Below are 445,466 nucleotides of genomic sequence, written 5' to 3' on the forward strand. Positions count from 1 at the left end.
CTTATAGTGTGAGGTGACATGTTTACAAACGCGCACAGGGCAGCACTGTTTATTTATTTATTTTTAATTTTTATTTATTTATGATAGTCACAGAGAGAGAGAGAGAGAGGCAGAGACACAGGCAGAGGGAGAAGCAGGCTCCATGCACCGGGAGCCCGACGTGGGATTCGATCCCGGGTCTCCAGGATCGCGCCCTGGGCCAAAGGCAGGCACTAAACCGCTGCGCCACCCAGGGATCCCAAGGGCAGCACTGTTTATAACAGCAAAAGATTACAAAATCTAAATGTACATCAATAGAGTGTACTGCACTACTGAAATGCCACACAATTCTCTAAAAAATGAGGTAATTATGTTAACTGATCTAGGACCAGCAATTATATATTAAGTTTAAAAATATGTACAAAAAAACGTACAAAATACTATTTGTAATACCATACCATCTGTGCAAAAGAGAAAAGAATAAAGGCATACCTTGAAGATATTGCAGGTTTGGTTCCATACTACTGCAATAAAGTGAGTATTGCAGTAAAGCAAGTGAAATGAATTTTTTGGTTTCCTAGTACATATAAATGTTTACACTATATAGTAGTCTATTAAATATGCAATAGCATTCTGTCTAAAAATACAATGCACATACCTTAATAAAAAATACTTTACTGGCAAAAAATGCTATCATCTGAGCTTTTAGCAAATTGTAATCACTGATCACAGATCACTATAACAAATATAATAATAACGTAAAGTTTGAAATATTGTGAAAATGTAATACAGAGATACAAAGTAAGCAAACGCTGGTGGAAAATGGCACTGATAAACTTGCTCAACTCAGGGTAGCCACAAACCTTCTTTAGTCTATAAAATATGCAATTATCGAGACGCCTGGGTGGCTCAGGGTGTGATCCTGGAGTCCTGGGATCGAGTCCCATATCGGGCTCCTTGCGTGGAGCCTGCTTCTCCCTCTGCCTGTGTCTCTGCCTCTTGTGAATAAATAAATAAAATCTTTTATTTTTTAATAAAATCTTTTTTAAAAATGCAATTATCTGTAAAATGTAACAAAACAAAGTATGCCTGTATATATAACAAAGTTAGAGGACTCACACTTCCTGATTTTAAAACTTAATACAAAGTTTAAGTAATCAAGACAGTGTGGCAGTGGCATAACAATGAACATAAAGATCAATGGAACACGATTCAAAGTTCAAAATTAAACCCTCATTTAGGGTCAAGTGTTTTAGACAAGAATGCCAAAGATAATCGAATGAAGAAAGGACAGTCTTTTTAACAAATGGTACTGAGACAACATGTCCCTGTGGAAAAGAATGAAGTTGGATCCCTACAGCTCATGCTATTTATAAAAATTAACTCAAAATGGATCAAAGACCTAAGTGTAAAACTGTAAAATTCTTAAAAAAAAAAAAAAGAGGCATAAATCTTCATGACCTTGGATTAGGCAATGGTTTCTAAGATAAGACAGATACCAAAAGCAAAAGCAACAAAATGAAAAATAAATTGGATATCATCCAAATTTAAAACTTTTGTGCTTTAGGGGTGCCTGGGTGGCTAGTGGTTAAGCAATCTGCCTTTGGCTTGGGTCATGCTCCCAAGGTCCTGGGATCGAGCCCCATGTCGGCTCCCTGCTTAGCAGGAAGCCTGTTTCTCTCTCTGTTTTTCCCCCTTCTTTGTGCTCTCTCTTTTTCTCTCTCTCAAATAAAAATATTTTAAAATAATAAATAAATAAAATAAAACCTTTGTGCTTAAAAGGATACCATCAAGAAAGTGAAAAGGCAGCTCACAAAATGGAAAAAGAATGTGTACACATCATATACTTGATAAGGGATTTGTATCCAGAATACATAATTTTATATAATTTTATAATTCAACAACAACAACAAAAAAAACCCAATTTACAAGCAGGCAAAAGACAAGAGTAGACATTTCTCCAAAGATGACAAATGGTCAATGAGCACAGGAAAAATGCTCCCCATAAGGGAAATGCACACCAAAACCACAAAGATACCACTTCACATCTACTGGAATGGTTATGATAAAAAAAGATAAGTTGGTGAAGATGTGGACAAGTAAGAATGCTCATACACTGCTGGTAAGCAAAAGATTTGTCAAACCATCTATTAATAGTTCCCTCCCAAGTTTTTCTCAGGGGGCACATCCTGAGATGTGCCTGGCTCAGTTGGTAGAGCTTGTGACTACTGATCTCAAGGTTGGGAGTTCAAGCTCCACACTGGGCGTGGAGCTTACTTAAAAGTTTTCTTCGAGATGACTAGAGTTCTCACAGACATGTAGTTTAATTCAGCAAGCAAAGCAAATGATTATGGGTCTTGGGCTGTAATGATCTCAAAACTATTCTCAAACTTTGGGCAAAAACTGTTGAATTGCTGGCATGAAGCCATGGCCACTTTTGGTAAGCAGAACTGGCATTTCGGAGGACGACCTCAATGCCAGGTTAAAGCTTTAAATGCTGAAGCTCATGGGGACCTGGGTGGCTCAGTGACTGAGCATCTGCCTTTGACTCAGGGCATGATCCTGGGATCGAGTCCTACATCAGGCTCCCTGCAGGGCGCCTGCTTCTTCCTCTGCCTATGTCTCTGCCTCTCTCTGTGTCTCATGAATAAATAAATAAAATCTTTTAAAATAAACAAATAAATAAATACTGAAGCTTATCAGATCCTAGCAAAAAACACTGGTTGATATACACATAAGACAGGAGCCAAGAAAGTGGGAATCTATTAGGAAGTATAGAACAAGTCACCTACCATATCACTGAACTCTGAAATTAAATGGTACTAAAACATCAATTCCATACACAACTGTGGCAGGCAGTGAACCATTAAGTGGGACTGACAAGGGCCTGCCACCACAACTAACCAGATCCCACCAACACATGCTACCCACCAATCAGTAAAAGAACCCTCTGGTGAGTTCTAAAGACTGGCATATGAAACTACTGTGGGGTCGGTAGGGGGCAGGGAGGTGTGTTCAGTTGGTTGAGAGTCTGCCTTTGGCTCAGGTCCTGATCCCAGCGTGCTGGGATCAAGCCCTGCATTGGGCTCCCTGATCAGCAGAGAGCCTGCTTCTCCCTTTCCCTCTGTTGCTCCCGTTTGTGTGCTCGTGCTCTTTCTGTCAAACGGATAAATAAAATATTTTATAAAAAAGAAAAAAAGAAACTATTACAGGTACAGATCTGGATGAGTAGTAAATAGTCAAATGAGAATTTTGAAAATTGAAGTGAAAAATGGTTCCAAATGAACAGCAGTTGAACAGGGATCAGGTGGTTCTGGAGGTGGCGAGCATTATAATAAACTATAGGCTACACTCCTAGCCACGTCCTTCCACTGAACTTTGCAGTCACACTCCTTTAGAACCTAAAGACTGGTTTCCTGGAAGGTGACCAGTGGGTTTGGCAAAAAACACTCCATTGTAGGTCAGCACTCTATGGTTGGAACAATGATGGCAACTGATTGTTTTCGAGCCTCCTCTGCCTTTCATTCTTTATTAATAAAAGCATTCTTGGGAGGTGCCTGAGTGGCTCAGTTGACTCTTGAATTCAGTTCAGGTCATGATCTCAGGATCGTGAGATGGAGCTCTATGTTGGGCTTCATGCTCAGTGGAGAGTCTGCTTGCAATTCTCTCCTCTGCCCCTCCTCCCGTTCACATGTGTGCTCTCTTTCTGTCTAAAATAAATAAATCTTGCTTAAAAAAAGGAAAATAGGGCAGCCTGGGTGCTCAGCAGTTTAGCACCGCCTTTGGCCCGGGGTGTGATCCTGGAGTCCTGGCACTGAATCCCACATAAAGCTTCCTGCATGGAGCCTGCTTCTCCCTCTGCCTGTGTCTGTGCCTCTCTCTGTGTGTGTCTCTCATGAATAAGTAAATAAAACCTTTAAAAATAAATAAATAAATAAATGAAAACATTCTTGGCAAGTGTTTCCACTCTGGTCCATCTTGCAAAGGTCCAAAAATGTTATAATTTTTCTAGCAGCAAAATTCTAATACCCAGGGCCATCCTTTTTAATCATAATCATGATTTCAGTTCCAAGAGCCAACAAAGCAGAACCAGGGGTCCGATTCTATAGTTTATCTGCAGTATGCAGTAGCTTGCTTCTGCACCAAACACTCTAATTTTTTCCAAGGTAAATGCTTTGGGCCCCATAGCACACTCAGCTAAAAACATCAAGGGGGCATCAACAGGCAAAGGTTGGTTTGAGCACCTACCAAATAAGATCCACTTAGAAGTTTTTAAACAGTAGCAACTTTAATATGCACTGTGGGAACTGGAGTTTGTGGCTGCTGGTGGCACCTTTGTCCCTTGCAAAATTTCCAATAAAAGATTTTAAGTGTATTGATCCCAATTACAGGGCCCCTCAAGAGTCCTCAGATTTGGAATGGGGAATTTACATGCCTGATGCCATTCCTAGATGTGGCATCTGTTTCTCAGGCTCCCTCTCCAGAACCATATCCTGATTCCCCTTTCTTGGCACCTGCTTGCCTACCATCACACCACACTTAAAAGCTGATTAAAAATGGATCAGACATAAATGTAGAAGCTAAAACTATAAATCTTCTAAAAAACATGGGAGAAAATCTTTTCAGCTTGGTGTTAGCAAAGATTTCTATAAAGGATGCAGAAAGCATTAATCATAAAAGAAAAGATTAAAATTAAAACTTGTACTTCAAAAGACACTATTTAAAAATGAATAGGCAAACTATGGAACAGAAGTAAATATTTGTAACACAGCTGACAAATGCTTACTATTATTAGTCATAAGGAAAACAAATTAAAACCACAATGAGATCCTAATACCCACCCATTAGAACTACTAAAATTAAAATGCCTTACAAAAGCAAATACACAAGGATTTTCAGCAATCAGAACTCTTATATACTGCTGGAAAGAATGCAAGATGGTACAACCACTTTAGAAACTGGCCTGACAAACACTACCCTACGACTTAGCAATTTCGCTTCTAAGTTTTTACCCAAGATAAATGAAAACTTGTACAAAAATGTTCACAACAGCTTTATTCCTAATAGCTTAAAAAATGGAATGAATTGGGGACGCCTGAGTGGCTCAGTGGTAGAGCGTCTGGCTTTGGCTCAGGGCGTAATCCCAGGGTTCCGGGATTAAGTCCCACATCAGGGGGAATCCCTGGGTGGCTCAGAGGTTTAGTGCCTGCCTTCTGCCCAGGCAGGGTGTGATCCTGGAGACCCGGGATCGCGTCCCATGTTGGGCTCCCTGCATGGAGCCTGCTTCTCCCTCTGCCTGTGTCTGTGCCTCTCTCATGAATAAATAAAAATCTTAAAAAAAAAAAAAAAAGTCCCATATCAGGCTCCCCATAGGGAGTCTGCTTCTCCTGCCTATGTCTCTGCCTCTCTCTCTGTGTCATGAATAAAGAAATAAAATCTTAAAAAAAAATTTTTTTTTAAGGTCTTAAAAGTGGTACCCATGGGACGCCGGGGTGGTTCAGCAGTTGAGTGCCTGCTTTCAGCCCAGGATCCTGGAGTTACAGGATCAAGTCCCACATCGGGCTCCCTGCATGGAGCCTGCTTCTCTCTGCCTGTGTCTTTGCCTGTCTATGTCTCTTATGAATGAATGAATGAATGGATGGATGGATGGATGGATGGATGGATGGATGGATGAATGAATGAATGAATGAATGAATAAATAAAATCATAAAAAAAAAAGAGTGGCACCCTAATCCAACAGGTTTGGTGTTAGAGGAAGAGATACTACAAATGCATGATGTACAGAGGAAAGTTTGTGCGAGGGCATTGCAAGAGGGCAGCTTTCTACAATCCAAGGAGAAAGGCCTCACAAAAACCCAACCCTGCTGACACCTTGATCTTGGACTTTAGCCTCCAGAGTGAGAGAAAATACATTTGTTATTTAAGCTACCTCATCTGTGGTAGTGTGTGACAGTAGCCATAAGAGGATAATACAAGTTCCAATTTCTCCACACCATCACTAACACTTGTTATTTTCGGTTTTGGAAGCATGTTGTTATTGCTTTAATAGTCATCATCCTAATGGGTGTGAAGTGACATCTCACTGTCTTTTTGATTTGCATTTCCATAATCATTCACAATGTTGAGTATTTTTCCATGGGCTTATTGGCCATCTATATAACCTTCTTTAGAGAAATGTCTATTCAAGTCCTTTGCCCATTTTTGAATCAGGTTGTATTTTTGTTGTTGTTGAGTTCAGAAGTTTTCTATATATTCTGGATATTAATTCCTTATCAGATAATACTTAAAAATATTTTCTCCCATCCTGTGGGGTATCTTTTTACTCTGTTGACAGTGTTCTTTTTTTTTTTAAATACTTTATTTTTTTTTTAAGATTTATTTTATTTATGAGAGAGAGAGAGAGAGAGAGAGAGAGACAGGAGGAGGGAGAAGCAGGCTCCATGCCGGGAGCCCGACACAGGCCTCGATCCCGGGACTCCAGGATCACGCCCTGGGCCAAAGGCAGGCACCAAACCGCTGAGCCACCCAGGGATCCCCTGTTGACAGTGTTCTTTGGTGAAGAAAAGTTTTTCATTTTGATGAAGTCCAATTTATCTATTTTTTTCTTTTGCTGACTATGCCTTTAGTGTCGTGCCCAGATCATTTCCAAATCCAATGCATGATGCTTTCCCTGGTTTCTTCTAAGAGTTTTATGGGTGGCTCAGAGGTTATATATATATATATATATATATATATATATATATATATATATATATACACACACACACACACACACACATAGACACATACACACACTCTCTCTGGAATGTTTTTGTGTATACCTAGGTTAAAGATCGTAGTCTGAAGAACCTACCTTTTTATATTGCACCCTTGATAAATTATTTAACTTCTATATGCCTCAAAGCTCACCTATACTATAGGAATAATGGTACCTAACTCATACGATTACTATCAGGAGTAAACCAGATCATGCATAAGAAGCAATCATATTCATAGCCTCATTGTTTATAATAGCCCCAAACTGGAAACAGTCCAAATGTCTATCAATAGATGAATGGATGAACCAAAGAGAGACACCATAAAAAAGAATTCAACAACATGGATGAACCTCAAAAAACATTACAAGTGAAAGAAGCCAGACACAGAAGATTGAGAATTATATAGTTCCAATTATATGAAATTTCTAGAAAACATAAAATTACAAAGACAGGAAGCAAATCAGTAGATACTAGGACTTGCAGTTGGAGAAGTGGGAATAAACAACAAACAGGAACTAAGGAATGTTCTGAGGTGTTGGAAATATTCTAAATCTGAAGAGTAGTGATAATTACACCAAGTTGAGCCCTTACAATGGAGGAATTTTTCAATATGGAAACTATGCCTCCAAAAAAAGTTTTAAAGAATTTTAAAACAAGGTAATAAATATTATTACTACTGCTACCATGCTCAGGTTTTTAGAATCATAATAACATTAAGCTGGAAAGGATCTTCCTTAGTAGGTCTCATCCAACTCTCCAAAATGAAAAGTGATAAAGACAAGTACAACTGAGTGCTGAGTCTGCCCCAGTTAAGGACTTTACATGGGTTTTCTCATTTAATCATCACAAGTCCTCTGTAGGATAAACTCAAGTTACTATTCCCACTTTAGAGACCATGCAACTGAAGCTCAAATAGGTTAAGACTTGCCCCAAAATAGTATGAGGAAAAGCTAATATGCAAACTCAAGACCATCTGGTTCTAAAGCCAATGCTCAGAAAAAAAAAAAAAAAAACCTGAAATTCATATAGAATTTCAAAAGCTGGGCAGCCCGGGTGGCTCAGCGGTTTAGCACCACCTTCAGCGCTAAACTGGGGAGTGATCCTAGAGACCTGGGATCGAGTCCCACATCAGGCTCCCTGCATGGAGCCTGCTTCTCCCTCTGCCTGTCTCTGCCTCTCTCTGGCTGTCTCTCTCTCTCTCTCTCTGTGTCTCTCATCAATAAATAAATAAAATCTTTAAAAAAAATTTTTTCAAAAGACTCTGAAGAGCCAAAACAGTCTTGAAAAAGAATTAGAGAGCAGCCCAGGTGGCTCAGCAGTTTAGCACAGCCTTCGACCCAGGGTGTGATCCTGGAGACCCGGGATCAAGTCCCACATGGAGCCTGCTTCTCCCTCTGCCTCTGCTTCTGCCCCTCCGCCCCCCATCTCTCATGAATAAATAAATAAAACCTTAAAAAAAAAATTAGAGGACTTACACTTCCTGATTTCAAAACTTACTACAAAGCTACAGTTATCAAAACAGTGTGGTATTGGTATAAGGACAAACATACAGATCAGTGAAATAGAGAACCCAGAAATAAATTCTTACATATATGGTCAGGATTTTTTTATTTTTTTATTTTTTTTGGTCAGGATATTTTCAACAAGGCTGCCAAGACTATCAAGAAGAAAAGACAGGGATCCCTGGGTGGCGCAGGGGTTTGTTGCCTGCCTTTGGCCCAGGGCGCGATCCTGGAGACCCGGGATCGAATCCCATGTCGGGCTCCCGGTGCATGGAGCCTGCTTTTCCCTCTGCCTGTGTTTCTGCCTCTCTCTCTTTCTCTCTCTGTGACTATCATAAATAAATAAACATTTAAAAAAAAAAAAAAAGAAGAAAAGACAGTATTTTCAACAGATGCTCACAGGAAAACTTGGATATCCAAATGCAAAAGAATGAAGTGGGACCTTTTCCTAGCACCACATATAACATTATCTCAAAATGGATCATAGACCTAAATGTAAGAGCTAGAACTATAAAACCCTTACAATAAAAAGAGAAAAGCTTCATACATTGGATTTGGCAACGATCTCTTGGCTATGACACCAAAGGCACAGTCAACAAAAGAAAAACAGACAAAATTGGACTTCATCAAAATGAAAAACTTCTGCATCAAAGAACACTATCAATAGAGTAAAAGGACACCACAGAGATTGGGAGAAAATATTTGCAAATCACATATCCAATAAAAGATTAATATCCAGAAAATGCATATGTCTATGTTCATAGCAGCATGATTTTTTTTTAAGATTTTATTTATTTATTCATGAGAGACACAGAGAGAAAGAGAGGCAGAGACACAGGCAGAGGGAGAAGCAGGCTTCATGAGGGGAGCCTGATGTGGGACTCGATCCCGACACTCCAGGATCACGCCCTGGGCCAAAGGCAGGCGCTAAACCCCTGAGCCACCCAGGGATCCCCATAGCAGCATGATTTACAATAGCCAAAAGATGGAAACGATGGTTATCTACCAACAAATGAACAGATAAAATGTGGCCTAAAAAAAAAAGTGGCCTATTCACACCAACGAAATATTTACTCAATCATAAAGGAGAATGTCAATTACATCTCCACTTAAATTTTTTTTTTATTTTTTTTAAAATGGGGGGAGGGGCACCTGGATGGCTCAGTTGGATAAGCATCGGCCTTTCAGCTCAGGTCATGATCTGAGGGTCCTGGGATCAAGCCCCACTTCAGCTCCCTGCTTAGCAGAGAGTCTGCTTCTCCCTCTCCTTGCCATTCCCCCTTCTTGTGCTCTCTCTCCCTCTCTGTCAAATATATAAAATATTTTAAAAGATTTTATTTAATTTAAAAATAAATAAGGAATGAAGTCTGGGGTGCCGGGCTGGCTTAGTCAGAAGAGTGAGCAACTCTTGGGGTTGTAAGTTTGGGCCCCATGTTGGATGTAGAGATAAATAAATAAATAAACTTTTAAAAAAAGGAATGAAGTTTGCATACATGCTATGATGTGAATAGACCATGAAAACATCATGGTAAGTAAAATATGTCAGACATGAAAGGATAAATATTGTATGATTTCACTTGCATGGGATACCTAAAACAGAGAAATTCACATTGACAGACTATAAATTAGGGGCCACCAGGGGCTGAAGGAAGGGAACAATGAGTTATTTGCTAATGGATAAGAGTTTGTTTGGGATGACAAAAAAGTTTTGGAAATAGTGGGGATGGTTGCACTACACTATGTATGTAATTAATGCACTGAATTTTACACTTAAAAATGGCTTAGGGGTGTCTGGCTGGCTCAATCAGAAGGTTGTGTGGCTCTTGATTTCCAGGTAATAAGTTTGAGCCCATGCTGGGTGCAGAGATTCCTTAAATAAATAAACTTTAAAAAAAAAAATCAAAAGAAGTGGTTTAAATAGCAAATTTTGTTACATTTTTGTAACAAAATATATTTACCACACCTTTGGAAAGAAATTAGCAATGTAATATATAAAAAGTATTGAATTACACACTCTAAATGGTTAATTGTATGGCACATGAATTACAAACTACATCTCAATAAAGGGAAAAGACAACAGAGGTGGTTAACATTTAGTGGACACTTTCTACACACCACTGTTCTTTTTTTAAAAAAAAGATTTATTTATTTATTCATGATGGACACAGAGAGAGAGAGAGAGAGGCAGAGACCCAGGCAGAGGGAGAAGCAGGCTCCATGCTGGGAGCCCAAAGCGAGACTTGATCCCGGGACCTCAGGGTCGCGCCCTGGGCCAAAGGCAGGCGCTAAACCGCTGAGCCACCCAGGGATCCCCTCCAAGCACTGTTCTAAAAGCATTACATAAAACCTCACAAGAACCTCATTTCACATATAAGGAAACTAAGGGTAATTTATCCAATGTAATTGAATTAGTGGAGGAGTCAAGGATTCAAAACCTATCAGATTCTAGAGCTCCACCAGTTACCTACTCTGCTATTCTGAGTCCCACAGCATTGACAGGAGGGTTATAAAAGGCATTCAACAGATGCCCCATTAACTAAGTAAATGAGATGAAGAAGGTACTGTGGGAGTATGGCAGAAAAATTAATTCTAAGCACTTGGTATATGGCTAAAAAAAGACCATCCAGGAATGAGTTATGATCTTTAAAATTTCATAACTTTCTAATAGTTTTAATTTTATTACAACCCTGAATCTGATTTTTAACAGTAGTTTATACATTTAAACTTTGGCAGAAGAGTATAACCTTGCTCAAGTATTTGCAATAAGAGAGCTCATTTAGTAACATGCACTCACCGCCCCAACCCAAGCTTTGACAAGTCTCCTCTGAAAGGCTACAACAACCTAGGATCCTAAAGGCAGCAAAAACCCCAGTCTGGTAACAGAATTCTATAAAGAAGGGTGCTGCAGGAACACCTGAGTGGCTCAGTGGTTGAGCATCTGCCTTTGGCTCAGGGAGTGATCTCGGAGTCTTGGGATCGAGTCCCACATCAGGCTTCCTGCATGGGCCTGCTTCTCCCTCTATGTCTCTGCCTCTCTGTGTTTCTCACGAATAAATAATAAAAATCAGGAAGAAGAAGAAGAAAGAAGAAAGAAGGAAGAAGAAGGAAGCGACTGAAGATGTCCAGAAAAGAGACCTAGTACCTATCCTATAGGTTAAGTACCCAATTAGGTGCTAATTAATGAGACAAGGTTCAGGTCCAACTTGTCTGTGTTTCACCAAAATAGTAACAGGCCATTAGTTAAGCAATGTGCTTTACACGTTGCTAGTTTCACTGTTACCCATCAGTTTTTTTTTGTTTTGTTTTTTAATAAAGATTTTATTTATTTATTAATGAGAGAGAGAGAGAGGCAGAGACACAGGCAGAGAGAGAAGCAGGCTCCATGCAGGGAGCCCGACGTGGGACTCGATCCCAGGTCTTCAGGATCACGCCCTGGGCCGAAGGCAGGCGCCAAACTGCTGAGCCACCCAGGCATCCCCCACCCATCAGTTCTTGATACCTCTGCCTATAGTCCTCACAAGTTTGCTGATGTTGACATTATAAACTATTCACACTGGTGGCATTACTCAACAGAAAGTCGAAAACAAACCTAGGGCACAATCCAGAGTTCAGAAAATGAACCAAATGACCAGGCTCATCAGAGTCTACTGAACTGGGCAGCCCGGGTGGCTCAGCGGTTTAGGGCCGCCCTCAGCCCAGGGCGCGATCCTGGAGACCCGGGATCGAGTCCATGTCGTGCTCCCTGCATGGAGCCTCCTTCTCCCTCTGCCTGTGTCTCTGCCTCTCTCTCTCTCTCTCTTTCATGAATGAATGAATGAATGAATGAATGAATAAATAAATAAATAAATATCTACTGAACTCCTTCAATTAGATCCAGCAACTCTGACCTTCACCTGCAAAGCTGGAATATGCAAAAAATACCATTACCCTTAAAAGTGTATGTACCTTACAAAACATAGTCCTTTAAAAAAAAAAGCACTCCTAGAGTTGAATCAATACTAAAGTTAGGAGGAAAACACAGATTTACAATGCTAAAAGGAATCTGAAGAGAAAATACAAAAAAAAAAAAAAAAAAAAATTCCCTCCTCCCACATTCTCCCAACGGGCGCAGAACCCACCAGACCACTCCCCTGCCTCCAGGTTCTACAGCCCCGCGTGCCGGGCTCCGAGCTCGCACACCCGGTGGCACGGCCGAGCCCATTCGTGCCTAGCCAGGTCTAAGGACGAAACTACGTGCCAGGCACACGAAGGCCTCTTTCTCAAGCAATGCCTCAGAACTGGATCAGATTCCTGCAAAAGCAGGAAAAAAGGAAGAAGAAAGGACCCGCCTGCGGCTCCACAGACCAGAAGCACCAAACCGTAACCACGCGCCAGGCCCCTACCCGCAGCCGACAGCCCCGAGGCTGCACCGGTAATTCTACCGCCGCGCCGGGCCCCGCCCCGGGCCCGCGACCGTTCCGGGGCGTTCCTCCCGAGGGCGGCGCCTCCCTCACCACACCGCCACTTGGCTCTCTTCTTCCCGAGCGAGGCCGCGGCCGCCCCGCGACACCGAAGCCGCAGCTGCCAGGCCTCGCGGACCCGCGACTTCAGTAGCGGCCTGGCAGGCCGCCTCCCTCCCCGCAGGCCCCGGCACGCCCTCTCCACTGCCCTAGGCCCTTACCGAGGCAGCGCGGCCTCCACGGCCCGCTCCTCCTAATCCTCAGCCGCCGCCACCGACCCAGCGTCGCGGAGACCGGAACTTCCTCCGCGCCGGGCCGCTGCCTCCACAAAGGCGCCGCGCCGCCGCCTTCAGCGCTCTGCCCGCCGGGAGATAGAGTACAGCGGCAGGTCGCTCCGACTCCACTCCCGCCGTGCCCCGCGCGTGGGGGGGCGGGGCTGTGTACGGGAGCCAGGCGTGAGGGCACGCTGCACGCCGGCGTCCAATGAGAGGACGTGCCTCCCCACGTTCGCGGGGCCTGCTGGGGGTTGTGGTTTAGACCCTGGCTTGTCTTCCGGTGCTCTCCTTAGAGTTGAGCTGGAAGTGAGGTCGGCCTTTGGATTGGCCTGCCCTAGGTTTGCTCCCCACCGGGAGCACGGATCAGGCTTTGGTCTGCCTAGTTTGAGGCCACCTTCTTTCCTGTCTTTGTAAAGGCAGGGTGAGACTTCTCCCGCCTAAGTCTTCCAAGGAAGGAAGGCCCACACAAGCGCCTGATCCTGACCCCCTCTGTCCAGCTTAACCCTTTGGCCCACGACCCGAGGATAGGTGCAAGAGAAGCATTTGAATTAGAGAAGCAGTAATCAGAGGCTCCTCCCCCTTTCCTTCTGATGGGTTTCCAAGTTAGGCAATCCCCCCGCTAAAGAATATCAAGTAAAGGGATCCCTGGGTGGCGCAGCGGTTTGGCGCCTGCCTTTGGCCCAGGGCGCGACCTGGAGACCCAGGATCGAATCCCACATCGGGCTCCCGGTGCATGGAGCCTGCTTCTCCCTCTGCCTGTGTCTCTGCCTCTCTCTCTCTCTGATGACTATCATAAAATAAATAAAATTTAAAAAAAAAAAAAAAAAAGAATATCAAGCAAATACCACCTATGTTAAAGGTTCAGTACTGCCAATGAGGGAAAATCCACCCAGCTTCAGCTTCCACAGGGCCTTGCTGGATCTCAGGAAATAAATCTGGCCAAGAGCGACTTGTGGGAGGTCTCAGAACTGGAAGGTTATCTGCAAATCTCCCAATCTAGCAGAAACGCTTTCAGTTTGCAGCTCATTTCCAGAATCTCCTTACAGCTAATCTTCAAATGGCAAGCTGCAAGCTTCCAGGTGGGTTATCTACACTGTTGATATGCTTGCTGGTTCCGGCCACCTGGTGTCTGTTATGGGTGGACCCTTACAAAAGGTAACCTGATTTTGTAGCCTGAATTCAACATCATGGGATCAAAGGAATCTGCCACAAGAAAAGCCTGTAAAGCATCCTAAAATAAAGCAATGCTTATCTATAGAGAAGAGGTTGTTGGGTTAAGTAGTCTTTAAAATTCCTACTTTTCAGGCATCTTGTCCAGAAGCCTTTCCTTCATTCGGAAACTGTGAGGGGCCTGTGTGTGCCAGGCACTGTATCAGGTGCTGGGGATATAGGAACAAACAAAGCTGATAAAATTTGCTGCTCTACTGGAGATGGGGGTGGGGTAGTTACTGGAGATGGACAAGGAACTAAACAAGATATACAATCTCTACTGAAATGAGTTTGGTTTCTGTAAGGAGGGACATGGGAAGTCATTGGAGGGCTCCAAATAGAATAATATCATAACTTGATATCCATGTTAATAGGATCCCTCTGGCTGCTGTGTGGAAATAGGCCAAAGGTAGGAAGGGCAGAAGCAGTGCAGCCATTTAGGAGTCTGTTGTAATAATACAACCACAGAAGGATTATACCTGTACCCGTCTGGCAACAGAAGACATGAACTGGGATAAGGACAGAAAGGGAAGAATATGGGCAAGCAGTTTTGGTAGGAAGAGCAAGAGCTGTTTGGGGTAGATTGAATTTTTTGATGCCTAGTATTAAAATGAGACATGGAATTGGTCATTGGATACATCAGCCTGGAATTCAGGATAATAGGTCAGTGTTAGAGATGCAAATCTGGGAGGTATCAGCGTATTGCTGATGCCAGTATCTGAAGCCACAGGCTTTTATGAGATGACCAAGGGAATGAGGGAGGGAGTGTAGGCAGGAGAGCAGAGTTCCAGCCCTGAGCACACTAGCACTAAGAAATTACAGGGAAGAGGAGGAACAGCTACACAGAACTAACTGTGGCTACTTTGACTTTGTTTCCCAAACTGGACAATTCATTGTTGGTGGTGGATCTCTCTCCCTTATCAGATAGTACTTTGTCCTCTAAAGAGGTAAACCTTATTAAGACACCAATTATTCTTACTGTACACCAAACTCCTTGAGTAATAATCGCTACTCTCTATCAAACTATATGGCTGGCATTGTGCTGCCACTTCATTATCTTTCTTTTGTTTTTTCATTATCTTTCATTTAAATTTTCATAATAATCATATGAGGAAATCCCTTTTATAGTTAAGGAACCCAAACACCAGAAAAATTAAGTAATTGCCACAGCTGGTTGGGTGTGGGAAGTAGGCATGGAGATTCCAACCCAGGTCAGTCCTGTCCTCCAAGATTTATGCCTCTTGACTACTTTCCCCTTTTCCTTAAGGTGATTATTGATGGTTTTCAGAGGAAGCATCCAGAATTTTCTCTTTTTTTTCATTTTTAAAAAATATTTTATTTATTTATTTATTTATGAGAGAAAGAGACAGAGACATAGGCAGAGAGAGAAGAAGGCTCCCTGCAGGGAGCCTTTGTGGGACTCCATTCCAGGACTCTACCTGAGCCAAAGGCAGACACTCAACCTCTGAGCCAGTCAGGCACTCCAGAATTTTATTTTTTTAGCGTACAAGGGCTCATAGTACTTGAAGTTCATTTTTACTACATGAGAGCAGGAAATCTGAGCTATTTAGAAGAGCTGATCCAAACAGCACCTTCACCTGGAACAGGGTGTACAAGATCTAGTCAGTGAGATGTGTCTGCTTTCAGCCCCTAAATCCTCACAGAGGAGGACCCAGAAAAGAGAAAGACCATGTCCTGTCTGTTGTTCCTTGTTGCCTTGGTCTCATTCGGGGCCATGGCTCTCCAGTATCAAAAGTAGGATTTGATCAAATGTTAAAATAAGAGACAGGAAAAAAAGAAAGAGAGACAGGAACCAGGAGAGATACAGAGGATACAAAACCATGGATAAAATTTTCCAGCAAAGCTGAAAACCCAGCTGCCTTCCCAGGAGTTGTGAAGTAATAAAGGCAGAAAGGAAAACTTCAGATTTTCCAGGGAAAGATTGAGTGTTCCTATTTTTAGCTCAAAATACTTCGTGCTAGATGTCTTGTATTTGTAGGCAAGGGAAACAGCTAAAGGTGCTGAAAGGGACACGAGAGGATTTCCCCCTAGTCACACCCTTAACATAGCAAGAGGGCTGGGAACAGATCCCAGCCTCAGGGCACAATCAGGCATTTTCATGTTCACCATGACTTCCTCACAGTCCCTTGGGTTCTGAAATGTCCACTAAAGCTATAAAAGAAAATAAATCTGGAGAAGAACAAGAGGTCTTATTTTATCATTGTTCTAGTCCCCACTAGTCCACACTACTATGTTGTGGAGATGACAGCGGGGTCCATGAAAATCATGGGCGCACACAAACAGAAAGCAGAGATTTAGAGGGGCCCCTGACCTGGAGGGTAACAGAAGGTGCAGGTAATGTATTATTTGTGACAATGCCCCAAATTTGAAGCAGCATAGTGCAGGGCAGCAGAGCCATTGGGACTGGCATTTATTATTATTCCAAAAGACTAGGATTTATTTCTTGGTAATTTCTTATTTATTTACTAAGCAGGATCCACACCCAGCCTGGAGCCCAATGTGGAGCTGGAACTTGCAAGCCTGAGATCAAGACCTGAGCTGATATCAAGAGTCATTTGTCGCCCAACTGACCAAGCCACCCAGGCACTCCTGTTTCTTGGTAATTTCTATCAGCAAAAAGTGACATATAGAGGAGTGCCTGGATGGCTCAGTTGGTTAAGCATCTGCCTTCAGCTCAGGTCATGATCTCAGGCCCCTAGGATCAAGCCCCCCATCATGCTCCCTGCTCAGTGGGGAGTCTGCTTCTCCCTCTGCCTGCTGCTCCCCCTGCTTGTGTTCTCTCGCTCTCTCTCTCTCTGTCAAATAAAATAATTTTTTTAAAAGTGACATACAGGAAAGGGTTGTCCCAATATTCATTTTTTTAAAATATTTTTATTTATTTATTCATGATAGACATAGAGAGAGAGAGAGAGAGAGAGAGAGGCAGAGACGCAGGCAGAGGGAGAAGCAGGTTCCACGCTGGGAGCCCAACATGGGACTCGATTCCCAGACTCCAGGATCGCACCCTGGGCCTAAGGCAGGCTCTAAACCACTGAGCCACCCAGGGATCCTCAGTCCCAATATTCAAATGTAGATCAATAGGGATGCCCCGGTGGCTCAGCAATTTAGTGCCTCCCTGCATGAAGCCTGCTTCTCCCTCTGCCTGTGTCTCTGCCTCTCTCTCTCTCTCTCTGTCTCTCATGAATAAATAAATAAAATATTTTTAAAAATGTTTTATTAAATAGCCACAGTGGTTTGCCCTGTGAGAGTACCCTAGGCACAAGTTTTAGCCAGAAGCACATGGGGCATGTCGCCACTTGCTTGGCTAAGTAGATACAGTACCATTGAACCCTGAACAACCTAGGGGTTAGGGGCACAAACTGCCCCACACTGTGGAGTTGAAAATCCACCTAAAACTTTGACTCCCGGGATCCCTGGGTGGCGCAGCGGTTTGGCGCCTGCCTTTGGCCCAGGGCGCGATCCTGGAGACCCGGGATCGAATCCCATGTCGGGCTCCCGGTGCATGGAGCCTGCTTCTCCCTCTGCCTGTGTCTCTGCCTCTCTCTCTCTCTCTCTCTCTGTGTGACTATCATAAATAAATAAAAATAAAAAAAAATAAAAACTTTGACTCCCTTAAAACTTAACTACTTAATAATAGTGAGAACCGTGAAAGGTCACTTTTTACTCTGATAAGCAATTTACCAGAGAGATTAACTGCTTACAAGGAGATAATTAGTGGATACTAGCAAACTTGAGCTCACCACAAAAGCAACAGTAGGTGGCTATTTAATTGTTACAGTAGGGGATGCCTGGGTGGCTCAGTGGTTGAGCATCCGCCTTTGGCCCAGGATGTGATCCTGGAGTCCCAGGATCAAGTCCCACATCAGGTTCCCTGCATGGAGCCTGCTTCTCCTCTGTCTGTGTCTCTGCTTCTCTCTCTGTGTGTGTCTCATAAATAAATAAATAGAAATCTCTAAAAAAATAATAATAAAATAAAATATCCTTTAAATAATAATAATAATAATAATTGTTACAGTAGTATAATATGTTCTGTAGTTAATTTTATGCAGTTATGATTTAACACTGCATCTTTACATTTGTTTACATTTCAACTATAAATGGCACCATGTACAGTCTACAAGTATTTGTGGGGAGTGGTTAATAAATTTTGACTTTTTGTAATAGATTTGTATATATTTTATGGTAGTAAATGATAAGATGAACTGGTATGTACATATATTTTATTCATTCATGACATACCTAACTTTTTCTTATTTTTTTTATATTTCTAGGCTACGTAGTTCATCTGCAAGTTTTTTCAAATTATCCCAAATCCAGAGTGCCTGACTGGGTGGCTCAGTCAGGTAAGCATCTGTCTTCAGCTCAGGTCATGATCTCGGGGTCCTGGGATTGAGTCCAGCATGGAACCCAGCATCTGGCTCCACCCTCAGCAGGAGTCTGCTTCTTCTTCTCCCTCTGCCTCTCCCGCCTACTCGTGCTTTCTCTCTATCTGTCTCTCTGTCTCCAATAAAAAAAAATATATATTTTTAAAAATGTATTACAGGGCAGTCCTGGTGGCCCAGGCCCAGTGGTTTGGTGCTACCTGGAGACCCAGGATCAAGTCCCACAGCAGGCTCCCTGCATGGAGCCTGCTTCTCCCTCTGCTTGTGTCTCTGCTTCTCTCTCTTCTCTCTCTCTCTGTATCTCTCATGAATAAATAAAAAAAAAATCTTTTAAAAAATGTATTATAAATTGTCTCAAATTCCCTCAACATTTTCCAATATACTTATTGAAAACAGTGTGCGTATTAGTGAATCTGCATATAACAAAACACCTGAAAAAAAAAAACAAAAAACAAACAAACAAACAAAAACACCTGTTGTCCAAGGGTCAACTGTACTTCCAAATGACAGTGGTGCTCTGGTGGAGATATGCTTGAAAGCAAGAGTGAGACTCTAGAAGAAACCCTAAGGTCAACATAAAGACTGTTGAGGAGACTGGTTAGGTATGTTAAGAAACTTTAAATTTGTTTTCTATGGAGATTAATTCTATGGGGTGCAATTTCTGGTTAATTGAATATAGCCAGGATATTTCTTTTTTTTTTTTTTAAGACTTTATTTATTTATTCATGAGAGACACAGAGAGAGAGAGAGAGAGGCAGAGACATAGGCAGAGGGGGAAGCAGGCTCCATGCAGGGAGCCTGATGCAAGACTTGATCCTGGGTTTCCAGGATCCCTGAAGGTGGCACTAAACCACTGAGCCACCGGGGCTGCCCCAAACTTTATTTTTTTAAAAGATTTTATTTTTAAGTAATCTCCTCACCCACCATGGGTCTCAAACTCACAATTCCAAAATCAAGAGTCCCATGCTCTACTTACTGAGCCAGCCAGGCACCCCTTGGTTTAAACTCTTACAATGCAATGGGATGTATGCTAAACATTATAAATGATATTTACCATAAGCAAGGGAGCCTGGACTCCTGAGCTAGTAAGGAGATAAAATACTCAGTGACCTGTGAAGACCTGGATAGATTCCTCTTTCCTCCCCCACTCTCCTTTCCAGGGGAATAGATAGTGAGGGAATTGAACTTTTTCTCACAGGTTCTTACCTAAAAGGGAGGAAAAAGCTTCCCTTAAATTATGTGCAAGGGGAGCACCTGGGTGGCATGGTCGGTTGGGCATCTGACTCTTGGTTTCAACTCAGGTCCTGATCTTAGGTTTGTGAGATTGAGCCCCATATCAGGTTCCAGCTAAGACTACCGCTCCCTCTGCCCCTACCCTCCTCAAATAAATAGATCTTGGGCAGCCCTGGTGGCTCAGAGGTTTAGCACCGCCTTCAGCCCAGGGTGTGGTCCTGGAGACCGGGGATGGAATCCCATGTCGGGCTCCCTGCATGGAGCCTGCTTCTCCCTCTGCCTGCTTCTCCCTCTGCCTGTGTCTCTGCCTCTCTCTGTGTCTCTCATGAATAAATAAAATCTTAAAAAAAATAGATCTTATAAAAAAATTTTTGTGCAAGGCTTTCAGCCCTATGCAAAGTCATCTCCAGTAAAAGGCCACAGCTTTGTCACCATTTCAGTCATTTCAGTGGTATGGAGATAGGTTCCAAATGGCAAACTGAGATCATGAGAGAAGAACAGGGGCAGAACTTTCCCAATTCTAGTGTAGGGCTGAGATGGAGACAGGACACTACATGGGTGCTTGAAGCAGCAGGGAGAATCAAAGAAGTGATTTCAGCCTTTTTCCTTCATCCTAGAACTGTTTGGGGGAATTAACCAGAAGACTATAGAGTCTTCAGAGATTTCATTTCCCTTTCTTTCTTTCCTTCCTTCCTTCCTTCCTTCCTTCCTTCCTTCTTTCTTTTATCTTTTCTTTTCTTTTCTTTCTTTCTTTCTTCCTTCCTTCCTTCCTTCCTTCCTTCCTTCCTTCCTTCCTTCCTTCCTTCCCTCCTTCCTTCCTTCCTTCCTTCCTTCCTTTCTAAGATTTTATTTATTTATTCTGAGAGACACAGAGAGAGAGGCAGAGACACAGGCAGAGGGAGAAGCAGGCTCCATGCAGGGAGCCTGACGTGGGACTCAATTCCCAGTCTCCAGGATCACACCCTGGGCCGAAGGCAGTACTAAACCGCTGAGCCACTGGGGCTGCCCAAGATTTCATTTCTTCAGAGAAAACATGAGCAGTTTTCATTTTCCTCTAATTTTACTTTTTTTTTTTCTTTTTTTAAAGATTGAGAGACACAGAGAGAGAGGCAGAGACATAGGCAGAGGGAGCAGCAGGCTCCATCCAGGGAGCCCAATGTGGGACTCAATCCGGGGACTCCAGGATCATGCACTGAGCTGAAGTCAGACACTCAACCGCTGAGCCATCCAGACGTCCCTCTAATTTTACTTCTTTATTTTTTTTTAAAGATTTTATTTATTTACTCATGAGAGACACACACAGAGAAAGGTAGAGACATAGGCAGAGGGAGAAGCAGGCTACCCGCAAGGAGCTCCATGCGGGAGTGGATCTGGGATACTGGGATCAGGACCCCAGCCCACAGCAGATGGTCAACGGCTGAGCCATCCAGGCGTCCCAAATTTTACTTCTTTAAATTGTTCTTCAAAAATAGAATTGGGAAAGCCTTATGTTTTCCTGTTGTTGGAATTGCTTTGTTTCTAGGAAATTACAAATGCCCAAAGCAATGGTTCCTTGCCCTGGCACGTCACCTGGGAAGCTTTTTTTTTTTTTAAGATTTTATTTATTTATTCATGAGAGACACAGAGAGAGAGAGGCAGAGACAAGGCAGAGGGAGAAGCAGACTCCATGCAGGGAGCCCGACGCGGGACTCGATCCCAGGACTTGATCCTGGGACTCCAGGACCACACCATGGGCCCAAGGCAGCGCCAAACCACTAAGCCACCCAGGGATGCCCGTCCTGGGAAGCTTTTAAATAGATACTGATGCCTGGGTCCCATCCCCGTTCAATTAAATCAAAATGTCTAGAAATGATCAAAATCTCTAGGCATAGTGATTTTTTAAATTTCCCCAGGTCATTTCACGTGCAAAGTTGAGAACTGTTTCATGTTATTTATTTTTTTAATATTTTATTTATTTGTTCATGAGAGATACAGAGAAAGGGAGAAGCAGGCTCCATGCCGGGAGCCTGACGTGGGACTCGATCCCAGGTCTCCAGGATCAGGCCCTGGGCTGAGGGCGGCGCTGAACCACTGAGCCACCCGGGCTGCCCGAGAACTGTTTTAGAACCTCATCCTGATATATTAAAACATGGCTAAAAGGATGATTTTAGCAACAATTGATGTGTTTACATGCTTTACATCCAGTGTAGCTGGATCCACTAAGGACATTTATCCAGCCTCCAAACTTGTACTGCCCTACATGGTCAATAGAGGAAACAACCCCAACGTCTCCTTCTCTCCCGTGAAATAAACCTTTAGTTGGCGGGGCCGGAGGGGCTTGGAAGTCTGGGCCTGCCGCCCACCCTGGTCCCGGTTCCCGGGACGCCCTTGGTGCAGGACCCCCGCGTAGGAGAAGGCGGTGCAGCCCGAGGCAAATCCTGACCCTGGTCAGGCCCCGCCCCCGACTTTGCCAGGATCTCGCGCCCCGCCCCGCCCCAGGGTGCCGCAGGCCGCCGCGAGCGCCGGACTACATTTCCCACAATGCACCTCGGGGCGGGCAGGGCTGGGCCGAGAGGCTGGAGCCAGGCCTCCGCCACGAGAGGCCGGCGAGGGCTGTCTTCCTGGGCCGGCCGACCCGGCGAGGGGCAGTGGGAGGGGGCGGTGGCCCGCGCAGTGGCCATGTCTGCATCCGCAGGGGGCCGTGGCCCCGCGAACCTGCGTTCTCGGTCCAGGTCCGGCCGGGCACCCGTGCTCTCCCGGGGGTCCGGCAGAGTGCAGTGACCGCCAATCTCTGTGCGTCCAGGGCCCCCCAGAGAAACAGGTGAGTACGACTGCCAATCCACGTGGCCTGGAGGTACCGAGAGACGGGAGAGCTGTCATCCTCTGGGCGAGGGGCTCAAAGACAGGGCTCCCCTGCTGCCCACGCTGCTATTTGCGGTAGGAGGTCTCAGTCTCTTTGGGGTGCCTTAGCCGGTTGGCCTCCAAGTAGAGAATACAAAAGGCGAGGACCGAAACCCTTTCTTTGGCTGGGAGGGCAAAGCCCTGCAGGGATCAGTAGCCAGATAGGACCCGCCCCCAAGGCACCCACATTTCCCCCGGTAAAGTCCTCTCAAAGATCAACAGAGGTGACTGTGGGGTAAGCCAGGGAGCTCCTGGAAGTGTCCTGGGGCTTTAGACTTTGCTCTCAGGGTGCCCTGGCTCAGATAACGCGTCTGACCCTTGTACTGGGTGAGCCACCGTTTCTGGGTTCCAGTTTGCTGGGGGAGGGTGAGCAGTCTTTGTCAGAGAGGGGAGTGGCCACCAACAGTGACAAGTACCAGGCCATGCTCTCAGCACGGAGTAGGCATCCTGCTGAAACAGCTACAGCACAGCCTCACTGGGGCCCTGTCTGCCACGAAGGGCCTGGATCTGGCTGGATCCCCATATTAGTCCTGGAGATGCTGAGGTGCTACATGATTTCAGATAGCAGGGGAACAAATGTAAAGGAAGCCATCACTAGCCCCAGCCAGCTGACCCTGTCCTCACTCCATGCATGTACCATGCTGAGTACCACTTAGCCATACTGGGCTGTCACCTAAAGCCCACAATGGATCAGTGGGTAGTGGGGCCCGGTATATTGAGTAAGTTGCTGTAGACCTTGTTTGGGTCTTTAAACCAAAGGTGCAAGGCATAGAGCAGGGGCATGTGGTAGACCAAAGAGTTGGGAGAGACTCCCAGCAGCTGCAGCAGAAAAACAATGGTCTGTTCCTGCAACATCAGGCCAAATGAAGAGCCAGTAAGCCTAGAGGAACTCCAGTCCTAGGCCCACAGACAACTCTTTGACTGGACATCACAGGTGGCTCACTTCAGGCCAGAGCCTACCTGGCTTCATGAGGTCAGAATCATGTTTTCCCAGGTCATTTCACTCAGGGTGAGCCAATTCTCAAAGGACTGATTTACGTGGCAGAAACCGTTGGATCTGTGTGAAAGTGCAGCTACATATGGTCTGAATGCTAAGTAAAAATACTCATGGTGTACTAATGGCAGCCGCTGCATGTACAAATGCCTACTCTGAGCCAGGTTATCTTATAGGTTATCTCATTTAATCCTCCCACAACCCAGTGAATCAGTATTATCATTATCCCTATTTATAGATAAGAAAACTAAAGACTTATAAAACCAGGGACACCTGGGTGGCTCAGTGGTTGAGCGTCTGGCTTCGGCTCAGGTCGTGATCCTGGGGTCCTGGAATCAAGTCCCCGCATCAGGTTCCCCACAGGGAGCCTGCTTCTCCCTTTGCCAATGTTTCTGCCTCTCTCTGTGTGTCTCTCATGAATAAATAAATAAATAAATAAATAAATAAATAAATAAATAAAAATCTTAAAAAAAAAAAAGACTAATAAAACCAAACCAGGTTAATCCAGGTCCCTCTGACTCCAGGGCCATTGTTCTTGAGCACTTGACTACTCCCAAACACAAGTCTTCTCCACAGACCAGTGTCTCTAGAGGCTGCATTATAATTGGATGTTCTTTGAGGATCTTTCACCTTTTCCCTTCCAAAGTTATTTATCTGGCAAATGTTAATTAAAGTCTTCCTGTGTGTGGAGTTGACATATTGAAATTTGTGGCAGATCACAGGGTGACCTTCAATGTAGAAAAATGCAGCAGGGCAAAAGGGATGAGAATCAGGGATATTGCAGGAAGGCCTCTCTGATAGGTAACACTTGAGCAACAACCTGAAGGAGGTGAGAGAGTGGGTCATGTCAATATCTAGCCCAAGCAGTGGAATAGGGAAGGTGAGGGGCAGAGGGAAAGGCAGGAAGACATGGTCCAGGCAGAAAGCTCAGCAAGGGCAAGTGAAGAAGTGCTCAGGATTTACATTTAAATTTTTTTAAAATTTTTTATTTATTTATGATAGTCACAGAGACAGAGAGGGAGAGAGAGAGAGAGAGAGAGAGGCAGAGACACAGGCAGAGGGAGAAGCAGGCTCCATGCACCGGGAGCCCGATGTGGGATTCGATCTGGGGTCTCCAGGATCGCGCCCTGGGCCAAACCGCTGCGCCACCCAGGGATCCCAGGATTTACATTTATATTATCTCAAAGGAAAGCCATGAGATCAGTGTGGCTGGGCTAAAGTAAAGCGAGTGGGGGAAGGGATAGGAGATGAGGTCGAAGAAGTAATGGCGGGGTAGATAGAGTGGCGCCTTGTACACTGCTGTGAGGAAATTGGCTTCTCATTGAATGAGTGGGAACCATTATAAAGTTGTGAGCAGGGGAGTTACATGACCTGACTTCTTTTTCAAGAGGATCACTTTGAGTGCTGTGCGAGGGATAGACTGTGCAGGGACAAAGGCAGAAGTAGGGAGACTGGTTAAAAGACAGGTACGATACTCCTAGAGAGAGAACGGGTAGCCTGGACCAATGTGGTAGTGGTGGCCGTGATGAGCAGTGGTCAGATTCTGGACATGGGCATTTCCCATTTAACATCAGTCATCTACAAAAGTTGGGCATTATGTCTAGAATCACTAACTTGGTATCTGTTTCCCCTTTTAAATGGGGAAAAGTATAATGCTTCCCTCAGTAACCCAAATCTCAAATTTTCTAAAATAGTACTAAATCACAGGAAAAATATATACCTAATATATGCCTAGTAAGGTATAGGGTTAGGATATAAAATGCTTAAAAAATTTCCTCCTAATCACCAAACAGTATTTGCTGCTTTGCTGCAGTATCATGGCTTCTTTCAGTACCTGCAACAACCACAATGCAAGTAAGCCCCTTTTGTTGCCACTCAGTGATGTTCTATCTGATTTGGAATGTAATTTGAGGCTTTACATGCACATTGCTTTGTTTAAAATGGTTTGATGTTGTAAATATGCATTTTTTCTCCTTAAACATAAGCTGAATCAAATACAAGTTTGTTGTATTAGCTATTGCTGTGTAACAAATTACCCCAAAACTTAGCAGCTTAACACAACAATAAATATTTATTATCTCATGCAATTCTTATGAGAATTTGGGAACATTTGGGGAGCAGCTTAGCTGGATGATTCAGGCTCAGGTTCTCTCATGATGTTCCAGTCACCTGAAGGCTTGACTGGGGCTAGATGATTTGCTTCCAGGTTTGCTCATTCACATGACTGACACATTTGATTTTTTTTTTTTTTTGCTTTTATTTTTTTTTTTTAATTTTTATTTATTTATGATAGTCACACAGAGAGAGAGAGAGAGGCAGAGACATAGGCAGAAGGAGAAGCAGGCTCCATGCACCGGGAGCCCGACGTGGGATTCAATCCCGGGTCTCCAGGATCGCGCCCTGGGCCAAAGGCAGGCGCCAAACCGCTGCGCCACCCAGGGATCCCGACTGGCACATTTGATACTGGCTCTTTGCAGGTCGCAGTTTCTTGTCATGAGGTTCTCTTGGCAGGGCTGCTCAAGTGTCCTCACAACATGGCTAATGGTTCCACAGGGAGAGAGTGATCCAAGAGAGAAAGGCAGCAGCCACAATATCTTTTATGACCTAGCCCCAGAAATCACACATTGTCATTTTCACATTATCCTGTTAGTTACATAGATGAGCCCTGCTCAGTGTGGGAGGGGAGTACACAAAGGCATGAATTCCAGGAGTTGAGGATCACTGGGGACCATCTTGAAGGCTGGCTACCACAGTTGGGTATTAAATACTAAAAGGAATTCTGTGGGGAAAATATTAACAAGAGAGACATTTTACTGGGTGCACCTGTATTCCGAAGTACAGGTGACAGGATTTGCTAATGGTTTGGTATATGAGGTGTAAAGAAAAGAGATGACTCCAAAATTTTTTTTGCTGAATAACTGAAAGGATGACATTGTCTTTCATTGAGATGAAGAAAACTCTGGGAGGAATAAGTTTCTAAGAAAAGGATCAGAAACTCAGTTTTGGACATATAACTTTGAAATACTGTAAGACATTCAAGGGCATACATCAAGTAGATGGTTAAATGTGTGTGCCTCTAGAAGTCAGAAGAGGGATCAGCATTGGAAATAAAAATTGGAATCATTAATGTATCAATGGGATTTCAAATCATGAGACTGAATAAGGCTACCAGTGATTGATGAACACAGAAAAGGGATCTAAGGACTGAAACCTGGGTCTCCTAACTGTGAGAATAACTGCAAAAAGGACTTAGAAGAAATGGTCCATGAGGTAGGAGGGGAATCATGGAAGGAGAGTGGTTGGTGTACCAGGAGCCAAGAAGAAAAAAATGTTTCAAAAGAGAGGAAATGATCAACTGTATCCATTGCCGCTGAGTGAAGCGAGAGGATCCTGAGGTTAACTGACAGCCTTGATGGGAGTGGTGTTACTACAGAAATGAAGGCACAAGTCTAGTTGGAATGGCTTCAAGAGTGAGCAGGAGACATGGAGAGGCTGTGGCAGATGTACTTCTTGATTACCAAATATCCATGACTCCCCATGTTTCTCAGTTCCTCTAGCTATGGGACTAGTCCTGGCCAATTTGGGCTTTGAAGTATTCAACAGCTGATACATGACCTTCCAGCCCCGTCTTCCACGTATTCCAGTGGCAGAGCTAGGAGATGCAAGTAACTTGGATTCCTGAACCACAGCTTGGAAGGAAGCTAAATTATGACCAGACCCATGCTAGATTTTGTGTGAGCAAAAAATAAGCCTTCATGTGTAAAGCCTCTACCACTTTGGCATTCATTTTTTTAAATTTTTTTAAAAATTTATTTATGATAGTCACAGAGAGAGAGAGGCAGAGACATAGGCAGAGGGAGAAGCAGGCTCCATGCACCGGGAGCCCGACGTGGGATTCGATCCGGGGTCTCCAGGATCGTGCCCTGGGCCAAAGGCAGGCGCCAAACTGCTGCGCCACCCAGGGATCCCGGCATTCATTTTTATACAGCATAACTTAGCCTATATAATTAAACTTCAAGTATTATTTACTCTTTCGAGGTTGATTGGTTGGTTTTATAAAAGGCAACAACAAAAAAATGAGGTGGAACCTAGAGGGGAATGTAGAGTTAAGGAGAGGTTTGTTTTAACTTTTTTTTTTTTTTTTTTTAAGATTTTTGTTTATTTGACAGAGAAGGAGAGCCAGCACAAGCAGGGGGAGCAGCAGGCAGAGGGAGAAGGAGAAGCAGGCTCCCCGGGGAGCAGGGATTCTGATGCAGGGCTCAATCCCAGGATCCTAGGATCATGACCCAAGCCGAAGGCACTCAACCAACTGAGCCACCCAGGTGCCCTTTGTTTTACCTTTTTAATTGAAATAAGACAGACTGGGCAGCCTGGGTGGCTCAATGGTTGAGCGTCTGCCTTCAGCCCAGGGCATGATCCTGAGGACCCGGGATCGAGTCCCACACCGGGCTCCCTGCATGGAGCCTGCTTCTCCCTCTGCCCGTGTCTCTGCCTTTCTCTGTGTGTGTCTTTCATAAATGAATAAATAAAATCTTTAAAAAAAAAAAAAGAAATAAGACATAGTGTTCACAAATCAAAAGTACAGCTCAGTGAATTATAATGGAGCAAACACACCTAAAGGAAGGTGTTTTGAAAATGGATGAAGCATCAGCATATTGGTGATATGATAGGGGAGTGGGGGGAAACAATGATCTGGGAAAAAGGGACAGCTGCGGAAGCCATGCACTTGTGCTTGCATCGGCAAGAGGGACAGGAGTGGAAGAGTTTGCCCCAATGGAGCATCGACAGCTCATCTTCAGTGAGAAGGAAGGCAGAGTCTGGCAGATGAGGTGAGGTCATGGTAGGAATCTTGGAAATTCTCTTTTGCTAACTTCTGTATCCTCAGTGGTATCACGGATAGTGCTGAGTGAGTGGGGGAGAAGCAGATGAAGGAAGTTGGAAAAGAGAGAAGGTGAGAACTTACTGACTAGGAAAGTGGGAAAGTGAGTCAACACAGAAATGTGGTAATTTAAAACAAAGGTTCTGGACCTTCTTCCTGGAAGTAAGCACGTAGCAATCCAGGTTTCCTTTTTTTTTTTTTTTTTCTTTAATTAAAGCTTTTATTTACTTATTCATGAGAGACAAAGAGAGAGGCAGAGACATAGGCAGAGAAAGAAGCAGGTTCCATGCAGAGAGCCTAATGTGGGACTCGATCCTGGAACCCCAGGATCATGCCCTGGTCCGAAGGCAGGGGCTCAACCGCTGAGCCACCCAGGCATCCCGCAATCCAGGTTTCCATCAAGGGAGCCAGATCCAGAAGCCCTGGCCACAACCCTGGACTGTCAGTAGCAGCTTGCCCTCTGTCTGGTCATGGTCTCTCTGGAGTCACACTCTCTTCCCATAGCAGTGCAGGCCCCAATCTGGCTTTCAGGTTAGCTTGTGAAATAATGGTCTACAAGGTTCTCATGTGGCCTGTATCTTCTTGCTGAAGACCTAGGCATGCCATACTTATTGTGGCACCCACTGCCCTGGCCTCTGTGGTGTTATAATGGTTGTTTTGGCCTCTTTGGTCTCCATCTCTGTCTCTGAGCAGACCTTTCTTGAACAGGTTGCTGTTGAGGGCAAGTAGCCTCATAGTTACTCTGGCCCATTGTCAGACAAAGTAGCCCAAGGTGGTCCCCTGGGCTCTGACTCATGCCAGGAACCATCACTCTTGATTGTCCTGATGGGTGGGATAAGTGGCCTAGAAAATCCCCAAAGGTGGCTGTTCTCCCAAATGACCTTCCTTTGGTCCTGCTCTGTGTAGGATGGTGCTGTTGGCCAGTGGTGCCCAGCCTTCACTTGTTCTGTGATGCTCCAGGTTCAGTGCAGGAATGGCCACCAGCCTCCCTGTCTGTTTTGCACATTGAGCTTCTGCAAAAGACTCATTTGAAGAAAGGATTCCATAGCTTACAACAAAGATGACCAAAAGAAGAAGAAGGGAAAAAAAGAGCTTGAAAGTCAGTTCTTTGGATACATACAGGAGCTCCCTGATGGGAACTCTGGTGTGATGGAGTGGGAGGTCTGAGAGAGTGTTCGTGGATACAGACAATCTGAGATAACAACCTGCGGTCACTGTCTCTTTGAGATCACATTCTTCATGAATGTTTCTGAGTACCTATTTCATGCCAGGCTCAGGGAGGAGTCATTTGCTCAAGGTTGCAGTATGTAGGAAACAAGGCCTCAGTTATTCCCTATGACTCTGCCCTAGAGGAGACAGGGGGAGGGTCACTGACACCAGTCCCTCCCAGGCCCCTGGCCTGCTGCATGACCTCTTCATGAGTCTGACTGGTCTTTGCTGCCCTTCTAGCCTATCCATCCAGATTTCTCTTCACGAAAGGGTCAATGCATCAGATGGAACTCCTTCCCTGGGAATGTATATTGCCTACCAAATGAGGATCCTTCAGCTTGCCATTCAGGGGCCCTAGGGGTGACTCCAAGTAAGCCATACAAGCCAACAGCCATACTTCGTTATCCCTGCCATCCACTCATAGCCACCTTCACCAGGCCCTGAGGCTACAGAACTGGGAGATCAAGCTGTCTGTCCTGGTCATCAGAGGGCCCTGAGAACTGTTATGTCCAAAGTTGTTGGTAACTTGTAAGGCAAGCCTTGGTGCCAAATTCAGAAAGTACAAAAGTGTATTCAGAAAAAAGCAAGCCTAAGATGCCTGGGTGGCTTGGCGGTTTGTCACCTGCCTTCAGTTCAGGGCGTGATCCTGGAGACCAGGATCAAGTCCTACATTGGGTTCCCTGCATGGAGCCTGCTTATCTCTCTCTGCTTGTGTTTCTGCCTCTACCTGTGTGTCTCTCATGAATAAATAAATAAAATCTTAAAAAAAAAAAAAAAAAAAAAGAGGGCAGCCCGGGTGGCTCAGCGGTTTAGCGCCACCTTTGGCCCAGGGTGTAATCCTGGAGACCCTGGATTGAGTCCCTCATCGGGCTCCCTGCATGGAGCCTGCTTCTCCCTCTGCCTGTGTCTCTGCCTCTCTCTCTCTCTCTCTCTCTGTGTCTCTCATGAATGAATAAATTAAATCTTTAAAAAAAATTAATGGGGAAATGTTCATGGTAGGCTGTGCAGTGAAAGACACCAGGATATAGAATTGTTTCAAGTCCCAGCTCCAGTACTCCTTCCCTGTTGTGACATTGGGCAAGACATTTAAAACTCTCAGCCTCAGTCCTTTTATCTATAAAGCTAACCTGAGACAGGACACCTGCTAGAGTGGAGTGATTAGGCTTAGATAACTGTCCACTGAACCTCTTAGCTCACACTTCCTTGGTGCTCAATTAGTGTTAGCTGCTGTTAACAGTTTGTAAAAAAAAATAAAACTATTTATCTTTTATGTACATTTTTTTAAAAATGGAAGGAAATGCACCAAAATGTGAAGAGTGAAAGATCCTGAATGCCAGGAGAATGGCGACATTTCTTTCCTTTTTTTTTTTTTTTAAGATTTTATTTATTGATTGATGAACAACACAGAAAGAGAGAGGTAGAGACATAAGCAGAGGGAGAAGCAGGCTCCATGCAGGAAGACTGATGTGGGACTAGATCCCAGAACTCTGGGATCATGTCCTGAGCCAAAGGCAGATGCTCAACCGCTGAGCCACTCAGGTGCCCCAGTGACATTTCTTTCTTTAGACTTTGTTGTATTTTCCAAGTTTTCTATAATGAATAGGTAGATGAATTCTTCCTTTTCTTTCTTTTTTTTTAAGATTTTATTTTTTTATTCATGAGAGAGAGAGAGGCAGAGACATAGGCAGAAGGAGAAGCAGGCTCCATCCAGGGAGCCCGACGCGGGACTCGATCCTGAGACTCCAAGATCACACCCTGGGCTGAAGGCAGGCGCTAAACCGCTGCGCCACCCAGGTGTCCCAATTCTTCCTTTTTTTATTTAGAAAAAGAGCAACTTTTTTTTTTTTAAAGATTTTATTCATTTATTTGACAGAATGACAGAGAAAAACAGTGCTTGTGCACAAGGGGGAGCAGCAGAGGGAGAGAGAAGCAGACCTCCCACTGAGCAAGGAGCCCAACGTGGGGCTCGATCCCAGGACCCTGGAATCATGATCTGAGCCAAAGGCAGACACTTAACCAACTGAGCCACCCAGGCACCCCCATACTTCGTTTTTTAGAGGGGACTACTCAGAACCCATTCCCCAAGGGGTTTGAGCTAGTTGGGTCCTGATGAAGGATGCTTTCCTGTACTTACCACTGTTAATTATGCCGGTGACCCCTGCCACCAGCACCTTTCCCCTTACCCTTGATGATGCCTTTGTTTATCCCACAGGAGAGCCCAAAGGATGGCTGCTGACATGCAGAGAAAGAGAAGCAGCGAATGCCCTGATGGCACATTGGCTCCTTCTGATGGGCAGAGTATGGAGAGAGCTGAGAGCCCCACACCAGGACTGGCTCAGGGAATGGAGCCAGGTACGGGCAGGGTGTGCAGCTCCAGGAAGCTGACAGCGAGAGCAGCCTCCCAGGCAACTGGGATTCCCAACCAGTCTTTCACTCCCGGTCATTCACACATTTGTCAGGTCACTCCTGGGCTGTTTGTCAGGTGCAGGGGGATACTGCAGGGAACTGGACACAGTCCACCTGTGTCCAGCCTTCCTCTCCACCTCATGTTGGGCTACTCACCCTGTGTTGTCTGGCTGCCAGCATGGGTTCTCCTCCTATTCCCTGGGTCTACGGTGTACCTTCCTGGCTCCTTCTCCCTCCCTCAGCTCTCAGCTTAAATGTCACCTCCTCACAAATTAGGCCTGCCTGCTCTGACCATGCTTTCTACAGGATACTCATTATTTTGTAATTTTTTAATATATGTATTGCACATCTCTAGTCCACAGGATTGTGAGCTCTTTGAGCACAGAGTGGTTGTATCCCTAGGACCTAGTACAGTATGGAACTCATCATAGAGACTCAAAATACACCTGTTGAATTACTCTGTCAAAAAAAAAAATCAGCAAAGAAAGACTGACATGGTCCCTGCCTTAGGGGAGCCACAGGCTAGTAGGGTCATCAATTGGAGTAGGGTAGGAACTATGGCCTGAGCAGGGTCAGGGAGACTTCTCGCAGGGAGAGTCACTGAACACAGAAGTATTCCAGGCACAGGGTGAGGTGCTGGGCACACGGCAGTGAATAACCAGGTTCCTGCCCCTCTGGAGGAACCCCTCTGTGGTTGAGAAGGATAACTGACAAGTGGCACAAGAGAAATCAAGGAGGGAGATGTGATAGAGTGCCTGGGGTTGGAGGTCAGGTGAGGAGGTAGCTAACATCTTTGCTGAGAGCTGAAGTGTGACAAGGAGCCGGCCCCATGAGGAGGTGGGAGTGCCTTCCAGGTAGAGGGAACAGCAGGTGCAGAGGCCCTGAGGTAGATGGGGGCATGTTGAGGATGTCCAAAGAGCAGGGGGATGAAGGTCAGTATGACTGGAATGGATAAGGACTGTGAGATGAGAATGAGAGCAGCAAGCAGATACCAGCCGCCCTCACAACCATGAGGGGTTTGGGTCTTATTCCCAGTGTGATGGGAGGAATCTGGTGGGCTCTAAGTTGCAAGGAGGCATAACTCCTAGCAGGCAGTAGTAGGAGGTAACAGTGGCTTGTCTTGCCAGGACAGGCAGTAAGGTTAGAGTGCCATTTTGGATACCTTGCTGGTAAGATGATCTGCCAGCGACTACTGCTCTAAGCACCAGTGCTTTTGGCCGCCAGGTGCCGGGCAGGAGGGTGCCATGTTCGTCCATGCCCGTTCCTACGAGGACCTGACGGAATCGGAGGATGGGGCAGCTTCTGGGGACAGCCCCAAGGAGGGTGCTGGGGGTCCCCCACCATTGCCTGCAGACATGCGCCAGATCAGCCAGGACTTCAGTGAGCTGAGCACCCAGCTGACAGGTGTGGCCCGAGACCTACAGGAGGAGATGCTGCCAGGAAGCTCTGAGGACTGGCCAGAGTCTTCAGGGGCAGCTGGGCAGCCAGCCACAGAACCTCCCAGGGAGGGGACAGGCGAGGGGGATGAGGAGGAGGCTGCTGAGGCATGGCGACTGCACCAGAAGCATGTCTTTGTGCTGAGCGAGGCGGGGAAGCCTGTGTACTCCCGCTATGGGTCAGAGGAGGCACTTTCCAGCACCATGGGTGTCATGGTGGCCCTGGTGTCCTTCCTGGAGGCAGACAAGAATGCCATTCGTTCTATCCATGCAGGTGAGCCACCTGGAAAGGGGGGTAGGGAGGGCTCCCCTGGCCAGGGTTAATTCATAGCAGGTTTTGGAGCCCCCGGGTATAGAGGGCTGGGATGTGCTATGTGACCAAGGGCAGTCCCTCCACCTCATTAGGCTTTGATATTGTCTTCTGAACATGGATAGCAACAGACTGCCTTATAGGGCTATTGTGAGGGCCAAGTGGCTCTGACATGGGCTTTGCCCTTGGAGAGAACCAGAAGTCTGAGGAGGTGACCAAAAAGTCCCAGGTCCTGGGCCCCACCCAGCTTGCCATTTAACACAAGAATGTTTTTCTGAAGTGCTCACTGCATTTTGGCTGGTGCCAGTCTGTGAATCAAGTGGCAGGGATAGACCTGGAGTCCTCAGGGAAAGGGGACCTCGGGCTCCTGTTTTTATCTTCATCATCCTTAAGTCCCTACTGTGTGCAGAGCTCTGAGGGAGGGTGGAGAGGATGTAGAAGGCAACAAACTGCATAGGAAGCCAGGGCTCCGAGGGAGCTGGGCAAGGCCAATCCCGGGAGGCTTCCCGGAGAAGCTGACGCCTCCTCCCTCCACCTTCAGATGGCTACAAGGTAGTATTCGTGCGCCGGAGCCCACTGGTGCTGGTGGCAGTGGCGCGCACAAGGCAGTCGGCGCAGGAACTGGCGCAGGAGCTGCTCTACATCTACTACCAGATCCTGAGCCTTCTTACGGGCGCGCAGCTGAGCCACATCTTCCAGCAGAAGCAGAACTACGACCTGCGGCGCCTGCTCTCGGGCTCGGAGCGCATCACCGACAACCTGCTGCAGCTCATGGCGCGAGACCCCAGCTTCCTCATGGGGGCGGCGCGGTGCCTGCCCCTGGCGGCGGCGGTGCGTGACGCGGTGAGTGCCAGCCTGCAGCAGGCGCGTGCGCGCAGCCTTGTCTTCTCCATCCTGCTGGCGCGCAACCAGCTCGTGGCGCTAGTGCGCCGCAAGGACCAATTCCTGCACCCCATCGACCTGCACCTGCTTTTCAACCTCATAAGTTCCTCCTCGTCCTTCCGTGAGGGCGAGGCCTGGACGCCCGTGTGCCTGCCCAAGTTTAATGCAGCCGGCTTCTTCCACGCACACATCTCTTACCTGGAGCCTGACACCGATCTCTGCCTGCTGCTCGTCTCCACCGACCGCGAGGACTTCTTTGCAGTCTCTGACTGCCGCCGCCGCTTTCAGGAGCGCCTGCGGAAGCGCGGAGCCCACCTGGCGCTGCGGGAGGCACTGCGCACACCCTACTACAGTGTTGCTCAAGTGGGCATCCCTGACCTACGCCACTTCCTCTATAAGTCAAAAAGCTCAGGACTCTTCACCAGGTGAGGGAGGGCCTTGGGGACACTGCTTGAGGGAGATAGGGGCGCAGTGGGATCTAGGGGAGGATTGGTCCTGAGTCCTGATGCAATCCTGAAGCTGAGAACCCCTCTGGGAATGACTGACATGTTGGGTCTGTTTCACTCTGACATCAGGGACCCAGTCTCCCTATCATTCTACTCCCAATGGGCATACACCTTTCCACGTTGTTACCCAGGAAGCCTTGAAATGCCCAATATACCCAGGGAAGGAAGCTGGAACAGAGGTCTCCTGGATCTCCTGCCCTGGAGCAAGTCTGCCTTAGGGATCATTTTGATCCAGTCCAGGATGCAGAACTCCTCTAACAGAGAGGCTGGGGCAGCTTCTATCGTCACATTACTCCTTTTTGAGTTCCCACTTACTTTCCCTCCACTTCAGACCTGTCACTCTGTCTTAGACACTGAAACTTAGATTGGCAGCTCTCCAAGGGAAGATAACCAAAGATGCCATGAACTCAGGGGAGGGAGAAGAACAGGGCTTCAGTCTGGAAGGGCCCAGCCCTGTCCTGGAGTCTTCTGTGGTAGGTAGACATTGCCTTGTCCTGGGAGATCATTTGGAGGGTAGGACTCATGGCAGAGTCTCTCTGGCTAGGCATAGTTATTTCTGGATCACCAGAGAAGGCAATGGAAGTCATTTCTTTGCGAACCCACTCCCCTATCTCCAGCCCTGAGATTGAGGCCCCGTACACGAGTGAAGAGGAGCAGGAGCGGCTGCTGGGCCTCTACCAGTACCTGCACAGCCGAGCTCACAATGCCTCCCGCCCACTCAAGACCATCTACTACACAGGCCCCAATGAGAACCTCCTGGCCTGGGTAAGGTGGCCCTGGGACGGGCTGGGCTTCATCAGGATCCTGGGTAGGGGGCCTGAGGGATATTTAACCTCGATGACTACCCTGTGCCCCCTCCTCCAGGTAACAGGTGCCTTTGAGCTCTACATGTGCTACAGCCCCCTGGGGACCAAGGCATCGGCCGTCAGTGCCATCCATAAGCTGATGCGCTGGATCCGCAAAGAAGAAGACCGCCTCTTCATCCTCACGCCCCTCACTTATTGATGGGAAAGTGTGTGGGTTCAGCCCTCTTAGACACACTGGGCGATGGAAGCCATAGGCACCTCTACATGGGCTGGCCTCTCTTGCCCAGGCGGCAGGCAGGGACTGTGGGTTGGTGTGCGCATTAAAGTGCTTTGGGGAAGACACTCATTGGGCCTTGTCACTGGTCCCTTTACTCACCCTTTCTCACTCACATACAGATACTGAATCCTTCTTAGTCCTTGCCCATGTTTCCTCCTGCACAGGGGCACAGGCACATTCGAGTCCCTCTCCTCCTTAGCATCAGGACACAGGCACTCAGAGTCGAAACTTGGGCTGGGGCTCTTTTCATTCAGCTCAAGTCTTGCCACACATAAAGTGTACTTTAGCACCCCACTGGCCTTGCCCCCACAGCCCCACCTCAACACTCAGCCTAAGCCCCTGGTGCCTCCCCTCTCATTCCTAGGAATCATACACCCTGGTAGCTGTGGCTTTGTTTAATGGGCTGCTGTAGTTCAGCAGTAGCTGAGCTGAGTAAGATACAGTCAACTAAGGAGAGTCTGAGCCTTGGTATAGGTAGGTGGGAGCCCTTGGTGAGGTGGTCTAGTGTTCAGCACAGACAAATTTAGAGTTCAGTCTCTAGAGTTTAAGCCACTCGGGAAATTGTCCCAGATTGAAGGGCTATCCACCTCAGCATCTATACTTCCCCAGAGTGGCCCCAGGAGTGAGCTGGAGGGCCTGCAAGAAAACTCAGCTGACCTCTGGGACAGGGGAAAACCCTGCCTAGGAAGGGCAGATGACATAGGCACACTGGGCCCTCTTTAACCACCCTATACTCTGGCATGCCCCAGCCTATGGGAGTCACTGTGGACATCCCTGGAGGCTCAGCAGTGAAGGCCCAGCCACATTCACTCTGTCCCAAGACCTTCTTTGGGCAGAGCCCAAGACAGAGTGCAGAAAGCTTCTACCTTGCTGCTGGGGGGGTAGGGGTGCTTTCCCAGTTCTGCCACAATTTAACCATATCATGGGCTAGGGGAGCAAAAGACTAGGAAATGCTTATGGGAGAAAAGTGTCCACTGAATATGGTCTTCAGACAGTAGAGTAAATCACCCTCTTGCAATCTCTAAAAAGATGGGCTAAGGTACTCTGCCTCTAAAACCAATTCATGTTCGGAAAAATATTTGTGTGGGTAACATGGACCAAGGGTACACTGGAATGGTTCAATTGCTATCCCAGGAAATGGCAGCATAGTCCCTGCCCTTGGCTGCATCCTGGATCACATTAGAATGGGTTTGGCCATGAGCCATCTTCCCAGACCCCAAAGTTCTTGGGAAACAGTCACAGGCTTGGTGGTGCTGCTCACCCTGCATATGTGCCCTGGGTCTCTTTTCTGCCTGTTCCTACTTCTGTTTCTCCCCTTGATCCTGGCCAGTGCACCAAGTCACTGCCCCTGGGACCAGGGTGACACCATGACTGCTATTGGCATGCTTCTGGTAAGTGGTCAACCCCTAAGTGCCCCTTTTGGCTGCTGTCATCCTTGTAGGGCTCTCAGCTTCTCTGTAGTTTAGCACCTATTCTGAGTGGGTGTGGAAAGGGGTGGTCACAATTAGATGAGTGCATGTACCTAGGGCAGGAAGCACCTGAAGTGTGGGGTTCTCAAACTCCAGGTAAAAGTCTGGCAGTAGGGAGCTATTGAATGTTTTAAAGCTACAGAATGATATGGTCATACTGTGGTTAGAGAGATCCCCTGCTAATACTCAGATGATCTCTTTGGGTTGGAGATAAAGGCCAGCACTAGTTCTTTGAAGTAGTGTTTAGAAGGGTGTGAGAGCTCACAATGGGAAAAGAGGGCACTCCTTTGAGGTGACAGATGCCAGGGCAGTTGGGCAGATCTTAAGCCAAATATGGGCCAAGGCTTATGAGTTCAGCTTGGGAGAGCACTTATACTTAGCACTGCAAGGCCCCATTAGCAGACTTCCTCCAGATGGTTTACCTGCCCCCTCCTGCAGAGCGAACAGTTGGGGAAGGAGGAAGGGGCACTCCTGTGGATGCTTCTATCAAGGACCAGGGCTGCCCAGGAAGGGACACTGGCCTGGGGGCAGCCAACATCTTGGCCACACGATGGCAGCAAAGAATCAACTGTTGACTGCTATACCCCAACTCACAAAGGGTGGGATAGGGTGATCAAAGAGGGCCCTGAAGTCTCCTCCCAACCCACAGAAGTCTCTTGAAATGTCCTGAGGCAAGATGGGGGTCCAAGAAACTATGTCTCAATGCCAGCAAAGAATATTTCATTTCAGTTTTTCCCTGCATGTCTCTCTCTCTCTTTTTTTTTTTAAGATTGTGTTTATTCATGAGAGACGCACAGAGAGAAGCAGAGACATAGGTAGAGGGAGAAGCAGGCTCCCCATGGAGAGCCCGATGCGGGACTTGATCCCAGGACCCTGGGATCACGATCTGAGCCGAATCAATCGCTCAATCACTGAGCCACCAAGTGCCCTGCATGACTATCTTTAGACAAGTTGACTGTGGAACACAGGAACTGTGCCATGATTTTTTTGTGGGTATTTATTCATTTCCGGGCCAATTCTGGTTAGAGAAGGGAGTGCCTTTTATGTTGCCTGAGGCTTGGAATCCTCCCAGCACTGGGTGTGGCTCCCCACTCCTGTTTCCTCTCTCCACCAGGTACTCACTGAGCTCCAGCCTCGAGGGGAGAAGGGAGTCCAGCACTAGGAATGGGGGAAGGGGGGAGTCAGGTATCCAGGGTCAACTGGCCGGGAGAGGGGTATAGCATAGGATCTGTGGGACCCACGAAATGGCTCTGGCATTTACAGGATCAGGAGGGCTTCCTGGAGGAAGTGCTATCTAAGCTTTAAGAGGAGGAAAGGAAAAATGGTGCTCCTGGAAGGAAGAACAAGGAGTATGGTCTTACAGGAGATACAGCTCTAAAAGTCAGGCTGAATGAATCCTGCTGGGCTGAAAGCTCCTCTCTCCCCCAACCTTCTTACCTTCCAAAACCCTAGGACCCACAGTTCACAGGTCTCTTGGACCCCAGCATAGGGCCACCTTATGAAGCTTCCCCTCCCTCCAGGGTCCAGGCCCACTTAGTTGAGGGGGCTGTCAGGCTGACGATGTCTCCCAGCCCCTCTCTAGTATCAGGGAGAACTAGTTATCAAGGAGCAGCTGCTGAAGTCCAGGTGTAAGAGGCAAGGTGGCCTCTCCTTCCTCCAATCCCATACACCTCACACACTGGAGAACTCTGGACAGCCACCTAGTTAGAACTACATCCTCGTTTCAGAGACAGAGGGACCGATGCCCAGCATAGCTTATAGAGCAGGTTAGAGGGCCCCTGTCAAAGCCCATGTTTCTCCCATATGAGCAGCAAAGAAGGCCAGCACTGTGTTTTGTTATCCCCTATCCTGCAACTTCTATCTACTGAGGCAGCAGTGGAAGTACCAGAGTTGAGGTCAGGCCTCCACATAACCTACCACTCTTGACTCTAATGTCCAGCCAGCAGAATAGGCCCCAACTCACAATCCCTACCTTGGGCAGGCAGGGTGCAATGTACCTTCCTCTGACACCATCCTGTCACTGACATCCCAGGGCAGGCCCATGGAAGGATGGCCCCTTCCCACAGAGTAGTACTCTTGGGGGGCCCCCCCATGTCTCCCCTCTGGTCTTCCACACATTCTTGGCCTCTCAGGGGCCTCTAGGCCTTGTTTGGGAACCAGCGTCTGAGTATGTTGCTAGATACTGATGACAAGGGATGAAGTAAGCCAAGTGGTCTTCAAACCCTCACCGGTGCTGAGGCGGCCCCTGATCCTTCTTTTTTTTTTTTTTTTTTTAATTTTTTTAAAATTTATTTATGATAGTCACACAGAGAGAGTGAGAGAGAGAGAGGCAGAGACACAGGCAGAGGGAGAAGCAGGCTCCATGCACCGGGAGACTGTCGTGGGATTCGATCCCGGGTCTCCAGGATCGCGCCCTGGGCCAAAGGCAGGCGCTAAACCGCTGTGCCACCCAGGGATCCCTGATCCTTCTTAGTTTCAGCCTAATTGGTCATGGAGGGCAGGAAGGGACGGCTCAGGCCTCCTTGCCTCTTTCCAGGCCACTCCACGCACATTCACCCACATGCCATTGAGAAAAACGTGCCCAAGAGGTGTAGGTGACAGGCCTGCCGGGGCCTGGAGAGTTGGGTGGTAGACAGGCCCCACCCACAGCTCCACCCCCACGCCGTGGCCCCGCCAGCCCCGCCCCGCGCCCTCAGCAGCCTTGGCTCTAAGCTCCGGCTTGGAGCTGCAGCTGGGGCAGCAGGTGAGGTGGCCTCCCTCTTCCCTGGCGGGGTGTGAGTGTTCACCTGGTGCCGGGTGCTCAGACTCGAGGGGGGAGGACGTTGGGCATCACGGTAGCCCCGGGCGAGGCTCAGCTGCCCGAGGGCTCTCAGAAGCGGCGGCTCTGGATGAGGATCCCAGTCTAGACCTCGAGTCTGCTCCCAGCCAGGCCCGAACGGGGCCCCAGCGGGGCCTCAGCGGGGCCTAGATGGAGCTTCTCCCGCCGCCTTCCCAGCCTTCACTGTTGCTGTTGCTGCTGCTGCTGTTGCCGCCGCCGTCGCTGCTGGCCAGAGGGTCCTGGCGGTGCCCACGCACCCCCTATGCCGCCTTGCGCAATTTTGACGTGGAGTACCAGGTGCCGAGCTTCTCTGCCGGAGGTCCGGTACAGGCCGTAACGACCTACGAGGGCGGCGAGGACGGGAGTGCAGTGTTCGTAGCTATACGCAATCGCCTGTTTGTGCTGGGGCCTGGCCTGCAGCCAGTAGAGAGCCTGGTCACGGGCCCTGTTGGGGACTCCGGCTGCCAGACATGTGCGGCCTGTGGCCCGGGCCCCCACAGCCCACAGGGAGACACAGATGCACGGGTGCTGGTGCTGGAGCCGGCGCTTCCCGCGCTGGTCAGCTGCGGCTCTAGCCTGCACGGCCGCTGCTTCCTGCACGAACTTGAGCCGGGAGGCGCTGCCTTGCGCCTGGCACCTCCGCTCTGCCTCTTCTCCGCCCACCACAACCGACCCGACGAGTGCCCTGACTGTGTGGCCAGCCCCCTGGGCACCCTGGTGACCGTGGTGGAGCAGGGCCATGCCTCCTACTTCTACACGGCATCCTCGCTGGACGCGACGGTGGCCGCGAGCTTCAGCCCCCGCTCGGTGTCCATCCGGCGCCTCAAGGCCGATGCCTCCGGATTCGCACCCGGCTTTGCGGCGCTGTCGGTGCTGCCCGAGTACCTCACTTCCTACTCCATCGAGTACGTGTACACTTTCCGCGCCGGAGCCTTCGTCTACTTCCTGACCGTGCAGCGGCCCAGCGTGACAGCTGCCCCGGGCGCCTTGCACACGCGCCTGGCACGGCTCAGCGCTGCCGAGCCCGAGCTGGGCGACTACCGGGAGCTGATCCTCGACTGCCGTTTGGAGCCCAAACGCCGGCGCCGCGCAGCGCCCCAGGGAGGACAGTCCTACCCAGTGCTGAGAGCGGCCCACACGGCGCCCGTGGGCAGCCAGTTGGCCAAGGAGCTGAGCATCCCCCAGGGCCAGGAAGTGCTATTCGGAGTCTTCGCGACTAGGAGAGACAGCAGCCCCGGTGTGAATCCCAATTCTGTCGTCTGTGCCTTTCCCCTCGACCTCGTGGACACTCTCATTGAGCAGGGTGTGGAACGCTGTTGTGAGCCTCCTGTCTCCCCCGGCCTGCGGCGAGGCCTCGACTTCTTCCAGTTGCCTAGTTTTTGCCCCAACCCGGTGAGCAGAAAGAAGGGACCCTCACCTGTGAGCAGGTGGCTGAATCCAGTGAGAGGGTCTGGGATGAGAGGAGGAGGGGAGAAGAAGGAACCTCCACGCAGTTCCTTAGTCCTGGGGGCAGCGGGGTGGAGTGGCACAGGGGTGAGGGAATCAGCCAAGCACAGGCTACCTGGGAGGCTCACCTCCCAGCCAGGCTAGCCCCTGTTGCTTCTCCATTTCGTTCTTTCACCCTCTCAGGTACCACCGCCTCTGTTTTTTTTAGGTAGTTTCCCAGATTGTGTGAGAACCAGATTGCATCACCACTGTCTCTGGCAGGCACACTGCCAAACTCCAGATAGAAGGGTGGGATCTCCTCCTGCCTGCCCACCACATAGCCTTGGGGACATACACAGAGAAATACCCCCTCACACAGGCAGATGCTAACAGTTTCACACAGATGCAGCTGTTCACCAACACAGTTTCATTTTACCTTTGAATGCACTTGTTTTGCTCTGCTTTCTAAAGAGGGGGGTGCGGGAGTTGTCAAAGATTCCCCTACTCCCCCACCCTAATTCAGGGAGCCTCCTGGGTCTTGGAAGTTTGGGGGCTTGTCAGAGAGCCTGCATGGCTTGGGCTTCACTGACACCCTTCACTGTTCTTGATTGTTCTCTATGGGGTGACTGGGGGAGGACCTAGGACATGATGGGAAGGTGGCTTGGCACTAATAAACTCCAGGAGGCTCACTCCAGTCTTGTGCAAGCAACTATAAACATCTGGGGATGAGTAAAGGCTTAGGAGGGGATGGTTGGAATTGGTTCACCACAAAGGAGTCTCAGACTTTCTTCTACTATCTTTGAGGCCCTGCTCCAATTCCCCCTCTCACCCCAAGCAGGAGGTCTCCCAGCCCATGCTGAACTGGGGGCTCTTTCTAGCAGACCCTACCCAGGTTCTCTCCATCCATGGTGTCAAGGAGCTGGAGCAGAGACAAATAGGACATTCTTTAAAATGCTGAGCACAAAACCAAAACTGACCCTTTAGAGCCTAACAGTCCTACCATAGTTTATAAGAGATTAAACCAAGGCCATGGGGTGAACAGCATTAGATGAGTGGTCTTTCAGTGAGCTGACTCACAGTCTCTGCTCTCAGAGTCTGTGGTTGCCCTATGGCCCTGGCCCTTCTGGGATATTCTCCACTGACTTCTTTCTAGCTCTTATTGATGCCTCAGAGGTAGAAGAACTTATACACAGTGAAGAGTAGGGGATCTCCAGCCTCTCTCCTTCAGCTGAGTCCCTCTGGGTTGAGGAGACCTTAGGGGTGGAAAGACCTCGTCTGTGTCTACCCTCCTCTCCCCCTAGAGAGTCAGAATCTCTCCCTGACTTGGCTAGTGGTCGGTAGGTCAGAAGACATCCTGTGTGAGTTGGCAGTGCCAGGTTTTGGGAGGACTAATCTCAAAATGACCCCCAAGCTGGCCAGGCCCCTGGGAGGTGAGTGAACCAGCCTGTGCGCTGTTTGATGACTGGGCACGGAGCCTCCAGGGCAACACCCACTGTGTGCTGATTGTGGCTGTCCTCAGGTAGCCTGTGGGGCTCTGATCTGGCACCTGCCTTCCGTGGGTCCAGGTAGAGTTTAAGTTTGGAGCAGTCACCCTCCTCTGTGGAGCACTGGACTCTAGAGTCAGGTTTTCAGGAGCAATAGGCTCATAGCAAGCCTGGAAACCCAGAGCTAAGGCCCTGGAATCCAGGGGCCAGCGTACAGGGGTGTGGCCCCAACTGGGGTAGGGCCTCTTTTCCACCCCTCAGCCTCACCTGCCCCTGAGTCATGCTGAAAACACCTGGCTGGCTTCTGGCTAAGGCCAGGCCCCTTTTCCTGCCTCAAGTGAGGCCAAAGTCCCAGTTCCCACCCACACAGGCTACAGCCCCAGAGTGTGTGGAGCTTCTGGGCTCAGCTCTGCACCCCAGGGCTCCTGATCAGCACTGAGGTCCAAGCACTAAGTTAAGCATACTTGGTTTGATGGGAACCTCAGGACTAGCAAGGGAAGGTCCCAAGCAGCAAGAGCTACTGAGCCCTGCCTGTGCTTTGCACTCAGTTCCAATACTTTGCATTCTTTTTTTTTTTTTTTTTTTTTCCCAATACTTTGCATTCTTATCCTGATCTGATTCCCCAGAAGCTTCCATAGTCCTGTCTTGGGGCTTTGAGTGCACCCGCCAAACACCTTCCTGTTAAGATCAGGGGAGCGGTGTCTTCCCCTTAAGTCCCCCTTAAATCCAGGGGGTCTAGCCTTCAGGCCTTGGTTTTTCTCTTTTGTTCCCTGAAGGGGATACAGGTAGCAGGTGGCGAGGGCGGGGGTGGGGATGTGGAGAAAAATCTTTGGAGTCTCAGGAAGAAGGACCTGTTACCAGTCCCATGCTGGCCAATTAACTTTGGAGTTTACTTTATGCTAGAGAGGAAACGGAAGCCCCAAAGGGGCACAGGGTTTGCTGAAGTTCAGGGCATAACCGGCAGAGAGCACAAGAAGACTCTGGTCAAGAGCTCAGATTTCTTACTTGGCTCCTCTCCTGAGAGGCTATAAGGCCTTGGACAAGTGACAAAATGCTCTCTGAGCCCATTTCCTTAACTGCAAAACAGGGATGGTGAGAGCACCCACTTTACAGGGCAGTTGTGAGGACAGAATGGGGTTGGGTCTCTGAGAGTCTAAGTCATTATCAGAATGGACATGGCGGGTCAGAGCAAGGCATGGAAGGCAGTCTTCCAGCCTGGACCTTCCTTCTTGGCCTTATTGCCTCTGAGAGACCCGTAGGTGGAAGAGGGCAAGTGGCAGATCTGGGGCCTAGCTAAGCCAGGTAAGGGATGGGGGTTTGGGCTTCTGTGGTCACTGACAGAAGTCCCAGGGGCCAGTGTGTGGTGATGAGCCCTGACTCCTTCCCTGATCCTCCCCAGCCTGGCCTGGAGGCCCCCAGCCTCAACACCAGCTGCCGTCACTTCCCTCTACTGGTCACTGGCAGCCTATCACGTGTGGACCTCTTCAATGGATTGTTAGGACCAGTGCAAGTCACTGCCCTGCACGTGACACGCCTCAACAATGTCACAGTGGCCCACATGGGCACAGCTGATGGGCGCATCCTGCAGGTAGGACTCCTGTCTCCATGTCTCCTTGTCCCTGGGTCTCCATCCCCATTTCCATTTTGCTCACATTAACCTGTCCCAGGTGGAGCTGGTCAGATCTCTCAACTACTTGCTGTTTGTGTCCAACTTCTCACTGGGCAACAATGGGCAGCCCACACAACGAGATGTTAGTCGCCTTGGAGACCACCTGTTCTTTGCTTCCGGGGATCAGGTAAGGTGGGACTGGGGTCAGGCCTGGGGCCAGGGCTGTGGGAGCCTAGCCCCTCCATCCAATCCTGGGAAGCACTGATACACAGGTCTCACCACCCTGATCGACAATAACCAGGGTGTCTGTGGGGCCTAGTTCCCTCTCCAACCACCCCTGAACCACCTGTCTGCCACTGCAAGGTCTTCCAGGTACCTATCCAGGGCCCTGGCTGCCACCACTTCCTCACCTGTGGGAGTTGTCTGCGGGCACAGCGTTTCATGGGCTGTGGCTGGTGTGGGGGCATGTGTGGCCGGCAGAAAGAGTGTCCTGGCTCCTGGCAACAGGATCATTGCCCACCTAAGCTTACTGAGGTAACACTTGCTTGGCAGGACACAGGTAAGGGTGGGACAAGCTGGGCCTGGGGTGGGGTCAGCAGGTATTCTTCTTCTTCTTCTTTTTTTTTTTAATACTATTTCTTTTTGTTTCTTTCTTTTTTTTAAGACATTTATTTGAGAGAGAAAATGAGTGGGGGAGGGACAGAGGGAAAGAATCTTAAAGAGATTCCCCGCTAAGGGTGGAGCCCAACATGGGGTTCCATCTTACAACCTGAGATCCTGACCTGAGCTGAAATCAAAAGTCCGATGCTTAACCAACTGAACTACCCAGGTGCGGGGTCAGCACGTTTTGACCATGATCCTTAGGCCTGGAATGTTCTCAGTATCAACAAGAAAGGTATTCTTGGCAGAGAGGATGGCACATGGAAAGACTTGGAGGCAGAAAAGTGCCCGAGCGAGGACTAGCCAGTGATCTAGGAGACTAGAGGGAGGGCAGGCAAGGGGCACAGCAGAAAACTCTGGGAAAAGCTGAGAGCCCTGACCCACACAGGGACTCAGGTTCTCTTCCCCTCTTCAGTTCTACCCTCAGAGTGGACCCCTAAGGGGCAGCACAAGGTTGACCCTGTGTGGCTCCAACTTCCACCTGCGTCCTGCTGATCTGGTGCATGAGGGCACACATCATGTCACCGTGGGCCAAAGTCCCTGCCGACTGCTGCCCAAGGACAGTTCAAACCTCAGGTATAACCTAGTCTCTGCCCTTCCTATCCTTGACAGGGATGACCAAACAGCCCTTGCCCTGTGAGACCCTGTCTTCTCCTCCCTGGGGACAAGGAGATATGAGGCGAGCTGAAGTGGCTCTGGCTGCTTGATGTTTGACTGCTTGATGTTTGAGGAGACATCTCTGTCCCTTCCTTTTTTTTTTAAATATTTTATTTATTTATTCATGAGAGAGAGAGAGAGAGGCAGAGGGAGAAGCAGGTTCCATGCAGGGAGCCTGATGTGGGACTCAATCTCAGGTCTCCAGGATCACATCCTGGGCTGAAGGCGGCGCTAAACGGCTGAGCCCCCCCGGGCAGCCCTCTCTGTCCCTTCCTGAGCCTGCATATGCCTTACCTATCTGTTGAGTCATGAAACTGGGCAAGGCTAGTAGGCCCTGCCTCACCAGATCCTGCCTACCCTGGAGGAAGGGATGAGTGAAGAGATGCCATTTTAGGCTCAGAGGAGACCTGTGATATGTGGTGGGCAGGTAGCCAAGCCTGTGTGACCCCTGGCTGACCTTGGCTTCCCCTGGTATTCTAGCCCAGTGCCCCAGAAAGACTTTGTAGAGGAGCTTGAGTGTGAGCTACAGCCCTCGGGAAAGCAGCCAGCAGGGCCCGCCAATGTCAGCCTCACTGTGACCAACGTGCCTCCAGGCAAGCACTTCCGGGTAGATGGCACCTCCATGCTGCAAGGCTTCTCTTTCATGGTGAGGCTACCTTGCCTTGTCTGTGCCCTTGGTCAACTGGGCAATATGGGTGGGGAAAGACTTAGAGTGGAAGGCCTCTTATGCCAACCTAAGCCACCTCCATACCCTCTTAGGAGCCGGTGCTGACAGCAGTAAAACCCCACTTTGGCCCACGGGCAGGGGGTACCCGCCTCACCCTTGAAGGCAAGGGCCTGTCCTTAGGCACCAGTCAGACTGTGCTGGTCAATGGGACTGAGTGCCCACTGAAACAGTAAGTGACAACAGGCAAGGGGATGGGAGACTACAGGACCCTCTCCAGGTGGGAGTTGGATCCTGCCAGGGCAGAGAGAGGAGAGCTGGCACATGGTCAGTATAGGGAGTGGGTCCAGGAAGAAGGATCTGTTGCCCGCCCTGGTGGGCAGCCCAGAGCTGGTTTAGGGATGGTGAGAGAGCCCATCACAGAGTTTATTAGCTCCAACCAAGGCCCTGGGGAACCTATTCCTGCCCTGCCTTCTTGGAAGACTTAATGGCTCTATCTTCAAACAGACCCATTGAGTATGGGCAGATTGGGGAGATAACCAACAGAGGAACTGGGAGGGATTGGCAGACCCTTGGAAAAGATAGATCTGGCCATCACACGGAGGGTGATCCTGAGCCCAATCCCCCTCTCCACCTCCCACTCTGGTCTGCAGGGTCAGCGAGCAGCAGCTTTTATGTACCACGCCCCCTGGGGCTGCTACGGCCATCGTTCCCATCCACCTGCAGGTAGGGGGTGCTGTGGTGCCTGGCTCCTGGAACTTTCACTACCGGGAAGACCCCATTGTGCTGGGCATCAGCCCCAACTGTGGCTATATGTAAGTGCCGCCTCCTTGTCCACTCTGGTCTCCTAGGAATGAGGGAACCAGCTTGAGAGAGCACCCTAAGCCCACCACACTGCTCTCCTCCACAGTGGCTCCCATGTCACCATCCATGGCCAGCATCTGACTTCAGCATGGCACCTAGTGCTGTCATTCCATGATGGACTTAGGGTAGTGGAAAACAGGGTGAGCTGGCACTGGCAGCTGCCAAGTGGGCATTAGCGGGGCGGGGGGAAAGACTGGATCAGTCCCCTGAGTTCCAGTTCGACCCCATGCAGGGCTGAGGAGGGGAGGGGTGAGGAGGTGGCTATAGGTGGAATGCCTGGCTAACCACTCTACATGGGCCCTGGCAGTGTAAGGGGCTGTCCCCGGAGCAGCACCAGTGCCGCCTGCCTGATTATGTGGTCCGAAGCCCCCAGAGGTGGGTGATAGGGAACCTGAGTGCCTGGGGGGATGGAGCTGCTGGCTTCACACTGCCTGGTTTTCGCTTCCTGCCCCCACCCCATCCACCCAGCACTGACCTAGCCCCGCTGAAGCCTGAGGAGCATGCCATTAAGTTTGAGGTAAGTATGGGGGATGGAGGGTAGGGACAGTGGAGGGTTAGGGCTGAAGCCTTGCCCAGAGGAGATGTGGGCACTGGCCAGTCCTTATGACTGTCTCTGCAGTATATTGGGCTGGGTGCTGTGGCTGATTGTATAGACATGAATGTGACCGTGGATGGTAAGGTCTGCCAGCATGAACTCCGGGGGGACGTGGTCATCTGCCCTCTGCCCCCCTCCCTGGAACTTGACAAGGAACCACTACCACTGCAGGTAGGCAGCTCAGCTGGCTCTCCATGGGAGACATGGGCCAGGGCTTGCAGGCTGGGCCTGAGTTGCTACCTGCCCCCAGGTCTGTGTGGATGATAAATGTCACATCCTGGGGAGGGTGGTACGGCCAAGCCGAGAGCGGGTCCCACAGAGGCTACTCCTTGGTGTCCTGCTGGCCCTGCTCGTGCTTGTAGCTGTGCTGGCCACTGTGCTGATCTTCAACTACCGGCGGAGGAGACAGCTAGGTGAGCTCTCATCACCTATACCCCCAAACTCAGCCTATACCCCCAAACCATGACATCTCCAAGTCCCTATATCTTCCTTCTGCCCTGGCCTTGGAGGTCTGCCCACACCTCTAGGAGCTTGGAGAGGCTGACCATCAAGGGCTGTCTTTCCACAGTCCTCTCTCTAAACTCAAATGACCTGGCATCCTTGGGCCAGACGACTGGAGCTGTGCCCTTGCCTGTGCTCTGCTCAGGCTCTGACTACAGAAGTGGCCAAGGTAAGGCGGGGGAAGTGCTGAAAGCTGGAGCCACACACTCTGCTCCATAGACCCCTCACTCCCTCTCTTCCATAGCCACCCCTGCCGCCGCCGATGGTCTGCATGATCTGGATGGTCTGGATTCTACTACTTGGGGCCACAAAGCGTCCTCCTCAGACAGTGGGGATGGGTCCTGTGTCCCACTGCTGCGGACAGCGTCCATCCAGCTTGGGGACTTGGACTCTGCACTCCTGGCCGAGGTCAAGGATGTGCTGATCCCCCACGAGCAGGTGGTCACCCACAGTGACCGAGTCATTGGCAAAGGTGTGGGGGCCAAGGCAGGTGGAACTGGGGCACAGATGGAGTTCTGAGATGGCGTGGGCTCAAGGGACATTTGGGCAGGACTCTGCTCTGGCCTTCTCACCAACCTTTGTGATCTTGGGAATACCACATAACCTCTCTGAGCCTCCATTTGCTCATCTGTGGAATAGGAATTCATCTGTCTTCAGTGGACTCTGCTACAGATTAAGTGGGCATGGGAGGGTGCAGGCTCTATCACCAGGTGGCTGATGTTTGTTTTTAATATCAGATTGGCCAGGTGGTGCTCTGGGGTTTGCTTGCCAGTGAGAGGGTGTGGCGTGCACCCTGGGCATTGGGGGTCCCTTACCATTTCCCCTTCACCAGGCCACTTTGGAGTTGTCTATCATGGAGAATACATAGACGAGGACCAGAATCGAATCCACTGTGCTGTAAAGTCACTGAGTCGTAAGTGGGGAAGAGGCCAGGAGGTTCCCCGTCTGTGCTGTGCTACAGCCTTGCTGAGTGACCTCAAGCAGGAGAACTTTCTCCTTTATTTCCCCATCTGAGCCTTGCAGAGGGTCTCCCTGGTCTGAGCCTGACTCAACCCATTCTGCAGGCATTACAGAGGTGCAGGAGGCAGAGGCCTTCCTGCGCGAGGGGTTGCTCATGCGTGGTCTGCACCACCCAAACGTACTGGCTCTCATCGGTATCGTGCTGCCACCTGAAGGCCTGCCCCGTGTGCTGCTGCCCTATATGCGCCATGGAGACCTGCTTCGGTTCATCCGCTCACCCCAGCGGGTCGGTGCTCAGGTGGCTCTGGGGCAGGGTGGGGTGGGGGGACATCAGGAGACTTGGGCAACAGTTGGGGATGCATTGCTATGCCCTTGCTTACCAAGCCCCCTGTGGCCCCCAGAATCCCACGGTGAAGGACCTCATCAGCTTCGGCCTTCAGGTAGCCCGTGGCATGGAGTACTTGGCAGAGCAGAAGTTTGTGCACAGGGACCTGGCTGCTCGGAACTGCATGTGAGGGGCCAGAGCATTTGTGGTGAAGCAAGGGGGCAGGGCACCAGGGTGTGCTACTGCATAAGGACACCTCAGGGCAGGGCCCACACTCTGGCCCTTGTTGTGCCATCCTGGGCATGTCCTCACTTTTCTGGCCCTCAGATTCCATGTCTGGCCAGATTGTGGCTCTGAAGCCCTATGACATCTGGAACTAATGGGTTCATGGCCTGGTGGGGGCCAGTCCTGAGTGTGATTCCTTCCCCGCCCCCCCAGGCTGGACGAATCATTCACAGTTAAGGTGGCTGACTTTGGCCTGGCTCGTGATATCCTGGACAAGGAATACTACAGTGTTCGACAGCACCGCCACGCTCGCCTCCCTGTCAAATGGATGGCACTGGAGAGCCTGCAGACCTACAGATTCACCACCAAGTCTGACGTGGTGAGGCCCCACCTGCCCCAGAGGCCACATGGCCTGGTGTCCCAGGAGAGCACTTGGCTTTGCCCATTCAGCTCTAGCTGATGATCTGAGTCCAGGGAATCCCCAAACTGAGTGGCATCCACAGCCCATTTGCCTGCCTCTGGAGCAGGTCTGAAATGGACTCCTCTTGCCAGGGCAAGAGGGGGCTGTGAGCTCATTGGCTCCTTGCAGATGATACAAGGCCTGCCCCGGCCCAACTCCACACAGGGTCCCAATGGTGAGAAGAGACTGAGGGAAAATGTGAGGTATTGAGGAAGGGGCTCTGATAGATTTCCAGCTAGAGGACCTTGGGGAGCCCTCCTGCCCCCAAATTTGAGGTAAAAGTTGAATCTCCTCTTCTCTTCCCACAGTGGTCGTTTGGTGTGTTGCTATGGGAGCTGCTGACACGGGGTGCCCCACCATATCCCCACATTGACCCTTTTGACCTCATTCAATTCCTGGCCCAGGGTCGGCGCCTGCCCCAGCCTGAATATTGTCCCAATTCTCTGTGAGTATGTGGAGGTGGTGGTGGGAGGGAGCCTGGGCCCCAGAGACAAGGAAGGAGCAGGAGACAGAGCTCTTGCCTGGCCCTCTGACCAGTCCTCTAGTTGACCTGGAAAGAGACCCTCTCTGGGCCTCAGTTTCCTGGTCTATGGACTGGTTCCACCCCCATTTGGGGCTGAGTGCTGGGAGGATATCATGGTTGCCATGGTAACAGTACTCCCCACTCAGAGTCTGGGTTGAGGCCAGTGATTTGATTTCTCAGCACTCCTCTCACCCCACCCCCGCCAAGGGGGCCTGTTTTCCATCTTTTCCATTCACTTAACCTCAAGGAAAGGTTCCATTAGCTCCCACACTAGCCCCCACCACATCTCCAGATCAACATTTTTCCCTACTGAATATAGTTTCAGATTCCCTGTTCCTAAGGCATGGTGGCAGCTATGTTCACCATGCCTGCCCAGTGGGCCTGTGTGAGGGTTCAGCTTCAGCAGCAGTACGTGTGCCTCAGCTGAGCCCAGGTCTTTGTGGTTAGAACAGGAAGAACCAGGTCACAGGTAAAGGTAGTTGATGACTTCTGTCTCAGGCTGTGCTCCAAAAGAGTATGAGTAACCTCCAGCCTTGCCTGCCTTGGGTTTAATCTTTATTATTCGTTTCACTAGTACATCTGCTTTGAAGTAAGGGAAATCATCTTTACTGCCCATCTGCCCCTGGGTCAGGTTCCCTGACAGAGACTTGGAGCTGGGGATATATGTACAGGGGGTTTATTGGTAGATTGGGGGCCAGGGTAGCAGGAGTGGGCTAGGGGAGAAGCTGGGCTGCTGTGGAGAGGCAGCAGAGGCTGTAGCCCATCCCATAGGGGCTACTTGATCTGGAATGGCTCCTCAGGGTTTGTTTGTTTTTTAAGATTTAGTTTATTTATTCATGAGAGACACAGAGAGACAGGCAGAGACATAGGCAGAGGGAGAAGCAGGCTCCCCATAGGGAGCCTGAGGCAGGGCTCAATCCCAGGGCCCCGGATCATGACCTGAGACAAAGACAGATGCTCAACCACTGAGCCACCCAGGTGCCCCAGCTCTTTGGAATTTTGCAAAATTTAGATCAAGGGGCCAGGTCCTTGTACTAGACATTAATAAGTCACTGGTCACAGTGAGAGCTTGGGGAAGGCAGCTATTTTTTGCCGAGACACTTCCTAAGAAGGCTTCAGGCAAGAGCTGGCAGCAGCCACTGGGGAATTAAGGGAGATCTGGGTAGACCACCACAGCATCCATTAGACCAGGCCAAATCTTTTCTCCTCTTGAGGCCTTAGTTTCCTCATCTGTAAAGTTGGGATGATGACAGTACCATCCTTAGAGAGTCTGACAATTGGGAGATAATTTTGTGTAGGGCACTTAGTATCATTTAAGGCTGGGATGGCATTTCCAAGATAAAGAGGCAGCCAAACCCAGAGAAGCACTGCTTGGGAATCACACGGCCACTTGCACCATCTCCTATGTCTGTGTCTAGGGACTTTTAATCCCCATTTCACCCGACACAGGCTTCCTTCCTAAAAGACAGAATATATCTGTGATAGCTCGGGAGGTGTGCCCTAAGCTAAGTGCTTCCCAGGCATCCTTCCACTGTCTGCCCAACAGCTCTGTGATCAGGGGAGAATCCAGAGACACAGAGAACTTAAAGAACTTGCCCAAGGTCCATCATTCAGGTCACAGGGTACAGGAGTTCAAGCTCAACCTTTGGGGCAATCGGACCTCTGCCAGGGTGGGGAGGCAGGACTGGGATAGCAGTCGCAATGCTGAGAAGAGCTGTCCCTGACTGGGCAACACTCTGCTCTAGGCCCTGTCACCTGTCCTTGTCCCTGCATGGCCTGCCACAGGATTAACAGCAGGTGGGCAGCCTAGAATCTCTGACTGGGGGGTGCTCCCAGCCTCCGACATTCACCTCTTCTCACAGGTATATGGTGATGCAACGCTGCTGGGCTGTGGACCCCGCGGTGAGACCCACCTTCACGGCACTGGTGGAGGAAGTAGAGCACGTGGCGGCCAGGCTGCTTGGGGACCACTATGTGCAGCTGCCGGCAGCCTATGTAAACCTGGGCGCTGGTGCCTCGGAGGAGGCAAACAAGCCCCCAGAGCAGTTGCAGACCACACCTGTGCACAGGAACACGGGTCGACTCCGGCCTTTCTCAGAGCCATCACAGCCCACGTGACCTCAGCTGTGGGCAGGCCTCCAGGGATTGGACTGTCTAGCAGCCAGGGAGTTAATCCCAAACTGCCTCTGGGCCAGGCTAGGCCCCAGGGCAGCCCAGGCTGGCCTCTGTCCTGTCCCTCCCCCTGAACTTTCTGGGGCGACAGGAGGGAGCAGGGCCCCATGGCCCCTCACTCCACAGAGGGAACAGTGGGGTGATCCTCAATGTGATGAGTATTTATGAGGTACCTGGTGTGTGCCTGACCTGCTGGGCACAGGAGACTCAGCAGTGACCAGCACTGGCCCTTGAAATAGTAAATGAACACCCGAATATTCAAGTGCAAATCGTGGTCAATGCTATGAAAGAAAGGCTGCTGTGAGGGAATGGAGGGCAGCTTTAGAGAGAGAATAAAGGTGAGGGAAGCCTCCCTAGGAGGTGACATTTCTGCTAAGTCCCCATCAGGTGGGAACTGTGCCAGAAGCAGAGGGGGGAAGAGAGTTTTGGGCAAAGTGAGCAGCACATACAAAGACTCTGAGGCTTTGTAGGGTTAGCACAAAGGCTCTAGAGAATAGGAGGGTTAGGGTGAGGTCCTGATCCAGGTTACAGGGTCCTGGGGACTTCTTGATGGAACCAAGAAGGGTGGGTTGAGTACCCAGGCGTGCAGAGCCAGAATGGCTTCTCCCATCACCCAGCCTGCATCTGGCTCTCTCTAACCTGTTCCCAGGGATCCCTGCTCCACCTGCAGCTCCCTCTCACACTGCAGGGCATGGAGACCAGCTCCCCCCTCAACCATGCCCTTACCAAATCCTGCCAGAATTCCCCTTGCTGCCTTGAGAGAGATGAGCCAGCAGCAAGGCCTCAGCTCCACACTTTCAAGGCACCAGCTCCAAGATGTTGGACTGCCCAGGCTATTTATACCCGTCAAGGCCACTGCACAATAGCCACTAGATGGGCAGACTCCACTGGGGAGTGAGGGCAGTTTCCTCCATATTGCTCCTCCCCCACACCCTGGATCCTAAAGGGGGCAGCTGGGATGCCAGTGACTGGGTCTGGGGCCTGCATCGTGGTGGTTCCTCTCTCTTTTTCAGGACCCCTGTGGCTTCCATCCCTCCAGTCTGGGAGACCCCAGCTCACCCTAAGGGGAACAACCTCCCTCTCCTGTGAGTTCCCAGCTCCTTGCCCTGTTACACATGGACTCCTGGGTTTGGAGCAAGAGCTCTCTGGTAAATAGTGGGGTTTCCTTGGGACTGGAGCTGCCCAGCTGTTTTCTACCTACTGCTGCTTACTCTGTCCCCTCAGACCAAAGGAGGCCCTGCCATGGGGAGCCTAAGGACCCTAAGGACATGTGGGTAAACTTAAAAGGGGGATCTTCTGCTCAAGTACAGGGTTCTGAAGATCAGGGATCTATGATCTGGAGAGGTAGAGATGGACTCTGCCTATTTACTACTGTACCTCTGAGCCCCACTTAGGCATAGAGGCAGTTTTGTAGCCTTGCACACTCAGCTGGAGACCCCTGGTGTGCGTGTGTGTGTGTGTGTGTGTGTGTGTGTGTAGGGGGGAGTCAGTTGTGTCGCTGCTGAGGCTGGAAGAGAGATGGGTGGAATAGCCTAGAGTACCCCCTGAGCTGTAGTCCCCATACTAGTTAGAAAGGACTGTCTCCATCACTCCACCTTGTAGTCCTCCTGCCGTGACCTCATCCTGAGGATCTGAAGGCTGCCCAGAACTCCCCACCCTGGATAGGGAGTGAGGAGAAGGCCCAGGAACCTCTCTGAAGCTGGACTGAGGCTCTTTCCCCACTGAGCCTCTGGAGTTCATGGACCATAGCTTATCTGCTCATAAAACAGGGGGGTCTGTACTTGAGAGGGGAGCTTAGCAGGAGAGGGTTCTCAGAGAAGGGAGATAGAGGACAGCTTAGAGGGTGTCAGCTTTTCTGTGCAGCCAGCATATCAGGCTTTGGACATGTTTCTGAGTCAAGGGCCTTCAAATCCAGAGTTTTCCAGAGAGGGGCCGCAGTTAAGCAGGTGCTTGGGACTCTGGATCATAGCACAGCTGCACCTCCTCCTCCCAAAGCTGCAGCCCCCAAGCTCTGAGTTTCATCCTCAGAGCCATCTGAATAGTCACAAGTCCAGCTGGAATGTCAGGAACTGGATTTAAGACTTCAAATTGCTGACAGGGCCACAAGGGAGATGAGGAAGGGTAGGTTAGTTCTAGGCCCCCAGATGGGCTGGAGGAACTAGAAGGTTTCCTTCCAGTGAAGGCTGAGCTGCCTTTCCCTGGGGGAGGCCTGAGTAGTATCTCAGGCATGGTGGTGGCCAGTGCAAGGAGAAGATTGCTGGTGGCCATGGTGGGCCTAGGCCTGCCACTAGTTTCTGATGGGGTGAGCAGAGGCTTCTCCTGGGGCTTTGGGAGTCCAGTCTTCTACCATGAGCTATGGATGACAGCTACCAGCTCCCCTGCCTCATCTCCTTCTGTTGTAGTGCTGTGGGGCTGGGGGCAAGCAAGTACTAGTAAAGGTTGGAGGCAGGCCAGGATGGGAGCTGGGGCCAGGGAAGCTGCAGATGACTCACAGCCTCCTGACTGCCCATTGGTGTCACTGTTGTCTGGCACCTGGAGAGCACACATAGGTAGACCGACCTGCTTTGATGGGGGACCCTGAGTCTGGTCTGAGGTGCTCCTTATGTCTCAACCCCAGCCTTTCAGAGAATTTTCCCAAGGATCCCAAGGCCCTCTGGGGTCATACCCAAGGGCTCTAGATATTGCCCCATTCCAAACTTTGAGAACTTCTGGGACACTGGCCTTACTGGTCACTTCCTCAGTGTAGCCCATTAGGCCACAGGTCCACCTATGGCGCTACATCACAAATTAACTCCCTTTACCTGTAGGAGAGAGCTGGACACTCAGTGCCAGAATGAGGCAGGGGACATGGGTGCTGCTGGGAGTGACTGAGGCTCAGAGAGGCCCAGGCTGCATCTCACACTTTTTGCCTCTGCCTGGGGAGAAGCAGCCCCAGAAATCAGTAGCTGAGCACTGAGCCCCATCCACCAGGCCCTAGTGAAGAACACCTTTTACTCCATGCTGGGCTGGAAAACCCCCCTCTGTGAAAACACCAGGTACTGAGCATCTCTTCCCTCAGAGCCTCTGCTCTGCCATCACGAGGATCCAACCAGCCCAGAGGTGGAGCTACACCAGCCCAGAGGAGCAGGGATGACTCCAGGAAGGGCTCCAGCATTCTCCATCTGGTACAGAGGGGCTGGCTGAGCCTCATTTTCTCCTGCCACTCTTCTGGGGTTTGTTCCAGCCAGGGTTTCTAACCCAATGAGTGTAGATGTCAGAAGAGCCTGGACAGCTGTGACATTCACATCTGGCTGTGGTAGCTTCCTGAATGGGCTGGGTTCTTCACGTTTAAGGATGGCGACCTGGAGCCATGGCCTTCACACTTGGTCCTCCCCTGGTGGGAGTCCTTGGCCCAAAGATAAGCAGGAAATGCCCAGCAATTGGCAGAGCTTGCCTGACTCATCTCAGTCCATAGGTGTGGCACCTGGATCCCAGCCACCTCACACTGATATCCTCAGATACCCTTAGAAATAACTGTTTCTCCTGAACCCCGTAACACATCAGTCCATCCCAGATGGACTGCTCCAGGCCCTAGAAGGGAGGGTAGCTCTGCTCCTGAGCCTTCCCACAGCCTCTTCCCCTGCATCTTGTTCTCTATTCCTTCGACATTCTGAGCATCTTCTGTCCCTGGTTCCAAGATACTCATGCTGAGCCTGGCAGGGATGGTCACACTGCCCAGATCATACTCCTCTTGTCGCTGAGAATCCCAGGACCATTCTGGGATTGTGCCCTACCATTGCTACTCATTCCCCTGCAATTTCTACTCCACCCATTGGGCAGCCTTGGCCTTGTCAGGGAAGCAGAAGCACTTGTGGCCCTGACAACCTGCCCTTGCTGGGGGCGGGGGGGGGGGCAGGGGGTGACAGGAAGTCCTGGTATTTGGCCCATACCTGTCCCCCTGCTGCTCAGTGGAAGCTCAGAGGTGAGGCCCATGGTGGTTTCTATTTTGAAATCAGGTGGTAGGAGCTGAGGGAAGTTGCCTAATCCTTGGGGCTCAGGAAGAGTAGATGCAGAGGGAACACCCGTGGCCCCACTGCCAGGGGCATCCTTCCCTTCTCTATTTGTTCCGTCTCACATTGGTTTAGTCGCCGCACGCTTGTGGTCAGTCTTGGACTGGGCACCCGGAATCTGGGAACATATCAGGAGAGGCAGGGGACTCAAAGCAACTGGCAGCCAAGATCACAGGATCATAGGATCTTCAATCAGCTTGGAAGCCAGTGCTCACTTTCTTATGTCACTAGCCCCACCTGTGCAGCCTGGACCATAGAGACCAAGAGGGGCCCCAAAGGAGTTGGCTTCACTCCCGGACCGGACCCCATGGTCAGGACAGCTTCAACCAGGCATCAGTCCTGCTGGCATGTTCTTCCAAGCTGGGAAGCCACTTCCAAAGGGGGAAAAGAATCCTTTGGGCAGCCCCGGTCGCCCTTGCCCACAGGTTCTGACCCAGCCATCTGTTCTCAAAGTTGTCCCCACTCTCCCCTGGGCCTGGGTTCTTCAAGTCCCCTGCAGGAGGGCAGATCTCACCTCCCCTCTGCAGATGTGGTTGGAGGTCTCTTCTCAATAGTCATGAAATGGTGCATGTTTCTGACAGCATTTCCTCTGCCCCACCTATGCTGGCTCCTGACTGGGGGGCTGCTTCCAGGGACTGTGAGGAGCTTGCCTCAGCCCTGAAGCCGTCAGGGTGTCTCTGCCACTGCCCTCCCTCCGGGCTGATGCGGCTGGCCATCTTTCACGCAGAGTTACGTAAGCTTGAGTCAATTGGAGCTCAGAGCAGTTCATTGTGGGCTATTTTTAAGCTGTAACACATCACAGCAGAGGGGTCACTGCACCACGGCTTGCAGGGAAGGTTGTTTAAACATCTGTTATTTAAATTTCCTATTCCTTAGAGCTCAAAAGCCACATCCTCCTGGCACTGTTGGATCTGCATTCCACATTCCAGATTAGGAGTAGATTATCACCCCTCATCCCATCAGGGGCTCCCCTAGGGCTGGAGTTCTCTCCGCACCCTGGTTGTCTTCCTTCGGGAGTCAGGGAGGGAGACTAGAGAGGAAGGGGAGTCAACTGCCTCTCAGAACGGGTGCACCCTGGCCAGGAAAGGCGGCAGGGAAGCAGGAAGTTAGTGCTCACAGGTCACTTGGATTCTCCCCCTCCCCGGGGAGGAGGGTCAGGAGAAGGAAACACAGAGCACTGTGGAGCAGTCTGTGGAGCCTGAAGACCAAGAGTGCTTCGGTTTAATACCCATTAATAATATTAATTAATACCCCAAGAAGGTTGGATCACAACATCCTTGTAGGTCTTTTCAGAAGCCCATATTTACCTGGGTTGCGCTACTAGCCGGAATGCCCTCCCTTCACAAAGCTAAATGCCACCCAGCTGTACCCTCTGGGGCAGGAGGGCTGGTGTATGAGCTCCTGGACAGTGGGCAGAAACCTCTGGGGAAACAGGCCTTGCTTTTCACTCCATTACCAAGTGGTTGCCTGTACTGGGAGCCCTTTAAGACTCCTTCTGTTCCTAGATTTTTGGAGATATCCAGAGTCTTCCTGGGCACAAGGAGGGGGAGACAGGTAGACCAGAAAAGTTCAGGGCCAAGAATTTGACAGAGCTGTTTCAAGAACACTAAGTGCCAAAGATATGGGTGCATTGGAAAATCAAGTCTGGGAGATTTGGCTAGTCCCAGAACCTTCCCTCTCCCCTTGATGCACTTCCTTCCCACCACACTCAAGGCATCCTAAGTGGGAGGGCCCCACCCTGATCCACAAGGAAGAATGGTTTCTCAGAGAGCCCCGACTCCATCTCCTGAAGCCTGACCCTCTCCACAGGGGCTGGGGCCTTTCCCCAAAGCCTGCTCAGAGGGGGCCCAAGTGAGCTGTGAGAGAAGGTGATGTCCGGACTGCCCTCATAGAGAAGACTCCTATAGCCCTGCCCTCAGACTGGGCTTCTTCCAGTTCTTTCTTGGCCTCTCCATCCCAAAGAGCCCTCAGCCTGGGGAATGGGCTCAGCCTCAGGGAGGGGCTCTCCAGTTTGCCATGGCAACATGTTGGCCCTCCTCACTTTCCAGAATCAGAAATAGAATTGGATGCCCTTCTTCGTGGTGAGAGACTGTTTAAAAACATGTAGGGGGGAGGGGTACAGTGGCAATGTCCCTGCCCAAACCCTGGGGGCTGGGCAGAGGGGTCTAACCTAGGAGCTTCTCTGGCTGCCCTGCTGCCCCTGCCCTTACCTGGATGAAGTATAGTCGGCTTTGGCCATCCAAGAATTCTGAGTACAAAGGACTCAGCCTGGTTTGGCAGGGTGTGTAGCTGGTCCCTATTCAGTGCTGCCAGGCTCTCGGGAGTGCACTGGCTTAGAAGTGCTGACAGGGGAAATGCCCCTTCCAGGCTTGAGCACCTGCTAAGCTATTGGGAGGAGGAGAAGGTTCAAGTGGGACATAGCTCAGGTGGGTGCTTGGGGCTATAGCACTCAGAAGGGAGGCATGTTGGCTCCCTTCCAGGAGGGTCCATGGATTTCTGAAGTGCGGGTCCAGAGCCTGGTGGCCTGGCTTCAGATTCTGGCTCTACTACTCATTTAACTGAGATCTCTGTGAATTCTCTCTTCTTTGTGCCTTGGTTTCCTCATTTATAAAATAGGGATAATAGTGCCCAGCTCATCAAATTACAAGGCTGGTAACTAGCACTCAGGAATGCCCAGCTCATAGGAAGAACCTGATCAATATTAGTCATGGTTCTTTTTTATTTTTTAAGATTTTATTAATTTTGAGAGAGAGAGAGAGAGAGAGAGCACGAGTGAGGGGGGAAAGGCAGGGGAGAGAGAGAAGCAGGCTAGCAGTCTCCATTGAGCAGGGAGCCCAAAGGACGTGGGACTGGGTCCCAGAACCTTGGGATCATGACCTGAGCCAAAGGCAGACACACTTAACAGACTGAGCCACACAGGCGCCACACTTCTTATAAGGGGTGTTTGCTTCCCAGGGGGGAAAAACTTTCTCCTCTCTCAGGACTGCTTTTTGGGGGCCTTCCTTCATGGGCCACACCCTTCCACTGGCTCTGCATCCTTCCTCAAGGACACTTTAGGAGGATCTCTCAGTCAGTTTTCACAAAGCTCCCAGCCCTGGAAAAGAGGATTATGCCCCACTTCTGCAGGAGGTGGAGGGCGGAGGTGGTCAGACAGGCAGGGGGTCTCAGGGTCTCCCTCCCTGCCTTCTTAATCCTCCCAGGTGTAACCTGGCTCAAACCTCCCCACCAGCTCTGGAGGTTACTATGAGCATCTCCATCGTGGAGGAAGAAATCAGTTTGCTTGAGGCCAGAGATTAATGAAGTTGACAGTGTTGAGCGAGTATGTGTGTATGCATGTGCGCATAGGCAGGCCACAGGCCCTCCAGCTCTGCCACCTTCCTAGGCCATAGTGTGTGGTGAGGAGTAGCATCTGGGTGTTCTTTGCTGAAGGCAGCATCTGAGGAAAGGAGAGGAAGCCCAGGGGGCCTGAGCGGTGCTGAGTCAGGCTTCGCCCAGGGCCAAGGCAGGAAGGTGCAGAAGCAGCAGCACTAGCCAGCCTGGTCCCTGGTCACATCGTTTCACACCCCACGGCCAACTGTAAGCTCTATTTTTAACATTTGTGAAAACACTGCTTCCGAGGACAGGCCGACTGCTGCATTCCCCACAAACCTGTTTCCTGGGCAGAAAGACTGAGGCCTGAAAGGACACAGCCCTGGGGACTGGACAGAAGAGGCTCAGAGCTCACAGCTGGCAGGCAGGAGGAGGGCTGGCTCGGCCCCAGGTCAGAACCTCCAGACTAGGCCTGTGGTAATGGGTGCTTCCCCAAACTGCTGCCTAGGCCTGTCTTCTATAGCTAGAAGCTTGCCTACCCTATGTCCAGTCCCGTGTCCAGCTTGTCCTCACTGTGTACACAGCTGTGCCCACTGTGTGCCCAGTCCCGCACCAACCATATCCGTACTCTGCAGCCAGCCCTGTGCTCACTGTGTCCCTCCTGTGTCCCATCTGTAATTGCCACTTGGCTGGCCCTATGTCCACTGTGACCTAGCCCTATGCCAAGTGCTCTGCACCACCCCCACCCTCCTCAACCAGCAAAGGTGAAGTCGACACAATGTGACAGGAGCGAGAACATTCTGACTTGAGGATTCTGAGCAAAGGCCCCACCCCCACCCTTGTCGCCCCCATAGCCACCTCTGTGGGATACTGGTTCTAGGCTTGAAGGACATGTGGCTCTGGGGAGGGGGCTCTATGAGGCACAGGCAGAGGAGAACCATCTGGAGCAGAAAGACTGCCAAGGAGCTGCTGTCCCTGGAGTGGGAGCCAGGGAACGTGGGGGAGAGGAACACGGGCCTGAGCCAGGCCCCTCACCCTCTTCTGTCTCCCAGGACCGAGTGGTAAAGGGGCTTTGATCCCCCCAAAGGGCCTTGTGTCACATAGTTGGAACTCATCCCTGGGTTGGGGCTAAAGTCTCAAGTTGCTACATGAGAAGAGAGGAGAAGGAATCAAGTCTGGCATCTGACGTAGACCAGAAATCCAGGTTTCCCCAGTCTATTTTTCTCCCTTGCCCTTGGCCTTCCACTGCCCTGCCCAGCCCCTGCCACAACGGGCACCACCCTCGTCTGGCTAGCTGGCCTGGGGAGAGAGTAGTCAGTCACCTGGCCCGTAAGGGTAGAGGAAGCCGACTTCACCAGGATTCCCAGGCCTTTCTGTCTCCCAAGGTTCTCTGGGCAGGCCCCATTCCTCAGGGGGGTGGGGCCCCTGGTTTCCCATACTCTGTCACCACCACCCCCACCCAGGTCACTGGGGGCTGTGATGTGTGAGGTTGCCATGGCAATGAAGTGGGGGCAGGGCACCTAGGGCATGGAGCAGGGCTATGGAAGTCACCAAGAAGGTGGGGGGCCCTGATCCATCGGGCCCCCAGGGCCACCCCTCAGCCAGCAGCCAGCAGCTGGGGGGTGGCCACAGAGGGTCCCAAGGACCATGGATAAACTCGGGATCTGTATACTTCAGGCAGGGGTTGTCATTATCCACTGAGGCCATCATTGATAGGACCTGTGACCCTGCCTCCCAGGCCCATGCCCCTGAGCCCATTCACCAGCTACACCAGGATCCTGCTGAGGTTGGCTCCCAGTGTGGCCGTGAGCAGGCCTCCCAAGATGCCCCAAAACTCCCCTCTACTAGCCCATTTCCAAGCTCCATCGTGGGAACCCAAACGCATCTCATCGTGGAGAACAGGACTCTGACCTTACCCGTGGACACACGCAGTGACAGCACCAGTGACTCGCTCCAGCATGGATTTTGCCGCTCCCGGCTTCGGGTGCACGTTGCAGGTGAGGGCAAGGCTCCAGCTAAAGTCCTGGTAGGCTGGGGCAAAGGCCCCTGCCACCCTGACAAGATAGCCCCCTTGGGCAGCAGGAAGAGCCGGTGGCTACCTTATTTCCTTTCAGGGGAGGATGGCTTGGCTGCAACGCAAGGTCCTCTTCTGACTCCAGCCCAAGGTCAGGGCCAGGGCAAGGGCCCGTGTCCTCCCGCCCAGGCTCCTCCAACTCCAACTCAGGCAAATACTCCAGCTGGGGATACTACCCCAATGCCGGCAGCAGCTGAACCTAATACCTGCAACTCTGACCACTTGACAGACACCACTGCCACAACCCATGGCCTGTCCCAAGAGCTCCTGCTCAGGAAGTGTGGCAACCAATGGTCAGTCCTCTTGGAGTCTTCCGAAGTGGTCCCATCCTGCCAGGACAAAGTGGATTTTTGTTTCCAGAAGGAGCCTCCCACCCCAACGCCCACTCCAGAGGAGTCCTCTGACCATGTCCAGGAGCTCGAGGTTGCTGGAATGCAGGTGTTACCCACCCCACCTGAGAACCCAGAGGAGAAGCCCCTGGTCTGTACCTCTAGGCCAGGCAGCCCAACACCAGGCTCAGGCCCCCCAGGTACGCCCAAGTCCCAGAGGAATAGCCAGGAGAACTGTAGCTCTCAGACAGACCAGCAGCCTCTCAATGTTTGCAACAATACCTGCTCCAGTGTGCCACCATCTGCCTACCAAGTATCCTGCCACAAGCAGTCGCCAGTCCAGTCTCCCAGGGAAGCTGCACAGATTTCCCCCTCCAGTGCTCCTACCTGCCAGCTCCAGGATGCCACTGAAGATCATGTGCTGGTATTCGATATGGCCACAGGCAAAACCAGGATCGGGCTACTGTGCCATGACCCCACAGGTTCACGGGCAGTGCTGGTTGGTGTCATGCCCAGCCACTCATCCATCTATGTCCCCGAAAATGTGTTGTCCACTGCACCATTAGCCATGCCCATCCTTTCCCCTGACAACAATCGCTCCAGCTTCTGGTCCACTTCGCACATGCTCTCCAGCCCTGCACCCTCCAGCCTTTCAACTGGAAGCTACCGAGAGGTGGCCTTGGTTCCCAAGGAGGGCAGGCTCAACTTGGAGTCACAGGACACCCCTAGTTCTGAGACACCCATCAGAGTGTTCACTGGGCCCGTTCCACTAGGAATGCCCCTCCAGCTTGGTGAGAGGCTATTGAGCCATGTTCGTGATCCTGGCTGCTCCAAACCAGATGGTGTAAAAAGTGAACCTAGTCATACTGTCTGGATGCTGGATGCCTTCAGGATGCAGCACACCTCCATGATCCAGCCCAAGAAACTTCGGTGGATGAACTCAGAGCAGACCCCAGAGCTTGCTCCAGAAGCCCAAAAGCAGGAGGTGCCCAGATCTCTGCTTCAGGAGGATAGAGGCAACCACGACCAGAAAGAGGTCCTTACTGCTCACCCTGACAGCCTTCGGGGTGAAGGTGCTGGGCAGGCCTCCCTCGGTGGTCGGTCCCTACTGGCTGAGCAGCATCCTCTTGCTGGACAGCCCTCTCTGACCAGTCAGCCTCCCTCTGCTGAGCAGTGCCCCCTCACCAGGCCCACCCATCCTTCTGGACAGCTGCTCCTGGCTGAGCAGTCCCCCTCCACCAGGCAGCTCCCCCTTCCTGGTCAGCCCCCTCTCACTGGCACCCCTCTTGCCAGGCAGCTTTCTCTCACCGGGCAGCCTCCCTTTTCTCAAGAACCCCCCATTTCCAAAGGACCCATCTCAGGAGGGCCCCCCATCATCAGGGAGCCCAGCCAGGCCTCCACCATGTGCCAAGAAGGTGAGCCCTTGGGCTTGCCAGCCCATGTGGGGGTACTTCAGATGCCCCTGGCCCCTGAGGAGACCTGTGTCTACATGAGCAGAGATAAGGTCGGTGGTGGCGCCACTGAAAGCTCCAGCACACATCGGCTCTCATCCTGGCAACCGGGCAGTTCCCCCAGGACCCAGGAGGAACAATTTTCCCTGGTCACGTTCTCTACATCTGGCACTGGCTGCAAAGTCTTGCCCGTGGCCATGGTGGGCACAGAGCCCCAGGGTCCCCGCTTCAAGGTGACACCCGAGAACATCATGCACTCATCAGTAGTTGCACACCTTGGCCTGCTCCGTGGGGCCTGCTATGAACTGGTGCCCACCACAGATGCTCCGCCAATGCAGTCCCCGGTGCTCTGCCGCCACTCGCTTGGTCCCTACCAGGACATGGCAGCTGTGGTGATTGACACAGGCACAGGCTTCACCAAATGTGGACTGGCCAGAGAGGACCATGTCCTCAGTGTGTTGCCTTCACGTGTCCAGTTGCTACAGCACCCAGCCCAGGACGAGCCCCGGTATGCGGTGCCTGAGAACCAAGAGGGCTCCTATCCGGTGCTGAATCGGGGAGTGGTCTCTGACTGGGATGCGCTGGAGGTGCTGTGGCAGCACCTGTTTTACTGCAGGCTGGGCGTGCGCCCGGAAGAGCTGGCTGTACTTGTGGCCGATTCGCCCATCTCGCCACGCACCAACAGAGAAAAGGTGGCGGAAATACTCTTTGAGCGTTTCCATGTGCCAGCCATGCAGACAGTACATCAGGCCCTGCTGGCACTCTACGCTTATGGGCGCACCACTGGGTTGGTGCTGGGCAGTGGCTATGGGACCTCCTACGTGGCACCTATCCTCACTGGGGATCTGGCCCCACTTGACACCTACCGGCTGGATGTGGCCGGTGTTGACCTCACTGAATACCTGGCTCAGCTACTGTTGGCAGGTGGCTACTCACTGCCCAAGGCAGGGTTGGTCAACCAGATTAAAGAGGGCTGCTGCTACGTGGCCATGAATATGACAGCTGAGATGGCCCGCACTCGGACCCAGGCCCGAGTGGACTTTGTGCTTCCAGACAAGCAAGTCATCACTCTGGGCTCTGAGCGTTTCTGCTGCCCTGAGGCCCTCTTCCAGCCCAGTCTGCTAGGCCTCAACCAGCCTGGCCTCCCACAACTAGCTCTCTTGAGCATCAGCCGGCTGGAAGCCAAGCAGCAGGAGCAGTTGCTGGCCAACGTGGTGCTGGACGGTGGCAGCACCCTGATAAATGGCTTTCCTGAGCGCCTGAGACAGGAGCTGGGCCCCCAAGCCACTGTGCTGGGCTCTCCCCATCGTGCCGTTGCTGCTTGGCTTGGAGGCTCCATCATGGCGTCCCGGGACTCCTTCCAGAGCCTGTGGCTCAGCCGCCGTGAGTACGAGGAGGAAGGCCCTTGGGCTATCTACAAGTACCATCTGTGAGCACATAAAAGTTCTGGTTCTGCTTACTTGATCACTGTGGCATGTTTTAGACACAGAGTGTCCAGACATAGAGTCAGGGATGGGGACCCTGGCACTCCCAAGGCACACCCTGCACATTGGAACTTCCATGGGTCCTAGCAATCCTATCCTTTCCAGAGGACCCCAGAACCCCTTGGCTGGCATTGGCTCTGGTCTAACCTGACCTTTCCTGCACCCCAAGGGCAACCACAGACAGTGGCTGCTGTGGGTTTTGCCCCGTTGCCCTGGCGACAAGTGCAATTACCCTTGATTGCCAGCTCGTTGCCATGGCAATTTCAAACATAATGTAATAACCCACACAGCCTGGAGTGAGTCATGAAGGGGGACAGCCCCCTCCCCTAGCTCCAGAGGAAAAGACTGCTTGCCCTTCTCCATCTTGGGCCCCCTACGGGGGGCTAAGGACAGCAACATGAACAACACCCTAACAGTTCCAAAGATGGCTGGGGACCTGCAGCATTTTGACCCCCATGGGAGGGTATTTGTCAAAGTTTAGGCTTCTTGGGGGAGCTAGCCTGGTAATGCAGTGGCCCCAAGTCTGAACTTTAGCTAGAGCTCTATGCTTCTGTGGGCCAGTCAGAATATGAGAATATGAGAGTTCTGGCCTTTGGTGTCCTAGGGCAGGAAGTCAGGGTCATGGGGGGCAGCAGATAAGTCCTGGATCCTGGATGGATGGTACACCTGAGCCGGATGAGATCCGGCCTGCTTTGTAGGCTCTGTGGATAGGGAGGCTCACACTTTACCTTGCCTCTCTGTCTAGCTCTGGTTGGGAGCTGGAACTGTCAACTTTAGGCTCCCTTCTCCTCCTCAGCCTTCCAACCTGGACTGTCCCCACTCACAGGGTGCCTAGGGCACAAGCTTCCTCAAGAGATCCTCAGAGAGACTACTGGCCAATGCCAATGCCAATGCCAACTGCTCTGGCTCTTTGTCCAAACTCTGTCTTATGCTAAAGGACCTTCTGCTATTCCTCTGGCCAGGGGAGTGTGGCTAGAAGACATGGCCCCTGAACTGGTCTAGCTCTGAATAGTGGAGGTAGGAATAAAGTTAAACATGGGCCCAGTCCATGGCCTAGAAGAGCTGAGAGGATGGTGTCCAGCTGGTATTGCTACTTCCCACCCAGAGGGTAGCTGGAGGTAGAAGCCAAGACACTGAAGCCCTACCCTGCCTGTGCCTCCCTCCCTGGCTGGGGGCTGAGGGACAAGCCATTCCCCAGTCCCAACCCTGGATCCGCATCTTTAGGTTGTTCTCTCCACAAAGGGCCAAGACCTGATATCCCCCAAATGCCTGAGAGTGAAGGGCTGCCCAGGGTGGGGAGACTGGCAATAGCCAATAGGGTCATCACGGCCCCAGCAAGCCCTTAGCATGGCCCAGCCTCTTCCCACATCTGGCTTTTACACCCTGCTTCAGCCTCCACTTTCCTGAGGCCTGTGTCAGGCAGGAAGAGGATCAGTGGCTCCAGGGACCAGTGGCTCCAGGGACTGGCAACAGTGTCCATGTATATGTGCGAGCAAGCATGCCTGGGTGCACACAGAATGCAGACACACGTGCCACTGGGCACCACCGCACACACTGTGCTCCTGCCATCTCCTTCAGCAGAAGCGGGCGCACAGACATAGTCACACGTGTACACACACACCCTGCCACGTGCACTCACCCACAGGCACATGGAATGTGCACACGACCAAGAAGACATGGAGCACTGCCAGCAGCAAGCAGGGCTCTAGCGAACCACCTCTTCCCCTGCCTCTAAATGCCCCATTCCAGCCTCTCCTCAGCCCAGCTTCTCCATACCTAGACAGCCATGGCCTTTGGGAAAGACAGATAATGTATGTCACATGTGTAGGGTCAGCAAGCTACGGCTCAGCAGCACTATACAACTCAGAAAACCGTTGCTTCAGGGACCATGGGCAGACAACAGGAAAGTGCCAGGCCATTCATTCATTCTGCAGACATGAACTGAGTATACTGAGATAAAACCCAGCCTCTGCCTGCCAGGAGATTAGGAGATTCCTACGGCGCGCGCATGTGTGTGTGTGTGTGTGTGTGTGTGTATGTATGTATGTGACTGTGATCACCCAGAGCCCAGAGGGCTCAGAGGTGGCATCAGCCTGGCCTGCAAGAGGTGACCCAAAGCCAGGGAAGGATGTGAAGGGCCCCCTGACACCCTCGTCCGGAGGTCCGGAGGTAGATATTGAGGGGCCTTGTTTGAGTGGTCATTTCCCAGGTCAGCCTTCCCAGCCTCGGCTCCAGCTTCCTCACTTGAGCAGTCACTCCTGTCAGCAGCCATGGGGACCCATGCAGGGTAGACTCACTCAACATTAAAGGTTTTGGAGATGACCCCATCCAGGACAGGGTCAGAAGGCTCACTGGGAGGTTTGGGGTGGGGTAGAATCCAGCTCCAGCTACCAAGAAGTCTGTCTGGCCTTCAGACATTGGCCTCAGGATGGTTCTTGTGAGGGCGGAGGGGCAAGCACTGGGGCCATGTGCCTCCCTGACAAAGGAAGGAGAAATGGCCGAGGTCTACCTTCAAGACTTCCTTTTGGCAGTTCTCAATTTCCTTCTATCAGAGGACGGGCGTGGTGGGGCACCTTTGGTGCAACAGTTCTCCTGTATTCCCATATCCCAGCCCAGGATGCTGGTGGTGATGCTTCTCATGAAGAGTTTCAGGGTGATTTTGCTGGAAAGAAAGCAGAATCCACATCATGTCATAGGTGACTTTTATAGGCTGGGAAATTCAGTGCTATGCAGGGAGGAACAGACTGGGCCAGTCACCCTGGCTGGGACTTGGGGATGAGAAAGGCTGAATTGGGGTGGGGGGTGCGGGGGGATAGGAGGTTCTCCCACCATGGTCGGGAGCCCTCACTGACCACGTGCACACATTCACCCATGTGTTTACTATTCATAACTAGGGGATGCCAGTCTGTAATGCAGCTTGCCCTAGCGACTGCCCACTTTGTTCTTGGAAGTAGTTCCGCCCTTTGGGTCAGGTTTTGGGAGCTAGGCGGAGGGCTCTGTCCCCTGGGGACTACTACCTGCCGAGAGATTCCTGTGTAGCTCCGGGGCTCAGGCTTTCCCCACACCTCCTACTCCCAACTCCCTATCATGGGCGTAAGAAGGCCGCCCTGGCCCCTGTGCCCAGTCAGTCCGAGGGCCGGCGGCGGGCAGACCAAGGCTCTCTGAGTCGCTGCCACCAGTCGTCCGCCCCCCTGCGAGTGGGATTCTGGCTTCAGGCTCTGCCAGGGCCGGGGCGGAGCCGGCCGAGGGAGGCCCCGCCCCCAGCCCGCCCCCGGCCCGGGGTGCGAATCCGGTGCCTGTGAGCGGCGGGAGATGCTGGAGGTTTGCGAGCCGGAGCGGCTGCAGCTGGCGCCGCGTCTGCCCCGCGTGCCCGGAGCGGATTCTGCCCGCCGCCCCCGGAGCCTTCGGCGCCCCGGCGAACACGCGATCGCTTCCTCCGTGTGACCGACCGGCGCTGCAGGTGCGGGGCGGGCCGCGCGGGGGGGGCGCCCCCAAACGCACGTTGTGGGGGTCTTGGGGGATTGGGTCCCCGACTCAAGGTTTGGGTCGCTCAGTGCGCGGGGGCTCCTCGAGGGCTCGGGGTCCCAGCGGGGGCAGAGCACGCCAGATCCGCAGGTCCGGGGGGCTTAAAGTTCCCGGTCACCTCGCACGGCTCGGGGGTCCCAGGGGAAGCCTCTGAGCCTCAGGTCCAGGCGAATCTCCCCCTCCCTACCCTCCCCCGCTACCCTTCTCGCTGCGCTCCTAATTGTGAAAACCTTAACCCTCGAATATTCGTGGTGCCCCATGGGGGTAGGGGCCCAGGGCTGAACCGACCCTCCAGACTCCCAGAGCCGCCTTCAGCCCCTCCCGACTGCCCCCGGGTCCCCTTCCTCCTGCTAAGCAGTCACTAATTTCCATGACAACGGAGAGTTCTTTATGGGCGACAACCTGAAGGGGGCTGGGCGGGGCTGCCGCGGGGTGGGGGAGGAGGCTCCAAGCCCCTGGGGCCCAGCAGCCCCCTAGCCAAGGTCCTGCTTCCTTGCCTTAACAGGGAGGCCAGCGGGGGGTTCAAGGCGCCGACCCAACGCTGCGCGGTGGGGGTAGGGACGCACATGCTTCTGCTGGGAGGTGCGGGGCTTGGTGCTCACACGTGTGCCTCCCGCATGTGTGTTGCTGTGCCAGCGGGGGCGAGTCAGCAGCGCTGGGGAAGGGGGTCAGGGTGGCACCACGGTGGGGAGCAGGGTCCCTGGCTGGGGAAGTGGAGGAGTAGACAATAGACAAATGAATTTCCGCCTTCCCCAGCCTGTAGTGTCTGATAGAGACCCTTCTCTCCCAGCCCCCATGGCTCTGCCAAACTGCTTTTGTCCGCACCCCCTAGACACAGCCTGCTCCACCAGATCTCCTTCTGGGGAGGAGGGCCCTGTATCCTTCACCAAAAGCTTAGTCTGCAGCAGTCCAGCCCCTGCTGTTGGTGGCCCCCCTCCAAGGCCCAGACTTTGAGCCCCCCAGGACCACCTAGGGAGACCTAGTTCTCCCCCTCCCCCCACCCCACCCCCCAGGCGAGTTTTAGCCACCTGCTGGACCTGTTTCCTCATCTGGGAAATTGGTGTCTCTACTCCCCTCCGTGTCAGGCAGAGGTCTCTTTCTGCCTTTCTTTTATAGCATTTGGTGCGGAACCCCCCACCCCACTGGGTCCCCAAGGCTGCCTTTCTCCTATTTGCAGCTGGCCCTCTTCTCCAGCTGGTGTCCTGGTGACCACTCACTAGCAGGTGGACAGGCCTTGCCCTGGGAGATGGCTGCAAAGTCCAGGATCTCCTTCTAGGGAAACCGAGGCAGGGGGTTTGTGTTGAGCAGTTGTTACCGTGTTTCTGGGTTGTTTAGGGTGCTGTTTCTGCCCACCCCACCCCCCCCGATCCACTATTAGAAAGGGAGGTGGCTGCAGCAGGGAATTAGGCTGAACTGCTAGAGGGGCCCTAGGGACCCAAGGCCTGGGGAGCACCACTGATGGGGGTGGGTGTGGCTGGGGAGTCTAGGCAGGGCTGGGCCAGCTGACAGGAGGGGCTAAAGGGAAGCAGCCAGGTCTCCAAGCTTTATTTCCCCCACCATGTTTGTGCCTTCCACATGAGGGACCTGCTTCACCTAAGCTGCCTGATGATCCAGAGTGGGGCCACAGAATTGTTCTGAGGGGATTGTGGCAGCTGGCCTTTCCTCTCAGGCCACGGTTGTGTCTCCCACATCAAGTCCAGTACATATCTGAGGGCTATGGGAGGGTTCAGTGTTGAAGGTCCGTGAAGCAAGGACATCTCCTGGCCCAGGTGTTCAGTACATGTGGCTGTGGGGGCTTTGGGGCTCTGCTGGGCATCCATAGACCCCTTTGGAATTCCCTGCCTACCTTCCTCTCCTGTATCATTGTGATCATGTCCCTTTTATTGTCACCTCTTTGCTCCCCTCCCATCCGTTTCTGCCTTCGTCCCTCTCTGTCCCTGCCTCTCTTTTCCTTTCTAAAGTCTCTTAATTCCCCTACCTCCTCTTCCTTGAGGGGGCCAGGTCACAGAACCTACAGGAAAAGAGTCGGACCAAAGTCTCAGGGAATTCTTAGAGAAGGGGTTTGGCCCGCACTTCTCCCCTTTCCCTTCCCTTTGTTTCAAAACTTCCATTACCATAGCAATCTTTTACTCCGAGGCCTTCTCCATTTCCCTCCTCTACCCACAGGGAAGCAGGGCCCTCCGTGGATTCTCCTTCGGGGTTTCAAAGATTGGGACCCCAGATGCCTGGTAGGGGCCAGTTCACTCTTCCCTCTGCCATGCCAAGTTCAAGGCTGAACTTTCTGGAGGCAGCCGCACTGGACTATATGCCCACTGCTGAGGCTGGAGAGGACCCTCCTCTCCCTACTCCATCATTAGAAGGGAGAAAGTCGGCAGCAGGAACTATGGACCATGATTTGGCTGGAGTCGGAGGTCCAGCCAGGGCAACCCCTTGCCCATGTCCCTGAGGCAGTTGGACAGTAGACTAGAGCTTGGTTCTGTCTCCTGATACCAGACCCTAAGAGTGAAGTCTCCATTTCTCTGGGTCTTTTGGGTGAGACCTCAAGCTACAGGCCAGGCAAAGCTTGGGCCCAGGCATGTACTATGCACCAGGAAACCCAGCCCCAGTCCCCAAGAGAGAAGAGCAGGGGAGGGGAGGTAGTACCTGAAGGCTGGTGTTCACAGCTGCCACTAAATTGGGAGGTGTTGCCCACAGTTGTCGGGAGGTAGCTAGAGCCCTCTTGGGCCCTTCCTACCTCCCAAGATTTATTACAAGTTCTGGAATTCCACATGGGAGAGGACTAAGACAGCAGGAAACTTGTTTATGGCTATGAAATGTGGGGCCTGAGCCAGGCTGACCCCAGTGGAAGAGGGGGACAGGACTCCAATGTAGGACCACAGGACCTCTGGACCCAGACTTGTTTAAGGCTGCAGTAAGGGCCCCTAGAGGACTCTTTATTACCAGGGCACCAACAGGCAGAGGCTCCCTCAGGGCTGTCTGAGGCTCGATTGCCCAAGCCCAGAGGTCAGACCTAAGGAGCAAGCATTGACTAGAGAGTGCTTGGCCCTTAGGCACCCTTAGAGCCAGTTGGAGGACAGTGGTAGTGCCGGTGCCAGGCTCCGCACTTCCCCCAAGCTCTCTTTGGACAGCCTCCATGCACCCTGTTTCTCTGCAGAAAATGGAAGGAGCCACATCTCTAGGGAAATGGCCACTATGGGGCTTCTGTGCCCTCCTATGTCCCAGTGTGGACCCAAGGCAGAGCCCAGGTCCCGCGTCAGTGGGAAAACTCTTTGCTGTTGGGTATTGGGTCTGAGCTGTCTGGGCCATGAAGGTGAGAAAGCAAACCCCTTTCTGCCTGGCCTTCTACTGTTCTTGAAGCTGTCCCTTGACTGTTCCTCCCAGGCTCAGGGCCAGTGTCCCCTTTGTTGCCAGCAGGTGCCAGGGGTTTGGTGCGCACACCGGCAGCCTCTGAGGCAGCAGCAATGGGTAGCAGGTGGTGGAGTGGGTGGGGGTGGAGGGGACCCCTTTTCTCCTTTCTTCGCCCTGGCGCTAGATTGGGGGTGGAGACAAATGAGTGCATTAGACTGGTAAGGAGAAACAGTACTGGCTGCCATCATGGCACCCATGGTAGAGAGGCATATCTGCCTCTGCCCCAGCCATGAGGTTTTAGGACATGGATCGAGGCTGATGTGACTGTGAGCAGAGGCCTGGATTCCTGTGGTGGAGACCGACTGTGAGACCAACCTTGGGCTCTTGTAGGCACAAGTGCATATGCATGGCTGAAAGCTGGGGCAAGATCAGGGATGGGCATATACAAAACCTCCCACACCACATGGCAGAGCAAGGAGCTGGAGGAGTGTGGGGTGGGGGGAGGTGGAGATTGTGGAAGGTGTCTCTCAGAGAAGGGCCGTTTTGAGTCTGGAGCGTCAGGATCATTTTAGGCCATTTGTTGCATGAACAACCTTATAAGGTCAGAAATCACAATGAAAGAAGAAAAAGATTAAGCCCTGGTCTGGACACCTAGCTCATGTAGAGGCTGCTTCACAGGGGGGCCAAGGTGGGCAGTGTCCTTGCCAGTGTCCACGCTTCCTGCCATTGAATGGACACAGTTGAGCTGGCGAGTCACCTGTTGTTGGATTTTAGATAGTTGCTGATTTTTTTTTACGTTATAAATAACTCTGCTGTGACAAATAGGATACTGATGGGAGGCTTTGGGGGAAGGGCATTCCTGCCACAGGGAATGGTGTAAGCAAAGCAACAGAGCTAGGACTTAGGTCCCTCCCAGTTTCCCGGGGGGCCTGCAGGCTAGGGTACCACCCCTCTGCCCAGTACGTGGTCCTTGGGTTCCAGCCTGGAAAGGGAATTGCAGTGCGTTAGCCATCAAGGGACTGATACAGGCCCCCTCCCCCAGATTGTTAGGGCATAGAGATGGGTGGCCGGCAGTGGTGGGTGGCTGTGCCTCTGCTCTCAGCTCTGAGTGTGGGATTCCAGCCACATGCTCCTCTCCGGCAGACGCAGGAGCAGGGCTGTGACCACGGTGGCAAAGACACGCAGTCGGGGCTGATCTTCAAAGCTTCTCTTGTTTGCATCTGCAGTGCCTCACAAGATGGCTTAAGCCCTGGCTTAAATCACGCCGACGAAATGCATTTGCGTTCCCTGAGCCCAAACCACAGGGATGAGGGAAGGATGGAATGTTTTTCCTAATGCTGAGGGCAAAGATGAGAGAAGACTTTGGGGACTATGACCCGTGGGAGGTGGGTGGCCTCTGCCTGGGAGGAAGAAAGCAAAAGCCAGGGCTGGCCACAGGGCTCATATGGGTCCTAGCCTTTGACCCTGGCTGGCAGAGTCCCTGGGACCCGAGCTGCTTCCTCTGGGGGTGGCTTCCTCCCTTCTCCACTACCCTGTAGCTAGGAGTGACTCCAGGCCGGGGAGCATCTAGGTGGTCAAGGCCATAAGCCAGGTCCTGGGCACAGTGGTTGCTCATCCGTGAGGAGAGAGAATATGCACCATCAGCAGAGGCAGAGCTGTGTGAATATAGCCTTAGTGCAGAGCTTGCCATGGTCCCAGATCGCATTGACCAGGCATTACCGAGGTCCAGACACTGTCACCAACTCCCCTCCCAAAGTTGACCATTAGCAAGAGCTGTGACTTCCTTTTCCTTTGGGTGCGGGAGCCAGTTCCCCAGCACTGCAGGTGAGGATTGGGTCTGCAGGATCATAGACCCTCCAGTACCATGCGCCAGGGGCCAGAGTGCTTGGAGCCCATTGTAGTCAGCTGTGTGTGGTCGCTTTTGTGCCTGGAATGCTCACCCCTGGCCAGGGCCCTATGCCCTGGACCTGACTGCCTAGATCTCCTGTGGGCCCTGGCACTGTGGGACTGGCAGGCTTGTCTAGCTTTTCCAGACCATTACCCCTGTATGCCTCCTGCCAGATCCTTCCCCTCTAAGGCCCAGCCCTGATGCCGTTTCTTCCTCAAAGCCTTTCCTCACTTCCACCCAAATGGGGGTTCTCTCTCTGTGGAAACTCTCCAAGCACTGTGCCTCAATACGTGTATTAAATCAATAAAGTTAATTATAATAAAAATTCTAACAGAAAAGTAATAAAAGATATAAACTGCCCCTCTAACACCTAATTCTTTGCCACAGAGGGCCCTCTGATTTTCTTAGGTGTCTCTCCAGAATTGAGTTTGTGAATGTACACTGGTATATAAACTTTACAAAATTTACCTGAGGGGATCCCTGGGTGGCTCAGTGGTTTAGCACCTGCCTTTGGCCCAGGGTGTGATCCTGGCGACCCGGGATCGAGTTCCATGTTGGGTCCCTGCATGGAACCTGCTTCTTCCTCTGCCTCTCTCTCTCTCTCTCTCTGTCTCTCTCTCTCTCTGTCTCTCATGAATAAATAAAAATAAAATTAAAAAAAAATTTACCTGAGCACCCTTGACCCATCATTCTGTCCCTTGCTTCTCCACTTAACATCTTAGAAACTGTCCAACTGTAGCACATTTTGCTACTATATTCTTCATCATAACTACCAAGTATTCTTTTTTTTTTCATTTTTTTAAAATTTTTATTTATTTATGATAGTCACAGAGAGAGAGGCAGAGACACAGGCAGAGGGAGAAGCAGGCTCCATCACTGGGAGCCCGATGTGGGATTCGATCCCGGGTCTCCAGGATCACGCCCTGGGCCAAAGGCAGGCGCCAAACCACTGCGCCACCCAGGGATCCCCCAAGTATTCTTTAATATGGATGGCTATACTTTTTTAAAGATTTTATTTATTTATTTATTTATTTATTTATTTATTTAGAGAAAGAGTGTGAGAAGGGGGAGGGGCAAAGGGAGAGGGAGCAAGTATCCCGAGTAGACTCTGAGCTGACCATGGAGCCCAATGTGGGGGCTTGATCCCATGACCTGGAGATCATGACCTGAACCAAAATCAAGAGTTGGATGCTTAAGCAACTGAGCTCCCCAGGTGCCCCATTATGGCCATGATTTTTATTAACATTTTAACATTATGAAATATAACAAAAAATCTAAAAATGTGCCCCAAACTTTTATGTGCATTTTTACAAATTATTATAGAACAAACAACTGTGAAACCACAACCCAGGTTCAGAAATCAGCCCTCCAGAATATCCCCAAGTGTCCTCACTCAATCACAACTACTCTCTTTCTCTTAGAAGGACTTGTGGTATTTATTTCCTAGCTTTTTTTTTTTTTAATAGTTTTACCAGAACATTTGTATCCATATATAGTACAGGTTAGTTCTGCATGTTTTGAATTCTATATCAATAGGATTATGGTCTGTGTATTCTTTTGTCTTTTTCACTCAACACTATGTTGGTGAGATTTACCATGTTATTAGGTATAGCTGCAGCTCCTTCACTTCCATTGCTGTGTAATATTCCATTGTGTGACTGTACCATAATACATTCTGCTGCTGGTGGTTATGTGGGCTGTTTCTAGTTTTGGGCAGTTACGAATGTTACCACTATAAGCATTCTTGTATGAGTGGCCTGCTGCCTAAATGTATACATTTCTGTAGGGCTTATATTTAGCAGTGCAAATGCTGGTTCATAGGGCATGTTCAACTTTAACAGTTTTACCAAACTGTTTTCCAAAGGAGAGACATAGCCTCTACCAGCAGGGCTTGTGTTCTCCACATCTTTGCCAACACTTGGTATCTTCAGACTTTTAGAGATGGCTCTCTGCTGGGTGGGTGGTTATAGCCCCCTTCATCTGTGTAATAGCTGAAATGTAAAGAAATCATTTGGTAAAATTTTTTTTAATGTATGCTGTACAAAATGATTCCCTGGTATGTCAGTTTAATATTTTTCGTAAGTGGGGGTTGTTGTAGTTCAGGCAGCCAAGCTGAGTGGCAGTAGCAATGGCCAGCAAAGCAGGATTAGGAACCTGACCACCTTTTAGCCCCTTCTAGTACAGTCTCTGCCCCTTGCTTGGCTTGAGCCAGGCTGGGGTCTCCCAGAGGCATCCTCTGGATTGTGGGGAGAAGCCTCCATGTTGTGGTACAGCTGAGCTAGACTCCATCCTGCCTGCAGCTCAGAGCCTGGCAATGCCGTTTGGGTGTGTGACTCTGGGCGATAAGAAGAACTATAACCAGCCGTCGGAGGTGACTGACAGATATGATTTGGGACAGGTCATCAAGACGTGAGTGCTGGGTCTGGTGGTGGAGGGTGGGTGGGCAAGGGCTGGTGAAAGGGGAGCAGAGGGCTGCTCACACTGAGGCCAGGGCTGAGTGGGGTGCTTGCCGGCTGCAGTGAGGAGTTCTGTGAGATCTTCCGGGCCAAGGACAAGACGACGGGCAAGCTGCACACCTGCAAGAAATTCCAGAAGCGGGACGGCCGCAAGGTGCGGAAGGCAGCCAAGAACGAGATAGGCATCCTCAAGATGTGAGTGTGAGGCCTAGGGGTAGGGTGGCATAAAAGGTAGCAGAGAAGGGTTTCAAGGGCAGGTGGCCTCAAGCAGTACCAGCCTCTGGGCAGTTAGTTTGCTGTGGCCCACAGTGGCAACCAGAGCCTCTCTTAGGGGTTTACCCAGCCCTGACTATTGGTCCCTCTCTCTGTTGCCAGGGTGAAGCATCCCAACATCCTGCAACTGGTGGATGTTTTTGTGACCCGCAAGGAGTATTTCATCTTCCTGGAGCTGTGAGTGTGGGCCTGGGGTCTCAGGATTCCTCAGTCCCCAGGGCCTTTACTTCCTCTGCCTTCTGCTACCAGGGAAAGCTCCCTTTCTGGACCCACAGGGTCCTGGGTCCCTGTGTCTTGCCCAGCCAGCTTCCTGGTGTAGGCAGCCTGCCCAAGTCCTCCTGCCCCACCCCCGATCCTGCCCACGCCGGGCTCAGGGGCTGGTGTCCCTCAGGGCCACGGGGAGGGAGGTGTTTGACTGGATCCTGGACCAGGGCTACTACTCGGAGCGAGACACGAGCAACGTCGTGCGGCAGGTCCTGGAGGCTGTGGCCTACTTGCATTCACTCAAGATCGTGCACAGGAACCTCAAGGTGAGGCCAGGAACCAGGTCTGTTGGCAGCCAGCCTAGGGCTGACGTGGGCTGCACCTTGGGGTCTGAGTTCTAGCCTCTGGGGTCCTCATGGAGTCTTTCTCTGCTCACCCACATGTCATGCCTGCCCGGAGCAGTTGGAGAACCTGGTTTACTACAATCGGCTGAAGAACTCAAAGATTGTCATCAGTGACTTCCACTTGGCTAAGCTAGAGAATGGCCTCATCAAGGAGCCCTGTGGGACTCCCGAGTACCTGGGCAAGCAGGGGGTGGGGCAGGAACAGGGGCAGGGTGGGAGATAGTCTTCAAGCAGTGGCTCTCGGTAGGGGGGGAAGGAATTCTCTAGCCTGGGAATGGGTGTGAGTGGTACCAGGACTGGCCAGGCCTGATACTGACCATTAGATGGACACTGTGTTTGCAGCCCCAGAGGTGGTAGGACGGCAGCGGTATGGACGCCCTGTGGACTGCTGGGCCATTGGAGTCATCATGTACATCCTGTGAGTGATTGGGCAGGCAAGCAGGTTTGCAGCCAGGCTGGGTTTTTTTTAATCCATGGCCTTCCAGGGTGACCCTGACCTTTGGCCCCCATGCAGGCTTTCAGGGAACCCACCTTTCTATGAGGAGGTGGAGGAAGACGACTATGAGAACCATGACAAGAACCTCTTCCGCAAGATCCTGGCTGGCGACTATGAATTTGACTCTCCGTATTGGGATGACATTTCACAGGCGGGTGAGGAGGTGCCCAGCATGTGGGTGGAGGGAAGGGTTGGTGTGGGGGATCTGCTTTCAGCCTTCTCTGCTGGACTCTGCTCCCACATCCCAGCCCATTCATCACCCCTAGACAGTGAGATGAGGTACCCATGCCTATCCTCTCTCTGGCTTTGTCCCCAGCCAAAGACCTGGTAACAAGGCTGATGGAGGTAGAGCAAGACCAGCGTATCACCGCAGAAGAGGCCATCTCTCATGAGTGGTGAGTAGGGCCCATGGAGGATAGGAGAGGCTAGGTTTCTCTAGACCTTTGTCCTCCTCAAATCTAGTAGCCTCCATCCTTGATACTTTGTGTGGGGGTTGGGGGTGCCCAGAGCTCAGGCCAGAGGGCCTGCCTCATAATCTCTGGATCTTAAAAGAATAGGGCTGGGCAGTCTCCATGAAGGCCTGTACCCCCTCAGATCCAGAAGCACTTGCACCCTTTCTAGGATTTCTGGCAATGCTGCTTCTGATAAGAACATCAAGGATGGTGTCTGCGCTCAGATTGAAAAGAACTTTGCCAGGGCTAAGTGGAAGGTAAGGCTTGGATGACTCCCTTTCCTGGACTGATCCCAAGTGTTCCTTCTGGCACACACAGTTTCCTGCTATATCACACCCCTGTAGCCACACATAGGCATTTCTTCCACTGTCACTACCGTCAACGAGTGTGCTGAACAGTTGGGTCCCTGGTCTAGTCCCCTGGGGTGGTCAGAGGCAGCTAGGGGTGCCATGGAATGGTCTGGCTTTGGCTCTTGCCAAGGAATGGATCCGGCTTCTATAAGCCTCACTCTGGGCCTCTCCACTACCCTCCTTTCAGAAGGCTGTCCGAGTGACCACCCTCATGAAACGGCTCCGGGCACCAGAGCAGTCCAGCACAGCTACAGCCCAGTCTGCCCCAGCCACAGACACTGCAACTGCTGGGGCTGCAGGTGGGGCCCCAGCTGCAAGTGGAGCTGCCCCAGCCCTTGGGGGTGGTGCCACCTCAGCTATGGCAGGTGATGCTGCTCTTGCCGCAAAGAGCGATAATGTAGCCCCTGCAGACCGTAGTGCCACCCCAGCCACCGATGGCAGTGTCACCCCAGCCACCGATGGAAGTACCACCCCAGCCACTGATGGGAGCATCACCCCAGCCACTGATGGGAGCATCACCCCGGCCACCGATAGGAGTGTTACTCCAGCCACTGATGGGAGAGCCACACCAGCCACAGAAGAGAGCACCATGCCCACCACCCAAAGCAGTGTCACACCAGCCACCAAGGCAGCTGGCACCCCTGAGCCGGCTTTGGCCCAGCCGGACAGCACAGCCCCCGGGGGCGCAACAGGCCAGGCTCCACCCTCTAGTAAAGGGGAAGAGGCTGCTGGCTATGCCCAGGAGTCTCAGAGGGAGGAGACCAGCTGAGTGGGCAGGCTGGTGTGGGGCAGGGGGCGGGCAGGAGGGTGGGAGAGTGGATGAGGGGCTTCTCACTGTACATAAGAGTCACTGGCATGATGCCCTTGCTCCCCCCTGCCCCTGCCTCCCAGTGTGAGGCATGACTGGGGGCCACGGGAGAGCAGTCTCATCTCCTGTGTGTATGTGCGTGAGTGGTGGGCAGGCCAGAGGCAGGACCAGCCCCAGCCCCTGCATGGATCCCTTGTGGCTTTTCTGTCTTTTGCTAGCTTCACCAGTTTCTGTTCCTTGTGGGATGCTGCTCTAGGGATACTCAGGAGGTCCCTGCTCCCCTTTCCCTTCCCTTCTTGCCTCATAATTTCCCCAGGCAGGCCCTGCAGGCCCCATCCTCTCCCAGGCCCTAAACTTGGGTGGCCTTGCCCTGAGAGCTGGTCCTCCAGCGAGGCACTGTCAGCGGTCTTAGGCTCCTGCACATGAAGGTATGTGCCTGTGGTTTGTGGGCTGCTCTAGAATGGACACAGGCTGGCATAGAGAATGTAAAAATCTAGGGCAGTATGCTTTAAGACAAGACTGGTCGTATGGTTGGGGGCACTGCTTGGTAGTTTTGGGGGTCCTCAGAAGTGAATGAGAAGGAGTAGGGAGGGTAGAAACTTCCACCTTTGTCCCTGAAAAGTTCCTACTAATACCCTTGTGCTATTTCCTGCCATCCTGGGCTCTGCAGTGGGTTGCCCTGTGCCCTGAGCTTCATGAGCCTGTAAGGGGAAGGAGGAACAGTTGGGATGTGGCAATGAAAACTGGGAAGGCAGCATGCAGGCCGAATACCTAGCGTACCAGCCTACCTGGATCCTTACCCCAAGTCAAAGAGGGAGGGCTGATATCCTTGACTCTTCTCTGAAGGTATCCCTCAGGTTCAGGCTACAGTCCTCTCCATCCCAGGGGGTCTGCCACATGGCAGTGTCCCATAGTTTGATTTGGGGGAGGTTCACCCTTCACAAGGGCATATCTCTGCTCTCCTAATTCAAAAACAAAATAGAGAGGAACCCCCCTCTGTCTGTGACCCATTTCCCCTTCTGTCAGGGCTTAGAGAGAGGCCCAGGTGCCTCTGAACTATGCTGAGTTGCTTTTTCTGGAATGAGGAAGTGGAATAAGGCTCCCCAGTTTCCTTTTGGAGGCTCCTGGCAGGTGCCCTTTGTCAGACCCCACCACAGCTTGGGCAGGCAGCCACACTGGTCCCGGCCTTTGCTCGGCACTCCAGTGGCAGTCCTGCCCTTCTCCCTGCATGCCTGTGGGTCTGCTCTGGTGTATGAAGGTCGGTAGGCTAACTGTGTGCCTACTGAACCTGGCAAATAAATGTCACCCTGCCAAAGCCTCTGGCCATCCTCTTGCCTTTGCTTCCTCTCTCTTACTTGGGAGGGGCCCCTGGAAGGCAGTGGGGAGGGAAGAGGCTGGGAGCAGGTTCACAGGTCTGTGCTCACTGCCATGAGGATTGCTTGGGCTGAGAGTGCAGATCATTCTTTACCACTGTGTATTCCTTGATTGTGTTGGCGGGCCCTCTGGACTCCAGAAATCCATGTGGGTGGTGGGTCCTGTCCTGGGCTTCTGCCAAGGAATAACCTCTGGACTGCTATTCTGACAAGTCCTGTTGAATAAGGAGCCCTTGTCTTGACTTAGATATACAACTGGAAATCACCACGGACCAGCCACCATAGGGAGAGACCTTGCCCATGGCCAAAGTGGGCTTCCTTGGGTTGGGGAAAGGGTGCAGGGTGGGAAGTGCACAAAGGTTCTGTGCTGCCCTTTGAGTTGATTCCTCCATCCTGTGAACAACACCTGTGCTTTCCACATAGGCCCAAAGAATTTCACTGTGGGTCTAATTCAGGTGGGATAAATCAGCTTTATATCATGGGGCTCTACAAAAGATTTCTTTTGGGATGAGGGTAGTAACACTGCTAAAAATAGTAAAGCATGAAAACCCCTAGGAAGACTTGTTCCAGTCGTGACTGGCCCAGGTGAATTCACCAAGTATGCTGCTCTTTCTCAGGGAAGACCCCAAAGATAACCTCTCTGATGTGGGAATCAGAAAAAGGGTTTGCTAGTTGTGAAGCATCTGGGCCTCCAAGATTCTTATCCCACTACAGTCTGGAGCCATGCCGATCATTCTAGGAACTAAAAGTTAAAGTCAGGGTTCTGGCCCTGCCGCCTTCAAACTGAGGGATCATCATGCCTTGCCTGGATAAAGCCAGAGTAAGCTTGGGGTGTCCTGAGGGATTAGGACCTGTGTCCATCTTTCTAGGATAACTCAGAGCCGAGGGCTGAGAGGGTGGAGCATTCTTTTGGTCTGTGGGAACTTCGGGTTTCCGGGCTTCCGGCGAGTGGTTGAGCACTGCCCAGAGCCCAGCGGGCCACACTCCATCGGGACCATCGTCCCATTCCCGTACGGCTTCGGTCTTCTCGACTCTCCCGAAGTGCAGAGAAGACTGCCCTGACAGAACAGGGCTGAGAGCAGAACAGCGCCTCGCACCGGATCTGACTTCGGACCGTAAAGCCGTGTCTTGCCCCAGAAAGGGGCCCGTGGCGCGGCGTAGCTGCTGCGGGTACTTGCTGAACCCTTCCGGGAGCCACAGGAGAGTTACCACTGACAAATCCAGTCTCGCGCTCAGCCCCGGGATTCTCTCCGGCCGTTAAGCCCCGCCCCCTGTGGTTCGTCCAATCCGGACCCAGCCTTCAGGCTCCGCCTCCATGTTTCTTATTACCACTTCCGGTCCGCTCCTGGAAGTTGCTCAGTGGAGCCAAATTTGAAGCCAGCCGGGACGCGGGCGCACGGCCGTGAAGCTGGACCGGCTGAGTTTTCCTTGCCCGCCTGTGCCCTTTTAGGCCCGTCATCATGCCTATCCGTGCGCTGTGCACCATCTGCTCCGACTTCTTCGACCACTCCCGAGATGTGGCCGCCATCCACTGCGGCCACACCTTCCATCTGCAGTGGTGAGTGACCGCAGTGGCGGGGCCAGGCCCTCTGCCTGGTACCGCTACAGGACTGTGGGGTGTCAGGTCTCCGAGTGGAGCCCGGACAGTGATAAAGACGGCACTAGTCGGAGCCCCACGGTCGGTCTCCGACCTGGGCAAAGGCGGATCAGGGCAGGCTTCCCAGAGGAGGTGACAGTTGAACTGAGTCCAGGGAAACAGAGTTGGTTCAGTGAAAATAAAGTAGGGGGCTCATTATTAGTACGAATGGAGGTGAAATTTCGCCAAATTAACGAGGCCTTTTATTTCTTCGAGATTACCTGGTAGGCCTCTGACTATCCGATTTGTTGTGGTTTGCTTGATGGTTTGGGATTATTCTACCCAGAGTCATCTCGTTGGCCAGACATCCCAGTGTATTCACTGACACGAAGAAACCCGAGTTAATATGGAAGGGCAAGGAGGTGCTCTCTGATCAAGCCGTCCTGCTGACCCTTTGAATGTACAGCTGATGAGGAAAGATCCTCGAGCAGCTGTGGACTGCCCCCCCCCCCCGCCCCTTTTAAGAGTCTTATTTATTCATTCATGAGAGACACAGAAAGAGAGAGGCAGAGACATAGGCAGAGGGAGAAGCAGGCTCCATGCAGGGAGCCCGACGAGGGACTCAATCCTGGATCCCGGAATCACGTCCTGAGCTGAAGGCAGATGCTCAACCGCTGAGCCACCCAGGTGCCCTGGACTGGCCCCTTTTTAAAAATGAAATATAATTGACATACCATATTATATTAGTTTCAGGTGCACAACATACTGATTCAACAATTCTGTACATTACTCGATGCTTACCACCATAATTGTGGTCACCATACAACAGTATTATTGAGCATATTTCCTATGCTGTACAAGTCTGGGTTTTTTGCTTGTTTTTTTAGTTTTTTTTTTTTTTTCAATATTTATTTATTTATTTTTTATTTTAGAGAGCACAAGCAAACACACATGCCTAAGAGAGGGGAAGGGGCAGAGAGAGAATCCAGAGGGAGACTACCTGCTGAGTGGAGAGCCCATGTGGGGGCTCTATCCCAGGACCCTGAGATCATGACCTGAGACGAATCAAGAATCTGCCATTTAACCAACTGAGCCACCCAGACGCCTCTTTATTTGTGTTTTAGATTCCACATATAACTGAAATCCCTGACTTATATATCATTTAGCATAATACCCTCTAGCTCTATCCATGTTGTCCCAAATAGCAAGATCTCATTCTTTTTTATGGCCGAGTAATATTCCTATGTGCGCGTGTGTGCATATACATGCTATACTTGCTTCCATATTTGGCTATTGTAAAAGAGCTTCTTTTTTTTATTGTGGTAATTTTTAAAAAAGATTTTATTTATTTATTCATGAGAGACAGAGAGAGAGAGACAGAGACACAGGCAGAGGGAGAAGCAGGTTCCATGCAGGGAGCCCAACGTGGGACTCGATCCTGGGTTTCCAGGATCAGGCCCTGGGCTGAAGGCGGTGCTAAATCGCTGAGCCACCCGGGATGCCCATATTGTGGTAAATTATATATCACATAACAGTTACCATTTTAACCATTTTTGGACTATCACAAAAGTTTACTTAACAAAGAAGTTCAATATGAAAATGTGTATGACTCAATTTTATATCATAATAAAATGGACCCTTTGGAGAGGGACATGTGAAAGCAATTGATTTCTCTGGTGAACACAGTCATTGTTTATACTCATTCCAAGGCTTCTAATATGATTATGCTATTCTTTAATGTTACCACCGTTCTATATTGTTCTGTTGCCCACTAGTTGTCATCTGCACACATTTATCTGTCACAAGATTCTTAAAAGGGTCAAATCCAAGCGGTATTCCTCGAACATATCTACCACCATTTAATTTCAATGATAACTTCTTGTCCATAATTTTTTTTTTTAACTTGGGATGGTGAGCTTTGCTCATGTTGGTTACTTGGTGAGCTTAATGATGCCTTCCATTTTTAACCATTTATAAGTGTACAACTCACTGGCATTAAGTACATTCACAAAGCTATATAACCATACCCAATATCTATTTCCAGAACTTTTCCATCATTCTAAACAGAAACACTGTACCAACTAAACAACTCTCCATTACGCCCTCCCTGTTGCCCCAAAAATGTCTATTTTCACCCTCTGTCTCCTTGAATTTTCCTATTCTGGGTACCTTGTATAAGTGGAATCATACAATATTTGTTCTTTTGAGTTTTGCTTACTTCACTAAACATAACGTTTTCAAGATTCATCCATGTTGTAGCATGTTATCAGAATTTCATTCCTTTTATGATTAAAATTCAGTTGTATGGAAATGCATTTTGTTTATCTCTTCATCTGTTAATGGACCTTGGGTTGTTTCCATATTTTTGCTACTATGCGTAATGCTACTATGAATGGATTTAGAAGTATCTGTACAAGTCCCTGCTTTCATTCCTTTTGGATTATGCCCAGAGATGAAATGGCTGGATGAATATGGTGATTCTGTGTTTAATTTTTTGAAAAAGTGCTTCACTGCTTTCCATATCAACTTCACCATTTACATTCCCACCAGCAATGTGCAAGGATCCAATTTCTCCACATCCTTGTCAACATTTGTTATTTTTGGTTCTTGTTGTTTTTTTATAATAGTTACCTAATGGGTGTCTTTTTTTTGGTATGTGGTGTTTTCATTTTCACTCATCTCAAGGTATTCTCTAATTTCCTTTGTGATTTCTTCTTTGACCCATCGTTAAGTGTGGGTTGTTTAATTTACATGTATTTGTGATTTTTCCAGTTTTTTTTTTCTGTTACTGGTTTTCAGTTTCGTTCCACTGTGATCAGAAAAGATACTTTGTATGATTTTAATCTTTTAAAATTTATTTTTTTAAAGATTTTGTTTATTTATTCATGAGCGATACAGAGAGAGAGAGAGAGGCAGAGACATAGGCAGAGAGAGAAGCAGACTCCATGCAGGGAGCCCAATGCAGAACTCTAAACCAGGACCACAGGATCACGCCCTGGGCCGAAGACAGGCACCCAACCATTGAGCCACCCAGGCATCCCTTTTTAAATTTATTAATACTTGTTTTGTGGCCCAACCTATGGTCTATTCTGGAGAATGTTCCATGTGCACTTGAGAAAAATGTGTATTCTGCTGTGATTAGGTAGAGTATTTGTGTCTTAGATCTAGTTCTTTCATGTTAAGTCCTCTGTTTCCTTATTGATTACCTGTCTGATTGTTCTATCCATTATTAAAAGTGTAGGGTAGGGGCAGCCCCGGTGGCGCAGCGGTTTAGCGCCGTTTGCAGCCCGGGGCGTGATCCTCTCTGTATGGTGCCTGCTTCTCCCTCTGCCTGTGTCTCTGCCTCTCTCTCTCTCTCTCTCTCTCTCTCGGTCTCTATGAATAAATAAATAAAATCTTAAAAAAAAAAAGTGTAGGGTATTGACATCTCCAACTTTTATTGTAGAATTATTTCTCTCTTTAATTCTTTCCAGTTTTCTTCCATATATTTTTGGGCTCTGTTGTTAGGTACATGTATGTTTGTAATTGTTATTTCTTCTTGTTGGATTACACCTTTTATCAATATTAAAGTCCTTTGTTTTTTGTGACCTTTTTTGACTTAAAGCCTATTTTGTCTAACAGTAATATAGCCACATCAACTCTCTTTTTGTTACCATTTTTTACTTATCCTGCTTGAGATTCACTATGGTTCTTTTTTTTTTTTTTAAAGATTTTATTTCTTTATTCATTAGAGACACAGAGAGAGGCAGAGACCTAGGCAAAGGGAGGATACGCAGGCTCCATGTAGGAGCCCGATACGGGACTCGATCCTGGAACTCCAAGATCACGACCTGAGCCAAAGGCAGACGCTCAACCACTTGAGCCACCCACGTATCCCCTCACTACGGTTCTTTTACTTATGGAATGGTTTCTTTAATTAGTTTTGGAAAATCCATCAGCCATTATCTTTTCATGTATTGTCTCTATTCCATTATCTCTTTTCTTTTCATATTAGTTTCTCATTTCTGTTATAATAAATTACTACTAACTTGTGGTTTAATTTTTTTTTAAAGATTTTATTTATTTCCATGACACAGAGAAAGAGTGAGCTCACGTGAGCAGGTGAGCAGGGGGTGCAACAGAGGGAGTGGGAGAAACAGGCTCTCCACTGAGCAGAGAACCCAATGTAGTGCTTGATCCTGGGATCATGACCAGAGTGAAAGGTGGATGCTTAACCTATTGAGCCACCCAGGCACCCCTAACTTGGTGGTTTAAAAAACACAAATTTATTATCTTGTAGTTCCAGAGGCCAGAAATCCAAAACAGTTTTACGGGGTTGTAGTCAATCTTAGTAAGTGGGGATATGACTTTCTTGGCTCATGACCCGATTCTCCATCTTCAAATCTCTCTGTATGACTCTGACACTCCTACTTCACTTATGGATCCTTGTGATTACATGGGGGTACACTTGAATAATTTCCCCATCTCAAGATCCTTAATCACATCTGCAAAATTACTACTGTCGTATAAGGTAAAATATTCACAGGTTTGAGAAATTAGGACATAGACTTCTTGGGAAAAGTGCATAATTCCACCTAATACTTTATTTTTGAAACTCCTCATTATATGTGAGCTAGACCTTCTCATAATATCTTCTATATTTTTTATCTTCTCTTATTTTTCTTTTTAATTCTCAGTGTTTTCTCTGACCTATCTTTTCATTTTACTCATTCTTTGTCCGTGCCTAAACTGCCATTAAACTTGTCCATCAAGGGGCACTTGGGTGGCTCAGTGGTTGGATATCTGCCTTTGGCTCAGGGTGTGATCCCAGGGTCCTGGGATCAAGTCCATATCGGAGTCCCCTCAGGGAACCTACTTCTCCCTCCGTGTCTCTGCCTCTTTCTCTGTTTCTCTCATGAATAAATAAATAAAATCTTAAAACAAACAAACAAAAAACCCAAAATATTGTCCACTGAATTCTTAATTTTGGCCATTTTTTATTTTAGAATTTGTTTGGTTCTTATTAAATTCTACTATATCACCCTTTGTTCTGTAGTTCTCTGCTGATATATTTTTTCTTTTTTAAAATAAACTCTACCTCCAACACAGGGCTCAAACTCACAACCCTGAGATCAAGAGTCACACACTCTACTGATACTTTCAGTCTTGATTTTTATTTCCTTAGCATAATGTGTAATGCTGTATCTGACAATTCTCATAGCTAAAGTCTTTGCGCACATGTTCTGATTTGTACTTGTAATGCTTTTTTCCTTGTGTGACTATTTAGTTTTTTTAAAAAAACTAAAACATTTACTTCATGTAAATGGAGTCACACCTAATATACCTTTTATGTATCTGGCTTCTCTTCCTCAATGTTATGTGTATGTGACTTATCCATAATATTGTTCATAGCTGTAGACTTGTTCATTCTTATTGCCATATAGTATTCCAGCTTTGAATTTATCTTGCCTATAATATATGGAAAATTATTTATAGAAAAAAATTGAGACCTGGGATGATGGTATCATCTTCCAGATGTTACCAGAAACAGATGGACTCTTTCTCCTGATCCCTGATGGGAGAGTCTACTAGTAGGAGACTAATTAAAATTTAAGGCTTGAGGGACGCCTGGGTGGCTCAGAGGTTAAGTATCTGCCTTTGGCTCAGGGCGAGATCCTGGAGTCCCGGGATTGAGTCTCACATTGAGCTTCCTGCATGGAGCCTGCTTCTCCCTCTGCCTATGTCTCTGCCTCTCTCTCTGTGTGTGTCTTTCATGAATAAATAAATAATCTTTTAAAAAATAAAATTTAAGGCTTGAGGTTTTGTTGGACCACTCAGATAAATGTTACGAAGCTGGACTGTATTTTGCTTTTACGACTACTTGCATTTACTTCTAGTTTACTCTTATTCTGAAAGTGTAGCCCTTTGGAGTCCCTGCTTAAAGTAGGGGTGTTATTAGAATCCCTATCTTTGAGGGACCCTGGGTTCTGGCTGCTGCTCTCTAGTCAAAGCCTAGGATGTTGACAAAAGAGCAGCTCAGGGGTGGGGGGTGCTACACCAACAGGGCCAAAAAAAGGGCCAACTGGTCAGAATGCTTGTACCAGTGAGGCCTTGTGGGATGTGCAGTACCACCTGTGGTACTGCCCTCCTATGTGGTCAGGCATTGGATCGAGGAAGAAGTCAGATGCTGTTGTGGTCAGGGTTGCTACCTGGCCTATATGTCTCTAGCCAAGCAAGGACTCACTAGTCTGCTTATCTGCTTCTCATTCCAGCCTCATTCAGTGGTTTGAGACAGCACCAAGTCGGACCTGCCCACAGTGCCGAATCCAGGTGAGGGCAGTGGGGTGAAAACACCTCAGCTGAAGACATCTTTTCCTTGTCAGGGAGTAGGAATAAGGAAAGATCTCTGAAACTGAACATCTTTGACCTTTTTGGACCGTCCTGGTTTGAGGCTGATTAAGCCTTGTGCTTTTGAGTGGCTCGGGAGGCCCACTTATGCCCAAGAGTAACTGGCAGAGGGACTTGTTGGGTGGGCTGGTCTTCACCTAGGTAAATTTGTCCTCCTTCCTTGCCTTTTCCCATCCTCAATGCCCAGTATCTAGAGTTGGTATATCTTTTGAACAGTTACCACACGGGTCTGTGACATGACTTTAGTAACCACCAAACCAGTGGCACCAGCTGGGGCTACCTATAGGGTTACAGAACTCATCTCATTCCAAGGGATGTGCTGTGAAAAGCTAGGCCTGATAACAGGCCTGGTCACATGGTAGGCTGCATGTACATCCCTGTCCTCCTTACACATGACCCAGCTATACAGTCATACTCTATCTTGTCCTTCCATCCAGGTTGGCAGAAGAACCATTATCAATAAACTCTTCTTTGACCTCGCCCAAGAGGAGGAGAATGTCTTAGATGCAGAATTCTTAAAGGTACCTGGGATTTATGTCATTCTACTGAACTCCAAGCCCTCTGAGAATTTACTTTCTGCTCCCACCCAGGGTGGGTATGTAGATGGTGAAGATGGTATCTGGAGGGAGATTTGTAGAGGTTTCAAGGCATAAGGGAGTAGAGCAGAGGAAAAGTGATGATAAGACCTGGTCATTGGAGAAATACACTGTTAGGGAAGAAAGGAGCCATGTGACTATGAGCCTTCTCCCTTGGGATTTCAAAGCAATTCTCACCAAAGACCCGAGTGTCTCTCCCAAGATTCTTTAACCTTGCAGAGGTTCTATGGCCATCTTTCCCAGCCCACTATGCTGCTTGGACAATTAGAGACAGATTAGAAATTCTTCTAGTCCTCTGCCAGGGAAGATGTGTAGACCCACTATTCACAAATCTGGCTGTGCCTCAAAACTGTGAGGAAGCTTGGTATATATGCAGATGCCTGGGTCTTTCCCAGACCAGGAATAGAGGGTAGAACCCTTGGAATCAGGATGTAAGCCGGGGTAGAAACCCAGGGGAGAATGGGTGGATTCCCTCCTACACTTCTTCCCTTCAAGTCCAATATTTAACTTCCTTTGTGCACCAGGGGGCTGGATTGGCCACAGCTTCTTTTTTTTTTTTTTTTTAAGATTTATTTATTTATTTATTCAGAGAGAGCGAAAGAGAGGCAGAGACACAGGCAGAGAGAGGAGCAGGCTCCATGCAGAGAGCCTGACACGGGACTCGATCCCGGGTCTCCAGGATCACACCCCGGGCCACAGGCGGCGCTAAACCGCTGCGCCACCGGGGCTGCCCTGACCACAGCTTCTTGAGCAAGTGGGGTTGGGGTTTTTAGTGCACCTGGACTCTGAGCATCTGGGCATCTGTCAGCCCAGGGTTCATTTGGCCTTGGCCCCAGGGTGTGGTGATGTCCTTGGAACCATACTGCTTCAAGAACGAAGAGCTTTTCTGTTTAAAGCCAACATGTTCATCGTCATGGTAACTGCTCCTGGTTTTAAGCTGTGTCCTCCCTGTGATAAAGACAACAAAGGCAGCTTGTTTCTTTCTGGCTTTCAAACCCAGATCTAGGAGACAGAGAGGCAACATCTTGAGTAATTTGGGGAAAGGGCTTGCAGGCACCTTGCTTGGGTGTAGGATCCAGGGAACCTGGGGGAGCTTTGGGTTGGTGTCAGTTTTCTGGTAGCCCATGTATGCCCTTCTCTACCCACCACTTGCATTTGAGGATGTTCTGCCTACACTAAACAGCCCAGCCAACAAAAGTCCTGGGTGGAGATTTTGACAGCAGGGTGCTTATCCATCTACTGAGACTGGGCTTTAGTACTGGTCACATGTGAAATTCTGAGTCTTGTATTGACCTGGAAAGGGTGACCTGGAGGAAGATTTGCCTGGATTCCACCCAGCTACCACCATGAACCCTTGGCCAAGGCTTTCAGTTCTGCAGTGCCTGTTTTCCTGCTTATGGAAAGCCTCTTTTGCCCATGGGCATGTTGGACTCCTGAATGGGAACTGGGTTCAGTTCATCCCTAGCCTCTAGGTGGCAGTAGCTCTGTAATTTATGCACGGGCTTTGAGCGGTTCATTTGACCCTCATGATAGTATGGTTAGAGCCCCACATGAGGTTTCATCCAAAGACACAAAGTTGTTCCCATTTACCTACCTTATTAGGGTTGGAAGATTTGTGGTGCAAAAAGGCAGCTTAGAGCTTGGAGAGAAGTAGACTGTGAAGTAAGCAGGACCCGGGGTGAAAGGAAGGAGTGGTGACCCAAGGTCCTTGGTCATCCCAACTCTGTGTCCCCAGTGAGTGCAGCTGAAGCCAGGAGAAGTTAAGGGCCAGCACAGGGCCACGGAAGTGATGGAAGCCTCTGCTGTGAGACTGATCACACAGGTCCAACTTTACTTCTCTTGCCCTTGTTCTGCCTCTTTCCCTGTCGCAGGGTCTTGTACTTGAGATTTTTTTCCTCCATCTTACCTACTTTTAAAAAAAGCATAGAGAAAGCAAGGCATGTCTCTTCACTATTGGCTTTGGTTGGCCGTGACATATAGCAGGGTCTGTGCCTCCCTGGACCTACAGGCCTCATTGTCCCCTCATGGGTCTTCCTGCAAGCCTTCCAGGATTCTGTGTGGAAGCCAGGTATGATCTCTTTCTGCTTCTTTTTTTTTTTTTTTTTTAAGATTTTATTTATCTATTCATGAGGGACACAGGCAGAGGGAGAAGCAGGCTCCATGCAGGGAGCCCGACGCGGGACTCGATCCCGGGTCTCCAGGATCAAGCCCTGGGCTGAAGGCGGCACTAAACCGCTGAGCCACCAGGGCTGCCCCCTTTCTGCTTCTTATTGTGGATATTGCCTTGTAGAATGAACTGGATAATACCAGAGCCCAGCTTTCCCTGAAAGGTGAGTTAGTAAGAGACAAGGGTCCCTGGGAAGCCCCTGACCTAGGTGCTTGGGGGAGAGGCCCTGGGAGGAATGCCTCCAACCTTCTGGTGGAGCTAGGGGCTCTCCCTGCTTTGTATATCCAAGAGTTTTGCCAGGTCTTGTGATTGGCAGGAAAGGAGGGAGAGGGAGGTGCCTCAAGCTGTCCACCTACGCTGATGAGCTTCTTCTCTGAGGCTTCCTGCCCAGGACTGAAGCTGGGAGGGGGTTACCTAATGGGACAGAGTATTTCTAGGAGAGTGTTTGGCTACTGAGTTTGGCAGGAAATCTGCTTGAGTTCTAAGATAATGAATTAACTAGACCCACAGGAGTGGGGAGCAGTGAAATCTTTACTCAAGTAGTTCTAAGCAGCAGAAAGAGGGTCTCATCCCCTGAATGAAGAAACTCTGGCTTAGCTTCCCTGGTTTAGTGCATGCCAGAGAGAAGTAGGCCTTCAACTTGCTGACCTGAACTTGTTTCTTACCTGGCTCTAGGGTGGGGTGCTAGCCAAGGGCTCAGGTTCTTATGCTGATGGGTGAATGGGCCTTTCACCTTCCTGCCCCTGCTCCAGAGAAGGAGAAAAAGGACAGCCAAGCCATCATCGACACGCTGCGTGATACGTTGGAAGAGCGCAATGCCACTGTGGAATCTCTGCAGAGTGCCTTAGACAAGGCTGAAATGCTATGCTCCACCCTCAAGGTGGGTCACCAGGTCTTGTGGGCAAAAGTTGGTTGGGCTTATCTTCTGGCTCTGCCTTGGTCATTACCTTAGATTGTATGATTATAAGATGGAGGCAAACCCCTTCTTCCTGAGGCCTCTCATATCATACTCTTTAAGCCTGTAAGCAAAGGACTGTATTGGCTGCACTTAAGGATTTTGTATTAGGTAGTCTGAAGAGGTGAGGCCTTCCCAGTGCTTCTTGGAGGGGCAGCTCAGCTAAGACCTCAGTGAGACTGGACCTTGTTTCCAAAAGTGGTTTGTACTCCACGGATGAAGCCAGACTGAAGAAGCTTCCATTAGCACTCTAGTCCTTGGCTGGGCTGCTCTCTGGAGCTAGATCAAACAGCATCCCAAGGAGGAGCAGGGGGCCTTTGAAGTCAGCTGTGCTAAGCTGACCGGGCAGATCAAAGCCTGCAAAGCAAGCAGCTCTAGACCCAGATGAATTTTGTATCAGCCTGGGTTGGTGAGCCTCTTGCTCTCTAAGGGGCATGAGGTGATTGATCTGTACCCACAATTGATATTCTGGCCTCGTAAGAAGGAGCGGTGCTTGCTGGATGCCATTTAAAAAGGAAAGGAAGCCATCTTTGTGAATACAGAGCCCCAGGGTGTTCGTTGTGTCTGTTCCTGCATGGTGCTGGGCTGGATCACGTGGCCTGGCCAGTGGGAGGGAAGGAGTGAATCAGTACCTGGTTGCAGAGCAGGAGTCTTTGATGGCATTCCCAGGTCAGAGATGGAGTGCTTTTGTGCTAAGGGCACCCTGGCCAGCTGCCTCTGGTTGAACTCTCCTATCCTGATTGGTAACTGTCCATGGGTCTAGGTGGTGGGTAATGATACCTGGATTTGTGTTTCTTCAGCTTCCCATACAATATGCACCATGAGCCCTTAGCCACAGGACCTTGGCAGCCCACAGTGGACCTCTAGATAGTGGCAGTGGGATGTGCCTGTGGTAAGACATATCTCAGGAGGAAGCAAGCAGGGAGATGAGGAAGCAGTTGGCGTAGGGCCGCATAGCAGAAAAAGCACAAGACAGAGTGGGGCCCAGGAACCTGCCTCCCTGGAGACTGGGGATGCATGGTTATTAGCATTTGGAAAAGCAGACAATTCTAGAGTAGAGTTCTCAGGATGACTTTAGCCATGGTCCCTAGGATCCTCTAAGCAACAGGTATGCATGGGTGTGTTTGCTCTTCAGAAGCAGATGAAGTACTTGGAGCAGCAGCAGGATGAGACCAAACAAGTGCACGAGCAGATGCGCCAACTCAGAAGCAAGATGAAAACCATGGAGCGGTGAGCTTGGAGCAGGGGACTGCTCTCTGCCTTTGCTTCTATGGCCCCCAGGTGGCCCAACTCTTAGGACTGCAGTAGGGGTTGGGTCACTTTTGTGGCTCAGATCTCCATAGGCCACATGGGGCTCAGGCTAGCAGGGTGTGGGTCCAGGTCTCCTTGCTTGGCTTCCATGGGGGACGTTGCCTCACTCCTACCTGTTCCTGTTGCCTGTGGCCCAGTGACCTGGCAGGTCTTTTGTTCCAGAAACCTTTCTTCAAGGACCCCTGACCTTGAGGACCTATCAGCATCCATTCTTCCCCAGCAGCATCCCTGCAGCTGTGTTTAGCTCTGCTGTGGGGCCTTTCTTTGGGTAGACCTGCCTGCTAAAGCATGCTGGCAGGCCAGGCTGTCACCATAGCAACAGCAGCAAAGGAAAGCAGAGCTGCACTGGGTACCTACCCATCAGCCTCCGGATTTTAAATGCCGTGGGCTGGGTGTTTTTCAGGATTGAGCTCCTACTCCAGAGCCAGAGGCCCGAAGTGGAGGAGATGATCCGAGACATGGGTGTGGGACAGTCAGCGGTGGAGCAACTGGCTGTGTACTGCGTGTCCCTCAAGAAGTGTGTACTCTGGCCCCTCTGGCCCAGTCCAGGAGCTAATCCATGGCACCCTCTGTCTGCTGCTCATCTCTTATAAAGCAGAGCAGGCAGCATGAAGGGGCGAGCTTGGGAGCTATGGTGCCTCAGGTTGAACCCCGACCCCACCTCTCACCATGTGGCCAGGAGCCAGTTTCTTAGCTTCTGACCCACAGCTTCCTGAATGGAGATCGTAATAACTTTCCTCATAGGGTTATTGAGAGAACAGGTGTGAATATAAGTTATTTCTAAGAAGGTTGGCACCACTTTCTGACCTATAAGCCCAAGATGATGAATGGAGCCCGTTTCTCATCAACACTTACCGACTCTGCCTGACCTGCATCAGAAATTTGGCTCAGATTCTCTACTATTGTGGATGTGAGGTTGGGGTAAGGAGGCCACTTGGCTGAGAGACACGGAGGATCCCAGATGTCTTCTGTGAGGGCCACGTGGTCTAGGGGGCCTCCCTGTGAGCCTTTAGTGAGGGCAGGGCTTCCTGCATACCCTCTCAAATCACCAGTGCCTGTGGAACAGGCAGGGAATAGAGACTCCCAGCTCTCCTTGCAGGACCCTCTGTGGCACTGTTGGGCTCAGGTGTCAGAGTTGGAATGAGAACTGGCTGAGGGGACAACCTGGGCTCTGCGTGTGTTTGGTGCTCTCATGCAGTGTGACCACTGGGTGTCCCATTCTGACATCTCTTTTCCTGGCCCCCTCATAGAGAGTATGAGAACCTTAAAGAGGCACGGAAGGCCTCAGGGGAGCTGGCTGACAGACTGAAGAAGGACTTGTTTTCTTCTAAAAACAAGGTAACAGTGGGGGCAGAAGGGGAGGGAGAGGTGGCTTCCTTTTGTCCTGCTCGTTCCTGTCTCCCGAGCAAAGCCATGGGGCCTGATGTGCAACAGACTCCATAGGGCTGTGGGGTGATTCAGAGAGACTGCTTACTGGGCCTTGGCTCTGGCTTTGTGGCTTGTCCACTTAGGGTGGCAGGTCATGCAAGTATCCCCCTCCCCCCAATGTGTGCATGCTTATGCTCCCTTCTATTCTTCCTGGCTCCTGGGTAACTCTCAACTGGCTGAAGAGCACAAGTCCCAAATGTGACAATGTCCAAGGCCTGTTTTTGTACCTGGCCCAGAGTAGGAGGAACATACTTGGGATCCAGTTCAGTCAGCACAGCTGTTTTATTTCTGGGCCTGGTGCATCCATGGGCTGTCAGACATAGAACTCAGCCCTAGTTCCTAGGCAGCTCCAGATGGGCATTGACAGGCCCCACAAAGCCAGGGCCTCCCCATGTGTCCTCAGACTCTTCTGGACACTGGGTTCCCATGAACATGCACTGAGTAGAGCACGTGGCCACCTGCTGGCTTGTCCTTTACTGCCCATACTTTCTTATAGTTGCAGACAGTCTACTCTGAACTAGATCAGACCAAGTTGGAGCTGAAGTCGGCTCAGAAGGATTTACAGAGTGCTGACAAAGAAATCATGGTAAGGGACATCCCTGGCTAGACAGGAATGAGGGATAGTTTGTGTATCTTCCAAGAGCCTAGGAGCCTCTGCCCCAGTCTGTGTTGGTGGTTCTGGGTTCCCTGCATCCTCCTGAGCCAGAGTGGGTCAGGATGTATACCTTGACTCTGATTTGGAGCCTGGACCTCCTCAGTAGGGGATAGGCAGCACCATGGGTCTTCTACAATCTGTCCTGTACCTATATCCCTAGGGATAGAACCTCATCAAAGGAGAGGCTTCACCAGAGAGGGGTTCTGAGGCTGGGTGATCCTGGCCTCCCAAGCTTGATGTTGGGGGTTTAGGCCTTGCTCTGTTCCCAGTGGGCTTGCCTGTCGTGCATGTTGTTCCCGCCCTTGGCAGTCTCTCTGGACTTGCTGCCCCAGCCTTTCTTTCACACTCTTCTCTTTCCTTCCCCAAGAGCCTGAGAAAAAAGCTAACGATGCTACAGGAAACCCTGAACCTGCCACCAGTGGACAGTGAGACTGTCAACCGCCTGGTTTTAGAGAGGTTTGTTGACCTTCTGGGGTGGTGCGAGGGTCATAAGCTAGAAGAACTCCCTAATAAGGGTTTTCCCTACTCTTGACTTTGGTTGGGTGAGTGGTCCATGTGGGCCTGAAGGCTGTGAGCCTCCTGCCCTGGGACATAGCCAAGATTTAGTTGGAAAACAACTTCGAGGTAAGTTCTGGGCTCTGACAAGGAAAGGCCAAGGTAGGCCAGAGAGGACCTCGGGATAGGCAGGGAAGGGGCAGGAGCACTGACTGTCTGCAGATATCCTGTTTCTGCATTTCTTACCAAATGCATCTGTGTGCCCCAGATTCTGAAACAAACATGAAACCAGTCACCAAAATAATTCCCCACTGGTCTTAGGACTGTGTGCATTAAAACTGCCGGCAGAGGGAGCCAAGAGGCAGACGGATGAATGTCCCTACCCCGACTGGCTGCGCATTCCTCTTGAGGGTTTCACAGAAGCCACGCCCACTGGCTAAGAGCATCTCAGGGCTGTCCTGCCTAGCTGTCCAGCTGAGGGCCCTGACAGAAAGCACATAACCCAGTGGTCCAGGCTTTTATTTGAGCCACTTTTCAGTGTCCTTTGGAAAATCATTATGCTTCTTCTTCCCGACATCCAATCAGTTGCTGGAATCTATCCATCTAACCTCTGCGGTGCCTCCTGATTCTATCCCTTGTCACCACCTCCCCATGAGGCTTGTGACCCATCCTCTCACTTCTCCTGCCTGCCCAGCTTATCAGCCCTTGGGGCTTCACGTCATTCCTCCCCCCACCAAACACTCTAGACCTCTTGGCACTGTGTCTGAGACATTCCCAGAGCCAGCCCATGAACGGTAGTCGATCTTTAGGCCTTGGCCAAATCATACTGTTTGACACAGCAGAATATACCTTGCCTTCCTGCTTCTGTGCCTTTCTGTATGTCAGCTCCTGTGAACACCAAAGGGTCAGTTGCCATGCAGAGCCTTACCTACCCTCCTCAGCAGGAGTAAGTGCACCCTCCTCTGCACAGGTGATATTTATTTAGATACTGTGTCAGATGCCATGGGCCATAGAGGTGCTCTAGAGTCTTACCAGAGCCTGGGCCACCTAATATGTAGACTGGGAGTTGCATCTTGATCTGTGTTCCTTACCACTGGCTTCCTTACACATACATTCTTTTGCCCACATCATAGTACCTGGTCAGCATCTGCACAGGGGAATGTGTGAGTGCCAACAAGCCAGTTTCCTCTCATCCTCATTGTACCTTTAGTTCCTCAACTCTCTCCTTTCTTACCTTAGACCCTCCAGTGTCTTTTTATGGAGCCAGAGCTCTCTGCCCACCTCAGTTTGGGTTGGACTGAGAAACAGCTGTGGAAATGTGATGAGCATGTGATTCTCTGTGAGGTCCAGTGTGTTGCTGATTTTGACAAAGTAGATTCCATGTCTGGTCCTTCTTCCCCACTCCACCCTCAGAGCCCATTAGCCATGCTGGCCTGGAAGCCCCAGGTAGCACAAGGGCTCTGTCAGGAGCTTGGCTCATAGGAAGCTGAGAGTCTCAAAGACCATCTCATGTGGTCAGACATTTAGAACTGGAGCTGCCTCAAGGCCAGAAGTAGAAATTATTTTCCTAGGCTACCACTCAAGGCTGATTTCTACAAGCTCCAAGGTGCTCTGTCCACTTCCCACTCCGTGCACCTCAGGGTATTTCTACACACTTGCACTCTGTGTCTGGCCTCCACAGTGAGGGATGTCTCTAGGCTGCCAGGGACTTCGCATACCTGCTTTTGCTTACTTTCTTCACCACTTCTCACTGGAGTAAAGCCTAGACTTCTATAACAGGCTCTTACTGAGGGCGTGCTGCATGTCGGGCCCTCTCAGTCCTCTTGGAGCTTATTATGTTCCAGGGGGTAGACAAACTACAGGATTAGATGGCCAAGCCCTAAACTCCCCCAGCCACACACCATGGCAGGCCAAATTCCATGACAAGGGAAGTCAAGCTTGTTCCATTTGTATTTAGAGGCTTGAGTAAGGGGTGAGCCCTGGCTCTCAGGGCTGGGGCACACCAGGGCATGGTGGAGGGTAGGGTGTTATGAGATTTTTTGACCCTTGAGGGTGGTAGTGGCAGAGGACTTGCTGGATGATGGCCGAAGTAGATAATGGCCAAATAACAGACATTACAAAAATGCTGCCATGAGTGCTCCTGGCTGCTGCTTTATGCTGGGAGCCAGAGACAGAAGCAAAGCAACCAGCATGGCATTGGTTTTTTTTTTTAAGATTTTATTTATTTATTTATTCATGAGAGATACAGAGAGAGAGAGAGAGGCAGAGACACAGGCAGAGGGAGAAGCAGGTTCCACACAGAGAGCCCAATGTAGGACTCGATCCTCGGTCCCCAGAGTCACACCCTGGGCTGAGGGCGGCGCTAAACCGCTGAGCCACCCAGGCTTCCCATGGGATTGGTTTTGAGGTAGCTTTGTGCAACCTTTGTTTTCACTTGCAGGCAAGAAGGGGCAGGCCCAGGGACCTGACCAGGGAAAGGAAGAGATAGTCCAAGCTTCCCACATTGCTTATTGTTGTAGGTAGTTCCCTTTCCTCCAATCTGTGTGCCCTACTGGGCTGCTGGCTGGAGACTAATACCCTCATAGTGCATCCTTCTGCCCTTGAGCTGTGGGAGCAAGGCTTTGGGCAGCCCTGATGGAAAGGTCCCTAAGGAAAGGAAATAGAGGATGTTCTTGGGGCTGCACTGCCACTCCCCAGAGTTCTCTGACCACAGGAGCTAGGGAGCTCCACCAGGCCTGGGTAGGCTAGAAAAATCCTAGTGGCTGCAATTTTCTAATAGAATACCACTGCCACCCCCACCCCCACCCTCTGCCATTATAAAAGTACTAACATATTCATTGTTGAGAATTTGGAAAATACGGACTTAGCAAAGAGGTCGTTGTTGAGTGCGACCACAGTTCAGTGGCATTATGTACATAATGTTGTGCTATCATCTCTACCAGGCACCTCCAGAACACTTTTCATCTTGAAATACTGAACCTCTGTACTCATTAAATAATAGCTTCCATTTTCCAGCCCCTGGGACCCACCATTCTACTTTCTGTTTCTATGATTTTGACTCCTCTAAATACCTCATGTAAGTGGAATCATATGGCATTTGTCTTTTTTGTGACTGGTTTACTTTCCGTAACATAAAATCCTCAAGGTTCATCCATGTTGTAGCAGGTGCCAGTATTTCCTTCCTTTTTATTTTTTATTTTTTTAAGATTTATTAATTTTTTAAAAAAGATTTTTATTTTTATTTATTTTTATTTATTTTTTAATTTTTATTTATTTATGATAGTCACACAGAGAGAGAGAGAGGCAGAGACACAGGCAGAAGGAAAAGCAGGCTCCATGCACCGGGAGCCCAATGTGGGATTCGATCCCGGGTCTCCAGGATCGCGCCCTGGGCCAAAGGCAGGCGCTAAACCGCTGCATCACCCAGGGATCCCAGATTTTTATTTATTGATTGATGAGAGACACAGAGAGAAAGAGGCAGAGACACAGGCAGAGGGAGAAGCAGGCTCCATGCAGGGAGCCCGACGTGGGACTCGATCCCGGGTCTCCAGGATCATGCCCCTGGCTGAAGGTGGCACTAAACCTCTGAGCCACCGGGGCTGCCCTTAAGATTTATTTATTCATGAGAGACACACAGAGAGAGGCAGAGACATAGACAGAGGGAGAAGCAGGCTCCCCACAGGGAGTCCTATGTGGGACTTGATCCCTGAGCTCCAGATCATGCCCTGAGCCAAAGACAGATGCCCAACAGCTGAGCCACCCAAGTGCCCCTCCTTCCTTTATAAGGCTGAATAATCATTCATACAGGGAATATAAAAAATAGTGAAAGGGAGGGATCCCTGGGTGGCGCAGCGGTTTGGCGCCTGCCTTTGGCTCAGGGCGCGATCCTGGAGATCCGGGATCGAATCTCACATCGGGCTCCCGGTGCATGGAGCCTGCTTCTCCCTCTGCCTGTCTCTCTTTCTCTCCCTCTCTCTGTGACTATCATAAATAAATTAAAAAAAATTAAAAAAAAATAGTGAAAGGGATTAAGGGGGAAAGGAAAGAAAATGAGTGGGAAATATCAGAGAGGGTAACAGAACATGAGAAACTCCTAACTCTGGGAAACGAACAAGGGGTGGTGGAAGGGGAGGTGGGCAGGGGAACAGGGTGACTGGGTGATAGGCACTGAGGGGGGCACTCGATGGGATGAGCACTGGGTGTTATACTATGTGTTGGCAAATCGAACTCCAATAAAAATATACAAAAATAAATAAATAAAGCTGAATTATATTCTATTGTATGTATATACCACATTTTTAAAAAGATTTTATTTATTTGTTCATGAGAAACAGAGAGAGGCAGAGACAGGCAGAGGGAGAAGCAGACTCCATGCAGGGAGCCTGACGTTGGTCTCGATCCTGGGTCTCCAGGATCACGCCCTGGGTTGAAGGTGGCTCTAAACTGCTGGGCCACCACGGCTGCCCCTATATACCACATTTTGCTTGTACATTTGCTGGTGGATGGACATTTGGGTTGCTTCCACCTTTAAACTATTGTGAGTATGTGGCTATTAACGTGGCTGTGCAAATAATCTCTTTGAGATCCTGCTTTCATTTCTGGATATATAACCAGAAGTGGAACGGCTGGATCATATGGTAATTCTATTTTTGATTTTTTGAGGAACTGCTGTACTATTTTGTACGGCGGATGTACCATTTTACATTCCCACCAATAGTGCACAAGGATTCCAGTTTTTTTTTTTTTTGGTAAGATTTTATTTTTAAGTAATCTCCACATCCAATTGGGGCTGAAACTCATGATCCCAAGATCAAGAGTCTCCTGCTCCACCCGGTGGGCCATCTGGGCATCCCAGGGTTCCAATTTTACCACATCCTCACTAACACTTGTTATTTTCTATTTGTTTGGGTCTTTGTTGTTGTTTATAGCAGCCATCCTCATTGGTATGAAGTAGTAGCTCATGGAAGTCTTGATTTGAATCACCCTAATGACTAGTATCATTGAGCATCTTTTTGTGAGCTTACTGGCCATCAGTAGATCTTTTGGAGAAAAGTCTATTCAAGTCCTGTGCCCAGTTATTAACTGGGTTGTTTGTTTTCCATTATTGAACTTCAGTTCTGTCTATATGTTGGATTTTAGTCTTTTATGGAGAGGTGATTTGCAAATAGTTTCTCCCATTCTGTGGATCACCTTTTTACTCTGTAGACAGTGTCTTTTTTTTTTTTTAAGATTTTATTTATTTATTTATTTATTTATTTATTTATTTTTAATTTTTATTTATTTATGATAGTCACACAGAGAGAGAGAGAGAGAGGCAGAGACACAGGCAGAGGGAGAAGCAGGCTCCACGCACCGGGAGCCCGATGTGGGATTCGATCCCGGGTCTCCAGGATCGCGCCCTGGGCCAAAGGCAGGCGCTAAACCGCTGCGCCACCCAGGGATCCCTATTTATTTATTTATTTGAGAGAGAGAGTGTGTGTGTATGGGGGCAGCAGGGAGAAGAACAAGCAGACTCTACACTGAGCCTAGAGCCTGATGGAGGGCTCAATCCTATGACCCCAAGATCATGATCTGAGCCAAAACCAAAAGTCAGATGCTCAGCTGACTGAGCCATCCAGGTGCCCTGACAGTGTCTTTTGATGCACACAATTTTAAATTTTTTTGAAGCCCAACTAGTCTGTTTTTTCTTTTATCACCTGTTATACACAGAGTTTCATATTACTTTTTAAATGTAACATATGAGCCTTTCCCCCATGTTATTAAGTTTACACTCTGGAAACACTATTTTAATTTCTGCATCATATTCAAGCTGTGAAAGTGTCAGCCCCCTAGGGGAGTCAGTTGACCATTTCCAATATTGTGCCATTTGCCATTCATGCCAGTCCGTGGTCACATCTCTGACTGGCCCCTTGCTCTGTGTTCTGAGAAATGAAGCTGTTTTGTCAAAAGGCAGTAACCTTTTGTTTGTATGCTTAGGTTTTGTGTGTGTTTTGCTTGCTTGCTTGCTTCCTTCCATGTTTTGAAGACTTTCACTGGTCCCGTGACTGTGTGAAGCACTAAGCCGAGTGATTTTTTTTCTGTAGAGTCAGACTTCTTTGCAGGGTGGCCCTGAGCCACCTGTGAGTTCCAGACCCCTGGAACCAAGCCATCTCTGACACTTCAGGGCTATTGTCCTTCTGGACTGCCACGGTGGTCCAGAGTAACCAGGCCATTTCTGCCTATAGCCCAGCCCCTTTGGAGATGCTGAGCCTGAAGCTTCGCCGACCAGCCTTTGGTGATGACATTGACCTCAATGCCACCTTTGATGTTGACACCCCTTCAGCCCAATCTTCCAGCATCCAGCATGGCCGTGCCAAGAAGTTCTGCCAAGAGATAGCACAGTAAGTGGTAGTCCCTGTCCCTGTTCACATCCTCAGGGGAGGATGACCAAGAGATCTCTGCAGGCCCTGCCCTTGTCACTCCAAGTGGCTGACAGGGCAGTGAGGGTCAGCTGGGGTTAGCCCTGACTTTGGTTCTGACCACCTCTTCTTCCCACTCTTAAATACTCTGCACAAAGCCTTTTTCTTGCTTGTTTCAATTACCACTCTCACCCTTCAAGCAAAGGTGTTGTGATGTGAGTTGGAGAGAACAGAGGTTCCAGTAGGGGCAGATCTAGGTTGGTGATGGGGGGTGGCGTGTGCTGTCTGTACCTTGAATGCCTGTCTACCAGTGTCCTGCCTCAGGGACTCTGAACGTCCTCTTCCATCATGCACCTCTTGGGCTCATGCATAAGGACCATCTCAAATCATTGAGCCCAGTTCCCCACCACCAAGGGGGTCTCCCACAGGGCCAGGCTTAAGAAGCTAGGAGGCGCTGTAGTGGGATGGGTGGGGCCTGCTCCCAGTAGACTGGGAATGGGGAAGTTGTCTGCTTGGGCAGGCAGATTAAATATGGTTCATCAGGGAGACAAAAACTCCTGTACATACATGTAGGTAAATGCTGCTTGGGTAACGGGGTCAAGGGTTGAGCGGGTTTCCTCTTAATCAAGAGTTTGGACATGAGAGAAATTGAGGTGTTCGGCAGTAAAGGTGGAAGAAGCCTGGAGAGAGGACAGCAGGCTCTCCACCTCTCCCTGCCCTCAGGGCTGGAGGCACCTGTGTCATACAAGGCAGGCCAGGTAGCGGTGGAAAACAAACCTTGGGCATATGGGATGTGGTCAAGGGATCTATGAGTGCCTGCTGCAAGCCCTGGCTTCTTCATGTTATCTCTTTAGCTGTAAAGAGTGAGACAATCTTTTTTTTTTTTTTAATTTTTTATTTATTTATGATAGTCACACACAGAGAGAGAGAGAGAGAGAGGCAGAGACACAGGCAGAGGGAGAAGCAGGCTCCATGCACCGGGAGCCCGACGTGGGATTCAATCCCGGGTCTCCAGGATCGCGCCCTGGGCCAAAGGCAGGCGCTAAACCGCTGCGCCACCCAGGGATCCCGAGTGAGACAATCTTTATCATCTTTAGGGCCTTTGAGGGAATGTGAGGGAGCCCAGGATGCTTCCACCTTGAATCAGCCTCCCCAGGGTCAAGCTTGTAGCAAGTGGAGAACCTTCCCATGGTCATCATGTAGCCTCACTACAAGCTATGGGCGCAGGGGAGGAGGTGTCCAAAGCTGACGGGCCCAATCTTGCCCTTGACCTCATGGCTTTGAGAAGCAACAGGGTCAGCTTTAGGTTACCATCCTTCTACCCAACTGGGAAAATACCAGGAGAGGGTATTCAGCTGCTAGTGTACCCAGGAATGGGATAGAAACACTGTGTCTAGTTCTAGAGCTGGGAGTGAAAGGCCAGGGCTTTGGGCCATGATCAATTCTGCCCCAGACCCTGCCTGCACAGATTATCTAGAAAGATGGCCTAGCCCTGTGTTGTGAGAGCACTTTATGAGCTATCTACTGAGGGTCTTATGGAGGTAGTGGCCCCACTCTGGGCAGATGGGGCTAAGTCTGAGCTCACAAGGTACCTTCTGCCTGTATGGGACATGACTGATTTTTTTTCCTGTGGGTGGTGAATCAGCTAGGCCTCCAGCCTCACATAAAGCCCAAGACACTGTGAGGTGTCTGAGGTGTTGGGGCTAAGGGCCCCATTGGAATGGGCTCAGCTCCAAGCTAAGAGCCGCAAGATTGGAAAGTTGCCCAATTTCCCCTGCCTCCTCCACTCTGGCAGCTGTCCAGCTGTTCCCAAACCTGCACTTGGGATGGGATGGGGCTTACTGAGATGCCTTGCCCAGCACACAGCCTTTACAGAAACCATGCCACATGCTGGCTCCCCAAGGGCCATGTGCTGAGCCTGGCTTGCCTGGCCCCGTGTCTTGCTCACCTCCTTGCCTTCATGTCTCATTCTCGCAGCTCTCCCATTCAGGACATCCCCAGGAAGATGCCTAAAGGCCCCAAGCAGGTAAGAATTCAGGCAGCCACCATCCTTTGCCAGGACTCTGTGTGAAGCTGGGCTTCTGAGAGGGCAAGGTCTTGCCAGAGCCCTCTCACTCCTGGCCTGGGACTAAAACACTTTGGAGTCACCCTGGAAACTCTACTCATTATCCTTCCAGCCTCTGGGTGAGGGGTGAGACATCAGAGATTCTGGCCCTGCTCCACCACCACTACCCGCCCCCTCCTTTCCTGCCATCGGGCTCCTCAAGTCTGGCTTTGGGGTCTCCCCTCCAGGAGTCCCAGCTCTCACTGGGCGGCCAGCGCTGTGTGGGAGAGCCAGATGAGGAGCTAGCTAGTGCCTTTCCTGTCTTTATCCGGAATGCTATCCTAAAACAGAAACAGCCCAAGAAGGCCAAGATAGAGCCCTGCCGCAGCACAGATGCAGTGAGTATGGCTTCCCACAGGGGCAAGTGCCAGCCCTCTCTGGGGTGGGGGTGGAGGTGCAGGGAAGAGCCAGCCCCCTGGCCTATCAGCTTGGCCCGCTCACTTCTTCCTTCTACTTTAGGTGAGGACAGGCTTCGATGGGCTTGGAGGTCGGACGAAATTCATCCAACCTGTATCCTTGTTCTGTGACATTGGGCTGAGTTGAGCTACCCACACCATCTCTCACCTGTACCCCCAGCCCCCAGCCTGACAGTGGCTGTAGCCTCAGGTGTGCAGAGCAGGACCTCGTTCAGTATAGCAGAACTGCCCACCCCTCAAGTCTAAGCCTTTGCTGTCTCCTCTTTAAGCCTCTTCCTTGACATCTTCCTCAGACTGACACAACTATGATCCGCCCACTGCCTGTGAAACCCAAACCCAAGACTAAGCAGAGAGTTGGGGCGAAGACAGTGCTCCCTCCCTCCCAGGCCAAGCTGGACACCTTTCTGTGGTAGTGAGAACAGTGAGCCAGATCAATATCCAGATATATGCCTCTAACTTATAGGTCAGGACTGGCTCAGCAGGGGGCTTGGGGGGCATGGCCTATCTTCCAAGACAGCCCCAAGGGCAAGTGTAAACAAAAAGGTGAGGGTGGGGCCCAAAGACTGCTTTCCTGCACTTACCCTGCCCACCCCCACCATACTGGGTCTGCTATACCAGGCCTACATGTGACTGCTGATGTGAGACCAGCAGGACTTCTTCCTTGTCAAAGTTTCCTACTTATAGCCAGATATGGCTGCGTGCTTCTGGTTCTCCAGACTAAGGTCTTTTGTTGACTGTGTGAACCAAAGTGCTTGGGGCTTCTTGGGTAGTTTCAGCTTGCCCAAGCTTGTGCCTGCTTCTGACTTGCTGCTGGGCATGGCCAGAGCTGAGCAGGATGGGGAATGAGGGGATGGTGGTGGGGAGAGGATGAGGAGGGAAAGATTTCTATGTAAAATAAAAAAGACTCTTTTCTTTCTGGCTCTGGGAGTATATATATATTTGCACCAACATTTAGGAAAACATTTGGCATAATTTTCTAAAGTGAGACCTTCACCTGAGCTCAGACTCAGAAGTCCTACCCTTAGGCATATGCCCCTTCATAGGGCACAAGGAGACTCCAGCAGGAATGAGATCACTGCAGTTTTGTCCACAGTCTCTAACATGGGCACAGCCCAAATGGCATGGTCTGGAAAGCAAATGGGTAAACAGGTATAGCCATACAGGGAATTCAGAGCAAGCAAAAATCAGTGACCTTTGAGTCTTAACTTCAAGAGCAATTTCCCTAGAAGACTTTTCCTTCATGACCTGTAGCTTGGGTGAGGTCTGCTGCACTTTCCTTTCTCAGTACTGCATGGGGGTACATCTGTCTCTGCAGGGCCCTGTGGGCCTGGCACAGGGAATGAAAGTGAGTGCCCTCATGCTTCAGGTTGAACATGCCCAGCTGTGCTGGAGGAGCATCATGGAAAGAAAGTAATGCTTTGGGTTATGGGAGTTGGACCCCTCCTCTGCTACCTTGAACCAAGGAGGTTTGGTGTGGAGAAGTGTAGCATCAAGTTGAGGGTGTAGTCAGGGGCTGGGCTGGCTAATAGTGCTCCCTGCCAGCAAAGTGATCTTAGGCAATTTAGCCTCTCTGTGTCTCAGAGTCTTTTTTTTTATTATTCATGAGAGAGACACACACAGAGAGAGAGAGAGAGAGAGAGAGAGGCAGAGACACAGGCAGAGGAAGAAGCAGGCTCCATGCTGGAAGCCCAATTCAGAACTCGATCCCAGGTTTCCAAGATCACGCCCTGGGCTGAAAGTGGCGCTAGACCGCTGAGCCACCAGGGCTGCCCTGTCTTAGGCTCCTTAAAGCGGGGACAATAGGATTAACCTCCCAGTTGTAGGAACCTGATGAATCAGCATTACAGGTTAAGAACTTATGACACCTAGGCAGCCCAGGTGGCTCAGTGGTTTAGCGCTGCCTTCAGCCCAGGGTGTGATCCTGGAGACCCGGGATCAAGTCTCATGTCAGGCTCCCTGCATGGAGCCTGCTTCTCCCTCTGCCTGTGTCTCTGCCTCTCTCTCTTTCTGTGTCTGTCATGAATAAATAAATAAAATCTTAAAAAAAAAAAAAAAGAACTTATGATACCTAAGGAAATAAGTCAGGCTCAAAAGATAAATATTGTATGATTCCACTTAAATGAAGTATCAAGAATGGGTAAATTCATAGAGAAGTGGAATAGAATAGAGGTTGCCAGGGGCTAGAGTGAGGAGAAAACAAGGACTTTTTGCTTAATGGTTAGAGAATTTCTGTCTGGGGTGATTTGTTTTCTCGCTACATAAATCGTTTTCCCCCTTTTAAAAGAATTCCAGTATAGTTGGGGTGCCTGGGTAGCTCAGTCAGTTAAGTGTCCAACTATTGATCTCAGCCCAGGTCTTGATCTCAAGGTTGTGAGTTCAGGCCCCACTTCAGGCTCTAGGCTAGGCATGGAGCCTACTTAAAAAAAAAAAAAAAATTCAGGATCACCTGGGTGGCTCAGGGGCACCTGGGTGGCTCAATGGTTGAGCATCTGCCTTTAGCTCAGAGCATGATCCCAGGGTCCTGGGATCGAGTCCCACATTGGGGTCCCCACAGGGAGCCTGCTTCTCTCGCTATGTTTCTGCCTCCCTCTCTGTGTCTCTCATGAATATATAGATAAAATCTTTAGGGCAGCCCCGGTGGCTTAACGGTTTAGCGCTGCCTTTGGTCCGGGGCATGATCCTGGAGACCCGGGATCAAGTCCCACGTTGGGCTCTCTGCATGGAGCCTACTTCTTCCTCTGCCTGTGTCTCTGCCTCTCTCTTTGTATGTCTCTCATGGATAAATAAATAAAATCTTTAAAAATAGATAAATAAAATCTTTTAAAAATTCCAGGATATTTAACATACAGTGTCATATTAGTCTCAGCTATACAATGTAGTGATTCAATACTTGCATGCATTTCTCAATGTTCATCACAATAGGATGCCCTTTTTTTTTAAGCTTTTCTTTATCTTTTTGAGAGGCAGAGATAGAGCTCAAGCAGTGGGGAGAGGGAGAATTGGGCTTCCTGCATGGGACTTGATCCCAGAAACCTGGGATCATGACCTGAGCCAAAGGCAGTTGCTTTACTGACTGAGCCACTCAGGCACCCTAATTAGGGTACTCCTGAACCTCTTCACCTATTTCACCCACCTCCTCTTTGCCTGGGGTGATTTTAAAGTTTTAGAACTAGGTAGTGGTAATGGTTACAAGTAGCCAAACTATGGAAAGAGCCCAATGTCCACCAACTAATAAATGGATAAAGAAGATGTGGTATATATACACAATGGAATATTACTCAGCCATCAAAAAGAATGAAATCTGGCTATTCCCAAGGACATGGAAGGAGCTACAGTGTATTATGCTAAGCAAAATAAGTCAGAAATACCATATGATTTCACTCATGGGGAATTTCAGAAACGAAACATGAATGTATCGGGGTGGGGAAAGAGGGGAAAACAAACCATAAGAGACTTTTTAAAAAAAAGATTTTATTTATTGCAGAGAACGTGAGCAGTGGTGGGGGAGTGGGGAGGGTGGAGGGAGTGGGAGATGCAGACCCCCATTGAGCAGGGAGCCCAACAGCTCGATCCCAGGACCATGAGACCATGACTGACTGAGCCACCCACACACCTCACTAAAGACCTTTAGAGAACAAACAGGATTGATGGGAGGGAGCTGGGGGGATGGGCTAGATGAGTGATGAGCATTAAGTAGGGCACTTATGTTGAGAGCACTGGGTGTTATATGTAAATGATAAATCATTTAAGGAATTCTCATGAAACCAATATTGTACTGTATGTTAACAAGAATTTAAATTAAAATTTGAAGGGAAAAAATGGGCAAAAACTTAAATAGAGATTTCTCCAAAGATATCTGAGTGGCCAATAAGTACATGAAAAGGTGCTCAATATCACTAATCATTAGGGAAGTACAAATCAAAACTACCATGAGATGCCACCTCACATCCATTGGGATGGCTACTATCTAAAAAATAGAAAATAAGTGTTAGGGAGAATTTGGACAAATTGGAACTTTTGTGCACTGCTGGTGGGAATGTAAAATGATACAGCCATTGTACAAAACAGTATGACAGCTCCTCAGAAAACTAAAAATAGAATTACCAAACGATCCAGCAATTCCATCTCTGTATATATACGCAAAATAACTGGATCTGAAAGAGATACTTGTACACCCATGTTCATGACACCATTATTCCAATAGCTAAAAAATGGAAGCCACCCAAGTATCCATCAATGAATGGATTCATTATCAATGAATGGATAAGCAAAATGTGTATAAATGTAAGGACTATTAGGTGGCCTTAAAAAGGAAGGAAATTCTGTACTATGTTACGATATGGATGGACCTTGAAGATAGTTGCTAAGTGAAATAAGCCAGTCACAGATAGTGTGGTCCTGATTTCTGTACATGTGACACACCCAGCAAATGTTTACTGAATGAAAAGAAAATTACATACTACTTCACATTCTTTAGGATACCCATCCTAAGTTTTGTTTTGTTTTGTTTTTTAAGGAAAAACCAATGCTGGCTATAATGTGGAGAAATAGGAACTTTGTACACTGTTGGTGGAAAACAGCTGTTGGCCCCTCAAAAAATTAAACATTACCATACAGCCCAGCAATTCAATTCCTGGGTATATACCCCAAATAACTGAAAACAAGTACTCAAAATACATTTTTAAGAATGATCATAGGAGGGACGCCTGGGTGGCTCAGCAGTTGAGTGTCTGCCTTTGGCTCAGGGTGTGATCTTGGAGTCCTGGGATCAAGTCCCACGTCGGGCTCCCTGCATGGAGCCTGCTTCTTCCTCTGCCTGTGTCTCTGCCTCTCTCTCTCTCTGTCATGAATAAACAAATAAAATCTTTAAAAAAAAGAAAAACGATCATAGGAGCATTATTCATAATCTCCTAAAGTTGGAAACAATTCAAATGTCCATCAATAGGTGACTGAATAAACAAATCATGATGTATCTGTACAATGGAACATCTTTCAGCATAAAAAGGAATGAAGTACTGATACATGCTATAATTTGGATAAACCTCAAAAACATGCTAAGTGAAAGACAGCAGATATCAAAGGTCACATTTTGTATGATTCCTTTCACAGAAATATCCAGACTATGTGAATCCTTGGAGACAGAAAGAATCTAAGTATTTGCCAGAGGATCGGTGTAGGGATGAATAGTGATTATTTAGTGTGGTGGGGGGGTGTTCTTCAGTGGGTTATGAAAAAGTTTTGAAACTACAGAGAGGTGGTGGCTGCACAATATTGTGAGTATACTAAATGCCACCGAATTGTACACTTTGGTTATTTTAATGTTTAAAATAGTTATTTTAATGTTATATGAATTTTACCTCAATTAAAAAAAATAGGGATCCCTGGGTGGCGCAGCGGTTTGGCGCCTGCCTTTGGCCCAGGGCGCGATCCTGGAGACCCGGGATCGAATCCCATGTCAGGCTCCCGGTGCATGGAGCCTGCTTCTCCCTCTGCCTATGTCTCTGTCTCTCTCCCTCTCTCTGTGACTATCACAAATAAATAAAAATTAAAAAAAATAGAATTTATGACCACATCTGTTTTAGCTGTTGCGGAGTTTTGTGGCAAGTAGTGGTCCATCTTCCAGAGAACTGGCCCCAAGTTCCTAAGAAGGCAACCACACCTGTGGATGAGGGGTACACAGGATCTCTCTACTGTTTTTGCAACATCCTTTGAGTCTATAATTATTTCAAAATAAAAATTTAAATGAAAAGTAAGGCCATCTGTGATCATGGCTGTCCCATGGCTGCCACTCTTAGGTCTGGCACTCATAGACTGACCACTCTGAGTCCCAGCACTCCTTCCCTGTCTGGCTACCTAGGACTGCCATCTGTCCTGAGCTTGCAGCTGTGGACACGGGGAATTCTTATTCTCAGGAGTTGGCCGAGGGCCAAGTGGGTACTCCCAAAGATGTCAAGCTTCACCTGGATCTGGGACAATGTAACCTTAAGCTCTCACAGCCTCTGAGATGGGACTGGCTCTACCCAGTGTTATGGACCAGTTGAGTCCTCAGGACACGGGGGTTCCTGCCTGCACTCTGTAGGTGGCAGAACATGAAGGCAGAGACACCAAGGGGGATGGGGCCTGAGGTTTGGGAGATGTAGGGAGCCACAGGAGACCATTGCCTCCAGCTCACATGTGTCCCTCCCATGGCTTCCTTTCTCAAGAAAGATACCTGCTGGGGCACCTGGGTGGCTCATTCAGTTGAGCATCTGATGACTCTCGGTTTTAGCTCAGGTCATGGTCTCATGGGTCATAGGATGGAGTCCATGTCAGTGGGCTCTCTGCTCAGCAGGGAGTCTGCTTGAAGATTCTCTCCCTCTGCCCCTCCCCCCACTCACTCGCATGCTCTCTAAATAAATAAATAAATAAATAAATAAATAAATCTAAAAAAAAAAAAAAAAAAAAAACCACCTTACTCTAACAGAGGCCAAATAGACCCAGGAGTTTCTGGCCCATTTTGCCCATGCCCTGCAGCTGCCAACTGTCGGGAGGCAGGACCGGGAGCTGGCTCAGTCTAGCTTCACTTTCACTTTCACTTCCCCTGAAATTACAGAGGAACCAGGAAGAAAGCCGTGGCCAGTAGTGTCCTTTACTCCCAGACCCGGAAACTTAGTGCCTATTTGCACCAGCTACAGTGAGGCACTGGCCTCTGCCAGCACAGCCTCACATACAGTGACCCTATCTATAAGCACCGCAGACTGCTGTCCAGCCTCAGGCCTGAGGATGGATGTCCTGGAGACCTCCAAGTTGGTGGATGAGGAGCTATATTCACGGCAACTGTGAGGCCCAAGGTGGGGAAGGGGGGTGGGGTGGCCTTCTGACTTCCAATCTCCTGTCTACCTTTCTATTCCTCCTCCACAGGTATGTACTGGACATGCCGGCCATGCAGAGAATTCGGGAAGCCAAAGTCCTGCTCTCAGGCCTCCAGGGCCTGGGGGCTGAGGTGGCCAAAAACTTGGTCCTGATGGGTGTGGGCAGTCTCACTCTGCACGATCCCCACCCCACCTGTTGGTCTGACCTGGCTGCCCAGGTGAAGGTTGGGGGGTGAGGGAGCTACAGGTCCCCAGCCAGGGTGGGGATAGGGTCCAAGAGAAATCTCCTTGCTCAAGCCAGACTGGGTCTCTCTCCAGTTTTTCCTCTCAGAGCAGGACTTGGAAACAAGCAGGGCTGAGGCATCTCGAGAACTTGTGGCTAAGCTCAACAAAGGCGTCCAGGTGTCAGTCCACACAGGTGACATTACGGAGGAGCTGCTGCTGGGCTTCCAGGTACCCCACCCCCACCCCACTCTCCAAGTGAGCCCAGTCCCTTCCTCTTGGCCTGAGCTGAGCAGTGGTTCTGGCCTTGGTGATCATGGGGTTCACCCAGGTGGTGGTGCTAACTACCTCGAAGCTGGAGGAGCAGTTGAAGGTGGGCACTTTATGCCATGAGCTCGGAATCTGCTTCCTGGTGGCCGACACCCGGGGCCTGGTGGGGTGAGTGAGGCTACCTGCCTAACCTGCCACATCACAAGCAGTGATAGGTCCCAGTGCTGCTCCGAGCTCCAGGCTGGCTCTAGTGGTCCTCCACCCAGCCCCAGGCCTATCCCACCATCCCCTTCTGATTGTAGTCCTCAGTCCCACCCTTCTGCTTCCTCCACGCCAGGCTCCAGACCTGCTCCAGTAAATCCCTCAAATTTCAGCTTCTAAGCCTCTCCCAGCATTCCTTCCCCAATGCTGGCCCTCTGGACTTGCCCTCGTGTCGCCCACCCTTCACTGCAAGCATGGGGAATAACCACTGGGCCAGCTTAGTAACCCCTACCATCACACCACAGGCAGTTATTCTGTGACTTTGGTGAGGACTTCACCGTGCAAGACCCTACAGAGGCAGAACCTCTGACAGCTGCCATCCAGCATATCTCCCAGGTGGGTGCTGAGGTGTGGGCACTCACCTGCTAACTAAGAGGAGCACCCCTGAACCAAGCCACTTCTTCTCCAGGGCTCCCCTGGAATTCTCACTCTGAGAAAAGAGACTGATGACCACTACTTCTGCGATGGGGATTTGGTGACTTTCTCAGGCATTGAGGGCATGGTTGAACTCAATGGCTGCGATCCTCGGCCTATCCGCGTGCAGGGTAGGCCAACTCACTCCAACTCCAGGCTCAATGCCCAAGCCCCCACTGGGTGCACACACAGCCTGGTCCTTGGGGATAGGTTCTCCCTCCAGCTTCCTCAGTATGGGGCAAGGTCGATGACACAGACACAAGTCAGGATAGAATATGAGGAACTATTCAGGTTCAGAGGTCATACTGACTAGACTGGATCTTCCCTAGAGGATGGAACCTTGGAGATTGGGAACACGGCAACTTTCTCCCGTTACTTGCGAGGTGGGGCTGTCACTGAGGTCAAGAGACCCAAGACTGTGAGCCATGTGAGTGCAAGTACATCTGAGGTAGGGGAGCTTGGGAACTTCAAGCGGCCCATGGTATTCTGAACCTGCCCCTGAGCTGAGTACTTGTTGCAGAAGCCCTTGGCTGTAGCCCTGCTCCAGCCCCGTATTGTGGCCCAGAGTCCCCAGGAAGTTCATCGTGCCCAGTGCCTCCACCAGGCCTTCCGTGCACTGCACCAGTTCCAGCACCTCCATGGCCGCCTGCCCAAGCCTTGGGATCCTGTGAGTGGCCCCATTGCTTCCCCCGCAGCCTCTGTCTTATTGGGGTCTCATCTGCCAGGAAGCAGCAATTATCATCTCACAGACCTGAGTTATAGTTCCAGAGGCAATTTCCCATTTACATAGAGGAAATGATAGCACTGTCCCCAGATCAGAGACCGGGTCCCTGAAAGTACCAGGCACAAAGCCTGGGGACCCCAGCCGCCGCCTCCCCCTCAGTTCTGGGCTGAAATCTCTACCCATGTTGATGGAGCCTCCATGGGCATTGTCTAGGCATCCTCTGGTGGAGCTGCACAGAGCCTGGTGGGGTGAGTGAGGCTACCTGCCTAACCTGCCACATCATGACAGGTTTGGGCCTTCACAACCAGGGTCTGCTTCCTCTTCTGTGGAAATGAGGGATGGTTGTGTGAAGGGTTTGAGTGGAAGATGGAGCTCAGGATGGGGCTGTTGTACCCACAGAGTTCTACCCCCCAGGTTGATGCAGAGATGGTGGTGGGCCTGGCCCGGTCCCTGGAACCACTGAAGGGGACAAAAGGAGAGCCGCTGGATGAGGCTCTAGTGAAAACAGTCGCCCTGAGTAGTGCTGGTGGCTTGAGCCCCATGGCAGCCACAATGGGTGCAGTGGCTGCCCAGGAGGTGCTGAAGGTGGGCATGGGCATGGGCAGGGTAGGTCTAAGAAGGGTGTGGAGATCAGTGTGGGTGTGAGAGGGCACCCAGCGCCAGACAGCAGCCCTGGAGGCTTGGAGCTGACAGAAGTTCCTACATGGAAGTCCTGACTTCTAGGCAATTTCCAGGAAGTTCATGCCCCTGGACCAGTGGCTGTACTTTGATGCCCTCGACTGCCTTCCAGAAGATGGCGAACCCCTTCCCAAACCAGAGGACTGTGCCCCGGTAAGAACTGGGGTAGGGGTGCAAGCCTTCTCCAAACCCAGGACCAGGGAAGACACAGGAAGAAACAGAGATCCTGACCTGGAAAAGTTAGTGTAAGAGGGAGACACAGCACAGGCCAGTGGCCATCACTGACCCCTGTCTGTGTCCCCTAGAGAGGTTGCCGCTATGATGGGCAAATTGCAGTGTTTGGGGCTGGTTTTCAGGAGAAGCTGAGCTGGCAGCACTACCTCCTGGTGAGTTCTGAGGTCCAGCTGGGGGTGTTGGTGGGAGGGTCAGGCTAGGCCCTCTGGCTAAAGCTGCTCCTGCTGGCAGGTGGGTGCTGGTGCTATCGGCTGTGAGCTGCTCAAAAGTTTTGCCCTAGTGGGCCTGGGGGCTGGGCCCAGCGGGGGCGTGACTGTTGCCGACATGGACCACGTAGAGCACTCCAATCTCAGCCGTCAGTTCCTCTTCACAACCCAGGACATTGGTGTGAGTGCTGGCCCCTACGCACATCTTGCATCCTGGACTGTCCTTGCACAATGCCTGCCCCCTGCCACACACACCCCCACACCAAGCATCTTCCTGTTCTCTTCTCAGAGGCTGAAGGCAGAGGTAGCTGCAGAGGCCACTCACCGCCTGAACTCAGACTTGCAGGTGACCCCACTCACCATGTTGCTGGATCCCACTACAGAGCATATCTTTGGGGACAACTTCTTCTCCCGTGTGGATGGCGTGGCTGCTGCCCTGGACAGTTTCCAGGCCCGTGAGTGCTTGACCTTGAAACTCAGCCCCTTATTCAAAGCAGTGTCAGCCTCACTCCTGATCCTCTGCCCCCTTGCTAGGGAAGTATGTGGCTGCTCGCTGTACCCACTATCTGAAGCCACTGCTGGAGGCTGGGACGCAGGGCACCATGGGCCATGCTTCAGTGTTCATGCCTCATGTGACTGAGGCCTACAGAGCCCCTACGTCGACTTTAGCTTCTGAGGAAACTACCTACCCTGTCTGCACCCTGAGATACTTCCCCAGCAGAGTAGAACACACCGTGCAGGTAGGAAGCACCCCCAGAGACCCCTGCCCCACCCAGCTCAGTCCTCAGCTATAGACCTGTTCCCTACCTGACGCCTCATGGGTCTTTTCTCCCCCATAGTGGGCCCGGAACAAGTTTGAGGGGCTCTTCTGTCTGTCTGCTGAGACCATCAACCACAACCAGCAGTAAGGCCACTGAGAGGAGTGAATGGGATTCCAGAGCCCCTAGCACCAGAGTCCTCAGGGCTTCACCTCAAACCTCCTTGTCTCTCTGCAGGGTGCTTACTTCTCTGGCAGAAACAGATGGGCCCCAGGTGCTGACTCTGCTGCAGGAGGTGCTGGGCATCCTGAGAGAGCGTCCACAGACCTGGCAAGACTGTGTGCTGTGGGCCCTTGGCCACTGGCAACTATGCTTCTGTTATAGCATTATGCAGCTGCTGAACCATTTCCCACCTGATAAAGTGGGTATCTAGGGACCAGGAGGCTGAGGGTTCAGGGGGACCAGACTGAACCCAACCCAACAGTTTCCATTTCCCTAGGTGCTGGAGGATGGAACTCTTTTCTGGTCAGGTCCCAAACAGTGTCCCCAGCCCTTGGAGTTTGATGCCAACCAAGTGAGTGGAGATCCCAAGATGGGGATGTGACCCCTCAGAGCAGAGGTGGGCACCTCTGCATTCTGCAGAGATGCACAGATGCTGAGGGAGGTTGCCATGTTGTGCACCTGTGGGTGTCCACATTGTGAGACAGAAGCAGGCACTGAAGTGGATAGGCGAATGGGAGGTGAGCCCCACCCCTTGCACCTGTACGTGCTCACTCACATCCACGCATCTGCCCATGCTCTTGGTCTGACTGCAGGACACACACCTCCTCTATGTGCTGGCAGCTGCTAACCTGTATGCCCAGATGCATGGGCTTCCTGGCTCACGGGACCAAACGGCACTCAGGGGACTACTGAAATTGCTGCCATTGCCTGTGCCCCAGCACTTGGCCCCCAATTCTCCTAATGACCTGAAGCTAGCTCCAGCTTCTGCTGAATATGGTGAGGTCCCTGGCTCTAGTCCCCCATGCTGCCATCCAAAGGTCTGGCCCTATCCTCAACCTACACTGCAGAAGGAAAAGGGGGCCTGCGGGCCCTGTGACCAACTCACTATCTCTCAGGCCCCCTGAGCTTGCTTCTTTCAAGATTTGGGCTCCTCCTCTAGTCTCTCAGTAGGCCCTCTACCTGCTGCCCACACCCTACCACCCCTGTTCCCATGGCAGATTCTCAGGAAAAAAAAAAAACAAAACACTGGGCCCTGGAGAGCACCTAGCTCCAGTCCCCAGGTGAGGACAGAGTTCTGCAGATGTGCACACGTATGCATGCACGTGCGCATACATGAGTGGGGCTTGGGCTGCTGGAGAGACTGCAGCATCGACTAAGGGGTCTCTCTGAAAGTGGTCGGTTTAGGCTTAGGAGAGACCAAGACTAGATCCAAAGCTCCAGGAAGAGTGCAGACAGTGGGGACTAAGAACTGCCCAACACCCCTTTCGTCTGCTAGGCCCTGAGCAATTAAAGAAACTGCAAGAAGTCCTAGAAGTCTGGAGCGGGAGCCCTCCCCTAAAGCCCCTGAAGTTTGAGAAGGTAAGAGTCCAAGGAGGGGTGAAGGGCCAAACTGGGGAGGGGCAAGATCTAAGAGGTAGCTTTGGAGTCCCTTGGCCTGAATTCTCCTCCTGGCAGACACCCAAAAGCAGATCACTTCCCCTGAGCCTCAGCTTCCTTATCTGATAAGTGGGGAGATGCAAGCATCCACCCCACAGAATTCTGGGGAGTCCTCTCTGGGGACATGTGGTCAGCCATGGTGAGGAACTCTGGGGCAGTGTTAACACTACTGTAACTCGGGCTTCACAGGACAATGATAGCAACTTCCATATGGACTTTGTGGCAGCAGCAGCAAGCCTGCGAGCTCAGAACTATGGGATCCTCCCTGCCAACCGCTCCCAGGTAACTCTGCCCCTTGGGGCTCAGGCCTGGAGGTGGGTTTCAAGCCCTGGCCATACACCTTGGGTCCAGACTAAATCTCTTGTCCTTGGCAGAGCAAGCGAATTGTGGGCAAGATTATCCCAGCCATTGCCACCACTACAGCAGCTGTGGCTGGCCTGGTGGGCCTAGAGCTATACAAGGTGGTGGGCAGGCCCCGGCCCCTCAGTGCCTTTCGCCACTGCTTCCTGCATCTGGCTGAAAACCGCTTCAACCGCTGGGTACCTTTTGCCCCAGCCATCCAGAAGGTGAGCCCTTGACACCCCACCCCACACCAGGCCTGGTGTTTTCTTGGATCTACCAAAAACAGGTTCTACTCTGGCTTTGGGTTTGCACCAGAACCCAGACTCTGGATGAGTCCTTAAGACTCTCTCCAGCCCCCTTCCTGCTGTGAAGCCAGACTGGGACCTGTCAGACACAGGAAACAGCCATCAGCCACCCCCACCCCGCAACCCTCCACTGCCCTGGGTCTGGGGGTTGCTGCAGCTTTAACTCATTAGTGGAGCCAGACATCCCTCACGGCCTCCTCCTTCTAGTAAAACCCCTAAAGGGGAGGTGGAAGGGAGGGGGTGACTAGAGCCCTAGCCTCAAACAGAGCCTAACTTCCTGCCTGTATGGCACTGGGATCCTGGCCTACCCCCTCTAAGCTGAGTTAAAGGGCACTGAGCTCACCACCGCGGGTGGGGATGTGTGTGTTCATTTCCCAGATGTGAGTGCACCAGGGTCTGGGCATCCCCGGCCCTATGGTGTGTGGGCATGGAGGGAGCATGCTTGTACATCTGTGTGCCAGATGGGAGTACAGCACTCTTCTTCAGTGTGGGCGTGCATGGGTGTGCATGTGAGTACACATGCAGGCGTTCCTGGCCGTGTGTGTGTGTGTGTGTGTGTGTGTGTGTTCCTTTGAATGCAGAGCTGTGAATGCCCCTGGCTGTGTGCCCAGGCTCAGCAGTAGCTGGTATGTTCTTAGGGCACAGGAGAGGGGGTGGAGAGAATGCCCTCACCAGGGTAGAGGGGAGAGGTCATGGGCCAGCACTGGGCTTTTGCTGAGCAGCCCTGGGGTCCCTCAGGGCACAGTACACAGAGCCCCTTTGTGCAAGGCCTCTCCTCCAGCTATCACATAAGCTGCCTTTGTCTATGGTGGAGGGGGAAGGGGCAAGGGAGGATCCCCCCAACTCACCTCTGGCCTTGTTTCAGCTTGACCCCACTGTGCTTTCGGGGGGGGGGTGGCTGTCAGGGCCCCTTTCTGGCCCCTGGCTGCCTGCCATCCTCAGCAACAGGCAATAGAACCCCAAGACTCTTGAAATAGGGAGGGCAAGGGGACAGGAAGAAGAGGCCTCTGTGGACTGTGTCCCTGCTGGGGACTCTTAGCCAGTGGGGCCTAAGCAGTCATTGGGCCCCTTGATCCTCAGTGCCCATGTAGTCTGATGCCCTTGTAATATAGGACGAGGGGGCAGGGTGTACCCCCCAGCTCCCAGCCTTGCGTTTGAGGATCAAGCAACTTTATCCATGAATGCAGTGGCCCTGCTCCTGCTTCCTCAGGAAGCAACACCCACCCCCTTACACACACACACACACACACACACACACACACACACACACACACAGCCTGTGTGATGGATTGCCTGTTTCCTTGTGTGTGTGTGGGGGGGGGGCATAGCTCCATTTCCTGTGCTGGCCCCAGCATAGGCGGAGAGGGTGCTGAGACTCTGGGCCCAGATCCGACCTTCCAACCCCACCCCCCTGGCTTCTGTTTCCTGCCTCTAGTCCAGCTCCTCCTCTAGGAAAGGGGCCATCAGCTGCTGGTAATGGGTAGGGGGAGGGTGTGTGTGAGAAGCTCCTCCTGCCCCCTCCCCCCCAGTTCCATCACCTGACATGGACCTGTTGGGACCGTCTGAAGGTGCCTGCTGGGCAGCCAGAGAGGACCCTGAAATTATTGCTGGCCCATCTCCAGGTGAGCCCCGTTCCTCCTTGCCTTCAGGCCTGGCCCAACCTGGCCTGGCTGGCAGCTGACCTGTCTTTCACTAGGAACAATTTGGGCTGAGGGTGAAGATGCTGCTGCATGGGAGGTCCCTGCTCTACTCAGCAGGATGGCTGCCTGAAAAGCAGGCGCAGCGCCTAGCCCTCAGGTGAGCCCACATCTGGCTTTAGCCATGACTTGTTCTGTTCCTGGAGGTTGGAGGTGGGAGACCGAAGTCTTTGTTCTTCCCATCCCCATTTGGGCCCCTCACACCGTCCTGAGACCTTCTTTTGCCAAATGGAGCCAGCAAATGGGCTGGGGGTGGGGTGAGGATGGAAAACTTGAGAAGGGGCCTCCAAACAGCCTGCTTGGCCAGCTCCACAAGCTCCCCCACACTCTGCTAAGCCCCCCTTTCACAGCCCACTCCCAGGGGACTCATAGCTTCCTGCCTCCTTGCCCGCCCTGCCTGCTGCTCCTAAAATAGTTTCAGATGTTTCCTGCCTTGAGCTCCTCCTGCCCCTGGCTTAGGCTCCTTACAGCCCATCAGCACCCTCTGGTCCATGCCCAGTTACTCTGCCTACCACTGCTCACCTAGCCAATCACTCTCCCACCTCCCCCTCCCCCATACTACCAGGGTGACGGAATTGGTACAGCAGGTGACAGGCTGGATACCTAAGCCAGGGCAGCGGGTACTGGTGCTGGAGCTCAGCTGTGAGGGTGAAGATGAGGATACTACCTTCCCTCCCCTGCACTATGAGCTGTGACAAGGCAGTAGCCCTATTCCCTGGCTCTATCAAGCCCTGCATCCTGAGCCCATAGTAGGCACTCAATAAATACTTGATGAAGGAGGGTGTGAGTGGAATGGATGGATGATGAAACACAGGGCACAGGGTGTAATGCACAGGGTGTGTGACATGGACATGATGGGGACCCCTGCAGGGAGAGAAAGGGCTCTTTAGATTCGCCTTTCTGGGCTGTGTGCCTCAAAGAGCTGGGGTCGCCTCCTAGAGCCTCAGGGGTATGGAACCAGGATAGTCCAGAAAAGGCCTTTATTGTCCCAGGCTGGAGGGCAGGGTCAGAGGTAGCTGACATCATTGCAGATGATAGGTTGGCGGCTGCGGCAGCTCATGAGGGCTGCAAAGCGTGAGACATCTGCAGGCAGTTCCGGTTCCGGGCGAGGTGGGCACGACAGTCGCTTTCCCGCCATAGCCGCCCGGCGTGCCCTGGCCAGCTGGCGCCGCAGCTGCTCAGAGAGCCCAAGCAAGAACTGAGGGGGACGAGCACGGGCACGGGGCCCACCACCATTGTCCCCCTCACCCGCTGCCTCTGGCAGCTCCATCCAGTTGTGCACCAAGTCAGCAAAGCAGTTGTCCCCCAGCACCAGGGGCTGGCGACTGCGACCTCTGTTCAGCAGGGCTGCTGTCCAGTCCTCAGCTTCCAGCCCCTGCCAATGCTCCAGGCAGGCATCTGGGGTAGACTTGGGACGTGGCCGGTGGGCAGGTGGTGCACTGGCCGCAGGGGCTCTGCTGGGCAGGGGAATGCCACTGGCTGAGAGGCGTTGTCTATGTGGGGGCCATGCTGGGGGTGATGGGTGCTGGAGTACAGGCAATTCTTCCTCTCTCCATGTGCTGCCTGACACTTCAGAGAAGCCAGAGTCCCAGTCCAGGGCATGTTCCCTGGGGCTCCTCAAGACAACACCCTTGTCTCCTATGACTACACCTTCCTCCTCCTCTTCTACACAGCAGACTGAATTCTCTTCCAAGGCATCTGAAGCCCTGAGCCGGTGGCTGAGCGGAACACATGGGCCAGGTTTGGGGGGTGTTGGAAGGGGCCCAGACATGGGAGGTGAGCCTGTGTCCCGGCCACACAGCTGTGGAAAAAGAGAGGGCCCAAGTTGGAGGAGTTGCTTGTCACCCCTGCCTGCCTGGCCAGACCAGTCCCAAAACTGAAGGCCCAGGAGGGCTGGATAGGCCTGTAGGCCTGGACAGCAGGCCTCCAGTGGGCACCGGGCCGGCATGGAGGCACTGGCACACGTAGCTCGTGTGGCTCCCATCAGCCGACCTGGTGGCAGTCCGGCAGGCTGCAGCACGCAGAGCTGGGCAAGTCGGTACCCGCCACCAAGGCGGGAGGCAGTGTTGGGAGCCTATCTGTATCGGGAAGTAGGTCCTGTTCAGGGCTAGGGGTGGGGGAGCATCCCTGCTTCCTGAGGGATTCAGCACCCCAAAGCTCATAGCCTTTTTCAGAGAAAGAGCACTTGCCAGGTAGGGGGTAGGGAAGGAGGTACAGGTCGGTCTGGGGTTGAAGGCATCCACACCAGTGCCAGCACTTCTTTAGTCCCTCTCAGCCCCCTGATCCACCCCAAAAGAAGTTTCTCCCCGCCAACTCCCTCTGCCGCCCCGGCAGCAAGGCCAGCTGGGCGGCTGTTACTTGATGCCCAGCGCAGCTCCCAACCGTCCGAAACCCGATGCGGGCCATCTGGGCCATCTGCGCCGCCCCGCCCCCATCCTGCCTTAGATGGGCACTCGGGACGGCCCCTACCCGTGTGTTGTTCGGGCCGGACGGCAGCTGGGCACCCCGCACACGTCCTCACAAGCCACACCCGCTCCCAAGCCTCACCAGTTCCCAGCGGAGCTGGCCCAGGAAGCTGTCAAGCCGAGCGCTGTGCATGCCCGTGCCGGAGCGCCCGCCAGGCCTGCCAGTTCCTCTTCGAACTCCAGCGGGACCGGCGCCCACAGGGCCCAGCGGGCCGGCCAGCGGCGCCCGGCCCTCCGCCTGGTTCCGCGGCTGCTCGCTCTCCGCAGCTCCCGCCGCCGCCGCCCCAACATCTGGCAGCCGCGCCCCGCCCCTGGTGCCGCCCCCAATGGAGCCAGGGCGGGGCTGAAGTGGCCCCGCCCCTCGGGCCGGGCGGGGGTGAGCCTGAGGCCGCCTCCCCACTCCTCTCCAGCTCTGGGAGGGGGAAGGGGCGGGGCTGGCGCTCCCCTACACCCTGCGCGGTTGAGCCGACTCCAGCTCCGCTGCAGGACCCGAGACAAGTCGATTCCCCGCGGTAGCCTCGGCTTTCCCGTTTTTCCGGTATAGAACCGCGGTCCCTCCCGCAGGGGCCCGGTGAAGGCGCGGATCCCCCCACCCCCGCCAGCCACGCCCACGTGCGGGCAGAGCGCCCCCAAGCGTGGGACCCACAGTCCCGTGGCTGCTCTGGGCCCGACCCACTGAATCCATTCCTGGAGCGGGCGTCAACAACCCTGGAAGCGATGGGAGGATCTGCCCCCTCTGAGGATTCAGGGAGCACCGGACCGCGCCGCGGCGGCGGCGGCTCGGGAGAAAGGCTTCAGCCCAGGCGCAGCCCGCGCCCTCTCCCACCGCGCGTCTGGGCAGAGCTAGGCGGGGCCGCCCCCTAGTGGGGAGCCGCGGTTAGCCACGATTACCTGGGCAACTCCACTCGTTTCCCTCTGCCCGCAACACAAGCCAACCTAGAACGCAGGGGGTTAGGGCGGCACTCTGTCCAGAATAGTCAGAGCCAGTTCCTGGAGGCCGCTCTAGGATCCGAGGCTAGATTCCAGGATACAGTCTAACTTGAGAAAGACTAGACAAGTCAATAGACAGAAAAGTAGCGGGAATGAGGGTGGCCGGGCTAGTCTGGGAGAGGGGACTCGCAGAGGAAGCGGCATTCTGCATGGGATCTGAATGAACCATCATGGGAAATCAAGAAGGATATTCTAGGGGCGCCTGTGTGGCTCAGTAAGTTAGGTTTCTGACTTGATTTCAGTTCAGGTTATGATCTCAGGGTGGTGATACAGAGCCCAAATTGGACTCCACGATGAATGTGGAGTCTACTTAAAATTCTCTCTCCCTCTGCCCCCACCCATTTGTGCTGTCTCAGGAAGAAAGGAAAGAAGGTGAAAGAAAGAAAGAAAGAAAGAAAGAAAGAAAGAAAGAAAGAAAGAAAGAAAGAAAGAAAAGAAAGAAGAAAGAAAGAAAGAAAGAAAGAAAGAAAGAAAGAAAGAAAGAAAGAAAGAAAAAAGAGATTCTAGGCAGAAGCATCAGCCAATTAAAGGCCCTGAGAAGAGAAGAGTTGCACAGGGCATAACATAAAGAAGGCCCAGGTATCTAGATGGTAATAGGTGAGGAAATGAGGAGGTCAGTAAAACCAGGCTTCTAGCAGCCTTAGAAGGAAATAAAGGGTTTTGTTTTTGGTGTGATGGGGAGCACTGAGGCTTTTGAGCAGGCAATGACCTGGGCTGGCTCTTGTTTGGATAATCCCAGCTGCTTTAGGAGAACCACTCTGTAGTTAGAGTGAAGGCTCCTGCCCTCATCCATCAAGAGTGGAGCTGGGCCACAGAAGGGGGTGACTTTGAAGTATGTTTTGGAGCTAAAATAAAGTCTTGCTGATAAATGAATATGGGTAAGGAAAAAAGAGCATCCAGCACGACTTCTAGATTTCTGGCTAGAACAACTGGTTGGATGAAATTGTTGCGAATTGATCCAGGAAAGACTGAAGAAGGACGAGTTTGGGAAGGAAAACCAAACCATTATCTGTGGACATGTGGCCCTTAGGTGCCTGTTAGACATCTAACATGAGATGCAGGGTCAGCCACTGGGTGTATGATCCTGGAATATGGGAGAGAGATCACACCGAAGCCTTAGTCTGGAAGGCAAAGTGAGTGGATGGTATTTAAGGCCATGGGCTTGGGAGGTGAATGTAGGCAGAGGCAGCAGTCAGGACTCAACCCTGGAACAGTCCTCTTGGTCATGGTAGGGAAGCAGAACCAGCAAAGGAGCTAAGCAGAAACTGCCAGGGAGGTGGAAGGAAACAGCGAGGCCACTTTAGGAGCCAAGGGAGCAAGTGTCAAACACTGCCAGGAAGGTAAGATTGAAGAAAGAACTGGATTTGGCAGTATGCACATCTCCGAGGACTCTGACAAGGGCAGTTTCACAGAGAGACAAACTTGATGACAGTTGGCAGAAGAGAGTGAGAGAGGAAGAACTAGAAAAATTAAGCGTAGACATTTTTTGAAAACTGACATATAAATGTAACAAATGGACAACTCTCAAAGGTACAGCTCAATAAATGTTAAAATCTGAAGACCCTTGTACACCTGTCACCCAGATCAAGGTATAGACCATCCCCAGCTACTCCATAGGAGGATACTTTGCGCCCCCTCCAGTTGATATATCCAAAGCCAACCACTATTTTGATTTATACTACCAATGACACTTTTTGCTTTTTGAATGCAGGCAACTTTTAAGAGATTATGTTGATGGCTGGGCTCAGACTTGAAGGCAGATAATGTTCTAATGCTGAGAGGGGGTGGGCATCTGGAGTTTGGACTCTGTAGGGTAGCAAATCCTTAGCCCAGTTTTCCCAGGTGCCGTGCTTATGCTGTCTCTAAGACTGCATGACCAAGGCTTACTTCTCTAAGCCTCCGTTTCCCTACCTGAAGTTTGATCCTTTCCCCTAACATTTCCTTTGGGTTGTAGTAACGAACGGAAGAATTCATTGGAAGCAGTGAAACTTGGGGTTGTCCAAGCCTCTTAATGCCTGTCTGGAGTCTAGAGCTCAGGTCATCAGGGATGGGTGGGGCTTGGATCTGGGAGGCCCAAGAGTCCAGCCTGCCCGGCTGTGTTTAAGCAACTGGCCTGACAACGGGGTAGGCCTGACAAACACGTCTGGTCTGCCGGAGTCTCTTCTGCTGTTGGTATCTTCAGGCCATGATGGCACTGCTCAGGCCCCCAGTGCTTCTACTTGCTCTGGTTGCCTCTGGTGAGGAGCTGGTGGGTGGGGGAAACCCAATGCTCATGCCCCAACACACTCTGCAGTGGAATGGAATTGTGACTCGTCTCAGATAGGTTACTGCGTAGGGCAGGGGCTGTGGGAGAGCCAGGGAAGGGCAAAGATCTAACTCCCCGATCCTCATTCCCTTTTTTTTTTTTAAAGATTATTTATTTATTTATTTATTCATGAGAGACACAGAGAGAGAGAGAGAGAGAGAGGCAGACACACAGGCAGAGGGAGAAGCAGGCTCCATGCAGGAACCCCGATGTGGGACTTGATCCCAGGACTCCAGGATCATGCCCTGGGCCGAAGGCAGGCTCTAAACCACTGAGCCATCCAGGCATCCCCTGATCCTCATTCCTTATCGTGGCTGCTTCCTCAACCAAGTCTTGGCTCCCGTTCTGTTAAGTGAGCTGAGCTGTGGTTGAATGTGGGGGACAAGGATGAGATTTGGCTGCTTGGTCTCAAGATGTGATGACCCGAGGCAGGCTGAGGCAGAAGGCTCATATCTGTGGTTCCATGAGCCTGGGGGAGAGGTCCTCAAGCCTGAATTGTCTCTTCTTTTAAAAAAAAAATATTGGGATCCCTGGGTGGCGCAGCGGTTTGGCGCCTGCCTTTGGCCCGGGGCGCGATCCTGGAGACCCCGGGATTGAATCCCACATCGGGCTCCCGGTGCATGGAGCCTGCTTCTCCCTCTGCCTATGTGTCTGCCTCTCTCTCTCTCTGTGTGACTATCATAAATAAATAGATAAAAATTTTAAAAAATAAAAATATATTTATTTATTCATGAGAGAGAAAGAGAGAGAGAGGCAGAGACACAGGCAGAGGGAGAAGCAGGCTCCATGCAGGGAGCCGGATGCGAGACTCTATCCCAGGTCTCCAGGATCACGCCCTGGGCTGAAGGTGGCGCTAAACCGCTGAGCCACCTGGGCTGCCCTGAATTCTCTTCTTCACAGAAGTCCACTGCCTGCCCTGGTTCATAAATGTCTCTGAGAGCCAGGGACCCGGGACCATCCTTAAATCCTTTCCCTTCAACTGTACTCTTCACATGCCCATCCTGGAGCTGATCCATGTGAAGCCACCCACCACCTTCTTCAACCCACCCAGCCTGACCAGGTGGCACGGGATCTATATGGGCATGGTAGGGTAATGGGCACAGATGAGAACCATGGGGGAACAAGGGCAGACCCTAAATTCACAAAGCTAGAGGTAGTATAGGGGGATGGAGAGCCTAGAGTCCCACATGGCACTGCCCATCTGTCCCAGGTGACCTTAAGCAGCTCAGCCCGGCTGGATGCCCTAGCAGTAAACCACTATGAACTGCAGCTGCGGTTCACATGTGGCAACTACGTGATGGAGGGACTGCTCTTTGTGGATGTGCAGCGGGACCCTGGCTATAGCTCATGTGCTGGCCGATTTGCCAGCCCAGGTGAGGCCAGGGGCAGCAGGCAGGGGGTGGGCAGGCATGGTCTGAACAGAGCCTCCCTGACCTTCCCTCTGGCTAGCTGGGGAAATCATTCAGGTTCGGGAAACAGTCACACCCGGGACCCAGCTGTACACTCTGCTGCTCCCAGGCGTGGAACTTCAGCGTGCCCAGGTGAGCCCAACACATGGGCAGTGGGGGACAGGGTGGGGGAGGCATATGGGAAACCGAACCAGGCCCCTCCTTGGCCCATCTCCTCTCTGGCCAAACACAGACTTCAGAGGGACCCTTTAGTGCCAGCTAAGCCTCTGCATGATACATGCTTTTGGAGAGAGCCACTGAGGGCTGCCTACCCCCAATAACCTCCCAATGGGGTCAATCGGGTGACCAAAGATATCCTAGGGGGTTGTGTTCTTTCAGATTCTCCTGTGTGTCCTGAATTCTTCATGGACATTCTGTATCACTTTTGTAATCCGAAAAAGAAATGTAGTTTAAAAAACAAAATGGTTGGGCAGCCTGGGTGGCTCAGCAGTTAAGCACTGCCCTCGGTCAAGGGCGTGATCCTAGAGACCCAGGATCCAGTCCCATATCGGGCTCCCTGCATGGAACCTGCTTCTCTCTCTGCCTGTGCCTCTGCCTCTCTCTCTCTCTCTCAGTCTGTGTCTCTCATGAATAAATAAATGAATCTTTAAAAAATGATTGATTTAAAAGCAGAAAAGATTGAAGATCAGGGCCAGGGGTCAGGGTGGAGGTTGGGGAGCCACCTCCTGGTGGGGTATGAGAGAGCTGGGTGTGGGCAGGTACCTGCTGGGTTGATGGGAGATTTTGACAGGGATGCTTGGGGGCACTGTGGGCTGGGGCGGCAGCCTTTAGCACCTCTATCCTGTCAGATAAGCATCATCAGTGCCCAGGACCCTCCATACTTCCCTGGACCTTTCTCTATCAATGGGCAAGGTTGGCTGCTGGCGCCATCCCAGGGCCTCAAAGGCCAGGGTCAAAAGGTGAGCTTGACTTGGGACCTGGGGATACCCATGGATGGGGCATACAATGTACAGAGCCACCACCTCCTAGAGGTTTATTTGTTCTTGGCCTTCTAGATTTTGCTGCCCTGCTCAGACATAGCCCATATCTGTACCTGTTGTCACGTGCTGGCTGTGCTCCAATGTTGGCCTGGTTCTGTCCTGGGTTCTAGAGTTCCAGAAAGAAAAGGGATCTCTGGTTCTGGGAGCTCCCAGTTCCTTTTATAGAACTAAGAGTGTGCAGAGCAGTCACACAAGAAGAGAAAGTTCTGGGTGAAGTGGCCAGTACAGTCTGGAGGAGGTTAAAGAAATTCCTTCTTAAAAAAAGAAAAGAAATTCCTTCTTTAAAACTTCCATGTCTTAAGGATTGGCTCTAAGATGATGTCACATTGTAAATGACTCAGATATCACACTTCTTTGCATTGTTAGCATCCTTAAAGAAGAATTTATAGCCCCAAAGAATAGGACTCAAAGGAGTACCTGTCAGCAGAGTGACGGGTCATAGGGCAGAGTGAGTGTTGGGGCTCCTTGTGGAGGGCCTGAGGCAGGGAGTGCCTATTCGGAGGGAAGACTAGACACAGACATATAGGTAGACTCATAGTTCCTTTCCTGTTTTGTGTGCACTGCAGGTCTTCCAGCTTCAGATTTTGGTGACCTTTGGACAAAATCGAAGCTGCCATGGGACGCTGAAGGTGAAAGTTTTGCCTGCTCCCTCCAGTCAGATCTCCTTCCTGTAAGGCTCCCCTACCCTGGGTACAGTGGGAGTGGCAAGGCTTAGCCCCAGGGAATGAGGAGTGAGGTTAAGATGTGGGGCTCCTGGGTGTCCCCAGCCAGCTCCTGTATGAGGAGCCCCGGGGGAGGGGCCTGTGGACAGGGCCAGGGCATGGCGTGAGCGGACATGAGCTAGTGCCCCCCTTTTGGTCCAGGCAGCAGGCCCCAAATATCACTATCCGGGAGGACCTGGCCCCCGGCAGTGAGGTGGTTCAGGTTCGGGCCCGGGGCTTCGACGTGCGCTACGAAATCCTCTCCCCAGTGCCCTGCCCTCTCTTCTCCATCGGACGTGGTGAGGGGCATTGGGGTGGGGGGTGCGTGCGGAATGCCTCTGTGGCTGGTCCTAAGAGACCCGTGCTACCTCCTCGCGCTCCTGAGAAACGAGGCTGGAGCCAAGGCAGACTGGGGCGCGGTGGATGTTTGGGGGCCGGGCTAGAGTTAGAGGGGACCTCGGAGATGGTGGCGAGGGTGGCCAGGCTCAGCGCCCTCCCGCTGCGATGGAGCCCTGGGAGGATGGGGACCCGACAGAGCTGGGGGCGGGGCTAACCTCAGCATTCCCACCCCTATCCCGCCCAGCCGACGGCTTGGTCCGCACCGCGGCGCCCCTGGAGTCGGCGCTGGCCCGGGGCGCGGGCGTGGCAGTCACTAGGCTGCGGGTGAAGGCCTATGAGCGGCTCAGGCCGGGGGCCAGCGTAGAGCTCGATCTCACGGTGAACGTGCGTTCGGTTAACCGCTGGCCCCCGCGCTGCCTCCCAGCGATGCTGGTGTGAGTATACAGGAACTTTACCTAAGCTACTGGGGTGATGGCCATGGCTCGTGGTCCTGTTCAATTCTTGTCCTGCTGCCCACACTCTGTTTTCAGGACTGAAATACGCGAGACCACGCTGGTGGGCACTGTGCTGAACACCTTCACTTGTACTGATCCAGACTCTTCTGGCTCTACCCTCGACTACGAGCTGCGGTTCTACAGTCCTCCTGGCCTAGCTAGCCTCTGCCTTCGAGACAGGGCCTTGGAGGTGCCCAGTCCCTGCCTCCAGACTCATGTTCAGGGTGTTCGGGACAGGAAGGTGGAGGGTCGGGGGGCAAGGGTCTGTGGGAGCTGAGGCCATGGCGGTAAAGAAGATGGTAGTGAAGTCAATCTGCTTTGTAGTCCAGAAAACAGAGGCTCAGGGTTGACGATGTGTGGATGCCCTGATCTGATGCAGCCCAGTGTGGCTCTAGGCTCTTCCAGGCCTTGGCTTGGCATCACTCTGTGCTCCCTCTGGCCAGGTGAATGCTACACTGGACTGTGATGCTCCTGGGGCCTGCTTTCAGCATGCAGCCTCTATCCTGGTGCTCAATGGTGATCAGCCCCTGAGTGAGTGACCACACCCAGGCCTGGACATTCAGGACAGGGCTGTTCTGTACCCCTCTCCATATCCTCAAGATAGAGTTATGGAGATCAATAGGGCAGAGTTGTCTCCACCTCATCAGAACCCCAGGGTGGGGCATTATCTCTCCTCTCCTTGACACCCCCCCCCCCAAACCCCATGGGAGTACAAGTAAGGAATGGCTATTGCTCTTCCTTCTTCCAGACCTTCTCCCTCCTTAGATCCCCAGGGCAGGGCCATGTCTCCCTCCTCACACCCCAGGGAAGGGCTGGGCACCCCAGGCTAGCTCCTTGATTGCCAAATGGCCTCCAGCTGAGGTGCCAGTATTGGTGATGGTGACTCCTGTCAACGAGTTTTCTCCAGCCTGTGTTCCACATACATTCCGGATCCGGGAAGATGCAGGGCCCTACACCCTGCTGGGCTCTGTGGTGGGCATGGACAAGGATTACCCGCACAACAGCATTGAGTACTTCATCTCTGGTGGGCCCAGCACCTTTTCTGTGGACCGTCTCAGCGGTACTCCCACCTTGGGGCTGGGATGGAGGGATGGAACCAGAATTGACTCTGCAGACTGAGGCTGTGGCCATCTCTTCTAGGGGAGATTCACCTCCTGGGATCTTTGGACTATGAACTGCAGAAATCATACAGGCTCACTGTCCTGGTGACTGACCATAGCCAAGACCAGGACCCCACCCAGCGCCGCTCTGGTTCCTGCACCATTACCATCGAGGTTGAGGTAATCGAGCCTCAAGACCTTGGAAGAAATTGGAAAGTGTTCACATCTTCCCCTGGCATTCTGCTTTTCTACACTTTGCTGAAGTTTCCTCCATTGGTTGGCTGGAAGGGGGTGGTGTCTCATTGTGGAAACCTTTGGAACTGGTTTCCTGACACCTAGGCTCTGGCTGAGGTAGGGAGAGACTGAGGGGCTGGCCTGGGGAATCTGGGGTGATCTGGCTACCTTCCTGCAGGATGTGAACGACCATTCCCCCGAGTGTCAGCCCCCATTTCAGGAACTCACCATCTACACTCCCTTGGGCCGTAGTGTGGAGGTGACCAAGGTGTCATGTTGGGTTCCTCAGGAGCCACAGCGTCTGACTTTCTCCTACAGCATCGTGGGAGGTGAGGGCCATGGAGGCCACCAGGCTGTTGGGGAAGGAGCAGGCCAAGGCCAGCAATGGTTCCCTTCTTCTGCCTCTCTATTTTCAGGGACTAGTCAGAGCCGATTCAGCCTGCAAGGAGCCATCCTGGTGTACAACGATATCATGTTGGGGCCCCCCTGGCCAGAGCAGTCCCATTCTTATGAGCTATTGATCCGTGTGGCCGATTCAGGTCCCTCTATCCCCCATCTCAGCACCACAGCCACCATCATTGTGCATGTCGTACCCTGGAATGCCAGCACAGCATCCACCCGCATCCACAGAGTCACAGTGAGGGGGAGTTGGTCCTTGGGACCTTGAGAGGTGGGGAGAGAGGGCCTTAAAGGGCAAGGAGACCCAGTTTTCCAGGTGGAATGATGGGGGATGGCATTCCAGAGGGAGCCATTGAATGCAAAGAACTGGCAATACAGAAGAGCAACTCAGGGGTGTGGGGTGGCCCAACCCTCGGAGAGATTTGAAGGCTGGATGATCAGGACATTTTTAGCAAGGCTGTGGCCTCCATTTCAGGTGCCTTCGATGATGACACCCCTGCTTGTGACAGACACGGAGGTTTTCTGGCAGCCAGAACCCTGGTTTGTGGTGGTGCTGACAGTTACCAGTGCCCTCTTTCTCTTGGCTCTGGGCTGGCTCTTCAGCAGGCTCCTCCAGGGGTAGGGTTCCTATCCCTCTGCGCTCTGCCTTACCCCAGCCTGCTAATGGACCCCATCTGTGATAAGTGGTTTCACCAAGATTTGATGATAATGCCCAAATTGATGTGCAGACAAACTGATATCAATGGGGGCTGCTCTCCCTCCAGAGGTCATCATGTTAGAGGCAGAGAGGCACTGGGAAGAAGTTGTCTCCATTACTGGCAGAGCCTGGTCTTGGAATGGGGTTGGGTATGGATGAGGCCAGTGTTTGAAACTGGGAGTTTGTCATCCATTGGGCATTTACCCCTATTTCTGACCCCAACCCTCCACTTCAAACCTAATCTGCCCCTAAGAATGAATTTTCTGTGGGCACAGGACTGAATCTTAGGGGAAGGTGAGGGTAACAATGTGGGTATTGCATACAGACATCGGCTATCCCCAGTATAAAGGGGCAGATGAATGATGCTGGTTCCTGGAGCCAGCAAGTCTGCTGCCCTCACTGACTGGTCCCTCCTCCTGGCATTTTAGGTTGGCCCAGATGCTACAGACACCAAACAAACCAGCCCACGAGCTGCTACTAAACAGGTCAGTCTCTTTTGCCTACCTCTATGTCTGAGAGTCCATCTCTTAAACTTGGGCTGGAGCCAAGACCCTTATTCTGTTTTCCTGCTCTTACTTTGCCCTAGTATCCAGGGAACTGAGGAGTCCATTGAGGGGTTCATAGAGGCACCAAGGATGGAGATGCCCCAAGCACCCAGCAGTGTCATGAGCCTGGTATGCCAACCTACCATCCAGTATAGTGGGCACTGAGGCTGCTCTAGAATACTCCCCAGCCAAGCCTGCCTCCTTCCTTGTAGATGGGTACCCCTGTGGTAGAGCCCATGCCAGCACCATCAGGATGGTGGAGGCAGGTGGGCTTCTGACCCCTTTGGGAGCAGATCTCCAGCTGCTCCCCAGGGGCAGGGCTCAACTCATTGCCCCTTCTCATTCTTCCCATCAGGAGCACTTTGATGGCAGAGCACAGGACCCCCGTGAGCCCCCCTCGTCCCAAACCACTCTCCACCTGGGTCCACTTTCTCTCCTTAGCCCATCTCAGTATTTCCTTCTACACCAAGCATTCACTATCTACTTTTTCCCTGAATGGGGTCTGTTCTCACCCCCATTCACTTTTCAGCTAATGTTTCTTAAACACTTATAGGACCAGAAGGTGACTCAGACCTGGTCTGGTTTCTGCCCATGGAGAAAAGGGTGGTGAGGGGAGAGGCCCTCAGATATTATACTGTCATCAGTGATTTATGGCATAGTACTCTGGCACTGGGCTTAGGGGGGGCTGGTGTCCAGTTTGGGAGAATCGAGAATGCTTCCTGTGCATTTGAGCTAAACCTCACAGGATTGCTGAGAAAGGAGGGAGGGGACAGGTTGGATCAAGAAGGAGGGTCTCACCATGGTTCTGGAATGTCTTCCCTTAATTTTAAGGGAAAGAGGCTATTCTGCTGAGATCAGCAGTGCCCTCTCTCCCTCCTGTTCATCTGAGTTCAGGTACAGGCAGAGATTACCTGTTCAACACGCTCACGGGAGCCCGGCGCTGGCTCTGAGGCCGAGAAGCTGCTTCACTGTGTGTGGAATTTCTTCTTCCCATGATCATGGGCTGAGTCTTCAAGCTGAATCAATAATAAACAAAATTACAAATGGAGGAGTCCCAGCCTTGAAACCCACCGTGGGAAAAGCTCGGAGATCTGTGCTTCCTTGTTCTTACTTAGAGTGCCTTGCCTTCTGGGAACACTCTAGAGAGTAGATTATTCTTTCTTTCTTTCTTTCTTTCTTTCTTTCTTTCTTTCTTTCTTTCTTTCTTTCTTATCCTATTTTATTTTAAGATTTTATTTATTTATTCATGAGAGACACAGAGAGAGAGAGGCAGAGACACAGGCAGAGGGAGAAGCAGGCTCCATGCAGGGAGCCCGATGTGGGTCTCGATCCCAGGTCTCCAGGATCAGGCCCTGGGCTGAAGCCAGCGCTAAACTGCTGAGCCACCTGGGCTGCCCAGATTATTTTTCTTTTGAGAAGGCATTGTATGACTCTCTGACTGACCATGATTAATGCAAAGGTAAGAGTCTGTTATCCTTGTTAGTGACATAGGAGGCTACCAGTCAGCCTGTCCCTTCAGAGACTACCTGCTCTAGTGGATGGGGAGCTTCCTTTTCCCACTGAACAGAGGACATTGTTGCTGTTTGAGGGCCCTCACCAACCTCTAGGGCCAATTGCAGACTGTGTGTAGAGGTTTTCTTGGGAAAGATCTGGAGCTTTTGCATTGAGGTGAGAGTTGGTGCAGACTTGAGAACCCTGTGGCAAGGATGGCCATGGAGGGATTGATGGTAGCCCCCTTCTGACAGGCTATTCCCATTGATTTCTGATGTTTCTTCTGGTTTCTTGGCCCTCAGCCCTCCCGTTGCTGAGCTGAGTTGAGCAGTTGCAGAGAGCCAGGTGGCCTACAATAACCTGCAGGAGTGCAGGTTCTGTTGGATGCGGTGCTAGGTCACTCCCCTTGCTCAGCCTGGAATCAGGTCTCATGTTACTGCCAGCTCTCCAAGAGGACCTGCTTTCTGGGTAGAGGCTACCTTTACTGACATATCCCTAAGTTCTTTCAGCCTTCTCCCATCTGCCAAGTGTGTGGACCTGAACCTCTCAGGGAAATCAAGGATCTTCCTTCCTGAGCCAGTTATGGTGTCCCAGGTTAGGGAATAAGCTGAGTGTCTTCTGTGTGAAAAATATGCTTCATGGTGCTCCCCTAAAAGTGAGGGTGTTGTAGCTGGCCCCGGTGACAGCAACCTGATAGCAGGCGGTTACTGGAAGTGGTTATAGGCTGACTTTCCTGAGTACTTACCTCACTCTAAGGGCTCTTTTTTTTTTTTTTTAAGATTTTCTTTATGCATAAGAGACACACACACAGAGGCAGAGACATGGGCAGAGGGAGAAGCAGGCTCCTTGCAGGGAGCCGGGTGTGGGAGTCCATCCTGGAACTCTGGGATCACAACCTGAGCTGAAGGCAGACACTCAACCACTGAGCCACCCAGGCGGCCCCTAAGGGCTCATTTGTTATCATTTTATAGATGGGGAGACCAAGGTTCAAGTCACGTAACTAGTTCTGGGACTTGATGTGGGTCCAGGCTATGTGATTGCATTTGAGTTCCTAACCCTGAAGCCGACCCCAAGGTTAGGTGCTCTGTTTGGGGGACCAGGGATAACCATTTTCCTAGGACTCAGCCTGAGATAGATCATGACAGTCCAGGGCAAAAACTGTGTCACAGGTACTCAGGACAAGATGCTCTAGGGCAGGAAAAGAAGAGTTTGTGTGCCAAGGCTTGTGCTTGATCTGAACTCAAGGCAGAAGGACAAACGTGGGCAATGGGCCAGGGACTGCTTGGGGCAGCACACGTGGTGGCACCTTGCCACTAATGAGGGGCAAAGCGAGGTGTGTGTGGGGCGAGCCGCTGGGAAGAAACTATTAAACTCTGAGGCCACTAGGAGGAGGTACGAAATCTGGTGCCTCCATTTCCAGAGGTGGCATGACCTTGGCCAGGCCATCCCCTCTGCGCCTCAGTTTCCTCACCGGTGAACCTGGACAATTCCCCTTCCAGTGGGTGACAACAAAAAAAGCATGCAGCACACAAACACGCATTCCCTAAGTATGTGCGCATGTGTGAGAAGACCCTGTCGGCTCCGCAAAAAGGCTACACACGCGAAAAGGCCAAGGGCGGTATAGCCCCAGAGTCGCCAGCAAAAGCTCTGCCGCCAGCAACTCCGGGAACGGCGCGCATGCGCCACTCCTTGCCGTCACAGTCACGTCCTGAGGCGTTCGGCGAGGGCCGTGAGAGGCAGGCTCTGACTGACAGGCCGGCTGACCTGTCAGCGAGAAGCACTCCCTTAGGCGTCGGATGAAGAGGCTGTTGATTGGAGATATTCTCAGCCGGGGCGGGTTCTTCGCCGTCCTGGTTACTATGACGCCCGGCCCCCGCCCCCTCGGCTGGCCGCCATCTTGTTGTTGATCCGTACCCAGTGGGCAGCGCCGGGAGCTGGACCGAGCGGCCGGTGTGGGGCCGCTGCTGCGGGGCTCATCCACCTGCGCTGCCTGCCGGGGGCGGGCCGAAACCTGGAGGCCCGGGGGGCCCAGCTCCCGTGGGGAGCCGTGGGCGCCCGCTGCCCGGGCTGGGCCGGTGAGTGACAGGAGCCGGGCCGAAAGACCGGCCTGACGCCGGCGGGGCGGGCGGCGGCGGGCGCGGGGTTGGAGCGGGCGCGCGCGGGGCCGGGGCATCTGCCAAGCATCGCTCACACATCACTCGAGCGTCCTGGACCCGCCGCCCGTGGAGCCTCCCAGATGCCAGCGCCGAGGTGGACGGCCGCGGGGTAGAGGTCTGAGAGCCCCGCGCCCAAAGGCCGGCCGGCGGGGTAGCGGGAAATTATCTCCTTTGGCCCGCACCACTGAAACGTGTCCATTGCCAGCCTGATGCTCTCGGGAGTCGTCCGTTGCTCCCGAGTGAGAAATAACACCTGTTTCTTAGATGTGGTTCCTGCGAGTGTTTTTCACTTAGTTGAAAACTAAGACTAGACGAAACAGGCTAAAGCCCCCACGAACCCAGGCAGGCCAGTGTCGTGGCCCGGTGATTCTAGCAGGGGTAAGGCTCTGCCCAGCGCCCGCCTCCTGTGCTCCTCGGAGCTCACTGTTTGCTTCTTCCTGAAGAGCCTGCTTAAATGTCCATGATGCCCGACTTTTATTTTGGAACATAACTTCTTTGATTTGTGACCATTTTTTGGACTTGTAGTAAGGTCATCTTCTCTTTGCTCCAGAAGAAAGTGAATATTATGGTGATGACTTGGTTTTATCTCCTAAAGAAATAGATATTCTGCCAGTGTAATCGTGAGACAAAGGAAATATAGGACCTCTTAGAATCAGAAAAAAAAAAAAAAGAAACTTATTTTTGTCGTTGTGGATGGTATGGAACTGTCAAATTAACTTTTAACAGACTAAATGTATCTTGCCCAATGAAAACAACCCGTCAGGCCCCCTTTCTGCAAGGGCGGGAGGGTTAGAGACCACCGGCAAGGTGTGCAGGCCTAGGAAGAGTTCTGAGTGCTCCACAACACATTGCTCTTTCTCTCTGGTCTCTTGGCTTCACTGCGCAGCCTCCTTGTATGTGGTTATACAAAAAACATGAATGGATTCGACTGAGAAGTCAAGCAACAATACTTTGTACACTTGTGTCAGGATCTTGTCATCTTAATGTTTAATTTTGAAAGAAACCAGCTCCTTGATCAGGAGATTCTTTTGGAGAAGATGCTGAAACCAGAGGAGGCTGGCAGCCTCTTGCTGTGGTCTTGTGAGAACACAGACTCTTCTTGTATTTATGTAATTCACCTGTAAATGTCAGGACTTTTAAGTATTATGACTGACACACACACACTTCAAGAGACTGGAGATCCTACACTGAAGTCAGAAACTGATGCAACTTATGGGATGAGATCTGATGTCCTAACGTGGCATTTGAGGTGCTCCTGCCCAGCTGGCCCCAGCCCACCTCTCCAGGGCTTCTCCTAATCCCCATTACCAGATGATTTGCTAGACATTCCATACATGATATTTCAACCATACACAGATTTCTTGCCAGCCAAGTTCAATGGCTTTTACTCCTCTTTGGATACCAGTTTTTCTTCTTCTCTTTTCTCCAGAGTTCAGCTCAGGTCTTCTTTATGAAACATTTCCTAGATGTTCCAGCTCCTGGGGATACTGCAGGAGCATTGTTGTCCTTATACAAAAAACAAAATAGTATTTGCTCTTTTAAGTATATATATATTTTTATTTTCTCTGTTGAGACCTAAACTTTGTCCTATAGAGACTGTCTTTTTGTGTTATCTTGCAACCTGCATGTAGTAGGTGAGAACTAAATGTTTACAAGAGTGTTAAATTTGTCTGAGTTTAAAACACCTTCTGTATTTAAACAGGGAAATGGACAGAATAAACATGTAGAAATGGGGATTTGGTGGCCACGGATCTCTCCACCTCTTACTCTGCCAGAAGTGCTTGCATCTCCAATGCCTTATGGAGGCCCATCCTCAGTACCGCAGGAAAGAGGCAGAACTTGCTCAAAGTGCAGAACTGAAGCCTGAAAACAAAGTAATTCTGCATTCTCAGAAGGGACTGTGTGGTCCATCCCCTTCCTGACCAAGATCCAGTATTGATTCTTGGAAAACATGCATTGGGTGAACATAGCATTGGGTGCCAAGATTCTTAGACCTTGGTTGGGTCTCACTGCCACCTTGGGCTGCTATAAATGCATCAGTATTATTTGCTGCTTGCCCTCCTATTGCTGCCCTGAGACCATGGGGAGCAGTGATGGGAAAGCTGGGGAAAGGCTACACAGTACATACACTCTTGTCTCTGACTTGGGTCAAGGGAGAAATTGGGAGATTTGTGTGTTTGTGCCATTGGATCTGTGCTTTTGCCCCTATTTTAAATTAGATTTTATTTCTCTTTCCTTATTATAGCAGGATTTGAGCGATGGATTCCAAGTGAGACAATCTAAGATATCTTGGTTCTTTTATGAAAAGTGTTAGATCAAGGCTGTCATTTGCTGCTATGGTTTGAAGTTGCATTTATGTAGGAGCCATTACAAATGAGGGTTTTTTTTTTTTAAGATTTTATTTATTCATGAGAGACAGAGAGAGAGAGACAGAGAAAGGTAGATACATAGGCAGAGGGAGGACCAGGCTCCCCACAGGGAGTATGATGGAGGGACTTAATCCTAGGACCCTGGAATCATGACCTGAGCCAAAGGCAGATGGCTCAACCACTGAGCCACCCAGGTGCCCCTACAAATGAATTTTGATGGGAAAACATGTTCACTTGAGGGCTGGGTCCCTGTTAGGGACTTTGTTTTGTTGAGTGCTAGAAAATTTTTTTTTCTTTTTTTATTCTTTGAAAATTTTCTGCTAATCTCTTCTGTAAAAGTTTCTTTTTTTTTTTTAATTTTTATTTATTTATGATAGTCACAGAGAGAGAGAGAGAGAGGCAGAGACACAGGCAGAGGGAGAAGCAGGCTCCATGCACCGGGAGCCCGATGTGGGATTCGATCCCGGGTCTCCAGGATCGCGCCCTGGGCCAAAGGCAGGCGCCAAACCGCTGCGCCACCCAGGGATCCCTCTTCTGTAAAAGTTTCATTTGCAAGTGGGGTTTAGATCATTTACTCTTGTTCCTTCATTTTACAGAAGGTGGGCAATCTAGTAAGTAGGTCTAGGACTGGATTCTTTTCAAGTCTAAAATTTGATGTTGGTGAATAAGAGCAGCTTGAAGTCCATAAAAATCTGGGTGTGTTAGGATTGAATGAACACTTAGAAACAACTTATTCTATAATTCAAAAGTCAGGTAATGACTAGTGTTGGTGAGGATGTGGAGAAATCAGAGCCTTCATACACGGAGAATGATATGAATGTAAAAGGATGCAGTCAGAGAGGAGTCAGGCATTTTGTCTATTTGTGCCAGTGGATCTGTGCTTTTGCCCAGATTTAGAAAAGAATCTGACAGTTCTTTGAATAGTTAAACATAGAGTTACCATATGACCCACAAACCCCACTCCTAATTATCTACCCAAGAGAAATGGAAACATGTCCACACAATAACCTGTATATGAATGTTAATAGCAGTGTTATTTATAATATGCAAAGAGGGAAATAACTGTCTTATCAGTTAATAATGGATAAATAAAATGTATATACATACAATGAAGTATTATTTAGCAATAAAAAAGAATGAAGCACTGATACATATAACATGGAAAACATTCGTGAAGGAGGCCAGATACAAAAGATCACATATTATGTGATTCCATTTATACAAAACACCCAGAATAGGCAAATCTATAGAGCTAGGAAGTAGATTAGTGGTTGCTTAGGGCTTGGAGGTGGATGAGAGCATAGGGGAATGATAGATGAGGTTATGGGGTTTCTTTCTGAGGTGATGAGTATGTTTAAAGTTGTAGCGATAATTGTGCATGTCTGTGAATATACTAAAAACCATTGAATTATGCACATTAAATGGGTGAATTATATGATGTGTGATTACAATCAAAGCTGCTATAAAAAACAACTTACATAAGGAATGTGTATTCACTAGTTTTATTTTTAAAGATTTTATTTATTTTTGCATGAGAGACACAGAGAGAGAAAGGCAGAGACATAGGCAGAGGGAGAAGCAGGCTTCATGCAGGGAGCCCGATGAGGGACTCTATCCTGGGACTCCAGAATCATGCCTTGGGCCAAAGGCAGGCGCTCAACCGCTGAGCCACCCAAGCGTCCCATATTCACTAGTTTAAAAAAAAAAAAAAAAGATATATGAGTAACAAGAAATAAAAATAAAGGTTCATTCTTAACTTCCCTTTATTTTAGTGTATAACCAGCCTTTTTTTCCCGTCCTTGATTTTTACAGACATGAGATTATGCTATACATCCTGACTTGTACCTATTTGCAGTCAACAATGTTTTTATATATATATATGTACATATTTTTTAAATATTTGATTTATTCATAAGAGACAGAGAGAGAGACAGAGACACAGACATAGGGAGAAGCAGGCTTCTTGCAGGGAGCCCAATGCGGGACTCGATCCCCTGACTGGGATCATGCCCTGACCTGAAGGCAGATGCTCACCCACTGAGCCACCCAGGCGTCCCAGCAATATATTATATAAACATCTATGTTGGTAAATGATGCATCTGTATCACAGGCTAGCTGGCAATAAATTTAGGGAAGCAGAGTGTAAGGGCATTGTGTAGAGAGAGGTAGGGATTAGGGTAAACTAGTGAGCACAGGCCTTATCTAAAGGGTCAGTGTTGTTTGGTTCCGGCCAGTTGTGTTACTAGGTCTTGTGATTTAAAAAACAAAACAATTTTATTTGAGAGAGAGAGAGAGAGAGAGAGCACGCCCGCACGCCAGAGAGGGAGAACAAGGGAGATGGTGAGGTGGAGTGGGTGGGAAGGGCAGAGGGAGAAGCAGACACCCCGCTGAGCAGGAAGCCTGAAGTGGGGCTCATCCTAGAACTCTGGGATCCTGAGCCGAGCTGAAGACAGTGGGCCACCTAGACATCCCTTGTGATTTTTTAAAAGATTTTATTTATTTATTCATGAGAGACACAGAGAGAGGCAGAGACATAGGCAGAGGGAGAAACAGGCTGCCGCAGGGAGCCGAAAGCAGGACTCAGATCCTGGAACTCCAGGATCATGCCCTGATGCTCAATTGTTAGAGCCAGGTGGTGGTGGGTTGTTGTTGTTGTTTTTTAAGAAAACAAGAAATCTGAATTTTTATGTGGAATTTCCTGATTTTTAAAAAATTTGGCGATGAAATAAGAAAATTTGAGCTGCTTCACTAGTGAAAGAAAACTGTTTGTAGGCCAGATGGCAAAAAATTTGAATTGTCTGTTGTGTCCATTCCCAGCTAAAGTGGAGCAAGGTGTGACACTCTGCATTCTTGTTTCAGCTCTAATACTGTAAGCGTCTTTTTTCATGGTCTGTTTAATGCCATGACTTTTCATATTTTTGTGTTTTTTTGTTGAGAATTTTGCTGTTTAAAATGGCTGTTAAGGGCAGCCTGGGTGGCTCAGCGGTTTAGTGCTGCCTTCGGCCCAGGGCATGATCCTGGAGTCCTGGAATCGAGTCCCACATCAGGCTCCCTGCATAGAGTCTGCTTCTCCCTCTGCCTGTGTCTCTGCCTCTCTCTCTCTCTCTCTCTCTCTCTCTCATTCTCTCTGTGTTTCTCTCATGAATAAATAAAATCTTGAAAAAAAATAAATAAAATCTTTTAAAATAAATAAACAAACAAATAAATAAAATGTCTCTTAAGTGTAGTTCTAAAGTGTTGTTAGTCTTCCTAAGCACAAGAAAGTTGTGATGCCCCTAATGGAGAAAATACATGTATTAGATTAGATTTTGTTCAGACATGTATAGTACTGTTGGCTGAGATTTCAGTGTTACTGTGTCAACAGTATCTAGTAGTTCCTCCCCTTATCTTTAGGAGATACTTCCCAGGACCCCCAGTGGATGCCTGAAATTGGAGATGTTACTGAACTATATATGTACTTTTTTTTTTATATACATACCTGTGATAAAGTTTAATTTGTAAATCAGGCATGGGAAGAGACTAACAACGCAATAATAAATTAGAACAATTACAATATACTATAATAAAAGTTATGTGAATGTTGTCTCTCTCTTACAGTATGTTATTGTACTCACCTTTCTTGTGATGAGGTGAGATGATAAAACGCCTACATGATAAGATGCCGTGAGGTGAATGATGTAGGTAGGCATCTTGACGTAGCATTAGGCTACTACTGACCTTCTGACCATACCTTAGGAGGAGGACCATCTGCTTCTGAACTGTGTTTGACTCTGGGTCACTGAAATTGCAAAGCAAAACCGTGGATAAGGGGGAACTACTGTCTATTAAAGTGTCTTTAAACAGAAGCATACATACAAGGTTATATATTCTATGTATATAACTCTGGAAGGTTATGAATTGATTGGTTGACAGAAATGTGACCAGAGGCTCACAGAACTTAATGCTACATTTCCCCTGAGTAGTAGTGGCTTGGTATTTGCTAACTTGGTGTTAGTAGTGACTTTATAGAACTACTGAGAATAATGAGAAGTCTTTTGTGTCTGACTTTTGCTTAGTATGATGTTTTGAGGTTCATCTTATTTTGTTGTGTTCCTCAGTAGTGTTCTGTTTTATGGCTATACCATTTGCTGATGGGCATGTGAGTTGTTTGTAGTTTGGGGCTATTATGAATGAAATACAATAGATGCTCTTGTACACATCTGTGTGTGTATATATCTTCATTTCTCTTCAATATATATCTGAAAGTAGAATGGCTCTGACTTCCGGACTACGTCAGAGGGACACTTTCAGGAAAAGTTAGAGAGTAGTCCTATGGGCTGTGGGCCCAGTTTTGTTTTTATTCCTTATAGTTCTCAGCTCCAAGCTTCATTTTCTGCTTTCGCCAGATTTCCATATCTATCCAAGAACTAATGATACTCCATGGAGGTGGCAAGTTGAAGTAACTAGGAACTATTTATTGCAAGTAGACACAAGCTTCTAGATGGAGGGGGTCTGTTTGTTATAGAACTTATAGCAGTGGGATCCCTGGGTGGCACAACGGTTTGGTGCCTGCCTTTGGCCCAGGGCGCGATCCTGGAGACCTGGGATCGAATCCCACATCGGGCTCCCGGTGCATGGAGCCTGCTTCTCCCTCTGCCTGTGTCTCTACCTCTCTCTCTCTCTCTCTCTGTGACTATCATAAATAAATAAAAATAAAAATAAAAAACTTATAGCAGTGCTTGTCATGCTTTTGGATTTCTCTCTTGGGGAGAGAGTGGAGGGTGCGAGGGAGACAGAGAGAGAGAGAGAGAGAGAGAAAGGGAGGGAAGGAGGGAGGGAGACTCAAGCAGGCTCCATGCCCAGTTAGGAGCCTGGCATGGGGCTGGATTTCATGACCCTGAGATGATGATCTGAGGCAAAATCAAGAGCCACCCAGGCACCCCTGAATTTCTGTTAATTGATGCAGGCCAGGAGGCCTCTTGGTCATTCACAGGGTTCACAGAATTCATCCTTCATCTATCTCTCTATGGAGCCTGGCCTTGGTGATTTTTGCCTTTGTAAGTGTTCAAGTCCAGTTGCCACAGTGGACACTGCCTCTTTAGACTGTGAGTCATGTGGCATGTATTTTGCTACTGTAAAAAGTTGCATGTGAGTTTTAATTTTAATTCACATGCAACTTTTTAAAGTTTGAAGCTGCTTTGTCTGATGATCTCCCATGTGTAGTGTTAGAAAACTGACACCAACCAGAGGGTCTTAGCTAAGAGGTCTTCTCATTAATTTCTGGGAGGAGTAAGCAGTGCTTTTGGTGAGTATTCAACCCCCCCCCCCTCCGCCCCGCCGCCCCATTAATAGTCCTTTCCACATTTTGCCTATTCATAGCTCTGTTTGGCGTATTGCATTCTCTTTCACCATTGACTTGGGCTGGTGATCAGTGACTAGTTTCTTGGTTATCAGAGTCTTCTTTTAAAGCTTCCCATATCTCTTAAAGAATTAAATAGATTCTTTTTTTTTTTTAATTTTTATTTATTTATGATAGTCACACAGAGAGAGAGAGAGAGAGACAGAGACACAGGCAGAGGGAGAAGCAGGCTCCATGCACCCGGAGCCGGACGTGGGATTCGATCCCGGGTCTCCAGGATCGCGCCCTGGGCCAAAGACAGGCGCTAAACCGCTGCGCCACCCAGGGATCCCGAATTAAATAGATTCTAATGGAGTTGCTAAAATGATATTTTCTGGATGGAAGTTAAGGTAGGGATTTAAGATGAATGAAACTTTCATGTGGGAGTTGGTTGAAGTGAGAAAATTACTCTTAAAATACTGCTTATTTAGAGGGTACTTTATTAAAAATTTTAAATGTCTATACTATTTATTTATTTATTTATTTATTTATTTATTTATTTATGACCGACACAGAGAGAGAGAGAGAGAGAGAGGCAGAGGCACAGGCAGAAGGAGAAGCACGCTCTGTGCAGGGAGCCTGACTTGGGACTCAGTCCCGGGTCTCCAGGATCACACCCTGGGCCGAAGGTGGCTCTAAACCACTGGGCCACCGGTGCTGCCCTACTTATTTATTTTTTTTATTTTTATTTTTATTTTTTAAATAATTTAAACATTTTTTTATTTATTTATGATAGTCACAGAGAGAGAGAGAGAGAGAGAGGCAGAGACACAGGCAGAGGGAGAAGCAGGCTCCATGCACCGGGAGCCCGATGTGGGATTCGATCCCGGGTCTCCAGGATCGTGCCCTGGGCCAAAGACAGGCGCTAAACCGCTGCGCCACCCAGGGATCCCCTTACTTATTTATTTTTAAAGAATTTACTTAAAAGAGAGCACAAGTGAGCGGAGGGAGAGGGAGAGGGAGAAGCAGACTCCTCACTGAGCAGGGAGCCAACACCAGGCCCTGAGAACATGATCTGAGCTGAAGGCAGACACTTAACTGACTGAACCCAGGCATCCCAAGAATTTCTTCTTTAACAGCTCTGTGAGACAAGTAGTAGTACGTTCATTTTATAGTGGAGGAAACTAAGAATTAAGATGTTTAGGCCACAGAGCCAGGGAGTCTCTGTGCTTGGACAGTGCTCATGCCTCATCAAGACTCTGCCTTCCAGTGTTAGTTTAAGCACAGATTTTTTTTTTTTGTTTTAAAGATTTTACTTATTCATAGGGACAGAGACACAGGCAGAGGGAGAAGCAGGCTCCATACAGGAGGCCCGACATGGGACTCGATCCCGGGTCTCCAGGATCACACCCCAGGCTGCATTAAACCGCTATGCCACTGGGGCTGCCCTAAGCACAGATTTTATTTTCCATCAAGTGATTAGTTTGCCCTATTAAATTTTTGTTTTCCTTCAAAGTAACTTATTGAAATATGTGTAAATAAAATACATATACCTATAAATATACATATAAGAACGTATGCTTATATATATATTTTTTAAGATTTTTTTATTTTTTATTTTTAAGATTTTTAAAAAATATTTTATTCATTTATTCATGAGAGAGAGAGGCAGAAACATAGGCAAAGAGAGAAGCAGGCTTCATGCAGGGAGCCCCATGGGGAACTTGATCCCAGGACACTAGAATCACGCCCTGGGCGTGAAGTCAGACGCTCAACCGCTGACCCACCCAGGCATCCTGATACATATGCTTATAGATACATATAAAATACATCTAAAGTGGACAAATTTTGAGATTTGTACATGTATACATATGTCTAATAACCACCCAGATAAAAAATCAGAATATTAAAAAAATTAAAACATTTAAATACTTTGGCTTTCTATAAAATAGACTTTTTTTTAACTTTATTATTATTTTTTAAATTTTTTTTATCCATGAGAGACACAGAGAGAGAGAGAGAGGCAGAGACACAGGCAGAGGGAGAAGCAGGCTCCATGCCTAGAGCCCGATGCGGGACTCGATCCCGGGACCCCAGGATCGTGCCCCGGGCCAAAGGCAGGCGCCAAACCGCTGAGCCACCCAGGGATCCCCTAGACTTGTTTTTTAAAGTAGTTTTAAGTTTATAGGAAAATTGAATGTCAAGAATAGAGAGTTCCCATGTACCCCTTGACCCCTTTCCCCAATAGTCTCTTCCATTATCAACATCCCACAGTAGAGTGATACTTTGTTAGTCAGCGAATCTGCAATGACTCATTATCACCCAAAGTCCATAGTTTATGTTAGGGTTCACTCTTACATTCCACAGAATGTATTTGTTTTGACAAATGTGTAATGGCATGTATCCATTATAGTATCATACAGAATAGTTTTGCTGTCCTAAAAAAAATCCAGTATGCTCCTATTCATCCCTCCCTCTCCTTCAAATCCTGGCAACCAGTAGTAGTTTTACTATTTTCAAAGTTTTGTCTTTTCTAGAACGTCATATAGTTGGAGTCATACAGTATATAGCCTTTTTAGATTGGCTTCTTTCACTTAGTAGTATGCATTTAAGTTTTCTCCATATCTTTAGGGCTTGATAACTCATTTCTTTTTAGTGCTGAATAATATTCTGTTGTCTGAATGGATCACAGTTTATCCACTCACCTTTTATTATTATTTTTGAGAGAGAGAGAGCACATGCACACACATGTGTGGATGGGGGGCGGGGTGGTGGTGGAGTGGGGGAGGAGTAGAGCTAGAGGGAGAGAGGGAATCTTAAGCAGGCTCCAAGCCCAGCAGCAGAGCCCGTTGCAGGCTCCATCTCATGACCCTGAGACCATGACCTGACAGTTAACTGACTGAACGACCCAGGCACCCCATCCCATTCACCTTTTGAAGGACATCTTGGTTACTTCCAACTTTTGGCAATTATGAATAAAGTGTCTATAAACCTCCATGTAGTAGTTTTTAAAAATAATGACAATAGGTCTTGATGCTTGGGGTTTTTCTAGGATGAATAGCTCTTTTAAAAGAAGTAACATGGCATTTATCATGAATTTAAAGAAGTTTAGATTCAGAACCAATTATAAAGTAGGCTAGGTAGAACTTTTTCTTTTTTTTTTTTAAGATTTATTTATTGATTTATTCAGAGAGAGCGAAAGAGAGGCAGAGACACAGGCAGAGAGAGAAGCAGGCTCCATGCAGGGAGCCCGACGTGGGACTCGATCCCAGGTCCCCAGGATCACACCCCAGGCCGCAAGCGGCGCCAAACCGCTACGCCACCGGGGCTGCCCAACTTTTTCATTTTTTAAAAAAATATTTATTCATGAGAGATACAGGCAGAGACATAGGCAGAGGGAGGAGAAACAGGCTCCATGCAAGGAGCTGGATGCAGGACTCGATCCCTGGACTCCAGGATCATGCCCTGAGCTGAAGGCAGATGCTGAACCACTGAGCCACCCAGACGTCTCAGCTATTTCATTTTTTTGCTTTAGTTTTCATTTGCTTATTTTCTGTGTGCTTTAGTTTCCTCATCCTTTATTTATTTTTTTAAAGATTTTATATATTTATTCATAGAGAGAGAGAGAGAGAGAGAGAGAGAGGCAGAGACACAGGCAGAGGGAGAAGCAGGCTCCATGTAGGGAGCCCGATGTGGGACTCGATACCGGGTCTCCAGGATCACACCCCAGGCTGCAGGCGGCGCCAAACTGCTGCGCCACCGGGGCTGCCCAGTTTCCTCATCCTTTAAATGTAGACAACTTTTCCTTTCCTTTTAAACAGCTTTGCACCCTGGTATGCTATCTGGGAAATTGGGCTGTGAGTAGGTACTTGTTTTACCTGGGAAAATGTAATTAGTGCTGTTGAGCAAGCCTTATTGCTATACTGTGGCCCTTAACTGAAATACTGGCCTTTGGGTGCTATTGAAGGTTTACATCTTAGAACTGTTTGTAGAACTTCTTTGTGGTAAAAATCCTTATCCAAGAATCTGCGGGTGAATGAGGAAACACTTGTAAAGCATCAAGAGTTCCTTTTAGGTAAAAGCACTAAGGGGTGATAAAAACAAATTCAATTTTCCTTTAAGGCTTTTGTTTTTTCAAGTATAAGACTGTTGGTAGGGTCATTCCTGTCAAACAGAGCAGGTCAGATTTCTAGCCCTCATGCAACCCAAAATTAAGATATAATCCTTCATAGGAAAAAGTTCAGATAATTCATTCTGCTGTTCTTCATTTGACTAAAAAATCATAAAAGTCTGACAGGGGACTTTGTTTCTCCTCTCTGCTCACCCTGGAGCCCTTTGATAGCTGTAGCCTTTGCTCCCTGTAGCCTAATTGCTGTGTCTACATGGCTCTGGTACACTGACAGCCTTGCTTTCCTACTGTACTTCCTTCCCATGTCAGTTATTCTGTGTGTGTGTGTGTTATTACTCTGGTTTTTCCTTAAAAAAAAAAAAAAAAAAAAAAAAAAGATTGAAATTTTGTCTAAGCCAATGCGATCAGTGGGGCACTATAGAGGCCTTGTATCTGAACTATAACTTTGTTTTGGTAGTTGAATGATGTGAACAGGTTTGTTCCCCTGCCAGGGTAGAGTGGGAGAGGGTGAGACCATCTCTTGTGATTTGGCTTAAAGTTAGCTTTATAATGCAAGTAGCTGCTATAGGATTTAGATGTTGTGTTTTTCAGTTTTATTTATTTATATTTTAATTTTATTTTTGGTGGGGGGGAGGAGGGGTAGAGGGAGAAAGAATCTTAAGCAGGCTCCACGCCCAGTGCAAGCCTGATATGGGGCTTGATCTCACAACCCTGAGATCATGACCTGAAATCAAGAGATTCACCAACTAAGCCATCCAGGCGCCCTGATTTTTTCTTTTATTTATTGACTAAGGAAACATTTTCAGGTGTTCTCAGAAAGGCTCCTCCTGACCAAGGATACTGATGCTGGTTGTTAGCATCTAGAGTGTTTCTGTGGGAATTTGAAACTCTCCATTATTATATTACTTCACTTGAAAATATTGTGATACTTTCCAAGATACCATGCTTTTTTCAGGTGGGATAGCTATAGAGTCGTAGACATTTTTTAGGGTGTGGAAGTCTGGGAATTCAGTTTCTAGGTGATTACTACAGTTGCAGAGAATAAATGATTTTCTTAAGTGTAAGTCTGGACCTGAAATTCTTGGTATCCTTGATCATTCAGTGCCTTTTCCTCAAACCCTGTGGCCTTGCTTCTCTGCAGTGTGAAAAGGGACAGAAAGAATGTTGTATCAAGTGTCTAAAGTCTGAAAGGTTTGGGGCTCCCCCATCATTTTTAAAGGCAGTGAACTGGGCAACCCCAGTAGCCCAGTGGTTTAGCTCCGTCTTCAGCCTGGGGTGTGATCCTGGAGACCCGGGATCGAGTTCCACGTCAGGCTCCCTGCATGGAGCCTGCTTCTCCCTCTGCCTGTGTCTCTCTGCCTCTCTCTCTTTCTGTGTCTGTCATGAATAAATAAATAAAATCTGGGGATCCCTGGGTGGCGCAGCGGTTTGGCGCCTGCCTTTGGCCCAGGGCGCGATCCTGGAGACCCGGGATCGAATCCCACATCGGGCTCCCGGTGCATGGAGCCTGCTTCTCCCTCTGCCTGTGTCTCTGCCTCTCTCTCTCTCACTGTGTGCCTATCATGAATAAATAAAAAAAAAATTAAAAAAAAAAAATAAATAAAATCTTACAAAAAAAATGCAGTAAACTTTCTGTGCAAATGAACCTTCAAGTGTATTGCTGACAGTGCTAAGTTCACTCAACCCTGCATCCAGTGATGCCTGTCTCCCAGACTAGATTGAAAAGATAGATCTTGGAGCTCTCCTGGGAACCAGGCAAGGAAAGTGAATGCTGGTATGTGTAAGTACTTTCTAGCTGTGGAACCTTACTTGGACAAGTCAGCTGACTGACCTCTTTTTCTACAACTATGCATGTGATATTGGGTTGACCATACCTACTTTCCTTACCTCATGGAGTTGATCAGATAAGGGGGAAGCTTGTTAAATGGCTAACATATGGCTTATTTTAATTTCTCAGAACTATTTGGGAATAGTTTCATTTGAGTCTGGCAGATGAGGTACTTCGTCACCTGGTTCTTAATGGCCTCTCTAATTGCATGTCTTGACCCTCCAGTGTCATGTTTCAGGTGACTCTCCTCCCTCTGGGCCATTGTCCATGCTTTTATCTACCCCTCCCCACTTCCTGTCAAACTCCGGTTATCTTTCAGATTTCAGTTTAGATGCCATACCTTTTGAGAACCCTTTTCTTCTTCTTCTTTCTCCTTCTCCTTTCTCCTTTCTCCTTTCTTCTTTCTTCCCTTTTTTTTTTTTTTTCCAGTAGACTTCATGCTGGGCGTGGAGCCCAGTGCAGGGCTCAAACTCACAACCATGAGATCAGGACCTGAGCCAACATCAAGAGTTGTTGTTTTCACAGTACATTCATCACTGTAACATTTACCATAGTCTTAAAATTACTTATTTGCCTCTCTTTTCTACCTGCCCTCCATCCTCACTTTCAGTTTTCTGAGGACAGGAACAGTTTGTGTCTTGGTACAATATTTGTACTATGGGGTTTCAACATATACTTGATTATATACTTTAAAAAGTTATTTGCAGATACTATTTTAATGGTCCCTGATTGATTTGGAGACTTTATAGTTGCTGTTTGGTCACAAACTTGATTTAGTGGAGAGTATTTTGAAACTTATTTATAAAGATTCTGCTCAGCTGGAGGATATTGTATGGGTCAGGGCCAAGTAGCACACTAGATACTAAGGCAAGCACAAGATGTGCATAGACTGTTTTGGTTTTTTATATTCTGCATGAAAATTAAAGTGATTTCTTTAGCATAAAACAGAATGAATGCCAAGAAGTTTTTACTGTGTTTGGGAAGATGTATTATAAAATATGTGGTTGTGTTAGTTATTTCATGAGTGTCTCCAAAGAAAGCTAACTTTGGCCTCAAGGAGCCAAATAATAAGCTTGAGTAACTTCCTAAAGCAGAGTGTATCAGGCAGGGCTGCTTGGACACTTAAGCCTATTAACTTGGCTGTTTGCAGTGTTACATTGCTTTTTATTGGTAGAATTGTGAATAAAGCAGAGCTATGTGGATTTTATGTAGGTAACAAAATGTTTCACTTGCAGTCTATGCTACTTAGCCTTTTCCACTCATTGAAACACTGACAGTGTCCATTTGGGAGACAAAAACCACATAGGAATTTAAACAGGTAAAGGTTAAATATTTATTTATTTATTTTAGAGAGAGAGCTCACACAAGCTGGGGGAGGGGTAAAGGGAGAGGGAAGGAGACTCCCGGATGAGTGCAGAGCCTTTCCCAAGGCTTGATCTCACAACCTTGGGATCATGACCTTAGCCGAAACCAGGAGTTGGATGCTTAACCAATTGAGCCACCCAGGCGCCCTGGATCAGGTGAAGTTTATTATAAAGAATTCTTAACTATAACGGGATTGGGATAATGAGAGATTGGCTAATAAAAAGTTGAGTGAACTCTTAAGTAATATAGGAATAGCATGTATACGAGCAGCCATTATCCCTAGGGCTGGTACACAGCACTCAGGAAGATCCCTCCAAGGGCTAAGATCCACATCTTGGAGAAGGGGGTGGTCATGCTTAACTGGATGGCAGAGAAAGTCACTGTGGTGCTACACTAGCAGAAGGAAGATGTTGGAAATCTACCTTCTAGAATGTTGGAGAAAGCCATTGATGGAGAGGAGTTTTGCTGGAAACACTCAGCCACGAAACTACTTGAGTGAGGTGTCAGGAAGCTGTTGGCTACTGTTTGCTGCCGACCATGATGCATTGTGGGAGTCAAGTACCCACCAGTGGCTAGGCACTGAGGGGAGCTGACTGGGTGATGGGCCTGATGAGAGGAGCATACTAGAACCAGGTAGAGAAGCCTTTTCTTTTTTTCTTCTTTTTTACAAAATATTTTATTTACTTCTTTTGAGAGAGAATGCATGAGTGAGGGGGTGGAGCAGAGGCAGAGGGAGAGAGAATTTTAAGCAGATTCCATGCTGAGCATGGGCTTGACCCTGAGCTTCTTGATCCCACAACTGTGAAATCATGAGCTGAGCTGAAATCAATCAAGGCTTAATGGACTGAGCCACCCAGTGGGGCACCCAGTGCCCCCAAAGTGTTTTCTTTTTTTGCAGAATTTCCTTAGTGTCATCTGACATATCACCTGGCAAAGGAAAAATATTTAATGTGTCCAGCTCCATTTTTGTAGAGCAGGTAATGATGGTTGGGTTTGGAGCCAAGAGATAATATGTTAATAACTGGTAAGCTGCTACTTGTTAGAGTTCTATGAATAAGTTGTTAATAATTTAGAAAATATTTTCTCAACAATATTCTTGTTGCTATCACCTGTATTTTAAAGTTTTATTTTTTATTTTTTTTAAACAGTGGGTTTATTTATTTTTTTAATTTTTATTTATTTATGATAGTCACACAGAGAGAGAGAGAGGCAGAGACACAGGCAGAGGGAGAAGCAGGCTCCATGCACTGGGAGCCTGATGTGGGATTCGATCCCGGGTCTCCAGGATCGCGCCCTGGGCCAAAGGCAGGCGCCAAACTGCTGCGCCACCCAGGGATCCCTATTTTAAAGTTTTAATATAGGGATTAACTTAAAGTGCTCTTCTGTTCTAGCCAGAAACAACTATTCATCACAGATTAGTTAGCCAGTTTTATTTTTTTAATTTTTAATTTTTAAAAAAGGTTTTATTTATTTATTTATGGGAGACACAGAGAGATAGAGGCAGAGACATAGGTGGAGGGACAAGCAGGCTCCCTGTGGGGAACCTGATGTAGAACTTGATCCAAGGATCCTGGGATCAGGACCTGAGCCAAAGGCAGATGCTCAACCACTGAGCTACCCAGGTGCCCTATTTTTTTTTTTTTAATTTTTTTTAATTTTTTTAAAGAATTTAGCCAGTTTAAAAATCTCTGGAATATTCCTGGGACACCTGGGTGGCTCAGTCAGTTAAGTGTGCAACTCTTGGTCTCCCCTTAGGTCTTGATCTCAGGTTGTGAGTTTAAGCCCCATGTTGGGCTCCATGCTGGGTGTGGAGCCTACTTAAAAAAAAAAGCAATAATCTATATGGAATAATACTCTTGCATACTAAATAATACTGAAAGGTATAATACTCTTGTGTAGGGCTTCTTTCACACACTTTGTTTTGGGAATTTATTCTTGTTATTCTTTGTATAAGTAGTTGATTCCTTTTTATTGGTATGTAGTATTTCATTGCATGAACATTCTAGTTTATCTGTTCTGTTGATGGATATCTGGGCAGTTTCCAATGTTTCACTTACGAGTAAAGCTTCTATGAACATTTTGTACAAGTGTTTTTGGGGTACATATACGTTCCTTTCTCTTGGGGAATAGAGGGGAATAGAATTCCTGGATCATAGGGTAGATGTATGTTTAGTTTTATAAGAAACTTTAAATACCTTTTACAAAATGGTTGTGCCATTTTCCAGTCCCACCAGTAACATATGAGAGTTGTGATTGTTCCATATCCTCAGCAACATTTAATGTGTTGTCAGTGTTTTTAATTTTAGCCATGGGATGCCTGGCTGGCTCCCATGGCAATAAATAAATAAATAAACAAACTTAAAAAAATTTTTTATAGCCATATTCATGAAAGTATAGTGATACCTCATTTTGCTGTTTATTTGCATTTATCCGATTACTACTGATGTTGAGTATTTACCTGTACTTAATGGTCATTTGTATTGTTTTGTTTTGTTTCCCAAAGATTTTATTTATTTTTGAGAGACACACAGAGGCAGAGACACAGCCAGAGGGAGAAGCAGGCTCCCTGTGGACCCCATGCGGGACTCAATCCCAGGACCCCAGGATCACCACCTGAGCTGAAGGCAGACACTCAACCACTGAGCCACCCAGGCATCCTCTTAATGGTCATTTGTAATAGCTTCCTTTGTGAAATCCTTGTTCACATCTTTTGCCCATTAAAAAAAAATGGAGCTTTAATTTTTTTAAATTGAGTTTTAGGGGGCACCTTGGTGGCTCAGTCAGTTGGGCATTGGCCTTCTACTCAGGTCATGATCTCCAGGTTCTGGGATTGAGCCCCATGTCAGGCTCCCTGCTTAGCGGGAAGTCTGCTTCTCCCTCTCCCTCTGCCTCCCTCTCTGCACTTGTGTGCATGCTCTCTCTCTCTCCCTCAAAGGAATAAAATCTTTAAAAATATAAATTGAGTTTTAGGAGATCTTTATATAGAATACCAGTCAGGTGCATGTTTTGTGAATATTTTCTTTCAGCCTGAGGGTGGCTTGCCTATTTATTTTCTTATGAATATATATTAAAGATAAGTTTTCAGTTGTGTGGGGGCCAGATTTATCAATATTTTCTTTTATGGTTATTGCTTTTTATTGTGTCTGAGAAACCATTGCCTACCTCTCGATGTTGGAGATTTCCTTTGTGTGTTCATCCAGAATTTGTAGAGTTTTAGTTTTTACATTTAGGTCTCTGATCCACTTGGAAATCATTTTTGTGTATTCTGTAAGATTGAGGTTGAGGTTAATTTTTCTCCCCTGTGGATAACTTCTTGTTCCAGTACCTAGTACCATTTGCTACCAAAAGACTTGTGTATTTGTTATCTATAGATTCCAAAACTTAGCAGTTTAAAACAGTAAACACTTATTGCCTCAGTTTCTGAGGATCAGAAACTTAAGAGTGGCTTAGCTGGGTTGTTGTGGCTCACGGTCTCTCATGAAGTTGCAGTTAAGATGTTTTCTGGAACTGCAGTCACCAGAAAGGCTGGCCTGGAGTTGGAGAGTCTGTTTCTAAGAGGACTTACGTGGCTTTTGACAGGTGGCCTCAGTTCCTTGACATGTGGACTCTCTGAGTATCCTTGTGGCATGCAGTTATCTCTTCCAGAGTGATCCAAGACAGAGAGGAAGCCCCTTATGACTGAGTCACAGGCTCACTGCTGCCGTATTATATTCTGTTCCTTAGAATTGAGTCATTAAGTCCAGCCTATACTCAAGGGAAGGGGAGAAGTCTCTGCCTTTTGGGGGAAGAACTGTTAAAAATTTGACAGTTTAGAACTACCACAACTTTCTCCATATATTTGCCTTAGCACTTAGGTCAACAATTAATTGGCTACATAGGTATGGACCTATTTCTGGGATCTCTGTTTTGTTCTGTTGATCTATTTTTTTTTTTTTTTTTTAATATGCCAGTACCTCACTGATAGGTTTTGAAGTCAGGTAGTATAAGTTGTGTTCAACTTTATTCTTCTTTATAAGATTGATTTGGATATTTAATGTTCTCTGTATTTCCACACACATTTTAGAATTAGTTTGCCAATTTCTCTGAAGCAGATGGTTGGGATTTCTTTTTTCTTTTTTTTTTTTTTTAGACTATTTATTTATTCATGAGAGAGAGAAGGAGAGGTGGAGACACAGACAGAGGAGAGGGAGAAGCAGGCTCCATGCAGGGACCCCGACTCGGGACTCGATCCCAGGTCTCCAGGATCATGCCCTGGGCTGAAGGCGGTGCTAAACCGCTGAGCCACCTGGGCTGCCCAGTTGGGATTTCATTGAATTTATAGATTCATTTGGGGAGAGTTAACATTATAACAGTATGAAGTCTTCTAATCCATAGACATGATGTGGTTTCCTTTTATTTATTTTTTATTTTTTTAAAGATTTTATTTATTTATTCATGAGCGACAGAGAGAGAGAGAGAGAGGCAGAGACAAAGGCAGAGGGGGAAGCAGGCTCCATGCAGGGAGCCCGATGTGGGACTGGATCCTGGGTCTCCAGGATCACGCCCTGGGCTGAAGACAGCGCTAAACCACTGAGCCACCCGGGCTGCCCGTGGTTTGCTTTTATATATGTCTTTTTAAATTTCTCTGAATTTAAAAATTTTCAGTGTAGAGGTCTTTCACATATTAAATGTATCCCGACATGTTTGATGTTATTTTAATGCTATTGTAAATGAATTATCTCTTTAAAAATTACAGTAAAGGGCAGCCCGGGTGGCTTAGCAGTTTAGCACTGCCTTCAGTCCAGGGCCTGATCCTGGAGACCCGGGATCGAGTCCCATGTCGAGCTCCCTGCATGGTGCCTGCTTCTCCCTCTGCCTGTGTCTCTGCCTTGCTCTCTCTCTCTCTGTGTCTCTAATAAAGAAATAAAATCTTAAAAAAAATTACAGTAAAATGTATATAACAAAATCTTAACATTTTAGCTATTTTTTAAAAGTAGGTTCCATACCCAGTGTGGAACCCAAAGTGGGGCTCCAACTCACAACCTTGGGAAGATGAGCTGAGCTGAAATCAAGAGTTGGGTGCTTAACTGACTGAGCTACGCAAATGCCCCCATTTTAACCATTTTTTAGTGTACAGTAGCACTAAGTGCGTTTTCAGTGTTACATAACCATTATCACTATTTCAAGAACTTTCTCTATCATCTCAAGTGGAAGCTCTGTACCCGTTATACAGTGCTCCATTTTCCCTACCCCCCATCCCTGATGACCTCTAATGTACTTTCTGTCTCTATGAATTTGACTATTTCAGATGTTTGTTATAAGTGGAATCATACAATTTTCCTAGATGCCTGGCTTATTTTGTTTAGCATAACTTTTTTCAAGGTTCATCCATGTTATAACATGTATCAGAATTTTACTTTTTTTTAAAATATTTATTTATTTAGAGAGAGCAAGTGCACATGTGAACAGGGAGAAGGGCAGAGAGGGAAGAGAGGAAATTCTTAAGCAGACTCCCTGCTGAGTGAGCACAGCCTGATTGAGGGCTCAATCCCAGGACCCTGAGATCATGACTTGAACTGGAATCAAGAGTTGGATGCTTAACTGAGCCACTCAGGAGCTGTTAGAATTTCATTTATTTTTATAACCAAATATTCCACTGTATACATACATACCACATTTTATCTGTCCACTCATTGTTAATGGACACAGGTTGTATTTTACCTTTTGGTTACTATGAATAATGCTACTATGAACATTGGTATATAAATAAGTGGTTTGAGTTCCTGCTTTCAGTTCTTCTGGATAGGAATGAATACCTAGGAGTAGAATTGCTGGATCATATGTAAAGTCTCTGTTTGTTTTTGTGAACCATCATCCTGTCTTCCACAGTGACTGAATGATTTTACATACCTACCAGCAGTGCATAAGACTTCCAGTTTCTCCACATCCTTGTCAGCTTTTGTTATTTTCTGTGGGTTTTTTTTCATTGTCATTCTAATTGGTGTTAGGTAGTTTCTCATTGTGGCTTTGATTTGCAGTTTTCCAATAACTAACTATATTGAGCATCTTTTCATTTTTTTTTTTATATTTTATTTATTTATTCATGAGAGAAACAGAGAGAAAGAGAGAGGCAGAGACACAGGCAGAGGGAGAAGCAGGCTCCATGCACCGGGAGCCCAATGTGGGATTCGATCCCGGGTCTCCAGGATCGCGCCCTGGGCCAAAGGCAGGCGCCAAACCGCTGCGCCACCCAGGGATCCCGGCTCTGCCTCTGTGTGTGTGTGTGTGTGTGTGTGTGTGTGTGTGTGTGTGTGTCTCATGAGTGAATAAATAAAATCTTAAAAAAAAAATCCATTTTGCTAATTTCTGCCTTTTAATAAGAGAGCTGTGATTACTGATGGAGTTACTTCTGCCATTTATCTCTTTTCTGTGTCTTACAGGTTTTTTGTTCCTCAGCTCCTCCATTACTGCCTTTTTTTGTGTGTGTACAGTTGATTTTTTTGTAGTGTACCGTTTTCATTCTCCTTTTTTTCTGTTTTTTTTTCCAGATTTCTGTTTGTTTATTAACTCTTGCACATATCTTTATTCATGTGATTTTACAATGTATTCCATAAACCACAGTATGTTTAACACATCATTTATTTATTTACTTATTTATTTTAAAGATTTTTATTTATTTAAAGTGAGAGAGAGCACAAATGGGGTAGTGGGTAATGGTAGAGGTAGAGGGAGACGCAGGTTTCCTGCTGAGCAGGGTGCCTGGCTCAGGACTGGATCCCAGGACCCTGGCTGGGATCATGACCTGAGATGAAGGCAGATGCTTAACTGTCTGAGCCACCCAGGCTCCCCCCCTTTTTAAAAAGATTTTATTTATTTATTCATGATAGAGAGATAGACATAGACACAGGCAGAGGGAGAAGCAGGCTCCATGCCAGGAGCCTGACACGGGACTCGATCCCAGGACTCCAAGATTGCGCCCTGGGCCAAAGGCAGGCGCCAACTGCTGAGCCACTCAGGGATCCTCCCCAAGCTCCCCTTAACACATCATTTAAATGAAATAACACTATGAGGTATGCACTTACTCAACTAGCATTATTAGAATCTTTTTTACATTTGTTCACTGAAATAACACTGTACTTATTCCCATTATTAGAAGTGTCTTTTTTACATTTATTTTTAGAAAGCGTATTAAATACAGCACACTATATTGGCTTTTCTGTATATTTTTATGTTATTTTTCTTAATGGTTACCTTGGGGTTTGCAATTAATATCTTAGGGGTGCCCAGGTGGCTCAATCAGTTAAGCATCTGCCTTGGGCTCAGATCATTGTCCCAGGGTCCTGGGATCAAAGCCCATATTGAGCTCTCCATTCTGTAGAGGGCCTGCTTCTCCCTCTCTTCCTTCTTGCCCCTCTGCCTGCTTGTGCTCTTTCCTTCTGTCAGATAAATAAATAAAATCTTAAAAAAAGAAAAAAATTTACGTCTTAAATGGGTAACAACCTATTTTGAATAATACCAAGTTTCAGTAGTATACAAATGCTCTCTTCTACACCTCTATCCTCCTTTGTATGTATCTATACTTACATAAAAACATATATTTGTATTGTACTGTTACTAGATTACACCTTTTTACATTGTATGCCCATTAACATTTTATAGTTTTATGCATTTGTCTCTTAAATCATACAGAAAAAGTTACAAACAATACCAAATGTACAATTATACTGGCTTTTATATTTACCTATATGGTCATGTTTACCAGTGTTGTGTATTTTTTTATGACTTTAAGTTATCCTTTCATTTTAGCCTGAAAGACTCCTTTTGGCATTTCTTATAGGATAGGGCCTACTGATAATGAACTCCTTTAGTTTTTGTTATTTGGAAATAATTTTTCTTTTGTTCTTGAAGGATAGTTTTACAGGATATAGAATTCTTGGTTGACAGTATTTTCTTTCAGGACTTTTTTTTTTTTTTTTTTTTTTTAAGATTTTATTTGGGGATCCCTGGGTGGTGCAGCGGTTTAGTGCCTGCCTTTGGCCCAGGGCGCGATCCTGGAGACCCGGGATCGAATCCCACGTCGGGCTCCCCGTGCATGGAGCCTGCTTCTCCCTCTGCCTATGTCTCTGCCTCTCTCTCTCTCTGTGTGACTATCATAAATAAATAAAAATTTTAAAAAAATTAAAAAAAAGATTTTATTTATTCATGAGAGAGAGAGAGAGAGAGAGAGAGAGAGAGAATGAGAGGCAGAGACACAGGCAGAGGGAGAAGCAGGCTCCATGCAGGCAGCCCGATGTGGGACTTGATCCTGGGACTCCGAGACCATGCCCTGAGCCAAAGGCAGATGCTCAACCACTGAGCCACCCAGGCGTCCCTTTTTTCAGGTTTTTAGTTAGCTATGTCCTCCCACTCCCTTCTAGATGATTCTGTAGAGGAACCAGTTATTAATATTAGTAAGGATCTCTTGTTAAGTATGAGTTGCTTCTGTCTTGCTGCTTTAAATATTTTCTTTGTCTTTGGGTTCAGTGGTTTAATACTGTGTTTTTGTTTTATAATGTGTCTTGGTTAATCCTCAAAGAGGGAATCATTAAACTTCTTGCACATAATACATTCATGTCGGGATCCCTGGGTGGCGCAGCGGTTTGGCGCCTGCCTTTGACCCAGGGCGCGATCCTGGAGACCTGGGATTGAATCCCACGTCAGGCTCCCGGTGCATGGAGCCTGCTTCTCCCTCTGCCTATGTCTCTGCCTCTCTCTCTCTCTCTCTCTTTCTCTGTGACTATCATAAATGAATAAAAAAGAATCTTTAAAAAAAAAAATAATACATTCATGTCTTTCCTCAGGTTTAGAAAGTTTTCGGCCACTGTTTCAAATACTTTTTTCTGCCCTTTTCCCCCCTCTCTCCTCTTTCTATAATGCATATATTGTTATATCTTGTAGTGTTCCACAGGTCCTTCTGACTCTTTACTTTTTTTTTTTTTTTTTTAAGATTTTATTTATTTATTCATGAGAGATACTGAGAGAGGGGCAGAGACACAGGCAAAGGGAGAAGCAGGCTCTCTGCTGGGATCACAACCTGAGCCAAAGGCAGATGCTCAACCATTGAGCCATCGAGATGCCCCTTTACTTTACTTTCTTTTTTATTTTTTTGCCTCCCAGACTGAATAATTTCAATGGTCTTACCTTCAGGTTCACTGATACTTCTTACATTTATTCAAATCTGCTTTTGAACTCCTTTAGTGAATTTTTCACATCAATTATTCTACTTTTCTGTTTTTTTTTTTTTAATAAGCAAAGGTTCACCTTTTTTTATTTTTAAAGATTTTATTTATTTATTCATGAGAGACCCAGAGAGAGAGGCAGAGACACAGGCAGAGGGAGGGAACCTGATGTGGTTCCATGCAGGGAACCTGAAGTGGGACTTGATCTCAGGTCTCCAGGATCAGGGGGCCTAAGGCAGCACTAAACTGCTGAGCCACCTGGGCTGCCTTTTTTTTTTTTTTTTTAAATGATTTTCTTTTCCTTGTGAATAGTCATTAGTTTTGTACCTTTGTTTTGTAGTTTTTTGGTAAAACTAGACATTTGAGTGTTAGGTTATAATTTTACAAATCTGATTCTCCCACTTCTCAATGATTGCTAATTTTGCTCATTGAGTGCTAGAGACTTCCATTTGTGGCTTTTTCAAACTAATATTGGAAATGTGTATCTAGTTCTGTTCAGTTCTCTCTGCAGTTAGTTACCTTAAATGACTACTCTCAAAAGAGGAAAAAAGTAAAAGTAAGTACTGTCTTCTTAAATACCGGTAGAAACTGCTTCAGCCTGTGAGTGTTGAAAACAGTGATCACCAGCCTCTGCCTGCTCCTCAGTGGTCAAAAGCAGCTATCATCAATTAGAATACATATTTGGAGGACAGGGTCTTTATTGCCCATCCTGGCCTCCAGCAAGCCTCCCCAGAAATGAGGGCAGCCCTCCCGCTGCTGTTTGCCTTAGGGTTGGAGATTGGGTAGTTGTTACACAAAGGGCTGAAATTTACCAACATTCACCAGTCTGTCTCTTCATCAAGCTTTACCCTGGAAGCTTCAGGTTTTCCAGCTACACTCCAGAGTTCCAAAAGTTACTTCAGACAGTTTCTCCAAACTCAGTAGTTGTTTTAGTGGGAGGGTGGATTCCTGGAGCTTTCTACTCTGCCATTTTCCATGAAGTTACCTCAAAGAAATTTATTATTATTATTATTATTATTATTATTATTATTATTATTATTAGAGGGAGGGTGGGCGGAAGGAAAGGGAGAATGGGAATCCTAAGCAGAGGGACACCTGGGTGGTTCAGCGGTTGACTGTCTTCATCTCAGGTCCTGATCCCAGCGTCCCAGGTTCGAGTCCCACATCGGGCCCTGGTCAGGAGCCTGCTTCTCCCTCTGCCAGTGTCTCTGCCTCTCTATGTCTCTCATGAATAAAAAATAAAATCTTAAAAAAAAGAGAATCCCAAGCAGGCTCCACACCCAGTGCAAAGAGCCCGATGCAGGGTTCAATCTCAGTATCCTGAGGTCGTGACCTGAGCTGAAATCTAGTTGGATGCTTAACAGACTGGGCCACTCAGGTGCCCTTAATTTTTGTTTTCTAATTATTGCTGCTAGCATATAAAAACATAATTGAATTTTATATATTAGCTTTTTGTATCCTGTGACTTTGCTGAATTCACATACTAGCTTTAGAAGTTGTTTTGTAGATTCCTAAGTATTTTCTTTGTAAAGAGTTGTGTTATCTATTTATTGAGAAAGTCTTATTTCTTCCTTTCTGGTCTTTATGCTTTTTGTTTCGTTTTTCTTATTGTACTGGCTCATAAATGTTGAGTAAAATGGTGAGAATGGACATCTTTGCTTATTTGATTATATGAAGGAAATCTTCACAATTTCACGTTGATTATGATGACAACTGTAGGTTTTTCAAATCTTTCATAAACGCCCTTTATCAGGGGAGGAAGTTTCCTTCTTTTAGTTTGTGAGAGGTTTTTTTTTTTTTTTTTTTTTTAGTTTGTGAGAGTTTTTAATCATGAATGGGTGTTGAGTTTTGTTAACTTTTTTTCTGTGTACATGGAGATATATTTATCTGTGGCTTTACTCATACTTCTGTTAATAAGATGAATTACATTGATTTTTCAAATATTTGATCTACTTTGCATTCTCCACTTTGTTATGATGCATTACTCTTTCTATTTATCATTAAACTTGTTTTTTTAGAAGATTTTATTTGTTTAAAAAAAAAGATTTTGTTTATTTGACAAAGAGTGCACAAGCAGGGGGAGCGGGAGGGAGAGGGAGAAGCATGCTCCCTCCTAGCAGGGATCCCAACTCTATTGGGGCTCAATTACAGAACCCTGGAATCATGACCTGAGCTGAAGGCAGATATTCAATCGACTGAGTCACCCAGGCATCCTATATATCACTGGATTTGTTTTGCTAAACATTTCTTTTTAAAATTTATTCATGAGAGATACAGAGAGAGAGAGAGAGAGAGGCAGAGACACAGGCAGAGGGAGAAGCAGGCTTCACGAAGGAGCCCAGCGGGGACTTGATCCCAGGTCTCCAGGATCACACCCTGGGCTAAAGGCTGTGCTAAACCCCTGAGCCACCTGGGCTTCCCGCTAAACATTTTTTAAAGGATTTTTGTGTCTTTTCATGAAAGATACTGGTTTCTAGTCTTTTTTCTTTTTTATGTTTATATGTTTTTGGTAAGGCTCTTTTTTAGGTTTTGTTATCAGGGATAACTGACCCTATAAAACAAGTTGGAACATGTTTTTTTTTGCTCCCTGTTTTCTGAAAGAATTTGTGCAAGATTGGTGCTATTTCTTCCTTGAATGTTTGATAGAATTCAGTGTCTTGAGTTTTCCTTGTGGAAAGATTTTTGATAAATTTAATTTTCTGGATAGATATAAGACCATTCAGGTTTAAAATTTTATCTTGTGTAAGTTTTGGTAAGTTGTATTTTTCAAGGAATTTGTCCATTTTGTCTGACTTGTTGAATTTATTGGCATATAGTTGCTCATATATATTACCTTATTATTCTTTTAATCCCTACAGGGTCTGTAATGATATCACTTTTTTCATCCCTGATAGTAGCAATTAGTGTGTTCTCAGTTTCTCTGGAGGATTTATGAAATTTATTGATTTTTAAAAAATACCTACTTTTGGCATTCTTAATCCCCCCATTTTATTGAATCTGCTTATATCTTTATTATTTGCTTTTTTTCTAGCTTCTTAAGGAGAACCTTAAGTCATTAATTTTATATTTCCAATTCCTTAAAAGCTGAAAAATTTTAGCATTGCTTTACCTGCATCAAGATAGTATATGATTTTAAAGTATTTTCTCATATAGTACCTCACTAAAAAGTATCTAGGACAAATCCGTTAAGAATATGCAGAAGGCATGAATAGACATTTTTCCAAAGAAGATATCCAGATGGCTAAAAGACACATGAAAAGATGCTCATCATCAGTCATCCTCAGGTATAAATCAAAACCACAATGAGATACTGTCTCACACCTACCTGTCAGAATGGCTAAAATGAAAAATACAGGAAACAACAGATGTTTGTGAGGATTCAGAGAAAGGGGAACTGCCCCTCTTACACTGTAGGTGGAAATGCAAACTGGTGCAGCCACTCAGGAAAACAGTATGGAGATTTCTTAAAAAGTTAAAAGTAGAACTACCCTTTGACCCAGCAATTGCACTACTAGGTATTTACCCAAAGGGTAAAAATTAGAGATTCAAAGTACATGTGCCCCGATAGTATATATCTACAATGCAGTATTACCTAGCCATAGAAAAGAATGAAATCTTACCGTTTGCACCAACACAAATGGAGCTACAGTGTATTACACTAAGTGAAATAAATCAGAGAAAGACAAATACCATATGATTTCACTTGTATGTGAAATTTAAGAAACAGATGAACATAGGGACAAGAAAAAGAGAGGGAAACAAACTGTAAGAGACTAACAATAGAGAACAGGATTGATGGAGGGAAGTGGATAGGGGATGGGCTACATGGGTGATGGGTTTTAAGGAGGGCACTTGTTATGATTGATCTACACTGGGTATTATATGTAAGTAATGAATCACTAAACTCTTCCTGAAAACAGTATTACACTATAAGTTAACAACTAGAATTTAAATAAAAATTCAAAAAGAAAAAAAGTATCTAGGACAGATAGTCTCAAATCTAAGTTCTTGACAGAGAAAATAGTTAAATTGGTATATTGAAGGGTACATAGCTTATTAATCATGAGATTGATGCTTGCTTCTAGGTTGAGTTCCACGGTCTTTTTTACATCATCCTGACCCCCAGAATCCTAAGAGTTCTACATGTTCAGGCTCAGTTTCTTATGTCAGTTGAAGATCAGGAAAGGAAGCTGAGAGAACAGAGAGATTTAGAACCCGCTCTTAGGGAATGATGTTTCTTTTTAGATATCTCTGTTCTTGTCTAAGTTGGGAAGTTGTTGATGGATTTGTGGTCCCATCTATTTGGAACTGTGTGTCATCTGCGAGGTTGATAGAAGTATTTTCTAATATTTAGAGATGTTTAAAAGTAGTAATTCTATTTTTTTAACCTTTGTTTTTTTTTTTTAGAGAGAGCATACATGCACATGAGGCAGTGAGAGAATCTTTTTTTTTAGAGAGGGAGGCCAGGGGGCTAGGGAGAGAATCTTAAGCAGGCTCCATGTCCAGTGTGGCTCCCCACTCAGGGCTCAGTCTCATGATCCTGAGATCATGACCTAAGCCAAAATCAAGAGTTGGATGCCCAACTGACCAAGCCACTCTCAAGTGCCCATAAAAGTGTAGTAATTTTGGGGAAAAAAAAAAAAAGTAGTAATTTTGGTGTTTCACTGGAGGGTGGAAGACAGAATGTGATCTGCTTGAAGCTTTCAAACTCTTGCATATTGTGAGGCATTAAACAGGTCATTTACCTCTTTTTTTTTTTTTTAAGATTTATTTATTTATTTATTCAGAGAGAGCGAAAGAGAGGCAGAGACACAGGCAGAGAGAGAAGCAGGCTCCATGCAGGGAGCCTGACTTGGGACTCGATCCCAGGTCTCCAGGATCACACCCCGGGCTTCAGGTGGCACTAAACCGCCGCGCCACCGGGGCTGCCCTTACCTCTTTTTAAAGGCTCTCTCCACACTCATTTTGCATATTGCTCATCTGCTTATAGGTATCTTCTAATAATAAAGTCTTTATTAGGGATCCCTGGGTGGCGCAGTGGTTTGGCGCCTGCCTTTGGCCCAGGGCGCGATCCTGGAGACCCGGGATCGAGTCCCACGTCGGGCTCCCGGTGCATGGAGCCTGCTTCTCCCTCTGCCTGTGTCTCTGCGCCTCTCTCTCTCTCTCTCTCTCTCTCTCTCTCTCTCACTGCGTGCCTATCATAAATAATAAAAAAAAAATAATAAAAATAAAGTCTTTATTAGATGGGTCATTGTATCCTTCCCAGTGGTGTGTAGTTTTAAGGGACTGTCAGTTTTGTGTCCTGAAATCTCCTCGTATTGTTTTCTGAATGAGTGATTGTATAAGGAATTATGTTGTTTGGCCTTGAGGGAGAGGGGTCTCAGAGGAGGCAGGGACACAGGATTCCAAGAACATAGTCCTTGGGGGAGACATTCTGAGTTGGTCTCAGCCCCTCTGTGAGACATATATAGCAGCAGATTATCTCAAAAGAGCAAAATGCAGTGGAGCTGTATTTTGTGGTGGACACTTCGTCATATCCCCAAGCTGTTGCTGAATACAGCCCAGTGTTCATGTTGGAGTAATCTGGTTACTTGATTATATTTTTAAATAATCTGCGAAGTATTATAGCATCAAAATGTTTAAGTGTGTGATTTCACCACCAAAGGAGAGTCCTCTGGGTTGTAGCCATGTCTTGATTTTTAGGTGTATGCTGCCTCTTGGTGCATCTTTTAAAGTAGTACAGAATTCAGTGATTTGAAACCTCTTTGAGTTCTAACAGTTTTGTGGTATCATTGAGACACTGCAGGAAAGACAGGAGCTATTTCATGGTTGCATAATTCTTTACTCTGGAGATTTTTCTAGTTTGAAGCTGGTAATCATTTTTAATGGAGGTGGGTTCTAAATGAGGCCCCAAAGTCATTTAAAAAGCTCAGTGCTGTGACCAGAGCTTTGGGTTCACCTGTCCTAGGTATAGGAGATTTTATTTCCACATTTTACCTCTTTAATAGCAGGACACATGTGAATATCCTTAGTACAAGTAGCAGATTTGTACCTGGAGTAACCTCCAGTTATAAACCCAGTTACAGTTAATTGATACTCTGATGAGTGGTAAATATTGTTCTTTTGTTTCTTTTCTGCAACAGAGCTGATTTTATTCAAAAGATGTTGTGGTGAGGGAAAATCCCAAGTAGAGGTGTCTGCGTCTGTTTCCTAGTCACCTCAGTTCACTTCTGCCTCAGTACTGTCAGCTTGCCCGCACTGTGCTCAGCTTCTCTTTCAGTGGAGCCACAACAGGATAGAGGTGAAGAAAAGGAGGGAGGGTTACTGGTCACATCTAAAACCCACGTTGTTGGGATCCCTGGGTGGCTCGGCGGTTTAGCGTCTGCTTTTGGCCCAGGGTGTGATCCTGGAGTCCTAGGATCGAGTCCGGCATCGGGCTCCCTGCATGGAGCCTGCTTCTCCCTCTGCCTGTGTCCCTGCCTCTCTTTGTCTCTCTCTCTTTCTGTGTCTCATGAATAAATAAACGTTAAAAAAAAAAAAAAAAAAAACCTGTGTTGTGGGGGATCCCTGGGTGGCTCAGCGGTTTAGCGCCTGCCTTCAGCCCAGTGCGTGATCCTGGAGTGCCAGGATCGAGTCGCGCATCAGGCTCCCTGCATGGAGCCTGCTTCTCCCTCTGCCTGTGTCGTCCTCTCTCTCTCTCTCTCTCTCTCTCTCTGTGTCTTTCATGAATAAATAAATAAAATCTTTTAAAAAATTAAAAAATAATAAAACCCGTGTTGTGGGAACGGGCCTGCTACCATCCCTTTGCATCTTTTTTTTTTCAGTTGTGCAGAAGTTTCTGGGTCTTCAGTGAGCTCAGCAGAATGAAATAAGTCCAGGAAGCTCCTCATTCCATGTTTTAGCAGTTTAGGCAGTCTCGTTTTAAGTGTTCTGTGTGTTTTTGTTCAATTTTTTTATTTTTTAGAACGGTTTCTCCTATCTTAGGTGTGTGCTTTCTAGGCTTGACCTTGTTTAGATTCACTTGTAAATGTGTGAGGCAGAAACTTACCTGGCTTAACTGTGGCTCACTGGAACTATTTACTCACAACAGAGGTATTCCTGTAGCTTGTTAGAGAATAATTCCATACAAATTGTGAACGAGCAGTGTTTCAGGTGAGAAGGTTGGCATACCTTTCTTCCTCCTTTTCTTTTCTTTCTTTTCTTTTCTTTTCTTTTCTTTTCTTTTCTTTTCTTTTCTTTTCTTTTTTTTTCCTTTTTTTTTTTAAAAAGATTTTATTTATTTATTCATGAGAGACAGAGAGAGGCAGAGACACAGGCAGAGGGAGAAGCAGGCTCCATGCAGGGAGCCCGATATAGGACTCGATCCTGGGACTCCAAGATCATACTCTGGGCCAAAGGCAGGCACTAAACCACTGAGCCACCCAGGGATCCCCCTCTTCCTCCTTTCTTTTGGCCTTTTCTCACTTTGATTTCCCTTGTACCACTTTGGACCTGTGTTCTTAAAATTCTGTCCTTAGACTCCCCCCTTTCCACTCTTTTTAGCACAGTTGAGACACTTTCAAAAGGATCTTTACTAAAAATATGTATCTTTATATCTGAGGAAGTGTTGGGTTTCTAATCTTTAGAAATTTGGTAAAAACAGGAAAGGGGATCACTGGGTTCTGTCTTTTCTTTGTTCTAAATTAATTCTGTCCTGGCTGTTTCTTGATGGGTTGGCACATTTCAGGCCTCTTGCCAAGTTTCTTTTTCTCCTTGCTCCCTGCTCGCTGTTAGCCTGGTGTCCTCAGGAATACGCCTCTGTGTCCCTTACTCCTGGGATAGGACCCAAAAGTCTAAACAATCCTTCATTTCTTCTCTGAGGACAAGCAACAAAATAGATACCTTTTAGCCTTTTTTCCTTCCTTCCTTCCTTCCTTCCTTCCTTCCTTCCTTCCTTCCTTCCTTCCTTCCTTCCTTCCTTCCCTCCTTTCTTCTTCTTCTTTTTTTATTTTTTAAGGTTTTATTTATTCTTGAGAGACACACAGAGGGAGAGGCAGAGACATAGGCAGAGGGAGAAGCAGGTTCCCTGCAGAAGCCCAATGTGGGACTTGATCCCGGAACTCTGGGATAATGCCCTGAGCCAAAGGCAGACGCTCCACCACCGAGCCACCCAGGCGTCCCCCTTTTTTCCTTTCTTATTTCAAATCTCCCAGATTGCTCTGGGGCCTCTGCACATATTTCTGGTTTCTAGGTAATAGGCCAGTCCCTGGTTAGATTGATAGAACAGGCTCAGATAGAACAGGCTTTGGCAGCCCTGTGTACCTTGAGAGCAATGCTTATATTTCCTTTGTCCTCAAAAGAGAAGTTTGTGTGCATGTGCTTGAAACAATCCCCAGGATCAAGGGAAGGAGGATTGTTGTCTCTCCCTCACAAATACCTAATCTGTATCAGTGCCTATAGACATATGTAAAAGCAAGAACAGACTTGAATATAAGAAAACAGTGTTTCCTTGGTTCAGTGCTTTAGAGAACAAATGTGCTTTTGTGTTTTCTGCTTTAGTTTTTTTTTTCTGCCCATGAATTTGAGGATATTTTGATATCTTTGCTTGTCACAGTCCATATCAAGTTTTTTATTTCTGAAATTGGTTAAAAATAAGTTTTCATGAAGTCCAGGGCTATGTACCAAGCTTTGTGTGTTGTTCTTTTCTGTTGAACTGGCTTATTAACCCTTTATGTTCTTTTCAATTAAGAATGATTTTGCTATTTTCTCTCTTGGAGTCTGTAAGAAAATAAAAAGTAAACTAAAGATACAGTTTAGCCAAAATTTTACTTAGCATTCCTGACTTAAGTTTTTTTTTTTTTAAGATTTTATTTATTTATTCATGAGAGACACAGGGAGAGAGGCAGAGACACAGGCAGGCTCCATGCAGAGCCCGATGCGGGACTCGATCTTGGGACCCCAGGATCACGCCCTGCCAAAGGCAGACGCTCAACCACTGAGCCACCCAGGTGTCCCTTAATTTTAATATTTTTAAGTAGACTCCATTCCCAATGTGGGGCTTGAACTGACAACCCTGAGACCAAGAGTTCCATGCTCTGCTGACTCAGTCAGCCAGATACCCTGATATTTTGGTAGAGGTAATAGAAATATTGGATTTATAAACCAGTTTTGAGGAAATTTGTAAATAGACCTGCGCAGTGTGAAGGCACCAAGGATGGTTGTCTTTACAAAAAGATTCATATAAAACCCAAGTGCTTAACCTGAGGCTATAAAAATGTGTTGGCCAGAGAATTTCAAATTCTAACCAAGCTTCTTAGAGTGTGTGTTTGCTGATTTGCATTTCAAATGTCTGTGCTGGCCCAACTAATGAACTTGGTGACCAGGTATTGTTCTTGCTATGGAGGCAGTGCCTTACTACTTCTTAAAATAGTCTGACCTTGTTCACCACTGTATCTGATTGCAGTTTCTCTTTCTTCGCCAGAGCTTTTTTTCATTGCCACTTTCTAGACTTGCTGTGTTGTTGAATTAAAACAAACAGAAAAGCAGTTTATATTGTGCCTCTTAATTTTAGGTGTCAGTAGAGCTTTATTATTGTCTGACATAATTTTTAAAGGTTTATAGGTAATTTATAGTTTTGTTGCTGTTGTGAATGGGATGTATTTAAACAGTTTTCATTTTCTAATTGCTTTTTGTTGGTATAGGGGAATGCTATTGATTTTCTTTTTCTTTATAATCAAGCTTCTAACTTACAGTAAAGTTCACAAATCCAGGGACACAGCTCACTGGATATTTATAGTATTCACCTGTGTCATCTCTACCTTTGTGCCCCTTCTCAATTTTCATAGAGTAACCACTATTTTGGTCTCCATTATCATTTTGAACTTTATGGGAGTAGAATCATACCACATAGTCTCCTTAGTGTCTAGATTTTTTTCTTGCTATATCACACCTGCAATTCATCTGTGTTGTGTGTGGCAGTAATTGGTTCCTTTTCATTTTTGTGTTGTACATCATATGAATATACCACAGTTTACTTAAATTTAAAAAAAAAAATTTATGTGGGCAGCCCTGGTGGCTCAGCGGTTTAGTGCCTGCCTTCAGCCCAGGGCGTGATCCTGGAGACCTGGGATCAAGTCCCACGTCAGGCTCCCTGCATGGAGCCTGTTTCTCCCTCTGCCTGTGTCTCTGCCTCTCTCTCTCTCTCTCTCTCTGTGTCTGTCATGAATAAACAAATAAAATCTTTAAAAAAAAGAGATTTTATGTATTTATTAGAGACAGTGAGAGTGAAAGAGTACACAAGCAGTGGGAGATGGGGCAGAGGGAGAGGGAGAAGCAGGTTCCCTGCTGAGCAGGGAGCTTGATGTGGAGCTCTGTCCCAGGACTGGGATTATGACCTGACCCAAAGGCAGGTGCTTAACCAACTGAGCCACCCAGGCACCCCAGTTGTTGTTGTTTTAAAGATTTTATTTATTTATTCACAAGAGACACAGAGAGGGAGAGGCAGAGACACAGGCAGAGGCAGAAGCAGGCTCCATGCAGGGAGCCCGATGTGGGACTTGATCCCAGGACTCTGGGGATCATGCCCTGAACTGAAGGCAGATGCTCAACCGCTGAGCCACCCAGGTGTCCCAGTTGTTTTCTTTTTTTAAAGCAAAAGCCCTTAGTGAAATGAAATGGCCGTCAGATTTTATTGTAGTTTGTAAATAAATAATAAATAATAATAATAATAATAAATAAATGGGGGATACTTAATTATGCAAAAAATAAATAAATAAAATGAAGGGATGCCTGGGTGGCTCGGTTGGGTGTCTGCCTTTGTTTTGGCTCAAGTCATGATCCCTGGGTCCTAGGATGGAGCCCTGAATCTGGCTCTCTGCTCAGCAGGGAACCTACTTCTCACTCTGCCCCTCTCTCCACTTGTGCTCTCTCTTTCCCACTCACTGTCTCTCAAACTTTCTTGCTCACTCTCAGATAAAATCTTCAAAAAAATAAAAATAAAAAAGGAAAACAATTACTGTAATATACAAATTTCAGCAGTATCAGAAAATTTATTTATTTGAAAAGAGATGTAATTCATTTTGGAGTTCAATTATATGTTCAAGGAGTTAGTGTCTATAACCAGAAAGTCAGCCTAACTATTTTAACTAATCTTTGCAGGGTATACATTTATTTCCATTTGTTGCTTTCCACTGGTGAAAAAAAAATTCAATCTCAGCAAGTTCTTTTTTTTTTTTTTTTTAAGATTTTATAAATTTATTCATAGAGACAGAGAGAGAGGCAGAGACACAGGCAGAGGGAAAGCAGACATCATACAGAGAGCCTGACATGAGACTCAATCCAGGGTCTCCAGGACGCCCTGGGCTGCAGGCGGCACTAAACCGCTGCACCACCGGGGCTCCCCAAGTTTGTTCTTTTTAAGAATATCCTCCTTCCCATTTTATGCAGTAAAATGTGGAACCAAAGTGTCTTAAAGCAAACAAAGGACAAACAAGTAGAGATTCCTGTAGCTGGTGGTTCACAGACTCCTAGGTAGAGCAGTGGAACCGCTTGACTTCTGGGGGAGCAGTCCATTCATAAGCTGACAAAATTTTAACCATTTTAATGTAAACTTCCAATGATCTAAAATAACTAATTCAACCTACATTATTTCCTCTCTGAACATCTCTGACAGCCCCACAAATCAAGCCAGTGGTCCTTTGGTTAGGGTCCAGTTTTTAAATTTTTTTAATTTGAAAAAATTTTTTAAATATTTCATTTATTAATGAGAGACACAGAGAGAGGCAGAGACATAGGCAGAGGTAGAATCAGACTCCCCATGGGGAACCTGATGCAAGACTTGATCCCAGGACCCTGGGATCAGGACCTGAGCCAAAAGGCAGATGCTCAACCACTGAGCCATCCAGGTGCCCCAGGGTCCAGGTTTTTTTATAAGACAAGAACCCAAACCACATCTTGTATTTAGGGCATAGGTATTATCTACTGAGTTATATAATTTTGATAACAGTGATTTTGCCAAAATTCAGAACTTAATCTTGTCTCAAGTATCTGTTTTGGCAAACTAAAGCCTAGCTTGCTGCTATGCTTTTCCTCTCTCCCCTAGTACCTGATTTAGACCCTAAAGACCCCAATAAAAACAGACATGGTAATCAACACACTGTGGTCTTGTTTACTCTAATGCATAAATATTAGAACATCTTGATTTGGTTCTATTTTTCGAGATTGTGTTCATTAGAAAGGAGCTTTTACTGGGTGCCTGGCTGGCTCAGTCAGTGGAGTGTGTGTGACTCTTGATCTCAGGGTTATGAGTTCGAGCTCCATGTTAGGTGTAGAGATTACTTAAAAATAAAATCTTTAAAAAAAAAAGAAAGAAAGAAAGGAGCTTTACTAGTAAATACTGAAATGTATTAGGCTTCTGCTGTGGGAATTTTCTTATTTTAAACATTTAAAAGTAAAACAATTTTTTTTTTTAAAGATTTTATTTATTTATTCACAAGAGACAGAGAGAGAGAGGCAGAGACACAGGCAGTGGGAGAAGCAGGCTCCATGCAGGGAGCCCGACGTGGGACTCGATCCCGGGACTCCAGGATCACGCCCTGGGCCAAAGGCAGGCTCTAAACCCCTGAGCCACCCAGGGATCCCCCAGTAAAACAATTTTCAATCCAATATACATAGTGGTACAAACTATTGCATAGAAAAAAAGGTGCAAGCTCCTTCTCACAAAAACAAGATTTCCTTGTCAAATATCCTATCAAGTCATGACAGAAATAGTGAAGTCTCACTAGAAAAAGAGACAGCAGGTACTTGGAAGCAGAGCTTTAAACACTGATCATGATTTCTGCTATAGAAATGTTTGTGCCCCTTCCCATTCATATATTGAAATTTAATCCTGGAAGTGATGATATTTGGAGGTGGTGAGGGGTTTCTTTGAGGGGAGGGGTGTTTTAGAAACTTTCTTTTCCATCAACCTTTCTTTTGGTATGTTCTCACAGTAGTTATGATTGGTCCTTAGTCATGACAGGGAGAAGGTACTGCCTACCTTACTGGTTTGCATCATACTTGGTTACTTGGTCATATTGTGCAGGAAGATCCTCAGGATGGCTATTGTCATGCCCAGAATGTTAGTGCTGGTGATCATGGAGCACTGGGTGATCAAAATATCGTGATGACCATGATCCTCTATGGTGGTATTGGCAACTGAATAGCTCCTTGGGCTGATGAGGTTGAAGATGCTGAAAACAGTAGTGTTGTGGAAAAAGTTATAGAAGTCTTTGACAATGACAGCCAGGGGTAGGGGTGTCCAGCGTACTACTTGACTAGGTGATGGCAGCCAGGTCATGGCCTACAGAGAGATTGAGATTATAATAGGATGTTCTAGAGGCTTCTCACTACAATTAATTCTGGAGTAGGGTGGAGGATAAACCTAGGCATCAATTTCCTTCCGATACCTTCCAGATTACTAATGCACCACTGGGGAAGAGGAGGTTCTCTATGTTGTGAGTAGAGTGTCAGGTATGTTAGTGCTCAGCAGAGTCTGCTGTATTCAGAGTGCTGTCCAGGTGCTCACAGGTAGGCTCATTTGGGATACTTATTCTTGCCTAAGAGTTTTAAATATTGCCTTTGTTAAGTACTTCTTCAGCAGAAACTTGGAGAACTTTGAATAACTTGGTTCTTGATTGTTTTTTTTGCTGATTACTCTTCCTTGTTAGTTTAGCAGTGCTTCCAAGAAATGGCTCCAGTCTTTTCCTTTTTCTTTCTAGTCTCTTGGCATGGTTTTAGACTGGTAGGTTTCCTTTGTTCCTGTTTGTCCCTCTAGTATTTACATGCTTTAGAAGTTCCACAGGAAGGGAAGATTCCGTCTGCTCCTGTAGCTCTTGTCTGAAACAAGTGTAACTGCATAATGAGCCCCTCACTGCCTCATAAGAATGGACAAGTCTTTTTATTTTTTTAAAGTAGGTTCCAAAAAATTAAAAAAAATAAAAAATAAAGTAGATTCCACACCCAATGCGGGGCACGAACTCATGACCCGAAGATTAAGAGTTGCATGTTTTACCAACTGAGCCAGCCAGGGGCCCCCATGAGTGGACAAATCTTATGTAGAAACTGCAAAATGAGAAGTTGCAATTGTTTAAGGGATCAAAGAATATTTTTGGTACTAAGAATTTCTTTCTCTGAGCTGTGTTAATTACAGCAAAGTGATTTTTACAGAAAAAAATTACAGATCCTAATGTAGTTCAGTACATAGATTTGTGAGATCTTTATAATGCTCAGATTATTATATCTAAGCTTTTTCTCCCCCTAAATATGACATTTGCAAGGGGTGATATCTAGTGCTTCTTTTGAAACAGGAGTACTTTCTATTAGTCTCAATCTAAAAATTATTCTGTTCCCTATTGAGTATTTATCCAAAGAATATGAAAACACTAATTAGAAGGGATACATGCACCACTGTGGTTATTGCAGCATTATTTACAATAGCCAAATTGTGGAAGCAGCCTGAGTGTCAGTAGGTGAATGAATAAAGAAGATGTGGTGTACAATGGAGTATTATTCAGCCATAAGCAAGAGTGAAACCTTGCCATTTGCAATATAATGGTTGGATCTAGAGAATATAATGTTAAGTGAAATAAGCTAGTCAGAAGAAGACATATACTGTTATGATTTCATTCATATGTGGAATTTAAAAAATAAAATATGAACAACAGCAAAAATATATAAATCAAAAAGCAGACTTTTTCTTTTCTTTCTTCTTTCTTTCTCTTTCTTTTCTTTTCTTTTCTTTTCTTTTCTTTTCTTTTCTTTTCTTTTCTTTTCTTTTCTTTTCTTTTCTTTTCTTTTCTTTTCTTTTCTTTTCTTTTCTTTTCTTTCTTTCGATTTTATTTATTTATTCATGAGAGACACAGAGAAGGAGAGAGAGAGGCAGAGACACAACACAGGCAGAGGAGCCTGATGTGGGACTTGATCCTGGGTCTCCAGGATCAGGCCCTGGACTGAAGGTGGCGCTACACCGCTGAGCCACTCAGGCTACCCAATGTATAGAATTCTTGAATCACACTATTGTACACCTGAAACTAATATAACACTGTATGTTAAGTGCACTGTAATTAAATTTTTTAATTTTAATTTTATTTATTTTTAAAGATTTTATTTTTACTTATTCATGGGAGACACACAGAGAAAGACAGAGACATAGGCAGAGAGAGAAGTGTGCTCCCTGTGTGGAGCCTGATACAGGACTTGATCCCAGGACCCTGGAATCAGGCCCTGAGCCAAAGGCAGACGTTCAACCACTAAGCCACCCAGGTGTCCCTTGTTTATTTTTTTAAAAGATTTATTTATTTATTTATTCATAAGAAACACAGAGAGGAGGGGGGTGGAGGCAGAGACACACACAGGCAGAAGGAGAAGCAGGTTCCATGTAGGGAGCCCAACATTGGACTCGATCCCGGGACTCCAGGATCACGCCCTGGGCCGAAGGCGGCACTAAACCGCTGAGCCACCCAGGCTGCCCTATTTTTATTTTTAAAAAGATTTTATTTATTTGACAGAGCGTGAGCAGGGGTAGGTTAGAGGGAGAGGGAGAAGCAGGCTCCCTGCTGAGCAAGAGAGCCCAATGCAGGGCTCTGTCCCAGGACCCTGGGATCATGACCTGAGCCACTCAGGCGCCCCTGGAATTAAAATTTTTAAAAATTATCCTGTTCCCATGATCATAGCCCCCAGTTTTTTTTGTACATTATATACTTGAACAATATGAATTTTAGATAGCAGGTGCATAGGAAGCATCACTGTATTATAAACCAAATAAAGAACCTCAATTTATTGCCACATAGGGAAAAGCATACCATTTATAGTGTCCCCCAGGGAAACCTCTGGAGTTGTTTACAGAACAAAAAGGCCAAAACATATACTGGTGGGGTTTTTTTATTGAAACCTTTCCGATTTTAATGATCTGACTTATTTTTATACTTTTTGTTTTTAAAGAATTTGCAAGTTTTTCTTCATGCTAGTAGTTCCTTAATTTAAGTCTGGAAAAGATTAGAAACTGTTAATGTTTTGGATGGCATAAACTACTTAAAATCAGGTCAGTGTATTTGCAGAGGACAGTCTGAAAAATCTTTGAAGATTAGTTACACTCTGGAAAACAGAATTTATTGACTCAGTTGTGTTTAGATGTGTTTGTGAAAAATAATGATCAGTGGCAAGAGTATAAATTTTGTTTATGGTCTGCCTGTTGTTGAATCATAGTAGAATCAGTTCTAAGTTGATTATTTCGATATTTGGGTAGGTCCATTATGACTTATGAGAGAATGAATTTTCTGTTTGTCAGATTCTTTTTTAGTATATTGGTACCAACTTTAATGGACCAGGTATAACTCAGATTGTCTGCCTTTGGGGACACTTTAAAGATTATAAAGCTACTTTTTTCCCTTTGGAGTTTGGGAGAGTGTGTCCTTTGTCATCTGTGAAGGACTTATTCTTCAGTTGTTGGAAGTTTTCCTTGTTATCATTAGAAAACACTTACCTCTTTATGTGCAAAGTGTATTATTAACTGATGATCTGGAGATTTTGATGCTTTTCTGTCCTTTCATCTAGGATGGTTTTGACTCTAAGTGACAGAAAATCCTAATGAAACTGGCTGAAAGCATAAAGGGAAATTTATTTTTGTTACATAACAAGATATCCAATACTTTAGTGACAACATCAGGGACCCTGATTTCTCTCCCTGTGTTGTGCTAGCTCACCATGTTGGCCTAGTCTTTTTTTTTTTTTTTAATTTTTTATTTATTTATGATAGTCACACACAGAGAGAGAGAGAGAGAGAGAGAGAGAGAGAGGCAGAGACACAGGCAGAGGGAGAAGCAGGCTCCATGCACCGGGAGCCTGACGTGGGATTCGATCCCGGGTCTCCAGGATCGCGCCCTGGGCCAAAGGCAGGCGCCAAACCGCTGTGCCACCCAGGGATCCCTGGCCTAGTCTTTAGGCTAGTATCTTTTAGGGTCACCAGGTAGCTATAATAGTCTCAGATACACATCCAGACAGAATTTCTTTTTTTTTTTTTAATTTTTATTTATTTATGATAGTCACAGAGAGAGAGAGAGAGAGGCAGAGACATAAGCAGAGGGAGAAGCAGGCTCCATGCACCGGGAGCCCGACGTGGGATTCGATCCTGGGTCTCCAGGATCGTGCCCTGGGCCAAAGACAGGCGCCAAACCGCTGTGCCACCCAAGGATCCCCAGACAGAATTTCTATCCAGAGAAAGAGAAGAGACACCTGTCTCTTGTTCTTTAAGAGCGAGGTGCCTTTTCCCAGGAGACCCCTGGCCAACTTCTCCTCATGTCTCATGCTTAGAAGATGGTCACATGCCCTTTCCTAAATCAGCCGTCTCAAAGGGATAGAAGTACTGTTTCAAATTCTCCCTGAGCAAGAATGGAGTTTGACATTCCTTGGAGGTTGGACTACCTAACTGGGACTCTGTCAGCAAGGAAAGAGTGGAGAAAGACGTCATCATTTACACCTTCTCAGTCCTTGGTTTTCAGCATGGGCCTTGGTGGCTACCAGACTTGAGGAGCAACCTCTGGTTGTTTATAAGAGAGTCAGAGCTATCGCTGTTTCCAGTATTTCAAGGCTGGGCAGTAGGTGGGGCAAGCCCAAGCCCTTTGCCTGCATCAGCATATCCCACAGGATTAGTGGAGGGCATGTCTTCAAATTATAGGTGTGGAAATTTGAGATTTTATTTATTTATTTCAGAGAGAGAGTGAGCAAGCAAGTGTGCATGCGCGTACACACACATGTGCAGTGTGGGGGCAGAGGGGAAGGAAGAGGGACAAGCGTACTCCACACTGAGTGCAGAGACCCACACAGCCTTGAACTTATGACTCTGAGTTCATGATGAGCTGAAGTCAAGAGTTGGAGGCTCAAATGACTGAGCCACCCGAGTGCCCCATAGGTGAGGAAATTTGAAGTTAAGGGACTTACCCACAGCTTCATGCTTTGAAAGCCAGGGCCTCACAGAGATTGACAGAGTTCTGGGCATTTGCACTTTCTTAGGTTCCAGGTTTATTTAAAAAGAAATGCTAAAACAAAGCTTTCAGAAATTTGGTGTATTTTACATGTTTACTTTTCTTTTTTTAAAAAAATTGATTTATATACTTTAGAGAGCGTGAGAGAGAGCACAAGCAGGAGGGGCAGAGGGAGAGGGAGAGAGAACCTTGAGCAGACTCTGCACTGAGGGCAGAGCCTGTTGCTTGTGCTCGATCTCATGATCCTAAGATCATGACCTGAGTCTGGTGCTTAGCAGACTATACTACCCGGGTGCCCATTACATGTTTACGTCTAAGAAAATATTTCAAACACGAAAATAGTACCATGACTTTATGTACATATCATGTAGAAACAAAATACCAAAAGTCTGGATCTGACTGGAGATTATATTTGTGCCTTCCAGTCTGTAGATGCTGCAGAGATTGCCTCTTCTGGAGTGCTTGGCACTATCGATCCCTCTCTTTTCCCAGACACCCACTGACCCAGGCTAGAAAGTTTAGCTCCGTCCTGGGTACCCCATCCCCCATCAGAGGCAATCCTGGCCTGTGGCAGGGCCAGTCAAAAGCCAATTGACAGTGCTAGGTAGGGTCCACTCCATAGGGGGCACCTCTAGGAGTCTCGAGAGGCCTTCACAGCACCTTCCCCACTTAACACTGCCACTGTGTGACTCCTGTTCTCATATTGTTGTGCTTTTACTCCCTGCAGCCCTCTTCCTGGAATTATTTCATTGTGTCCAACAAACCTGTTTTTGAACACTTCTGGTGTGCCAGGAACTGCCTTGGACCCTAGGTAGAAATGCAAGATGGTGACAGGCAAGTAAATAGGTGACAGTACAGTGATGTATTGCTGAGATAGTTGGCACAAGGTACCTTAGAAGCCATAGAGGTGTGCACTCAACTCATGTTTGGGAGAATGAAGGCTGGGAAAACTCTGTGGGGCAGAGAATTGCCTTCTGAAGGAGGACTAGAGAGTGGATAGGCAAGCAAAAAAGTGTGTGTGCATTGAAGTGGTGCTGATCAGTTATAGGGATGGAAAGTCATTTACTTTTGTTGATAACCGTGAAATAAAGCTTCCTGGGCAGCTTTGAATCAAGAAAATTTTGTGGTTTTACAGCAGTGTTTTTCAGTAGCCTATTTTGCCCATAAATTATGAGGTTCAGAAGAAAAATAATGTTTTATCTCTTGCAAGTAAAGCTATATTCCTGCTCCTAACAATATTTTTCTTTCTTAGTCTTAATCTTTCAGATGTAGTCTTGCCTGCTACATTCCTAATTTCAAAATATATTCAGTATTAGAGAAGTTGCCCATTACTTTAACTTTCTTGAGAGAAAACTGGCATTACAAGGTGTATATATAAGTACAAAGGACCTTTCCTTATCCCAGTGCTTGGTGTAGAGTTATACAGTAACTCTGTGGTGCAGGATAAGGCCATAAATTGATGGCCATCGATTCAAAGTAGAAGAAATCAGAACCCTGAATTTCCTTGGGAAAAGCAAACCCTTTTTATGATGCTACGACTCAGCAAGGATTGGCTTCCCCTGCCTGCTCCTTGGCCTTTGGCAGAAAAGTTAAAAATCTAGTGTGACCAGATTTCTCAAAAACTCTTCCTTGAGTCAGCGAGAGACCCTTACCATTACTGGATATGGTGAGAAGTCTGAACAAGATGAATTTGTGTTGCCTTATGTTTTTTCCCTGAACGTTTATCTTTGAATATGAAATAAACAGGGATAGTTGCCTTTCTGATGACTGTTAACATATTGTAGCTCTAAAATCAAATCCTTTAGGGAATGTGGAAAGTTAGGACAGCCAGGAAAGGAAGAAAATGTGGGCTTCTGTGTGTAAAAAAAATGGGTGGAGGAAACCAAAGTTGTATCATTCAGAAAAACTTGCCACCTGCCTCTCATGCACCAGGCAGCACTGTAGGTGCTGGGAACAAAACAATCCCATTTTAAAAAAATATTAGTTTTTTAAAAAGTAATCTCTATACCCAGCATGGTGCTTGAACTCACAACCCTGAGATCAAGAGTTGTGTGTTAGTTAAACTGATGGAGCCAGCCAGGTGCCCCCAGAATCCCTTTCTTATTTATGGAGCAGATATTCTATGAATTCCAGGGAAATTGTAGCTTGCTAGGTATTCTGATTCTTTCTTCTCTCTCTTTCCTGTTAGGAAAGAAGAATAAGTGGAACAGACTCTGACTGTTGCTTTCAACTCGCCAGGACCTTCTGCCTAGCTCTCCTTTCGTGGCCCATGTGCTGCATCCTCTGCCCTCAGTGTGCAACTGGCCCCCAACGCAATGTGTGTTTGTCAAACCATGGAAGTGGGGCAGTATGGCAAGAATGCAAGTCGGGCCGGAGACCGGGGTGTCCTCCTGGAGCCCTTCATCCACCAGGTGGGCGGACACAGCAGCATGATGCGCTACGACGACCACACTGTGTGCAAGCCCCTCATCTCCCGGGAGCAGCGCTTCTATGAATCCCTCCCTCCCGAAATGAAGGAGTTCACCCCTGAGTACAAAGGTCAGTCACTGGCCAGTTTGGAGAGAGCAGCAGCCTTGGGCTTTTGCAGGCCATCGGCTTAGTTTTCCTTGTTTTGTTGGCCATGTGATGTGATTGTAGATCTCTGTTGTCTCAAAGCAGGTAAATCACTTTGTTAAGCAAAATTTGAGACCAAAAGCACCAACGAGGTCTTTAGATCTTGAAAATCTGAATTCACTGGTAGGTAAACCCTAGAAGAATTCCCAGTTGTGAAGAGAATACAGTTAGCAAGATGGTTTCCCCTATTTCCTGGGATGGTCTAGGAGAGGGGAAGAAGTACTTCTCTGGCCCCAGAGGAGGAAGAATTCAATGCTTTCCAGGCTAAGTTGGTGAGACAGCTAGCTGGTAAGGAGGCTGTGTGGAGCCTATGTCTGTATGTGCTGGGGGAATGAATTGATGGTAAAGAATTTACAGACGGACTAGGGGGGCCTGGAAGTTCTAACTTTTGATGGAAAAGTATAATGTTTGAGAATATAAATTGACATTATAGAATAGGACCCCATGAATATATACCAGAATTAAGTCACTTTTTTTTTTTAAGATTTTATTTTTATTTCTAAGAGAGAGAGTGAGATGGATAAGTAGACCCTGTGCTGAGTGTGGAGCCCGATCGCGGCTTGATCTCAGGATCCTGAGATCATGACCTAAGCTGAAACTAAGAGTCAGACACTTAACCAACTGAGCCACCCAGGCCCCCAAGTCACTTTATTTTAAAATCTGATTTTTGTCACTGTGTTTATATATTTTTATGATTGCCCGCCATGTGTAAGTTAAGTTTTGGGGGATTCTGCTATTTTAATTTCCCAACACTATTATGAATTTAGTCATGTTTATACATCCTTTGCTTAAGGAATCCTCAGTTTTGAAAAACCAATACATATTAGTATTTCTTGTTTCCTTAACTCTTTTTTATTGTGGTAAAAACGCATAATATAAAGTTTACCATTTTTTTTTATTAAAGATTATATTTATTTATTCACGATAGACACACAGAGAGAGAGAGAGAGGCAGAGACATAGGCAGAGGGAGAAGCAGGCTCCATGCTAGGAGCCCGATGTGGGACTCGATCCCGGTTCTCCAGGATCCCGCCTTGGGCCAAAGGCAGGCCCCAAACTGCTGAGCCACCCAGGGATCCCAAGTTTACCATTTTTAAGTGTACAATTGAGTGTCATTAAGTACATTCACAATGTTGTATACAATTATCATTATCTATTTACAGAACTTTGTCATTGCCTCAAAGAAAAACCCTGTACCCATTAAATAATAACTCCCCTTTCTCCCTCACCTGAACCCCAGGTAACCACTAACCTAACTTTGCCTCTACAAATTGGCCTATTGTAGATATTTCATATAAGTGGAGTCATGTAATTCTTGTCCTTTGGTGTCTAGCTTATTTCACTTATGTTTCCAAGATTCACTTTTTCTGTAGCCTGTACCAGAACTTCATTTCTTTTTTATGCCTGAATACTATTCCATTGTGGATATATATCACATTTTGTTTATCCATTCACCTGTAAAAGACTCTTGGGTTGTGTTGTTCCCACTTTGGGCTGTTGTGAATAATGCTCCAATGAATATTAGCTATTAAGCATGTGTTTGAGTCCCTGTTTTCTTTCTTTTTTTTTCTTTTTTAAAAGATTTTATTTATTTATTCATGAGAGATACACATATATATAGAGAGGCAGAGACATAGGAAGAGGGAGAAGCAGGCTCCATGCAGGGAGCCCCATGCGGGACTTGATCCTAGGACCTCAGGATCATGCCCTGAGCCAAAGCCAGATGCTCAACCACTAAGCCACCCAGGCTTCCCAGATTTTTTTTATTTATTTTGAGAGAGAAGTGTGTGTTTTTGCTTTTGTTTTAAAGATCCTGTTTTGAACTCTTCTGGGTACAAACCTTGGAGTGGAATTGCTGAATCATATGGTAATCCTGTTTAACTTTTGAGGAAACACCAAACTGTTTTATATAGTGGCTGCACCATTTGACATTCTTACTGACAATGTTCCTATTTCTCCACATTCTTGCCAACCGTACTTTCCTTTTTTTTTTTTTTTTTTAATTGTTAATAGCCCTCCTAGTGGGTATGAATGGTATCTGATCATGGTTTTGATTTGCATTTCCTTAATGACTAAGGATATTGATGTGTTGTTGTTGGCCATTTGTGTATCACTCTGGAGCAGTGTGTATTCAAGTCCATTGTGTAATTTTGAATTCGATGATCTATTTGCTATTGTTTTCAAAATGGAACTAGAAAAATATTGAATTTGAAGGAATAAATATTCTAAGCCTGCAAAAGGAGAGAGAAGCCAGAGTAGAACACATTGCTGTCTCTAAGTGGCTAAGAACAGCAGTTACAAATGCTTTCTAAATGCAGCTTCAGCCACCTACTCTTCCACACTCAACACATTCATGGCCAAATCTTCTGCTATAAATATGCCCAAACCAGATAGAGAACTATAGGCCCTGTTAGCTCATGGAGTCCTTCTCATGTTAAGGGGGAAAAAAATCTCTTCAAAGAGAGTTGAACCCTGGCTCCAGAGAAATGTTTTCTAAATCACAACCACTGGAACTGGGACAAGTTTGAATATCAAGGTGCCTCCCAGGGAAGGATTATCATAGCATTGGTTCAGTTTTTTCCCCACAACTTTCTCTGCCTGAAGAACAGAAGTCTTTTTTTTTTTAATGATAGGCACACAGAGAGAGAGAGAGAGGCAGAGACACAGGCAGAGGGAGAAGCAGGCTCCATGCACCAGGAGCCCGACGTGGGATTCGATCCCGGGTCTCCAGGATCGTGCTCTGGACCAAAGGCAGGCGCCAAACCGCTGCGCCACCCAGAGATCCCAAGAACAGAAGTCTTTAAAAGCCATAGCAAATCATTGGTTTATACTTTCTTTTCTTTGCTTGGGCTGCATTTTCACTAGGAAAAATAAATATACTTTCTCAAGTATACAGTTAAACCAAAATGTGATCCTTTCTTATTAAGTCAAGTGAAGCCAAATTTATTCAAAGAAAATGGAAGCTATTATTGGTCCAGTTCATATATACGAAAATGCAACAATGCAGGGCTTTTAGTTTTTATTTTGAAGTAAATTTAAAATTATAGAAAAGTTGCAAAAAAAATTAGAGTCCCATACACCCAACATCCTCTAATGCTCCTGTGATGCTAGCACTCTAGGTAAAGCCCTATCATACATCTTTCCTTGCCTGGTTGTGGGCCATGTGCAGGAAGAGTCTGACACATCTCCTCAAGGCTGACCCATCTCTTCCAGCTCTTGAGTCCCATCAAGATATTTAAAAATGTCTTTATGAATTGAAAGCTGCAGTTAATGGTTGCTCCAAAATAATTGAGATGCCAGATGTGGACTTGGATATAACCAGCATAATCCAAGCCGATGAGCCCACTACTATATCAACCAGTGCATTGGACTTAAACTTAGTGCTTGAATTTAATTATGGATGTTGAAGGACAGGGATACTGAAAGATCATGATTAACACAAACCCCATCTCCCCTCCTTCTTGTGCTGTACCAGCTTCTCTGTTACTGCTACAGGGCCCTGTCCGCTATTCCCATGCTTTCAGCAGTCAGCAGTGTGCCAGAAAGCCTTCTTAAGTGCTTTGGCAAACAGACTAAAAAACAGCCCTTTTATGAATATCAGGTGGGTTTTAGTCTAATGTGGAAGAACATGCTGAAGATTCAAATGAAGTTCAGTGTCCAGACGATGTATCCCATCAAAGGAGAAAGGAACATTGTATCTTTTTTCTTCTCTCTATTTGGCCAGAAGCTGAAATCAAGAGTCAGATGCTTAACTGACTGAGCGACCCAGGAGCCCCTAAATATCCTGTTTCTTATAGTACTTTAGCCCACTAGTTTTAGAATTGATCAGTGTTCTTGCCTATGACAATTACTGTTATATGCCTAATGGTGGCTTCTGTTTCCATCATTCCTCTCATATTCTAGATGTGGCCACTGGGACTCCTTTACATATTGGCTCTTGTGTGCTTCTGACATATACACCCATAATTTTTGACTACTTTACTTTCCCTTACAACATGATGCTGCAGGCTCATCTTTTATTTTTCCTGCCCCAATTCAGGAACCTACCATTTCTCCAGGGAGCTTTGCTTCCTTTTATTGTAGGAACGGTATTTAGAAAAACCAAGATCTTGACACTAGATGGACTGATTGCTACTGGGGTATCATTGTTTTTTAGGCCCTTTCAGCAGATAGGTCTAGAAAATACATGTATAAATACTAATCTACACCTACACACATATCTCTTTATTGCCAGGAGCACAGATGTTTTTAAAACTCAAGCAAGCTAAGGAAAAATGCCAGTGATATTCTGTGTTTTGGCAGTAAGTTCGAAGAGGGATTTTTATTTATTTAGTATGACCAGCTGCAGTTGTCAGGTGTTACTGCATATGGTACTGAAAATGGGGTTCTAGGCTTTTGTATCCTTTTGCAAAACTTTCCTCATTCATTAATCATTTGTTTATTAAGCATCTACTATATTCCAGGCTCTGTGCTCATTAATGTAAAAGACAAAAGTACTGGGGCACCTGGGTGGCTCAGTGGTTGAGTGTCTGCCTTAGGCTCAGGTCATGATCCCCTGGGGTCCTGGGATCGAGTCCCACATTGGGCTCCCCGAAGAATCCTGCTTCTCCCTCTGCCTATGTCTCTGCCTCTCTGTCTCATGAATAAAAAAATAAAATCTTTAAAAACAAAACAAAAGTACTATACCTTCAGGGTGCTTACATGCTAATGTGAGAAAGAGTAAATAAACATATAGACAAAACAATTTATAGATTTTGATAAGTGCTGTGAAGAAACTAAATATGGTTCTATAATTAGAAATAATAAGGCTTCTAAATCAGAACACTTGAGATAGGATGATCAGGGAAGGAACATCTGGGGAACTTGAAGGAAGTGTGAAAAGCAGCCATGGGCAAGGGCAATGGGAAGAAGCATTCTGAGCATAAGCAAAAGTTCTGAGGCAAAAAGAGAAAATAAAAAAAAGCTTAGATGTTCTAAGAACTAGTTTCCCTCTTTATCAGTTAAGAGTTAAGAAGCATTCAGTTGAAAAATAGTCAAAGGACTTGAATAAACATTTCTCCAGAGAAGATACGCAAATGTCCAATAGGCACACATCACCATTAGTCATTAGGGAAATGCAAATCAAAATCATAATCAGATGACATTCATACCCACTAGGAGGGCTATAACAATTAAAAAGAAAAAGGAAAGTATGGGTTGGCAAGAACTTAGAGAAGTAGGAACATTGCCAGTAAGAATGTCGAATGATGCAGCCACTACAGAAAACAATTTGGTGTTTCCTCAAAAAGTTAAACGGGGGCAACCTGAGTGGCTCAGCAGTTTGGCGCCGCCCTCAGCCCCAGGTGTGATTCTGAAGACCCAAGATCGAGTCCCACATCGGGCTCCCTGCATGGAGCCTGCTTCTTCCTCTGCCTGTGTCTCTGCCTCTCTCTCTCTGTGTCTCTCATGAATAAAGTAAGTAAGTAAGTAAGTAAAACAGGAGGGCAGCCCGGTGGCTTAGCGGTTTAGCGCCGCCTTCAGCCCAGGGCGTGATCCTGGAGATCGGGATTGAGTCCCACGTCGGGCTCCCTGCATGGAGCCTGCTTCTCCCTCTGCCTGTGTCTCTGCCCGTCTCTCTCTCTCTCTCTCTAATAAATAAATAAAATCTTAAAAAAAAAAAGTTAAACAGGATTACCATATGATCCAGCAGTTCCACTCCTAGGTTTGTACCCAAAAGAGTTGAAAACAGGATCTTTAAAACAAAAGCAAAACATTCTCAAAATAAATAAATAAAATCTTAAAAAAAAAAAAAAGAAAAGAAAAGAAAACAGGGACTCAAACAGATGCTTATAAGCTAATATTCACAGGAGCATTATTTACAACAGCCCAAAGTGGGAACAACACAACCCAAGAGTCCATCACAGGTGAATGGATAAACAAAATGTGATATATATTCATAATGGAATAGTATTCAGGCATAAAAAGAAATGAAGTTCTAGTACAGGCTACAGAAAGAGTGTATCTTGGAAACATTATGATAAGTGAAATAAGCTAGACACCAAAGGACAAGAATTATATGACTCCACTTATATGAAATATCTACAATAGGCCTTTTGTAGAGACAAAGTTAGGTTAGCGATTACCTGGGGTTCGGGTAAGGGAGAAAGGGGAGTTATTATTTAATGGGTACAGGGTTTTTCTCTGAGATGATAAGAAAATTCTGGAAATAGATAGTGATAATTTTTTTTTTAAGATTTTATTTATTCATGAGAGACAGGGAGAGGCAGAGATAGGAGAAGCAGGCTCCATGTAAGGAGCCTGATGTGGGACTCTATCTTGGGATTCCAGGATCATACTCTGAACTAAAGGTAGATGCTCAACCACTGAGCAACCTAGGCACCCTGATAATGAAAATTGTATACAACATTGTGAATGTACTCGATGCCACTAATTGTACTTCTAAAAATGATTACAATGATAAACTTAATGTTACGTATTTTTTAAGAATATAGTTTAAAAAATAAAATCTTCATCACATGTGATCTTTAGTGTCTATTGAAATTAGTCACAAATGCCAAGAAAATTAGGGCTTATATTAGATGAATTAAAAGACCATTGATTTTTGTTTTCCCATCTGCATACTACCTAGGTATGAGTAATGATGTAAAAAAAAAAGTCAGTATCAAAAATAAGTATTCCTTAATTTATTGGTTGATTGTATGGCTCATTTAATTACCAAGTCTTCTTTAGTCCTGGTAGAGCTGCTTTCTGGCCTACCCACAGCACAGCCATTTCTCTCCATAGCAGGTATGATGCTCTGTGTCTACCAGTGGTCTGTCAGGGTACTCAAAATTATGTGCTTGAGAAGAAGGAAAGGTTTCCAGTATAGCTTTAGACGAGACTGGAACAGTCTCTTTTAGACAAAAGAGCTAATCGTAAAGGAGATAATGATATATTTAACTATATAAAATTTAAAACTTATGTTTATCAAAATACACCTTCAAAGAAAATGGATAAATATATTTACAATACATATAACTGGCCAAGGATTAGTTTCCAGAATATATATCTAAATCTATAAATTAATTCAATCCTTATGAAAAAGACAATTCAATAAGAAAATGAGTAGAAATTTTAAAAATCATTGAAAACCAAAGACTAAAAGCTGATTTTTAAAAAACATCTCTAGCCATACTGATCAGAAAGAGAAGACATAAATGTCCAATATCAGAAATGATAGATGTGTTGTCACTAGAGTCTACTGATATTTAAAGCTAAAAGAATATTATGAAAAACTTTATGCCAAAACTTCTACAACATAGATGAAAGAGACACTTTCTTGAATAATACAAATGAAAACTCTCAAGAAAAAATGGAGACTGAATAGTACTGTCAAATAAATTGAGATTGGAGTTTAAAGCATTTTAGCAAAGAAAACTCCAGGCTTATGGGACACCTGGGTGGCTCGGCTATTGAGCATCTGCCTTTGGCTCAGGGCGTGATCCCGGGGTCCCAGGATCGAGTCCCGCATCAGGTTCCCCTCATGGGGCCGCCTTCTCCCTCTGCCTGTTTCTGCCTCTCTCTCTGTGTGTCTCTCATTAATAAATTTATAAAATCTTTAGGGGATCCTCGGGTGGCTCAGCGGTTTAGGGCCTGCCTTCAGCCCAGGGTATGATCCCAGAGTCCTGGGATCGAGTCCCGCATCAGACTCCCTGCATGGAGCCTGCTTCTCCCTCTGCCTGTGTCTCTGCCTCTCTTTCTTTCTGTGTCTCTCATGAATAAATAAAATATAAATACATAAATACATAAATACATAAATAAATAAATAACTTTAAAAAAAGAAAGAAAGAAAGAAAAAAACCCCCTCCAGGCCTACACAGTTTCACTGATGAATTCTACTTAAATATTTAAGAAAGAAATACTTAGAGTAGTTCTACGGAAACTCTTCCCCCAAAATTAAAGAATTGTGTCCCAACTCGTCCTGCAAGGCCACTAAAGAAAATAAATGGACCTCATGAACCTAGATATAAAAAATTTGAGTAAAATTTAGTTGATTGAGTCCAACAATATTTAAAAGGATAATATATCATAACCAGGTGGGTTCTGACTTTATCTGCATTATCTGAGTAATGCCAGGTTAGGTTTCACATTCAAAAGTTAAATGGAACTTGCCATATTAATAATCTAAAAAATCATCTATGTCTTGTCTCAGCAGATGCAGAAAAAGCATTAGATAATTTCCAATATCCATTCTTGATAAAACAACAGCAGCAAACTAGGAATAGAAGGACAGTTCCTCCACCTGAGGGCATATATGAAAAACCTTCAGCCAGCATCATAATGATGAAACCACTGCTTTGCCCCCTAAGATCAGGAATGAGACAAAGATGTTCATACTCTCCACTTATAGTCAACATTTTGGTCAGTTCTAGCCAGTGTGATTAGTCCAGATAGTGAAATAATAAAAGGCATTCCAATTGGAAAGGAAGAAGTAGAACTATCTTTATGTGCAGATTACATAGAATTTTGTTTTCAGATGTCTTCTACTCAAGGAGTAAACCAAGAGCAAGGAGAAGTAGAGGACTATAGAAGGAACAACCCTCACCCTGGTCAACATGACAGCTGTCTTGCAGGCTTAGAGGACATTCTAGGTCAAAGTATAAGGGGCAGCCCCAGAGACTGAAAAGATTGCAGACTAGAAGGCATTCAGGCCGGAACAGATGAGGCTCTAGTAAAGACAGAGAGGAGGTTGCAAAGGTAAACACTTGCAGGAGAGGTAGCCATCTGTGTAAAGCTGCCAGGGTGCAGGTGTGAGGCCCACTGCCATGCAGCATAATGGGAATTTAAGAAAAAATCCATTTCATTTTTTTTTTCAGGAATTTTTCTAAAAGGGCCCAGGGAAGAATAGAGGCAGGGCCAAAAAGAATGATATTCTTGGTCTGGCATGTTGACTTATTTATAAATGCTTCTCACTTTGTTCAGATTATAGAGCAAATTATGTATACTGAAAATGTGAAAGGTTAAATGTAGCTGACAGAGGTTGGATGTAGAAGTTAGATGATGGGGAGCCTGGACTTTTATCTTTTCTTTTTAAGATTTTATTTATTTATGTGAGAGAGCGCATGAGTGGAGAGGAGGGACAGAAAGAGAGGGAGAAGCTGACTCCCTGCTGAGTGAGGAGTCCAACATGGGGCTCGATCCCAGGATCCTGAGATCATGACCTGAGCTGAAGTCAGATGTTTAACTGACTGAGCCACCCAGGTGCCCCTGGACTTTGTTCTTCTCCTCCCTTCCCTTCTCTTTCTTTCTTTTCTTTTTCCCTCCCTTCCCTTTCCCCTTCCCCTTCCATTTCGTTTCTTTGTTTCTTTCTTAAAAAACTCCTTGGGCTGGATTTGTAGGTATTGTATTTTAACTCCTTTGGTAATGATTCAGAAGAAATCATGAACAACTTGGTTGATATAAAATGGACTGTAAACTTTTGCCTGAGTATATAGCATGGAGAATAGGTGTCTCAACCTAGAAGTGCCGGTGGTTTGGTGAGGCAATTCTGTCTGGTGAGGTTAGAATAGCCTGATGCTCACTGTGGGCAGAAGACTTGCTTTGGGGATTGTTTTGCAGGGAGAAGTCTTAATGTCTCTCCATCAGGCAGAAGGAAACAGATTGAGATGATGACATGGAATGGCAGTATCACAGAGCAGTTAAGTTAAATGGTTAAGTTCTGTCACGTGTGGGTGTCTCCAGGACACACAGTCCTACTGAATGGTACAGAAGTCAGTCACTGGAAGTACCAAGATTGTAGAAGAGAGCGAGAAATACATATATACCTATGCATGATCAGAGGTCAAGTAGCAGACTTTGAGTTGGGGTAAGTGGTCAGCTGTATTCTGGAAATGTGTCTGTTGGGCATTGTTCCTACATTGATCTTCAGTTGGTTCAGGGCAGGTGATGTGCTGTGGGACAGCAGGTACCAGCAGTCTGTGCTACACAGACCCAGCCTGTGTAGACATTTGTTGACTAGCTGCCTTTTTTTCAACAGGCGTGGTGTCTGTCTGTTTTGAGGGAGACAGTGATGGTTACATCAACTTGGTGGCCTACCCTTATGTGGAAAGTGAGACTGTGGAGCAGGATGACACACCAGAGCGGGAGCAACCTCGGCGCAAACATTCCCGCCGGAGCCTGCACCGGTCAGGCAGTGGCAGTGAGCACAAGGAGGAGAGAGCCAGCCTGTCCCTTGAAACCTCTGAGAGGTAAGGGGGTGGTGAGCAGGGCTCAAAGTTGCACATCTGTTCCTAGCAGCACAAACACTTGAGACCTCTCTAGAATCCTGACGCATCCGAGGGAAGTAGGGCTCCAGGTTGGGGGAAGACAGCTGTTGTTCTATGGCTAACTACCTGGGTGTGTCACATCACCCCAATGATCCTGCCTTCTGAGGATGGATGTAGCTGGTCAAGAGAGAGAAAGAAAGAGAGAGCGAGAAGGTCTCTCAGCCCTTTGGAAGCAAGGTACTCTCCATGTGTGCTCTGAGTTCTCCAGCTTTGTTATGTCTCACACATGAGGTCAAAATACCTTGGTTCACAGTGAGGTTGCATCTGCTTTCTGACTTGTAGGATTGATGGCATATGGCCAGTGAGAGGCCTTATGTTCTGGACTAGTGTTATTTAAGGGTTCTGTAAGAGGTTCTTTGACCTCTCTGAGACTCTAAGATGAGCTCTTAACCCTTTCTCTGCACCTAAAATTTAGTTTATTGCATTGGAAATGATTTTTCTTATAGATTAGGAAAATAGTCTATAAAGAGTTCTGTTTCTTGATATTTTATGGAAAAAATGTGAACTCTTCTAGGGTGGCTGTCATCAAAAGTGTTGATGAAGATTTAGAGAAATTGGAACCCTCTTAAATTGCTAATGGGAATGTAAAATAAAATAGGGTAGCCACCCTGGAAATCAGTTATCAGGCAGTTCCTTAGAAAGTTAAACCCATCAATTCTACTCCTGGGAATAACAGCCTGTACTAAGAGAATTGAAAAAATACATTCATACACAAAACTTGCAAAAGAAATGTTTATGGTAATATTCCTAACAGCCAAACAATGAAAGTAATCCAAGTGTCCATCAGCTGATGAATGGATGAATAAAAAGGAATGGCATATTTATATGAGCCACAGTGGGGATGAACCTTGAAAACCTGTGCTAAGTGAAAAAAATCACAAAAACACACATATTATGTGATTCCATTTATAGATTGTTTAGAGTAGGCAAGGCATTAGACAGAATGCAGGTTTGTGTGTGCCAGAGACTGAAGGAGAGAGGATTATAGGCAGTGACTGCTAATGGGATGATGTTTCTTTTGGAGGTGATAAAATATCCTAAAAATTAGATAGTGGTGATGTTTTATAACCTTGTAAATATACTTTAAAAAACCCCACTGAATTATAAAAAAAAGAAAGAAACTAAACTAAAAATAATGTGAGCTTCCTGGAACAAAGTGAAATCAAAACCGTATGATTAAATTACTTTATATTTAATTTCGGGGCACCTAGCTGGCTCAGTCGGTGGAGTATGCGACTCTTGATCTCACGATCATGAGTTCGAGCCCCATGTTGGGTACAGAGATTACTTTAAAAAACTCTTTAAAAATATATTATTTCACTCAAAAGTAAGTTTCAGTGAATAAGGTCTGTCACTCAACTTAGAAGTCAGATTTGGGACTTTTCTTAGATGTGGTGGCACATAGTTTATCTCTGACATCAAATCCATTCAGCAACACATGCTGCATACCCTGGCTCCTAAAGCTGTGAGCCCAGGGCATTCCAGCTCTCCTCACTCCCATCGATGGAAGAGGACACACTCACATTGAGGAGCACAGAACCCCATGAGATCTGTCTGAGTGTCTGATGTGTCATCTCCCATGTCCTCAGTTAGAGACCCTCTCTGGTCAGATCTGTATCTCTGATGCAAAGAGTGCCTTCATATCCATTTCTTAGTAAGGAGGGTCTCCAGGTGTTAAGACTCTTGTGGAAAAATAGACTCTAGTCTGCAGAAGCATTTCTTCAGGGCTTCCTTGTCATTCCCCAAGGGGCTTCCTCTTCACTGATGATTGTGGGACCTAACCTTGGTGACAAGGAATGTTCCCCAAATCTTCAAGGCCATTGCTGGCATTGATGTCTTTCTCTCAACAGCTCCTTAGAGTGGGCTTTCTTCTGTTCTCCAAAGGACAAAAGTTGCTTCATGAATCACATGGTGAAAAGCCAGTGTATGTAGAATAACATCAAAGTCTACCTGTGTCAAAGTTTAGGGCTCTGCTCTGCAAGTGACAGCTCTATCTGCAGTGCCCAGAGATCTGGCCTGTTCACGGATGCTCTAAGTTAGTCCCAGGAGCAGAGCTTGCTTCTTCACCAGGACCAGAGCTGTGACACCAGGGGTGATGCCAAGAGGCAAGGGTTTCCCCGTGTAGGCACAGAGAACTTACTTGGGTTTACATGGCAGATGAATAAACCTTGTTTCTTAAAGGGGATAAGAAAAAAAAGGCATTAGTGTCTCTTCTGTTTCCAGCAGAAGGAAAGGTAGTGCCTGGCTGTGTCTTTCAGCCGCTTTACCCAGCCTGCCAGCCACCCTGTGGGGGAGCATCCACATTTCCAGTACACACTTGCCCTGGTGGTTGGCTCAGTTCTGTCTGACTTTGTCCACCCACAGTTGCAGGAGGCAGGAGTTGGGGACGGGACAGTGGCATTTGCTGTTGCTGCAGCGCTCCCCCTCTGCAGCAGACTTGCTCTGCCGTTTCCTGGGCACATGGCTTCACTAGTGCTCTGCTCTGCTCTGCTTGGCAAGTTACTTCAAAGATTTTTTTTTTTTTTTTTTTTTTTTTACTTCAAAGATTTTTAAGTTGGGGGGAAAATGAAGTTGTAAAGTTGTATTTTCATTTGGACTAGACTTTTCACTAAAACCGTCTTGTGGTTTGACTGGCTTTAGAAACAATCTCCTTACTGAAGTGGCTTCATTTCTACCTTGTCTGGTGAGAAACCCAGGCTCTTTGGGGCCTGTCCTGCTTTGTTTTCTTTCATGTTTTTCTCTTTCTTCCAAGTCTGATAACATAAGCAGACATTCATAAGCATGTAATGTCAGCGTATGTTTTCTTTAGAACTTATTAAAAATTCAGTTGTAGACGTGGATAAAAACAGGATAGTTACTCATGTTCTTGACAGTGGCTTCCCATGCTCCACCCTATATTTATGAAGTGTAAAACTGTACATTTGTCAATTTTTGTATTTTTTTTAATTTTTATTTATTTATGATAGTCACAGAGAGAGAGAGAGAGAGAGAGAGAGAGGCAGAGACACAGGCAGAGGGAGAAGCAGGCTCCATGCACCGGGAGCCCGACGTGGGATTCGATCCCGGGTCTCCAGGATCGCGCCCTGAGCCAAAGGCAGGCGCCAAACTACTGCGCCACCCAGGGATCCCTATTTTTGTATTTTTTTAATTGTAAAGTACACCTATCAATTTATCGTTTTCACCTTTTCTTGGAGTAAAGTTCAGTTGATAGTTACACACTGTTTGCAACCTTCATTACCATCCATTTTCAAAACTCCTTTTCATCTCCAGCACAAGCTCTATACCTGTTAGCTAACTCTGCATTCCCCATCCCCCCGGGTCCCTGGCAGCGACTGTTCTGTTTTCTGTTCTGTGACTGTGTATGCACTTACCTTAGATGAGTGGAATCCTACAGCATTTCTCCTTTTGTATCTGGCTTATTTCACTTAGCAAGATGTTTTTAGGGTTCATCTAGGTTGTAGCCTATATTAGAATTCCCTTTTTATTGCTGAACAATCCTTCACTGTATGGGGACGCCACCTTTTGTTTATCCATATTCAATGCACTGATGGGCACTTGGGTTTTCCACCTCTTGTTTATTGTAATGCTGCTGCGAACATTAGTGTCAAGTTTCTATTTGAGTTCCTGTTTTCAGTTCTTTCAGGTACGTACCTAGGAGTGGAATTGCTGGATCATATGATAATTCTACGTATAACGTTTTGAGGAACCACCAGACTTTCACAGCGGCTGCAGCAGTTTGCATTCATTCCCTCTGGCAGCATACGGGGCTTCCAATTTCTTCACATCCTCTACAACACTTGTTCCAGTTTATTTTTATAATAGCCTTCCTAATGGATCTGGAGTGGTATCTTCATCACATAATTTGATGCCAGGAGTTATTTTTGAGACAGTTTTCAGAGACACAAGTATAAACACTACTTATTACCCACTTTTATGTGCTTATGCATCCAGGGCCCCTGTGCCATCCATCAGCAGGGGCTGTGGGTGGCAGATTAGACCTGACCTAGGCCTCCTCCACCCTGTGCAGCGAGACCCCACGCGGGGACTTGTCTGAGCTCCTCAGCAATGTGTCCTGTTCTTTCTTCTTAGCTCCCAGGAGGCAAAGAGTCCAAAGGTGGAGCTCCACAGCCACTCCGACGTCCCTTTCCAGATGCTGGATGGCAACAGCGGTCTGAGCTCTGAGAAGATCAGCCACAATCCCTGGAGTCTGCGCTGCCACAAGCAGCAACTGAGCCGCATGCGCTCCGAGTCCAAGGACCGAAAGCTCTACAGTATCCTTGTCACCATACCTTCAGCAGTGCCCCCTCCTGGGACCATGGGTTGGTCCTGTGTCAGGACATCTTCTAGCACTGTGGCTGGGAGGCCTTCTCTGTCTGGGAGCCCTTCTTGCTCTCACCTCCCTTTTTCATAGGTTCTTTGTCTTTCTTCGTTTTATTGACACGGTTTTTTCTGCTTTTTGGAGCTGGTAAGCCTGGCAGTTCAGAAGAGCGCTGTCCTATAGGGACAGTGGAGGTATCTGTATCTGTGTTTAGTGTGGTAGCTACTAGCCACACTGACTAACTGAAACATGGCTGTTGTGACTGAGTTAAAGAATTTTACATTTATTTAAATTTAAATTGCCAGATGTGGCTAGTAGTTAGCATATTTATCAGTGCATACCTAGAATCCGGGATCTGCCTGTGTGTATGTACGCATGTGCACACATATGCTTCTCCTCTCCCAAAAGGTAATTATTACAAAGTGATATGTGGTTTTTTTGTTTGTTTGTTTGTTTGTTTGTTTAAGATAAACACCATACCGGAACAACTATAATAAATAGTCTTTAAGATGGTAAAAGTAAAAAGTATTATAAAATGGGAATTCTGATGATTATTTAGTGTTTGAAGCAGTAGACTGTAAATAACTAATACTTACCGAGAAACTGAGGGGAAATGTGCTGAGCCCTGTTTGTTTACTCAGTTTTCATAACAGTCTTTTGAGGAAGTGCTAAAGATGCCCATTTATAGATGAGATGGAAGCATGAGAGGGTTATGTGTTTTGCCCATGCCCATGAGTGGCCAAAGCAGGATTCAGGGGCCTGTGCTCTCAGGCACTATGCAATGTTTCTGCAGCCTTTTTCAAGTTCTATTGCCACTTGTTTTTATAAGTTGTAGCAGGTGATGAAATTAAGTAAAGGCTAAATGTAATGGTTTTCTGTAAGTTATTCTTTAAAGAATTAGGCAGTGTTGATATGTGCATCATCAAGTGATGCCAAGTATTTTACCATCCAAGATCAGGGAATTGCTTCCTGGACCCCCAATATGGAATTGAGGTCCAGGTTGTGGGTCCTGATGACTTTTGACAGAAAAGCCTATACCTTTATCTGAGGTGGTTGCAGATACGTAGTAAGGGATAAGTTTAAATATATAGTCCACTGGTTTGAAGTTTAGTCAGAAAATGGCATGATAGAAATTTAAATCCACTTTTTTTTAAGATTACTATCCGAGAATGTTAAACCTGATCTCTCATGTTTGTAGTAGTGCTGCAAAGATGTCTTCCTTATTTCTTTTTGGGCTTGGGTGGGGTATGACGTGAGTATGGCCTCGGTTTACTAATGGTGCCAGAGATGTATGTGAACCTGCAGATCTTTAGTTTGTGTATGCCTATAGGACAGAATAAAATAGAATAAATACAAATAATGACATCAGCAGATTTGGTATATACATCTCATGGAAAAGTTTTTTAGCCATAAAAAGGAATGAAATTTTGTCACATGCTACATACAAATTGTCTAAAATTTGAAAACTTTTTTTTTAAAGATTTTATTTATTTATTCATGACACACACACACACACTCACACACACACACACAGAGACAGAGACATAGGCAGAGGGAGGAGCAGGCTCCATGCAGGGAGCCCAACGTGGGACTCGATCCTAGGTCTCCAGGATCAGGCCCTGGGCTGAAGGCGGCACTGAACCGCTGAGCCACCCGGGCTGCCCTGAAGGCATTTTGATAAGTGAAACAGCCAGACAGAAAAGGACAAACATGAAGTGTCTAGAATAGTCCTATTCATAGAGACAGAAACTAGAATGGTAGTTACTGGGGTTAGGGGGCATGAAGAGGAATGGGCGTTAATATGAGGTGGGTACAGTTTCTAGTTCTTGTGGAAGATGAAAAAGTTCTGGAGATGGATGGTAATGGTGGTTGCACAGTGATGTGAATGTACTTAATGCCACTAAACTGTACAGTTAAAAATAGTTAAAATCATACATTTTATGTATATTTTGCTACAATAAAAATTTTTTTGAAAAGAATTACTAAATTGTGTGAAATCTACAATTGAGAGTTTGTGAGGTGAATACAGATTACATTAGAAGAGAATGCCCCTTTTCTAGAAAAGCTTGGTCGTGGTTTCCTGACTGGGGCTGATGGTGAATGTGGCTGTTACTCTCCTTGACCATGGCCCAGAGTTCCTCTTGCTTGAGAACGTAGTGCACCACTTCAAGTACCCCTGTGTGCTGGACCTGAAGATGGGCACCCGGCAGCATGGTGATGATGCATCAGCTGAGAAAGCAGCCCGGCAGATGAGGAAGTGTGAGCAGAGTACGTCAGCTACACTGGGTGTCAGGGTCTGTGGCATGCAGGTGAGTTGCCCCTGGTGAGAGCCTCGCTGCTGCTGCCCATGTATTTTGGGTGGCACATGTACCTGCCTGCTCCCCATGCCAGGTGTCCTCCGGGCCCACGGTGGTCTAGAATCTCCTCCAAGAGGGTGAGTCCCCCACAGGGTGCTGAGTGTGTCCTTATAGGTATATTCCCTAAGCCCTCTTGGCCTTACCTGGTTCCCTTAGTATGGGCTCCAGATACAGAGCCTCTGTGAGAGCCTGCTGCCTTGACATTGGGATGAGTAAAGCTCGTCAGGAGTACTTTCCAGACAGTGCCTGCCCAGGGCACTCTAAGGTCATCAGACCTCCCTGGTGCTCACCTGCTCTGTCTCCTGGGCTTTCAGGTGTACCAGCTGGACACAGGGCATTACCTCTGCAGGAACAAGTACTATGGCCGTGGGCTCTCCACTGAAGGCTTCCGCAACGCCCTCTATCAGTACCTGCACAACGGTCTGGACCTGAGGCGTGACCTTTTTGAGCCCATCCTGAGCAAACTGCGGGGCCTGAAAGCTGTGCTGGAGCGGCAAGCCTCCTACCGCTTCTACTCCAGCTCCCTGCTGGTCATCTACGATGGCAGGGAGTGCCGGGCAGAGTCCTTCCTGGATCGCCGGGCCGAGATGCGTCTCAAGCACCTGGATACAGGGCTCCCTGAGGGGGCGCCGCCCTGTGGCCCTAGCACCAGCCCTAATAGCACCAGCCCTGAGGCCGGCCCCTCCTCTCCACCCAAGGTGGATGTCCGCATGATCGACTTTGCACACAGCACATTCAAGGGCTTCCGGGATGACCCCACCGTGCATGACGGGCCGGATCGAGGCTATGTGTTTGGCCTAGAGAACCTCATCAGCATCATGGAACAGATGCGGGACGAGAACCAGTAGGCCCAGCCCTGGGCCCCCCAAACCCCTTCCTCTCCACCCGCAGGCAGGGACCATTGCTCTGACTGAACTTGCCGTGAGGACACACAGACTTGCTTTTAAAGGGTTATATTTCTCTTTGGTGTAAACTAAAAGAAATGTTTTTAGCTGTAGCCTGGAATCCATATATATAAAGTGAAGGAGGGCACAACACACATCCTCTCAGCCAGGCTCCTTTAGCTCTACAGCTCTGACTGCTGTGTCCAGGCTGACTTAGGAAGGAAGAAGTGCCCCTGGTGGATAGGCTTGGCAGCAGGGACAGGGTGCCCTTAGACAATGGTTTTTCTTGCCTAGGTCTTTGGGGTCTGTGGCTGTAGGGCCCTGCTGGTTTTATGGTGAAGCACTGGGCTGGTGCAGTCCCTCCTTTCCCCTGTGTTCACTCATCTCTTGTTCCTTACTGATAGAGGATTGGGTGACCATCTGTTGGGGGTCTTTCTAATCTGGTGGTGTGGGCATCAGCCTGCTCTTTAACAGATGCACCCAGGGTACCACAGGGCTAATTGCACATAGCTGGACCTGTCCTTATCGGTTCTGATCTTGGCATGAGGCTAGATTCATGAAGCTGGGCTGAAGTCAACTTATGGCGGAGGGCAGGCCCTGGGATCCCCAGGCACTCTTTGGCACTTGAACCTGCTCCTCTTCCTGCCTGCACACCCCAGCCAGCCTTTCTTACCAAGATCCCTTGCCTGGGGAGGCCACTCCTTGCCCCACTGAAGGGATCTCTGCTCTATTTGCCGAGGAGAGTCAATGTCCCAGCAGGCTTCAAGGCCTCTGGTGGCTCTGGCCTAGACAGTATTTGCAGTTCTTGTGCTTGGGTGGGAGTCTTCTTCCTCTAGCTTGGGCAGCTGTGCTGCTGCTGGATGGGCTGCCCTTCTCAGGGCTCAAGGGCTGTGGTCTGCTCAGGGTGTCACCTTTTCCCAGGCTAAGCTCAAAGCAGCAGCCCGTTGTAAGGAGCTTGTGAGGGAGAGCTTTAAACTTGTCTGCTCAGAGGGACATTGTTTGGGCCTTGGGTGCAGGTGCCCATATTCTGCTGATGAGTTTTGTCTTACCAGCCCTGGGATCCATCAGTCTGTCCATTTGTCCATCTGTCAGCCCTTGTCTCTTGGGATCTTTTTCCTGGGCTGTAGCTTTGTTCATTAGTAAATATTGATTTTCGTCATGCTTTCCTCAGCAAAGTATTTCTTCCCCCATCTCAGAGGTGAGCTTTTGCCCCTGTGCCTGTTGTCAGCAGGTGCTACCTTTTTTACAAAGAACTGGTAGCAAATGAATTGCAGGATGTATTTCCCTGCTGGTCCAGCACCTTCTCTGTGAGCCTGGTGTGTAGCCCTGCTCAGTGCTGACAATGGTACAGTGAAGGCCCAAGGGGTGACCTTTCTGTGACCTGGCACAGAGACCAGGAGGTAACACTGCACTCACTTAGCAACATTGCCAAGGTTAGTGCCCTCACCTCTGAGCCTAGGGCCACTGTCATTGTCACTTTTGGCATGTCCTTGTTTGGGCATTAAAGGTAAGCATGCTGCCTGCATATGAGAGGCCTTAACTGGTGGACTACTTCCCTAGTCCTTAGAGATGCAGACTCACACATTTTAAATGGGCTCCTGGATGGATCCCTGCCCCGCCTCTGTCTTGGTCCTCTGATCCTGGTGCCAGTGGTGGGCAGGTTCCCATTCCTTGGGGCACAGAGAGGGACAGCTTGCCTGGTTCTGGTTAGTAACGACCATCTTTCCTGTACCATTCTGTGGCTTCAGCCATAGGGGTATTAGCTCTTCATTAGTGTAGACTGTCATTTCCTGGCAGGGCAGAGGCTAAGACAGAGTTCGGGGCCACTTGGGACCCCCTTTAGTTGAACCTCTCCAGCCTGGGGATGTGCTGTGCCTCCTGAGTTCCTATATTTTGGGAGCAGATGCTGCCCCGTTCTGCTCTTCATAGTGAGAGAGGCTATACCAACTATCTTCAGTGTTTTCCTGGCACTAAAAAGAGCAGAAGGGCCTGGGATTTGCTGCTGTTCCATCAGGGTAGGACCCCTCTTTTCAGCACTTTTGACTCTTGGGAGACCCAGCTCTGTTATCTGGTGGGTGGTGGGCATGTGTGTACACCCATCCTCTCCGCCTCTACTCTTTCTCCCTGTTCCTTGCCAGAGAGCTCTGTCCCCGCCAGGCCCTGCCTTCCCAAAACCCCAACTTGGGACCAAAGTGCAACGCGGGATCACGGGTTGGGGTGCTCAAGTGACCCCTCTCTATAGTGCTTCCCTGGGCCAAGTCAACACCAGCCCCCTGGGCTAGGGGGGGTGGGACCGGCGGTGCTTAACGAGGAAGGGGACCAGTGTGGCAACTTGCCAGGGACCCCACCCCTCCCTCACATTGGGGCCTGTGCACTGGGTGTGGGGGTTTCCCCAGGGGCCAAAGGCCTGGGCTAGTTCTGTAGCCGCTGCTCACTCCGCGCACATCTTGCCACGTGCACGCCCCCTAGATAGATTGCTTGGAACTTTAAAGCTGTTTAATTTGGTTTAGTTTTTGCCGATTTAAAGAAATGTTTTAATGAGGAAAAAAAATTGGGAGCACCCTGGGAAGGACCTGGTTCCTCTACTTCTCGGGAAACTGTGAGGCCTCGCCTCTAGGAATCGCTCTCTGCTCTACTTTCCTGGAAGCTGCCTAAACGTGCCCACGCGGCCCGAGGCCTGCGCCCCTTCCACTCTGCGGCCCGGGCTGGGCCAGCTGCGTCTCTTCGGGACCGTGCGTGCGGGGGACGGGTGCTCGGGCCTTGGGCCGGGCCGCCCCTTTCTGTACACCTAGCGCTGCCCGCCCCGCTTGTGTCTGAGGTTGTGTATGTCAAAAATAAAGCCGCAGAAACTGAGGTGCGTCCGCGTCATTGCTGTCCCGCGGCTTCCAGGAAACAGGCTCCCCTCGCCCCCTCGGCCGGTCCCGTGAGCCGACGCCCCGGGGCGCGGCCGGAAGCGGCCGTGAGGCGTCGGACCCCGGCGCCCGTCGGGGAGGAAGCCTCGCCCTTGGCGCCAGTTCCGCCTTTGGATCAGCCAATGGGCAGCTGACCCGCGGGCCCGGGTCCCGGTCCCCATGGCAGCCCTGCGCGCTAGGGCGCTCATTGGCTACGTCTGTCGCAGCGCCGTGCCTCAGCGCTCCGACGTCGGCGTCCGTGCCACGTAAACGGCAGCCGATTGGCCGGCTCGGGCACACGTCACCGCCCGCCCTAGGTCCGGCCTGAGTTCGGGGCCAGCAGCCCTCCGTCCGGCGTCGCGTCCTGCTGTCGCTGCCGTGGGCCGGCGTCACGGCGGACTGAGCCCCCAAGGCAGAGCCAGAGTGGGTCAGTCTGGCAGGCGAAGGGCGCGGGGCCGGGCACGGCTGCGGGAGTGCGCGGCAGGGCTCGACAGGGGCTTGGCCGGCCGGGCCGCGGGCGCCGCCGACCCCGGGACTCACTCTCTGGCCGCCCGCAGGCGCGATGAAGGCGCTGATCTTGGTGGGCGGCTATGGGACGCGTCTGCGGCCGCTTACGCTGAGCATCCCGAAGCCACTGGTGGATTTCTGCAATAAGCCCATCTTGCTGCACCAAGTGGAGGCGCTGGCCGCGGTAAGACCGGGGTCGTGTCGCGGTGGGACCTGGCAGGACGAGGGACGGCTAGCGCTTGGGGGTCGCGGACGCCCATGCCTTCTGACTGAGCCCTTCTGTCGGGCGGCGCTGTTTTGTCCAACAGGCAGGCGTGGACCACGTGATTCTGGCCGTGAGCTACATGTCTCAGATGCTGGAGAAGGAAATGAAGGCGCAGGAGCAGAGGGTGAGGCTCGGACTTTTAACCTTTTTCTTTGCTCCCCGCGCGCAACCATCCACCCTGGCGGGAGGAACCTGACAGGCGGCTTCTCCCTTCCAGCTGGGAATCCGAATCTCCATGTCTCATGAAGAAGAGCCTCTGGGGACAGGTCAGTAAAGAAATGTCCCTTGGGGAGGGTTTAGGGCCCGGGAAAGGTCAGACCCAGCCTGGATGGGGTCTGCTGAGCCTGGATCCAGGGGCTCATACCTCCTCCCCCCTGTCCCCCAGACCCCCGCCCTCCATCACCGGGAGGATGGTGATCTGTACTTCTCTCCTAGCCGGGCCCCTGGCACTTGCCCGTGACTTGTTGTCTGAGACTGCAGACCCTTTCTTCGTTCTCAACAGTGATGTGATCTGCGATTTCCCCTTCCAGGCCATGGTGCAGTTCCACCGGCACCATGGCCAGGAGGGCTCCATCCTGGTAAGAGGACCAGGTCTTTGTTCTTGGATGCTCGTGTACCCTATGCCCAGCCTCTCCCACTCTCCAGTCTTTCCCTGTTCCTTGTGTTGTGGCTGCAGAGCTCTGCAGTATGTGTCTTTAAGCATTGAGGCACAGCCCCTGAGATTTAGGACAGTATGCATATGAAGGCTCAGGAGCAACTGCAATGGGCCTGAAGTCCCCCTCCACTCAGGTGACCAAAGTGGAGGAACCCTCTAAGTATGGTGTGGTGGTATGTGAGGCTGACACAGGCCGCATTCACCGGTTCGTGGAGAAGCCGCAGGTGTTTGTGTCCAACAAGATCAACGCAGGAATGTACATCCTGAACCCTACAGTGCTGCGGCGTATCCAGGTGTGTAGAAGCCAGCTGCTGGGTAGGCTGCGGTAGGGCAGGCCCCCACCACGACCTTGCTCACAAGCTGCCCACTCCCACAGCTGCAGCCTACGTCCATTGAGAAGGAGATCTTCCCTGTCATGGCCAAGGAGGGGCAGCTGTATGCCATGGAGCTACAGGGTGAGGCAGGGAGGCTACAGGCTAGGGGTGTGGTGTGGCTGGGCTGAGTCTCCTGATGCATTTCCTCCCAACAGGCTTCTGGATGGATATAGGGCAACCCAAGGATTTCCTCACCGGCATGTGCCTTTTTCTACAGTCCCTGCGACAGAAGCAACCTGAGCAACTGTGCTCAGGCCCTGGCATTGTGGGCAACGTACTGGTGGTGAGGCCCCTGCCCATCCCATCATGACCCCCTTTCTCATACATGGGAGACAGATGGCTCACTTGTATTTTCCCCACCATCCTTAGGACCCAAGTGCCCGCATTGGTCAGAACTGCAGCATCGGCCCCAACGTGAGCCTGGGGCCTGGTGTGGTGGTGGAGGATGGCGTGTGCATCCGACGGTGCACAGTACTTCGAGATGCCCATATCCGATCCCACTCCTGGCTCGAGTCCTGCATTGTGGGCTGGCGCTGCCGCGTGGGCCAGTGGGTAAGCCTATGGGCTGGGCCAGATGAGGAGAGGGGCAGGGAATGTGCCCGCCTCACTGACCAGGCCTGCCCCCTCCCTCGAGGTACGCATGGAGAACGTGACGGTGCTGGGTGAAGATGTCATCGTTAACGACGAGCTCTACCTCAACGGGGCCAGTGTGCTGCCCCACAAGTCTATCGGCGAGTCAGTACCAGAGCCTCGCATCATCATGTGAGGGGATTCCATGAGGCTGGCTGAGTCCCCATTTCCCCAGTGGGGAGCCCTGGCGTGACACATCAGAGGCCCTGGACTTGCCCTTTATCTGGGAGGACCAGAAAAGGCTGGAGCTGTTGGGACACCTGCCCTCTCCTATGGACAGAATCTGGCAGGATCCTCGCTGGGCGTACCCCACAAAGCCCACTCCCTCAAGAAGGGCCGGGCCAGGGCTGTATGGAATAATAATTTAATGCTCACTGTGGCCCTGGCTGAAAGTCAAGCTCAGGCACGATGAGGACATGGCTGGGCTCCCACCAATGAGGTTACACTCAGGGAGGGTGGATATGGCGGGGGCGGGGGGGAGGGTCCACGGGGAACAGGGCAAGAGGAGCTCATAAATAGGGCCCAACCTGGGTCTGAGTTCAGGGGTGGAGGCTGCTGCCATGTGGGCTAGGCAGCTGAGGAAGTGGTACTTGCACCAGCTGCCTTGTCCCAGTCCTCTACAGACACGATGGTGGCTTTGCAGAAGAAGCAATCCTTGTTGTTCATCAGGTGCTGGTTGATGCAGGCTCTACAACAGGGGAGGGCAGGAGGAGGAGGAGGGTCTGTGTATCCATGCCACTTCCCTAGCCCGCTGCACCCATGGGGCCCACTTACTTGCAGGACTTATGGCCACAGGGCTGGAACACAGCAGAAATGGGGTGAGCATAGCAGATGGGGCAGAGGTCCTCCTCGCTGGTGGGCTGCAGGGAGCAGAGTGCAGGGTGGGCTGGGGTTGGATGCTCAGACCGACCATGCCTATGTAGTGTGCACAGTTATGCCAACATGTATGTGGGTGGTGTACACCTGGTTGCTGTGGCCCCCCACTCACCAGGGAGGCTGCTGCTGCCTGGGCAGATGCAGAGGTGAGGTGTGCCAGCATCTGTTCCACCTGGGCCAACTCCTCAAGGCTGATGTAATCTGTGTCTGGAGTGGGGGTGGGTAGCAGGTGTCAGACCCACCTAGAACCCAGTGCCTCTTAAGTACCACAATTTGAGAATTTGCTCTTCTTGAGACTCCTGATCTATCCCAGTCCCAAATCCCTGATCCATCCCTGGTCCACTCACAGCTCTGCAGGGAGAAGCGCTTCCGGTCAGGGGCAGGAAGGGCAGTGCCAGGGGCAGGGGGCTCTGACTGCCCCAGGAGATAACATATAGAGCGGAGCTGGAAGCAGGGATCAGCAAGGAGCACTGATGTGGCTCTCTCTGTCCTAGGTGGGAGAGGGGGCAAGGGTAGTCAGAAAGCAGTACCTGTTGGAGGGCAGGGGGGGTGGTGGGACAACCCAGTCCACCTCCCTATTTTTCACATGTCCCTCATTCTAGATTCCAGTAAGAACCCATACATCCTGGGTGCCAATTTAGGGGGGTGACCAGCAGATAGTGAAAGTCCACCTACACCCTAATTACCCTAATAAACACTAACCCAAAGACAACAAATAAAGAACATCACTAGCAGCTTAAAGGAATGCCTCCCAGGTTTCCCCTCCTGTTCCAGGGGACATGGGCACCGGGCGACGGACTCGCGCCCCCCCTGGCGGTCACGCATGAACCTTGGTTGTTGGGGGACCCGCCCCGCCCCCCTCCAACAGGAGCCAATAGAGGCTGAGGCCCCGCCCTCCCCCGAGAGAGTATTTAGAAGCTGACCAGGGAAGCACCGGGTGAGCTGGGGAATCCAGAGGAGAGAGTGCTGAGTACGGCACGGCCCCGGGAGCCGGGGCTGTCGGCGTGCGGGGTGGAGCACGCAGCCAGCAGAAGTGGGTGAGTCCCGGAGCTGCGCCGTCCCACCCACCTCTGGCAGTCACCACCATGGCCTGGCTGGTGCTGCTGGGCGCCCTACTGTGCATGTCGCGCGTCGGGGTGGGCAGCCTAGGCACAGAGGGCTTCCTGCCCTCCATGCCCCATAACTGCCCCTACAAATGTGTGTGCGCCGCCGACCTACTGAGCTGTGCGGGCCTGGGGCTGCAGGACGTGCCGGCTGCACTGCCGGCTGCCGCCGCAGACCTTGACCTGAGCCACAACGCACTCCAGCGCCTGCGCCCCGGCTGGCTGGCGCCCCTCTCCCGGCTGCGCGCCCTGCGCCTAGGCCACAACGAGCTGGATGTGCTAGGTCGCGGAGTCTTCACCAACGCCAGCGCCCTGCGGCTGCTCGATTTATCATCTAACGCGCTGCGGGCGCTGGGACGCCACGACCTCGACGGGCTGGGGGCGCTCGAGAGGCTGCTGCTGTTCAATAACCGCCTGGCGCACTTGGATGTGCACGCCTTCCGAGGCCTGGGCGCGCTCAGCCGTCTCTACCTGGGTTGCAATGAACTCTCATCCTTCTCTTTCGACCACCTACACGGGCTGGGCACCACCCACCTCCGTACTCTGGACCTGTCCTCCAACCGCCTGGGCCGCATCCCCGTGGCCCACCTGGCTGCCCTGCCAGCCTTTCTCAAGAACGGCCTTTACCTGCACAACAACCCCCTGCCCTGTGACTGCCGCCTCTACCACCTGCTGCGGCGCTGGCAACAGCGGGGCCTCAGTGCTGTGAGCGACTTCGCCCGAGAATACATGTGCCTGGCCTTCAAGGTGCCTGCGTCCCGAGTGCGCTTCTTTGAGCACAGCCGTATCTTCCAGAACTGCTCAACTGCCCTGGCTCGGGGCCTAGAGCGGCCCGAAGAGCAGCTGCATGTGCAGATGGGTCGGTCCCTGACACTGCGCTGCAACACCAGCGCCCCAGCTGTCCGCGTCGCCTGGGTGTCGCCGCAGCATGAGCTGCTTGTGGCACCAGGATCCCAAGACGGCAGTATCTCGGTGCTGGCTGACGGCAGCCTGGCCATCAGCAACGTGCAGCCGCAGCATGAGGGGGTCTTTGTGTGTCTGGCCAGCGGGCCCCGCCTGCATCATAACCAGACGCATGAGTACAATGTGAGCGTGCACTTCCCGCACCCTGAGCCTGAGGCTTTCAACACGGGCTTCACCACCCTGTTGGGCTGCGCCGTGGGCCTGGTGCTCGTGCTGCTCTACTTGTTTGCGCCGCCCTGCCCCGGCTGCCGCCGCTGCTACCGCCGCACCTGCCGCTGTCGCTGCTGGCCCCGGGCACCAAGCCCCCTCCGGGAGCTGAGCGCACAGTCCTCGGTGCTCAGCACCACCCCGCCGGATGTGCCCAGCCGCAAGGCCAGTGTCCACAAGCATGTGGTCTTTCTGGAGCCGGGCAGGAGGGGCCTCAATGGGCGCGTGCAGCTGGCAGTGGCTGAGGACTTTGATCTCTACAATCCCGTGGGCCTGCAGCTCAAAGCTGGCTCTGAGTCGGCCAGTTCCACAGGCTCTGAGGGTCTGGTGATGACCTAAGCTGCCCTGGGCTCAGGAGCCAGGCCACCGACTGCCCGCTGCTTGCCCTGCTCCCTGCTGCCTCCCGGACAGCTGTCAGATGCTAGTCGGGAGTGCTGGGCTTGGTCTTCCAGCCTCCTGTGTGGCCTCAGCCTCAACTACAGCAGCCTTACTCATAATACAAGGGCCGGGCTCCCCACCCTCTCTACTGCTCCGCTCTAACACAGGCCGAAGGGCGCTAGGCTCTAGCAGGACCTGCTGCTACCCAAATGTCCCACAAGGACTAGAACTGGGGCCATCTAGAAGAGCCCTTGCAGTAGAGCCCCAGGTACACCCTTAGGGGCCAAGGCAGCTATCAAGCAGTAGTGGTGAAGAATTGAAGAATAACCATCTTCCCCTTCCCAATGTGACAGGAAGAGAGTGGGCCCACAGGGAAAGAGGAAGAGAGCTCTAAAGAAGACCTAGGCCCCCACCCAGGGTAGGAGGAGGAAGCATGCACCAACATCTAACCTGCATCAAGCTACACAACTCCATGCAGTCTGGTGGGCAGACAGAAAGCAGGCAAGGCTCCTCAAGGGACATCCCCCCTAGGGGCGCCTGGCCTGAGCCCCAGTCAGAGCAGTCCTGCTATCTCTGGTCAGCGGCATCCACAGGCCACTCTGAGAACAGGGCCTCTTCCATAGGCTCACAAGATAGCAGTTAAGGCCTGTCCCTCAGCTTTTTAGCAGTAAAAAGCCTGCTGAGCAGGGCCAAGATGGGAGGGCTGAGCCGGAACTCAGTGTCCCTGGAGGGTAGAAGCCTCTTAAGGGCTGGCACTGGTCTCGGCCTAATGGCTGAGGCAGTGCCCTGGTCTCATATGCATCTTATCACCCACAGCAGGGAGGCAGGGAAGAAGGATCTGAGAACCCCTCTTTGTGGGTGCTGAGCTGGGGGCTCCTACAAGCATCCTGGATCCAGTTGTCATGGAGTTCCTTAATAAAAGTGGTACATGCTCATTTCCGGAGCCTTCGCAAACACAGTAGTAGTGTGTGTCCTCAGCCTCTGATCCCATCCTGTACAGGATAGCACCCCACCCTTGCCTGTGGCATAACCACGAGCCAGTGGCTCTGACCATGGTGCTGGGACATCCTGCTCTGATGGCGTCCCTGATTGTCCTACTCAGAGCCACTGACTGCTGTTGCCACCTAGTTAGGCAATTTGTACCTCACTACCTCCCCCACCCCACCACACCTCACCCCACCTCAAACACCTAATACTGAGGTTCATTGTAGAGATGAAGAAACAGCTGTAGGGCGCCCTGGCCAGCCTACTCCCATCAGCACACTAGCTCCCCTGGGCCCAGGTGCCTAACACTCACCCTGAGGCTGGACCATGCACCAGAAGCCGCACCAGGATGCCCGTCACAGCCACAAGAATGGGGTAGTGGTCCACGCTCTCCAGGCCTAAGGGGAAAGGTGGGAGGGGAAGAGCTACCCACATGCTCCAACTACAGGGGACCTGGGTCTGCCGGGCTAGCACCAGCTTCCCTCCCCATCGTCCTCCCCTTAGAAGGGCGAGCTAAGGCTGAGGGTGCTAAGCTGGCCTGTCTTGATGCAGATTGGACAATGAGGCATCACTGCTCCTAGCAGAGGAACCAAGGCCTGTGATATGTTGGGTGCAGGGCACTAGGTCCTCACCAGGCAGTCGCAGGGTGACCACACGGTCAAACAGGTTCCTCTCAGCCGTCACCCGGTTCAGCACCTGGTTCAGCAGCTGTAAGGGCAGGAGCCCGTTGGTGGGTGGATGGGTGGGCTCACCACCAGGGCATTCCCAGGGGTCCCCCCTACCCTGCCCAGATGGACACACCTGTGCAAGACGCCGCAGCAGCATCTCAGAGGTAGGCCGGGACCAGTCAAGGAAGATCTCAGGCACCAGCGTGATGGTCATCTCCAGGACACGCAGCAGGCTGACTGAGAGGTCAAAGCAGGTGGCACACACCTTGAGCTGCCGACTATCCACAAAGTTCCGCTCTAGGCGCTCAGCAGCCTGTTGGATCTGAGCCACCAATGGGTGGGTGGGCAGCAGTCAGTGGCCTGGCCACAATTCCAATTGTGCCTGGTCCACTGTAGCGCCCCAGCCCACACGACCCACCATGACCCACCTCCTGGATCATGCCAATGAACTCCGAGAAGGCCCAGTTGAGCTGGTTGAGGACACTGTTGAGGAAGCTGGGTGCCACGTCGGGACCCTCCCGCAGCAGGTCTGCCATGTGCTGCTGAAGCAGGGTGGAGGGGCAGGGCTCTGCAGGGGCATGAGGAGGTAGCTTTGGGAACTCCAGTCTGAGGCTCCTGCCTACACCTCTGTCCTCATTTGTTGGGCCATTGGTGTAAGGACAAAAAGATGGCTCCCTGAGGATGCTCAGGTCACGAAGGCAGGAGGACAGGGTACAGCACTGTCTGAGGTTTAGGGCTAAATCCGTCCATCTACTGGGCAAGCCACAGGCTGAAGTCATTCCCAGCCCCAACTATCCCTTAGGCCCTAGCATCCTCCCAGTGAGTTCTCAGCTACATGCCCTTCAGGGAGGGTGAGACCCAGACAGGGTGACCCAGACTTCGACTCATATCGAAGTCAGTGTCCCTAAGACCTACTCTTTGAGCCCTGCTGTCCTCTACTCTCCTCTGCTGCCCTTGGCCTGGCCTTGGCATATGGCCGAGGTGGTGGGTGCCAAGTCTGGTCTGATAAGGAGCAGTAACCAGAGCCCTTAGCCGCAGCTGGGCTGGACACCCCCCACCCCCGCCCCACCCCATGCAAATCAATAGTTCCTACAGCAGCAGGACAAGTATCTGATCCCACTGCCATTCTCCATCTGCAGCTCAGTTCCACCTGCGGGCACAACCAAAAAAAGTGGCGAGGACTGATGCATGACTTTGCACAAGGCAATCAGCCTCTGGGGACTCCTTCATGCAGAAACCCTGCCCACGAGGGCAGACACACACCCGTGGGCCAAGGAAAGCCAAACCACCATGTAAGGTGAGCACAGCGTGTGGCAGGCAGACTGCAAGCTGGACAACCCCAGACCTGGCCTAGGTGAAGGTTCACAGGGCTCTGCTGGGCCATGGCCCCTGGAGAGAGCAAAGCCTCCGCTCCCAACCAAATGCCCCTTCCTCTTGGAAGCCCCATGGGCACCCTCTTGGGCCTGGACATCCCCTAGTTTGTGCCACTGCCTTGACTCAAGTATCCAAGTTCTGGCACCAGCAGATGGCAATGAAGGGGGAGAAGGATATGGTGCTGGGACTAGGCTGGAGGTCACGGAGCTCGTTCAGAGTCCTAACTCTGTGTCAGTTGCCAGCAGCCTGGGAAGATGCTGCCTCTTTTCCCTGTGACCCAGCAGAGCATTCAGGCCCAAAGGGTACATGTGGGACTAGGGAGCAAGGGAGAGGAGGAGCAGAGTATCCCTAGATTGACAGGAAGCCAAGAAATGGAAACCCCAGGGGGCAGAGTTGGGGCCCAGCATGAGTACAGGAGAGAGGCTGAGAGAAGGGAGAAGAATCCTAGAGGACCCAAGAACAGGAGGCCAGGGCCCCCCAGTTGCCCAACCTGGCCACTCACTCTGGAGGCTGGGCAAGTTGGCATCCTCAGGTTTGGTTTTCAGCAGGTGTGGCAGCCGTGTGTAGCGGTACCCGAACCCACAGCCCTGTGACGGGGAGGGGGGTGGTCAATGGGGGTCAGTGGGACAGGACAGCCCTTCCCTTCCCTTCAGCCCGCCACAGCCAACTCCCCTCCAGCCAGGCTTACCCTCCAGAGCCGCACCAGGATCCAGTTGGTCTGGGCCCAGGGCCGCTGCTCATAGGGAGCCAGGAGGCTCCTCACCATGGCCACACGCCTGCAAGGGCAAGGGGTGGTGGGCAAGGAGTGAGGCCGGGCATGGTGTCGTGCCAGGCAGAGCACGCACCTCCCTGCCTGACCCGCACTCACTGCTCCTCAGGGATCCGCTCCACGGCTCGCAGGGAGTGTGGGTAGCACACGTAGCTGGCCAGGGCCTGCATCAGTGAGTCACGGATGTCTGTCGGGACAGGCCGTGCCTCAGCAGGTACCCGGCATGAGCCCGAGTCCCCATGCCTCAAGCCCACCCAGCTGGCATTCTGAGAAGAAAACAGCCATCCAGAGGTGCCATCCCACCCCCATCCCCCCGAGCCCTCTGTATGGCCCCTCACCAGTGCCCACAATGCGTGTGTCCGCAAAGTGTTTGGCAAGGATGGCAGCCAGGCGGGTCAGGGTCTCTTCGTAGCCTGCAGGATGGGGTAGTAGGAGTGCTTGGCCAGGAGCTGGGGCTCCAGGATCAGGCACATCCCTTGGCAGGGTGAGTGGGCTTGGGCAGCGGGCTCCAGAGCTGACTCCAAGAGCCAGTCATCCAGGGACTTCAGGCATGGCATTCACTGACTGTGACAGGCCATCGCACAGACTCACTGTGGGGGAGGCCAGGTCCTGCAAGAGTTCCTGACTGGGCTCAAGCCCATCTCAGCACACCCTCGATGGCTCAGCAGTCAAAGCCCCTTGGGCACCCACGGCTCCGCCTCTGAGGACAAAGCCTGCACCTAGGCCCGGGGCGGGACAGGGGACAGGCCAGGGGCCCGAGAGCCCGCAGCCTGATCCAGACAATGACCACCAAGCCCAGCCTGAGATCAGCAGTCTGTGAGAAGCCCAAGCTCCTGTCTACGGCCTCCACAGAGCACCACCCCCATTGTGATCTGCAAAGGAGCACAAGCCAGGCTGCCGGGGGCTGACACATCCTGAGGCCAGGAGGCCAGGGCCAGGGCCATCAGGTGAGGCTGGCCGGCTCCCAGGCCACAGAGGCACCAAGAAGAAAGTGAAAGCTGGAGGGGCCTCCACCCCACACTCCATTTTGTCTCCTTCCTTCCCAGCACCAGGGAGGAGCTGTTGGCTCTGTGGCTGCTGGTACCAGGGCAAGACCCTCCATGGTGTGGGGCTTTTGCAAACACTTGTCTAATACAGGGCCCAGGAGAGCAGGAGCTGCCTCCCCTCCTCCCTCCATGGATGTGTGCTACTGGGCCATGAGGGCTCAGAACAGGGCTGCTAGGGCTCACACCAATGGCCCCCTTTTGGCCCCCTCTGGCCTGAATGGCCTTGTCACCTGGGAGCTCCTCCATGCTGTGCACGGGGCCAAAGTAATTCTTGAGAGCGCTGTAGCTGTTGATGGCCACACTCAAGTAGAACTCAGGCATGAAAGCAAAGAGAGAACCCGTGCGGTCCCCATGCTCGATGGTCCGCAGGCAGACGCGCAGCAGCCAGTATATGTCTAGCATCTTCTCCTGCAGGAGATACAAATGGGTGCTGCTGGGCTGTTCGTGGAAAGGGTCACAGGAGGCATGGCTTGGCCTGGGGCTTGGGAAAGACTTCCTTGTTCCTCAGTGGGAGCAGTGGCTCAGATAGGCCAGTAACGTGCTCAGCAGGCAAGAGGGTGCACCGTGCCTAGAGAGGCCAACACCCCAGCATAGGCCAGAATTCCTGCTCGCGTTTTTAACGGTACAGGTTTTAGGGGTGCCTGGGTGGCTCAGTTGGTTAAGCATCTGACTTTTGATATCTTCTCAGGTCATGATCTCAGGGTCTTGAGATGGAGCCCCAAGTCGGGCTCTGCGCTGGGCGTGGAGCCTGCTTAGGATTCTCGCTCCCTCTCCCTCTGCCCCTCCCCCTGCCTCTCTCTCCTTCCCTTTCTAAAATAAAGAAAGAAAGGAAAAGAACGAACAAAAGGTAGGTAGGTATGTAGGTAGAGGTTTTAAGTGAGAAGGTGCTGTGTGCCAGAGTCTGGGTTGGAACACTGCCCAGGGCAAAAGGAGCTACAGGGACAAGTGGGGACAGGACAGTGAAGAAGCTACCTAGCCTACTCTAGGTCCAGGACAGCAGACAGGAGACAGGGTGGCCAGAAATGGGGAGGTCCTGATGGCCGTGGGGACAAGGGGCTGCTTGCACCAAGCCTGGAGCCCACATTTCTGGGAGTGATGGAACCTTCACAAAAGTCAGCAGTACTGGAGAAGCAGGCAGGGTCCAGGGCGGAGGGGATGTGGCTGAGGACCACACACAGTACGGGGTGCCTAAAAATGCCCCCAAAGAGGAGGTATTGAGGAAGCAGGTCTAGAGCTCAAAGCAGAAGATGGTGGGAAGATAGAAGGTAGAGTGACTACTGGTGGAACAGAGACCATAGAAAGCAAACAACCTGCCAAAGACCCTGTTCCCCATGGTATGGTTCCCACATGGTCTGTGCCCAGGAGGGGTCACCAACCAGGCCCCGGCACAGACCCAGAGCACCCACATTTCTTAGAGCCAGAGCATCTGGACCTGACTCCAGCTCTGATTTGTCCTCAAACCTGAGAACCCAAGAAGATATAAGCAGGTATCAGAGGGTGGGCCCGACCCAGAAGGCCTGCTGGGAACCTACTGCCACAGAAGGCCAGAGAAGACTAAGTCTGAGGAAGAGGGGGTGTTGTGTGTGGCACCAGTGTACCCAAGGACCACTATAATGGGTGAGGATGTTTCTGCAAAAGGGGCGGGGATTGTGAGAGACCTTGCAAGACTATTTCAGAGTAGTGGAGGAGCCTGTGCTGGGCCAAGAGGGAAGGGAAAATGAGGTAGCTAAGACATAGAGAAGGAAGGAGGGAGTTGTTGCTGTAGGCAGTTGTAGAGTAAAGGACAGGTATCACGGGTGTTTCTCTTTACTAATGGGAGAAAGTGAATGGGAAGGAGGCAGGAGTGTGAGCACTGAAGATGGAGCAGAAAACAGTTCAACATAATAAGGGCTATAGCCCACAATGAACGTCACACGAAATAGTGAAAAACTAAAAGCGTTTTCTTTCCGATTAGGAACAAGACAAGGATGCCTGCTTTTGCTACTTTTACTCAACATAGTACTGGAAGTCTTGGCTAGAACAATTAGGCAACAAAAAGAAATAAAGATCATCCAAATTAGATAGGAAGGAGTAAAATTATCTTTACTGACAGATAACATGATCTTATATGTAGAAAACCCTCAAGACTCCACACACATACACACACACACACAAAAAAAAACTGTTAGAATAAATGAATTCAGGAAATATGCAGGGCACAAAATCAACACACAAAAGTCAGTTTTGTTTTAAGATTTATTTATTTGATAAAGAATGCATGCAGAGGGTAAGGACAGAGGGAGAGGGAGAGAGAGTCTTAAGCGGACTGTGCTGAGCATAGAGCCAGACGCAGGGTTCAACCTCACAACCCTGAGATCATGACCTGAGCTGAAACCAAGAGTCAGGTGTTTAACCAATGGCCACAACCCAGGCGCCCCATCAGTTGTGTTTCTATGCACTAGCAATGAACAATCCAAAAAGGAAATCAAGATTAGCATAAAAAAGTAAAATCAAGGTATACATCTAATCAAGAAGGTGAAAGATGTGTACACTGAAAACTATAAAATGTTGCTGAAAAAAAATTTTTAACGACACAAGTAAATGGAAAGACAACCCATGTTCATGGACTGGAAGACTTAATATTGTTAAGGTAACAATACTACCCAAAGCAAATTACAGATTTAATGCAATTACTAACAAAACTCCAATAGTATTTTTTGCAGAAATAGAAAAAAATCTATCCTAAAATTCATATGGAGTCTCAAGGGGCCCAAATAGCCAAAATAATTCCGAAATAAAACAAAGCTGGAGATCTCCTACTTCCTGATTTCAAAACTTACTGCAAAGCTACAATTATCAAGACAGTGTGGTATTGGCATAAAGATGGACATACAGATCAATGGAATAGTACAGAGAGCTCAGAAATAAACCCTCACATATACGAGCAAAGGATTTTTGACAAGATGTCAAGACCATTCAATGGGGAAAGGACAGTCATTTCAATAAATAAGGGAGAGAGAGAACAGGATCTCCACATGCAAAAGAATGGTGGTCTACTACCTCACATCTTTTACAAAAATTAACTCAAAATGGATCAAATATCCAAACTTACAAGCTAAAACTATAAAACTCTTAGAAGAAAACATGTGAAGAGGACTTCATGACCTCAAATTTACCACCAACTTTTGGGCTATGACAACAAAAGCACAGGCAAAAGAGAAAGAACAGATAAGTTGGACTTCATCAAAATGAAAACTGTTCAACAAAGGTACCAACCACAGTGACAAGGCAAGCCACAAAATGGGAGAAAATATGTGTTAAGTCACAATCTGACAAGGGGCCAATATCCAATATCTAAAAATAATTCCTACGAATCAACAACAACAAACAATCCTATGAAAAACGGGCAAATACACTTAAACAAGACATACAAATGGCCAATAAGAACATGAAAAGGTACTCAATACCACTAATCAATAGGGAAATGCAAATCAAAAGCACAACGAGACACCACTTCACATTGATTAGAATGGCAACCACCAAAAAAAGAAAAAGGAAAAAACAGAGAGTAGTAAGTGTTGGCAAGGATGGGAAAAACTGGAACTCTTGTGTCCTGCTGGTAGGAATGTAAAATGGTACAGTCACACTATGGTAGTTTCTCAAAAAATTAAAGATAGAATTACCATATTATCCAGGAATTCTGCTTCTGGATGTATACTCAGAATCTTGAAGAGGTATCTGTATATACCATGAACATAGAAGCACCATCAAGAGCGGTCAAAAGTGGAAACAAATCAAATGTCCACTGATGGATGAATGGACAAACAAAATGTGGTATATACACACCACGGAATACTCAGCCCTAAAAAGGAAGGAAATCCTGATACATGCCACAGTATGGATGAAAGCCGTGAGGACATTATGCTCAGTGAAATAAACCAGCGACAGAGCAGGATGTTGTATGATTCCACTTATACGAGGTCCCCAGAGCAGTCAAATTTGTAGAGTCAGAAAACAGAATGGTGGGTGCTGGAGACTGAGGCAAGGAGGGAAACGCGGGGGTAGGGGGTTCAGGTTCAGTTTAGGAAGACAAAGGGTTCTGGAGGCTGGCTGCATGACAACAGGAATATACTTAACACAACTGAACTAAACATTTAAAATGATTAAGATGGGCAGCCCGGGTGGCCCAGCGGCTTAGCGCCACCTTCACCCCAGGGCGTGATCCTGGAGACCCGGATCGGTCCTGCATCGGGCTCCCTGCATGGAGCCTGCTTCTCCCTCTGCCTCTCTCTCTCTCTCTCTCTCTCTCTCTCTCGCTCTCTATAATAAAATCTTAAAAAGAACGGTTAAGATGAGAAAATTTTTTTTTAAAAAATTTATTAAAAAAAAAGATTTATTTATTTATTCAGAGACAGAGAGAGAGAGGCAGAGACACAGGCAGAGGGAGAAGCAGGCTCCATGCACCGGGAGCCCGACACAGGACTCGATCCCGGGTCTCCAAGATCACACCCCGGGCTGCAGGCGGCGCTAAACTGCTGCGCCACCAGGGCTGCCCTTAAGATGAGAAATTTTATGTTCTATATATTTTATCATAATTTAAGGGAAAGGAAAAGAAGGTACAGAGATGGTAGGGCAAGGTTCCTAAGAAGATGGTGCTGGAGGGGTGGCTAAGATTGCCTATGCCACAGGGCACCTGGGTGGCTCAGTCAGTTAAGTGTCTGCCTTTGGCTCAGGTCATGATCTTAGAGTACTGAGATTGAGCCCCGCATTGGGCTCCCTGCTCAGCGGGGAACCTGCTTCTCCCTCTCCCTCTGCAGCATCCCCTGCTTATGCTCTCTTTATCTCTCTCTTAAGTAAATATATAATCTTTTAAAACTTTTTTTTTTTAAAAAGATTGCCTAGGCCAGCGGCTAGCCATGAAATCCCCATCAGGGGAAGAGAGGAAGCTCCCTAACCATGATCACCTCCATGGGGCTGGAGGCAAGGTGGTGTGTGGCAAGAGAGAAAGGAGGGGTAACAGGTGGAGGGATGGTATGTAGAGGTGTGGACAAGGGCTTTGATCATCCAGTTACGGGGGAAGGGGATGCCTCAGAAGGCAGACAGACGCCCTGACATGGGCACTCACTAGCTGGGGAGGGATGCCAGGACAGTAGGAAGAAGTAACAAGTCTGGAGGATTTGGGACCTGGGGGTCAAAGCATGGTCAGAGAGTACATCACCTTTCAGTTTACTACTCAAGGCTGATGGCCCTGGGAGAGCAGACACTCGTCCTCCTGGGTCATGACAGAGTGTCCCTAACAACAGGATGCACCTGACAGACTCCAGGCTCTGTGTACATATTATTGAATCCATGAGTAAATGAATGACAATGTAGGAAACAAGGCTGTAGCTCAAAGGAGGGAGGGAAGTCAGAGGGAAGCAGGTGCAAAGTGAGGGCAAGTGGGGCTCCGGGGAGCGCCCCTCCACCCCAGTGGGAAGGAAGGGGCAGGGGCAAAGGGAAGACAGGCAGAGACAGGCTGTGTTCCTCCAAGGGAGGATGTGTGAGCTGGAGGGGAACTGGGCTGCCTCCAATGGCACCTACTCAAGCTCACAGGGCAGGAGAGCTCCAGGGGAAGCAGCTTGGGGTATGGCACATAGGAGGAGCAGGGAGGGAGCACGTGAGGGCAGGGAGTCTCGGAGGGATGGCACAACCTGGCTCCATGTGACTAGTCAGGGAGCCTGGGAAGGCAGCAGCCACTGTCCAAGGCCACATCAACTCACCTGGGAGTAGACAGTAGCATGGACCCAGGCAAGCCGGCGACTCAGGTGGTCCAGCTTTTCGGAGAAAACCTTCTGACTCTTGGTCAACTCTGCAAGGATGTCCTTCCTCTGCCACCCAAGGGGAAAGGAGGACAGTCAGGCCACACCCACACCCACCCTGCCTGCCCCGGGTAGCCTGGTAGGGACCCCACCAGTGCCCAAAGCAGGCAGAGGGTTGGGCAGACACAGCTCCACTTGCCATCTCCTGCCTCTGACCCGCCCCCCCGCCCCCCTGCCCCAGCCCGGCAAGTCTGAGCAGGCCTCAGAGCAGGGCCTTGGTCATCTGCCCAGAATATGGAAGTGAGATGCAGCTGAGGCTCTGTGAGCCCCTGGCCAGGACACCCCAGGGACCAGAGCTCTAGAAGTTGCTCTCACCCTGGCCAAGCCTGGGCATTGCAGACCACTGGGGTCAGCCCGGGCCTGCCTGGCCCTACTCCCCAGGCCTGGAGAGCTATGGCAGAGGGGCTCCAGGGGGGTGGGGGAGTCAGGTCCTGCTTCCTGCTGACTCTGTAAGTGGCCGATGAAGCACTCAGGGTCGAATTCATAATTGATGAGGAAAGTGGGTGTGCGTCAGCACTTAGTGGGCAGGGGGCGGGGGCACCTTGGCACAGGCCGCAGCTGGCAATGGGGCTCAGGCCCCGTCCCGCCCTAGTGCCACCCCACTCTCACCGATGTGGCATAGTTGGGGGAGCAAGGACAGAATAACCACTGGGCAGCCCCCAGAAGCAGGGGCAGGGCAGTCCAGATTTCCTCTGTGGCCTTCCCGAGGAAGCCCGAGCTGGCTAACCACCTCCTCGTTAACAGCCCTCCTTCCCTGAAACCCATCTGCCCATCCAAGCCTTACCCGCTTAGGGCACCGGCGCAGCTTGTCCTCTGTGTCCCTTAGAGCCATGGCATACTCATTGACATCATCAGACACACCCACCATCTAGAGCATCAGACACCACATATCCAGCATGACCCTTGGGCACCTTACTCGCCCCCACTGCCCAAAACCAGGTCCGGCCCATGTGTTTCTGGCAGCACGTGACTCTGGCAGCACAGTCACACACAGGCACTGGGCACACACGCACACACAAGCATCGTAATGCCCAGGACTACAGGATGTGCTCGTGGGCCACCAATGGGAGACCTTGCCCAGCTGCTGGTGAACGCTGAGATTATACATCATGACGGCGCCATCCAGGACTTCCAGCAGGGAATTCTCGGTGAGGGGCTGCTCTGGCTCCTCGGGAGGCCGCCCCAGCAGCAGGCCCTCGTTCCAGTGGCTGCCCTCAACTAGGAAGTGGGGGAAAGGCAGGGTCAGGGCTACGGGCTCTCCCCTAAATCTGTGGTGCCAGGATGGGCCTCAAGGTAGGAGAAAGGGCCCCTTCCCCCTCCCTGGGTCCAAGGAGGGCTGTGCAGGGAGAGCATGGGGGCGGGGGCGGGGCAGGGCCTGCAGCTCCAGGCCTATTTCTGCAACATTGATTTCTTCCCCTCAGAATGCACTTCCCATGTCCTTGAGACACTGCCAGGCCCCAGGACCAGGAGGGAATGGAGGTGCAGCCTGGCTGTGCCCAGGGACACCACGTTTAGCCTGGCCCGGCACCTACTGTCCTCACGAGTCCTCTGTTCGGCGCTCAGCGTGCGGACCTTCACTTTCTCCGAGGTGCTCAGAGGCCGCCGTGGGGTCATCAGGCTCACGGCCGCTGTGCTGAGGAAGCGGTTAGCTCGGCCCAGGGTTGGAGAACTGAGCCAGCTGGGCCGGGGCAGGGGCAGCACGCCCCCCATGGCCAGAGCCTGCGTGGGGCGCTGTGGAGGAGAGAGGAGGCCAGACGCCACTCAGCTCCCCGGGACTGGGGCCCCCGTAGGGCCCCCTAGGTTTGTGGGGCTGGGAAATGGAGGAATGTTTGTGCCTCCACCTACAGCAAAGAAACCTGCTTGGTGAGAAGCTCCTTGCCTGTGTGGAGAGGGAGGTGGCCCTGTGTGACACCCCTGCCCTTATGATAGAGGGACAGCCCAACACCAAGCCCCCTGCCTGCCCCTACTGCGGCACCTGGGCCGCAGCCGGGGCTGGCTCCTCATCCTCGTCCAGGTCATCCATGGTGGCAGCTTGGAGCTCCAGCGGGTCGATCAGGATGTTGGCCTTGGAGGCAAGGTCATCTGGGAGGAATGGCAGGAGGGGTCTCAGGCCAGCAGAAGGCCCAGGGGTCACAGTGGAACTGCCCAGGATGGCGAGAGTGCACTGCTGCCTGAGCAGATACCACCGCACCTTTCCCTGTGGGACTCTCGTTAGTCCACCCTGGCCATCACGGCACCCCGAGGCCCTCTGTCTCATACGGCCTTCACGGCAGGACCATTCCCCATCACACCCTCTGTCAGTGCCTCTGCTTCCAGTGCCTGCACGCTCTCGGGAGGCCCCCTGCCTCTCTGCGCCATCACTTCCTTCCCTTAGAACACAAGACCTAGGGCTGTTTAGGCAGCTGCTCGTCTCATCTTGCACACAGGCCTCACCACAGGCTTGTCTGCCCCACCTCTACATGGACAGCCGACCACAGCGTCCCTGCTGCCTCTGGCAGCCCCCTTCCTCATGGTGCCCTGGCCCCACGGCCTCCACAGTGAAGGGGCCCTTCCCTTCACCTCTACCTTCCCTCTACCTCCTTATTTGGCTCACGCATGCCGTTCTTACACGCGCACCCCTGACTTCACTCCCCCATTTCAAGAACCTCCCAAAGCTGCCTCTGCCCCTGGAGTGAGCCCACACCTGCTTTATGGCCCACAAGGCCCTCAGACTTCACCTGGGGGACTCCTTGGCCTCATTTCCCAACGCTCCCTGCTGGTGGCTTCTTCTCCAGCACAACCACAGCTTTCTATCCCCGGACCCTGGCCGGCTGGTGCTGGCATCCCTGCCTATGCATGCTCTGTGCTCACAGCCACTTATGCTCATCCCTGAAACCTACGCAGGCAGCACTTATGAACGTGCCCCTCCCACCCCTGTGACCTCACCAAAATCCTACAGTCACTCCTCTGCCAGCACTCATGCCTCTAATTCATTATGGGATTTCCAGACTTCCCCTGGGGTAGGTGCCCAGAGGGCAGAGATGGCTGGACCTAAGATCTGAGGCAGATGGGCATCTCCCTGCTGGAGCAGGTCAAGATACTCGGGCGCCCTCTGGTGGAGCTCGGAACTCACGGCAAAGCTGGCTGAGGGACGGCCTCTGGGCCCTCTAAGCCCCCTTCCAAGCCCCATTGCCCTGCCCACTGCCCACAGGTCTGAACGCACCTTTGAGGGTCTTCCGAAGGTGTGAGAGGAGGCCTCCCAGGCGCTGAAGGTCGAAGTAGTCTACCTTGCCATTATAGAAGACCTGGGGTGGGATGTAGGCCTCTGCAAGGAGGGGTCAGAGAGGCCAGGCCAGCAGTGAGCCAGGCAGGAAGACCTACTGAGAAGCCAGCCCTCTCTGTTGCTTAGCACAGAGGGGACCCATGGCCTCTGCCACCCACCCGCCCAGGCACACAACATGGCTTCCCCTCCCTCCACCATTTCAGGTCAGTGCCAGCGACTGCACGAGTTGGGATGAAGGGGGCATTCGGGCTGCAGTCACATTCAGAGAGGGCCCTGCCCCAGCCCTATGGATAACCTGTAATCCAGGGCAGATATAGTTCCCACTGGTCCTCAGGATCAGTGTTTGTCCCATACAAACACAGCCCCCAGCACCTCAGAGCCCATCCATAGTGTCCTCTACAAGGACTGCAGAGGACCGGACAGGCTGGGACTGAGGAGAAGAGCCTGGACTGGGCAGGAACTTGTGGGGACAGAGTGAATATGGGCTTGCCACTCCCTCCAGTGTGGGGCCCCTGCTGCCCTCTGGAAAAGCCGCCCATAAGCAAGCGAGAACTCAACCGGACAGGAAGTCTGGGACAGCTCCATCCCCACCCCACCACCAGCTCTGCACTCTACACCATCACCCAGGGCAGCTCTGCCCAGCGTCTCTGATGAGGCCTGGCCCTACTCACCCTCACTGAAGGAGGCACGAGGATTTGAGGCCTTGTATTCATCCCAATAGTGGCGCAGGGCAGAGATCAGCCGGTGCAAGAAGCAGACCATGTACTCAGGGGGGCAGAGCATAGGCATGTTCTGCAGGCACAGGGTGCAGGACATGCATCTGTGTCAGCCCAGAGCCAGCCCACTCCTCATCCAAGGCCTGCCCCAGGATTCTGAGTTGAGCACCAAGAGCAGGGCAGCAGAGAAAGAGTGTGACGAGGCAGGGCCACAGCAGGATGAGGTACCAGAAAGTTGCAGACCTGGTGACACAGCCAGGAGTCCACAGTGGGCTGGCCTAGTGGACACTCACCCCCCGGCCACTGGCATTCTCCTGTAGAAACTTGCGGAACTTGGTCAGGAAGATGTATCTAGAAGCTTCACCCTTTGGGGGAATGAAAAATGAGGCTGTGAGGAGCTGGCCTCAGAGCAGACTAGCTCAGTACTGTGCCTCAGCCTGGGCCCCACCATGGGAACCCGAGCCAGTCCCTGCCCTTTGGGCCTGAGGGCCCAGTACCAGCACCCCTCCCTGACAGGGGCCCACACAGGATTCTGGGCACCACTCACCCCGTTATCATCTTTATTGTTCAGCAGCAGCTTCAGGATCTGGACCTGCAGTTCTTCCACCACTGGGGCAGGAAACAGGACCCTGAGCCCTCTTTGGGCAGGACCTTGCCCGCAGGCTCCCAGGGATGGGAGGGGAGGGCAGGTTTGGATTGGGGCTCCACTCCCAGGGTCCCACGGGCCCCATCTAGACAGGGTCGCTACCAGAAGCACCTCCCAGTACATACAGATATAAATCCTCCACCCGCTATCCAGTGCCCCAGGCAGGGGGCCGACCTTCAATGCGCTTCTTGAGCCTCTGGCAACCCCGTTCATAGGCACGCCTCCGAACACGCTCCTCGGCGGTCTCATCCTTCACATCCTTACTGTCTTTGCCCTAGCCAGGAGCAGTGAATGAAAGACAGCAGGACTCACCCAGGACTCAGCCAGGCCTGCTTCAGCCAGGAGACCACCCCTCCCTCCCCTGCCCCATAGACCAGGCTGGAGAAGGGGCCACCCATGCTAAGGGCCGAGTGGCTCAGATATCCTGGGCCAGCCCTCACTGTGACCCTGCTTGCCCATCTCCGTGGACCCACCTCCCTGCTGGAGCGGTGGGGCCACCAGGTGGTGGGGATGAGCTCCTGGAGGCCAGCCTCCTCCACTCGCAGGGGGCTCTTGATATAGAAGAAGACCACAGACCGAAGCACGTCGAAGCTGGTGGTAGTCAAGGCAGAGATCTGCTCACCAGAGGGCGCTCTGTGCATCCTCATGGGTTTTTCCCGGGAAGCCCTCTCCAAACTCACCTATCCCACCCTAACGGGGAACCACAGCTTATTATGAGCCTGTCTCCCCGGACCATGAGCCCCGATAAAGAACCATGGCTGTCAAGCCCAATTCCCAGCAAATGGACAAAAAAGGCTTGTCGCAGTAACTTGAGATTGAGAGGCAGGCTGGAGAGAGGGCCTGGTGGTCTCTCCGTCCTCTAGCTGTTTCTGCCTCCAGGAGGCTGAAGACCCCACCCAGACAGAGAAGACGGCTACCAGCACAGGCTTCTCGGCCAGGGCCCTCCCTCCTGTGACACAGTCCTCAAGGCTGCTGGGGAGCAGGAAGAGCAGAGTCCTAAAAGACCTTGTAGCGACCCCCACCGTGGGACTCGGAGAAGGAGCGGTGCTTTGGCTGCAGAGGCCAGCCCCTGGTGGCACCTCCACACCTCCACACGGTGCAAGAGTCTGCAGCCACCCAGAGATCCCTGCGCAGGCTGACCAGCTGGCCAGGGGCCTTTGTTCTACCCTTCCTGCTCTGTTGACAAAGTGTCGGGAAGGCTGGGTTCCAGAAAAAGGACTCACATCTTGGGTGGCTCTGGTCCCCGGCCTCCCTGGGGACCCCTGACCAGAGGTCCACTGCCCTCCCCAGCCTCTACTGACCCTGGAGGACACCACATGTCCGGCCCACCAAGCAGCAAGGGGAGGATACAGGACGTTGCTAAGCAGAAATTTGCGGGACTTCTCATGCCTCAGGATGGCGATGGTGAGCCGCAGGTAGTGGATCTGTGGGGAGTGGGGGTTCAGAGTGGGCAGCTAAGGCCCAGGGGGCTCGGGGCAGGGACAGGTGCTCCCACCTGCAGGCCCAGGTCTGGGACGATGGGAGAGAATCGGTAAAGCCGCAGCAGGGACATCATCAAGTGCTTGAGGCAGTCCTGCACTTCATGGTCCTGGGGGAGAGAGGCCGCGCTGCATGCCTGCCCAGTGGAGGCCAGGCCCCAGGCAGCCATCTCGGGTCCTTTCCCAAGCCCTCCCTCCCGGGACCTCTCCCATCTCGGTGGGGCCTGCCATCTTGGCCTGAGGCCTGAAGTCAGGAGCCTCACCTCCATGAAGAGCCACAGAAGGTCGAGGACCTGACGCACCACGGACTGAGCCTGCACAGGGGTGCCTGCTTCCATGACGCCCCGCAGGAAACTCATGAGCACGGCTTCTACCAGGTACACCTTGCGCTGCACCAAGGCCAAGGGCAGGCACTGGTAAGGCAGCGGCCTCCCGCCCCACCCACGGCACTCCTGCCCAAGCACGTGGTCGAGGCCACGGGCAGAGATGGACTCCTGGGCTTCCTCAAGCAACCCCAAAACACAGATGAGCTCTTCCAGGGTCTGAATGAGACACAGGAAGGGCCATTGCCCCAGAGCACCTCAGTGCTTCGCACATGCAGTTCCCTTAGTAGTGACATCATTCCTGCATCTTCTAAGACATCCCCTGATACCCTTGGCTGGAAGCATCCCCTCCTACCCTGGGTGACATCCTCGATGCCAGGTGATGGTGCGGAGCTTCACGCACCTCAGCTTCCCAGCCCCTAGCACAGGCATGTACGCTACCATGCTGTGCCTCTCCCCCTCCCTGGCGTCCCCTCACCAGAAGCGGTGCGAAGCGATGGAAGATGTGGGCCAGTGTGAGGAGGACAGTGGGCTGGCCTTGCAACTGCCACTCAGAGCTATTCTTCTCCACCAGCCGGCCTTCCTGTGTGTAGGGGAGAGAGGACAGTGAGGAGCAGAGGGCTGCAGAAGGCCCTCAGCTCACCCAGCCCAGACCCCTGGCTCACCACAGAGTCCAGCTCCACGCTGAGCACTGCCTGGAAGCAGCCTAGCAACTTCTGTGCCCGTACTAGGTCAGCGCGGGGCGGGTCCTGCAGGGGCCGGTAGCCTGCCACTGGGTAGGTGGCACAGAGTTAAGCCGGCAATACCTGGTCTGTGGCTCAGACACACCCACCCCTCTCCGCTGAGACCCGTGAGGAGGCACGTAGGCTCCGGGGCAGGGCTGGGAAGTCAGAGTACTTGGTGTGCAGCAGAGCTCTCCTGCTCCGGGGTTGTACCTTCTCCTGATGCTTCACCTCCTTCTGTTCCACACAGGCAGCAACAGTACCCACCTGAGGAGATTGCTGCAAGAACTGAGCTCCTCGGCACCCACCTAAGCTGTACCCTCCTCTCTCTTTGAGGCAGCCATGGCCTGCCACCAGCCCACAGAACTCCTGGGGCAGGGAGTCCTTCATCCCTGCTTCAAGAGCTTCCATGTAGTCCAGACTTCTTCCCAAAAGGATATCGCAAGGGACGGCTACCAAAGTTGAAGGCCACAGACTCCTTGAAGGAGAGGCTGATGGCTGGGAAGTAGGCCATGCCCAGGCCCCTGGACAAGTTCTCAAAAGCGGTGCCCAGTGACACGCCATTCCTAGAGCAGAAGAGAAGGCCTGTGAGCCAGTGCTAAGAATGATGTGGCCCAAACAAGCCAGTGAGCAAGGCTCCATTGTGCCTGTCCACTTTCAGGGTACCAAAGTCGGCCTGGCCTCTGGAAGGAGGCCAGGCCTATGGGTAAAGGCAGGAGACTCACAGGCAGAAGGACAGAGTGCCATCGTCCAGGTCAATGAGGCAGCTCACGATGTCCCCCGCTGCCCACGCCTACCAGAGGAGGACGCCTTACAGATTCACAGAAGCCCAGCAGCCTGCCCACTCCACCTTCTGGGCTGTGTCTCCACTACCACCCAGGGGAGGTGACCATAAATACAGAGGACCTAAGTCCCTGCCCCCTCCCCATGCCCTACAGTCTCTTGAGGCTGCCCAGTGGCTTCTACCAAGCTGTGAGGAGGGACATGGGCAGGTGGACTACAGGGGTCTTGGTCCTCACCTTGCCATAATTTGTCGTGGTCACATTCCACTTGCGCACCCGGTTGCCATCATAGGCATAGGAATTGTGTGTATCTCCAACTCCCTCCTAAGGAGGAAGTGTCTGTAAGGTCCAGGGGAGGTGGGAAAGAGCAGAGCCAGAGCCCACCAGCCATCAACCTTGGACCCACAGAGCTCTAGAGAAAGGGGCTGATGCTCTGGGAGAGAGTGATTTCCTGGGATGAGAGGCCCTAGCATGCAGTGGGATGCATTCCCCCTCTAGAAGGCAGTCTGGGTGAGGGTCCTGAGCAGACTTCGTGTGGTCTGGCAGGTTGCCTGAGTCCCAGTGAGGCCTGCAGCGACAGCAGGCCTCCCTGGGAGGGGCCCTCTCCACGTGTACCTCCTGATTGAAGCGGCAGTTGATAGTGCACCAGCCAATCTGCATGAGCCCCTGAGAGGAGATGAGCACCTCGTAGACCCATTTCCCTGGAATAAGCCGAGTCAGGACTAGCAAGTGAACAAAGACTGCCTCCTGCCTCAGACCTGGGCTCACAGACTCCCTCCCAAACACCTGGGCCACAGCAGAGCATGGTCTCACCTTTGTACACGCATGTGGTAGAGCGGATAGTACCAAAGTTGCTGTGCCCGATCACCTGGGTGAAGAGTAGTGAGGGGTGAGCCTCCTCTCCAGCACACAGACTACCTCCCCAAGGGGGAAAGGCCTCATCCCCAGCTCAAGGCCAATACTGTGCCAAGCCTAAACAGGGTGTGGGGGCCCTAGGCCTGTGTCAGAAGGGATTCTAGGTCAGGAGCAGGACAGGAGGGGCCTGTGGCTGTGTCAGGAAGAGCTTTGGGCCGGGGTCACACCAAGAAAGTCTCAGGGCTGTGTCAGGAGGGTTTGGGGGCTGAGAACTCAATGAGCCCATTGGGAGGGGTTTGCGGCTACAGCATCATAAAGAAAGGTAAAGAGGCCTAGGTCACATCAGGAGGAGCTTGGATCTGGGGCCCTTGCCCTCACTCACCCCCAGGAGGTCATCGTCCACCAGAAGAAGCCCTTCGAAGCCACCCGTATGGTCCAGGACCACAGTGGATGGGCCAAGCCGGCCTTCAACCTGTCCTGAAAAGGAGGGCGGGTGTGGGCAGGGCAGAGGGTCTGAGAGAATGCACAGAGGGCACTGAGCTCCCCAGGGCTCCCAGGACCCCCCTGAGCCTAGTCTGGCTCCCCCAATCCCATTCTGGAAACTGCCACATACCCTGGCTCTCCTCATCCTCATCCTCTACATGTAACAGCTGGTCCAGATGCTCTGGCAGGTTCTGGAAGTTCAGGGGTTTCCTGGGGAGAGCAAGAGGCTGAGAGGGGCCCAAAAATCGTTGAAACCAACCAGATGACACTCAACCCCTGCCCTCTCCCTCTCCTCGGAGCTTTAGTCCAGACAGTGGCTGCCTGGACTCCAGGAGAAGTGTCGTGTCTAGTCCTAGATTCTGGGATGCTGGGGGCCAAAAGGCCAGATTATCCACTAAACTAAAAAGTACTAGTTCAGTGTGGTACTAGTACTGGTTTAGGACTTGAAAAAGAAGAAGAGCCCTCCCTCAGCCTTGACTCCTTAATCTGTAAAAACAGAACAGCAGCTATATGTCAGAGATGCTGTGAAGATTCCAAGGCATAATGCAGGCCCTCTGCATAGCCCATAACCTGCCAACCCTTGAGGGACTCTGTTGATCTGTCTGGAAGAGAAAGGCTGGGAGAAGTACCGACTCCCAAGGTGGCCTATACCAATGACAACTAGGCAGGCCCTTGATTCCTGATCTGTGGTACCAGCCGGGGAAATCCGGACTAAAGGAGACATGTCTTGGGATGATGAAGGGCCAAGCCCTCTGAGCTGCTGGGTGGCTCTGTCCTGTACCCACCTATACAGGAGAGTGGGGCACATGGCCTACCGGCTGTCTGCCCCAGCCAGAGGGGCTGGGGAAATCTGAGTGGCCACCTTATCATCCCAGCACACATGCTCAGAGGAAAAAGGCCTCTGCCCAATCCTGGCCAGCTCTTTCCTGAGCACAGCTGCTAAGAATAGCAGGGAATGGGGTAGCAGTAATTAGCAAGGCTCGAATAGAACAGAGACCAGTGCCCATCTGGATCCAGCCCACAGACTGCCGGCACCTGCTCTGTCACCTCTGATCCTCCCTCCCTCCCTCCCACTGGCCTAGAGGGGAGGCTCTGGAAGAGGACATAGATGGGCCAAAACTCCAACTCTCTGGCAAGGTAGCATCAACCCTGCCTCAGGAACCACATGCTCCCCTGCCATGAGGTATTACTGAGCTGTAGGAAGTAAAGACACACGAAGCCCCCTCCCTATTCCTGTTCAAGGCCAGCTGGTGGCCATACGATGGGGTGCCCCACCAGGAGCAGGGAAAGTTCAGTCAACCCCATCTCTAAAGACCCAGACAGGCCCAGGGATAAAGGCTTCCATCCCAGCAGTGCTTATCAGCCCCCACTTGGGAAGGCTGTTCTAGTTTTGTGCCTGCTCTCAAGAGCAGCTCGGGGCAGCCAGCCTGAGACAGCCTTACTGAGAGCCTGCAGCACTGCCCTTTGGCCAACCCAGCACTCGTCTGCCCTTTCTGGATTGCCGAGGCCCCAGCCCAGGGCTCTGCATCCACACGAGCGCTGACTGATGGCCCTGCCACCTGCTCTTCCTCCTGGCAGCCACAGAACCGGTGGCAGCAGGACCATTTCTGATATCACATGAGGTTGGGATCAGATGGCCCTGGGAACAGGCCAGGACTAGGGTTGGCATGGAGGTGGGCAGTGGCCCTCCACAAGTAGGAATCCTAAGGCCACCACAGCCATTTAAATGTAACAGGCAATAGCGTTGTCCTTTCCTTTGGGTCTGCCCAAAGAGCGGAGACTGTGGAAGACAGGATGGCCCAGCTGGCAAGGGGGCTGAGGTATAGGGACACCCATGCCTCACCGCAGGAAGGCAAGATCCACATGATCCTTTAAAGAAAGAACTTAGCAATAGTCTTACATACAGTTCAAATGCTCCAGCCACATGATTCCAACTTTCAGCATCTTTGCAGCACTGTTTACAAAAGCAAAAGCACTCCCCCACCCCAAACCAGGGCAGCGCTAAAGGCTACAGCAGATCCCTGGCCCTAAAAGATGCCCACCAAGATTAATGTGGAATACAGAAATAAAAAAACACTCAGGAGAAAAATTTTAATGACCAAGATAGGATCTAAACTTCCATATACTTTTGGAGGTAAGGGATCTGTCCATTATCCTGATGGCAGTGATGGTTTTACAGGTTATTTGAATTAAAACTTACTGTATATTACCCTTTAAATACATGTAGTATATTGCATGTCAATTATTCCTCAATAAAACTTTATTTTTTTAAAGATTTTATTCATTTATTTTAGAGAGGGAGGGAGATAGAGAGCAGAGAGGGAGAGGGAGAGAGAGAAGCAGACTCCCTGCTGAGCAGAGAGCTCTATGTGGGACTTGATCCCAGGACCCTGAGATCATGAACTGAGCTGAAGGCAGACACTTAACCAACTGAGCCACCCAGGTGCCCCTAAAACTTTTCTTAAAAGAACTGAAAGTCGGGGTGCCTGGGTGGCTCAGTCAGTTAGGCATCCAACTCTTGGTTTCAGCTCAGGTCATGATTTCAGGATCATGAGATCAAGCCCTGCATTGGGCTCCATACTCAATGCAGAGTCTGCTTGAGATTCTCACCCTCTCCCTCCCCTACCACCCCTCCCCACACTCATGCGCTCACTCGCCCATGTGTTCTCTCTCTAAAATAAAAATATAATCTTTAAAAAAAAAAAAGAACTGAAGGTCACAGAAAATTTTTTAAAAATTTTTATACAGCATAATCCAAACTATATACATCACAAGATAAGGAAAACAGAAAGAAATCATGCTCAAATGGTCATGTCAGAATAATATGTTTTTTTCTTTTTCTTTTAAGTTTCTGTTCAATTGCACTTGTAACTTTGATATGGATAAAACTTAAAAGCACTCAACTTGCAAGGAAAAGGGGTTGGTTTGGTCTGTACTTTATAAGTTCAGGCAGAGGCTACAGAGGATGGAGATGGGATCAAAGTGCAGGCAGGTGCACCAGGGACCAGATGCTGACTGTAGAGTAGGGGTGAACTGCTATCCTAAGGACCGAATGTGCACCACCTCCCTAACCTCCACAATATCCTCAGAAGGAAGGTACTAACACGGTAAGGAAAGAGGAAGAGGCAGATCCAGAATGCAAACTCTCTGGCCAGAGGTCTCACAGCCAGGAGTGGCAGAGGGTGAATAGAACCCAAGCCAGCCTATCCAGAGCCTCTCTGACTGGTCCTTCAGAGTGAGGGGCTACCCACATGGCCATACCTGCTGGTGGCTGCAGTGGGCGCATGCTCAGGAGAGGAAAAGATGCGGTGCAGGTAGTCATTCAGTAGTTTCTCGTGCACAATGCCTGTTCCCCCAGGGAAGAGAGCGAGAAGGGTCACATGGTCAGTGCCGCTACCAGACTGTGCTGGCCCTAAAGGCTCCTGGTCCTAGGCCAGCCACAGGGGTCAGGAAACCAGTCACGATGGGTGTACTGCTCCACAGCTACTGATGGAGAAGATCTGGCTCACAGGTACAAGGGGTGCAGCAAAGCCTGAAGCTCATCAGACTTGGGACTTTACTGCCTTTGTCTTTTCCTCCTCCTTCCCTCAATACAAGGAGCCTCCTCCCAGCCCTGCCAGCCCTTACCTGTGACCCTGGACTTCTCAGCGTCTGATGTCAGCCTGTAGCTCTTACGGGAGAAAGACATGCCGGACCCCTTGGATGCCATCCTTCATCTCTTGTGGGCAGCCAGTGGTCCTGGGGGGCTAAACCAGAGGGAGGGCCTGTCTATTTGAAGCCAGCCAAGGGCCTCTGTACTGACCTCAGTTCTGGGGTGGCAAGAAGGCCTGGGAGCAGGTGAGCCAGGTGTATGCACACTCATACACAAACCAATCCCAAGCCACAAGAAAGCAGAGGCATCCCAGTTTCCTACACAGGAAGGGTGGCTGGGGCCTGGGCCCCACCATGTTCCAGTTCCGAGCACAGTGCTGGGCAGGGAGTAGTTGCCAGATAGAGGTTTGTTGTACCAAACGAAATGTCTCAACCCCAGGAAAATTGAACCAAAGGGTCCAAAGTGAGTTGGCCTAGAGACAGAGACCCTGTTTCCTTCTCAGGGTCTAGACCCACACTGGGTCTAGTTCATATCCAGTAGAGAGAACCCTATACCACATCCCCCCAAGTGTGGTCCATCATCCAAGGGCTTGGTGCCATCTCCAGCTATAAGTCCTACTATCACCCAAGGCCAGGATCTTCCCTTCTCTTGTCCAAAGGCTTGCTAGTTTTCTTCTTCCCACTCGCACACACAGCCTTTCATCCCATCAGAGCACCACCCTTGCCTAACCGTCATTGCAGACCCTGCTCTTCCCACTGCTGTCCACCCCTCACATGTCATAGTGTTGCCGCAGCTGCCTCAGAAGATGCACTAAGTCACTGGTGCCTCAGTGATCCAGAGCTAGGCTGTCCAATGCAGTAGCTGCAAGCCATATGTGGCTATTTACGTTTGAATTAAAACTTAAAAATTCAACTTCTCAGATACACTAGCCACATTCCAAGAATTCAGTAGCCACGTAGGGCTACCAGTTACTGTCGTAGACACTGAAGATACAGAACACTTCCGTCACCACAGAAAGTCCTATTAACGCTAGTCTGGAGCCTGGCCTTCTAGCACCTCTGGAGACCGCACTCCCTTCTCTGCAGCCCAGTTCCTTATCTCACCTCACACAGGTCTCTGTTCCCACCACACACCCTTGCCCATTCACAGTCTGCACCACGCCTGCCCCTGGGGAAGATGACTGTCCCGCCTTGCCGCCTACGACAGGCCCTCCGCAGGCGTCCATGACCGCTGCCCCTCTCACACCAGAGGAGGTGCAGGGCAAATTAGACCGGGTCACTCATTTGATCAGCAAACCTTCCAGACACCACTCTGGGTGTCAGGTGCTGAGGACCCAGGTGACAGGGGGACCTTGACGTTGCTCGGGGATTCCCTGCCACGTCGATCCTGTCCAGCCCCGCTGAAGGATCCTGGCTCGGCGGAACCCAACCGATCCCATCTGGGAGCCCAAGGACGCAAAGAGCAGCGCATGTCTCCCCCCCAAGTCGCCCCCGCCCGGCCCCAAGCTCCGGGGGATCCTCCAGGCCAGCTCCAGCCCGGAGTCTCTCATCACAGGCTGCAACCCCTGAGCGGCGAGCACCCTCACGCTGGGCCGGCTGCGGCCGCAAGGGGAGCCGCAGGGACGCGCCCCGCTCGGAGCCCAGCCGCCCCTCACTCACCCCCAGCCTCGGCCGCGGCGCCCCGGCTCACAACATCCGCCCAGCCTCTGGTCTACGGTGCCCGTCCGGGGCCAAACCGCGCGCTTGTCGCGCACGCGCATCGGCCCGCGCCCGGCGTCCGCGAGAGAGCCCCCTCGCGGTCTCCAGCCAGGGGGTTCCCGGCCTCGGCTTGGGCAGACGGCTCAGCTGCCTCCGACCCCGCCTGCGCAGAAGCTCCTAACCTCGCCGGGTCCGAACGCTGCTCCCTACCTGGGAGGCCCAGGCCGCCTACCTCAGCTCCTACCGGTCCTTGGAGGTCTGGACCAGAGATCCCTAGGAGGTTTGAAAGGCTTCTGGCCGGGGCTCCTGCTACCTGTCATTCGCACTTCCCTTAGGGCCAGACAGGTCCCCTCACTTACCTTTCCTGGGATGGCACCTGTGGCTCGGCAAGAGGAGCCTCTCTGGGCTCTGCTGCCAGGGGCGTGGGCTGACCTGCTTACAGCTGGCGGTGATAAGTCAGCAAAAGGGGCAGGCTGCTTTAACGCTGGGTCAGGGAACATTTGCCACTTTACAGGGAAAAGCTGAGGCTCAGAAAAGATTAATATACCAGCAGGGACTGGAACCCAAGCTTCTGGCAGCAACCATGTCCACACCATCGTTCCCTTCAGAACACCATATGCTGCAGGGGGTCTCCAATCCCACCCCAGAGCACATCAAGTGTTCCCATTGAACCTTTCCAACACCTACCCACTACATAGGTCAGGGGCTAACCGTTCCAGAGTAACGGCCCCTGCATTTCACCCAGGGGCCTGGCCCCACCCCCATTCTTGCCACTGACAGGTCAGACTCCAGCAGGCCTGGGGTGGGGGTGTGGAGGCAGAGCCACCCAATCCCGTAGGGACAGGTTTCACAATTTCCCGGATGGGCCTGTGGTGGGTCACAGTGCAACTTCCAGCCAGGAGGATGGGGTGGCTCCCACTCCTGCTGCTTCTGACGCAGTGCTCAGGGGCCCCTGGTGAGTGCTCCCCACCCTGATCCCCATATGCCTTCAAGAAGGAGTCAGCCCTAGGCCCATCCTGCTATTCAAGCCAGGAGTTCACTTTCCTAGTAGGAATGGAGCTGCAGTGAGAGCTCTTGGCTTCTTGTGCAGAGCTGGGCAGCCCCAGGAATACATATAGGCATTTCCTACTTTAGGATGTCTGCTGTAGCATTGAGGCAGTGTGGGAACTGCACAGATGCATGCGCACATGCAGGCAGTTATCCCTCACGAGCCTGATCTAACACTGACTAACCTAGCGTATGCCCTAGTGCTGATGAGAGCCCAGACTTGGAGTCAGAATTCCTGGGTTGGGTCTCTGCCTGGGTAATAGGACAGCTCTGAGCCTTAGCATTCTCAGCTATGAGATGAAATAAGCTCCATAGGACAAGCACCATCACCCACTGCTCTCATTATAGTGTAGGTTTTAGACTTGAGCCTAGTGCCTTGCCTAGTAAACATGACCACTAGTGATAACTACCATGTCTGGGTCTGCTTCTCCCACTCTGTACAAGGGTCTGACCCCTGAACATGCCCATTCTAGAGGCCTTGTAGCTTTGATCCCCTCAATGAAGTGTGGATGTGCCGACATAAATGCACTGACATGCATTCCTATCCCCGCAGGGCAGCGCTCGCCCTTGAATGACTTCCAGGTGCTGCGGGGTACAGAACTGCAACATCTGTTACACTCGGTGGGGCCTAGGCCTTGGCAAGAGGATGTGGCAGATGCTGAGGAGTGTGCAGGGCGTTGTGGGCCCCTGCTGGACTGCAGGTAAGTGACTACAGGATCTAGATAAGACTGGGTGGCAGGTGAACCTAGGTGACCCTGTGCTTCGTCCTCCCAGGGCCTTCCACTACAATGTGAGCAGCCACGGTTGCCAACTGCTGCCATGGACCCAATACTCACCCTATACAGAATTGCAACGTTCGGGGCACTGTGACCTCTTCCAAAAGAAAGGTAGGTGCTGTGGAGAAGGTGGGCCTGTGGAAGGTAGGTGCTGTGGAGAAGGATAGGGCTGCCGAGGTCTCGGGCCTCATTGACAGTGAGGTCTCTTGCTTCCAGACTATGTGCGGACCTGCATCACGGACAATGGGGTCAAGTACCGGGGCACTGTGGCCATCACCACTGGCGGTCTACCCTGCCAGCACTGGAGCCATAGGTTCCCCAATGACCACAAGTAAGCCCTCCCCTCTGCCTGGCCTGGCCCCTGCCCCCACCCTAACACGCACTGATGCATTGCTGCTCTCTATCCCCAGGTACACGCCCACACTCCGGAACGGCTTGGAGGAGAACTTCTGCCGCAACCCTGACCGGGACCCTGGAGGTCCCTGGTGCTACACGACAGACCCTGCAGTGCGCTTCCAGAGCTGTGGCATCAAGTCCTGCCGGGAGGGTAAGCGACTCTAGGTCGAGACTGGAGGAACATGCCCACTCCCGTCCACGAACCCACCGGCCTTGTCTTTCCAGCCGCTTGCGTTTGGTGCAATGGCGAGGATTATCGCGGCGCAGTGGACCGCACCCAGTCGGGACGCGAGTGTCAGCGCTGGGACCTGCAGCATCCGCACGCTCACCCCTTTGAGCCGGGCAAGTACGTGTGGGCTGGCTCGGCACCGCGGGGGCCGGGTTAGGGGAGAGCCCAGGGCTCCAGGGGCCAGACAGGGCGTGAGTCCCAGGGTCTTGTTCGCGCCCCGGTGCCGCCCCCAGGTTCCTTGACAAAGATCTGGACGACAACTACTGCCGGAATCCTGACGGCTCCGAGCGGCCCTGGTGCTACACCACTGATCCGCAGGTGGAGCGAGAATTCTGCGACCTCACGCGCTGCGGTAGGGCTCGGGGGCGGGGCCTGGGAGGGCACCTGGGAAGCGGGGGGGGCGTGGCCTGCCTGGGGAGAGAGGAGGGACGCGCCGTGACCCCGCGGAGGGCCCAAGGGAATTGGACTCGGCCTCAGCCCCAGCCCCAGCCGCGGTGTCAGCTCCCACCCGGGCTCCGACCAGCCTCGGTCTATCAAAGGGTCCGAGGCACAGCCGCGCCATGAGTCCACGACGCTCAATTGCTTCCGTGGGAAAGGCGAGGGCTACCGGGGCACGGCCAACACCACCGCCGCGGGCGTGCCCTGCCAGCGGTGGGACGCACAGAAGCCGCATCAGCACCGTTTCGCGCCGGAGAAATATGCTTGCAAGTGAGGTGGCGGGCCGCCGCTGGGGGGCGTACCCTTGCGGCTGAGATCTCAGGAGTGGGGTCCCGGGGCGGGGTTTGAAGGAAGGCGGGGTGGGCTGCGCCTCGCCCGGAGCTGAGAGGAGCTCCCGCCCAGGGACCTTCGGGAGAACTTCTGCCGAAACCCCGACGGCTCGGAGGCGCCGTGGTGCTTTACGTCCCGGCCTGGCATGCGCGTGGCCTTCTGCTATCAGATACCGCGCTGCGCGGACGACGTGCGGCCGGAAGGTAAGCCCCAAGCTGGGACTGGAAGCTTGGAGCGGGAGGGCTGGGGCGAGAAGGCGCTGACCGTCGCCCCCACCCGCTGCAGACTGCTACAACGGCGTGGGAGAGCGGTACCGCGGCTCGGTCAGCAGGACCCGCAAGGGCGTCCCGTGCCAGCACTGGTCTGCGGAGATGCCGCACAAGCCGCAGTGAGTCCGTCCTCGCGCCGGCCCTTCCTGGACTAAGGCCACGGGCTCCACCTGGGCATGGCCCTAAGGCGGCACGCCGTCGCCTCTCTAACTGGAGCCTGGCAGGAGTTTGGGATTCCCCTGCTGAGACTGTGCCCTCTCCCGCCCAGGTTCACAGCCATCTCCGCCCCCGACGCGCATCTGGAGGAGAACTTCTGCCGGAACCCGGATCGGGACAGCCACGGGCCCTGGTGCTACACTACAGATCCGGGGACTCCATTCGACTACTGTGCCCTGCGGCGCTGCGGTAAGCGCCACGCTCCCTTGAGGCTTGCCCCCAGCCTCCACAAACAAAGGCTGGCTCCTTCAACGCAGGTGAACTTGGTTCTTTCAGATGATGACCAACCACCATCCATCCTGGAGCCCCCGGGTATGCACTTGGGCCATTTGTGGGTTGGGGCCTCTAATGGGGCCTCCATCCAGTTTCCTGAGGCCCATTCTATCTCCCAGACCAGGTGGTGTTTGAGAAGTGTGGCAAGAGGGTGACTCGCCTGGACCAGCAGCGCTCCAAGCTGCGAGTGGTGGGGGGCCAGCCTGGGAACTCACCCTGGACAGTCAGCTTACGCAACCGGTGAGACACAACTGCCTCTCTCCAAGAGAGGAGCCAAGGGTATATCCTTATCTCCTCTGCCCTTATACCAGGGGAGTGGGAACCCGTGTTCCTGGCCTCAGAGATCCTGGCCAAGAGATGGCAAGTCCAGCCTGTGTCCTGGAACTCATTGTTGTCTCCTAACCTCCACTCTTCCAGGCAGGGCCAGCATTTTTGTGGAGGATCCCTAGTGAAAGAGCAGTGGGTACTGACTGCCCGGCAGTGCTTCTCCTCCTGGTGAGCCTCCCTTGGGTTTGAGGATCCAGTGCCACCCCCCATCTTTGTCTTCCCCTTAGCTACTTTTCCCAGATGAGCATTGGGGAAGCAGTCTATGAGTCATGACTAATCTAGCAGAACTTCTCTCCCAGCCACGTGCCTCTCATGGGCTATGAGGTGTGGTTGGGCACCCTGTTCCAGAACCCACAGCCGGGGGAGCCAGGCCTGCAGCAGATCCCCGTGGCCAAGATGGTGTGTGGGCCCTCAGGCTCCCAGCTTGTTCTTCTCAAGCTGGAGAGGTATGACAAGTCAAAAAGGTGTGTGGTGGGGCTGAGCCTTGTGGACTTACATGCTGAGCACTCTTGTTCCCATTAAAGACCTGTGACCCTGAACCAGCGAGTGGCCTTGATCTGCCTGCCCCCTGAGCGGTATGTGGTGCCTCCAGGCACCAAGTGTGAGATCGCAGGTTGGGGTGAGACCAAAGGTAAGAAAGAGCACAGTGCAGGGGCATGGACTATCCCAGGCCAGGAGGTCTAGACTCAGATGCTACCCAGAGGGCCCTCTCCTCCCCATTCTTATCATTGTAGGTACAGGGAACAACAAAGTCCTAAATGTGGCTTCACTGAATGTCATCTCCAACCAGGAATGTAACATCAAGCACCGAGGACGCATACGGGAGAATGAGATGTGCACTGAGGGACTTTTGGCCCCTGTGGGTGCCTGTGAGGTCAGTACTGGGGCACCCGTTCCCAATGTAGAGAAGGCCCAGGAACCTGAAAGTGTACTACTTCATCCCCAAGGAGGCTAGTGTCTGCCTTGGCCCAGGGCCCCCTTACCAGTTCTTTCATCTACCAGGGTGACTACGGGGGCCCACTTGCCTGCTTTACCCATGACTGCTGGGTCCTGGAGGGAATTATAATCCCCAACCGAGTGTGTGCCCGGCCTCGCTGGCCAGCCATCTTCATGCGTGTCTCTGTATTTACGGACTGGATTCACAAGGTCATGCAGCTGGGCTAGGCCCAATCTCAATCTCATGTACTTTGGAGAGCACAGAGCTTCCTATCAGACATAAAGCTGCCTCTTCTCTTTATACCTGTGCAGGGTGCTTCTTAGCCTCTGCTGGGAAATCAGTGGGTGTACGCCCTTGCTAGGGCCTAGGTGGCTCAAGCCTAGCAGTGCTGGGCGGGGAAACCTCATTTAAGCCTACCTTAACCTGCAGGTGCTGTGGAAGGGCAGGGCCTCACTAGTTGCCTCGATAAAATGGTGGTAAGAGAAGAGGGAGCTAGCCTGGTAACAGGCAGCAGCTGGGCCTCTCACTGTCCCCTCCCCCTCACACTGGAGGTGGGTGAGGTCCTTAAAGTTACCACACCCAGGGCCTATGGTCTCTGAACCTCAAAGATGAGGCTGGAGTTCGGGATGGCTTGGTACAAAGTACCAGCAGGAACCATACTCTGTGTCCTCATTTATTATGACCGTAGAGCCTACATTCCTCGGCTCACCCATCCACAGAGTCCAGAGTCCAAGAATCCTCTTGCTGATCTTTCAGACCCTGGGGCTCTCCAAGACCGAAGTGTGGCTTATGCCAACCAGCTCATGCAGGGAGGCAGAGCTTCAGCTGCCCAAGTGTGTGTGCAGCCACAGCACAGCATTCATGAAGCTGTCTGACTCCACCTCCACTTCTGAAAGTGCATGGGTGCTTTTGGGATACAGCAGGAGCCTGTAGTTGTGCAGTAATGTTTCAGGTTGGAGGGTTCTCCCCTGCTCCCCTGCCCACCAGCTGTCAGGGCTGTCCTGCCACACTCACCGAACAGGCACATTCCGGGCCTTGAGGGCACGGTAATACTCCATGCCCTGCTTGAAGGGCACACGCCGGTCCTCCTGGCCCAGCATCAGCAGCAGCGGCGTCTTTACCTGGGGACATGGGGAGTGGTGGTGAGCTGGGCTCTGGATAGATTGGCAGCACACCAGGCAGGGGGAGGGCCACATACCTGAGGGGTATACTTGATGGGTGACTTGTCCAGCATCTCAGCCCACACACTGAGATCTGGCAGGCAGTCGCTGCTATAAGGGAAACCAGCCTCCACCACGCACCTGTAAGAGATTGCACTGAAGCATGCCCAAGGAGCCCTGGAGCCTGTGGGGGCTCTATGTGGGGTATGAGACAACACAGAGAAGGGCAGGGACCTGTGGAGCACACCCACCAGTCAGGGATGTCAGTGGAGCCCATCATGGAGGCAATGTTGATCACAGGGTTCCTCGCCACACAGGCCCTATAGGTCTCAGGGTACTGACCAATCAGGTGGCAGGAGAGGAAGCCACCATGGGAACCACCCATCAGAGCCACTCGGTCAGCGTCAAAGTGTTCCTCCTGGAGCACCTGCTCTACTGCAAACTACAGGGTGGGGCAGAGTGTGCTGCAGCTGGCTGCCCACCTGAATGAAACACACCCCAATACGGTTGACCCTCCAGCCTATCCAGAAGCCCCAGCCCCTGCTACCTGGACATCCTTCACATCCTGGTGGCCCACTTTGCCAGGAAGGGAGAGGATGCTGTCCTGGCCAAAACCCGTGGAGCCTCGATAGTTCACTGGAGGCCAGGGAGGAAGCAGATAAGGTGGTCAGTGACATTCCCAGCCCCCTGGATGCACTTTCATCCCTTGTGAAGTAGGCCTTAGGGCCAGCTGCACCACAGACTGTCAAGGCATGGGGCCAAGAGATTTGAGGCTATTGCCCAGTGACCACAGTACCATTTCCATGGAAGTCCCATGTTATTTCATGTTGTGACCACGCCGTGGAGCCTGAGGCTGGGCCATTACCAGGCTGCTGGTGCCAGGCTGCAGACAGGCCCGGAGACTAGGGTGCTACCCGTGGTGCTTACAAACCAGGCCACCCATCACCCTCCACAGCCCTACCACTGCTGTAGGGCTCTGCTTACTCACCTAGGAGTACTGCAAAACCCATCTTGCAAAGCATGGCTGGGAACAGCATCCAGGCAGTGACAAAGGATGAATGGGGTCCCCCTGCAGACATGGAGCAGAGAGTGAATGAGCCAGCTAGGATGGGCAGTGGGAGGGCAGCAGCTCTTAGACTGGATGCTTACCGTGGGGCATGACCACCATGGGCACTTGGGTCTTATCTGGAGGGTTGCTGGGCTGTAGAAGGATTGCTTCAAAGTCAAGGCCAGCTGCAGGGAGAAGGCAGGAGTTAGCAGAGCCAGTGCTGCTGCTGAGGTGTTTCCCCAGCAAAGGCCTGAGCTGCAGCTGCAGGTCTAGGGCTGACCTCTGAAAGAAAGATCTGGTCAAGGTAGCCTGCATCAAGACACCTGGGACTCCAGGTGGCTCATACTCCTCCTGTCTTAGTTGGGAGACCCACTCTGTCAGGACAGCATTCTAGATGAGATGTGGTCAGAGGCCTCGAATAAGGTAGCATCTTTGGGCTTTGGTTTCCCTACCACAGAGGATCTGGCCTGGTGATGCCCAGTCCTGATATCCAGACTAGGTGCCCACATACCCAGGCACTACTCCCCATGACCATGCACAAGAAGAACAGGAGGTCTCTTAGAGGTAATCCCAAGAAACGTCACAATGTGAGGGAGGGGCACAGAAGGGGTAATACGTGCAGGGAACTTGGGAGGTGTCCCTCTGCCCTGGCCCAGCTCACCGAACTGTACATTCTCTTGCTCTGGGGGTGGCTGCAGTACCCGGATGGCCCAGGAGATGTCAGAAATAGGCTCGGCCTCTTCCAGGGACACCCACAATACTGTCTGCTCCTTCCCGGCAGGAGGCAGGAACCCAACTTTCTGCCAAGGGGAAAAAGTGTGTCATAGGTGGCTTGGCTGCCTCTGCCACGTGGGAGGTGGGCAGCTCTCACTATGCTAGGCCTTTTACCACCTCGAGGGTACATCATAGACTAATGCTGTGAGCCGGTATATGCAGAAGCACTCCCACATAAACACACACCCTTCCCTCCTGAACTTTTAGGCTCTGCTGTGTCCTCTGCTGTGCCAGAGGACTGGGCACTTTCCTGGGTACCCTATTCTTTATAGAGCAGACCTACACCTGGTAGTAGCTCCCCATGGGTGCCAGACCCCTATGGACCATGCTGGGCTGGGACCACTTCTCGGCCTCCCACATGCTGACCAACCGCAGTCAGACTCAGGCCAGCTCCCTGACCTGGGGAGCTCTGCCTACACAGAACCCTCACTTCCTGGTCCGGGGCCCACCAACACTCACCAGGCTTGGGGGCAGGCTGGGCGTGGAGAACTGTGCCACCATGAGGTCCCGGTCAATTGTGAGCAGCTTCCAGCTTCCACCTGACCCCCCTGGAGAAGGCAGATGCCACCACCTTTCCCCCACCCACTCCCTGCACAGTCAGAGCCCCAGGGCAGTAGCTCTATGTCAGAGTGTCCCTTTCATCCCGAGAAGCAAAGGAACACCCACAAAAGGGTTGTCACAAACACCCAACTGCACACAGCCTTGGGTGAGCCTCTTGCTTAGTACCTCGTTCAACCAGCAGATGCTAAGCCCAGGGACTGGCAAATCTGGGGACACAGCCGACCATGGCATGTCCACCTACAACTTAGTGATTGCAATCAGCAGGGGTGGCAGGTAGGCCTAGGGGGGTGGAGTGGTGCTGATTCTGGGCATTGGGGTCCAAGGAAATTCTTAACCAGGGACTGTATGATGAGATACAATTTAGGAACAATATTTTGGAACTTCTGTGGAGGAAGGACTACAGTTAGGGCAGGTTGAGAACTCAAGATATTTTAGGGGCAGAATCAAAGGCCCAGATAAGAGAAGGATGAGGGGGCCAACGTAGAGTTTCTCATGGGCCCTGGGATAGCAGAGTTGCCTTTGCCTGAGGTTTTGGAAGTTGGGGGAAGGATGACTCTGGCAGATCTTGGCAAGAAAGAATTTTGTAGGTTTGAGAAGCAGGGGATGTGCTGAGTCAAGGCCTGGTTGTGCAGAGCAGAGTGGAGCAGGGGAGGCAGTCTGTTGGCTGGGAAGGTCCTGCATGGTCAGGGTCCTTGCAAGATGCAGTAAAGGCTGCGGGACAGTCAGTGGTGCAGAGTGGCCAAGGGTGCCACTACTGCCCCATGTGCTGGAGCTCCATTCCCACCCCTGGCCTGGCTGGCCTGCTCACCCGCCCTGCTCACCAGCGGTCAGGGAGGTCACACTGCCCATCTGGGTGTCCACAACAAACAGATCCTGAGGCAGAGGGGAGGACACATGTGGTACCACATCCAAGAGCCCTATGGGTCCCTCTCCCACCTCTCGACCCTCTTAGGGACCCCTGGGCCAGGCCAAGGCTGTGAACAACTATGGCAATGGCTCTTTAGTTGCCACTGGTAGTGGTATGGAGGCCTGGACTCAAATCCCAGCCCCATCACAACTTGCAGAGTGACTCTGGGTAAAGCAAGAAATGCCTCTGAGCCCCTGAGCTAGTATGAGAAACAAATGATATCACACTAAAGAAAAAGAATCTTGGCACACTGTGAGTGTCCTTACCCACATTTTTTCTCCCCATCTCCATTAGCTCTCTGTTTAGTGTTTGGGGACCCACCTGGTGGCAGCTGCCTCGTCCCCCAGCTGGAAATGCCTGGGGGAAGGGGAATTGTACCTCAGCCTCAGGAGAAAAGGCCAAGGGCTCTGCTGTGGGGCACCAGAGCAGGCAGGCAGTCTCCTTAAGAAAAAGTCCAGGACAGGGGCAGGCAGGGCCTAAAGGGGCTTGTAAGACCTGTGGCAGGGCATTCCACCCAGCAGTGTGTATATGCTATGCCCTGGGCCCAGGGTTCCTGGAGGTTGGTCGGGGGGCTGCCTCTCAACATAGGGCCCCTTACCTGCCGGCTACGCTGGGCTGAGTCAAAAACCACTCTCTGGCTGTCAGCTGACCAGCATCCCAAAGGCAGAAGGCTGCAGTAGATCCCAGAGAAGTTCTCTGCAAAGATGGGAGGGCTGAGGCCACATCCAGCAGTGGAGGTATGGGAGGTCAAGCCTATGAGGCCAGCTGGGTTGGAGAACTCTCCACCCCCCAGAACCCCTGCAACTGTGACAGAATGGCAGTCCTATACATGGGGGTACCTGAGGTGATAAGGGGCTGCCTGAAGAGGGGGCTGGGGGCAGAGGCCTCTGAGTGCCAGGAGAGGCAGAGCTCAAGAGCTTCTGAGAGCAACCATAGCTGCTTGGAAGAAATGCACTGGGTCTCCTATGTGTTGCTCTTACTGAGCCCCTGGTAGGCACCAAGTGCTATAACCAAGATGATACTGTCTGTCTGTCCATGATGGTGCTCAGCAGAATGCCTGGCAGAGGCACTCTGAATAGATCTATTCAGATCTATTCATATAGATCTATTCAGACCTATACTCTGAATAGATTTAGAGGGGGCTGAATAGATTCCACATTTGATATCACTCGTTTAACCCTTACTATAATGCTATAAAGAAGACAGAGGCTACCACCACCCACAGATAATAAATGGAAGCTCAGGGAGATGAGGATGCTGTCCGAGGACCTGTCATGGTTAAGAAGAGATCCCACTGACTCAGCAGCTTAGATAGGACAAACACTACAGTGGGGGCTGGGAGCAGGACAGTGTAGCACCCTTGAGCTTGTGGCTTCTCCAGGACTTTCCAACCTAGTGTGCTTTCTGAGGCCCCCCCTTGAGCAGAGGCTTTAACCAATCACTGGAAACACAAGCTCTGCCTAGGAGTTGCAGCATGGAAATGAAATCATCTAAATCGGGCAGCCCCGGTGGCGCAGCGGCTTAGCGCCGCCTGCAGCCCGGAGTGTGATCGTGGAGTCCCGGGATCGAGTCCTACGTCAGGCTCTCTGCATGGAGCCTGCTTCTCCCTCTGCCTGTGTCTCTGCCTCTCTCTCTCTGTGTCTCTCATGAATAAATAAATAAATAAAATCTTAAAAAAAAAAAAAAAAAAAAGAAATCATCTAAATCCCCTGCCACCTTGGGCGACTCTGATCTCAGCTTTGGTCCTGCTGACTTGTATCAGAACTGTTCCCTAAGGTGAAGGTTCTGTTCCCCATGCAGGCTGGACACGGGGCTGGCCCAGCAGGGTGGGACACTTCAGATAGAAGCCAGAAAAGAAGAGCTGAGGCAGCTGGCCCCGCACAAGGATAACAGATGGCAGGAAAACAGAGCTGTAGGCTCTGCTGCACCTAACTGGAGACATACCCCTTACCTCCCAGTTGCCGAGGGACGACATCCACCACCACCGAGGTGACCTTGGTATACCAGTCATACTGCAAAAGAACACACTGGTCAGGCCCACCAGGGGACTGGCAGTGTCCTGAGGGCACAGAGCTCTTTACCCATCCTCTTCTCTGACCACCCTGGGTAGCCTCGGGGGAGGGGAGGACCTGAGACAAGCCTGATGTATTTCTTTTCTGGTAACCTGGACAGATGCCCAAAGGGGCCTGGGACTTTCCCAAGGAGTTGCTCTTGGGCAAGGACTAATACTTTGTAACTGCCAGCTACATCCCAGCCCCTTGTTGAGCCTGATCACGGGCAGATGAGAAGCAAAGGGAAGAGCATTCTTGTAGATAGAGGAGGCTCTAAGGTGGCGGGTCCTGACAGTGCAAAGCCCCATGCCAGCACGCTCAGCCTCTAGGTCCTGCCCTAGGAAGACAGACAGAACTCACACCATCACTGCACCCAAGACAGGAGGTCCAGTGAGGGGCCCATGGGGAGATGAAACTGACCCTTCAGCTCCCATCCACCATCGTTTCCTTTTGCTCACCACTCCCCACCCTCCTCCAGCTCACCAGACACAGCTGGCTACACTGATGATGGGGGACCAGAGATGGGTACCGCAGGTAGACAATGCGACACTGGTCTGGGCTCAGCCGGGGAGAAGACACAGCCAGAGAGTCATCTGAGAGAAGCTCTAGACCAGACGAAAATGTGAGCATCATGCAGGCCGGTAGGGCCAGTGTATGTGCCAGCAAAGCACAGGTAGGCACCAGCACTTACCACATTGACCCCCAGTGAGATCCACATAGTATAGGGCTGACCTGGAACCACCAGAGAGACACTCAGTTTCAGGCCAGACTAAGCTGAAAGGCCCCCTGCCCTGCCCCGCTTCCTCACCTGCGATTGGTGCAGAAGCGGATGCCCAGCCGGAAGGGCTCATGCCACCAGCCTACAAACACCACGCCTGTGTCTCCAGGGGCCCAGAATGCCTGTAAACAAAACCCCAGGGCAAGGGTGAACAAGGGGCAGCGGCTCAAGCAGGGCCCCCACACTCCCAGGAGTGAGGCAGGTTGAGTCAGTGCTAACCTGTCCAGGGGACACACTCTCAGGGACCCCTTCAAGCACAGAGATGTTGCCACTCTCGACATCCAGCACGCAGAGCACAGGAGTGCTTTTGGAAACCATGTTTTCTCCCCAGTCTTCATAAAACACAAACTGATCCCCCTAAGAATACAAAATACTCAATGTCCAGCCTGTCTTTCCTCCCCAGTTCTGACAGGCACGATGTGGGCAGGAAGCACACCGAGCCCTAGGCGGCCCCGGAGGGCCTTCACGGACTGGCCATAAACATGAGCACCTTGATGGCCTGGTCTGGTTTCTTCGGCCTGGCCATCTCCTCATCACTGCTGCTGACGTCCAAGGCTTTTGTCTGAAAGAAGGACTCAGTCTTCGGGCGCTTCTTCTCTGCCACATACAACAAGTGTGTCTCCGAGTGTGACCAGGACAGGCAGCCAAAGCAGTCTGGGTGTAAGGAAGGCTGATCAGGGGGAGACCTGGGTGATGGCTGCCCCTCCTGTCCACCCTGTCTCTCACCAGCCAGCTGCCTACCGTCCTCGTACACAAGCCCATGTTTCTCCAGCAATGACAGGTTGAAGCTCTTGAGCTTCCGGTTCTTCTCCCAAACCTGAGGACATCTGGGTGTCAGGTTACCTGCCCCCCCCAACAGAGCCTCATCTGTGGGACTGAGCCCCCCGTTGCCCACCACCTGGTCCCATACAGACTCACCTCCAGGAACTGCTTCTCCTCCCCAGGGCTTGTGCCTCCAGCCTTGCGCAGCACAGCTTTCATGGCGCCCGAAGGAGAGTCTCTGCTCAGCAGCCTGAGGAGGACATGGGGTAGGAAGTCGGGATCACCACCCACACAGTCCCATCCTGCCCCCTTATTGGCCACAACCTCTTAGACAAGATTCTTGAGACTGGTCTCACCTCCGCCCCTACAGCCCTTACAGCTCCATCATGGCAGCTGGCCTTGCCTCTCTTGCCTGGGGCACGGGCTCTACTCTCCCCAGCCCCCCTGAAGCTCCATGGGCTCTAGTTCAGGCTCAAGTTTGAACAAAGTCTCCAGTGCTCATCAGGCCATGTCAATTGAGACCACATGAGCTCCCAAGGGGCAAGAACCTGGCTCCTAGTCTTCCTTCAGGGCCCTACCTGCACCATGGCACATGGCAGGCCTTCATAAAAGGCTTGCAGATGGCTGTGGCCTTGCCCACAAGCTTCTTCCCTCAAACTTACTCCCCCCGGGTCTCCACACTGTTGCCTGCAGGCCCTGAGAACACCACTGAGTCCCCATCATGGAACACCAGGTACTGGCGGCAGAATCGAATGTTCTCCATGCGTTCCAGGTCCCTCTGGGTCCACTCTGTGAGGAGGCATGAGACTTAATTTGAGCTGACCAGTCCCAGTACAGGCTCCTTTCACCCCCTCACAAGGAAGGAAAGCCCAGGCCACCTCTGCAGTCTTTCTGGATATGCTGGAAGCAGGAGGGACAACACCTGGCCACAACTCAAGTCTAGGCCTGAGCTAACAGCATGTCAGAGAGAAACCACTACTGCTCCCAGCACGTACTCCCACCCTCATACTTGAGGGGAGGCTGGCACATGTATGGGATATGGTGAGGGGTGAGCCTACAAGGCCCACACCGTGTATCCCGGTCTGAATTCTATTCCCACACCGTCAACCATGCACTCAAAGGCATCGTGCCTTAACACACCGGGCAGCGTCCCTCACACACCTGTATGAGGGTGCACCCTCCTACACCCACTTTCTGCAAACCACTCGAGTGCACTGTCAAGCAGCAAGCCCTCCACATCTCCCGCTTCTCCGCGAAAGTGCACCGCCCCGGAATGGGCCCGCCACTCGATCCCCCTCCAAACACACACCGGTGTGCACCGTCCGGTAGCGGCCCCCGTACTGCGTGGTGACATCCGGGCCCAGGCTGGCGGCGCTCAGCGCGGGCTGGCGGCTAAGGCCCCGGTACAGCGCCGCCGCCTCCTCGGGCTCGTTCAGCAGCACCTGCGCAGGGGACACACGAGGGTCAGACCCGGCCCGGGCTGCAAGGACCACGGGCACCGCGGGCCGAGCCCTCACCTGGCGCTCCATGGTACCTCTCGGCCGCCGGGGCGGGGCGGCGCGTGCGGGCGCCCGGAAGTGAGGCTCCAGAGGGCGGGCTGAGGAGCGGCTCCGCCTGCGCCACAGCCGTGCCGCGGGAGGGGCGGAAGCTTCGACCAATGGGCGAGGACCCTAAGCAGGGGGCGGGGCCTCGAGGGTGAGGAGGCGGGGCCTGTGAGGGAGCTGTCTGAGCTTTGGACCCGGAGTCCTGGAGGCGTGGGGGGCAGGGGCCTCGAGGGAAAGGATCAGCCTCTTCGGGGCGGGCGGGCAGGTCAGAGTCCAAATCCCAGGCCTGGTGCTGGGAGGGGAGGGAATGAGGTGTCCGGGGAGAGAAGCTGGCTCTAGGAAACGGAACACAGGATCGGTCTCTAGACAGTGCGAGGCCTGTGACCGACGACGAGGCCCTCGTGGGTGGGGTGAGGCCTGAGTCAGGAATAGCCAGTGGGATGAAAGAAGGTCGGTCGGACGGGGGTAGACCCTAGGAAGGATGCGGCCGGAGAGGGACACAGATCAATGGAGCTTTGTAGATAGGGGCGGGGCGGCGGCTGAGCCCATGACGGTGAGGGCGTGGCTCGGGGAGGCGAGGTAGGAGCCGAACGTTCCCCCACAGGCATCACCACCCGCCGGCCTGGGACTGATCGTTGGCTGCGTACTTGTCCTTTACGAGGCAAGCATTCACCAGCAGGTGCCCGACCGTTGGCTCCGTCCTTGTCCATTACGAGGCAAACATTCACCAGCAGGTGCCAGTCCATGCCAAGATAAGGAAAGATCATCCCCTCAGCTGGGAAAACTCGAGCTCCATCCTAACCCAGCAAGAAGCCCAACAGCCAGGTCAGGCCAGACTCCCTTCTCTGGGCTTTGCTTATCTTTGCATTCATACTTGGCAGCTGAAGTCAGAGGTGGGGTCGTGAGAGGTCAGCGGCTGGGGCCAGATGTCATAGGTCATAGGTGACAGAGGGCAGAGCAAGCTGGCTGAGCGAGCTTCCAGGCAGATGAGAGGGATCGCGCAGAGCCCTGGGTCGCAGGGCAAAGAAGGGCGGATGCTGAGCTTTCAGGGTGTCGCCTGGGCTTATCGGCCACCAGGCCTTCCCCAAGAGCTATCTGTCCCTGCAGCCCTCAACCGCCCCACTTAGTGTGGCACCTTGCTGGGGATCGCGAGTGGTTGGGTTTCTTCTACCTGCCTCCCCAGGCTTCGTTCAAAGCTCTTGGGTGCAGAGGGCCTGATGGAGGTCGGGCTCCACATAAAACCAGAGAGCTTCCTGTGGATAGGAGAATTTGGATAGGCAGGCTCCCTCAGCACAGTGGCACAGAACTGGGTGGGCAATAATGGCAGAGGAGGGCAGGAGAGGTTAGGCACCAGTCGGGCGAGTAGGGATATCCCCTACTCCATTTACCCTGAGCCTGGCTGGTCTTCCATACCTCAGGGACCTGGCTTGCTGCACCCCTCCTTGCCTCTGACTGAGATCTCCACTTGCCTGCACTGTAGCTTTCCCTTCCCCATCAACCACATTGGACTAGTTAAGTAAAAACAGCCTCCACTTTCTGAGGTCGCTTGCCTTTGTGGGCACCAAGTATGTACAGGCCTGTCAAGGCCAGAACTGAGAGCAGAAAGGGTGGCCCCAGTCACCAATCTGAGTGGACCAGAAGTTGGAAACTAGGATGTTCACTAGTGTTGCTTATTTTATTAAGGAAAACCATGACCATGATGCCCAGCCTTTAGGGTGTGTACTATACACTGGCTATAAACTCATCGTGCAGCTGTCTGGAAGCTGGGCATTGTAGGATAAACATCTCATTACCTGGGATGAACATGTAGAAATAAACAGGAAGCTAGAAAACAGAAGGTATTGTGCCTTCTGGTTTCTGTTTAAAATGAAAAAGAAAAACAAGAAAGAAAGACCTATGTCAAGATACTAATTCTGGAGGAAGGTCAGAGGTGACGCTGATGCTATTTTCTTTATCTGCATTAAGAAAATTTCCAGCAGCTCTGGGTTACTTTGGTAAGGAGGTTCTCCCATCCTTTGGGGGAAGGACTATAATCTGGCCACCTGGAAGAGTTGTGGGATTGAGTAGACACGGCAAGGCAGATAGATGTAGTGCTTGTTGTCGGCAGCAGGGGGCAGCACCTGCTCACCTGGCTCACCAGGAATGCAGCCGCAGAAATGCTGTGCAGCCTGGACACGTAGGCCTTGGAGGCATGGTCCCTCAACATCTGCACAGGGAACTGCTCCCTCCAGGTCCAAACCTGGAAACTGCCCGGGCGTCTTTGTGGAGGGCCCATTGTTTTTGGCCGGTTTGGTGTAGACACAGCCAGGGCCTTGCTAGCACTTCTACAATTTGGCCCTTTCACTCTTCTCCTTTTAACTGTGAACAGACAGGATTATCACAAGTTGAGGGATTTGGTCTTCTGGCTAAGCCTTCCCATTTCAGAAACCATCCCAGAGACAGTCTGTAGGTTGTTTATATCAAGTCCTTTTATTCTGATACCACAGAATTACCTTGTCACAATACAGGGGGAGGGACACCGAAGTACCACGAGTTCTCACAGAGCACAGAAGGACGGCACACGATTCACAAGGTCATGTGGAGGACTCGGGTCATTGCACTTACAACTGTAAACTTGTTTGTTTGACTTTATACAGCACTCTTCCCCCCTCAAATAAAGGAGAGAAGGAAAGAAAGGGAGGGAGGGAAAGAGTGAGGAGAGAGCAAAAACAAGACATGGAAGCTAGCAGAGGAAAGGCGTTTGGCAGCTACCACTCTCCAGGCCACTGCGCTTGAAGAGCGGGAGCTGACTTGATCCCAGAGGCTGAATGAGGCAGACACACACACACATACACATTCACACGCTTGTTCACATGCATACACACACAGTATCTCACGATTTCCATGGCTCTCCAGCGCCACCCCAGTGCACATGGCAGCAGGGCTGCTGGTACCCAGGGAGACAGAGATGATATATCTGAGGAGTTTCAGTTGGCCGGGCCTGTCCCTCTGACCCTGTCGGAGTCCACGATGACAAGTATTTACAGAATGGGGGGAGGGTGGCATGAGGGCAGGGGAAGGGCCAATCAGCCAGGACCATGCTGCCTGGAAAACGCCCCCCCAGGCTCCAGAAGATAGGCCATAGTTACTGCCACCACTGCCCTCTCATCATGGGCCCTTGAGGCCACATTTTCTTCCCAAGGACTAAGTGAGTGGGTAGGAGGGGGTGTCGCTGTGCTGTGAGTGTACTGGGCCCTGGAGCGAGCAGAGACAGTGTCTTTGCTCAGACCCTGGGAAGCAGGTGTGGAGAAGGCCTGGACTGTATATCCCAGAGACTCTTTGCCTATTTGGAGATGTGCTCAATGCTCCCCACTGCCCAGGGCACCAAATGCTGGTCCCTCCGCCTCTGGCTACAGTGCCCCCCAGAGCCACAAGCTTCATCTACATGAGGATCAGATCACTTGTGACTCAGAGCGGCCTGCTCCAGTCACCTTCACAAGGGGTGAGGGTATCGATGTGTCCTGTGGATGCCTTGGGGAGTGGGGGAAGTGGCAGATGTCAGAAAGTTCAAAGTCAGAGGGCTTGGTCAGAAAGGAGATTCAAGGAAAAGTCAACATTTTAGAGCCTGAGACTGGGCCTGGTGGAGGCTGACCTGCTGCCATCTCCCTGCCTTTCCTGCTCCTGGCCCCATCCCTTGACCTTTCGTGGGAAGGATTACTGCCTTGGTCCCCCATGTATCCAGCCACCAGGCACATCCCCACACAGACCTGGCCCTGCATAATCAGAGGTGATTGATAGTGGCCTCCCTTAGCCCTTGCTCAGATGGGCTCTTACAGCCCAGGCCTGATCTCTGGGATAAGGCAGGTGTCCTGGGAGATGGGTGACGCCCAAATCTGGGAGGACCAGGGTTGCAGGCCCAAAATAGAGGTTGACAACCTCCTGTCCCATCCACAGCTGCCAGAGGTGGCCAGGATCCCCCTCTGAAGGGCTGTGTAGACCTTATTGGAAAGTATGAGAAATGTGGACCCCTGAGAAATGCATGGTGCAAACCAGAGCAAACTGGAGGAAGGCCAGGCCTCGAGGGGTCAGGTAGTCACTGCCTGCTGCACTGCTGGCTCAGTCAGAGAGAAGCTGATGTGCAGTGGGATACTTGGGCTTCAGAGACGAGGGTGGGCAGGGAGTTTAGGTCCTGGGGACAGATAGAAAAAGGGTCAGAACAGAACCTTCTGCAAATTTTGCTTTGAGAAGCTTCCCAAAAAACTCAGCTTGAAGCTCCTGTCTATGGGAACACCTCCTCTGGTCCCAGATGACATTGTCAGCTGTCCTTGCCACAAGTGCCAGAGGTCTAGCTCTTCCTGAGCACCTTTGACCCACTTGCCCCAGCCTATATTTCTTGGCTCACAGACCTTGGAGCTGCCCAGCTACAAAGGAGAGGCATGGAACAGGTATAGTCAGGTCCCTAGGCCATACATAGCCAGCCCCTGCCCTTGGCCTCTGTGTCTCTGGCCAAAGACACAGCCCAGTTCTGTGCCTGAGCCATGACCCCCTGAGCTGTGTCAGACACCTCTGGCTCAGGGATGGGATGAGACAGGGAGCAACTTACGGATGGAAATCCTACAGCAAACCTTCTGAATGTTCACCCACACACTCCTGTGTGGGCCCCACCAGCGTGTTTACTCCAGATGCTGCTTTTTACCTGCCATCCTGATCCAAGAAACCTGCAGGGCCCACGAGGGCACTATGCCTGGCATGCTCAGGCAACTATTCCAGCAGGTCCTCACTAGCTCGTGCAGAAGTCAGCTAGAAGCACTCCTGAAGGAGAGGTTCTGAGGCAAAAAGAACTCCCAAGCAAGAGGGTCGAGCATTTAAAATGGATGAAATCGTGCAAAAAGGCTGCGAGCTGTGCATGCTCCACTGCAGGACAGGCGGTGACTCACCTGGCAGCAGCGAGTCCTGCCACAGGTCAAACATGCCACAAACTGAGAAGTTCACACACACGGTGGGAGCAGGGGGCAGGGGGCTTGATATGAGCCTATCTATTCCAGTTTCTCAATTGCATGGTTGCAATTGACTCCTTATACATAACATGGAATTTATTAAATATTAACAGTTGTCTTTGAGGGTTTATATTTCATTGCATAGAACGTTAGAGATGAGACTGGTGGGGGTGCCCAAGAGGAAGGGAGGCCCCCAAGGTAAGGGCCTTGGGGAAGAATGCCACCCAGTCCACCAGGGCAGTGGATGGTGCCATACTCCCCAGCACAGGGCTCTGGGCCCTGCCCTCGGCTGGCAGAAGCCCTGGCCCCTCTGCTCTGAGCACGGCCACTGGTGATGGCTTAAGAAGGACTGGATTACACAGTAAACAGAGGCGGGCTGGGGGGCCTCCCTAGACCTCGCCCTGGGGTTGTGCTCTTGATGGCCTGCTGCCCCCTATTGCTTCTGAGTCAACATTCTCCCTGTGCTGAGCAGGGGCGGAGCAGAGAGGACACGGAACCATCAGTCACATGTGGTGGTGGAGGGGAGGGGCAAGGAGATGAGCCAAGAAAAAGAGAGGAAGGGGAGAAGAAGAAAAAAGAAAAATGCTTATGAGGTATACACGTAAATCAAACTGAAATGATTAAGGCTGTTCTTGAAATCAAAAAGAAATCCCCAGGCGTACGAACAGGGAGCTGGCTGGTTGAGACAATGGCGGTGCCACTGGGATGCTCATGATGGCTGGGGGGGATGGCTTTGAGATGGTGGCAGGCATGCTAGCATGCTGCCACCCATGGGCTGGGAGAAGCCTCAGCCAGTGACCACGCTGCTCTTCGGTGCTATGGCCTCTTATTTCAGCAATGAGACAGTGTTAGGTCCTAATGTTTGTAAAGTTCTCCCAGCCCCACACTAGTGGTCACATGGAGGTCTGCTCCGATGTCACCCAGAGGGCAAGGTGAGGGGAGCAGGGCCCTGTGGCCACAGAGGGATCCGGGCCAGCTGGAATGTGAAGGAAACGGAGCCCGGCGCCCCCAGCCCTCAGTCAAAGCCCCTCTCCAAGGCTGTGGAAAAACTTCTGGCATCGTGGAGGGAGGGCAGCGTCCGTCAGAAACAGGTAGCCTGGGACCAAACTCTGTGTATAACGCATAGGAAGCCTGGCTGGCCGGGCCGCAGAGAGGCGGCTGTGGGAAGAGCAGCAGGACTGCCACGGTGGCAGGGTGTCCGGAGAGGGCTCCTCCCTCCCAGCAAAGGCTATGCCTCGAAGGTGGCGCCCTGAGGAGAGCAGGGTCTCTGGAAAGACAATCACAGGTCCCCCGGGCCAGTGGTCCCAACATGTCCAATAGATGCTTCACCCAGGCAGCTGCTGTTAGAAAACACTCCATCCTCAAGCCTGCCTGCCACGTCCCACCTGGTGTGAGTCTTTGGGCCAAGAGTTTGCCAGATTGCAGATGCTTGGAGGAGAGAAGGAAGGGGAGGGAGGGAGGGAAAGAAAGAAAGAAAGAAAGAAAGAAAGAAAGAAAGAAAGAAAGAAAGAAGGATATTGTCAAGAACTGAGGACGGCCACTTCCAATCCCTACCCTCTTCTTGGCTGGCAGTCTACCATGTGCCAATGGCCTGACTCCTTCTCACCCAGGGGATCCCCACACATGGAGCCTCAGGAGATGGATGCTTGAGCAATTTTGAAGTCATGAAGAGGACAAAAAGAACCTAGTTGGCCAGTAAGGGACATTTCTTGAATATAACAAAAGTTGTTTAGTGAGTAAGGAAGATGACATTTTGTGTAAAATGGCCAGCCTCTCCCAGCCCACTTCTGAGATGGCCATAGCAGACACCAGGAGATGGACACTCACAGAAGCACTGATCACTTGGCCCAATCGTTGGCCAAGTGCCCAAACCTGAGAAATCCTTTTAAATACAAAGGTAAGGGTCTCAGTGGCCACCCAGGTTCATGTGGGGGGCCGCAGAACAAAACCGTGCCTGTGGCTCCTTTTGCTCTCAGTGATGGATCCCTGGCCCTAAACCCAAGGTACATTCTGCTGTGGACCCAGCCCATGGGCTGCCCCTCCTTCCCTCCAGCACAATTTCTGATTTCACATCTGTTCCAGGACAACTCCGAGGAAACATCCAGCTGGGCGAGAAAGCGGCAGGGTGCCTGGTGTCTTGGGGTAAAGGCAGGAAGAACGCTGGGGGAGCCGCACTGTGGCTACTGTAATTAGAATAAATTCCGGGCTCTTTACTTTGGCCTATAAAGCTCACCCGAGCTGGCTCCCACCCCCTCAGACTTCACCCCTGACCACCTTTACCCTCCATGTGGCTCTGGCTGTGCTGGCTTTCTGTCCAGCCTTGAAGCTCACCTGTCCCACCCCCTTCCCTCCTCTCCTCTATTTATTCTCTGTCCCCCTTAAATGGAATGTCAGCTTTGGAGGGCAGGGATTTGGTTTTGTTCCCTGATGTATCCCGCACCTGGAACAGGGCCTGGCACCGGCCTAGGGCTGGACAAACATGTGTGGAATAAATGGATAAGTGGATGGGAGACCAGGCCTTTCTAGTGTCTTCCTCTGGAGACAGGCAGCCCTTCTGAAACTACACCCAGCTCCTTCCTACAAGCAGCCCTAGCCTGTAGTTTGCTTGCTAACTCTCTGGCCCTGCCACACACACGCCTGCTCACCATGAGAAGTACCCAGACCTCTGCACTTTTTTTTTTTTTAAACCTCTGCACTCTTAACCTGAGAAATAGCAAAGGAAGGAAAGGGAGGGGGTCCCAGAGTTATGGAATGGTAGAAGGTGGTCCCTAGCTGTACACAGAGCAGTGCCACTAGCTAGGCTACCCTCCCCACCCCCATCCTGAATGATGCACTGCCACCTTCTCTGCCACAGGGGCCGGGCTAAGGTCAGAGAGGGCTCCAAGAGGAGCCACTGCCATCCAGGCAGAGCCAGGGCTCCCATGTGAAGGCCCTTGCACTCTCTCCCTGGGCTGACCTGATTGGGGGCTAAGACTGCCTGCCCAGTGACCACCCTCTCCTCTCTGTTCTATTCCTGGCTGCCTCATTCCTCCTGCAACTCCATCTTTCAGGTCATGTGTTCATCCTATGAAGCCCACAGTGTTTGAAGTCCGTGCCCATGGTTGCTAAGCTTGGCAGGGTTGGGGATTCTGGCCTCACCTGACTGTCTGGAGCAAAGTCATCAGCACCAGCCTCAGGGAAGCGGCTTTGGAATCAGTGCCCAGCACACAGCCCTTAAGTTGAGGGACATGGGTGGCTTTGCTGGGTCATTCCCCAAGCTTACTACCTGAGTCATCTCAGCCAGCTTAGGGGTCTCTGCCTCTCAGCTGCCACACCCATCACAGCTGAAGGCAGCCCACCAGCCTTGTCCCAGTTCACACCTGTAGGAACTACGTGGGTCTGGTCAGCCAGGCCTCGGACCTTCACCCCCTCTTCTGTCCCACCCTACCCTGGACCTGACACTCACTGTTATACGCAGAGTCCAGAGCTGTGCCCAGGCCTCTGACTCCAGAGATTTTTCCACAGCAATGATATCATCTCCCTTCATCTCTTCAAGAGCCTGTGGAGTATTTACAGAGGAGGGTTGGGGAGAAGCTGCATCCCAGGGGGCCCTACGTACAAAGTAAAGTCAACTCAAGGCTGTGAGAGCCCTGGGGTAGAGGTGGTAGGGGGTGGTGGTAGAGGACAAGGGGATGTTGGTCCTAGCTTCCCTCTGCTGGGACCTCTACTAAGTTGGCCCCGTGTTAGGGCCTCTGTGCATTGAGTCCTTTCTCCTCCTCCTTGCCCTCCTCCCACACTCACAGGAGAGGATACTGCAGCTCTGGCCACATCACCCACTGCTGAAGATAAGACTCCTCCTAGAGGATCCCTGAGGACCCCCACATGAAGGGAGGCTGGGTCAAGGCAACTCATACTTACCCTGCAGGGCATGGTCACCAGAATGAGGAGAACTTTTTGCCAAAAGCAGAGACAGCTATGACAGAAAAAGGAGAGAGACATCAGGAAATTAGACTAAACTCCCTCCTTGTTGGGGCCATTTGGCAGTGAAGCCCAGCGTAGCCCAAGGGGCAGGGGACACCCCCTCCCCTGCCAGAAAACCACTGGGAGACAGCAGGTAGACCTTCAGGCTGGCCTGTGGCTCACTGACTGAGCCTAGAATCATTTCCCAGACCCAACCTCTGCCACAGCAGGGCCCCGGAGCCGCTACCCACCATGGACCTGGCCGCAGGCAGGGCCTACCTTCTGTCAGTTTGCCGGCCTGCTCTGCTGCCCCACCAGGAAGGATTTTGGAGAGCACACTCTCACCTTCAGCGCCTGGCTGGCCAGCAGGAGCCCCTGGAGTCCCTCCAGGCCTGGCTCCGGCCTTCATGCCTAGGGGGAAAGAGACCACCCTCAGGAGGCAGGCTTGGCCCTTTGGGCTCTGAGGGGGAGAGAAGCCCTGAGGGAGTCTGCACACAGGCAGCCATGAGGTGGGAGAGTGAGGAGGAAGAGAGTAAGGAAGAGAGAGAGAGGGAAGAACAAGAAGGGAGGAGGGTGGGAGGAAGCAGAAAGAAGAAAGGAAGGAAGAGAAGAGTAGGATGGGAAGGCAGAGGTAGAAGGGGAAGGAGGGAGATAGTAAGAGGCTATGGTCCTGGACCTATACTTACCTGTCCCTTTCAGGTCCTGCCCAGAGCTTCCTGAACCAGAAGGCCCCAGTGCTGGTGACCCCACTAGCTCATTTTTTAAAAAGATTTATTTATTTATTTTACAGAGAGGAGGGGGGAGGGAGGGAGGGAGGGTGGGAGGGAGAGAGAGAAAGAGAGAGAGAGAGAGAGAATGTGTAAAGGGAGAGGCAGAGGGGGAAAATCTTTGAGCAGACTCCCCGCTGAGTGTGGAGCCCAATGAAGGGCTCAATCTCACATCCCACGAGCCATGAGATGATGGCCCATGCTGAAACCAAAAGTCGGATGCCCAACCCACTGAGTCACCCAGGTGCCCCAACCACTAGCTCATTCTAACCCCAGGCTCATTTCTGTTAGGAAGGTCTCCAGACCCCTGGGCACCTTCTCCGGAAACAGTATAGTATGCGGTACAAGGGAGCTCAGGGTGCCAGTGGGTATAGGGAGAGGGCAGATCAGGAACTTGGGGCCATGGCTGAAGGCACCAAAATATAGGCTCACCTGCAGGTCCAGGTCCTGGTGGTGGTTGGGCCTGAGGAGGCCTCCCCTGTTGGGGTGCCTTGGCTGTCCCTTTAGAGCCATTTGCCTGCTCTGCCCGTGGCTGCAACACAGAACCCACAGCTAAGACACCGTCCGACGACTCTGCCCACACCCAGTAGGGAATCGAGGGCACGTCCCAGCTCCCGCCACAGCATCCACCCTGGGTACATCTGTGTGCTGGAGCCCTACTTACCGGTCCTACTGGCTGGGGGCCTGTGGCTGTTGTGGGGCCCGGCTGAGCCTTCCCTGCTGGCTGGCTGGCAGCAGGGGCTGGGCCCCTGGCAGCTGGCTGGCCCTGCTGCTGTACCCGAGTCTGCACTGGGGCCTGCTGAGCGGGCTGTGTCCCGAGACCTTGCTGCTGCTGCTGCTGTTGCTGCTGCTGCTGCTGCTGCGGTGTCTGTGGCTGGCGCAATCCTGTCGCCGAGGGAGTCTGCCTCGACGGTGGCGGCTGTGACTGCTGTGGCCCAGGAGCCACCTGCCGACCTTGCGGCTGTGGCTGGGATTCTGGCTTTGGCTGCGGTGTAGTGGGCCCCGAGTGGGCCTGCCGGGAGCCCTTCTTGCTGTCGGAGGCATGATGGTATGCTGACGGAGCACGGGATGGCTGTGAGTACTCAGCAGAGCTGGGGTACCCAGGCTGACCCTTCTTCTGCATGGCTGGGGCAGGGCTGGGTTGAGGGTGAGGCCGGGCCTCATGGCGCCCCAGGTCCCGAGTGTGTGGTTTGGCAGCACGCCGGCCTGGCTCATCGCCAGCGTGGCGGCCTGAGTGCCGCCCGTGGTCACCGTGGTGCCGGTGTTCCTTGGCTGAGGTGTGGCGGCTAGGGCCACCCTCATCATGTGGCCACAGGCCCTCCTCGGGGGGCTCATCGTAGTCGTGGTAGCTGTGCCTGGCAGGGCCTCGCTTCTGGGAGGAGGAGGAGACTGCATGGCCCCCGTGGTGCCTGAATCGGTCAGAGCGGGCATCCCGGGGCTTATCAAACCAGTCTGTCTCCTCCTGGCCCAGGTGATACGCTTCAGAGACCAAAAACAGAACACCATCAACCCCCAGGCTGGCTGCAGGGGGAGGCCCAGCTGAAGCCATGCAAGGAAACCAGAGAGTGGGCGCCACAGCCACAAGCATTACCACTAGGCCCCCAGCCCGCCCCCCCACAACCAGGGCCAAGGCACAGGTGGAGCAGCCTGCAGCAGGGCCCACTGGGTGAGGCGCCAAGTCAGGCCCCTCTGGGACATCTCAGGGCCCAGGGCCCCATGGGTGGGCAGGCCCCCCAAGATGCTGAGCAGCTGCAGAAATCACCCCTGGCTGCCATTACCTTCGCTGTCGGAAACTACGCAGTGGGAGTCATCCAGGATGTAGCTTTCTTCACGCTTATACGTGTGGGCCCGAGGCCCATCCTTGATATGCTCCTGGACGTCAGGCATGGAGTGGCTGGAGCAGAACTGTGGGCAGGTGTCCCCAGAAGGAAGTGTGCTGCCGGCAGGGCGAGGCCGCCCCAAGGGGCTGACGGGGCTCTCCTCTTCAGAGGTCTGGCTTCGCATGGGGGGCCGGGCCCGGCTGTGGGCCATGCTCAGGGACGAGGGCTTGGGGCCCGCTTTTTGAAGTCGCTCCACAGCTTCCCGCTCCCGCTCATATCCTTTGCCCCGGCCGCTGAAGTCATGGCTGGACAGCTTCTCCCCACTGTATGCAGAGGCCACCCGGGACCGGCTGCTCCCTCCATACATGCGGTCATCCTCCTCCACTGGGTCCCGGCTGGACACCCCATAGTACCTCTGCTGCTCATATACGTTCTTCTTGAGCCCATAGGTGATTTCATCCTGGAACTTCCTGCCCCGAGAGGCCAGGCTGCTGCTGACTGCAGGGGAGGGGTAGGAGGCCAGATCCGACTCCACGTCCTTGGCCTCTTCAATAGGTGAGAACTTGGAGATCTTTTGCTCCATGCCCTGCTTCCGGTGCTTGCTGCGCTTTGAAGAGATGGCAGCTGGTGCCAGGCTCTTAGAGGGATGCTTGGGCCCCATGGGGCCTGGGCCATACTTGTCTGCTCGAGCCCCGTGTCTGTAGTCACTATCACCATAGTAGTGGGCACTGGCTGCTCGGCCATTGCTCTCCACACTCCGGTGATGGCCACTCTTCCCACGGGGGTCATAAGAGTCCTCCTCAGATTCTTCCTCCCCTCTGGTATAGCAGCAGGGCAGTATGGGCCCCTCCAGAATGCCTGGTTCTCCCGGCTCTTTCCCGGGACGCCCACTGCTGCTGCTTGGCCCCAGGGGCTCCAGTCGCTGGCTCTCAGGGGCAGTGGAGGCGTTGTCCTTGGTCAGCTCACTGATGTCGTCAATCATCACATAGTTCCGAGGGACATTCTGCTCCAGGCTGGTGTAGTGGGAGTCAGAGGGATAGGTGGAGGCTGAGCTCAGGCTCACGCCACTACGGTCACTGGCCCGGGGCAGCTCAGCAGCTTTGCCTTGCTCATAGCTGCTGCTTACTGCTGGGCCACTGTAGCTGGTTTCAGATGGGGCCGAAGACATGGCCACAACAGGGCTGGCGATCACTTCATAGTTAGTGGGCACCTTCTGTTCCAAGTCGGCTAGTGATGTCTGGCGTGGCTTCTGGTGCGGGACACGGCTGTCAGCCGGGACTGGGAAAAGAGTGCTCTGTGTGGTTGGCATGGGTGTTTGGGCTGCATAATGGCCTGTGGGACGGAAAGCCTGTTGGCTTGGCAGACCAGGCTCAGCTGGGTAACTGGTGCCAGGAGGAAAGGCAGGTGCTGGGTACGTGCTGGGGCCAGGGTAGGTGGGTGTTTGGTGGGCTGGGAATCCGTTCTGAGTTGGCCCACCACTGCCTGTAGCATACTGTGGGGCTGGAGGTGGAAACCGGGGCTGTTGGAAGGCAGTGGGGCCAGCGGGGGTGGCAGGGGCAGCGGCACTGCCAGGGAAGTCTGTGTACTGGCCGGCAGGAGTGGCACAACCCTGGAGCCGTAGCTGGTTGAGCTCGCTATCAGACAAGTAGTCACGATGCTCACCTAGACCACGCAAGGGTGGGTAGTCACGGCCACCCCGGTCTTTGGCCAAAGACTCTTTCCGCTGTGTGATGCCCAGCTCCAGGTACTTGAGCTTGGCGTCGATCTCCTTCTCCTCCTCATCCAACTCTGCTTGCTTCTTGCGCAGCTTGGTGGACTCATGCTCCACCAGCCGCAGGTCCCGGTCCAGCTCCCGGAGCAGGCTGGCCTTGGTGGCAGGGACAGCGGTGGGCCCCGCCAGCCCATGCTGCAGCAGGCTGGCCGCATACAGCTGTGGGGGTGCCTGGCCAGCCAGGGGCAGGTGAGCCTCCTCTGGAGGGGGGCTGGGCAGTGTCCGCTTCACCTTGCGGACCAGGCCGTTGGGTGGCAGCGCCGACACCTGAGACAGAGGGAAGGGCGGGCAGCACTGAGACCCAAGGTGTGGGTGACTTGGTGGGGCAAAAGGTAGAAGAGCCCTGGCTCGGGTTGGGGCAGAGGCTGGCCTCCATACAGCGAGTGCTCTGATTCACCGGGCAACCTTGAGACCTGTCCTGCCCACGCACTGGTGGGGATCACCACCCGTGATCGTTTCATAGGTCTTCTCACTCCCAGCACTCTGGGCAGTGGCAGGGGAGCAGAGGAGCAGATGCCCCTCTGTGCTGGTCTCTGGGACTGGCCTGCCTCTGAGAACCTCTGGTACACAGTGGCTCTGAGAACCCCTGCATGTATTCAGGGGGCTGGCCACCCTCTGTCTCCCGCTGAGTGTCCTGAGGTAAGGAGGGCACAGTCTGGCTCTGGGTTTAGGTCTAGCGGCTGGTGGGGGACCAACGGCAGTAGAGGGCCGTGGAAAGAAATAGAGTGGCCTCTGGGTGCCCAGCAGGCTCCCTAGAGGATCATGGGAATGGGGTACATGCTGACTGTATGTCAGTTACTGCAGGCTCTGGGTCTTTCCTGCCTCCTGCCCTACTCCTCTTTTAAGGGACATGTAACTCAGCCACTTATCCACCCAGCTGCCCTGTGCCGCCCTCTGCCAAACCCTCTGGACTGTGCTCTCAGCCTGGCCCAGTTCTTTCCACATCCCTGTGAACCGACCACTCTCTAGGGCTGCCAGCTCCCCTTCAGGGCCTCCCTGGCCCTCTCTCTGGCTGCATGGCTCTCTGGTCCAGGTTCCCTAACACTGCCCTCTGTGTAGTTCTCCTCACCTGCCCTGATGTTCCACATTGCCTGAAGGTCCACATGACTGGAAGGTTTACACCAGGGCCTTCATCTCTAGCTCCTAGCCTTCCCAGAGTGTTCCAGGCCTTTGGGTTTTAATGAACCAAGCAAGTCCCCAAAATACACTAGGACCTGACAATAGGGATTTTCCTTTTACCTTGTGAAGAAACTATATAAAAGCCTCCCACCTACTCTCACCGTATGTCATAAAGGAAATAATAGTGTGCCTCAGAGCCTTAGAACAATACATAGGCCTTTAACAATAAATACCGGGTTTTTGTTTGTTTGTTTGTTTGTTTGTTTTTTAAAGTAGGCTCCATGCTGGGTTTGAACTCATAACCTGAGGTCAACACCTGAGCTGAGATCAAGAGTTGGGCGATTAACTGACTGAGCCACTCAGACACCCCAGTAAATTTCACTTTTTGAACTCCTTACTCTATTGTTCGTCTTTTATCTTGGCCACACACCATGAATGCCCATTGTGACATGGCACCACAAGGCCAGCCCATGGAACCTCTGTGCCTGCCTCAGCCTGGAGCCAGGACAGCCAGCCCTGGCCTGGGTTCCCTGCCAGCGACTTCTGATCCCACCCCCACACTCTCTGGCCTGCATACCCCTGGGCTCTCCACTACCCAAACTCATCACCTCCAAGACCCCACCCTCTTCTCTCTGTATCAATCCCAGGAAACAGGTGGACATACTTCACAGTGCCTCTGGTTCCTGCCTCTTTTCCTCAAGGCCACTGTGTGGTCTTTCAGCCCATCTGCCCACATTCTGCCCAGGAAGCTTTCTAAAATACCCATCTTGGAGCACCTGGTGGCTCAGTTGGTTAAGCATCTCCCTTTGACTCAGGTCATTATCTCGGAGTCCTGGGATCAAGTCCCACGTCAGGCTCCCTGCTCAGTGGGGAACCTGCTTCTACCTCACCCTTTGCCCCTCTCCCCAACTCATGCTGTGTGTGTGTGTCTCTCTCTCTCTCTCAAATAAACAGATAAAATCTTTGGAAAAAAAACAAACACATCTTGCCCATCTCACCTGCCTAAAACCTCCAGAGGCTACAAAGGCCTATGAGAAAGGCCCATGCTCCTCAGCCTGGCACTTAAAATCCTTGGCATTAGGCCTTTGCAACTCCCATCTTCCCCTGCATGGCAGCCCATAGCAGGTCACCTCGTTCAGTCCCAGGGCATCCTTTGGCAACTAAAGCCACAGGCAAGGGTAAATTTATGCTGTAAGGTTCCCTGACTAGGGGAGCAGATAGGAGTGTAAGCAGATTTATTGAGGGTCAGAGAGGGGCAGGGGACAAGATGAGACCAAGAGCACACTGCAGCCCATTAGGATGGACCCTGAATGCTAGGCCCAGAGGCTTGGGCTTCCTGTGGGGCCATGGAAGCCAGGTTGGGGCTGGGAGTAGGGAGTGGCCCAGCCAGGTCTGTGTTACTGATTTTCTAAGGAAACATCCCCAGTAAAGGTTTGGAATGGGGGGCCCCAGACTGGGAGGGGGGATGTTGTAGGGGCTGGACCAGATATGGCCATGAAGAGGCAGTGCTGAGGAAAGGCTGAAGTTTCCAGTGGCGTCTGGATGGGTGGCTGTGGGGGCCAGTGTGTGAGTGTGCATTTGCCCAGATGTCCTTGCCAGGCTGCCGGCTCCACCAGGTGTGCCTTGAGGAAGGAAGGTCCAGTCCTCATCCTCAACTCCTTCCTCTGGGCCTCTGGAGCTGAAGGTGACTCCACCCCCCACCCCAGAAGAAACCCCTCCCTCGGGGGCCCCCAGGCTAGAAAGAGACCCCTGCCCCACCCTGGACCAGCCCCTGTGCCCATACCTGGCTACCCAGTCCCCCCTGGTGCTGGTAGAGGGAGAACCTCTCTTTGGCAGACTCCTCGGCGGTGGGGCTCAGGGGCTTAGGGTCGGACAAGGACCGCTGCAGGGTCTTCATGGGGCGAGGCAGCGTCTGCTGGCGGAGAGCGCTGTCAGCTGTGAAGTGCTTCTGGGGACTCACGTGAGCCTTGTTCAGCCTCTCACTGGAAGCAAAGGAGGTGTCCAGGAGCCGGTGTGGGGACAGGGGTGAGACCGGTGAGTAGAGGACCTGGGGGGACTTGGGAGGCTGGCGGCTCACGAGCTGTGACAGGGATTCCGGGGGCAGCTGGGCCTGGTATCCAATCTCCAGGGGATCCGGCTTCTTTTTTTCAAATCTGCCCAGGGGTCCTGGGGTGACAATCTGGATGCCAGGCAGGTAAGGGCTGATGGCGGTTGGCCCCATGAGCTGCGGCCCCGCCACACCCTGGGCTTGCCCCTCGGGTTCCGTCTGGCAGGCCAGACTCTCCCCGCGCCCAGTCTTCTCTGGCGCCGAGATGTACCTGACAATCTCCACCTTCGGGTCGGTCACGGCTGTGATATGGATGGCCGGAGAGACCCTGGGCAGTTGGTCAGGCTCTGTCTGCACGGAGCAGTCACTGATGGTCTGGATGCCCACGCTGCTCATGGCCCTCACGGCGGCAGCAGCAGCCGCAGGGGATGACGAGGCAGCAGCATCGTGCTTGCTGTCGGAGCCAGAGTCCGAATGGCGGGAAAGACGGGACCGGCGGCGGCGCACCGGCTGCTCCCACTCAGCACTGTCCTCGTCATCAGTCTGCACACTGCAGTCCGCACTCCGCCGCACCCGGCGCCGCCTGGTCAGGAGGTAGCGGCCCTCCCCCTCCTCGTCGTCCGTCTGCACACTGCTGTCTGCAATCCTCCTGACCGAGCAGGGCTCAGGCCCTGACTCTGGCTCACAGGCATCCCGCAGGCGAGGCATAGAGTGCCGCTTCTTGATGCTGCTGCGGCTGGCCTCCCACGGCTCCTCTGTCTGCAGGGACATGTCCGAGGCAGAGCTGGGGAGGCCCCGATGCAGCCCAGGCTCCCGAGGCTGCCCCGGCCCCTCTGGCCCTGCCACAGCAATGAAGGCTGTGTGGCTCAGAGGTGGCCAGTACTGACCATTCTGAGCCAGCTCTGTGGCAGCTGGGGGAGGCCCCCGGCCAGGTGCCTCACAGGCCACGGGGAAGGGGGCCTTCTGCCGCTGTTTCTGCTCCTCTAGCTGCTGTTGCAGCTGCTGCTGCAGCTGCTGGATCTGCTCCAGCTGCAGACGCTGCTGTGCTAGCTGCTCCCGCTGCAGGGCGAACTGGGCCTGCCGCTCCTCCTGTTGCTGCTGCAGCACGTGGTGCTTGATGGTCTGCAGCTCCTGCAGCTCCCGCTGCACCAGCAGCTGCTCCTCCTCCCGGTGTCGCTGTAGCTCCACACGCTCGCGCTCCAGCTCCTCCTGCAGCCGCAGCTGCCGCAGCTTCTCCAACTCCACCCGCTCCCGCTCCAGCTGGAGCAGCTGCTCCTGCTGCTTCCGCTGTCGCTCCTCCTGTGTGGCGTCCTCCTTCTCCAGCCCCGGCCGGCCAAGGGCTCCACTGCCGCCACCGGAAGCAGTATCTATGGGGGGCTTTTGGCCAGCCAGCGGGGCTGGGGCTGCTACGGCCTCCTTGGCGGCAGCAGGGGTGGCTGTGGAGAGAGGTTCTTCCCGAGCCGCCCCTGCGGGTAGCTCTGGCCTTAGTGGGCCCCCAGCCCCTGGGGCCTTGGCAGCAGCAGGTTTCCCCAGGTAGAGAGGACCCTCAGCAGGGGGAACACTGGAAGCAGTGGGGAATCTACTTGGTGCCGGGTATCGGTACAGCCCTGTGGGCCCAAGAGGTATCCGGGGGGCAATCACAGGCATGCGTGTCAGGCTGGTGAGTGGCACGGCTGTGACTCCAGCGGACACATAAGGCCTGTATATGCCACGGCGCACCATGGGCCGCAGTACAGAGGCGGGCTGGGTGGTTATGGGCAGTGTTGCAGCAATTGGAGTGTTGATAGTTGAGTAGATCATGCCATCGGCTGCACGCACAGTGGCCGTGGATGGCAGAAGCTGTCTGACTGCTGTTCCCTGGCCTCCCGTAGGCCTGTACTGGGCCAGGTTCCCAGAACTTGGGTGGCCCTCTGGGAAGGTGGGGTTCCCTAGGAGGCCAGGTCTGAGGGGAGCCACACCCTGTGGGGCGCTGAGCCCAGACCCAGGCTGAGGCTGATACTGCATGAGGTCAGGGCCACCACCACCACTGCCATGCCGCCCTCCATACTGGTCCATGGAGTTGAGGGCAGCACACATGCGGCTGATCTCACGGGCGGTGGTGGCACTGTACTGGGCCAGGCTGGCCTCCTGGAAGCCAGCTGCATCTCCCCGTGGGCCATACCTGTGGTCTGAGTAGATGTTTGACACTGAACTGTAGCGTCGCATGGGAAGCGGGTGAGTCAAAATGTCTGTGGGATGGCGTAGGTCTGTGTAGGAGCCATACTGCAAGCCCTGCCCAAGGTAGCGTCCATCCACAAAGCCCAGGCTGTAGGAGTGCTTCAGCGAGCTGAGATCCATAGCTGAGTCTCGTCCAGGGCCCTGGAAGAGCTGGCCCATCTTGTGGGCATGGTAGTTGAGGCCAGCCTCAGCCAAATTGGTGTCAGACATGGAGGAGTATAACCTGCCATGGAGGCCTTGTGGGTAGGGCCTCTGTTCCTCATGGGGCCCAGGTCCCACTACCCCCTGTGCCCGGTAGGTAGGGGGCTCAGGAGGCTCAGGGTCACGGGGACTGTAGAAGGGGCCGCCACTCTGGCCAGGTGGGGCAATGTCTGCTACACTCTTCTCAGGTGCATTGGGGGTGGGGTGGAAGGTACCTGTGCAGCTACTGCCAAAGGGGAACTTGTAGACCATGTCACAGCATGCCATTTGGCTCTCAGGCCTCATCCCAGTGAGGTCCAGGGCACCTGAGGGCTCCTCTGGGAGCAGTGTGGTCACAGTGCCTGCTGTGCCCTCTCCCATCTGCACCACCACTGTGTGTGGCTTCCTGGCACCTGGCATAGCATGTGACCGCAGCTCTGTGGGGGCAGCCCGGTGGGGTTCAGCACCAGGTTCTGGCGCTGGACCTGATTTGAGGCCAACACTCTGGGCAGTGCCCATCTGAGTGATTAAAACGTCCCTTCTGGCCAGAGGTGCTACCTGGTTAGGTAGGTTATACCTGGCAAACTTGGCCTCCCTAGGTCTTCCACGGGGCCCACCTCGGTACGGGGCTGTCTGGACAGCCTGTTCTACCTGCTTGACCTGGGCCAGGCACACGGGGCTACCTGCACCCTGGCCAAAGTCAAGCCGGCTCTGGAAGGGGTCTCCATAGACCACAGGCTGCTTTTGCTGAGCCATGAGCACAGATGAGGCCATGGTGATGCTCACGGTGGTGGAAGTGCTGAGGAAGGCATGGGTCTGCTCCTGGGCGTTGAGATTGATGACCAAAGGCTGCACAGCAGTCGACTGCCGTCCTGGGATTGGATCCAAGGCAAGGCCATACTTCCTTGCTTCCACAGCAAGAGAAGTCAGGTCCATTCCTTGGTCAGTAAGGATGATGGGTGTGGGCTTGACAGCTGTGCGAAGGTCTACCACGGCACTGCCTGGAGGCCTGGGGCCTGGTTCCACCCTAGATGTTCCCGGGACTGAGGAGATCCGGCACAGGGAGATGTTCTCAGCAGGGAGGGTGCCCCAGCCATATACTGCCAAGGGCCCATCCGCACTGGCACTGGGTGCCCGTGGGAAGCCAGGTGGCCCAGGTGGCTCTGGGGGCAGCTGGGACACACTCGGAGGTGTTGTCTGGCTATAGCTGTGGGTGGTTGGCTGGATGTCCGTGGGTGAACACACTGGGGAGGTGGAGGCGCTGGCATGTACCATCCTGGTCTGGCTGGAGGCATCTGATGCCAGAGTGATGACCATGAAAGGGGCCTCCTGAGAGGACTGTTGCCATACCAGGCGAGGGGTGCCGGGTCGGTGTGGCGTTTGCGTGCCCTGAGCCACCATGGGTGCTGGACTCGGGGCACCAGGGCTCCGAGGCACTTCCGAGGCAGAGGTCGGGCTTGGCGTCTGTGTAGAGAACTCAGCTGTGGCTCTTGGGCCCAGTTTTCCAGGGGAGAATGTAGGACTCTCTGAGGGAGAAGATGGAGAGAGGGGTGGGCTGGAGCCTGCGAAGTAGGAATAGCCCCGGGAAGCCATGTGGGGGCCGCTCTCACCATCACTAACACTCAGGGGCTTGTCTCTGGCAGCACGTCCACTGACAGGGGGGCCACTGAGGGCCTGGGGTAGCTCTTCAGTCTGGGAGCCATAGTTAGCAGTGGCGGGGCTCTGTCCATAGCTGTAGCCTACAGAGGATGGTGAAGGGCTGCACTCAGAGCCTGCCGGGGAGGTCGGGGTCATATAACCTCGTGACAGGCTGGCCAGACAAGGAGCCACAGCTGTGGTGGCTGGGGCGCCAGGGCCCTGGGAGAAGGATATGCCTACCTCCTTGGAGGCAGAGCTGGGGGAGACAGGAGAGCTGTGAAGCTTGAGGGGGTCCTGAGGCTCCTTTGCAAAATGCTGAGTAACGCGAACATCGGGAATGACTCGGCCACCACTGCTGTCTGAGGAGGAGGAGGTGGAAAAGGAAACAGGGGCAGCAAGCTGGGTGGGACTGGTACCAGGGGTGAGTGGGCCACCATTTTGCTTCATTGGGTCCATGTACACAGTGTCAGCATTCAGAAACTGCTTCTCCTTCTTCTTATCCTCTGCAAAGGCCAGGTCCCGGGAGGAGGCCTGCCGCATGCGAGCAATGCTCTGTGACGTCTGAAGGATTTCCTCATATACCGCTGCTCCCAGGCTGGCCGGTGTGCCCTCAGAGACAGGCTGCGCAGGCCGGCCATAGTCCTGGTCAGGGGTATCCTGGTACTCAATGGTGCCCTGGCTCCGCGGGCCAGTGGGCTGAGAGGGGCCACCTGCCCCCTGACCCTGTTGCCGCTGGAGCAGCTCGGCCTTGCGCATCATCTCCTCGTAGGCCTCTTCTGCGCTCTTGAGGGGCCGGCCAGAGCTGGGAGTGGCAGAGCTGCCTGAAGGTGTCTCCGTTGGCGAGTAGAGGGACATGAAGGTGGGCAGGTTGTACTCACTGCCCGACTTGTAGAGTCGGGTGGGGCCACCGTCCAGGGCTTCAGCCTCTGAGTCGAGGGAAGGGGAGGGCGAGTACTCGGAGCAGGATGAGCGGTGGAGCTCCTCCATCTCAGCCGCCTGCCTCAGCTCCTCAGTTGGGGAGGCATCCTCAATGGGTGACAGGTTGCTCGGGGGGGTCTTGGAGCGCTCACGCCGCCTCTGGGCCCGCAGTTCCTCCTTGTCTCGCCGAGTCTTGCGGGCAGTGCTGCGGATGCGCTGCTGCTCCACCTCCCGCATCTTCTCCTGCTCCCGCAGTAGCTCCTCCTCTTCCCGCAGCTCCTCCTCCTCTGAGGAGTCCTCAATGGTGGGCAGCAGGGGCCCATGCGAGCGGTGCCGGGCCTTGCGCTGCTGCTTTGCTTCTTCCAGCCGCTGCCGGCGGCTGGGGCTGCTGTCGCTGTCCTCCTCCAGTGAGGACAGGGAGGTGGGAGAGGTCCCGGACGTGTAGCTGGGCGTGGAGGCCGGCAGCGTGGAGGAATGCTCCCCACGGGAGCGGTCCTCGGGTGAGCCCGTCAGGCTCTCCATCTCCAGCTCAGGCTCCCGCTCCAGGCTGGTGTCAGGGCCTTGGCCCATGTCCAGCTCATGGCCATAGCTGCCCGTGCTATTGAGCTCAATGGTCTTGAAGCGGCGGAGCCCCCCCTGCAGGGCCCCAGTGCCATCACTGGCCTCATCTGGGCCCCCTTCAGAGAGCAGCTCCTCATAGCCAGTGGTGGCATTGTGTGGCAGACGTCTCTTAGGTGGAGCTGCTGGGTCTTGGCTGGGCTCAGGCCGGGGCCTGGGGCCGCCCTTCTGGGTACCATGTTTGGCCAGGCTGGGCCCAGAGGTGGTGGCATCATCCTCTTCCAGGTTGTCTTCCTCAGCGCTCATCTCCAGAATCTGCCGTCGCATGAACTCCTCATCAGTCAGTTCTGCTGCCCGGGCTGGGGGCTGGGGTGGGAGAGGAGACAGGCCACCCTCACTGCTGTCCTCCACGTAGTCATGTCTAAGCTGACTGCCAAAGTCGTCTGAGGACTCGGCTGTGTCTTGCTGCTCCCTCTGGTGCCCCCACTCCACAGAGTCTTCCTCTTCCTCCAGGATATCCTCCAGCTCTTCATCGGAGTCATAGGCCTCAGGCATGATGGACAAGGAGTGGGGCCTCCGCTTCAGCTCCTCACCACTGCTCCTGGGTGGCTTGCTCTGCTCACCCCTAGGGGCTGGGCCCTGGGCCTCCAGTGAAGGCCGCATGCTACTCCCCACCTTGTGGAGCTCAGAGGGGCTGGGTGGGCGAGGCCCTGTCACCCCTGCGCTGTCCAGCTGCTCCACCTCCTGCTGTACGACACCCGTGATCTCGCTCTGGGAGCTAGAGATGCCATCTGAGGAATAGCCTGTGTCACTGAGGCTCTGTGGGCTCCGAGACAGGTCCTGAGAGTAAGACTTTCCCGCCAGCTCCTGTAGTAGGGTGAGAAGCAGACACTTGACTCCCTGTGGCAGATAGCTCACTGGGGAAGCTCAGCCCTCTGTCAATCCCAGGGCCCTGAAGAAGGGGCCCTCTACTTCCGGGGATCATGGCCCACCATTTCCATTTCTCTGGCCTTAGAAACCTCAAGAAGCCCTAGCTTCTCAAGAAAAAACTTTATTAGATCTAACGGTAGCAAAACCCACCAAAGCATTCAACTACGTGCCAGACACAGGACCAGCCTAGAACTCACAGGTTCCAGGCCCACAGGGCCTCATTCAGGCATCCTTTATCTCCTCTGCAGCCCCAAGGGGCCTGCCCCAGGCCTACGTCCCAGAGAACCAAGGCCTGCCCTACACCACCCCACCTGAGAACTAGGGTCCCCGGGAAGTGAGTGGGACTGACCTCTGACTCCCCACCCTTAGGAGCTTCTGGAACACTTTTGACAACAGGGGTGGCAGGTTCAGTCCTCCGAGCCCCTGTCTTTCCTTTGGGAGTCCCAGGGGGTAGGGTAGTCTCTGGAGGTGGCTTCGGCCCAGGCTCGGGTTTAGCTGGGATTCCGGTCTTCTTTTCCTGGGCACTGCTCACAGCCCTGCTGGGTTCCGCAGCCTTGAGGGGTTTGGCCTGGGGGCTGGCCTTGGCGGGCAGGGGACTGGCCTTGGCAGGCAGGGGGCCTGATGGCTGGCCCAGCCCCTGTGGCCCTTTCTGCTTCAGAGGGGCGGTTCCAGCCACACGGAGAGGGGCCCCAGTGGGGGGCTGTTGAGAGGTGGGCAGCGGCAGAGGGGTCGGCTCTCCCAGGCTGCCCTCTAGCAGCCGCTTAGTTTGGCAGTTCAGACAGAGCCACTCGGTTTTCTGTAAGGAAATGGAAGAGCGAGGAGATGATGAAAATCACAAAAACACTGAGTACTCAAAGAATATTTCCATGACTACTTCTGTAATCAGAAGCGGGAGAAAGTCTTCCCAAGTATGACACCAAAGGCACAAGGAGAAAAAAACTGGTAGATTTGTTGCCCCCAAACAACAGACCTCCCCAACCTTCAGAATTCAAATGAGAAACCACAAAGAAGGGTCCCTTCCTTACCCTATGGAGAGCTTTTCCACCTAGCCAGAAAAGGAGACCTGTGGGGGAGGGGAGGCTACAGGTAGTAAATGAGTCTGGAGAAGAGGGGGACCTGGGGTGGAGTCCAGCAGTCTAGAGCCCCTACAAACCAAGAGTAGCCTCAGACAGGAAGCATGTCCAAGGGACACTGACCTTCCTGGATTCCTAGCTCTCAGGCCTCAGATATATCCTTCTTCACATCTTTCCCAAGTAAGGACTGTGCTGGGAGGCTACAGACTCCTGGGGCCAGGGGAGGCTGTTCTGGGAAAATCCCTGCTGGAAGGATGGGGCCAAACAGTTCCCTTTGCCCACACCCTCCAGCCTAGGTCTCCTTGTCCATGGCCAGCAAAGACCCTCAAGTGGAAGCCTCCTCCTGCCCCCGGGTTCTGGGCTATTCCTCTGATGGGGGTCGTGTGTGTCCACACTTAGGCCAGGGTTCCTGCTTCCTCCAAACTGGGTGGGGGTCAAACCCTCAGCCATTAGTCCACCACTCTTTGGGTCATCCCCTATGTCAGGCTCAATGCTGGGGGCTGGAGACACAGCTATGACAAAGACAGACATAAGGGCGGATGGCATGTAGCGTTCCTGGAGCCCACAGCCCCAAACTGGTCATCCAGTGTGACATGGATATCAGTGGTAAAGTTCCTAGACACCAGAAACCAAGTCTGATTCCCCCAGCTCTAGCTGTCTGCACAGGGATAAAGTCTGAGCATCCCAGGCCCTGAGGGGGTGATTCCTGCAGCAGGTCAGAGACTAATAGGGGCAGGTCTCCCAGGAACTTCTCCAGAGTCAGGGCTCCTCCTTGGCAAGACTGGATGTCCTACCTTGGCCCACAGGGCATGAGGTAGGAAAGAGGGTAACCACAGACCCATGTCTGCTCTTACCCCAGAGGAAGGGGGCAGAGACATGCTCTGACTTTCCCGCTGCTGCTCCTCCTCCCAGGCTCCCACCAGCAGCTTGGCTATTAGGCTGGGCCATTAGGAGAACTACAAGACTCAGAACCATAGAATCACAGAGCCAGGAGACAGGGCAGGGAGGTGGCCCTTGGCCCTTGCCGCCTCAAAGTGGGCTGACGGCCTTGACACCCTTCCATGGCACACTGCCCTGAGCCTATGTCAGACCCTAGCCCGCCTGGCAGACCCTTGGAAGCATGGTACCCCCAGGGTGCCTGCCCTCAGCTTGGCATCCTCAGGCCACCATGGCATCAATGATTCTGCCCTGGTTTCCTGCCTACAGGCCACATATTACATCCCTGCCCTGGGCTCCAGTAGAGGCCATGCCAGCAGGTGGCAGGCTCCTGGTGTATGTTGAGGGATAGGCCTGCTCCATGGGCTTGTTACTCAGGGCCTTGAGATTGCTCCCTGATATTGGAGTTCTGACTCTGCCCCAAGGCCCAATTTCATGCATAGGTCCTGAGCAGAGCGGCCCAACTATGGAGGGTGACCCTTCAGAAGTTGTACATGTACTCATCTACTGTTCCCTGCGGGGCCTGGCCCTAGCACCATTATTAACCCCCATGGACCTTATCTGATCCTCTACATCTCCCTGACACAAACTGCTAGGAAGCAATGGGTGCTGGCTACTTGCTGAGTCTTGGGCTCACTTGTCTTGGTCATCCCTAGAGGTGTCTGGGGAGAATGCTAGACAGGCTGATCCCAGGCCCTGAGAAAGACAGGGCATGGAAGAGCACAGAGCTTGAGCCTGAAATCCTGCCCACATGCCCCCAATGTCAGCTGGGGTCATTGTGGAAATCCCTCCATATCAAAGAGGAGTGTGAGATGACAAAGAGACCCTGGCAAGGTAAGAAGGGTGTATGCAGAGGCCAAGAAATTCTAGAAATGAGAAAAGCCCCAGGATCAGCAAGATCACCACCCACAGGGTCTGGGTATTAAGGTCTGGGCCTAGATTGGGGGCTGGTCTATGGCAACATTGTCCTGACTCTACTTTGGGTCCCTGAATGCAGCCACTCCAGGTTAGACTTTTCAAGTTTAGGTCATCTGCCCTGGCTCACCCTGGTGGCTTCACAAACCTCTGAGCCCTACCTCTGGCCTGCAGACCCCACCCAAGAAGCAACAGTCCCCATTGAAGCAAGGGCACCTTGGAAGGATAGTCTGAATGGAGGTGACAGACCTCATGCCAGAGGCTCAGAGCCAGCCCACGCAGCAGCCTGCTCACCTAAGCCCAGAGGCCCAGCCCTCAGCAGAGCATGTCACTTATGGTCACACACTCCCCAGGCTTTTGTTCCTTCCCACGCTATTCATGGAGGCAGCCAGGCTGCAGAAGGGGCTGCCCAGTTGGTCCTCTTGCTCCTGGCTCTGTTATAGCAGTCAACCAGGAAGGGAGGGAAGGCAGGCGGTGGGGAGGCATGTGAGGTAATGGCTAAAAATAAATAGCTGACCTGGCTGCTGGAGGCCCTTCCCCAGCTCTCGGGAGGCTGGGGGGGAGAAGAGTACAGAGCACTGGAGCCTGTAGGTGAGGGAGCCTGAGGAGAGCTGGCCCCAGACCTAAGTCTTCTGGGGAATGGGGATGGGGTAGGATGCAAGCCACAGGAAGGCTCTATGCCTGGGGGATGGAATACAGGTCTCAATTTCTTTATTCTCTCAGCAATCATCTCTGCCCCCCACAGCATGCCTGCCTCCCCCACCCCTGCTCATTCATTCCATTATTCCACTCATTCATTCATTCACTCTCCCCATTTGTGTTCATTCCCTCATTCATTCATTCACTTGCACACTGTCTCTTATACTCTTCCATCCCAGCCCCAGCCAGCCCCAGCCTTCAGGGAGCTGCTGCCTGCTTCCCCTCTGTCTGTCCCCCTTGCCAAGTGGGCAGATGATCTGGAGCCTGGGAATGGACCGCAAAAGGCTTGATGGCCATTTCTGCCTTGTCTCCCTCTGGGGGCAGGAAGGTAGGAATACCCCACAGCAATCACCATCTAATGGTGGGAGGTGGGGTCAGAGTGAAGAAGAGGAAACGAGTTGTCAGAGAGTTGGTGGAGTATTCCACAGGCAGAAGAGCCCTGCTGCCTTCCAGGACCACTGGCTGCTGTGCCTCAAGGCCATGGTTGCCTGGTGAGGCTGAAATGGACATTAGGCATCCTCCTTGCACTGCCTCCCATCATCTGAACAACCTGCAGAACACAATCTATGTATGTGGAGCTGGCCTGTGTTGGTTTGATTACAGTGACATGGGCCTAATCAACACCCCATGGCTGGCTGCTGGGCCCAACATATCCCCATCCCCAGCCTTACTGCCAGCCAAGGGGCAGTAGATGAGAAATCCAGAGAAAAGATGCTTAGACATAAAGAGCTCTAGGCTCAGGACACCAGACTACAGGCATGACCATCATTGGTGCTACTGTTCTCCGGATGCTGCAACCCTGTCCCTCCCTGTCCCTGGACATGCTTAAGCTTCTCCTTTCTGGGCCTCTTCTCTGATAAGAAGAATCCTCCCTGATATCCCGAACATGTGCCTTTCTGGCAGGGCTGTGCTCTCCTCATGCTCTAGTACCAAATGTGTCCATTCCTTATGGGGCATCCCTCATCCTGCGCTGGCCACTGGGTTGATTCACACCCAGGTAGTTGGGGGCTAGTGGGGACTCTTTCTCCCCTATGGAAACTCTATTAGGACATTCCGGTTCCAATCTCCTGGCTGTGTGTTGGACCTTGCATAAGTATCTGAAGTATGGCATCTCTGCTAGTTCTCCCAGAAACCTAAGAGGGAGTGCTATCATCTCCATTCCACATGGAGGAGACAGGACTCCCTGAGATCACCACCCCCAGAGGCAGATGCCAGCCTCTCATCTGGTACCCCCACTGTAGCCCCTGCCTCAAATAAGCCCAGCCCCACATATCACAGATGCCAGGCCCTTTGCCCAGGGAGGCCCAACTTCTCAAGGGTATGGCTGGTATTTTGGCAATTATAATAAGATCAGAAACTGGTGCTGTTACTATAACATTTCCAATTCCACTAATTTCTTCACAAACTCTATTTTTAACCGAAAGCCAATTAAAAATTAAGCCAGAGGGTACTATTATCCTTCAAAAAGATAAATAGGTAAAAAAAAATTGGAATCAACAACTCTTAATTATGAAATGACTCACTAAATAGCACTATGGTTATTTTTTTCAGAGGAAATTTCAGAGAGATAAGAGATTTTCATCAACATCTCAGAGCTGTAAAACCTTTAGCTTCTTTCTAGACAGGGAGTCCAGAGCATACAATGAAGGAAGCAGGAAAACTAGATCCTTTTTCCCTCTGAAATTTTCTCTGAAAAAAATAAGCTGGGGCAGGAGGTGATGTTGGCTATCAAGAAGCAGAAGTCCCAGAGTCCAGGAAGGTGACAACCAAGCAACTCATGAGAGGCTTGGATCAGAATCCAAATGCCCAACCAGAGTCGGCATGTGACTGGCACATGTTTGAGCAGAATCAGCAGTTCCCCTGGCCTGGCCCAGGGGCTGCTGAAAGGAGCTGTCAGGAGCATTTACACTCCTGGTCAGACAGTTTTCCCCTTCCCTCTGTGTGTGTCCTGCTGAATGAAATGTGGGCCAGGAGGTATCTCAGGGATAAGAGTCCCCTAGTCTGGGCTAGCTTAGCAGTCCAACAGGGCTCACAGTCCCTTAGCATCAGGGTGTCCCACTCAATGGCAGTGAGTGTGTGGCTGGCAGTCTCTGGACTGGAGCTTCTCTGGCTCTGTGGTGGCCCCTTGGTATCCCCTCCCCACCCTAGTCAGCCAGGCCAGCTGTCCTCCAGTGAGCCACTGGATCTAGGGCTTGAGAAGTGGCAGTATGGGGCATGGAGGGCCACATGGGCATCATGGGACACTATCACTTTTCTTCATTAGAGCTGCCTCTTTATGCATGTTGGAAAATATGGCCTATGATAGCCAAAGCAGTCTTCCTTATCACAATGGGCTGCTCCAATGGAAGCCTGACCCAAGACAAGTCAGAACAAGCTGTCAGAAGCTCCCCTGCCCCACTACAGATCATTCATGGCTCAGCCTAGGAGACCCAAGGGCTCAAGTGGCTGCCCATGTACAGGAGGAAGGGCTTTGGCTTGACTATCTCCTGATGTGACACAGCTGGGGATGCATGCATCCATCTGTCAAGATGATCCAATCACTCATCTTGACCCTAACAGCACTCTATAGAATGGGACACACCAGTTATGCCCAAGGCAGCCAAGGTAAGGTTCACATGGATGGCCCTGGGCAAGGCAGAATGAGTAAGGGGAGGAGCACAAGCAGCCTCCAGGCCCAGGCTCATCCAGCTCTGCCCAGGACCTCTGCAACTTCTGAGCCTGCCAAGCTCGGCTCTAAGCTTTGAGAGAACACTAGGCCTCGTATTCTTTTCCATCCAGCTCTCCATAGTGCCCAGAACCCTTCCCGGGACAAAGGACTGCAGGGAAACAGGCCCCAACCCTAACAACTCCCTCAAATTTCCCAATGGGTAAGAAGAACATCTCTGAGCATCCCCACAAGCAGCCCCAGGGAGAACCAGGCCCAGCCAAAGGAAAATATGTGGCTCAAAGACTATGGCTTTGACAAGTGGGCATCAACATCCATGACCTCAAAAGAGGGGATGGAGGGAGGTTACCCCCTGGCTGGGCTGGAGGTAACCCTTCAAACCGCTGTATGGGTCACAGACCGAGGGCAGGAGGAGACCCCATGTTCTTCCTACCTGAGCAGGGGAGATTAGCATCTTTCATCAGGCCAGGCTAGTGGCTGGGAATGGGGCAGCCAGTTCAGGGCCTCCCAAACTTGGCTACTTCTGAGCCAGGCCTCAGGGCACCGGGTAGCTGGTAAGAGGCGGCAGGCAACATTAGAAGCAAGCTGTGCCAGTTAGTTTTCTGAATGGAACAACAAGCCTCGGGCAGGGACAGAAGGAGCATAGCCCCTCTTAGCTGCATAGAGGCAGCCCTGCGACTGCTGAAGACCCAACTCTCTGCAGCTCTCTCTGGCTCCCATGCCTCCAGGTCTTGGGCTTTCACCAAGGCCCAAGGGAACACGCTTGATGCAGCTTCTTACCTCTACCAGGTGGGGCGTCGGGTTGAAGCCACACAGGTTGCACACCTGGAGCTTGCAGGTGGTACAGGTGTTATAGTTGGCTGGGCCCTTGCCGCCCACGTTGAGCTCAGCTTGGCACAGCGGGCAGGTGGCCTTTTCCTTCGGCATGGTCTTTGGCTTGGCAGTAGCCCTGGTTGCTGCCTGGTGTTCTGTTCTGCCATGCTTTGGACTAGTTGTCCCCCCAGTTCTTGCCAGGGCTCCAGGCCCTGGTCCGGGACCTGTTCGAGCTCCAGGCTCAGTTTTGGCTCCAGGTAGTGGCCCAGGCCCTGAGCCTGGGGGTCTCGGACCAGCCTCCTTGCTGGCATCACTGAAGACGATCTTGGGTGGTCCTTTGCTGGGGGCGGCCTGGCCCTGGGGCTCAGCCTCGGGTTGTACAGACATGAGGGTACTTGCCTGGGTCAGCAGTGACGCACCAAGGCCAAAGAGCTTCCCAGTAAGGCCCTCCTGGGTCTGCTCAGCAGCACCAGGCCCAGGGGGCACTGTGGTGGCACTTTTGGCCAGGCCCTCTCCTGCAGGTGGCCTGGGCTCCACTGTGGAAGGCTTGATGGGGAGAGAGGGTTGAGGAGACGCCCTCCCCACCTCCGAAGGGGCAGCTGCTTGGGCAGGCCCCGGCACTGAGGTGGCCCTGGCTGTCTCGGCCTGGCGGGGGCCAGGCTGTGGTCCCCCTGGGCCCTGTGATCTCTCTTGCTCCGGCTTCCCCAGGGGCTGTTTGGCTGGGGACTGGGCAGGAGACAGGGCTGGGGAGTGCAGCTGCTGCTGGCTCTTGGAGCGAGGCGCAGTGGTCATGTCCATCCCCAGAGCCCTCTGCATCTGGCAGTTCAGACAGAGCCATTCCTTCACCTGAGGAGGAAGTATCATGGTTATCAGGGTAGTCAGGACTGGTGGTACCCATAGCTCAGGTCACTTCAGGCCCCACAGCAGCCAGGGCCAGCTCCAAGCATAGACAGGAGCGGCAAGGCCTGCTTAGGTGTTTCTGGGCTGCCAAGGGACAGAGCTGAAGGGACGATGGCACTGCCCTGACCTCTGGGAGCTGTCAGGTGCCTGGAGCAGAACAGGGGCAGTCACACACTCCCTACCCCGCAATCATCAATCCACTGCCTGCCAGACCCTCCTGCTCAAGTGTCCTCCTTACTGCCTACCTACCGGCTATACCTCTGATCTGTGTACATTGTTCTACCCCACGAACTCCCCCGCACCCATGGTCCTCAAGGCCTCCAAGTGGTCACTCTCCTTCCCCTGCTGCCCCCTTTGGGCCACTTCCACACAGCAGCCAGCTTGATCTTTTAAAACATAAACCAGGAGGAAAAAAAACCTTAGTATAGTGCCTGGTGTACAATAGATGTTCATTAAAAACTTTCAGAATGAATAAATAAATGAAGAGTAACAGGAGGGAGAACAAGGTATAGAAAATAAAAAGAAACCATGAACTCTGTCCTGGAGGAGCTTGGAGCCTAGCTGAGGACACGAGATGGATGTGAACAATCTGGAGAGCAAAGTAATGCCACATAAGTGATGATGTAAGTAGAATGAAAAGGCCTTTTTTTTCCCCTTAAGCAAGACACATTTTTTAAGAAAATGGGATAATCTGTGCCTCTAGAACAAATAAGCATGTGCTGCTATTCCTGTGATGGATGCGTAGTTTCCTCTCTGCATCAATACCTCCCTGAGTAAAGTGAGTGGAAGACTCGGGTTGGGCCAATCACTGGTTTCAGCAAGGGGTGCAGGGCTTGACAAGTGACCTTGCAAACAGGGCTGATCAGAGCCCTTCTGTGTTACTTAGTAAATGAACAACAGGAGAAAGAGGGTCAGAGGGTCTTTTTTCCCTTGGGATTACTCAGGGAGAATGTAGCTATGGAGTGGTCAATAGCCTTCTTTCCCAGCATGCAGAGAGATGCTAAGGATGATGTCAATAGAGTCAGAAGTGGAGCCAAAGTAAGGAGAAAGGAGCAGAGCCAATGATTTTGTTTAATTTCCTGGATTCAGCTATGCCTTAAGTCTACCCTTAGACTTCCAGTTACATGAGCCAATAATATTTTTTTCCTCCAAAAAATCTAGATACAAATCAGAGCAAATCACTAACAGGCTCAAATCCCTTAGAGGAGTCCTATCATGCACGCCATGGGAACTCACCATGGCCCACGAGGCCCTATGGCCCACCCCAGCCCATCCCTCTCTCTGGCCTCCTTCCCTCCCACCCCCCCTTAGCAGTCTCACCCCAAATATAGTGGGCTTCCTGTTCTGCCTCTTAGTCCTCTGAGCTCACTTCTGTAGCCAGGGCCTCTGCCTTCACAATTTTCTCTGCCACTGGGGTGGGTAGCTATACAGGTCTCAGATCTCCCCATCAGGGCCCTCTCTGGCCACACAATCTAACATACCCCTCCCAAGCACCCTGTAGCTAATCACCCAATATTTGTTTTTGTCACGGTGCTCATTCTCTCCCAAAGTATCTACTAACATGTTTCTCTGGGTAGTTTCCCATCTCCCCACTCAGCTGAGAAGCTCCTGAGGTGTTCTCAGGACTGTGCTCAGTATGTGGTACAGAGCAGGGCTCATTCCAGAGAAGCCTGTTGTGGGATTAATCGCAACAACCTATTACTAGGGGGCAAGGTTCCCACAGGCCAAAGTCATATGAGATTGGAGATTCAGTGCCCCAATGAGGAGGCATCTCCTTTTTAACCAGACCTGAGGCCGGAGGCCAACGTTGCTCCATCTAGGCTTGTAGCCAGAGCCTTTGAAAGCACCATGGTGGCCCAGTCACCAGGGAAAGGTACAATCCAGTTCCTGAGGCAGAAGGACCCTTCTATCCATCCTCAGGAGTGCCTTCAGTCCTGCTCTCCACTTTGAGGTGTCCACAGGGCTGAACAGCTGCTGCTTTAGCTGACTTGCCAGCTGTGAAGTCTGGGTGTGGCTTCTTGCCCTGTAGCCCAAGAGCAGTAAGCAAGGAGGGGAGAAGGCTGCACTCCGGCAAGCACTCTCCTGTGCCCAGCACCACACAGGGTGTGTCCATAGGCAACCTTTCATTTTGTCTTCACAGTAGAGAAATCAAGGTCTGATATAATTTAACCACATGCTTTTGTGGTTAACCAGCTAGGAAGTAGTGCTGTGGGTAAAACCAGCACTGCCAGCCTGGCCCAGCTCCTGAGCCGCAGGCTGGAGCCTGGTACTTTCTGCATTCCTGCCTCTTCCAAAGGCCAGCAGCCTCGTGCAGGTCAAGTCATGTGTCTAGAAGTCCCCTCTGCAAAACACTGCCAGAATCCTCAAAGACGGGTTCCAGAAATCCCAAGAACAGAGATGCCAAAGCACTGCGGTAGGTAAGAAGTCATCCCCTCCAGCTGGGAACTGTCAACTCATCTAGATGTTTTTGGAGACCCAAGGAAGCTTTGTCTACATTTGGAGAGAGAAAGCCTCAGAGGAAGCAATTTGTGTCCCTAGGACTCAGACCAAAGACCCCTTTAGAAAGGTCACTCTTGGCTAGGAGGGCTCACTGCCACCAGAGTTGGAGTTCCCAGGGGCAAGCTGTTTCTGTTCCCCCTCAGAGGGACCCTTGGAGCCTCCTAAGGGGAGGCCCAGGCCCTGGCCCAGGGCAGCAGCCAGAGACTCAGTTCCTGCAGCAGGTGCCCATTGCACACCCAAGGCTCCATTGCTATCATGCACCTGCAGGCTACAGCATGCCCTGGGACTTTCTGAGAAGAGGGATCTGGGAGGTAAAGCTCCTTATCCTGGGACTTCAGAGTGACGCTCCTTTAGGTTCTGGAAAGGGTTGAATAAGGGCATGTGCTAACACTCCTGCAACTCACCACCAGAACCTTCCCTTACCCAGCCTCCGTCACCCAGGCTGTCACAGGCACTCACCTAAAATAGAACCTCTCCAAGAAACAGCTAAAACACCCCTCAGTGACTCATAGCCCAGATGGGCACAGCTATTTCTATCCAGCCTCCTCTAGACGGTGAGGAGCCTTGACCACACCCTTTCCCAGCCCCACCCAGGCTCAGGCCCAGACAGATAGGCCCACCATGAGAGACCTCCTGGGGAGGACACTGGAAGCAGAGCTCTCTGAACCCAGCAAGACTTTCCTCTGCCTCCCTGATAGATTTCAGGAGCCTGATCTGAGGAGCTCAGCCTCAGCTTCTTCCTTCCTGCTTCAAGGTCATCATCCCTGTGTTAGGGGGATGGAGCCCATCCACTGGACAAGGAGAGAGATGGCCATGAACCCCCAGCCCACTTGCCCATCTAGGCTGGGCATACATGGCCAGGCCTGTGGCAAAACTCTTCAGCCCTGGGACCAGCAGCAGTGAGAGCCTTCCTCACCTATATGTGTCTGTGGCTCCTTGGTGCCCTCCAATCCAGCTGCCCACCAGAATCACAGGGAATAGCCTTCTACTAGTGTGACAGGAAATCTCTCTGCTGTCTAGTACTTCTGTGAGCCTGACCTGGCAGAGCCAAGAGATGAGTAGGTCATCAGCTGCCACAGAACTCATGTCCCAAGATCCAGAGGTAAGTTAAGAGGACTTCCCAAGACTACACTGAACTAAATGGCTCTGCCAAACACTAGCTTTTGTCAGGCTGACCCTTCTTGCCAGCAAGGAAGCCTATGCTGCCATTTCAGAGGCATGGACACCTGCACTCTCCGCCTGGTGAGGGCCCAAGCAGCAATAGGGATGGGAAGGCTTAGTGTGGCATGCAGGCGGGTGCCACAGGGTCCCAGAGGGTGGAGCACGTTAATCTAGAGCTGGATTAATTAATCAGCCAGGCACGGGCCATGGGGAAGCCCTGGGAAACTGCCCCGCATGTGAGGCCAGGATTTGGGGAGTGGAGGCTGAATCTGTTACTTGGGGCTGGAAAGGCTCACTGACCTGGAGCTCCATGAAATGGAAAGAATCCATCCCCTTGCTGATCCCTACAAACACCTTTCCACCTCTCGTGTCCAACTCTTCCCAGCCTTCCCTAGACAGCCTCTCCTCCCTCCTAGGCCTTCCATAGTTCCCTGTAAAACATCCTTTCCTGACCAACTCCCCTGCACTCCCTACACACAGACACACACACGGACATACTCACAGACACACACAAACACACATGGACACATACACACACATCAACACACACAGACACACACAAATGTACACAGACACACGCATGGACATACACATGGATACACACACACAGACACACACTCTCTTCTTGGTTTGCCATCGACCTCTCCAGGAAAAACTGCTCTCCCTGGACTTCAGAATGTGGCAACAGCTCACCCTCCCTTTAAAGTCCCTGGGAGGGACACCTGGGTAGCTCAGCGGTTGAGTACCTGCCTTCGGCTCAGAGCGGAGTCCCACATTGGGCTCCCTGCGAGGAGCCTACTTCTCCCTCTGCCTATGTCTCTGCCTCTCTCTCTCTCTCTCTCCCTCTCTCACTTACTCTGTGTGTGTGTCTCATGAATAAGTAAATAAAATCTTTAAAAAAAAAGTCCCTGGGTCCCTGGGTGGCGCAGCGGTTTGGCGCCTGCCTTTGGCCCAGGGCACGATCCTGGAGACCCGGGATCGAATCCCACGTCGGGCTCCCAGGGCATGGAGCCTGCTTCTCCCTCTGCCTATGTCTCTGCCTCTCTCTCTCTCTCTCTCTCTCTCTGTGTGACTATCATGAATAAATAAAAAAAAAAAAATTAAAAAAAAAAAAAAAGTCCCTTGGAGCCCCGGGGCTGAGCCCTTAGTTTCCCCCACCTTTCCCTTTCTAGCTGCTGTTGCCTTCCAGACCCCCATCATGGCCACTAGTTCTCAAAAGCTCTGGGCTCCTGTCTTCCAGGCTTCCACTGAACTGACTTCCATAGTCATTGCAGATGACAACCACTAGGCTGACTCTATCCCTTGGCCGCACCCTCAAACTCATTATCACCCCAAACCATCTCCTCCAAAATCACCCTGTATCTGTCCTCCTCCAGCCTTCTAGGTCACTTCCTGGGCCACCCCACTGTAGCAGTCCTTGGGCCTTGCGGGGACCCCACCCACTGGGCCTCTGCTTTCTGCTCCTACACTGGTCCTCTGCCTTCACATCTTTTCCTGCCCAGTTCAATCTCTGGTCCACCATGCAGTCACTCTACCACATGTCTGTGTTCTCTTGACCTATGTCTGCTTCAGAACTAGATCCAACTACATACCTTTTTTCTCTGGGCCTCTACCCAAACAGATAAAGGGGCACTAGGCAAATGGGCTCTACTGTAAATTAGCTTATGTCCCAACTTCTCCTGGGCCCCCATAGCTGCTTGGTTAATTAATTCACTCCCTCTCTCCAGGGAGCTTTTGTCCACAATGGCTGGTTCAGTTTCTCCTGCCCTCCTCTCCTTCTGGCTCAAACCACTGCCCTGCTTCCAGGGCTGCCTCCTCCACACTCAGGATCTAGACCTGCTTCTTTTTTTTTTTTTTTTTTTTTTTTATTCATGATAGTCACACAGAGAGAGAGAGAGAGAGGCAGAGACATAGGCAGAGGGAGAAGCAGGCTCCATGCACCGGGAGCCCGACGTGGGATTCGATCCCGGGTCTCCAGGATCGTGCCCTGGGCCAAAGGCAGGCGCCAAACCGCTGCGCCACCCAGGGACCCTAGACCTGCTTCTTTAGGGGCCCCAATCCTTCAACCATACCTCTCTCCTTCTCGATCAGGCTTCTCAAGACTTGTCACATAGATGACCCTCAAAAAATGCTATGCTGAGTGAAAGAAGCCTTGTCCAAAAGAGCACATTCTATGCAATTCCATTTATATGAAACTCTAGGCAAAACTCATTTATGGTGGAAAAAAATCAGAACAGCAGTTGTCTTTGGAGGAGGGGTGGGGGTGGACAGGAATGGGGCCTGAAAGGGCTTCTGGGATGACAAGGATGTCCACCTTGATTGAAGGGTTTGGCTGACAGCTCCACGCTTTTATCAAAGCTCACTGAATGGTACACCTGAGCTCTGTACATTTCATTGTATGTACATTTCATCTAAAAATAAAACCACATGCCTTAAACAAATATTAAACTCTAACTGATGATATGCTTACTGAAGTGTTTAGTGTGAAGTTAACTGATGTCAATATGCATGTGAGTCTCAAAGGCCACCAGCCCCAACCCGTGTGCTACACACCAGGGTCTCAGGTCTGCAGGCAAGCCTACTAAGCTCCACCTGAATGCTCACAGGCACCTCCTACTTGACATGGCCCAAATGGAAACATTCTCCATCTCTATCCCCTATCCCCTGTCTGTTTAGCCTCTAAATCCACCAGGAATCAAGGCTCTCCACTACCATCACTACCGCCCCAACTCCAGTCTGCTTCCAGAAGCCAGCCCCACCCCATGGGCTGATCTCACACAGCAGTCAGAGGAGGCGATGGTGGTAAGAATTTTGTGGTCAAATAAACATAACATAAAATTGTCCATTTAACCATTTTAAATGATGAACAATTCAGTGGCATTAATTACATTCATAATGTACAACTATCACCATTATCAATTTTCAAAGAGGTGGAGTTTTTGTGTGTGTGTTTTTAAAAAAGATTTATTTATTCATTTGAGAGAGAGAGAGCAGGGGGAGGGGCAGAGGGAGAGAGAGAGAGAGAAACAGACTCCTCACTGAATAGGGAGCCCGATATGGGGCTTGATCCCATGACCCTGAGATCTCAACCTGAGCCAAAACCAAGAGCTGGATGCTCAACCAACTGAGTCATCCAGGTGTCCCCCAAAGAGGTGTTTTTAAATGTACATCTGACCGTCCCACTGCCACTTTCCCAAAACCTTGGAATCCCAGCTACAGATGGCAGCAGTATCTGCATGCCCTCTGATCCTACTCATGGCACCCCAGCTCCCCTCCACCCCAAGCCCTGGCTTGCTCTGAGCCCTCATATAGACCATGCACTTACTTCCCCTCAGGCCTCCCTGGGCCCCATCTGTCCCCAGTCCAGCTTCAATTTAATGTCCCCTCCTTGTAGAAGCCCCCAAGAGTCTCATTGCAGCATCACATCAAGCCCCCCAGCCTCCCTCTGGTCCTCCTCAGACCTGACCCTCAGGTATTGACTGTGTGTTCACTTGGGTGATTATCGGCAGGCAGGAGGGCTGCCTCTCCCTCTGGCCTACAGGCGCCAAGGGGCTGAACAACACAGCAGCTTCATTTCTGCCTGATTCTCCAGTGTCAAGGACAGTTGCTGGCTTCATGTAAGGCCTCAACAGCATTTGTAGGGGAAGGAAAGGATGAGAAGAGGGAGAGGGCCCCTTCTGACAATGGATACAGACTGGCCTGCCCCAGGTCACCAGCCAGCAGCTGGTGACTTCACCGAACATTCCTGCTTCTCTGCCCCCTCCTGCCTCTGGCTTTCTCCATCACCTCCCTTTCCCGCCTCTCCCCTCTGTTCCTTCTCTCCGTTCCCAATTTATCTATTTCTCTTTTTTTTCTACCATTTTTACTCAATTCTCTTCCCATTCTGTTTCTTTTGCCCACACATATGCAAGCAGGTGTTTCAGGAATCCAATCTCAGTTTTCTGTTCCAAATTAATTTCACATCCATTCTTAGATAACCATACATAGGGCCCCGTTTGTAGCTAACAGTTGGAGTTCTAGGCCTGAGAGCTCCAGCTCTGAAGCAGCTCCCACTCCCGCATAGCTGTCTCTTCTGCACATACCCGGTGGTGCTAGCATCTGACCTACAGTGGTCCAGGCAGGCAGGTCAAGAGTCCCGGCTCCAGGAAGCATGGACTGGCAGCAGGGCCCTGTCCTAGGATGATTAAAGATTGGCAGGCATTTCCCTATTGACCTGGAGACTGTTTGATTTCTTCAAGGCAAACTGCCCCAGGACTAGACGTACCATAAGAAAAAGGGTTCCCAAAGGACCTGTCACCTAGAGACCCACTTCCCTTTGGTTTGGAGGCAGAGAAGGGAAGGCTGGACACATGTTTAGACACCAACTCCTCCTGGGTCCAGGAAGGAGGGGGATACCTTTGTCCCTCCTCAGCCCACTGCTGATCTATGTCCTCCTAACACCTGCTCCTCATTCCCTACTGGCCCACGAGGCAGTGTGGCCAGGAAGCAGCAGAGGGAAAGGGGCAAGGCTGGTGGCTGCAGTGGAGGGATCCATGATGCACTCACAGCACTTCCCCCGGACCATCTGGTGCCCCGGCCCTTGCCGGAAAGGAGTGGGATGCAGGCAACAGAGGAAAGGCTTATGGCCATTGCTTCCTCCCACCCTTCTCCACACCGCCCACCATGGTAAGCGCCTAAGCCCAAGGCTTGCTGGTGGAGTGGGGATGAAGGGGGGTGCTCAATGGATTATACATCCTTGGCTTGGTCTCAGCAAAGTCCAGACCTTAGAACAGGCAAAGAAAGACCACTATCACTCTTCAGAAGTGTTTTAGAGAGGCTTCTGAGAGATTCTGACTAGAGCAGGGGAGGCGGGAGGCAGATGAGCTCAGATGGGCCGCCTGAACAGGGGAGGCTAGGGATGGGGTAGCAGGCCTGCTGCTCCTCACTGGAGCAAAGGGTGGGCCTCCCAGGTGCAGGCTGCAGCCTGGATGGGGGTGGTGATCTGGGACAATTCTGCCAATCAGATCTGGAAGCACAGGCATGCAGCCAGCCCAGAGTCTGCACAGCACTCGCTCCTGTGACCCTGTTCCTAGGGTGAGGACAGACTCCTATCTGGAAGAATTCCAGGTCAGGATGTGCTGCTGGTCTGCTCTGAGAGGGGCAGGGAGGCCCCTAAGAGGACTGGCAGATCCAGGCTGCCCTGGCCACTGCAGGTGACTCTCCAGCAGCTCACTCCACCCACACTGCCTACCCAAGCCTCACCTCCCAGACTCCACCTAGCAGGCTCATTACCATGCCTTAATCTCCTATTCCCAGCTATCAGGATAGAGCCTGACTTGTGCAACAAGGGCCTCCCTCCTGGAGGAGAAAGGGGTGGCAGGCCTGAAAGCTAGGTCATTGAAGAGTGGAGAGGAGGACTAACAGGCCTGAGAGGGCAGGAGGCATCAGCAAAGCCATCAGGGCTGGTCCCTGATCCTCTGTTTCTCTTTTAGAGAAATGGGACATTTGGGAAGTTAAGGTACTTCTCTGAGGACCCACATCCAAGGAGAGAAGAGGACAATCTTCCTGCCTTTTCCCTATCACTGGGCACTGAACGGGCTTACATACCAAACGCCTCTGGCCTCCTGGTCAGTTCATCCTCACAAGAAGGGTCTCCTATGGGTGGTGAGAAATGTTCAGACCCCACAAGGAAACCCCAGTCTTTAGCCACGATTTCAAACAAGTTAAATGATTCATCTGCCCTGAGGTCCAGGACTGCAGAACTCTAGAAAGAAATGGCCTCACCATTAAGAGTGGCTGAGATGGCCCTGTTTGCTCTGAACTATCCCCAACCCAAGCAAAAGTGGACTGTGGGTGGAGAAAATGATGCTGAGAGTCCCTGAGGGAAAACTGGAGATTTAGCTACTGATTCTGGGTCCTCAGCTCTATTGCTCCAAAATGACCCTGAATAAGCAAGACTTCCCAAGATTTAGTCTTCTTGTCTATAAACAGAGAGTGCTCTGAGCATCTTCCCTGACTTCCATGCAGTTTCAGTGTACTCTAGGCCTTAGAAGCCTAGCAAAGTACCTGGGCAGGCACCCTCCTCTGAAGGCATCACAGCCTCGAGAGCTAGCCAACCAGGGCCTAGGCAGAACAGTAAGTGCCACATCTGTGTGAGCGTAGTACCCATCCCGTAGCCTGGGAGTTGACAGCCTGGGAATTGACAGAAGACTGGGCCTGCTGGCCAGAAAAGTAGTGGTTCCAGATCTTAGCCATTGCTCTGGCCAAATGCAATGGACTGTTCTACCTGTATATGTGATTCTTATCTCCAGACCTAGTTTGCTGTTTCTGAAAAACCCAGCTAAAGTAAAAAGACTCTGATAGATGCCATGGGGTGGAAAGACAAATTCACTGAATTCCAGTGGCCATAGGCCCAGTGCCCATCTATTCCCTCCTTTCTGCTCATCTGCCCTCACCCAGTCATTCAGCACCAGGGCTTGTGACAGCCCTAGTCTGTGCTGCAAATGGAAGTACGAGCCAGTGATTCTCTACCTATGCAAAAATATCGGTTTTCCATGGTCACATTTCCAAAGATACAAGGGCAGCTTCATTAGCAGTCTCAGAGAGGCCATGAAACCTTCCATGTCATGTGCGTGGCCCTGTCCCTCTCTAGAATTCTTTCTGCCAGCAGGAAGCTGAGGATCTCACTGACATGCCCTGATGAGGCTTTGGTGAGCTTCCAGGTAGAATGTGGGACCCAGCCCTCCTCAGTCCTGCCTAAGCATCACTACATGAGCAATTTCAGACATGTACCTCCAACCCCAGACAAGGTCTCCAGTACGCTCCCCAGTGGCCAGTATCCACAGTGCATCTGTGCTGGGACCAGCACCACCTCCTTTGCACTCCAGCAGGGCTCCTCCTAAGAAGTGAGTACTGGGGCTGAATGTTCTAGAAAAGTTGGCTCTGCCTGAGCCTCTGCCACCTAGATACACCCTACTTCAGAACCAGCCCATTGCCTGGCCCAGAACCTCAGGCCAGGCAGGAGCCCAGCCCATAGACACCAGTGCAATCCCGGAAATAGCTTTTTTGGCTAACATGTCAAGTTAGAGGTGCCAGAACAGGTATGGTCTGACCAGAGTGGATTAGCGGGTGTGTGAGCAAAACCTACAAACTGGTTTTGTCATGATGTGGATGCGTGACCAGGGAGGTGAATCTGCTCTTAGCAGAGTGACGAAGGATAATTGCCCCAACTCAAGAATTAGGCACTGCCAGCCTCTCAGGAAAGTGTGCCAAGGGTTCTTTCTCTTTGACAGGCACACCACTGAAAGCCAATTCTGGAGAAGAAAAGGTTCTGCTTGGAGACCCCTTCAGAAAAGGGCATCCACCATGTTCTGAGAACCTGGAGAATGCACTAGGTCAGCACTTCCCAAACTGCTGCCACAGAACAACAGCCCCTACTGTTCCGCGAAAGCAAGTCCGGGAAAGGCTGCTGGCTCCAGCTCTGTTGTGGAGTCACGGTGTAATTTATGATGCTGAAGGCCTGAGAAGCCTCACAGCAAAGAACCAAAGCATTTGTCTGGCTCGGCATTTGCCTAAAGTACCTGGCTGGGAGGCCTGCTTTTCACCAAACACCATGAATATGCAGTAAGTCTGAGGCCCTTTCCTTCCTGGCCCTGAGCCTCAGCTTCCTCCCAGCACAATGAGGCAGATGGACGGAGTGTCGCCAAGGTCCTCCCACTCTGCTGTTTTTCCCAGCACATCAAAGGCTGGCTCCCTTCCCACCTCACTCAAGGTCCTGGGCCAGGGGGAGCCTGTTGTGTGGCAAGGGCTGTGATGCCCACCAGGAAACTGATGCATCATGTGTGGCTCTCCCTTAATCCCTGCTCACCTCACCGGGCCCTACAGATCGAATGAGCATCTCAGGGAGGCTAGAACCCAGAGGGGCAAGGCCACACAGGGCCACAGCAGCCTCTCATTCCTCCCTGCCAAACCTCACTGCTCCCCTGGGGCCACGTGCTTCTGGCTTCTTGCTGGCATAAACTCACAGGTGAGATTCTCTGGTCTGGATCACACTGTTCTACGTACCGAAGAGCAAACACTTACCTAACTGATCAGTGCAGGGACGGGCCTGTTTCTAATCACAGATGTAATAATCACGAGTGTGCACGCCTCCTCAAGGAAGCCCCCACACTCCCGGAGCGACTCCAAACCTACTGAGTCATCTCCCTACAACGGCAACTCCTTCCTCAGAATCTCACACTTACCTCTCGCAAACCACACATCCCACACCCACACCACCTCATGTCACAAATAGACCCCGACCTGCGAACAATTATTCTCACTCATCCCCCCACCCACGAGGTACAAACGGCTCCTACTGCTGATAATGCTAGAGGCAGCCATGGCTCTTCCTGCAGCCGGCCATGCTCCATCCTGCCCAAGGACAGAGCCCTAGGGGAGGAACTAGAGACTTCTACGGCTTATCTCAGAGGAGAGGGAGGAAGGCAGCAAACCTATTTAGTTCACTTCAGCGGTAAAGCCCCAGCTCCACTAGTACACTGGGGCACCCAGCCTCCAGGTCACCAAAAAGAGCTTCCAGGGGCTTGGCTGAGCCTCTCACAGCAACTCAAAGCATCCTGAACAAAGCTAGGATGGGGCTGAGGACCCAGGATTCTCTGGGGCATAAAAGGAGGCCAATCTCCTGCAAATGGCCCTGTAGTGGCCTATGAAGGACACAGCCACCCATTGTGAATACTTGGCTCCTAGCCTAGGTCTCTACCCCAAAGTTAGTTGTCTGGCGATGGCTACAGCTCTGCCACTTCAGGCCCCAGCTAACTGGAATGGAAGCCCAGTGGAGAAGCTTCCCAGAGCCCAATTAGAAGGCCATTTCCTGCCTCCCCTAAAAATCTCACTTCCCTCACCAGCATCCCTCACCTCCCCCAGTGCCTATTGTCAGGGAGAAAGGCTGGCCAAGGGCCAGGGGAATCTGCCTCGCCCCGAGCCTATGGCTTCTTGTGGCCATCTCCAAATGAGTACGCATTAAGAAAGGTTGCCCAGAAGCCTGTCTTTGGCTCCTTCTAAGGCCATTTTTCTGGGTCAGACTTTTACCAGGTAAGAAAGCATCTTCTCTGCTGGGACTCTGCCCAAGCTTTCAGAAGGTGCAGGAATCCCTCAAGAGATGTACGGCCAAGTCTGTTCTCTGCTACCACATTTTGGAGCCAGGAAGACATAAATTTCAGTTGCCAAGGGAAATGACCAAGAAAAGAGAGTTGGTTAAAGAGGGGAAGGGAGGGACGCCTGGGTGGCTCAGTCGGTTAAGCGTCCGACTCTTGATCTTAGGATCATGATTTTAAGTCCCATTGTGCTTCACGCTGGGTGTGGAGACTACTTTAAAAAAAAAAAGAGGGGGGGGGGGAAGGGAACCAAGGGAGGCATGGGAAGGTAGGTGGGGGAGCCGGCGCAGAAGGTGGTTACCTGGGTGAGGTGAGGGTTGGGGTTGAACCCACACTGGTTGCAGACCTTGTTGTGACACTGGGTGCAGGTGTTGAAGTTTGGCTGGCTGGGGGTCGACGTGAGGTCCGAGGTCTTACATATGGGACACAGCGTGCTGCTGGGAAGGGGGGCGATCTGGGGGACGGAGTAGGGTGATGTGGGGGTGCTGCCTCTGTCCGGTGACACAGAGGGGGACCGCCCTGATCTCTGCGTCCTGCTGTCTACCTGCAGCGTCCTGCGGGGCCCATCAGCCTCCTGGCCTGCTGGGCCCTGAGCCCTTGTCTCCCGGGGGCTCTCGCGGCCGGGAGCAGTAGCAGAAGCCTGCTTCGGGGTTGGGGAAGCTGCTCTCTGGCTACCCGGGGGCTCCTTGGGGTCCAGTCTCCTGGAAACGCTGAAATGACATTGAAAATGACTGTGTTAGAGACACTTCCCAGAGAAGTAGCCTGCAGAGGGCTCTATCAAGCTCGGTGACCCTGCCGAGCCCGGTTCCACCCTCCTCTTCCTGCCCAGTGGCATCATCACAGCCACCATTTGCTGTGCGCTGATTGTGCCCCATGCTGAGCCCTGACAAGCATCTCCCACTTGAACCCTCAGCACCAGGCCATGTGGAAGGATCATGAGTTCCCCTCTTATATCCTGATAAAGTGTGGATTCTGATTCAGTAAGTCTAAGGTGAGAGCTGCATTTTTAATAATCTCTAAGGTGATACCTATACTCTGGTATGCAGACCACACTTTGAGTACAAGGCACTAAACCTATACATTAGAAACACCTGGGGTGATTTTTAAATTTCTTAGGCTATACACTCCAGACAAATTACAGCAGAACCTGAGGGGGCAGGACCCTGGTATTAGTATTTTTCTCTCCCCAGGTAATGCCAACATGCAGCTTAAGTTCAGAGTTATTGCCCTGGCAGGTCTGTTCTGGCTTGTCCCCTTCAAAGGCTGACTCCAGACAGGTGGAGATGGCTGGGGGAGGCATCCTAATGCCTAGATAATGCCATCTCCAGCAGGCACAAAGGAACTTTCTTTCCGGCAGTCCATCACCATTCCTGATGCGAGACCAAGTCCATGGAGATAGGCGAGATGTTACTTTTCCACTAATGCAAGGCTGGGTGGGGCTGGAGTCCTAGGATCCAGCCCTTGCGGAACCACTGAGGGAGGTCCAATGTGCCTGACCCCCATCTCCATCCTGACCTGGCACAGCTGCAGAGAAGCCTGCAGAGTTTGTAGTTTGATGAGGTAGAAAGTCAAACCATTAGGCTAAACTCAATTTCCTTATTTTCTTTTCCCAATTTTCCTTTTCTAGTTTGAAAGAAGCTGAGCACAAAAAAAGCCCAAGGCAATGCTTTATATTGCTTCCCTGAAATTCTATCCTTGCTTCAGTCTGTATTTGGGTGGATACTGGCACCCAGGAGACAGGATAGACTGGCTGAGAACACTGAAGAGGTCAGACCACAGCTGCCTGCAGGTAGACTGCCCTGGGGCCCTCATCCTCCTAGGGTCTGAGTGACAAGAGGGGGATTCTAAGTTTGCTGCCCCTTGCTGAAAGCCATCTGCTTGCCAAAAAGATTCAGGAGTCAATTGGTAGAATGTCTTAGGACAAGCCATTTCAGAGGGGAGAGCAGGAGCCCACCTGGGGAGGCCGCTCCAAGACAATCTGCAGTTCTACCTCCCTTCTGAGGAACAATGTTGAGTGGAAGAAGGGGAAGCCACACCCTTAGTCTAATAAAGGCTCTTCCAGAAAAAAAGAAACATTCTTATATGTCTATCAAATATTTCTTTCATCAACCAACAACAGTCTCATGGACCTGCCACTTTCCTCTACAGTAGGATCACTGGACCCTGAATCTAGCCCCTCTGGGCCACCTTCCCACCAGCTGTGAGGCCCAGTATGTGGTGGCCACAGCATTTCTAGTCCACACCTGGAACCTGGGCTCCAGGGCCTTCTAGTAGACTAATTTCTGGGTATGGTAAAGAAATATTCTCACTTATTAGATTCATAGTTCCATTTTTTATTTGAATGATTCAGGGCTGGAATTTATTTATTTTAAATTTATCTATCTATCTATCTATCTATCTATCTATCTATCTATCTATCTATCTATCTATTTGAGAGAAAGAGAGAGAGCACGAGCAGAAGGAGGGGCAGAAGGGGAGAGAGAGGGAGAAGCAGACTCCCTGGCAGATCCCAGGACCATGAGATCATGACCTGAGCAGAAGGCAGACGCTCAACCGACTGAGCCATCTAGATGTGGGGCTGGAATTTAAAAGCAGCTCCTGACCATATATTAACTATACTGGAACTAAAATTTAAAAAAAATTCCACCCCTGAAAGCTAATCACAAGCTACTGAGAGCCCTTTCCAACACATGGAGGGGCTGCAGCCCCTCTCCCAGGTTGTGCAAGGTCTGCGGTCTCTTCTGAGGAATACGGCCACTTCTATTGTATGTGAGTTGCCTGATACATAACACAGTGGTGTTTTAATTCAATGTTGCATCACAGTGTGGTCTTTCTGAGGACAAAATTTGTGAGCCAGAGATCCAGATTCCAGTTAACTTTCAACCTAGCTGTAGTGAAAATGGAGAAGCAAACAGTGCCTCCTGCCCCCCAGCAAAGTTGGTCCTGCAAGAGCTCCCTGTACTCAGGCCTGATGGGTGTGCACACACCCCACAGTGGTGGTAATAGACAACTGATGAGCAGGATACATGTCTATGATCCCTGCACTTTCCTGACCTCTGAGATGTTTCCTCACCCCTTCTCCTTCATCATGTTCCGACATGTCTCTCTTTCCCTCTCTTCACTGACAACCTGCCTGCCATCTCACTAAGAAAGTGGGAGCCACTGGAGGAGAAGCTGCACACCCATAGCCTCTTGACATCTATCCCCCAATATTTGCCCCCACTTCTCACCTTCATAAATCCTCCCCTTTCCTTCATCATCTGCTACCTCTCTCTACTGGGTGACTACAATTACCATACAAATATGCTTCTCCCATCCACAGAGATCAATATATAACCTTGACCCATTTCCCCCTTTAGCTACTATCCCATTTCTCTGCTCCTCCCTGCCCTTCCTCTCAATCTAGTCTCACCTGGCCTTTGTCCACCCTTCCACAGGAATTGCTTGGGTCACTGTCACCAACAGCCTCCGTGTTATCAATCCCATAGTCACTTCTCAGTTCCTGATCTCACTTCAGTAGCAGCATGTGATACTGCTGAGTGCTCCCTCCATCCTGAGATAAGTTCTCCTCTTGCCTTCTGGAAAACCTCCTCCTCTCTCCTGGCCATACTGGTTTAAACTCTTTCCTAATCCCCGAACACCATCCTCATATCAGAGGGACCTGGTCTTCTCTGAGTACACATGATCCTGGGTCTCAAGGCCCAATCAGACTCAAGACTTAAAACCTCACTACCCGGGGTGCCTGGGTGGTTCAGTTAGTTAAGCAACTGTCTTCAGCTCAGGTCATGATCCCAGGGTCCTGGGATTGGGCCCCACATTGAGCTCTCTGCTCAGCAGGGATCTGCTTCTCCTTCTGCCTCTGCCTGTTACTCCACCTGCTTGTGTTCTCTCTCTCTCTCTCCCTGTCAAATAAATAAATAAAAATCTTAAACAAACAAAAAAAAAATCTTAAACAAAACAAAACTCAGTACCCCGTGACAATGACCAAATGTGTGTCTCTGGCCCTGACCTCTTCCCTGAACCCCTCACTGGTCTAACTGCCAACTCTGCATCTGGACTGAGATGATGTGTATAGGCATCTCAAATATGGTGTGTCCAAGCTGAGCTCTGATCTTTCCATACATGCGCACCTCCCAACCTTCCCTTGGAGCCATCTCTGACCTCTTCTTGTCCCATCTATATCAATCATCAATAAATCTTGTTGGCTTCAGAGTCTGGCCATTCCCACTGCCTCCTTGTTCCACCTTGTGCAGGCCACAAGGTGGCCTCTCTTTTCAGTTCTACACAAGCCTGGTTACTTTCACCTCCTCCTCTGTGGTCTTCTCTGTACAGCAGCTGGGATAATCCCTTATATACGTAAGTCAGCCACTTCCCTCCTCTGTCCAAACCCTCCAACATTTCCTTTCCCTCCCAGAAGAAAAGCCAAAGACTTTACATGGCTCTGAAACCCCATGAGATATGGCCCCTTCCCCTCTGGCCTCCTCTCCTACTATTCTCTCCCTCCCTCCCTCTACTTCCCTTAGGCCAGGTCCACTCCAGCCTCTGGGCATTTGCATCTGCAGGCATTTGCACTCTCTGAAGTCTTTGCTTTGGTGGCATCCTTTCAGGGACACTTTCCCTGACTGCTCTATTAAAAATGCAGCTGCAGGAGCGCCTGGGTGGCTCAGGTGATTAAGAGTCTGACTCGATGCAGACTCCCCTCTGTAGAGCTTGATTTCAGACTGAATCCCACAACCCTGAGATCATGACCTGAGCTGAAATCGAGTCAGACTCTTAAAAAAAAAAAAAAAAAGAAAGAAATTTTCTCCCTCTCCCTCTACAGCCCACCCCTGCTCATGCATACTCTCTCCTTCTAAAATAAGTAACTAAATCTTTAATAAAATAAAATAAAATAAAATGCAGCTCTGGGGCAACTGGCTGGCTCAGTCAGAAGAGCATGTAACTCTTGATCTCAAGGTTGTGAGTTCAAGCCCCACACTGGGTGTAGAGATTAGTAAAAAGTTAATTAAAACAATAAAATGCAACTTCTGTCCCTCCTGCCTCTTTATTCTCCATGGCACTGAGTACCTTCTGACTCATCATATATGTATTGCTTTTGTATATCCTCTGTGATCCCCACATTAGACTGACAGCTCAGTGTGGGAAGGGCCTCTGTGTGCTATCTCCACAGCTACACCCCAGAACCCAGCACAGTGCCTGGCACACACTGAACACACAACAGGTGTTTCCTGAATGGATGGGCTGTAGGCACATCATGACTCAGAACAGCAAAACACAGCCCCAAAGCGCGTTAGAGCTGAGGAAACAAGGCATGCCACATGACTAGTGTGGCACTCAACCCTTCCCTGGATCTGACCTCATGCTGGAGAGAACTGCAGAAATGACAATAGAGTCCTCCCTGGCCGCACCCCTAGCCCCACCACACAGAATGTTCTGTCTGCTGTGCACTGTCTGCTGACCATGACAGTGGTGATGCCAACCTAACCTTTGCCACAAGCTCTGTCATGCAGAGGCACCTATCACATATTAACTCCTTTATGTCTCATAACAAACCTATAGGGTAGGGCCCATTTTGCCCATTTTACAGACACGGAAATTGCTACACACAGAAGTTATATAACTCACAAAGTCATTATGATTTATATCAGTCTTCCCTGTCCTTAACCAATGTCCCACATTGCCACTCTGGGGAGCACGGTCAGGCTACAGAGGAGTAAGCAGCACTGCAGTTTGGGCTCTTTGTTGTTGTTTTAAAGATTTTATTTATTCATGAGAGACACAGAGAGAGGCAGAGACATAGGCAGAGGGAGAAGCAGGCTCCCTGTGGGGAGCCCAGGGCAGGACTTGATCCCAGGACCCCAGGATCATGACCTGAGCCAAAGGCAGACACTCAACCACTGAGCCACACAGGCATCCCTTTTTTTTTTTTTTTTTTTTTTTTTAAGATTTTATTTATTTGAGAGACAGCAAGTAAGAGAGAAAGCATGGGCTGGGGTGGGAAGGAGCAGAGAGAGAAGCAGACTCCTTGCTGAGCAGGGAGCCCAAAGCAGGATCCCAGGATCCTGGGATCATGACCTGAGCTGAATGCAGACATTTAACCGACTGAGCCACACAGGTGCCCCAGTTTGGGCTCTTTGGATTCTTTTTCCTTTTTTCTAAAGCACTGTTTAAGTGGAAGGTCCCCAGGAGAAGGTCTCTGACATTTTGCTCCCTACCGCAGCCCAGGCCCACAGCCCACTTGGTTCGGATTGGGCACTCAATAAGCATGTGCAAAGGAAACGGAAAGATGTGTAAGCAGTAAGTTCAGCATGGGACTGAGTTAGGGCAATAAGACAATTCAGCTATGGCCACTTCACATGGAGACTGCCCAGCAATGCTGAGGGACTTGCAGAGGAAGCCACATTGGTTTGTTCATTCAGGAATGTAGCCATTGACAAACACTTGCTGACCCCTGGGAGAGCTCCAGGCCCTGTGACAGGTATTGATGGTATGAACAAAGTATGTCTCTTACAATGGAAGCTGGGTCCACAGGTGTTCACTGTATTGTTATCCTTTACATCTTATACATATTTTATAAGTATTGTTACATTCTTTAGAAATACCTCTTCAATATTTAATTGAAATAAATTTTTTAAAAAGTGAATCAGACAGAGATCCAGTCCTCTGGGAGCCTACAGTCTAGAAGGGAGACAGATGTGCAAACAAATCACAGCACGACACATCACCCCATGGCTCAGGGGAAGGGCAGAAGACTGATGAGTCTTCTCCTTGAGGTGAAAGGGCAAGGTAGGCAGAGAAGGAAGGCTGAGAGGCATGACATAGCATGCTCAGCCTGTAGGGCTGTGTCACCTGTACAGCTGTGCAGGGCAGGCATGGCTGGTTCAAGCCAGTGCTATCTCCAACACTTAGAACAACTTCCAGCAGCACATACTTTCAACTACCTGAACTATGAGAAAGCTTAGGAGCCAAAAAAGGAAAGGCCAGGGATGCCTGGGTGGCTCAGTGGTTGAGTGTCTGCCTTCAGCTCAAGTTGTGATCCTGGAGTCCCAGGATTGAGTTCCGCATCGGGCTCCCTGCATGGAGCCTGCTTCTCCTCCCTCTGCCTATGTCTCTGCCAGTCTCTCTCTCTCTCTCTCTCTCTCATAAATAAATAAAATCTTTTTAAAAAAGAAAGGAAAAGGGATCCCTGGGTGGCGCAGCGGTTTGGCGCCTGCCTTTGGCCCCGGGCGCGATCCTGGAGACCCAGGATCGAATCCCATGTCGGGCTCCCGGTGCATGGAGCCTGCTTCTCCCTCTGCCTGTGTCTCTGCCTCTCTCTCTCTCTCTCTCTCTCTCTGTGACTATCATAAATAAATAAAAAATTTAAAAAAAAAGAAAAGAAAGGAAAAGCCAGGGGAGTAGGGTCTCTAAGGTTTTCAAATGAGAGTGCTCTGGCTCAGTGTCAAGGAGACAGTGGAGGCAGGGAAACAGTAAGAATAAGGCAGTCGCCCAGGAAACAGTCCCCCCACCAGCTCAATGTTGAGAAAGGCTAGCTCCCCATCCTACCGAACACAAGGATCTGCCCATGGCCGGAGATCCAGGAGAGCCATCTGAGACACATACATGGACACAAGTTCTATGGGAACCCAAGTGGTTGGGGTAGCCCTGGGCCTCCTCAGGTGGCTCTCCTTAGGAAAGATCTCCACTGGGTAGAGAAGGGAGAGAGGAAGGAAAGGGGGAGGGAGGTGGCCACAGGTAGGACCCCACAGAAGCCCCCTGGATGCCCTGGTTTCATGGATCTGGATTATCAGCAGTGAGGCCCCATAAGGCCAATGGTTCTCCCAAAAGCCCCTGGGAGGTACTATTCCTTGGCAAGGGCTGGGATAAGGACAGGTGAGCAAGAAGGGAAGAAGGACACTGCCATAAAGCAGAAGAGACACAGACGGACAAGTAGGTGAGGAGGAGAGAGAGCAGAGATATGAAGGAGTGGCTGGAAGCCAAGCAGGGAAGACTAAAAATGGCTTATTTAGGGATAGATATTTTTAAAAGATAGCCAAGAAAGGTAGAGGATGTAAAAATAGCTGGATTTCTACCAGCTTTCCTCCCTTTCAGCATTAAAGGCTATTGACTGGGCACCTGGGTGGCTCAGTGGTTGGGCGTCTGCCTTTGGCTCAGGTTGTGATCCCGGGGTCCTGGGATCGAGTCTCGCAGGGAGCCTACCTCTCCCTCTGCCTATGTCTCTGCCTCTCTCTGTGTGTCTCTCATGAATAAATAAAATCTTAAAAAATAATAATAAAGGCTATTGACTGATCAGAAACAAGTCCTGAAACTGTTTACCGGGGCTAGAAGGACCCTTGGGCCACAGGAGTGCTGTTGGGGAGGGGCACAGAGCCAATGCAGTCAGCCTTCCCCTCAGCACTCCTCAGCACTCTGGTAGCCTCCTGTCCTGTACCATGACCACCAGTGGGAAAGAGGATCCAGACTGCACTGGTCAGAACTGGGCTTGATTCCGTGAGAAATGCCAGGAAAGGCATGCGGCCAGCAAGCTCCATTGACCAAAGATGCTCCAGATACCCAATATATCTGTAAGGACGGGGCCACCAGGGAGAGATGTGGCTGCCCAGGTCCACGATGCAGTTACCTAGAGCAACTCTGGCAGCTGTATTCAGAGAGGACCGGCTCAGGCTGACCAGACTGAAGAAAGGAAAAGCAGGGAGGCAGGGAGACAGTATGGGCTCCAGAGGGAAAACCAGCCAGGTTTCCACATGGCAGGGTTCTAGAACATGCCCCCACCCTCCACTGCCGCCACCACCTCCAGATGAATATTTAAAAGAGAAATATTTCACACCAATCAATGACTGTCTTTGTTTACCAGGAAGGGATTGAACTTAAGGAAGCTGTTTTTCTAAGTCAGAGCAGCAGGAAGAGTCCCACAGCTTCAAACACGGTTTTGATAAATTCATGGCTGACCTTTCTATAATAAGCAATTATGACTGGGCAGACGCTGTGGGAGGACCCTCTCCTTGCAGACCCATGCCAGGAAGGACCACTGGACCACCCAGTGGTCCCTGTGGTTCAGGTAGGGAATAAGGATAGCAGAATCTTGTTAGTTTCTGTTTTTGTTTTTTTTTAAAGTAGTCTCTGCCAAATGCAGGGCTCAAACTCACAACTCGGAGATTGAGAGTCACATGTGCTACTGACTGAGCCAGCCAGCCATCTCACGGTTGCAGAATTTTGGGAAGCAAGATGCAGGTCCTGGGTTCTGCTGCAGCAACTCTCTTACGAATGGATAGGAGAGGGCCACCTGGCTGGCTCAGTGGTTGAGAGTCTGCCTTTGGCTCAGGGTCCTGGGATCAAGTCCTGCATCAGGTTCCATGCAGAGAGCCTGCTTCTCCCTTTGCCTATGTCTCTGTCTCTCTCTGTGTTTTTCATGAATAAATAATTTAAAAAAAATCAATGGACGGGAGAACTCAGAAAGTTTGAATTTAGAAAAAATTCCAGTGTCCACACAAGAAAACATTTCTTGATCTACCCAGCTTTGAGGCCAGTGGCCTTCTGTCTTTCTGATCATGTGTCCCTATCAATAAAACATGTTTGCATAGCCCCAACATATGAATATTTGTCCACCAATTACATGTACATATATTACTGATAGAACACACCTCTCCAAGTAGAAAAATCTGAAAGGATGAGGTCGGAAATACATGTAAATGAAGTTTTCACTCCATCCTCAGTTGGCTGCCTCATTTCCCTTCCCTCCTTGGCACGTGTGCCCTATTTTGGAGGCTCTGCTGAGGAAATTCTTAATCTCCTAATCGTTTTTTTTTTTTTTTTTAAGATTTTACTTATTTATTTGACAGAGAGAGAGCATGCATAAGCAGGGCGAGCAGCAGAGGGAGAAGAAGAAGCAAGCTCACAGTGAAGCAGGGAGCCCGTTGCAGGACTCAATTCCAGAACCCCCAGATCATGACCCGAGCCAAAGGCAGATGCTCAACTGACTGAGCCATCCAGGTACCCAAACTTCCAACCTTTAAAGAACTCTGTTGATGGCCCAGACCAGATTCTTTCCTGCCCCTAGCCCTGCTCCATAGGTCAGTGTCAGGAACGCCCCAGGCCACTGGGGGCTGCCCTCACCACCCTTCCTGGCCACCTATGAACCAAAAAGAATTTGCTCTACTGACAGCAACAGCACAGGGATGAGGGTCTCCATAACACTCAGCTACTATACTCAGAGCCTTGCAGGGGACAAGAAGCCAGGACCTCGGGCTCAGAGTCTCCAAGGTGCTCTCTTGAAACCAGAGGATGCCCTGCTGGCTGGGGACAGAAGGTACTACCCAGAGGGTGTCTGGGTGGTGGCAATAAGGTGCCATGCTATAAAGCAGAGTTCCCCAAGAGGCCAACATTCTCTTCTCCTAACTTCCAACCCCTTGAAGCCGCTGCCCCACTATGAAGTTAAGGTTCCAAGACCCAAAAGACCCCAGAGAATTAGCTCCTCCCCTACAAGTGGGGCAAAGCACCATGCCAGCCTGGTGACGGCCCCCACGGGCATACACATATTCACACCCCTGAGCAGACAAACGCGTGTGAAGGTACCCACCACTGCCACTCATCCTTTCCACTTAGAAATGTCTAGCAGTTGGAACTCTTCCTGGGACCAAACAACAAGCTTCAGTTGGTCCCAGGCCAGTCCATCTGGGCCGGCAGAGAACATGCTTGAGGAAGTGAGCTGTGACTGCTTTGCTGCTGCGGAGTTTGGGATGATTCGCCAGGTGGGTCAGGATGGCAGAGAAGGTGGTGAGAGGGACCAGTAGGAATGTGAACTGCTGCCATCCAGCACAGGCCAGGGGAGCTGCCAGCACAAGAGGAGAGACCACCAGGGCTGGCCGCAAGTTGGGGGGATCAGGTCATGATCCTGGGGTCCTGGGATCGAACCTCAGGTTGGGCTCCCTGCTGAGCAGGGAGCCTGCTTCCTCTGTGCCTTTTGCCTGCCACTCCCCCCTGCTTGTGCACTCTCTCTGTGTCAAATAAATAAATAAATAAATCTTTTAAAAAAGGAAAAAAAGAAAAAAGACATGAGCGGAGAAGCTATGACCAAAGGACTAGTAATCCCTCAACAGAGTCTAGACACCAGGGGGACGGCATCTGCCACCACTTGTCCCAAGGCAAGCTACCATCTACACAGTGCCTGTCACAAGCACCATGGTATAACACACCTCATAGCTGCACTCAGCTTGGGGCATGTGATGCCTACATATAGCTCCTGTGACTCTGGGAAAGTCATGGGATCCAGGTGAAAATGGGACTGATGGGAAGGTCACGGGTAAACACTACATGTATTCATTGGTCCTTTCTGGTGGGGAGGAATTTGGTCTGGGGTAGGCCTGGCCCAGCTCTCAGAGAGATGCTCCAGGGGGTTGGCTATCACATGAGGCAGGCCTAAGGGTCTGGTTTTGTTCTGCTTTATGGATGACAGTTCCATGGCCTTTCTGTTACTGTGGCCTATTTCTGGGTTCATGACAGACCTTACTAACGGATGGCAACAGTCTTTCCCGCTGATCTTTCTCAACCCCAGCTCTCTGTGAAGTCACTACCAATTAACAAGGTTAGAGGAGGGGGATCCCTGGGTGGTTCAGCGGTTTGGCGCCTGCCTTGGGCCAGAGCATGATCCTGGAGTCCCGGGATCGAGTCCCACGTTGGGCTCCCTACATGGGGCCTGCTTCTCCCTCTGCCTGTGTCTCTGCCTCTCTCTCTCTCTCTCTCTCTCTCTGTCTCTCATGGGTGAATGAATAAAATCTTAAAAAAAAAAAAAGTTTAGAGGAAAGTTGCCCTTATTTTCCAACCTTGGTCTGGATTCTGGAGATGGGTTAGGCCAAATCGTAGTGTTCTGAGAGATGCACACAGGCCCTTTCCTCCTCTTCCAAGGGGAAAGAAATCCCCATGGCCTACTTTCCTCTCTGCTCATGTCTTAAGGAGTTTCTCTCTAGAAAAGTTTATTCATTCATTGATTGAAAAAGAGCTCATAAAGGGGCACCTGGTGGCTCAGTTGGTTAAACATCTCATGATCCCAGGTTCCTGGGATGGAGCCTCACATCAGGCTCCCTGCTCAGCAGAGAAATTGCTTCTCCTTCTGCCCCTCACCTCATGAGAGCACCTCATGCTCTCTCTCTCAATAAATAAATAAAATCTAAAAAAAAAAAAGAAAGAAAGAAAGAAAGAAAAGAAAAGAAAAGAAAAAAGAAAAAAAAGAAAGAAAAGAAAAGAAAAGAAAGAAAAAAGAAAAAGAAAAGAAAAGAAGAAAAGAAAAGAAAAAAAAGAAAAGAAAAGAAAAGAAAAAAAAGAAAAGAAAAAAGAAAAGAAAAGAAAAGAAAAGAAAAGAAAAGAAAAGAAAAGAAAAGAAAAGAAAAGAAAAGAAAAGAAAAGAAGGGCAGCCCTGGTGGCGCAGCGGTTTAGCGCTACCTGCAGCCCAGGGTGTGATCCTGGAGATCAGGGATCGAGTCCCACGTTGGGCTCCCTGCATGGAGCCTGCTTCTCTCTCTGCCTGTGTCTCTGCCTCTCTCTCTCTGTGTATCTTTAATGAATGAATAAATATTAAAAAAAAAAGAAAAAAAAAGAAAAGAAAAAAGAAAAAGAGCTCATAGGACCATGTTCCCTAGTTCTTTAATACATGAGTGTATCTTTGTGGTCATTAAACTTGAACGGCTTGGCTGAATATAAAATTCTAGGTTCACACTTGCTTCCCTTGAGGACTTTGCAGGCATAGCCCCTCTGTCTTCTAGCATCAACTATCACTGCGGAGAGCTCTGGACCTGCCTGATCAGCTTCCCTTATAGGTATTTAACATTTCCTCTACAGTGCAATAGCTTCTCATTAGTTCAGTGAGAAGTAACAAAGAGACTCTTAATTCATCACATTTAACCAGAGGTCATTTTACAACCCAAAACAAATACCATTTTCCTCTGGCTTTCCATCTATGCAATTCTAAGTTTTCTAAAGCATAGACTCCTTTATAAATTTGATTTAAAACGTTAGATTTAGGAGCACCTGGGTGTCTCAGTGGTTGAGTGTCTGCCTTTGGCTCAGGTTGTAATCTTGGGGTCCTAAGATCAAGTCCCGCATCGGGCTTCCCATGGAGAACCTGTTTCTCCCTCTGCCTATGTCTCTGCCTCTCTGTGTGTCTCATGAATAAATATATGAAATCTTAAAAAAAAAAAAAAAAAACTTAGATTTAGGGGGCTTCTGGCTGGCTCAGTCTGTAGAGCATGTGACTCTTGATCTCAGGGTCATGAGTTCAAACCTCATGTTGGATGTAAAGATTACTTAAAAATAAAATCCTTAACAAATAAAAAAAAATTGGGGCAGCTCTGGTGGCGCAGCGGTTTAGCGCCGCCTGCAGCCCAGGGTGTGATCCTGGAGACCCAGGATCGAGTCCCACATTGGGCTTCCTGCATGGAGCCTGCTTCTCCCTCTGCCTGTGTCTCTGCCTCTCTCTCACTCTCTCTGACTGAATAAATAAATAAATCTTTAAAAAAAATAAAAATAAAAAAGTAAAAAAAAATAAAAAAAATTTTAAACACCTTAGATCTCATCCCCTAAGAAGAAAAAAGTACACAATCATAAACATTTCTGTTTTACTTCTGAAGGTACCAGACCTCTTGCTCAGGGGAGATCAAATTCCTCAACAGCTAATCTGGCCAGTGACCAGCAGGCCCCAGCCTATCACATTAGCTTGTCACTTGAGCACACTCATATGCCCCCAGTACGAGCCCTGCCTGAGGCCTGGGAACTCCTGACCAGCCAGCAGCTTTCCTGCATCCATGCCCACAGGCTCTTCAGAGGGCCAGCAGAACACCTCCTCCATGCCATTCAAACCAACTTCTGGTGTGGAGCCTCCTGGGTCTCCCTCCCTAGGCACGTCTCCCCAAGCCCAGTCCCAGTGCTGCCACCTGCAAGGCACTGTTTCCTGTCTGTGGTTCAGCTCAGAAGATCTAGGGGAGAATTGCATGAGGGTAGGGGTTCCCAGAATCTAACATGTGTACCATCCCTGTTTGCCTGCTGAAGGAAGCACAAGTTCCACAGGCTCTTTTAATCAATTGACGAAAAATAATTTGTAATTGGGCAAGGTCAGTAGGAAATGACCCTGCTAAGGCTTGAAAACAACTTTTTCTCTTAAGTGAATTGAACAGTCATATTTGTGCCATTCACATTGACAGAGAGCTAGTTTAGCCAATTACCACAAATTCCAAGGGGAAGAGATCCAAAGTTGGGTTTTACCACAGTGTATAAAGGAGCTGGCTTCTTGAGCTAATAATCAGTAGGAGGGAAGTGTTACTCTATTCAGTGTCCTGATGCCTTTTTTCCCCACATATTCCATAGACCTGGGTAAGGGCTCAGCAGCAGGAGCCTGCTGACGGAGCCAGGTGAGGTGGGAACCCGTGCTGGAAGCCCAAAGGGCCAGAAGAGGGAAGAGGAGACAGGCAGGCAGCCAGAGTAGAGTCCCCAGCCAGAGTTAAGCCCCAGGTCAACAGCTCCTTGAAGGGCTCTCCTTATCACTTCCCAGGCTGTCCAGGGAACCTGACCTGGGACACCAGAGGAGAAAAGGGGCCCAACCTTAGGGACTCCCTTTGGGAACCCAGGACCTTGATACTTGTCTGGGCAAATCACAGTACGTCCCTGAACCAAGACCTACATTATGCACAGCATGTATATTTTAAGGAACTTCCTGGCTTTTCCAGCCCATGATGACTGAGGAACCCTTCAAGAGGCCAGCCAGATACACTCAAGGACTCTGCTACCTGACTCAGTTTCTGAGGGGACACATGGCCACAAAGGCAAATGCTTAGCGCCTTCTCCATAGCCTTTGCAAAAGCCTTGGCTCCAGTGCCGGCCCTCTGTTCATATTTACCAACCCTGTCTCCTGGAAGTGCCATGGCCTCCAAAGGTGGCTCAGGAATTCCGATACAGCCCAAGCCACTGAGGCTCCTGCTCCCCACCCAGCCTCAGGCTTACAGACACCTGCTTTAGGATCCCACACAGGGACAACTTTGAGCTATGAAGTGTCCCAGTTTTCTGGCTTAGGGGGAGTGCTCCTAAAGCTGGGAAGCTCTAATCAGGAGTCAGAAGTCATTGCATAAAGCTGAGCCAGCTTTTCCCAGCTCCCAGCTCCTACAAATTCCTCTACTACAGACTTTTACCAAGGGACTGTGTTGTGCTTGTCAGCTCTCTTCCAAAATCTGCTGAAAGCAGAAAGTCAAGATAGTTAAGAGAAAATCATAAGTGTTTGTGACCATGGAGGCCAAAGGCCCTACTCTCCCATGCCAAGCCCAATGCGGCAGAAACCAGACAACGCCACAAGCTCCCACCCAGTCTTCAGACCCAGAGCTAAGGACTTAGCACTCAGCCTGCCCTTGGGGACCGTGAGGACACAGCTGTAGCCCATAAAGGGCCGACTTCACACCCAGCTGTGCTCCAAGCACAGGAAGACAGGGGCCCTCAATGCAGTTAGCAAGATAACCCAGTGCCTGCATCATTGATACATGAACTGGGTGAACACCTGCTGTGCCCAGTGTGCTCTGCTGGACCTGGCAGTGCTCCAATGTATGGGGCTCCTGCCTGCTCCTCTAGACTTCTAGGGAAACCCTACCTGGCTGAAACCTCTTGCTTCCTTTCTCACCGGAAGCTAGTGGTACCCAAAAACTATGTCTATTGTGTATTTTAGGAGAGAGAGAAGTACCAAAGTAATGTCTGCCCACTCCATGTTAAAAAAATCTCTTTCCAGAAATCAGAACTGCTATTTTTTTATTTAAAATTTTAAAAAACTTTTTTTTTACTAGCAATATTTTTCCTGCTTGTTGTTTCTATAAAGAATAAGTAAAAACTTATTGGTAACCCCTAAAAAGGAAAAGAAAATCATGATTGGGAGGCATCTATGGCCCTTAGTTTCAGCTCTGAGTAAATCAATACAAGGGGTCCCACCGCCCACCCATCTCCCATAGCCACCCTGTTGGCACTCATCCTAGCTCTTGGGCAGGGCTATTCCAAGGGCTAAAGAATCCTGCCTTTGGACAAAGGGTTGGCAGCACTGGTGTGGAGCCAGGCAATGCCTGACACTAGACATAATAGGTTATAAAATGAGGATGAAACCCTCTGAACAATACCTTTTGCAGTTTCAAATTTGTTACCAAAAAAAGAATTCAAAGCAAGTATTCTCACACATAAAACTCCATGTATCATACACAAAACAATGAGAACTTAAATGTGTGGGTATGTGCATGGAATGTAGACTAGCAGAGTCCGACAGAACCCTGGAGGAAGACAGGGGGACAGGCAGGAGAGGGTTCCAGCGACAAGTGGGCCATCTGCCTTTTCTCCACACATAGTCACCACGGGGTTCTTGGAAGCTAGCATGGGGCCTAGCACAGGGAAGGGCTCAGTAAATGTTTGTGGACTGAATGACCAATGAGCTGAGATGAACGATTAGGGAATAGGTGGTCCTCCATGGCAGTGGTGGCTGCCCCCGGCCATGGAAGAGAGAGTGTATGTTGCCACAATCCTGGAGCTTATAGACATCTCAGGCTGATAACAGACAGTCTGGGGGACGGGGAGAAAGGGGTCTGAAGCCTGGGACAAAGACATGAGGGCAGGCCCAGCTCCAGAGTCTTGTTCAGAAAGCCCACTTGATAGCAGCGTGGCTTTTTTGTGGCAACTGCACAGTCACAGCCCCAGAGGCTCACACAGGCCACACTGGGCTAAATGCTCACTTTGTGCCACCAGTCCCACCCTGCAGAGGTGGGTCACTGTGCTGCAGGATGCGCTGGCCCTCTGCCTTCAAAGCACTCTACCATGGGGATCTCTGAGGCTTCCTTCTCCAGCACTGCCTTCAGGAAGGGAGTCCGGAGGCTCCTTTCTCACCATCACCCCTCCCATCTTGTGCTCCGCTCTCTTTCTAGAAGGTTTTTTCCTTAAAACCCAGTTCAACCTTCAAAACCCAGCTCAAGCACTTTGCCCTCTAAAGGGCATTACCCAGAGTCCTGCAGACTCCTCCAGCCTCAGGCTCCTGTGGGCCTCTTTCTGGTCTGCTCTCACCCTCTCCCCTCATGGAATGCACTGCAATGCCAAACGCCCAGACCCAGAGGGAGCGAATGCTGAGCAAGTGTCCATCTACTGAATGTAATCTTCTACAGGGCTTGTGCAAGAAAACCAGAATGGCAAAGAATGCCATCTCACGATGGTGAGACTCAAGATTCCAGCAGGAAAAACATACACTCCTCTAAATAATTCCCACTGTGACATTAAAGGACATTTTAAAAAGAAAGCCATCCAGCATCCTTCCAGCCTTCAACATTGCCACGTCCGTTGTTCTAACTGCCCTGTCAGCCCAGTTGCAGAAAAATGTACAAGGATGGTGGCTCATTTTCTGTTTTTGCCAACTCTGAAGTCTGAGTAGGCGACCCTGAGGGGTCTAACTCAGAAGGAGAAATCTACTGTCTAGGGACGCCTGGGTGGCTCAGCTGTTGAACTCAGGGCATGATCCTGGGGTCCCGGGATCGAGTCCCACATCGGGCTCCCTGCCTAGAGCCTGCTTCTCCCTCTGCCTGTGTCTCTGCCTCTGTGTGTGTGTGTGTGTGTCTCTCATGAACAAATAAATAAATAAAATCTTAAAAAAAAATAGAAAAGAAAAGAAATCTACTGTATACCTGAGGCACTTTGGCTGCTGCCTCTCACCCTCCCTTATACTGTGAGGGCCCAGGAGGAGCTGGAGGTCCATTTCTAGATCCCTCTTGTGGGAGATTCACCTGTCAGCCCCTTGGGGAACTTGCCTCCCACTGGTAGAGATTCCCCAGTAAGGTGAGAGGCTGGAGGGCTTCCTGCAGGAGATGCCCCTATCCCTTGCCACTTCACTTTCCCATTTGTCCCTGCTGGCTCAAGGGGGAATCCTCATGCCCCTCTCATTGCTCAGCCTGCTCCGGGATAACTTTCTCATGAGGCCCCATGGACCTAGCGTAAGGCCACCCCCATCCAAGGAGCTTAAGTCCCTTTCAGGAGGTTGGAGCCACCTTTGGCCAGGAGAGGTACCAGCTCTGGCTTACCACCAGGGGCTCCCCTCCCCTATTTTTTTCCCCTTCCCAGGGCTCTGTGTCTGGGCAGCAGAGGCAAAGGGACGCCTATGTTCCTACCTGACATGTTTTTACATGTTGAGAGCATTAAATTCAGCTACTTAGGCTTCAAACCCATTAAGATTGATGTTCTCATAAGGAAAATACCTGCCCTTGGGTCTGAGAGTGATGATTAAGACCTGAGAAAAAAGCATGATGAGATGCTGGTGAATGTGGTAAATGCAGGTGTGCTCATGTGTGTGTGCAGGGCTGCATGTGCTCTGGTCTGTGTGCATGCACAAGACTGCATGCATGCCCATGCAAGCAGGTGTGAGCACCTGTGATCAAGCTCTTCATGGCACATGGTGAGCCACTGAGTAAGGGGTAAGATACTGTCAAGGAGGCCAGCGCCCAATGGGAAGGGCAAATGCCCTGAGGTACTAGCCCAGCCCTGAGTCACCATGCCCAGAATGCTCAGGCTAGACTGAGCCAACAGAGGGGCCAGGGTCAGCCCAGCCTGAAAGAAAACAGTGCCAGGCGCACAGTAGGCATGGAGAAAAACATTAGCCCTTCCTTCCTTCCCTGGCTTGACAGCAGTGGAGTGGGCAGGAAGCCTGGGATTTTGATGCCAAAGTCTTTAGGGAAGTGGGAAGTAATAGAAGTCCAATCAGCAATACTGAGGGAGAGAAAGTGATAGAACCATATGGCCTATGTTTGATAGGACAGCAAAGACCTGTCAGCAAAGACCTTTGGGTCTGAGGGCCAGGCTTGTGTAACAGACCCAAAGGCCCCTAGTTAGGGGGAACAAGCAAGTGAATGTGGATCTGGACAGTCTGTTGAGGGCTAAGGGCAATGCTGTCTTCAGGCATAGCCAGGCTCTCACCTGGCAGAAGGTGGAGGGAACATCTGGGGAAGGTACTAGGGGTCCAGGCTGTTTGGGGTTCCAGAGAATAGGGTGGGGTGCCTGGGATAGAGGATGTGGTGAATACAGACCCAAATGCAAGAGGGAGAGATGGAAGGGATTAGAGCTCCAACTGCAGCCAGAATAGCACAAGTGGGAGGCTTCAGTGAACACTAGATCCTTATCAAGAGCTACAGGGTGCCTGGCACTGGATTGCATTATAGACATTGGTTACCTAGCAGTGAGCAAGGCAGACAAGGCCACTCAGTTCACAGAACTTGCCTATGGTACAAAGACAGACAAAGGCCAGGATAAATAGGTAGGTCTGATTTGTTCAGAGTATAATAAATGCTTAGAACAAGGAAGGAGAAAGACAACTCCGAAGAGTCGGGGGGCATCTTCAGACAGGGGACACCTGAGTAGAGCCATGCAAACATCCTGGGAGGGGCTGAGCCAAGGCCCAAGGAAGGGCATCCCCAGGGAAGACATGACAGGGGCTTAGACTTTGCGGTGAGAGTGTGCATTGCCGTTAGGGGTGGGTGAGGTGGGGTGAGGGATGTGAAGGAGGAGGTCCAGGAAACCTGGACCAGGGAACAGACCCTGCTTCCAGACTCTTTCCCAAACCTTGGCATCTTATCTCAGTGTTCATCCACATGTCTTTGTTCTGACTGTGCATCAGGCTGCTGAGACTCAAGGACCCCTCACAATAACCAAAAGGTGAAAGGGACCCAAATGTCCAACAGATGAAATGTCAACAGATGAAAAAATAAACAAAATGTGGCATACACACACAATGGAAGATTATTCAGCCTTTAAAAGAAATGCAATTCTGACACATGCTACAATTTGGATGAACCTCCAGGGCATTATGCTAAGTGAAATGTCAGATACCAAAGGACAAATGTTACATGACTCCACTTATATGAGGTTCCCCGAATAGTCAGATTCATAGAGATGGAAAGTAGAACAGTGGTTACCAGGGGTTGCGGAGGAGGAACAGGGAGTTAATTTCACAGGCACCATTTCAATCTGGGCTGATGAGAAAGTTCTGGGGATGGAGGATGGTGCTGGTTGCACAACAATGATGAATGCACTTAATGCTGATGAACTATACACTCGCTAATGATAAAAATAGGAAATTTTATGTGATGTATAGTTTGCCTCAACAAACAAAACAAAAGGAATAAAGTGCTACATGCTACAAGGTGGATGCACCTCAAAAGCATTATGCTATGAGAAAGATGCCAGACACAAAAGGATACACATTGTATGATTTCATTTGTATGAAATATCCAGAATAAGTAAATCAATAAGAGGCAGAAAGCCGACTTGTGGTTGCCTGGGGCTGAGGGCAGAACAAAACGGGGAACAATAGCTTAATGGGTATGGGGGTTTTCTTTTGTGGTGATGAGAATATTTTGGAACTAGGTAGAGGTGGTTGTACAACATCGCGAATGTACTACATGTCACTGAGTTGTACACTTTAAAATGGTTAATTTTATGTTATGAGAATTTCACTTCAACAAGATGCAGTGGTGGGGGTGGGGGTGAGGAGACTCCCTGAGTAAAACCTGAGACTGCTTCTTCTGGGCTGCTCTCTAGCCACCTCTGCTGGCCTTGTCTGCCATGACGCAGACCCCACCTAACCCCCCACCAAACCTGTGGGTGCCCATTCCTTCCCTGACCCAACATTGAGGAGTGTCAGAAGTCTTCATAGCACTGCTCTCTTCCTACCCTCTATCTGGTCTGCCAGTTACCCCTGTGATGCTTCTGGTTCAGCCAATGAGTATTTATCTAGCCTTTTCCCGCCAGTTAAATCACTTCTAATTTGCTTCCCTTCTAAATGAACTTCATTCATTGGTCTTTTAATGATCTGTAGTACAGTGGCTGGAAGATCCTAAGTGCCCAAAAAATATCATGCTTCCTCTCTGGAAGTTGTAACACAAACTGGACAGGCCCAGAGCTGATAAAGGTCCAGGCACAAAAATACAAAAGACACATGAACCTAGAGATTCATGGCAGAACTATTTGTAACAATAAAATCCAAGAAACAACCCCAATGTCCTCAGTATGAGTTGGTTGAATAAAACTGTGCTCCAGTCACAATAATGGAATTCTCCATAGCTGTGGAAAGGAAGGTGTTACGGATTGCTATAGGATGATCACCAGGATCACTGTCAGGGAAACAAAGTCAGGGGCAGAATTGTTAAGCCTAGAATTTACTTTTTATTTTTTTAGATTTATTTATTTGAGAGACAGAGCAAGCAAGCATGAGAGAGAAAGAGACAGAGACCACAAGCGGAAGGGAGGGGTAGGGGGAGAAGCAAACTCCTCACTGAGCAAGGACTCCCAATGCAGGACTCAATCCTAGGACCCTGGGATCACAATCTGAGCCAAAGGCAGACGCTTAACCAACTGAGTCATCCAGGCGCCCTAAGCCTAGGATGTCTTATTGTGACAAGATGAAGGAAGTTAGAGCAAATGGGGGAGGCCAGTGTAGACCTAGTCAGACTAGTGATCCAAATCAACTCACATGGGTCAAGCAAGCCATTACTGGTTGTAGGAAGGAGAAGCTGCTTCATGGATGTACCAGAAAAGACCCAACCCAAAAGGCAGGATTGTTGGGGTGCTGGGGCTTCTACACTAGCTGGGAGCTGGCAATCTCCCATTTGGGCTGAATCGACTCTGGAGCTTCAGTACAGAGTGACAGCAGCCATGGCTCACCAAGGACCTGCTAAAGAATGGTCAACAGGAAATCTGTCTCTCTGGGCCCTCAGAGCTACTGGCATCATTGCAGGGAACAGCTTCTAGGCTGTCTACAGCAATGCAGCAGGATCCACTCATCACTATTCACACACGGGGCCCTCTGAGACAAGGCTCTGGTCACTTGCTAATTCAATAATCATGTTGTAATCTGACAGGCCTATGTTGCCTGGGATGGCAACCTAGACAGACAACTCCTGTGATATACCCTGTGTAGTGCAGAAATGAAAGGAGGAGCAGGCAAAGCTGGGGCATCTGCTCACTTGGCCACACAGCCTCTTCAATCAGTCCCACAGGAAGAGGAGCCCACCGAGGTCCCACACTAGCCAGGCAGCACACTAAGAGGTAGAGATAAGAGTGAGCCACGGAGGCAAGAGCACTTCCTGAGACAGCTCAGATAACAGTGTCTCAGGGACTAGAGCAGTGGAACAGTACCTCTGCCCCTCCACAGTTCCCAGACTGATTGTCCTGCAGGAGCCAGCAGAGCAGGGGCATGATTTGATGGGCACTGCTCCTCCTATAGGTGTGGAAGACCAGGCGCCAGCTGCCCAGTGAGAGGCAAGTATGTGAGCGGCCAAGTGGGTCAGGCCAAGCTGCTGATTGAGCACGAGGCTCCTCCATCTGCAGAGCTACCGCCCCTCTGCAGGGAGCTGCGTGGGATGTCGGCATCTTCTGTGCTGTGCCCCTGACTCACAGCACACCTCTTCTTTTACTCTGCACACGAGAATGATCTGTCACTGATGAAAGAGGACAGCGTGTAGAGAGGAGTAGGCCAGACCGGAGTGGAAGTGGGGGCAGGGAAACTGGTCATTTCTAGCACATACCAGATGTTTCACATTCATTGTTTCAGTTAATCTTCCCAACAGTTTCGCAGAGGAGGTCCAGGTGAGGAAGTCAAGATTTAAAGAGAAGTCATGTGCATAAGCTAAGCTGTGTGACCCGAGTCTCTCTTTCCCCAAATCTGTCCCCTCCCCCCATATAGTTTCATGCTCCCATGACCTCTCTAGACCTGAGGCATTGCTACCTGTCTTCAGAGAACCAATTCAGTCAGAATGAGTTGTCTTGCTGTCCCAGGGAGACATAGGAGAGCATCAGGGCTCAGCAGACCAGAGCAGTGGAGGCCTGAGGAAACCATCCATGCTGTGGGTGCTCCCCTTTCTGAAACCCAGGGGGTAAACTTGAGTTTACCAAAGAAAGAGCTGGCTGAGATCAGTGGACAAGGAGGAACCTTTGGCTCCTGCCCACCCCCTCACCCCAACGCAGTGCTAACAACTGCTGTGATCTCAAGTTGAGAAGCTCTCAGGAATTAGGGTCTACCTCCCCATATCTTTACTTGGTGAGACTAGTGTCTGATAGGCAGGGCCAGTCATGGTGAGCTTCCAGAACACCAAGTTCTCCTACTTCCCTTATAGCACAGTCACATAGAACAGAACTGAGACCACGCAAAGGCAACAGATGGAGTCCTCTCTATTTCAGCCAAATGCTATGACTCATTTCAACAAATCCCACAGTTTTCAGAAATCTAATAACTACCTCCTATTGAAAAATAAAAGAATAAATTCTTTAGAAGCAAATCATACTAGTCATAGATACCAAAAAACCTGAAAAATTGTTCTAGTGTCATCCAGAGCCTCGATATAAACCAGGCTAGATTAAGATTCAGCCTTCACTCTGAAAGGGACACCATGAAGGGACTTCAGGGAGGAAAATGATATCAAGGGGGATCTGCTCTGGGCACTGCCACCAGACCCTTGGACTCTGGCTTCACCCTCAAAATTTTTAGCCAAAACACAAAGCCACACAGTAGCACTAGAAGAGGTGTTACATTCAGAAGACCAACCTCAAAGAAATCTTGCTTTAATTAAAAGATCTTTCTAGGCTTCTGGTCACTCACACATCTCATGAGGCCTTGGAAAGAAAAGCAGAGCTAGCCCACTGGAAATTGCCATGACTAGGAGTGCAAGTAAGACTTCCTTAACTTCTGTAGAACCTTCAGGGAGAATATCTTATGTGTGATATTCAGGCAGCATCAATTATTGCTACCTGCACTACAGAACACTTCCAATTTTTCTGGCTATATTTCCAGGTCACCCTTCCTCTAGCTCACTTTTTCTGGAGCCCAGGGCCCTTACTACCTACCTTTCTCTTGGAGAACCCACTCTCCTGTCTGCTCCCCTAGGGAGGTTTCTCCGATACAGAGTTGGGATCTGCCATTGGTCACTGGCTAGATCACAAGGGCTAAGGAAAAAAGGAATATGGCTTCTTGCCCTACCTTGACTCAGCCTTGAAGATGGCTCATCCACTCCTTCCTCTTTCCCTGTAGGCCATTCTACTGTCTCAGACCCATGTTCAACAATCTCTATCACTGGCTCCAAGATGGGGCTCTGGACTGTGACTACAGCCTCCACTCATTTCTCAGGGCTCTAGGCTCCCCTCCTCCATGCCACACGCAGTGCCCAGAAGAATTTTCCTAACAAACCTCAGCAACCTTCAATAGTTCCTCTGCCGCCTTTAGACTCAAGTCCAAATCCTGCCTGCCATTCCAAGCCCTCTGGCCTCTGGTCTCACATAACCTGATGTCCACAGATCTCTTGGCCCAACCCTCCCTTCCCGTTACTCTCTCACCACTGACAGTCAACACAGAACTGCAAGTTCTAGCTGCTGCAACAAGGCAGGTAAAAGAAATAAAGGGTGTGTGGATTGGAAAGGAAGAAATAAAATTGTATATATTTTCAGATGATATGATTGTCTATATAGAAAATCCCAAAGAACTTACAATAGAACTTGAGTTCAAGGGCACCTGGGTGGCTTAGTGGTTGAGTGTCTGCCTCTGGCTCAGGTCATGATCCCAGGATTCTGGGATTGAGTTCAACATTGGGCTCCCTACAGGGAGTCTGCTTCTCCCTCTGCCTATGTCTCTGCCTCCCTCTCTGTGTCTCTCGTGAATAAATAAATAAAATATTTTTAAAACACTTGCATTCAACAAAGTTACAGGATATAAAATAAACACATAACAATCAATCACATTTCTATACACTAAAAATGAACATGGGGCAGCCCGGGTGGCTCAGCGGTTTAGCGCCACCTTCAGCCCAGGGCATGATCCTGGAAACCCTGGTGTCAAGTCCCACGTCGGGCTCCCTGCATGGAGCCTGCTTCTCCCTTTGCCTGTGTCTCTGCCTCTCTCTCTCTCTCTCTCTCTCTCTCCCTGTCTGTCTCTCTTGAATAAATAAATAAAATGTTTTTTAAAAAATAAAAAAATAAAAATAAAAATGAACATGAAGAAATCATAGGGGTCCCTGGCTCAGTTGGTAGATCATGTGACTCTTTTTTTTTTTTAAGATTTATTTATTTGAGAGAGAGAGAGAGAGAGAGAGAGAAGAGGCAGAGGGAGAGAGAAACTTTAGCAGACTCTCCACTGAGCATGGAGCCCGACACCAGGCTTGATCTCACAACCTAGAGATCATGACCTGAAAAGAAACCAAGAGTCAGACGCTCAACTGACTGCACCACCCAGGGGCCCCAAGCATGTGACTCTTGATCTTGGGGTTGTGAGTTCAAACCCCACATTGGGCATAGAGCTTACTTTAAAAAAAAATCAAAAGTAAAAGCACATTATCATGTAGGGGTGCCTGAGTGGCTCAGTCAGTTAGGTGTCTGACTCTTGATTTTGGCTTAAGTCATGATCTCAGGATTATGAGATTGAGCCCCAAGTTGGGGCCTGCACTGGGCATGGAACCTGCTTTAAGATTCTCTCCCTCTTCCTCTGGCCCTCCCCCCTTCTAAAAAAGCACAAAACAAAAAACATTGCCACTGATATTCAAGCCAAAGAAAATAAGAAAATTAAATACTTAGGTGTACATTTAAAAAACATATATAAGATATATATGCCAAAAATTACAAAATACTGATGAAAGAAGTCAAAGAAGACCTAAATAAATGGAAAGGCATAGTATATTCATGAATTAGAAGACTCATCATTGATCTATTGGTTTAATGCAATTCCTACCAAAATCCTAGTAAGCTTTTTATAGACATATAAATTTATTCCAAACTTTATTTGGAAAAGCATGGGCTCTAGAACACTAAAATGAACTTCTCGAAGAGTAAAGTGCAAGGAATTATTCTACCCAATATTAAGGCTTACTATATAGCTACAATAATCAAGAATGTGATATTGGGGGATGCCTGGATGGCTCAGCAGTTGAGCATCAGTTGGCTCAGCGCGTGATCCCGGGATCCTGGGATCAAGTCCTGCATCAGGCTCCTTGCAGGGAACCTGCTTCTCCCTCTGTCTATGTCTCTGCCTCTGTGTGTGTGTGTGTGTGTGTGTGTGTGTGTGTCTTATCAATAAATAAATAAAATCTTTTTAAAAAAAGTGTGATATTGGTAGAAGTATAGACATATAAATCAATGGGACAGAAGAGAGGATTCATAAATAGATCTACACAAATATGCTCAACTGACTTTTTATAAAAGTGCAAAACCAGCTCAGAGGTCTTTCCAGAGGGAAAGATAGCTTTTTCAACAAATGGTGTTGGAGCAATTAGACATCCATAAACAAAAGAAGGAAGAGGTGGGGGGAGGAGGCAGAGAAGAAGAACAGGGTGTCTGGGTGGCTCAATCAGTTAAGCACCCGACTTGATTTCTGCTCAGGTCATGATCCAGGGTTGTAAGATGGAGCCCCACGTGGGTCTCCACACTGGACATGGAGCCTGCTTAAGATTCTCTCTCTCCCTGTCCCTTTCCCTCACCGTTGCTCACACACTCTCTCTTTGTCTTAAAAAAAAAACAAAAACAAAAACAAACAAACAAACAAAAAATACCACCTTGGCCTAAGCCTCATACTTTATACAAAAATTAACTCACAATGAATAACAGACTTATAGGTCAGAAAATCTTTAGGACCTAGGCTAGACAAAGAGTCCTCAAACTTGATATTATAAGTATGATCCATTATAGAAAAAAATAATACAAAGTTTTGCTTTGTTAAAGCCCATGTGAAGAGAGTGAAAAGACAAAATACAGAGTAGGAAAAAATATTTGAAATCACAAAAGCCAACAAAGGACTGGTATCCAGGGATGCTTGGGTGGCTCAGTGGTTGAGCATCTGCCTCTGGCTCAGGTCACAACCCGGAGATCATGACCTGAGAAGAACCTGCAGGGAGCCTGCTTCTCCCTCTGCCTGTGTCTCTGCCTCTCTCTGTCTCTCATGAATAAATAAAGAAAAAAAATAAAATAAAAAAATAAAAAAGGACTGGTATCCAAAATACATGAAGAACTCTCAAAACTCAAGAGAAGAAAAAAATTAATTAGAAAATGGACAAAAGATGTGAATAGACACTATACCAATGAGGATATACAAATGGCAAATAAGCACATGAAAAGATGTCCCCTATAGTTATCCACTAGGGAAATGGAAATTAAAACCTCGATGAGGTGCAGCCTGGGTGGCTCAGCGGTTTAGAGCCGCCTTTGGCCCAGGGCATGATCCTAGAGACCTGGGATCGAGTCCCACATCGGGCTCCCTGCATGGAGCCTGCTTCTCCCTCTGCCTGTGTCTCTACCTCTCTCTCTCTCTGTTTCTCATGAATAAATAAATAAAATATTAAAAATAAATAAAACCATGATGAGTATCAGAATAACTAAAATAAAAAATAATGCTGATATCTTAGGCTGGCAAGGATGCAAAGAAACCAGATCACTCATACATTGTTGGTGGAAATGTAAGTGGTGAAAAGAGTTTGGCAGTTTCTTTAAAAACTAAGCATGTGGGGATCCCTGGGTGGCGCAGCGGTTTGGCGCCTGCCTTTGGCCCGGGGCACGATTCTGGAGACCCGGGATCGAATCCCACGTCGGGCTCCCGGTGCATGGAGCCTGCTTCTCCCTCTGCCTGTGTCTCTGCCTCTCTGTCTCTCTCTGTGTGACTATCAAGAATAAATAAATAAAATCTTTAAAAAAAAAAAAAAACTAAGCATGTGAGGCATCTGGGTGGCTCAGTCAGGTAAGTGTCCAACTTCGTATCAGCTCAGGTCATGGTCCCAAAGTCATGCCATGGAGCCCAGTGTCAGCTCCTCACTCAGCAGGGAGTCTGCTTGAATATCCTCTCCCTCTGTTCCTCCTTCCACTGGTATACACATGCAAGCATGCACTTTCTCTTTCCATAAATAAATAAATAAATAAATAAATAAATAAATAAATCTTAAAAAAAAAGAACTGAAAAACCTAAGCATGCAACCATCACATGACCCAACAGTTGCACTCCTGGGCATTTATTCCACAGAAATGAAGATTTATGTTCACATAAAAACCTGTGCATGAATGTTCATAAAAGCTTCATTTGTAACAGACCAAAACTGGAGTCATTCCAGACATCCTTCAACAGGGAATGACCGAACAAACTGTGGCACATACAGACCACGAAATACTATTCAGCAATAAAAAGGAATGGGCTATTAATAGGGATAACTTGGGTAAATCCCTAGGGAATTATGCTGAGTGAAAAAAGCCAACCCCAAAACGTTACATACTGTATGATTCCACTTATATAGCATTTTTGAAATGGCAAATTTGGGACACCTGGGTGGTTTAGTAGTTAAGCATCTGGCTTTGGCTCAGGTCATGATCCTGGGGTTCCCCATGGGGAGCCTGCTTCTTCCTCTGCGTGTCTCTGCCTCTCTCTATATATCTCATGAATAAATAAGTAAAATCTTTTAAAAAAAGAAATGGCAAATTTTTGTAAATGAGGACAGATTGGTGGTTGTTAGGGGTGAGTGATGGAGTGAAGGATAGAGACGGGTAGGGGGTGGATATAGCTGTAAAGGGACAACACAAGAGACCCTTGTGGCTGGAACTGTTCAGAATCTTGATGGCAACAGTTGAGGCACATATCTACACAGGTGATAAAGCCATATACAACTTAATAAGCACACACACAGGAGTACGAGTAGAACCAGAGAAATCTGAATAAGATTGGTATGGATGGTATGAATGTCAATATTTTGGTTGTGATATTATACTATAGTTTTGCAAAATGTTACCAGTGGGAGAAACCAGGAAAACTGTGAAAGGACTTCTTCCAGTTGCATGTGAATCTACAATAATCTTAATTTTAAAAAAATCAAATAGGTCTCAAACTATTCTACTCCATTGGCTTGCCATTTTTAAAAACTGTGGATAAGAAATGTGTTGATATTTCATAATTTTATAATATTACTCTATGTCTTTGGTTCTCAACCTTATCAGAGCCAACAATCTTTTTTTGAGAGAGAGAGAGAAAGAGAGCACACTCAGGACAGAGGGGGGACAGAGAGAGGGAGAGAATCTCAAGCAGGCTCCACCCTCAGCACAGAACCCAATGTGGGGCTCAGTCTCATGACCCTGTGATCACGACCTGAGCTGAAATCAAGAGTCAGATGCTTAACCGACTGAGTGATCCAGGCGTCTCCCCCAACAATCTTTTTTTTTTTTTTTAAGATTTTATTTATTTATTTGAGAGAAAGATCATGACTGTGAAAGGAGGGAGGGGCAGGGAGAGGGAAAAGCAACTCACCACTGAGCAGGGAACCCAACCCAGGGCTCGATCATGACCTGGGATCATGACCTGAGCCAAAGGCAGATGCTTAACCTACTGAGCCACCCAGGCATCCCCTCAACAATCTTTTTTAATAACAAACATAAAATTTTGGAAAAAGAGAAACTCTTAAAATAGGTAAAATAAAAACATCCTCAGATAAACAAAAGCTAAAAAAAAATTACTAAAAATAAAAAAAAAATTACTGATAGCAAATTGCGCTACAATAAATAATAAAGGTCAATTATACTTCAAAAAGCTAGGTGGCAGGAAGAAAGAAATAATAAAGGAAATTCTGGGCAACCTTGGTGGCTCAGCGGTTTAGCGCCACCTTCAGCCCAGGGCGTGATCCTGGGGACCAGGGATCGAGTCGGGCTCCCTGCATGGAGCCTAGCCTGCTTCTCCCTCTGCCTGTGTCTCTGATTCTCTCTCTGTGTCTGTCATGGATAAATAAGTAAAATCTTAAAAAATAAATAAATAAATGAAAGAAAGAAAGAAAGAAAGAAAGAAAGAAAGAAAGAAAGAAAGAAAGAAAGAAAGAAAGAAAGAAAGAAAGAAAGAAAGAAACTCCTCAGGCAGACAACTAGTAACACCACATAGTAATTCTAATCTACACAAAAAAGAGTGCTACTGGCAGCCCCGGTGGCGCTGCAGTTTAGCGCCGCCTGCAGCCCAGGGTGTGATTCTGGAGACCCAGAATCGAGTCCCACATCAGGCTCCTTCATGGAGCCTGCTTCTCCCTCTGCCTGTGTCTCTGCCTCTCTCTCTCTCTCTCTCTCTCTCACTCTCTCTGTGTGTTTCTCATGAATAAATAAATAAATAATTCTTTTAAAAAAAGAGTGCTACTGAAGATAATTATGTACGTAAGTATAAGAGAAAGTATAATTGCATGCTTCTTCTCTTTTGTTCTCTTAACTGACTAAAAAGCAACTGCATAAACTCCATAACTCTGTGTGTGTGTGTGTGTGTGTGTGTGTGTGTACTGTTGAACTCATCACATATAGAAATGTAGTAGTATGCTTGACAAAAAGAGTACAAAGCAGGTGGGTGGGAACAAAGCTGTACTGAGGTAAGGAAATGACATTACATAGTGACGAATCCATAAGGAAAAATGAGAATCAGAAATGGGAAATAAGAAGGTTTATATAAACTCTACAAATACACACTTGCTCTCCTTTTCCCCTCAGCTTCTTTAAAATATCTATTTAGGTTATATATAACATCATATTATATATAGAGTAATAATTATTACAATTATAAGTGATTATAACACATAGATGTAATATGTACAACAATAAGCATAAAAAGAGGGAGGAAGTAATGGCACTATAGAGGAGTAAGATTTCGAAATTACGGTGGAATTAAGTTATCATAAATCTGAAGTAGATTCTGACACGAGATGGAAATTCTAATGTTAAAGTAATCACGAGGCAAATAATTTAAAAATATATAAAAAATCGGGATGCCTGGTGGCTCAGTGGTTGAGAGTCTGCATTCGGTTCAGGGCATGATCCCGGAGTTCTGGGATTGAGTCCCACATTGGGCTCCCGGAGGAGCCTTGCCTCTCCCTCTGCCTGTGTCTCTGCCTCTCTCTCTCTCTCTGTCTCTCATGAATAAATAAATAAAATCATATATATATATAATCACCACAGGAATTAAAATATTACACTAGAAAGTGTCCATTTAATAAAAGAAGGAGAAAGAAAGGAATAAAACAGCATGAGATATACAGAAAACAAAAAACAAATCAGCAGATGTAAGTCCAACCATATCAATAACATTATTAAATAAAAATTGATTAAACAATCTAACCAAAAGACAGAGATTATCAAACTGGATTTAAAAATCCAGCTAGGGGATCCCTGGGTGGCTCAGCAGTTTGGCACCTGCCTTTGGCCCAGGGCGCAGTCCTGGGGTCCCGGGATCGAGTCCCACATCGGGCTCCTGGCATGGAGCCTGCTTCTCCCTCCTCCTGTGTCTCTGCCTCTCTCTCTCTCTCTCTATCATGAATTAAAAAAATAAAATAAAATCTTTAAAAAATAAATAAATAAATAAATAAATAAAAATCCAGCTAGGAAAAAAAAAAAATCCACTAGGTGGGGATCTCCAGGTGGCTAAGTGGTTTAGCGCCTGCCTTCGGCCCAGGGTGTGATCCTGGAGTCCCGGGATTGAGTCCCACATTGGGCTCCCTGCATGGAGCCTGCTTCTCCCTCTGCTCGTGTTTCTGCCTCTCTCTCTGTGTGTCTCTAATGAATAATAAAATCTTTAAAAAATAAATAAAAATCCAACTAGGGATGCCTGGGTGGCTCAGCAGTTGGGCCTCTGCCTTTGGCTCAGGGAGTGATCTTGGAGTCCCGGGATTGAGTACTGTATCGGGCTCCCTGCATGGAGCCTGCTGCTCCTCCCTCTGCCTATGTCTCTGCCTCTCTCTCTGTGTGTCTCTCATGAATAAATAAAATCTTTAGAAAAAAAATCCAACTATATGTTATATATGAGAGACACATTTTAAATTCAAAGATACAAACAGATTGAAATTTTTTTAATGAGAAAAGATTACCATGCAAACAGCAACTGTAAGAGAGCTAGAGTGGCTATACTAATATCAGACAAAACAGACTTTAGAACAACAACAAAAGATATTACTGAAGATAAAGATTGATAGGTCAATCCATTAGAAAGATTAAAATTATATATGATTATTATAATTGTATACAATCAATATATAATATATGTAAATTATACACTAATATATATATACACACACACACACACTTAATAATGAAGCACCAAAATACATGAAGCAAAAACTGACAATTAAAGGGAGAAATAGGGAACCCTGGGTGGCGCAGCGGTTTGGCGCCTGCCTTTGGCCCAGGGCGCGATCCTGGAGACCCAGGATCGAATCCCACGTCGGGCTCCCGGTGCACGGAGCCTGCGTCTCCCTCTGCCTATGTCTCTGCCTCTCTCTCTCTGTGACTATCATAAATAAATAAATAATTTAAAAAAATAAAAAATAAAAGAGGGAGAAATAGAAAATTCAACAACAGTAGTGCCTGGATGGTTCAGTTGGTAAAGCGTGTGTCTTCAGCTCAGGTCATGGTCTCTGGGTCCTGGGATCCAGCCCCCTATCAGGCTTCCTGCTCAGGAGAGGGTCTGCTTTTCTCTCTCTCTCTCCCTCGGCCCCTCCCCACCATTCGTTCTTGCTCTCTCTCAAATAAATTAATAAATAATATTTTTTAAAAAACAACAATAACTAAAGACTTCAATATCAATACTTTTTTAAAGATTTTATTTATTTATTTATGAAAGACAGAGACAGAGGCAGAGACATAGGCAGAAGGAGAAGCAGGCTCCCCAGGAGGAGGCTGATGGGGGACTCGATCCTGGATCCAGGGATCATTCCCTGCGCCAAAGGCAGACGCTCAACCGCTGAGCCACCCAGGCATCCCAATATGAGCACTTATTAATAATGCACAGAACGGCTTAGCAAAAGATCAATAAGAAAACAGAAGACCTTAACAACAGTATAAACCAAATAGACCTAACAGACATCTGTAGAACATTCCACCCAACAACAGCAGAGTGCAATTTCCTCTCAAGTACACATGGAACATTCTAGAGCTTAGACCATAAGCAAGACCATAAAACAAGTCTCAATAAATTTAAAAGAACTGAAATCATACAATATGTTCTCTGAACACAACATAATTAAATTAGAAATTGATAACAGAAAAAACTTGGGGAATTCACAAGTAAATATAAATTAACACATTCCTAAATATAGGCAGACCTCATTTTATTGCCTTTTTTTTTTAAAATAAATTGAAGGTTTGCGGCAACCCTGCATTGACCAAGTCTATTGGGACTATTTTTCCAAAAGCATTTGCTCACATGGTGCCTCTATGTCACATTTTGATAAGTCTTGAGATATTTCAAATTTGTTATTATACTTGTTATGATGATCTGTGAGCAGTGACTTTTGATGGTACTATTGTACTTATTTTGAGCTGCCACAAACCATCCCCATATAAGATGGTAAACTTAATTTATGTGTGCGTGTTCTCACTGCTCCACTGACCAATCGGTTCCTCTATCTCTCTTCCTCTCCTATTGATGAGGATGCCAAGAAAATACAATATAGAAAAAATAGTCCTTCCAATAAATGGTGCTGGGACAATTGAACATCTACACGCAAAAAAAAAAAAAAAAAAAAAAAATGAAGTTGGATTCCTAGCTCACACCATACCTAAAAATTAACTCAAAAACGGTGCCTGGGTGGTTCAGTCAGTTAAGCATCTGGCTTAGGCTCAGGTCATGATTCTAGATCCTTAGATCAAGCCCCAAGTTGGGCTCCCTCCTCAGTGAGGAGGAGTCTGCTTGTCCCTCTCCCTCTGCTCCTCACCCTGCTCATACTTTTACTCTCTCAATCCCTCTAATTAATTAATTAATTAATTAATTAATTAACTTACTTAAATGGATCACTGACCTAAATGTAAGTGCCAAGGGGTGCCTAGGTGGCTCCATCGGTTGAGTGGCCAACCCTTGATTTGGCTTAAGTCATGATCTCGGGGTCCCTTGCTCAGCAGGGAGTCTGTTTGAGGATTCTCTCTCCTCCCACTGTACCTAGACACACACACATACACACACACACACACACACACACACACACACAGAGTCTCTTTTTCTAAAATAAATAAGTAAATATTTTTTAATGTAAATGCTAAAGCTATGAAACTCTTAGAAAACAACAAAGGTAGGGATGCCTGGGTGGTTCAGTGGTTGAGTGTCTGCCTTCAGTTCAGGGCATGATCCTGGGATCAAGTCCTACGCTGAGCTCCCCACAGGGAGCCGGCTTCTCCCTCTGCCTGTGTCTGCCTCTCTCTCTGTGTCTCTCATGAGTAAATAAATAAAATATCTTAAAAAAAAAAAAAAAGAAAGAAAAAGAAAAAAACAAAAGTAAATCTTCATGACCTTGGGTTGGGCAATTTCTTAGATATGAAACCAAAAGCACAAAAAACAACAAAAAAGGTAAACTGGACTATATCAAAATTTAATACTTTTTGACACCAAATGTATCATTAACAGAGTAAAAAGATAAAGCACAGAATAGGAGAAAACATTTGCAAATCAAATATCCAATAAGAGTCTACTATCTAGAGTATATAAAAAACTTTTACAACTCAATAAAAAGGCAACTCAATTTAAATAGGCAAAGGATTTGAGTACATATAAACATAGACAATAAGCACCTCAAAATATATTCAAATCATTCATCATTATGGAAATATAAATCAAAATTGCAATGGATACTACTTCATACCCATAGGATAGCTAAAAGAAAAGGAAAGATAATAACAAGTGTTGACAAGGATGTGGAAAAAATAGAGCCATCACTCATTGCTGATTGGAATGTAAAATGGTGCAGTTGCTTTGGAAAACAGTCCAGCAGTTCTTCAGATGTGAAATGTAGAGTTAAAATATGACCTAGCAATTTTACTCCTCAGAATACATCCAAAAGAAATGAAAACATGTCTGCAGAAAACCTTGTGCTCAAATGTTCATAGCAGAATTATTCATAAGAGCCAAAGCCAAAAAAGTGAAATAACCCAAATATCCATGAACCAAAGAATAAAATGTGGTATGTCCATATAACAGAATATTATTGAGCAATAAAAAGAAACACTGAAGAATGCTACATCATGAATGAGTCTTGCAAACATGCTAACTGAAAGAAACCAGACACATACAAAAAAAATTAAATTATTCTGAACAAGAAGTGTTCACAAGAGACAAATCTACAGAGACAGTAGGTTAGTGATTACCTAAGCCTGGGGATGGGGAAGAATGAGAAGTGACTGCTAATAGGTACAGGGTTTCTTTTTGGTGTGATAAAAATGTTGTAAACTTGCATTGCAGCTTTTGTAGACCACAAACTCTTATACTAAAAACCAGGGAGTGATACACTTTAAATGGGTGAATTTTATGGCATGTTAATTATAGCTCAAAAAAATGATTAAAAATACTATCTGAATGCAATATCCATTTCTAAACTATAAGCTTATACTTCTGTGCTAATGTACTAAGCATTCACAAAATTAAAAAACAAAAAGTAGTATAAATATATTTTAAAAACAAACAAACGTTAGCCGATGAAATAGTTAATGATTTCAGTGTCTTTTGTTCCTGGGAGTCAAAACAGTAACAGCATCACCCCCAGCAGCTACTGTGTTCTCAGCTCACTCTATGTGCCAGGCTCCCTCTTCACATAATCAACCTCCTACCAACCATGCAGGGCAGGTCCTCTTATCATTTCCACTTTCACAAATGAGAACACTGATGACAAAAGAAGCAAAGCAGCTAAAGAGTACTGGAAGAATGGGCAGTGAGTCTAGGAACCGACCAGGGTATTTATGACCCTCATGCCCTGCTCTCAGACCCCCAACCTTATAAAACTAGTGCCTCCTCAGAAACACATTGAGGCCAGTACACAGGAAACACACCTCCTAGTTGTTTGGCGTTTCTTAGCAGACTAAAATGTTCCTAGTAAGGTAGACTTTAAGTAAAATCCCAGGGAAAAATTCTTGTGATGTGATTAGTTAGAAATTTATAATCATGTTCCTAGTGCAAATTTAGAGGCAAAAAACTTCCACAAATAGTAGGAAAACCTACAAAACAAAGAAAAAATTGGAGGCTGCCTGGGTGGCTCAGTTGGTTAAGCATCTGATTTTTTATCTTAGGGTTGTAAGTTTGAGCCCCACATTGGGCTTTACCCTGGGCATGGAGCCTACTTAATAAAAAATAAAAAGAAAAAATTAAAAAAGAAGAAATTTAGAAGCAGGACAGGATCCATAGCCAACAGCGAGGACTGCCTACAATGGTACTTGGCACGTAGCAGGTGCTCAATAAATATTTACTGAATGAATGAATGAGTCCAAGCACCTTTCTGCCCTGGAGTGGGTAGAAGTCTGATGCAAGGTGGAGCTGGGCTGTGCTAGAAAAAATTCTTCAAATTCCAAATACCAAAACCCTTAGTAGGGAAGAGGCCAAAGAAATGAAGTCCACCCTCCTTCAGATTTGGGGTTGAATCTCTGAAGGGGCACCATCTGGGACCAAGATGCCAGCCACAGATGATTCCTCACGCTGCACGTGGCCATGCTATGCAAGCAAACTGCTCAGATTATTTGGAATCTAAGCAATGCAACCTGAAGAAGTTATAAATAAAGAAAAGTGAATTCATCCCACATACCAGGTAAGAAAATGAAATTCCACATGGACGCCTACGTACAAGAGATGGCCCTGGCCAGAAAGACAGACCAGAGTCATCAGAGGAAACTCTCTGAAGTTCAAAGGCAGAGTCCCAGCGGTAAAGTCACTGTCCTACCCCTACAGGGTGCTGCTCTAGTTCATGTTGCTCTTGAAGGTTGAGCAAGTAGGTATCTAGCTACGGCAAAGGGTCTGGGAGCTTGCCTGGACATGAGCCTAAGACACAGGAGTGGACAAAAGACTCCAAAAGGCACTATGGATTGCTCCAATTCAAGAAGTGACAAGGTGACAAGAAGCTATCTAGGGCCTAAAATTGTTGATTCTTTGAGAAATGGGAGGGTAGGGAGAAATGTCTCCCTATATTGTTCCATGAAAAAAGCTGGCTGCAAAACAATGTATTCAGTGTGATCCAGTTTCTTTAAAAAAAGTATGTGTCAGTCCTTCGGCGGCCAGTGGAGAGGGTGGGCGGATTCAAGATGGGGTCTAGGGCAGATGGTGGAGGAGCCATGAGTGCAGCTGAGGAAGGCACACATGCCACAGCCAGTGAGGTGGGAGTAGCAGATGGCAGCAATAGATAGGACAGGCCAGATAACCCTGGGGATTACAGTGCCCCTGGAGGCTCAGGGCATGATCCCAGGGTCCTGGGATCAAGTCCTGCATTAGGCTCACCACAGGGAGCCAATTTCTCCCTCTGCCTATGTTTCTGCCTCTCTTTGTGTCTCTCATGAATAAATAAATAAAATCTAAAAAAGAAGAAGAAGAAGAAGAAGAAGAAGAAGAAGAAGAAGAAGCAGCAGCAGCAGCAGCAGCAGCAGCAGCAGCAGCAGCAGCCCACAGGGAGGTGTAGGAAGCTAAGACAGGAAAATGCCCACTGAAGATGGCCAGTAGATTGTCCTGGAGCCCCAGAAGTAATCAGGGTCTCATTGTGTGTGTGTGTGTGTGTGTGTGTGTGTGTGTGTACAAGCAGCCATTATCTGAGGCTCAGGCCAACCCACTACAAAATGGGCAGGGTGGGGGGACAAGAGAAGTTTTGATGTTCCTTTCTCTTAACTGTGTGGCTTTGGCTGAGCCCTTCTTGTTCACCCAGAGTATGGGATCCAACCAGGCTGCCTACTGCATTTCCTCTGTGAACTCACAGTCTGCACACACCCTGACCCACAGTGGGATTAATAAATGCTTGTTGAATGAACAAACACTGAATGAAAATAAACAGTGAACAAAAATGTTGGACAAAGAAGCAACACTCTTAAACAATGAGTCTGCATCTTTTGGGAGGAAAACATTCCCTGGGGAGAAAGCTGGGCCTTTGGAGAAGTTAATTTATTAGGGGCAGGTGTTGGTGGTGCTACTTGTATCCCACATGTCTAAACCCACTCCCACAGCACAGCATCGAATAAAATTCAGCACGCTTTACTGGAATCACTTACATGGTTGTAGGTCTTGTTCCTGAAGGCTATACATTCCAGGGTGGCCTACAGAGTGTTAGCTTGTTTGAGAAGGTAACCCCTGAGTCCACAGCAGCTTGCAGAAGGAAAGACTGAACAATCTCTGTCTTCATTCCCAAGAATGAAGGCCTCTGACCTCTGACCCGGAGGCCTCTGGGGCTTGACCCAGGTAAGAACTCTGGGCTGTTCTAAGGAGTCTCACCACAGCAAAGGCCTTGTCCCCAAACCCTATCTACCAGGGCCTGGACTCCTCTCATCTGGCCCCGGAGCCTTATACCCCAAGGTCACTCTAAAACTATTCCCTGCTCCCCTTTCCCCCAGCTAACCCCATCCAGGGACAGGAAGGATATCAAACAGACCAGTCCTCACACTGGATGTCCAATCTTCTGACTGGACATATGAAAGTTTCCTCATCCCAAAGTGGCAGGGGAGATCCACCAAGCAGAAGCCAGGGCTGGGAAGCCCACACGCCTCATCCTGGTCCTGCCCTGCCTCGCTATGGGGTTCTTGGAAAAAAAAAAAAAAACTCTCTGGCTTCAATCTTTCCATCCCTTACCAGTAATCTTGATCCTCTACTGGACAGAGATACACAGAGGAAAAGTCACTGTATAAGCAAAATCAATTACTACTAAGTATCATCACTATCTTTATGAAAGCAATGCATGCCTTTATACCAATGTCTTGGTTTTTATCCTGAGCTACCATTAGGGACTGGGGAAAATGATGCTAAAGGAGCCTGACTGAGGCCCATGTTCCCTGAATACCTTGCCAGAGGCTCAGCCTTGATTACTTCTGGGGTCATTGGCCCTCTACTTCACAGGCCTGGGTGTCCCAGAATAAGTGCTCACAAGGGACTAAAGGGAACACAAGATGCTCTCCCAAAAGGCAAAGCCTCTAGTTTCTTCTTTCTTCCTGCCTCCAAAGTCGGGTTCTCCACACCATCAGGGCAGACCCAGAGAAGTAAGCCAGGGTCTTGATAATTGAAAGGAAATAGTGTAACCGCCAAGTGTCCCCACCAGGCTTTCTGACTTGAGGATAGGGAGGACATTTTTGCTTCCTCAGCACACACTCAGGGGTGTGGAGGTTTTTACCATTTAGAAAAGATGGTTGTGTGACACCTGTCCCTGGAGTCCTAGATGGGTTTCCCAGGGCTTCTCATACCTGCCTGAGTGCCTGAGTAGGGACAGGGCAGAGGCTATGTGTCTGCAGCTCCTCAGTGTCTGCGTCCTCACAGCTCAAGCAAGCCAAGGAATACAGCGAGGTGGCCAGGGAGGTGCCAAGTACCAGTGAGAGAGCAAGGACCCTGGGGTGGACTCCACAATATACTCTGATAAAACTGAGGAGTTAAGGGAAGGGGAAGGGGAGGCAGTGTGGCAGACCTCGCCTATTGGGAGCCAGAGCAAGCTGCCCTGCTCTATCTGCTCCCATTCTGCCCCTCTTTCATAGGCTTAGCCTGCATCACAGTTCCCCAAAAGCATCCAGGCAGGAAGCCCCTCTACCCCTACCAGTCAGTGCTAAGCACCATGATTTGTAAAAATGCTTTTGGTACACAAGGAAAGCAAGGATGGATGCCTGGCCCCTGGGAAAGCCCTACTCCAGTCTGCTGACTTCTGAGCCAGCTCCATGTGCTACAACCTGCCTACAGGGCCTTGGGCTCAGAGAAATAAACATTCCAGAGTAACACTGGTATCTCTGCCCCTGGTGCTCTATGGCAGATCACCAGTCCAGAGCAGCAGCTGCAGACCAGGAGCTCCCTCCTTCCTGCCCTCTTCCCAACCCCCCACATCTGCCAAGGGAACCCTATCCTACACCACTGTTCAAACTTCCTGGAGATTCATGAACTCAAGTGAGGGTTAAGAGACAAAATGGTATTCTTCCCATTGCAAGCAGGTGGTTTCTGTGGCTCTTGTGGCCTGGGCTGAAACCCTGACCTTGGATTCTGAGAGCCTGTGGGATGGGCCAGCCCTTTCAAGTGAACTCTCCAGCTTGAGGCCCAAATTCTGTATCTGTTTTAGAAGCTGGACATGAAGATGAGGAAGATGGACCACAGTGGGTCCTCTGAGCCCCCCGGGCGTCCCCCATGGAGTCAGAGCGCCCAGAGGGCAAGGACCAAAGCCTTAATCAAGTTTAATTCAAACAGCTCTGTATAGGAAATAGGGCTAATAATCTATCTCTTCACCTTCAGATCCTCAGCCCTGGGCAGGAACCAGGCAACTGGCTGGTACTTAACTCCAGGCCTCAGACTGAGTATTTTCATTTCCAGCATTTCATCTGGTAAAAGTCTGTCAAATTTACTGTACTTGACCCGCCCTCTTGGAACCCCAGTATTACCTCAATCTCTTCCTCTTCCTTATCTCTTCCTCAGGGTACTTGTAGGAAACAGGTGGCATTAATATTAATGCATGTGCAGGTGAGGTGCTACTTTATTTTTCCAGCCCAGACCTGAATGCCTAGCTGCCTACCTAATGTCTCACTTGGATGCCTCTAAAACACAACTTGTCCAAGAGCAAACTCCTGATCTTAGGCCCCACCCCCAGTTGCCCTCAGTGTGTACCACATGCTCAGGCCAGAATTGAGGGGTCCTCCTGACTCTTCTCTTTCTCTGACTCTTCAAAACCAGCCATTCAGCACTCCTCTGGCTCTACATTCAGCATATATTCAGAAGTTGAGCACTTTTTAGCACTTTCTCCCTCTCCCTACTCCCTCACACTCCCTCGTCTTGGTTCAGTGACCATCCTTGCACCTGAACACTGTCCAAGCCTCTCACTAGCACCCCACCTTTGCCTTTGCCCCTCGGGCTTGCCAAAACATAGCACAATGTGCATTTACCATCTTGTTTCAGCATCCCATAGGAAACTAAACCAGAGGTACCCTAAACATGCAAAATATCCCATAGATACACCAGGAAACCGTTCCATTGGATACACTGCCCCATAGATAGTAAAAATACAAAATGACACATACACCAGGTTCCTCAGTGTGCAGCTATTTGTAAGAGGAATAGCCACAGGCCAATGTCCATGGATAAACTATGGAAAACCTGCATGACAGAGCACCATACAGATGCAAAAAAAGAATCACGAGGAGTTTTCCATTCTGCTACGGGGTGATCTTCAGGATACATTATAAGAAAAAAAGCAAAGTTCAGCACAGTGTTCAGAATTTGCTACCTTTTATATATATAAAAAAGAGAGTTAAATGAATCTCTTTTTTTTAGTTAAATGAATCTATATTTTCCTTATATTATTTTCAAGAAGGAACAATGGACAAAAACTGATAAACGTGAATTCTTATCAGGGAAGGAAGAAAACAAGGTAAAAGGGAACAAGATAGAACTATACTTCTCTCTATTCATCTTATTTGGAATCACATAAAAGTTTTACAAAATTTTAAGAAAATTAAATCGAAAAGAAAAAAAAAATGGTAGAAGCCATTGTTGTTCTCAATGGATTTCTGCCCTTTGCCATGTGACTTTGCAATTCCTCCCACTAAGGGCAAAGTATATTTTTTTCAGATGTGCCAGACTCTATTCTCCAAAAATGGTCTCCACAAGATTTCTACAATCTCTTATAGAACCTGTACATTCCCCATCAAGAGATGGAGTCCGGGATCCCTGGGTGGCGCAGCGGTTTGGCGCCTGCCTTTGGCCCAGGGCGCGATCCTGGAGACCCGGGATCGAATCCCACATCGGGCTCCCGGTGTATAGAGCCTGCTTCTCCCTCTGCCTGTGTCTCTGCCTCTCTCTCTATCTCTCTGTGACTATAAGAAAGAAAAGAAAAGAAAAGAAAAGAAAAGAAAAGAAAAGAAAAGAAAAGAAAAGAAAAGAAAAGAAAAGAAAAGAAAAGAAAAGAAAAGAAAAGAAAAGGAAAAGAAAAGAAAAGAAAAGAGATGGAGTCCATGTCTCCTCCTCTCAAAACTGAGTAGGACTTTAGAACTGCCTCAATGAATAGATTGTGGTAAAAATAACAACACATGTCTTTCGAGACTAGGTCATAAAAGGCAGTACAGTCTCCAGCTGGCTTCTTCTTTCTCTTTCTCTTTCTCTTAGGATACCCTGTAAACTCAGAAACCAGGTGGACAGGAAGCTCAAACTAGCCCATGGGGAGAAGCACTGAGGCTCCCAGCTACTAGCAAGAATCAACTGTAAAACATTTAAGTGATGAAGACATGTCAGATAACTCCAGTCCCCAGCCTTCGAGTCTTCCAGCTGACACTCCAGACACTGTAGAGCAGAAATAAGCCATCCCATGTGCCCTGAGTTCCTGACCTACAGAATCCGTGAGCAAAATAATGGTTGTTGGATGTCACTAAGTTTTAGGGTAATTTCTTATACAGTCAGAGTAACTGCAGCACCATCCCTTAACTTTGGGCTTCAATATGAATTGTTTTGATTAAAGTAATGTTAGCAGGGGATCCCTGGGTGGCTCAGCAGTTTAGCGCCTGCCTTTGGCCCAGGGCGCGATCCTGGAGTCCCGGGATCGAGTCCCGCATCGGGCTCCTGGCATGGAGCCTGCTTCTCCCTCCTCCTGTGTCTCTGCCTCTCTTTCTCTCTCTCTCTCTCCCTCTCTCTATCATAAATAAATAAATAAATCTTTAAAAATAAATAAATAAAGTAATGTTAGCAGATGTGTCATTTCAAGCAGAGGACTGAAGTTGTGTGTGTGTGTGTGTGTGTGTGTGTGTGTGTGTGTGTGTGGTTAGGCATGCCTTCCTGTGCATCTGTCATCACCACCGGAAGAACATGCCCTGGCTAGCCTGCTGTCCAAGGAGGATGAGAGACATGCAGAGCAGACCTGTGTTTAACTGGGCCCTGTAGGGCAGCCCTGGTGGTGCAGCGGTTTGGCGCCGCCTGCAGCCTGGGGTGTGATCCTGGAGACCCCAGATTGAGTCCCACGTCGGGATCCCTGCATGGAGCCTGCTTCTCCCTCTGCCTGTGTCTCTGCCTCTCTCTCTGTGTCTATGAATAAATAAATAAATAAATAAATAATCTTTAAAAAAAAATAAATAACTGGGCCCTGTAGCCCAGGGCCCAGCCTAGATCAGTGAATCCTAGCCAGCATGAGTGAGAATAAAAATTTTGAAGTTTGGGGATGCCTGGCTGGCTCAGTGGTTTAGCGCCTGCCTTTGGCCTGGGGCGTGATCCTGGAGTCCCGGGATCGAGTCAGGTATCAGGTTTCCTGCATGGAGCCTGCTTCTCCCTCTGCCTATGTCTCTGCCTCTCTCTGTCTCTCTCTCTGTCTCTCTCTCTCTCATGAATAAATAAATACAATCTTTAAAAAAAAAAAGTTTGAAGTTTGAAACCACTAAGTCTTGGCTGATTTACCATGCAGTATGATCGTGGCAACAGATAAGTGATCAAAAAGCAATCCTTACAAATAGAACACAAACTGGAAAAAAGAGTTCAATTGTATATCTTCTTAATGATATAACTTCACCAAGAAGAACCATTTCTAACAACTCTAAAACACAGAAACTGTGTCCATCGACAGATGAATGGATAAAGATATGGTGTATACACACACACACACACACACACACACACACACAATGGAATACTACTCAGCCATCAAAAAGAATGAAACCTTGCCATTTGCAATGATGTAGATGAAACTAGAAGGTATTATGGTAAGCAAAATAAGTCAATCAGAGAAAGACAATTATCATAAGATCTCACCCATATATGGAATTTAAGAAACAAAACAGGATCATAGGGGAAGAAGGGGAAAATAAAACAAGACAAAATCAGAGAGGGAGACAAATATAAGAGATTCTTAATCATAGGAAACAAACTGAGGGTTGCTAGGGGGTGATGGGGTAACTAGGTGATGGACATTAAGGCAGGCACACGATATAATGAGCAGTGGGTATTATATAAGACTGATGAATCACTGACCTCTACTTCTGAAAATAATATTACAGGTTAATTGAATTTAAATTTAAAAGAGAAAAAAAATAAAACATAGAACTTAGACTAGACATCCCTGGAAAGGGATAAACTAAGGACAAAAGAAATCACAAGGAGATCTTAAATTACATTCACTAGTATTAGTGTTAGTAAAAATATCTATACTATTATTTTCAAACAAATACACATATATACATTACATATACATATGTATGTGTGTGTGTGTGTATATATATATATACAATATATACATGTATACAATGTTTGGATGCTGATAAGAACAAAACAACCCTAAAAGATCATTTTTGAGAAAAGTAAAATTGAACATGGACTGGGTCTTAAGTTATATTAAGAAATTATAGGGGTGCCTGGGTGGCTCCGTCAATTAAATGTCTGCCTTTGGCTCAGGTCATCATCCCAGGGTCCTGGGATCGAGCCCTGTGTCCAGCTCCCTGCTCAGCAGAGAGCCTTCTCCCTCTTTCTCTCTAATTCCCCTGCTTGTGCTCTGTCAAATAAATAAATAATATCTTTTAAAAAAATTATAGTTAACTTTGTTGGCTGTGATAATATCATTGGATTTTTTAAAAGATTTTTTATTCACTTATTCATGAGAGACACAGAGAGAGAGATAGGCAGAGACATAGGCAGAGGGAGAAGCAGGCTCCATCCAGGGAGCTGGAGGTGGGACTCAATCCTGGGACTCCAGGATCACGCCCCGGGGCTGAAGGCAGGCATCAAACTGCTGAGCCACCCAGGGATCCCAATGTCACTGGATTAACTTAAAAACAGCTTTTAACTACTAGAGGTACATCCTAAAGTATTTATGAGGAAAATGGTATGTTTGTATTTTGATAGAAAATACTTCAGTCAAAAAAAAAAAAGTTGGAGGAATATAGATGAAACAAGATGGCAAAATACTGATCATTGTTCAAGCTGGGTGATGAGTTCACAGGAGGGGGTTCATCATACCATCTTTTTTCTTTTTATATGTGTTTGAAATTTTCAAGTGCAGAGTGTTGCTGCTCCTGGGAACATCCACCCTACAGAGCCTAAGGCCAGTGTATCCCAAAAAGAGGCCAGAATGACATGGCCAATCCAGGGAAGAACAGGCCTGAGAGAAAGCTTCCTCTGTGGTGCACAGAGACTTCCATAGGTGCAAGGAGTGATTGCCTCTCTAAAACAACCCAGCTCTACCACCATCTTCAGCTGACACCACCTCAAACCAGAGTTGGCCAGGCTTTGGCCTCGAGGCCTCAACACTGACCACTCAAAGTGAGATACAAAGATTTGGAAAGTGGGCTCACAGGGCCATAAGAAGGAGAGAAATTCTCCAGCATGATTCCAAAAACAAGTACACTGTCTTAGTTACTATCCCTACTTCAGGAGACTAACTAGGGTCTCACTAGGTTGGAAGAGATCTCCAAGGACAATGAAAGAAGACATGGCAGAGACTCATCCAGGCCCCCACGGATTCATACTTAGGTTGCACAAGCCTAGGATGGAGATGCCCGGCATAAGGCCGGACAAGTGTGGGGTGTAGGGCCAGAGGGCACCCAGGGAGGTGTAGGATGGTATTCTCGGGCTGATGAGTGAAGGCCACTTATCCTTCAGATTGTGACACTCTTAGTCAATATGACATACGGAGTCCTAGGTCCTGTTCTCTGAACCTTTCTGTCCTTGGGATATTGACAGCCTTGGGCAGAATGGCCCAGGTTGGCGAGGGTCCCAGAGTTACATCGCAGCCAGAGGACCTGGAGGAGTCAAGTCTAGAGAAGAACCCTGCAGTTGAGGAGGTAAGAGTAAACCTGTGAGCAGATAAGTAGGATATGCCAGAGGGCAGAGCTAGGCCAAGAGACAGGAGATGTAAGGAAGCCCATTTCAGACAAACAGAAAGAACTTTCCAACAGTAGAGTCATCCGCCTGGGAGGGACCAAAGGCCACTGACCACTGGGTATTCACACCAAGGCAGAGCTCCTCCTTCAGAGAATATGGAAGCAGACATTTTGACATTTGTTAGGAGTTGGATTGGATGCTCAAAATAAAAGGAGGACAGAGCAAACATATCACCCACTGAAGCTAAACCATGCTCCTGAAGGAAGCTCCTAGCCAGAGCCCACAGAACCCACAGAGCTGCAGGAGAAACTGCAGAGAGCACCAAATCCATCTCCTCACTCTATAAGTGAAGGAATCTGCACTACTGCCCACCTGGAGGAGGCAGCACAGGTGCCAGAGCACCTGTGGGATATGAGTGGAATACTACACAAGAGATAAGCGACCATGCATGGCTGGAAACAGGGAGCTTGCAGCAGGCTGCAAGACCCAGGTAGGAGCCTTGGTGGCTGGCCAGCCAACCCCATAGAAGGAGGCCAGCGGCTTTTCAAGAGCTCCCATCTGCCAGAAGCAACTGAGAGGCACGGTGCCAGCCAGTCCCTCTTCTGGCTCCAGGCTTGATTGCAAGGTCATCTTGTCCACTCTGAAAGATCTCTAGAGCACAGAAGAAGAGCAATCCTCTTCATTTAAAGCTCTTCTAATTAACCCAAAGTCTGCACGACATATCTATTTTCTCTCCTCAGCGGGGCTAAGGAATAGCAGGAAGCATCACCCTTTCTTCTTACTCATCTAACAAAAATAAGCTGTCAGAGATGGAGGAGACCTTGGAGATCACCTAGTTAAACCTCTCCTTTTACAGATGGAAAATAGTGAGGACCTACTCCAGGTACAGCCAGTTTGGGGTAATGTCAGGGTTGATTAAAGCCTGAGTTTCTGACCCCCACCCAGGAGGCTCCCAGTATTCCCCATCCCCCACCCCTATGCTGTCCTTTGCTCAAATGTCCTACTTCCTGATCCTTTTCTTGTCCTCAAAGCCCTCCCCATCCTGTTGCTAAATTTTCCATCTTCTCGGAGCAGGAGGCAAGGAAGTGACGTGGTTCTCCAGCTGTGCTCAGTGTATGGCATTTCAGTTTGCTAAAGTCAGCTAGCTGGCTGTTCCTCTAAATCTCTCCTATTAGGCCTTTGGAGTTCCCAACAGAATAAGTTAATGTTATGTGAATGTGTTTTGTAAGCTGCAAAACACCATACAAATATATGTTCTACTATTTTATTTTTTTAAAGATTTTATTTATTTATTCACGAGAGACACAGAGAGAGAGACAGAGACACAGGCAGAGGGAGAAGCAGGCTCCATGCAGGAAGCCCGATGTAGGACTCAAACTCGATCCTGGGTCTCCAGGATCAGGCCCTGGGCCGAAGGCGGCGCTTAAACCACTGAGCGACCCGGGCTGCCCTGTTCTACTATTTTAGAATATGAAATAATACAAGCCCTTTTAATCATGCTCTCATCTTTTTTTTTTAAGATTTTATCTATTTATTCATCAGAGACACACACACACACACAGAGAGAGAGAGAGAGAGAGAGAGAGGCAGAGACACAGGCAGAGGGAGAAGCAGGCTCTATGCAGAGAGCCGGACATGGGACTCGATCCCGGGTCTCCAGGACCATACCCCGGGCCAAAGGCGGCGCTAAACCTCTGAGCCACCCGGGCTGCCCTTGCTCTCATTTATCTTAACTCTATGAAACAAAGAAAAAGCAGGAGCAAACTCTAATTTCAGGAAGTTGAGGGTAAAAATCTAAACAAGTCCCTCTTTCTTTCTTACCAGACTAGGACCTCCTTGAAGGCACAGCCCATTTTGTGGTCCTTCCTTTGCTCCTCATATCTCACCCAGGGATAGGCATCTAAGTGTTCAGAGAAGGGTTTCCTGAATATATAGATAAAATTTCGTTTTAATATCCTCCTACTGTAGGGATACCTGGATGGCTCAGTGGTTGAGCATTTGCCTTCAGCTCAGAGTGTGATCCAGTGCTCCTGGGATCGAGTCCCACATCAGGCTCCCTGCATGGAGCCTGCTCCTCCCTCTGCTTCTGTCTCTGCCTCTCTCTGTGTGTTTCTCATGAATAAATAAATAAAATCTTTAAAAAAAATTTTAAAAATAAAATTAAATAAATCCTATTAGTACATAGAACTTAATTGTAGAAATCCCTCACAACCACTCCCATATGCAAAAACGGCAAGTGACCCTTATTACCTACCTGCATGCACAAATACATCGGAAGTAAAGGTGTGACTCTCAGGAAATCTCCTTACCCTCTTTTCTTTCAAAGCACCCAAATGCCTTATTGATTCTTCCAGCATCCTGGGAAGGGATAACCCCTCCCCAAGCCAATGGCACTGGAGAACAACTCTGGGCCCAGGGGCAGTCCCAGATTGGTTGATCCTTGCATGAGCTGCTGCTAAGGCTTTTTTATCTCTTCAGTGGCTGGGGCCAAGTCCCAGAAGCTAACCCTTCTATTTCTGCTCAGGGAAAATTCTTTACCTTAGGCCCTCATAGCAGCCCCACCCACTTCAGAGGCAGCCAGGCCACCCAAACAGTTCTGGATTTATCCCAGGGTGAGCTAGAGTTCCCTAAAGGCTCCCAATACACCTCCATGTGACATTCTTGTTAAGAAGTGGGGGTGGGCACTGGGTGTTATTCTGTATGTTGGCAAATTGAACACCAATAAAAAATAAATTTATTATTTAAAAAAAGGAGAAGAAGAAGTGGGGGTGGGCAGCCCGGGTGGCTCAGCAGTTTAGCATTGCCTTCAGCCTAGGGTGTGATCTTGGAGACCTGGTATCGAGTCCCACGTCAGGCTCCCTGCATGGAGCCTGCTTCTCCCTCTGCCTGTGTCTGTGCCTCTCTCTCTCTCTCTGTGTGTGTGTGTCTCTCATGAATAGATAATTTTTTTTTAAAATCTAAAAAAAAAAAAGAAGTGGGGGTACCAGGTAAGGGGGCTCTTCTAGAGCAAGGCTCTCTTAAGAATCCTAGATACCCATATGAGCAAAGAACAGATAGAGAGATCAGAGCAGCACTGTGACCACCCTAGGGCTCAAGGTATAGCACAGATGAATCAGAGAGCATATTTACTGGCTCCATTCCACAGGCACAGCTGACCAGAACCTAATGTATAAGACACATGGGCTGCAGGAATGCAAGGGGGCAAGAGACAGCCACCAGAGGCCCTATCTGCAGGAAGAGACACTAGAATTCCATCTCCTCTACCACAGGTCCCAGAGGCCATGGTCCCAAACTCATTCCCCAGCTATGACTAGCTTCTGCCACTATACTGGTAAATGGAGAAGGAAAGGGCCTTTGAGGCAGGAAAGGAGCGTGAGCAAGTCTTACTAATGCAGTACCACTGCCAGCATGACATACCCCTGGAGAAGCCCAGGCAAGAGTCCCCATGTGGCTACATTGTCCACCAAGCCCCAGCTCACCAGGAGGGCCTCAAGCCCTAACGTGACACTTGGACCTTATTGTAGGCATGCCAGTCTTGGCCACCACCATTTTACCATTGTAAAAAGTGAGTCCCCAGGTAGGAAAAATGAGTAAGATGCAGATGGATGGGGCCTTTAGGCTACATGGCCAGGTAGTTGGAGTGAGTATGTGTAAAACACCTAGCAGAATGTCCATGGTGAAGCAGACATCCAGTACGAGTAGTTATAATTATTGTGACAGTTTTGCCAACCTACCTCCACAGTCAGCCCCTACTTATTGCCCATGAGCCACAGGCTCTAGGAATAGATTTCTCCTCAAATAGCCCCCACACAGCAGGGTCTGTCTCTCCCACTTCTATCACTAACAGGAAGAAAGGGCACTACTGAGACATGCAGGACCTCTGAAAATAGAGAGGATTTATTGAAGCCCCGAACCCTATCTCCTTGCAACCGACGACTTATATAGACAGGGAGGATTCCCCAAAGCTGGGTGAAAGGGCATGACCTAAGGGCTTTGAAAGCTTTGCCCTCTCAAATCCAGAATCAAACCTACTCAGAAGAAGAACTTTAGAAAAAAGAACAGAAAAATGACCCACTGTATCTTCTTTGGCTCCCAAATTAGTCCAAAGTCTGGATCTACTTTCCGGGAACTCACAGTCTTTTCATGTCTGAAGCCCTTGACAAACTTTTTTTTAAAGCTAGAATTTCTTGGCCAAAAGAATGAAATGTATCTGAATGGCCTCTAGATACAATTTCCAGCTTAAAGGAAAAATATGGGACAGAGAAACATCTTAAATGACACCATAGAGACACAATCCGCATACTGCAGAATGTGAGAAACAAGACAAATGACACAGTTCTCCAATGCAAGGCAGAAAAAAAGGAGATGGAATCTACAGATTTAAAGAAACTCAAGAAATATATCAAACAAATCCAATGTGTAGACCCTGTTTAGATCACAACTCAAACAAACCAACCATAAAAATAAATTCACAAGATAATCAGAAAACCTGAACCCTGACTGGTATTTGCTAAAATTAAGAAGAGATTGTTATCAGGGCACCTAACTGGCTCCCTGCCTAGTTGGTAGAGTCAATAGAACATGTGACTCTTGATTTCAGGATCATGAATTCAAGCCCCATGTCGGGCGTAGAGATTACTTTAAAAAAAAAAAGTAAAATTATGGGATGCCTGGCTGGTTCAGCAGTTGAGCGTCTGCCTTCGACTCGCGGTATGATCCTGGAGTCCCAGATTCAAGTCCCACATTGTGCTCCCTGCATGGAGCCTGCTTCTCCCACTGCCTATGTCTCTGCCTCTCTCTCTCTGTACCTCTCATGAATAAATAAATAAATTAAAAAAAAAATAAAGAAAAGAAGGAAGGAATTGTTATCCTGTTTGGGGGTGATTGTGGTGCTGTGGTGCTGTGATACAAAGCCCTTATTTCTTAGAAATACACACTGAAATATGGATGATGAAATGTAGGGATATCTGGAAGTTGCCTTCATGGGGATGGCAGGTGAGGAAGACAGATAAACTTGACCAACCATGAGTTGGTGATAACTGTGGCTGGGCAATGGAAACATGGGAGTTCATTAGCTTATTCTCTCAACCTCTACTGGAAATTTGAAATTTTCTATAATAAAAAGTTAAAAAAATAATTAGAAGAAAGCCTTTCTTCCCCAACATCACCATACCTTTTTTTTTGTCTTGTTTTGTTTTGTTTGTTTGTTTGTTTGTTTTTAGCAGCAATTTATCAGTCTTACCAATGCTAGGAAAAGCTACATTTTCAAAGCTGCCCCTTTCTCCCTGGCAAGGAAGATGAGAAATGGTTGCCCCTTTGGGTGAAATTTTGACATCATTACCATTTAGATGTTAGGTCACTTTAGCATAATTCTTGTGTCATGCCCTCCATGAGAATCCAGATCCTCGGGCCAAACTGGATCTCTGAATGATAAAGGGCCCTTATTTCTAAACCTGGCAATTATATACTTTCATTTCATCCTTACAAATTAGTCCCAGATTTTTCTAGAGCCTGTTAGCTGATACAGTATAACAAGTCTGGCTAATCCCAGACCAGATATACTATATCTGACAAACCCAATTATTTTTATTTTCATTTTCTTATTGGCATAGAATTATGATGAATCCATTTGAGAAAGGAGCTCAGGGACGCCTGGGTGGCTCAGCGGTTGAGCGTCTGCCTTCAGCTCAGGGCATGATCCTGGAGTTCCAGGATCGAGTCCCACATTGGGCTCCCTGCATGGAGCCTGATTCTCCCTCTGCCTGTGTCTCTGCCTCTCTCTGTGTATCGCTCATGAATGAATAAATAAATAAATAAATAAAATATGTAAAAAAAAAAAAAAAAGAGAGAGAGAGAAAGGAGCTCAGACTGTAGTTAACAGAGCAGCCTCACTCACCTTCCAGCACATGACCAGACTCTGTGTGCCAGATGCCTTAAAGATGTCTCCAAAGCTTATGAGCTAGAAGTGAGTGAGAGGTAACTTTGAGCTGATCATAGATTTTGATGGGTATTAAGGGAAAGCCACCTCACTTGGTTTGCCCCAGCTCTCTTCCATACCTCTGCACTTGGCCCCATTCTCTGCCCACTGTCCCTGCCTATGTAGACCATGTTCCCCATGCTATTTCTCCCTCTCCACCTCTCATAACACAACCATTTTTCCAGCATGCCTTGGGCTTCTCCCTCTTTTTTTTTTATTTTATTTATTTATGATAGGCACACAGTGAGAGAGAGAGAGAGAGGCAGAGACACAGGCAGAGGGAGAAGCAGGCTCCATGCACCGGGAGCCCGACGTGGGATTCGATCCCGGGTCTCCAGGATCACGCCCTGGGCCAAAGGCAAGCGCTAAACCACTGGGCCACCCAGGGATCCCAGTTTCTCCCTCTTTTGAAGCCTGGCTCTGCCTCTCCACTCTTCTCACTTGACAATTGTTCTATAAGCACTGTCTATTTAGCACTTCTCAGACACTGACTTGCTCAGACCCCGAGACTTCTCGGTCTGAGCTGCTCAGACACTGAGCTACCCAGCCAAATTTCATAATTTGGCACTTCGAGAGCTGTCTTACTACCCAGACTATGAGATGCTAGAGGACAGGGGAGCATTGTATACCCTTCCAGATCATCCACAAAGCCCAACACAGTGCTGGCTCTTGATACTGGTAAATACACCTCAGCTAATTGACTGAAGATCAATTTGCAAATTTCAGAACATGCAAAGCCCACAGGTGGTATAGATTAGACAGGTTGGGGACGCCTGGGTGGCTCAGCCATTGAGCATCTATCTTCGGTTCAGGGTGTAATCCCAGGATCCAGGGATCAAGTCCTGTATCCGGCTCCCTGCAGGGAGCCTGCTTCTCCCTCTGCCTGTGTCTCTGTGTCTCTCTCTGTGTCTCTCATGAATAAATAAATAAAATTTCAAAGAAAAAATTTAAAAATAAAGATTAGACAGGTTGTCACTGGTTTCTGTGGCTCTTCTGTGAAATTTTTTTAAAAGGTGCTTTCTGGGAAACTAATAAAGTTTCATCTTGAACTGATGGTGTGTCGTGGGTATGTACATAGGTTAAATCCCATCAACTTGAGCACTTCACTGTACATCAGGCATAAAAAGAAGTGAATGAATGAAAGATGCCCCTTCCTCTAGGAGGATGCAGCCCACGCCAGGGCATATAGCTCAAACAGTAGAGGTTTCTCTGATCTGGCACTTCTTTAGAAAGGTATAAGCTATATAACTGTATAGGCAACCCTGAAACCAGAAGCAGACAGCCCTGCCTTGAGGGACTCTCCAATGCCCAAAGTGCCATATCATCCAAATGAGCTAAGAGGCAGCACTATGGGTGTGGTGGTGCTGCTACTTATGGGATTCAAGTCAGGCTCTTCAGTCATAAATAGCGGAGCCACCCCCTCACAGAACCCAACTGAGCTCAGTATGAGGATGAAAAGACTAATTCTGGGGTACCATGTGGTAATATGGCAACAGGAAAGAGCCAGGAATTGACTCCCCCAGAACCTCAGTTCCACACCTGTCTGAGGTTAGTAAAATGATCTTGCCCTTACCTGACCCTCCACCTACCTCTATGAGGCCTAACTGCTCCCAAATTCACAAACTTGTTTGAAACTGTGCTGCTGCTCTTTCCTGAATGCCCAGAAGCACATGCCATGGGGCTTTTCTTCAATCAATGGGCCAATCTGTTCAGTAGCCTCTCTGAATAGAACATGCTAAATTTGGCATCAGGTACCTGAGATGCTTTGGTGAGAAGCAAAAGCCATTCTAATGCTGAAGGAGAGACATATGGAGGCACTGCTCATCTGAGGTACTGTGATAAGCTGCATATCAGCTGGAGCAGTAAATCCCATCTCCTAAGGGCCCCTAGTCCTGAGCTTTGGTGACAAGCAGCCCCAGCTCACCCTAAGTTTGAGAGCCATAGGACCATAGCACCATAGGCCCATGGGTGAGCCTTGTCCACAGCCAGGAGCAATATTATGTGACTATTAATTCCAGCAGGAGCCCCATGGTTCCCTGACCCACAGGAATTCATGAGTCTGTCCTGTAGCAGAATGCACAGATGGGGTAGAAATGAAACCCTGAAAAGGAATATGAGTAGTAGACACCAGTCTCCTCTTATCCCTCTAAGCTGCCCAATCTTTCCAAAATTCCATACGTTTGGCTCTTTCTGCAACATTAGATAAACTAAAAACAGAGCACCCTGTTTGTTTACCAGAAGAGAAATGTCAAGCTCCCCATATATATAACTACCAACAACAAGGTGTTTTTCCATTCAGCTGTAGATGCTTTAAAGCCTGGGTGAGGCTCCCTCAATCTAAAACTCAAATAGCAGCTCAACATGCAGCAAAATGGACAGTATTTGCAGTGCTAAGAACCATATGCTAACCAATTGCATTACTGTAATAGCTAATGTAAAATAGGCAAATTCCCCCTTTAAAGGGGATGCTCACAGGCTGGCCTGTCAGTGTCAGGTTTCAGGCTATTAAGAGCCTTTCATTACTGTTAGTTGTCTAAGAAATGACTTCTGAGGAAATAAACACATGAGAGTCACAGTTGGACAGCTGAAGAATCAAAAATCATGCTCCTTCACAGGTTATGTGTTCCCACACAGAAAAGCCAAGGCAGCATGATCAGCAGACTCACATGGAACCCTCCTCGCCTTCGCCCCCTCCCGCCCTGGGGTTTTGCTACTCCCTGGACCCGTTTGATGTAAAGATAATGCCTTCCATTTTATCCTGTCGTCTCTTGGTAGCTTTCCTAAGTTTTCAGTCTACTAATCTATCATATATTGGCATTCCCTGCACTGCATTCACTACCACTTGAGTGTTTTTGTAGGACCTCAGCTGGCATACATTTTAAACAAACTAATTTCACGGTATTTGATCAGATGTGTTCTGTTAAAAGCATTCTATATGGGTTTCAGTTTTTCCCTGGCTTGAGGTGGTAATTTAAATCTTAAGGCAACAGGAACATATCTGGTGATAGATGATTCAGTAGCATTTTTGCCTCACCCCAGGGTGTTTCACTAAACCTTGGTGAAAGCACATGACCCTGTTCATTTTTTTGAGCCTAAATAAATACTTTTTGGTGTTCAGTGGCATTTCCCTTCCTCCAAAGATGATTATAGTCACTAAATGCCTGAGGAAAGCGCATGACCAAGTTCATGGTTCAACTATTTCCAGATCTCTCCGATCCTCGATCCTCGCAGTGACACTTATCTTCCCTGACAGCCACTCCCATTGTGCTCTTTCCTTGGCCCAACACAATGGACATATGCAGATACCAGCAGACCGAGAGGATGTTTTCCATCCCACTGCTCCCCAGTGCGGAGGGACTAGGTTGAGGTTACATAAGCCCCTCCTGAGCCCAGCGTTGGGGGGAAACAAATTTGGGGTTCGTGACGGAGTCACGGTCTGCAGGCCCTGACTGACCCTGCGCTCACTCACCATCCTGCCTTACCAAGGCAAGGTAGCTTGAAAGGGAGCGCTGCTTCCTGACACCACCGGGCTCTCGTCAATCGTCAATCGGGCTGGGGACGAAGTGTGGCCGGACGTCTGACCTCGCTGTCCAGACTATGTCGCGGGGTCGCGGGCCCCAGCTCCGGCCTCAGGCTGCAGCTCCCCGCCCCCCTCAACACCCCCGGACGCCGCGACGCGCGCTTACCTGCCAGGACCCGGGCCAGGCCCAGGGCCCGGGCTGGGGCCTGGGCCGGGACCTGGGCCGGGTGGTCCCGCGGTCGCCCTCGCGGCGCCAACAGCGGGGAGCTGTCCGCCGCCGGCAGGTGCTGAAGGCGGCTTCCCCGCGCCGGGGCCCGGGCCAGGGCCTGTGCCTCCGGGCGGCAGTGGCCCGTCGCCAGCGCCGCCCTCTAGGCTGGCCTCGTTGCCCATGGCCGGCGGGCGGGCGGGGTTGGGGTCGTGCTGGGCCCGGGCCGGCGGCTCCCGGGCGGCTGCTCACACACTCCGCGCCGCCGCCGCCGCCGCCGCCATCTCCCAGCTCGGCTCGCGCCGCCGCTTGCCGCTGCGCATGCGCACGCGCGGCCCGCGCGCCCCTTTCTTGCACACGCCCCCCCTCCCCCGCCCCCAGCGCGCGCGCGCGCGATTCCGCCAGGCAGTGAAAATGCTTGTCCACAAGCCAGCGGCGGGGTCGCCGGGAAACAGCCGCCGACGTTAGCGCATGCGCCCTTCGAAGCCGACGCTGCTAGAGTGTGCTACCGGGAAACTGGCGAGGGTTGGCGGTGGCGTCCCACGGGACCAGGATGGAAGGGCACCGGCCACAAGAAGGGGCCCTGGGGGCGTCGCGCCGGGCCCCGCCCTGGTATCAGTGACGTTTCCTGCCTCGGGAAACTTGCGAGCAGGGGCTGTCCTTTGGGAAACCTCGGTGCCAGCCAGCAGGCTTCATGGGGACAGGCCTCAGAGAGGGGCCACCGAGTGTGGCCTCCAAGAATGTTTAGAACTTGGAAAGGCAAGTGAACGAGGATGTTCAGAGGCGCAAGATCGTGGAGGGACAGAAACAGGATGCTTGGCAATGGAGCCAGATTGTGAGTGTCTCAAAGGACAGCTGGGAAGTAGAGACTTTATCTAGATGGCCATGAGAACCATCTGGGATTCAAGCTGAGGGTCTGGTCCCACGGGACAGGAGTCTCAGGAAGTGTCGCACCATCTGGGAAAGGTGGAGGATGTGTCAGGGCTGGCCTAAAGCCAAATGGAAGGCAGCCTCAGTAGGCTCTGGGACAGTGACCTTGAGGATGGGAGAGAGGAGTTGATATTTCTCAGAGCCTAGAGCTGAGACTCCCAGAGACTGTCTAGATAAGTCTGCAGGCTGCCTCTGCATTAACCTAAGAGCTCACCAAATTACTTTTATATTACCTCACTTTACAGACTTCAGTGTTTGCACACTACTAATCCTAACCTTACCATGAGTCTTTGCCTCATGGCTTCTCATGCAAACCTGTGCTTTCCTGAAATAAATATATCCTGAAGATAACAGACTATATTTCAAACTAATCCTGGTTTCATAAATCACGGCTGTGTAGAAGAACTTGAGTAAACTTGGACCCATTTTACAAACTCATTTAATTATCCTAATGGTGAGGAATATATCACATGGGATGTCAGCAGTTCTAACCTCACCTGGAATAACCTGAGGATCCCAATGAACACCAATAGCCAGGCAGATGGACAGACCTTGGCTGGAGCTTCCCCATGTACTCTGAGCTACTCTTCCCAGCAAGCTCTGCTCTTCCCAAGCTCTTGGGATGGAGCTTCCATAAAGCATGGACTCCCTGAGGACGCCTGGGTGGCTCTTCAGTTTAGCACGTGCCTTCTGCCCAGGGCATGATCCTGGAGTCCCAGGATCAAGTCCCACATCAGGCTTCCTGCGTGGAGCCTGCTTCTCCCTCTGCCTATGTCTCTGCCTCTGTGTGTGTGTGTGTGTGTGTGTGTGTGTGTGTGTGTGTGTGATGAGTAAATAAAATCTTTAAAAAAAAGAGAGAGAGAGAAAGAAAAAGAGAAAAAGCCTGGACTCCCTGACTGCCTTACTCTGACTGTCTGGTGAGAACCTCTCTGCCTGTGTTATCATGGCCTTCACTGTGTTTCTTCCTAGTTTGGTTCATCTCTGTGAGTGCCTGATGACTGTGTGTACACATCTAGGATTCTGCAAGAACCCACATCTCAGCTCTGCCTCTTCCCAGGTGGGACTTTGGCAACTAAGTGAGGCTTGCTAAGAGTCCATTTCCTAGCCTGCAGAGTTATGATAACACTAGCATCTCTAACAGGCGTTGTGAGAGTGGAGTGACTGATGTTAAAGCCAAAACTCAAGTAGCTGGCACACATATTATTACTTGTCTCGCTGGTGGGTGGTCTGGGATTTGGGGATTTTGTGTCACATCCTTTCTCTGGGGTAAGACTATGAACACAAGCACTGGGGGCAGGCCAATGACCTGACCTGGGCTCAACCCAGGTTCTCCTGGCTTCACAGACACCAGTCAGTGTGGTTTGGGCTACTTGGAAGCAGGGAAGAGAAGGATGTTTGTTTTCTATTCTTGTAGAAGCCAAAGGAGCTAGGGCTTTCCACAGATTTAAGTCAACATGCCCCTGGTTCCAATGGGGGTAATTAGCCGTACCCAGCCAGCGGGCCTGGGGACTTGCCCTCCTCAGAGTGGATTCCTGGCTACTAGCAGACCTCCAGGGTCTCTGCTACCTTAGTGACAAATGACACAGTACAGTGGACCCAGGAGGACCTGGAAGAGCAGGCTGGTGGTGCCCCTACCTTCCTTTCAAACTCTCAGTTCCACTTCTCTGAAAAGCATACCTAGAAGCATGCTTGTTCTGTCCACATCCATGGCTGGCATTCAGCCCAGAGACTCCTGCTAGCTGTGAGATGAAGCTGGCCTCTAACTGTCTGGACCTCTGATCGGTCCCCCATGTTTATTCATGATTCTGGGGTTGTTTCCTTTCCCTTGACCTAGAGGAGGGGATCCTCAACAACAGGACTTTGTCTGACTTGTCCTATCTTCTGGGCTGGTCTTCAGTGGGGCCACAGGGACTAATGGTTGGGCTGGGTTCTCCACATAACTCTGAGCATTTCCCTCACCAGCACTTCTAAGGGATTCACCAATCACCAGGCTCAAAGCACCCCAAAGGGATCTTTGGCTGTAGCAATTGCATCACTGCATTCAGGCTGTTGACTTAATAAGTGACCAAGAGAGTGCTAAGATTGGGTCCAGACTTTCTCCTGGTGGAAGAATTGTCACCAATCTGTCTACATTCACCTAGAAGACTTCACTAGGCTTAACTTTATGACAAGTTAACAAACAAATCTCTGTGCAGAAAAGCTATGTGGTGTGTCTGGTACCATTCCTCCCTGGATCCAGCTGCTATCCAGCCAGGGGATGAACCTGGCGACCCTGCAGGAATTTCCCAGCCCCCTAAGCCTCACTCACTGAAAGTATCTCCTTCCCACTTCAGTGTGACATGGCACACAAAAAGAAATGACACATGGCAGTCATTTTGGAGAAAGGCCAGATGGGAAGACAATTAGTCCACATGCCAAAACAGAACTGACGGATGAACACATGTCAACTTTCTTCTCGAGACTGTGCTCTCAAACTCTTATAAAAGCTTAGAGGGAAAATGGAATCAGAAAAAAATTCATCCAGGGATGCCTGGGTGGCTCAGCAGTTGAGCGTCTGCCTTTGCCTCCAGGTGTGAGTCCCGGGATCGAGTCCCACATCGGGCTTCCTGCATGGAGTCTGCTTCTCCCTCTGCCTATGTTTCTCTCTCTCTCTCTCTCTCTCTCTCTCTCTCTGTGTGTGTGTGGGGGGGGGGTCTTTCATGAATAAATAAATAAAATCTTTAAAAAAAGAAAAGAAAAAAATCCATCCAGGTAGGAAAAGGCCCAGTCAGAGCCAGCTCACTACTGGGATTTGTAGAAACACTTAGTCATTGGAAGTCAAATCTTGGGAGAATGAAAGATGCCAGGCCCACGCAGCTGCACCTGGATGCCAGTGGGGCCACGGGCAAGGCACCATGCAGATGAGCCCCAGGAAGGTGAGAAAAAGCAGAGTGCAGGCTCTTGAGATTTCCTGCTTCCCCACACAGTCCAGTTCACCCGGGGCTGCTACTTTCAGTTGAAAGCTCCACAGGGAGGCTCAGGATTCAAAGATGAAGATGCCAACAGGGAGAAGAAGAACAGCAAGCTTTGGAGGCAAGAAGAAGAGGTAGAGAATATGGAGGTGGAAAAGAATGAGGAAGGATGACTGGGGACAGTTCTAGACTATTTGATGCCATGGACTTTGTACTGTTCCAGAGAGGCTGGGAGAGCCAGCTCTATCTTGAGGCCCCTGGGCTCTGTGCTCTTCTCTTTGTTGTGCTGCTGCTGAAGCCTCTCTCACCTGCCAATAAGATGCAACTCAGGAAAGTGACTCCCTGCTCCCATTCCTCCTCTGGGATGGAGAAACAGAACTGAAGAGAAAGGAAGGAAGCCCAAAGAATAGAGGGTCTCCCCACCAGCTGAGATTTATCAGCACCACTCACTATATGAGGAATAAGGCAGCTTGCCAAGCAAGCCTCAGGCTGGTATAAAGCTACAAACAAGGGACAGCTCGGTGGCTCAGGGGTTGGGGGTCTGCCTTTGGCTCGGGGTATGATCCCAGAGTTCCGGGATCGAGTCCCACATCAGGATCTCTGCAGGGAACCTGCTTCTCCCTCTGCCTGTGTCTGTGCCTCTCTCTGTGTGTCTCTCATGAATAAATAAATAAAATCTTAAAAATAAATAAATAAAATAAATTTTTTTAAAAAGCTACAAACAAGAGATCTGCTCTTGCTCAGCAGCCTACCTGGGCTGGCCTGGACAACCTTGTTTGTCTACTAAGGCCTCCAGCTGACCCATGGTTCTTGGTAGAGTAGGAAAAGGGAATGAAGCTGGAAGGTATAGAATTTGCTAGATGCATTGTCTACATAATTCGTTTCCTGTTGTAATGTGCAAATCTTTATTTGCCTTATGGGGAAAGAGCCCATAGAAATCAACAGAAATGTTTACCACCAGGGACGCCGGGGCTCAGCAGTTGGGCGCCTGCCTTCCACTCAGGTTGTGATCCCAGAATCCAGGATTGAGTGCCTCATCGGGCTCCCTGTAAGGAGCCTACTTCTCCCTCTACCTATGTCTCTGCCTCTCTCTCTCTCTCTCAGTCTGTGTCTCTCATGAAAAAATAAATAAATCTTTAAAGGAAAAAAAAATAAAAGAAATGTTTACCACCAGTCTAACCCCACTGCCAATGCATTACTCCTAAAAAAGCTAATTAGGCCCCACTGCTATTAGAGTTAGGTGCTTCCAGAGGCTTGTTATGACAAGAAAAAATAAAGAAGACACAGTGTCTCCAAGTTGTAAGCTCTAAGTCAAAACATGCTGCTTTGCTTGCCCCTCTGCACTCCCAAGCCTCTTGGTTGGCTTTGCCTGTCTCACTGAGACATGCATATACCCATCCCTCAGCCAGGGCATACCTAGCTCCTCCTCAGTGCCAAGGCCAGAGAAGACTGTGGGACCTGGTCTCAAGGAACTCAGCTAGTAGGAGAAGGACAGGCACACAAATAATTTCCCAGAAACTATACAAAATGCTGCCTTGATCCTTATTGCAATCCTTCCCACCATGATCTCAGTTCCCATGGAGTTCCCTCTACCTACCTCTGTTCCATGAATGGTGAGGTGGCTGCCGAGTTGGGGAACAGGCCCAGGTGGAAAATTATGTCTGTATGTCCTCTCCTAACCAGCCCACATGTCCTACCACAGGCAACAGAGGTTCAGACATGACTCAGGCAGTATGGGAGAATGCAGAGTTTGCTCATCCCCTCCAGGAGACTCAGTTCCACTTTTCTCTGGAGAAGTCTCTTAGATGACAGCCTACCTCCTAACCCCTCTGTGGCTCTACTATTGCAAACCCTAGCACATTACTGAGAATCACTCTTTACCACCAGGGACTTCAGCCTGTGGGACATAGCCACTCTCTCCACTGAGCTTCATCTTTGTCCTAATCAGAGTGGATTGTGATAGGGCCTGTTTCCCCTGTCATCTTTACCGAGTGCCCAGGAAGCCTCCAAGAACCACTGGAAGAGTTCCTGCCTTCCAAGAAAGGACAGAATGGAGCAGGATGTCTGGTAAAGCAAAAGCCTTGTGGCAAGTAGGTCCATAGTCCCTTAGGCCTCTGCTAGGTTGGGTGATTTCAATTCAGTTAAATTTAAATTTTGATTTAATTTGGTACTTTTGAGCCCTAGGACAAGGATAGCATCAGGCCAGGCTTCAAGGATACAGCAGAAACCAAGACTGTGGAGTCTCCTCTACCCTCCCTGGGATTGCAATCTCCAAGTCTGATCTTTGTCTGGTTGCTCCTCAAACCAGGCCCTGATCTGAAGGATGTGACTGATGGCCTTCAGTGTAGGACTACTGTCCTGCCCTATAGCAGTGGACATAGCCAGAGAACAGTAAGGACTGGAGTCAGACTTGGGCATCATGGTCATCTGAGAAGAGCCCTCCCTGACCCCCCCAGTTTCTGGCCTTGGTAGCAGCAGGTATCAGGTGGGCAGCAACATCTAGTTATGTATTAATAACTCCTTCAGGGATGCCTGGGTGGCTCAGTGGTTGAGCGTCTGCCTTTGGCTCAGGGCATGATCCCGGAGTCCCAGAATTGAGTCCCACATCGGGCTTCCTGCATGGAGCCTGCTTCTCCCTCTGCCTATGTCTCTGCCTCTCTGTGTGTGTGTCTTTCATGAATAAATAAATAAATAATCTTTAAAAAAAATAACTCCTTCATCTGGGAGGCCTAGCATGGGCATGGTCTTTCTGACAGCTGACAGTGCAGGTTGAGAAATTCCTAGTTTGCCTAGACAAAGAACATTTCGCCATTTGCCACCAGAAGAGCAGAAAGACCATGTATTCAGCTGGGCCTCCCCTACCCCCTATCTTGGCTTACTCCAACCAAATGCTCACCATCCCACCCCACCCCCCACCAATCCCCTGATCTGCCCCAGGGATCTTCTCAGGGCTCACAGGGTGACTCTTGCCCTCTCCTACACATTCCTGGTCCAGGGCTTCTCTGAGGAGGCTGGAGGTCTAGGAATAAGCTGATGTGCTGCCTGGAAACCAGAGCAGGGCTTGAGGGGCACAGTAGTTGCTGAGTCAGAGCCATTGGGGTCACAGTGGATGCCTCTTCCACATCTCATTTGCATTCTAAACACTGTATGGGACACAGGAAAGCAGAGCTGCCCAACTCTTACCCCCACCACAAGGATACACTGCATGCTCTCAAACAAGAGCAGGACCCATCCCCCTCAGCATCCCCCAAGCCCAGCTCCTTGCCCACCCAACCAGGTCTGTTGTTCCCTGAGGGTGGGTTCATCCAGGACAAAGCTGGTCCTCATAGAGGCACACCCAGAGCCAAGCTGCTGCCACCACAGGACCTCCTCACCCCTGCCATCACTAGCCAGCATCTTTCTTCACCTTTCTCTCCCAAGACCTTTTGCAACAGAGGTGCTGAGGGAAGTAGGCAGTGAAGGGAGGAGTGATCCCTGGAAAAGGAGCTCCCCTGACCTGGCTCCCAGCTACTTCCACAAGTCCCAAACTTGGGCTCTGCCCTCTTACAGCCTGAGGCTGTGACACCATGAAAGGGCAGCTCTGGCCCTAGGAGCCTTGGCCAGTTGCCCTAGAGTGTGCCCAGGGCTGGGGAGGCAGCTTTGGGCAAGGTGTTCCCTGGGGCTTCAGCATGCCTCTACTCCAGGGTCAACTCAGAGAAAATCAATCATCTCCAGCTCCATCCCTGTCTGCTTCTAATGCCAAGTGTACAGAAGCGGCACAGACTAGGGGGACCCTCAACCATGCGACTGAAGGGCCCTACTTGCATTCAGAAGCCTCTCAGACCGCACAGTTCTTTAGGCCAAGCGCTCTGAGGCTGGAGGAAAGGGGGCCTGGGGGAGCATCCTGCGAGCGCTGAGCCCACCTGTGTGCAGGCGCCGCTCACAAACGAAGGCAGGCGAGTGCGCAAAGGAAGCATCCTTTTTGGTTCCCGCCTGCCTACTTTGGAATTCGAGGTTTGCCCACAGGGCCGCAGGAGCCCGGGCCCCAGATCTGTCCCTCCTGTTCTCTGCCACTTCCCTTTCCGAAGGAGAACGGTCCCAGCGAAGGCCAGCCTCCGAACCCCAGCTACACCCGTCCCGGGGCCTTCCGGGGCTGTCCAGCGGTGGCGGGACGAAAAAGACGGGCCCGGTGGCACCCTCCCAGTCCAGCTGCTTCCCCTTCGGCCTCGGTCCTGCCCACAGCTCCACTCGGCCCCGCCGCCCCGTGGGCCTCAGTCCCCTCCCGGGCCGCCTCCGCTCGGCTCTAGGCGGGGTTCCGCCGGGTGCTCCCCGGAGGCCTGAGTCCCGCCCACAGCCGGCCTCGCCCGGCTCCCGCTCTCCCCACGCCCTCCTCGGCCCGCCCACCGCTGCCAGGCTCACCCCGGCCTCTGGCGCCACCTCGTGGGAGCCTGCGGGCACTGTCCGCCCCTTGGATCCAGAGCGGCGGCCAAGCGACTCTCCAGGCTCACCTGGGGGACACCTGGAAGCCACAACTAAGATTGAGAGCTACCCCCATCACCGCCCTGAATCCACCTAGGGGCACCATCCTGGCCACACAGAACTTTCTACAGAAACACAATCAGATCAGCTTCGCTACATCCCAGCTGAGACTTCAGGGTCACCTTCACCAGAACTGGAGGCAGTAGGGATCCCTGGGTGGCGCAGCGGGGGATCCCTGGGTGGCGCAGCGGTTTAGCGCCTGCCTTTGGCCCAGGGCGCGATCCTGGAGACCCGAAATCGAATCCCACGTCGGGCTCCCAGTGCATGGAGCCTGCTTCTCCCTCTGCCTCTGTCTCTGCCTCTCTCTCTCTCTGTATGACTATCATAAATAAATAAAAGTTAAAAAAAAAAAAAAAGAACTGGAGTCAGTAGAGGTAGTGAGGGCCCTAGAAGTGCCCCCAATTTTTAAAAAAGATTTTATTTATTTGAGAGAGAGAGAGAGAATGAATGAATGAGGTAGGAGGGACAGAGGGAGAGAAAATCTCAAGAAGACTCTGTGCAAGGATCCCTGGGTGGCTCAGAGGTTTAGCACCGCCTTCAGCCCAGGGCATGATCCTGAAGTCTGGGATCGAGTCCCACAACCAGCTCCCTGAATGGAGCCTGCTTGTGTCTCTGCCTCTCTTTCTGTGTTTCTCAGGAATAAATAAATAAAATCTTGAAGAAAAAGAAAGAAGAAAAGAGAAGAAAGAAGAAAGAAGAAGAACCACTCCATGCAGGGACACCTGGATAGCTCAGCGATTGAGCATCTGTGTTTAGCTCAGGGCCTGAATCCTGGTCCAGGGATCGGGTCCTGCATCCGGCTCTCTGCAAGGAGCTTGCTTCTCCCTTTGTCTTGGTCTCTGCCTCTCTGTGTGTCTTTCATGAATAAATAAATAAAAGCTTAAAAAAAAAAAAAAAGACTCCATGCCAAGCATGAAGCCTGATGTGGGTGGGGCTCCATCTTAAGACCCCAAGATCATGACCTGAGCTAAAACCAAGAGTTGGACATTCAACTGACTGAGCCACCCAGTTGTCCTTGCTCATTTGTATTTTTAAGATATAGTAATCTTTATAAAGGCGTGAAGCTCACCTTCAAAAGACTCATGCTGGAGTGGGGCCTTCCATGCTTTAGAGGAGCTAGGGAAGGGCCTCTCCCAGGGCCTTGTTCAGCCTGGGAACAAGTGGAGGCCAGGCTGGGGGCCATAGTAGATGAGTCATGTGGAGTCTTCCCACCAAACAGTGGTATTCCGAGGAGCTCCTAGACACCTCAGTATTTCCTAGCCAAGGTTTGGTCCACAGGCCCAGCCCAAGGATCTTGGCCCAATGAAGTCCTTTTACATCAGGAGAAAATGCAGATTCTCTTAGCCTCATTTGGGTTCTGTTGCCTTTATAGGCAGACATGTTTAGAGTGACTCTTTATCCCAATTCTCAGGTTGTCTCAGAACCCCTGGGAGACCAGTCCTGTCCCCACTTTACAGACCAGAGTGATCTCAGGAACTTGCCCCAGGTCAGAAGTGGATGGGAAGGCAGATTCCTGTGGGTCTGTCCCTTCCTCAACTCTGTCCCTTCCTTCCTGCTCCTTTCCTCCACCACCCTCTCTCCAGCTCAGAAGACTTGAGTACAGTCCCTCTCCTACCAAGAAGTTATGGACTTTGCAGGAGTGCTAGGGAGCAGGGGTCTGCTGGTACAAACATCAAGTATTCCCAAGTAAGAGCAGGACAGTGCAGATGCCAGAAGCCCTTGTGGCTTCTCTTCTGCCTGGCCCTGTTGACCTTACTATTCTCTGCCAAAGCCAGGGTTCCCTTCAGACTAGTGAGTCAACTCATAACTCAGTGGTTTCAGGTTAAACATTAAACAGAACTTCCTGAGGCCAAGAGCTAAGGGCAGGGTTATTTCCTGGGCTCCTGCCTCTAGGCCTAGGGGGCGAAGCATGTGTCCCTGAACTAGGGGCAGCCTTTCCTGGTCCTCAGTCAGTGTGGCAGTCCACAAGTAGTTGTTGGAACTGAGCTCTTACCTACACTACGAAGACAGGTCTCAGAAGATTATGAGCAGAGAAGCAGCCTGGGGGCTATAGGTGGAGATGGTGAGGACCATGTGGGGGTGGGAGCAAGCCTACAAGAGGTACCAGTTGTTCTGTGACCAATGGCTCCTATCCTGCCACTGGTCACAGCTGCTGTGTCCCCTGCCTCCCACACCCTGGGCCGTGACCCAGGACAACCCAGCCTCTTCCTGAGCACTGAGTCATGCTTCTCAGCTGGCCTGTCCATCTCAAGCAGGGCACTTAGGGGCAGGCCCCCAGAATCTATAGGCCCAAATAGGGCAGAACAGCCTGGCCAGAAACCATTCTCCCCTTCGCCCTCGCTAAAAGGCCAAGGCCAAACCTGCCTTGAGACTACTTGGGAGACTAGTCAGCCCTAAGATCACAAGATAGTGGGGGAAGAAGCAGGGGTGAATAGGCAGGGGCTTACTCACTCTGGGGCAGACAGCCTATGGCAGGAGGACCTTTCCCACCATCCTCCCAGATGAGGAAACTCAAGATTTTTCTGCCAGCTCATACAGAAGAACAGCAAAGGGGAGTTTGTGTGTTGGCAGAGCATCTGGAGCACACACCTACCCCTCTCAGGGGCACAAAAATGGTAGAGCATGGAGGCTGTTAGGTAAGCTGCTTGAAGGCCAGCTCTTAGCCCTCTGAAATGGGTCTGGCTGGGTCCCCTCTTCCCTCTGTCACATGGACACTAGACCCGTACCCTATTCATATCCTAGAACATTGTAGGGGCCAGGGAAATAGATGCTTGGAGGCAATGGCATTGTAATAAAGACACTGCTTTTATTTAGTTTGATATGTTTCTATACAGAATGCTGAAAACACATCTTAAAATCATATAGAAGGAAATAAAAACATGTCAGTGGTTGGTGAACACTTGAACGTGAGATTGGCTCTGTCTCACAGAGTCCAACGGCCATTGCTAGCCCGGCGCTCAGGGGAGGAGGCTGCCTGCAAGGGCATTGTTGCTGTTGTTATTCTGTTCACTGCCCCATCGCCTCCAGTTGCTATGGCAACAGGCCATTCTGGGCCAGCCATGTCTCTGTGTGGCAGTGCCCGATGGTGGGGTTGCTAGGGGCAACAGAGCTGTTTGGAAGGCCTTTCAAAACCCTCACCTGGAACACTGGAATTGTTTATTTTTTGACAAGGTCATCAAAAATAATCTCACCAGGTCAGACCTCATTTGTGCTCCTGACTCTGGGGCAATGGGGACACTCTGGCTCAGATCAGGGCTGGGAGGCAAGAGACCCAGTCACCAGAGGTCCACTGAGCCCTCATCCACAGGCTCCCCAAACAGGGGCACTGCTCGCTTGAGTACCTGACCAAGGACTGGGCAGGGGAGAGAGGCTGGGCCCTCTGGGAAAAGGCGCAGGGGGAATAGCCTCCTGAGAAGGGCAGGCTGGAGACCCCCCTCCCCTCTGATCAGCCCTCCCCTCCTGAGGCAACACATGCAAATCCTCTGCGGAACAGTCGATATGGCTTAGAAGTGGCTGCTCGGTGTGCAAAGGGAGCCTGGGTCCACCCACCAGCCCTCCATCACGGAAGGGATACATTATTGCAAAAGGCATTCCTCCCTAAAAGGTACCCAAAATAACTCTTAGACATCAAGAAAAGTCATGCTCAAAATGGTTTCTTCCAAAGGAGGAGAATCAAAGCAGAGTGGGCACCCCTGAGTCACGGGACAGAGATGCAGATGGACGGACGGACGTTCTGCTAAAAAAGGCAAAAGAAGCCCAGTGTAATTCCAGAATTTAAACCGTTACGAAAAGAAGGCGGGGGGGGGGGGGGGGGTCAAAATGAGCAAAGCCGTCAGTTCCATGGAATCAACACTAAGAGCTTGTACAAACTGCTGTAAGCATCACCATTTTTTAATCTTTTTTTTAATAAAACAATTTGAGGCTGTATAAAAACTTTAGTAAAAAATTAGCTTTGAGAGCCCACAGATTTTTACTATGAACTATTGCTGGCACTCCTCCCCCGCCACCAGACCTTTCCCAGCCCAAGGCCTGGGACTGCAGTGCCAGAGAAGAGGGGTGGGGTGGGTTGGGGTGGGGCTGTGGACTGTTGGGACAAAGCGGCCAAGGTCAAGTGAGGAAAGAGCATCACATGACATAAAAATATTGCATCTTCACCAAAATGTCCCCCACTGAGTGTTTCAAAAACCATGATATTCCTTTCAGGAGGGGGGGGACACCACACAGAAGAAGGGTAAAAGAAAATACGTTGATGTGGTCGAGTCCCTCGACCTCCCCAGTCACCCCCACGAGCAGCTAGCCCACCCTGGAGCACCTAGGTTGGGGGCCACGGCCACCACTGCCTCTTGGGAGTCCCTTTTCCATGGAAATGAAGACCCCTTGGTGGTGGGCCACTAGCGTGTGTGGGGTGGGGGTGGGGTGTCCATGGCCAAGAGGCTCCCCCAGCTTCTAGCCCCTGGCAATGGTGGGAGAGCAAGCCCAGCACCAGGACCCTGGCCCCAGAGCCAGGGCCAGGAGGCCCCCAGTCAGGCTCTGGGATATCAGAGCAACCAAGTTTACAGAGTGTGAAAAAATAGGATTCCTTTGATAAAAAATACTGTCCCTTGGTCTTCTCTAAGTTTGAAACACCCTGGGAGCTTATTTTTAGCAAAGCAATTTCCCATACCCACCCAAAAATTATACATACAAGTTTAGGTAAACAGCAGATTAAATGTAAAAACTTAACCTTAACTTCTGAAAGTCCTTTGAATTTAATCTTTAGCTACTGTTTTCCATGTTACATCCTGCAGCTAGACACACGTGAATAGAAAAAACAGTACAGTTAGTGTTAAAGGCAAAACGCAGAGAGCCGGGAGGCCACCCAGCACTGCCTGCGAGTTCATTCACGGCTCCTCACTCCCTCCATCTACCTCTACTCCAAACAGTGCTTTCAGAGCCAGCCATCAAAACCGCAGCAAAGAATTTTCTATGAACAAACAAAAAGCTGTTAGGCAAAAAATAAAAGTAAAAATGTCCCCAAAGTCTCTCCAGCTGCTTTGGGGTTTTGGAGGACCAGAGGGCGGGCTTGTCCAGGCCTCGCGTCTGTCAGTGTGTGCTAGGTCAGGTGTCGGCTCCCGGTGGGCGGATGGTCTGCAGGCCACCGGTCTCCACAGACAACACCATGTTGTCTCCAGGGCCCTGCCCTACCCCTGCCTCCACCCAGGCGCTTGTGGGTTAAGGGGGCACGTAGGGAGGGGGCGACCGGTACGGGGTCATGTTCTTGGGACGGGAGCCCTTGCCCTCCATGGGGGCCGTAAAGGGTGGGGGGGGCTGGTAAGGAGGTGCATTGGGATCCTCCTCCCGCAGGGGTGTGTACTCTCCCACGGTGTCCTGGTTCAGAGGAGTGGTCTCGGGCACGCTCTGGTTGGGGTACTCAGGAGGGGGGAGAGGGGCTTTCTCCTCCTGTAGGATGAGGGGCATACTGGAGGACGGGGGCGGCTTGGAGTCATCCAGCTCATCTGCAAAGATGATAGGCACTCCCTTCTTGATGAAAGTGGCCTGGTCCTCCAGTGTTAGCTTGCCCTTCCGCTTCTTTCGATAGCAGATCATGGCAATGATGCCGGCGATGAGCAGGATGGCCGCAACTACTACGGCCGGAATGACTGTGTGCAGATAAACATCATCCTCACTGCTCTTCTCGGGGTCTCTATCCGGCACATCTGTAGATGGTACCTCTGAAGGCACCCTCCTGGGGGGTGCTACAGGGATAAACTGGAGGTGCCGGCAGCTGCCTGAGCCCGTCACAGCAATGCTCGAGGCCTGGAAGTCCGGCTCCAAGGCATTGGAGAAGGCAGCCCGCGGTTTTCCATTGTCCTCGGCGATTCTCTGGCTCAGGGCCATGATCTGCTCCTTGGGGCAGGGCTCCAGGGGCAGTGTGTTGTTAGTCCACTCCACTAGGATGGAACCCCGGGTGATATTCTGTAGAGTGATGGTGCTGCAGTTGCGGTCTCCGAAGGCGAAAGCTAGCTTCTTCACCAGGGAGATCTTCTTGTGGATGTCATTCACCACTGGCACTGGGTCCCCCATAAACTTGGCCTTGAACCGTGCAGGAGCCCTGTCTCCTTGAGGGCGCTTGTGGACATGGATCTCAAAGGCGTCCACAGCTGACAGGCCCCCCTTGTCAGTGGCATGCATAAAGTACTCATGCTTGCCCACGTGGCTGCTGTCAGGCAGGCCATACATAAGTTGGCTGTTGCTGTTGAACTGTACCCAAGACTTCTCACCTACCAGCTGTTGCTCCCGAAGCTTCAGGGTCAGCTTTAGCTTATCAGTGGTGGTGTCCTCGTGGTCATAGAAGGTATCTGATGGGATCTTCACCTCAAAGTAGGTGCCAACCCAGGCATCCACCCTGTCGATGTGGTTCTTCAGTTCTGGCCGCTGGTTCGGTTCTCCTCCACGGGGAACCCCACTTGTGGTGGTGCGGATGCGAGTCGGCGGGGAGGCAGTTTCCAACCTGGTGATGGGAGCTTTGGTGGTGACCCGCGGCACCGGTCGGGGTGTCCGTGGCTTTTTGGTCGGCCTTCGAGTTGTGGTGGTTGAAGAGTCAGTAGAAGGCGTGGCTGGTTTTGGTGTGGATACTCGTGGCTTCTTGGTGGTAGTCGTGGGAGGGGTGGCGACTGCCGTGGGCTCCACATAGCCAGGAATGGTCATCGTTGGACGGATCTGGCCGGGAACTGTGGTGCCAGCTTCTGACACCCGAGTGGGCTGGATTGGGCCTAGAGTTGGGGTCTGAATAATGGCACCTCGAGTCCGAATGGTGACTGTGGGCTTTCCAGGAACAGGATCTCTGACTGGAGGAGCCATTGTCTCTGTTGGAGGAGCAATGGCTGGAGATGTGGGGGTAGGCACAATCCTGGACGGTGGCTCCTGGATGGCTGTGGTTGGAGGCCCAATGGCAGTGACAGGTGTGGGCGTGGCATGGATCTGCCTCCGGATGCGTTTTGGGATAGGGGGTTTCTTGTTGGCAATATGCCAACCCACCACAGGGTAGCCAAGCTGGGCAGACATAGCGCCCTCCCTGGCAGGGGCCTCCACACCATGAATATCAGGCACATTGTTCTGGTTCAGGGAGCAGCCCAGCTTCCAAGAGAGCAGGGCCCCATTCTCTACCACCTTTTTCGCATTTCCTGGGCCAGCCATGAAGGCTGACATGTCAAATAGTCTATTATTCACCACTGGCACCAACTTCATGTTGTGAAGCTCCACTTCTGAGAAGCTCCGCATTCTGTGCAGGAGGTCGATCCTTTGCTTTGGGGTCATCTTGGTGAGGTCAGCATCCAGAATGACTGTTAGGACAGTCACAGGCTCATCAGCAGCGCAGGCAGAGGACACTACCTCAGCAGGGTCTGGGGATGCCGCCCGCACAGACTGTGGCTCACTGTGGTCTTCAGGGTAGACCTCGATAGAGAACACACTGGAGGTCTGGGGGACATGGCTCCCATTGGCCCCCAGCCGTGTGGCGCTCACTGAAATGTAATGAACACCCTTATCGGTGTCAAGAGGGAGACCCTCCAGGGTGTGGCTCTGTGGGTCCCAGTGCAGCCAGGATGGCAAGACCTCTTTCCCCACTGCTGACACCTAAAAGAGACACCAGCATGAGTTAAGTGGCACTGTCAATGCATAACCTGACAATGATCACAACAGCTCATCCCTGGCCTAGCCTGAATTGTGTGACAGGAATTGTGTAATTCAGAATTTCTGTTGGGGGAACCAGATCCTTTCCTGGAGATCTCATTCATTGGTCACGAAAGACTAAGGCTGCCAGACAGTCTAGTTTGGAAGGCAAATGACTTGCTCAAGGCCACACTATGAGGAGACAGCAGTGGTGGTACTCAAATACACGTCTCATCCTGGAGAACTGATGCCATGGAGCTCAAGAACATGGAGAGTTTTTGTAACACTGAAACGTCCTGTCACCTAGTCGCCCACTTGGCCTGCAGAATCAGGTCCAAGGGATCCCTGGGTGGCGCAGCGGTTTGGCGCCTGCCTTTGGCCCAGGGCGCAATCCTGGAACCTGGGATCAAATCCCACGTCGGGCTCCTGGTGCATGGAGCCTGCTTCTCCCTCTGCCTGTGTCTCTGCCTCTCTCTCTCTCCCTCTCTCTCTGTGACTATCATAAATAAATTTTTTAAAAAATTAAAAAAAAAAAAAGAAACTTAAGAGCTTTAAAAAAAAAAAAAAGAATCAGGTCCAAGGGTCTCACCCCTCAACACTCCTTTCCAACCTTGTCTCAGACTTCTCCTTGCCCTCTGAAGACACCATTGTGTTTGAGTCATATGCCCTTCCTGACATAAGGGAAGGGCATAAGACTCAAATGTATATGACCTTGGGTGTAAAGGACAATTCAATGTCCTCAGGTGCCTCACTTTACAACTACCACGTCAGTGGAACATATATTCAAGTATAGTGGGACACATTTGGGTAGCAAACATGGCTAGACATTATCTAACGTCTTCATTAACCCTGCTTTTCAAACCTCAGGAAAAATTGCAACACCTGGGTGGGGTACTGGAAACTACTCTAGAAGAGTGTTTATCAAAGATTCCCAGAAGCTCTGGTCTCTAAAGGGAGAGTTCTTTAGTCAATGAAGTTTGAAGCTCTGCCCTTACAGAGCCCAAACACAGAAACAGGCCTGAGGAGCTTACCCCCTCATTCCACCCAAAAGCACTTCCCAGGTGCTCCTATTTTAGAGTAAAAGTCCTTTTCCACAGGAACATGACTGGTAATAATCAAGGTATGCAGAGAAACTTCTATCATCAGCTGACAAGAAGGAAACAAGATTTGTGCCTCTTGCCCAGGGCCCTATCTAGGACTACTCTCACCTTTGGGAAATACCTATTCTTGCCCCCAAAGCAAGAAAGGTGGCACCTTCTCTCTGGTCTAATGAAAGGCCCTCAGCTCCACCATTCTGTCCCCCAGAGTCCAACATCTGGCATATCTTACTGCCAGCTTCAACCCAGGGATTGCCCTTCATGGCCACTACTTGTCAGCAGAAAGATACCAAAATGCTTCTCTTCCCGCAGCAGGAAGGCCAGAGCCATGCCTGCTGGGCTCCCTAGGGGCTCCACTTTCTCAGGATTCTTGCCAAAAGCCAGAAACCTGACTGGGAAGGAGACTGTGAGCTCCTACCTAATCTTCCCAGTCAGGACCTGGTGTCCAGGCCATGTCATTCTATCAATCTTACCAGAGACTGGATATTCACCCCCCTATAAGCAGGTTTCCTGCCTCCAGCAAAAACCCATAAGAAGACATCAGACATTATTAGAAGTAACTATTATTGGCACTATCCTTTACTGCTTCTGAGCCACTGAGATTACCAAGGATCTGTGAATAACATTTCTTTTGTGACATCACAGCAACTTGAGGTGCACCACTGTCCCCTTAAGGCACCACTAAGAATCCCCCTTTCTGTCATTCACCATCCACTGCAAACACAGCCCACATCAGAAGTGGTAAAATAGGAGCACCTGGGTGGCTCAGTCAGTTAAGTGTCTGCCTTTGGCTCAGGTTGTGATCCTAGGGTCCTGGGATCGAGCCCCACATCAAGGCTCCCTGCTCAGGGGAGCCTGCTTCTCTCTCTCCCTCTGCCCCTCCCTGCTGCTCACGCTTTCTCGTTCTCTGTCAAATAAGTAAAATCTTTTTTTTTTTTTTAATTTTTATTTACTTATGATAGTCACACACACACAGAGAGAGAGAGAGAGAGAGAGGCAGAGACATAGGCAGAGGGAGAAGCAGGCTCCATGCACCGGGAGCCCGACGTGGGATTCAATCCCGGGTCTCCAGGATCGAGCCCTGGGCCAAAGGCAGGCGCCAAACCGCTGCGCCTCCCAGCAATCCCCAAATAAGTAAAATCTTAAAAAAAAAAAAAAAAAAAAAAAAAAAAAAAAAAAAAAGGTAAAATATCTGTAAACATGGGTGTCTTCAAATCCGTGAAAAACAATAAACATATTTTTCCTTTAAAATCTTTTTTAGCAGGCAGCCCGGGTGGCTGAGCGTTTAGCGCTGCCTTTGGCCCAGGGCCTGATCCTGGGGACCTGCAATTGGGTCCCACGTTGGGCTCCCTGCATGAAGCCTGCTTCTCCCTCTGCCTGTGTCTCTGCCTCGCTCTCTGTCTCTCATGAATAAATAAATAATCTTAAAAAAAAAAAACCTTTTTAGCTACAAAAATAATACTTATAATGCCTTAAATTGTTTTAGTTATGTTAAATATGAAAACTGTCACATCCACATATAAACATGTAAAGCAAAGGCTAACTGCTATTATTTTGCAAAAAATAGGAAGCAAAGCTGTAAGGCCCATATGGAGTAGTCAGGGAACAATGAGATGTTCCCATATGGTGGGGCATGACTTGGGGTCCTGAGAGGCACTGAGTAGGTGAGCCAGGGTGTAGTGAGCTTTCCAGCCACCCAAGTATGCTTCCTAACTGCACTCTATCCCAATGGCCACCACTGGGATGACAGTACACCTAGTAGAGGGAAGGCCTAGAACAGAAAGCTCAAGGTGAAGCCATCCAAAGGGAAGCCACCTATAGAGAAAACCAGAGCTGGGAGAGAGACCAGGACAGGCTCTGGAAGTGGGTGCCAATTGGCTGGCCAGGCCCATGGGACATTCCTGAGTAGCCAGGCAGCTATGCCTGTGCCCACCCCTATGGATTCTGTCAGCACATATGAGTAAGTAGTCCCAGTGCTTTTCTAAGTCTCTCACCAGCTACACAAGGGCACTTTACAACAGAGAAAACAGAGAAGGGCCCCGCCCCCTCAAGCTTCCCCACCTGGCTGGGGAATTCCAATTCCTATTCTGCTGACCCCAACAGCCATAGCTCTGCTGCCAGACATTTCCTAAGGAATAAGCCTAAGGGATCCCTGGGTGGCGCAGCGGTTTGGCGCCTGCCTTTGGCCCAGGGCGCGATCCTGGAGACCCAGGATCGAATCCCACATCAGGCTCCTGGTGCATGGAGCCTGTTTCTCCCTCTGCCTGTGTCTCTGCCTCTCTCTCTCTGTGACTATCATAAATAATAAAATAAAAATTAAAAAAAAAAAGATTAAAAAAAAAAAAAAAAGGAATAAGCCTAAGCCCTCTTTGGCCAAGGTTCCCACATGGCCACCCTCGGAAGACATACACTTATTTAAACTATGCCAAGTAACATCATTACTTGTTAATAACATGTAACTGCCTCTCCAACCTACACTTCTGCCTTCCATTCTGCAGACTCTGGCTCCTCAGGATCCTGGAGCATTGGCCATGCCCTGGCCACAGGACAGGTGTCCGACCTGGATCTAGAAACCTGAAGCAGACAGTCCCCAAAGTCTTGGGTACTCCTCAGATAGGAATGAAAGGTATCAACCTGAAAGTTCTAAAATCCATGCATCTCTGAGCATCCTGGTACTGGGAATGTTAGGCCTAGGCAGCACTTTAAGTGACAGTGATTCACTGTAATAAATGGCCACAAGAAGCAAAACAAATACAAGCTTTACAAAGAACCTAGCCAAGTCACTAGCAAACTGGTACCTCTGCATTTTCAAGGCCATTTGGGGAAAGCCCCTGGACGGGGAAGCCTGAACATGCCTAAAGGGCTGCCAGTGTCTACAGTCCCTGAAGGATTCCACCAACAGCCCCACCCTTCCGAGGGCACTCAGTTGAGGGAATGCTCTGGAATGTAACACCTGCTCTACCCTGTAAAAGCAGGAGCCCTTCAGCTCATGGGAACTTGACACATCTTCCCAGGCCTTCAAACCTTTCAGGCTCTAGAACACTTTTCCCCTCGGGGCCTAAGGGCAAAGCAGGATATAAAAGTTCCTCCAGAGAGATGCTGCCCCCATAGCAAGCCAGGACTCTTCCCTATAACAACAGCCAACCTGACAGGAAGCCTCATCTCCAGTAGTCCTTGGCTGAATCCTGGTTCCAGACAGACTGGGGCTTGACCCAACCTTAGCCCTGTTTTCTCATCTGTAAAAAAAGGGAAAATGATGCCATCCTTGTACAATCACAGGGCCAGGCACATGCTGGATTTTCTGTGGTTGCGGGTTCCCTGCCCACTCCTGGGGTGAGAGAGGACCCAATATGCATTGTGAGGCTACTGCAGCAACAGGTCCAGGGTCCATTCCCCAGTCTTCCTTCTGGCCTTGGACCCAGCACATGCTGCGGAGCCTTGCCTCCCTGGTCATCCCCGAAAGCAGAAGCTCAAAACATCAAAGGGAAGTGGGGAGGCCACAGGAAGGGAAAACCAGGACTCCCAGGGGAACAAGGCCCTGGGACCCTCAGAGACTTCCTTGCCAACCTGTCTTCCAGGAATGGATGAAAACCGAGGAGCCTGGGGGAGGAACTTGCTGCAAGGACAACCCAAACAGCATTCACCTCTTTAGTCTCAAACAGATGTGCTCTATCCTGGCATGTTTGCACAAGAGATTCAGACTATTCTTGGATCTCTGGGTTTGTTCAGATAAAGATTTCTGCCCTAGCTGTACTACCTACAACTAACACTTAATGGCTGCTCTGTGTTAAGTGCTCATCAGTACCAGCACATGTGTTTGGGTGACAGGCTAGTCCAGGCCATGGAACTCCTCCAGGGTTTCAGATCACTCAGCCCTCCATCACCAAATACCAATATTGCCTTGGAATTGGGGGAGGCAAGGCATGCCGACCTTATAAAGCCACCACCATGGAAAGAAGCCTTCAGGCTGTTGGTGGGAACACCTGTAGGAGACAGAAACTGCAGGAAGAAGGTTGATTTAAGAAGATCACAGGCTCTACCTCACAGGCTCACATAGAGCCAGAAATCTTTCCAATTTCAGCAACCCTCAGAGAGGACATGCTTCTGAGATAGAAGGCAAGCCCACCACTGAGGAAAAACAAGATTTCCAACTGCCACATCCAGTTTTAGAAATCTTGATCCATGAAATACATCTAAAAACTAAGAATCAAAACCACAAAACTTGGACAGACCCATATGGAGCTCCAAAGACTACCCACCGGCAGCTCCACAATGAATCACCATGACCAATGACTGGGGAACTGCCAAATGTGAAGGTTTTTGTCACTCTTTAGCCTATATTAGCAGATAACTAGTAACTGACTCCCTCTTCAGTTCTGGGGCATTCTCTCCAACTGCCTCACTGGTGCCCTCTCTCTCACAAAGTACAATGTCAAACACCAGTTTGATAAAGATATAGTACCTGTTACAAACACTATGCAACACAAGCAACATGTCTCACCTCAAATCAGTATCCTTAAAAAAAAAAAAAAATCAGTATCCTTCTAAGTCTGGAAAGAGCAAATGAACAGAGGAACTTTCAGTACTTAATCTCTCATCAAAAAGCAAGTTTCCAGTATCAAAACCAGATAAAGCCACCACAAAAAAAAGAGAACTACAGGCAGTATCTCTGATGAACACAGATGCAAAAATCCTCAACAAAATATTGGCCAACTGAATCCAGCAATACATTAAAAAAATCATTCACCATGATCAAGTGGATTTGTTCCTGGGATGCAAAGGTGGTTCAATATTAGCAAATTAATCAATGTGGTATGTCATAACAATAAGAATAAAAATCATATGATCATTTCAACAGATGCAGAAAAAGCACTCAACAAAGTACAATATACATTCATGATAAAAACCTTCAACAAAGTAGGTCTAGAGGGAACATACCTCAACACAATAAAGGCCATTTAAGAAAAACCCACAGCTAACATCACACCCAATGGGGAAAAACTGAGTTTTGCCCCTAAGGTGAGGAACAAGACAAGGATGTCACTCTCAGCATTTTCACTCAACAAAAGTACTAGAAGTCCTAGCCACAACAATTAGACAACAAAGAGGGGGAAAAGGCATCCAAAATGGTAAGGAAGAAGTAAAATTTTCACTATTGCAAATGACATGATACTATATATAGAAAAGACTCCACCAAAAAACTACTAGAACTGATAAATGAATCAGGATACAAAAATCAATGTACAGAAATCTGTTGCATTCCTATATACTAATAATGAGGCAGCAGAAAGAGAAATTAAAAAAAAAAAATCCTGCTTACAATTGTACCAAAAATAGTAAGATATTTAAGAATAAACTTAACCAAAGAGGTGAAAGACTTGTACTCTGAAAACTATAAAACACTGATAAAGAAACTGAAGACAACACAAAGAAATGGAAAGACAGTTCATGCTCATGGACTGGAAGAACAAATATGATTACAATATCTATACTACCAAATGCAATCTACAGATATAATGCAATTCCTATCAAAATACCAACAGCATTTTTCACAGAACTAGAACAAAAAATCCTAAAATTTGTAGGAACCACAAGGGTTGCCAAAGCAACCTTGAGAAAGAAAAACAAAACAGTTCCACTCTTCAAGTTACATCACAAAGCTGTAGTAATCAAAGCAGTATGGTACTGGCACAAAAATAGACATATAAATCAATGGAACAGAACAGAAAATCCAGAAAATCCAGAAATAAACCCATAATTACATGGTCTTTGACACAGAAAGAAAGAATGTCCAATGAAAAAGAGACCATCTCTTCAATAAAGGGTATTAGGAAAACTGGACAGCTACATGCAAAAGAATGAAACCAGACCACTTTCTTATACCATACACAAAAATAAACTCAAAATGGATTAAAGGTTTACATGTGAGATCCGAAACCATAAAAACCCTAGAAGAGAGTACAGGCAGTAATTTAAGACATTGGACATAGCTACATTTTTCTAGATATGTCTCCTGAGGCAAGGGAAACAAAAGCAAAAATAAACTATTGGGACTATAATCAAAGTTTCTACACCACGAAAAAAACATTCAATAAAACTAAAAAGCAACTTACTGAATCAAAGAAGATATTTGCAACTGACATATCCATTAAAGGATTAGTATCCAAAATATAAAAAGAACTTATTCAACCTAACACCCCAAAAATGAAGAATCCAATTTAAAAATGGGCAGAACATATGAACAGACATTTCTCCAAAGATGACATCCAGATGGCCAACATACACATGAAAAGATACTTAATATCACTTATCAGGGAAATGCAAATCAAAACTACAGTAAGGTATCACCTCACACCTATCAGAAGAGCTATTATCAAAACCACAAGATACAAGTGTTCTCAAGAATGTAGAGAAAAAGAAACCTTCTTACACTGTTGGTGGGAATGCAAAGTGGTGCAGCCACTATGGAAAATAGTATGGAGATTCCTCACAAAGTTAAAAATAGAACTACTCTACAATCCAGTAATTGCACTACTGGATATTTACCCCAAAAATATAAAAACACTAACTCAAAAAGATACATGCACCCCTATACTTTTGCAGCATTATTTATAATAGCCAAATTATGGAAGCAGCCCAAAGGTCCATTGCCAGATGAATGGATAAAGAAGATGTGAGAAAAAAAAAAAAAAAAAAAAAAGAAGATGTGAGATAAATATGTATGTATATCCACAATGGAATATTATTCAGCCATAAAAAAGGAAATCTTGCCATTTGCAACATGGATGAAACTAGAGAGTATTATGCTATGTGAAATAAGTCAGAGAAAGACAAATACCACATGATCTCACTCATACATGGAATTTAAGAAACAAAACAAAGAGAAAAAGAGAAACAAACCAAGAAATAGACTTTCTAACTATAGAGAATATGGTTATCAGAAGGGAGGTGGGGGAGGATGGGTGAAACAAGTAATGAGGATTAAAGAGTACACTTATCATGATGAACCCTGAGTAATGTATACAACTGCTGAATCACTATATTGTATATCTGAAACTAATATAACACTGCATATTAACTATATTGGAAGTAAAATTAAAAACTTAACAAAAGGGACGTCTGGGTGGCTCAGCGGTTAAGTGTCTGCCTTGGGCTCCGGGCATGATCCTGGAGTCACGGGATCGAGTCCCACATTGGGCTCACTGCATGGAGCCTGCTTCTCCCTCTGCCTGTGTCTCTGCCTCTCTCTCTGTCTCTCTCATAAATAAATAAGATAAAAAAAAAATTTTTTTAATTAACAAAAAAGGCAACTTTCTATGCACAGTATGTGCCAGACAGGCATAGTTGAAAGACAAAACTAAAGAACTGGACTCTCACTAGGACCTAATTAATTATCACCATTGGCTTCTGAAACCAAAAAAAAAAAAAAACCCTAAGGTTTATCACTGAGAACTCACAAGGTGATATCTTAACTTATGCAGGAGTTATGGGAGTTAAAACACAAGCAAAGACTCCAGAAAGATGGGTAAGTATTATCACCCCATGTCTCTTGAATGAACTTGATTACAGCCAGTCAAGAGGGATCTAGAGAATAAAAATAAAGTATGATTGAGAAAATCCATCTGGAAAGAATACCCTCACATTACAAACCCTTGGGAGGGTCGTTTGGGCCCAAGTGGTGGCACCTTCCAACCAACATCTCTAGACAGGGCAGTCCCAGGAGTTTAGATTAGGACCTTCCCTGCATCCCCCACAGATATCAGAGAGTCTCTGCAATCTATTTCTTTTCTTTTCTTTAAGATTTTATTCATTTGAGAGAGAGAGAGTGCACGCAAGCAGGGGGGAAGAGTAGAGGGAGAGGGACAAGCACTCTGCACTGAGTGTAGAGTCAGACACATAGCTCAATCCCATGACCCTGAGATCATGACCTGTGTCAAAATTAAGAGTCAGCGACTTAACCAACTGAGTCATCCAGACAGCCCTTTAGTGGTCCATTTCAAAGTGGCATAGACTGCTGCCCTGGGATACCCCATGACTTAGGTCTAGCAGCCTTCCCTGGTAAAGTCCCTGCCATCCCTAAGAGCTGGTCACTGGCTCTTGACCTTTCAGGTCCCCACTCCTCAGCCAAGTTCAAAGATGGGTCAACCTGGAGCCATCTATGGATGGGTACCATAACAGAACACCCTAGAGGCACTGAGACATGAGATGATCAAGGCATCCTCTAGGCAGGCCTACCGTGTGGTCTCCTCTGCATAGGGAGATAGGAAATGGTCCTTTTGATGGAGTCTGAGCTTCCAGTCAAGTTTCAGGGACCCCCATGGTGCTAACTTGTATCAGGGTGATCCTGTATCTGGGCCCTTGACTATGACAATAAGACATATCTACTCTGTGGCCAAGCTCAGCTTCTGTAAATGACGCACATGGACAGTCACATGACTGACTGGGCTGCAGGGAGATAGCACAGGTCAACAAGAAAAGCCTCTGGCTTGAGATCAAAGAGCCAAAACTTTGTCCCCACATAAGGTGAGGAACCACAGTGCAAGTGGGTATGAAGAGCCTTTACTTTGCCAGGTAAAGCAGAGCCATACCCATGAGACAATCTTTAGTAGACATCCAAGACTCAAACCAGCACATGGCTCTTGACACAAAGGCCAAGGCCACAGGATCACATTCTGAACACAACTTGTCCTGTCCAGCCAGTGCTCTTCAGATCTGAGTTATGAAGCATTTTACCTGATGTTAACTGTTCTCATCTAAAAATGAAAATTAATCTTTCTCCTCCCAAAGGGACAGCTTAGCAAAGTTACAGCCATTAATAAAATTCTCAGAATCAGTCAGTACCTCAATCCCAACATCATCTATTTTTACTTTATCATATTCTTTCAGCCCTTGTCAGTAAATTAAAAAAAAAAAAAAAAACAACAACACAGAAGTAAAGTCTACACTTGAGTAAGTATTTGAGTTGATATGTCTGGGCAAATGTCATTCTTACAACCCACCCCCAAAGATGCCTTCCCTCGCCAACCCGCATTTCCCGGTGTGCTGTGTTCACAAGGGGTTCATTCAGAGCTAGGGAACACCCACTCAAGGCAGGAAGAAACTGCAGTTCATCTCATGCAGGCGGAGTTGCCACAAAGCTCTCAAGCATCCAAAGAAACGGTTCTTTCATGAGTTCCCCTTCCTGGCCAAAAAGAGTATCCATTGTTCTCAGGGGAACAATTGGGGGCCCACGCCAGCAGCTGAGAGCACAGCCCCAGTAAGGGCTGCTCCCAGTCTGCCGACATCTTGGGCCGAGGGAAAGTCCACATTGTCTCCAGGCAAGGAGGATAAGGGAAAGCAAAAATGAAAGCCAACCTTGCAGGCTCTACCAAAATGAGACATCTGAAGGGGCAGGCAATTATTTCATGAGATGCAATGATGTCTCTCCTGACCACCCTAAGAAAGACGGGGTAAGAACATCTCTAGACACATAATCACCTTCCTCAGCCAGCTCCTCGCTTACTCAAGTCAGAGCAGAGACATCTGCAGAGAACTAGAGCCAATCCTGAGGAAGGCAAGAGTCAAGATGGGTAACTCACACTGTGGCCAACTCAGGAAAGCTGTTGATCTAGCCAACAAAGGCCAAGCTGGCTTCTGTGGGACCCATCCCCACAAATCCTGACAAGGAGGGATGGTGATCTAGGGTCCAAAGGCATCTATGAGAGCGAAAGATAGGTGATCTGGAGTGAGCTTTGCATACAGGTATCCAATCTGGTCCAAGGGAACACATGCAAGGACTACCTGCTTTAGTGTCCCAAGTCCACAGGAGAGAACAGAGTTCTGAGGCACAAGTCTCTCCAGAAGGCCATGCCAGCCACTGGGCCTGGAGGCATCCCACAGCCCCTGCTGGCATCATCAGGTCAGGGGAATCCATCTGGGAGTTAAGCTGGGGTCGATAACAGCGAATTGATTTCTTCAGGCAGTGCTAGAGTAGAGAAGGGGAAGCAGCAGGTGCTGGCCAAGCTGAAACAGAACAGGGCTATCTGGACATGAAAGGGTATCAGGGATGAGGCAGAGCAGAGAGTCCAGGACCTCAGGGCTACCTCCTCCAGGCAGATGGGTCCCCTCTTCTTTTATTTCCTTGCAGCCTGGTATATAAAGCACAGGAAAGCCCTTGCTTTGGGAAGTCGAAGTTACCTGATAGGTACATTCGGCTGATGCAAAGCAACACACCCTCTGCTATGGTGACTCCCAGAGTTGCTACAACCTCCTAAAATACTCAGCATAACCACACAGGTTCAATGCACACAGTACAAACAAGGCTTGGGTAGGTGGCCAGGGTGGCTCACTTAGAATAAGATTTACTTACCCCTTCAACAGACTATTGCTTAGTCTGTTGCAAACACTGACTTATTCCATCACCAGTCCCCATGCTTATCCCTGGACTAGTCACAGCAAGAAGGACAACCAGTCACAGCAAGAAGGACAACCACACTATCAAATCTCACCAGATCTCAGGACAGGGCTATGCTCTGCCTGTGAACCTTTATCAGGCAACTCAGCCATGTCCAAAATGGCTAGAAAACCAACCCTCACCTAGGAACCCTACATGAGGCTCGGACAAGCTTAGTCTCATAGGCTTTGACAATCCAAAGCAGGTTTATAGGGATCCTGAAAGGGTCCTCATTCCCTCTGCCAGCCCATAAACATCTGAGGAGCTACTATGTGATGGGAGTCAACCATAAAAACTAATAGAAAACAAGAATTTCAAGCATAGAAATTTGCTAAGAAGATAACATAAGGTTTTATGGGAAAGCTCCTTTCATCAGGATGTAGGGGAAGGACTCAAGATGAGCCTGAAAGAGGTGACAGGATCCAGGCCAATAGAAGAAAGTGGGTGTCAGAGGCCAGGGTGGACCCTGAGCTTGGCATGTTCCTGGGGTAAGAAAGAGGACAGTGTGGCTGCGGCATGACATGCAAAGGGAAAGGGGAGAAAGGAAAGTCCAGGGGCCAGATCGCATGGGACTTGATCCTAAGTGCAGCTCAGTAACAACTGGGAGAAGGGGAGGTGTTAGCAGATTTCAGCTTTACCAAGATAAGGACATCTCTTCCCTCCGTGTGGAAGTCTGAGGAGTCAAGAACAGAGAGAGGGAGCCTGGGAAGAGGCAAGTAAGTGGTAGTTTGGATGATGGTAGTAGTAGTGATGGATACCATTTGAAGTCACCTCAACAACACTCCTTGGGACCAAGATCTGAACTATCCCTCACATATATAAGAATATCAGGCAAGTCATTAAGTTATATTCCCAAAGAATACTTAATGACCATGAGGAAAAAACTCAAGCTATAGTTAATTTTAAAAGGTAGGTTTAGGGTTGCCTGTGTGGCCAGTCGGTTGAGCATCTGATTCTTGGTTTTGTTTCCAGTTATGATCTCAAGGTCATGAGATCGAGCCTGGTGTCAGGCTCTGCCATCAGTGAGGAATCTGCTTGGGGTTCTCTCTCCCTTTCCCTCTGCCCCTGCACATGCTCTCTCTAAAATATATAAATAAACCTTTAAAAAAAAAAAAGTAGGTTTAAAATATGTCCAGGATGGGAGCACCTGGGTGGCTCAGTTGCTTAAGCCTCCAACTCCTGATTTCAGGTCAGGTAATGATCTCAGGATCATGGGATCGAGCCCTGCATCAGCTCTGAGCTTAGTGGGGAGTCTGCTTGAGATCTTCTCCCTCTCCCTCTGCCTCTCCCTCTGCCTCTCCCCACCCCTGCTCTCTCAGATAAATTTTGTTTTTGTTTTTTTTTTTACTTATTTATCTGAGAGAAAGTATGTGCAGAAGCTGGAGGAGGGGCAGAGGGAGAGAATCCCCAAGCAGACTCCCCGCCAAACATGGACTCTGACATGGGGCTCAATCCCAAGATCAGAGACCATGACCTGAGCCAAAATTAAAGTTAATTTTTTTTTAAATTTTTATTTATTTGTGATAGTCACAGAGAGAGAGAGAGAATGAGGCAGAGACACAGGCAGAGGGAGAAGCAGGCTCCATGCACTGGGAGCCCGACGTGGGATTCGATCCCGGGTCTCCAGGATCGCGCCCTGGGCCAAAGGCAGGCGCCAAACCGCTGCGCCACCCAGGGTTCCCCCCTGAGCCAAAATTAAATGTCAGACACTCAACCAACTGAGCCACCCAGGTGCCCCAATATATAAATCTTAAAAAAAAAAAAGATTTATTTATTTGAGAGAGAGACAGACAGAGAGACCAGCAGGGAGTGAGGCAGAGAGAGAGGGAAAGAAGCAGACTCCCTACTGAGCAGAGCCCAATGTGGGGCTCAATCTCACAGTCCTGATATCATGACCTGAGCACCAATCAAGAGTCAGATGTTAAACGGACTGTTAATGAATAAATAAACTGTTAATAAATAACAAGAACAAAATTAAAGCTTACAAAATTTAAAAAAATATATGGCCAGTATGATTCTAGGTCTAAGATGTCTGCCTATGTGTGATACGGACACATGAACACAGAAAAGTGATAGAAGAGTTCACCCTGGGATCCCTGGGTGGCGCAGCGGTTTGGCGCCTGCCTTTGGCCCAGGGCGTGATCCCGGAGACCCGGGATCGAATCCCACATCGGGCTCCCGGTGCATGGAGCCTGCTTCTCCCTCTCTCTGCCTGTGTCTCTGCCTCTCTCTCTCTCTGTAACTATCATAAATAAATAAAAATTAAAAAAAAAAAAAAAAAAAGAGTTCACCCTGAGTGGTAAGAACCACAAGAGATTTTCCTTTCTCCCTTTTCTACAATACACATCTATATATCATTATTATAATGAGAAAAAAGAAAACAACTTTTTTTATATAAAGATTTATCAATCCTGTTTCACATATAGGGAAATCAAAACTCCAGAGATGAAGTCAGGGTTTCTGATCTGATTTTCCATCCCACACAACCCTGATGGTAAGATTATCTGGAACGAAGAGTCACACATTTTCATCTGTTTTTCAACAGGCTGCTCAGCTACTAAATGGTCTGCTCTCTACAGATAAATGTGCTCAGATAAAATCCTGTTTTCCCAGTAAAATCTCTTTACTCCCCTGGTGAATAAGCCTGTTAAATATTTCTCTGCCAGATACAGAAAAGAAAATACTCAGCTCACTGTATTGATTCAAGGCACCTCTCGTCAAAACTAATCTATGTAAAACATTCCAATGACCACTGGAACAAGGGTAACCACTACAGGGTTTGGATATTCAGAAGATCAAACGTAAAGCTGGACAAGGACTGTACTTCCAAAACTGCCATTCTTCTTTTTCTTATGGTCAGACTAGCAACTTGGCTTGGTGGGGCATTATGAAAATTATATGGAAATCATTTGTAAGCTAGAACGAGCTCTGTGGAAGTAAGCCAGGATCTTTAGAATATGACCACCTCTGAGCTCAGAAGGCCACCCTGAGAACAAGCCATGACCTAAAGAGAAGGGTGCCAACAGGGAGAATGAAGGGAGCACAAAGAAGGTACAGGTAAAGAATGAGTCCACCAAGATTCAAGGGAAAGCATCATAGAGCCACCTCTGTGGGAAGAAAGGCAGAGCATTTGTGACCATCTCTAATCTAGATACCTGGGGACTATGGGTCTGAGAGGAGAAAGTTTTGACCAATGAGTACAATGAAATGCTGCTATACAAGTCATCAAGTCAGGCCTTAAAGACTAGCAGCTTCCACTTCCTGTTTCTTGGAATACCCAATCTTAGAACCCAGCTATTATGCTGTGGGGAAATCTAAGCAACCCACGGAAAGGTCTACATGGAGAATAACCAAGGACTCTGACCAACACCTCAGCTAAGCTCCCTGTCAACAGGCAACACCAAATTGCCACCCATGAATGAGCCATCTTGGAAGCAGATCCTCTAGTCCCAGATAAGCCATTCTAGCCAGTGTCATGAAGCAGAAATGAGGTTTCCAGATGAGCTTTGACTCTCTGAATTCCTGGCCACAAAACTGTGAGCAAAACAATCTGGTAGTATTTTTTTTAAGATTTTAATTTATTTGTTCATGAGAGACACACACAGAGAGAGGCAGACACAGGCAAAGGGAGAAGCAGGCTCCTCAAGCAGAGCCTGATGTGGGACTTGATCCCAGGACTCTGGGACCACGCCCTGAGCCAAAGGCAGACGCTCAACCACTAAGCCACCTAGGCAACCCACAAACTGGTAGTTTTAAAACACTAACTTTTGGTGGTTTAAACAGACCAACAGATAACCAGAACACTAGGTCTATGTTGAAGTCTAAAGGCAAAAGAGATATAAAAATTACCATAACAAAGTATAAATCTTGAAATATTTTCAGTTCATTGTCAAGCCACACCTCTGGGGGAAGAATGCTATAGGACAACTATGACCATGAGCCAGATGTGGCCTACCACCTGTTTTTGTATGGCCCATTAGCTAAAAATGGTTTTTGCATATTAAAATTATTGAGAAAAAAAAAGTATCTTTTGACATGTGAAAATACATGAAATTCAAATTTCAGTTTTAGTATCCGTAAGTTTTATTGGAACATGCTCATGCCCATTCATTTATATATTATCTATGACTAGTTTTACACTATACTGGCAGAGCTGAGGAATTGCAACAGAAACCACATGGCCTGCAAAGCCTAAAATATTTACTATCTGGCCCTCTATGAAAAAGAGATGTTCATAACTAGAGGGGTACACCCTAGTCATCATGTGGCCACTGTGCAAACTCACTCAGGATCCAGGGGAAATTCCAAGGACCCACAATCCCAGACAAAGGGATGGTGCTTCTTGACACAAAAGCTTCATATTTTGCCTGATTTCCAACCTGGGTCAGCCAAGATAAAGATACTCTTTTGTTACATGCGTCTCTCTGGATTGCTTCTCCAAAGGAGATGGGGCAAGGCTGAAGTCTGGGTACTAATTCTGGTTCTAAAGTGATCAAATACATTAGTAAACATACAACACCAAATGATAGCAAAACTCCAATATTTATTTATACTTTATTTTATAAAAATAGGTTCAAATCCTTTTTTAAAGTTCTGTATTTCTTGGATTTAATACCATGGTTAATGAAAGATCTTTTCCTACACATAAGCCCTTCTATCAAATCCTAATCCAATGACCAATCTTTCAAACTACAGATGTTAAAGGCTTTTTAATGGTAACGCCTTCAAAAATGGAAGCAGAAATAAAAGTTTAGGATGCTATTCGGAGATATCTGGGGACCCTCTTGTGAGTATTTTGGTGGTTGTCCTTCTCTTAAGGTAACTGCACAGGTCCTAGAAGAATTGAGCTCAGAATTGCTGGAACTTAGAATGGAAAACTAAAAAAAAAACACAAAAAACAAAAAAACAAAAAACAACAAAGCAGATGAGAATTCTTCCTCATTCACATAAGCTTTATATCCAGTCTCACCTTGACGAGTTCTCCATTGGAGGCAATTAAATCCATGGGAATGGTCACTCGAAATGAGCGCCCAACGACAGCTATGCCATCAGGAATACCCACCACTGTGGGAACAGCCTCGTGAAGGTCTGAGAGCACTGAGTGCATGGATGCCTCGAGCTGGTTCTCCCAGTCCCTGCCAGCCTCTGAAGGCCAATGGGACTGAGCCATGGCCACAGAGAGCAGAAGGAGAAAGGTCCTCCCCCAGAGGGGGAGCAGTAGCGAAAGGCCCGCAGACATCCTCATTCCGGCCTGAGTCTGCTCTAGCCAGACAGTCTCACCAAGAAAGGAGGCAAGTGATGTGGTCCCAGAGCTGGGTCCTCACCCTCTGTACACCTGCTCCATCCCAGGGCCTGAAAAAGAAGAAGAGTAGACTCAGACTTTAGCAAACCCCATGATTTCCAGTTGTACACAAGTAGTTACTACCCTGAATATTGACAAGAACATCTACACTGAGTTGGATCAAGTCTTACCCTGTGCTGTCCAGGACAGAGGCACCAGCTAAATGTGGCCATCGAGCACTAGAAATGTGGCAGGCCCATTAAGTGTTAAAAACGCACTGGATTTTGGAAAGTTGGCATAAAAAAGGAATGTAAGATATCTCAATACTTTCTATTGATTACATATTGAAACGATATTATTTTGGACATAAAATATATTAAATAAAATGTTAAGTAAATAATGCATACTAACAAATGACAAATAAAGAAATGTGTTAAATAAAATACATTACTGAAATTAATTCCCTTATTTTTATTTTTTCATGTGGCTGCCAGAAAATATTAAATCACACGTGTGGCTCTCATTATATTGCTGTTGGGCAGTGCTGCTCTACACCCAACTCAGAGTTTACAGTAAACACAGAAGTCATGAAGACACAATCAGACAAATCTAGAATGTGGGGCCTTCTACAAGATAACTGGCCTCATCTATCTAAATGCTGATACCCCTAAACACAAAGAGGGTATCCTTGTGTTCTAGACTTAGAGATAGTATCTAGATGTAGCGTGCGTGTCTTGACTGGATGGATTTACTTAACATAAAAATTAAAAAAAAAACACATAAGCCCAGCTCCAAAAGGAGTAATTGGGGAATTTTGTCTCTGGGCTGGATATTGGATTTATTGTTAATTTTCTTTTATTTTTTTTTTTAAGATTGATTGATTGATTGATCTGCCAGAGAGAGCACAAGAAGGGGGAACAGCAGAGGAAGAGGGAGAGGGAGAAGCAGGCTCCCCACCAAGCGGAGAGCTTGATCCCAGAACCCTGGGATTCTGACCTGAGCCAAAGGCTCTTAGGTGAAATGATAGTGGTATGGTTCTATAAGAGACAGTCTTTAATTTTGAAGGATTTAGGGATGAAGTATTAAAATCTCTGCAATTCACTTTGAAATGTTTCAAGGGAGGAAAATGTTTGTATATAGAGAGATCAAGCAATATGGCTCATATAAAAATTATTAAGTCTTAAAACAATGCCTTTAGGGTGGCTTGGTTAAGCATCAGTTAAGTTGTCCAACTCTTGATTTCAACACACGTCATGATCTTAGGGTTTGTTTGTTTTTTTTTAAGATTTTATTTTATTTATTCATGAGAGACACACACACAGAGAGAAAGAGAGAGGTAGAAACACAGGCAGAGGGAGAAGCAGGCTCCATGCAGGGAGCCCGATGCGGGACTTGATCCCAGGGTCCTGGGATCATGCCCTGAGCTAAAGGCAGGTGCTCAACCGCTGAGCCACCCAGGCGTCCCTGATTCTAGGGTTTTGAGATCGAGCCCTGTATCTGCACAATGGGCATGGAGCCTGCTTAAGATTCTCTCCTCCCTCTATCCCCCCACCCCCACAAAAAAAAAAACAAGAAATGATACATTTGATGAGACTAAAAAATCAAGTATTTGCACAGACAAGTTCAGCAACTGCCCACTCCTCACACCCCAAGCATTAATCACAGGACTCATTTATTAAACATGTATTTGCAAACTCAGTGCCAGTGAACAAAACTTACTTGGCATCTCTTGCTTCACATCCCCAAAAGAGAGATTAGAACCCTGCACATTGTCCCTCATACCCTTCATTTTCTTCAATGCAGGCCTCTCAGAACATCTGCCCTGAGGCTGACAGACACACAGATGTATTGTGGAACTTGCTGGGTGTCCACAAGGTGACCATAGTCATCACAAGCAATTTCCCATTCTAGAAAAGGAGCCCTATGCTGAGCTAAGCTGCTGAGGGGCCACATATTTTTTGACTGGGGTAATGCAAAGTAAATAATATGGCTTAAAAAAACAGGTCACTGAAGTGGGCAGTGTACGGTAAAGTCAATGCAAATCCAAGCCAATTTTAACCCGGTTGGGTTTTGGTGTTTTGTTTTGCTATCGATTCTGCCAAACCTGTTCCTATTTTGTTTTTGAACTAAAATTCATGAGACAGCCAAAACCCAAGTAAAATAATTGTGACGGTTAGGAATCCTAGGTTACCAAACAAAGGCTTATCATAAAGCTACTGTATATAAGCAGCATTACACCAACAGAATAGAAGTGGACTGTGGAACCTGAGGGAGAGCCCAAAATCAGCTTGCAAAGGAGCTGTTCAAAGGTGCCAGGACCAATGGCCATCTATATACAAAATCAGCCTGCTTCTCCCTCTGCCTCTGTGTGCCTCTCATGAATATTTTTTTTTTAAAGAAGACATCAAAAAATAAAGCATAAAAGGAAAAAACAACTGGACTTCCACTTCTAAGAAGATAAGGTAGATATATTTTTCCATCAGTTTCCCAGTAAATACAACAAAAAAATCCTAGACATCATATATAAAATAAACATGAGACTCAAAAAAGTCAAAAGAAGGCAGCAGACCAGTGAGGGACCTCAGGACTCAAGGAAAGACACAGTAGTGAGTTCCCTGGGTTTTCTTTTTGCCTCATACATTCCAGATTTGGAGCTGAAGAAGCTGGCAACCCAGAAATGCCAACAGATGACACAAAAAAGAGTCCCAACAAAAGTCTGTTCTCTTTAGCCAAAGGAGCAGGAACGGGGTAGCCTAGCAAGACAGAAAACATTTAGACAATAACAGCTCTATTCTAGCCAAACACCACAGAAAAAACTATGGCCCCACTCCCACCCATGCCAGCAAAGGCCAATGGAGAGCCTTAGACTTCCACCCTCATGAGGCTGTAACAAGGCTCCCTAATATCCCCACTGGAGTGGTATCAGAGAAGGCCAAGTAGGGAGCTGGGACTTTTATCCCCACTGGCCAGTAACAATGCACCATCTCTCCTACTCCTCTAGTCCCTCCCTTGGTGTCAGTGGAAACCAAACCTAGATATCTATGCCCACTCAAACAGTAACAAGGAGTATCTCCCACTGCAGGAATGGTGTCAGAGGAGGACTAGTATCAGAATTTTTATCACTGCTCAAGGTAAAGAGGCCCAGGGAACTAGAATTCCCATGCCTAGCCAGCAGTTAACAGACTTCATCAGGCTTCAGGTGTCAAAAAAGACTGAGTGAGGCAAACAAACAAAAAAAGCAGATTCTTAAATACAGAGAATAAACTAGTACTTGCCAGAGGAGAAGTGGGTTAGGGGGATGGATAAAATAGATATAGGTGATTAAAGGATACAACATGGGGCACTTGGGTGGCTCAGCAGATTAAGCCTCTGACTCTTGATTTCAGCTCAGGTCATGATCTCAGGGGTCCTGAGATCAAGCATTGAATTGGGGTTCACTCTGAGCAGGGAGTCTTGCTTCTCTCCTTCTCCCTGTACCTCCACCCGCCACTCACACTGCTCTCTTGCTCTCTCTCTCAAATAAATAAATCTCAAAAAAAAAAAAAAAAAAGTATAGACTTTCAGTTATAAAATAAATAAGTCAGGGGATCCCTGGGTGGCTTAGCGGTTTGGCGCCTGCCTTTGGCCCGGGGCGCAGTCCTGGGGTCCCGGGATCGAGTCCCGCGTCGGGCTCCCAGCATGGAGCCTGCTTCTCCCTCTGCCTGTGTCTCTGCCTCTCTCTCTCTATGTCTATCATAAATAAATAAATAAATAAATAAATAAATAAATAAATAAATAAATAAGTAAGTAAGTAAGTAAGTAAATAAATAAATAAATATTAAATAAAATAAAATAAGTCATGGAGATAAGAAGTACAGCATAGGAAATATAGTCAATAATACTGTAATAACGTTTGATGACAGATGGTGACTATGTTTATCATGGTGAGCACAGAGGAATGTATAGAACTACTGAGTCACTATATTGTCCTCCTGAGACTGATAGAATATTGTATGTTAATTATACTTCAATTAAAAAAACAAAAAAAAGGTTGAGTAAGGAACCTTCTACCTTTACTTCCCAGGAATCAGGCAGTACCTCCCTTCTCCTTCCCCTGCCAGAGTATCAGAAAACGCCAGGTAAAACAGAATCAGAGTTTCAGGACAAAAGAAAAATTGTTCAGGTTTTAATCAAAAACCACTCATCAAGGGCACCTGGGTGGATCAGATGGCTAGGTATCCAACTTTTTGTTTCAGCTCAAGTCATGATCTCAGGGTTTGCAACTGAGCCCCACATCGGGTTCCCCACTAGTTGTGGAGCCCACTTAGCATTCTCTCTCCCTCTCCCTCTGCCCTCGGGGTGTGTGCATGCATGTGCTTGTTGGCTCTCTCTCCCTCTTTCTCCTCCTTTCAAAAAAAAGAAAAATCACTCTTCATACCAAGAACAAGGAAGATCTCAAACTGAATTTAAAGATAGTCAATAGATGTCAATACCGAGATGACAAGGATAGGTGGAAAATAAAAGAACAGAAAAAAGATATAACATGCACATATTAATTAAGAGAAAACAAGAATGGCTATATCAATATCAGATAAAGTAGACATCAGAGCAAAGAAAATTACCAGAGAAAGAGGGAAATTATATAATGATAGAAGGCCCAAGCTACCAACAGTAACAATCTTAAATGTACAATTCTAAATGTACCAAACAATAAAGCTATAAAATTTGTGAAGCAAAAACTGATAGAACTAAAAAGAAAAATAAACAAATCCACAATTCTAGTTGGAAACTTCAATACCATGCTTTCAACAATTGACAGAGCACTAGAAAGAGAATTAGCAAGGATACAAAAGAATTTAAAAATATCATCAATCGACATGATCTAATTAACACTTATAGAGCCCTCCACATGACAACAGCCAAACATACATGCTTTTCAAATGTCCATGGAACATACAGGTCCAGATAAACCATATCTAGGGCCATAAAATAAACCCTAAAAAACTTAAATGAAGTAATACTGAATGTGTCCTCTAACACAATGGAATCAAATTAGAAATCAGTAACAGAAGGTAAAAGGAAAATCTCCAAACACTCAAAAACCATGCAACATTCTAAATAATCCTTGGGTCAGAGAGGAGGTCTCAAAGGAAATAAAAAATTACACTAAACTGAATGAAGATAAAAACACATTTGTGGAAAAAAAAACCACACACATTTGTGGGGTATGTTAAAATTTGTGGAACACAGCTAAAGCAGTGCTTAGAAATGAATTTATAGCATTAAATCCACCAGAAAAAAAAGGAAAAGTCTCAAAACAATAATCTTATGCTCCCATCAAAATAAGCTTAAAACGGGCAGCCCGGGTGGCCCAGTGGTTTAGTGCTGCCTTCGGTCTGGGGTGTGATCCTGGAGACCCGGGATCGAGTCCCGCATTGGGCTCCCTGCATGGAGCCTGCTTCTCCCTCTGCCTGTGTCTCTGCCTCTTTCTCTCTCTCTGCCTCTCATGAATAAATAAAATAAAAAATTTTTTTAAAAAACTTAAAAAAAAGCAGAATAAACCAAAAGCAAGCACAAGGAGAAAAACAGAGTAGAAATCAATGAAAGTGGGATCCCTGGGTGGCGCAGCGGTTTGGCGCCTGCCTTTGGCCCAGGGCACGATCCTGGAGACCCAGGATCGAATCCCACGTCAGGCTCCCGGTGCATGGAGCCTGCTTCTCCCTCTGCCTGTGTCTCTGCCTCTCTCTCCCTCTCTCTGTGTGACTATCATAAATAAATAAAAATTTAAAAAAAAAAAAAAAAAAAAAAAAAAAAAAGAAATCAATGAAAGTGAAAACAAAAATAGAAAGATCAATGGAAATAAAACCTGATTCTCTCAAAATATTAGTAAAATTGATGAATCTCTAGTAAGACTAACAACAACAAAAAGTCAGAAATTACCAATATCAGGAATTAAACAGGGGATATCACTATAGATCCACAGATTAAAAAAAAAAAAAAGTTAAGTAAGGAGGGGCACCAGGCTGGCTCAATCAAGTAGATCATGTGACTCTTAATCTCAAGGTCCTGAGTTTGAGTCCCACATTGGGCAGAAAGATTACTTAAAAAAAAAAAGATTCAACAAATCGAAATAAAATAGACCAATTCCTTAAATAATACAAGCTACCAATTCGCCCAGTATCACATAAACAATTTCTAGGGATACCTTGGTGGCTCAGCAGTTGAGCATCTGCCTTCAGCTTAGGGTGTGATCCTGGGTCCAGGGATTGAATCCCAGATCACATTTGGGGATGTGATCCCTGCGGGGAGCCTGCTTCTCCCTCTGCCTATGTCTCTTCCTCTCTCTCTGTCTCTCATGAATAAATAAATAAAATCTCTAAAATTTTTTTTAATTTTTAAAAAAATTTCTATTAAGAATACTACTAAGGAATTTGCATTTGTTATTTAAAAACACCCACAAAGGGATCCCTGGGTGGCGCAGCGGTTTGGCGCCTGCCTTTGGCCCAGGGCGTGATCCTGGAGACCCGGGATCGAATCCCACGTCGGGCTCCCGGTGCATGGAGCCTGCTTCTCCCTCTGCCTGTGTCTTTGCCTCTCTCTCTCTCTCTGTGTGTGTGTGTGACTATCATAAATAAATTTTAAAAATTAAAAAAAAAAAGGAAGATCACAGGATACAAAATAAACATACAAAAATAGCTTGTATTTCTACATGCTAGAAATGAACAAGTAGACACCAAATTTAAAAGAGAATACCGTTGGGACGCCTGGCGTGGCTCAGCAGTTGAGTGTTTGCCTTCTGCCCAGGGCATCATCCTGGAGTCCTGGGACCCTGGGACTGAGTCCTACATCGGGCTCCCTGCATGGAGCCTGCTTCTCTTTCTGCCTATGTCTCTGCCCCTCTCTCTCTCTCGTTCTGTGTCTCTCATGAATAAATAAAATCTTAAAATAAAATATAATACCATTTCAATCACTCAAAAAATGAATACCTAGTGTAAATCTAACAAAACACATATAGGATTCATATGCTGAAAACTACACAACACTGGTGAAAGAAATCAGAGGATCTCAACAAACGAAAGGACATACTGTGTTAATGGTTGGAAGGCTCAACACAGTAAAGGTGTCAGTTCTCGCCAAACTGTTTACAGATTTTTAATAGACTAAACTATGGCCATCCAAAGATATAAAGTCTCAAACCATGTAATCTGTAAATGTTAGTTTACAGGAAGAGTCTTGCAGATTGATTAAATTAAAAATCTTGACATACAGAGATTACCCAGGTGGGCTTTAAATCCAACCACATCTGTCATTGTAAGAGAGAGGCAGAGGGAGATTATATATACCAGGGAGGAAGAAGGGGATGTGAAAATTGAGAAAGAATCAAGTGATGTGGCCACAAACCAAGAAATGCCAACAGTCAGAAAGTAGAGACAAGGAATAAATTCCTCCCTGGGGCCCACAGAGGGAGTAGAGGCCACACCAACTCTTTGATTTTGGACTTCTGGTCTCCAGAGCTAAGAGAGAATAAATTTATGTTACTCTAAGCCACTAAGATCATGGAAATTTTTTACAGCAGCCCTAGGAAACTAATGTAAGGTTCAATACAATCCCTATCAAAATCCCAGCAAGAAATTTTATAGATGTTAGGCAAGACTATTCTAAAATTTATATGGAGAGTGCCTAGGTGGCTCAGTGGATTAAGTGTCTGCCTTCAGCTCAGGTCATGATCCCAGGGTCTTGGGACTGAGTCCTGCATTGGGCTTCCTGCTCAGCAGGGAGTCTGCTTCTCCTTCTGCCTGTGCCCTTCCTCTCCACTTGTGTTCTCTCTCCTTCTCTCTCAAATAAATAAAATCCAAATAAATAAATAGATAGATATATAAAATTTATATGAAAAGGCAAAAAAACATTAACCAAAAAAAAAAAATTTTTTTTTTTGAAAAAGAAGAAAAAAAGAGGAATTACTCTAATATCACAACTTAGTGGGGATCCCTGGGTGGCTCAGTGGTTTAGCGCCTGCCTTCGGCCCAGGGTGTGATCCTGGAGTCCCGGGATCGAGTCCTGCATCGGGCTCCCTGTACTGAGAGCCTGCTTTTCCCTCTGCTTCTCCCTTTGCCTCTCTCTCTCTCTCATGAATAAATAAAATCTTAAAAAAAAAAAAAAAAAAAAAAAGCTTAGCAAGCTACAATGATCAAGACTATATTAGTGGAGAGACAAATACATAAACCAATGGAACAACTAAAAATCCAGAAATACATTAAATTTTTTAAAGATTTATTTATTTTCTTTTTTTAATATTTTATTTATTTATTCATGAGAGACACAGAAAGAGGCAGAGACACAGGCAGAGGGGAGAAGCAGCCTCCATGCAGAGAGCCCGACATGGGACTCAATCCTAGGTCTCCAGGATCACGCCCTGGGCTGCAGGCGGCGCGGCACTAAACCACTGCGCCACCGGGGCTGCCCCAGATTTATTTATTTTCTTAAGAGAGAGCATATACGCAAGTGCACACAGTGGGCAGAGGCAAAGAGAAAGAGTCTTTTTTTTTTTTTAAGATTTTATTTATTTATTCATGAGAGATACACACAGAGAGAGAGGCAGAGAGAGAAGCAGGTTCCATGCAGGGAGCCCAATGTGGGACTCGATCCCGGACTCGATCCCGGGACTACCTAATCACACCCTGGGCGGAAGGCAGGTGCCAAACCGCTGAGCCACCCAGGATCCCCGGGAAAGAGTCTTTTAAGCAGACTCCATGTTGAGCATGGCAGGGCTCTATCCCATGACCCTGAGATCACAACTTGGGCCAAAACCAACAGTCAGACACTGAACCCACTGTGCCACCCAGGTACCCCTAGATTCTATAAATAGATTTAAACAAGAATGCCCAACTGATTTTTGACAAAGATACAAAAGCAATTCAAAGGGGGAAAATAGTTTTTTCAACAAAGAGTGCAACCAAGATGTCCTTCAATGGATAAATGGTCAAACTGTGGTATATTCATATCATGGAATACTAATGAGTAATAAAAAGGGATAAACTATTCAGTCATTAAAAAAAAAAAAAAACTATTCATTCATTGAATTATGGTGAGTGTAAAATGCTAATCCTAAAAGGTTACCTATTATATTTTTATACATACATTACATATATGTATTACATATATTTTTATTATATTCTTGAAGTGACAAAATTATAGAAATGGAGAACAGATTAGTGGTTGCCAAGGGTTAAAGAGGCAGTCAGGGCATGAAGGAAGTAGGTATAGCTTTAAAGGGCCACGTGAGGGATCCTGTGGTAATGAAAATATTCTATATTCTGATATATCATTGTCAGTATCCTGGTTGTGATGTTGTACTATAGTTTTGTAAGCTATTACCATGGGGGGAAGTTGGGTAAACCATACACAGGATCTCTGTATTATTTAATGACTATGTGTGAATCCACAATTATCTCAAAAAAATGTTTTAAATCATTAAAAAAGGATAAATTGGAATTAGAATTTTAGGGGTGACTGGGTGGCTAAGTCGGTTAAGTGTCTGCCTTCAATCTAGGTCATGATCCCAGGGTCCTGGATTGAGCCCCACATCAGGCTCCCTGCTCTATGGGCAGCCTGCTTCTCCCTCCCCACCGCTTGTGCTCTCTTTCAAATAAATAAAGTCTTTTTTTTTTTTTTAAGATTTTATTTATTCATGAGAGACACACACACAGAGACAGAGAGAGAGGCAGAGAAACAGGCAGAGGGAGAAGCAGGCTCCATGCAGAGAGCCCGATGCAGGACTCGATCCTGGGACTCACACCCTGGGCCAAAGACAGGCAGGCACTAAACCGCAGAGCCAACCAGGGATCCCCTAAATAAAGTCTTATAATTTTATTTTTAAGTAATCTCTACACCCATTGTGGGGTTCAAACTCACAACTCTAATATCAAGAGCCACATGTTTCACTGACTAAACCAGCCAGGTGCCCCTAGAATTTGAATTTTGAATTTCTATACAGTAAAGGATACCATAAAGTTAAAAGGACCAACCACAGCCTGGGAGAGAGCTTTTCCAATGTATATGATGGCTAAAGGATCCCCATCAAAATACATCAGGTGCCCTAAAATAATAAAAATGGGTTAAAGACAAAAGAGAGAAAAGGTAATTCACAGAAGAAACCTGAATAGCAGTCAACATACAAAAGATATTCAACCCATCTTTTACCAATCAGCTGGGTTGCTCAGCTGGTTAAGTGGCTGACTCTTGATTTCGGCTCCATCCTGTTCTCAGGGTCCTGGGATCAAGCCCACATCAGGCTCTATGCTCAATGGGGAGTCTGTTTGAAGGATTTCTCTCCCTCTGTCCTTCCTCCCACTTGCACTAAATTAATCAATCAATCTTAAAAAAAAAAAAAAAAAAAAAAAACATGTTCAACCTCACTAATAATCAGGGGAAAGAAAATTAAAGAAATGCAAAAAAACTTTCCACGCCATGAGAACAGGCAAAAATGTTCATATGTGACATCATGGAGGGTACAAAAGTAGAGAATGAACCACCTGGCTCGGCCCTTCCACTCCTAGACACATACCTCAAGGAACACACATGCAAAGATACACATATGCACACGAACATCCAGAGACAGAGTGAGCACATCCACTGCAACACTGGAAAGCTGAAAACCACCCCAGCATCCATCAACTGGAGAAAGCACCGACAGCATTTCATGCCATGGAACTCTATAGGACAATTAAAAATGAACTAAAACTTTTAAGAACCAAAATTGATAAATCTCAAAAAGGTTCAGCAGAAAATATGCCCACTGCATAAAGATATTAACACTATTTATGTATAATATTCATATGTTGTTTATAGATTCGTATGTATGCAATAAATAAAATCATGCATATGATCTTAAATGCCAAGTTCACTCTAGAAAGAGAGAGTCAAGGGAAAAGGAGGGGCTCACAAGGCCCTCCAAATTTCTAACTGCTCTACTTCCTAAAACAGGATCTTACAAAAACACAACAGAACAGGAGCGCCTGGGTGGCTCAGTAGTTTGAGTGTCTGACTTGGTTTCGGGTCTGGTCATGATGTCAGGGTCGGGGAATCAAGCCCTGTGTCAGATTCCCCACTCAGCAGGGAGTCTGCTCAGGATTCTCTCTCTTCCCCATGCCCCTTCCATGTGTGCATGCCCTCGCTCTAAAAATATATATATAAATAAATAAATCTTTGGCTGAGTACTGCCATCTAAAACTAATAAAAAACCCTGAAACGGTCAGCATGTCCTACTGTGTCTTCTTCACCACCTTCTTAGGATTGGAAAGCCCTGTCCTCATTCATGTGTCTGGCATATTCTGAATGGTGTCCAGATCCCAGGCCCTGGGGCTACTGCCCTGCCCCACCCATCAACCTAGTCTCTGTCCACCTCTACCTCCTGGTGTCCATGTCCCTCAAGTTTACACACCCCTAGTCTTTAGGACAGCGCTTGCTCCCTAAAGGCTCAGAAAAACCCATGTAGCTGCTCTACAAAGATATGAAAAAGGATTTGGAATTCACCCACCTTAGAAAGTAAATGAAGATATTTTATCATTTGGTATGATCCCATCCTCTCAATGCTAGATAAATAACAGGTATAACATTGTCCTCCTTCCTGTTTCCACTACATTGTTCCACCCTAAGGCCCCAGGTAACCAGGCATTTCTCACAGGATTTCAGACCCATTCCTCAAAAGGGACGTCTCCCTTGTTTTTTTTAAGATTTTATTTAACAGAGAGAGAGAGAGAGAGAGAGCACGAGCAGGGGTGGAGTGGCACAGAGAGGAGAAGCAGACTCCCCACTGGGCAGGGAACCCGACTTGGGGCTTGATCCCAGGACCCCAGGATCATGACCTGAGCTGAAGGCAGGGGCTTAACTGACTAAGCCAACCAGGCACCCCAGGGACTTCTTTTGCCATCAGTAGATGGCTGGGTCACTTGTGCCCAACACAAACTTGCCAACAGTGCTAAATACCACACTTCCCCAAGAGGATACCAACTAACCAGGGACTTAGAAGCTGGGGTCTTGTAGGCATCAGCTCCAAGAATCACTTAACTCCCAGTGACTGCCACAGGGTCCTCCACCAGGAAAGGCAAAGAAGGAAATGCTCTGACTCCTCAACACAACAGGTTCACCATACGCTGCACAGAGGTCTTCTCCTCAGATCCCTAGCAAGTGCCCCAAGTTAAAGCCAAAGGCAGATGCTTAACAAACTGAGCTACTAGGCACCCCCTTTCTTATATATTTTACCTCTTACTTAGTAAAGTGCTGAGCTCAACCAATACCCTCCAAGACTGGAAGCTGTGGAGGGGCAGGGACACATCTGTTAGAATCACTAATGTATACCAAGCATACATACAGCTCCAGACACACACCTAATGAATGAACAGGAAGGATACAGGACTTTTGTTTTTTGTTGTTGTTTTTTTTTTTTAGCTTCTTTCTATGTCTTCACTCTTTACTTATTTTTTCACTTCTTTGATCCAGCTGATCTTCTACTCTTCTGACTCTCCATTTAAAAATTCTCAGTTTATTTGAAAACAGCAACAGTATGAGACACACCCTGTCCTACCAAGAACATAAGCTCAGTCTGCTATCTGTGGACACATGACGACACAGGGTATCTGTTTCATGGGTATGACTAAGTGCCTCTGCATTTAGCAAGCAAGCGATGTCCAGGGCACAACTCCAACTGCTATATGTTGGTTTTCCATGCTCTGGGGAGAAAAGATCTTTTGGAAACTTGGCAAAAAGCAGTCTTGTGTCTTTCCAACGCTGGCTTCCTATAAGCAAGGGTCACATCTTCCCATGCTAGGAACTTGGCAGGCTGCATTCAAACACCCAAACTAGGACACCCCTTGGAAGGCTTTTCATAGTCTCTTACACATTTGGTCATTCAGAGATGGAGGCACTCCAGAGATCCTCCTCCTCATTTTTTCAGGGAACAAGGCCCTGAGAAAAGTAACATTCATCCATGGTCACACAGAGCCTGTGGCCAGAGTATGGAGAAAGGTGCTCAGGAACCAGAGAAAGACACAGGCAGAATCACCCAATCTTCTTGACACAGCCACTGATTTAATACTGCATATGCGTACTCACTCACATTAAACCCTCTAGAACACCAGCAAGCACTCAGGACACCCCAAGAGTATGTATGTCTCAGCCGAACTCACCACTATCTGGCTAACAGAAGCTATACCAAAGATCTCCTACTGAAAAATGGGTAGTGGGATCGGGTAACTGGTGTCCTCTGTACCAGTACCCAGAGGAGTGCCTGCCACTAAGCCTGAGCTCAGTGCTGCCCTCGATCCCAGTGAAATATAACCCTGTGAGGAGGGACCTTCCCAGAGCCTGGTGAAGCTCCTGGCTCTCTAAACACACATTCAGGGATCCCTGGGTGGCGCAGCGGTTTGGCGCCTGCCTTTGGCCCAGGGCGCGATCCGGGAGACCCTGGATCGAATCCCACGTCGGGCTCCCGGTGCATGGAGCCTGTTTCTCCCTCTACCTGTGTCTCTGCCTCTCTCTCTCTCTCTCTCTGTGTGACTATCATAAATAAATAAAAATTTAAAAATAAAAATAAAAAAAATAAACACACATTCAACAGTCATAAAAGTGTGAAAAATAGGCATAGCTGCCAGGCAGCAGTCGTTCCGCCCGCACCCCGCCCCCTCTGCTTAGTTCTAGACATTCCACCCCAGGGGGCAGAGAAACCTTAAAAATGCCATAGCCTGCAAAGCCTAGACACAGCACAGCCCTTTGGGACACTGCTATCCCAGAGCAGCCACTCAGGCTGCCCTCTCCCTCTTTTTTCAGTAAAAGCCTGCACTCCTGCCCCAGGAGCACCAGGGAAGAGAGCCCCACAGTACCCTAGGAACCCTTCCCCCCTTCCCGCGCCTCCCTGGGCGAGCGCACCTAACAACATCCCTGACACAGCACTTCCACTGTGCTGGCTGTGGGGAAGAGGAAGAATATCTGAGCAGGGGAACCCCCCAGCACACTCCTGGGGTACAGACCTGACACAATGAAAGGACAGTCTGGAGTAGGAAGCCCCGGGGGCCCCAGGCCCTGACACTCACTTCAGATCAGTGCCCTCACTCACAGGAACCAGATCTAGTTGGAGTGGAAGCTGACAATCCCCTGCATCTGCCAATGGCCATGCCAATGCTTTCTTTCTCCAACTGTGATCCTCGGGACTCTCCAGTGATGGGGGAAAAAAAGTCAAGTTTTCAGCAATGCCTAAAAGGTGGTATCCTTTGTAAATCAAAATACTTCACAACTGGGATCCCTGGGTGGCGCAGCGGTTTGGCACCTGCCTTTGGCCCAGGGCGTGATCCTGGAGACCCGGGATCGAATCCCACGTCGGGCTCCAGGTGCATGGAGCCTGCTTCTCCCTCTGCCTGTGTCTCTGCCTCGATCTCTCTCTCTGTGTGACTATCATAAATAAATAAAAATTTATAAAAAAAAAAAAAAAAAAAATACTTCACAACTGCCCTGAAAGCAAGTATATCTTAAGTTTATTAAGTCAGTCAATTGGGGCCACAACTAGGGAATCAAAAGCATTACGTTGACAGGCGAGGACCTCAAACTTCTGAGTACCCCAAACCTCCCAAGTTCAGCAGGAAAAGGGAATGCTTCCGGCCCTTCCTGTCACCAACACTAATCCCTAGCTATATGTGATGGAAGCACATGCCCTGCTTGAGGGTGAGGGGGCAGAATGTATGCCCATAAGCACAGGCCTCATGGCCCCTGGGAACTAGAAGAAGATTCCACTGGAAGCCCAGCTCCAGGAAAGAAGCTGCTCTCTTCAGCTCAGCCTGCCTCCCCAGAGCTAATGAGTACCCCAAGGCACACAGGAAGCTCAGTCAATAAATGCTTTCCACTCAATAAATGCAAGGAACAAATGCATATGCGGCACCAACTCATTTCATAGTAAACTTAAGGTTTCCTCAGAAAAGCCCACAGGGAATGGAACTAAGTAAGATATCTTAACTAAAATTCTGAAAGAACAGCTCCCTACTTACTAGTTTCTGCTTTCTAAGAATGAAAGGAAAAGCTGTGAGATTTAATCCATTATTAACTACACAAAATGAGGCAGGGGCAGAGGCAGTCCACCGCATCACTCCCAGGAACTGCTACTCTTCAATATAGCTAGGTTACCTAAAAATTGTACTTAAGGGGCGCCTGGGTGGCTCAGTGGTTGAGCGTCTGCCTTTGGCTCAGATCATGATTCCAGGGCCCTGGGATCGAGTCCCACATGGGGCTCTCTGCAGGGAGCCTGCTTCTCCTTCTGCCTGTGTCTATACCTCTCTCTCTTTGTGTCTCTCATGAATAAATAAAATCTTTAAAATTGTACTTAAACTCTCAAACTGCTTCTATTCACTGTAATAATTAATTTAAGTAAAATGGGTCTTTCTTTTTAAGCCAAACATATAATAAAATTCCATGTCCCTGTTTCAAATAGTTTTGAGAAAGTCAAAAGCAAAACTGAACAAACAACTGAAACAATCCCTTTAGGTTCCATCTAGCAAAAATGCTCTTGTCCAGAGGCACCTGGGTGGCTCAGCTGGTTGGGCATCTGATTCTTGGTTTTGGCTCAGGTCATGATCTCAGGGTCATGAGGTCAAACCTCATGTTCACCACCCCCTGGGCATGGAGCCTGTTTAAGATTCTCTCTCTGCCTCTCCCTCTGCCCATCTCCACCCCTCATTAAGCTCACACACGTGCTCCCTCTCTCGAAAGAAAACAATAATAAAATAAAATAAAAATAAAAGCTTTTGACCACACACTCAGATGTTAAAATTAAATGTTAAATGTCAGTCTAACATGAATATAAAATTTCTGGAGGGTTAACCAGTTTAAAACTGCTCAAACTGATGGCCAACAGGATGTACTCCACACAGTGGAAAACAATAGTGTGAAGTCATTGTTTATTTGGGCTCCAAATACCAAAAAGACAGGCAGCTCTCTCTGCTTTGAATTAAAAACAGGCCTTTTTCACCCTTTGGCATCAGATGAGGAAGGTGTTGAACCAAGTCACTGGTGAAGATTCAAGGTGTCACCTCAAGAGCGCACAGCTCTGAAGGCAGACGAGGACTCTGTGACAAGTTTCTGCCTGGCCCGTGCGCTGGAGGAACATCACCAGAGGTATGGAGGCAGCCCCACAGATATACCATCCTGGCAATGGAGAACCCACCAAAGGAGCCTAGGGTTACATACACAGAAAGAGACTCAGGGTAAAAATATGTGGAAGAAAAAATTTACCTCTGAGAAGCAAGCTCTACATAATGTTAGAAAAACTGCTTCGAACACTTTTCTCACTTGGAAAACTTGCAAATTCTCACTTATCACAGATACCAAAAGTAGAGGTGCAGGAAGGGCAATGGTTTCTGCTGACAGTGGTTTGGTTTTTCTCAACAAAGGCAGGAAGGAAGCAAAGGTTTAATACCTGGGTATAAACTCACTCAGGTGCAAATATGTCCTAAAGAAAGAGAAGCACAAGGCTCAAAAACCCCTGCAGGCCATTCTCCACCAGACCATGGTTTTCCACCTGGGTCAATTTTTCACATCTTCTGTAACAACACTTATTTAGAAAAGGTTTGTTCTACACTCCACTGACCTCACTATGGTGCCTGCTGTTAAACATTACTCAGTACTGAACTGCACAATTAAAAATGGTTAACATGGTAAATTCTGTTAGATGTTTTTTACCACAATTTAAAAAAAAACTTTAATGGGTAACACGACAAATTTTGTTATGTTTTTTTACCACAATTATAAATATAAATGTTTTTTTCTAACAACACATTACTCAGAGTCATACCACTTAGACTTCAGAAAAAAAGGGTAAACTGAGCCCAAAGACAAGGACCATCTGGCTATAGCAGCTGGAGTGAGAGGTGGGGTGGAGGTGGGGAGTAAGTGTGAGAGGTCGGTGGCCAGACTCAGCAGAATATAAGTGAAAATGAATTACCACATCCGCATACCCGTGTGGCATCCAAGAACCCAATTAAAGTAAGTTACAATTATCTCAAGACAGCCCAACAATAATTACACTTCAGCGCATATTTACTGACTATCTACCCTTGTGCTAGGTGTGAAGCTTCATCGGCTATGCATGCAGCCTTCCCAAATTTCATACAAAAATATTCAATTAAGGGCAGCCCCGGGTGGCTCAGCAGTTTAGTGCCGTCTTCAGCCCAGGGTGTGATCCTTGGAGACCTGGGATCGAGTCCCGTGTCGGGTTCTCTGCATGGAGCCTGCTTCTCCCTCTGCTGTGTCTCTCTCTCTCTCTCATGAATAAATAAATAAAATTAAAAAAAAATTTTCAATTAAGATTTACATACATTGCTAAGTCATAAAAGCACAAGAGATAATAAAACTAAATGCTTATGTATTAAAAATAGGCAAATTTGGGATCCCTGAGTAGCTCAGCAGTTTAGCACCTGCCTTTGGCCCAGGGCATGATCCTGGAGACCCAGAATCGAGTGCTGCATCAGGCTCTCTGCACGAAGCCTGCTTCTCCCTCTGCCTGTCTGCCTCTCTCTCTCTCTCTCTCTCTCATGAATAAATAAAATCTTTAAGAAAAAAATAGGCAAAAAAAAAGAAAATAGAAAAAAATAGGCAAATTTACAAACACAAAGTAGGTGCTTCCTGGAAACTTAAAAAGTTTCCTTCTGACTCCCCAACTTCCCGTGGCTATCCAAACCCCTCTCCATCTCAGCACAAAGGTAGTGTGGGACTACATTGTGAGAGCAGGATGGTCAGTGTCTGCAAGGCTGGATCCCAAGGGCTGCCCAGAGGGGAAAAGAGGCAGAAGTGGTCTACTGCTGGGGTCTCGGCAACACGTCCTCTGCTACCCTCTCCCCAAGCAGATGCTTAGCAGGCACTCGGCAGACATCAGAGTATTTAGGGAACTGGTTTCCACTAAATCCCTGAAATGATTCACTAAGCACAGAAGCAGTCATCACCTGATTTCACACTTTGAAGTTAAAAGGTGAGTTTTCTGACATTTCTTCCATTATACTACAAAAGATTACAAATTAGAGCCATAACTCAAAACTAATATGCTAATCTGACTTCAATGAACTAAGCTGAGAAAAACTGTGCTGACTGCTGGCCTTCCTGACCTACTTGGCTAATCAGATTCTGAAACAGAGGAGAGGAAACACCAGAGTGGCCTCAACACCCTCAGCACCCTAGTCAGGTCTGCCCTTACCACAGTCCTTGGCCTCGCCAGCAGCCTCACAAGACAGATGTTAGAGGGTGTCCTCTCCCTGGTGAACAGGAGTCCTTGCACCTTCACTGTAAGGCTCCCACTGCACCAAGTGTTTAGGCAAATACTTCAACCTTCAGTGTTTAAAGTTGTGACCTGCTTTGGCTAAGTTCTTGTTTGGGGCCACATTCTTTTTGGGGGGGGGGGGGCACATTCTTAAAGGCTCAACCATCAAGAATATTTCAACCATGCCAGAAACTGCCAGACCAACAAACCTTGTTTATAAAGGGACAAGACACAACTAGCACCCACTCCATTTGCTCAGGCTTTCTTACTAGCTGAATTCCTTCCCTCCCACGTATGGCTCTAATTGGCCCTTCTACCCAACTCAGCCTTGCAACTACAAAATATAATCATTACAAACTTCTCTGGTAGGTTAAAGAGGTGTGCTTCTGAAGGCTGTAGAAAAACAGCCAAAAGATGGCCTTGCAGATTCTTGGAACTCCTGCTCTGCAAAGCCATGGCTATGCTATCATCAGGCAGTGAGGAGTAGGCAAGACCAGTGCTGAGCAGGACAGAGACATCTGACACACTGACCTCACAATGAGGCTTACCTGGAATGGCACCAGTGAACTGGCGAAGGCAAAACTCTTGGGCCAGGTCCTGTCAGTGTCCATGTTGCTAGTCTTTCCCAGCAGAGGATACTGGGCTGCTCCTCAAGGAGATCCAGAGAATTTAAACCCCATTTCTCCTCAGATTTAGAGAAATGTGTCCAGTTCAGGTGCCTCCACACCAGGTATGAGGGAGAAAACCTGTTACTCCCAAGTACTTGCCTCTTCCTCAGAGCTCCAGGTGATCCCCAGCATCATGTGCCACACTGAATTTACATCCAGTTTAGCACAACTAAAGAAGTCCCTGAAGATGCCCTTGTCCCCCTCTCAGGGTCTCTAACTCCTCTTTTAGCAGACTTTGATCATTCCCTTAGCACAAAGGGAAAAGTACACTTCCACTCAGTAGTTATTATTTGGAAATTAATTATTGTGTTTTAGAACCCAAGGATAAAAATTGAAAGCAATAAGGGATAAGGGGAGGACAAATGCAGAGATCTTTCATCTTATCAAAAGAGTGCAGGTCTGAGGCACCTTGGTGGCTCAGTCAGTTAAGCAGCCGACTTACGATTTCTGCTCGGACCATGAGCTGGAGCATCACATTAGGGGTAGAGATCACTTTTAAATTAATTAATTAATTAATTAATTAAATGATAAAATAAAATAAATAAATAAAATAAAATAAAATATACTTCTACAGTGAGCACATAGGCAATCCTACCCTTCCCAGTCTCCATGTAGTTATCTGCACTGGGAGATGACTACTTAAAGGACCTCTTCTGTAAGCACAAAATTTGTCTTCTCCTTGACTTTTTAAGATTCAAAGTCCAGTGAATCTTAAATCAAAAGTTCTGTGGTTGTTGTCTTTTTTTTTTTTTTTTTTTTTAAAGCTCTGTGCTCTTAAGAATAAACCTACTTACGAATCAGGAACCTCCTCTTTGCATTTCTTTAACGCATGGATCAGAAAACACTATCAGAGATTTCATGCAACACACACCTCCTAACAGGTTAGTCCCTCTCAGAGCCATGGGGATGGTCACTGCCCTACCTGTTCAGAACTTGGTTGGCAGGTAAGAGGAAAGACTAAGAGGTCACAGGCAAGAGAGAGAATATGAGAGCTCTGATTCTATCTCCTCAGACTAAACTGCCCTACAGAGCTTGACTGATAAAACAGGATCTGGTCTTTGTCCCTACACTTGTCCCTCCACCTAGTTATGTCTTGATAAGATTTCTATATGGGAGAGTAGGAAAAGCAGTGATAAAACAGTCAAAGCAGCAACCAACAGGGAATGGAGAGAGTGCCCTCCACACTCCCGCCAAGCTGTTCATCCTGAGATAGTGAAGACATGCTGGCCTTGAGACATTTCATACCTGGTTGAGAAAATGACCACAGAAACCATAGCCCTCACTCTTTCTTTGTCAGTCCCTCTACAGGAATCCTTCAGGATCTCATGGACTGTTACAACCCAAGTGTCCCACCTGTCAACCTGCCCTCAGAACTGGAAAGGGAACAAACAGGAAGCCACAGGTTCCTTAGCAATGATATTCATCCCAAGGGAGGGAACAGCCCTCCAGTTCTCTGCTGGCCTTAGATCATTAACTATGTTCAACTAATGCTTACCGCAAAGTCCAGATTTCCTTAGGACAAAGAACTAAAAATATGGTAAATTCACCAGTTGCCAGTTTATTTATGTAGAGTGCTAGAGTTTTATCTGTTTTTTTTTTTAATAATCAAGTTCTCATAATCCACAGACACCTAAAAAATCACTCAAGCTCTCTACATGCACAAAGGCTAAGAAGCAAGAAGTTACCCAGCATCCTCTTGACACCAGAGTTTCCACCTCTCAAACATCAAGGGTTAGTGAAGATGCAAATCAGAGCAGCAGCTTGGGGGCTACCCAATAAACAACTACAGGTAATTCACAGAAGGCTAACTTAGAGTCTGCAAATCTATTTTTTAGATTACTTGCAATGCATCCAGGCATCTCAGCTATCTTTTGTTTTTACAGACTACAAAGTACTGAATTTGCCACTGACCATGAAGCTAAGGAAGTGACAAGGCTCACCTCCACAACTCACTAACACCTCACACAGGACCAGTGTGAGCCTGTCTGGGACTGATTACTTACTTCCCTGTGGCTCATGTGTAGCATCCAGATACCAAGACCTGCAAATGATTAATGCATAGCACTTTTGGGACTCGACACAGTGGGCTTTTTTTTTTTTTTAAGATTTTATTTATTTATTCATGAGAGACACACACACAGAGAGAGAGAGAGAGAGAGGCAGAGACATAGGCAGAGGGAGAAGCAGGCTCCATGCAGGGAGCCCAATGTGGGACTCAATCCCGGGACTCCAGGATCACGCCCTGGGCCGAAAGTAGACATCCAACTGCTGAGCCACCCAGGCGTCCTGAAACAGGTAGCTTTAAAGAAATCATTTCCAAAACATTCTGAAGTAGAGTGAACATGCTCTAACTTTATCTGCCCCTCAACAGGAAAGAAGCAGTCCTGCCCAACAGAACCTCAGGTGTGATTTGTCCTCTGGCAAAAGGTCAGTGACTATCAGAGTTCCCAGCATTCCAGGGAGCAGAGGAACAGAGGGTGCTATGGAGTGACAGCAATTTTTTTCGGCCAAGAGGATTTTTAAAAATTATTTTCTAAATTTAAAAAAAAAAATTTTTTTTAATTTATGATAGTCACACAGAGAGAGAGAGAGAGAGAGGCAGAGACACAGGCAGAGGTAGAAGCAGGCTCCATGCACCGGGAGCCCGATGTGGGATTCGATCCCGGGTCTCCAAGATCGCGCTCTGGGCCAAAGGCAGGCACCAAACCGCTGCGCCACCCAGGGATCCCTAAAAATTATTTTCTATATCTAAGTTTGTTCTCAGAAACCTTTTTTTCTAGGCAAATATAGAATACAATAACACCAACTACAATAATAATCAATAGCATGGACAGGTATAATGTGGACAAATGGCAAATTAAATGATACCTGGTATTTGTTTTGCTCTTAAAAAAAAGATTTTTATTTATTTATTCCTGAGAGAGAGAGAGAGGCAGAAACACAGGCAGAGGGAGAAGCAGGCTCCATGCAGGGAGCCCGACGTGGGACTTGATCCGGGGTCTCCAGGACCAGGCCCTGGGCCAAAGGCAGCACTAAACAGCTGAGCCACCGAAGCTGCCCTGTTTTGCTCTTTAGATGAAAGACACTGGATAAATATCACAGAAACACATAAGGTTTGCTTTTATAATAATTACTCTTCTTTCTCCATAAGTACCTTCCTCTAACAAGAAAATACATGACAGAAATATGTTCTTGATCATTTTTATTCAACAAATTTGGACCACCCACTCAGTATCAGATACTGTCCTACCTTCCCCAACATGCTCTTTAATTCCAATTCCATTCTACTTGTGTTCCAATCTCTCCACAAATGAACAATATAAAATGAAAATGCTTGCTCTTACTTAGAAGATTAAAATCTCAAGAAAAAATTATATAAGCTTCTCTTGTTTCCCAATAAAAACTTGCCCCACTAGATTGAGTATCCACTGAGCTCCAGAACAGGGGCCTAATTCACCTGGGTCCTGAGCTCAGACTGGTTCAGTGGGAGACAAACAGCAAGGCCTAGCCAGGGTGGAGGAAAATATAAGTCAGTACCAATCAGGGAAAGCCAGGGCCTAATAGTATGGCCCCTACTTCCTAGACCTGTTTGTCCATCCAAGAACACTGGAAAGGAAAGGGACAGGAGGACCCAGGCAGACACTTGCTTTCGCTCTACCTTCCGTGGGCCCACTGTCACCACCCAATAATGTGACCAAGACCCAGCCTTCCAGTCAAGTTCAAAAATAGGTCAAAGACTTGAGAGAGTATGCACTGGATCCTTATCCCCTTCCCACCTCCTGGGTGCCTCCTGCCTCACCTGTCATCCTTCTATTCCCCCCACCCCTAGCCTTGGCCAATGCCTTGGCCATGCATGATTCCTGGCTTATGCCTGACCTCTGGTCACTCTGCTCTGGGGCTCCTCTCCTCCACAAGATGGAACACTGTATTACTGCCCAGCACTGAGATGTCTCCTGAACCTTCAGGTTCTCTACTTATCTTCAGGACTGGGCCCCAAGTCATCTTTTCCCAAGGACTGACTTTCTTTCACTACTGCAAGAGTACTTTTCCTCCTATCCAAGCACGTCCAATCCCTGCCACTCATTTAACAATGAGTACACTCCATAGCACATCCTCCTGAACACAAAGCCACAGATGTTCCTACAGCACAATTATGCTCCACTTAACCTGGATTGCTTACTTTCACGGCATGTAACCCAAACCTTCAATGGAACAGGTGTTCAACAAACACAAATCAATGTTTTACCTCAAATGCGGCACTATACTAAAGTTAATTCCTTCCTTTTGCTTTTGCTTTACTACTTCACAGACATCTAGATGCTTCCAGTGTCAAGCATGAGACGGAAGAAGGGAGCAGAAGGTACCCCACCTTGATGCACTGGCCACCAAGGCCAACATAAGCTTGTTTCCTCAGTGACCATATTTCTCTGGCTTACTCAGCTGCCATAATGAGGAGTATCCTGTTCCAGATGCAACACCTAAACACTGGCATGTGGGATGCCTGGGTGGCTCAGCAGTTGAGGATCTGCCTTCAGCTCAGAACGTGATCCTGGAGTCCCAAGATTGAATCCCACATCAGGCTTCCTCCTTCATGGAGCCTGCTTCTCCCTCTGCCTATGTCTCCGCCTCTCTCTCTCTCATGAATAAATAAATAAAATCTTTAAAAATAACAACATGGGATGCCTGGGTGGCTCAGAGGTTGAGCATCTGCCTTTGGCTCAGGACATGATTCTGGAGTTCCAGGATCAAGTCCCACATCAGGCTCGTTGCATGGAGCCTGCTTCTCCCTCTGCCTATGTCTCTGCCTCTGTGTCTCTCAGGAATGAATAAATAAAATCTTAAACAAATAAATTAAAACCAAACAAAAAACACTGGCATGTGTTTCTGCACCCTCACAGCAACCCTATAGAATACCTAATGTCTCCTTTATAACAAGAAAAAAATGGAGATCACAGCCAGTAAAAGGCAGAGCCAGAGCCAGCACCCTGAATCCTGGTTCACCAGATTACTTTGCCCAAGCCACAACTGCCATCACATGGCTCTTACATTCCAGGCAGCTCATGACAGCTACCCCGGGATCAGGTCCACCTTCACTGCCTAGCACAAAAAGTACTCCTAAGTATTCATTAAGTGGAATTTTTTTCTAGCTCCCTCTTGCCCTCCAACTCCCAGTCCCCAAATGCTGTTTCCTCAGGAAACCTGCCAAACTCAGCCCTTCATTATCTGATTAGCCCTCCAATACACCTTTCCTTGTTAAATTCTTAGTTCTGATTTGCCCACATAGCCTAATGATGGGACAGGGAGGACACAGGTCAGAGCCACATCTTCCCCTGACACTGACACCCGTCTGGGGGAGCATTCCTTATGCTCTACTGTCTCAAAGGACACTACGCCATTACTTCAAAGCTCTGACAACAGTCATAAGCACTGCCTGTGGAGCTGGATTTCAGGGTCCCTAATATCAACATCCAGGTATATCCTTCCTCTTTAGAGATCAGCTAGTGGTTCTGAGAATTCTTTTCGAGCAAGCACGGCCTTCTTTTATTTTGTTACTAAAGTCCATCTAACTTGTTTTGTTTTAAAAGTGACTTGGGCTATAATGGAAGAAAATGTCACACTGGGGCCTGAAATTACTACACTGTGCTATGTTTGCTTAAGATTAAAAATTAGTTTCATCTTCCCTTCCCAGGAACATTCCCTCCTGGAAGAAAAAACCCTGACTAGACCATCACCAAGCTCAAAGGTCCCAGAGCTAAATGCAAGATCTGGGTAGACTTAACCCAGTGTTTCTCAGTATCAGATTCCCCGCTAATAATTCCCAATCACCACTTAGCCTCACAATGATACCATCAGCTGTCTAGTCCTTACCTTCAGGCTTAATGCAACAAAAGTAATTCATATGAGAGCACCTGCATGGCTCACTCAGTTAAGCATCCAACTTCTGGTTTCGGCTTAGGTCATGATCTCATAGGTCGTAGGATGGGGCCCCACAATAGGCTCCACACTTAGGGGGAAGTCCGCTTAGGGGTTCTCTCCCTCTGCCCCTCCCCCTAAATGTGCACTCTCTCTCAAATAAATGAGTAGGTCTTTATTTTTTTTTAATTTTTATTTATTTATGATAGTCACAGAGAGAGAGAGAGGCAGAGACACAGGCAGAGGGAGAAGCAGGCTCCATGCAACGGGAGCCTGATGTGGGATTCGATTCCGGGTCTCCAGGATCACGCCCTGGGCCAAAGGCAGGCGCCAAACCACTGCGCCACCCAGGGATCCCTGGGTAGGTCTTTAAAAAAAAAAAAAACTCTCCCCCTCTCACTCTGCCCCTCCCCTCCTCTAAAAAACAAGTAATTTCATATAGATGTAAAACAAATTCCAAAAATACAATAGAGCACAGGTGAAAAGCAGGCTTCTTTCTGAGGCTCTCAGGTGAGCAGGCTGGGTTTCTTCAGTAGCTGTCCACAAATGACACATTTAATGTGTCTCTAAACCCATAAACAAGTACATCTCTCTTTAATTCACTTCTTGTTGATTTTTTTAAAATGTATTTATTTATTCATGAGAGACACAGAGAAAGAGAGGCAGAGATATAGGCAGAGGGAGAAGCAGGGAGCCCAGTGCAGGACTCGATCCCCAGACCCAGGATCATACCCTGAGCCAAGGGTAGATGCTCAACAACACTGGTATCCCTTTTTTTTTTTTTTTTAAGACTTTATTTATTTATTCATGAGACAGAGAGAGAGAGAGAGAAAGGCAGAGACAGAGCAGGTTCCATGTAGGGAGCCTGATGTGGGACTCGATCCCAGGACTCCAGGACCATGCCCTGGGCAGAAGGCAGGCACTAAACCGCTGAGCCACCCAGGGATCCCCCCCTCCACATCCAGTGTGGAGCCCAATGAAGGGCTTGAACTCATTACCCTGAGACAAAGACCAGCTGACATCAAGAGTCAGATGCTTAATCGAATGAGCCACCCAGGCACCTGTCTCTTTAATGAATTATTTAAGATTATATTTATTTGAGAGAGAGAGAAAGAGAGAGAGAGAGAGCATATGAGGGGTGGGGGGAAGTAAACTCCTTGCTGAGCTTGACACAGGGCTTGGTTCCCAAGACACTGAGATCATGACCTGAGCTGAAGGTAGATGCTTAACCTACTGAGCCACCAGATGCCTCTCTTTAAATGGTTCTTAAAGCTCAAATGAAATAACATAGCTCATAATTGTTACTTTTTAAATTTTACTAGAACTGGGAGACTTCTGCCCTGGTGGCTGGACCCACCTCCTCACTCACCCTTGCTGCTTGTATCACATCTAAGTGTCTGTATCCCACCTGTTTTGCTCTCAAGGTGCTCTCACTTTTATACTTGCATTCTTCTGGGAGGAAATCTGAGCGTAAAATCCTAGATGTGGAATTGCTGGGTCAAAGGTTATATACATTAGAATTGACAGATATTGGCAAAATGCCTTCAATTTACATTCCGACCTACAGATATGAGTGACTTTTCCCTTACAGTCACTAAAACTGAGTTACTGGCAAATCCTTCATTAACAACATAAAAAGGAAGAGGAAGGAGAGTGGGACAAGTAGTTTGCCATGATGGGCAGCAGGAATCATAAATTTGAACTGGGAGTAGTGGCACTTGCTGGTCAGCCAGCATGACAGTATGGGAGGGTAAGCATCCAGATGACTAATGAGTCAAAACATGGTGCTATGTTTTTCTAGTCAAACTTGACTACCTCAGAGGAAAATTGCTCTGGAGAATTTATGGGTGAATGACTCCAAATAATAAGGTATTTGTGGTGCTCTTTGCTCCCATTGTTTCTTCCCTGGACCAGTCCTCTGAACCAGGCCACCCCCTGGGCCCACCCCAGAACAACTCCAGGCTCAGGGCAGTGGGAACACAGATACAAGTGCTGAACATAAGGACAAGAGAGGGAAGCTAGAGACTATTTTGGGGCTCCCAAGTCTAATCTTCATCCTGTGGTTTCACTGTTCTAGAAAACAATAAACTTTTCCAAATCATTATGTCCAAATCGAAGTTTAAGGCCTGTTGTTCTTCAACTGAGGAGCAGGGCCTGACAGGAATGCTGGAGACCAACTGTCCTGGAGGTGGCACTCTTGGGGCCCTGAGGAAAGACCCATCTATCCTAAGGTTCTATCACAAGAACCATCTATCCCTTAGGTAAGCACAGTACTCACCAGTCCACACTTATCTCTCTCTCAGATTAGCCTAACGTATGACCATAGACAATCAACCCAACAGAAAGCGGTGCCCACAAGAGCAACTCACATTCCAAAGCCCTAAGATGACCTTCCTAACTCTCTATCATGCTAGTTCCTGGTACGAAGACTGACTGGAAAAACCAGGGGACTTCACCAAGATGAGAAGTAACAGGAACTGGGAGCCATATCCTGCCAGGAGGACCATGATACAAACCCTGGAGAAGAACACCAGGACCAGAGAGAAGGAGCATGAAGCTCCTTCATTATGGTTTCATTATCTTCTAGAGCCATACATCAAACTACTGATGGATGAAATGACCAGTATCTAAGACATGGTTCAAAATTATGTGGGGTGGGGTAGTGGTTTGAGGCGTGAGTAGAGATTCATTGTACTAGTCTTTTAATGCACTTGAAATTCTCCATAATAAAAAGTTCAAAAATGAAATACAAGAGACATATATACAAAATTTCCAGTAATTAAAACATCAAATATATCCAGTATTCTTTCTTAGGCACATACCAATAGAAGACATGGACAAGAACATTCCTATTAGTATTATTCATGATGTCAAAAACCGGACACAGTCCAAATGTCTACCAACAGGAAGAAAAGTAAATTGTGATATATTCATATGAAATACAATTGCTGTACAGAACCACACAGATGTCAAAGACCTAATGCTCAGCAAAAAAAAAAAAAAAAAAAAAAAAAAAGACAAATGAGAGTACACACATACTCTATCATTCCATTTACATGAAGGTCAAGAGCAGCAAAACTAAGCCTAAGGATAAAGGTCAGAAGAGTGGTTACTCTTGGGGATATGATGACGGGGGAAATACATGATAGAACCTTCTGGAAATGTTCTATATCTTGATCTGAGTAGTATATACATACATAAAAATGTGTTGAGCTATACATCTATGATTTTTGCCTTTTGCTACATGTATAAAGTACGTTTCAATTTTTTACAAAGTGGTAACATCAAAACAAACAAACCCAAATGCTACTAGTTACCAGGAGATTCAGTGAAACAGCTTTATCTATAAAAGAATATATTTTCCAGCAGCCCAGGGGACTCAGCGGTTTAGCACCACCTTCAGCCCAGGGCGTGATCCTGGAGACCTGGGATTGAGTCCCATGTCAGGCTCCCTGCATGGAGTCTGCTTCTCCCTCTGCCTGTGTCTCTGCCTCCCTCTCTGTGTATCTTGTGAATAAATAAATGAAATCTTTAAAAAATGATAAAATAAAAAGAATGAATGAATGAACGGATTTTCAAAGCTTGAAGAATGAGAAAACTCAGCTCTGGCCTAGGATAAATTGGCCAGGGCCTATTACCTGCTGACCACCTGAGGTTCAAGGACTTCCTCTAAGGACTTTGACTACTAGCTGATTACATGCACCAAAGAACACCAGAACAGCCAACACCAGGAAACAAGGCTTTAACTCCTGCTTTACCACCCCCAAGTAAGTAGCCATACTTGTGTCTCACAAAAATCTTTAGTTCAATTTTTTAAAAGATTTATTTATTTGAGAGAGCAAGAGAGACAGACGGAGCAAGTGGAGGGGGAGCAGGAGAGAAGTCTTAAGCAGACTCCTTGCTGAGCAGAGGCCCACACTCTGATCCCATGATCCTGAGATCACAACCTGAGCGGTAAAAAAGAGTTGAAGCAATTCAATTTTTAAATGTAATGGTGAAGATCTCTCACAAAGGAGATTCAGCACTCCCCTCACTGTCATGCTGGGTGCCTGACACCCACTCCTCTGGGCAGCTCTGAGCATTGCTAAGCAGCTTCTGCAGCCCTTCCTGCAGCACAGCCCACACCTCCTAACTCTGGAATGGAATTCCTTACATTCTCCTCCCTAAAAGACAATCCTCAGAAAACTTGGATTCAAAACAAGAAAACAAAACCTGGTCTATCTCCTTAGGCCTAAGCAACCCTAGTGGACAGACACAATGCATGCAAAACTCTGAATTTACTTGGCTTCAAAATTACCTATGTATAAAATAAACAAAATTATGAATGTATGAAATAATACATAATAAACCTAACACCACAGGCACGTGTTAAGTATCTCAGCATTAGGGGAAGCCCAGAAAAATCCTGGTACGGTCCATGATGCCTCCTCTCAGGGGCAATTCCCGATTGATGGGCAATGGACTCAGTATATACTAAGGCTTCAGCTAAACACTAACACGGTTCTTTACCTCCAGATCCTCACAGCAATAATGGATTAGGCAGCGACTGTTCCGTTAGAGTTGCCCTCACATCAGACACAGGCTTGGGCTGCCCATCAAACTCTGGGCTAAGCTAAGCTGGGCGGGGGTGGGGGGGTACACGGGGTGACTGCAAACAAGAAAGCCAGGGCCAGCTGACAAGTTCCCAGGCCTGGAGCCTGGGCCTACTCTTACACTGAAACCACCTCTGGCCCTCCACATGCCCGCATCCTCAACCACCTGCCAGCACAGCAGCAGCACTGGGAGCAGACACACTTCCCTATTCTGAAGGGCAAGTTCATGTCCCCACAGCTCACTGGTCCTCACATGGGACCAGCATGTGAGGCACGACCATAGCCCACACGAGCATTCCACTGTTTGCCCAGCCCACCAGCCTGATGGCACAGAGAGGAGCAGGGTCTGGATTCGGGCTGCTCTTCATGTTCTACCCATTTCTCCATTTCCTTACCGCTGGGGCTGTGCCCTACCTACAAGAAGAAAATCATCTGAAACAGCTTTCAAACACAGAGAAAAGTTGTAAAACACAATACTTACGGGACAGAGTGCGAGGCAGGCAACCATTTAAATCATCAAGACCAACACCTTGGGACACCTGGGTGGCTCAGCGATAGGGCACCTGCCTTTGGTTCAGGTCTGATCCCAGGATGCGGGATCGAGTCCCACATCAGACTCCCTGCGAGGAGCCTGCTTATCTCTCTGCCTCTCTCTCTCAGTCTGTGTCTAATCATGAATAAATAAATAAATCTTTAAAAAAAAAAGACCAATACCTTCATCTTAGAGATGTGTAAAATAAGGCTTCCACAGTCCCCAAGACGGGGAGCAATCAAACAGGACAAGAATCCCTCTCCTTGGCCTTAAATCTTTTTCTCATCAGAACATCATATAAAAAAGGAAGGAAGCTGAAGAGAGGGGACAAGATGGGGGACAGACAGGGAAAGGTAGAGGCACTAGGAATCAGGGAGCAGGGAGGGCCTGAGAAGTGGATGGTGCTGTGAGCCCATCCCCATGAATTAGGCCAGGAGACATCCATGCTCTTCCTCTTGCAACACTTGTCATACCAGTACTGGAGAGACTGGTTTGACAAGGACTGCAGAGCCACTGAGAGGCTGGGCTGGGCCTGGGGCCTCTCTTGTTCTCCCATGGAAGTGGTGCTATGGGTACCAGCTATGAGCAGTGTTGAACAAGAGAAAAGCAGCCGTACAGAGGAAAGATGCAAACCACCCCAGCCATGCCAGAGGGTCCAAACCTGAGGCTGATCAAGCCACCAATTCACAAGAAGCATGTAGAACAGCATGCTGACTTATGCCCTAAGACACTGAAGACTCCACAGGTCTAAGGGTCCAGGGTCTTGAGCAGATAATTGCAAGGAAAAAAGAGAGGGGGTATCTGTAGATTAAAGAGACTTAGGGATCCCTGGGTGGCGCAGCGGTTTGACGCCTGCCTTTGGCCCAGGGCGCAATCCTGGAGACCGGGGATCGAGTCCCACATCGGGCTCCCGGTGCATGGAGCCTGCTTCTCCCTCTGCCTGTGTCTCTGCCTCTCTCTCTCTCTCTGTGTGACTATCATAAATAAATAAAAATTAAAAATAAAAATAAAAAATAAAGAGACTTAGAAGATATATGAAGTTTTAAAAATGGACAAAATTAAACTACAGTGCCTAGGGATACCCATTTGCAAGATAAAGCCAAAAAGAAGGGACAGTGATGCCTGGGTGGCTCAGCAGTTGAGCCTCTGTCTTCAGCTCAGGGCATGATCCCAGAGTCCCGGGATCAAGTCCCACATCAGGCTCCCTGCATGGAGCCTGCTTCTCCCTCTGTCTATGTGTCTGCCTTTCTGTGTGTCTCTCATGAATAAATAAATAAAATCTTATTAAAAAAAAAAAGAAGAAGAAGAAGGGACATCTCAGTGGCTAAGTTTAACAACAGTTTAAGAATGTATTTTTAGGGACTGAAAATACTGAATCAACTGGCTGAATCAGTTGATAGAGCATGTGACTCTGGATCTCGGGGTGGTGAATTCAAGCCCCATGTTGGGTGTGGAGCCTATTTTAAAATAAACAAATAAATAAATATATTGTTTCATTAAGATAAAGTGATACTACAACAGAGTGAATGCAGAAGCAAATATGACAGGGACACCTGGGTGGCTCAGCGGTTTAGCGCCTGCCTTTGGCCCAGGGCATGATCCTGGAGTCCCGGCATCGAGTCCTGCGTCCGGCTCCCGGCATGGAGCCTGCTTCTCCTTCCTCCTGTGTCTCGGCCTCTCTCTCTCTATCATAAATAAATAAATAAATCTTTAAAAATAAAAATAAAATAAAATCGAGTAAACATAAAACCAAACCAACCCTGGAAAAGCTTAAAGACTATGCAAAACAGCACATGCAGAAAGAGAATCCAGCCAAGACTGAACACAGAGGGTAGCACCACAGGCAACTAAGTGGGTACCTCTAAATCTGGGGTTTGGCATTAGGAAGCCCCCAGCCCACTCCCCTGGTTCCACATTCCAACATCTCAGTTAATTATTAAGCTGATATGCAGCCTCCTTTAGCCATTGCTCAACTAGTCCCCAGGGACAGAGTAAAGGTGTGCTGTTTAAGTGGGTGACCAAAATGTGTCCCCTCCAGGCATTATTCCTCCCACTGCAGATTTTCCTGACTCTCACAGCCTGAAGAGTTTTTTTTTTTTTTTTTTTTTTAATTTTTTTTTTAGCCTGAAGAGTTTTAACTTGCTTCCCTGTAAAGCACACCAGCATTCCCTTTCCTATTCCACAATTCCTCAACTCTGGCTTAGTCCAACATCACTGCTTTAGTTTCTATTCAGAAGCTACCTCTCCACCATAAATCCATCATCTCAGGGCTGGCTAAAGTCTCTATAAGCATCTCCCATCCCTACTGCTAGCCAACTTGACCCCAGAGTGGTTTCTAGTCCCCACCCCCCTCCCTGTCCCCGTGACTCCTACCTCCTCCAGCAGACTTGGGGGATTAACAGAAAAAACCTAACAAAGTTCTTTCTCTCACTGCTATCTTCTCCCTCCCCTCTCTTTTCCAGTTTCATCTTCTCTAATCCCTCTCCCATCTCTTCCTGCAGCTTTCTCAGTTATCTCCCAAACACACACCTCCTGCCCGCCGCACACCCTTATCCAAATCACCACCAAACCAAGAGGGCTCCCACAGTTCACTCCCAATCTCTGAAACACCATTTTGCAGGCCCCACCACCGGAGACACACCTATGTGTGCCTAAATGTCAGCCTGGCTTTGAAAATAATCTAGAACTGTAGAGCTGCCCAATCACTGCGTCGCACACTTGAAATGAATGTACCACTGTGTGTCAACAATACTTCGGTAAAAACATAATCATAAGCATCATCATCATCATCATCTAGAACTGCCTCTTAGCCTCTCCTTGATCCCTCATATCATCCTCTGAGTTGGGCCTAGCTTCCTACTCCCCCTTATGATGAATCAGAGGCACTCTGACTGCCTATGATCACTTCCTAAGGGTGGGACCCTCAGCCTCTCTAAAACATACTTTTTTCTGAGGAAATAATCTTCACTCTTCTTCCTTCTTTTGCCTGGTTGGGGCAGGGCCTGTCTCACCTATTACCAGATCCAACCCTGTAGCCTAGCACAGTGCCCAGGGCATGACAGGGACTGGAAAAACACCTGCTGAATGAAGGAACAAATCACTGAAACCCAGTGTCAACAGGACAGGCCCACTGCACACCTGATGACAGGCCTCTTCACAGTTCATAGGCAAGCCTGTGTTGTAAGGCTGCTTAATAATCAGTGTTTAATCTTAAACACTCCTAGATCAAATTCCTTTTGTTTTTAACTCTTTCCAATTATAAGCAGAGATTCACTAGGTGTACTAATGCACATAAAGGATATTAAGGACCTGACACAAAAGAAACATTTTTTTTTTTTAAAGATTGTATTTATTTATTCATGACAGACACAGAGAAAGGCAGAGACATAGAGGCAGAAGCAGGATCCCTGCAGGGAACCCCATGCGGGACTCAAGCCCAGGACCCCGCCCTGAGTTGAAGGCAGATGCTCAACCGCTGAGCCACCCAGGCGTCCCAAGAAACACTTTAAAATACATACAAAATACAAATAATCCAGTCACCCATCACCTCATATGAATGTAGTATTTCTATGCTTCAGACAACCTACAGGAGCAAACTAGCTAAGGAACATGGGCACCACTATATACATCACTATGTCCTGGTTTTTCTACCTCAGACTCAAACCTGAAATAAAACTGCCAAGGTCAATAATACCCCCACAGTGACAAGAAGCGTACTTCCTTCCACATTGAGGTTTCTCCTGTTCTATTGAGAATCAGCTTCTATACAGTGGCCTCCTCTGGACCACACTGGTTCTGCACTGTCTGGGATGACTCCCAGGCTGGGAGCGGCCCTGTGGGCTTTTCTTCCCCTCTGGCCTATTAGAGGATTTAGAGTGAGCATTTACAGCTTTATTTTCAACTCTCCTCTGGTGGTATCAGGTCATTTTCTTATCTGATACCAACCAGAGCTCTACCTTCATCTGCCTCTAACACAAAGGTCAGAAACCAAATGCCTTCACTATCTGGAAATCACCTGGAGACTTCTCCACTGGAAACCCAGAGGCAGTTCCCGCCCAATATAAAATCATAAAAAACACAGGGCCTGTATCACCCGGAGGCTAGAACCCAATTTTTGTCTTTAGTACAATTATTCCCTGCTTTGAAATTGGGCACCACTGCCTGTACCCTCACCTCATCACACCCCAAAGATTTGTGCTCAGTTTGTCCCTCAAGGAGTCAAGGAAGCCCATAACAGTTCTGTTTTCCAGGGAGAATGATGACTTTATACAGTAAGGTTCAGATATTCCATACTAAGTTTCTTCCTATTAACCGAAAAGAAAAGAAGAAAAGAAAAGAAAAGAAAAGAAAAGAAAAGAAAAGAAAAGAAAAGAAAAGAAAAAAAGAAAAGAAGAAAAGAGAAAAAAAGAAAAGAAAAGAAAAGAAAAGAAAAAAGAAAGACACATAAAATTCCCGTTCTAAAGAATTCCAACCCTAGAGCTCTATTGAATTACATGTTCCAGGGATGGCTGGGTGGCTCAGCAGTTAAGCATCTGCCTTGAGCTCAGGGTGTGATCCTGAAGTCCTGGGATTGACCTGCATCGGGCTCCCTGCATGGAGCCTGCTTCTCCCTCTGCCTATGTCTCTGCCTCTCTCTCTGTCTCTCTCATGAATAAATAAATAAAATCTAAAAAAAAAAAAAAAAAAAGAATTACATGTTCCAGGTACAGAATCTGCTGCTGCCATCATATAACCAGGAGCACCCACTTGTTCCAAGTCCCTTATAATGCATGTTGGCTTCAATGTCAAAGTTTTATAAGCTACCCTGTCAGAAGGTCAGATGGTCATGTGGGGGAAAAATAAGTACAGGCGTAGTCCTTTGGCAAGCAAGGGCTTTTACTGTAAGGCATGCACTGCTGTTGATAACTAGAAAAGATATAAGACGTTATACAGGAAAGAAAACGGAGCGCTTTCAGTCACTCAACTCACATGGCAACCTTGCTAGTCTATACTCCTACTTCACTGGTGAGATTCAAGAAAACAAAAATGGGCACAATCTCCAAAGAAACTCCTTAAAAATCTAAACAATGTTAGGGTACCTGCCTGGCTCAGCTGGCGGAGCATGTGATCTGGGGGTTGTGAGTCTGAGCCCCACACTAAGCAAAAGACTACTTAAAAAAAAAAAAAAACATCTAAACAATGTTGGTTAGTTCACAGAGAGACCCTAGTCCTCAAACTATTTCAGTCCTCTACTCATCTTGACAGGGGCCAATGCCTCAAAGGACCACCAGCCCTAACAAGCCACCAGAGCACTCAAAGTTCCAGAGAGAAGCGAGCAGTCAAGGCAGAGCTGCTTTCTGGGATGTACCAATGGGCTTGAGTCTAGGTTTGTTTGTTTCCATCAACCATTTGCTGCATATAAAATCACCTATCACAGGGCGCTTGGGTGGCTCAGGTTAAGTAAGTAAGCTTCTGACTTTGGCTCAAGTTATGATCTCGGGAATCCTAGGATAGAGTCCCAAAACTGGCTCCTCGCTGGGGGGGGCGGGGGTCTACCTCTCCGTCTCCAGACTCTGTCCCTCCCCCTGCTTGTGTTCACTCATGCTCTCAAACAGATCTTTAAAAAAAAAAAAAAAAAATATCGGGCAGCCAGCAGCCAGGGTGACTCAGCGGTTTAGCGCACCTTCAGCCCAGGGCGTGATCCTGGAGGCCCGGGATCGAGTCCCATGTTGGGCTCCCTGCATGGAATGTGCTTCTCCCTCTGCCTGTGTCCCTGCCTCTCTCTCTTTCTCTCTCTCTGTCTCTCATGAATAAATATTTTTTAAAAAATCACCTATTTACATATAAAATTACAGAAGACAATAAAAAACACCTCTAAACACGTAATTCAACCTAAGAAATATAACCAGCCTTTATTATTAGACTCGTAGTTTATACCAGAAAGTAAAAGGACAAATATTAACAAGCAGTAATTATGGAGCAGTGCAGGGCATATTACCAGTCAACCTTTCTTTTCTTTTTTTTAAGTTTTATTTATTTAAGTGATCTCTACACCAAACGTGGGGCTTGAACTCACAAGCCTAAGATCAAGAGATGAAGAGTCAGATGCTCTACCAATGGAGTCAGCCGGGTGCCTTCTCAATAGTCTATGGGAAGGATGTTCTATCCCAATTTTTCCTTAGGCAGAGAGGTCAAAGGCCTACTTAAGGCCACAGCAGGATGCAAGAGTCCCACGGGACTCAGTACATCTGGTAGGTTCCTTCCTCAGGGCCCCATTTCTACTGCTGAGGACACTCAGTGTTTTCACTGTTCAACCTCATCAGGCTTATGCCTGCCAAAACTCTTGCTGGTCTTGCTAAAATGCAAGGACCTTCAGTAAGCAGATTTGACCTCTTGAGGGAAGTCATGACCCAAAATACTATGTACGACCCGGCACAATCTGAAAGAAGTTCTCCTCAATACTACCTTACAATAAATGCTGGCATTTGCAGTGGGATATCAGCATGGCAAGTATGTTTTATTTCTTTATTTGATAAAAAACAAAATGCCACTTCGAATCCTAAAACCGAGAAAAGAGAGGTATCACTCTGATCAGGCAGAAGGATAAAATAAGCTACATTTTCCCCCTTCTAATAAAAGGGAAAAAAAAAAAAAGGTAGGAGGAAGGCAAAAATCCAGAGTAGTGCTAGTGCCAGCTGTTCCTTTCATAAGATACTTCCACAGAAGACAAAGAAATCATACATATTGAAGCATCATGGAAATAATGGAATTTTTCTTACTCAGATAATCAACAACAAATTACAGGACCATTCCAAAGTCTCCCTATCTGGGTTTTAGAGAAACAACAGTAGCCATCCACGCGATCATATAGACTTCATGTAGAAAAGCCCTTAGCAAATTTCAAGAGGGTTTGATCAGGCCTTTTTCATCTTCCTGCCATACCAGCTCACTCACCTACTCCTCACAGAATCTCCTAACACACAACAGCTGACCACATGTCCGGCTCCCTGTATGAAGCGAACATCCCTGAAAAAGAAGCAGCCTGTCTGTCCACTCACCAAAACTGTAAGTACCTCATACTTTTTGCCAGGGACACATTGGCCTGTGGTCAAGAGAACGGCCTGATGACCAAGGAAGACATTATGATATCAGCAGAGAGCCCCTATCCAGAACAAACCTGTTTTTTCTAAAAAGCTGAGTCCCTCTGGCTTCCCCTATCTAGAGAATCATATTCTGGCATTTCATATCTTCAACAGTTCTACAGTTGATTAAGGCTAAATCAAATATTTTCCAGCTTTACTGAGATTAAATTGAGGGCCAAAATAAATTTTAAAAAATTTAAAGTCTAATTTCATTCACAAATAGATTAATCTATGCTTCCCAGAGGATTCCAAACGTAAGAAAGGCCTGGATGGAGTGTGCCCAACCTCCTGTGACCAGGCAATAAATAAGTCACCCTTGGGAGCAGCAGGCCTGCTTCTCCAAATATGGCCTCAAACCTGCGGCAAGAGTGAGCTCAGGCCTGCAAAGGGGTCCACAAGAATGTTTATCAAGTCGTGACAAAAGAGGGCAGAGCTAGGGGCAAACGAAGCACAAATACCATCCCTCAGAACAGTTCTGAAAGGCAGGGTAGCATGTGAGGAAATGACTGCTTGCTGGGCCCTCAGCATCCAGGAACCACAGCAGACAGGGCAGAGGCCACAGCAGACCTGACACTGACGTGGAGGGCTGTGCCTGCACAGCCCACAATGGGCCCTATTCTCCCTAGAAGCTCATGGCAGAAGGGAAGCAGGGAGGCAAGGACATTCCTTCACTCCCTCACACAGACGGAAAGGGCAGAGGCAGCCCAGGGCACCAGAGGCATGCAAAAGAAGAAAGCATGAGCAGCCATCTTCCTTTCCAGCTTTTTGAAATCAAGAAGAAAACCTCCTAAAAAACAAAAACAAAAACAAAAACAAAAAAACAGAGACCTAAAGTGCCATCTGATTAAGGTGGCATTGGGGGTAAATTAGATGACTTATATGAGAGTCCCCTCTCTGGTCAGCAGTGCCCAACCAGAAGCAAAACACACTAAGAGCTTTGAGGGGACAGAGGACCCCACAGGCCCTGCTCAAGACTGGTACTGCAAGCAGAAGAATCAACTTTTCCTGCCAAGAATTTCTTCCGAGCATCAAGGAATCCACTCACTTTTTAAAGTAATTTAAAACTGGAAAAAGCAAGGGCAGGGGGTGGGGGTGAATGGGTGACGGGCACTGAGGGGGGCACTTGACGGGATGAGCGCTGGGTGTTATTCTGTATGTTAGCAAATTGAACACCAATAAAAAATAAATTTACTATTTAAAAATAAAAACTGGAAAAAATAGGGATCCCTGGGTGGCGCAGTGGTTTGGCGCCTGCCTTTGGCCCAGGACGCAATCCTGGAGATCCGGGATCGGATCCCACGTCGGGCTCCCGGTGCATGGAGCCTGCTTCTCCCTCTGCCTCTCTCTCTCTGTGTGTGTGACTATCATAAATAAATAAAAATTTAAAAAAAAAAAAAAAAAAACTGGAAAAAATACATCTTCAAACTGGCAAACAGTATTTTAAGTCTATACTGTTGACCCTTCTGACAAAATATTGTGATCTTTTCCAGGTAAGCAGAAGCAACAGTTGGTAGCACAAATCCAGAAGACAGAGTGAGACAGGAATCCTGTTATCTATTTGTGACTTTAATGAATTCTATTTTTAGATCTTTAATAAAGAGCTTCTCTTCTAGTCTCCTCCCACTAAATTTCTCCACTCAGGCAATTCAATCTTCCCAATACTGCTCTGTCTAAAAATATATAAGACACTTATTCAGGCATGCTTAACATAATAGGTAGAGCAAAGTTCTCTACACTTCCTCATTTTCCACAAGACTCAGAATCCACCCCAGCTCAAGGGCTGGCTACTCATCAGGCTAGTCTCTGTTATTTAAAAAAAAAAAAAAAAAAAAAAATCCAGTAAGCAAGACTCCCTGAGGCAGATCCAAGGCAAAGACAACCTACCAGCCCAAACAGGAGAATACATAGGATTTTTACAGTAACAAGAGATTCGTGTTTTATGGAGACATTCCATAGTAAAACAAGGGTCCGGAAAATGGATGATGTCCCAGGTTCTAATTAATAGCCAAATTAAAAGGAAATGCAATTTAGAATTTCATTATTGACTGTATAATTTTTCTTGGCAAAAAATGGCTAGAAGATCAACCCAGTCCTAGAGAACTGAGCTAATTAAGACAGGCATTTATGACAACCAAGGCAAAACTGGTTCACTTCTGCTATAGACAGACAGCCTTAGGAATCTTAAATAATCCCATTTCAACTCCCAGAATGCTTGAGGGGAAATGTTCCCAGCACAAAGAGAGGTAAAACAGAAACGACCATATCATTTGCAAAAACAAACATTTTCCAAGTCCACTAATCTGTTTCAGTACATAGATACCAACTACTAGAAAGAAGTCTGGGGGCACTGGGCTGGCTCAGTCAGTAGAGCATGTGACTCTTGATTTCAGGTTGTGAGTTCAAGTCCCATGTTGGGTATAGAGCTTACTTATAAAAAATAATTAAAAATAAATAAAATAGGGATCCCTGGGTGGCACAGCGGTTTAGCGCCTGCCTTTGGCCCAGGGCGCGATCCTGGAGACCCGGGATCGAATCCCACGACAGGCTCCCGGTGCATGGAGCCTGCTTCTCCCTCTGCCTATGTCTCTGCCTCTCTCTCTCTGTGACGATCATAAATAAATAAAAATTAAAAATAAATAAATAAATAAATAAATAAATAAATAAATAAATAAATAAATAAATAAAATAAAATAAAAAAGAAAGAACTCTGTAAGAAGTGCTTGTTTATAGATTCCCATACTTCATATACAAAAATTCAACACCCACAGAAATGAAGAGCAAATGCCAAACAAGAGACCAAGCTAGACACTGGCCACTGTTTCCCTGAATACCACACATCCTTCCAAGTGTCTCACTTGTCCTTTAGCCCCCCTCAACTGGCACTCTCCCCTATATTTAAGAGTATCCAAGGGCTGTGACAGTGTCAAAAGAATAAATCTTTAGCTACACATACCCCCAATGGCAGAGAACATTGAGTATGGGCCTCTGCATAACTATAAAAATTGCACATCCATGCAAGTCACAGAAAAGGGAGTAGGGAAAACATACACCATACCTAAAAACAAAGAGCAATATAAACCTGCCTCACTTGATATTATAGGTGTGCTTCTGCAAAACTCTAAGTCACATCTCACTTTTTTATTTTATTTTTTTTTAAGATTTTATTTATTAATGAGAAACAGAGAGAGAGAGAGAGAGAGAGAGGCAGAGACACAGGCAGAGGGAGAAGCAGGCTCCATGCAGGGAGCCCAACGTGGGACTCGATCCCGGATCTCCAGGATCACACCCTGGACTGAAGGTGGCGCTAAACCGCTGAGCCACCCAGGCTGCCCACATCTCACTTTTTAAAAAAGCTTATATTTAATATGGTGATAAGAGATTATAAAAAAACCTTAATGCCCAAAGATGTTAATAGCAACATTACCTATTACATCAAAGTAAGGAATAACCATCTAAGAACTAGGAACAGGTTAACCATTAGAAATATTAATATTTCGGGGACCCCTGGGTGGCGCAGCGGTTTGGCGCCTGCCTTCAGACCAGGGCGCGATCCTGGAGACCCTGGATCGAATCCCACGTCGGGCTCCCGGTGCATGGAGCCTGCTTCTCCCTCTGCCTGTGTCTCTGCCTCTCTCTCTCTCTCTCTCTATCATAAATAAATAAAAAAAAAAAAAAATTAAAAAAAAAAAAAACCAGTTTAAAAAAAAAAAAAAAAAAAAAGAAATATTAATATTTCTAGAACACAGCCCATGCTATAATGCTAGGAGAAAAGCAGTATACAAATGAAATCTGTGCTATTAACCTAAATTCAGTAAAAGTGCTGCCCAAGGTCTATGGAGGACAGCCAGGTCTCAGGGGATAATAGCTGCTCCTAAGGAGAACTGGTGATTGAAGGGATGGGTGAAAGAAAGCTTTCCCCTGTATAATCCTTTTGAACTTTCTGAGTTTGTAGCATGTGTTGGTATTTCCTACTAAAAGAAAGACGAGGGGTGCCTGGCTGGCTCAGTGGGAAGAACATGAGACTCTTTTTTTTTTTTTTTTTTTTTTTTAAAGATTTATTTATTCATGAGAGACACACACAGAGAAAAAGAGAGGCAGAGACACAGGCAGAGGAAGAAGCAGGCTCCATGCAGGGAGCCTGACGTAGGACTTGATCACGGGTTCCAGGATCAGGCCCTGGACCGAAGGTGGCGCTAAACCACTGAGCCACCCGGGCTGCCTGAACATAAGACTCTTTTTTTTTTTTTTTTTTAATTTCTATTTATTTATGATAGGCACACAGTGAGAGAGAGAGAGGCAGAGACACAGGCAGAGGGAGAAGCAGGCTCCATGCACCGGGAGCCCAATGTGGGATTCGACCACGGGTCTCCAGGATCAAGCCCTGGGCCAAAGGCAGGCGCCAAACCACTGCGCCACCCAGGGATTCCGAACATGAGACTCTTGATCTTGGGGTTGTGAGTTCAAGCCCCACAAGGGGTGTAAAGATTACTTCAATAAATAAAACTTGAAGACTAAAATAGAGAGACAAAGGATTTTTCCTTTCTTTTCTACTTCCTATTTTCCAAATTTCTTAAAGATTTTATGTATGTATTTATTTATTTATTTATTTGAGAGACGGGGGGCGGGGGAGGGTTTGTGTGTGTGTTTGTGTGCGTGCCAGGGAATTGCTGGGAGGGGAAGGGAGAGAAGTAGACTTGGTGCCGGGCCCAGAGCCCCATGTGGGGCTCAATCTCATAACACTGAGCCAAAACCAAGAGTTTAACCAACTGAGCCACCTGTATGCCCCCTAAATTTATTATCTTAAATATATGTAATTACTTGATACAGCTTTTTCCAAACTACAGTGTTTTTTGGGGGGTGGGGAGGTTTTAAAGACTTGATTCAGGGATCCCTGGGTGGCGCAGCAGTTCAGCGCCTGCCTTTGGCCCAGGGCGCGATCCTGGAGACCCGGGATCAAATCCCAAGTCAGGTTCCCGGTGCAGGGAGCCTGCTTCTCCCTCTGTCTGTGTCTCTGCCTCTCTCTCTCTCTCTGTGACTATCATAAAAAAAAAAAAAAAGACTTTATTCATCCATCATGAGAGACACCCAGAGAGAAAGGCAGAGACACAGGCAGAGGGAGAAGCAGGCTCCCCACAGGGAGTCCGATGCAGGAATCGATCCCAGGACCCCAGGATCATGACCTGAGCCAAAGGTAGATGCTCAACCACTGAGCCACCCAGACATCCCCAGGAACTACACTGTTTTAAAATTCCATAATCATTTTGCCAAGTATGGAAGTACCCATCATCTTTCTTTTGCAGAAATCTCTCTGAAATTTTCAAGTCCCTTACCTCGCCTTCTAACACTAGGCTGCTTTAAATCCTCTTAAAAAAAAAAAAAGATTTATTTATTCATGAGAGACAGAGACAGGCAGAGACATAGGCAGAGAGAGAAGCAGGCTCCCTAAGGGGGGCCTTCTACAGAACTCAATCCCAGGACCTCGGGATCACGACCTAAGCCAAAGGCAGGCGTTCAGCCACTGAGCTACCCAGGTATCCCAAATCTTTTTATCTTCCTGCAGAGCAGAGGCCTTGCAGGAAAAGAAGGATCCAACATTGGTGAATGCCCACAACCAAAACAGAATTACACCAAAGGAAGTAGGGAATGCCACTCAGTCTCCTGTCCACCCCACCAATTAGTCACCCTTCTTTGTCAAAGGTAACAAAGAAAACTAAATGTTTTCTGTAGAATTAATCCAGGACCAAAAATTATAAACAATTTCAAAGAGAAAAAAATAATTCCAATGGGGTGCCATACTGGCTCAGAATCTGTACAGCACGAAAGTTTTGATCTCAGTCATAAGTTCGAGCCCCATGCTGGGCACAAAGGTTACTTAATTTTAAAAAATGATAATTAGGGACGCCTGGGTGCCTCAGCAGTTGAGCGTCTGCCTTCTACTCCCAGCGTGATCCCTAGTCCAGGGATGTGTTGGGCTCCCTGCAGGGAGCCTGCTTCTCCCTCTGTGTTTGAGCCTCTCTCTCCTGTCTCATGAATAAATAAAATTTTTAAATCTTTTTAAAAAATGGTAATTTAAAAATTTTCCAATATCTAAAACTTAGAAAATATTTTAACCTCAATGCTATTAAATGCACCCCATGATGTGCAGGACAAAGACATTCAGTCATAAACGTGATTTTTTATATTTAGCTGATTGTTCCCACTAGAAGCCTACTTTTAAAAATGTATGTTTAAAAACAATTTTTAAAATAAAATACAAGGGGATCCCTGGGTGGCTCAGCGGTTTAGCGCCTGCCTTTGGCCCAGGGTGTGATCCTGGAGTCCCAGGATCGAGTCCCACATCGGCCTCCCTGCGTGGAGCTCGCTTCTCCCTCTGCCTGTGTCTCTGTTTCCCTCTCTATGTATGTCTCTCATGAATAAATAAATAATATCTTAAAAAAATAAAATAAAATAAAATACAAGTATAAATTGGGGTGCCTGGCTGGCTCAGTCAATAGAGCACATGGCTCTTGATCGGGGTTGTAATTTCAAGCTCCACGATGGGTGTAGAGATTGCTTAAGTAAATAAAGTTTTTAAAAATTTTTGTTTAAAAAAAAATTTTAAGTATAAGTTAAATCAGCATACTGCTAAAGTTTCATTTGGATTTATTCCCATCCAACAGAGAACTCAAAACAGCTTCACGAACTTAGATACCTTCAGTTTATGATACTGTACCATGGTGTCCCACCATCTTCCTATCCTGGACCCAGAGCTAAGCTAAGAAAACGCTTAGCTATCAAACCCAAAATATAGGAAAATAGGAAACACTATTCATTAAAGCTAAATTAAGGGCAGCCCCGATGGCCCAGCGGTTTGGCGCCACCTTCAGCCCAGGGTATGATCCTGGAGACCAGGGATGGAGTCCCATGTCAGGCTCCCTGCATGGAGCCTGCTTCTCCCTCTGCCTGTGCCTCTCTCTCTCTCTCTCTCTCTCTCTCTCTCTCCTCCCTCTGCCTGTGCCTCTCTCTCTCTCTCTCTCTCTCTCTTCTCCCTCTGCCTGTGCCTGTGCCTCTCTCTCTCTCTCTGTCATGAATAAATAAATAAAATCTTAAAAAAAAAAAAGCTAAATTAAGCCCTCTGGCTGGTATAATTTTGTAAACTACTCTAACATCCTATTTATAGAAATTGCTATCTGAGCAGCATTACTAATGATCAGCGTGAAATACGACGGTCAAAAGGTAAACCAGGTTATGTGTCTCATAGGAAGACTGCTTTAAAATAATACCCAAAGGCATGGACACAGAAAGACCCACTGGGAAATGACCAGATTAATCACGTGTATATTCAAAACCACTATCACCTCACTCTAGGCCTGGAATGTCAACACAAGAAAAGGAGAAAAAGATGGGGGCATAAAAACCAACAGCACAACCCCTTCTTTCTACCTCTACCTTCTTCTTCCTTCAACAGACTCAAAACTGGGGCACAAGCACTATCCCACTCAGAACTTCCAGGGATATCCCACTGGCCCAGCTCAGCCTCCAGGTCAGTCTTTTGCCCAACTTCTCCCCAAAGGACACTTCCTTTGGCTCCACTCCCTGGTCCTGAGGCACGGCCTGGTCTTCCGCTCCTCCATTTTCAGCTGTCCCGAGGACAGCCGCTCATCTTGACTGCCTGCCACAGACTCAGCCTCAGACACTGCCCCCCCAATCCCATTTTGCAGTCTAACACCCCTCTCTATACCAAATCTCTCAAGTCCTCACCAGTGCTTGGTTGATGCTGCCTTACATTCCATTGTCATCTCCTGCCCCTTCTATTCAATAGTAGATCCTTGATGGTACCAGCACCATTCAGGTCCCTAATGTCCGCTAAACTGCCTCATCTTGAAACTTCTTTCTCTCTACTCACTCCCCTGCTGACCACTGTTCTTGTTTAGGTCCCCCATCTCTTTACCAGACCATAACAGTAACCAACTTGCCTCTAGTCCAGTCTCCACACTCACAATGGAGGCTTATATTTATATATATATATATATTTTTTTTTTTTTAATGTTTTTAAATAGGGGCACCTGGGTGGCTCAGTGGTTGAGGGTCTGTCTGCCTTTGGCTCAGACCGTGATCCCGGGGTCCTGAGATCAAGTCCCATATCAGACTCCCTGCAGAAAGCCTATTTTCCCCTCTGCCTATGTCTCTGCCTCTCTCTGTGTCTCTCATGGATAAATAAATAAAATCCTAAAAAATAATACTACTGGGAAGCCTGGGTGGCTCAGCGTCTGTCTTCGGCTCAGGGCCTGATCCCAGAGTTCTGGGATCAAGTCCCACATTGGAATCCTTGCATGAAGCCTGCTTCTCTCTCTGCCTGTGTCTCTGCCCCTCTCCCTCTCTCTCTCTCTCATGAATAAATAAAATCTTTTTTAAAAATTAGAAAAAAAATACTACTAATAATAAATAAATGTTTTAAAATAAACTCTATGTCCAGCATGGGGATCAAACATATACCCTCAAGAGCAAGAATCCCATGTTCTACTGATTGAGCCAGCCAGACATCCCACTGTCACGTCTTAAAATCACCACAGCTGTGCTCCAAGGCCTTCAAGGATCCCTGTTCCTACATAACCCAAATTCCTCTATGGGGCATTTTGGTTCCAATACAATCTTTCAGAACATACAGAAAAGGTGTCCAGTCTTTCTCCCATCCCTTGCCTCTGCTAACCTCTTTTCCTTCCACAGAGTTGTGACCTTCCTGCCATCAACTCCTTCACCAATCAAACCACTAACCTTTCTTAAGGGTCCAGTTCAAATGAAGTCCCACCCTAAAGCCTGCCCTCGCCAGCCTAGGACCCAAGCTCCTTGGCTTACTTCAGCATCATGCCCAGAGCACCAGCACAGGCCCCAAAGAAGGCTCAGACAAACTATAGTTTCTGAGAATGGTCCCTCACAGGATGTTCCTAGAATTCTGTGTGGAGTCCTTGATCACTTCTTCCAAACTGCCCTGGTGCTGTGCCCATCACCAGGCATCTGGGCCTGATGTTCACTAGAGAAGCACCTAACCAAGGCTACCCATCATCAGCCTGATGCAACACAAATGCAGGTGGGCATAGCCAAATATTCAACCTGGATTCAAATCTTAACTCTGCCACACATTGACAGTTGCGTGACCTTGGGAACATTTCCTCATCTAGGACTCTGCTTCCTCAGTCAATATAAAGGATTCTCATAACCATTAGCAATGGTGCACACAGAAGAAATACAGAAGGCCCCTGACCGTGACTGATGTAGTTCGATCACATCACTGACCTAGAAAGCAGGAAAGACTGGAACAACTGTGAGGTAAAGGATTGAATGTACACTCATCTGCATCCAGAATGAACAAGAAAGAAAAGAAGAAAAGAAAAGAAAAAAAGAAAAGAAAAGAAAGAAAAGAAAAAGAAAGAGGAGAGAAGAGAAAAGAAAACACCGCTACTCTGAGATCAATACAACAGCCCTGCCCAACAGAAAACGCAATGCCTCAAGTTCAAGTGAGAGAGATTTTTAACAATTAAATGCCATGCCTCTTCTTCCCTAAATAATCTCAATGTAAGTGGTCCCAGGCCCTGCCCCCATACCTCATCATTCTCAATGTTTGATAAAAGCAAACTTGCAGAAGATAATAGTGAAATCCTTGGTCATGCTTACTCTTTTGACCCACACATTTCTGAATATAGGCTTCTTCTCCCTGCCCCCTTAGCCCCAGCTTGGCACTCCCTCTGCCCAACCTATTCAGCCTCTCAGCTGGCTCCTCATCTCTCCTCTTATTGCTGACCTCACAGCCAGAGGTCCTAAACCCACTCCTCCCTAACACTACCTTTGTGGCCACCAGCAAGATCTTTCTAAACACAGGTCTGGACCATGCCACTCCACTAATTTAAAAGCCGTCTCAGGCTTCTGCAACCTGAGTATAAAGTCTGAGCTCCCACTCACAAAGAGAAAGGCCTAGGGATCCCACTCGCCAAGCTGGAGGACTCACAGGTGCTATTTTAGGAGCTCATGTACATGTGGTTCCAAGTGTCAGGACCTTGCTGTCCCCTAGCTAATTCCTGCTGGCCCTGCAAGCCTCAGCTTAGGAATTCCCTCTCCTCAGGCTCCCAGAGCACCATGTGAGCACACTTAGTGGGCAGATACTATCAATCACAGGTTCCCTAATCCCCACTTCCCTGAAACTGAGTTCCTTAAGGGCAGAACCAACCTCTTTTACATGGGTCCCCTGAACCTACCTCAAAATTAGGCAAGCAGTGAAGCCAAATATTCACTAAGCAAATGAATGTTTCTGTCAAATCAACTTTTTTTTTTTTTTAAGATTTATTTATTTATTCGTGAGAGACAGACAAAGGCAGAGACACAGGCAGAGGGATCAGCAGGCTCCTCACAGGGAGCCTGATGTGGGACTGGATTCCAGGAATCACACCCTGAGCCACCCAGGTGTCCCTGTCAAATCAACTTTTTGAAAACAGTAAAGAGTTGCTCTTCCTCTTTCAACCAAGGCTTACAGCAACAAGAGCTTCCATGTTCCAACCAGGTGTTTGTTGCCTATATAGTACTGCTTATTCTTCCTTTCATACAGTATCCTACAGGCTTTGAACAAGCTCACACTATGCATCCTACTCTCTCCTCAAATCTTAGTTCTCCAAGAAATGGCTCCTCAGGAAAAAAAAAAAAAAAGAAAGAAAGAAAGAAAAGAAATGGCTCCTCAGCCTCCTTTAAACACGCAGGCCATGAGCTCTTATGCCTTGGCTCCACAGCAAAGTTCAATTCAATTACTCCATACTCCAACTAGAGATTTTTATGCCTCTAAGGCTGAATCTTTTTAAATATAGGAATATTTCAAAATTATGTCTCTGAACACTAAGCAAAGAACAACCTGGTAAAGTTACAATATCCCACCTACACCAGACTCCAAAACACCTAGTAGCACATCCAACTCTTTATCTGGACTTATGTCCTATAAACACCACCCTCCCTGCAGTGAGTCTGGGTTCCATGCCAGGAATCGCTTCTCCTCGCTTATTTAGGGAAATAGCAGGCCCAGCTCTTAAGTTAGAACTTTAGGCTATAAACGTGCTGTCCCAGGCTCTAGCTCCCACCAAGGCAAAACTTCATGATCATCGTTAAAACTAATCCCGAAGTAAGTCAGTTTACAAATCTAAGAGCTTCACAGGTCACAGAGATTAAAATAAGCATTTTTAATTAGCACTTGAGTTTGTATGAAATTAACTTGAAATTTATAGCAGGATTCTAAACCGATACATCATTTTCTCGGGAAACACTTTACAAATACACCCGCTGGCGAATCTGGTTTTCCAAACACCAAGTAAAAAGGTGAAAAGGCAGGAGGCTTCCAAAGAAGCTCAAGAGTGTGTGTGTGTGTGTGTGTGTGTGTGTGTGTGTGTGTGTGGTAGGGGGGGTGACCCCAAGGCTCCGAGCAGCTCAGGTCCCAGCGGCTGCAGCGCCCTTCCCCACCTCCTGCGGGGGGTCAATGCCCCATCCTCCGGCTTCCGCCCCCTGGGCCGCGCGACGACCCACTCTGCAAGCCCAGGGGGCGGCCCGAAGGCCGCACACGCCTGCGGCCAACGCGCAGGCCCCGCGTTCCTCGAAGCGCGGGTCGGGCTGAGGCCTGGCCCATCGCCGCGGCGCGGAGCCCGGGCCCGGCCGCGAAACGCCCTGAGCCTTCGCCTTGAGGGGCCGAGAGGAGGGGGGCGGCTCTTCCCGAGCCGCGCCGCTGCCTCACCCGCAAGGACGTCCGAGGCCGTGTCCCCACCCTGGGCCAAACCACGAGCAGCAGCAGGTGTTCCTCGGGAGGCACGGCCGGCCACGGGGACGAGGCCCTGGGCTGCTAGGCTCGGCGGCAGGGGACGGGCGGCGCACTCACCGAGCGCCGGCGGGCGGGCCGCGGCAGGTGCTTGCTACTCCCGGCCGCAAGACGCCGCGCCGCCGCCGCCGCTCCCGAGGGACTCGGCGCCAAGCTGCCGTGCCGCCGCTGCCGCCGCTGCCGCCGCCGCCGCCGAGCCCAAGGAGCGCGAGCACCGCACCGCAGCCTCCGCGCGAGCACGTACCGGGCGCTGAGAGGGCGCCGAGCGCGAGGGCGGGGCGCGCGGCCGGAGCCTAGCAACCGCCTGACACGCGAGTGCCGCAGCCAATCCCGCCGCCAGCTCCGCGCGGCACCGACCGGCAGTCCGTGCGACGCCCGCTTCTGCCTGCGTCCACCGCCCCGCAGCGCGCCGCACCCGCGCACAGACCCCGCCTCCTTCCGAGCCGCTCCGCTCATTGGCCCGCCACGCCCCCGCCCGGAGGGACACGCCCCGTCCCGGAGGCCCCGCCCCGCGGCCGGCCGGGTCCGTCCCCGGGACACGCCCCGGCCCGCCCGGGTAACCCCCCTGGCCTCTAGTCTGGTAGTGGGGGAGGGGCGCGCCCCGCCCAACCTCCGCCCGTCGGGTTCTGAGGCTCGTACAACCGACCCAGGCTGGCCAGGCTCGAGAACTGGCCCTGCCACAGCTGACCCACCCTTCGTTTGGCCCTTCTGATTTCTTTCGAACGCAAATTAAGAGGTATTTCTAAGCCATGAAAACAATTAGGAAGCGTCTTCTAAATTTAAGGATGATTACCTTTTTGCCGGGCCCTTATGCGGATGGGGAAACTGAGGCGAGGGCCGGAAGGGCGGGAAGCTGGCCTCCGTCCAAAGGCCTAGCCCCTAGCAGGCGAGGGCGTCCGGGAAGCGCCTCAGGCCTGACCCTGTCCCCTCCCCCTCCCCCTCCCCCTGCCCCCGGACTCCGGAATCCGATGCCTCCTCTGGCGCCAGAAATAGCTCTGACCCGCTGGTGCTGGTCACTCACTACTTGTAGCCCGCATTCTTTCAGGGGGTGGGGGAGTAAGGAGCAGAGGTTACTGCTGAGGTCCTCCCTTCAACGGGAGGGTCCTAAAGGTGCTCTCGCTCCCCGTAGGGCTTACCTACGCCACCTACCCCAAATGCCCTGGCGACGTGAATAATTACTGGATGGGTCTGGGGATGGGACCCATCGTGGGCTCTGCTCCCTTTCTCTCCCAAACCCTACTCAGAATATGTCCATTGCCTCCTGGGCCTGTGTCCAGATTGGAATTCCAAGCCTGACCTTTTGTCAGAGAGCACATTAGGAACACAGAACCGGCTGCTGCCTGCCAGGCGGTCCTCCTTGAATCCAGACAGGTGTGAGTCTCCCCTGTCTTCTCCCTCTCCTTAAGGAGTGTTGAGGAGAAATAAATTTCAGGGAGCTGAAAGGAAAGTCCTCTCCCAAACAAGTATATCTGTTGTGATTCCTTTTTGTTGTTGTTAGATTTTTTTTTTTTTAAGTAATCTCTACATCTAGTGTGGGGTTCAAATTCACAATGCCAGGATCGAGAGGCTCATGCTCTACCAACTGTGCCAGTCAGATGCCCCTTGATTCTTTATAAATCCATAGGCTCCAGGGCACCTGGGTGGCTGGCTCAGTTGGTAGAGTCTGCCTTTGGCTCAGGTCATGATCCTAGGGTTCTGGAATGGAACCTGGCATCAGGCTCCTTGCTCAGCTTGGAGGCGGCTTCTCCCTCTCCATCTGCTGCTCCCCCTGCTTGTGCTCTCTCCCTCTCTCAAATAAAATCTTCAAAGGAAAAAAAATGTATAGGCTCCAAACCTCATCCACAAAGAAAAGGAACTGAAAAAACAGAGAAAAGGCCCCAGACTATCCTTTAGATGTTAAAATTAAAAGGGCAGCCCAGGTAGGTCAGCGGTGTAGCGCCTCCTTCAGCCCAGGGTGTGATCCTGCAGTTGTGGGATCAAGTCCCACGTTGGGCTCCCTGCATGGAGCCTACTTCTCCCTCTGCCTGTGTCTCTGCCTCCCTCATGAATAAATAAAATCTTTTTTAAAAAAATCTGCTGCTTTGAAAAGGCTAAGAATGTAGAAAGTTACTTGGGTTTTTATTTTATTTATTTATTTTTTAACTTGGGTTTTTAAATAAAATATATTCTTTCATATGCTCTTCAGTTTACCCTCCCCCCAACATACACCAGGCACTGCTTTGCAGCCCTAGGTTCTGCTGGGTATTTTGGTGCCTGACTGTATAGTTATATATGTTTTTCCAAAACAAAAGATAGCAATGGGTATTGGCCTCATGAAATACCTCCCCCCTACCATTTGCACAGAAGCTGCTGGCCACTCTAGACTTCACTGACCATCCATGGATGCCAGAGTAACTTCCCTTCTTCCTTTTTGGTACTGGTCTTCCTAGATGAAGCACCAGGCCTTGTTCTGACCTCCAGAGTCCCAGTCCCCCATGCCTAAGGAGCCTCCAGACTTCTGACCAAGGAAAGGGCTTCAACTAGTTGATGCCGAAGGTGGGATAGTCCTGGAGGAGGGAATAACAACCAGAGTGTGTCTGAAGCCCTTAGAGCCAAATCCTTTCCAGTCCTTGCCTCTCTAGGTTTGGGGTTCAGTTGGAGGCACTATGGTTCCCATGCAGGCCCTAATGCTCCTCTCCTTCCCTAGCCCTTAAGTCCTGTCAGATCTCATATGTTTTCCTCTCCCAGGCCAGAATGGCTCTAAATTCTGGGTATCATTGCTGGCTTCTTTATTTGTTTTTTAAGATTTTATTTATTTATTTGAGAGAAAATGAGCAGGGGAGAGGGGCAGAAGGAGAGCAGGCTCCCCTATGATCAGGCAGCCTGATACAGGGCTCCATCCAAGGACCCTGAGATCATGTCCTGAGCCAAAGGCAGACACTTAACGAACTGAGCCACCCAGGTGCCCCTGGCTTTCTTCATTTTTGTCTGGAGTTGGAGTTCTCCCCATCCCCCTATTCCTTCAGGCCCTAGAAAGCAGAGGCCTAGCTAGGCAGAGTCAACCAATCTTTTGGGGCCTAACACAAACTGGAGCCAAATCAGCTCCCATGAAGCCCGTAGGAAAGTAAAGAGGAAGGTGGACAGCTGTCTTCACAGCCCCTAGGTTAAGTGGTAGCTGTAAAGAAAAGGCAAGTTGTTCTCTGTAGTCCTGAAAGTCAAAGCCTTTCCCCTCTGGGAACTGCATAACCCACCCTGGGGCTCAGCACAAAGTCCCCAGTGACTCACACTTTGGGGCTATTCTGGAATCCCACGAGGGCCTGGGCCACCCTGGATCAGGTTTGGTGCTCACAGCCAGTTGGAGGGCATAGCCAAAAGTGAGGCCCAGAGAACACCCATGGGGAGCTGCCCAAGGGGCACATGTGGTATGACCAAGGGACCCATTTGGTATGGGCTGGGGGAGGATTGGTCAGAAGTTGAGAATAGGGCTCTTCATGCCTGACAGCCCTCAACTCTCTGGACTTTTCAGCCTCCAGGACTTCCTCCACTTAGACCCTAAGCCAGAGGCTCCAGAAAAATTATCTGATTAAGGTTTGTCTCCCCGACTGGAGTATGAGCCCTTGAGGCCAGAAACCAATCTGCTGGGCCCCACATTGCAACCATCACCTAAATGCCAGCACATAGTAGAGGCTTAATTTCTGTTTGAGAAGAGCCTAACCCTGTGCAAAGCCCTAGGCAAATGTCCTCATGTTTACCATATGATTTAAGCTAAAGATTTGGATCCAGCTCAGATAAAATCCAGCAGACACTGACATGGAACAAACTTTCCTCTGGTCCTAGGATTCCAGCACTTTTTACTCTGGCATGTTCCCAAGGAATTGAAGGCTAAGGGCCAGGGCCCAGCTTCAGATTCTTCCAGAGGAAGGGAGGCTCCTGCTGCTGATGCTCCCCCAGGCCCAATGAAGAGGGGCAAGGGGCAGTGCTAGCTGAGGATGGAGGTTCCTGACCCAAATGCCCAAGCAGGGCCAGCCAAGTCAGAGCAAGGGAGGGGTCCCTTTTGTCTGGATTTAACAGAAGGCAGATTGTCTGGCAGCTCTGGCAGAATGAAAGGGCTGATAAGTTCATCCGGGAGAAACTGCCAGTAGGCGTGTTTGTGGGTCACCACCAGCCTTTCCAGAAGCCAGTCCCTTCTCTTGCAGGGCCCTCCGCTCTGGTACTTCCACTAGACCCCTTAATACATGTCTGGCACAGGGCCTTCCTCCAGTCAGCCAAGTGGCAGCTTCCATACCTGCCCTTCCACGAGGATACAGTCCTGTGGGGACATAAACCCCACAGCAAGAATAGGTATTGACTGAATGAATAAAAATTACCTCTTCTCCCTGGGTGGACACAAATGTCTCAGCTACATTCTACTCCCTGCTGGTTCTGAGATAAAACAGTCCTCCAAGGTTGACTTTGGGCAACTGTTCCTAAAACACTGGGCTTGTAGCCTTGAACACTGGACTAAACACCAGATTATGTCCTGTCTGGCCAGGCAGCGGGTGGAAGCAAACAAACTGAAGGTCCTATTTGTTAATCCTCTTCAGTCACTGACCATCTAGCCCCTAAACCCAGTTGTGGGAGAAGCAACCCGTACCATTCTGGTTCAGCCAGATTGACAGTCCTTCTCTGCTCTCAGTCATGTGTCTAGGCCTGGCTCAGGGCTCTACCACTGGCTTCTCCAGGACACAAACATCTCTTCCACTCTAGCGGGCCTAAGATCTGGGCCGTTTCTCCCATCAGCCTGAGGTCCCTTTAGTGGCCCTTCAGTCAGGAGAAATTAATGGGCTTCCCAATAATCATTGATTCTCATTCTGTTATCATGGCTGTTGGGTATGGCCTTGGAACAGTGCAATGATTTGGACCCAAGCAGGCAGTCTTTGTTTTAGGCTGAGTGCTGACAGATACAGGCAGGGCCTCTAGGAGCCCCACCCGTGGTCTGGGAATCCCTAACTTTTTGGGGAACTAATTTGAAGGAAGCTAATAAAAGGAAAAGAGTGCAGGTTAGCTCCTCAGTCAAATTTCCATTGTGTCCATATGAATAATGAGTCCCTACTCATTATGAGGACATAGAGCTTAGTTCATTGTGTGATCTTACATAAGTCATTTGCCTTCTCTGAGCCCCTTGGTCATCTCGTCATCAAGTGACCCCACATGTGTGGACTTTAGACCTGCCTGCTCACTGAGAGTGACAGAAGATCACTTTACGTGGCCAAGTCAGGACCAGGTTAAAACATCCAACCATGTGTTGTCAATCCACAGATATTTACTAAGTCTCTTGTATGCTGAGAACACAGTAAGGGATGAAAGGAACAAACACGGCTGTTGTAGGACCCAAATCCGAGTGTAATAAGATAGAGATTAAATAAATATGTCAATCAGGGGCTAGGATCAGCAGGCAGTAAGTCTGTTCTCTGAATCAGGGGATGGGAGGGCAGGCCAGGGTCTGCTCTGTGGTCCTTCCAGTTCATCAGGGAAGTAGGTCCTGCAGGAGGTGAAGAAGGGATCCCTGGGGTTTTCTAGGGAAGGAATAGAACAAGCCTAGGGAATGGCATGGCAAAACAGGAAGAAGTGGACAGGCAGGTCTGAGGAACCTTGGAGGTAGCCATGGCCTGAGCAATGAATGGAACAGTGAACAAAGGACAAAGAACAACTGGTGGGAGGGTAGGTGCCAGAGCTGGATTTAACCAGGCTGGGGTTGCCAGAAATATAGAATCCCAAGAGCAAGGGGCATGGAAGCTGAAGGATAGGAGCAAGAAAGAGGAGAGTGGGGATAGTGCCCTCAGGCCTCCTGGAAGGAATGTGGTGGGGTGAGGAATGAGGGGGCAGCAGCTTGGCCCCAGCCCTGGAGCTCTTCCTGCCTCTGGTAGGTGGGGAAAGAGAAGTGGGAGAGCAGGCAGGGGTAGGGACAGAGATGGGGTCTTGTGGGGGTGGGGCACCAGGCACCACAGAAGTCAAGTTAGAACAAGCATTTAGAGAGAACATTTCTTACTTTTCCTGCCTCCACCTTTGTCTGGAATGCAGAGGTGGCACCCCTCCTTCAAGCTCCAGAGGAGGAAGGAGAAGGGGAGGGGAATATTCATTCCCTTGGGCTTGGGTAGCTCCTGGTAGGTGTTACGGGTCTGGGCTTTAGGAGAGATCCTGCAGGGCCTACCCAGAGAACAGAGCACCTAGCACCAGCTCCTGGTTGGAGGGAAGTCCATGGACTTAGCCAAGGTGGAGTTATGTATGTGGGGAGGGGTGTGTGTGAAATAAGGAGTAGGGGGAGGGTCCTGCCCCAAGATAGGGTCCAAGGCAGTCCCTTACCCAACTCCTCTGAGGCTGCTGTCAGATATAGGTGCAAAGAAGGCAGGTAGGGTGACAGGTAGGGTGTCATCTGGCAGGCAAAGGAGGCCTTGGTCATCTGACCCGTCCATCTCCCTCCTTACTGTTCAAAGCCAGTGACCCTCAAAGGTCCCTCCCTGCAGTTGTCATTTACCCAGATAGGACAAAGGTCCTAATCTATGGATTAGGTCCATGATGAGCAGGAGAGGTTCTGTGTCTATCAGATGGGTTTAGCAGGTTGAACCTGACAAAGGACCCCAGAGACCAGGTAGGCTGGAGTGGGAAGCCCTGGAGGCTGGGTTCATTGTGGGGCCCTTGAGGTAAGAGAGACCTCAGCCTGAAGCCAGAGCTCTGAACCTCTGGGTGTGGGAATGGCTGGCATAAGCCTGGTGATGCCTCTCTGCAGAGGCGTTGACACCTCCCATACAAAGACCCATTCATGATGGGTGGAGAGTTTTTCCAGAAAAAGGTGAAAAGAAACATTTCTTCCTCTTTTCTTTTCTTTCCTTTTCTTTTCTTTTCTTTTCTTTTCTTTTCTTTTCTTTTCTTTTTTTTTTAAGAAACGTTTCAGGATGCCTGGGTGGCTCAGCGGTAGAGCAACTGCCTTCGGCTCAGGGCATGATCCTGGAGTCCTGGGATCGAGTCCCATATCGGGCTCCCAGTGGGGAGACTGCTTGTCCCTCTGCCTATGTCTCTGCCTCTCATGAATAAATAAACAAAAATCTTTAAAAAGGGCAGTCCTGGTGCTCAGCAGTTTGGCGCGGCCTTCGGCCCGGGGTGTGATCCTGGAGACCTGGGATTGAGTCCCATGTTGGGTTCCCTGCATGGAGCCTGCTTCTCCCTCTGCCTGTGTCTCTGCCTCTCTCTCTGTATCTCTCACATGAATAAATAAATAAAATCTTAAAAAAAAAAAAAAAAGAAACATTTCATCTTTGCTTCCCCCATCTCATCTCCATGCCCCTGGGCACATAAGTGAATGTGGCAGCTGGTATAAAGGTGTAGACATGGGAAGGAAGAGAGGGAAAGCTGCTCCTGTAAGGGATATCCTGGGCCTCAGAGCCAGGGCCCAGCAGCTGCTCATTCCATGTTGGAGGGGCCCCAGGAAAGAAAGCTGGCCTCAGCTGACCCCCTACCCGCCTTCTGCCTGAAACTTCCTTATATCCTGCTGCCTAGGACCCTCAGTGATTAGTTCAGTGTCAGCAGCCCTGGTTTTGAGGTAGGCAGAAAACTGGGCCTCTTTATAGGTCTCTTTAGCTCACCCACAAACACTGGGACCAGTCTCACTCCCTGTGAGTCCCCTCAGCTCACAGGAGGCAGGACCTGGGGGTAGCCCAGGCCTCCTTGTGCTTAAGGCAAATGGGTACTAGTGGGCAGCCCAGGGTTGAGGCCCTGAGGGCTGGGTGTACACGGGCCTACCTCTGACAGACTGGGCACATGGGCAAGCCCCTTCCCCTTTCTGCCCCTTTTAGGCCAAGGTTTTACAAAAGGCCCATAGTTGTTTCCTCTCCTTCTGTGAAGGGCCCGGACACAGGGACATATGAGGAGCTGAGTGGGGGAGGAGAGGGAAAAAGCAGCCCAGGGACCAGTGTGGGCTCGGACTTGGGCTCCAGAGGGGTCCCCAGGGAAGCAATGCACCCCAGGACGATGGACTTCAGGGGAACCTCTGGAAGAGGTAGAAGGGCACTGGGCTTCTTCCTCAGCTCGCTTCCCTACCTTAGCATCTTCTTCCCTGAGGAATTCTGAATGCAGGGGAGCAAGCAGATGCTCCCCTTCCCCCAACCTCTTCCCCATTCCTACCCCCTTTCTCTTCATTGGCTGCCAGTCTCCATTCCCATGGCCCAGCAACCAGAGAGCTTCCTCACCTGCTGTGGCCCTGGCTCCCTCCCTCTTCCGGGCCTGCAGCTGTTCCCTGACAGCTGGACCACTGTGAGGCACTGCCTCAGGCTGCACTGCCAGGATCTTCTCTTCCCCTGTCCTGATGGTCCTGAGGCCCACCCACGGCCCTGCCTTTCAGATGTCCCTGACTTCCAGTCCTGGAGACCCACCACAGCTGTGGGCCACCTGCACCTTTGCAAGAAGCAACAGCTGCCTTTGCTCCCAGGCTCCTCCAGAGCCAAGGTCCCTTTGCCCCCTGTCAGCCTATGGGGGAGGTGCCAGCCCTAGTGTGTACATCTCCCTTGTCTTCTTGAACCTCTGCTAGAGGCTGCCTTCCCCCTACCCACTGACCTAGTCCAATGGGAGCAGCCAGAGAGAACTTCCAAACCCAAATCTACCTGTCCTACTCAGGACTCTGCCTGACTTCCTACTGCCTGTGGACAGGGACTCCTCATTCCCCCCTCACATCCCCTCCTCACCAGCCCAGCTTGACCCCTCCTCTCTAATATCTTCCCTCCCATCTCTCCACCCTACATCTTCCCCATACATCTCCACTTCCACTTCTCTCAATACCTACCGCCAGTTGTTGTTGTTGTTGTTGTTTTAACCCCAGTTTTTCTTTTTATTCATTTTTTTAAGTAGGCTCTATGCCCAGGGTGCCTGGCTGGCTCAGTTGGTAGAGCATGGGAGTCTTGATTTCAGGTTGTGAGTTCACACCCCACATTGGGTGTAGAGATTACTTAAATAAATAAATATTACCCCCCACCCCCTGCAAAAAAAGTAGGTTCTATGCCCAGTGTGGGGTTTGAACTCACCACCCTGAGATCAAGAGTCCCATGCTCTACTGACTGAGCCAGCCAGGTTCCCCTACCCTAGTTTTTTCTTGCACATGACCCAGGTCACATGGAACCTCTTTCAGTTGCTACAACATGCCAGGCATCTGCCAGCTCCTTGCAAGCTCTCCCACATGCAACACTTCTGCCCACAGCATTATTTTCCTTCTTGGCCTACCTCATTCCAGCTCATCCCCGGTCTGTTTCTGGCCTGAGCAGGTGTCTCTGCTCTGGATCCCTGGTGAGCCCACCACATTATTATGTCAGAGTTAAAGTTTATGCCTAGCACAGACTGGATGATCTGTATCTGTCTACTCCCCCTCCTACATCCTGGGAACCTGTAATGCTTGAGACAGGGCCTGGCACTTAGAATGTACCTAATAAAATTGGAATGAGTGAATGAATGTTTGATTGAAATGAGGCCTCCTGGAACCTTCTGGAGAGACCTAGAGAATCCAATTGGCATTTTGGAACCCAAACCCCAGAAGCCCTCTAGGATTTCCAGCCACCTGCAGAATAAATTTAAGCCCCACCTGACACCACTGTGGGCAATAGGGACCTGCCCTAAGCTAGTTGAAACCCACCAGTCTCATCTCCTATCCTCAACTCCCTGCAGAATGCCACTTGTGACAGTCCCTCTTTCTCTACTTACCCAAGTCCTTGCTTATCCCACTCAAGAACAATGTCCCCAAGCCTTCTCAGGATCTGACTTTCCATTGTCTCTAGGAGACCCCAAGCTCCTATTGGGTGAAAACAGCCCTTGCTCATAACATCTACCATCACTGGGCTCTGTTCTGTACCCCTGGACACTCAAAACTTCTCTGTGCCTCCCAAAAACCCTCCATGGTTGTTATTGACCCCATGTTACAGATGAGGAAGCTGAGGTCCAAAATTTAAGTCATTTACCAAAGGTTACGCGGTCCGGAAGTGACCAAGCTATGGATCCAGGACTCCACTGATGATTGCTGAATGAGTGAACAAATAGATACAGTTGCACCAAACTTCAAGTAGCAGGACCCTGGAGCCCAGGATGCAGAGGTGGGGTCTTCATGCTGAGCTGAGAGAGTAAGTCAGGAACCAGTAAGAGGAGGAGGAGATTGCAGGGAACCTCAGTGAGGAAGAAAGACAGAGGCTTCTAGGAGATCCAGCCTATTTTAAAGAGCAGCACAAAGGCCTGGGAATCAGTGGGTGGACAGAGGCATTCTCAGGGTTGCCCGATTATAAATTTCTGCAGGATTATAGGATTATGCAGTTCTGGCAGCATTTAATCTAAGCTTACTTCAGTCCTTAATTGTAGGAGGGTAAGGAACTGAGTGGAGGGCAGGGAAGTATCTAAGTCCAATCACAAAGCCCTTCCTTTACTGAGCATCTACTCTGTCCCCAAACATGCAAGAAGGACAAAAGCAGAAAAGTAGAAGTCACAGCTGGGATAACTAAGAAGCATATGTTTCTGCTCCGCAGTGGGGAAAGCTGCACATGGGAATCAAAGTATGTGGAAGGGAGTCAAGCAGCCTATCCAGTCTGAGGAAGTCACCTGAAGGAGGGGTCACTGAGGCAGAGTCTTTAGGGAGGGGAGCAGCTGAGTTTCCTACTGGCTTGGTAAATTCCCAGGAGGGGTTCAGCAGTAGCAGAGCCTTTCTAGGCCTGGCCAGATGGACAGGAATGGGGCAAAGGTGACTGCCAGAGCAGGTCCTGGCCAGGCCTCCTAGACTTTGCTGGAACTTGCCCGGCTCTGAGCAGAACGATCTGGAGTGAGGGCCAAGTAGGGGATGCCCAGAGAAGAGGAGAGGGGAACTAACAAGAGAGGCAGCTGGGCAGCCTCTTGTTGGACCCACATTGCCCAACACTGGAGTCAACTGTTCCAGATTCCTTTCATAATGGGATAAAATGTACCAACAGTGAGGCCCAGAGTGGGGCCTGGTAGAGCCCAGTAACTGCACTGTTAGGACAGTTGGGTCCCAGGAAAGCCAGGGAAGTACATACATTCCTTGGCTTCCTGTCCCCAGCAGCTGCAGGAAGCTGCTCCAAGCTCCAAGCTGTGCCCAGCAGCCCCCATGGACAGGAGAAAGTCTTGTTTCTTCCCATCCCTCTGATTGGACACAGAATCCTGGATGGTGTGGCTGAGTACTCAACGGCTGGCCCCAAGGGAGAAGGTGAGGCTGCCAGCCAACATTTGAAGAGGTCCTGTTGGGACAGGGCCGGGGAGGGGATACCATGGATTTCATTTCCCCTGGCAAAAGTCCTTCCCCAACCTTTCTTACATCCATAATCTGAAAAAGCTATTAACACTTTTCCCAGACAAACACTCCCTACACACACAAGGGTCCTAAACATCTGGCAGTGCTTGGAGGGACTCCAGGTTGGGAACCTCTGGAGTGTGCTCAAGGTCAGTGATATTCCAGTCTGTTTCTGCCTCTACTGGTTGTGAGTCCTGGGCCATTCCTGGCCATCTTGACTTGTACTGCCCTCTAGAGCCTCGGGGGTTGGACTAGGGGAGCATCAAGGGCCCCACCTGTTTTGCCATTTCCTTGGAGCTATTTCAGATCATACTATTAGAGACTATAAAAGAAAGAACAGCTTTAAGCCCAGCTGAGAATCGACCTTGACTCACCAGAGGTGGGCTGTCCCACTCACACTAGGCCTCCCCAGATTTACAACAGTATCTGCTGCCTGCCTACCTACCTTCTACCCATCCCAATGAATCTAGTTGCCAATATCTGGGCCTCTGGGAGCTTTTGAGGTTCTGGGCTCTCATTCACATTTACACCTATCAACACACCTTCTGTTTTTCTTTTCATTTAGTGCCTCTAACAGTCATTCAGCACATTTACTGAGCACCTACTACATATCAGACCTTAATAGCTAAGCAGAGCACAAGTCCAAATCATGCCCATACTTTTGGGTCCTGCCGGTATCTTATGTCCTCCCAACCTTTGATTGCCCACCCATTGCAGCCCTCCCAATTGCTTTCATCTTGAAACCCAATCTTCATTCCACTCATGTGGGGCTTTGGTAAACTGTCCAAGTGTGGCCACCTCTGGGCAGAGCCTGCCCATTTTATTCATTTCTTATTACCTCCTGCTGCCAACCAGCAACTTTGAACACACAGTAGGAAGTAAAGAAAGAACTTCTGTCTGCCCTAGGATCCAGGGGACCTTTAACAAAGTGCCCTGGCTGGGGGATCCCTGGGTGGCTCAGTGGTTTAGCGCTTGCCTTAGGCCCAGGGCCTGATCCTGGAGACCCGGGATCAAGTCCCGCGTCAGGCTCCCGGCATGGAGCCTGCTTCTCCCTGCCTGTGTCTCTGCCCCCCTCCCCCTCTGTGTGTGTGTGTCTATCATGAACAAATAAATAAATAAATCTAAAAAAACAAAAACAAAAAACAAAAAAAACCAAAGTGCCCTGGCTGAATCCTGGCAAGGTTATATTGGATGTGTTTCTTGTCACCAAGAATGCTTATCACTACTAGACATTATAGGTAAAAGGTTTTATTTGTTTTATCTCCTCTACTAGAATGAAAACTCTACTGGAATAGGGGATGCCTGCGTGGCTCAGTCCATTAAGCATCTGCCTTCGACTCAGGTCATGATCCCAGGGTCCTGGGATGGAGTCCTGCATTGGGTTCCCTGCTCAGCCGGGAGTCGGCTTCTCTCTTTCCCCCCACTCCTCTCCCCCACCCCTACACTCCCCCTCTCTTCCCCCTCCTGCTCCTGAGAGCTCCTGCTCTCTCTCTCACACAAATATTTTCTTTGTTTTTTTTTAGATTTTTATTTATTCATTAGAGACACAGAGAGAGAGAGAGAGAGAGGCAAAGACACAGGCGGAGGGAGAAGCAGGTTCCATGCAGGGAGCCCGACATGGGACTCGATCCTGGCTCTCCAGGATCAGGCCCTGGGCTGAAGGCAGCGCTAAACCACTGAGCCACCTGGGCTGCCCTCTCACACAAATCTAAAATAAAAAAAGAAAGAAGAAAGAAAGAAAGAAAGAAAGAAAGAAAGAAAGAAAGAAAGAAAGAAAGAAAGAAAGAAAGAAAGGAAAGGAAAGGAAAGGAAAGGAAAGGAAAGGAAAGGAAAGGAAAGGAAAGGAAAGGAAAGGAAAGAAGGGAGGGAGGAAGGAAAGAAAAAGAAAAGAAAGAAAGAAAGAAAGAAAGAAAGAAAGAAAGAAAGAAAGAAAGAAAGAAAAAACTCTGCAAGGGCAGAGACTTTTTTTTTGCCGCTTGTGTGTCTCTGTGAAAAAAATGCTCAATAAATATTTGCTAAATAAGAAAATTCAAAAAAAAAAAAAAAGAAAGAAAGAAAGAAAAAGAAAATTCAGGAGCACCTGAGTGGGCCAGCTCAGGGCATAATCCGGGGATTCTGGGAAGGAGTCCCGCATTGGGTTTCCCATGGGGAACCTGCTTATCCCTCTGCCTATATCTCTGCCTCTCTCTCTGTGTCTCTCATGAATAAATAAATAAAATCTTAAAAAAAAAAGAAAATTCAGAAAGTTGAAACCACATTCTATATACAATGTAGTACGCTTCTACCAGAATTGAACCCAGTATGGCAATTCACTTGGGCAAGCTATTCACCTTTCTACTTAGTTTTCTTACCCTGCAATATGAAAATAATTATGATTTCTACCTTAAAGGAGAGTGGATGGAGTGAAGAACAGGAGCATCAAGAGAACAGTGCTTGGCACATAGTAACTGCTAGGTTAGGTGCTAGTGATTATTGTTATTGTTATTGTTCTTATCCTGATTTGTTCATTCATGTTGCCAGGAGCTTTCCCTACTTGGATCAGGAAGTTGATTGCTACTGGAGATCCACTATGCCATTGGACTGAATTGCCATTCACTCAGTACAAGTTTATACATACTTACTTGTTCTGGATCCCCAAACATTACAAACAAGAATAACTTGTGTATCTGAGAGAGACAGAGAGAGAGAGTAAGAGTGTGTGTGTGTGTGTGTGTGAATGTGCACACATATGCACACACAGCACAACTTGGGAGGAGTTTGGCTTTCACCAGGTTCTCAGAAGTCTAGATCAAATAAAAGTTTAGAAAGACTGGGCAGAAAGTTGACTTGTAGGAAACTTTCAGGCAGCTATTTCCAGAGTTCGGGTGCAGACTGTGCAATGAGAAGCCATGTTTCTGATTATCAATGAGATAATCATTGATCTTTATCTCCTTGCTTCTGATTATCAATGAAATTCTCAATACAGTTGTGTTGGGGGGCACCTGGCATGAGACTCTTAAAATTTTTATTTTTATTTATTCATGATAGTCACACACAGAGAGAGAGAGAGAGAGAGAGAGGCAGAGACACAGGCAGAGGGAGAAGCAGGCTCCATGCACCGGGAGCCCGACGTGGGATTCGATCCCGGGTCTCCAGGATCGAGCCCCGGGCCAAAGGCAGGCGCTAAACCGCTGCACCACCCAGGGTTCCCTGGCATGAGACTCTTGATCTCAGAGTTGAATTTGAGCCCACATTAGGTATAGAGATTACTAAAAATAATAAATAAACTTTAAAAAATAGTTGCCTTGGTGATAGTCATAATGTCTGGAAGAGACCCTTGGCAAGGTGAGGGTCCAAGGCTCAAGTGAAGAATACCATTCTGGACATCCAGAGCTCACCTTCAGCCCTGTGCCAGGCCCACCAGCCTTGGGAGAGGAAGCCTGATTCTAATGGAAGGATGACTCCAGTCCCAGCAGGTGGCGCTGCTATCCTATGTCTAAGGGTTGCCAGCTTGGAGCTGTTGTCTCTAAGATGGAAACCTAGACCAGTCCCAGGAGACAGTGCCAAGGAGTGCAAAGCCATTTCATTCTTTCATGAATTCAGCAAACACTGATTGAACACCTGCTGTGTGACAGGCGCCGTACTAGGTGCTGGGGATTTGGCCAGAAACAAGACAGACCAAGTTCTGCTTTTACAGGGAGGCCAAGTTCTGCTTTAACAGGGTTTGCATTTTCCATCTGTGCTATCAAATATGGTAGCCACTAGCCACAGTGACTATTTAGCACTCACAGTGTGGCTAATTTGAATTGAGAAGTGCTATAGGTGCAGAATACACATCTGATACTAACAAATAATGTAAACTATCTAATTGATATTTTATTTTTTAAAATATTTTATTTATTTATTCATAAGAGAGAGAGAGAGGGAGAGACACAGGCAGAGGGAGAAGCAGGCCCCACGCAGGGAGCCCAACATGGGACTCGATCCTGGGTCTCCAGGATCAGGCCCTGGGCTGAAGGCTGCGCTAAACCGCTGAGCCACCCGGGCTGCCCTCTAATTGATATTTTAAATGTTGATTTTATGTTGAAATGATTGTTTCATTTTTTGGGGTTAAATAAAATATGTATTATAAAATTTATTTATTTATTTATTTATTTATTTATTTATTTATTTTAAAT

General features: G+C 49.2%; 17 protein-coding genes, 2 long non-coding RNA genes and 2 pseudogenes across 61 annotated transcripts in view; 14 read left to right on the plus strand and 7 right to left on the minus strand.

The window, feature by feature from the left end:
• RBM6 (RNA binding motif protein 6) overlaps nucleotides 1–13,086 on the minus strand; it is a 124,849-nt gene extending 111,763 nt beyond the window's left edge. For 2 of the 5 annotated variants that reach the window (XM_072786148.1, XM_072786147.1), the window contains exon 1: nucleotides 12,900–13,086. The gene's annotated coding sequence lies outside the window, so the exon portion shown is untranslated. The remainder of the gene's footprint in view (nucleotides 1–12,899) is intronic. The other 3 variants (XM_072786150.1, XM_072786151.1, XM_072786149.1) reach the window with 3 other exon arrangements.
• A 9,240-nt stretch (nucleotides 13,087–22,326) lies between these two features.
• MON1A (MON1 homolog A, secretory trafficking associated) lies at nucleotides 22,327–36,452 on the plus strand. The gene is made up of 6 exons (XM_072786158.1): nucleotides 22,327–22,598; nucleotides 31,973–32,112; nucleotides 33,391–33,876; nucleotides 34,454–35,219; nucleotides 35,918–36,065; nucleotides 36,165–36,452. The coding sequence occupies exons 2-6, from the start codon at nucleotides 31,986–31,988 to the stop codon at nucleotides 36,303–36,305; spliced, it is 1,668 nt and encodes a 555-aa protein (XP_072642259.1). The 5' UTR covers nucleotides 22,327–22,598; nucleotides 31,973–31,985; the 3' UTR covers nucleotides 36,306–36,452.
• A 155-nt stretch (nucleotides 36,453–36,607) lies between these two features.
• Nucleotides 36,608–59,917, plus strand: MST1R (macrophage stimulating 1 receptor). 3 transcript variants are annotated; one of them, XM_072786156.1, is made up of 21 exons: nucleotides 36,608–42,062; nucleotides 44,979–45,167; nucleotides 45,247–45,375; nucleotides 45,552–45,722; nucleotides 46,264–46,424; nucleotides 46,986–47,151; nucleotides 47,265–47,401; nucleotides 47,823–47,984; nucleotides 48,080–48,173; nucleotides 48,341–48,550; nucleotides 48,653–48,799; nucleotides 48,879–49,041; nucleotides 49,197–49,298; nucleotides 49,374–49,601; nucleotides 49,962–50,042; nucleotides 50,194–50,387; nucleotides 50,491–50,600; nucleotides 50,853–51,018; nucleotides 51,408–51,544; nucleotides 54,808–54,879; nucleotides 59,653–59,917. In XM_072786156.1, exons 1-21 carry the CDS (start codon nucleotides 40,821–40,823, stop codon nucleotides 59,696–59,698), a joined length of 4,107 nt encoding a protein of 1,368 aa, XP_072642257.1. In that variant the 5' UTR covers nucleotides 36,608–40,820; the 3' UTR covers nucleotides 59,699–59,917. The 3 variants fall into 3 exon arrangements, with proteins under 3 accessions (XP_072642257.1, XP_072642255.1, XP_072642256.1); XM_072786154.1 differs by lacking the exons at nucleotides 54,808–54,879; nucleotides 59,653–59,917 and adding an exon at nucleotides 53,485–54,063; XM_072786155.1 differs by lacking the exons at nucleotides 54,808–54,879; nucleotides 59,653–59,917 and adding an exon at nucleotides 53,485–54,063 and having other exon boundaries at nucleotides 50,194–50,375.
• Nucleotides 59,918–60,362: 445 nt separating this feature from the next.
• Nucleotides 60,363–66,439, plus strand: LOC140610289 (uncharacterized). Its single transcript, XM_072786157.1, has one exon. It carries the CDS (start codon nucleotides 62,693–62,695, stop codon nucleotides 66,437–66,439), a length of 3,747 nt encoding a protein of 1,248 aa, XP_072642258.1. The 5' UTR covers nucleotides 60,363–62,692.
• A 3,326-nt stretch (nucleotides 66,440–69,765) lies between these two features.
• On the plus strand, nucleotides 69,766–82,012 carry CAMKV (CaM kinase like vesicle associated). 3 transcript variants are annotated; one of them, XM_072786160.1, is made up of 12 exons: nucleotides 69,766–69,950; nucleotides 77,552–77,660; nucleotides 77,771–77,902; nucleotides 78,083–78,157; nucleotides 78,372–78,510; nucleotides 78,647–78,767; nucleotides 78,931–79,006; nucleotides 79,103–79,239; nucleotides 79,401–79,479; nucleotides 79,706–79,793; nucleotides 80,074–80,185; nucleotides 80,288–82,012. In XM_072786160.1, the coding sequence occupies exons 2-12, from the start codon at nucleotides 77,566–77,568 to the stop codon at nucleotides 80,653–80,655; spliced, it is 1,422 nt and encodes a 473-aa protein (XP_072642261.1). In that variant the 5' UTR covers nucleotides 69,766–69,950; nucleotides 77,552–77,565; the 3' UTR covers nucleotides 80,656–82,012. The 3 variants fall into 3 exon arrangements, with proteins under 3 accessions (XP_072642261.1, XP_072642262.1, XP_072642260.1); XM_072786161.1 differs by having other exon boundaries at nucleotides 80,297–82,012; XM_072786159.1 differs by having other exon boundaries at nucleotides 69,767–69,950; nucleotides 80,074–82,012.
• Nucleotides 82,013–83,025: 1,013 nt separating this feature from the next.
• On the plus strand, nucleotides 83,026–107,474 carry TRAIP (TRAF interacting protein). 3 transcript variants are annotated; one of them, XM_072786163.1, is made up of 15 exons: nucleotides 83,026–83,625; nucleotides 89,895–89,952; nucleotides 90,468–90,551; nucleotides 92,917–92,956; nucleotides 93,546–93,673; nucleotides 94,884–94,978; nucleotides 95,463–95,576; nucleotides 96,310–96,397; nucleotides 96,984–97,073; nucleotides 97,510–97,598; nucleotides 103,862–104,017; nucleotides 106,013–106,061; nucleotides 106,430–106,477; nucleotides 106,599–106,649; nucleotides 106,849–107,474. In XM_072786163.1, the coding sequence occupies exons 1-15, from the start codon at nucleotides 83,528–83,530 to the stop codon at nucleotides 106,966–106,968; spliced, it is 1,308 nt and encodes a 435-aa protein (XP_072642264.1). In that variant the 5' UTR covers nucleotides 83,026–83,527; the 3' UTR covers nucleotides 106,969–107,474. The 3 variants fall into 3 exon arrangements, with proteins under 3 accessions (XP_072642264.1, XP_072642263.1, XP_072642265.1); XM_072786162.1 differs by having other exon boundaries at nucleotides 83,038–83,625; nucleotides 106,328–106,477; XM_072786164.1 differs by lacking the exons at nucleotides 83,026–83,625; nucleotides 89,895–89,952 and having other exon boundaries at nucleotides 90,462–90,551; nucleotides 93,469–93,673; nucleotides 106,328–106,477.
• Nucleotides 85,343–85,569, minus strand: LOC140610294 (small nuclear ribonucleoprotein G pseudogene; annotated as a pseudogene).
• Nucleotides 107,475–113,134: 5,660 nt separating the features above from the next.
• On the plus strand, nucleotides 113,135–121,955 carry UBA7 (ubiquitin like modifier activating enzyme 7). Of its 3 annotated transcripts, none has more exons than XM_072786175.1 (24): nucleotides 113,136–113,373; nucleotides 113,456–113,624; nucleotides 113,725–113,859; nucleotides 113,960–114,066; nucleotides 114,405–114,495; nucleotides 114,569–114,704; nucleotides 114,903–115,000; nucleotides 115,094–115,240; nucleotides 115,697–115,882; nucleotides 116,021–116,128; nucleotides 116,281–116,361; nucleotides 116,441–116,596; nucleotides 116,705–116,870; nucleotides 116,950–117,155; nucleotides 117,255–117,319; nucleotides 117,411–117,594; nucleotides 117,673–117,747; nucleotides 117,989–118,172; nucleotides 118,672–118,754; nucleotides 119,022–119,114; nucleotides 119,207–119,398; nucleotides 121,009–121,101; nucleotides 121,176–121,276; nucleotides 121,742–121,955. In XM_072786175.1, the coding sequence occupies exons 1-24, from the start codon at nucleotides 113,318–113,320 to the stop codon at nucleotides 121,869–121,871; spliced, it is 3,042 nt and encodes a 1,013-aa protein (XP_072642276.1). In that variant the 5' UTR covers nucleotides 113,136–113,317; the 3' UTR covers nucleotides 121,872–121,955. The 3 variants fall into 3 exon arrangements, with proteins under 3 accessions (XP_072642278.1, XP_072642276.1, XP_072642277.1); XM_072786176.1 differs by having other exon boundaries at nucleotides 115,712–115,882; XM_072786177.1 differs by lacking the exons at nucleotides 121,176–121,276; nucleotides 121,742–121,955 and having other exon boundaries at nucleotides 113,135–113,373; nucleotides 120,915–121,051.
• A 184-nt stretch (nucleotides 121,956–122,139) lies between these two features.
• On the minus strand, nucleotides 122,140–129,645 carry INKA1 (inka box actin regulator 1). Of its 4 annotated transcripts, none has more exons than XM_072786195.1 (2): nucleotides 129,439–129,645; nucleotides 122,140–122,977 (listed from the first exon to the last, which is right to left on the minus strand). In XM_072786195.1, exon 2 carries the CDS (start codon nucleotides 122,945–122,947, stop codon nucleotides 122,183–122,185), a length of 765 nt encoding a protein of 254 aa, XP_072642296.1. In that variant the 5' UTR covers nucleotides 122,948–122,977; nucleotides 129,439–129,645; the 3' UTR covers nucleotides 122,140–122,182. The 4 variants fall into 4 exon arrangements, with proteins under 4 accessions (XP_072642296.1, XP_072642294.1, XP_072642295.1 ...); XM_072786193.1 differs by lacking the exon at nucleotides 129,439–129,645 and adding an exon at nucleotides 123,724–123,937; XM_072786194.1 differs by lacking the exon at nucleotides 129,439–129,645 and adding an exon at nucleotides 123,646–123,937.
• CDHR4 (cadherin related family member 4) lies at nucleotides 127,882–134,942 on the plus strand. The gene is made up of 18 exons (XM_072786181.1): nucleotides 127,882–128,021; nucleotides 128,147–128,309; nucleotides 128,386–128,477; nucleotides 129,194–129,304; nucleotides 129,952–130,055; nucleotides 130,249–130,385; nucleotides 130,670–130,859; nucleotides 130,956–131,109; nucleotides 131,363–131,450; nucleotides 131,776–131,979; nucleotides 132,060–132,199; nucleotides 132,432–132,582; nucleotides 132,670–132,890; nucleotides 133,128–133,270; nucleotides 133,778–133,834; nucleotides 133,936–134,023; nucleotides 134,250–134,280; nucleotides 134,789–134,942. Exons 1-18 carry the CDS (start codon nucleotides 127,929–127,931, stop codon nucleotides 134,842–134,844), a joined length of 2,223 nt encoding a protein of 740 aa, XP_072642282.1. The 5' UTR covers nucleotides 127,882–127,928; the 3' UTR covers nucleotides 134,845–134,942.
• A 2,327-nt stretch (nucleotides 134,943–137,269) lies between these two features.
• IP6K1 (inositol hexakisphosphate kinase 1) lies at nucleotides 137,270–203,070 on the plus strand. 4 transcript variants are annotated; one of them, XM_072786188.1, is made up of 6 exons: nucleotides 137,270–137,460; nucleotides 181,931–182,280; nucleotides 192,370–192,580; nucleotides 196,748–196,929; nucleotides 199,110–199,285; nucleotides 199,648–203,070. In XM_072786188.1, the coding sequence occupies exons 2-6, from the start codon at nucleotides 182,058–182,060 to the stop codon at nucleotides 200,179–200,181; spliced, it is 1,326 nt and encodes a 441-aa protein (XP_072642289.1). In that variant the 5' UTR covers nucleotides 137,270–137,460; nucleotides 181,931–182,057; the 3' UTR covers nucleotides 200,182–203,070. The 4 variants fall into 4 exon arrangements, with proteins under 4 accessions (XP_072642289.1, XP_072642290.1, XP_072642291.1 ...); XM_072786189.1 differs by having other exon boundaries at nucleotides 137,274–137,460; nucleotides 181,931–182,153; XM_072786190.1 differs by lacking the exon at nucleotides 137,270–137,460 and adding an exon at nucleotides 180,470–180,576 and having other exon boundaries at nucleotides 181,931–182,153.
• Nucleotides 182,287–188,098, plus strand: LOC140610308 (aminoacyl tRNA synthase complex-interacting multifunctional protein 2 pseudogene; annotated as a pseudogene).
• A 307-nt stretch (nucleotides 203,071–203,377) lies between the features above and the next one.
• Nucleotides 203,378–205,918, plus strand: GMPPB (GDP-mannose pyrophosphorylase B). The gene is made up of 10 exons (XM_072786192.1): nucleotides 203,378–203,535; nucleotides 203,666–203,799; nucleotides 203,924–204,004; nucleotides 204,098–204,146; nucleotides 204,316–204,458; nucleotides 204,670–204,828; nucleotides 204,912–204,990; nucleotides 205,065–205,192; nucleotides 205,279–205,461; nucleotides 205,544–205,918. The coding sequence occupies exons 2-10, from the start codon at nucleotides 203,671–203,673 to the stop codon at nucleotides 205,673–205,675; spliced, it is 1,083 nt and encodes a 360-aa protein (XP_072642293.1). The 5' UTR covers nucleotides 203,378–203,535; nucleotides 203,666–203,670; the 3' UTR covers nucleotides 205,676–205,918.
• Nucleotides 205,888–236,310, minus strand: RNF123 (ring finger protein 123). 9 transcript variants are annotated; one of them, XM_072786173.1, is made up of 39 exons: nucleotides 234,262–234,393; nucleotides 232,639–232,757; nucleotides 232,273–232,357; nucleotides 229,142–229,221; nucleotides 228,911–229,005; nucleotides 228,487–228,541; nucleotides 228,289–228,374; nucleotides 227,911–227,997; nucleotides 227,617–227,684; nucleotides 227,332–227,457; nucleotides 226,835–226,949; nucleotides 226,648–226,752; nucleotides 226,110–226,235; nucleotides 225,864–225,956; nucleotides 225,719–225,792; nucleotides 224,842–224,959; nucleotides 224,543–224,642; nucleotides 224,270–224,331; nucleotides 224,016–224,087; nucleotides 223,678–223,798; nucleotides 222,947–223,048; nucleotides 221,720–221,826; nucleotides 221,277–221,475; nucleotides 220,817–220,962; nucleotides 220,529–220,612; nucleotides 219,646–219,753; nucleotides 214,138–214,315; nucleotides 213,200–213,274; nucleotides 212,961–213,048; nucleotides 212,781–212,868; nucleotides 212,595–212,679; nucleotides 211,147–211,286; nucleotides 210,852–211,040; nucleotides 210,683–210,758; nucleotides 210,364–210,448; nucleotides 206,763–206,905; nucleotides 206,528–206,622; nucleotides 206,314–206,399; nucleotides 205,888–206,227 (listed from the first exon to the last, which is right to left on the minus strand). In XM_072786173.1, the coding sequence occupies exons 2-39, from the start codon at nucleotides 232,718–232,720 to the stop codon at nucleotides 206,107–206,109; spliced, it is 3,945 nt and encodes a 1,314-aa protein (XP_072642274.1). In that variant the 5' UTR covers nucleotides 232,721–232,757; nucleotides 234,262–234,393; the 3' UTR covers nucleotides 205,888–206,106. The 9 variants fall into 9 exon arrangements, 8 of the variants coding, with proteins under 8 accessions (XP_072642274.1, XP_072642273.1, XP_072642271.1 ...); XM_072786172.1 differs by having other exon boundaries at nucleotides 212,583–212,679; XM_072786170.1 differs by having other exon boundaries at nucleotides 206,528–206,905; nucleotides 212,583–212,679.
• On the plus strand, nucleotides 206,013–210,020 carry AMIGO3 (adhesion molecule with Ig like domain 3). The gene has a single exon (XM_072786187.1). It carries the CDS (start codon nucleotides 207,501–207,503, stop codon nucleotides 209,025–209,027), a length of 1,527 nt encoding a protein of 508 aa, XP_072642288.1. The 5' UTR covers nucleotides 206,013–207,500; the 3' UTR covers nucleotides 209,028–210,020.
• MST1 (macrophage stimulating 1) lies at nucleotides 235,116–239,838 on the plus strand. Of its 5 annotated transcripts, none has more exons than XM_072786182.1 (18): nucleotides 235,117–235,255; nucleotides 235,901–236,048; nucleotides 236,122–236,234; nucleotides 236,340–236,454; nucleotides 236,534–236,670; nucleotides 236,745–236,865; nucleotides 236,982–237,100; nucleotides 237,288–237,456; nucleotides 237,589–237,719; nucleotides 237,802–237,904; nucleotides 238,054–238,190; nucleotides 238,278–238,313; nucleotides 238,394–238,514; nucleotides 238,692–238,769; nucleotides 238,901–239,047; nucleotides 239,126–239,232; nucleotides 239,336–239,475; nucleotides 239,604–239,838. In XM_072786182.1, the coding sequence occupies exons 1-18, from the start codon at nucleotides 235,162–235,164 to the stop codon at nucleotides 239,763–239,765; spliced, it is 2,178 nt and encodes a 725-aa protein (XP_072642283.1). In that variant the 5' UTR covers nucleotides 235,117–235,161; the 3' UTR covers nucleotides 239,766–239,838. The 5 variants fall into 5 exon arrangements, with proteins under 5 accessions (XP_072642284.1, XP_072642283.1, XP_072642286.1 ...); XM_072786185.1 differs by having other exon boundaries at nucleotides 236,745–236,861; nucleotides 237,272–237,456; XM_072786186.1 differs by lacking the exon at nucleotides 237,589–237,719 and having other exon boundaries at nucleotides 236,745–236,861.
• A 359-nt stretch (nucleotides 239,839–240,197) lies between these two features.
• APEH (acylaminoacyl-peptide hydrolase) lies at nucleotides 240,198–249,246 on the minus strand. Of its 3 annotated transcripts, XM_072786178.1 has the most exons (23): nucleotides 249,097–249,246; nucleotides 248,889–249,021; nucleotides 248,242–248,368; nucleotides 247,736–247,829; nucleotides 247,559–247,634; nucleotides 247,308–247,471; nucleotides 247,037–247,174; nucleotides 246,848–246,939; nucleotides 246,731–246,771; nucleotides 246,523–246,644; nucleotides 245,940–246,000; nucleotides 244,587–244,684; nucleotides 244,310–244,345; nucleotides 243,903–243,954; nucleotides 242,980–243,068; nucleotides 242,408–242,546; nucleotides 241,848–241,931; nucleotides 241,687–241,767; nucleotides 241,246–241,334; nucleotides 240,950–241,140; nucleotides 240,737–240,839; nucleotides 240,553–240,659; nucleotides 240,198–240,465 (listed from the first exon to the last, which is right to left on the minus strand). In XM_072786178.1, the coding sequence occupies exons 1-23, from the start codon at nucleotides 249,106–249,108 to the stop codon at nucleotides 240,360–240,362; spliced, it is 2,235 nt and encodes a 744-aa protein (XP_072642279.1). In that variant the 5' UTR covers nucleotides 249,109–249,246; the 3' UTR covers nucleotides 240,198–240,359. The 3 variants fall into 3 exon arrangements, with proteins under 3 accessions (XP_072642279.1, XP_072642280.1, XP_072642281.1); XM_072786179.1 differs by lacking the exon at nucleotides 244,310–244,345; XM_072786180.1 differs by lacking the exon at nucleotides 248,242–248,368 and having other exon boundaries at nucleotides 249,097–249,197.
• A 2,323-nt stretch (nucleotides 249,247–251,569) lies between these two features.
• On the minus strand, nucleotides 251,570–348,436 carry BSN (bassoon presynaptic cytomatrix protein). 3 transcript variants are annotated; one of them, XR_012012013.1, is made up of 12 exons: nucleotides 348,213–348,436; nucleotides 293,097–293,505; nucleotides 279,072–279,950; nucleotides 272,353–272,799; nucleotides 265,299–271,940; nucleotides 260,584–262,663; nucleotides 259,470–260,284; nucleotides 259,238–259,337; nucleotides 258,318–258,449; nucleotides 257,997–258,051; nucleotides 257,545–257,637; nucleotides 251,570–255,527 (listed from the first exon to the last, which is right to left on the minus strand). XR_012012013.1 is itself a non-coding variant. In XM_072786165.1 (11 exons), the coding sequence occupies exons 1-10, from the start codon at nucleotides 348,434–348,436 to the stop codon at nucleotides 258,011–258,013; spliced, it is 11,769 nt and encodes a 3,922-aa protein (XP_072642266.1). In that variant the 3' UTR covers nucleotides 251,570–255,527; nucleotides 257,997–258,010. The 3 variants fall into 3 exon arrangements, 1 of the variants encoding a protein (XP_072642266.1); XR_012012014.1 differs by lacking the exon at nucleotides 251,570–255,527 and adding an exon at nucleotides 255,575–256,282; XM_072786165.1 differs by lacking the exon at nucleotides 257,545–257,637.
• Nucleotides 348,437–359,436: 11,000 nt separating this feature from the next.
• DAG1 (dystroglycan 1) lies at nucleotides 359,437–430,960 on the minus strand. 8 transcript variants are annotated; one of them, XM_072786208.1, is made up of 3 exons: nucleotides 430,819–430,960; nucleotides 380,799–381,181; nucleotides 359,437–364,264 (listed from the first exon to the last, which is right to left on the minus strand). In XM_072786208.1, exons 2-3 carry the CDS (start codon nucleotides 381,072–381,074, stop codon nucleotides 361,862–361,864), a joined length of 2,679 nt encoding a protein of 892 aa, XP_072642309.1. In that variant the 5' UTR covers nucleotides 381,075–381,181; nucleotides 430,819–430,960; the 3' UTR covers nucleotides 359,437–361,861. The 8 variants fall into 8 exon arrangements, with proteins under 8 accessions (XP_072642309.1, XP_072642314.1, XP_072642308.1 ...); XM_072786213.1 differs by lacking the exon at nucleotides 430,819–430,960 and adding an exon at nucleotides 430,270–430,426; XM_072786207.1 differs by lacking the exon at nucleotides 430,819–430,960 and adding an exon at nucleotides 430,086–430,236.
• LOC140610319 (uncharacterized) lies at nucleotides 398,865–402,176 on the plus strand. Its single transcript, XR_012012024.1, has 3 exons — nucleotides 398,865–399,093; nucleotides 401,673–401,835; nucleotides 401,930–402,176. It is a non-coding gene; the product is annotated as an uncharacterized lncRNA (long non-coding RNA).
• Nucleotides 402,185–404,732, plus strand: LOC140610318 (uncharacterized). 2 transcript variants are annotated; one of them, XR_012012023.1, is made up of 4 exons: nucleotides 402,185–402,341; nucleotides 402,418–402,473; nucleotides 402,967–403,159; nucleotides 404,356–404,732. It is a non-coding gene; the product is annotated as an uncharacterized lncRNA (long non-coding RNA). The 2 variants fall into 2 exon arrangements; XR_012012022.1 differs by having other exon boundaries at nucleotides 402,418–403,159.
• Nucleotides 430,961–445,466: the final 14,506 nt, after the last annotated feature.

This window comes from Canis lupus, chromosome 19 (genome assembly GCF_048164855.1).
Source record: "Canis lupus baileyi chromosome 19, mCanLup2.hap1, whole genome shotgun sequence".
In the NCBI taxonomy this organism is placed as follows: domain Eukaryota; kingdom Metazoa; phylum Chordata; class Mammalia; order Carnivora; family Canidae; genus Canis; species Canis lupus.

Bases quoted from the DNA above. Each gene is read 5' to 3' on its own strand.
- LOC140610289 (XM_072786157.1), top strand. From the start codon at position 62,693: ATGGAAGTCACCAAGAAGGTGGGGGGCCCTGATCCATCGGGCCCCCAG.
- RNF123 (XM_072786168.1), bottom strand. From the start codon at position 232,720: ATGGCATCCAAGGGGTCCGGCATGTCTTTCTCCCGTAAGAGCTACAGG. The intron at 226,236-226,647 runs GTGAGGGGACGC...GCCTTGGTGCAG, and splicing joins ATCGCTTCGCACCGCTTCTG to CGCAAGGTGTACCTGGTAGA. The intron at 224,088-224,269 runs GTGAGTGGTGCC...ATTCCCCCAAAG, and splicing joins ACAATAAAGATGATAACGGG to GGTGAAGCTTCTAGATACAT.
- MST1R (XM_072786154.1), top strand. From the start codon at position 40,821: ATGGAGCTTCTCCCGCCGCCTTCCCAGCCTTCACTGTTGCTGTTGCTG. The intron at 50,043-50,193 runs GTAAGTGGGGAA...CCCATTCTGCAG, and splicing joins TGCTGTAAAGTCACTGAGTC to GCATTACAGAGGTGCAGGAG. The intron at 51,019-51,407 runs GTGAGGCCCCAC...CTCTTCCCACAG, and splicing joins TCACCACCAAGTCTGACGTG to TGGTCGTTTGGTGTGTTGCT.
- UBA7 (XM_072786175.1), top strand. From the start codon at position 113,318: ATGGATGTCCTGGAGACCTCCAAGTTGGTGGATGAGGAGCTATATTCA. The intron at 114,705-114,902 runs GTAGGCCAACTC...GATCTTCCCTAG, and splicing joins TCGGCCTATCCGCGTGCAGG to AGGATGGAACCTTGGAGATT. The intron at 116,362-116,440 runs GTGAGTTCTGAG...TCCTGCTGGCAG, and splicing joins GCTGGCAGCACTACCTCCTG to GTGGGTGCTGGTGCTATCGG.
- CDHR4 (XM_072786181.1), top strand. From the start codon at position 127,929: ATGCCCATCCTGGAGCTGATCCATGTGAAGCCACCCACCACCTTCTTC. The intron at 128,310-128,385 runs GTGAGGCCAGGG...CCCTCTGGCTAG, and splicing joins TGGCCGATTTGCCAGCCCAG to CTGGGGAAATCATTCAGGTT. The intron at 131,980-132,059 runs GTACTCCCACCT...CATCTCTTCTAG, and splicing joins TTCTGTGGACCGTCTCAGCG to GGGAGATTCACCTCCTGGGA.
- MON1A (XM_072786158.1), top strand. From the start codon at position 31,986: ATGGCTGCTGACATGCAGAGAAAGAGAAGCAGCGAATGCCCTGATGGC. The intron at 32,113-33,390 runs GTACGGGCAGGG...TTTGGCCGCCAG, and splicing joins GGCTCAGGGAATGGAGCCAG to GTGCCGGGCAGGAGGGTGCC. The intron at 35,220-35,917 runs GTGAGGGAGGGC...CCCTATCTCCAG, and splicing joins AGCTCAGGACTCTTCACCAG to CCCTGAGATTGAGGCCCCGT.
- CAMKV (XM_072786159.1), top strand. From the start codon at position 77,566: ATGCCGTTTGGGTGTGTGACTCTGGGCGATAAGAAGAACTATAACCAG. The intron at 78,768-78,930 runs GCAAGCAGGGGG...CTGTGTTTGCAG, and splicing joins TGGGACTCCCGAGTACCTGG to CCCCAGAGGTGGTAGGACGG. The intron at 79,480-79,705 runs GTGAGTAGGGCC...CACCCTTTCTAG, and splicing joins GAGGCCATCTCTCATGAGTG to GATTTCTGGCAATGCTGCTT.
- BSN (XM_072786165.1), bottom strand. From the start codon at position 348,436: ATGGGCAACGAGGCCAGCCTAGAGGGCGGCGCTGGCGACGGGCCACTG. The intron at 293,506-348,212 runs GTAAGCGCGCGT...ATGTCATTTCAG, and splicing joins CCTGGCCCGGGTCCTGGCAG to CGTTTCCAGGAGACTGGACC. The intron at 259,338-259,469 runs GTAAGTAGGGCT...TCTGTGTTGCAG, and splicing joins GCCCCCAGCCAGTAGGACCG to CCACGGGCAGAGCAGGCAAA.
- INKA1 (XM_072786193.1), bottom strand. From the start codon at position 123,774: ATGCACAGCGCTCGGCTTGACAGCTTCCTGGGCCAGCTCCGCTGGGAA. The intron at 122,978-123,723 runs GTGAGGCTTGGG...CTTTTTCCACAG, and splicing joins GCCAGCTCCGCTGGGAACTG to CTGTGTGGCCGGGACACAGG.
- MST1 (XM_072786185.1), top strand. From the start codon at position 235,162: ATGGGCCTGTGGTGGGTCACAGTGCAACTTCCAGCCAGGAGGATGGGG. The intron at 237,101-237,271 runs GTAGGGCTCGGG...GGCTCCGACCAG, and splicing joins CTGCGACCTCACGCGCTGCG to CCTCGGTCTATCAAAGGGTC. The intron at 238,770-238,900 runs GTGAGCCTCCCT...CTTCTCTCCCAG, and splicing joins CGGCAGTGCTTCTCCTCCTG to CCACGTGCCTCTCATGGGCT.
- GMPPB (XM_072786192.1), top strand. From the start codon at position 203,671: ATGAAGGCGCTGATCTTGGTGGGCGGCTATGGGACGCGTCTGCGGCCG. The intron at 204,829-204,911 runs GTGTGTAGAAGC...CCACTCCCACAG, and splicing joins CAGTGCTGCGGCGTATCCAG to CTGCAGCCTACGTCCATTGA. The intron at 204,991-205,064 runs GTGAGGCAGGGA...TCCTCCCAACAG, and splicing joins GTATGCCATGGAGCTACAGG to GCTTCTGGATGGATATAGGG.
- IP6K1 (XM_072786188.1), top strand. From the start codon at position 182,058: ATGTGTGTTTGTCAAACCATGGAAGTGGGGCAGTATGGCAAGAATGCA. The intron at 196,930-199,109 runs GTATCCTTGTCA...ACCATGGCCCAG, and splicing joins CAAGGACCGAAAGCTCTACA to AGTTCCTCTTGCTTGAGAAC. The intron at 199,286-199,647 runs GTGAGTTGCCCC...CTGGGCTTTCAG, and splicing joins TCAGGGTCTGTGGCATGCAG to GTGTACCAGCTGGACACAGG.
- AMIGO3 (XM_072786187.1), top strand. From the start codon at position 207,501: ATGGCCTGGCTGGTGCTGCTGGGCGCCCTACTGTGCATGTCGCGCGTC.
- DAG1 (XM_072786208.1), bottom strand. From the start codon at position 381,074: ATGAGGATGTCTGCGGGCCTTTCGCTACTGCTCCCCCTCTGGGGGAGG. The intron at 364,265-380,798 runs GTGAGACTGGAT...TGTCTCTTTTAG, and splicing joins CCAATGGAGAACTCGTCAAG to GTGTCAGCAGTGGGGAAAGA.
- TRAIP (XM_072786162.1), top strand. From the start codon at position 83,528: ATGCCTATCCGTGCGCTGTGCACCATCTGCTCCGACTTCTTCGACCAC. The intron at 92,957-93,545 runs GTGAGTTAGTAA...CCCCTGCTCCAG, and splicing joins AGCCCAGCTTTCCCTGAAAG to AGAAGGAGAAAAAGGACAGC. The intron at 95,577-96,309 runs GTGTGTACTCTG...GCCCCCTCATAG, and splicing joins TACTGCGTGTCCCTCAAGAA to AGAGTATGAGAACCTTAAAG.
- APEH (XM_072786178.1), bottom strand. The intron at 248,369-248,888 runs GTGTGTGTTTGG...GCCTCCTCACAG, and splicing joins CTACCGGACGGTGCACACCG to AGTGGACCCAGAGGGACCTG. The intron at 240,660-240,736 runs GTATGTGGCCCT...CCATGTCCCCAG, and splicing joins CCATCAAGTATACCCCTCAG to GTAAAGACGCCGCTGCTGCT.